Here is a 488471-nt window from a genome sequence, read left to right as displayed (position 1 = left end):
TTTTCATAAGAAATTTAATGCATTTGACATTAAGGCAAATGATAATCTACTTATAATAAAGTATTTCAGACTACATTGGTTTCATTACTAGGAGTATAATTTAGTATAGTCCTAGAAATATACAAATATACAAATATATAAAATAAATGCCTAAATTGTATAAGGAATTGATGCAGGCAAACCCCAAAATGGGGGCTCAGCTTGGGAGGATTTTTGGCTTAATTCAGAAAAGAATTCAAGAGGGAGTCCACAGTGAAAGCAGCCAAGTTTATTGGAGCAACAGCGTCCAGCAAAATGGCTACTCCGTAGGCAGAGTAGCCCTCATGGGTTGCTGGCTGGGTAGATGCATACCAACTCTTAATTATATGCTAACTATGAGGTCTGTTATTCACAGATTTTCTGGAAAAGCAGCAGGGAGTTCTTGGAACTATATAAGTTAATTTCTGGATGTTTCCATGACATTTGTAAAGTGTCATGGTGCTGATGGCAGTGTCTCATAGCATGCAGATGCATTGTAACTTCTAGTCCTAGCTGATTTGGGCCAGTTTCTTAGCTACACCTGTTTTTCATCAGCAGGGTCATGAAAACAAGTCCTGGTGATATTTTACCTCAGAACCATTATAGGTCTTGGAGACACAAAGATGAGTAGAACAGGATTCTTGCTGTAAGTTTGAGTTGATACAATGCCACATATTATTAATTGTTTGAAATGTCAAAATACTTGTTTCTTACTGAATCAACTGGATTTGGAATAGACTAGAAAATCTGGAAAGCTTTATTGGATCATTTGGCCATGAAAATGTTCCTATCACATAAACACTTTATTTATTCCTGGTTAATACTATGTTTTCGGTTTTTAAACATGCCACCATATTCAGATTTACAAATGTAAATACTGTTGAGAAACTTCATATTTACCTGTGAAACAACATGCCATTTTTTATAAATACTTGATTTTGATGGTTGGTGGAGTTTTTCCAATCGAAGTTAATTAATGAATAAAGAGAAAATGTGGCAAGTGGCTATGAATGTCAACGCACATGAGATTTTTCCCTTATGCCCCTATATGTCACTGTATGGAGTCACTGTAACAAACTAAGTGTAGCTCTCTCCACACTGATCATGAATAAATACTTAATATCAAGGATCAAGTTTTTAAAGCTATATTTCAATGGCAGGAAGTTATATTTACCTAAGCAGATGAAGTTTAAACCCATCTTATAAATGATCGAATCCAAACAAGTAGAATATAATATGCAGAGATCTGTGACCAGTTATTTGTGAGTAGTTTGGAATTCATAAAGCTTAAACAACTTAGGTACTCTATGAAAAAGCAAAGTATTTTTATGTTTGAATTATGTCAGCTACCCATAATTATGCTGTGATATAAGAGAAGCAGTATAGTAAGAATATATGCTCTGGAGCTACACCGTCTCAATCTCATTTCATGCTGTACCACTTACTATCTATGTGACCTTGCAGCATACTTTCACTCTCTGCCTTAGTTTTCTGATCTGTAAAATGGATATAACAATAGTACCTGTTTCATAGGGTTGTTATGAAGATCAAATCAGTATAAGAAAAATAAACTTAGAGTAATGTGTGACATAGCAAGCACTATTTCAGTGTTTCATCCAAATTAAGTGGCTTTTTCCTTAATAGATAAATGATTAAGGGTACAAAAGATATTAAACTTTTATCTTTTTTTTTTGAGATGGAGTCTTGCTCTGTCACCCAGGCTGGAGTTCACTGGCATAATCTCGGCTCACTGCAACCTCCACCTCCTGGGCTCAAGCGATTCGCCTGCCTCAGCCTCCCAAGTAGCTGGGACTACAGTTGCACACCACCAGGCCCAGCTAATTTTTGTATTTTTAGTAAAGACAGGGTTTTACCATGTTGGCCAGGATGGTCTCAATCTCCCTACCTTGTGATCTGCCTGCCTCGGTATCCCAAATTGCTGGGATTACAGGCATGAACCACTAGTGCCCGGCCTAAATTTTTATATAAACTATTTAGTAAAAATAATTTTTAACATTTTAGGTCATGGGAAATTCAGTAGCATAGTAATTATCAAAGTAGTAAATTTTTTCAGCAAAGGAGATCAAAGATAGACTGTTACGAGTGAAAAAATAGGGTATTAATCAACAAAATTATGAATCTGAATAGTCACAATTTTTCAGTTGTACTGAAATAGTTTCTGCATGGGATAGATTGGACTAACCAAATTTATCTCATTTTATGGCTCTAGCCTAACTACCTTCCCCATTAAATAATGTTTTTAAATATATGCAAAGAGAAAAAAAGAACTTTTTGAATTATGAGATATACCGAACAAAACAATAATGAAAAACTATTTATAAAATAGTTAAGATTAGATTATAAATCTAAAGTTGTATTTTGTCGGCACTAAAGGACTCCAATATTGTTTATATGTCAAAAATTATTGGCCGGGCACAGTGGCTCACACCTGTAATCCCAGCACATTCGGAGGCCGAGGCGGGCAGATCACCTGAGGTCAGGAGTTCAAGACCAGCGTGGCCAACATGGTGAAACCCCATCTCCACTAAAAATACAAAAATTAGCTGGGAGTGGTGGCGGGCACCTGTAATCCCAGCTACTTGGGAGGCTGAGGCTGGAGAATCACTTGAATGCAGGAGGTGGAGGTTGCAGTGACCAGAGATCACACCATTGCACTCTAGCCTGGGTGATGAGTCAAATAATAATAATAATATGAGAAACACAAAGTAAGATCTTTACTTTGAGAAATACTGTTTTGTGTAGTCCTTGTTTTGACACATGATGAACAGCTTGGAAATCTAAAATAATTCATTTTTTTTTCAAATAAAATTTGACTCATGTGAATGAAATGTTTTAAAAATAAAATAAAATCCAACATTAATCACATTCAATTAAATACAGTGTATGTATTCATTCTTCATTAATAGAAGTTCATTTCTCCTACTTCTTTTACCCTGTGCTAATATCAATTTCTAATTATTAGAGACCAACAATCAATATGAAATCAGTATTGCTGGTTTTTTAGCTGTCACTGATATGAGTACCTATTATGCACAAGGTCTTGCATTAGAGAACTCTACATACATTTTCCCTACCCATACAGCAATCTATACAAGCTAAACCTGAGTCACATTGTACAGAAGTTTAGGTAGAGGTTCACAGCAGTCCACTAAACCTGAAAAATGCCAGGTGCAGTGGCTCATGCCTGTAATCCCAGCACTTAGGGAGGCCTAGGCGGAAGGATCACTTGAGGTCGGGAGTTCGAGACCAGTCTGGCCATCATGGTGAAACTCCATCTCTACTAAAAATACAAAAATTAGCCAGGCATGGTAATCCCAGCTACTTGCGAGACGGAGGCACGAGAATCGAGAATCGCTTGAACCTGGGAAGCAGAAGCTGCAGTGAGCTGAGATCACGCCACTGCACTACAGCCTGGTCAACAGAGCAAAACTCTATCTCCCCCACAAATTTTTTTTAATTAAATAAATAAACCTGAAAAACATTGTTTGCACCGTTTCTTCTTCCAAAGCAAAAGAAGTTTCTGTCACAGACAACTGGGGAGAGGGCAGTCAATGTTCTGGGAAAATCAACTATGAACAGCACTAATTTCTCAACAGCACAGTCTATGCTAAGGAATTCATCAGAGATCAAAAGAAACTCAACTCCTCTCCTACTAAATTTGTGATTAAAAATTGCATTTAGATTTAAGTACTGGAAATATATTCTGAGACAGAACATTTTCTTGCAAGTAATTGACATGGTCTGTGCAGTTGGGGAAACTGTCTCTTTAGTGACAGAAGATAGCACTTTGGATTAAAGAGTTGACTGATAGCTCCTAGATCTTTAGGAATTACTATAATAGTGTTTTTTTTAAAAAAATTCATACACATCTTAAAGAAAATATATCTTAAAATTTTATTCAGTGATATTAGGGAATGCTATATAAATTATAATAAATATAACATTCTTGAAAATCAAAAGTTCCTCTGATTTAACCTTTAACACTGAATCATTTGGAAAGGAATTTATTTTTTTAACATTTCTTTTTTTTTAATTATACTTTAAGTTCTGGGGTATATGTGCAGAACATGCAGTTTTGTTACATTGGTATACATGTCCCATGGTGGTTTGCTGCACCCATCAACCCGTCATTTACATTAGGTATTTTTCCTAATGCTATGCCTCCCCTAGCCCTCTGCTCTGGAATGTGTTTTAATAGTTGGAACTCTGAGGATAAAGTCATATTCTCAGTATTTTCATTATATTAAATAGTTCTGATATAATTGATGACTTAATGTCCTATTTCAAAGCTTCCTTATTTTATCTGAATGTTTTCATCTTTATGTAGCAGAAGGTTGAGATAAGTAACCATATAATCCTTATATAAAGGTAAGACAGATTTAGACACTAAGCATTTCTGTTGAAAACAAACTTGGGCCACATTGTAGACAAAGAACACATGCAGGATATATCACATTTAAATTTTGAAGTTACATGACATATATATATGTATATCATTTAAATTTTAAAGTCCTTAATTTGTTAAAGCCATGTTAGCAGAATTGTACAGAATTAGTTGTTTTGTTAAACTAAGGTTTAAATCACACCAACCTGGATGATATAGAACAGGATAAATATTTTTACTTGTCATATTTATTTTGATTTTTATAAATCTAAACATTTCCTGATGATCACAATGATTACAAGATGCAGTGTTCTTATTGAAACATTACTAAGTAATGAACAATTAATCAAATGAAAGAATAATTTTAAGATGGATCAATGTCAAGAAATAGTTTTTTGAAAAATTTTAAGATTCACAAACCATTATTATGAACCTATTCAAGTTCTTAAATGATGTTATTAAAAAGTATGCATAGTAAGAAATGTATCAACTAACTCCTCACTAAACTTGAGAAAATATAGAATAACTAAGGTAAAAATCCATAAATTATGCAACAAAATTCAAATTGAGGAGGGAACTGCCATGCAATATTTATATTCATTTAACCAAATAATATTTACATTCAGCTTGCACAAATTTTCAAGTTTTGGTACAAGTGTTCTGTTGATTTAAGGATAATTATCACTAAGAATTTCTAAAAAAATAAATAGAAAAACAATAAAAACCTGATTGATAACAGGTTATAGTATACTGGCAAAAATGGAGGTAATCAGTGAACAAAAACATAGATACCTGTGAACCTAAACAGAGATGGCCTATGTGCCAATTTCAGATACTTGTTAACAGCACCCAAATAAATACCTATAGTAAAACAAACAGCAGAACTTCACGCAGTTTTAAAAGATAGGTTTGTCACCATTTTGAAAAGTAATCCCTTGTGATTTTAGTAATCTGTCTTTAATTCTGAGCCTCTGCATCGTCATCTAATAAGCAGAAATAAATATTTTAATAAAGAGCTTTGCATTGAAATGCAATAGTGCCTATGAAATTCCATCACAGACAAGAAAACCTTATACAAATATGATTTTTACCAAGAAATAGGTAAGCACATGGCTAAACACCCTTACTAGATACAACACAACATTCTACAACATAAGTAGATGTAATTAATTAGTTTATAAATGAATAAATCTTGGGTCACCAAATATATGATTTTTCATAACCAAAATATATTAAGCTTACCGACATAGATACTTATCAGTTGAAAAGCCCAACAAACCTATATTCAAAAAAATTAGAATGCTGATCTGGTAAAGAAGTCATGGCATGTGGGAGAAGGCAGTTTGTGTGGGAGTGCATCTGGAGAATGGCATTCCAGGGCCACATGGACCTTCATCCTGTGCAACTGAAGAAGAGGTGGCTGTCAGCGTAGACCCATACCCTGCAATGGGAGATAGACGAGGAGCTGCTGCTTAGAAAACATGTCAAAAAATGATTGTTTGCACATACCCTGAATTTTTACAGTTTCCAACCTTCAAATAGAGAATGATATTCATAACTATTATATAAGAGGTCTTCAGTTTTAAACAAGTTTTGTGAACAGAAAAATATTTTATATTTAAAAGTCATGCAAAATTTAAGAAAATCATCTTTACTGGTAGCTCAGTTAATAGAATGTTTTCCAAACAATAAATAAGCATATGTCACAAGGAAACTGACTTAAGTAGAGGTGATCCAGGGACAGGAAGGGATTATTGTTTGTGCCCAAATTATCTGAATTGGCTATCTAAACTGGGCTGAATTCACTTTTGCTGTGTAACTACAAAATGTGTTTCTTTCAAGAACTCAAAAAAATGCTGAACTTATATTCCAAGGCTATTCACACTTTCCATCATTTTTATATTTTTAAAAACTTTCTTCAGAGAACTAAATTACATATATCATGTGGAGCTAATTTCTTTAACAAGTTCTTACCCTAAGTTATTTCTACTTAAGTAGGACTTACAGTGAAATTATTCAGGGATAATAAATGTCTGTTCTTAACTCTGCGTGTACATATGCATGAGTGAAAGGAATCTAGAGAAAAATAGAGTCAGGTCCCTCTTACAAAAGACAGCAAACATTACCTACCGTGAAGGCTAAAATATAGGGAAAAGAGTTTGGAAGCTTGAAATGAAAAAACTTGTGTTCTAAGCTGTGTTCTGACACTTCCTATTGAGTTGGCATGAGTTACCTATAACCTTTCTGAACTTTATTTTACCTATCTGAAAAAATGGGGGTGTATGACATACGTGTAATCTCAAAATTCAACATTTTTGGAAATTATAGTATTATTTACTTCATTTTCGATTATTTAACTATGCCTTATTCTTATACTGCAATCTGGGCAATAGTTTAACAGATTTGTATTTAATTTTGTTTTATAAATTCTTAGTGGTTATTGTATTTAACTTTATGCAATTTGAACCTGAATGTTTCCATTGAATTACTAGAAAATGCAAGAAACAAATAGTTCCTTTTAATTTTCTACACATATATTAATAATCTGAAGAAATTTATGGTACTTACAAAAATTCCCCCAAATAATTTTTTCTAGTTTTTTCCATTTAATTATGAAATTGGATAGCTATAGTATATAGCACTAGTTTGATTTGTAATACTTTCAAACCTAATACAGTTTTCCCTGAACTAAAACTTTTCATTTTTTCTATATTCTATTATTATTAAATTTTAACTACATTTTAAAAAGCAATTTTTGTTTTATCTGCAAAAGCAATTTTCCTTTTGTCTTTCTATTTCCTCTCTATCCATTCCCTTTAATAAAATCTTGGTTCTGAAAAACAAGGTATGTTTTCCACTATACTTTTCTAAAATTTAATTTGACATTACTGTTCAAAATGTTAATTTGCACTTTCTCAGCTATTTTCAGAAAAGCTCATTGTTTAAATGACTTAAAATAATAAGCAAATAGGCCAGGCACAGTGGCTCTCATCTGCAATCCTAGTACTTTGGGAAGCTGAGGAGGGAGGACCATTTGAGTCCAGAAGTTGGAGACCAGCCTGGGCAACAAAAGGAGATCCCATCTCTATCAAAAACTTTGAAATTATTCAAGTGTGGTGGTGCATGCCTATAGTCCCAGCTCTTCAGGAGGATGATGTAGGAGGATTACTTGATCCCGGGAGGTCGAGGCTGCAGCGAGCCATGGTTGCACCACTGCACTTCAATGCCAGCAACAGAGCAAGGCACTGTCTCATCATTATCATCACAGTAATAACAATAATAAGTAAATAGCTTCACACCATACCCTAAGGCTAAACTAAGTCAAACAGAAGTATTTAAGTTTGTTTTATTGGTTAAAACAGAATAGTAAAATCATTTTAATGATTTTAACATGTCAATTTTAACAAAGTGCATGATAAATGTAAAATTTAGTTGTTTAAAAATCATCTTCAAAATATGTATTTCAAATCAATAAGGCCCTCTATATTAATTTGAAAGTCACTATGTTTTGATCTGTTTTTAAATATTTTTCTGTATGGAATTTTTGAATTACATGTTAAGAACATGTACTGCTAAAGGATGTAATAATATTATTTAAAACATTAATGTTAAAATGCATTGCTAGTTCTGATGTATTTATTTCCACATATCAAATTCATTATTTTTACCCATCCAAATACCACAATCTAGTATCTAAATTGATAACTCTTATACCCAGATATGTGTTACACTTAAAATATCTTATTGCTTATAAATGTTTTTTCCTTTGCCTGGGTTTTTGTTTGTTTGTTTGTTTGTTTGTTTGTTTGTTTTTTGGTCTCTCAGTATACCGTTTAAGCTTAATTAAAACAAAAATATGGTCAAAGAGTCATAGAATGTTGGAGTTGCACAAGCCTCTAAAAATCATCTGGTCCATGAGTTGTTTCTCCATAGGGCAACAACAACTGGTTTTGAAGCAGTTTGAATCCCAACACAGTCTATGCAGAATTTCAGTGTCTGTGTATGTATACATGTTTTCCATTGCTCTCATCAACTTCTCAGAGGGGTCAGCAATGAAACACATGTTATGAAAGAAATCAATTCCATCACTTCATTTTACAAATAGAGAACTTGAGACTCAAGAGAATCTGCGACTCATCCAAGGTCACAGTGAGGTCCAGAAGGGTCCAAGCACAGGAGTCTCTGCCCTGTGGAGTGAGGGTGTGCCACACTCCCAGCTTGTGGTTGTGTTCAACAATCCAGAAGCTCCCTGAGCCCCATACTTTAGGGTGTGAGTGTGAGAGTTGGAGCAAGGTGCTGATTCGTAGATTAAGAGGAAAAATCAGTTTTTATTTCTGAACTTATGCCATTGTCAGTACTTCACTTCTGACACCAGATGCATGGAGTTTTTTCCCACAATTCTCCAATTGTCTGCAGACAACTGGGTATCCTATGATGCAATCAATTCCAGTACCGTCTGGAGTTAGCACAGCCCTCACTGGTTAAGAGCCCAGTCCCATAAGACTGCTCCCACTTCAATTGAAAGGGGGGGGGTTCCCAGGTTTTCCACAATTTCTATCTGACTTGGCTACAAATCAGAGGTTCCCACAACCCCACCCAGGTTCATAGAACACCATACAGCTCATAGAACTCGGAGAAACACTCATGTTTACTAGTTTAAGGTAAAGATATGATAAAGGATACAGATGAAGCGGTACATAGGGTGAGGTCCAGAAGGATAGAAGCTCACGAGCTTCTGCCCTGTGGAGTTGGGGTGCACACCCTCCCAGCTGGGGATATGTCCAACAGTTCAGAAGCTTTCTGAACCCCATATGTTACGGATTTATTTTATGGAGGCTTCATCACATAAACATAATCCAATTATTAACTCCAGCTCTCCTCTCCCCTTTCCAGAGAATGGAATGTGAGGCTCAAAGTTCCAAGTTTCTAATCACAGTTTGGTCATTCTGGTAACCAGCCCACATCTGGGAGCCCACCAAGAGTCATCTCATTAAAACAAAAAATGATCTTATTATCCAGGAAATTCTGAGGGATTTTGGAGCTCTGTGCCAAGAGCCAGGTCAAACACCAAATATTAGAACAAAAGATCCTTCTAGAACCTCTATTAGGAAATCACAAGAGTTTTAGGAACTTTTGTGTTAGCAACTGGAGGCAGAGACCAGTATGTATATTTCTTATCATTTCACAAGATTGACCTCAGAATGTTATTGATCTGTAGCGCTCCCAACATAAGTGGGTTTTCAGCTAACACCAACTTGTGGCTTCCCCATAATTTGGTCTTCAAAAACTTAAAAGTGAATTTAATCTCCCATTGCAGTTAGCATCACAGTATTATTACACTGTAACTATAATGTAATTAGAATTTAGTATTCATATTTTATCCCTTAAAATATATATTTATGGAAAAATTGAAATGAATTTCTCATAATTCTGCAGATAAGTTATTTCAGAGCACAATAAATTTCTGCTCATCCTTTTTTCTCAATTGAAAGAAATTATAGAAGTTGGCATTTCTGCTCCACTGACCATGGTGCTTGACCTATTCACTAGTAAATGTTGTGTAACCTTTCCTTTCTTGTTATATGGAGTTAGAGGTGATATAAAATAAACACAAAAGTCAGAATAAAGTTTAATAAAGATTGATCAATTTCATAACATTATATCTCATCTATGTCTGTCACTCACTTTTGTCATTCACTATTTTGTAAAAAACTTAGTACAAAAAATATAAAATGAACAGACAAATGATTTCTAGAAGATACATTCTGCTTTGAAATGCTCCAAAACATAGTTAGTAGGCTTAGAAACAGAATTAAACAACTCTGTCTTCTAAAAGTGACCATTATTTTTTAAAAATCCAATAATCGTCAAAATAGAAACATATTTTAAAGAATGACGATCTAAATTGACTTTAAATGATTAGAGAGAATGGAACAGAAAATATTTCTTCTGAGCAAACAAGGACCTGAAATAATGACAGAAAGAAATGTCCCCTCACTGTTCCCTAATGCAGTAACCAATATACATTGAGCTTCTATTATGTGCCATTCAGGAACTTGTAGGATTATCTAAGTAAAAAACTGAAAAACAGAGCTCACACTCAATTAAATCATGGACTTGTTAGAGATGAAGAATATTATACACATGAGAAGAATTCAGGGAAATTTAATCCATAATATAAATATATCTTAAATCATAGGCTTCAATTGTGGTGTCAGAGTTCAGAGAAGGGAGAAGGTAGTATAGACCAAAGGAACGCAGTCTGGAGCTAATAGAGGTTTGGGTTGGATAGTTTGACCAAAACTAAAATAGCAAGTCAAAGTTTCAGCATGAAACTCCTCATAGTTGCAAATTTTCTTCAGACAAAGTCTTTGGAGAACAAGGGCAATGAAAAAGCTAACCAAAAATAGAAAAAGTGCCTACATGTGTAGTTGAGAAATTTATATTATAAAAACCACAGCAAATCGGATTCAGCAAAAAAAAGAAGGGACATAGACGTTTATTTTAAGTAGGACAACTACCATGTTTTGGCAGTGTCATTAAAAAGATATGTAAATAATAAAAATGAGAAAGAGTATTGAAGAAGGTAATCTTAAAACTTGAAAAAATAAACATGTAATATCATATTAAAATGCCACAGTAAATAAATCTTGTCTCTGGCATCATCATTTAGAAATTATTTAATTTCTAATTCTTTCTCAAAACACTACTGCTGCTATTATGACTTATTTTGATATTTCTTTTCCAAATAAAACCTCAGCAGCCAAGAAACTCAAAATAAAGCAACACATTTCATGAGGGCAGCCTACCCAAAGAGAAAGAAAGTGGGGGTTGGTGGGGGGTAGAGAGAGAGGTTTCAGTCTCTTAGCAGATTATGGTCCTTTTTAAGGTCATATGTAACTCAGTGCCAGGAACAGCAATTGTAAGAAAACGTTGCAAATAAACTTCTCAATTATATTAGCAAGGATTACAGCTTCTTTTAAAACTTCTCTGTTTTCTAGCTCTGAAGGTCAATGAACATTCCCATGAATCTTTGTATGTTTATACCCAAAGTGCACTGTGAACTTGGGCAAAGGAGGTAACTCTGGCTTAGCTGGGCTTTGTAGGTTGATATTACAAATACAATTGAAACCGAGCCAGTTTCACACTTTTGCAAAGCATTAAAAAAAAAAAAAAAATACATTTGTAAGTGGCATCCAAAGACTCAAGAGTGATTCCAGAGAGAGTCGTGTAAGTGGAGATTTATCTTTTGCAACGCTAACTGCTCTTAGTTCTCTGCCATCCTTCCTTAGGGCATCTTCACATGTTTGCAGAGTCCCCATGAATTCAGTCTGCACCAGGCTACACTAGCCTCCCCCAGTTCAGGCTATCTGCTACACACTTGTGCCTTTCTACACTCCCTGCAAACACATGCTCAGTGAACTGTCTCATTAGAAAGAAGCTGATCAATCAACACTCCAAGGAGTAAATAGAGTATGCCTCCCTGTGACATTTGCCTGTGAAAGGAAAATAAGTCTCATTCAAAGTGAATGTTGCTATTGCTGTTACGAGGCACAGGTCTCTTAGGGAGAAGGTTTGGGGCCGTGTGGTCTTAAAATTTAGAATAACAGAAGCGCTTTTTTTGAAAGGATTGTATTTTTGTAGGCGACGATGACTACAGCTAGAAATTGAGAGCAATGAAAGTCTAATTTTTTAGTCTCTCCAATTACAGTTACGAGGGAAGATGTAAATATTTTCTAATGAAACTCAGTATTCACATATCAATGCATTTAGATTTACAAGTGGGCCCTGATACTACTTCCACGTAAATCTGCATTTATTCCTTAGACGTCTGTTTGAGATCCGGAGAAATAAATGAGGCAGTAAATAAGTTAGCCAGTCCACAATTCATGTTTACTTTTAAAAGTCTCCAAACATCTTACAAATAACAGTCTTTAGGGTGGGAAAGAGCTAGAGATCATTCCTCTGCCCTTTGATTAAAGAACTTAAAACACACCCCCTTAGTACATTTCAAAGGGGACCTAAGGCGAACCTTCTCTTTTACGCTTAAGAGGTTTGTGGGTATAATAAGCTGGGTTTGGAAGAGACCCCATGTAGTTCAGAGTGAATCAGTACACAACTCAGAATTCCATGACGTTGGCCAAAATCCACCATCTGTACTCTCCCTGGAGCTTTTTATGAGCTCTAACTTTTATTTTTCTTCTTAAAGATCAGAAAGAGGTGCCTCAATTAGAAAGATGCTTCTACAAAAGTACCTGAATTCAGGTAACACTTGCATTCTGCTACATAAAAGAAAGTTTTAGCATATGTTAATTGGTCATGTGACCAGGCAATTTACAAATAAGACATACTAAATTGGTTATAATTTCTAAGTTTAAGACAGGTAAAGAGAAATAAGAACAATGTAATCAATGATAAAAATCTCCCATGAGTCTCAGGATACTTAATCTGTCTACACTTTACCTTTGGTACTTAACGTACCCTTTGTTTTACTATTTACTTTTTAAGTCTATTTCGTTCTTCAAGGTATGAATTAAGTTTCTCCTTGCCCATAATACTTTTCCTAATCTTCTTAATAAGAATTAATCTCACTTTCCTAGGAAGACCCTTTTTACCATGGCAACCACAGAAAGTTGACACAAAAGTTGAAAGAGAACTAGTGACACTGCCGAGGGTATTTCTCCTAAACAACACATACTATGTTAAAATAGCTCACGAACTATCTGTAAACTGAAGCTACAGGAAAAGTTTTAGTAATAAGATTCTTAGTTTTGTTACCAGGAAGGGGTCTCAATCTAGACCCCAAGAAAGTGTTCTTGGATCTCACGCAAGAAACAATTCAGGGTGAGTTCATAAAGCGAAAGCAAGTTTATTAAGAAAGCAAAGGAATAAATTTATTTTATTTATAAATTTATTTTTATAATATTATTAAATAAATATATATGTTTTTAAATATTTAAATATTATTAAAATATATATTTTTATTTTCATAATGTAATTTTATATAAATTTATTTTTATAAAATTATAATTTTATATAAATGTATTATATAAATATAATAAATTTATTTATTCCATAATAAATATGGCTACTCCATAGGCAGAGCAGCCCTGTGGGCTGCTTGTTGCCCATTTTTATGATTCTTTCTTGCTTATATGCTAAACAAGGGGTGGATTATTCATGAGTTTTCTGGGAAAAGGGTGGGCAATTCCCAGAACTAAGGATTCCTCCCCTTTTTAGACCATATAAGGTAACTTCCTGACATTGCCATGGCATCTGTAAACTGTCATGGGCCTGGTGGGAGTGTCTTTTAGCATGCTAATATATTATAATTAGCATATAATGAGGACTGAGGACAACCAGAGGTCACCTTCCTGGCCATCTTGGTTTTGGTGATTTTTGGCCTGCTTCTTTACCACAACCTGTTTTATCAGCAAGGTATTTGTGACATGTATCTTGTGCCCACCTCCTGTCTCATCCTGTGGCTTAGAATGCCTAACTTCCTGGGAATGCAGCCCTGCAGGTCTCAGCCTCATTTTACCCAGCCCCTATTCAAGATGGAGTCACTCTGGTTCAAACACCTCTGACAGCTTAAGAATTTACAGAAATCGTAATCCAATATTTTCAGATGTTTCTTCCCATCTCATACGTATCAGTTAATGTTACATTTCCTATAGGATTATTGTTACATGTATAACAAGACTCAGATGCTTTTGAGGCTTTATACACCAGAAATAAAAACAAAATAGGTATTAAATCTTACAATGAAATAGAAAGTGTAATCCAGCTTAGGTCCCTAAATCATATCTATGAACTCTTATACCATTAGAATAAAATTCTAACTTAGAATGCCTTCTTCACTTTTTTCAAACTACAGCTGAGCTATTAATAATTCCTTATAAACAAATTTACAAGAAAAAAACAAACAACCGCATCAAAAAGTGGGTGAAGGATATGAACAGACACTTCTCAAAAGAAGACATTTATGTAGCCAACAAACATATGAAAAAAAAAAAGCTCATCATCACTGGTCATTAGAGAAATGTAAATCAAAACCACAATGAGATAGCATCTCATGCCAGTCGGAATGACGATTATTAAAACATTAGAAAACAACAGATGCTGGTGAGGCTGTGGAGAAATAGGAACGCTTTTACACTGTTGGTTGGAGTGTAAATTAGTTCAACCATTGTGGAGATAGTGTGGCGGTTCCTCAAGGATCTAGAACCAGAAACACCATTTGACCCAGCAATCCCATTACTGGGTATATACCCAAAGGATTATAAATCATTCTACTATAAAGACACATGCACACATATGTTTATTGCAGCACTATTTACAAATAATTACAACCCAAATGCTCATCAATGAGAGACTGGATAAAGAAAATGTGGCACATATATACACCATGGAATACTATGCAGCCATAAAAAAGGATGGGTTCAGGTCTTTTGCAGGGACATGGATGAAACTGGAAGCCATCACTCTTAGCAAACTAACACAGGAACCAAAAACTAAACACCGCATGTTCTCACTCACAAGTGGGAGGTGAACAATGAGAACACATCGACACAGTGAGGCGGACATCACACACCAGGGCTTGCTCAGGGTGGAGGAAAGGGGAGGGAGAGCATTAGGACAAATACTTAATGTGTAAGGGGCTTAAGACCTAGATAACGGGTTGATAGGTACAGCAAACCACCATGGCACATGTATACCAATGTCACAAACCTGCATGTTCTACACATGTATCCCAGAACTTAAAGTAAAACACAAAAAAATAATAATAATTCCATGTATTTGTAATGATCTCCAACATTTGAAAAGATTCTACATAGGCCATTTCATATGCATTATCTCATCTGGAAAAGCACCCCGATAGAAAACAGGCATTTATTACCACTACATTTTTGAGGAGGAGAAAATGAAGCTCAGAGGTATTATGTTCATCAAAGGGTAACTGGCTGAGCTAGGGAAGGAAATGTGGTCTCAGCCACTCCCCTGGCCCATTGTTGGATTAGTCTTGCCTCTTCCTCTTTAGGTCAGTTTGGAAAACAAGAATTCTCTGAACTGTTCCGGAGACACTGGCTGCCAGTTAGGCTGCCTGTTACAAAACCTGAATGGCTATTAAATTGTTTTATATAATTAAAAAAATATATATAAAACCTTTAAAGAAGTATATCTAATAGTGTTATTTTCTTCTCCCATTAAATAAGTTTTGAAATCTGATAGTTGAAACCGTTTATTCATCATTGCTATTCCATCCAGCAGTGCTAGCAACATCTCATTTAGTGGTTTTTAATCCTGCACCTGAGAATGTACAGCTATTGAGCTTATATTTTTTAGCCAGATCACTTTGAACATGAAAATTATCATCAAGTCTTGGTGAAAACTCTATTCCTTACCTAGGGCTAAAAGAAGAAGCAACGAGAACTTATAACTTCCCAATAGAGTTTTACTAGTTCTGAAAAAGAAATAAAGGGCTTTTAAAAATTTGTACTTTTTTGTTATTGCAGTTCCTTACATTGTTTCTACACCTGTAAAATTTGGACAACATCTATTTTTCAGGGGTCAGATAAGGAACAAATAATACTATCAGCTGCTATTGATTCAGGACTATTTCATGTAATACTAATAATCTATGAGATATCTTATTATAGCTCCATGTTACAGATTAGAAAACTGACATTTTTAAAAATCCAGATTTTAAGCCAGAAAGCACAATTCTGAGTATAACCACTACTCTATATGCCCCTATAAAATAATCTAATGACATATGGTAAAACTCTCAATTCACGGTGACTCTTGGAAAATGAAAAATATTCAAGCAGGAGAGTTCCATGGAAAGGTAAAGTCATAAAGTTCTTTATAGAGACAGAAAATATAATAAAAGGTTTTTCTCTGTTATTTCCATTCTTTTTTTTCGTTGCAGCCCTTCTCCTATTGTATGAAGAAAAAGATAAACAGCTCATACACAGACTTTCTTGAGTCAGAAGAGTCCCAGAAATGTACGCACCTGAAATGAAATTACCAAAGGAAAACAACTGGCATAGGGACTAGAACAGTCAGAACCTAATAGGACTGATCCCTCCCCTTTGCGGTAGCTGCTTCCTAGCTCGTAACTGCTCTAATCCTACTCCAAAACAAGCAGTTCCGCACCATGAGGAATGTGGACTTTCAAAGGTTGATGCTAATTGATTGAGTCGATGTTTCAAGAAGCATTTGCCAAGTTCCACCTCAGCATAAGGATGTGGCCTCCCTGCTACAACAAAGCAGCAGCAGAAAAAACTCTCATGGCCTGTGGATGATGCTCCAAAGCTAAAAACAGAGATTACGGTCAAAGGGTTCTGTTAATAAGACTTAAATGAAGTGAATTTCACATTGATACCAGCAGATCCTAAACCTGAGGATCTCAGACTAAACACTCGGTAAAAAATTCCAGGTTTGTAAAGCCCAAATGAGTCTATTTTAGATGAGCTCTTTTAAAAGTTCATGTTCTTGGCCATTTCCCGTTCACATCCATTCTTCCCTACTCCACACATGAAGCCAGTATTTCCTCTGCTGACTCATTGTTCCAACAAAATAATGCAACTTCCTCTCAACACCTTTAAATTCTGCTGAGCGCCTCTGTTTGTTTAGCAGCTGTCTGTGCTCAAGACTCTGCCAGGAAGAAAGTCTGCGGATTTTTATGATTTTTTTTTTTAATGGATTCTGTTTACTTCTACGGTAAATGAGGCAGATATACTGATGATGAGGGCCTCAGATATTTGTAACAGTTTCCTCATTCAAGAGGACCCATTCCTCAGCCAGACGAATCAAAAAGGAAAAAAGGAAAAAGAAAAATTAATCACTACTCCCCATAAAATTCACTGGAACCCAAAGATCATAAACTGGTAGTTCACTGGCTACATCCGGAATCGTGTTGTTTGATCCAACAAGACAACATTCTGAAATATTTGCTGACATTTTTAAAGCAAGGAAGACACATGAACAACCAGATTTCTATCATCTCTTTAAAAATGGGAAAATCTAAGCCTACATTTTGTATGACAACAATCAGTTGGAGTTTAATAGGTCTGTGCCTTTCAGGGCTAGCACTGTACCACTCATCATGGCTTCACTTGGCCCTCTTCACACATTTGTATTACCTGACTAACCTATTAGGCGTTCCAAGTGTGGGAACCCTGCTGACTCATGTTGCCTTGGCTACAAGGCTGTCTGATGCTTCTATCTTTCAACTCATCAATTTCCCTGAAAGTAAAGTTGTGGGAAAATAAATACATTGTTTTATAAAAAGCTTCATAGCAAACTGTGAGATAGATATTTATCTCTATTTTCTGATGGGGAAATGGAGGCTTGCAGGCCTGAGGCCTCGTTAGGTCTAGGGCTAAAAACTGTTACATATTTAATGGGGAGACTGAGGCTTGCAGGCTTGAGACCTAGTTAACTCTATGGCTTAATCAGGATTCCAATCCAAGTCAGGTTTCCTGACTCTTAAGACCAGCCCTGTTTGCACTAAACTCTAATTCCTATTGACCAGTGAAGCAATAAGAACAAAATGTCCACAGGAATAAGCACCTATCCTGGAATATGATTTATATTCAGAACTTTGTAAATTCAGATGTTATATAGAGATAATGAGAAATGTATGCCTTCCCTGATAAGAAATGAATCCAGGCTTTACACAATTGCAGAGAGCAACAGTGGACTGGGAGCTGGGAGGAAGGATTCCAGACCCAACTGTGACATTCTCTGGTGTTGTGACTTGAAAAGGTCTCTTGTTCATTTGGAGCCTCCATATGTGTTTGATATTTTATAATAGTCTCTGGCTTCATGGCTGCATCTCCTATTTAGGGGTCTCCTGCAGAGCCCTTCATCTCTGTCACTGTTTCCCCTAAGTGTTCTCTTTCTTCTTCCTCGTTCTTACTGTCCCCCAAGTCTACTTTTTCTTAATTCATTGTTTTCCTTTGCCTTTCCACCCACAATCCCATCTTGTCCATCTGAAGTAGACTAGCCTCTGCAAAGTATTTGTAGATAGGTAAAGAGAAAGCATTTATTATATAGAATGCACTGTATCTAGATGAACTGTGTTGCTATAGGCCATTTGCTATAATGAATAACTTTTTAAACAGATATATTCTCATGGAATTATGAACAAAAGTATCATAGAATATATTAAGATTAAAAATTTCTTAAATCTGTGATTTCAAACAGTGAACATATAAGTGGGGTACAACACGACCCAGTGGAGGTCTAAAATGTGTACATTTATATATCATATGCTAGTGAGTCACATCTTATATAGACAGTTTTATATCAGAGTTCTGGTTCCTTGACAGGTGAAATTAGCAGTACTCAGCCATCACATATGTTAAATGTGGCATTTCTCTGATGATTAATATTTTTTGGTTCTGCAAATGGTTTGGTTTAATAAACTGATGAGGAGGCAAGGTATTTCATTTGGCTAACTATAAAATAAACACTATTACAGAACTTAACCAAACAAGGGTTCTTCCTCACAAAACAAGCAATCTGTAGTTAACCAGTCCAGATTCCATGATGATATCAATGTTCCAGGATCCTTCTTGCTTTCATTTTGTGGCCACAGAATGGTACCTCTACCCTCAGCTTTTCTTCCCTTTTCCAGGGAGGAATAATAAAAGGGAAGTCACAAAAAAGAAAACAAAACTTTCCCAGTAATTTCCCTTTTAGGACTTTCACTTACATCTCATTAGCAGGAACTATATCAGATTGGCCCCACGTTGCAAAGGAGGCTATCTGAGAAATAAAGGGCAAATAGTTGCCCTAAACAAAATCTAAGTTTTCTTAGATTTTGGAAGGAGTGAGGATGAGATTTTGAGTAGGCAGTTTATATAGAGTTCCTGCCCTGGGCCCGTAGTATATGGATGTGTGGAACTCACAGTCTGATAGAACACAAATAGATCATGAATAGATGCAAACCAGGTACTCTACACTTCAGTGGAATGACAGTGCAGGGGGCTAGGCAGACTCTTGAAGGGGAGAAGATTTGGGGTCCAGTTTCTGAATTTAACACCCACTGAAATCACGTATACTCAGCAAAAGGACACAGTTCCTCCTTACCTGTGAGACTGTGCTTGCTAGCAACTAACTCCCCCAAGCTAAGCTGCCTATCACACCTACTTCCCAGCAATCTCCTTGACAGTTATCTTGGCTTTATGTAAAGTTCTCAGGAAAGCCCCTGGGTTTATGGACCTTGCATCCCTTCTTGTAGACATCCCTGCTTCCAAGAGCATGATCTACCTAAATCAAATGTACTACAGAAAACAGAGATTATAAATATAAGTTTCTTTTTCATATAAAAAGCAGATGGTCTAGAAGTATGGCAGTTCTGCTCCATGAAATCATGCAGGGAATATACATATTTATATATTATATATATTTTTATATATTTTATATTTTTAATATATATTTATTATATATAATATATATGTTGCATATATGTGTATGTATGTTGCATATATGTAAATATGTAAAAATACATATATGTGTTGTACATTTTTGAATTTATATCTTTATACTAGTGCTTATATTTTTGTAATATACGTTCACCAAAATTGGATTGCTAGGGTCCAGTATTCCAATTATGAGCATTTTTAATTTATTAAATTTTGTCAAATATTTTAGATCAAAATGTTGAAGTAATTTACACATAATTCACATTTCCCTGCCACCTGCACAGAACTAGATGTCATCTCTGTAGTTGTGGTAATCATCCAGGTGAAAATGGTATTATATTGTCATTTTAATTTGCATTTTCATTAGTGAACCTAAAACCTGTTTGAATGTTGTGTATATTTCCTCTTCTTTAAATGGATCCTTGGTGTCTCTTGACTGTATTTTCATTATGTCATTTTTCCTGTTAATTTAAAATAGTGCTTTGGATATTAAGGATATCATCTCTAACTGTTAACAAATATTTTTTCCATTCTAAAACATATCTCTCCTTTATGACATAATTTTCTATATTAACTTTACAATTTTTATATCATTAAGATTGTCTTTTTAAATTTTTAGTTTCTTGCTTAAGACTCCTTTATACAAATAAACTCCTAATACTTCTTTTAACTCTGTTATTTTAATTGTAAAGATTTTTTAAATTCTATTTTTGCAAAATGGGGTCTAATTTTGTGTTCCTTTGCATTTATTGCCAATTATTAAATTAACCAATGTTTATTAAATAAAAGTAATTTAATAAACATTGGCTAACCAATGTTTATTAAATAAAATTTAAATTAAATGTAGTTTATTAAATAAAATAAAATTAAATGTATTATTTATTAAATAAAATTTAATAAATTAAATGTGTTATTTGTTAAAGTAATTTAATTAAATAAACTAAATTATTAAATAAAAGCAATTTAATAAACTTTGGTTAATTTAATAATTGGCAACAAATGTAAAAGAACACAAAATTAGACCCCATTCATACTTTATGCAAAAACAATTTAATAACTTTGAATTATTAAATTTCATTTTTATATTTTTATGCATATAGTTGAATATACTTTGCTTTCTTTAATATCTAAATTTTTGCTTAATCTAATGCCAATACTATACTGTTTTAATTTCTGTAACTTTAAATTATATTATTAATCATACAGTACAATTATTGCCATTACCTCAAAAATGGTCTTGATCCATTTCTAACACATTCATCTTTTTTTTTTTCTTTCTTTTTAAGACTGCTCTGTTACCCAGGCTGGAGTGTGGTGGTGCAATCTCCGCTCACTGCAACCTGCGCCTCCTGGATTGAAGTGATTCTCCTGCCTTAGCCTCTGGAGTAGCTGGGAATACAGTCGCCCACCACCACACCCGGCTAATTTTTTTGTATTTTTAGTAGAGACAGGGTTTCACCATGTTGGCCAGGCTAATCGTGAATTCCTGACCTCAAGGGATCTGCCCGTCTCAGTCTCCCAAAGTCCTGGGATTACAGGTGTGAGCCTGGCCTATTGATACATTCTTATTACCTAAAGTCCATACTTTCTTTGGATGTTTTTAGTTTTTAGCAAATGTCCTTTTTCTGCATCCAGATTCCATCTAGAATATCATGTTACATTTAGTTGTCATGTCTCCTTAGGCTCCTCTTGGCTGTTTTTTTTGAGGAATGCTGGTTAAGTACTTTATAGAATGTCCTTCAGTTGGGATTTGTCTGATATTTTTCTCATAATTAGACTGGGGTTTTATCTTGGGAGGAAGTAAAGTATTCTCACCAGAACATATGAAGGGTACATTGTATTAATATGACTTTCTTGATATTGACCTTGATCGCCTGTCTCAGGTGGTGTATGTCAGATTTCTCCATGGTGGTACTCTTTCTGCCTCCAAGTCTAGCTTTTCACATTTCCATATTTTACACAATTCCATTTTTTTAAATGTGTATTTTAGAATCATACTTGATAATTTCCTTATTTGAAGTTTTTGAGGTTTTTTGAGCAAGAGGGGGGGGTCATAATTCTACTTCGCTGTTTCTGTGAAACAGTAGCATGGTGTTATGCAGACAAAAAGGAACATACAAACATTTGTAAAATTTTACCTATACACCCTAGTACATTTTCTTGTCAATTCCAATAGGCTGTTTTGTTTGTTTTCAGTAGACTGTATTGGCTTCCTAGGTACATAATCATACCTTCTTAAAATAAGGATAATTTTATCTATTTTTAGGGAAGACACATACCAATTATTTCCTTTTCTTATCTTACCACATTTGTGAAAACTTTCCACAGTCTTCATTAATAGCAAAGATAGCTAGTAATCTTGTCTGATTTCTAACTTAATAGAAAAAGGCTCCGATATTTTGATGATTTGAAATAAACAGTCTTTGCATGTGTGTCATTTACCAATTTATTGCCTTCAGTTCCAAAGACATCCTTTTTTGTCCACCTTATGACACTGGAGCTGGACCCTGAAAACATTTCTCTGTTGCCAGCTGGTGTGACATTGCACTTTTGGTCAATAGAGGGTAGAGAAGGGACAGTAACCAGATGAGATATACCTGGCCCAGTGGCACTCACCTAAGCAGTCCTAGCAAACCAGCTGTCACCCTCTAATTTTCCCGCCACAAATGGTCAGCCCCAACTCATACCCTCTAGGAAGTTTTTGGCAACCAGTATGCTGTGTATCTTGTGGTAGTTGTGCCCTCTCCAATAAAGTGTGTATGTCAGCCCTCAAGGGGTTCATTAAGTTACTAGTCCCCTGGTACTTTCCCTTTGCCCTAGGATAGCAGCTGCTTTCACCATTGCTATTCCTGTGTTCCTTAGAATTCTCTGTTAAGGGCTGAGCACAGTGACTCACACCTGTAATCCCAACACTTTAGGAGGCAGAGGTGGGCAGATCACCTGAGGTCAGGGATTCGAGGCCAGCCCGGCCAACATGGTGAAGCCCTGTCTCTACTAAAAATACAAAAATTAGCCAGGCATAGTGGCATGTACCTGTAGTCATAGCTACTTGGGAGGCTGAGGCAGGAGAATTGCTTGAACCCAGGAGGCAGAGGTTACAGTGAGCTGACATCGTGCTACTGCACTCTGCCTGGGCAACAGACTGAGACTCTGTCTCAAAAAATATATACATATATATATATGTGTGTGCATATGTGTGTGTGTGTGTGTGTATAATTCTGTTAAGCTCTTTAGTAGCTGATCACCTTTTAGTAGTTAATAAACCTTTATATTAATTTTAACCTGTTCTAATTACTGGTGTGATTTCTGTCTTCCAGCTAGACAGTGATTGCTGTACCATGTTTAAGTATTTAAGGATGACCTTCTTACTCCTATTTTACTTAGAGTTATTTTAGCACTGGTCACCAATCAAACAAAAGCCCGAGAAGCAGGTACAATAGACAGAATAATGGCATACTGAAGATGTTCACCATCTAATCCCTGGAGTTTGTGGCTATATTACCTTACATGGCAAAAGGTATAAAGCAGATAGGATTAAAGATTCTGAGATGGAAAGATTATATTGGATTATCCAAATGAACCCTATATAATCACAAGGGGTCTTTATAAGAGGCAGAAGGGTATATCAGAGTAGGAGCTGTGATGACAAAGCAGAGGCTGGAGTGATTCAAGAAAGGCCATGAGCCAAGGAATGCAGGTGGCCCCTAGAAGCAGGGAAAAGGCAAGGAAACAGATTCACTCCTTAGAGCTTCCAGAAGGAAGGCAACCCCACCCACACTTTGATTTTAAGACTTTGATCTCCAGAACTGTAAGTTCATAAATCTGTATTGTTTTAAGCTATTACATTTATAGTAACTTGTTACACCAGCATCAGAAATTAATACAGATTTTTGGTACCTGGAAGTGAAGTTCTGCTGCGACAAATACCTAAAAGTATGAATGTTGCTTTGGAATTGGGCAGTGGGCAGAGAGCGGAAACATGTTAAGGAACACAAGAAAAAGGCTTCTATAACCTTGACCAGCCTGTTAATAGAAATATGGATGTTAAGGGTTCTGCTGCCAAGGGTTCTGAAAGAGGTGAGGAGCACATTAGAGAAAATGTGTGTTGCCGTAGAGAATACCTAAATCTTAACATAATGTTAGTAGAAATATAAACATTACAGGCGTTGCTGGTGAGGACTCAGGAGGAAATGAGGAACTTGTTCCTGGAAACTAGAGGAAAGGGGATTCTCATTCTATAGTGGCAGACAACTTGGCAGAATTGTGTCCCACGGTTAAGTGGACAGCAGAACTTGTAAGCAATGAGCTTGAATATGTGTCTGAGATTTCCGAGCAAAGTGTTCAATGTGCACCCTCGTTCCTTTTGGCTCCTTATAGTAAAATGTGAAAGGAAAGGAACAGATGGAGGGAAGGAGACAGTGACAGAGGCAGGGGTCATCAGAGAGAGAGAGAGAGATCTGAAGATGCTATGCTGCTGGCTTGACGGTAGAGGAAGCGGCGGTTGTCACGGAACATGGGCAGCCTCTAGAAGCTGGAAAAGGCAAGGAAACAGATTCTCTTCCAGAATCTTGAAAAGAATAGAGCCCTCAGATACCTGTGAGATACTGAAGAAAGATCAGCAATGCAGGCCCTGGGGAAGTATCGAAGCTGAAAGAAGGAGCTAAAAGTAAGTGGTGTAGTGAGCAGCTGGAATCGGTTGGTAAACTTGCTGATGTGGACTGACCCGGTCAGAGCTATTCCTCTTTCTGGTAGCTCTGCAGAGCACTAGCAGCAATGCTTAGAGATCCATTGCTTCATTCCTCCCATACAGGCAAGGGTTTTTACCTGGGTTCTAAGGATGGACTTTAGGGGAGGGGTCCGTAAAATGCAAAAAGAAGTAAGCATCTTGATTTTAGTCCCTTGAAACTAATTTCAGGCCTCCACAACTGTAAGATGCTAAACTTGTGTTGTTTGCAGCTACTGTTTGTGGTGATTTGTTACAGCAGTGATAGAAAACTAATACACCTGGTAAATACCATCTCATGGAATTCCCATAGTAACCTTCTGAGGAAGGTATCATTTTCATATGGAATTTAGGCACAGAGGTTAATTAACTTGCCCAAAGTCACATGGCAAGTAGCAGAGCTGGGATATGAACCCAGAGCCTCTAATTCTAGAGCTTGCATCCTTAATTAAACGAGGTACTTTAGAAACATACCCAGGAGGGGGGTCTGCAGCAGGTAAGACTTACCTTGAGTAGCAGGAAAGGCCGGGCAAAGCTTGGCAGCTTAACTTACTCCACAATCCCATAGCTTTGTGTCGTGCATTACCCAATATTCCTTGGCTAGGGTGAAGGCAGGCCTGCCCCTGAACTCCCGGAAAGGTCCAGGATGGGAGAGACGATGATGGAGCCCTCTTGAGATGCAATAGCCAGAAAAAATCCTTTCTGGCAGATGGAGTTCTTGGGTTCACAAAGCAGAAGAAAATCAATCTGCTCGGCCTCGAGGCCACAACCCCGGGCCGGAGAGCAGTCTGAGAAGTAGTGTATAAATGCTCTGCAACCCCACGGGCTCTCCCAGCTCAAATTTCCCCGTGGTAAGTATTGTGGTCTCGTCGGGTATTCCCTCATCACAAGAATAGGCACCATCTGTAGGCTCGCCTGAACTTTTAAGCTGAGTCTGCTGAGCCTCGTTGCTTTCTCAGCCAGATGTTGGAAGGATTAAGTTGTCTCCAAGCTAAACTCCACTCCCACTTTCCACAGAGTGGATACTTGCTTCTGACGGACATTCCAGCCACAGCCTTTAGCCACTCTGTATGCAGCAGTCACTTGGTGCTTTTTAGTGTGGTGAGCAGGTGGGTCAAATGTGGGGTGCTTTTTGAGAATTGATCAAAACTATGGAGGCTTCGCTGGAAAGGAATATGTATCTAGAGACTCAAAGCACCTAGTATTTAATGGAGGGAATTCCCAGACCTCCCTAAGGTCCATCTTTGGAACCCAAGTTAAAGCCCCTGATTTTATGAAAGGAATTAAGCAATTAATCTCTAAGCATTGCTGCCTGTGCTCTCCAGAGCTCCTAAAAAGAGGAATAGCTCTGGCCAGGTCAGCCCACATCACCAAACTTACTAATTCTAACCACTCACTATGCCCCCTTCCTTTTCTTCAGCTGCTTTCTCAGCTCTGGTACCTTCTTCACTGCCTGCATTGCTGATCCTTCCTTAGCACCCTTACAGACATCTGAGCCACATTTGAATCCCCTAAATTATCCATTCAGAACAGTGGCCATGTCATGTCAACTTGACCTTTGAAATGAGTAATTTTCTTGAACTGGCTTTGTTCATTTCTTGGGTCAATGCAACATTGTCTCCTCAGCCCTCCTACAGTGCCCAAAACACACTCACCCTCACACTTGTCCCCCATCCAGTGTTCTTAACGGCAAATCTGATGGCATCATTATCCTCCCTAAACTCTCCCTGCCTTCTCAGATTGGCCCTCATGCTGCCAATGGGCTCATTTTTACCTCATCCCATCCTGCCACGCTCACAGGCCAACATGCTTCAGCAAGCAGTCAAACCCCTGGTCATTCCAAATTAGATTTAATCCGTCAGAAACTGTTGAAATCAGTGGGTCTTTGCTGCCTTCGTTTTCTATTGGTGTTCTGTCCTTCAGGGTCTAGTTAGGATGGTTCCTTTTGGGTGTGAAACCTTCTCTAATCCTTTCTTTCCTCTCTGAACTTGGGTTACTGTGTGCCCTTTTATACTTTGTGCCTCTATCATACCTCATTTGTACTATTGATACATAGATGTACATATTTTCAGGGTACATGTGATATTTTGACATATTCATATAATGTGTAAGGATCAAATCAGGGCAAACATTATTTTTTATGCTGGGAAGACTCTCTTCTAGCTGGAATGATTCTCTTCTGGCTATTTGAAAAATACGAGGAGGGGGCGGAGCAAGATGGCCGAATAGGAACAGCTCCAGTCTCCAACTCCCAGCGCGAGCGACACAGAAGACCGGTGATTTCTGCATTTTCAACTGAGGTACTGGGTTCATCTCACTGGGGAGTGCCGGACGATCGGTGCTGGTCAGCTGCTGCAGCCCGACCAGCGAGAGCTGAAGCAGGGCGAGGCATCGCCTCACCTGGGAAGCGCAAGGGGGAAGGGAATCTCTTTTCCTAGCCAGGGGAACTGAGACACACAACACCTGGAAAATCGGGTAACTCCCACCCCAATACTGTGCTTTAAGCAAACAGGCACACCAGGAGATCATATCCCACACCTGGCTGGGAGGGTCCCACACCCACGGAGCCTCCCTCATTGCTAGCACAGCAGTCTGTGATCTACCGGCAAGGCAGCAGCGAGGCTGGGGGAGGGGCGCCCGCCATTGCTGAGGCTTAAGTAGGTAAACAAAGCTGCTGGGAAGCTCGAACTGGGTGGAGCTCACAGCAGCTCAAGGAAACCTGCCTGTCTCTGTAGACTCCACCTCTGGGGACAGGGCAATAACAAACACAGCTGAAACCTCTGCAGACGCAAACGACTCTGTCTGACAGCTTTGAAGAGAGCAGTGGATCTCCCAACACGGAGGTTGAGATCTGAGAAGGGACAGACTCCCTGCTCAAGTGGGTCCCTGACCCCTGAGTAGCCTAACTGGGAGACATCCCCCACTAGGGGCAGTCTGACACCCCACACCTCACAGGGTGGAGTACACCCCTGAGAGGAAGCTTCCAAAGCAAGAATCAGACAGGTACACTCGCTGTTCAGAAATATTCTATCTTCTGCAGCCTCTGCTGCTGATACCCAGGCAAACAGGGTCTGGAGTGGACCTCAAGCAATCTCCAACAGACCTACAGCTGAGGGTCCTGACTGTTAGAAGGAAAACTATCAAACAGGAAGGACATCTACACCAAAACCCCATCAGTACATCACCATCATCAAAGACCAGAGGCAGATAAAACCACAAAGATGGGGGAAAAGCAGGGCAGAAAAGCTGGAAATTCCAAAAATAAGAGCGCATCTCCCCCGACAAAGGAGCGCAGCTCATCGCCAGCAACGGATCAAAGCTGGACGGAGAATGACTTTGACGAGATGAGAGAAGAAGGCTTCAGTCCATCAAATTTCTCAGAGCTAAAGGAGGAATTACGTACCCAGCGCAAAGAAACTAAAAATCTTGAAAAAAAAGTGGAAGAATTGATGGCTAGAGTAATTAATGCAGAGAAGGTCATAAACGAAATGAAAGAGATGAAAACCATGACACGAGAAATACGTGACAAATGCACAAGCTTCAGTAACCGACTCGATCAACTGGAAGAAAGAGTATCTGCGATTGAGGATCAAATGAATGAAATGAAGCGAGAAGAGAAACCAAAAGAAAAAAGAAGAAAAAGAAATGAACAAAGCCTGCAAGAAGTATGGGATTATGTAAAAAGACCAAATCTACGTCTGATTGGGGTGCCTGAAAGTGAGGGGGAAAATGGAACCAAGTTGGAAAACACTCTTCAGGATATCATCCAGGAGAACTTCCCCAACCTAGTAGGGCAGGCCAACATTCAAATCCAGGAAATACAGAGAACGCCACAAAGATACTCCTCGAGAAGAGCAACTCCAAGACACATAATTGCCAGATTCACCAAAGTTGAAATGAAGGAAAAAATCTTAAGGGCAGCCAGAGAGAAAGGTCGGGTTACCCACAAAGGGAAGCCCATCAGACTAACAGCAGATCTCTCGGCAGAAACTCTCCAAGCCAGAAGAGAGTGGGGGCCAATATTCAACATTCTTAAAGAAAAGAATTTTCAACCCAGAATTTCATATCCAGCCAAACTAAGTTTCATAAGTGAAGGAGAAATAAAATCCTTTACAGATAAGCAAATGCTTAGAGATTTTGTCACCACTAGGCCTGCCTTACAAGAGACCCTGAAGGAAGCACTAAACATGGAAAGGAACAACCGGTACCAGCCATTGCAAAAACATGCCAAAATGTAAAGACCATCGAGGCTAGGAAGAAACTGCATCAACTAACGAGCAAAATAACCAGTTAATATCATAATGGCAGGATCAAGTTCACACATAACAATCTTAACCTTAAATGTAAATGGACTAAATGCTCCAATTAAAAGACACAGACTGGCAAACTGGATAAAGAGTCAAGACCCATCAGTCTGCTGTATTCAGGAGACCCATCTCACACGCAGAGACATACATAGGCTCAAAATAAAGGGATGGAGGAAGATTTATCAAGCAAATGGAGAACAAAAAAAAGCGGGGGTTGCAATACTAGTCTCTGATAAAACAGACTTGAAACCATCAAAGATCAAAAGAGACAAAGAAGGCCATTACATAATGGTAAAGGGATCAATTCAACAGGAAGAGCTAACTATCCTAAATATATATGCACCCAATACAGGAGCACCCAGATTCATCAAGCAAGTCCTTAGAGACTTACAAAGAGACTTAGACTCCCATACAATCATAATGGGAGACTTCAACACTCCACTGTCAACATTAGACAGATCAACGAGACAGAAAGTTAACAAGGATATCCAGGAATTGAACTCATCTCTGCAGCAAGCAGACCTAATAGACATCTATAGAACTCTCCACCCCAAATCAACAGAATATACATTCTTCTCAGCACCACATCGTACTTACTCCAAAATCGACCACGTAATTGGATGTAAAGCACTCCTCAGCAAATGTACAAGAACAGAAATTATAACAAACTGTCTCTCAGACCACAGTGCAATAAAACTAGAACTCAGGACTAAGAAACTCAATCAAAACCACTCAACTACATGGAAACTGAACAACCTGCTCCTGAATGACTACTGGGTACATAACGAAATGAAGGCAGAAATAATGATGTTCTTTGAAACCAATGAGAACAAAGATACAACATACCAGAATCTCTGGGACACATTTAAAGCAGTGTGTAGAGGGAAATTTATAGCACTAAATGCCCACAAGAGAAAGCAGGAAAGATCTAAAATCGACACTCTAACATCGCAATTAAAAGAACTAGAGAAGGAAGAGCAAACACATTCGAAAGCTAGCAGAAGGCTAGAAATAACTAAGATCAGAGCAGAACTGAAGGAGATAGAGACACAAAAAACTCTCCAAAAAATCAATGAATCCAGGAGTTGGTTTTTTGAAAAGATCAACAAAATTGACAGACCACTAGCCAGACTAATAAAGAAGAAAAGAGAGAAGAATCAAATCGACGCAATTAAAAATGATAAAGGGGATATCACCACCGACCCCACAGATATACAAACTACCATCAGAGAATACTATAAACAACTCTACGCAAATAAACTGGAAAATCTAGAAGAAATGGATAATTTCCTGGACACTTTCACTCTTCCAAGACTAAACCAGGAAGAAGTTGAATCCCTGAATAGACCAATAGCAGGCTCTGAAATTGAGGCAATAATTAATAGCCTACCAACCAAAAAAAGTCCAGGACCAGATGGATTCACAGCTGAATTCTACCAGAGGTACAAGGAGGAGTTGGTACCATTCCTTCTGAAACTATTCCAATCAATAGAAAAAGAGGGAATCCTCCCTAACTCATTTTATGAGGCCAACATCATCCTGATACCAAAGCCTGGCAGAGACACAACAAAAAAAGAGAATTGTAGACCAATATCCCTGATGAACATCGATGCAAAAATCCTCAATAAAATACTGGCAAACCGGATTCAGCAACACATCCAAAAGCTTATCCACCATGATCAAGTGGGCTTCATCCCTGGGATGCAAGGCTGGTTCAACATTCGCAAATCAATAAACATAATCCAGCATATAAACAGAACCAAAGACAAGAACCACATGATTATCTCAATAGATGCAGAAAAGGCTTTTGACAAAATTCAACAGCCCTTCATGCTAAAAACGCTCAATAAATTCGGTATTGATGGAACGTACCTCAAAATAATAAGAGCTATTTATGACAAACCCACAGCCAATATCATACTGAATGGGCAAAAACTGGAAAAATTCCCTTTGAAAACTGGCACAAGACAGGGATGCCCTCTCTCACCACTCCTATTCAACATAGTGTTGGAAGTTCTGGCTAGGGCAATTAGGCAAGAGAAAGAAATCAAGGGTATTCAGTTAGGAAAAGAAGAAGTCAAACTGTCCCTGTTTGCAGATGACATGATTGTATATTTAGAAAACCCCATTGTCTCAGCCCAAAATCTCCTTAAGCTGATAAGCAACTTCAGCAAAGTCTCAGGATACAAAATTAATGTGCAAAAATCACAAGCATTCTTATACACTAGTAACAGACAAACAGAGAGCCAAATCAGGAATGAACTTCCATTCACAATTGCTTCAAAGAGAATAAAATACCTAGGAATCCAACTTACAAGGGATGTAAAGGACCTCTTCACGGAGAACTACAAACCACTGCTCAGTGAAATAAAAGAGGACACAAACAAATGGAAGAACATACCATGCTCATGGATAGGAAGAATCAATATCGTGAAAATGGCCATACTGCCCAAGGTAATTTATAGATTCAATGCCATCCCCATCAAGCTACCAATGAGTTTCTTCACAGAATTGGAAAAAACTGCTTTAAAGTTCATATGGAACCAAAAATGAGCCCGCATCTCCAAGACAATCCTAAGTCAAAAGAACAAAGCTGGAGGCATCACGCTACCTGACTTCAAACTATACTACAAGGCTACAGTAACCAAAACAGCATGGTACTGGTACCAAAACAGAGATATAGACCAATGGAACAGAACAGAGTCCTCAGAAATAATACCACACATCTACAGCCATCTGATCTTTGACAAACCTGAGAGAAACAAGAAATGGGGAAAGGATTCCCTATTTAATAAATGGTGCTGGGAAAATTGGCTAGCCACAAGTAGAAAGCTGAAACTGGATCCTTTCCTTACTCCTTATACGAAAATTAATTCAAGATGGATTAGAGACTTAAATGTTAGACCTAATACCATAAAAATCCTAGAGGAAAACCTAGGTAGTACCATTCAGGACATAGGCATGGGCAAAGACTTCATGTCTAAAACACCAAAAGCAACGGCAACAAAAGCCAAAATTGACAAATGGGATCTCATTAAACTAAAGAGCTTCTGCACAGCAAAAGAAACTACCATCAGAGTGAACAGGCAACCTACAGAATGGGAGAAAATCTTTGCAATCTACTCATCTGACAAAGGGCTAATATCCAGAACCTACAAAGAACTCAAACAAATTTACAAGAAAAAAACAAACAACCCCATCAAAAAGTGGGCAAAGGATATGAACAGACATTTCTCAAAAGAAGACATTCATACAGCCAACAGACACATGAAAAAATGCTCATCATCACTGGCCATCAGAGAAATGCAAATCAAAACCACAATGAGATACCATCTCACACCAGTTAGAATGGCAATCATTAAAAAGTCAGGAAACAACAGGTGCTGGAGAGGATGTGGAGAAATAGGAACACTTTTACACTGTTGGTGGGATTGTAAACTAGTTCAACCATTATGGAAAACAGTATGGCGATTCCTCAAGGATCTAGAACTAGATGTACCATATGACCCAGCCATCCCATTACTGGGTATATACCCAAAGGATTATAAATTATGCTGCTATAAAGACACATGCACTCGTATGTTTACTGCAGCACTATTCACAATAGCAAAGACTTGGAATCAACCCAAATGTCCATCAGTGACAGATTGGATTAAGAAAATGTGGCACATATACACCATGGAATACTATGCAGCCATCAAAAAGGATGAGTTTGTGTCCTTTGTAGGGACATGGATGCAGCTGGAAACCATCATTCTTAGCAATCTATCACAAGAACAGAAAACCAAACACCGCATGTTCTCACTCATAGGTGGGAACTGAACAATGAGATCACTTGGACTCAGGAAGGGGAACATCACACACAGGGGCCTGTCATGGGGAGGGGGGAGGGGGGAGGGATTGCATTGGGAGTTATACCTGATGTAAATGACAAGTTGATGGGTGCAGCACACCAACATGGCACAAGTATACATATGTAACAAACCTGCACGTTATGCACATGTACCCTACAACTTAAAGTATAATAATAATAAATAAATTTTAAAAAAAAGAGCAAAAAAAAAAAAAAAAAAAATACGATAGGTTATTGTTAACTGTAGTCATCCTAAAATATGTTAATAGGTACAAAAATAAATGTACTGTTGTCTTTAACTTACATATCTGTCTCCCTCATTGAGCTATGAACTTTTCAGGCACAAAAACCATGTCTAATTTTTAAGTTATTAACAACCAGAACAGTGTTTGGCACTATGTTGGTTGAAAGAATAAACGCAGCTCATCCCAACTCTCCCTTCACCCACTCTATCCCCTCCTCTCCCCAATCTCTCTATTAGCCTCTTCTCCTGTGTGATGTGGAATCCCCCGTCTTGGGTGGGATTGCTCCTTTTGGCTTTGGGGTCTTATTCCTGTTGGTTTTCCACTTCTGCCAAAATTTGGTTGGCTGATAACATCATCCACCCAGGTAAAATCATCCACTCCTCTTTCTCTGTATCCTACTTATCTTTTCCATCATTTCTGCTATTTCCCAGGTTCAGAATAGTGCCCTGTCTCAGGATCCTAATCACCCAATGCTTAATCTTTTTAGCATTTTATAGTATTATATTTTATTGATCTGTACATGTTACCACAATAAACCATGGATCTCTTCAAAAGAGGAAATATATCTAACTTTCTCAGGATCTCCAATGACTTGAATAGGTCCTACACAATAATTTTCATGTGTTCAGATGCCTACTGAATTTTTCTATTCTGTGCAATTTTGATAAGCGGTCATCTAGACCCACTCAAACACTCCCTGTGATTGAAAGCTGTTTCCTGAGTTCTGTTTGTGGAAGACTTGGCAATATAATTATGTTTTTGAACCTAAATCTCAATTGTTGTGACTTCTCCCAGCGACCTTTGGCTTTTGGTGTAGTTAGACATATCTTGCCCTCAAACATCAAAAAATTGCCCTCAGATAGCCCCAAAGAACTTGTTCATAGTTCTGCTAAACCTGTGCTTCTCAAACCTCATTGTTTATACATATCATCTGGGGAGCTTGTTAAAATGCAGATTCCAATTCAGGTCTGAAATTCTGCAACTAAATAGCTTTTAAGAGGTCGAAAGGTCAGTCAGTAATGACGCTTAGGTCTAACACATTTTCACATGATAAGGTTCTCACCATCTTCGTCTTTCTTCTGGAGAAGGTCGAGTTTGCCAAATACCTCTTTCAAGTGTGGTAGCCAAAGCTTACCATACTCCACTAGGTGTAGTAAAGAGATGGTTCAATGAAAAGAGTACTTACTGGGTTTCAAGCCAGAACACCTGGATTTGAGTCTAACCTCTACCATATACCAATGATGTGACAATGAATAAGTCAGATAAATTCACCTGCCAGAGCCTTAGTTTTCTTTCCTGGAAAAATAAAAAGAGCAGAAGAGACATCCAGTGACAGTGTCTGGTAGTTGGAAGGACCAGAGTTTGCTGTGACACAGTGCATGGGAAACAGTTGATTAATGACTATGTATCATATACACTGGAGGCATTGATTTCTTTCAATGAAGCTTAAAATTTCACTTCTTCTGTTAGCATTTGCATCAGAAAGCTGCACACTCAAACCCCTAAGTCTTTAATAATTGAGTAACACCTACTAGTTGCAAGGCACTGGACTAGACCTTTCATGCCTGTTTTCTGAAATTTTTGTATATCCCCTCCCCGCAAAAAAGTTCTTCATTATAACAGCCAAGGTGAGCTGGGTCTTACTTACCTTTTGCCTTCCTGTTCCATGTGTACCCTCCAGGAAAGTTATCCTTTATCAAAGGATATCCTTTCTAAATAAACTTTTCAAAGATCAAACCCTCTGAGAAGCTGCCGTCTCCACAGATCCACAAACTGGTAGCAGATTACAGAGGAGATAAGAGCTCACCATTCTGCTGAAACTGTGTTAATATGGTCTTCAACTTCCTAATTAGTACAATGAGAGGCTTGGACTAAATTATTTGGTAACCTTGCTCTGAAAAGCTCTAAGCGTTCCATGGAGATGCCAGAGCTGTGGACCTGGCCGGGTGCGGTGGCTCACGCCTGTAATCTCAGCACTTTGGGAGGCTGAGGTGGGCGGATCACTTGAGGTCAGGAGTTCAAGATCAGCCTGGCCAACATGAGGAAACCCCGTGTCTACTAAAAATACAAAAATTAGCTGGGTGTAGTGGTGCACACCTGTAAGGGGGTGCTGAGGCAGAAGAATTGCTTGAAGCCAGGAGGGGGAGGTTGCAGATGTGCCACTGCACTGCAGCCTGGGTGACAGAGCGAGACTCTGTCTCAAAAAAAAAAAAACACAATATCACTGATATCATGTGGTTGACTTGAACCCCATAATATGTGATGTGAAGAGCACTTCCCCTCTGTGGTTTTCTTTCCCCAAACCCATAATTCCAGTGTAACCATTAGAAAAACATCAGATAAGCCCAGATTGAGGACATTCTATAGAATAGATCTAAGCCTAGTACTCTTCAAGACTGTGGAGCTCATGAAAAATAGGTAAATACTGAGCAAATGTCACAGATCAGAGGAGACTTGGGAGACAGGGCAACTAAATGCAATGTGGAACCCTGGACTGGATCCAGGAACAGAAAGGAGACAGTAATAGCTGGGCGTGGTGCCTCACTCCTGTAACCCCAGCACTTTGGGAGGCCGAGGCGGGTGGATCACATGACGTGAGGAGTTCAAGACCAACCTGGCCAACATGGTGAAACCCCGTCTCTACTAAAAATAAAAAATTAGCCGGGCGTGGTGGTACATGCCTGTAATCCCAGCTATTCAGGAGGCTGAGGCAGGAGAATCGCTTGAACCGTGGAGGCAGAGGTTGCAGTGAGCCGAGATTGCACCATTGCCCTCCAGCCTGGGCAAAAAGAGTGAAATTCCATCTTACTACTACTACTACTACTACTACTACTACTACTACTAATAATAATAATAATAATAGATAAGCTGGTGATGTCCAAATAAGGTCTAAACTTTAGTTAATAGTTTAAAAAACAAGGTAACAAAACTATCCAAAAAACAATACATGAGCTGGGGATACTTATATCATTTTGCCAATTTAAGTGACTTATTAAAGAATTAAACATTTTCACTTGTTCCCCATTAAATTTTGATCTGCGTGTGCAAGATACATCTTCTATTCATCACTCAATCTCAGACTAGAACAGAGTTGAGCATACAGAGACACAGTAAAGTAAGCCCCTTTCATTAAATGAACAAATTCATTAGCAAAAGAGCATTCATTGTAAACCCTTTAATAATTGAAAGAATACGGTTGTGGGCATGTGTTTTTATGTCTGTGTCAATTCTCCCAGGAACAGTGGGATCATTCTTCAACATCCATGAATATATGGATCTACTCTGGAGTTATTTATATGTTAATGGAGTAAACAACCCTCTACACACGTGAACACGTCTTAAGGGCAGAGGTGAAACAGATTTTCTTCTGTCATTACCAGACCTAGCAACACTTGATTGAGCTGAATAATTTGGGGGTGATGTTGAAGAACTCAATTTTCTAAACCATTAAAAAAATTCCAAATTTGGAAAATTAAGCTATATTAAACTTACAGTTGAAGTTTTTGAGCCAAATAAGTTGTGTTGTTAACTTTGAAATTGTGTATAGCCCAAAACTGAGAAGACAAAATTCTTTTCAAGTTTCTAACATGACAATTCTTGCTATTAGGGGAAAAAGGAGGGGGCTATAGATAAGAACATGGGTGATATATAAAGACATTTGAATCTTTTTCGAATAAGATACCCTGGGGAATGCAAATCCCCAAAATACTGGTTGACATGCTTGCAAATGCTGTTTCTGGGTATTTGGGGTAAATGAGCCAAGCATAGCATTCAGCTAGAGTCTATTTGTTGACAGAAATAAGTTATCTGGAATATTCCACCTTTCCAAATGCCAGGAGCCAGTCTGCTGAAAAGGATTCTTTGGATCAGCCTGTGCTAGAGGGAGGAAAACAAAAATATGTATTTCTAATCCTCATAGATGTTTATATTCATCATATCACAGATTTACAGACCTTTTTTTTTTTTTTCAAAGAACGTGTCATAAGTTGCGTTTGCAATTACCCAATTCAAATAGCTTTCAAATGTATTTTTGGAGCAACTGGAGCAGAATCATTTTCTTCAAATAAATCTTACTTGGAACCCGATACGTTAAAAATATGAGTCAAGCTGCTAGCCTCAGTGCCTTCACGTGTGCTGATTATGGGGTCAAGCAGGTCCACAGATGCGTTTTTTTGTGTTTGTTTGTTTGTTTTTGAGCCAGTCTCACTCTGTCACCCAGGCTGGAGTGCAGTGGCACCATCTCGGCTCACTGCAAGCTCCGCCTCCCGGGTTCACGCCATTCTCCTACCTCAGCCTCCTGAGTAGCTGGGACTACAGGCGCCCGTCACCACGCCCGGCTAGTTTTTTTTTTTTTTTTTTTAGTAGAGACGGGGTTTCACCGTGTTGGCCAGGATGGTCTCGATCTCCTGACCTTGTGATCCGCCCGCCTCAGCCTCCCAAAGTGCTGGGATTACAGGCGTGAGCCACCACGCCCGGCCCTGATATTAAGTTTTACCACTTGGTTAAGACAGTGGCTACTAGGTTTCTTTTCTGTAAAGTTATGACAGTTTTCCATACTCTAAATTTTGGAAATGAGATACTAAATCTAGCTCACCTTTAAGCAGGAGAGGATTAAATTCTACCTGCTAGAGGGAAAAGTAACTATAACTCCAATTATGATTTGGAATATTTTTCTAAAGATTTGTCTCTTCTCCCTCGTTTTTTTACATAAATAAAATTTATTGTCATTGATATCCATGTGGATTCATGGATATTCATTTTGTACTTTGTTTTATAAGCCAATCATTCAATACTGCATTATTTTGTTGCTCAAATCATTCTAGCTTTGGCCACTGGAAGCTAATTCATTTTTAATTCTAAAATATCAGTTATAGGGGATTCCAGGCCAACATTTTTAACCAACATTCTTAAACAGTAGCTCATCTACAATAATCTATAATATCTAACCTAACAGTCCATTCCTGCTTAACTATACTGGCGTTAACATTAATCCTTATAACTTACCAGGTGTTGTGTCATCACTTTATCTCTTTTCCTCTGATATTGATGAAAACTACAACCTATGTGAGCAAGCCAGGTTGTCCAATGGTCAACCTGTGAGGCTTAGTTTTGGCAAAGTGATTTGCTGCACTCTGATAATCTATGGAGCAATGCAAAAGAAATACACGATTCTCTTTTTTTGATGCAGTGAAACAAAGTTTTACCTAGAAGTCAAGTCATGACCAAGAGGGTCATAAAACTAATAAAAATGGATGGGAAGAATTTGTACGCTGATATTTCATTCATAGTACACTTGGAAACTTTTACAAACATATATTTTCAGGTAAGCTTGTGTGCTTGTTCTATTTAGTATTTTGCATATCACCCATTTCCCTCTCCCCTTGGTGGATATCTGCATTATTAATAGGTTATCAACATTAACATTTTCCAAAGCTTGCAGAATACCAATTTGTGAGGAGAAGGTCACCAAATTCTGCTATGATTTAGCCATATCAAAGTGATCACTCACAGTACCAGAAACCTTGTTTTTTCTCTACATAAAGCCAAGAGGATTGCCCTCCAACACAGTGGGTCTTCAAGTACAAAGACTAAATTAAAATGTGCTTACAAAGTTTATTTTTAAAGTAATTTAAAACACAGTGTAACCATACATTAAAAATATTGTGGCAATTCAGATTAGGAATAAACATGAAGTTATTTACATGTTGGCACATGTACGTGTGTATATATACACAAAGTGCAGATAAATACAGAAATACTACAAAATAAACAAAAAATTCAATGATAATTTATGGACAATCACTTTTATATTTATTACTTAATTTGTCATGTTTATGACTGCAAAGAAGCTCCTAGTACTGAAATATAATATCTAAACATCTGACTTTTATATAAACTACAGTATCTCAAATTTTAACAGTATATAAATAGGATTCTGAATTAAAAACCCAGGTGTCTTCCCTGCCAAATTCCCTATTTGTTAAGGTTTCAGCTCAGAAATCAAGGACTCTGAAAATCCCAACCTTTGTTATGTGGTGGTATCTTGGATTTTAAGTATAAACCATGAGCAGACAGTGTTCTTAGACCAGTTCTTGTGGGGATCATTCTCTGCAAAAAGGAGGCAGTTGAGGGTACACTGACAGATATAAAACCTCAAAAATGCTGCCATATAGAGATTAAAAGTGTGCGTTTTATATATATATGTATATGTAGCCATATATTTTTATATAAAATGCATTTTTATATAAAATGCACATTTTTAATCTATAAAACTGAGTAAATTCAAGGCAAAATTGAGTTGCTGTCAACTCTGGATGCAAAAACACCATGGGAAACACTGGGGAAAGATGGCAGATGGTCCAAAGGGGAGAAAGTGGTTAGCCTACTGAGGAGGTTTTGACACCTTCAGCCCCTGCCTCCTCCAACACTTTAGTTTCCCAAGTAGCCCTGTACACAAGCATCTTGAATGGTGGAGAATCTTTATGATGGCAATAAATGAAAATGATCTCCACCTTTTGGGACTCTTCAGTAAGTGCACAGACTCCATTTCTCTACACAGCACCAAGAAAAATTCACACTGAACTTGGCATCTCTCTCATGAATGCCAAGAGGTAAAGGAATGACGGGCTGGGCTCCCTAAACCATAGAATACCTTTTAAACATTGGTCTAGGACATGCAGATCAATTTTCTGCCAATGGCTTACTGTGAATGCTGTCAACATTCTTATGTAAGACTCTTTATTTAAAACAGTGAGTGCAGCTGCCCTCAAAAAATAAAAAATCCAATTTATTGATTTGATCCTCTAAAAATCCACATCATTCATAAACCTGAGTTTTCCGAAGGTTATTACCAAGTGGAACCAGCACATTTTGAAGCAGGGGGATAATGGTGACAATGAGGGATACAGTGTATGTGTTCAGGAAATTGAGACTAGTTGATGAATACTCGATATTTGTATCTGTGAATCAACAGGAGACAGGCAGGACACAGACTGTTCAGAAAATTATCTTTGTTTCTTAAAAGTGTTTTGATTTTGGAAGGTTAACAAAAAAGGGTAGGAGGCAAAGTTAAGTAGCAATGTCTACCCTATGGGGAAACCTTTAGTCAAGAGGGAAGTAACTTCTGGACAAGAGTCAAGCCTCTGTTCTTTTTCGTGAACTGACCAGGAGATATGATTTCAGGGTCCTACGCAGTGATGCGAGGTCATGCTAGCAGCTGTGAATTACAAATGTATCACAAAACCAAAGAACAAAATCTGTTCCCTAAATTGGTCTGCCTCTGGCTTTAGTGAAAGTATAAGTCTAGCTGGGGTTCTAAATGCTAAATAAAGCATCTTGAATACATAATTTAACGTATTAGTACAATTTGAAATGGCTTGAGGGAAAGCTCTGAGAGACTCTTCTCAACCGAAACCACATGAATAATGCCCTTTTTGACACAGACCAGAAGAATGGTGCTAGGAGTGAGAAGGTGAGCAGGGTACACCAGATTATGGTAAGAAATCTGTTTGCCTCACAACATAGTGAATTTTTAAGAAGGATGCCACATTATATAAAGCTAATTATCATAGAATAATAATAAAAGTCATATGTATCTTTATTTTTCCTACTTGGAAACCTAGATAATTTGGGGTTTTAAGGCACACTTTTTTTCCCCCACTATCTCTGAAAACAGTCAGCAGACAAATCATTGTTGAGAAACCTGGTTGTGTTCATGCAAGTTACAAAGCACAGGCAACCCACGCAACAAGCAAAACCACTCACATCAAACAAGGAGAAATGCGCTTCCTCATACTTCATGAACGTTACAGGAATACAAAGATGATTTTACTCTTCAGATATTTACACATAACACAACAGAAAAATCCTTCAGTTGACTTAGTTTCCATAAACTTGGTAGCGTTATGGCAAAACAAAAGAGTCATCTGTGAAATACATAAATGTTTTGTACTGAGGGATATTTTCACATAACACAGGAGATGATGAACTTAAATTTAGACCCCCTCAATCTCATTGTCATACTGATTATACTGTAAGCAGTGATTGGGATGCACAGGTTGCATGTTTCGAAGGTATGGATGTGGCAATTCTAATGTATCTTCACATTGTTTCTGAAAAGCTAAGGTTTTGTTATTGAACTACTATTAGAAGTTGAATGTGATCCTCTTCCAATGTCTGGCATTGCCTTCTTGTGGAATTAACATTCTGTGTGATTTAGAGTACATGTCCTGACTTTCTCAATGCTCATAAATACCTTATCTGTAGGAAACTTACTTTAAGGGAAAAGCAGCTTCCGCCTATCTCCAGTATATGACCATGACTTGCTCACACATATAATCCATTATGAAAGAAAAAGAGCCATCCTCACAAATCTGGAAGATTAAAACTTCAAGCACAAGCACAACTTGAATCAGTGCTTCTGTAGCTTGTTTCAGCAAAGGGACCATAGCCAGTACTGCGGCTGCAACATATATGTCTTGCCATCAGATACAGGAGTTAGGCTTCATATCCACATCCTATGCAGTAAAAAAGCTTTAAACCTGAATGGAACATCCGTAGAATTAGCTTTCGACAACTCAGAAGCAGGAACACTTTGGTCTGTGTTCGAATAAAATGAAGGCTGAGATTTTCTTTATGCAGCAGCGGGAGGAGTAGGATTCTGAATCTCTCTTTGGAGTCAAGTTGGTCTTTGAAAGAAAACCAATTTGCTTTTAAGAGATTCTAATCTAGCAGGATACCAGATGATGGCAAGCATGCTTAAACCAAGGGTGCCGTATAGACTAAGGGACTGGTACATTGGAAATTACCTTCTGTTCCAGCAGAGGGCAATTAGAGTGTCAGCAATGCTGTTATTACTACTAAGGTCACCAAGGACCTAGACCTAGCAGATCCAGCAACACACGGTATTACAGTGTGCAGAGGTCAACAGTGAGAGGTAAAAGAAAAAGATAGTCTTTCATCAAACTTTTACATTACATTGCTAATTTTTATTACAGAATACTTTTCATTCTTTTATTTTGATTCACTGATATTTATTCCTGATTCTGACTCTGCCAATGGTTATTCTCTCTACTTGTTAATTCTAATCTTATTCTTTTTATTTGTAAAAGCATAACTTTTCTGAGGCATAGTTGTGTGTGTATATGCATATTTAACCTACTAATTCTAGAAACATTAATTTAAAGTAGAAGAGATCGAGATTACAGATTATAATCGCATGTAAAGAGTTTTATACAGTGAATACCTGAGAGTCTGCACAGTGGGGAACTCTGAAGTAATATGATGTAAGTAATATGAAGTAAGATGTCAAGAACAAGCAGGTCAGGACTGTGGCACTCAAAGGTCAGGTAACCAGCTTTTCAGGATCTTGAGAAGAAAGGCTCTTTGCCACATATAGATATTATATTTATAGAAATAATATATTAGAATTATTGAAATAGAAATATAGAATTAATGGTTCGTGCATGACCAGATGCTGATATATATATAAGTGGACAGTAAATATCTATTACTATGCTCTACAAATTGACTGAAATTGCTAATAAAGACTGTAAACTAAAAGGCACAGAAGAAAATCATGGACAGATTTTATTTCTGCTAAAGATGACAAAACAATTTCAACCTCTGTGGTTCAAAATAATTTAAGGATCTTGTACCTTTGTGTTTATTTTCTGTTTCAACTAAGGATAGACTTCAGAAGGCATAGTTTCCATTTTCAAACATCTTTTTCATTTGTAGGAGAACATTTCAAAAGTCCAAATTAAATTATCATTAAAATATTTTGACCCTTTACAATCTTCCAAGTGGAAGTGAAGTTGTACGCCTTGATACTCTAGTTTTACAGTTTTCCCATGATTGGTAAATATTCTTCTGTGATGTCACTACAATGCTACTGGTAGAAAATATGTGCATATAATTTATCAGTATATTTTAATGTAAAATTTTATAAAACTCTCAAAGTTATGAAGATAGTTTTATACACCCTCTAAACTAGGGGTCAGCAAACTATAACCCATGAGCCAAATTTAACCCACCACAAAAATATTTGCTATCAGGCCTTTACAGAAAAAGTTCGCTGATCCCTGTGCTAAACCAATGGAAGGTGTCTGGAATTATGGACAGATTGTTTACAGTGGAGTCAGTGTATGACTTAGTTTTACTTGCTTTATAGATACCATATACATTATTGCTTTTGAATATTATCATCTACTTGGAAAACAAATAAAGTTATATTAAAGACTTACATCCTTGAAATGTTTAGGACCAGCAAAACAATCATATATAAAAGCAGTATATTTCTAAGAAAAAAAAAACAATAAATGAACAATTTAAATTACATTTTTAACTAACAATTTCAGAGATCCTCAGAGAACGCCAGGCAGTAAAGGACAGATCTCAAAATCCATATAGCAGATTCTGGTTTCCAAATTTCTGGGATATAGTATTTAATATAGTATTTGAAACTCTACAATTGCTATGGAAGAGACATTGTGGAGAGTTACATATTATCCAAAAATACATTTTTCAGAAGCAAGATATTTTAAAGTAAGAAACCAACCAAAAAAGAATGGCCAACGATTTAAATCTTTTTTTCCATTAATAAGGAGCTACATAGTCTGCTGGTGAAGAACTTGATAGAAATGGACTGTTTTCACTTAGTGGGCTGATCCCTGTGTATCTGTGTCAGATAAAATCATAGCACTTATTCGTTACCATGGATACCATGAAGATACTGCCATCCACTAAATCGTATTAGAGGAAGACAACATAATTTTCTGGAACTAGTCCCGTTTTGCCTTCATAAGTTGCCTTTAACCATCCTGGTTCCACTGATGGGTACACTGGCAAAATAAACAAATAAATAGCACTCGGTCAACATTTGTGTCAAATAATTATATAAACAGATGGGTTAAAGTCCCACATCAGATTGTACGCACACAGTCAGTCCTCAATATCTGTGGGAGATTAGTTCCAGGACCCCTTGTGGATACCAGACACTGCGGATGCTCATGTCCCTGATATAAAATGATGTAATATTTGCATATACCCTAGGGACATCCTCCTGTATGCTTTAAATCATTTCTAGATTACTTGTAATACCTTTCACAATGTAAAAACTATGTAAATAGTTGCTATACTATATATATTTAAACTTTGTATTACTATTTATCTATTTATTTTCCAACCTTTTTGATCCATAGTTGGTTAAATTGTGCATGCAGAACTCCTGGAATATACAGGGCCAACTATACACTCAACTTAAATGTCCAAACAAAACAATGTCACAGCCCTTCAAAGTTGGAATGTCCTTTGCATTCACATAGTCAAATGAAACAATCTCTCCCTCTCATACACACATGTACAAACAGACACATACACACAAATGCCTGCAGGGGAGGAATGAATCCAGAGGGAATTTAAAAATTTTTTATTTATTTTTATTTTTATTTTTTTGAGACAGAGTCTTGCTCTGTCGCCAGGCTGGAGTGCGGTGGCGCGATCTTGGCTCACTGCAACCTCCACCTCCTGGGTTCAAGCAATTCTGCCTCACCCTCCCGAGTAGCTGGGACTACAGGCGCCCGCCACCTCGCCCGGCTAGTTTTTTGTATTTTTTAGTAGAGACGAGGTTTTACTATGTTGGCCAGGCTGGTCTCAATATCTTGACCTCATGATCCGCCTGCCTTGGCCTTCCAAAGTGCTGGGATTACAGGCGTGAGTCACCGTGCCCAGCCTATTTATTTATTTTTTTGTGGGTTGGGCTGGGCTTACCCTCCTAAGCAGCTGGGACTACAAATGCACATCAAAGAGGGATTTGATGTGTTCATGCATGCCCGTCATGACAGGCAGGACTTGGGATAGAATCTGAGGCTTCTGGCTTCTACTTGAGACTCATACCACCATGCTATTCCTTCATCCTCCCCATGATGATAAACTTAGAGGGAAGTGACATACTTACCATTAGAAAATATCGCTCCTTGTGGGAAGGAAAGCTCATGGCTGTGCTCTGCTTTACAGGAGTACATGGCTTTGGCTTGGCTGAAAGAGCAAGACAACTTGTCAAAACCTTAACACTCAACCTAAGGACATCTGTATTTAAAACTCTTCTTAAAGAATGCTATTCATTTTTACTTGTCATTGGAACATAATGCGCATAAAGTGCATATATAAGTGTACGTCGGTACTTTTTCCACTCAACACAATCATGTTACCAGATCAAGAAATCAAGGATTACTAGCACACTAGAAACCTTTCTTGTGTTTCTAGGCAATGTTCTCCAGGGTAACCCCTGGCTTATAACAATATAGGTTGGTTTTAGAGACTGCTATTATTTAACTGTTTAATAAGTTGCTAAATAGGCTGTTTTTACAGCTATGTAGAAACTAAGGTTCCTAGGAACCCCAAAGCCTTTTTTTCCCCCACTTTCATGTTCAGACTATCTGAGGTGAGATCCAAAAATTAAAAGGCTTAAAGAATGGTAAGTAAGTTGATTGGGCATGATATAGGAAAAAATAATAGGATAAGTTGATGATAAATGGCAACCAACTATAGCCTCACCATCAGGAAGATGATGGGGACAGGTGAAGGCTTTGTAAACCAGAGTACACCCATCCTTAACAAGAGAAGCCAACCAGTCAGCTCCCAACGTCTGTCGCTATGTGCAGATTCGTGCTCAATATACCCAGATACTCTTTTTTTTCTTTTTTTTCCAAGTGAAGTCAGAATTTAGGAATTATATATGAGATATGATCCAAAAATATTTCAGCCAACACTAGAAAAGAATCATCTGAGGCTGCTAATCAAGGCACCAGGCAGGTCTCCTTTAATCTGCAACATTCAATGACCTTGGTAAGACTTGCAGCTGATCCCAACTCCAAGCACTTACCATCTCTTCCACAACCAGAGTCCAAGACAATAGCGTTTCCAACCTGGTCGGCTGAATGGCTTCCTGGCTTCCTAGAACCTCTATTCCCTTACAATCCATTATCTATAGAGCAGCCAGAGGACAGCTGTAAAATGCCCATCAGATCACACTGCTTCCCTGACAACCCTTCAACTGGCTTCCTACTCTGGCCCACAAACTGTACGCAGTCAGGTGCCGGGTGGTCCCCCTGCCTCTTTGTGTCCCTGCCTCTGCTCACCTACTCGACTCCAGTCACAATGGCCCTCTTTCTTTTCAAACACGCCAAACTCACTCCCACCTCAGGCCAGCTATGTCCACGCCCTGAGATGTTTTCCTCTTGATCTTCACATGGCCATGTCCTTCAAGTTCATCTTAAATTTCAAGAGCTTTGCTGAAGGTCAGGCCTTCTCTGATCATACTCTCTGAAATAGTTGCCCAGGGAACTATCATATCTTCCTGCTTCAAGTCTGCATGGTATTGGTATCCGGTATTTTGTTATTATTGCTGATATTTTTATCTTCTCCCCTAGATAGAATGGAATCTCCACGAACAATGTCTGATGCTTAGTAGTAACTCAGTAAATGTTAGCTAAATGAATGAGTAAGAAAAAGGAAAGATGTTCTGGGTTCATTTTCTATATGATGAGTCTTTTTAAAGATTCAGGGCACCTTATCTATCCTCCTTGGGGTCCCAGCACTATACCTGCAAGGCAGCAGTATTTGCCTTCACAGCTCTCCCAAAGCAGCAGCATTACATTATAATTTCATTTCCCTGTTGGAGCTCAACCATGGGTCTTAACCCTACACTTCCAGAATGAGGTCCAGCCATTTAAACTGGGGTTCCCAAAGACTATCTGAAGATTGGAAAGTGTAGAGAGGAAAATTCTGGACCTGCCTCCAGTCTTTTCATCAGAGGTGATGCTCAGGCTGTACTTTCAGACAGCTTGCTAGCAGGGCAGCTTTGGGAATGACCCTGAGCCCACACAGCACAACGTCCCAGTGAAACATGGTCTAAGGAAGAACTGAAGAAGTAGAGGCACTCAGAGAAGGATAGGACTTTAAAGAACTGTGTGTGTGCACGTGAACACATGCATGTGGGTGTGCTAGTTGCATATAGGTGGGAAGTGAGAACATTATCAGGTTCTGAAGACTTCTAAGAATCAGACTATGGTAGGCTCAAGTAGAATATAAATGTTTTCCCTATAAATCTTCTAGCCAACTATAACCATTTGATTTGATCAGGATATTACTGAGGACTGCAGAACCATTTTCCTAAAAAAAAGGAAAGATTTTTGCGAAAAAATCACATTTTCTAATAGCAACAGCTTCCTCCAGTAAACAGTAAGTCCATCTTTCTTTGAATCATTAAGATAAATTATAAAGAGATGTATAAGGAAACAAACTCCAAAGTTGTAGAGGTGATTACAATATTCCTTACAATGGCCTAATTTTCAAAACTGTACTTTAAAATGTACCCCAAATCTTGTAATTAATATTTTAGACATATATGGTCTCCTTTTTTGTATTTATAGTATTCTATGGGACTGGTTGAGGGAGGGGAAAAGCATACAGAATAATTATTATCACTAAATAAAGACATACATATTGTTAAATACATCAAAACCACACAGCACAAAATACTACCTGTCATGACTTTTCAATTATCTGTGCACTGACTAGACGGAATTTTCTTCTGCTGAGAGCTATAACTGCAGGTGTTAACTCTGCAGAGAGCTTTGATGATTTAATGTAGACTCTGTAACAGTGAAGTTTCCTCAGGTGCTAATGCTTCCTCTTTTACTGTCTTGGTGGATTGAAGAGGATGTGAAAATAACACTGTCACCTACTGTCTCTCTCCAGAAGATTCTAATCTCTCTTTGAAAAAGATTTTGAAAATCCTGCCTCTTACTGCTTGGGAGAGTGAGGTAACGGCACAGTCCTGAAAGCCATTTCTTCTTATCACTGGGAAAATCATCTGCCCACAAGCCTCATTCCTCATGCTAAATGCCGCCTAATGCATTTAATGAATAAACTTACAAAAGTTTGACTGGGTCAGTGTGCAAAATTTACCAATGCTTATCTTAAACATAAGAGAAATTTTAAAAATTCACCAAAATTGATACAATGTCTTCCGGAGGCCTGTTTAACAATGAGAAATACACATATTTTGTATGCTATTGACAGTTTCACTTCTGAAGGGAGTAGGAGTGCACAGAGGTAGAAAGATACTAAAGCAATACTATATATAAAACTGGAAATTTAAAAAAATCACAACAATCTTAAGTATTCATCAGCAGAGAACTTAAAAAATAAATTAGAGCACACCAATCTAGTGAAGTATTATGCAGCAACTATAGATAATGCTATTGAAGAACTCATGCTATGAAACGATGCTAATGCGTAAGACAAAAAGTTTACACATTTGTTCTTGGCAAGAATCCTAAATTGCCCATGACAGTTTACCAAGAAACACTGCATTTGTTTCTTGGGCACTAGTTGGGGATTTTTTTCTTTCTTTTTCTTTTTTTTTTTTTTTTTTTGAGATAGGGTCTCACTCCATTGCTCAGGCCAATCAAGGCTCACTGCAGTCTTGACTTCCTGACCTCAGGCGATCTTCCCATCTTAGCCTCCCAGGTAGCGGGGACTATTAGGTGCACACCACTGTGACAATTAATGTTCTGTATTTTTTGTAGAGACAGGGTTTCAAATTCCTGGGCTCAAGTGGTCCACCCGCCTTGGCCTCCCAAAGTGCTGGGATTACAGGAGTGAGCCACTGTGCCCAGCCTAGATGCAGATTTCTTAACATTAATTACATGTTCTTTTCATAGATTTTTTTTCCAACAAATACTGGCATTTCCAGCTTAAATATCTAATAATACTGAACGCCTCAATGCTAAGAACTTCCACCTGAGCCTGTACAGTTAAAGCTGCTTGTGTCAAAGACATGCATATTGCAACTCCATTGAAAATGAAGTGAAAAAGTGAGTAACAAAGTATTTTTTACGTTAAAAATGTATATTTTATTTACTCATTCAACAAGCATCTATTGTGTGTTGGGCACTATGATAGCAACAATACAGTGAACTCCTCTATCCTCCCCACATCCCCACCCATGTGTCCTTTTCTGTGTGTTTATCACGGAGGAGTAGTTTTCAAAAGCGTGGTCAAGAGAATCTGTGGATGGGACATAGAGGGGCAGGCAGGAGCCTAAGATATCATTGCTCTGAAGCTAATGGAATGTATATGACAATTCATTTATTTTGTATTATGTCAGGTATTAAAGATATTTGAAAAAATGTAAAACAGTTCAACTCTTTTGGAAAATATCATTTTTCATCAAAATTATGTTATTTGTGCTAATATGTAATAGGCTTATTCTTATTTTCAATAAATACATATTTTAAAATGTTCTGTTTGAATTTCTAATACAGTAAATATCAATAAATATAATCCATAAAAACAGAAGCCCTTTGGGGATCCTTCATGATCTTTTAAGTTTATAAAGGTGTTGTGAGATCAGGAAGTTTGAGAGCCACTGCCACAGATGAGATTAGAAGGCTGTGCACCAAATTTTAACAGTTTTCTTCAGGTGATGAAATTATAAGTGGTTTTAACATGCTTCTTCATTAGTTTTCACATTTTCTAAAGGAAAATCATTAAATTATTATTTTAAACATCACAATTTTTTTTTTTTTTTGCTTATATGTGTTATGGTGATTTCTGCATCTTGTGTGTGTCTTACATATGTAACTGTGCTCTAAACCAGTGATCTATAGCCTTATAAAAACTCAAACTCACTGGGCAAGAAAACTTTGTTGAGCTTTTTGTCCTTTGTAATTTTAAGCAAAATATTTGTCTTTTAAAATTTGACAACAGAAACATTTGATTATTTATAATGAACCAGACACTCAATTCTCAATCTGTGCTTTTAATTCTCAATTCAACCTTCAAAGCATATTTGTATCGACTGCCTGATTATACTACTGTAAAGTGGATCTCTGCTCTGAGTATAACTGAGACCCAGGTGAAGGTTTTAAGGATACTATTTTCCATATGCCTTTATAATGGTAAGACACAGCCTAGTGACATTTGGCTCTTAAAGGGATTTTATAGGTTAAGGAAAACAATTGTAAATAACCAATGTGTGCTTAGGGCTGTGCCGGGCACTATGACATTTTTCTCTATTCTAAAGGTTCTCAAACTTTCAAGTACATAAGAATCACTTGGGGAGGCTGACAAAAATGCAGCTTCCCAAGGCCTCAGTCTTGGATATTGTGGTTCATAAGGTCTATGGTAAAACCCTGGAATCTTCATTTTAACAAGTCTTGCAGCATGGCCCCTCCCATTCCAGTGAACTTGCTTTCTTACTGATCTCCAGTGATGTCTTAGGAGTTAAAACCAGTGTCCTCTCCTGATCTCCTAAATCATTTTTTTTTGCAGCTTCTACCACTGTTGGCCAAGCTTTCTCATCCTGTCCATTCTTCTTTTTCTGAACCTTAAATAAAACCATTCCCCAAAGACCAATGCTTGGCCATTTGTTCTTTTTCATTTAGTAAGCCCCCCTTGCTAGGTACCCTCACCTTCACCTATACAGTGTAATTGCTGTGTAGAAGTTTCTTAAATGGCATCAAACTCCATGCTCGCTCCTGGTTCCAGCTGCATCTTTCTAACTGCCTCTCATTGGCCCTCACAGCCTCCTCAAACCCTATGGCCAAAATTTTCCCTTCCTCCTACATACGCACAAGCTAAGATCAGAAGCGAAACCACCATTCTTTCCAACACTGTCTCAGAGACTTGGAAACTTCTTTTCCTGTCCCTTACTCCTAGTATCAAAACAGTAGCCCAATCCTGATCCTATCCATAAAAATCTCCTTAGAGCTTTTCATCCCTTTTCTACTCTCCTGATTCAGGCCTTTTAAATCTTTTTTTTTTTTTTTTTTTTTTTTTTTTTTTGAGACAGAGTCTCGCTCTGTGGCCTAGGCTGGAGTGCAGTGGCGCCATCTCGGATATCGGCTCACCGCAAGCTCCACCTCCCGGGCCGACGCCATTCTCCTGCCTCAGCCTCCCGAGTAGCTGGGACTACAGGCGCCCGCCACTGCACCCAGCTAATTTTTTTGTATTTTTAGTAGAGATGGGGTTTCACCATATTAGCCAGGATGGTCTCGATCTCCTGACCTTGTGATCCACCCGCCTCAGCCTCCCAAAGTGCTGGGATTACAGGCGTGAGCCACCGCGCCCGGCTAGGCCTTTTAAATCTTACCAGTTCCATCCTAAATGGTTGACTGTTCTCTCCCCATCACAACCCCCTGGAAAATGATCTGTTCCGGTGCATCACTGATTAGATCACTCATGTGTTCAATGACCTGCAGTGCCTGCGGCAATGCCAGAGGGGTTACTTTTCTGTTGCTTGAGGCCATCCACTAAAATCTCCCAACTGGTCTCTTCCCCAAATATGGCTAGTCTTCCTGCTGCCTCTACTCTTTCTATCTCTTTCAAGGTCTAATTCAAGGGTAACCTTGAGCTCCTTAGGAAAATAACAATGAGACAGGCATTGCAGAGGGTCTGGGAAATTCCCTCAACTTCTGAGTTGTTCAGTTTTATTTAAGTGTACAAAAGAATATCAGGTTAAGAGTTAGTGTTTAAATACTACTAATATATTAATCAGAGGCTTGAGTGTCTTAGGCAAGCCGTTTCAACAATAATTATAATAATAGTTATTAATGTAGAAACCATCTACAGAGCACCTGTCATGTTCAAACACAGTATTGCGTACATTCCCAACAATGTGGCAAGCTGAGAATTATGATCTTCATTGTATGGATAAAGAAAATAGATTCCCCAAAATTGCTAACTCTGAGGTTACATGAACTAGAAAGTGGTGAACTAAAAATTTGAACTAGGGTCTGTCTGACCTAAAGTTCATTCATGTTCCCCTGTGCCTATCTCAGTGAAAAGTTATGACACAAATCGCAAGTATTGTGAACTGACAGACTGTGACTCTGAAGGTAGAGCTGAGTGAGCTCTAAGTTTACGTTGATGCCCATTAAAAGTTGATTCAGAGTATTCAGAATGTAAAAACATATTAAAGAAGTATGAATTGGCTAGGCACAGTGGCTCACGCCTGTAATCCCAGCACTTTGGGAGGCTGAGGCGGGTGGATCACCTGAGGTCAGGAGTTCAAGACCAGCCTTGCCAACCTGGTAAACTCCGTCTCTACTAAAATTACAAAAATTAGCTGGGCATGATGGTGGATGCCTGTAGTCTCAGCTACTCAGGAGGCTGAGGCAGGAGAATCACTTGAACTTGGGAGGCAGAGGTTTCAGTGAGCCAAGATCGCACCACTGCACTCCAGCCTGATGACAGAGTGAGACTCTGTCTCAAAAAAACAAAAGAAGAAGAAAAAGAAGAAGTATGATTTGACTGTTGAACATCTGAGTATATTTTTATTATATGACGGCTTTCTGATTTACTTCATCCATAGATTGTTTTCTTAAAGCTCTATGGGGATTACCTCTTTGATTATGATTACTTGAGTTTTTACTTAACAGGCTGACTTTTTAGAGCTTTCTAATAAAAGGGCTCCATCTAGTGAGCAATTCAACTATGTAGCATAACAGAAGAAGTAGCAAGGTTAAATCCCTTACACCAAGGCCTAAAAATCAAGACAATCTCAGAGCAATGATGTCCGCTGTGACATGCATGGGGCTTAGTTTTCACCATGCCTTGGTCAAAAGGAAGAAGATAAAGTCGCTGCTGACAGAGCTAAAGTGCATGTGCTCTTGGCTCAGCTATTTAAATACTAGGCACTGACCATTATTCTAGGAAGAGACCCAAGTGGCTCTACTCCATGCAGTTAAAAAAACCTAATACCTGAGGGCCCTCCCTGGGCTTCGAACAAAATCAAAAAGAGTTTGAAGGTTATTGTTATCCTTAATAACTATCCCATGCTCAGTACTGTATAGGTACTTCATAAATGTTTGCTGAAAAAGTCCACATACTTTTACAGGTTGATAAAAATTCTTTGGTTAAATAACTTTTAGAGGAACTATACAACTTTTAGAGGAACTACACAACAACTATACAACAATATCTGTGATTCCTTTACTTCACAGCCTCAATTAGCCAGACATGGGAGGCTCAAAAATGTCCTGGTATATCTAAAGGAAAAATCAAGGTTTGTTATTCAAGTTCTCTCATTTATATGCTCTTTCAACAATAGGCATTGTGTGTCTCCTACCCGTACTAGCAGCTGATAGTAAAAAAATAATAATAATGAAAAGCCCCTGCCTTTATGAAATTCCATTATTCATATTAAAAACCAAAGCCCAGATCAGGAGAATAAATTTGAAAGCAAGAAGAGTAAAGCGGGAACTTTAGAAGCAAGCACATTAGTAGAAGCAGGATGTAACAACTCATATCCTTTTAATAATGGAACGCAATGTAAAATCTGAGAACCCCTAATGAAATTATGTACTCTAAAAACAAAGTCTCCCTGGGCAATTAACTCTACAACATCTCAGTGGTCCTTAAGAATAACCATATTTTTCAATGGATGTCCATGATGATTCCTCCCGAAAGATATATAACTTTCAAAAATCAAGAACATGCTTTTGAAAAGTGTTCCTAAAATGATTGCCATCAAAGATGTATACAGGATTATAGCAATTTTTATCTTCTAGGAAATGTGTGTGTTTAGAGCCCTTCTTCTGTGAAGATTTCAGCAAATGAGACATCACTATCACAATCTGAGATGAAAATGCTGTTTACAGACATGACTTCCTGTGAAGGGCCAGTGGACTTAAATTTGACCATCTGCATAACGGGAGAGGCGGAGCTGTCAGAGAGAGTGTCATGTCAATACAAAGCAACAATGTCACCCCTTTTTTTTTAGATGCATTTAAGGGTTTTGAGAACTTACCGCCCAGAAGAAACCGGCTTAGGTGAACCCACATTTTCAAAGAGTTGAGCTTTTGCTGCCACTCTGAAAAATGATTTAAAATGCAAGTTTTATGAAGTCAATCACACTCATTCTGCTCAAAGTGAAATTCAGGATTACCAGTTAAACAAGACAAAAAATGGTTGTCAACCATTGCCAAAATTGGAAGGGAATTTTAATTGTTTTAACCTTTAATGTCAATGAGACTTTTAGATCTAAGCTCCAGCTTACAGAGTACCAGACTGTAATAAACCTACAGCTACTTCCTCTGGGGATCTCACTGTCCTCATCCTTTTTATCTCAGAAAACCATGGGAGCAGTAAAAGGAACATTTTCTGTCTATTCTGCTCCCAGCAGCACCTTATTGACTCCTGTGGAGCCACAAGTGAAGATGCAAAGAATCAAATCAACATGACAAAAGCTCTGTTGTTCATTCTTTTAGTTAAGAAAACACTAATTATAACACTATTGATGTATTTTTTTATATGTGAACATATGTCTGTAAAGTGAAAAGGGCAAACTCTGAAAATATAGCCAATAAACAAATCTGTGATTTCCCTCTTGTTTCAAATCATGAAGGGTAAGGCAGACAGGATACGTTCTAATTGTACAGGTAAGACTATCGGGTATGACTGAAAAGAATTGAAAGAGTTTCTATATTTCCTGGAAGACTCTCTAAAATTCCTTGATATTCTAAGCTAGATTAAAAAAAAAAATCTATCTTATTTCTTTAATTGACAAACTCTTCTCCCAGAGCCAAGTCATTTGATTATCTCAAAGATCATTTTACATCTAATATAGAACACACACTTTTCTCATTTGAATTTCTACTTTATCCTTACAATCACAAACAGAAGCTCTTCTCTTTCCTCCACAAAGAATGGAGTTTATATTCTCTCATCTTCCCTGATATATTGGCTTAACATTTCTTTCCCTTAATGGGTAGAACTACACACAGTGGGGAGCAGACACATTGACAAATATATTCGCCTATACCACTGTAACTGGATTTCCAACCAAACGAGATAGCGTACATTGAACATGCTCTGCGACCAAAAGGTTCTTGTCAGAGAAAAGGATGAACTAATGAATTTATGACATAGTTCCTATAGAAACAGGCTTAGTAAAATGTCTTACTGGACTTTTAATGAATAATTAAAATGTCAGGAAGAATGCCATCATGTTAAAAATGGAGATGGTAAAACAGAAGGAGCACCGAATTGAAGTCAGAGAACCCTAGGTTGGAAACGGTAGAAAGCATCAGTTCTCATCATCTCTAAAGTGTGGTTTATACTACCCATTTCAAAAGGACACTGCAGACCTTAAAAGAGATAACTCATGTAAAGACATCCAGTAATGGCTCAGATGGCATTAGGAAATTCTCAGCAAATGTCAGGAAAACAAAATGAAAGGGAGAGAAACTTTTTATTTCCAGATTTTGCTTACTTGTTTAGCCAGGTTTCCATTGTTCGTCTTCACCCACTTTCTATTCATGTCTATGTACCCTTCTCCTATCAGCCTTACCACTTCTGCATCATTTCCTTTGATGAGAAGTACCCCCTTTTGCCTTTCGTATTCCTCATTCTCTACTAGCTGGTTTAAATCAGTGAGGACTCAGATATGGGGGTGTAGGATGGAAGGGAGAAAGACACTGCTTTAAAACAGGAGAGCAGGGACCTGGTTTATAGTCAATGCGTGGCAGTCTCTTCAGCTGAGAGATAATGTTTAGCTTTTAACGGGAACACTTTTAGTTCCAAAGCTATAACTACTGTATTATACATCAATTTTCATTTCTTCGAATTAAGTCATAGCTCTGCTTCAAAGGAAAGTGCTTGAAGTGCTGCCCTGTGAGATTCCGTACACATCCAAAGACTTCCATATCACTCATAGAAAAGAATAGAGTCTTACAGAAGTAGACTGTACCCACTCTATAGATAAAGCATTCCCAACATATTCAACTTGTGGAATTCCCAAGAGTTCTTCTGAAACACTCAGCTCCTCTCTGTATCCCTGGGAGACACAGCAAATATACAAAAGCTCACTTACACTGAGCCAGGACGCTGATAGCCATTGCTTGAGGCAGTGTCTAGTCTTAATCTCCTGCACATTTTTGGAGGCAGGTCTGGGTTTGGTGAAGCTTTGGGTGTCTCCTTGGAACCTACAGAATTTAAGCTTTGAATAGATCCACTGTAGCTCTTGTTTCCTAAAAAGAAAGCCCAAGAAAACAGGTAAGGTGCTATTAGACAACATAATAGCAGTAACACAGTACATGTGCATAACAAAAGGAAGCATTTTTCTCTGAGCCCAAATGGGAAGGTACAGAATGTTCTTCGAGCACAGCAACCCATCACTCAGGGAGATCAAAATCTACAGTAATTACAAAGACATCACTTCACAGACACGGAAAGATTCAGGAAAAATGTCACAGTGCCTAGGTTGTAAAATCCAAGCACAGGAACAAAGTAGATAAGCATCATTAGTTTCTCCACCATTAACTTTATCCCCGCTTAACCACGCTAAATAATCCAGCAAAAGGGACATTGAGACAATGACATCTTGTACAAGTTCCATTCTGCCTTACCTTCAGCTGCAGAGATGGATCTGAGAGAAGAAGCAGAAGCTCTTTTCAGTCCTGAAAGCCCATAAGGCCCTTTCTTGACTAGGTCTATGGGTGGGGAAACGTCTCCTGGGCTAGTGACCGAAGCAACACTCTGGCAATCTGATTCTGCATCTGTCTTGGTTGCATCTTCTCTAGAACTTGATTCAGGACTAGTTGTCCAGAGACCAAGGCTTTTCTGTCCATTGGAAGATGATGGGGTTGCAATCCAAGGAATCCCTCCAGATTTCTCCCTGGGCTGGCAGGAAGCTGACTTTGTAGTGCTATTTTGTTCAGAGGAATGAGAAGAGAGTGACTCAATGCTCCCCATAGGTGTGCTGTCTGGGCTGCTGCTATAGGAGTCACCTAAGGAGTAGGAGGGAGAGAGAAAAAAGCAACTGTAACTATCTATTGATAACAGCATCACCAAAACCCTTCTGTTCTCCAACTTACCATGTGTTCTGTGGCCACCTGACCACATTTAAGTGGTAGGCCCCTACCTAGTATGGAGAACTGTCCTCGGTACTGGAGAAAGACTTTAAAATATGCATTTGAACTTGTTGAACGTATTTTTCAATACTATTTCAGGAAGATTATATATGTACCTATGAACTACCTGCCTTTAGGTAATAACTTTACTTCTCGAACTATAAGTGGGTTGACTTGAATTCAGGCAAAATTTGTTTATGAAACAGAATTCAGAAGAGAAATAAGATTCCTTCATGATATTACAAGGAATCAATGAAAGGGGATATAGTAAAAACATATTTCTGCTTTCTTTTACTTTTCTGATCATAAGTGATTGATTCCAAGTCACGAAGTACTCAGCCTTCTTTCATTCAAAGGCACCACCTCAATTTTCAAAGGCTTTTTTCCTTTCCTGCTAAGAATATAGAAATGTAAGAAACTGGCTATTTTGCTGGTTTTATTTTCTAATGTTCCTAAAAGCAAGTTATAAGAAAAATCAGATAAAGTATAATAATACATTCATTCACATATGTCTAAATTAAAAATTAGTAAACTATTTTTAAAAAATTTTTCTGGGTATTTTAAAATAATTGGTATGCATATTTATGGAGAACATGGGATATTTTGATACAGGTGTGCAATGTAAAATAAGCACATCACGGTAATGGAGCATCCACCTCCTCAGGCATTTATCCTTTGAGTTACAAATAATCCAATTACATTCTTTTAGTTATTTTAAAATATATACTTATTATTGACTATTTTCTATTAAATATTGACTGTGGGCAAAAAATTGGAGTGGGGAGTATAAAATAAAATCAGAACGGCCACAGTTTAATGCGTGCCATGGTCTCAAGGTGCCACTCACATCACTGAGGGCTTGGCTCAGAATTGTAAGTTAATGATAATGTGTGTTGTTGCTTTTTATCTTTTCTCTTTCAGACACTGATACCCAAGAGATAATGCTTTGAGAACATAATGTGAAAGGAAGGAAGAAAATGACAGCTTCAGTCAGACTTTATCTTCCTTTCTTCTTTACCACTTTGACAATAGGACAAAACCTGCTACAAAGTAGCACCCAATGTACTTAATCACAGTACATTTTTTCCTTTTGTATCAATAATGAATTTGCTTACCCAAGCAACTGTACAACTATTGACAGAGAATATACAAATGATAAAAGAGGTGGTGTTGGGGAAAGAACATCAGTGTGAACATCTTCTATTTCTACCTAATTACCAATACAGTGAAGTACAGCTGAACTAAAGAATGAAGAAAGCATCTCCCTAAGGCCGGGTGCACTTACTATCAGGTTCAGCCAGGCATGGAGTATACCTCCCTCTGGGCTTCCTAGACCCTGTAGAGAGGCAGATTGCTCGTGTCCTTCGGGATCCAGATCGAGACTGAGGCTGAGGAAGAGGAATGCTTGGGTCTGGAGCAGTATGAAAAATCTACATATAAGAAAAACAGACCATGGTCAATAAAAGGGTGATATTGCCACTGTCATCATAAAATAAGCTTTGAACTATACACTACTTAATCAGCTGCAAAAAATAAGTATGCTGGAGCAATTGTAACTTTTCCATTTATCTGGAGTATTCTTTCTTTCACTGGGTTTTCTTTTTCATTCTCTCCCATTTCCCAAAAGTAAAATTTAGAAGATCTTTCAATAACTTTAAGAAACCTTCCAAATATGAACAAGACATATTGATGGTTTTTATTGTAATATTCTCTTTCCACCTTCATACTCTGAAAAAACATAACCTGAGAGGAACTGAGGCTCATTCTGTATCATTTCTTCCACTGAATGGCTCCTTGCTTCTCAGGAGAAGATGCTACCGTGCTGTTGGCTCTGAGCTGTCAAGGAGTGTGGCAAGCTGCAGGTAAAGGTATGAGCAGAGCTACAGGACACAGCCATGTGCTCTTGCGTTGTGAGAGAGCTTGTGCCCTTAGACACTAAGGGCGTGCTTCTGTGGGTGCTGGGAAGGGACCCAGGGGAGGAGAGGGCCTTAGTCATTCCCTCACAAGGACCAGATCAGAGATAAAAGGATTCCAAATTGTTAGACCTTAATTGGCTCAATTTGCTTAATATTCTAACTAATTCAGCTTTCAAAATTTCCCATTTTCATAGTTATTCTAAGATCTCACTTTTTTCAAGAAATCCTTAGGGACTAGATATAGAGAAGACTTCAAGACTGTTCCCTATATTTTTTTCTTTTGTTTAGTTAGAACATTACCTCTACATAATTAAGAGTTTGATTTCAAAGGGATACAAAGAGAAGCTTAAAATAGACCCAACCACAAAGTGATTTCAAAGTGTTCTCTGCATAGGAGTAATAAACTTACCATACAATGTAAAGAAGAAAACCTTCTGAAGTCAATTATGTAGAAGGAAAGAGAACCATCTAACTGAAGGATTTTGGGAAGCACTTAAAAACTCAACAACAAGGAAAGAAAATTGAAGTCCCCATTAAGAAGTAATTTATACAAAACTTATGAGCTTTTTACATTTTATAGGAATAAATGATTGTCCTGTAAAGTTCATAGATGATACAAGTGCAAAATTCCTTTATAAAAGCAAGATATAAAACTTGACACTTCCACTTGAAAACGCAGCCTACCTTTTCATAGTGCTCTATCAGAATTTCCACCACAATATTCTGAAATTTAATATTCATCATAGCAGCCACAGTTTCTTCCTGTGCTCTCATTAGAGTCGGGCCAAATATGACACCAAGATTTGAGACAGTCATGAGATTTTGTTGGCTGTGTAGTGATACTCTGCAAATAACGAGCAACAAAAATATCTTAAGTTACATGTTTCAAAATTATGAAATAGTCTCTTCTATCAAATTTGTGGTGCAAAAAATGTAAACTATGCCATTATAGGCAAATTGTCCTACTTTTAGCCATTTCCAATTGGCATTTGGAGTATGGCCTAAAAAGATGTAAACAGATAACATTAACTCAAATAAAACATAATTACAGACAAAACAAATTAAAGAAAAAAAAAAACCCTAATTTCCTAAATCAAGTACAATTACCCTAGAAAGATGATCAGCTGCTTGTTATTTTCAACACTACTATACTTCTTTTGGAACAAACAGTTAAGAGTAGACTGGTGGCAATTATATTCAGAGTCACCAAACATTATTGAGAACCTATTGCCAGGAATTTTCATACCTATTATTATATTTAATCTTCCCAGTAAGTCAGACATTCCTATTGTACAAATTTTTAAAATCCCAGAAGCTCCTAAAGAAACATGTATTTTGAGGTCACAACAAATTCAGGACAGAGGTGCTGTTTCAATTCAGGTCCCCTGACTGCAAGTCAATGGGTTCCTTGAGCTCCTGGGATAGATCACTGACCAATACATGTTTCTTTTCTTTCTCCTTCATCTGTTTCATCCATCCATCCATCCATCCATCCATCCATCCATCCATCCGTCCGTCCGTCCATCCATCCATCCATCCATCCATCCATCCATCCATCCATCCATCCATCCAAAACTTCCCTGAGTGCCTCCCTAGTGTTGGGTGCTGTGCTAGGCAAACAGTGAGACAAGGAGATGCGGTAGCATCATTGCTTGCTTGACAATAAAATAAAAAACCTCTGATATCACTGACCTGAGCAAAGTAATCCTAGCAACTATCAAGAATGACTTTGACTAGTTCACTAATTTATTCTGGAAATTAGATACATTCTTTAGAGGATACCTCATTCGTTTGACTTATCTTTTAGTTTAACTACTCATTTTTCTATCTTACTCCAAGTCAGGTTATTAGTATAACACAAGATTATGTTTATGTCAGACTGACCATGCGTCACAAACTGCATTCTACAACCAAAAGTAAGATTTTGTGGGAAATCTAGGATTTTAGACTATCCATGCAACTCCTGTCACAGAATAGGAAGAGAAGGCTGCCACGCTGACTGACGTTTTCCTTATGCCATAGAGAGCACGAGCTAAGAAAGCATTTAGTTCAAGTAAGAAGAGTTTCATTCCAAGTTTCCTTTTAATATAATCAAATATTATACATTAATTGCTTAATATGTATTAGAAAATCTACTCAGGAAAGTAGTATGTAAATGCAGTAAGCCTATCTAGATTCAGAGCTTGGATCCATCTCTTGGAAGTTGGGTAAGCTCATTTATGTTATTTAATATCTCCAGGTTTCGGTTTCCTTATCTGTAAATTATATATATAACAACCCATGTTGGGTTGTTGTGAGAATTAAATGAAATAATAAATTAAATCATATATGATCTCAAGATAATATTATCCCCTGAAATTAAATTAGCTTTAGGCACTCTTGCTAAAATGTCATAGTTCCCATAATGTAAATAAAGTGGAATATAGTTAATATTAAGCTCATTAGGAATAAACTTATGAATCTGAAAAACTTGATTTTGCGGTGGGTTCATGACTACATTGCACAGAAGATGGATTATGTTGACGATTGATTTTCTTTTCATTGAATTTTCTTTCTGCTGGGCTACTCAACTGTTACAGACTCCCACTACTCACCATTTCAGCAGGTTCTACAACTTATTCCCTCAACTCATGTAGGGAGCTGATACCCAACTGCTATCTCCTGGAACATATCCCTTTCTTTTATTAAAAGAGGAAATGTATATCAGGATCTGTCAACTTGTATTGTTTCAAATCTAGGAGTTTACACATAAAGAAACCAACATCATATGCTTAAGAGTTCTGCTTATGGAAATGGTAGAACATAAGGAGGCCCCATGGACCCAATACACAGAGAAAAAATCATAATGGATAAAAATTATTATTTAAAACCATACCCAAAAACACTTAAAGTCTCTAGAAAAAAACTTAAAGAATAAAGAAATATTTGTTCAAGCAAATCTAATTTTCAATAAGAAAAGCCAAGAGTCTGTGGCTTTTGAGGTACAACTGGCTCCCTCTTTCTTCCACCCCCAGCTCAATATGACTGAAACTCCACTCTGGGCAAATGTGGCCAAGAAGACAGGGCTCCCTCTTTTCTCAGCCCCAAGTCAAGGGATATAGTATCTCAAGGGTTTGGCAGGCTGTGAGCATGTCTCAGGCCCTCTACCTGTGGGTTGCAGAGGCTGAATTCCCAGTGAATGCAACTGAAAAGGCACTCACTGGGAATTCAGCCTCTGTAACTCAGAGAATTCTTTGCCTCCAACTAGCCACACACATAGGGTGGAGAGCTTTACCTGAGGTGCAGCAGGCCAAGAATATTGGTGCCAAAATCTCCCTCATTTCAGGACTACCTCCCTCAGCCAGTGCTGAGAGCAATGGGTCAAAGATTTTACCAGAGGGAGTGGAGTCCATATGAACAGAAAACTCTGACTCTCTCGCTAGATCATAAGAAATAGCTAGGAAAAGAGACAGAAAGAGCCCTCTTAGCATCATAACAAATCTCAAAGACTTTTTTTTTTAAGTGACCTGGCAAGGAGCTGGAATTTAACTGGATATGCTCTAGGGTATTGTCAAAAACAACAGAGCAATCTACTAGCAGTTAGTGAAAACTAACAAGCTGGATGTGATACCAAATGAAGCAGACAGCTTTACAGACCTGCTAAGGAAACAAACAGAACTCTCCTGAAACTACTGTCATCCCTGGGTGACTGTGGTCATGTCCAAGACTGCATTCTCTGAAGAGATAATAGAAGAAGCTTCACACTGAGGAGGAAATAGACTTCACTAAAATAGTTGACTAAAGATACTAAATTAGCCTGGGCACGGTGACTCAAACCTGTAATCCCAGCACTTTGGGAGGCCAAGGTGGGTGGATCACCTGAGGATCAGGAGTTCGAGACCAGCCTGACCAACATGGTGAAACTTCATCTCTACTAAAAAATACAAAATTAATCGGGTGTGGTGGTGAGTGCCTGTAATCCCAGCTACCTGGGAGGCTGAGGCAGGAGAATCACTTGAACCTGGGAGGCAGAGGTTGCAGTGAGCAAAGATTGTGCCACTGCACTCCAGCCTGGGTGGTAGAGTGAAACTTTGTCTCAAAAAAAAAAAAAAAAAAAAAAAAGAAAAAAGATACTAAATAAATAAGCAAACAACAATAAAAGCAAGAGAGGATCAGTATTAGTATCAGTATTAGCTGCTACAAAACAGTAGCTACAATGCCGTGTCTTCAACCAAAAATTACGACAATGCAAAGAAACAGGAAAGTGTGACTGGTATACCAGGAAAAAAGTAGATAATAAAAACTGCCTGTGAGCAGACCCAAATGTCAGATTTTAAACAGAAAAAGACTTCAAAGAAATCATAAATATATCCAAAGTCCTCAAGAAAACCATGTCTAAAGATGAAGTATGGAGGTGTGGTAGCAATGTTTCATCAAATAGAGAATGTCAATAATGAGAGAGAAGTTATTTTAAAAATAAGAACCAAATGAAAACTGAAGTTGAAAAGTACAACAGCTGAAATGAAAAGTTCATTACTGGGGTTCAACACTAAATTAGAACTGACAGAAGAGTGAATCAGTAAACTTGAAGTATCAATAGAGATTATGCAATCTGAGGAATGGAGAGAAAGAAAAAAAAATGAAGAAAAATAGATCATCAGAAAAAAATCTGTGACATTAAGCACACTCATAAATGCATAATGGAAGTACCAGTAGCAGATGAAAGAGAGAAGTAGAAAAAAATATTCAAAGATATAGTGGCTGAAAATTTTCCAAATTTGATTAAAAACATTAATCTATATATCCAAGAAGCTCAACAAACTCCAAGTAGAATAACTGCAAAGATATCCACAGCAAGACACATCACAGTAAAAGTGCACAAGCCAAAGACAAAAAGAAAATTCTGAAAGCATTAAGAGAAAAAGTCTTACTGGGGTCTACAAAGAACCCCAATAAGCTTATTTCTCAATAGAAGCAATAATGGTTAGAAGGCAGAGGGATGGCATATTCAAAATGCTTAAAGAAAAAAAAGTCTGCCAACTAAGAATCTTCTATCCAGCAAAATTAACCTGCAAAAAGGAGGATGAAATAAAGACATTTTCAGGATACAAAAATTGAGAACTTATTGCTAGCAGATCTACATCACAAAAAATACTAAAGGACATTCTTCAGGCTGAAAGCAAGTGACCTTAGACTGTAATTCAAATGCACATGTAAAAACAAACAAACAAACAAAAAAACAAAAGACAAAAAACCCAATGTAGGTAATTAGGTAATTAAAAGAGTATGAATACATATTTCTTCTCCTTCCTTTTCTTGATTTTAAAATGCAATTTTAATAATATGTATGTATTAATAATTATATTGTTGGGCCTATAGCATTTAAAAATGTAGTATATTTGACAGTAACAGCACAAATGAAAAGCATAAAGCAAAGCTGTAGTGGAGTAAGAAAGTAATACTAGATGGTAATTCAAATTTATAGGAACAAATGAAAAGGTTAAAAAATGGTAAATAAGAAGGTTAATAAATGTATCAAACTCTATAAATGTACTTGCTCCTCTTTCTTCCCTCAACTTCATCTCTAAGAGGCATAAAATTACATAAATAAGGATAACAATGGATTGTTGGGATATAACATATATAGATATAACATGTTTATTAATGATAGCACAAAAAGAAGAAAGAGGAAATATAACTATGTAAAAATAATGTTTCTATAGCTCACATGAATTAAGTACATTCTGATAATCTTATATGATTATCTTATATGATAAGCCCTAGAAAATCTATTAGGATAAGAAAGCAGTAAAATTAAAACTGAATAGCAAAGACAACATGAAACATATAGAAAACAAAAAGAAAAATGGTAGATATAGGTCCAACCACATCAAGAATAACATTAAATGTGAATGGATTAAACAAGACAATCAAAAGTCAGAGATTATCAAACTGAATTAAAAAACAATAAGATCCAACTATATGCTTTCTACAGTAGATATACATTAGACTCAGAAATACAAAAGGTTGAAAGTAAAAGGACGGAAGATGTATCATGCAAACAGTAACCAAATGAAAGCCAGAAGAACCATACCAATATCATACAAAATGGATTTTAAAACAAAAAAATGCTATTAGAGATAAAGATAAAATATAATGATAAAAGGATCAATCTGGCCAGGTGTGGTGGCTCATGCCTGTAATCCCAGCACTTTGGGACACTAAGGCAGGTGGATCACGAGGTCAAGAGATAGAGACCATCCTGGCCAACATGGTGAAACCCCGTCTCTACTAAAAATACAAAAATTAACTAAAATTAGCTGGGCGTGGTGTCACGTGTCTCTAGTCCCAGCTACTCAGGAAGCTGAGGCAGGAGAATCACTTGAACCCAGGAGATGGAGGGTGCAGTAAGCCGAGATCGTGCCACTGCACTCCAGCCTGGTGACAGAGCGAGACTCTGTCTCAAAAAAAAAAAGGGTCAATCTAACAGGAATATATAACAATTATAAACATATATATAGAGTTAATAACAAAGTACTCAAATACATGAAGCAAAGTCATGCGCTCCTGAGTGGGCTTTCCAAACAGTGAATCAAGAATTTTGTTTAGTTTTACATTTGCACTGAGTAAGGATTATTGGTCACCTGAATATTATTGAATTAAAAACATCAACTGGCAAATGTAATACCACTAGCAAATATCCATGTGTAAAATGAAAAGATTTTCATTTAGGAGAAATCAACTTTCACTTCTTACTTTACATTCAAAAGAAATTCCATAATAATTTTCTAAAATGTTATGCTCCTAATGAATACATAAGTCCACCCACAATTTTTTTCTGTAATTTAATAACACTTTTAAATATTTAAAATTAGTTGAGAATCAAAGAAAACACCACAGATAGCAAACAAAAGGACTCTTAGGAAGAAATCAATGATTTATACTGTTTCTCAGACTTAATTAATGGAAATCTGGAATCAGTCCTTTAGTCTTTAGAATTCCAATCTAGGTTGATTGTCCTAATTTTTTTTCAGCCATGAAAGGTTGCCAGGGATCAAGAGTGTTATTAGCTGTTTGCTGTTTTTATAAGTAAATTTGTGGTGATCTGAATGCACATTCCACAGCTGCTTTTTGGTGAGCAAGGTTTGACCTTTTGAAAGTTCAAGAAAGAAGCCAGGAATGGCGGGGAAGGATGAGCAAAGTAATTTAAGCATTCTTTAGTGGCCAGATACTCTCCTGTGCTAGTGCCTGTGCCAAAGCCACACAGAGTCATATTAAGGGTATGGCTTGTGTTAATCTATTATTCTGGATAATTAAGCAAACATATTTTGTGTGACACACATGTGGATTTTCAAAGGACATTTTCAAAGCTTTTGCTAGAAAATTAGTTTGAAGACCAACAAGAAAATGTCTAATAAATTGTATAAATTTCATGAAGAGCTCACACAACTCAAAACTAATACTGACCAACATAGCAAGTCCTGTGTTCATTAGCTAAAAGGAGTGCTGCTATGAGTCAATAGTTAATGATGAACTTTAAGTGATGATGATCCTAGTAGATTTCCTTTTTATTTTAAATAGTGGTGGTGGTAATGGGTATGTGGGGGAAGATTTACATTATCTAAAAGCCTGCAAGTTGAGATGAGATTTATGAATATGTTTATGTAGCACTACAGAATGAGCATCTGTTATCCAAAATGCTTGAGAACAGAAGTGTTTGGATTTCAGATATTTTTCAGATTTTAAAATATCTGCATTATATTTACCAGTTGAGCATCCCAAATCCAAAAACTTCCAATGGGCATTATAATTGAGCAATATCTTGGCACTCAAAAAGTTGCAGAATTTGGAGCATTTTGAATTTTTGATTTTCAGACTTGGGATACTCAAGTTGTATTTCAAATGTATATGGCTCAAATGAGCATAAATTGGGTTACTACTTATTATGAAGAATGAAGGATTAATCATTTTATTGTAAATCATGGTACTCATTAAAATGGGAAATATGATACTCATTAAATATTCCCATTGAAATATTTCCCATTTTAATGTGTACCATGATTTACAATAAAATGATTAATCCTTCATTCTACTAAATAATGCTACAGGAAATTCTTAAGTAAGTTTAAAACTGGATTTAGACATTTGTTTCCAGCAGCATGGCAAATTCACTTTGGGCTTAAATATGTGTTTGTCTCTCTCTCTGTATCTTTCAATTTATAGAGAGATAGATAGTAGATAGATACAATATTTATAATGATTAATTTTGCATGTCAACTTGGCTAGGCTATGATACCAAGATATTTGGTTGAAGATTATCCTAGATATTTCTGTTAAGGTATTTTGTTCAGATGACATCATCATTTAAATGAGTAGTCTTTAAGTAGAGTAGATTACCCTCCATAATATGGGTGGGGCTCATCCAATCAGTTGAAGGTCTTAAAAGGAAAAACAACAACAACAACAACAAAAAACTGAGTTCCCAGAGTAACAAGGAATTCTGTCTCAAGATTGCCTTTGGATTCAAGCTTCAATATCAACTCTTCCCTGCCAGCCTGCACTGCAGATTTCAGACTTATTAGCCTCAATAATCAAGTGAACCAATTCCTTAAAATCAACCAATCAATCTCTATCTCTTTACATATATATTAAATATATGTACACACACACACACACAGACACTATTGCTTTTGTTTCTGCAGATAGCTCTGGCTAATATAGTATTTATATACAAAGAGAGATTTTAAATATATGAATAAACTAGCAGCAAAGTTAGAAAAATCTACAGAGATCAAGTGAAATAATGAATACATGGAGGGAATCTCACAGTTAAGTGTTAGTTTTACCTAGGGGAACCTGTTGACTTTAGTAGTATAGAGCACTGGTCTTCAAACTCATTGCTTATAATGCACCAAAAAGAATTGGGAGGAAGAAAACTATATACTCCTTCATTTTTAAGTTGACACATCTACTTGTTTCATCATTAGTTTAACAATTGCAAAGGATATAATTATTTGCATAATTATATGCAAATAAACATATACAGGTACACACACTCATATAGAAATATCTTAAAAACAAACCACCATACTATTTTTTAAGCAAATTCAATGGACTCTAATTATAATACCAATATTATAACATCATCACATACTTTAAAAAGACATGAACAAACTTAACGGATGAACAATAAGTTAAATGAACAATGTAAGTTAGAGAATTACTTGACCAGATGCTTTATTAAGATGTCCAGCATCTCTCTGTTTTTCTCCGGCAATTTGTGCACCAATGCATGTACAGCCTCCACCCTGTAGTTCTGGTCATCAGATTCTGTTACATAAAAAAGGTTGCAAATGTTCAAGTTTTAATTGCAATTCAATTGCATTTAATTGCATTCAATTGAATTTCATTCAATGTAAATATAAGTAATCTAATCACAATTACCACCTCTATCCCTCATGCCTCACAGGCACTGCTTCATGTAGCATCATCATTATCATTCCCTATGACTAGAATAAGTTGAGTAACTCACTCATGGTCATGAAGTTAGGAAGTAGAGATGCCAAAGAAGCCCAGTTCTACAGATTCCACACAGATGCTCTTAGCCACTGAACTGAATACTTTGATACAGCCAATACTCATCACCTGCTTGGGTTTTACTACCTAAAGACACAATCAAACCTTTAGATATGTGAATGACCACAGCAACTGCTATAGATTTCCTAATGTGCCAGTCACTAGAGTACGTATTAGTCTATTTATATGGTTTGGCTGTGTCCTTACCCAAATCTCATCTTAATTGTAGTTCCCATAATCCCTACGTGTTGTGGGAGGGACCCAGTGGGAGGTGAGGTAATGGAATCATGGAGGTGGTTACCCTATGCTGTTCTCATGATAGTGAGTGAGTTCTCATGAGATCTAACAGTTTTATAAGGGGCTTTTCTCCCTTTCCTCAGCACTTCTCTGTCCTGCCACCATGTGAGGAGGCACCTTCTGCCATGATTGTAAGTTTCCTGAGTTGCTCCCAGCCATGTGGCACTGTGAGTCAATTAAACCTCTTTTTCTTATAAATTACTGAGTCTTGGATGTTTCTTCATAGTAGTGTAGTAATACACCCATAGAAAGCTCCTAGAGATTCAACCCAGTGTGACCAGATGAAGCCCCGCATTCCTCTCATTTTACAAATATAAAGACAATACAGAAGAACTGTTCTGAAATGTTAGCATTATTACATAAACATAAGCCCCATAGATTTTCAGCCCCTAATGACAATGATAAATGTAAAATATAAGAATCATCTATGGCAAGCGTAGTCTGCCAAGTGAAAGCTAAGATGTTGGCATGTCTGCTAGAGAAATGTCTAACATTGCAGAACAAGAAAACCTCATTTAACATTCTCTTACTGTGGCAAATAAATTCTGGGATGATTCCCCACTGTACCAAATTCTTTCTCCAGAAAGTATCTTGACTCACAGGATTCACATTATGGGACTACCATTTCACCTGGGAGCAGCTATTTAGACATGGGGTGAAGAGAGAGCCTGGCTCAGGCTAAACATGAGGTCTAACCTAGCAACTGGAATGGAGACTTCAAAAATCTGATCTTACTGCTGGCTATGTGAAAAGGCAGACAATGTAAAATCAGGGCTGAAGTGACTAAATGTACTCCAAGAAAATCTGTCTGGGAAGGAAAGTGAGAATGACAGAAATACAGTAGAGAAAAAAGATGAGAGATCCTCAGGAAAGAGTGAGTAGAGAAATGTCAAATCCCAAGTTGGCAGTTCCCGGTTGCAGGCTCATGGAAACCCTGACCTCTGTTCTGCCAAGGAATACACTGAAATATCTCTTAGGATCTGAATAACTTCCCCTTTATACTGAGCTGGACTTCTGCTGCTTGAAACCAAATAACCTAATTTTCTTAACTTAGCATCTAGTAAATATGGCTATCTTAGGTCCAGACAAAAGATGAGTTCATATATATAAGGATATATTTTAAATATCATGGTCATGAATATTATTATTACAATATAATCATCATTTGCTACAGAAGCAAATGGAGAAAAAACTTCTGACTAAAAGCTTGTACTGAAACAGTAAGCTCATTGAGCCATTTTAGCCAAGTAGCTCAAATTTCCTTTGTTATAAAGCAAAATTTCTGTAAGAAAGGGTTCTGGGTTAAGAGTAAAAAAAAAAAAAAAAAAAAAAAAAAAAAAAAACTGGCTTGCAGCCCTGATTTTGCCATGAATTTATTAGTGTCATTGTGCATATTATTTGCCCACTTTGGGTCCTGATTTCCTAGTTCATAGAATGAGAGGTCAGATTATATATTTTCTCTGGTCCTGTATGTCCTACAAAGATTTCTATGAAGAGGAGGTAGAGTGGAGAGCTTCAAGAGAAAACTGAATAGTGTAGATTTATAGGAGATCATGTGGTTAGTCATAAAAGCTGGATTGAAAACCGAGGTCATTCAATTTTATCTGACACTTTTATCAGCACACATTTCCTGTGACATTACAATGTGTGCAAATAAACTAACGCAACTAATTTCTTTCTTGGATTGTGAAAAATAATCTGGTTGTAGTCACACCTCATACATCTTAACAATGAAATGCCAGCTCTTAATTGTTACAAGTTGTTGTGATGGGCTCAGATGGTACCCGGTACTTCAGTCTCAATGGTTTACAAATACATGTTATTAACTTCTCAGATAGCATATGTCAACTCTTCCTGCTAATATTTTAAATTGATCTATCTATTCATATCACATGATGGCAATCACAGATCTAAACAAATGACATAAATGTGATCATTGCAAATAAAATATGAGGGAGAGGGGATTGATGGAAGCGCCTGCTGTCTGCCAAAAATATTTGACTCATCTCCAGACTGACGAATATAGGACATGATCATGTGCAGGGACATAATTGTCTGTACATATTCAGAGTCCTGCTTAGTTGATCTTATAAGAAACTGATACTTGTCATTCAAATAAGATGAAATGAGAATAATAATTCCTCATGGTTCTTTCTAATCACCAGACTGTTACCCAGTGAGGTCTTACTAAGTGTCAACATATTTCAGTTAATTCTGCAATTTCTTATTGGCTTCTAAACCACATTATAAATTACTAAATATCAGATTAACAACTTTTTTTGTTTGTTTTTTTAATTTGAGATGGAGTTTCACTCTTGTTGCCTGGGCTGGAGTGCAATGGCGCAATCTCGGCTCACCGCAACCTCCGCCTCCTGGGTTCAAGCGATCCTCCTGCCTCAGCCTCCCGAGTAGCTGGGATTACAGGCATGCACCACCACGCCCAGCTAATTTTGTATTTTCAGTAGAGACAGGGTTTCTCCATGTTCATCAGGTTGGTCTCGAACTCCCAACCTCAGGTGATCCGCCCATCTCGGCCTCCCAAAGTGCTGGAATTACAGGTGTGAGCCACCATGCCCAGCCCAGATTAACAACTTTTTAAGCAGTACTTGAAAAAAATCTTCACTAGCTGATACTAGTAATATATGCCTAAGTATGGCAGCATAAAACTACCTCAATTATAAAGTGTATGTGATTCAAGTATACTTACTAACAGCAATGATAAAATCTTTGTGCAACTTGTAAGTCATCAGTGGTTCTGCAAGGCACCTACAACAGAGAAGTAAAGCACATGTTAGAATAGTAGTATCTTTTATTCTCCCCTAAACTTTAAGTGTTTCTTTAAGAATTAGGTGACTGTCATTCATCAATTAAAAATAAAATAATATATAAATAAGTAAATAAAAGAACCGGGTGATTTGGCAGTTTGATAAAGTTCCAGTAGTGGGGCCACAGAGACACCTAAAATGCAGACCTCGAAGACACCAATGTACTTCTTTTCATGACTGTATTAACAACTTAGTACTTAGTATTTCTTTCCATGACTGTATTAAGAGGGGAGACTGGGAGACAATTTTTTCAGTGTCAGAATTACCTTACCAGAGGAACAAATATGGGAACAATAGTTAAAAAACAAAACAACACAACTTTCCATTCCAATTTGTTATTTTAAAAAGTACATAGAAATCCTATATACAAACTTCATATGAAACAACAAATACTAATTCAGTACTCAATATTATATTGTCTTTTAAATTATTATTGGAAAAATCAAGTACAAGTTCCAGAACACTAAATGTAAATCTTACCATGTCATGCTATTTCACCTTTTGTGAGGGAACTGAGCTACCGAGTGAAGCTTCTGGACACAGGCTCCATGAAGTCACACGGTTACTACCCAAGGGGTGAGTCAGAGACTGCATCCAGAGTACTAGGAGTTAAACCCTCCTCACCTGAGGTAGTTTTTCAGCCCACTCGTTATCGTCTTATTGTCCCACAGTTCAATATCAATATCAATATCAGGAGGGGATTTAGGAGCTGGAAATAATAAAACAAGATGTTTAAATTGTGTAGTTCAAAATATTCCTTATGCAATTATGAAAAATGGGCACAAACATAAGTAGGTCAAAAGAGAGAGGTCTTCATTTCTTAGAATGCAAAGAGTTAACGTTAGGACTGTTGTTTGTGTGAACTAATAAAAAGCTGACACTAAAACTCAAAGATGTATCCTATGAAATAAGTCTCCCAAATGAAATTACTGCTAATTGCTAACAGGACAGAGCAGTTACCATGTGCCCAGCATGCTTCTAAGTGCTTTACAGAGATTAACATACCCAATCCTCACAACTCTTAAGAGGCAGGTACCATTATTATCCCTATTTTTATAAACGAGGAGGCTGAGACACAAAGACATTAAGTAAATTACTCAAGGTCACAAAACCTGTAAGTTGCTGAGCTAGGATTCCAAATGACATCCATGCATCTTACTGTATCTCTAGCTTACCAAAGAACACTTGGGAGAAAAAAATACAGTATTATAAAAATGCCCCCTCAAATTCTCATTGTTCATCTATTATAAATAAACATTAAAAACTGAATATAAATATGAACTTTAAATATTATTTGAAAATATTCAAAGTCGCACTAGTCAACGAAGCCTATACTTTAGATTACCTATAAGAACACAAAACTTATGTAAGTTGCTTCATCCAAAACTTACAAAATATGGTATTCATGAGTTTCTGAACTTTGGAGTTCACTCCTCCTATTCGGTAGAGTCCTAAAATGGTGATACCTAATAGGAAGGAAAATCACAAGAAAATGGCTTGAGATACAGCTTGGCAAGTACAGAATGTGAAAAACTCAGACATGTGCCTAACAAAATTTGAAAGCTACTTATCCAATTTCACAGTATAACTTTAGCAAAGCTATCCTGGAAACACCCATCAGACTTCTATTTCTCAGAGCAGACACTGCACAGTGATTTGAAAGTCTTTGAAGATCTTCAAAGTAGCAAAGTGTAGCTGCCTATTCACCAGTATTTGAATATAAAAAAGCAATGGAGATGAGAAGGGATGATCGGTATTACTCATGTTCTATTTCTTCAGAGTCATGGAGTCCTCCTGCATGTTGAAAAGTCCTATGGCATTTATATCTTCAGTTTAGCGATGAGGAAACAGATTCAGAGAATTCAAGGAAACTACTTCTCAAAACGTTGAAGTGGCAGCACTTAAAATTTAAATATAAGTTTATGGAACTCCAAAGCCCAATATGAATGTTGCTTTAGCCAAATTTTCCTGGAAGTGAGTCCAACATTTAACTGGAGTGGACTTCAAGACAGAGGTCATGATTAGAGTAAAGAAAGGTGCCAAAGCTCTGACAGTGACAAATCAGCAAAAGAAAGTATATAAGGAAGGAAGGGAGCGAAGACAAGCTCCTTAGGAATCTTACCTCCTCAATGATTGGGGAAAAAAAAAAAATCAAAGAGGCCGGGCACGGTGGCTCAAGCCTGTAATCCCAGCACTTTGGGAGGCCGAGACGGGCGGATCACGAGGTCAGGAGATCAAGACCATCCTGGCTAACACAGTGAAACCCCGTCTCTACTAAAAAATACAAAAAACTAGCTGGGCGAGGTGGCGGGCGCCTGTAGTCCCAGCTACTCGGGAGGCTGAGGCAGGAGAACGGTGTAAACCCGGGAGGTGGAGCTTGCAGTGAGCTGAGATCCGGCCACTGCACTCCAGCCTGGGCGACAGAGCGAGACTCCGTCTCAAAAAAAAAAAAAAAAAAAAATCAAAGGGGTGCTTGCAGTAATAAATAAGGCACAGTTTATCAATAAGAAGTACAGTGAGGCTATATTAGAAAAAAATCTAAAAAAGAAGTATGCCTAAAGCATGATTTTTAGTAAACTAAAGCTCAAGGTATAACTATTTGTATACTGATACATACATCTATATCACTCTTAAAATTAATCCATGTTAATGACCAAATACATCTTCATTGACTCATCTACTCTGAGAGTTTTCTATGTAAGAATGAGACATATGACAGGAATGCTATACTGATCAGGCAACACTGACCTCTTGTTTCCACAGCTTGAATGCATTTTCTCACAAAGTTGAACCCTGCTTCATTCAAATACACTGAAAATAAGAGAGAAATGGCATTAGGTGTTTATGCTGAACTCACATCCCCACTTCAGTTGGCTCTGTTCATTGGCCCTTTATGACTCAACAGTAGAGAGGTTTTCACTGAGTTTTTCAAATATTTTGGTTAGAGGCCGACTTTTTATTTTGGGGTAGAAGTAGAGGAGGGAACTTCACCCTCACAGTTATTGTATCCACCTGCCAAGATCCTTCACAGAAAGTGTATTACAATGATCTTATCCACTTTTCCTAAAAATAGCATTACTCCTTTACTATGTGTTATTTTTTTTCAAATGATAGGAGCAAATGCAATAAGAATAAACCCTTATTATGTATTGAAACTTGTAATATAAAGCCTTTTACATATCCTTTCCCATGATTCTCAAACTATTATCAGGTAGAGAAAAGGCTCTGCAGTCTCAAGATGATTCCCTGGGTTGCTGAAAATCTCCACTGTTCTCAGTTTTAAGCTCTAGAGTCAGGCTTCTAACTCGGGTCTGATTCTAAGCTCCATGCTCTATTTTTCATTTTGCCACTGTATTTAAAATAATTCAAAACATGCATTGTCAGTCACTAAACATCCCCAAAAGGTCCTAGGATTCTGAAATTGCAATTTTTGTTTTTTTGGCTAGATTTTCTTTGGATCAATTCTACTTTTTTAAAGGGTTTTGGGGCCAGATCAAATGAGATTCCTTGTATAAAGAGAAAGCATTTATTTTAAAAATACCAACTAACACCCAAAGAGAAAACTGAAAAACTTTTGAACTATGATACAAATTTTCATCACATGTGGTAGAGACACGATTTTTAAAATATTCTCAAATCATAAATGAGAATTCAAACCAATAAAAATTTAAAACTAACTTCCATTTAAAGACAGTAGATTAAACATTCTTGTAACTCAAAATAGACCCCCAGACAAAAAATATATATCAAAAAAATAATGATAAAAATCAAGAAAGGGTAACAGCAACAAACTAAAAACTGAAAAAAATTCTAGGCACAGCAAGCCAATGGAGCTGAACTGATTGACAGAAAGGCCTGAATAACCTGTGCCTAACAATGGAACTAGAGGTACTACCACGAAGGGGTATTTATTGTGTGTTGTTAGGTGAAATCGACAGGACAATAAGGCCTATTTTCTCAAAATCTAAAAATCTGAGGGTATATATGACTGTTTCTATTTTCCTAAGAAAAAACTCCACAAATATATATGCAAACTATTGGTAAGGAGAAAGAGGGCAGCAGTTAGAAACTGTCGTTTTTAATTCACTAGGTATTTTGGGATTATTTGATATTTAAAAAAAATACATATATATGTGTGTGTGTATTTAGCACTCTAAAAAACAACTTCAAAACTCTAGAAATAAAAATGTCAAAACTAAAATATGTATTGCCATCAATGGGAAGTAGCTCATTTATTTCTTTGTCCCCACTGTCCTAGGTCAAGAGAACAGAACTCAGTGAATACTTTCAGTGAACTCAACACACAAAAATGAATGGCCATGGCATCTCATTAGAGTACAGCTGATGACCTACCTACATAAGAGTGAAGCTTTTCTTGGACACCAAAGAGAGACTGCTTGCTTCCAATAACCCCAAAATGCCCAGCATAACACTAAGCATTCAGATATTTTAAAATACTTCTTGAATGTAGGAAACAGGTAAGATGGAAAAGCAAGGAATAATTTAATTTTCAGTTTTAAGGACAACAAAAACTGAGACAAAAAATGTAACCCTAGGTAAAAACAAGACACTAGCACTTTTCTATCAATTAAAACTGCAAGTTCCTGACATTTAAAATGTTTGGTACTAGAGGTCACATTCTTCCGCTGTTCAATAAAAAGATGTATTAAGAGAAAAAGACAATCATTTTTTAAAAATTTCAACAGAACTTCCTTTCAACAAAAATATAATGAAGATAGTTGTGACATATAAAACAGAATTTCTCTCTTAAGCATTTTGAGAAAAATAAGTAATAACCAGGCTGTACCCCAAAGTATACTGGGATATTTGGCAGCAATATTCCAATCTTTTCTAATAAACTGATAACAAAAGCTTATCATGTAGAATAAAATCTTACTGAGAGTCAGTCTAACTGCAGGGTTATTCTACGGATGCTTCTGTTCTGACATATTCCATGGATCCTGTACTTAGCTCCCGTCATGTGAGTAAATACAACACTATCAATCAATTCAGAGATGTGGAACAATATACTGTGTTGGCAAAAGTAACCATGAATTTTTGTTTCCTTTGCCCATCCTTTGCTTTGACTGAAAGAGTAGTTTCATGGTGCAGAGATAGTGTCCAACTTTGTTTAAAGCCAGGAAAACCTAAGGCCAGTTCTCAGCTCTAGTATCACTGCTGTATGTCTGAGGTGGTGGACATGTACCTATTATTTTATAAACTCAAGTTCCTTCATTTATAAAATGAGCGAAGTAACAATACCTAAGTTAAACAGTTGTAGTAAGATGAAGACAAATGGAATGAAACACTGAAGAGTGCCTAACAATGGAACAAGAGGAATTCAATGCTAGGTTTTTTTTTCCTATCTGCTCCTGTCTACACGTCACTGCTATATGAAGGAAAACATAAGAAGAAATTATAAAAGAAGCCAGTCATTAGTTTTAACTAGATGAAAGGGGCAGTAGTTACTCTTTCACTTGTTAGCTCTGTTACTAGGCATGGTTTTGATCTCTCTGTGCCTCAGTTTCCTCTCCTACAAAATAAAGGTAATAGTTTCTTCCTCATAGTACTGTTTAAAGATGAAGTAAGTTAACATTTGCAAAGCTCCTAGAATAGCATATGCTTAGAATATAGTAAGTGCTTTAGAGTATTGGCTCTTATCATTATCATTACTGACTAGAGAAGAATGCAAATCTCTACATATGTAAACTTCGTGAATAAGGCATTCTTCCCACATGGCTAAAATTACTAGGGCTTGAGGGACAGTCAGACACAAAGTTGATTTTCAAAAAGGCATATATCACTTTGTCACTTATTTAATAAGTTGGATATTAAGAAATGTCCCCATGTGATCATTATACTTCAATAAATACAATGAAAAAACATATCCTCTCACTAGAGTTAAACAGACTATAGCAAACTGAAATTACTGTTTACCCATATCTGTTGTCCCTCCCTGCAAGAAGATTATATTTCTCAGCATCCTTGAAGCCAGGCTTGGTCATGCGATACTCACTAACAATGAAATATGAACATAAGTGACACGTGTCTTTACCCAGTAGCCACTAAGAGCCAGTATGTGGCTTGTAATTTTCTTTTTCCCTTGTCACAGGATCAGCAATGATACAAAGGGAGGCTTCTCTACCAACTCAAGTTCCAGAGTGAAAACAACGTTGAGAGCCACCGCTGACCTATATGGACATGTACTATAAAGAAGAAATGAACCTTTATTGTCATCAGCCTCTGAGACTTGAGGATCATCTATTACCAAGTATAACCTGGCCAGTTCTGATTTAATTGTATATAGCTTAATTCACTGTGGCAAAACTCACTGAAATAAAGGCAACCCTACATAATGAACTTTTTTCCTCCCTTATCTAGAATATATCCCTTTTGACTACTGACTTGTCAATTCACATAACAAAGGCAGCAAAGTGCAGCAGTGGCAGGGCCTGTTGATGGGTGCTTTGCAAATAACCATCAACTATAGACAGTGCCTTCACTTCAGTACCCAGCGATTCCTGCTGAGGTCTGAGAAGAGGACAAGATGGCTCAAATAGTGTGTCTTCCAAGGACTGTGGATGAGGTAGTCACAGGGATTGTCATTTCTGAGGGAAGTCAGGGGCAAACACATTCTGTAATGGAAAATGAGCAATTTTCCAAAGCCACGAAGGGGTTACTATACTTAATGCATCAGTGCTCATGAGATTTCAACTAAAACGGGTCCTCTTAACCTCCAAAAAACAACCAAAAAACAAAAAATCACAAACACCTGAGAACTCTTCAGTGTTCAAATGTCAATGGAAAGGGTTATTACTAAATCAAATTGCACCATTGAAAAGGCTGATAATTAATGATAATTCTCCTTCAGTGGAGGACAAGGTACTCCTGTGGCAACAGCACAGAGAGGAGGACAAGTATCCTACACAGGAGAAATATGGATTTGCTGGTTTGGGTTCAATGCTTGGCCCAGAGCAGGCAGCCAATACATGCTTATTGACTGATGGCTTGCTAGTTACTGGTTTGTACCAGGATTGCTTAAGTACCTTCTCCGATGGGTTCTATAAGGGTTGGAGTTTATCAGCTTACATGAGCTATATTTGTGAACACTTTCCCAGTTCCAGGCCCCACCCCAGCCCTGTATCTCCTCCATTTTAGAGAGAATGAGAGGGATACCCAGAATACAACCACTATCAAATTCTATAATATGAGAATTAGAATTCTATAACATTAATGATACTTGGCCTTCATGGGTGAGGGTAGAAGCAGAAGACCGACTAACTTAGTCAACTTAATATATTCAATCAAATGTTCAGTCTAAACCTTATTTTTTTCCCCTATGTAAACTGTTCAGGGATAAAGCTTTTATTGAAACCTACAAAAAGTTTCCATAAGGCAGTTTAGCAGCACAAAAGCTATTAATCTCAACAGAATTCAAACAGCCATGAGGAAAGGAAAAAGAATAGTCTTCCACAGAGCTAACAAAGCAAAAGTCCTTGTACCTTCAATTTACTAGCAATTCAAAACCTAGTATGTCCTTACAGATGTAATCTACTTGACCTTACAGTACATTCTCTGGGTTGACAAAACAAAGCAACACTTGTCTTTACTTTTCAGTTTACTTTGCTGATCTCCTGTTTCAGATTAAAAGGTCCCTTATCACAGATAAATAATATCATGCTATGTGTTAACTGAAATAAATAAAAAATAAATGACTACATTTATCAATGTTCATGACACCTGCTGGACCTTTTCTTTTCTCCTTAAGGATGGGCAGTTAACTCTCCACAGCCCTGGCCCAAATTGTTCTTTCATTCTGCTCTGCCTATGAAGAGCACTTGAGCTACAACAATCTTCCTGGGTCTCTGTGACAAAAAGAAAACTGTCAATGATCAAAGATTGGGGGATTATATGGTAAAGAAGAAGAATGATAACCTAGCCACATCTGAGAACTTCCAGAACTCTCTAAACCACAGAATGAAGCCCAAGAACATTTATAACAGATGGTAATTGCATAGAATGATAAGGAGCAAAAAAAGCTCATTGCTGTGGAGAATAGATACACAGGTACACTTGAGGAAAGTCACTGAAACATACAAGCAGAAGTTTAGAACTGTTGGGAAATTTCAAGATTATCTTCTGTTCCAATCCCTGCAATTTTGTATATAAGGACTGAATGTTAGGTGACTTTGTGATTACACATGTAAATCCTGACTTTTATTAGTGGAAACATCAATGGAAAAGAACTTCCTTTTTCTTATTCACAGTACCTGGAGTAGAGTAGGTGCACAAAGGAATATTGTTGAACTGACTGTATGAGAGAATGAGACCTAAGTGCCTTTTCTTTCACAATGCTCACTTTCTCCAGACCCAGGGTTGAAGGACCAGCTCAGAAGCCATCACACAAAACTCATATTTGAATGGGGACAAGGCTCAGGGCATCAATAGAAAATGTCAGAGAAAGAAAGCCTAGAAGAAATGTTGCCGGGCGCGGTGGCTCACGCCTGTAATCCCAGCACTTTGGGAGGCCGAGGCGGGCGGATCACAAGGTCAGGAGATCGAGACCACGGTGAAACCCCGTCTCTACTAAAAATACAAAAAATTAGCCGGGCGCGGTTGTGGGCGCCTGTAGTCCCAGCTACTCGGGAGGCTGAGGCAGGAGAATGGCGTGAACCCGGGAGGCGGAGCTTGCAGTGAGCCGAGATCGCGCCACTGTACTCCAGCCTGGGCGACAGAGCGAGACTCCGTCTCAAAAAAAAAAAAAAAAAAAAAAAAAGAAAGAAATGTTAACTGCTTTTGCCTCTGTTAATGACTGGTCCCAAGATGGAGGTCTTGGGGCAGGAAAGGTATGTCATAAAATGTAATTTGTTCCTTTGAAAGATGTATTCAAATGGCAGAACTATGGAAAACATAAGGATGAGCTACTTTTCACAAAATGTCCCCCGTGGCATGGCTTGAGGACTAGTTTAGTGCTAATCTTAATTGAAATGCATGTCATTGAGGACTAGTTTAGTGCTAATCTTAATTGAATGGCACTTGTTTAATATCGATGACAGATATTACTACTAAAAAAATAAATTCATTCCCAAAGTCTTACAATTTCACTATATTGCAGTGTATTTTACAACCAGAAAAGTATTTGTAAATTCAATACCCTGTAATTGGTCAGTATTTTGGTTTTTTATTTGATGTTTTTTCATAAAGGTGATTCAAGCTTTCCTTTCTGTTGAATTACACAAGTCTCATTTACGGCATCCATACTTTGAAAATGGTAAATTAAGAGTAACTATTAATACAAGGTAGGAAGACTTTTGCATGTTAGTCTTATAAAGAGTAGCATGAAACTACATTCACAGCATAATTTTATTCTTCATTCCATGGCATTTGTTCTCTGTAAATTCATACTATGGCCCTATTTTAGAACATTAGGTATTTCTTACACTGTTGCTTATAGGATTTTCAGTGAAGGCACAAGATGTTATGATTGCTTCTAAATGGCTGGCATTCAAAACAAACTTTTACCTAAGTTTTATATTTTACCATCCTAAGCTTCATTGTCTTCAGCAGTTCAAAAACACTAAGACATATTATGCAAAACTGAGTTTCCAAAGGAGAACAAGAGTATTGTAGAGTAAGCGGAAGCCATCTGAATTATGGAGGATATAAACGAGCACTCTTCAAAGTGGCCGGTGAATTAGGGCTGGTACTGGTTTCCGATACCAATTACAGGAGAAGTTACATACTAAAATTGAGCAATGCTACTTTTAGAGGAGTCAAATATCAACTAAAAAGAAATACAAGATCTCAAGAACAGGATGATGTACAAAAAAATGTTTAGAGGGGCTGACAAAAAGAAAGATATAAACTGATTTAAACACTTAACACAATGAGCTCACATGACTTATTCAAGACCTAACAGGTATGAGAATTTCACAATCACTGAAACACAAATTTACCCGAAACAGGAGTTCGAGACCAACCTGGCCAACATGGTGAGGCCCCATCTTTACCAAAAACACAAAAAATCGGCTGGGTGCTGGGCGAGGTGGCATGTGCCTGTAATCCCAGCTACTTGGGAGGCTGAGGTAGGAGAATCGCTTGAACCCAGGAGGCAGAGGTTGCAGTGAGCTGAGATCTTGCCACTACACTCAAGCCTGGGCAACAGAGTGAGACTCCATCTCAAAAAAAAAAGGCCTCACTCAGGTGAATTAGCAATACCACAATATCCACCCCAGAGCTGCTGGCAGCTAAGTTCTGGAAAGTGAGTCCAATCCTGTGCCTTTAAGCCAGGGGTTCCTTTATTGGTAGCACCTGCCATAGTCTTGACTTTTCAATAGGGTAGTGATTCCGTTTGGGTGAGGAAATTTGAATCCCCATGTGTGTGACAGCTAAAAATAAGTGTAATTTTCAATAAGTTTAGTTTATGCAAAAGTAGTAAGACCTTTTGAAATCACTATGCATTTTTGTGTGTATTTATTTAGAATGTTTACAACACTTAATTTTAACATAGTACTTAATCCCTGCATTTATAAAGTGATTTATTAGATTAAAAAAGTTGCTAGGAGTTTAAAAGATTATATTTGTCAGGATCACAAATCTGTCTAGTTAGGGTGACTTTGAGAGAATAAAATTTACTATTTTGTCATCAGTTGATATGTCTAAAGAAATTTGACTGATTAAATGTACAAATGGGAGAATTCTGTTAGAATTATGAAAACAAAATAAAGTGAAAATGACTCAGTTTTAAAAGTTAGTGCAATTACAAATAAGATCTGTATATTGATTAAAAACAGGCTTCAAGTAAACATATGGCTTAAAATAAATCAAATATTAAAACTTAAAGCTTCAGATTCATAAATTTAAGCACTAAAATAGAAGTTTGTAATATTTCTTCTATGACCAAAAATCTTCCCATGGGTAATAAAAGCCTACTGGTACTAATGAGAAGAAGAAGAGCAAATCCGTGCTCAGCACATGTCTCAGGAAGGGCCTGTATTGACTACCATGGAGAAGAGACGGGTTCTGTCACAAGGAGCTCAGAGTACTGGGTAGGAAACTAATACGCCATACAAAAAGCCAGAGTGCGAGAAATGATATAAACACATGCACTCTAGGACTGCTACTTTTCTGAAACATGCACCATTTTATAACTATAATTGAAGGCACAGTGATGTTTCCGGTGGCTGATACTGCAGGATACCTATTTCCAGAAGAATGATCCTGTACTGCATGAAGATACAGACTCCCTCTCCATCATAAGTACATTAGTTTTGGTGGTGCATTTAATTAAGCATTAGTATATTCTGATCAACTTGACTACGCCACCATTCAGAAGCCCTACTCAATACTGTATATAGGTGCAATTGTTTTCCATTAAGGATTTGTCCTTGGGTAATTTGAATGGGAAAGGATTAATCTTATAGTGGATATCAACAATCAAACTAATGTTAGAAAACACATTTCACATTCTTCTCAAATGCAATGTATACAACAGATTACCTTTTAGGTAATTATTAAGTATGAACATTTAGTACATACACAACTCTTACCATTTGGTTAATGCATCTGTGGTTAGACAAAAGTTGGCAATAAAGGATTTTATACTAATTACTTTCCTTGATTCCAGTAAGGAAGTAAATGTGAAAATAAAAACTGGAAACAATTTTTTAAAGTATTATTTAAAAATAATTTTAAAATTGTAAGTTATTTAAATTATTATTGAAAGATCTTTTACATCATGCATTTTCTTTTGATAATTTCTGAAGTTAATCACTAGAAAGCATTTAATTCAGATAAAATAATAGGCTTTTTATACATTCAATATTTATAACTTTCAAATGAGTGCTTTCCTAGTTTTTATTTATTTCATTCTAACTTATATTTCCATAGCAATCTAAATGTCCGGGTTGGTCAGGCGCAGTGGCTCATGCCTGTAATCCCAGCACTTTGGGAGAACAAGGTGGGAGGGTTACTTGAGGCCAATAGTTAGAGACCAGCCTGGACAACAAAATGAGACCTCATCTGTATTAAAAAATAAGAATAAAATAAATAAGAAAAGTAAATGTCAGGGTTACTGAGTTTGTTTGAAAAATAAATTTAGAAGTCATAAGACAAAATCCATTGCATTACATGAAACTTGGAATTGCTCTGAAAGTTATACAAAATAACCCTAGCAACAAATACACAAATTAATTTTAAATATCAAATAAAATGACTATGTAAAGTACTTCTGGAAATACCCTAAACTAACTGCAGAAAAAAGGTAGCAAGAGGTTGGCAGGTAATTAAAGAGGATTCAGAACATGATGAAAAACATATAAACTGTGTTTATAAAGAACGGCTACAAACTAATGATTTAGTAATAATATAGTAAAAACATCTTTTCCTACATATACCATGTGTAATGACAAGGTCCTTATATTTTACATTCTTAGTTACTATCCACTAAAACCAGCAAGAATTGTTTATGTCTTCAGTCTTATACCTGTAAGAAAACTGGAGCAGAGAAAATAAGACAAAGGAGCTCTCTGCTGTCTTATATATTTATATTGATATAGATATATAAATATAGTATTTATATATAATTATATAATTCAGCTTGATTATTTATATATAATTATATATTATATATCATATATTTATTAACATAATTATACATAATAAAATATAATTACATCATATATAATATATTATAATATATATAATATAATATATAATATATAATATATAAATAATTGAGCTAAATATCAACTTTCTCAAATCTCTATCAGAGATAAAGCAAGCCATGTAAATAAGTAAATAAACACCAAAGAAATAAAAATTAACTTTTGTTACTATAATACCAGTAGTTTATGGTACATTGAGAAACATTTTAAATAAAAATTACAAATTTGCTGTACCATGAGATCAATGGCGTTATACTATTTTCCCAGAATACTTACAATCATATAATGCTTCTGTGTTAAAAATGACTACATGATAAAATTTTAAATAACTATTAACATGACTTACTTTCTTCTTTCTTGCTTATAATGGCAGGCAGAGTATAAATCTAAAAAACAAAGGATGTCCACCAGTTACTTCCAGTTAATGACCCAGCACGAAAGATTAGCAAGGTGATATCTGTACATTAATACACAAAAAGAGTGTCTTGATTTCAAGGTCCTACAACTGCTGGGTCCATAGCACCATCTGTGTACCATCAACCAACTTCCTTCCTGTGGTTCAGCCACCCTCACTTCCCACTCCTTTCCATCCGTGACTGTGCTGCCCTGGACAAGGTTCTACCTCCATCTGATTTATGCATCTTATTCTCTGCCCCAGTATGATGCATAAAGTACCGTTCTCAGGAAGTATGTCATAATGGACTTCGCCTGATTGCTCCTTCTTCCAATTTCCTGCTTAGCATGTTCTCAAATGTACACAATCCTAACTTGTACATTGTTGCGTTAACAAACTATTCCCCGAATTTGCTCTAAGTCAGGGCTTCTCAACTATTTCTGGTAAAGAGTGAATTTTCTTTTAAATCTATTATTAACATTTGTGTAAAATATAATAAAATTGAAATAGAAAATAATAAAAAAAATCAATGCAGAGTTCAAATTTTTCAATTAAATTTAACAGGCTTAAAATAACTTAAGTGGCTACACGATTTTCTAAAGACTGAATCACCATTTCTGTACTGATCTTACTGTGGACTGGCAACACAGTTTGAGGGAGGGTCTCAAAGTCTGAGGACCACACTTTGTATGGCACTGTTGCTATACAGGTTCTTTGCCATCTAAAGAATGCTTCTCAAGTGACAGGATGGGGACTCTTATTTCCTCTCTGTGCTCACCCTCTACTGATCTAGTAACAGGTGACAGGATGGGGACTCTTATTTCCTCTCTGTGCTCACCCTCTACTGATCTAGTAACAGGTGACAGGATGGGGACTCTTATTTCCTCTCTGTGCTCACCCTCTACTGATCTAGTAACAGTGTTCTTTAAGAAAACAGACGGTGATGAATGATTCAGCCTCCTTTTTATGTAAGCCTTCCTATTTTTTGTAAGTAGACTATCATACTAATTTCAAAATAACCACTAAAAATGGGGATATGCATGCAAGTGAAAATGTCAAGCCACAGGCAGTTTTATTAAGCTATACTCTTTTAAAATGGTTTTGATGAGAGAATCAGTTCTTACCCTGAACCTTGTTCATCACTCTAATCACATGCCTAGTACAGGCCTTGCAAAGACGGGGCATGAGATAATTATTAACGGAATAAGATAACCTAATGGGTGCACCCAAGGTGATGAGTGTAAGTAATTTTTTAAGAAGTAATTTTAGGGTTTTAAATTAGTCCCAAAAGCCCCCTTATAAAGTAAGTCAGAAAGGTAGAGTTATGTGCCATGAGTGAGACTAGGAAAGCAGTAAAAGTCTCTACTCCCCTGATTTCGTTTTTTAACATTTTCAGTTATACTACAGGCAAAACATTGTATATTATGAAAAGCATTTCCATACATTATAATTATTAGGACAATAAAACCTAAATTATAGAATGTATCATAGTCTTACCGGTTCCTTGCCATCCATGGCTTCAAGCCAGAGTTTCCTATTAGCTTCTGAGAAGGCCTGTAACGTGATGATCCCATGCCTATTAAAAACAAATATTTTATATATTTACACATTTATTACTTTTAAAATCCTCAGTAAGCTAAAAAGATGAAATTTGAAGAAAAAAAGAGAAATGAAGAGAGAGGAGAAAAACATAGGAACTTTCTTTAAAAAGAAAAAGATTGAAGTATAATACTTTCAGAAAAATCACTGGGCATGCAAAAAAATGTTTTTAATTCTAATGATCACAGGTGGTAAAACCATTAAGTGTTTTTGGTATAGGAAAGTCTGAAGGAGACTAGTTTGAAACTATTTCCCTTGAAATGATCAAAGAGGATGAGAAAGTCACATTCTTCAAAGCCATCTATGAATTCCACAATATGAGAACTCGACCCTGATGTGGTGCAGTCTAGTCACTAAAAACAATTACAATGAATATGTAACAATGTGGAAAGCCTCATACCATAACTAGGTAATGTTTAAAAAGACACTAAAACCAAAGCATTTCTCTATACCATGATGACAATACTGAAATGAATTCATTTAAAAATAATTCTCTTGCATGCAGTCATTCTGAAATAGTTACTTGAGGATATACTTAAAGAAAGAAACAAAAAGTAGGGGGAGGAAGGGAGTAAACTAGCATATGGAGGAAAAGATATAAAATATAAAAAAGGAATTTACTTAAACAGAAAATTGAGGGATCTGTGAAGAGGAACATTGAGATGAAAATTTTATTATAAATATTTTATAATTAAAAACCTGGAACGACAAATAATAACCTACATCTCTTCTGCAAATGAGAACACAGATCATGAGAATCCTGAATATATATCAAGATAATCTGATGTTGGAGAATTTAAGCCAGTGTAGTAATACCAACAATAAATTACTGAAAATCAGTATTTGTTGGATATTTACTATGTGACAGGCACTGTGTTATGTTTCCTTAATTCTCTCATTTAATCCTGAAAACAATCCTTTGAGGTGGGTACTTATTATCCTTAATTTACAGACGAAAAAACCTAATTACAGAGTTTAATAAAGTGCTCCAAGGTTATATAACTGGAATATGTTAAGAGAAAGCACTAACATGTTGGTATTTGTCTACATAGAAAATCCAGAAGTCTCTACACAAAACTATTAAAACTAAAAAAGAGTTCAGCAAGTAGGTCAGATAAGAGATTGATATATAAATAAACTAACAGCCTCTCTATGCAGTAATCTTAACCGTTTAGGAAAACAAAATTCAACTCATAAAAAAGAATCCTATTCAAAATAACAATAAAAAGAAGGTACCCAAAAGTAAATTTGAAAAAAGATATGTAAAATATTCAAAAAGAGGTTTATTCCGCACCCATTGAAAACTTCACTGCAACTCCAGTCAAAATCCCAAAAGATATTTTGAGAAATAAGGGGAAACTTAATAAGTGGATCTTAAAAATCATAAGAACACAGGGCAAAGGAGTCAACATAGTTTAAAGCAGCCTAGGAATAGGGTCATTGCCATACTAGATACAGGCATACCTTGATGTATTTCTCTTTGCTTGATTGAGCTTTGCAGATACTGCTATTTAACAAATTGATGGTTGGTTTGTGTCAACTCTATGTTGTGCATGTCTATCAGCACCATTTTTCCAAAAGCATTTGCTCACATCATGTCTCTGTACCACATTTTGGTGATTCTCGCAATATTTGGAATTTTTCACTGTTATTATATCTAGCATGTGATATATGAACAGTGATCTTTGGTATTACTATTGTCATTGTTTTGGGGTGCCATTAACCATGGCATAAGATGGCAAACAGTCAATAAAAGTTGTGTGTACCACTGCTCCACTTACTGGCCATTTCCTCATCTCTGTCCCTCTCCTTAGTCTTCCTATTCCCTGAGATACAACAATATTAAAATTAGTCCAATCAATAATCTCATAACATTCTCTTAAGCCATTGCCTTATCCACAGCAAGGCCCTAACTGTCTTCAATTTTATGAAGGCTGAGAGAGATGAATAAGCTGCAGAAAAAAAGTATGAAGCTAGCATACTTCATGATGTTTGAGGAAGGAAGCCATTTGCATAATATAAAAGTATAAGATGAAGCAGCAAGTGCTGACGTAGAAGCTGCAGCAAATTATACAGAAGATCTAGCTAGAATCATGGATGAAGGTGGCTACAGTAAACAACAGATTTTCAATGTAGATGAAATAGCCTTCTGTTGGAAGATGCCCTCATTTAGGACTTTCACAGATAGAAAGAAGTCACTATCTGACTTCAAGGCTTCAAAGAACAGGCTGACTCTTGTTAGAGTTAACGTAACTGGTGACTTAAGTCAGAGCCAATGCTCATATATCATTCCGCAAATCCTAGGGTTCTTAAAAATTATGCTAAATCTACTCTACCTGTGCTCTACAAATGGAACAATAAAGGCTGAATGACAGCACATCTGTTTACAGCAAGGTTTACTGAATATTTTAAGCCACTGTTGAGACCTACTGCTTAAAGAGGCATATTTAAATATTTAAATATTACTGCCCATTGACAATACAACTAGTCACCCAAGAGTTCTGATAGAGATTTACATGGAGAATAATATATTCATGCCTGCTGACACAACATGTGTTCTGTAGCACATGGATCAAGGAATAAGTTAGACTTCTGAGTTATTATTATTTAAGAAATATATTTCATTAGGCTTTCACGGCCATGAGTAGTGATTCCTCTGATGGATCTGGGTAAAGTACACTGAAAACCTTCTTGAAAGGATTCATTATTTTAGATGCCATCAAGAACATTCGTCCCTCATGGGAGGAAGCCAAAATATCCACATTAACAGCAGTTTGAAAAAAATTGATTCCGACTCTCAGGGATGAGGTGGAGGGGTACAAGACTTCAGTGGAAGAAGTTACTGCAGATGTAGTGAAAACAGCAAAAAAGCTAGAATTAGAAGTGGAGCCTTCTAGAATATGTGACTTTATTGCTGCAATCTCATAACAAAACTTGAAAGGACTAGTTGCTTCTTACGGATGGGCAAAGAAAGTGGTTTCTTGAGATGGAATCTTCTCCTGGTGAAGATGCTATAAACATTGTTGAAATGACAACAAAGGATTTAGCATATCACATAAACTTAGCTGACAATGCAGTAAGGCAGGGTTTGAGAGGACTGACTCCAATTTTGAAAGATGCCCTACTGAGTAAAATGTTATCAAATAGCATTGCATGGTGCAGAGAAATCTTTGTTGAAATGAAGAGTCAATTGATGTGGCAAACTTTACTGCTGTCTCATTTTAAGAAAATGGCCATAGCCACCCCATCCCTCAGTAACCACCATGCTGATCAGTTAGCAGCTACCAACATTGAGGCAAGATCCTTTGCCAGCAAAAAGATTACTACTCACTAAAGACTCAGATGACCATTCACATTACTTAAAATACTTTAAAATTAAGGGATGCATATTTTTTATACATAATGCTATTGCACACTTAATGGACTGCACTGTAGCATAAACATAACTTTTATAAGCACTGAGAAACTCAGAAATTTCTGTGACTCAGTTTATTATATTTGTTTTATTACAGTGGTTTGGAATCTAACCTGCAATATCTCTGAGTTATGCCTGTAGCTATAGGCTATGGTTTATGAGCATATATAGTAAGTCATCGTATACAAAGTGTATACATGGATACACACGATAAGCTAGTGTATTCAGAATATTGTGGTAGTAATGCAGGAGAAGAAAGACAGATCATGGATTACAGAGCAGAGAGCAGGAAGCATACCCCTTCTTATTGTAAATTTAAATCATAAACTCAGATTCATGACATTTATATCTCTTCCATTACTTTGGGCTAAGAATACCCAGAACAGTGTTTTGCACACAGTAGGCATCCTGGAGGCATTCAACTTAGTTGGCTGAAAGAAGCTTATGGTATTCCCACCTGCATCTTATTCCTTGGAAGCAAGGCCACCAAGCTGCAAAAGCCCACCAAAAGGCTGATCCTGGAGCCATGAAATATGCCATTGGATTCCTTCATGGTGATGAGGACCACGAGGCCCCTACATACACTTTCTCCTAATACAGTCATTTATATTGATTTTTCTGATTCTGCTTTGAGTGATGCTACTGTTTTCCAGCATCCTGGATTGGATTTGCTTTTTCAAAAGCATTATGCAATAACAACATGAAAGAATGAAATAAACATGTATACTGTTTTTTAAAAGACTAAAAAACACTTGAATGCTGTTTCATGCTTATATTTAAATACAGAAAGACACAGTTTAGCTTATGAAAAAAATAAAGTGAAAAGAAAAGCTCAAACCTTTCAACTACTTCTATGTCAAAGCAGAATCGTTTGTCAATTGAATCTGTCTTTCGTCGGATACAAGATTTTAATTTAAACATTTCCGGTGAGCTAGTAACAAGACCATTCTGAAACAAGAAGAGTATCATACTGTTAACACGCGGACAAGGTGAACTGAAATATATTAAATACATGAGCTCAAGTTGCCACATTAAAATGTTTAACAGTATAGGTTATGTATAAAGGTCACAATCACACCCTGTCTTTTTTTGATTCCTAATGTTAGCTGTCCGATCATAATACATAAAACCATTTGTTAATTAATGGCATATGCATGTTTTATTTAAAAGAATTATGTAACATGCCTGTCCAGTACCCTTCAACATATTTACTTACAATGTTAAATTATACTATAATGTACATTCCCTCAATACTTAGATTTAGAAAAGGTATGAAGTTACACAGTCACTTAACACCACAATTGGATATATAGAGTGCTTGTTAGGATACAACATTTGTTGCTCTTAATCAAAACTCCCTGGATTGCAAAGAGATTAGTATCATGTGTGTGTCTTTGTATCAGAGCCTTAAATGATAACTAGCTCAGGTTTACAAGAGAGCTACCGAAATAATATAGTTCCAGTATATACATGACATAATGCTATTGCTATCATATATATCAGGTTGGTGCAAAAGTAATTACAGTTTTCCCATTAAAAGTAATGGGAAAAAATGCAATTACTTTTGCACCAACCTAATACCATGTGATTGTTTTGCTGGTAACCCACTGCTACTAAAACTGACTCTCTGGACAAGATCCAACATAGGCCACATTCATAGGAATTCTCTTCTGTAACTGAGATGCCAGTCTATTTGAAGGGGAACATTTACCTAATGTGTGGTTAATTCTATGTTTGGTTGTGCACGTCATCAATTTATTAATGGAACTTTGGCTTGGTCTACTTACATTATTAACTCACTGTCACATATGTTGGATTTACAGTAGTAACTATTAGAGTAGAAACTAGGTGTGTTGTGGCACTTAATAACTTACTGGGATGGTAGCAACTAAGGTTTCTTTTTCTCTGGTATGTTCTCCTTTATTTTATGCCTTTCTGTTTGAATTATTAGACTCTGATGAATGCCCAAGTACAATAAGTTTCAACTGATGTATTTGAGTATGTGTCTAAGTTAGATCAACATTTACCTCTGCCATGATCTATACCACTAATTATCTGGGCGAGGCACTTACTTTCTACTAACTTCATTTCCTAATCTGTTAAAATAAGGCTGGACTAATTATCTTCAGTGTAACTCTCAGCTTTAGGGTACTTAGATTGTGACCTAATTAATTCACAAGTTCAATCATTTGCCATATCCATACTTTAAATCACAAGAAGATTATATGCCACAGACAATAAAGCTCTCTGCAGCATTTCCTCAAACAAAGTACACTGTATTCTATATTGTGCACTAGCCATGTGAGACATTCATTCAGTGACCAATTTACTTTTGGGGTAAATGAGCATCTATTGGTTTCTTCTGAGAAACCTTGTTAGCCAGCATTTTGGTAAACAGTATGCAGTGCGGAAAGGGACAAGGCATGCAGGGGCAAATGCAGCCTCCCACAGAGGCTACCCAGGGGAAAGATACAGAATCCCTGAGCCTGCTCCAGCCATTGACAGTCCCTCCCTGGGCTGCTAGCCAACCAACAGCATAGACAAATAACTCTGCTGCCGGAAATGTAAGATGATACCTCTGTAATCTACTGAAGGATCACTACATTTAACTCGACTGCTTATAAATATGTCATGGCCAAGTTAAAAGAAGACCCTGGCTACTCTTTTCAAGTCATTCAGCTCATAAAAATGAGAGAAAACATTTGACTTTCTTTTTTTTTTTGTAAATGGGTACATGTTAACTAGAGAAACAAATGTGATTTTTTTTTTCTTTTAATTCCATTACTTAAATAACAAACAGTTTAAAAAGCAAACAAAAAACAAAACTAACTCACCATTTTCCCACTGGATTTCATTTCTGAAACACTCATTGTAAATGTTTTACTTCCCTTATCATATGTACAATAATGTTTAATCCATGTAAAACCAAGCGGACCTAATGTAAGGAAACAAAACATGTTTTCAGATTTTGTTAATAAATGATTTGTATCAAACTTTGCACATTCTCCAGTGCTATGATACACAACTGAGTATCTCCATATACCATGCTAGTTTGTAACATTTACTGTGCATGAGAAAGAACAGAGAGACAGCAGTATAGGATAGAGAGTCTTAGAATCAGACAATGTGGCTTTACTTGTAGCTCTGACACCGACTTTGTAAGACTTGTAAGTTACTTTGGATCTGAACTTCAGTTATCCCACCTGTAAAAGTCGTATACTTGTACCCCATAGAGGTAGGAAGAATGAGGAATAAGAGTCTGAATTGTTAAAAATGGTCTCCTTACTTCTACCTGTATTCTTTACTCTCGTAACTGTCAGATATATATTGTTAAAAATGTAGCCAGGTCACTTCGCTCCTGTGTTCGGAACCCTCTAGTGCCTTCCCATCTTACTCCCGATAAAAATCAAAGAGCCTATTATCCACAAGGTTCCAAGTGAGTGGCCTCTCATTCTTTTCCCCATCTCACATCCCACTGCTTTCTGCCTTGTGCACTCAGTTCCAGCTACACTGCCCCGCTTGCTGGTCTTTGAACACAATGGAGGCATTCCTACCCAAGGGCATTTGCAGTTGCTGTTTCCCAGGCCTGGACTACTTTTCCTTTAGATACCTGCATGACTTGCACTGTTACCTCCCTTCAGGCCTTTTCCTAAATGTAGCTTTCATAATACGGCCTTTCCTGGGGAGATATCTAAGATCTAAACACCCTCACCTTGATATTTATCTCTTTCTTGCTTTCATTTCTTAGCCATTATCACTGTCTGAAATATGATTTGTTTCACTAATTTAGACCATTTATTGTGTGTCTCTGCCACAAGATTTTAAGAATCTATGTGAGCAGGAACATGTGATGTTCTGCTGACTAGGATATGAATTGTTAATCCTTACAACAGAGCCAGACATACAGTTGTCAGTCAATATTGACAAATGAATAATGAATAAAGGAATGAATCACGCATCTAAGACTTTACTAAGTTCTAAGACTTTACTGACCTTAGAGTTATTTCCTCTTACTCCTAATCTGGAAAAAACAAATTCAAATTACTCTTTAAAATGAAAATAATTTCCACTATCTATATGAGAAGGAACTTGTATGTGTAATGTTCACTTTCTTTTCCCCCCCAAAATACCATGTAACCCTTTCCCATAGCACCCATGTTATTGTCCAGTATTCCCCTCCTTAGGTAATTTACCAGAGAGTAGAATGCATTGTTAGTTCAATGTTAGTTCAAAGACCATGGTGGAAGACCTTCATAGGGAAGCCAAGTATCCTGTACCCAAGCACCATAGTGGGCTGAGTGCATTGAAAATGGTGCTTGTTTTCTATGTATTAATAGCATCTCCAACTAGGGACCCATCTTGCTTAACACCTGAATTCTTCTAGCAGCTACTATGCACATGTTTTTGCTGGCTTCATTTCAGAACCATGTTTAAAAGAAAGAAATTGAAATATTAAAACGTACCTCTTGAGAAAAGTGTTTCATGAGCCATTTAATTTTTTTATTTAATAATAATGCCCTTGGTATCAAGTTTAATACTTAAGCCACTCCAGATTTTAAAATTGCAGGGTGCACTCATACACTTTATCATCACAAAAGACTATTACAATTAACTTCAATTCCGTTTGGGGACCATTTCACACTATAATACTTAATAATACTTGTTGATAATTCTGTTACATGTGATGTAAAATACCTAAAGACTTAAGAGCTAATTAGTGGAAAGTGACTGGATAGATATTCTCATATGTAGTGACTTCATTATGTAGGTAGTAATATATGAAGCAATATTAGCTATAATTTTAAAATAGAAATGCTGCAATGCTCTGATGACATTTTAAACCAAAGACCCTTTTTCCTGCCTCCATCTTAAGTTCAGAACCTCCTGCATTTAATCCTCGAGTTTGCTGCAAACACATGCTGCTTTCTTTAAAGCTGATTGGCACTAGGCCAGGGCAGATGCTCTTAGACAGGCAATTCTAAAGTCCCCAAAAGTGTCTGGGAAAATAAAAATTGATTACAGCTCTAAAGTTGCAAAATAAAAGCTGTTTAATTATCTCACCCAGTAATCATTTAAGTTGCTAAGATGAATATTTGCAGTGTGGAAGGGGAATGAACATTCATCGAATACCTTCTTAGTGCCCATATTTTATCTAAGAACCTTTATACCAGACATTATAAAGAACATTTTAAGAAAACAGCCTGCGACTGAGAGATGGCAGTACTTTCATCAATAGGGCATGTGACTGAAGTTGTTCTTTTTAGAGAAATGATATTTTCAAGCTGTTTTAAGAATTAAATGAGACAGGCCAGGCATGGTGGCTTATGCCTATAATCCCAGCACTTTGGAAGGCCGAGGCGGGTGGATCACAAGGTCAGGAGATCGAGACCATGGTGAAACCCTGTCTCTACTAAAAATACAAAAAATTAGCCAGGCACGGTGGTGGGTGCCTGTAGTCCCAGCTACTCAGGAGGCTGAGGCAGGAGAATCGTGTGAACCCAGGAGGCGGAGCTTGCAGTGAGCCGAGATTACACCACTGCACTCTAGTCTGGGCGACAGAGCGAGACTCCGTCTCAAAAAAAAAAGAATTAAATGAGACAAATATAAATTGCAAAGAATAGTAAGAGCCCACAGTAAGCACAGTATTATTATTATTGACACTACCAAGAATAGAGACATTTTACATATGATATCTCTAATTCTTGCAATATTATGACAGGGGTTTAAATTCCTCTTTTATAAATGAAGAGAGACTGAGCTCAGAAAACTATTGGCACAAGTCACAGGTCAGCACAGGCACAGAATTTCAATATGGCTCTTACTCTGGAACCCCTGGCTCTTTCGGTTACACTGAAGTCTAGCAGAATGTGATTTAATGCATGCCTTGAGGTGGATAACATAAACACCCCATATTCGGGTAGAGTGGAACTCTGTCTAAACAGTGAGTTAAGCCTACCCCATCACATCCATCTCCATTTATCACTCAATTTATGGCTTTGATATTTATTTGACATTGATCACTGGCTGCTAATTGTGTAAGTGTGTCTTATGCTTTCAACTACAGAATAAAAACTTGAAGTCAAGTATTTATCTCATTTTTGTCCCCCACAAGAACTTATCTACCCAGTGATAGCAAGTGCACAATCGATACATCTTAGTAAACTGGTTAGATTGTTTTTAATGTAAACACTTTCAAAGATCCCAAGTGAGAAGGGGCTTTGGGTATTTGCTCCTCATATAAAAGTAATTCCAAAAGCATATAAATATATTCCTTTTTCTTTAGATCCCTTGGCAAAGGGAATAGGGGAAGATGATAGGTGGGAAAAGACAGGAGGAAGAGATTATAATGAGGCAAGAGAGAATTTCTGAAGGTGATGAATGTGTTCATTATGTTGTAGTGTAGTGATGGCTTCACAGGTGCATGCATATGGCAAAATTTATCAAAAAATGTCTTAAACAGGCGCAATTAATTTATGCCAATTAGACTCAATAAAGCTATAAAATAATACAGGCAGATACAGATCAAATCAAGATGGAAATTGTCTTGGGGGAGGAAAAATATCAACAAAGAGAGTGTTAATAAGGAGAATTGAACTGTGAGACCCTCCAATTCAGACACTGCTAAGGGTCCATCACAACAGGGGCATAACCGAAGAAGCCTTTTAGAAGGATCTTCTGGAAGCACTGTAGAAGATGCATTAGATGATGTGCAAGCCTGGAGGCAAAGGGGGAACAGTTAGGAGGTCACTGCAAGGGTCTTGCCTGGGCGAAGGCAGTGGAGATAGAGAGAAGGTATGGAATCAAAGGATATCGAGAAGACAGAATAGACAGATTTGTCCCAAGGCTACAGAGAGACACTGGTGCTAAGGATGGATTGCCTTGACTTCTGCAGCCTACGAGAGTGGGTGGTGCCATTACGAGAAATTAAAAAAAAAAACTCAGAGGAGAGGTCAGTACCACAAAGGGCTTTATCATCGGTCTAGAATGACCCAGAGAAGTTAAGCATCTTAGAACAAAAGATACCAACATCAGGTAAGTGCATAAAACACTGTGCTTAGTCCATCCATGTAACCCCCAAATTATTGAAGGGCCTATGCTTATAGACTGACCCAAATGTCCAAGAGCTTGACAATAGGTAGGCAAACCATGGTTCCACCCAGTGGGTGCACTCACTACCAAGTAGGACCGAATATGATATATTTGAAGATTATGTACAAAATAATATTGTAAGCTAATCTAAAGGTTTTTTGTTTAGGATAAAATATTGTGTGCCCACAAAGATTTCAGCAAGTGTGTAACACCTAGAAAAATATTCAAGAAACAAAATATAATCAGATCACAACGAATACAAAATCCAAGGATGGCACCTCCTCTATCACTTGCATGTTTACTTCCCTCACTGGCAACAAATTCTTCCAGTGGCCAAATATTTTATTGGTAGAAATGTGAGCTCCTTTCAATGTACTGTCACATGAAGGCTCTCGAACCTGGACAAAATCATTTAAAATAAATATTCAAAAATTTCCTTAGAGTCCTTTCGAGGCTTGAGTAAAAAACATAACAATTAAAAAAAAAAGAATAAAAATTTCCTTAGAGTCCTAAATGAAATCTATATACCCTACTGACAAGCCAAGGGACTGGTAATTTTTCATGAACTGGGGGAGGGTAAAAGCTACTTATTATGCACTAATTATAGAGTACCTAGGCAGATCACCAGTTTTATCATGTTTAGATATGAAAACAGTAGACTGGCCAAGGTAGATAGTTATGAGAGAGAAAAATCCTAAAACCCAGATCTCTTGAACCGGTGTTCCTCTATCATCAAGTCCATGCAGTAATGTTTGCAGAGTCTGCTGGATCAAATCAAATTTGTGTGTGTCCTGCCCTCCAACACATGAGCATCACTTAATCATGTTGCACAAACAGTGTATCAAAAGCCTTTCACATTGGTCCACGATGGGCTGGAAACACACACAACTGTTTCTTCACCAAAAACAGCACAAGAATGATGCCTTAGGGCATATCCGGTTTGAAAGTGTTAATGTAGTCAAAATAGTCCAACTAGTTCGACTTAATGACAAGTAACAGGCACAAAAAAACTCCAGTTATACAAGTCTGAATGGCTTTTTAATATTTTTGAGAGAAAAATGTCCTCAGTGAGAGGCAATTATAATCATGCTCTATTCATGATTACCAATTTTACACCTGAAAACTGACAGGGCACAAAATTAAATAAAATAATGCCAACAGAGGGTAAAACTATTATCACAGTCACCAGGATGATTCATCCCAATAAAGGCTTCGGTTTGCAATTTTCCATGAAACTTTAAGTTGAGATTAAGTATCACAATTAAATGCTAAAACGGAACTCATGTTATGGTATGAGTGAAGACTGTAAGTTCCAAGTTCAACAATATGCCAACTTAGACATCCTGACGGCAAAATGTGGAAAAGCTTCCTCACTTTGGTCGTGGTTGGGGGGAAAGTAGATATAAAGCTGTAAGAAATTTCAGTCCTCCTACTTGAAGGAAATACTACTAACCAAGTCACATCTCATGGAAATATTCATAGATGGCTAAGTCATAACAGGCGTGAAGTTATGTCTTTGTGACTCACGTTTCTCCTGGACATACAGATAGCCTTCCATCGTCCACTGGCTGGGTGGTCTGTAGTCCTGGTTGGCAGATTTCATCCTTTGCATCAACCGCTCTACCTCTTGTCGAGTACTTTCAAAATTATTCCTCGTCTTAAGTAAATAGAAACAATAATTTCAGTCATTGTTTTCTACCAAGTTTCAGAAACACCCAGACTAATATTTTTAGTTTTTATTTATTTATTTTTGAGACAGAGTATCACTCTGTCACCCAGGTGCGATCATGGCTCACTGCAACCTTGACCTCCTGGGCTCAAGTGATCCTCCTGCCTCAGTCCCCACAAGCAGCTGGGACTACAGGCACACACCATCACACCTGGCTAATGTTTTGTAGAGATGGGGTGTCACTATGTTTCCCAGGCTGGTCTCAAATTCCTGGGCTCAGCGATGTGTTTGCCTCCCAAAGTGCTGGGATTACAGGTGTGAACCACCTGACTGGCCCAGAAAAATGTTTCAAAACTGCAAATCGTACAAAGATGACCTTGATTCTTTTGGCAGTATTCACCACATCTATATCTTTGTGACGTTGGGTCCCAAGGTCTGATTTTGAACCGATTTAGTGAAAACTTCTCTGAATGACCTTCCGCATGTTTCTGTTTGAATCTCTCTGTGTGTGTGTGTGTGTGTGTGTGAGAGACTTTCTTCCTATTTTCACACTCCAACATTATTACTTAGAGGGTAAACTATGGCAATTTAAAAAATATAGGATGCACTACGTAAAATTTGAATTCCCTAAATACCTAAGGTAAAAAACAGATATATAGGGACTTAGTTTCTTTTAAGTGAAAAAACAAAATAAGTTCATACACTTTTGATACATGTGGCATTGAACAAGTCAAGAAAAAAAGTTTGTCACCACAGTTCCAAAGGCTATTTTCAAAGAAACATCATGTAGCTTTATTTACTAGCACAGGTATTATTAAGAGGTGAGTGTATAAATTAACTCATAAAAATCAACAGGTTTCCAAGTTCTAACTTCTTCTGTGGCAAGAAATAGATTACTCACTTTATATCAAGTTTACTTAAGCTATAGGAAGAATCAGGCTTTTCTCTATGAATACCCCTTTTGCATTACCTCAAAAATATGCTTCTGAAGATATAATAATCACCATCACCTAGGAAGAATCAGGCTTTTCTTTCTTCTTTTTGTCTTTCATGAATACCCCTCTTTTGCATTACCTCAAAAATATTTTCCCTTTTAATAGCTTCTGAAAAAACAATAGATATAATAATTGATTCACCAAAACTCAAAACTAAATCTTACACATTTCTTAAGTAGATTTACTGGATGTTTCCACAACGGCAAGAACCAGATAAGCCTCATTGAAAAAAAAAAAGGTTTTCCAAATGATTTGGGCTATATAGTACTTGGCAGTCAGGGTTTCAGTTATAGTAAAACCTCAACAATTAGCTTAAAGCAGTTATTTTGAATGCCTCAAAACCACATTCAAACCTGTTATTTGAAAATAATAAACAGCACATATTTTATATTCAATTTCAGAGAAAGATGAGATCTTTGTTGTTAAAGTACAATCCTTCATTTCACAAATAAAGAAATTTTGCTCTCTTAAAAATGAGACTTCTCAGGCTAGGCATGGTGGGTCACACCTGTAATCTCAGCACTTGGGAGGCCGCGGCGGGTGGGCCACCTGAGGTCGGGAGTTCGAGACCAACCTGACCAACATGGTGAAACCCTGTCTCTACTAAAAATACAAAATTAGCCAGGTGTAGTGGTGCATGCCTGTAATCCCAGCTATTTGGGACGCTGAGGCAGGAGAATCGCTTGAACCCAGGAGGCGGAGGTTGCAGTGAGCCAAGATCGTGCCATTGCACTCTAGCCTGGGTGACGATCAAAACTCCATCTTAAAAAAAAAAGACTTCTCTAAGGTCTTGTTTTCTTATTTCCAGTATTTTCTTTTCTAGTTTTCTTGAGGTATAATTGACAAATAAAAATTGTATAGTTAACATGTACAATGTGATGTTTTAACACATTTATACATTATGAAATTACCACAATCGAGTTAATTAATATATCAATCACCACATAGTTACCATCTGTGTATGTTGAGAACATTTAAGACCTAAACTCTTAATAAATTTCAAGTATTCAACACAGTATTATTAACTATAGCCACCATACTGCAAATTAGCTCTCCAAAGTTATCCATCCTGCATCACCCAGTAAATTAGTAGGAATGCTGGATGAAGGCAAAAGTTAATAAACTTTCAGGTGTCTCCAACTGGGTAATATTTTTATAAAATTTGCTAGTATAAATTTTTCTAACTAAGATTAGGGTTTTGTGGGGTGTATTTTCCACTAGCAGCTAGAAAAAAATTGTAATACATTTATAAAGTGGTTTTTCTTAATTCTTGAATTTTACTGTACTTAGGCAAGTATTTGAAAGATTCCAAGGTTTAACTTGGTTATAACTTAGTTGCCCTGTGAAATCAGATTTGCAGATTTGCTGAGAGACAGTAAGAACAGGTATACTCTTACATTCTGCAAGTTGAACTGCAGCTGTTGCTTATACGGTGCAAATTCCTGGGCAAGTTCATATCCCTCGTGGTAAAAAGTAAATAAGCCCTGAAGAAATGACAAAAGCTGCAAAGATAAAGAGATAAAGAACCATGAAAATGTGTTTTAATGATCATTTAATGATATAAAATAGGGAGAAAATTATATTTCATTATAATTCCTCAAACTAATACATTTTCAATGGCTTTGGCAAGGCAGGCAATAGATTTACAATTATAAAACAGAAACCACAAAAGGATTTTTATTTCCCTTTTGGTAGACAGTAATTTAACTTTTGAGGCTGATCAAGGACATTTGTCATGTTAACTATTCTGCTATTCAAATGCATTGAAGAAATATCCAGAAGAGACCACTAAGATAATGACTAAAGTATAATAGCATAGATCCCACCCTGCAAGAACTTCTAATCGAAACAAGGGGATAAAAGATGTGCGATGTAAGGAAGAGCAAACCAGTAAATCACAGATAAGAAGTAACCAAGGGAAGGAATGGGAATTTGGCCAGATGAAATTAAGAAAAAGCATCACAAGGTGGCAGTACTGAGTTGAGTATTGAATAGACAACATTTTAGCAAAGGAATGGGAAGAACTCAGGGAATTGGTGAGCAAAATCACTGAAATAGATAACACAGGTCTTTCATTTCTGAGAAAGTAAAATCTTTACAAAGTCATAATTTCTATGATCCTAACCTTCTAATCTCAAATTCATACGTGTATTTCTGTTTTTATCCATAAATTAAGACAGGCTCTCCATGGAATTATAGGACACAGGTTATATGGAACATTATATTGGAAAAAAATTATTTAAGCATTTTCATTTCATTCACAGGGATTTTATTTCACAGACTTGTATACTAACCTAATCTTTCCCACAACCTCTTCCTGCGGTAAAGTTAGAAAACATTTTTGAAAAGTCACTCATAACTTATCTGTAACTTATTATTTTAAATTAAGGAAGAAACACAATTTGAAACCATTTTCTCATGTAAATAATATGCAGCCACCTCTTCTGTCTGCGTAGGCAGGGAGGATTCAGCTAAGCATCAGGCACATGTGCTATGATTTCCAACAGATAAACACTGGTTCTATCTGAAAACAATGACCTCATGCTTTTCTTCCTACAAACAAAGTCATGTTCATTTCAGAAAACATTTTCAAGCCATTTTTGTTGTTATATGTTAAGGACTTTTTTTCTCTTGTTCAAACAGTTCTGATAGTGCACCAAAATGTAGCATTTGCCCTTTTATAAATATTTTACACTGTCAGTTTTATGTCATCTAATACTATCAAACCTAAATATTCAATAGATTACAATGATGCTATATCAAGTTATCCAATAAAATACATAGTCTACCTGAATGCATATAATATAGCATAAACAAAACTGCAGCTTAAATTGGATTAAAAAATACCTTTAATAAAAGTTTGCATATATAGATTTAGAGCTTTTCAGAGAGAAAAGAAAATACTTTTGAAATATATATATACACATATATATATATATATAACAGTAGTCTTCTAAACATCCAACTAACAGTTTATGAAGTTGCTAAGGAAGTATTGTTTCATGTTTTACCATTTATAATTAATCCACAATTAAACTGTCTTGTTACAAACTGGATGCGATACAAAGCAGGTGCTGCTTTAAAAGCATCATCAGTACAAAAGTTAATTAAACTTGTAAAGAAGATTTTAAGAATATCTGTGATAAATCTTCTATAAAACAATGAATCCCCTGAGATCCATCTTTTCTAATATTCTTGGTTTCTAGAACACGGAAAAAAGACAAAGCACACTGATGTTTTCAGAAGCATGAAGTAAACCATTCCAAACCACACCCAGAACACTGCTAAAAATTCTAACAAATGGTCAATTATGATTCTTTGGCCACAGAAGTTTCCAATACATTTAAATTTCTATGCCATGGCTTGATGCTCCAGCCCTAAAGTACTAATACTAATCTGAAAACATGAAATTCAAAACACTCCAAAATCCAAAATTTTTAGAGCACTGTCATGATACCACAAGTGAAAACTTCCACACCTGATACTTTTGCTTTCTGGTGGTTCAATATATACAAATTGTGCTTCATGCACAAAATTATTAAGAATATTGTTTAAAATAAAATTATCCTCAGGCTATGTGTATGAGGTGTATAGGAAACATAATGACTTTCATGTTCAGACTTGGGTCCAATTCCCAAGATAGCTCATTATGTATATGCAAATATCCGAAAATATGAAAAAAATAGGAAACACTTCTAGTCCTAAACATTTTGGATAAGGAATGTCAATGTGTATTCTATTTCAAAAGACTAGACATCTGGAGAAGATGCTGGGTGCGCTCCAGGGAACTACCTGTGAGACGCTCCCTCATGCGAAGGGCTGCTTGCATGATTGCAGATTCACTGAACCACATGTGGGTCGCCCTAACCAAAACTCTTATGGACGGATTTTCACACTGATTTTGGTAAACCAATATTTCCCACTAAACTCTGCTTTTAAATTCTTAGTCATGTTCTAAAAAGTAAGATCCTGGTACCCTCATCTTATTCAGATTATTCCATATCCTTAGCATTTTATACGCAGCCAACTTCAGTCAAGAGGAAAATAAACCCATTGGCAGCTTCTAGCAGAATTCAGATTCACTTAGTAGCAGACAAATTTCTTTTAATCTCATAAAGCACGCTGAGCACCTGCTAGGAAATGTACAATCCAATAGAAGGCACATAAGAATTATATACAAAAAACAATCCACCTTTTCCTTTTTATTCCACGGCTTTGGAAGCAGCATTTGGGTTCATTGAAGATCGCATTATGAAAAACCTGCCTCTAGATGGCAGCAAAGTTAAACGTTTTATAGGTTTGAATCCTATACTTGTTCCTTTCATCCTCTACAAAATTCCAAGATGTGAAATGAAAGGAACTGAACAGGACAGCCTGAAAAGCTTTAAGAATTGCACTTCCCACAGATCATTTTCTTTGGTGAATCTGCCCGAATGGCTGGGATGTGAGGGAAAAACTATGGTTTCAGTTTACCCTAAAGTAAATTTGACATTTAAAATAATAACAGTAACCATAATAACAACTACAAACTCCTAGATAGACAGAATAGTTTGAATACTAAGAAAGTTCCTTTTATCATTGGGAAAATCTCATATAGCACATTATTATTCCCAAGGGTATAGAACCAAATTACTTGTCACTCCAATAACCCAACCAATTGGAAAAACTGATACCATACTTACAGATAAATGATCTTTAAAATAACCCCATTACAAGCCAGAAAAGGAACAAATATTCATAATTTCCCAGCCCATTAGTAACCAATTAACTAAATGCAGTATGGATGTGGCACTTCCAAAAGTGTCAAGCCTTAAGTTACCACTGATGATGTAAATGGCAAATAATAGTAAGAGTTAAGAAAAGGGGTTGGTGAGATGAAGAGCCTCTAAGTGGTAGATATAGTAATTTCAGATAACTGAATTGCTCAAACTGAGAACCATTGAAGTGTGAATGCTTTTACAAGGATGTGATTCACTCCTACATGCTTACCCTCTTTTCTGACTGACAACAATCAATTATTACAATGACCTCTTTTCTTTAGCTTATTAAAATTCTCAAAGTGGTAGAGACATCCCATCTTCCTACAGCAGCACTGCCAATCATGCTCTAAATTTGTTCTTGAGTTTAATGGAACCCTCACAATCAATTTCTACAGAGCCCGTCCACCAGCTTTACCAACAAAGTAAAGTCAGTTGTCAAATATAATTCAGTAACCATCTTTGACCACTAAGAACTGTAAGCATAAACCCTTCTCTCCTAAGAAATTAATCACTGCTTAAAATACTGAACACTCCACTCTCACAGTTAATGTCATATTTAATGATAAAAGAGTGAATGTGTTCCTCCTCCACCCAAGATCAGGAACAAGATAATGATGCCCATTCTTGACACTTCTAATATTGTGCTACAGCTTCTAGTCAAAAAAAACTAAGCAAGAAAAAGAAATAAAAGGCATCCAGATGAGAAAGAAAAAAGAAAAAGCATCTCTGTTTGCAAATGCCATGATCTCATATATATAAAATCCTACAAAATCCAGGGCAAAGCTATATAACTAATAAACAAGTTTAATAAGGTTGCAGGATACAAAGACCAATATACAAAAATCAGTTGTATTTCTATACACTTGCAATGAACAATCTGAAAATAAAGTTAAGAAAACAATGCCATTTACAATAGCTTCAAAAAAATAAACTACTTGGGAAAACTGATTTAACAAACGACGTATAAAAGTTATGCTCTGAAAACTGTAAAATACCGTATAAAGAAATTAAGGAAGGTCAAAATAAATGGAGAGTATCTCATGTTCATAGACTGGATAACTTAATATTGTTAAGATGGTAATATTCCCCAAATTGACATACATATTCTACACAATCCCTGTCAGAATTTCAGCTGACTTTTTTGTAGTAATTGACAAGCTGATTCTAAAATTTACAGGGCACTGCAAGAAACCCCAAACAGTCAAAAAAAAAAAAAAAAAAATCTTAACAACAAAACAACAACAACAAAAAACACTTCAAAACTTAACACAAAACAACAGTAATCAGCACAGTGTGATATTGGCATAAGGGTAAATTGAAACCATAGTCTTTCCTCACATCCCAGCCACTAAAGCAGACATGTAAATCAGTGTAATGGAATTGAGAGTCTGTTATACACATACATTCTGTCATCATCTGATTTTTGACAAGAGTGGTACAACTACACAAGGGAGAATGAATAGACTTTTCAACAAATTATTCTAGGATAATTGCATAGCCAAATGCAAAGGAATGAAGTTGAAGCCCCTACCTTATGGCATAGACAAAAAATTACCTGAAAATGGATCAAGGACCTAAATTTAAGACATAAACTATGAAACACTTAGAAAAAAGATAGGAATACATCTCTATGATGTGTTTGGCAATGGATTCTTAGATATGACACCAAAAGCACAAACAACAACAAAAAAATACACAAACTTCATCAAAATTAAAAACTCATGCTTCGATGTACACTGTCATGAAAATTGAAAGAAAACTAATAGAATGGAAGAATATATTTACAAAAATCATTTATCTGATAAGGGGCTTATATGCAGAATACATAAACAACTCTTACAATTAAATAATAAAAAGACAAATAACCTAGTTTAAAAATAGGCAAAGAAACTGAATAGACATTTCTCGAAAGAAATATATGAATGGTCAAAAAGCATTTGAAAGATTCTTGACTTATTAGTCATCAGAGAAATCGAAATCAAAACCACAGTGAAATCTAAGTTCACCTCTCTGGGATGGCTAGACACAAAAAGTGAGATAATAGCAAGTGTGTGTGAGGGACATGGAGAAACGGTATCCCTCATACACCACTGGTGGGAATGTCAAAGGGTGCAGTTATTTTGGTAGTTCCTCAGATGGTGAAACACACCATATGACTCAGTAATTCTACTTCAAGAGAGGGAAAAACTTGTATCTACACGAAAATTTGTACATGAATGTTTATAACAGGTGTCCCCAATCCCTGGGCTGCAGACCAGTAAAGGTCATTTGCAGCCGGTTAGGAACCCAACTGCATGGCAGGAGGTGAGCTGTGGGTGAGCTCTGCCTCCTATCAGGTCAGTGCTGGCATTAGACTCTCATAGGAGCGGGAGGCCTATTGTGAACTGTGCATGTGAGGGATCTATGTTGCGTGCTTCTTATGAGAATCTAATGCCTGATGATCTGAGGTGGAACAGTTTTATCCTCAAACCCTTCCCTCCCGACCAATTTTTTCTTGGAGAAATTGTCTTCCACAAAACTGGTCCCTGGTGCCACAAAAGGTTGGGAACAGCTGGTTTATAACATTATTCATAATAGTGAAAAGGTATCCATTAACTAATAGTTGGACAAGCAAAATGTGGTCTATCCATACAATAAAATATTATTTGGCCCTAAAGGGAAATGAAGTACTGATGCATGCTTTCAGATGGATGAACCTTGAAAACTGCATCTGAGTAAAAGAAGCCAATCACAAAAGGTCATTTATTATACAATTTCATTTGTATGAAATGCCCAGAGTAGGCAAATTAATAGAGACAGAAAATAATTAGTGGTTTTCAGGATTGGGGGTTATGGGGTATACTGGGAAAGATAGCTAAAGGATGTGATGTTTATTTTTAAGGTGATGAAAATACTTTAAATTTTTTTGTAGTGATTGTTGCACATATCTGTGAATATACTAAAGTCCCTTTGGATATTACAGTTTAAATTAGTTGTCTGTGTGGCATGTGAATTATATCTTTATGAAGTTTTTTTTTTTTTCTTTTTTGAGACAAGGTCTCACGCTTTCACACAGGCTGGAGTGTAGTGGCACGATTAGAGTTCACTGCAGTTTTGACTTCCCAGGCTCAAGTGATCCTCCCACCTCAGTCCCCAAGTAGCTAAGACTACAGGCGCATGCCACCATGCCTAATTAATTTTTGTAGAGGTGGAGTTTTGCCATGTTGCCAAGACTGGTTTTGAACTCCTGGGCTCAAACAATCCTCCTGCCTCAGCCTCCCAACTTGCTGGGATCACAGGTGTGAGCTACCATGCCTGGCCTGAAGTTGTTTTTAAAAAATAAAAATAAATACTTCCCATACACAAAGCACCATAATGCACTATAAGAAATCAAAATGTTATATAGTTCCATTCTTCACATTTGGCCATCTAAGCTTCTAAGAAGATTAGAAAAGTAAGGCAAAGTCAAGGCATCAATTTTCACACTGTAAAAGTGTCAGGCCTGTGAGTTAAATCTGTAGTCTTTGCAATTCCCTGCCTGGAGGAGACTTCGAGATAAACATCTTAAAGGATACCTTCAAAATGACTCAGATTGCTTTAAGTCTAATGCATAGATGTGCAAGGGAGTTCACGGCAAGAAAACAAAAGCATATACAAATCTAATCAAATAAATAATGAGAAATTTGAAGATAAAAAGAGAGCCAAGAATGGAAAGTGGCCAGTCAATGCTGGTCTGGAAAAGACTGCTTTTAAAATCAGAGGACAGAAGCACAAATGAATGAACGGACAGACATGCACACTGATTAATAAAACAAAGCCGTGGCCATCCATCTCCTCAGCACTCAAAAACATCATTGGAATTCCTGAAAAGATGGATTTCTGAGCATTCAAGAGGAGGGAATTCAGATGAAGGGGCCTGAGGCACACTTTGGTGGTAAAGGAACAGAGGCATTGATGAATAGCCAGCTTATCTTTAGAGCTCAGTTATAATAGAGAAGGTACTGTCACCAGCAAGGTGATAAAGTCCAGCAGAAGCTACATGATTGATTTCTACCAAACACATAGGATGCATTTTTCTTATTTTTATAAAATTCTGTTCATTAAATTATATCACAAATTTCCAATTTTCAATAACAGTACCCTGAACTTTAGATTTATCCATGAACTGTTGCAGATTTTATTTTTATTTAAAAGCTTTGCTGTTTCATTTTCAAAGAATGATTGCCCACAGATTTTAAACAGGATAGAAATTTAACTTTTAGTCCTACAGAGTTTCAAAAAACAATGATGCTACCTTATTTTTTTCACTTTGATTTACTAAATTAAAGCTAATTGATTATATTGAAAAAGAAAAAAACATCAAAAGGTTAATCTTTCAAAATCCGCTCATCTATATACTAGCGGATGGATTTTTTAAAAAGACTTAGCAGTAGCATTTCAATCTCAAAATTATTTAAGCTTTTTAAATTCAGAGACTCTAAAAAGTATTTTATAGTATACTTCTTGATAATAACAAGCAAAAACATGTTAGCAAATTATGCAAAATTTTCTTCAGCAAAAAATTTAAATTGGATTTAGCAGTCCAAGGGAAGAGCACCAAAAGCACTCTATTTTAGTTTACATATGATGATTTATTTTCCTTTTCTGCATTAACTTTAAACATTAATACAAAAAAACTACAATGGAGTCTAAAAGGAATACTGTAATATGAAAAGGTATTACAAAACTTACTCTACGCGTATATTTAGAAGGCTAAAATTAAAATGTGTTTTTAAAAAAGCTACCTGGGGCTTTAAAGCCACAACTAACAAAGGGATTCATAAGTGTTGTTTTCCTATCTAGCAATCACAGTATAAGTGAGGTACACACTGGCTGGTGCTTTATTGATGCTAACGATGTACCAGGTACAATACAAGAGCTCTACGCATTACCTGTGCTGGTTGATCCTCACTACGATCCTGGGAACTACACATTATTTTTGTCCTCAATATACAGATAAAAACCTGAGGCAGAGAATTTGTAAAATGTGCCATATTTGCACAGCTGTAACATGTGGAGCCAAATTACATCTTATTCCAACTCATTTAGCTATTATACTTTGTCTCTGCTTACCAAAGGTAAATCTCTTATTTTCTTCTAATTTTAAGGAGCTAACATAACTACACAGTATAATTTTCTAATCATCCATTTTATTTGGCCAGAGCAAATATTATCAGGAAGGATTAATTTCTGTAGTGAAGTGGCCACTAAGGAAGTGGTACTACACCATGACTTCAGATTTGGGTTCTGGGTTCCTACCTGCCACTTCAGATTTGTGGCCTTAGGCAACCAACAATCTTTCTGTAACTTAGCTTCTTCATCTAACAACTACTTCATAATAATGCTGTTATGGATTTATGTGAGCTAACAGAGAAAACACATAGCACATAGTAGTTGCTCACAAAACATACGTCCAACTAAGTAGGCTTAAAGGACATAATCAACACATACACAAGTTTATAGCTGAATGAATCATAAGGCAGATGAGTCATAACAAGATTCCGTTTTCTAAGCCACAAACCTTTATGTACCGTGAAATACTTCTGAGACCTCTGGGCTCCTCCACAACTCTTACTCAAGCTGTTTGTGTTCAGAGTACTTCTAGAACTGCTTCTTCTAATCCATAAAAGTTCTCATAAACCTCAGGCAGCTCTGAGCAGTAGGTGAATATTATAACCAAGAGTCAGGAGATGTTTCTCCCTCCCTGATCTCTTTCCCCCATCATAAACCTAAACTTACGTATCTTGTTGACATATCTGGAAGGATGAGCCTGCTGTTCAACAGAAACATAATATGAACCACAAATGAAGCCAATGTGTAATTAACTAGTCTCACTCTGTCACCCAGGCTGGTGTGCAGTGGCGTGATTTTGGCTCACTGCAATCTCCACTTCCAGGGTTCAAGTGAATCTCGTGCCTCAGCCTCCTGAGTAGCTGGGATTACAGGCACCCATCACCATGCCTGGCTAGTTTTTGTGTTTAGTAGAGACGAGGTTTCACCATGTTGGCCAAGCTGGTCTTGAACTACTGGTTTCAAGCGATCTGCCCGCCTCAGCCTCCTAATGTGCTGGGACTACAGGCGTGAGCCACCATGCCTGGCTAGTAAACATATTTTAGATACTTAAAAAAAAAAAAAAAAAAAAAAGTGAAATAAATTTGAATAATTTATTTTAATACAATATATCCAAAATAGCATTTCAACCTGTAATCAGTATAAAAGAGGTATTAATGAGTTATTATCCATTTTTTCATACTAAGATTCTGCAGGCTGATGTTGATTTTATATTTATAGCACATCCTAACTCAGACTAGCTATGGGTAATTACTACCACACAGAATGGTGGGTCTAGAAATCACCAGTGAGCTATAATCCCTTTCTATATAAAATATAATAAACTAGAAAAAAGATGGCTATTAAACTTGTATAGCTTATAGAGAACTGAGTTTAAAAAGCTGATTTCAGGCCAGGCATGGTGGCTCACCCTGTAATCCCAGCACTCTGGGAGGCCGAAACAGGTGGATCACCTGAGGTCAGGAGCTCGAGACCAGCCCGGCCAACGTCATGAAACTCTGTCTCTACTAAAACTAAAAAAATTATCTGGGTGTTGTGGTGTATGCCTGTAATTTCAGCTACTCGCTCAGGAGCCTGAGGCAGGAGAATCGCTTAAACCTGTCAGGTGGAGGTTGTAGTGAGCTGAGATTATGTCACTGCACTCCTACCTGGGCAATAGGGCAAACTCCATCTCAAAAACACCAAACACTAACAAAAAAATTGATTCCAGGTATGCTTTTAAAACAATAACACGTAGCTTATTTATAAATAACATTTGAATGTCCTCTTTTAATCCATGTGTCAGACCTAGTTTTTCTTTAGAATAATGACAATGTAGGAATATTTATTTATTTATTTATTTACTTATTATTTATTGAGACAGAGTGTTACTCTGTTGCCCAGGCTGGAGTGCAGTGGTGTGATCTTGGATCACTGCAACCTCCACCTCCCAGGTTCAAGCAATTCTCGTGCCTCAGCCTCTTGAGTAGCTTAGACTACAGGCACATGCCACCACGCCCAGCTAATTTTTGCATTTTTAGTAGAGACAAGGTTTCACCATATTGGTCAGGCTGGTCTTGAACTCCTGACCTCAAGCAATCCACCCGCCTTGGCCTCCCAAAGTGCTGGGATTACAGGCCTGAGCCACCATGCCAGCCAGAATATTTATTCTTAATAGCACATGAATATGGCATAGAAGTTTTATGACAAGCAGTATGATCTTGATATTAATTAAAACAATGTAAACTAATCTCAAATATATCATCGTAAGGTAAGAATATTATTTCGTGAATCACTATCCCCTGTTCATATTTTCTATCGGATTTCTTACAATCTATAGGAGATAGACCCATCCCCAGGGCATTTGCTTTACTCTAATGCTTATTTGTTAAACTAATCTGGGCTAAAGCTAGAATAGACTACTAGATTTCTGCAACATGCAATAGCAATACAAACAAGAATTGGATTTTTAAAGAACAAAAACAGCAAAGACATTAAAGTGTTTTCATGTCTTTTTATGTTTATAGTTCCCGGGAACTTTGGTTTACAACTTTTCTCCTCCAAATTAATTAGTCAATGCATAAACCTAAAGATTGACATACACACTCATGCTTCACTGATCCCATTTCTATTCTCATTGTTCAAATGGATATTAAGTACAACTCCATGGATGAGACTCTGAGGCTAGAAATGAGGACGAGACCAAACTGACAGTACTATTTGGTTTGGCCAGACGCTCTAATAGGAAAAACAGAGCAGCCAGGAAAATATTTTGGAAGAAGGACAATTTTAACATCAATTTTGACTGTGGTGTCATAAGAAAGGTATGCGTGACAGAAGACTTATCAGGACATCATAGCTTCGGATAAGGTAGAGGGAAGAAAACACATTTCAGTTGAAGGATGGCTTCTACTTCTCTACCATATTTTTACAGGAATTCATAAATTCTTGTCATTCCTTCTGCCACCTGTGAGCAAACATTTTTTTACAATCTCCTCTTTATACATCTGATGTCATCTTACAGAATGTTCTAGTTCACTGTTCCCAGACAGGATGGGCTATAAAAGAGACCTAGGGAAACAAGCGACCCCCATATCATCTTCCAAGAGGAATAAAGGCATACAGATGTGAAAGGATTATTCCAGGTGTGAGAAGAAACAACAGCACAGCAGATCAGCACAGTGTCTGAAGGAAATGGGAAGACACAAGGAAGGAATATACAGAAAAACTGTCAGAATTAATGGGGTCTCTGACGGTTTGGTGTCAAGAAGAGCTGCAATTCAAAAATCCCAAGGGGTAGGCTCTAGGGAAGTAGTTTGCTAGCAAGAAGCGAAGCTTCAGAAACCATGGTGGGATTCTGGGGTGGGACTTAGTCGATGAGAAGGGGAACAGGATCCATAAGTAGTGGTCATCTTCCTAGAACAGGAAACGTTAGGCTGGCTAGTTGTCCATGAGCCCCAGATGAGCTTCAGAACATTCTCTAGGTCATAGAAAGTTTAATCAGATCTTAAAGTGTCTGCTATATAAGAGGATAATCCTAGGGGATTTAAGGATTAAGTGTTTGGTAAACAGAACTTGAACTTCAGTTTGTTATTCTAAATAAAAGGTAAAAGTTAAATCCCTGAGCCTGAGTGGTGGTCTTCAGTTCCCTCATCTCTCTAGCTGAAAGCTGGTCTTGCAAATGTGCCTACTGCCTAGTTTCCAGGAGAGAGTCAATAGGTTCCAACTAAAGGAAGAGGTCCTGGAAGCCAGGTTGGGCCTGATAACTGTCCCCAACCTCTGCTCTGTCTCAGTTTTCCATTATCTTTAGGGGACAGCTGGTGGATTTCCATTAGAAAATGATTCATGTGAAATACATTTTACAATGTTGTCTTCCTTTGCCTTCTCCTTATCATATCCACTAACATAGAGTATTTTATTTTTATTATGAATGGATTTTTTAAAGGACTGACATAGGAAGAAAAGAATGGCTTAAATTAGGTATCTGATTACTTATACATTTGTTAACCCTATCCTCTGATCTCATGGGAATTGAAGAATGCAGACAACAGACCACCTGACTCTAGAGCAAACCTTTATTCATCATACATGCCACTTTGTCAAGATGCCTTTTTAGGCAATATTGGAACACATTAGGGTATCACTTGAAAAAAATGCTAAAAAATGAAATAAGCTTATAAAGACCAGCCACCTGTTCTTTTCTGTAATGCAGTTTACATTAGGAAATCCATTACATTTTACACTGACTTAGGAAAATAAATGACTTCATAGGAAAGTCCAGCAGATCCGAGCCCTGTGAGGAAGGGGAAAACAGAGCCTTCAGTTTTCCCTCTCTGTCTAAAGTTTTGCTAAATGGGTCATTTTACTGGTGAAGTGTACTCATTCATGTATAGATAATGTACAGCCCCTTTTTTTAAAATTTATTTAATTAATACATTTCATTTTTAGAGCAGTTTTAGGTTTGCCAAAAAATGAGTGGAAAGAATGAAGTTCCCTTATGCCCCCTTAGCTCACCTGTCCCCCACCACCTCTGTACTTCTCTCCCGCTAACAGCTTCCTCTCTTATTAGCATCTTGCATTTCTGTGGTACTTTTGTTATAGCCGATGCGGCAATGCTAATACATTAATATTAAATGAATCCATAGTACACATTAGAGCTCAGTTTTTGTGCTACCCATTCTATGGGTTTTGACAAATGTACAACGGTATTCTCATCCATCACTACACTATTGTACAGAAGAGTTTCACTGTCCTAAAAGTCGCCTGTACTCCACCTGTTCATCCCTTCTCTACTCCCCTTTTATTTTTATCAATCATAATTTTCAAGAAAAATTATATATTATAAAAAAAAAAGTGTACTTTTTTTCCATAGACTGTTTTCAGCCTACCATTTTTACAAAAAATCTGAAACTTACCGGTTCAACAAATTCAAACTTCTTTTTTTCTTGGACCTCTTGAATTTTAAAGACATATTCTAATGACGCTTCATAGAAGTTCTGATGTTCTCGGTCAATTTGTGTATCTGCCTAAAGAGAAAAACCAGAGGGTGATTACTGATGGTTCTACATAGAGAGAGACTCAATTCCTGCTCTGCTGTCTTTATTATAAAGTAACTCCAACCAAAAGTTTAACTCAGCACTTATTATAGTCTTTGCCTACAAGAGCATATAGTGTGTGGGGCAGGAGATACACACACAGACACATAACACACACAGAATAAGTACACAATACCCATTGCAGTTAAAAAAAAAATACAAGAAATGCAAATGAAAAATTATGGGATCATAGAAGGACGGATAAAATTCAAAATTATGGGACAAAATGGTGGTATTTGGAGTTGAATCTTAAGATGAACAATTGACTGAATTGTCGACAATATAAAAAAAAAGCAGGGGCCATTTTCCTGAAAAAGTAAAGAGGCATGAAGAGATGGATTTGACTGCAGTGTGAACACATGGAGAAGAAGAGGGAGAAGTGAGGATAGCATCATACTGTAAAATATCTTGGATGCTGCATAACAAATTAGGATTTTAATGGAGGGAGAAGCATCTAAGAATATTAAGCAGGAGAGCCACTTCATTAGGTAAGATCTTAGATAATGCTGGTGGCAGAGTCAAACAAATAAACAGACAAATAAAAATTCAATGGCTCTAACCTGATGAATCATGCTATGTCAATGTCATGCACACTCATTATATCTGATTGCAATAAGGTTCTATTGACAAAGTAAAAGAGAGTATTACTGAGGTGATTTCATTTTCTTTTAGACAATGCCTCTCTCTTCCCTCTTCTCTGCCTACTATCACCCTCAGATGCACTCTTTAAAAGTGACTTTGGCTTAGCAGAGAGACATGACTTACTTTTCTTGCCCACCTCTACCTTCCTTGTTGCCAGCTGGATGCTACAAAAGCCGATGGAAAGAAGGGGCTCTCTGGAGTACTAAGTATCCATTGACACCAATTTGGGGATAGAAAACTTGAAGCCATTTATAATGGTAGTTTGATAAACAAAATTTAAAAAAAAAAGATTTTATTGGTAAGACTTCCAGTTAACAGAACCTATTAGTAATTAAGATTTGGAGGAGTAAAAAATTATACATGTACTTTTAACTGTGCAGGGAGTAGATGCCCCTAACCCCCACGTTGTTCAAGAATCAGCTGTAATTATATATACTTATTATGCATTTAATTAGGTGATTACAAAGAATCCAATATTACCAGCAACTCACTAGAGATGTTTAAAGTTGAGTATTCTAAATTTTTAAGCTAATAAATGTGAAGAATGTATAAATCAGGTAGGAGATTTGAACTCAAAACTTTTCAGCTCCCAGACATCATTTATGAAAGATAGAGGTGCAAACAAAAAGAACATCAGCATTCCACACAAATTATATTTCTTTTCTTCTTACCTTCGCTTATTGAAACACACTATATACATAAGAATTAATTAATTTAGTAATGAGGGATAGGTGTCAATAAATGTTTAACAACTGGCTCTCTGGGGAGAAAAGCCTGATTTGCAATATTTGTGGTTTCTGTGGTACAAATAACGCCAAAATGGCCAGTTTCAAAACACAAACTCAACATCACAGAATGTGGGAGCTGGAAAGAGATGCAGGAAAAGGACTCTCTGGAGCGTGTCTTAGCACACTACTGGGTGACAGGGATGCAAGAATAGGGGCACTATTCTACTCCACAAGTTATTTTGGAAATTTTATTTACTTTAAAAGATAATGTCAGGCTGGATATGGTGGCTCACATCTGTAGTCCCAAAACTTTGAGAGGCCAAGGTGGGAGGACTGTTCGAGCCCAGGAGTTCAAGACCAGCCTGGGCAATATTGTAAGATGCTGTCTCTATTTTTTTTTTTTTTAAAGAAAAAATACCCAAAGGATTATAAATCATGCTGCTATAAAGACACATGCACACGTATGTTTATTGCGGCACTATTCACAATAGCAAAGACTTGGAATCAACCCAAATGTCCATCAGTGACAGATTGGATTAAGAAAATGTGGCACATACACACAATGAAATACTATGCAGCCATAAAAAAGGATGAGTTCGTGTCCTTTGTAGGGACATGGATGCAGCTGGAAACCATCATTCTCAGCAAACTATTGCAAAAATGGAAAACCAAACACTGCATGTTCTCACTCATTGGTGGGAACTGAACAATGAGATCACTTGGACTCTGGAAGGGGAACATCACACACCGGGGCCTATTATGGGGAGGGGGGAGGGGGGAGGGAGGAGGGAAGGTATTGGGAATTATACCTGATGTAAATGATGAGTTGATGGGTGCTGATGAGTCGATGGGTGCAGCACACCAATATGGCACAAGTATATATATGTAACAAACCTGCACGTTGTGCACATGTACCCTAGAACTTAAAATATAATAAAAAATAAAAAATAAAAAAATCTAAAAATATATATATATACACACATATATATATGTAACATCGTTGATTGTGTTGTGAGCACATGGGAACAAACTAGAATGTTGAGACCTTCAGAGTCTAAAATTTTTTTTTTCTAGTCAACAGAACTATGCAGAAAAGATTTAGCACAGCAGGTCTAACTGCTGTTTCTTGAAAGGTTTGCTTACAAAGCTGGACCTTGGCTGGTGTCTGGGAATGTTAGTTTAGGGAGGGTTCACATCACTCTAACAGCTAAGAGATAGCTTACTGCACCTAAACTGTTTGTACAAACAATATGGTTTATGCAAACACCTCCTTTCCCTCTGGGAGTTTGGAATTTGGGTACATGCCCGGGAGCGGGTGCTATGTGACCAGCTCCCAGTAAACCTCTAGGCAACAAGTCTCTAATGAACTTCCTCAGTGGACAACATTTCACAGGCCACAGCTCCTTGCAGGGGGAATTGAGCATGCTCTCTGTGTCTCCATTGGGAGAGTACTCTTAGAAGGTTGCACCTGGTTTCCCCCAGAATTTGTCCCCTGTACCCTTTCTTTATTTCCTTTCACTGTAATAGATCTTAGCCATGAGTATGACTATATGTGAGTCCTGTGAGTTCTCCAAGCAAATTACCAAAGCTGGGGGTGGTCTTGGGGACCCCAACACAAAAGTATTAAGTCATTTCTTCAGAAACTTACTTGCCATGCACAGTCTCATCCCACTCACCCCCCTCCAAAAAGGGGAATGGGAAGCAAAGAAAGGTTAAAAGAGAAATGACTCTTGTTGTTTGCTACTTATAGGGTGTTTTCATAGCCTCCAATGTGGACTACTGAAATTTGATAGACTAAAGCTGCTAAGAAACGTCATCCAGAGCATACAGTACTTAAGGAATATGACAGTTCAATTTCTTTACAGTATAAGATATAGAAAGACATTCTTTTACTTAGAATAGATCTCTTTAGTATGTAAGCTCATCATATGGTTCACTAGCAAACACTTGCTTATAAATCCACTAGCAACCGGTGCTATATATTTTGTACTGGATAAGTAGAGTAAGCCTAGGATTCATCAATTGAACTGAGATAATTTTAAAACTGAAAGGGAGCACTAGTAATAATTAGGCCAGAACAACAGGTGTAAACTGTTGTTTACCTGGCAAAAAAAGGGACCTAAAGAAACCAGATTAATTGCATAAGAAAACCATATGGCTCTGCAGATAGCTTATTGTGAAGCTATCTCAATTCAAAAGAGAGGGAAAGGCGGCAGGTGATATTTGTTGAATCATTTCTTGATGGGAGCAAGCCCCCCAAAATCTGGCCATAAACTGGCCCCAAAACTGGCCATAAACAAAATCTCAGCAGCACTGTGACATGTCCATAATGGCCCTAATGCCCAAGCTGGAAGGTTGTGGGTTTACGGGAATGAGGGCAAGGAACACCTGGCCCGCCCAGGGCAGAAAACCGCTTAAAGGCGTTCTTAAATCACAAACTACAGCATGAGCGATTTACGCCTTAAGGGCATAAATGTTCCCGCTACAGTTAACTAGCCCAACCTATTCCTTTAATTTGGCCCATCCCTTCGTTTCCCATAAGGGATACTTTTAGTTAATCTAATATCTACAGAAACAATGCTAATGACTGGCTTGCTGTTAATAAATATGTGGGTAAATCTCCGTTTGGGGTTCTCCGCTCTGAAGGCTGTGAGACCCCTGATTTCCCACTTCACACCTCTATATTTCTGTGTGTGTGTCTATAATTCCTCTAGTGCCGCTGGGTTAGGGTCTCCCCAGCAGAGTTGGTCTCGGCAATTGCCCAAGGAGAAAAGATTTAAGTTTGACTTTGAAGAATGAGGAAGAGATAAAATGAGAAGAGTTTGAGTGACGTGATACGGTCAGGAAAAGAGACGTTATGCTTAGGTAGGACAAAAGGTTTGTGACTAAAGGTTTTGTTTGGAGGAGACAGAAATGAGAGTTAAGGCAGAAAAATATAGAATGAGTGTAGATTTCATCGTATAGGCAATACAAAAACTTGAGAAGGAGGCTGACGAGAAACAAGCAATATTCAAGATTAAGATGAGGACAGCGCAGAATACATTAAGAGGTGGCCTGGGTACATGTGAATATAAAAAGATCTCTTATCTGATAATGGTGAAGGAGTCTGGTGCACCCCAGCAAGAAAGAGAAGCTGAATGATGTGAGTGTGAGAAGCAAGGAAAAAGCCACAGATAAATTTGATACAAAAAAATACTACTACTAGGCTGGGCATGGTGGTTCATGCCTATAATCCCAGCAATTTGGGAGGCTGAGGCGGGAGGATCACTTGAGGTCAGGAGTTTGAGACTAGACTGGCCAACACAGTGAAACCCTGCACTAAAACTACAAAACTTAGCTGGGCATGGTGACACACCTGTAGTCCCAGCTACTTCAGAGGCTGAGGCATGAGAATTGCTTGGACCCGAGAGGTAGAGGTTGCAATGAGCCAAGATCACACCTCTGCACTCCAACCTGGGCAACAGAGTGAAACTTGTTCTCAAAAATAAATAAATAAATAAATAAATAATGCTAGCATTAACAGATAATTGAGAAAATGACAGGTGGGAGCAAATTTGGTAAAAGATGGTGAGGTGCAAGATTTCGCACTTCACTAGGAATTGGTCAATCTAAAGTATTGGTAACCAGCCAGAGGACAGAGCAAAGACAGTCAGGCATGATGAAATCATGCCATGAGAGATGTTCATCTAGATGTTATAAACAATGTGAAAGTAGAAGAGGTTTCAGAGACAGAAATTGAAGGATGAGAATAGAGATATAAGAACTATGCCTAAGGACTTTGCTTCATTTAGGAGGTGACTGAAGAGGAACCTACTGAAAGAGTAGTTAGTGATAGGTGGAAAAACCAAAATCTGGATGTCTAAAGGGAATCTATTTCCTCTTTACTTTTTTCCTAAGTATAAATATAAAAATATTTGTTATTGTAAGCTGATTCATTATTTGTTACTATGACAGAGAAATGTGAAGATAGTAAGAATTGCAATCCTACTGTTAATATTTTGATGTGACACACACACTCACACACACAAACACACACACACACAAACTTCCTTTCAAACAAGCCTGGTGTAATACTGCATATTCTGGTTTACAGTCCGCTTTTTTCCTATTTGTATGACTATTTCTCAATGTCTTTAAATGATTCTCCAAATAAGTTTTAATATATCACACTCCATTTTTGGTCAAACTACATTTGTATATTTACCCCAATCATTCTTTGTGCCATTTCAGATATTTATAAATTTCTGAACTTACAAATAATTCTTGTATCAATATTTAAACAATATCTACACAATTTTTATGCTTATCTCTGATAATTTCTTTGGGGTAAATTCTTACCAAGAGAAATCGTCTCAACTACCTAGCATGTTTCAGGTTTGTTGAAATACACTGTCAAATTTACCTTAAGAATGATTAAATCTTTTTATGCTCGCACTGGGAGAACAAAAGTGTGCCCAGTTTCCTATACCTTCACTAACAATAGATATTATCTTTATCAAGTTGAAAATGACATGTTGTTATTTGTATTTTCAAATACATGTGGCACTCAAACTAACCATATTTATTATAACTCATATTTCCTCCTTAGTCAATGCCTGTTTGCGTCCTTAGCCCATTTTTTCCATTGAAGTGTTTACCTTTCTGACACTGATTGGCAAACTCTTCTTGTATATAAGAGATGATAACCCCATATCATATGTTGTTTACATTCCCTAATGGTTTGATATTTAATTTGGCTTAATGTCTTTTGAAACAGATTACTTATTTTTATGCATTCAGGTCTTTCTACATTTCCTTTATGATGCCTTCCTTTTATGCTTAGAAAAGAATTATTTATTTACATAACAAATATTACTTCTTTTCATCCACTATAAAGCCTATAATCTTGAAAAGTTTGCTTCTGATTCTCCAATTGTTTACTCCAATGGCCTAATTGATGGTCTTGGGATTTTGTTAATAAAAGACGATCCTTCAATTCAGTCCTGGAAATGGGCAGCCACTTATTTTTCAACAACAAAATGATTAAGGAGTCAGCTGTGCAGGTAGGAAGGCACAGAGGGCCTTTATGAGAATGAGTTAATAAGCTTGGGGCTGACAGAAGGACCAGAGCTGTTCTAGAAAGAAGCAGATGACTTTTAATACCATGTCACAGAATTAAATATGTTTATGGCAGCATCTCCCTCCAACAGGTGTGATTCCTAGAGGGGTGGGGGCGGGGGGGGACCCAAGCTACATTTTGCCTTGTCTACATTATATACCCCTGAGAAGCTACCTTAACACAATGTGTTAGTTGTGTTGTGTTCTAGGATGTATCTCCTGGAAAAGAAGTGTCTGTGCACTTGTGGAGTGAGGTGGGAGGAGGATGTTACTATGCTATTATCTTTTTCAGCCTCCACTTAAATATGAAACCAGAATGTATTTTCTGTTTTACCATAGCCTAAGTTGTTAAAGCAAGGCAAGTAATAAATATTGAGCTAAGCTGTCAGGAAAAATTGGGATGTATTCTCTAGAGCACTTCAAAATCAGGATAATGTTATCATTTCCTTAAGATGGTTTAAGCAGTATCTTCAAAGAATGATTTCTCATATTTATCAGGAACCTAAAGTTCTTTAGGGTCTCTAAAGACCACGCTTAATTTTCCTTTAGTCAATTTGTAAAAAGGTGCCTGGCCATAGCCCTGGGCATGGTAGATGATGATGTACTGATGATAATTAGATGAGTGTCTCTCTACATGACTACATCCACATTCATACCATAACCCCCTTCTATCTTAGGTTTATTCTAGTGCAAGGTATTAAGACATTTGGTCTTAACATGATCATTTAAGACATTTGGTACATGTAAACACAGTATTAAATTACAACAAGCAGTACCAAATACAGTAAGGTTAAATATGTCCAAGAAATTTAAAATAGAAATCTAGTTTTTCTTAATGGCAGATTGTCTTCCATCAGTTTAGTATCAAAATCTTTCCACAAGCACACAATTATATATTAAATTATACTATTTTTAATAGCATGTGTTAATAACAGAAAGCATACTGATGAAGTCATATATTAATATTAAGCAAAACAAAACTTCCCAATGTTGAACATCTTTAAATAAAGAAATTTGATACTGTCGATAAGAACATATGCCTGTTGGAAAAAAAGGGAATCAGATGCCAAAATCACACTCCTATTTCTTTTTGAGGCTGTAGGAACTTTGTAATACTCTGAGTTGTCAAGCATGCCTTCTGGTCGAACTCAGAGGTAGGAGAAATAAGAAAAGGAATAAAGAGAGCTGAAGACCAGGTTGATCTTGAAAAGCAGTTCAGGAAGGCAGGAGGTTTTCCTAGCAGAAGGATCAAGAAAGAGGCTCTGGACTACAACGTCTATAAGTGAAGAGAGAGGAGGAAGAGACTAAAGAACACTGCATATGGTTCCCGATCACTTTTTAGACAACAGTGGTGAGCTGCGGGTCAGCTACCCAGCAACGCCCTACTAATGGTGTTCACTTCAGTGTATACCAGGAGATGAAGGAGAGATAGGGCTGCTTCACGTTTTTTTGTTTTTGTTCTCAAGGTGACAATGGCAAGGGAGTCTGGTTATTATTTATTTATTGGACATACTTTGACACTGAAATTGGAACTACATTATTCCTTAGTAAAAGAACTAGCCTTGATTTCATGAATTACAGTTAAAATACTACCAATGGGAAGAATAAAATATATTTCGGACAGAGGGAAGAAACAAACTGCTTAGATGTGTAGATGTGAGCAAAATATTTATTCATTTGTTCTTAAGGAAAATTGATATAAAATAATTGAGATTTAAAAACATGTAGCAGCTAGGCATGGTGGTTCATGCCTGTGATCCCAGCACTTTGGGAGGCCGAGGCAGGCAGATCACTTGAGGTCAAGAGTTCAAGACCAGCCTGACCAACATGGTGAAACCTTGTCTCTATTAAAAATACAAAAATTAGCTGGGCATTGTGGCATGTGCCTGTAATCTCAGCTACTCAGGAGGCTGCAGCACAAGAACTGCTTGAACCCGGGCGGCAGAGGTTGCAGTGAGCTAACAGCGCGCCACTGCACTCCAGCCTGGGCGACACACCCAAACTCCATCTCAAAAATAAAATAAAATAAAATAAAATAAAATAAAATAAAATAAAATAAAACAAAACATGTAGCTGTGTGTCTATCTTTCTCCCCATGCTGAAGCAAAGCTTTAAAATCAATGTTACAGATATTTTAAATTTAATATGAAGGCCATAATATGAATTTAATAGGTCCTGTCCCTTTAAAAATGCTCAAAAAGAAGAAAAGGAAAAGATCTTGTTTCAACCTTTCTCATTGTTGAAAGAAATATTAATCCTTCCCTTGGAACAGTTATAATGTGTTTAAAGTATCGTCCATAGTAAGTTCTCAATTAATTTAGCTATTGCTATCATAATTATTTTATTAAATAGTAGCAGATTTTGAGATAGTTTTACCTTCGGAAATTTTGACTTTATATGACTTAATGCCTTTTCCATTATTTCAGTTGGAAAAGCTTACCTCTTGTAAATGAGACTCCTTTTTCTTTGCAGACAAATTTAAATGCTTTTCAAGGATAGAATAATATTTTTCACTTTCTTTGTCAAACTTCTTCTTTCCATCCTAAAAGAGAGCAATAACAACAAAAAATATTTAATTCAGAGCATCCAGAAAACACTGATTTTCACCATTCCCATCAAAGTCCCATGTAATTATTTAATAAAGATAGTCCCAACTATGTGTAAAACCTTAATTTAGTAAAAATAGGAAGATGGAAGTGAAACAAGCCATTTCAGTATGTACTCTGCTCTCAAAAAAGCTTTCCATCTTGTAGTGAGAAATACATGTATAAACAAAAAAGGCAAGTCACATCTCCTTTGGAGCAAACGGAACTGTAGTATGGGTAGGGGCCAGGCTGGCTACAGCGAGTCCCACCAAGAGCGCTATAATTGACTCTTAACAATATATTCTGATCCAGTAGGTCTGAGATGTGACCAAGAGAAAATGTCTTTCTTAGGCTTTTTGTTGATTCAGATGAGTCAATATATAATGTCTGGAGAACCACTCACATGGAATCTTTTCACAGAATCATATTATTTCTCAGCCACAGAAGACACCTGAAATGTCAAATGACTCATTCTTGACATGGAGGAAAAGATTTTTAAATGCTGGTAGTTTCAAATAATTAAATAAGAAAATTCGAAGTCAAATAAATCGAAAGGATTAACAACCTCTGTACCATAAACTCTGAACATAACTCTAATAGCTGGCCTTTGTTCCTGATATGTTGAAGTTTTGGGGAGCAACTGGGATGGGGAATAGCGAGAAGGGAGTAACTTTACCTTTTATCCCATGGCATGCTTCCATAGAAATGCAAATTGAATGAAACATTGAAGGGAAGAGGACATACCTGGGCATATAATCTTCTACAACTATAAATATTGTATCCACCAGATATGTCTTTTCCATGTATAAGTCCATATAAAACAAATACTAAGTAACTACAATCATAAATTTCATTGGCCAAAGAAGTACTATTCTTTCCTTTTATTTCAGTGTCTCTGAAACTGCGACCTCTGGATCACCTAAATTGGTGTTTATAAGCACGTTCAGAATGCAGATTTTTCTCCTTCCAGAGATTCTGGAACTGATTTTTTTTTTAAACAAGTTCATTATGTGTTTGTAACACATAATGCTTTGCTTCATTACTTGCATAAATACCTAGAAGAGATTATTTAAAAATAATCAATGAATAGATGCACAGATGGGTGGATGGAGGAAGGGAAAAAAGGAGAGAGGGAAGTATTAGATTGGTGCAGAAGTAATTGCAGTTTTTGTCAAGTGTAGAAGTAATTATGGTTTTTGAACCTAACTGAACCTAATTAAAGAGAAGGAAAATCTTCCAGCTTAAGGGATTTTCCTGCTATTCTGAGGTTGTCAGATTCAGGTTTATCTATCTAGAAAATGCTATTTTGATCCATTGGCACTCTTAACTTTCTTCTTGGTTACACTTCCAAGCACCCATCACAATCTATTTCCATGTGTGGAATTTTAGAAAGTGAGCTGGTAAAATTGAGCTGAAAAGGAAGAGTAAGTAAGTTTCTGCTTTAAGAGTTCACATCACTTTTAGACCATGTAAGAAGTACTGAGATGTTTGTACATTAAAGTATTACCACCCATAAATGAGGGAAGGGAATAAATCAAACTATTCAAATAATTCTTATTACCTAAGGAGAAAATGTGGTCCTACTAAGATAAACACAACTGGACAATGAGTAGGATTCCACCACAAAAGGTGTGTTAAGAAACTCACATTACAAAACATGAAATAGCTGAACCAAAGGAAACCAGAGGCCCAAGGTTCAGGATAGAGAGGCTAGTCCTCTCCACTCACTGTTGGAGCAGATACCCCGGTGAATTTCCCATCTTGTGCTTGGTGGATGTTACTCTTTAATCTGGCACTTTATGCCCACAACTACCCTGCAACATACCTTTCTAAAGTTCTCTCTCACTAGCTCCTTTTCAGCTCCCTATCCATGATCCTTTTTTCTTTTCTCTCTCTAGGTCATTCCCTCTGACATAAATGCTTATTTCTTCCAATTTCCACACATTCAAATTATATCTACTTTTAGCATTCAGCTCAAACAAATGCCATTCATAATTCCCTTCTTTCAACTCTCTCCCTTTTGAATGTTCATGTAGTTATATATATATATGGGTCTCTAATAGGGTTCATGTTCTACTTACAGCAGAGATTTTATGTATACACCCCCATCTACCTTAAAATGGAACACCTAATGAATACTCGATAAATATTTAATAAGTGAAATTCTTCTTCTTATAATAGTGGCCACCACAGACCCTCACAGACATTCTATTTGTTCAACAAACTGTTATCCATGGTACAAGGGACATATCTGTACAAACAGTCCTAACTCAAATCCACTAAGTGAGCAACCAGCTGGGTTACAGTATAGTACAGAAAACTGACTCCCTTTCATCTTAAAATAGATGCTTAAAATTTCTCACTTTTCACAGAAGAGGAGGAAACTGGTTTCAGGAGGAGAGTGCACAGCTGTGGTGACGACACTTGTATCTTTGTTTTCAGTTTGTGTAGGGTGACATTTTTGGAAATGTTAATTTGGGGCCAATACATCAGCATTTCTGGCAATACAAAAATCATTCTGAGAACCACTTCCTGGACTCTTATTCAAACCCTGCCCCTTCACACCACCAGGCCAGAAAAAAAGATCTCTAAGGTTCCAATGATGTAGATAACAAAAGCACATTCAGTTTAAGCATAAAATTAAAGAGCTGAGATAAAAGACTAGGCCACATGAAGGACAGCTATAATCTAGGGAAGCATCCTCTAGAAAACAAAAAGCACTTTACCTTGCAACTCACATCTCCTCCAAAAGCCATGATTTACTGCACATGTAAGCCAAGTCTTATTTGGACTTAGTATCGTAACCCCATATAGCTACCTCTTGTCTCTTGTGTTACTTGTTGTGGACATCAAACTAAGAATTTTCTCTGAGATCAGAGCTGCTAAAGGAAGGGGAAAAAAACTCATGAACTGTTCCTAAATGCTGTTCATGATCACTGTTTTCTTATTGATATGGCATTATTAAAAAAATAGAGACTTCATACTGTAATGGGACGTTTTCTGTCAATCCACAGTAAGTACATTTAAATTAAGTAATCATTTAAAATAAAGCCACAATAAAATAATAATCTTGATGGAAAAAAAGATGAAGAGTGAGGTAGAAGGCGGTGTTCTAGAAGATAAATGATAAATGATAAAAGATAAAAGATAAAAGATGAAGCGTAGTACTGTTTTTAGTATCATGGTTGCTGCCATTACTTACTATTTGTCTATGCAGATAAAGATGGAGAGACAGAGAAAGGAGACACAGAGACAGAAGGCAACTACTGACTAAATAAATAAAATATATTCTCAAAAATGGTGACTTAGTTCTCAGACCCAATTCTAGTTGGTGAAAAGTAAGCTGCATTTGGGGCTGCAATCAGCTGGCTTTCTAATCTACACTGCATTTATTTCGGGCACAGTGCTCACATTATTACTTACTAACCATGGTCAGGCCACACGTCCATTTTATACACTCAAATGAGGAATGGAAGGAAACTACTGTAGCACAAACTCCAAGTGTCAACTTTACTCTTAAAATTGTGGTTTGTATTAATTTTTAAAATGTCAAATATTTATAAGACTTTAGGCATATCACAAAGATAAAAATATATTAATACACCCTCTTATAACCAACTGATCTTTGGAAAAGCTGACAAAAATACATAATGGGGAAAGGACACCCTATTCAATAAATGATGCTGGAAAATTGGACAGCCATATGCAGAAGGGTGAAACTAGACCCCAATCTCTTCTCTTACCATATACAAAAATTAACTCAAGATGGGTTAAAGACTTCAAGGTAAGATCTGAAACTATAAAAATCCTAGAAGACCGGGTGCCTGTGGCTTACGCCTGTAATCCCAGCACTTTGGGAGGCCAAGGCTGGTGGATCACCTGAGGTCAGGACTTCAAGACCAGCCTGGCTGACATGGCGAAACCCCGTCTCTACTAAAAATACAAAAATTAACTGGGCATGGTGGTGGGCACTTGTAATCCCACCTATTTGGGAGGCTGAGGCAGGAGAATGGCTTGAACCCTGGAGGGGGAAGTTGCAGTGAGCCAAGATCACACCACTGCACTCCAGCCTGGGCAATAAAAGTGAAACTCTGAAATTCCGTTAAAAAAAAAAAAATCCTAGAAAAAAAACTAGGAAAAACTCTAGCTTATGGAAAGAATTTATGACTAAAATCTCAAAAGCAAATGCAACAAAAACAAAACAAGACAAATAGAACTTAATCAAACTAAAAAGTTCTGAACAGCAAAAGAAATAATCAACAAGTAAAGAGACTACCTACAGAACGGGAGAAAGAATTTGCAAACAATCCACCCAACAAAGGGCTAATATCCATAACCTACAAGAAATTCAATCAACCCCACAAGAAAAAGACAAATAACCCTATTAAAAACTAGGCAGAGGACATGAATAGACATTTCTCAAAAGAAGACACACAAGCAGCTAACATATGAAAAAATGCTCAATGTCACTAATCATCAGAGAAATGCAAATTAAAACCACAATGAGATACCATCTCACATCAGTCAGAATGGTTGGTCAGAAAACCACAGATGCTGGGGAGGCTGCAGAAAAAAGGGAATGATTATACACTGTTGGTGGAAATATAAATTATTTCTATGGAAAACAGTATGGAGGTTTTGCAAAGAACTAAGAATAGAGCTACCATTTTACATAGCAATCTCAGTATTGGGTGGGGTTGCCCAAAGGGAAAGAAATCATTAGATCAAACGGTTACCTACACTTATATTACAGCAGCATTCACAATAGCAGACTCATGGAATCAACCTAAATGCCCATCGACGGATAATTGGATTTTTAAAATGTGATATATATACACCATGGAATACTTAAACTACTCAGACATAAAGAAGAATGAAACATGTCTCTTGCAGCAACACGGATGGAACTGGTGGCCATTATCCTAAGAAAAATGACTCAGCAACAGCCAAAAACTGTATGCTCTAACTTATAAGTGAAATTTAAAAACCGGGTACACATGAATATACAGAGTGGGATAATAGACACTGGAGACTCCAAACAGTGGGAGGTGGGTGAAGGATGAAATATTACCTATTGGGTACAGTGAACACTATTCAGGTGATGGGTACACTAAAAGCCCAGAATACACACTATTGTTTCAAAAGATGCCAATCCAATGTCTTCCACTGACCACAAGCAAGTACCAAAGATGAAGAACAGACTTTACCATACTTAATCATAAGTAGAAATAAATTATGAAAATGTTATCTAACCACATTTTTCTATAAAAGACTACTAGAAAGCTTTGTTTAAATACTTTAATTAGCAATCTTCATTTTAATGTTACTATAAGTTTTAAAAAATAAGTGAATATTTCTACATTTCTTTGTAGTAAAAGAAAATATCATTAATATTGATTCATGATATTTTCAAGTCTCAATATTATTAATTGCCACATAGGGTATTGTGAAATTTCCCAAGCAACTATTTATGTTATCATGTTAGTATAGCCATTATCTAAATAAGCACTATTTTGAGAAATCCTTCAACTTAAGTAATAATAAAAACCAATAGCTGTTTGTATTCCAAAAACATGAGGAATTCTTATAAATTATCATGGTGTTAGGCTCTGAAAATACATAAGAGGATTAGAGGTAGCTCCAACTACCACCCCTAATTAGACTTCTTCTTCCTCTGATGGTGGGATGTACTCCTTGCCTAGAGTGGCAGCCCACAGCAGCATCACCACCTCTGACTCCCAAAAGGGCCAGTTGCTAGCACAGTCCACCCCATGTTATCTAGGTATTACCTGGGGCCCAAGGGATCTTGGCATCCAGAAGCTCAATTTGGTGAGAATATTGGTGTGGCTTGCACAGCAATGTCTCTCCTCTGGGTGATTCCACCCAACAACTCTTAATCTCTCAACCCATTCTCCACCAACTCCCCCATCCACAATCTGCTAAAATCCAGACATCCCAATATGGCTTCTTTCCAGAGGGTTGTACCATTGTAATTCGCCATATCTCTTGCTTTCCCAGTTACGTCATTGCCACCACCACCAGGTGATCAAACTCTTAGGAACCAAAGGATTCACAATTGCATTTACAAGGAACTCCTACAAACCGGACAGAAAGAAGCAAGCAGATAATGCATGTCAAGGATATGAAGGGATAATGCACAAAAGAGGAAACCCAAAGTGTAACACACATGAAGAGTTGTTCAAACTCATTCATTATTGGAGACAAGCAAATTAAATCCACCAGCTATTACATTATATCAATTGGATGCTATATGACTTAGAAAGTTGAATGATGCCATGTGCTGAGAGCATGTGGAGACACAGGAACCCTTATGTACTATTGATGGGATTGTAGAGGGGTGAAGCCGTTTTAGAGGGAAACATTGCACTACTAAGGGACATATATGTGTGTCCTAAGAACCAACTTCTGGGTGTATCTCTCAATGAGACGCTAACAGAAGTGTCCATAGCAAACGTGAATGAGGATGTTCATTAAGGTGTTATCTGTGGGAACAGAAAAGGAGCTGGGGTATTTGTTAGAGGGTACATAAAATGTTTTAGATGTGTGCCATGGAGTGCTACATGGAAGTTAGAGAGAAATACTAAATGTTAATGGATCTCAAAACACAGTTCTGGGTAGAAAAATTTAAAACAAATAGATACATCAAACAACATAATTTCTAGAAATTAAATGTAAATAAGGAAGAGGGCTATTAAAATCAGAAAATAGAGTTTTAAAACATGAAGAATATCAGAAACCCATCTGACTAATAGAACTGCTGAATGAGAGATGAGAATTGCCAAAAAAAAAAAAAAAAAAAAAAAAAATTCAGGAAAATTTCCAGAATGAATTTTTTTTAAAGTTTCCGTATTAAAATGGCCCAATATGTACACTGTGCAATGAAATGAGAAAATAAACAAAAGGCATATCATCATAAAAGGTTTAAAAATATCGATAAAATGAAAACCTAAAAGCAATCCATACAAAAATGGAGCTTACATAAAAATCATCTGAAATCAGAACAATAATGGATCTTCAACAGCATAAAAGAAGCATTAAATCAAAATCCATAGCCCTCAAATTTCTGAGGACTAATTCATTCAAACCTAGCTTTCTATTTCTAGTTAAATTATCATTCCAGGTGGAGGGTGGAATAAAAATATTTACAAATGTGTAAGGCCTCAAAAATTCTACTGCTTCTGTACCATTTCTCAGGAGAATACTGAGGGGTGTGCTTTGCTCACATGAGGGAATAAATTAAGGAAGTTAGGCACAAGATCTGAAAAAACAAGTTTTTTCAGTTTAGAGTCACAGAGAACTCCCAAAATAATGGTAATATGATCTTCCAGAAAATTAGATGGACAAGTAAGGCTTTGAACTTTAAAGCAACCAGCTAAGATGAGAGTTACAGGAGAGATGTCTCTAAACAAATGGAATGGAGAAGGTATTATGTGATATGTCTAAACATATTAAGACTATCGCCCTGGTCAGAGTGCAGTGGCAACATCTTGGCTAACTGCAGCTTCCGCTTCGGAAGTCAAACAATTCCTGTGCCTCGGCCTCCTGAGTAGCTGGGACCACAGGCATGCACCACCATGCCCAGCTAATTTTGGTATCTTTAGTAGAGACAGGGTTTTGCTACATTGGCCAGGCTGGTCTCAAATTCGTGGCCTCAAGTGAATCACCTGCCTCGAACTCCCTAAGTGGTAGGATTACAGGTGTGAGCCACTGCATCCGGCCCAAGGTTTGTTGTGTAATTACATCCTTGTACTTGGAAACAGAAAATTAAGCAAAATTTGAAAGTAAGGCAATTATTGACACCAAGAAAAAAAACTTATGCAAAAAAAGTAATCATAGAATCTGATACGGTTCACCTATGAACCATAATTTATTGTTATGTGAACAATGAGCATTGATCTTTTTAAAAATGTAATCAAATGATATATATTTGGAAGGTAACAGGAAGGGAAATATGTTTGAAGTAGTAGTGGTTGTGCTACTGTAAGGATGCTAAATATTCATCTTCCATAGGTGGAAGTTAATTATTAAAGACATACACAGTTTTCAACAACCTAATCATATGTGAAGGCATATAAATTATAAATTAAGCCAGCTCTCTGCTCTATCTCTATTCCAAAGTTCTGATACCTGAAGGCAAATACTTGTGAATTTTTAAGCTACTGATTCACATTTATCTTCACTTTTCTAAATAATATATTCACTTTCCTTTTTCAATTTTAGGCATTGTTAAATTCTTCAATAATTGAATTCTGTTTTAAAAATGAGAAGAAAAGGATAAAAAATGGAGATGGGATAGCAAGAGAGGAGGAGAAACACGAAAGTTGAAAAATTGGTAAGAATGAACAAAAATCAGAATGGAGAGAAGAGAAAGTTTCCTAAGGGTATGCTGACACCTGGCTCACAAGTAGATTTTTATTAATTCATTCATTAACTTGAGCTTTTAGTAAATACCCATTTTGTGACTGGTACTATGCTCAGTGCTGACCAAGACCAGGAGAACAATTAACAGTGGTTGTAAAGTAGTTTGCATACCAGAACTCCACATACAAATTCTACAAGGTAAGAATAATAAATCCTCATTTTATGAGCATGAAAACATTATCAAAGAAGAGAGAAGTAATCTGACCAAGGTCATAGAGCTTATGACAGGCACGGCAGATAATCAAAATTAAATCTGTCTGGTTCCCAGTTCCATGTTCCTTGCAAAGTAAAATGCAATCTAAGGAAGCAACAGATTAAAACTACAGCACTTCATTTCCTCCAAAAAAAAAAAAAAAAAAAAGGTGGAGAGGTGAGGTGGGAGATGAAGGAGAAAAAGGACAAAGGAAAGAAGAGAGGGAAGAAAGAAAGAAAAGTGAACAAAGAAAGAGATTAAGGAAAGAGGGGATGAGAGGCCGGGCACGGTGGCTCATGCCTATAACCCCAGCATTTTGGGAGGCTGAGGCGAGTGGATCATCTGAGGTCAGGAGTTTGAGACCAGCCTGGTCAACATGGCGAAACCCCATCTCTACTAAAAATACAAAAATTAGCTGGGTGTGGTGGCAGGCACCTAAGGCTGAGACAGGAGAATCGCTTGAATCTGGGAGGCAGAGATTGCAGTGAGCAGAGATCACATCACCGTACTTCAGACTGGGTGAGAAAGCAAGACTCCATTTCAAAAAAAAAAAAAAACAAACATGAACCCAGGAGGCGGAGCTTGCAGTGAGCTGAGATCTGGCCACTGCACTCCATCCTGGGCGACACAGCAAGACTCCGTCTCAAAAAAACAAAACAAAAAAAGGAGATGAGAGAGGAAAAGTAGGAAGTAGAAGGGGTGTTGGGTATTTGTAATGCTGCTTTAAACCTTGTGAGAGAAAGAGAATGATGTTGAGAGCATATGACAGCATCTGCGATGATTAATACTGAGTGTCAACTTGATTAGATTGAAGGATACAAAGTATTAATCCTGGGTCTGTCTGCGTAAGTGTTGCCAAAAGAGACGAACATTTGAGTCAGTGGGCTGGGGAAGGCAGATCCACCCTTAAACTGGTGGGCACAGTCTAATCAGCTTCCAGTGAATATAAAGCAGGCAGAAAAATGTGAAAAGGAGAGACAACATCTTTCTCAGCCTACATCTTTCTCCCATGCTGGATGCCTCCTGCCCTCAAACATCGGACTCCAAGTTCTTCAGTTTTGAGACTCAGGCTGACTATCCTTGCTCCTTGGATTGCAGAGAGCCTATTGTGGGACTTTGTGATCATGTAAGTTAATACTTAATAAACTTCCCTTTACATATACATATATTCTGCCCCTCTAAGAGAACGCTGACTAATACAGCATCCAATTGTCAATCTCCTCTTGTAGCTATGGGAAGACAAGGAAGACTGGAATTAGTAGGCAGACAGTGTGTGGAGTGGCTACAAGCTGATGGCTCTGACATCAAGTTAGGAATAAAACTAGGGTTACATAACTCTGCATACCAGACGAGATATGTGGAAAATCACCCTGGGTGAATTTGAAGATTTCCTAATTAAAGTTACTGAAGCTTTTTTCCATGCCAAGCATTTGGATTTCTCTGCTCTTCTAGGATGACAAAGAACTTGGATGAACAAATATGAATTGATAAATTACTAGGCAAAACAAAGACTACTTAGACCACTTATAACAAGTACTGGATCTGACTAAAACTAACAGATGTATTTTTTTTTCTTATTCCTAAGGTAAAAACAATAGCAGTAGAAATTAAACTTTTATATTATATTACATATAATACTGCTTTAGTTCAAATTTCCAAGAAAACATTGCCTGAGGCAAAGCTTGCCTGCTAAAGCTTGGGGGGTGTGTGTGTGTGTGTGCGTGCGCACGCACGCATCTTGGACAGCAAGACTGAGGAATAGAGATGTGAGACAAGGAAGGAAGGTAAATACAAGTGGTCTCAGCTGAGCTGGCCACAGCAGCATGAGGAGCCAGCCAGCTACTCTACCTCTGTGGCACATCTCCATTCATGCTGCCCAAAACCAACACACCTTGGGGCTGTTCACTGGGCAAGCAAGCAAGAAGCAAGTTTATCTGCCAGTTCCTTCTCATAATTGATCAAAATTTACCGCATGGAACAAGAACTCTCCTGCCTTTCAGTGTCACCTGACCCCACTAGCAGTCATGGGAGACGCCAGAGCCCAGAGGTGACGGTACAGTACTCCATCCGCGGTCTAGACGTGATGGGAGGAGCCAATGTGCCCTGAAGCCTCTGCACCATACATGCTGCGGTTCCCACTGCAGCAGGAGTCTGCACTGGAGCCAGGCCTTGAGCATGTGAAAGGGATAAGATGTGATACTCCTAGTTCAGGGTGTTCTACTGAGCAAGACCAAAGAGCCCTGAAAGACATAAACTGGGCTCAATACCAATATAAATAGTCCTAAGATGTATATGAAAGTTAACATCTTTATTGAGTGTGTTATCTCTATGATTTTATGATAAGAAAAACAAAACATTTTCAAGAGCTTTGCAGGCTCATTCACAATCTTATTCTCTTGATCCAATTTTATATATTTTCCTATCAATAAGGATTTCTGGAAGATTATGCTTAAACTGACTCCCATCTTAAAGAGTGGAAAAATGAGGTTCATGGAAATTAATTATAGGCCACTCAGTCACAAGAGGATAGAATCTAGACTAAAACACAACACCTTTCTCAAAATCAGCATTAAACAGCACAACTGCTTAGTTTTAACATTTAAAGGAAAAATGACTGCCCCATTCTTCAAAGGGTTAAAGTGTTTTGGTCAACGTTACAGAATTAGCCACATGAGCCAATTCCAGGAACTGCCTTTGACTGAATATCTGCTTATGGAATCCCCTTTTCTGCTAGTTTTATTAAAAAAGAAAAAAGAGGGTCTGTTCCAAGATGGCCAAATAGGAAGAGCTCTGGTCTGCAGCTCCCAGAGGGATCGATGCAGAAGACAGGTGATTTCTGCATTTCCAACAGAGGTACCTGGTTCATCTCATTGGGACTGGTCGGACAGTGGGTGCAGCCCACAGAGAGTGAGCCGAAGCAGGGTGAGGCATTGCCTCACCCGGGAACTGCAAGGGGTCAGGGGATTTCCCTTTCCTAGCAAAGGGAAGTCATGACAGACTGTATCTGGAAAAATGGGACACTTCCGCCCAAATACTGTGCTTTTCCCAAGGTTTTAGCAACCAGCAGAAAAAGAGATTCTCTACCGTGCCTGGATTGGCAGGTCCCACGCCCGTGGAGCCTTGCACACTGCTAGCACAGCCCTCTGAGATCAAACTGTGGAGCGGCAGCCTGGTTGGGGAAGGGGCATCCACCATTGCTGAGACTTGTGTAGGTAAACAAAGTGGCCACGAAGCTCAAACCGCAGATCAGCAAGACCTACTGCCTCTATGGATTCCACATCTGTGGGCAGGGCATAGCTGAACAAAAGGCAGGAGACAACTTCTGCAGACTTCAATGTCCCTGTCTGACAATGGTGAAGAAAGCCGTGGTTCTCCCAGCGTGGCGTTTGAGCTCTGAGAACAGACAGGCTGCTTCCCTCAAGTGGGTTTCTGACTCCCATGTAGCCTAATTGGGAGACAACTCCCAGTAGGGGCCGACAGACACCTCATATAGGCAGGTGCCCCTCTGGTACAAAGCTTCCAGAGGAAGGATCAGGCAGCAATATTTACTGTTCTGGAATATTTGCTATTCTGCTGCCTCCGCTGGTGATACCCAGACAAACAGGGTCTGGAGTGGACCTCCAGCAAACTCCAACAGACTTGCAGCTGAGGGACCTGGCTGTTAGAAGGAAAACTAACGAACAGAAAGGAATAGCATCAACATCAACAAAAGTACATCTACACCAAAACCCCATGTGTAGGTCACTAACATCAAAGACCAGAGGTAGATAAAACCACAAAGATGGGAAAAACCGGAGTGGAAAAGCTGAAAATTCTAAACACCAGACTGCCTCTTCTCCTCCAAAGGATCGCAATTCCTCACCAGTAATGGAACAAAGCTGGACGGAGAATGACTTTGACGAGTAGACAGAGTAGACTTCAGAAGATCGGTAATAACAAACTTCTCCGAGCTAAAGGAGCATGTTCTAACCCATCACAAGGAAGCTAAAAACTTTGAAAAAGGGTTAGACAAAAGGCTAACTAGAATAAACAGTGTAGAGAAGACCTTAAATGACCTGATGGAGCTGAAAACCATGGCACAAGAACTTCGTGACGCATACACAAGCTTCAATAGCCAATTCCATCAAGTGGAAGAAAGCGTATCAGTGATTGAAGATCAAATTAATGAAACAAAGAGAGAAGACAAGTTTAGGGAAAAAAAGAGTAAAAAGAAACGAACAAAGTCTCCAAGAAATATGGTACTATGTGAAAAGACCAAACCTACGTTTGATTGGCATACTGAAAGTGATGGGAAGAATGGAACCAAGTTGGAAAACACTCTTCAGGATATTATCCAGCAAAATTTCCCCAACCTAGAGAGGCAGGCCAACATTCAAATTCAGGAAATACAGAGAATACCACAAAGATATTCCTCAAGAAGAGCAACCCCAAGACACATAATTGTCAGATTCAACAAGATTGAAATGAAGGAAAAAATGTTAAGGGCAGCCAGAGAGAAAGGTCGGGTTACCAGCAAAGGAAAGCCCATCAGACTAACAGTGGATTTCTCGGCAGAAACTGTACAAGCCAGAAGAGAGTGGGGGCCAATACTCAACATTCTTAAAGAAAAGAATTTTCAACCCAGTATTTCATATCCAGCCAAACTAAGCTTCATAAGTGGAGGAGAAGTAAAAATCCTTTACAGCCAAGCAAATGCTGAGAGATTTTGTCACCACCAGGCCTGCCTTACAAGAGCTCCTGAAGGAAGCACTAAACATGGAAAGAAACAACCGGTACCAGTCACTCTAAAAACATGCCAAATTGTAAAGACCATTGATGCTATGGAGAAACTGTATCAATTAATGGGCAAAATAACCAGCTAACATCATAATGACAGGATCAAATTAACACATAACAATATTAACCTTAAATGGAAATGGGCTAAATGCCCCAATTAAAATACACAGACTGGCAAATTGGATACAGAGTCAAGACCTATCAGTGTGCTGTATTCAGGAGCTCCATCTCACGTGTAAAGACATACATAGGCTCAAAATAAAGGGATGGAGGAAGATCTACCAAGCAAATAGAAGCACAAAAAAAAAAAAAAAAAAAAAAAAAGCAGGGGCTGCAATCCTAGTCTCTGATAAAACAGACTTTAAACCATCAAAGATCAAAACAGACAAAGAAGGCCATTACATAATGGTAAACGGATCAATTCAACAAGAAAAGCTAACTATCCTAAGTATATATGTACCCAATACAGGAGCACCCAGATTCATAAAGCAAGTCCTTAGAGACCTACAAAGAGACTTAGACTCTCACACAATAATAATAGGAGAGTTTAACACCCCACTGTCAATATTAGACAGATGAAGGAGACAGAAGGGTAAAAAGGATATCCAGGACTTGAACTCAGCTCTTCACCAAGCAGACCTAATAGACATCTACAGAACTTTCCACCCCAAATCAACAGAATATACAATCTTCTCAGCACCAGATTGCACTTATTCTAAAATTGACCACAAAATTGGAAGTAACGCACTCCTCAGCAAATGTAAAAGAACAGAAATCACAACAAACTGTTTCTCAGACCACAGTGCAATCAAATTAGAACTCTGGATTAAGAAGCTCACTCAAAACAACATGGAAACTGGACAACCTGCTCCTGAATGACTACTGGGTAAATAACGAAATGAAGGCAGAAATAAAGATGTTCTTCGAAACCAATGAGAACAAAGACACAATGTACCAGAATCTCTGGGACACATTTAAAGCAGTGTGTAGAGGGAAATTTATAGCACTAAATGCCCACAAGAGAAAGCAGGAAAGATCTAAAATCGACACCCTAATATCACAATTAAAAGAACTAGAGAAGCGAGAGCAAACAAATTCAAAAGCTAGCAAAAGGCAAGAAATAACTAAGATCAGAGCAGAAATCAAGGAGATGGAGACACTAAAAACCCTTCAAAAAGATCAGTGAATCCAGGAGCTGGTTTTTTGAAAACATCAACAAAACTGATAGACCGCTAGCAAGACTAATACAGAAGAAAAGAGAGAAGAATCAAATAGACACAATAAAAAATGATAAAGGGGATATCACCACTGATCCCACAGAAATACAAACTACCATCAGAGAATACTATAAATGCCTCTACGCAAATAAACTAGAAAATCTAGAAGAAATGGAAAAATTCCTGGACATATACACCTTCCCAAGACTAAACTAGGAAGAAGTTGAATCTCTGAATAGACCAATAACAGGCTCTGAAATTGAGGCAGTAATTAATAGCCTACCAACCAAAAACCGTCTAGGACCAGATGGATTCACAGCCGAATTCTACCAGAGGTACAAAGAGGAGGGGGTACCATTCCTTCTGAAACTATTCCAATCAATAGAAAAAAAGGGAATCCTCCCTAACTCATTTTATGAGGCCAGCATCATCCTGATACCAAAGCCTGGCAGAGACACAACAAAAAAAGAGAATTTTAGACCAATATCCCTGAAGAACATTGATGTGAAAATCTTCAATAAAATACTGGCAAACCGAATCCAGCAGCACATCAAAAAGCTTACCCACCATGATCAAGTGGGCTTAATCCCTGGGATGCAAGGCTGGTTCAACATATGCAAATCAATAAACATAATCCATCACATAAACAAAACCAACGACAAAATCCACACGATTATCTCAATAGATGCAGAAAAGGCCTTCAACAAAATTCAGCAGCCCTTTATACTAAAAACTCTCAATAAACTAGTATCTCAAAATAATAAGCACTGTTTATGACAAACCCACAGCCAATATCATACCAAATGGGCAAAACCTGGAAGCATTCCCTTTGAAAACCGGCACAGGACCAGGATGCCCTCTCTCACCACTCCTATTCAACATAGTATTGGAAGTTCTGGCCAGGGCAATCAGGCAAGAGAAAGAAATAAACGGTATTCGATTAGGAAAAGAGGAAGTCAAATTGTCCCTGTTTGCAGATGACATGATTGTATCTTTAGAAAACATTCTGGAACTAAGTAGAGTATAGGTAAGAATTTGATTACTTAAAGCACAAACAGTTATTTCTCTGGTGGTCCTGTATATAAGCTGTTCATAGGCACATTTCCCATGAGGAACACTTCACAGGGATGGCCATGGGTGCTGCGGCCCTGTGTGCTGGCAAATGATCCCAGATGCAATAAGGTCATCGACTGGTAGCAATATCAACAGTTAGAAAGGTGGGAATTGTAGAAAATATCTACTACTACCTTTTCAACAGCTATCTTAGCACTGCTTTGTCCTTTTTAGTTTGGGGTTGTAGATTTCAATGATAAACTTTCATTATCAAAATTTCACATTAAGTGATGAGGGCAATGAAAGGCTTAAAGGAAGGAAAGAAGAAGCAAAAGGTGCTGGCATTGAAAATGGTCAGCTTGTGAGGCAAACACGATAACCAGTGCATTATGGAAATCATCATAAAAATTGTCAGCTTGGTAGTTGAAAGAGAAGGCTGGGTGGTAGAGATGCCACTTAGCTACTTTCAAGTCACATGGCTTAGTCCACGAACTTAATGAATCTCAATTTTCAGTCACAAAAATATACCTTTTCTTTTCATTTTACTTTACTGTGCAGTTTCAGCACTCAGTGAATGCTGATGTTTTGTTGTCCTTCACTATTGCTTTATAATCAATAAGTCCCTCTGTCACATCACATAAACATGACCAGAACACTTGCAAAAATGCAGTCTGTAAGTCAAGTCACTATCTTGTCTCTTGTGATATTACCCATGTCATCATTTGTACAGCTCACGGAAGTCAAGACTATGTTTATAACTATGCCAAGTCCGTGAGTGAGGACTGGTCATACCTTACATCATTAAACTCAAATATCCTGAAGAACTATTTGGCAGAATACATTCTGATATTTCTTTAAACTGTAGAAGTATAGCTGAATGAAAATTTTCCATTACTTTATTTTCGCTGGAATACAACCTGTCTAAAGTTCAAAATCCTCACTCTTAAACAATGCTTAATCTTTTCTTACTTTGGAAAGGATTGCAAAGAAAAAATAGCCATTGGTGGGTAAAATGTGAGATTAATTCTCAGGCATGGGGTGATTCATTATTTCCCAAGAATTACTTAACTAAAGTTTTTAATAATGAATTTATTGCAGTTTTGAGACTTAAAAACTAAGTCATGAAAATAACTTGTGAACTAGAGAAAACCTAAAATAAATATTTCTATCAATTCTGTTTACTGCTTGACTTGAGAAATAGGGTTCTTCTTTATGAAGGAATTTATCAATTAGAATTAGGAAAATTCCTAAAAGCTTAGTTCTGTGGTCACCAAAAACTCAAAACTAATTATTACTAATAATTTATCATTCTTTCTTCCAACTCTTAATACACCAATTAATACAAATTAAGTTTTAGGTATTATAATTTCTATAGATTTAAATAAATCTTCAAATGCAATTCAGTTTTATGTTGAAAAAATTGAACTTGAAATTTTCCTTTCAGTTAATTAAACTGAATAAGGCGACAATCTGTCCCGTTTGTCAATTATTTGTGATTTTAAGTTTCTCCTCACCTTCAGTCTTATTTATGGCTTTTCAGCCATTTGTTGTTGCCAAAATAAATACAAAGAAAAATTTTACCCTAACTTAATCAATTTTATTACTAACAATACTTGAAAAATAATTAGAAAGTTCATTTTAATGCAAAGGGTAAGAAGAAGCATTATCTATTCGTTCTTTCCTATACTTCAAATATTTTCTCTCCATATCATGAGGTCCGGCATCAACCTACAACAAACTGGAAACATTTAATGAAATTAACTTACAATAACATAAAGTTGAAATTTAAAACACTGAGACTCAAAAGCCCTAATTCTTTCTCTTTCTCAAAAGAAACAGACACACACACATAAACACACACACACATCCCTAAATGTTTCTCTGAATAAGAATGCTGTCATTTCTCATAAAATGGGCCCTCAACTCTCCATGGAAATGACACTATTCAAATACTTCTGACATTCTTCATACTTCTGATGAATATATGATGAGCACCGAAAGGGAAATCCAAGGTGAAGGAAACAACTTACAAGTTCTTTTAGTCGCTTATAAAATCGAAGTGTGTCACATGGTGACCACCTGTTCTCCATCTCCAGTGAGGAAGCAACAGAAGGAAATGGACTGAATCCAAGATATTTAGGTTAGTCAGAGAGAAGAATTTTTCAATTACTTAGTATATCGAATTCTACTTGTAGACATGAGGTAATAACAATTAATGAATGTGCCCAGGCGAGCCAAGGGTCTTCTTCCTGAGAGCTCAGTCATGCTGTACATGGAAAACCAGAATGAAAATGTGCTTTTATTTTAAGGGCAGGCAGCACTCAACAGCTAATGTATTTAGAAATTATGGTTACTGACCAGAAACCTGATATTTTCTTTAAGACTTTTCTAGAAGCATCTATAATGTCATCTTCACGGATGCCACTATCTTCTTTATTTGGTTCTAGACAGACATCATATGTAATCAGTTCTATTTGTATTTACAAGAATGGTTTCTTTATATCAAACTCTCTAAACAGAGGCCTAACCCACCAGATTTTACAGCGTGAATTAAAGGTAAGACCAGAGTGTCACTTTTTAGAAATTGACTTAGTATAACACCGTGGATTTTTTAGTAAATACAATATTCAAGAAGCAGACTGCTATTGATTATAATTTGATCCCATCAAGAGCTACCAAAGCATCTGGTCTTCAGAACAACAGATTTCTCTATATTTCAAAATGATTGCAATCATTTAGGGCTTTAAAATAGCTAAACTATTTTAATTAACACCCACATGATCTTCCTTAAGGTCTTGTTCCTTCTCCCTATTCATTATCCTATTTTAGTTAGAATAATTAATTTAAAATACAGTTTTTACTATTACATTTCTTTGTATAAACAGTTTCCAAAGCCACAGAATGAAACTCAAACCTCTTGGCAAGGCAAGCAAGGCTTTCCGTACATGTAGCACTTCCATGTCTTTTTCATCTCATCTCCAACACTTGGAACTTCGTATTTTATGCTCTACTAACACCAATGTGCTTGAAGTTCTTCTCACATACCATTACAATCTTTTGCCTACTATGCCTACGCTCTTTGTTTAGACAGCCCTCCTTTCCCCTGCTACCTCTCACTCATCCAGCAAGATCTGCCTCAAGTATCATATTTCCGGAGACTTGACTTCCACATTAGATCAAGTGCACTTTATGTCCACGAGGCACTTCATACCTACGTGTACCTCTAACTCAGCATTTACTATGGTATAGATATAAACTATCTGTCTCTATTGCACCCTTCAATAGTTGATGCTTTTGGCTGGGCATGGTGGCTCACAGTTATAATCCCAGCACTTTGGGAGGCCAAGGTGGGTGGATCACCTGAGGTCAGGAGTTTGCGAACAGTTTGACTAACATGGTGAAACTCTGTCTCTACTAAAAATGCAAAAATTAGCTGGGTGTGGTGGTGGGCGCCTGTAATCCCAGCTACTTGGGAGGCTGAAGCAGGAGAATAGCTTGAACCTGGGAGGCATAGGTTGAAGTGAGCCAAGATTGTGCCACTGCACTCCAGCCTGGATGGCAAGAGCAAGACTCCATCTCAAAAAAACAAAAAAAAAAGTTTATGCTTTTAAGTTATTTCCTATGACTTACTCATCTCTGAACCTGTAAGGATATATATATATACACATAAAGGTCTACCTGACATGTGGATGGTTAAAATAATGTTTTTAGACTGAACACTTTGAAGACTATAAAAAACAGAAGCAACTGAAGGGGGAGGAAGGACAAGGACAGAAAGACATAAGGAGCTTGTTATGGGCCACACAAACTTTTATTCCTGTGAACAAAACAAGTCTTCTGACTCTTCTGTGAATAAAAATCCTATGAAACATGTGCTTGAAACCCAGACAAAGCCATGTTTTTGGCAATGCTTCCCTTTTTCAAGGTTGCGTCTATCTCACATGCCTCAGAAAAATCATCTACTCAGTTGGTCCAGAAATAACCAAAATGCCAGGAATTACATGTGGACAAGGAAAGGTATCCCTGACTCATCTGCCTCAAGATGCTGAGTGTAACTCATTATCAAAACAACAGCCCCCTTGGAGAGAACCTCAGTAATGGCATGAAATGCCTGTGAAACAGGTGCAGCTCCCCAAGACTTGGAGTTCTCTCTCAAAACACATAGAACCCTCCCCCATGGCACTCTAAACACGACACTGTTTTAGCTACTATCCTTGATAATAACAGAATAGCCCATTCTTCAGTCATAAGGACTATGTGAGAATAAAACCTACCTAAAATTAATTAACTATTAGTCTCTGCCACAGGCATAGACTATAGGTTACTTGAAGCAGCACTTTAACCAAATTTTTATTTTAAAAACATTAATCTGCCTTATAATTTAAGAAAATAAATATTGTTGGGAATAGTAAGTTATATCTATTTGATATAATATAACGGATTATGAGTACAGCCTTTAATGACAGTCAAGCACTCTCATTCCAAATCCTGATTTCACCACTTAATATCTACGGGGTCCTTAAGAGGTTATTTCTCAGATTTCCTCATCTGTACAATGCGAATATCAAAAGTACTTAATGAAGCCCTTAAAAGGATGGAATGAGATAACTGCTTGTAAATTACTTAGTACATTTCTCAGCACATAAATACTCAATCCTCATGGAACTTGTAGGATAATATAGAAAGCCATTAAAAAACAACAACAACAACAACAACAACAACAATGAAACCATGAAAGGAAACAAATGCAACAGAACTTCTGAAAGATCACTGCAGCCTAGAACAGTTTGAGGAAGTCAAACTTCAAGCATCAGGAGCCAGCTGAGAGAGCTGAATATGTTGTAGACCATGAAGGGACATCTTGAGAGGCAGAAATGTGGACCTTCAAAAGATGTGGCTGCCTGAGGAAAACCTGCCCACAGATTCTTCAAAATGGCTGTCATCCAGATGCCTGCCCTGTTCATTAGTTCCTCTAAGCCTCGGCTAGTGACCTTCCGTGAGATTTTGTGCCTTATTTTTGGGTATTTGTTCTTTAACATTCCATTGCTTTCCTGACTTCACTTCTGACAGAGAACACCAACCCTGCCTATCGCCTACGGTGGCAAAGTCCAAAAGACGTGCCCTGGGTTACCTGATACCATGACCCAGATCCAAGAAGCTGGTCTCTAAAGAATGGTTAGGACTTGGGAAGGTAAACAAGGTGGGTCAAGAGTTAAGGATATATGAAAACTAGCACAAGCCCGTGAGTGAACAAGGAGCACTGCCAAAAGCAGAAAGAGACAGAAGAGAACACAGAAACTCTGTCAGTTACTAGTCTGCCTCTCATCTTCCAGAGAAAAAGAGTTTCCGATCTTTAAATACCTATAGGTTAATAGAAAGAAAGGACTAGGTTAAATTAGAAAACCAGGGTGTCGAACAGATCACTTATTAAATGTGCTAAGATGGGAAAACTCATTTAACCTCGTTGTCTTAGTCTGTTTGTATGGCTATACCAGAATACCACAGACTAGGTAATTTAGAAAGAACAGAAGTTTATTTCTTACAGTTCTGGAAGGTGAGAAGTCCAAGATGAAGGCAGTAGGAGGTTTGGTATCCTGGGAGGACTGCTTCAAGGTGGCACCTTGATGCTGCCTCCTCCATGCGGAGGAACTCTGTGTCCTCATATGATGAAAGGTACAAAAGGGCAAAAGGAAAGGACTCTCTCAATCAAGCCCTTGTATTATGGCATCAATCCATTCATGAAGATGGTACCCTCATAACCCAAACGCCTCTCAAAAGGCCCCACCTGTCAACATTATTGCATTGGAGATTGAGAATTGGGGGAGACACATTCAGACCATAGCACTCTTTAATCTTCATTTATTTCTACTGTAAAAACAAGATTATAATCATCTTGTCTAGCACAATCACTTTAGTGATTCACTAAATATTCACTGAACACTTATTTTGTCCTCTGAGTGTGCTACGTAAACATGACTTATGTTCCAAAGAAGCTAAGCTTAAGTAGAGGAGAGGATATAACACATAAATATCTACAATGTGAAGTACAGAGTACAATAGTTAATGCCACAAGAATTTCAACAAGATGCTTTGGAACTCAGAGGACAGATTAGCTTCTGCTGTAGTGATACTGAAACTACACTAGGAAACAAATGAGAAAATACACAAAAAAGCATCACACCCAATAGATTCTAACACACAATGACAACAAGGTGACAATGGAACCATGTCAGTGCCACTGTGACCATCACCACCATTACTTTACCAGTGCCTTTCCACCTATCCTGGAGAAGGTGCTCTTGTTCCTTCTACAGCATTACATGTTCTTCAAGAACCATATTAAATCCCTCTTCCTCTAAAAAGAGTATTAGAATCAATTATTTTATTATCTTAAAAGGCAAATTATCTGGAACAAGTTGTTATTTTAAGCCTTTTTTAACAATAAAAATGGGAAACTGGTTTCCTTTGAACAACAACATCTTTTGACATGTCATAAAGTGAATGGCAATTTACTTTTTTCCATATGCACTTAGAAAATTTTAGCTAACTGGCCAAAGAATTTTAGGAATATACACATAAGTACATATAACCCCCAGCCCACATACACATCCCCATATCCCCCACTTTGTTTTAGGTTAACTAGTCCATTCTTTCCCAGGCAACACTTTACAAATCCCACTTTTCTCCAAAATGAAAGTCTGAATTCTCAATTTTGGCACTTTACAAGAAGCGAAACTGTCAGTCATTGACAAGTAGCGGAAGTTTTTTTCAGGGCCTGAAGATACATGTCAAGCTAAATTCTGGAAAAGCATTGTTTTTTAAAGGAAAGGCTGTTTTTCATGACAGTCAAAGATACTACGCTGTAATTGATGTTTGGGGTGTTCTGCTTCACAGTCAACTGTACCTTCTGATGTGAAATACTTACCTATCTGTCTGTATTTAGCCTTCCACCGTGAAGAAGGTTCTGCTACTCTGAAAACAGCCTTTTAAATAAATGAAACAATTTTTAAAGAAAATACAGGGCTTGAGCGGGTAACAAAGAGCATTCTTAGAAACCTCCTTGCTGCCAGATGGGTTCTCCAGAAGCGGGAATGGATAGAGGTAGAGATGAACTGTGACGCAGGGAGGAAAAGCCCAGGCTCACTCAGTGGGGATCTCTGGAGCTAGCACTGCCTGTGACAGTTGTCTCCTAGTGAGCTTAAATGGCTGGGCCTTTCTGCTCCTGCCCCTATCAACCACTAGATTTGGGCTGTCTGAATTATGGCCTGTGTCAGGAAAGATGTGCCCTTGGGGAGGCAGCTTTCTGCAACTGAAGAGCCCAGGAGGAGCTGATAGCTGCAGACTGTCCGCAGTCATCCTTGTGAGTGGCAGGAGTTAAAAGGCCATCCTGAAGGGAAACTCGGGTTGGACATCTCTGTGTCCATCACTTAATGTCACACAGTTATACTGCACGATAGCTCACATCTTGGTCAGCTGAATGCTTCAAATGAAATAGTTATGATTACCATGTAGGTACTTCAAGGATTTTTAAGCTAGAAAGACCTAGAGAAATCACTTAACTTCACTTCAAAAAGTAGAAAATAAAGATGAAAGTATTTGATTCAAGTAGTTTAGATAAAGGTTATGAGAGGGATCTGCAAATCTCAGAGGAGATATCATGGAGAATGGCATTAGACCTCATTGGTTAGTTGTACATGAACCAGCCACAGGAGGGACAGCTATGGAGAACCAGGGCTGAACTTCCACTGACCCTGGACCGAACAGTTCAAGAGCAAGGATGATCCCACTCATCAATGCCATCTCCAGTACTCAGCATGGTACTGGGTCCACAGCAGAGATGACAGAATGTTCAGTAAATAACTTAATGCATAGTATTTTCTGTATACTGGAAATGCATTGAACATAAAGTTTAAACCTAATTCAATGTTCCTCCTATTACATTTGATTTCTTCTCAAAGAAGTTAAAGGACTATTGGAATCTTACCAATATTTACAGTACCATCCTGAGTACTGACATGCATTGATAAGTGAGATCATTTCATGTCAGTACTCAGCACAGTATCAGGTCCATGGTAGGGATGACAAAATCCTCACAAACACAGCTTCGTGTTAGTTCTTCGTAATTTCTAGTGTTCTTCTTTTAAACTATCCAATTTAACGAAGCACAGAAAGAGACCGCCTTCATTTTAAATCAAGAAGGGTCAACATAAAGTCTAAACCTAATTCAGTGTTCCTCCCACTATATTTGATTTCTTCTCAAAGAAGTTAAATGACTACTGGAATCTTGCAAACATTTACAGTCTTATTGTTAATTTAGTCTTAATTTGGTCAGTTAGTAAAGAGATGCACTGATGAAGAGTCATTTCTTACAATTAACTTGCACATGCAATACATCAATTATTGTAATAGTAAGTAACCTCCAAACAGGAACAGGGGCATCACTGTTCTAAGTAAAATTAGTCCAGATACAAAAGCTAATTCTTTGTGATGATTATAAAAATTAGAAGGAATAAAGAGCTATTTCTAAATCTCGTGATAATTTCTAAACAAAAAGATAGCAAAGAAAAGATCTTTCTAAATAACTAATAATGTACAAAACTAAGCAATCGGAGAACCCTGGAGTTTGAAGAAAACTAAGAGAAGGTCATTTAGTCCAACTCTATAAAGACGTGTATTGTTTCCCACAGATGGTTAATTAGCCTTTTCAGGAATTTTTTTTCATACACTTATTCAAGGAAGTCTGTTCCCTGTATGACAGTTACACTTTTAGATTGAAACAAATCGATGAAATTCTTGTTTTTAAAAATGCAAGCTGTGAGATAATAACTAACAATTGGATAATACTTCAGATTTCACAAAACATTTTGCAGTAGAAATTTCATTTGAATCCTTCAAAATCTAAAGAGACAGCTATGAACTCTGCTGTTGACTTGCCCAAGGTTATCCAATCATAAAGTCATAAAGACTTCAAATAAAAAATGTAGACCTTGGCTTCTAAAGGTCTGAGCACATCCAAGAGATAGCACCCACTGAAAGAGGTAAATAAAGCTCAACTTGTCCTCTCGGCTGCAAACGTAGCTCATCAAGTATTGCTTAGGACACAATGCAATTACAGGGAAATGCTACACTTCTTTTCCCACAGCACTTAGTTCTTTCTGTGAAAATCTGAAGAGGATTTACATTAGGTAATTCAATCTCTGTCTACCTTAACTTATAATTTCATTTTGGTACCAGTCATCTTATTTTGAAATATTTTATTATTCATTCTTGCAGTTGCATTCATGTATGTGCAATAAAATTATAAAAATTTGATCTGAAGTTAACTTGGGAATTATAGCTTCTAGACAAAGATCTGTTTCTTTTGTTTCTTAAAATTAGCCAACATATATATAGTATTTGATAAATCAATGACAAAACATGTTAAATAAATGTTCAAAAATATACTTTTGCAAAATCTCTTTATTAGACTTTAGAATCCATTTCAAATTTATACAGACACATAGTCAACAGCAAATAATTGGTTTTAAAACTGAAAGAAATTATAAAAAGCATCTGCTATTCCAGCGAAAAAAAATGGGATTTAAACTGATTCCATGATAAATGGAATTTGACTCTTTGCTTTGCACATTTTTTAAGGCAGCAAGGGAAGCGCTATATAAATAACCTAAAGAAATTGTTGACAAGGAAGATTCTTTAAGATTCAACAGAAAATCAACTCAGTGTAATAAACCAATACACTTAGTTCCCTAAACTTTCTGGCTCTAACTGAGATATCCAATAGAGGCAGCCCAGTATTTTAACTGTTTAACTTAATTTGTCCCACACGCTGTCAGGCATAAAGGGAAAGTAAGTGGCTGCTAAACTGTTTCCTTCCCTCAAACTAGTGCCACAGGGAGTAAGGCTTTGGGGTGAGATCAGCATATACATGCCAACTCCACTAAATACTATCTCCCCAACCTGTGACCAAATCAGGCCATTTCTGGATGTTGCCAGTTCTAACCTGGCAACTGGGTACATGCCACATACTCAGTGGGGAAGAAAAGGTATTCTGAGGTTAGTCTCTCCCTACAGCCACATCTCAGGCATATGGTCAGGAAGGAGCAGGCAGGGAGAATGGACTGGATTCAGATCTGCAAGGACCCTCCCCAAAATGATACTCAATTCAAATATTTCCTATTTTTACTGCCATGTGACCACCCAGGCTCTCTATCTACTTTTGCAGATACTCTGGAGGAGAGTACCCAAGAATAATTTGAAAGTATTCTGAAATATGAATGATAAACTTCATTATAGTAAAATCATATAGGAATAAAAGACTGACAGGGGAGTAGACGGCGGGGCAGTGGGGGATGGGGTTGTGGGGGCACGGAGGCAGGAGAAAGTACCTGAACTAAATATCAGGAAATGTGCTACAAAGCTCTGCTTTGCTTCACCAATGATATTTTCATGCTTGTGACATCATCATTACATGATTTAATTTTGACTCTTATTTATCATTTTCTACCATTTTGCTAGCTAGTCATTGAGTCCTTTTGATGTCTTTTGAATTTATTAGATTTACAGTATTGCTTATTAAAATAAATTCCTAGCTACTAAGTGTTCACCCCCAGATAGTAAATAAAACAGAGTAAAAGAAAGAATGCTACACTGAGACCTTAGATTGAATTTTGGAACAGTTAAGAATTGAAGGACTGATGTGGCTTGTTCTAAACCAATAGCAAGAAGAACAACACAAAAATACTTCACTGCTTTTAAAATAGTTTTATTTTTAAATTACTGTAGTTGCTACTGATTTTGCTGAAACAGTAACTTGAGCAACTCAGTGACTAGAAAAAAAATCAGCTGACAGCAATCCCAGACTGATAGCTTTTTTGTTATGAAACTACACAGAGAAATAATGAGAATCCAATGGGAAGACCACATACGTTGCCACAATCACACAGTACAAATTAAAAGAATGAGTGGGGGAAAATCCAGTGTGTAAGGTCTTATTCTAATTATGCCTAAGGTAGCATGATTCATAAAATGAATTTTGAGGATGAACACCATGCACAAACTGTTGTCCTAATTGTTAAATTCTAGCATCGAATTTTTCAGTATTGTCCAGACATGATAAACTGTCCTGGATACCATCTTCTAAAAATACACTGCAATATGAGAACCACATTCACCTCTGGAGCTATTCTAGCACCCAATAAAGACCCAGGGAATCCCCCTACTTTCCTTCTTGAAGACCCAAAGCACTAAATCTGTCCCTATTTCTAGTATATTTCATTTGCAGTCTTCTCTATAAAGTTCTCCAAAAAAGGCTTCTAAACCCTTTAGTTTTCAGAATTTTACAATTAATAACACAACAGATATTATATATAACAATATTAAGATTTATACTGTGTTAAGGTCAGGCATGGTGGCTCACATCTGTAATCCTAGCAATTTGGGAGGCCAAGGTGTGTGGATCACTGGAGGTCAAGAGATCACAATCAGCCTGGCCAACATGGTGAAGCCCCATCTCTACTAAAAATACAAAAATTAGCCAGGCATGGTGGTGGGCACCTGTAATCCCAGCTACTTAGGAGGCTGAGGCGGGAGAACTGCTTGAACTCAGGAGGCAGAGAATATAGTGAGCCAAGATCACACCACTGCACTCCAGCCTGGGCAACAAGAGCAATACTCTGTCTCAAAAAATAAAAATAAAAAACAAAAACAAAACAAATAAACAAACAAAAAACCACATTTATACTGTGTTGTTCTGTGCCAGGCACAAGGAATATAAAAAATGAATAATCTGTCCTTTAATAGCTCAGTTGAAAGGTGAACACTGGCATTTAAAAGATAAATTACAACCCAGCTTGAGGCTGTGTGTTGAAAGAGATGGGGTTCAATGACTGTAAAAGTCCACAGAAAATCCAGGATAAGCAGCAGTCTGGTGATTCCAACTCAAAAGATCATTTTGAAATTGAAACAAAGAACAATACAAAAGATAAATGCAATCAAAAGCTGATTCTTTGAAAAGATAAATAAAATTGATAGAACATTAGCAAGATTAAGAAAAGAAGAGAGAAAATCCAAATAAGGTCAATTAGAAATGAAATGGGAGGCATTTTAACTGACACGACAGAAATATAAAAGATCATTCAAGGCTACTATGAACACCTTTATATGCATAAACTAGAAAACCTAGAGGAGATGGATAAATTCCTGGAAAGATACAGCCCTCCTAGCTTAAATCAGGAAGAATTAGATACCCTGAACAGACAGATACCCTGAACAGAACAAGCAGCAAGATTGAAATGGTAATTACTACCAACAAAAAAAGTCCAGGACCAGACACATTCACAGCTGAATTCGACCAGGCATTCAAAGAAGGATTGGTACCAATCCTATAGACACTTTCACAAGAGAGAGAAAGAAGGAATCCTTAAATCATTGTATGAGGCCAGTACCACCCTAATACCAAAACCAGGAAAGGACAAAACCAAAAAAGAAAACTACAGACCAATATCCCTGAAGAACACAGATACGAAAATTGTTAAAAAAATAAATAAATACTGGCTAATCGAATCCAACAACATATCAAAAAGCTAACCCACCATGATGACATAGGTTTCATACCAGTGATACAGGGATGGTTTAACATTCACAAGTCAATAAATGTGATACACCACATACAAATAATTAAAAACAAAAATTACATGATTATCTAAATAGACACAGAAAAAGCATTCAACAAAATCGAGCACCCCTTTATGATTAAAACTCTCAGCAAAATTGGCATACAAGGGACCGAGCTAAGTGAAATAAAAGCCATCTATGACAAACCCACAACCACCATAATAGTGAATAGGAGAAAAGTTGAAAGCATTCCCTCCGAGAACTGGAGCAAGACAAGGATGCTCACTGTCACCACTCCTCTTCAACATAGTGCTGGAAGTCCTAGCCAGAGCAATCTGACAGGAGAAAGAAGTAAACGGCATCCAAATTATAAAGAGGTAGTCAAACAGTCACTGCTTGCTGATGATATGACTGTATACCTAGAAAACCATAAAGACTCCTCCAAAAAGCTCCTGGAGCTGATAAAAGAATTCAGCAAAGTTTCTGGATACAAAATTAATGTACACAAATCAGTTGCTCTCCTACACACCAACAGCAACCAAGCTGAAAATCAAATCAAGAACTCAACTCCTTTTACAATAGCTGGAAGGAAAAACAAACAAACAAAAACCAACAAAACAACTTAGGAATACACCTAACCAAGACGGTAAAACACCTTTACAAGGAAAACTACAACAGTGGTGAAAGAAATCATAGACAACACAAACAAATAGAAACACATTCCATGCTCATGGATGGGTAGAATTAATATTGTGAAAGTGACCATACTGCCAAAAGCAATCTACAAATTCAATGCAATTCCCATCAAAATACCACCATCATTCTTCACAGAACTAGAAAAAACAATCCGAAAATTCACATGGAACCAAAAAAGAGCCCACACAGCCAAACCAAGACTAAGCAAAAAGAACAAATCTGGAGGCATCAATTATCTGATTTCAAACTATACTGTAAGGCCATAGTCACCAAAACAGCATGGTACTGGTATAAAAATAGGCACACAGACCAACTGAACAGAATAGGGAACCCAGAAATAAACCCAAATACTTGCAGCCAACTCATCTTTGACAAAGCAAACAAAAACATAAAGTGGGGAAAGGATGCCCTATTCAACAAATGGTGTTGGGGTAATTGGCAAGCCACATGTAGGAGAATGAAACTGGATCTCACCTTATGCAAAAATCAACTCAAGATGGAAGAAGGACTTAAATCTAAGACCTGAATCTGTAAAAATTCTAGAAGATAACATTGGAAAAACTCTTCTAGAGATTGGCTTAGGCAAGGATTTCATGACCAAGAACACAAAAGCAAATACAGTAGAAACAAAGATAGATAGCTGGGACTTAATTAAACTAAAGAGCTTTTGCATGGCAAAAAGAACAGTTAGCAGAGTAAACAAGACAACCCACAGGGTGGGAGAAAATCTTCACAATCTGAACATCTGACAAAGGACTAATATCCAGAATCTACAATGAACTCAAACAAATTAGCAAGAAAAAAAAAAATCCCAGCAAAAAGTGGGCTAAGGACATGAATAAAAAATTCTCAAAAGAAGGTATACAAATGGCCAACAAACATATGAAAAAATAGTCAACATCACTAACAATGAACTCAAACAAATTAGCAAGAAAAAAACAATCCCATCAAAAAGTGTGCTAAGGACATGAATAAAAAATTCTCAAAAGAAGGTATACAAATGGCCAACAAACATACAAAAAAATAGTCAACAACGCTAACAATGAACTCAAACAAATTAGCAAGAAAAAAACAATCCCATCAAAAAGTGGGCTAAGGACATGAATAAAAAATTCTCAAAAGAAGGTATACAAATGACCAACAAACATATGAAAAAATAGTCAACTTCACTAATGATTCGGGAAATGCAAATCAAAACCACAATGTGATATCACTTTGCTCCTGCAAGAATGGACACAATCAAAAAATCAAAAAATAATAGATGCTGGCAAGGATGCGGTGAAAAGGGATCACTTCTATACTGCTGGTGGGGATGTAAACTAGTGCAACCACTATGGAAAACACTGTGGAGATTCCTTAAACAACTAAAAAGAAGAACTACCATTTGATCCAGCGATCCCAATGCTGGGTATCTAGCCAGAGGAAAATAAGTCCCTACGTGAAAAAGATACTTACACACACGTTTGTAGTAGCACAAATTACAATTGCAAAATGGTGGAAGCAACTCAAATGCCCATCAATCAGCGAGTAGATAAAGAAACTGTGGTATATATATTCAATGGAATACTACTCAGCCATAAAAACGAATGATTTAATAGCATTCGCAGCAACCTGAATGAGATTGGAGACTATTATTCTAAGTGAAGTAACTCAGGAATGGAAAATCAAACATCATATATTCTCACTCATAATTGGGAGCTAAGCTATGAGGATGCAAAGGCATAAGAATGACCCAGTGGACTTTGGAAACTTAGGTGGAAAGGGTGGGAAGGGAGTGAGGGATAAAAGACTACAAATTGAGTGCAGTGTATACTGCCTGGGTGATAGATGCACCAAAATCTCACCAATCACCACTAAAGAACTTACTCATGTAACCAACCACCACCTGATCACCAATAACTGATGGAGATAAAAAAAATTAAAAGGAAAACATTTATATTGTGTTGCACTGTGCCAGGCACTAGAGATATCAAAAATGAATAATCTGTCCTTCAGTAGCTCAGCTGAAAGATGAACACTGGCATATGAATAGAAAAATTATAACCCAGCTTGAGGTTGTGTGTGGAAAGGGATGAGGGTTCAATGACTGTAAAAACCCACGAAGAATCCAGGAGAAGCAGCAGTCTGGTGATCTGAACCCAAAAGATTTTCGTTTTTAACTTTATTCCTTTTGCCAAACAACACTCTCACCTGAAAACCATAATGAGGACAGAGAAGAAATGATAAAAGAGGAAAACTACAAGAGATGCAAGGGAAACATACGGTGGAGAAACTGGAAGAGGGGAGGAAATGGTGATTATGGACAGTGAAGAAAGGTAAGAACAGAGTAGATGAGGCAGGGATGTGGCAGCTCATAGGGTATAGGCATGGCAGGCAAAGTAGATGTTATAAATAACAGATGTGGGTGTGGGAAGAGGAATCAGAAAAAAAAGAAATGACAACATCCAATTTTGCCACCTTCTGTCCCAAGAGAAACCCACAGTGACACTGATGAGTACTATCTTTTGCCAACAGACAAACAAACAAAACCCACCAAATAAAGAATGAATGTCCTTCCCTGAAGGGTTTTACAATTAGAATCTAGCCAGAGAAGATGGGTGGTACAGGTGGAGAAGTCCACATGTGCAGGGAACTGATTGACAGTTAAGCACAGACAGCGAGACAGATTATTTAACCATTCTGTTATCTCTCTAGTCACTCAGTACTTCAAAACCCAGGGATAACCCCCAAATAGAAAGGACCGCATTACTCTCATCAGAGATGTGGACACCAAAAAAGTGATACAGAGCAGTGCTTCTAAAACTTGTATTATGCATCTGAATCAACTAGGGGTCTTGTTAAAACGCAGATACTGATTTGACAAGCTTGGAGTGGGACCAAAGATTCTGCATTTCTAATCAGATCCTAGTTGATGCTGCTGGCCCCAGACCATATTCTTTTGAGGCATTATTAATTTTTTATTAAAATATTATCTACCTCAAACTAAACCACACTAAATATTTGTTCATGTCTTCTTTCCTTGAAAAAAACACGCATATATTTGTTCACGTCTCCTTTCCTTGACTAAGCTAATCTCTAGAAGGGTTTTTCCGATGTTATCTTCTAGAATTTTTATATACTTTATATATATATGTAACCCCCCAAAGAATAAGCTTGTCTCCTTGTGCTTTAAGCAAGTCCGTGGAGGCATCTTTCATTTGATGTCAGGAAGCAGTGTTATAATGGGTGCAGACAGGATTTTAAGTAGAACATGTGCAAGATAAAATGAAAACATAACATAATTCGGCAGGGAAAGGATGCTCTTGCCACTGACTTACTCATTTCTCCTCCTCTTCCCTTTGCTCATTTTCTAATCTCTGCATATCCCCTGGGATCAGAGCTACTTTTATGATCTCAAATGAGACAATGTGGGTATTTCAGTTTAAGTTAGAAAGAAAGCACTTACTTTAGGAAACCACTTTCCTTTCCCTCACCCACAAACAAATGAAATTACATTTTTAAAGCAGGTCCCTGGGAGAAAAAAAATTGCTGGGGAATCTTTCTAAGCATTAGTAATTGGACCACAGTTTGAATGGTAAGGGTATAGAGTACCTTTTCCCTCCTACTACTGCATGGAGAATGGGTGACTGGGCAGAGACGACCACCCAAATCATATCAATATAACCCAAAAGGAAACAGTTGAAAGTGAGGCCTAAGAAAAGCTGGAAATAGCAATAGAAGGAATGGGCCAGGCGTGGTGGCTCACGCCTATAATCCCAGCTACTTGGGAGGCTGAGGCAGGAGAATTGCTTGAACCAGGGATGCGGAGGCGGTGAGCTGAGATTGCGCCATTGCACTCCATCCTGGGCAACAAGAGCAAAACTCCGTCTCAAAAAAAGAAAAAAAAGAAATAGAAGGAATAGGAAATTGGCATTTATTACCATTTTTGTGCCAGACATTCCCATATTCATATGTTAAATCTCACAACACTTGAGAAGGACAGGTAACACCTCTTTTTTTTTTTTCTTTTTTTTGAGACAGAGTCTCGCTGTGTCACCCAGGCTAGAGTGCTGTGGTACGATCTCGGCTCACTGCAATCTCCACCTCCCAGGTTCAAGTGATTCTCCTGCTTCAGCCTCTCGAGTTGTTGGGATTACAAGCATGTGCCACCACACCAGGCTAATTTTTGTATTTTTAGTAGAGACGGGGTTTCACTATGTTGGCCAGATTGGTCTCGAACTCCTGACCTCATGATCTGCCTGCCTCAGCCTCCCAAAGTGCTGGGATTACAGGCGCAAGCCACCACGCCCACCCTGGTAACACCTCTTAACTGTCACAACAGTTAAGGAGTTGTCCTGAAGTCATCAAGTTCACACACAGCACAGCCAGGATTCATACCAAGGTCTCCTTGACTTAAACCCTGTGTTTTTTCCTCTGAAACAACTGAATCTCTGGAAAGCCAGACTCAAGACACAGACAAATCTGAGGTAGGAATTTTACAGAAGACATGAGAAACCATAGTCTTTCGTTTACAAGTATGAAATGCTACTGATCATTAAAGAAAATGTAATTAACAGATTCTATCCTAGAAGTGTAATACACAGAGTAAACTTACATGAGCAAAGAAGTATAGTAAAGCGCACATGGCCACATAAATTTGATTCCCGTAGGAGTCTTGTATTTCAAGGCATAAATTAAACCCCAAATTCCCCAGAGGCTAAGTAAGGTAAGCAACATAAGAGACAAGAAAAGATATACAGGGAATATTTTAAGTGTCACTGCATCTGAGCTTTAGTTTTCAAAATGGAACTCTATTGTTTCTGATTTGATTTACTTCCTAGAACATCAAGAAAAACAACAAATACTATTTAATACTCCAATTCTAACAGATTTTTAAAAATATAAGAATTTGGCTTTAAGAAACAATACATCTCACAATGAGCTCACCAGTCTTACCAGCTGGGACCAGTTAACCACATTTACCAAATAAGGCAAGTTTTTTCAATGCCTGAAATCTTTCTACAGTGAGCTCACTTCACTTCTCACTGGGTTTCTACAGTAATTGTAGAGGTCATCTCTCCAACTCAGAGTCCGTAAATCACCAGGCTCTTGATGCAAACGTGGGTTGCATGGTCTCTGGAGAGCATTAAATTTGGCTTCAGATTATTACTGGCTGTATATAGAAGAGAAAGACGTAAAATCAACTCTAAATACAGAACAGTAAGAAGCTGTATTAAGCAAAATCTATTAATAAAGTCAGTGAGCTGTTTACTATGATGAATATAAATGGCAGAGCTTACCAGATTTCTCTCAATTATTTGTCCAGTTGCAAATATATCGCTTGCTCCAGGGCTGAGTCTACACAAACATACCCACAAATTTCAATAATGTTGGCTAACAAATGAGTTCACTTATCTGCACAATCCCAAGGAAACAAAAGATTTTTTTCTCTTTTTAATTGGCTGATTTTGTATAGTGTAAAAACAATGCATACAGACAAATCTATGATGAGATTCACCACATTCTTACTTAAAATAACAAACGTTGTTGGGAGGAGGGTCGTCCACCATGTTTAGCAATTCTGAAAACTAAATAAAAGCATGTGATTGTAAAGTGTTTTTACCTGACTTTCTCTTAAATATTTAAATATGTTCAACTACAGAAGCAAAAAGGATTCATTTTTCTCTTCTATATTGCTTGTGTGTATTGCTATAGCCCTAAACTAAGAATGTGCAAATTTTCTTCAAAGGTAAAAGGTTTCCATGAAAATAAAAATACTTGAAATAAAAATTTGTGGTGTCTGTGTTAAGAATATTATTTTCAGCCATGCATTTGTTCAAGGTCAAATTCAAGTTACATCTTGCCATAAATTCTCTGGTTTTCCAACATAGGAAGCCAAATTATCAAACACATGTTATTAAGTTTATGCTATCAGAAAGGTATTTTGCAAAGGTAAGGACTGAAATTTGTTTCAGGTCTTAGTCCAGCGGTGAGCCAATTTTTCCTATAAGGAATCAAAGAGTTAAGTATTTTATCTTTTGTGGGCCACATGCTCTCCTACACAACCACCCAACTGTGCTCTTTTAACAAGAGAACAACCATAGAGAACACATGAACAAGTAAGAGACACTATGTTCCAATAAAGCTTTATCTATGGACACTGAAATCTGAATTCTACAGTTTCCGCTTGTCAAAAAATGTTACTCTTCATTTACCCTCTTTATGTTACTCTTTAATTACCCTCAGTTGGCCCTGTCCAGCCACCCCGCCACCCTGGACATGGCCATATCCCTCTGCCACACCCCAGGCCCTGTGAAGGGCCACTGAGAGGAGCCCACTGTGGGATGGGGTTGACTTCTGCTGCCTGCCTGGGTATCTGGGCCTGGCCACCAGCCGTGTTCTTCATGTGTTTATTTCATTTGACCACTGAAGCGGTGGGTCTTATCCTTCCTGTCTCGGCCGATAGTGACTGAGGGCTGCCTCACTGCAAACTCTCCCCCCATTGTCAGTGATGGTCATCCTTGTCTCAGAATGACCAGGGGCCAGCCAGTGTCTGACCAAGGTCAAGGGGCAGGTGCAGGGGTGGCAGGGATGGCTCTGAAGCCAGAATTGTCTTAAACTGCAATGTCCTTTTCCATCCCCAGCCCTAGCCCCAGCCCTAGCCCAGTCCTCCTAGGAGCAAGACCTGATAAAGCAGATGGTGGGGAGGCTGGGCACCGGGTTACTAACTCCAGTATGTTCCTGTGTCAATGGCCGTGAAATAAAGTCTGAAAACTTTAAAAGCAAAAAAATAAAAATAAAAATAAAATAAAAAATCAAAGTGAAACAAAAAATAAAAAATAAAAATAGAACAACCATTCACAGTTCATGAGCCACACACACACACACACACACACACACACACACACAGAGAGAGAGACAGACAGACAGACAGAGAGAGAGAGAGAGAGAGAGAGAGAGGAATAGCTTTAGTCAGCAGTTTGCCAACCCCTGTCTTAAAACATAGAAATGAACATTTGCAAATCAGGATGGAAACAAAAGTCACCCTTAACTGCAGGGTGGAAAACTCATCCTGAGGTAAAAGAGAACAGAGTGATCTGAGTCCTGAGATCCGTGCTTTGAGCTGGCAAGTAAGAACTGTTAAAGATAGCCCTGGATTCACTCTATCCTGTGCCACACTTCTTTTGGGGACTGGAGAACAGCGGAATTTACGGATGGGGCAATAAGCCTATCCTACCCAAAGGGAAGGGAAGGAATACATTTTAAAAAGGAAAGATATGGCAGACTGGAGAACTAATCTGGCGCAAAAATAAACACATTACAATTCCAGAAGTTGCAGAATCAAGGTAGAGAATGAAAAAGGCAAAAGGTGGTGCCCCAAGGAAGCGGGAGGGCCAACAAAGAGGCTCATCTATGAACTCCATGGAGAAGATGGGGGCTCCAGAGGTCTGCCCTTTGCTTGATGGTATTCAGTGGGAGCTTACAGTCAAAGACCTTTGTGATCTGACACAGGCCCGAGGTGTCCACACCTGCTCTCCTGCTGATATTGTGTTTGGTTTCCAAGCCTTGAATGTCTGGCAGGTAACAGACATTGACGGTAAACAAAATTTATCATTGCTATGGTCTGGATGTAGTTTGTTACCACCAAAACTCATGCTGAGGTTTAATTACCAGGGTAGCAGTCCTGGGAATCGGGGCCTAGTGGGAGGTGTTTGGGTGCCTCAAGAATAGATTAATGCTGTCTATTGGGACTAGGTGAGCTCTCACTCTCATGGGAATAGATTACTTCCCACAAGAGAGGGTTGTTATAAGGTAAGACTCCTTCTCCTGTTCGGTCCCTTTTTTGCACAGACGTCCAGCTCTGAACATCCGTATGTATGGTACAGCAGAAACGCCCTTGGCAGAAGCCAGTGCCTTGCCCCTGAACGTCCAAACCTGCAGGACCATGAACCTCTTTTCTTTATAAATTACTCCAACTCAGGTATTCTGCAACACAAAACAAAGACAACTATGAACATTCTAATGTAAATAATTATTAATTATTGGCTGGTGGGTGGTTTCTCAACACCAGCCTTTCACATTGCTCATAAGTCGTCTTCTTGAAATGCAGAGTCAAGACTGGACGGCCCTCATGAATACAGTATGTGGGTGAGGGGCATGTGCCTTAGAGTTAAAATGCCTGGGTTCAATCCCTGCTCTGGTACTTAGTATCTGCCTAATCTCAGGCAAATTACATTGTCCTTTCTGTGGCTCCGTTTAGTCATTAGTAAAAGGCTGAAAAGAATACGCCCTACCTCACAAGTTTATTGTAAAGATTAAATAAATAAATATATGTGAGCCACCTAGAAGACTGCCTGACATATGTTATTAATACCAATTATATCCTGATCATCATTATTATTAAACAAAAAACTGGGTGTGACACAAAACTCTCCATTATTCTACCCTAGCTGGCTATTTCATGCCTCATTTCTCACTAATTCTGCCTTCATCCTCCATTTGCATATACACGCTAAACTCTGACCTGGTATTTACTCATGCCATGGGTTATATAACACACCAGTAGGTTATACAATGAGTTTCATGGGTTAGAATCAGCATTTTTTTTTTTAATGAACTAAATTAGAGTAGAATGCAATAGAATATACCACAATACATCCCTTGTAGAAACAGAAGTATGTTAGCACATATACTTGCTAAATTGTGATGTAAAATATATTTCTTAATGTGGTTCATGTTCCTAAAAGAGAGAAAAAAAGGCTAAATGTAGCAGCTGCAATCACACCAGTATATATCAAGCTTCTAAGCCACATAACAAATTTCAAATTTTTATACCACTATGTCACTTCCTTTCCCTGTCTTCTCTTTTGCCAGGGATGCCATTTTCCCCTGTACTGACTGGAGAATTTCCACCAGTCTTTATATTGCACCTGCTGGATAGTATAACTTTACAGGGATCTTTGCCAGCCTCCCCTGGTTAGCCAGAGTGAGTTGTTCCTCCCGCTGTGCTTGAAAGATATGATGGGCATACTTCAGGTATATCAGTGATGCCTTTAAACCATAATTATTTATTTCTCTGGAGTTTCTTCTGCTACAGTGTGGTCCGTGAGGGCAAGCGTCATATAGTATTTTTGCATCCCCCAATGCCGAGGAATGTGCTTGTTACAAAGCAGATCAACACCATCCAGTTGAATGTTTTTGTATCAGTGACAACATGAGAGAGATGATGGCATGGTAATCAAATTTCTCCTGACTCAAGACTGGGAAAGGAGAATGAGGTAGAAGAGCAGATCCTGTCAGTATATTAAATGATCAAATTTACATTCTAAAAAAATCTAATTCATCCCAGCACTTTGGGAGGCTGAGGTAGACAAATCACCTGAGGTCAGGAGTTCCAGACCAGCCTGGCCAACATGGTGAAACCCCATCTCTACCAAAAATACAAAAATTAGCCAGGCGTGGTGCACACCTATAATACTAGCTACTTGGGAGACTGAGGCAGGAGGATTGCTTGAACCTGGGAGGCGGAGGTTCCAGTGAACTGAGATCATACCACTGCACTCCAGCTAGGCGATAGAGTGAGATTCCATCTCAAAAAAAAAAAAAAAAAAAATCTCATTAATTTGGAAGACAAAAACTAAAACATGGTAAAAGTCTCACCAAAACGTCTACTAGGCAAGGAAAGGATCAAAAAGCTGCACCTTAAGGGCTGCTGTGATTTTATTTTCGTCTGAATAAATAATATGACATGAACAATAAGATAAATAATTTTACTGATCAATATAAATATACTATTTTTAAAAATGCTATAGTATCCAGATACTCTTTGGGGGCTTCATATTCCATTTTCATTGCTAAATTTCAACAACAACACTGAAAAATAGGAGCCGTTTATACAGAACAAGAGTTAGGTAAATAGGAACAATGTCATATTAAGAATAAAAGAACCAGGCTGGGCACGGTGGCTCACGCCTGTTATCCCAACACTTTGGGAAGCCAAGGTGGGTGGATCACCTGAGGTCGGGAGTTTGAGACCAGCCTGCCCAACATGGAGAAATCCTGTCTCTACTAAAAATACAAAATTAGCTGCGCGTGATGGCGCATGCCTGTAATCCCAGCTACTCAGGAGACTAAGGCAGGAGAATCTCTTGAACCCAGTAGGCAGTGGTTGCAGTGAGCCAAGATCGCACCTTTGCACTCCAGCCTGGTCAATGAGAGTGAAACTCCATCTAAAAAACAGAACAAATTAATCTAACAGGGATGTTCAGCAAATGCTGACACTTCCTTGTAGATTCTAATCCTGGCAGCTTTGACAAACAGGTGGTCAATACATTTTGTTGGTAGAAGGGACATGAAAATTTTATGTATTTCTGATGTAAAAAAAAGGTTTGAGATAATTTTTATACTGGAAATAGGCTGAGGTTCGTTGTTGTTGTTGTTGTTGTTTGTTTGTTTGTTTGTTTTAAGAAAGAGTCTCCCTCTGTTACCCAGGTTAGGGTACAGTGGTGCAATCTCGGCTCACTGCAACCTCCACCTCCTAGGTTCCAGTGATTCTCCTGCTTCAATCTCCTGCTGGGATTACAGGCATGTACCACGATGCCTGGCTAATTTTTGTATTTTTAGTAGAGACGGGGTTTCACCAGTTGGCCAGGCTGGTCTCGAACTCCTGACCTCAAGTGATCCACCCACCTCTGCCTCCTAAAGTGTTAGTATTGCAGGCATGAGCCACCGTGCCCAGCCGATTTTCGTTAATTTTTATACTGGAAACAGGCTGAGGTTCATAATTTAATTTTTAAATCTATAGACAGATTCTAAATGTTTGCCTCACTGATTCATAGTCTTTAGAGGGTTTCCAATTACTTCCATGTATATTATAAAGTTTTAATACTAATTTAATACACATAGAATGTTGGTGACGGCAGTAGGAACAACCCAATAAAACACTTAAAATTCAAATGCTGGTACAATTTATTTACAGCAGTACCGAAGAATAGATTATAAGGTATACAAAAGTATTTTATTACAATTATTTGGAAAATCCTTTTTTTTAAACCTTTTTTCTTAGATCACTCTGATAATAAACTCTGATAGCTGTGTTTTCTCAACAACCAATCAACAATTACAGAATAAAATTAAACACAGAATGGCTTAACTCACTGACGGTTGTCACTTTATCAAAGCTCTGTGGTTAACATCAAATGATGAGCCCTACAAATCTATTGATTCCAAACACTTGAAACATACTCCTGTTTGTATCTGTAACTTTGAACTCTAAAACATAAGTGTGAAATACAGTGTTTCCAATTTTATTGAGTACTTGTTTATGTTTTCCAAGGAAGTCAATATGAGGTTTCCTAAGTACTTTAGAATATTTCTCACCATTTAAGTTTGAAAAGCAGAAAGCACATATAGCTTCCAGACCACTTCAAAGACTACTGGAACCGCAATGACCCTGAACAAAGAAGCTATAAGTAAAAATAGTAATGCGTATAGCAATGTCAAGGCCAAACTAGGTATCATGAAATACGTTTAGAATAAATTCTCTATAGCAAATTCTTCTGCAGCAGGGCAGCCAGGGAAATGTGGTAGAGGAAAGAATGTACCTACAGATAAAAGCACCAGCTCTTAAACCAAGAACACCACCTTGTTATGTAGAGAAGATACAAAGTTCACAGGGAAATTGTGTGCTATGGGGATGTTTCAGGCAGAGCTTAACTCCCCACTATTGGCCCTACTAAAAGCAAGAAACCTAGAAAATTTTCTTCAGTCAACTGAGATTTCTCCCTCCTCCAGATTTACTGTAAGTAACTGGATCTACTACAGAGAAGACTTCATTGCAAGAAAACAGGCTGGACTCTCACTCAAGAGGGCTGATCACTGAAAAATGAAAATAATCTTATTGTATAGCAAGATTTCAATCTCAAGATCTCTCACACAGATGTCAACAATGACATAAATGAGGCTCCACTGTATTGCACAGCCAATAACTATTTATATATGGCACTTGCAAATAGCATTAATTTTTTAAAAATGCATACTTAACCTAAAAACATAGCATAAAGACCTTCTGGAAAAATAAAATTTCGAGGGAAGCTTAAAACATTTCATAAGTATTGGTCTTTAGGCATCAAAATAAGGCATCATTAGGAGGGTAAAATAGTGAAATCTTACCTACAATGTAAGTACAATCAAATTATAAGAGCTTATTTTCCTATCTAAGCATAGAGGAACCACTTAAAGCTATAATAATCTATATAAGGATGTATGTATGCATATATTTAATATATAGTGATATACATATATTGATTTGAATTCTAAAACTTTCCAATAGAATGGCTTCTTGGTTGTGTTCCTATCTAAAATTCTAACTCTATGTGATTCTCCTGCCTCAGTGTCCTGAGTAGCGCTCAGCATCTGCAATGACTGGCATAGAAACATTAAATGCAGAAATAACTACTGACTAACAGTTTCCAGGAGATGTCATTTGGTTTGTTCTTCCATTGGTGTTAATGGGGTCAGGGCTGATACCTCACTAGGATGTTGTGAAGTTGGAGAAAACACACTATGAACTACAAAGGAAAAAAAAAGAGGAAAGATTTACATTCCTTTAAAGGATGCAGGTATGGTATAGTGCCAAGGTTATTGAATTAAATATAAAAGAACTTGGATTCAAATTTCGCCTACAGTATATATTCACCTCTTGGTGGCTGGCAATGCTCCTTCATCATTCTATCTGAAAAATGATGATACCTTCTACTTTATAAGAGTGCTATATATGGAACACTATATCTAAGTGTTCAATAAGTTGTATAGTGTCATTAGTTATAAGTAATGTCCATCCAGATGCCTTCTTGCTAGGTACCCCTGTAAACCACACTTTATCAATATTCAAAAATCAACCCAGATTTGTTGTCGTCTCCATGTTGATTTTTGAATATTGATAAAGTGTGACCATGAAACAAAATAAGGCAAACTAATCTACATGCACGATGACTTCATTTTTACAATGACACTTTGGTTACACTGACAGAAAGTATATAATAGCAATAATTATGAATAATTATAAAATAAAAACAATAAACATTTTAGTGCTTACTATGTGGAAGAAACTATGCTAAACAAATTATATGAAATGTCTAAGCTATTTCAATCCTATGAGAGTAGTTGTATTATTTTCTCCATGTTTCATATGGGGAAATTAAATCTTAGAAAAGGCAACTAGAATGTCCAAGTTTATACTTCTAGTAAGTGCCAGAGTTTGATTTCAAGTTAAGATAACAATGTAGAACTTGCTGCTGATATTATAAGACAGTATCTCACTACCCAAATGAGCTCATCAGTATTCCTTATTTAAGGAGAAGAGGCATGTCTTCTGTGCACCAAATGTGCTATTAAAGAACTATATATTTTATCTCATTTCTGTTTAAAATCTGACTCTACTCCTTACTAGTTAGATTACCTTGGTCCATTTGCTTAACTTCTTTTCACTTCAGTTTCTTTACCTATAAAATGAGTTTAACAGGTGTCTTATTTAATAGGCTGGTTACGAGGATTAAGTAAGTTTACAAGTAAAGTGCTCAGGGCAACATTTAGTTAACTAAAATAAAGGGTCAAGTACTATTATCGTTAAAAAAGATGATCAAATAAAGTGAATAACCTTATATACATAAGTGCCACTGACAGAAGTTATAATAAAGGGAACTATAAGGACAGTCATGACTCATTTATTACTGTTTTATTGTATATTAGATATTGCATTTTTTACAAATTGAAGATTTGAGGCAACCATGTGTCTGGAAAGGTTATTAGTGCCATTTTTTAAACGATGCTCACTTTACGTCTCTGTGTCACAACTTTCTAACTCTCATAATATTTCAAACTTTCTCATGATTATTATATTTGTCACGGTGATCTGTGATCAGGGATCTTTGATACTACTATTGTGATGGTTTTGGGACTCCATGGTCTCACACCTATATAAAACAGTGAATTTAACTGATAAATACTGCATGTGTTCTGCCTGCTTTGCCAATTGGACATTCTCTGTCTCTCTCTCTTCCAGCTTCCTTCTTCCCTGACACACAATTAGGTACAATGGCTTCCAAGTGTTCAACTGAAAAGAAAAGTCATATGTCTACCATTTCAAATCAAAAGCTAGAAATGATTAAGCTTAGTGAAGAAGGTATGTTGAAAGCTGACAGAGGCTAGGAGCTAATCCTCTTGTGCCAGTCAGCCAAGCTGTGAATACAAAAGTTCTTATGGGAAATCAAAAGTGCTACCCCAGTGAACACACAAATGGGTAAGAAATCAAAACAGACTTATTGCAAACATGAAGAAAAAGTTTTAGGGGTCTAGACAGAAGATCAACCACAACATTCCCTTAAGCCAAAGCCTCATCCAGAGCACGGTCCTAACTCGCTTCAATTCCATGAAGGCTGAGAGAAATAAGGAAATTGCAGAAGAAAAGTTTGAAGCTAGCAGAGGTTGGTTCATGGGGAAGAAAAGCAGCCATATCCTAACATAAACATCTCAGGTGAAGCAGCAAATGCTGATGTAGAAGCTGCAGAAAGTTATCCAGAAGATCTAGCTAAAATCATAGATGAAGGTGGCTACACCAAACAACAGATTTTCAATGTGGACAAAACAGCCTTCTCTCGGAAGAAGATGCCATCCAGGACTTCCATAGCTAGAGAAGAGAAGTCAATGTTTGGCTTCAAAGCATCAAAGGACCAGCTGACTCTCTTGTTAGGGGCTAATGAAGCTGGTGACTTTAAGTTGAAGCCAATGCTCATTTACCATTCAGAAATCTTAGGGCCCTTAAGATGCATGCTAAAGCTACTCTGCCTGAACTCTAGAAAGGTTAAACAAAGCCTGAATGATAGCACATCTTTTTACGGCATAGTTTACTTAATATTTTCTTTTCTTTTTTTTTTTTTTTTTGAGACGGAGTCTTGCTCTGTCGCCCAGGCTGGAGTGCAGTGGCCAGATCTCAGGATCTCAGCTCACTGCAAGCTCCGCCTCCCGAGTTCACGCCAATCTCCTGCCTCAGCCTCCCGAGTAGCTGGGACTACAGGCGCCCGCACCCTCGCCCGGCTAGTTTTTTTTTTTTTTTATTTTTTAGTAGAGACGGGGAGTTTACTTAATATTTTAAGTGCACTCTTGAGACCTTTTGCTAAGAAAAAAAGATTCCTTTAAATATAGAACTACTCATTGCCAATTTACCTGATCACCCTGATGGATATACAAGTAGACTAATGTTCTTTCATGACTGCTAACATAAAATCTGTTCTGCAGCCCACGGATCAAGAAGTAATTTTGACTTTCAAATCTTATGATTAAAGAAATGCATTTCCTAACTGATACGGTTTGGCTCTGTGTTCCCACCCAAATCTCACATCAAACTGTAATTCCCAGTGTTGGAGGAGGGGCCTGCTGGGAGGTGACTGGATCATGGGGTCAGATTTCCCCCTTGCTAGTCTCATGAGAGTGCGCTCTCATGGGATCTGGTTGCCTGAAAGTTTGTAGCACTTCCTCTTTTGTTCTCTCTCCTCCTCCTGCTCTGCAATGTGAAGAAGGTGCTAGCTTCCCCTTTGCCCTTCCCGCATGACTGTAAGTTTCCTGAGGCCTCCACAACCATGTTTTCTGTACCTGGTTGTGAGTCAATTAAACCTCTTTTCTTCATAAATTATCCAGTCTCAGGTAGTTACTCATAGCAGACTAATACAATAAGGCAAGAACAGACTAATACAATAAGGCTATCATTGTCAAAGACAGTGATTTCTCTGACAGATCTAGGCAAGGTAAATTGAAAACCTTCTGGAAAGGATTCACCACTCTAGAAGCCATTGACAACATTTATGATTCACGGAAGAAGTTGATTCTAATCCTTACGGATGACTTGGAGGGGTCTGAAGACTTCAGTGGAGGAACTTCCTGCAAATGTGGTGGAAACAGCAAGAGAACTAGAATTAGAAGAGGAGCCTGCAGACAAGACTGAATTGCTGCAATCTCATGATCAAACTTAAAGGATGAGGAATTGCTTCTTATGGATGAGCAAAGAAACTAGTTCCTTGAGATGGAATCTATTCCTTGTGAATATTGTTGAAATGCCAACAAAGGATTTGGAATATTCCATGTACTTAATTGATAAGGCAGAGGCAGTGTTTGAAGGAATTGACTACAATTTTAAAAGATTTAAAATTTTACTACGGGTAAAACGCTATCAAAAAGCAATATCACACACTCCAGAAAATACTTTCATGAAAGAGTCAACCTGTGAAGCAAACTTCACTGTAGTCTTCTTTGAAGAAACTGCCAAAGCCACCCCAGCCTTCAGCAACCACCACCCTTACAGTCAGCTGCTACCAACATCCAGGCAAGACCATCCACCAGAAAAATGAACACAACTCATTAAAGGCTCAGATAATTGTTAGCATATTTTAGCAATAAAGTATTTTTTAAATAAGGTATGTATGTTGATTTTTAGACATAACACTATGATTGCACACTTAAGAGACTACTGTATAGTGTGAATATAACTTTTATATGCTGTAAGAAATAAAACATATGTGTGACTCATTGGGATATTTGTTTTAGGCCAGTGGTCTGGAACTGAACCTACAAAATCTATTTCCAAGGAACCTGCCTATATACAGATCTTTTACCTCCTTTGTTAACTTTGCACCTAATTTTATTATTGCTATTATAAAGGGGATTGTTTTCTCAATTTTCCTTTTGGATAGTTAATTAATAGTATTACATTGGAAAGCTGCTTGTTTTCATTGATTTTGTATCCTGCAACTCTGTTCGAGTTGAGTGAGGCATTTGTAATACTTCTTAGATTCTCTAAGCTATTTTTATTTTGAGACAAGTTAGACTGCAGTCACTTTTCACATGACAGAAATCTAAGACTGAAACAGGAATTGTGACAACTATGTATAGATTTTTTGGATACTACATGCTAAAATAACTGCATGTATAAGGCATGTTTAAAAATAATAAACAAATGTTCAGAGACAGAAACAAACTCTACAATGGACAGAACAAAGGGACCAGAATTATCGGTTTCCATTACAGTCTTCAACATGAAAACAATATAAAGAAATCAAGTTCTATTATAAAATGACTAGCAATATATTGTTGATTTCCATATAAAAACCATAGAAGAATGTTCATATGATTTTTATTAAAGTCTTAGTAAAAATAAAAACCAATGTCTCACAAAACATTTCTCATAGAAATAAAAATGTATCCTTTAACTTTCACGGGCAGTATTTCCCAAGTTTCTTATCTTTAATGAAACAAGTCAGCATTAATTGCCTACTGTATACTGGGGACCCTGGGCATCAAGGGGAATTTCTTTTTTTTTTTGAGACGGAGTCTCCCTCTGTCACCCAGGCTGGAGTGCAGTGGCCGGATCTCAGCTCACTGCAAGCTCCACCTCCCGGGTTCATGCCATTCTCCTGCCTCAGCCTCCCAAGTGTCTGGGACTACAGGCACCCGCCACCTCCCCCAGCTAGTTTTTTGTATTTTTTAGTAGAGACGGGGTTTCACCAGGTTAGCCAGGATGGTCTCGATCTCCTGACCTCGTGATCCGCCTGTCTCGGCCTCCCAAAGTGCTGGGATTACAGGCTTGAGCCACTGTGCCCGGCCAAGGGGAATTTCAAAAGTAAGGGAAATATATTAACTATGCTTGGTTAAAGGGGTAGGTTTGGGCATATTTGAAAACATTTTGATAACTAAGATATTTCACACTAAACCATTTATTTGTTAAAGGTAAAGAAAATGAAGTATTTCACAACAGAGTTGCTCTAGGGAGTAGAAGGGCTTCTGGTCTGAGGAACTGAGTTCTGATCTTCACTGGGCCACCACGTCTCTTCCCAGTTTGTTTCTGTATAATATACATCCGTATGTGGAAGGTGAGCCTTTGTCCTCCTTAGTGCAAGTTCCATCACTAAACATATGTAATACTCTGGTATGTATGTATGTTTATAAACATACATTTGTTTTTCCACAGTGTATTATCTTTGATTAGAAACTCACACAAAGGCCGGGGACAGTGGCTCATGACTATAATCCCAGCACTTTGGGAGGCCAAGGTGGGTGGATCACTTGAGATCAGGAGTTCAAGAGCAGCCTTGCCAACATGGTGAAATCTTGTCTCTACTAAAAACACAAAAATTAGCCTGGCATGGTGGTGGGCACCTGTTAGTCCCAGCTATTCAGGAGGCTGAAGCAGGAGAATCACGTGAAGCCGGGAGGCAGAGGTTGTAGTGAGCCAAGATTGCACTACTGCACTCCAGCCTGGGTGACAGAGTGAGACTCCATCTCAAAAAAAATAAAAATAAAAATAAAAATAAAATAAAAATAAAAAATAAAAACAAACAAAAAACCTCAGACATACAGCTCTATCTATACTTCGGAGTCAGCTGGTCTACGTAGCAACAGGCATATAAAGTGCAGAGAGGACCTTACAATCAATTAACTCTGAGAACAGCGAAGTTTCCAATACAGTCATGGAAATGGAAATAGAATTGTCAATTTATTCAAAAAGCATCCAAAACCAGTTATGATTCATCTCACTCTATACTATTTGGTTGATGCAAAAGTAATTGTTGTTTTTGCCATTACTTTTGCATCAACCTAATATGACTACTATGGATATATTCCTATGGTGGAAATTCATAGAGTTGACATTAAGTGTTCTGAATACCTACTTTCCACTAGTATTCTAGAACTTAAAGCAGCAGTGTGTCAGGAGAAACTAAACATTCAATCTAAGCCTCTGACACATGTAATATGTCTGGCCTGCAACACAATTTCATTCTGAATATACCAACTTACTAAGAAACTTTAAATAAATACATCCTTGACAACTGTTTATAGATAATTCTCCTAATCTCCAAGTATCTGAAACAGCAGAACCCATATCCTTCTGTCCTTCAGTTCAACAACCCCATTACTAATCTTTTCTAATGCCTCTCACGGATGCACGATGCTTCTTTCCCACAACTGTGACTTACCAAGAGCCTTACTTTCACAGTGAAGTATCAGGTGTCTCAAAGTGCCATAGAACACACTACAAAGGAAATGTTTGTGGTCCTTGGATCTTATCCACTGCAGTTAAACAGTATCATCTGGTTGCAAGGCAAGGGCCACTTTGACTCAGCATTTTCCACTCTGTTTTGCCTGTGTGGACCAAGCTGAAGAGGTCGCTGACTGCAGTGGAAGATTCTACGCTTAATCAACGGCCCTGCCTTCCAGCTGGCTAATCAGCCCAAACATGCTTGTGGGAAATCTTCAAGGCAAAGGCTGAAAAGCTGCAGAGTGTCACTTTTAGAATTAACTTTATGCACCAAATAAGAAAATACCTAAGGAAACAGGGACTGAAGTAATAGAAAAAAATAAGTACTTTCATGTATGTTTATTCCACAATGCCAAAAGAAAATTGATCTATACATATATTTTGGAAGAACATGCCTGGTTTTTTTTTGTTTTTTTGTTTGTTTGTTTTTTGTTTTGTTTTTTGAGATAGAGTTTTGCTCTTGTTGCCCAGGCTGTAGTGAAATGGCATGATCTCTGCTCACCACAACCTCCACCTCCTGGGTTCAAGCAATTCTCCTGCCTCAGCCTCCCAAGTAGCTGTTGGTCAGGAGGCTGGTCTCAAACTCCCGAACTCAGATGATCCACCCGCCTCAGCCTCCCAAAGTGTTAGGATTACAGGTATGAGCAACCATACCCGGCCAAACATGCCTGTTTTTAATTCACTATTCACTTTACTAAGCAAGAACTACTTGGCAGCTTAGAAATAATTTAGTACTAAATGCATCAGGCAGATAAAATACACAGAATCACCACCACCAAAACACTAAATGAATAATGTTAATGCTCAAGACCGGCTTCATTTAATCACAAATTTAACCTTCCAGTGAATAGGTAAAGGCATAATATATACTGATGGGTGTTTTCAGTTGATCTGTCCTGCAGTTAAGATGTTTACAAAACAAAATAAAATGTTATTAAGACTCCTGCCACTGCAACTGTAAGATAACTTAAACCTCCACGTAAGAAAAAGATAATTCCCAAACAGATGAAACTTACGCTTTTTGGGGCTAGAAAACTTGGAATATGTGTACTAGGGAAAAAATTTTTCACAAAGCTCTAATTCAATTTTATAAAAACAACATTGATGAAGTAAAATATTGTAAGTCAAGGCTCTGAAATAAAATGGCTTCATTTGGGGACCACACTGACTGTTTCAGATCAGCTCTGTGATTTCAGATCAGCTCTGTGATTTGGTGCAGGTCACCTCATCATTTTCCTCATTTGTAAGCAGGTATAACACCAGTACCCACCTCATAGTTTGCTTGTGACTATTTAATTAGGTCACAGATTTTCACTGAAAGTCCCTGCCAATAAAAATTAGCTACTACTAATTTTGAAAAGCCTCTCCTTGTGCTAGGACACCATATTCTTGTCATTTCCTCTTTCTTTTGTTCCTTCCTTCTCAGCCTCCTTTCCTGTCTTTCTTTCCCCAAACATCAAGTGTTGAGACAGTTCTTAGGTTATAAGCGTCCTGGGTCCTCTTCACTTCTCGCTCTATTCTTTCTCAACGGGATCTAACCTACTCCCGTGACTTTAATAAACACCTAGAAGACAGAATTCCCAAGTGTTTGTTTCTAGTTCAGATCTGAACACACACCTGCTAATTCAACATCACATGGATGTCTCAGAGGAGCCTAAATTTCACTCATCATGACTAAAAACTCAACTTACCATCATTGCCATCCAACATAAATGTTGCCTATATCAGTAAGTGGTTCAACAACCACCCAATTATGCAACCTGAAATCCAGAGAGACATTTTCCTGAAACGTTCTCCTCCTAAATTTCCAGTGGGTAACCCACTTCCTACTATTGTCATTTCACCTCTAACATAGCTTTCTTACATCTCCTTGTCCCCACAGTTACTTTCACCCTCCTTATCTAAAGCCACTAACCACCAGCCCCAAAATTGGTTTGCCCAGGTAGTCTGTCCTACTCCTATCCATGCATGATATGCAGCTAGAATGACATTTAAAATACAAATATGATATCACTCTCCCGCTAACATTTCTATTGCTTATCACTGCCCTTATGCTACGGAGTAAAATACTGTGAGTCATTTACAAAGCTGTACACGTGGCCTCTGCCTCCAGGGTCCACTGTGCTCCAAACACACTGGACTTTCTTCCACTAAAATGCGAAGCTCTTCCCTCCTCCACCAAGAAAACCTTTCTTCATTCCCATATTCCATTCCCTTTTTTGGAATATTTGTAAGTTTTTTTCCCTCCCCACCATTGTGTCCCCTTTTTCTTCCTCATGACTTAGGTCTCTACCTAATACTTCTTGCAAAAGACATTTCTTGATTTCCTGGACAAGTTCAGATCCATTAATTATGCCCTTGTAAAGCACTCTGTACTTTTGCATCACAATCCCCAATACATTTGTAATTACTGCTATGTCTGTTTTTCATGAAAGGTAATAGGGACATACGTGCAGGAATCATCTCTGACATGTTTACAGCTACATCCGTTCATCTTATCAAACACCATGCATGCCACCTGTGAGCCAACCATGAGACTGATAAATATTTGCTGAATTAATTAACATAAAAATGGTTCTGATTTTAGTCCTTCACTTGAAAATTGCTCACAATTGGTGGAGAAATGCACATAAAATTCTTATCAAGGCAAACTGCGTTACCTTCTTAAGAGAAATATGTGTAAAGGCTATTCAATCCTATGAAAAGGAAACCAAATAGGTTCTGGAAGGGGAACATCTGCATGAGAAAGACCTATATAAGGAAGGCTTGTTTCTGGTGCTGGGATATGAAACCTGGCGAGACTTCAAAAAGTGAAGTGTAAGAAGTATTCCAGAGAGAGGGAAATGTTTGGGCAAAGACATGATTAGTGTCAGGTATATACAGAGACCGGTGAACAGAAAATTATGCCTGCTGGTGGGGTATACTGAAAGGTAGCAAAGTTCAAAATTCCAAGTTGTGCAAAGCTTTCATAATCAAAATTAAACTGTCAAGCAGAACCACAGAAGGTTTCATCATTGGAAGAATGACATAATTGAAGATGGTGAAAATTTGTTAATATATTAGAAGGAGGGTGTGGAGATCAATTAGTAGGCTATTTCAAATATTTCAGACAGAGGTAAGGAGGAAAGGAGTAGAAATAATTCTGCATTAGAATGGACAGCACTGCCTGAATGGGGAAGGGATATGACATTGACTAAAAGGAAAACTCAAACACGGTAAGAATGAGGGAAGGATGGGAGAGGAGATGATTAGTTCTATTTTAGAAACCTTAAGTTTTATATGCTCCCATGATGTTGTGCAAGTGGTTAAAATATGGCTCTAAGAATGAGGACGCAGGCAAATTTCAGATTATTAGAATCAGAAAAAATTTAATTGGTCCATAGTCAATTAAACATTAACAAAAAGGCTTTGTGACAAACATTTCTAAATTTTTCACAAACACATATTTTTATTAATAAGAAATACAAAGAATATTAAAAGTTCTCATATAATCATTGCTTGAATTGTCAATGTGCCCAGTCCCTAATTTTTAATTTATTTAGGAAGAGAGTTCCTCATAATTTCACCCTGTCTTCAAAATAGTTAATTCCTACAATTGTTGGGATAGGAAGAACTCATTTATAACATGCTTTTTATCTACTCAGTAGAATAATATATTTTATGTCTAAAAGAAGTCCAGTCTTTTGTAATAGGCTCTATGCAAAAAGTTTAAAATGATGTGCAAAATTTTTTAAAAGGTCATTCTAATTTCAAAAATGTTAACATCTGAAATTATGTCATCTTTAATTATCAGGAGAATATCTAAAGAATAATAAAATGTAACACTTACTTTTGCTGCACCTATCTGTTCTTTTCGAAATTTCTCAAGTGGTGCAATTAATACATCATTAGCATTTTGGATCTGAAATAAAAAATGCACATATATTAAATCTTGCAGAATTTCATGCCAACAACATTGAAAAAATGGCTGCTTTATCCAACGTATCAAATAGACTGTTTTTGTTTTTGTTTGCATCTATAAAAACAACTTACATGTTATATACAGTTTTTCTACTTTATAATTAAGCTGTTTTCACATATTATTTCCCTTGATCCTAATAACAATGTGAAAAATATGAAAATAAGTACTTGTTGTGGTGAAATCTTGGTTTGAATACTTAAATTTCTTCTTCTAAAACTTAACTAAGAAACAGCACATTGGGTATTAAATTTACAAATACCTATAATTACACTGGTTTAATGTAGCCAGTTCAAGCATCATTTTAAAATTAAACCATATAAAAGCTCTTCCATTTTGCCATTAGAATGGTAGAATTCTACAGCTGCAAAAAAAGGCTTATTTTTTCCCCTATTTAATTAGATTCCTCATAATGAGGAATTGAGGTTTGCCTGAACATTCTCATAATGTTTCCAACCTGACTAAAATAGTATTTGATTTCATTTCAATGAAAACATATTTTAGCCCCAAATTCCACATTGAGATTTACTTAAACTTTAAAACAAATAAAGCTTTCCATATTGATCTGTAAGACTACTGCAATGGGAGTGCAAGATATGAAGACCAGCAACTGAATGCAAGCAGACAGAAATTCCTAAGGATACCATTATTCTGGAAGGGGATGTTCTTTTAAAAAACAGCCTTTAGAAAGCATTAAAATAAAGAGGAGGCCCAGTTACAAAATTTATAATTTGTTCTACGATTATGACAACTGAACAAAATCTATTACATAATTAGCAAATACCAGGATAAAGAGAGAAAATTTCTTATTTTTAAAATGTATTATTCTACTTTAAAATAGGTTAAAGGGTATACAGGTGCTCCATGTACTATTTTTCTAAATGTTTTGTAAGTTTGAAATTATATCAAAATATATGCATTTCAATGAAAGTGTCACTTTCCTTATTTTCATTAAACTGGTTTATCTCTAGTCAAGTTTAATTTCTTAAAGTCCATCATCTAGAAATGCACACAGATAATATACAAAAATAAAAAAATTAAAACTAGCATGTTAACACCACTATCCATGATCCTGTTAATCTTTGATTTGCAGAAAAATGAGAATGACAGATCTTGAAAAGAAGACCAAAATCCTATGCTGTGAAAGCATACAAATTAGATTAATAGGCAAAAAATCTTGTCCCAGACAATGAGGGCCAACTGGAGATACCACTGACATCCATCACCTAATCCCCATTTCTGAGCTCAGACAGACATACCTCCAGATAGACTGTGCAGGCGTCCTACTGGGAAGAGATTATTAGAAATAGCAGTAAAATAGCTCACTTTTAATTATCTCTCTAAAACCTCTTTGCCCTCATTAAAACCCCCAATTACATACATACACACACACAAACACACACACAGACACACACACACACACACGTATCCAGATTGTACAGATGCAATACATAGCTGACTCCACCTTTAAAGTTAAGTTTGCATAAGGGGAAAGACAGTATCATCAGTACTTTTGTGTAATTTGGAATAATAGCAATAATAAAGGCTACTATTCATTGAATGTTTACTTTATGCTGAAAATTGCAATCAATCCTTTACAAGCATGAGCTTATGTATTTAAAGTCAGCTAAATGGCTGGGAGAGAAATTCAAATCTGGAAGTGATAAGGAACGAGGCTGGGTTCCTGTAGTATTGACAGATGCATAGCAGGAATTCCAGAGACAGTTCTATGGAAGACACAAAAGGACTCAATGACAAATTGCATAGAGGGAGAAAGAGAGAGGAATCAATGAAGAAACTAAGGTTTTGGCCTCAGCCACTGGAACTTTGGTAACACATCAGAATTTGGGGCAAATGAGGTAGGGAGTATGCTTGATAAAGAAAGAATAAAGACAACGATTAATTTCACTTTGTTCCAATTACATCTGATGTCATGGAAAGATTCAAAGAAATATTATGTCAGAAAATTCCATCTCACATTGGCAGAACTAATAAAAATGAATGGATGTTTTTTATTGGGAAGGAAAGGATTGTGAAAGGGAGCAGATGGGCTGATGTCATATACTAAGACCTTGGCACTCACATTCATATCCAATGGTTTACATCTCTGCTAAACCCCTTCTCTTGTTGTTACATACATAGGACCTCAAAATAAAGCAAAAGCCAGATGATATAACAAAACAGAATAATTAACAGCACCCTGTGGGCTAAGTATAATTTCCTATCTCTATTTCTTTCACATTTCTTGGGTTATTTGGATTTGCTTTTTTTCCCCTTCTTTTCCCATTCTCTTACCATGAAACTAAAGGAAGAAATAAATAAGTGGCAAAGGTATTAAACAGAAAAAAAAAAAAAAAATGAAGGGGGTGAAAACGTCCAACAGGGTGATAAAGAACAACAGAAATGATTTCTTGAGTGTTTCTAATGTGTCAAATACTACACTAAGTTCTTCACAATATAGAGATTAAAGTCAATATTTTATGGGTAATGAAATCAAACATCTAAAAAATGATCTGGAACATATTAAAAACATGAATGTTAAAGTTCGACTCAGCTTCATTTGAATCTCAGTGCCAAAACTGATAACACACAGTGTTTCATCCCTGTACTTCTTAAAAGTTTTTATAAAAATTAAAAGCAAAATAAATTATTTTGAAAAAAACACTAGCATAGATTTGTACATGGAAGGCTCTCAATAAATGTTAACTTCTTCAAATAATTGAATGTCTACTCTGTATTCATAACTGTCCTAAGCAGTCTTTACAGTTTCCCCTAAATGATTTAAAATGTAGTTACTCAAAGCTAGAAATTGAAATCCAGATTAATAACAGAACTTATCCAGAGGCCTAGCAGTAGTAGATAACCCCATGTTTTTCCATAAACCATTATAACAAATGCCTGGCTCTACCTCTGAAATATGATGCCACTTTTGTATGCAGTCAGTGGCTGCTGTTCACAATATGTAAATTTAAATTCAAGAGATCAAAATGGAAAATGCCAGCACTCAAAGGGCACTAAGTGGATTTACAAACCAATTTGGCTCCTTGTGAGCCTCATCTTTATACATTCCCCCTGGGAATACATGACTTTTATCCCTACACAGTGGTCACTCATATGGATTAAACCCTCCAATTCTGAAGTAATCCTGAAGTCAAGAAGGTGTTAAAATTTTGGTAGGATTAAAAGAGTTACTGTTGCTACTGCATAAGAAAGGAAAATGTCATATAGAGGGTACAAAACCCTTATTTAAAATGTGAATTAGAGTACAACTATGGTGACAACCCTTGCAAAGTTAAAAAATAAATCTAGAGAAATGCAATTTTCACTCACATGGAACTCTTTCATCCGGATTCACAAAACAAGCTTGATGAAATTCCTTCCAGAAGGGTAATACTTGGGGGAAAAATCAAGTCAAAGTTCAGGAGATTCAGGATCCCATAATATCTGTGGAATGTGCAACTTTGCATGACCTTACTAAGATGCTTTAGAAAAAATACAAAATAAATTTTAATACTCTCCCTAGATATTGATAAGATAAATTATTGAAGATGCCTTATTATGGTAATTAAGAAACAATTAACTTACAATTACTAGCCATTACCTAAACCTTGGCCTTAAGCAACTTATTTTTATAGATATTGGTTCACATTTAAAGTAAAAAACAATTACTGGTAATTTCACTTATTTTCAGTAGAAGAAAAGCAATTCTGACATTGGGTAATACTTCGCAATATAGCATCTACCATGCATTTTAACTGTGGGTAGGTTATTTAAGCCAGGCAATTAAGTTTCCTGTCACTTTCTTTTGCTATTTCAAGTGGTTCTAATAAACAGCCACAAGGGGGTGCACACAAATCATTCAAAAGTAATGGCTAGAAACGTTTTCATGTGGTTTGAAGAATGATTCTCCAAATATGTTTGGATTTCCTTTTTTACCCCCCACATAATCACAAATTATAATTTTCTATGGATCATGCATTTTCAAATGCTATCTTATAGGAATTTCCAGGGCGTGCTTTTCATTGCTGATAATCTTGCCACACTTATTCACTAAAAAAAAGTAGCAATGGAATAAAATAAATCTGAAAGGTATGTCTCTTAACAATTTTATTCTTACACTTCTTCCCTTTCCAGGTTTTGATTAAAATCCAGTGATGTTGGTGCCAGTCACAGCTCATCACTAATTAATGACTATATGTCCCATTATCTTGCAACTCATTAGCTAACACATCAGAATGTCTGAAAAATTACAGTTCCTTACCTCTCATTTTCAAAGCAATAAAACACTCAGTTTTGATGTAAAGATTTAATTATATTCTCAAGTACTATTTAAAGCAATACTTCTGATATTCTAAAGTACTATTTAAAGCAATTGCTTAAGGCTATAATACGCTACACTATTTACAACAAAAAAATAAATGGTAGAGTTCATTGCAAAAATAATTTCCTGTTGAGATGTCAATATAAACAATCAATACAAAGTGGAAAGACCATAAAGGTATGTAATAATAAGTGAAATGATCATAATTAATGCAGAAGATATCTACACAGTCTTTGATGTAAAATAATGGATTATTTTCCCATTCATATTTACAACTGAATCACATCACAGCTGAAAATCACATCACAGTTCTAATTTCTGATTGATTACAAGCAAGCATCTCTTCTCTGCCTTGTCCCAAACTGTATCTAGTTCCTCCTTCCTCAACAGCTTCTTAGGAAGAAGCTCTGGCAAGGGGTGGGGAACTGGGGTGCTAGCCTGGCATTCACTCCCAAGTACTGGCCAATTTAACTCTCCATAGCTACATAATATAGACATTCTTCTCTAGGTCAGTAAATCCACAGCACTACTAAACTAGATCTCAATGGCCAAAACTCACATGAGGTATAGAGGCTGGACACATGAGCACATCTTGCATTAATAAATAATCAGAAGTCAAAGACTAAATACATATTACTTCATACCCTTTAATGTGAGCAAATGACTGAAAAAAACCATACTGCCATCTAAAAACAAGTGCTATGTAAGGCTATCTGGATACTTGCCATTCATTTAATTCTGACTTGAATGCCACTTGCTACTTCAGCATTTTAATTTTTTTGGATCTACTTAGTGACAGAGTTCCACTATGAATCCCACTCCATTGGACCTCATCAGTTAGATCTAACTCTTACTTGAATTTAATATTACTTTCATCTTTCTCAATTTTTATCAGCAATAATACTTTTCTTATGGAAATATATTGGGAAAATTAACTTAAGTTTCTGGAGAATTGTTTCTGGAGAATGCCCTCTTCTTTTTCAGAAGATAAGTAGAAGCAATACACTCTCAGGAGAATACTCCCAGTTATTTTTAATTAATTGGCCTAACCATGACAACTATGCAATCTTGATCAAGTTACTCAAACTAAGTTTCCTTTTCTATATAATAAAGATGATAATATGTCCTTATCTCATGGCCTGCTTACAAAGGTGAAATATTTTACTTTATGTCTAATGATCATAAGAATTTATTAATAAAGCATTAATTGCCTATTAAATTCTTTCTTTTGAGTAGGCCAACTGCAGTGCTCTAGATTTTTTTTTTCAATGAATTAGGAAGCTGCTATTGGAGTTTTAGTATAAGAGTGATATCTCACTAGCACATAGTTGATGTCAAAGCTTATTAACTGCAGAAGAGTAGTTAATGGGGTAAAATGGCAAGCAATCTCTCTACTTCTAGAGTTTATAACTAGTGACGAATACATAAATCAAATTAAAGTTTGCTATTTTTTAATAAAACCATCTATACTCATAAGGTGGAGGAATGGAAAACCATGCAACCAAGAAGGAATTGACCATTTTCACAGAATCTAGCAGAGAAAGTGGGAGAGGAGAGTAGATTGTAAAATTTCATATAATCCACTGTGATGCAATTAACATCATAACTCTAGGTGGTAACAAATTAAACTATTTGTGTACTAGTTATTTGAACCACAAAGGTAGGTTATTTATTGTATCTTTCTTGTTCTTAAACTACTTTTGCTTTATTCCTTTCTACTCAGCAATCTCTAATGGGGGATTAAAATAAGAATACTTTTTAAACATTTAAGTATTGTAGAAACATTTTCAAATACCAGACATAACCATAACATATTGCCTCCCCACTTATCTATTTATTACCAGCCTAATTACTGCTTTTTCATTTATAACCCTTTAATATTGGAGGCTAAAAACAGAAAACAAAGTCAAACTTCTTTTCAACTATAAATATCAAGATATGTGAAAGGTCAAATTAGAATTGGCATCTTAAAAGCTGCTTAAAATAATACTCCAAATGACCTGCATATACATTCACTTTTAAAAACATACTTTTTTTTAATTTTGACCAAAAGGTATGCATTTAAGAAAGCAATTTTATAGAATTTTTTAAAAGACCATATTAACTCAAAGGTCACACAAGGAAGATATTTAAGTTATGTCATTCAGAACCTGTATTCTCAAAGGGAGATTTAAGAAACGTAGTACCCTGAAGTGTTTCATTCCAACAGGTTAAATACTCACTCCTGCATCTGACTAGGTAAAAATGTTCTTCAGGGATACTGGTGAGGTTACTTCAGCCGGTTCTCTACCTTTGCACATTCTAAGGAAACATCAGGGTCTGCTGAACTTTGTACCTCTGGTGGCGCAACTAGACCACTCCAGTGATGTTCCTATGTTTGTTAATATGGCCAAAAATATTCCTATAACACAGTTGCCTTATTTATGTCAATATCCTCATGTTCATGAAAATATACCTCCTCCCATTCTCCCACCTCAAATATCAGAGACACCGTACATCCCAAGCTGAGCTAGTTAGGGCCTCAAGAGTATTTCTATTTATATGTTCTAACCCCTAACTTAGAGTGGGGGAAAGTGGCTTTGTGTATGGGAGCAAGGGGAGGGAGCTTCAGCAAAGTGATAATTTATATCACTCCCTCCCTCCCACTTAATGCTATTTCTTCTTGCTAATTGTGCTCTACCCTTCTTGGTATTCCCTACTAAGAGTATCTTTGGATTGAAAAAAATAAAATCATTCATCTTTTATAAATTCTTCATTTGTGAATTTAAGCAAATTTCTGATAGCCTTTGCCAGTTTAAAAGCAAATAAAATTCATTAAATTCCCAGTCATATTTTATAGCAATTGCATTTTAGTAGCTGAATGTTAATATAATCATAATTGTCCAGTATTTCAATAATAGCAGATTGCCAAATGTTTAAGAAAAATGGAAGATACCCAGTGTATATGCAATTTCTTAAATTTCTTATTGTAGCTGTACATTAGTGGGGGAGAATGGGAATAAAGGGGAGGACAGGAGAGAAGAGGGAAAGAAGGAAGGAATTATGCAGGATACAGACGTACATAAACAAAGGAGAGAATGATCTAACTAATACAGGGAGAAATTAGGAAAAATTAGGTCTGGGGCCAGTGGTGTGTTAAAGCAAGCTCATAGTGGCTCACAGAACCTTTGTGCTCATCTCTTCCCAGCCCGCACTGGGTAAGTGACCTTTGTTGAAATCAGCCAAGGTGGGAGGATTTACTCCGTGAAAATCAGCAAGCTCTACAAATCAGATTTCTCACACATACATAGCCACATGTATGCATGCATGTGTATACAACTGGCACCTGAGTGCCAGTTTTTCCCAATCTACCACTGCCTGGAGCCAAATATGTAACTACGCATTGCTTAACAATGGGCATGTGTTCTGAGAAATGGATCGTTAGGCGATTTTTTCATCGTGCAAACATTGTAGAATGCATTGCACAAAGCTAGATGGTACAGCCTACTATACACCTAGGCTATATGGTACAGCCTATTGCTCCTAGGCTTCAAACCTGGACAGCACCTTACTGTACTGAATACTGTAGGCAACTTTAACAGTGGTAAGGTAAGTATTTGTGTATCTAAATATATCTAAACCTAGAAAAATACAGTAAAAATACGGTGTAAAAGATTTTTTTGTAACGGAACACTGTACAGGGCACTTACCATGAATGGAGCTTGCATGCCTGGAAATTGCTCTAGGTGAGTCAGTGACTGGGTGGTGAGTGAATGTGAAAACCTAGGACATTACTGCACACGATTATAGATTTTACAAACACTGTATGCTTTGACTACATTAAATTTATAAAAAATACTTTTCTTCAATAATAAATTAACCTCAGCTTATGGCAAATTTTGTACTTTTAAACTTTTTAATTTTTTAACTTTTTGACTCTCTTGTCAAAGCTTAAAACACATTATACAGCTATAAGAATCTTTTATTTCTTTATATCCTTATTCTATACACTTTCTTCTATTTAAAATTTATGTTTTACTTGATGATACAAAGACACACATTAGCTTAGGCCTGCACAAGGTTAAATCATCAATATCACCATCTTCTACTTCCACATCTTGCCCTAATAGAATGTTTTCGGGGCAGTAACACACATGGAGCTGTCATCTCTTACAATGACAATGCCCTCTTCTGGAATACCTTCTGAAGAACGTGCCTGAGACTGTTTTATGGTTAACTTCATTACAAGTAGAAGTATACACTCTAAAATAATGATCAAAAGTATAGTAATACATAAACCAATAACAAAGGTATTCATTATCATGATCAAGTGCTATGTGTTATACAGAATTCTATGTGCTATACTTCTACAGATGAGCAGCACAGATTTGTCTGCACTGGCATCACCAGAAACATATAATGTATTGCACTATGATATTAAGACACCTATGATGTCATTAGGCGATAGGAATTGTTCAGCTCCATTATAATCTTATGGGATCAATATAATGTATGTGATTCATTGCTGACTGAAATGTTACAAACACATAACTAAATATAAATGGCATGTACCATGAATGCTGTTGCTCTTGTTAGCAAATAATGTTTATAGTTAACGTTTTGTGATCATTCATTCGGTGTTCAGGTTCATCCTTAGAATCTTTCACAGCCTAGCACCACAGAAAGCTACTATCTCCTGGCCGGGTGCAGTGGCTCACCCTCTAATCCCAGCACTTTTGGAGACCGAGGTGGGAGGATCACCTGAGGTCAGGAGTTCGAGACCAGCCTGGCCAACATGGTAAAATCCTGTCTCTACTAACAATACAAAAATCAGCCAGGCATGGTGGCACACATCTGTGATCTAAGCTACTTGGGAGACTGAGGCACAAGAATCATTTGAACCTGGGTGGCGGAGGTTGCAGTGAGCTGAGATCCTGCCACTGTACTCAAGCCTGGGTGACAGAGCAAGACACCATCTCAAAAAAAAAAAAAAAAAAAAAGAAAGAAAGAAAGAAAGCTACTATCTACCAGATAGGCTTGTGAAGCTAAAACTGTCACCAGTGCTAGAGTAGAAGAAGTTTGCACCAGCATTGCTAGGGAAGCTCAGAAACCAGAAAGTCTTACATGTATAAAATTAAGTTTAAGTGTAAAGAAGCGCAAACGAATTTAATCTTTTCAATATTGGAAAAGACATATTTAATTGGAAATGTTATAGGTTAATAGGTACATGTTTAAAAGAGATGCTTTAATAACTAGATAAAAGAGATCTTGTGTAGTTAGCACTCTTTACCACTATTTGTTGTTTAATATAGGTGTTTTTTGAATAAATACATAAAACATAACAGCCACATTATGACCACAACACAACATATATGGTCAAGAAGACTGCATATACTAGAGGACCCATAAGATTATAATGGAGCTGAAGAATTCCTATCACCTAGTGATGTCACAGCTGTTGTGACATTGTAGTACAACACATTACCTTTTCTGTGTTTAGTATGTTTAGATATACAAATGCTTATCATTGTGTTACAATTGCCTGCAGTATTCAGTATAGTAATATCCTGTATAGATCTGTAGCCTAGGAGCCTTAAGTGACAGTGGAACCATGTAGCCTACGTATTATTTTCGTATTTTGTAATTTCTAAACCTTCAAAAGTGGATATTTTCCCTATTAAAATCTTTTTTGAACAGTGATACACACTCTGTATTGCATCCCCAAACACAGTTTTAGAATTGTGCTGATGCTGTTTACGCGTGTGATAAAAAGTCAACTTGAGTAGAATAATGATGATTGTTCTTGGCTTACGAAATGCTTACTTGAAATAATATAATGGTGAGGTAAGGATCAGCACGGCTACAGGAAGGTTAAGAAGAGATTATTAAAGGAGGAGTATTTCTCACACATAATTCTACCCAATTAAAGTTTGAGAAATGAGAAAAAAGGGATATTCCTTCAGAAACATAAGCATCATAACATTACCTTTTCCTAGTTCACTTTCCCTGGAACAACACTTACTTGGGATGTTTATGTCACATGCTATCTCGATATAAATAAACACAGGAAACATTGTAATTAGAACTTGTACAGCTAAGAAAAAACAGCACCAGAAGCTAATACACACACATAGTATATCTTTACTATAAACTACCCCCTTAGTGTCTGTTTGGATGTGAACATTTTAAGGACCTCTGAGAGTTAGGGGGAAGAAAAAATAATCTTTTTAAATAAATAATTCCTTGATTGAATAAGCCAGCAAATTTAATCACAGTGTTGTTAAAAATAAAACCAAAAAAATTTAATTAAAAGAGAAAACTTAGGGCTTTAACACGGAATACAAAGTCCATGAATACCCAAAACTTATCTACGTCCTACAATTTAGCAAACAAGAGATATGATTTATTTTGCAAAGATTTTCTTTTAAACTTTCCCAGGCATTTGAGCACAGGCTCTTAGTCATAGCTAAGAATTACTTCCCAAATAAGTTCCATATGTTATAACTCTCGGCCCTGGTCTTTTCCAAATCCAGATCTGGTCATAAACTACGGGCCAGTTTTCCACACTGTACAGCTGTCAAAAGCCTTTCTTACCCAAGGAAGTAAAGAGCCTCTTTCAGCCCTTAATGTGAGGTCTTACATCATGTGAAGAATGAGTGATATGTCAATACTAGAGAAATTCTCTTTAAAACATATGACAAACAACATTTAAAAAATTACACTTTTCCTTATCTGTGAAAAGTATGTTCCAACAGAAAATACAATCATTTAATAGATCATTAACATCTGACCTCTTTTGGTCTTACCCTGAGGCCATGGCTTGAATTACTTTCAGTTCATAGAACTGCCTATGAGGTTAAGATTCTTCTCCAGAAAATGAAGCTTGAAAACTACTTTTCTTCCAGACAGCTTGAGACATTTGAGACATTCAGACTCTCCTGCACTTATCATGATGCGTACAATCAGATAATAAGGCAAAGCAGCAACGCTATGCCACGTGCCACCTGAATCATCCTATATAATCATGAAAAACTGCTTGCTCCTCTTTCTTTTTCCTCCTAAAAAATTAAGAGATATCTACTATATCTAGTGGGAAAGAAAAGTTACATTTTGAGGCCAGGAGTTCAAGATCAACCTGGCCATCATGGTAAAACCCTGTCTCTACTAAAAATAAAAATAAAATAGCCAGGTGTGGTGGTGCACACCTGTAATCCCAGCTACTCAGGAGCCTGAGGCAGGAGGATTGCTTGAACCTGGGAGATGGAGGTTGCAGTGAGCCGAGATTGCGCCACTGCACTCCAGCCTGGGTGACAGAACAAGACTCCACCTCAGGAAAAAAAAAAAAAAAAAAAAGAAAGAAAGAAAGAAAAAGAAAAGTTAGCTCCTTAGATGCCCAGTTTACATGAGCAGGACGACGGTTGCTGGTTGTAAAACTCTCCTTCTTATCTCCATGTTAACCAGATCCCCAAACACAGAATCCTAACAACAAAACATATTGTCAATAATCACATCCTGTTTGTAACTTTCTGCTTTTACTAGTGTCCTAACACATTCCAGTATATTACTAGTTAAGGAATATTTTAATTAATCTAAATTACTAACCTGAAACTGCTGGAGGGAAAAATGCATGTTCTCAGATAATTCAGGAATACAGTAAAATTGAAACGTATGTTACCACCATCAAAATGAAAATAGCTTTGCATAGTAACAAAGATACAAAGCTAATGATATTAGTGTACCTTACCCCAAAGCTTCCCAATCCCTGCTTCATATGTCATCATGAGAGCACCTAGGTGTATCTTAACAGCCTTTGACTCAGGTGACCTTTCAAGAATTCTTTTGCAGAGTAAAAGGAGCAAAGACAGACTCAACCAACTTAATCTTACACTTCAAGATAAGAAAACACTCTACACTCCATCCATGGATCGACTAATGCATTTTCATGCTTCAGATATCAGGTGAAGTGAAAGTTTAATAATGCTTTCTCCAACCCAGATATTTCTGCCAAGCTCCTGATCTGTAAACGGTTTGTCCCACTCCCACGGACACCTCAAAAACATACCCTCAAAGCAGGTCCCAGCCTTCTCCACTCCACTGATTTATCTCCTCTCAGTGAATGGCACTATATTCAGCCAACTCTCCAGTCATCCTAGACCAAGGCCTCTCCTTCATCTTCTGCGCCCAATCCAGGATCTCCCCACCACCTTAGCTTGCCTCCAATCACATCTCTTCAGGTTAAATTAGCAATTACACAACTCTCAGCACTCCGTTTCACGACCCACCTATATTTAACTTTCCACACAGATGCCAGAATGTTCTCTTTAAATGGACAGTATTTCACTCCCCAGCATTTATCGTCTCTCCACAACCTTCAATAGAAAAGGACTTGCTTTAGCCCAGTATCCAAGGGCCTTGAAAGAAAAGCCATCTCCTTACCTCCTAAAAATCTTTTTTGCTGCCATTCCCACGTGAGAAAGCCTTGATTTCTACCATGCGCATGGCAGAAGCACTTGACAGCCCTAACTTAAGCATACCTTGAGAATGAGACTATATGGCAGATGCCCTGAATGTGTGTTCAGAGTTCCAAACTAAGGAATTGAGAGTGGACAACTGGAGATTCATTACTTATCTATGTGGAATATCTGAACCCTCAGCCTGTCCAGTGGAACATGAGCCATTCAGGGGATCGAGGCCTTTGCCTTGGGTTAAATAAAAATTGTCAGGTGGAGGTTGTTAGTGGGAGGGTGTTAACTGAAAATGCTATGTAACCTGCATGCTTTTTACAAGCGGGTTGGTGGTTCTTCTGGTCCATCCCACTGTCATTGGACCACTCTCTATGTAAGTTTCCCAGTAATAAAGCCCTATGTTTTGTGTGCTGGCTCTGGGTCTCTTCTTTAGCTGCTTGAACCTGGTGTCATCCTATTGAAGTTAACAGGGGTCTGGCATGCCACCATGTAACATGACTTATAAATCCTAGCTCCCTCTGGACCTCTTCAATCCTTCTCTCTGTTCCACTTGTTCCCTATCTGAACACTCTTACTCATTCTTTAAACCTCAGCTCAAGCTTTACCTCCTTGCTGAGCTTTCTTTAATATTCCTAGGTTAAGTCTCAAGGCCCTTCTTCAAACTCCCACAGGACACCGATCATATGACTATCACAGCAGATGCCAGTACTCTGCAGACCACAGTGTGCACAGTGTGTCTTCCCATCCAGATTATGAGTATTTTTGAGAAAATGTTTATGTCTCCAGCTTTTATTTTTGTATCCCCCAAAGATGAGAGCAGTATCTGAGGCATACAGTTATTAGCCAACAGTTATTTATTGATATAAGCTTATTGGTTGGAAGTGGGGGTAGGGTAGGAGGTGGAGAAAGAATTTGGAAGACAGGAAGTTAGAGAGTGGAAAATGCCAAAATCAAACTTAAATGATAAAGATGGACAACGTCAGACTTTACCTTCCTACAAACCAAACATCATTTTCTTATTCATATATCAGTTTCAGTCTCAAACAATGCATATCCTAGTTGAGTGTGAGGTGTTCTGATGAACCATTGAGAAAGAAAAATCAGAAATGCATGGATTCAGTATGAAGATACCCTTTGTCTTTTTTGGAGAAAGAGAAGATTTTAATAGATAACAAATGAAGACCACCTTCTACTTAAGCATGCCAGGTTACAGGTTTTTATTACATACAAAAACAAAAGGTTAATTACCTCATTAAATTTTTACTTCTACTTCTAAAAGGTGAATAGATGAGATTAACTTCTGGAACTTTGTTTCTTTGTAAATTCTAGTTCTAGTTACCATTTTGGAAATGAATCTTGAAGAAGCACTGGGGATAGAGTAGGGAGAATAGGCATGCTAAATGCTATTTGGCAAAATAACCTATCGTTAGCCATTTATTAGAAATAATTAAGCAATGGCCTGCTGTCTTATGAGGCCTTGCTAGGCTCTGCCAAAAATTCAATTAGGCTGATAAACAATCTCGGAAGAATGAAGGGTCAAAAACACAGCTTCTTGTCATCTTTGAGTTTACTAATCAGGGAACATATTATCTACATTACTAAGGTACATTACTGAATTACAATTAGGACAACTGGGCAAAAAGGTGAAAACAAGGGCAAGCCTATGTAATGCTGTGAAGTGGATAAAATCTGTTTTCAAAAGCTTCTATCTCTTTAGCCACCCCTAGGTAGGTTTTGTTTAGCCTTTATTCGAGTGTGTTTATTTTATCTCTGAGTAGGCTTTGTCTGGCCTTTATTCTAGTGTGTTTACCATTACCACCTCCTCTCACTAAAAACTGTGCAGCCAGGAAACCTAAGTTTTATTTTTTAATTTTTTTATTTTCACAGGTTATTGGAAAACAGGTGGCATTTGGTTACATTAGTAAGTTCTTTAGTGGTGATTGGTGAGATTTTGGTGCATCCATCACCCAAGCAGTTTACACTGTAGCCAATTTGTAGTCTTTTACCCCTCACTGCCTTCCCACCTTTTCCCTCTGAGTCCTCAAAGTCCACTGTGTCATTCTTATGGCTTTGCATTCACATAGCTTAGCTCCCAATTATGAGTGAGAATATACAATGCTTGATTTTCCATTCCTGAGTTACTTCACTTAGAATAATAGTCTTCAGTCTCATCCAGATTGCTGCCAATGCCATTCACTTCTTTTTACGGCTGACTAGTACTCCACTGTGTGTGTGTGTGTGTGTGTGTGTGTGTATACCACAGTTTCTTTATTCACTCGTTGATTGACGGGCATTTGGGTTGGATCCACGTTTTTGCAATTGCTAATTTTGCTGCTATAAACATGCGTGTGCACGTATCTTTTTCATATAATGACTTCATTTCCTCTGGGTAGATACCCAGTAATGAGATTGCTGGATCAAATGGTAGTTCTACTTTAGTTCTTTAAGGAATCTCCACTCTGTTTTCCATAGTGGCTATACTAGTTTACATCCCCACCAGCAGTGTAGAAGTGTTGCCTTTCACTGCATCCACATCAACGTCTACTATTTTCTGATTTTTTGATTATGGCCATTCTTGCAGAAGGTGGTATCATACTGTGGTTTTGATTTCCTTTTCCCTGATCATTAGTGATGTTCAGATTTTTTCATATGTTTCTTGGCCATTTGTATATCTCCTTTTAGAATTGTCTATTCATGTCCTTATTCCACTTTTTGATGGGATTTTTTTTTCTTGTTGATTTGAGTTCATTGTACATTCTGTCCTTTGTCAGATGTATAGATTGTAAAGATTTTCTTCCATCCTGTGGGTTGTCTATTCACTCTGTTGACTGTTCCTTTTGCCATGCAAAAGCTCTTTAGTTTAATTAAGTCCCAGCTATTTATCTTTGTTTCTATTGTATTTGCTTTTGGGTTCTTGGTCATGAAATCCTTGCCTACGCCAATCTCTAGAAGGGTTTTTACAATATTATCTTCTAGAATTTTTATTATAGATTCAGGTCTTAGATTTAAGTCCTAGATCCATCTTGAGTTGATTTTTGCATAAGATGAGAGATGAGGATCCATTTACATTCTCCTACATGTGGTTTGTCAATTATCCCAGCACCATTTGTTCAATGGGGTATCCTTTCCCCACTTTTTGTTTTTGTTTGCTTTGTCAAAGATCAGTTGGCTATTTGGCTTTATTTCCGGGTTCTCTTTTCTGTTCCATTGGTCTATGTGCCAATTTTTATACCAGTACCATACTATTTTGGTGAGTATGGTCTTATTGTATAGTTTGAAATCAGGCAATGAGAGGCCTCCAGATTTGTTCTTTTTGCTTAGTCTTGCTTTGGCTATGCAGGCTATTTTTTTGGTTCCATATGAATTTTAGGTTTCTTTTTTTTTTTTTTTTTTTTTTTTTTTTTTAGTGTTCAGAGAATCTTTTATTTTCCTTTCCTATTTTTTTTTATATACTTTAAGTTCTAGAGTACGTGTGCACAATGTGTAGGTTTGTTACATATGTATACATGTGCCTTGTTGGTGTGCTGCACCCATTACCTCATCATTTACATTAGGTATATCTCCTAATGCTATCCCTTCCCCCTACCCTCTCCCCACAATAGGACCCGGTTTCCTGACTTTTTAATGATTGTCATTCTAACTGGTGTGAGATGGTATCTCATTGTGGTTTTGATTTGCATTTCTCTGATGGCCAGTGATGATGAGCATTTTTTCATGTGTCTGTTGGCTGTATGAATGTCTTCTTTCGAGAAATGTCTGTTCATATCCTTTGTCCACTTTTTGATGGAATTGTTTGTTTTTTTCTTGTAAATTTGATTGAGTTCTTTGTAGGTTCTGGATATTAGCCCCTTGTCAGATGAGTAGATTGCAAACATTTTCTCCCATTCTGTAGGTTGCCTGTTCACTCTGATGGTAGTTTCTTTTGCTGTGCAGAAGGTCTTTACTTTAATTAAATCCCATTTGTCAATTTTGGCTTTTGTTGCCATTGCTTTTGGTGTTTTACACATGAAGTCCTAGGCCGTGCCTATGTCCTGAATGGTATTACCTAGGTTTTCTTCTAGGGTTTTTATGGTTTTAGGTCTAACATTTAAGTCTCTAATCCATCTTGAATTAATTTTTGCATAAGGAGTAAGGAAAGGATCCAGTTTCAGCTTTCTACTTATGGCTAGCCAATTTTCCCAGCACCATTTATTAAATAGGGAATCCTTTCCCCATTTCTTGTTTTTGTCAAAGATCAGGTGGCTGTAGATGTGTGGTATTATTTCTGAGGGCTCTATTCTGTTCCATTGGTCTATATCTCTGTTTGGTACCAGTACTGTGCTGTTTTGGTTACAGTAGCCCTGTAATATACTTTGAAGTCAGGTAGCATGATGCCTCCAGCTTTGTCCTTTTGGCTTAGGATTCTCTTGACAATGCGGGGTCTTTTTTGGTTCCATATGAACTTTAAAGTACTTTTTACCAATTCTTTGAAGAAAGTCATTGGTAGCTTAATGGGGATGGCATTGAATCTATAAATTACCTTGGGCAGTATGGCCATTTTCACAATATTGATTCTTCCTATCCATGAGCATGGTATGTTCTTCCATTTGCGTCCTCTTTTATTTCACTGAGCAGTGGTTTGTAGTTCTCCTTGAAGAGGTCCTTTACATCCCTTGTAAGTTGGATTCCTAGGTATTTTATTCTCTTTGAAGCTATTGTGAATAGGAGTTCACTCATGATTTGGCTCTCTGTCTGTTACTGGTATATAAGAATGCTTATGATTTTTGCACATTGATTTTGTATCCTGAGACTCTGCTGAAGTTGCTTATCAGCTTAAGGAGATTTTGGGCTGAGACAATGGGGTTTTCTAAATATACAATCATGTCCTCTGAGGATTTTTTTTATAGTTCTGTGAAGAATGATGGTGGTATTGTGATGGGAATTGTACTGAATGTGCAGATTGCTTTTGGCAGTATGGTTCTTTTCACAGCATTGATTCTATCCACCCATGATCGTGGGACGTGTTTCCATTTGTTTGTGCTGTCTATGACTTCTTTCAGCAGTTTTTGTAGTTTTCCTTGTAAAGGTATTTCACCTCCTTGGTTAAATACATTTCTAAGCATTTTCTTTTTCCACTATTGTAAAAGGGATTGAGTTCTTGATTTGATTCTCAGCTTGGTCACTGTTGGTATACAGGAGATTTATGTACATTAATCTTGTATCTGGAAACATTGCTGAATTCTTTTATCAGTTCTAGGAGTTTTTTGGAGGAGTCTTTAGGTTTTCTAGGTACACAATTATATCATCAGCAAAGAGTGGCAGTTTGACTTCCTCTTTGCCTATTTGGATGCCCTTCATTTCTCTCTCTTGAATGATGGCTCTGGCTAGGACTTCCAGTACCATACTGAAGAGAAGTGGTGAGAGTGAGCATTCTTGTCTTATTCCAGTTCTCAGAGGGAACGCTTTCAACTTCTCCCCATTCAGTATTATGGTGGCTGTGGGTTTGTCACAGATGGCTTTTATTACATTGAGGTGTGTCCCTTGTAAACCAATTTTGCTGAGAGGGTTAATTATAAACGGATGCTGGATTTTGTTGAATGCTTTTTCTGCATCTATTGAGATGATCATGTGATTTATTTTGTTTTTAATTCTGTTTATGTGGTGTATCACATTTATTGACTTGCATATTTTAAACTGTCCCTGATCCCAGGTATAAAACCACTTGATCATGGTGGATTATCTTTTTGATATGTTGTTGGATTTGGTTCACTAGCATTTTGTTAAGGATTTTAGCATTTATGTTCATCAGGGATATTGGTCTGTAGTTTTCTTTTTTGGTTATGTCCTTTCCTGGTTTTGGTATAGGGTGATACTGGCTTCATAGTATGATTTAGGGAGGATTCCCTATTTCTCTATCTGGTGAAATACAGTGTCAACAGGATTGGTACCAATTCTTCTTTGAATGACTGGTAGAAATAAGTAAGAATTCACCTGTTCCTGGACTTTTTTTTGTTGGTAACTTTTTTATTACCATTTCAACCTCACTGCTTGTTATTGGTCTGTTCAGGGTATCTAACTTTTCCTGATTTAAGCTAGAAGTTTTGTATCTTTCCAGGTATTTATCCATCTCCTCTAGGTTTTCTACTTTATGCATGTAAAGGTGTTCATAGTAGTCCTGAATGATCCTTTTGTATTTCTGTGGTGTCAGTTGTAATATCTCCCATTTCATTTCTAATTGAGCTTATTTGGATGTTCTCTCTCTTTTCTTGGTTAATCTTGCTAATGGTCTATCCATTTTATTTAACCTTTCAAAGAACCAGCTTTTTGTTTCATTTATCTTTTGTAATTTTTTGTTTGTTTGTTTCAATTTCATTTAGTGCTGCCCTGATCTTGGTTATTTTCTTCTGCTGAGTTTGGGTTTGGTTTGTTCTTGTTTCTCTAGTTCCTTGAGGTGTGACCTTAGATTGTCTGTTTATGCTCTTTCAGACATTTTGATGTAGGCATTTAGGGCTATAAACTTTCCTCTTAGCACCGCCTTTGCTATATCCAAGAGGTTTTAATAGGTTGCGTCACTATTATTGTTCAGTTCAAAGAATTATTTAATTTCTATTTTGATTTCATTGTTGACCCAATGGTTATTCAGGAGCAGGTTATTTAATTTCCATTTATTTGCATGGTTTTAAAGAGCTCTCAAGGAACCTAAGTTTTAAATATTTCCAATCGTTACCACACTCTTTGGCCTACCAATAAAACCTTATGATTTTCTATGGCTTCTTTCATGAAGACCTTGCTCCATGCTTCCTAACAACTAGTAATTCTGATAAATCACACTGATTTACTGACAGGTGCTAATATGCTTCTTGAGTCCTGAAAGCTAATTGTATGAGAAAATGTAAGACAGAATAATAATCCAATGTTGGGACTTTCAGTATCATGGATGGTTTAATGAGAGAAGTAATTGGGCTGGTGAAAAAAATAGTTGCTGCTATATCTATCTGCATGACAAAACTTGGATAGGTACTCATTTGAACTAATGATGACTTTATGGTAGATCAAGTTCATATCTAGGTAACATGGTAATAATGCTTCCTTTCTCAGTTTATGCATTAGACGATGGTGAATGTAGGAGCTATATATAGGTGTATGCTCAATGAAGGTTGCTGTCCAACCAGAAGCAACACACACACTATTATTTGTCATAACCTTTCAGGTGAGAACTTAAAATTGTTCACAAATGAAGTTCTGGTAAACTGAAGCTAGATGTTTTTGGCTTAGTTTGCAATACTTCGATCTTTAGCCACTAGGCCATAATTCATTAATTAATGCCTGCGACTCAGTCATTTTCAAGCAAATACTTATGGTGTAATACAAATCTCTCCTGGAGCTTGTTTACATAGTTCAGGAAGACAGACAAATAAGCCAAAAATAAACAAGATAATATCAGATAATGATAGGAGTCACAAAGAAAACAAAACAAGTTGATGTGGCAAAAAATGACGGCAGTAGTGGGCACTGAATTAAACTGGATATGCAAAGCCTCAGTGAGGAGAAACCTTGGAACTCTGGCATGACTTACAAGAACTCCTTACCCCACTCCAACCTCTACTCATAGATCTGGGAGAAGACTTTCGGGCAGAGAGAAGAGCAAGTGCCAATGCCCTAAGACAAGCTGATGAAATGAAAAGAAGGCTAGCATGACGAAAGCCTAGTGAAGGCAATGGAAAATGGTCAGAGATAAAGACTGGATACACAGCACCAAAGGTCTTGAGAACCATGGTATGAAATTTAGATTTAATTCTCTGTTGACTACCACAGAAATGCAGAATGTGATTATAATAATAAAGGATGAAAATTATATTCTATCTCAACTGGCTCCAGATTTTGTACTACATGCCATTGTTATTCATAAATGTGTTATACTTCCAAGGTTTTTAAAGCCACTGTCACTGCAAAGAACAGTGAAATCCACTGAGAGATGAGGGGAAGTTCTGCCCCTAAATTGAACTCAACTCCTGAACAAACCAAAAACTAACAGCAAAAAAAAAAAAAAAAAAAAAAAAAAAAGGAAAAACTCTTTGGTATTAACTGTCAATAACTCAACAAGTAAATCCAAATATGTGCAGCTTTTATCTATGATTCTACACTGACCAGAGCTAACAAGGTTAAAGCAACTTCTTTCCAGGGTGAAAGAAAGGATTTTTGTACTTCAATTAACCTGAGTTGTGCCCCACATTTACCACAATTGATGTCATCTAATTATAAAGGAAATGCTTCATTACACAAAACTGTACATATCAAGAGACTGTATTTCATGGCATACCTATAAAGTGAATCTATTCTTCACATGTCAAAGTTATACTATATTGAAAATAATCTAGAACTAAGGAGGAGCATTGAGAACAATCATAGCTAATATTATCCTTTCTAGGAGTAAGGAGACTGAAGTCCAAAGAAGATAAAATTTACAATTGTTTAATAGCAGACCCAGCACTAACATAGTGCCTTTTACCTAGCTGAACTGAAGTGAAATGATGTTCTTCTTCACTCGGTGATAACTTATCAACAATGTAATACAAATTTGGGTATAACTTTAAACACTCCTGTATATTATTAAGAAACGATTAGGTGCGTCATCAGAAATGGATAGTATTACATGAATTATACTATAAAAATATTGGAATGCTAAAAGCAGAAGGCTTCAATTACCTTGCTTTAAAATAAATCCCTCTCCTTTTTCCTTTTAACCCTTCCAAGTGGCAGCATCTGTGATTTTGGGGTGGTGAGGGATCTTGGTCATACGTACCCTTTTTGATATGCTCCAAGATCAAATTACATGGTCAAAAAACTTAAAGGAAATTAACACTAAATACTAAGTGTTCATATTATTCACATTCTAAATTTAGATAATTCAGATTTATATATTTTACTCATTGAATATCAAGCCCCTTATATCCTTAATACTCAAAAGTGATAGGTCTTGAACAATCTCTTGAGTCACGTCTGGGAAGCAATGCTGAAGGGACAGAGGAACATTTTCAAACTTAACCCCCTCTTTGAAAATTCCAGTAATAGAAAATCACTGTTACTGACAAAAGTGTTGCAGGGACCTCGGGTGTCCCAAGGCAAAGAACTAAGGAAGAGCTGCTTTGTGACATTACTGTGTAGGGGACGCACCATTTGTAGGAAATGTAGAAACATTTAGCTGTTTTAAAAGAATATGGAGGACATGTTTGATACAGATATTCAATACATTCTTTCAGGAGTTCTTTCCTTTTCCAAGCATTACACTACTGTCTTTATAAGCCCTAGGTATCATTTAATTTGAAGACTAGTTCATATTTTTACTTTTGGTTCAAAGTCTAGTCTCACAAAATAAAAATTCAGGCCTCTTTCTGGGTCACACCACGCATCTAAAAGTTGACAGTATGGTCTGGAACTATAGTCTCCTTTTAGGAGAAGTTTGGGAAATCATTCTATCCCTAGTTAGCTCCTTGTATCTTAAGAATCACCAGTTATTTGAAAGCTTGGAGGTTCTAGGAGGGGAGTGCAGCTACTCGTATACCCTTGACAGAAGACTGGTCCTCCTTTATTGGGGATGGTCATCCTCTTCGACTGAGAACGCAGCTTTGGAAGGGACGCGCATGGAGTGGTGAGAGTGGAAGGGGACACCAGCCTAGCCAGTCAGATCAGCCAAATCAACCCTGGCAATCAATGGGGTGACAGATGTCACAGCCAGATCATCCTCACATCTAACAACCACCAATTATTTGACATAAAACTGAACACACTGCCTAATCAGTCACTCTTTACTGTAGTGGTATCCAATTCTGACCTTGGGCAATGGTGCTTTTACTCTAATCCATCTCAGGACTTATTCCACATATCCTCATGTTACTCCTTTCCATTTTCTTCACAGCAGATCCTGTCAAGAGCATTTCCATTTAGCTGGTGTGTGGAAGTTATAGTGTGTTTTAACTAGAGAATGATAACTCCAACACTGCCATGGTGATAGTCATTCACACTCACCTTTATTGGCTACAGAAAAAGTTCAGGCCATTATTTTTTATTTAAAAAAAGGATACTGTCTTCCATTAATCACTGATCTAAAAGATCATAAAATCTTGATAAGACAGATTTAGGATTTGCAGATACTGCTATATCTTAGGAACACAAATATCACTAAGAATGGCTGGCCAAGAGTTGTCAAGTCACTCTCCATTTAATTCATAAGAACTGAATTAGCCTTCACTACCTTTCTAGATATTAAGGGATGTGAGGCTGCCATATTATAGCTGTGTTCTGTAGATGATATGCAGTATATATACTAGAGCATATAATACATAGAAGTAGTATATAATACATGGATGGCACTTGTCCTATTAAAAAAAAAAGTTATAATTTCATTGGGGCACTAAGAAAACTAAGAGAAATAATTTCAACAATGGAAGTTAGTGCAAGGCTAAATAACTGAAAAAGGTTGGGAATTGAAATGCCTTCCTAAGAATTAAGCTGGGCTGTCAACTACCACAACTATATTTTTTGCCCCTGTCAGTGACTGATGACTCAACAATTGATCCTCAATGAAGCATTATATGCCCTATAAACGGGTTAAATGTAGATTTTTTTTTAACACTATCATGGTTCTTTTTGTTTGTTTTCCTTGGTGTTTTTGTTTTGTTTTGTTTTTGAGGCATGGTCTTAGCACAATCATGGCTCACTGCAGCCTTGACCTCCTGTGCTCAAGTGATCTTCCCATGTGGCTGGGACCACAGGCACACACCACCACGCCTGGCTAATTGTTTTGTTTTGTAGAGGCAAGGTCTCACCATTACCCAAGCTAGTTTCGAATTCCTGAGCTCCTCCAATTCTCCTGCCTCAGCCTCCCAAAGTGCTTGTATTACAAGCATGAGCCACCAAGCCCAGCCTACACTATCATGTTATAATTACGGTATCTTTAGCTTGATGAGCAGAAGTTTGAAAAAAATAATGTCTATACACATTGTCTTTCCTCACAAAGGACTTACTAATTTCAAAAACAGAAAAGGTAAAGCCACAGTGGAAAAATCTGGCAGATACCACTTTAATCAAGTGATCAAAGTTTACATCAACAGTAATGAGAAAACAATGCCAGGTGCCTTAATTCCTGCCCAAAATGCAGGAATTTATTCAGAAGGAAGCATCATACAAACTCAAACTGAGGAAATTTCTACAAAATAACTAGCCCAAACTTTTCAAAGATGTCAATGCAATGAGAAACACACAAATAAACAAAGACAGACAGACAGACAGACCCAGGACTGAGACAGGCAGTTAGCAAGGGAATGGGACATAATTTTTTTTAGGCGGCTAAAAACAACACAAACAGAGCCAAACAGATTAGCACAGGACCTGTCTCCTAGTTTAAAAAACAAAAAACAAAAAAAAGCTGTTAAAACAGACTGCACCAGTGAAAAATTGCAGACATCCTGCTAGGCGAAAATAAAAATATAACAACAACAACAAAAACAGCCACAACTAATTAAATCCAAGATGGCCAAAAACTTAACTGACTGCTGACCCTTGGCTGCATTATGCCCCTATTATCATAAAAATTCCATGGAAAATACCTCCCATTCTCCTCATGCACCTGATACGACGACAGTTCCAAATTAAGCATATTTAGTTAAAAAAAAAAAAAAAAAAGGATGACACCCAGATTCTGGGAACTGCCTGTGCATTTCCTGGAAAACCTCTCCCCTTGTTATAAAATATCCCATGCCTTCATTATGCTTATCCACACAGTATGTAAGCCCTGACCACCTTGCAGGCAGCCCATTCTTTTGAGCATGCCTGCACTCATTTCTTGTGTACTTGCTTTCACTCCACAATAAAACTTCTATACTTTCACTGTGATCTCATTTCCAAATTCTTTTTTGTGACAAAGACAAAACCTAAACTAGCCTTATGGACAACAGAACCATTCCAGATTTTCATGTCCAAAGCTGAGGAAAAAAATATGTATATATAAAGGACAAAATTGTGACAATTAGCAAAACTTGAAAAAAAAAATTCAGTGGTAACAGTAGTCTACCTGTGCTAAACTTCCTAATTTGGATAACTGCACTGCAGGAACGTAAGTGAATATCTGTGTCTTACAAAATACACACTTAAATATTTAGGGTAGAAAAAAAGCATGGTGGTTGAAACAGTCTCAAGACAAAGAGTGGTAAAGCAAATTTGGCAAAATGGTGAAGGATATAGGAAAGTTCTTTCTATTCTTGAAATTTTTCTATAAATTAAAATTATTTCAAAAGAAAATATAAATATTTTAGTAACTGCCAATGAAAATATGAGAAATTTACAATCTTGAACACTCCTGTCTTCATGACATAAGAATTATTTCTGTTTCCAAAACCAAAAATATTTTGCTAGAACTAGTCATTGATTCATGATATGATTTACCTCCAGAGACTAGAAAGCAGAAAGTAATCAATAACTTTCAAAACTGGTTGTAAAAAAAAAAAAGGACAGGCTGAAAATAATAGTGAGGTGTTTAAGTTCCAGACATTATATATGCTTAGTGTTTTCTTTAATGCATGTATATTTTGACATCTTTCATTTAGTTAACCTAAAAAAAAATAAAAACCGTACACATCTCAAATTAGGTTTTATATTTAAAAAAGAAACGTAACCACTCTTCAGCAAACAGCAAAAGCTTGGATACATGAAAAATTTTACAGCATCATCATTTTATAACAGAATTTATCTAATTTTAAATTATTAGAAGAAGCAGAAGTAACAATGAAACATAGATTCCTACTGATTCAAACTTGATATTTTCCAACTACACTTCATATTTCTCCTATAATTCAGAGTTCTTCCTATGTCATAAATATTGCCTGGTCAATTCCAGACATAGAAATTGACATTTCATCTAGTAAAAGGGTTGATGGTTCATGATGGAAAATTTTGTGTTCCACCTTTAAAAAGCTCTGCATAATGTAAAATTCTAATCTTCCTTCAGGTAGCAGTAACAGTTTAAACCACCACTTTATATTACTTTAGTTAACAGAAAATTCCATTCACATAGAAGACTAAGAATTGATCTGTGAACAATTAGGGAAAAGGATTTGGATTATGAAATCAGAAGATTAAATTCTACTAATAACTGCGTAATCTTGGGCAAGTCAATAAACCCATCTGAGTTTCTTCATCTGTAAGAGGATGAGATTTGACTGACTTCTCATGAGTCATTTTCAAAGCTCTAATGACTTGTAACTCTTAATATTAAGTATGCTCTTATCTGCTATTTTTGTCTTGATTTTGATAAATTACCCAAAAATCTCAAAAGAGATTTCCTTGTTTGGCTGGCTTCATTATCACATTAACTAGATAATCGTAGGAGTAGAGTGAGTTGGAATTCCATGGTTAATCATGTGATAAGAAATATTCAAACACACTGGTGAAATTCAAAGTCAGATTTATTCCTGGCAAAGACTGGCTTAAATCAGGGAAGAAGATAATTGTCAGAAAGAACAATTACCAATTGTATAAACTGGGGATCCAATGGAATATATATAAATATATACCATATTACTTATAACCGAATGAAGACTAAATAATTAGGATGAAAAAAAGTATATGGCAATTGGAACATAATTGAGATGAAAATGATCTAAAGTGTATCTCTTCTGGAATATTGCCCCTAAGATACAAATAATATAGTTATGCTTGTGATAAGCACTGCTACCCTAAGTTTCCCAACAAACACCTTCTGTGTGTCTGAGAATCTATGTTAATTAGTTCAAATCTTCTATGAAATGAGCTTGCCCACAAAGAAAAAGTTGTGTTTAGAAAAGTTACAATGCAAAGTAGTATTTAAGAATGAGTACCAGCAAACAATACAACGAAACTCATATACAAATAAGATACAAAGTCAAGGACACCTTAGGACTTAAAGTGTTATAGTCAGAAACCTTTATAGTCAGAAACCTTTAGGGTTAAATTAAATTAATTAAAACTTTAGGGCTAAATTAGAAGATCACGAAGTGCATGTATAACTGTAAAGATAATGTATATACATTGAGTTCCTTTGGACGTAATACTGGAGGTCTCTTGAGAGACAGCAACCTTGAGTAATATGCCACGGAAGAGGAGGAACCTCATAAGTTAAATTCCATCCCTTTTATATCCATAGGCCTGGGGATGGGACTTTCCAGTAAAACAGTATAAAATACGTAGATAGAAAGATGAACCTCGACACTATTTGACACATTTCAGAGTTTATATGAAAATGTGCAATCTAATGTAAAATATTGTTTCACTCAGATAAAGTGTTTTACTTATGAAACTGGGTGAATAAAATCATGAACATACATTTATAAATCTCTGGAAAGTTAAAAAATCAATGTTTTTAGATAGGAAGACCCACTCCAGAATCAAAAATAAGCACTTCTGTATACTGGATCCAACATTAAAAAAACAAAGACAAGAAAAAAAGGACTCAGAACTCCCTGTCCAAAGCAGAAGGGGGCCCCACAATGGGTTATGGCCTCCTTCCTCAAGTCATCCTCCTCCATCACTTTGTTCATACCTTGGTCATAGCATTTATAGCCTCTATTCTTTGTCTGGCTACAGTTTGTCTGTATTCCTGCCCATTTCCTTAAGCTACTACTAGTGTCCTCAGTACTAATGGGTGTCTATTCATGCTATGAGTTTAAACTTCTGATGCCCACTATTACCTTTGCCTTTAGGATTTAAGTCCTACTATGTCTCTCTAATTCTGCTGTCTGCATTATTTGGCTTGACTTGAGTACCCAGTGACAACTTGTGTTCTCCCAGATATGATGTCTGTAGCTGTCTCACTGTACAAACTAAAGCTGCGCCCTAGCCCAAACACCAGGAACATGCCCTGCACTTGACCTCTGAAAGTCTAATTTACACTGTATGGATCAAAAGGACATAGGTAGACTAAGTTTTGATCCATATAAAGGAAAATATTCTACTAACCAGAGATGACCCATAAAAAACATGCTTTGAGTGTAGAAGTATAATACAGTAGCTATATGAACTGATTCTGGAATAGATAGCCCTGGGTTCAAACACAAATCCACTATCATATATCCGACTGAGCTTGTAATTTAATCCCTCTAATTGTAAATCTTGTCAACCACAGAATGGGGATACTAATCATCTTAAGAATGTGTTTCATGTAACTGTAATGACTGGAGAGATGTAAATAGGATTACATATGTCAAGTGCTAACAACAGTGCCTACCACATAGAAATCAATATGGTCACTAACCTGGTCAACTATTGGAAATTGGATGACATTTTATTTTCCAAACCTAAGATTTTTGTATGAGCCCTTGAAACAGTCATATGCAAGGAACTGTCACAACCTCCTAATGATATTTAAAATGTTGTATTTTTTTTAAAGTATCTACCTACCTAGTTTTAAAACATGTCTGCAAACTCATTAACACTTCTCCCATCAAGAGGTACAGCCCAATTTCCCTCCTGTCAAATATGGACCAGCCAGAGTGAGTCACTTCTAACATATATGAAACAATGGTAGTGTACTATGTGGGTTCAGGGGCTAGATCAAAAAAGGCAATATGAGGCGATAAGTCAGGCTCTTCCTAACTCTCTTTCACTTGGGACAGAAGTTTTGGAAGTCATACTACATATAAGAAATCTGGCTACCCTGAAGGACCATGCTGGAGAGATCACATGCAGTAAGAAATGCTCAAAGAACCATATAACATCCTCCTATTTTTTGAGTCTTTCCAGCATCAATCGGGAGACGTGTGGATGAGCCTTGAGATGACTGCAACCCCAGCCTTCAAGCCACTCCGGCTGACACCAAGTGAAACAATGACAAGCTGTCCCATCTGAGCCCTGCCCAAACTGCGGATTCATGAGTAAATACAAGGTGTCATTTCAAGCCACTAATATTTGAATTGGTTTGTTATACAGTATTGGAAAACCAGAATACTATCTTATGTATTTCTTCTTAAAATACTGGATAGAACGTTTAAAAGATACTTAGTAGAATGAACAAAGTAGCATTCTCTAATAAAGTGTCAAAACTCCTTAAAGCTGAGAAACTTTTAGGCAACAAATTAGTCCTATTTGTTTCAACCAAAATGTACAAACCTCAATTTCCATTCTGGAGAATAACTTTATTTTCAATGCTGAATTTCAGAGAAGAGCCAAAACATCAGGAGTCAAAATGACCTTTGGTAAAAATGGTAGATATTCAGATAACTTGGGATAGGGCAATACGCAAAAATGCAGAGTTAGACTTTTGTCAGCAGCCTGTATTTACAGGATACAAAACCCACATTCTAGTCGGCTGTGATGCCAAGCAGCACACTTCCCTTCTGGTCTCTTTGCCACCGAAAAAGGAATCCAGCTTGCTGTTCAGCACCCATTCAAAATCCTTCCATGTCACATTTCAGAGCCAGTTACTTGGATTCAGGTTCAGCCTTTTTGTAGTAAAGGAATTTATTTTCCAATAAATTGGCTTTCTTCCAATTCATATCCTGTACTATGCAGTGCCCAAGAGGGTGCCACATCTGGTCAAGCAAACTGTTTCAAGGTAGTAGTAACTTAGGAGGGAGAGGGAACTTAACTAGTAAGTGAATATAATCAATACCTTGTGAAAAATAATAAACTGAAGAGTTTAGCTGCAATGTTCTGTTAAGTTTGTCTGACATTTTGGTAAACACACTCTTAACTGAGCTTTCTAGTCAAGAAAGAATTCCTGATCTTCATATATGACAAAATCCTGAAATATTTTGTTCATACGTCATGTTAGGAAGACTTTTAGATTTGTGTATGAGTTAGGAAGCTTTTAATCACAAGGAGCAGAAAATCCAATTTGAAGTGTTTTAAATAAAACAAATACATCAGTTTATATAACTGGAGAAACAGGGGTAAGTGCAGCTTCAGGTTTGGCTAATCCAGAAACTCAAAAACATCATCAGAGATCCAGATTCTTTGCATGTCTCTGCTCTGCTGCCTAGAATATCAGCTACATCCCGTGGCTTGCTGCAGGAGAGCAGTCAGGAAACTATGTCCATCCTTGTTCAGGCCTGCAGAGTAAAGAAAAAGCCTATCCCCACACAATAAGCCTGAATCCTTGTCATCTGCCCAGTATGCCAGCTAAACTCATGTGCCTAACAGGGATGCCGTTGCTGAACAGCCTGGGCGTGGGCTCACAAAGCCATCTGTGGCAAGAGGGGCCAGATTACCTGATGGCCATAGAGCCACTGAGCCACTGAGCCAATCATCCAGGACACACTCGTGCTGCACAAGGGGAAAAAGGACCCAATGAATTCAAGAGACCAACCTGCCAGTCCACAAAAATGCATTATGTACTAAAGTCCTATTTGACCAATTAGAAAAATGAATTCCTCCATTTCCAAGTGGCTTTTGTTCTGAAGTTCCTGTCCCTCACTTTGCCCCATTAGCTTTCATCTTGAAGTATGATTACGGTATAGGAGACATAGAATGTACTTTCCCACTGAAGTAATATATTTGCCATGTGCCCAAATTAACTCTTGGTATATTTAAACCATTTATAGTGGAAGTATTTAAGCTGGGAATGCATTTTTCCCTCCTTTCCCAGTAAACCAGAAAAAGTAGAAACCTATCTACAGACCATCGTGCCCTGGCAGAGGCAAGGAATTCCCCACAACCAATCCCCAGCAAGAGCAGCAAAAACACTAAGAATAAAATCCTCCACAGTAGCAGTAGCTTGGATGGCAGGAATGTGGACTTCCCTACACAAAGGCCATCTGTGCTTACAGAACGCTGGTGAGTCACTAACATACACGTGTTTCATCAGATATTTTCTTGACTCCCCTCAAAAAAACCACCCTATTAACTAATTTTTTTAGTACACTGTTATAACATCCTAATGATGTGGATGATTCCTTTTAAGTGAGTTCTGTGTTTTTCTTAATAAAATTTCACTTTTATGCATTCTTCTTGAACAGTTTTGTTCCATTCAGGAACTCAGAAATACCCAGTATAATGAAAACCTTGTTTAATAAGCTAATGATGATGTTTATGAGGATACTGACGACAGTAAACTGAGCTACCCTTTACAGGGTCCACTCCGCTGTATAATCATCACAACAGCTGGCTGAAGTAGGTGTTACTGGCCTCAGTTCACACACATGGAAATTCAGGCTTCAGACGCTTTGGTAACGTGCCCAAGCTCACATGATTAGAACACAGTGGAAAAAGGATTCCACCACAGCAGATATGAATCCAAAAATCCAAGCACAGAAAATTTCAATATAACTTGCAAATACTTTATTAAATTGAGTCAAATTATCTTACTTTTTTTTCAGCTTTGATCCCTTCCTATCTTTCCCTCACCCCATACATTACTCATGGTATTTTGAGAAGGGAAGAAAAATTATATCCCAATAAAAATGTTGCCCTCTGCCTTCTTCCCTTTGGTTCTGAAACAGTAATCTGTGGTGACCACCAAGGCTTCTCAAAGCAGGCTATTGACCTCGTCCGAGCTGACAAATTGTTCGCCTGTACTCCATCTCCCAACAATGCCGGGTGACAGCTCACTCTATGATATTATTATTACAGTTGGCATTAAACCAAAGAGATAATTGATTCATTCTCTGTTCATTCATCAAAAGCTGAAATCCTACCCCAGCAACAATCTGACAAGAATGCTGGCATCACAGATGAGTTGAGATGTTATTTTCTAGATCAGGGCTTCTCAGACTTTAAGGCACACAAGAAACACCTGAGGATCTTGTGACCCTGCAGCTTCTTGTTCAGTCAGTCTGCAGCAAGCCTGACATTATGCATATCTAACAAGCACTCAGGTGAGGCTGCTGCTGCTGCTCCACAGTTTATACTCAGAAGCAATCATTCTGTTCTCAACAGAACTCAGTAAGAACAAGAAGGAAAGCGCGTGCTGTCCATATTACAGCAGCCAACAAAACACTCAAATTACAGTCACAGGTTGCCAATATGAATCTTAAGTGGCATGGTATCCTTTTCCAAACTGCTACTGTCAAATTGGTATTTTTACTTACTGAGGCAATTTGTTGCTGCCTCACGGATAATGTCTTCCAAAGAGCATTCAGTATAAGGTTCGTCAAGCTTGGGAAATACATTCCTCCTGCTGAGACACACGCATGTGCAATATTGAAAATTGAGATATATTCTAGTACAAAAATAAAAGTTACTAAACCAAGAGGTTTTCAAAGTAATCTGACCATGGAAGAACATTTTAACTTTTGAGCCCTTATTAACATCCTATTAATATTGCTTTTATTGGTATTCTACTGTCCTACAGAACACATGTTTGGGAGATACAAACACACCTTTGGAGAATCCAAAGTATGTAGCTTCGATCAGAATTTTCTCCTTGCTAATGCTGCCAAAGCAGGAACTCTAGGACTTATTCTTATGATCACAAAGTACTTGTAAACATCTTCAATGAATGGATGAATTTTGTGAAAAATAAACTTCAGAGTAAGGAACAAGCCGATTTTGTTCATGTGATTTATAATCAGGGAATATCTGGGTGATTAGAACATTTTAGAAACAACTTATAATAATCACCAATCAGACAACAAGGGGGAAAATAACATACAACTGCAAACAGATAAAGGAATCATTAACCATTGGAAAATGCCAAAACTGAAGTTTATTATATGCATGCACAATATGAAAAACGGTAATTTCTATCACTGAACAATCTGGCAGTCACTGGCCACAGTAGGGGCAGAGGAGGCACCACTGAGGAGGAACTGTCTGTATCATAGTAAAGTGGATAGTGCCTTTGAAGTTAAGAAGATTCTTCGCATACCCTGGTCAGCACCACTACAGCTGCCAGTGTGTCCAGTTAAAATACATCTCCAACCCAGTTTGTAACTTTGGCTGGTCCAGTGATAGCAGAATTAACCTGGTGAGGTTTCTTGGAAGTCTTTTTTAAGAGAAATAAACTGACTTTTTTTCCCCCAAGCCGCTGTTCTTCCTGCCTGAAACATGAACCTGATGTCAGAAAGTGCCAACTGCCACAAAGCTATGCCTGTGGTGTGACAAGCGTGAGGTTAAGGGCCACAGACTAAGGATGGCAGGAAAGGAGAGCTGCATTCCTGGAGGCATCACCCTTGGCTGCCTATTTCCAGATTCCTCCTTGCAGAAGGCCCATAAACTCATTAACGAATCAAGCCACTACTGTGTTTTGTATTACTTGCAGCCAAACATGTGCAAAATTACTTCGCTTGTTGGAATATTCACTAGTTGTGCATCCTGGGCATGTCGCAACTGTTAAGCCTCAGTTTACACATTTACGAAATGGTAAGGAAGGCCGAGCATGGTGGCTTCTGCCTGTAATCACGGCATTTTGGGAGGCCAAGGTGGGAGGATCGCTTGAGCACAGGTGTTTGAGGCTGCAGTGAGCTAGGATCATGCCACTGCACTCCAGCCTGGGTGAGAGAGCAAGACCCTGTCTCCAAAAAAGAGAGACAAACAGAAAAGCCATATCTTTGAACAATTAACAGTAGGGAGGCCCTTTCCCCCTTAAAGTCATGTATGTTGAATCTGAGAGTTCTGTAGGTCTATCTAGGCAGCTTTGACACCCTAATGCATGCCTATTTATAACGGTTCCTGGTACCTTGCTCAGGTTGAAACCACCACCAGGGTTCCACACATATTTGAGCATATCTAGTGAACTGCATTACTATTTCACAGAAGCGTAGTCAGAGACAATGAGGTAGTCTCCTTGAACAAACAAGCCTCAGTCATCAGAGAACAAGGGGGAGCACAGCATGTATAGCAGCAATTTGTCAAATATGTCCCTGGATCAGCTCTGAGGGCTTGAAATAAAGAAAGCTCTAAGTAAAACCACAAGAGTTCTTCCCCTGAACTTTGCAAAACACTAAGGAATTTTAAAAAAAAAAAAAAACTGGGGAAAATCCTTCTAAAGGGTGTTAACACAAAAGGAGAAAGGTATTACCCTCATGCTTTGCCACTGACTACAAATCAGCACTTACCAAGTGAGACCACTTAGGGGACTGATAGTGTCAAACAAAGCAAGGCATTCTCAACAGCAGGACCCCTGCAATGTGAAGAGCCGTGACTTTTACTTCCCATTGTTCATCTGCTCAGTGACAGGAAGCAATCCTTCACCTGCTCTCAGAGATGAGACTGTGGGCAGTCCCCGTGGTTTTTCTGAACACTTAGGAAATAAAAAGTCTCTAAATCTCTTATCCACCCACCCCCATGTGGTGAAGGAGAGAACCTATGTTTTGTAAAGGGTAGATTCTAGTTGACTTTTTCTTTTCCACACATCTCCTTTTCTGTTACTAAACATTTCCAGGATCACTGTGGGGCATAGTGAGGGAAAGTTCTTGCTTGATAAAGATTCGTTTTCTCTGGCCAAGGAGATGGGCTAGGGCCAGCTCTCTGTTGTGAATATTATTTTCACAGGTTATTTGAGACTTACTTCCTTAGTGCGCCCCCCGAACTATGACTTTGCCAATGTGGGCAGTGCCTCTCCTGTGGCCAGTCACACCTTACCCCGCAGCTTCTATACCCCATGGTATTCCCCACGGCCTCATACTGATGAGGTTCCCTATCCTACTAGCATTAGCCCTGTAGAAAATGACCCCAGGTAAACATTTCCACTATGGGTTCCCCAACAGGCCCTTGGGATTCATGCACCTTTGCATTAGGAATGTAGCCATGTGCTACAGGTTCTGCTGTCTTTTCCACATGCCACAGGCCACATCGGCTTCACAAAGTATGAGTTGCATACCAGACCACTATGCCCCCGTAACTATGGGAAAATCATATGGTGTTTTCCAAGTCATTCCACTGAAGGTCCCATCACTCTATGTAAAGGTATAAGGCTGGGCCGGGCGTGGTGGCTCATGCCTGTAATCCCAGCACTTTGGGAGGCTAAAGTAGGTGAATCATTTGAGTTCAGGAGCTTGAGACCAGCCTGGCCAACATGGTGAAACCCTATCTCTACTAAAAATACAAAAATTTAGTCAGCCGTGGTGGCAGGCACGTGTAATCCCAGCTACTTGGGAGGCTGAGACAGGAGTATCACTTGATTCCGGGAGGCGGAAGTTGCAGTGAGCTGAGATCATGCCACTGTACTCTAGCCTGGGCAATACAGTGAGACTCAGTCTCAAAAAAAAAAAAAAAAAAAAATGTAAGGCTCACAACAAAACTCACCCAAAAAAATCCTTCTCACAAAATTCTTTCCCCATTGCCTTCCTCCTCTTTTTTTAAATCCATGTTAAAGAATTGTGTAATTAACTTTTGCAAACGTCCTTTGAAAATCTCTAGCTTAATCTGGTAACTCCCTTCCGTACAGAACACCAATGGCAAAATATTTTTCCCAGTTGAGCAGCAGAAAGAATTACATACCCCAGAGAGACAGGGGTGACATGAGCAGGAAGGATTTCTTAGGGAGGGTGAGACAGTCCCTGAGGAGTCTCCAAATTTACAAGGTGGGAACAGGAAATTTGGCGGTTTAGAGATCTTGCAATCTTGAAATTAGTGTAGTAGGCAAGTAAAACATGAACTATTACTGTTAATATAATTACATTGATACTCAGGAGCTGATATGGTCTAGATAAATTCACTTTACCTAAATGTAATGATAATAAATTCTAAATTATGGTACATGAGAGAAGAACACAAATTACCCAAAGTTACATCTATTTAGTCTTGAAATGTATTAAGTGATTCAGTGTAATTATCACGTAACTTTATAATGATATTGTCCCTAGGATAATATTAAGGCTACTTTGGATATCCATAGTATGAACATCTGAAAAAATTTAGAAGCATCCTGAGTTGCAGGAATAGTCAGTCTAGGATTTAAAAATCAAACTACAGAAAGTCCACAAAATGGATAACATATACGTTCAACAGCCATCTCATTCATGTGTTTCCCCAACAGGAACGTATAGGATGTATTCCACACCAAGCCACAGAAATATGTTCTTCAAATTCTTTGCCCGGAAATTATTAAAACCCTGGAATAAGGGTTAGGTGGAATCCTTCAATATCACACTTTCAAGGAGAAGTGAGGGGAGGTGTGGGGAAGGGAAAGAAAGCAAAAAGGAAAGAGATAGGAAAAAAAAAAAAAAAAAAAAACCCAGCATTTTACCAGCTAGAATAAATAATAACTTGTCTGCCCACTTGGACTTGTGAACCCTGGATGTAAGCTTCTGAGGAACCGATCAAAAACTCTACTGAAGTACATCTCACAGCCACAGGAACTCAGCCACTGCATGGTTTTCCTCATCCCATTATGTCCAGAGCTTTCCAGCAATGCTGAGCATTTCCAAACAAATAAATAAACACAAAAGACTACATTTCAAAAATAGCTGCCTAAATTGGAGTCATAAAACACATGCACACTGAATGTGGGTACATGCCCATACAAGCTGGACTTGTAAAGACTGGAGTGAAAGAATGAAAAACAGAAGAAATCTGGGAGTGGCACTTTGAAGCAGATTTAAGGAGCGTGTAAAACACACACTAGAGAGTCATCTCATCCATGGAGAAAACTGCATATACAGCCAACACAGTACTGGAGTAGGAAAGGCTCCCATTCATGTTTTCTCTACTCCAAGATAACACAAGCCAGATGCTAATATCCAAATATTCTTCACGTACAAATTAAGCATTAAATGAATGGTAAAAGTGCTTATTCTGGTAATAATAAAAATTCGTGTTTTTATTTGAATGGCTGATATAAACAAACACTTTATTTAATGCCATTAAAAGTCTCAGAGTTAACATTTTCCTAATACTAAATGCAGTATTTTCAATTGCCCTATGAAGTTATGTTTAACTGTTTATATTATTAAATCGGTATGCCCTCTTCTCATAAAAAATGTTACAGAAGTAACACTCAACTGAATCAGAAACAAAGCATAGTATGAGAAATAAACATAGAACATAATATAAGGACAATATAATAATTTGAAGCCTGAAAGCATTTACATTACTTAATTATTAAACAAGAATGGGTAGTCTATGCCAGTTGATTAAGTAAAGGTATTTCAAATTTCTAGGAGCTGCTCGTTCTTAATTTTATCAATAAAAATGATGCTGTAAAATTTTTCTAACAAACACTTCCATTGCCATTACTATTTCAGAGTTACAGTGTTATTCCTTGTGATGAATGTACCATACTCCCAATGTTGTTAACCATCCTCCTTTGCCTATTAATTTGTTTATGCAAACATTCACTCATAACAATCATTCAGCCCAGCTGTGCTATGTACTAAGGCTTCTGAGACAAGTAACACAGCTTCAAGGAGTCTACAGCTTAGAATGGGAAAGAAACCGGTAAGCAATGATTACAAAATCAGGCAAAATGTGTAGTAGTAGAGGTAAAGTTATTCAAAACTTGGATGTCAAACTACTTTCACAGACATAAGTTTATAGAGTAACCATGGAGTAGGGAGGGAAATAATTATAACCCCAATATTCAGAGCATGGACCCCAAGATTAAATCTGTCATCTATGATGATATATAGTTGATGAGGAGAAGAGTCTCTGCTAGAGTAATGTAAGCTCTACATTTTTCACTACACTATGCTGAATTTCCCAGTTCATGAAGATTTTGACAAAAACTCATCATCATATATCATATATACAACTAGTTATTGAATTCATGTGCTTCCTAGATCTATATTCAGGACTCCAGTGTAGAAGCTAGTGTAATAATCTCTATGTACTGATCTTGTGAAATTTTAATGACTTTGTTTTTTCTTTCTCATTTCTCAACTCTCTCTCTTGACCTTTCCTGTCATCCCTTTCTAGTGGAAAGGACTTCAGTCATTAGTAGTCTATGACTGAAAACCAGTGACGGCAATCTTAAAGCAAGCATCATTAAACTTTAACTTAAAAACAAGGCCAAGAGCAGACCACACAATCTATGTAAGCATGTGCAGAAAAGATGTGACCACCAGGCTATTGAATACTAACTCTATGCTACCCTGAGAAACTTCTCACAAACATTCCTACAGTTTCACTTCCAAAGGCTATTCCCCACATGCTGCTGGTGGGTGGGGGACATGCATGTACATTCCGATATACTTAATTTGTAAAAGCACAAACACTGTCTTAATTATAACCTAATAATTCTAATAAACTCATGGTTAAATTCATGGCCAAATAATGCCCTTATTTTTTTTCAGCAACGCTCTACTTGATTGAAATTCTTTGTTTTAGAATTCTACTTTTGAAATCTGTCAGATTAGCACATTCTTTTCAAATATCCTCAATAGTGACATAACCTTTAAATATAGGTGTGGTTTTGGGGGTAAAAATGATTTTTATTAGAGGCAATGCCTTGTTTTCACTGCTGATATCATCATAAGAGCTTCTCAGAGGAGGTCATTATTTATAAGGACAAATAAATAATTGTTTATATTTGATAACCTAATAATCTTTATTTTTTTATATTGATAGTCTTAATAATTCCATGAGTTAAGAGCTAATGAAACAAAGGCTTTTTCCAGTTAGAAAACTATCTCAGATTTTGCTGGTTGTTGCTTAGTTCAAGGGCCTGCAGGGAACTCCAAAGAAAATATTCCCTCTAGTAATACTTGGATTAAATTGGTGATTTGGATGTTTTGGCCAATTAAGACACTAGGGAATTACCGGCCTCAACCAGACACAGCCTCTGTAATATAAAACTGAACCATATGTGGTCTTAGTTTCTCAATCACATAAATTTGATGGAGGGAAGCCAACCAAAGAAGAAAATCTGTGTCACATGATTTCTACACTAACTCTAGCTACTAAAAATGCTCTGAAATACCCCTTTCCAGAGGCAGTGCTGGAGCAAGAGGTGAACTACCATCCTGAGGAAAAGAAAGTGGATTAAAACAGGCAGTTCTGCAAGTTGTCTTCCAGGGCATGATCTTTTGCAAAGCAGACCAAATTAAATGAAGCAAACGGCGCTCCTAGACCTAAAATGAATATGTTGATTTCCAGTTCTTTCTTCATCAAAAAGATGTCAGTGTGAACCTACCAATTCTCTGGGCTTCTCAAGTTTCATTTCTAAATTTAATTTGACCTAGTAATGTTTGCTGGGAAGAAAAATAGACCTTTGAGACAGTAGAATACAGGGTGGAGATCAGCCAGACTGAAAGAGTGGGAAATTTGGAGATTCTAATCATGGCTGTTACTCCCACCAGGTGCGTGCCTGTCACCTGTCTGGGTGGCAGGCTCCTCTGTCACGTGAGAGTACCAGCAAGCACTCCACTTCTGAAATCATCCTTAACCTTCTCACTTTTGGCTAACAAAGCAAATTCCCAGTATTTGCATTATGGGCTGTTATATATGGATAAATGTGTTCATTCTTGGGGGTTAGTTTCTGTTGCCACTAAATTATCTAAAGATGTCTCCCACCGTTTGGTCATCAGTAATTACCTTTGTGAACTGCAAAACTTTCCACTCTGTGGGAAAAAAGGGTAACAATCAAACTGCATACACTGTAGAACAGGACCACACAGTCCACACGGGCATGGAGCAAAGCATTCTATAACGATAGAACAGTTTTGCTCTCAAAGCATCTGGAAGTCTTTCAGATTAAATCACTGCAGTCCACAAACAGTGTAGAAATAATTCAATCATCCCCACTGTGGCTGAGGAAATTGAAGGATGAACGGTTTTCAGAAGGAAATTTGAAAGCAAGATCCAATTTACCAGTGTTTTCTACAAGAAAAGCAACAGAGTTATAGAAAATAACAGTGAAACAAACAGTAATCCATTTTATGTATTATTGTTATTATAGAAAGAGACCAGAACTTGATATACCCACCTACCACCCACTACCCACCCCTATAATCCACCACTGATTCAACACAAACTCATTTGGGCACTAATGATAGAAAAATGTATTTTTTTAATGTTGAAAAATAGTCAACCATGAGAAATTATTAAGTTAGTCTAAAGATACACTCTAAAATTTATAAATGAATTTACAACAAATTAAGGTTATGCATTGAGAAAATTCCAAATTTTTTTCTGGAATGATAGTATTAAAAATATTTGTGTTTTAGACAAGTACTGAAATGTGTACCCTTAATTCAAAGGTGTCAAACGCTACCCTATAGAGATCTTGACCCTACCTAGGTCCTATGGAAGGATTCCCTTATAGTCACACAGTGAAACGTCACATTATTTTACCCATACATTTATCTGGACCACAGGACAGTCATCAGATATTCACCATGAGCGGCAGTATTCTATCTAGATGAAGAAATCAAAAGAAACATACAATTCTTGCTCTGGAAATTATTTAAATCTCAAGTCATTAGCAACAAGCCCATCATTTACCACTGAAGAAATGTGGTTCAGATTAATGTAAAATAAGAATGAATACACAAACACATTGCTTAAGGTGTTTCAGTTGTCATAATAAAGTACAGCTTCAATCAGCATTGGAAGGGAAAGAAATATAAACACAGTACAGGACAAAGAAAAAAAGTAAGATAGTGAAGAGAATAACTAAATCAAGTTAAAAAGTGACAATAAGAGGAAGGAAAGGTGTCTGCTGCTTTATTGGTTTTCTTTTTCTTTTACTTTCTCCTTTTACTTTTTTTTTGTTTGTTTGTTTGTTTTTTTGTTTTTGTAGTGGGAGTGGGGTAAGCTAAGGGGAGGAAAGAGGAAGACAGCTTGCCCAGGCATACAAGGGATGTTTCACAGCCACATTTTACTCCTTCTGATAGAACAATGGGATGATTCTTTCGTCATTTTGAATCGGCTGCCAACATCAGGCTGCTCAGGCTGCCCCCAACAGCATACTTAAAACTTGATGATCTGGAAACTCAACTTGCTTTGTTTTAAAGAAGGCAGAGGGCATTTCCAAGCTATGTAACAAAGAAGCCTCGCTCTAGCAACACTTTCCTATTTCCTCAGCTCTGGCTCACCTCAGGTTCTTTGGCTCAGAGTGCTCCTCCCACCTAAAAGAGCTCTAGAATTGACTTGCCTTTTTCAAACCAGGATTCTATCCATTCCTGGTAACAAAGGCTTGTTACTTCAGTCCATACTCATCTCTCTCCATTTCCTTTTATACTTACAGGGAGCTCATCACAATTCAACAAGTCCATGTGTTTGAAATGCTTCAAGTTTATAATAGGCTTTTCTATCTAACTAGATTGTAAGCCTTACTCCAAGGCTAAGTCAGATACCTTTTCTCACATCTCCCTAGACAGTCAGACAGCTGGAAAGGGAAGCACTAAAAAAAGAAAACAAAGACAAACAAACAAACAAATGAACAAACAAAAAAGATGACCCACAGTTAATTAAAAAAAAAAAAAAAGTTTTATCTTAAAACATTTCTGGTCCTTGCATTTGTTTCAATGTTATTACTGGAAATCATAAAAGGAACCTTATTTTCCCATTGTTTTGAACAGTTGCATTCATATTTAAAGACTGAAAGACTGAAAATGTAACTAACAATACATTAGACAAAACAAACGAACTACTCTAAGCCTGTATAGTTATTAAAAAAAGTCAAACTGTGGTCCAAATCCCAAGTATCTGTTTATATAGAGCGGTATAAATACACAGACAAACAGGGTCCCAGTGTACTATTATAGAGCATGGAGGGATTAAAATAATACGAAATTACTACTCTGCAATATCATAAATTTGACTTAGCATAAACTGATCTATTAGCTATAATAAACCTCACTTAACCATATTCTCCATCTTTTTAAAGAATGACGACTAAAAGTTTCTTTACTCTTTTTAAAGCCTCTTTAAGACTGTCCAGGGAAATCTCAAGAGATGCTTTCTTTTTCTCTCAGTAACTTTCCAAATGGCAGCAAAGAACATTCAGGAGTCCCTCTACTGATGAGAACAATGTTCTCCAACTGACAACATTTAGCAAATAGGCAAATATGGCCATGGTAGCCTCCAAAAACCCTAAGAACATTATATGGTGACTTCAGTCTTCATTGGTTTTTGACTTACTGGTAACTACCCCGACTTCAGAAGTACCCAATAATCTCAGTGGTAGTCTTAAAGTAGAAGTATAAGTGGTGTCATTAAACAAAGAAAAAGAGATAGCTGTGAAACTAGAGAAAGGGAGATACAATCACACTCCATTAGTAATTAGCAGGAGTTGCCTGGGAACCACCAATACAATATGAAACCCAAGCCTTCATTGTGCTTTATCTTTTCATATTGACTGCCTCCGAGCACTATGGCATACTAACAGGCTGAGACCTGCACCAAAAATTATCAAATGAAAATGTGAGAAATCATACAGACATTTCCAAAAATTGATATCCAAAATGAAATGGGAAATGCCAATGATGAAAAAGAAATACTGTGCCACTAAACTCAAAATGAGTATTCTTAAATCAAGAATTCCTAAATATCAGGAAGGAAAAACAAGTGCCTCACAAGCCATTCATGGCTCAATCTTGAGCCCTTTCATTATTCTATATTTGGATACAGATTTGGAAAGCTCCCTAATAATCTGATTTCATTTAACATATAATTATGTGGCTCTTATCTGGCAGGCACTATTCTAAGAGCTTTACAAATATTAGCTTAGTTAAGCATCATAATAACCTTACACTGGTGCTATTATTACTCTCCTATCACTAATGGGGAAAACAAACGAAATGTTAAGTGATCAAACAGCTAATGAGAGGCAGATTCCAGATGCACAAATTTCATATTCTGTGCTCTTAATCACTATGTTACCTCTCCTAAAACATTGCAAGCTAAACTCAGCAAATTCCCTACCATCTGCAATCCATCATTCCCTTCACATGCACTGACATTCACTTGGTAACCTACAAACCTCATCCTCCTCTTCCATCTCCTCAGCCCTGTACCCCATACCATCAGTATTGTCCCTGCCATTTCTATTTTCACTCACCACTCTCACCACTTGTTTACATCTCCTTCTCTCCATCTCCACTAGTGGAGTCATCATTTAGGATGCATGATGTCTTCTCAGTATTAATACAGTAGCCTTCTAACTAATCTCACTTGCCTGTGGACTCCTCCTATGAGCTGTTCTAAATACTAACAATAAAACTGATTCACTCAGTATACCTTTATTCATCCAGGTCCACTGCTACGTTTTGTGAATGCAAAAATGAATCAAAGTCCTGCTGTTTAGCGAGTGACAATCCAGTCTCCCCAGCTCTAATCATGTAACCCCAAAAATACTCATTAAAGTTCTGATACTTGCTGAATTCTGTCCAACTCCTTAGCCTGGTTTCTAAGGTTTTTATTATATGAATTTTTTTCTTCTGCTGCTCTACATAACCGATTTTTTCCCTACTAAAGCCATCCATGTTCTTGCATCTCCCCACATTTGCTCATATCTTCTTTCCTATGAGAATGCCATCTCTGCCTCTACATAATCTGGCTGAAATCTTACCCAACTGTCAAGGCTAAGCTTTCTTAGATATCACCAGACAACAGCTTCCCATAGACCAAAAAAATACCACAGCACTTCGAATCAGATAGAAGGTATCAGTATGCCTCACATTGCCCTGTTTACAAACAAGCTCTGATTGAAATAAAAACATGTAAGTTGTCCTTTTGGATGAATACATTCTCCAATACTCACTCCAGGAATAGCCAGCTCAGCCCAACAGTCCTTTCTCCCTGGCATTTCCTTCCCTCTTCTCCCTTTCCGCTCTATCTGCTGCTGTTGGCATACATCATGTCAGAGCTGACAGCAGAGGCTATATCCTCCACTAAGTCTTTCCAAATTCCTTCAGCTAGAAGTAACTCCTCCCTTCTCTGAACTTGGGTAACACTCTGCCTCTGTGCCTCTTCTAGCACCCATCACATCCTACATCACTGATGCTATTTACGTTCATCTCCATCATTAACTCAGCACCTGAAGAATGGACCCTTGTCTTACACATTTGTCAATGATATTTATCATGGCACAGAGGCTACCAGATGGTAAGGATAATGGGTGAATAATGGGTCAGTGGGTGATTGCATTTACACCTGCTGGTCCAGGCAAAGAAGCTAACAAAATTAAAGAAGGTGAACAAGATAACTTTGGAGGAAGCAGGATGGAAGGACCAGGGAGACACATATCAATGGGTAGATCAGCAGGCATTGCTAGCTTCTTTCAGGCAACATAATTCCCTTCCCTTGCTTTACCATGCTAGATCTGGCCTCGGACTACTGGAGTCAGTATGAATGGCTTGCAATTTACCAAATTACTGTTTCACAAAAGCAATCAGTAGAAATAAAAGTCCTTGACTTGCCAAGCTAAAACTCTGATAACATTCTGACAGACTGTTACCATGTTGGTTTGATGAACTATCAGTATCATCACCAACACTTCACGCAATGCCCTGTGGATTGTTGGGTATGGAGACAGCTGAGTAAGTAATCTTCTGTGAGGTTACAAGCTGTACTTCTGAATGCCTGTTAGACTTTCAGTTCTGCTACCTATAGGCATTAATGGGTAGGCCTCAATTCTTTCATCTATAAAATCAGAATAATAAAAGTCATCTCGTGCAGTGGCTCTGAGGATTAAATGAGAGCATTCATGTAAGAAGCTTAGCGTAATGTCTGGCATATATGGAGGGGTCAAGCAACATTAATTATTATACAAATGTGTAAAATCTATTTGAGTTTATGAAACTTATACTCACATTGGAGAAGATTATACATACTTGCACAAATACTTCATCTAAATTCAATTCAACAACCATTTCCTGAGCTTCAACTTACACATGAAGAGACAAGGCAGGGCACGAAAAAGAATAAAAATAAGAAGCTCCCCCATCTTTAGAGATCTTCAGTCTAGTAGAAAAGACTAATAAGTACCCCCAACTAATTGTAAGTCAGATAATATTAAGGGATACCTATTAGATACACTAGAAATGGCACCCCAGTAAATAAACCATTCCAGTGGTTCTCAAATGGAGATATCTGGCAATGTCTAGAGACATGTTGGGTTGTCACAACTAGGGAGAAGGAAAGATTATTGGTCTGCTACTGGCATTTAGTGGGCAGAGTACAGGGATGCTGCTAAATATCCTACAACACATGAAGTAGTCCTCTGGAATAGGAAAGCACCCTACTCAAAATGTCAACAGTGCTGAGTGGAGAATCTCCTGTTCTCTGACTGGAAAGGAACTGTATTCCAGAGTGTCAGTCTTCACGTCCCCACCCACAGCCTGATTGACTTCTGATGAGACAGGCTTCCTGAGACTTTAGCTGCCTGGAACTCTGCCAGTGGCTTCTAATGGTTATTTCTCTTATAGGCTTATCCTCCTTTTGATCCAGGTCTATCTTTCCACTTGTCACCACATGGCTAATCAGGCCAAGAGCAGACCTCACAAAGTTGCCTAGATTCCTAGCTTTACCATTCTCCTATGTGGCTTGTCTCATCCTCATCCAAGATCCAGTGACAACAACACTGAGAAGCTTGCCGTGGAAATATCAAGCTATTCTCATTTTTATCGCCTGCTTTTTGGGGGCTGCCAGCAAAACCTCTTAAAACATAGCCTGGAAAGAATAAAAGGCAAAGGAAATTATTGTTAACTAACTGTTGCCAATTAAAATAATGAAACTTTGAATGACTAAATTATCCAATGTATAAACATACTTTATATTAGTCTGTTTACACAATGATTATCCTTCTTCATCATTTAGTATCTTAAAATGCGCAGTAAAAAATGTTTGATGTTTTGACAATATCTGCCCTACTACAAAGCTTGCTCTTGCATCAGTGTCTTGAAATAGTTGATGCTTCCTGTTACTTTAAAATATTCACGATCTGTTAACCCTGTGAATTCATGGATACACAGCACATATCTCCACCTACCCCAACCATGTCTAAGAGCAAAATTAAACCCCAAAGTTGTCATATCCATTAGGATGGCTACTATCAAAAAAAAAAAAAAAAAACTGTCAGTGAGGATGCAGAGAAACTGGAACACTTGTGCTCTGTTAGTGAGATTGTAAAACCGTGCAGCCATCATAGAAAAGAGGATGGTAGCCCTCAAAAAATTAAAAATAGTTTACCATATGAGTCAACAATACTACTTCTGGATTGTATCCAAAAGAACTGAAATCAGGGTCTCAAAGACATATTTGTATGCCCATATTCAAAGCAGCATTATTCATAACAGTTAAAAGGTGGAAACAATTCAAGTGTCCCTCCATGGATAGATAGATAAACAAAATATAATGTATACATACAATGGCATATTATTCAGCCTTGAAAAGGAAGGAAATTCTCATGCATGCTACAACATGAATGAATCTTGAGGACATTATGTGAAGTGAAAAAACTAGTCACAATAAAACAAATACTTTGCAATTCCACTTGCACATAGTATCTGGAATAGTCAAACTCCTAGGAACAGAAAGTAGAAGGGTGATTGCCAGGGGCTGTGGGGAGGGGGAGATAGGGAACTGTTGTTCAATGGTATAGAGTTTCAATTTTGCAAAATGACAAGTTCTAGAGATTGATAGCATAATAATGTGAATATACTTAACACTACTGCACTGTTCACTTAAAAATGGTTAAGATGATACATTATATGGTATGCGTATTTTACTATAACTACAGAAAAACAAAGTTGTTAATATTTAATGTCACTTCTAGGTATTCTCTAATTGTACTCATTAACTGAAAATTCTTTGCACATCTAAGAAGAAACATATCTACACATCTATCTGGGAACTAGGCTCAGAGCAACAAACATAGCTTAGATTTAGTTCATTTTTCAAGGGAAAATAAATGTTGTAAGTTATACAGAATAGAGCATTAGTGATTAACATGGCCAAAATTCCATGCATGTAGACTCTATTTCTCTTTCACACAATTTGCCTTAAAAAGGGTGATTTTGGAAGTCAATCCAGCCTACATATATGACTATCAACAAGGAAATGATTGGGTAAATTATGATACACCCATACAATGAAAGAGTAGATGTATAACGGTGCAAGGAGAAATAAAGCGTATTCAATTAGAAAAAGAGGAAGTCAAATCGTCCCTGTTTGCAGATGACATGACTGTGTATTTAGAAAACCCCATCATCTCAGCACAAAATCTCCTTAAGCTGATAAGCAACTTCAGCGGAGTCTCAGGATACAAAATCAATGTGCAAAAATCACAAGCATTCTTATACACCAATAACAGACAAACAGAGAGCCAAATCATGAGTGAACTCCCATTCACAATTACTTCAAAGAGAATAAAATACCTAGGAATCCAGCTTACAAGGGATGTGAAGGACTTCTTCAAGGAGAACTACAAATCACTGCTCAGTGAAATAAAAGAGGACACAAACAAATGGAAGAACATTCCATGCTCATGGATAGGAAGAATCAATATCGTGAAAATGGCCATACTGCCCAAGGTAATTTATAGATTCAATGTCATCCCCATTAAGCTACCAATGACTTACTTCACAGAATTGGAAAAAACTACTTGGTTCATATGGAACCAAAAAAGAGCCCACATTGCCAAGACAATGCTAAGCCAAAAGAACAAAGTTGGAGGCATCACGCTACCTGACTTCAAACTCTACTACAAGGCTACTATAACCAAAACAGCATGGTACTGGTACCAAAACAGAGATATAGACCAACAGAAGAGAACAGAGCCCTCAGAAATAATACCACACATCTACAACTATCTGATCTTTGACAAACCTGACAAAAACAAGAAATGGGGAAAGGATTCCCTATTTAATAAATGGTGCTGGGAAAACTGGCTAGCCATAGGTAGAAAGCTGAAACTGGATCCTTTCCTTACTCCTTATACAAAAATTAATTCAAGATGGATTAAAGACTTAAAATTTAGACCTAAAACTATAAAAACCCTAGAAGAAAACCTAGGCAATACCATTCAGGACATAGGCATGGGCAAGGACTTCATGTCTAAAACACCAAAAGCAATGGCAACAAAAGCCAAAATTGACAAATGGGATCTAATTAAACTAAAGACCTTCTGCACAGCAAAAGAAACTACCATCAGAGTGAACAGGCAACCTACAGAATGGGAGAAAATTTTTGCAATCTACTTATCTGACAAAGGGCTAATATCCAGAACCTACAAAGAACTCAAACAAATTTACAAGAAAAAAACAAACAACCCCATCAAAAAGTGGGCAAAGGATATGAACAGACACTTCTCAAAAGAAGACATTTATGCGGCCAACAGACACATGAAAAAATGCTCATCATCACTGGCCATCAGAGAAATGCAAATCAAAACCACAATGAGATACTATCTCGCACCAGTTAGAATGGCGATCATTTAAAAGTCAGGAAACAACAGGTGCTGGAGAGGATGTGGAGAAACGAACCCTTTTTACACTGTTAGTGGGACTGTAAACTAGTTCAACCATTGTGGAAGACAGTGTGGCGATTCTTCAAGGATCTAGAACTAGAAATACCATTTGACCCACCCATCCCGTTACTGGGTATATACCCAAAGGATTATAAATCATGCTGCTATAAAGACACATGCACACGTATGTTTACTGTGGCACTATTCACAATAGCAAAGACTTGGAACCAACCCAAATGTCCATCAATGATAGACTAGATTAAGAAAATGTGACACATATATACCCTGGAGTACTATGCAGCCATAAAAAAGGATGAGTTAATGTCCTTTGTAGGGACATGGATACAGCTGGAAACCATCATTCTCAGCAAACTATTGCAAGAACAGAAACCAAACACCGCATGTTCTCACTCATAGGTGGGAATTGAACAATGAGAACACTTGGACACAGGAAGGGGCATATTACACACCAGGGCCTGTTGTGAGGTGGGAGGAGAGGGGAGGGATAGCATTAGGAGATATATCTAATATAAAGGACGAGTTAATGGGTGCCGCACACCAACATGACACATGTATACATATGTAACAAACCTGCACGTTGTCCACATGTATCCTAGAACTTAAATTATAATAATAAAATAAATAAATAAATAAATAAATAAGACTGACTCCTTTCTTTGTTAGGTCTCTGCTTAAATGACATTTACTCACTTAGGCCTTCCTTGATTTCCTGACATGAAAAACTCACCTACAGCCCCCTCTGCTACCTATCCTAGTTTATCTCCCTTTTTCCAGAGCATATATCACCATCTGATAATACATTTTGACTTTCTTCTTTGTTATGTCTGTTTCTGCTAACTAGAAGGCAGAAGCTCTTTTTGACCAGAGTTGTATTCTCAGCTCCTTGAGCAATACCCAGCCCAGAGAAAGAGATTAATAAATATTTGTTGAAAATAAATTACTGCTATCCTTTCCAACTACTTCAGTGTAGAAAATCCCATAAATTTCATCCGTTTTGTAAATAAAAATGAAACTATGCTATGGTCCACCATCCGCTTTGCTATAAAGTTTCCCAAATCCTACAGTTTACAGCTTGTATCTTTAAGCAAAAGATATAAGCAGAACCTGGCTGAACCTATTATTAATGTGTTCACTATATGAAGGCTCATTCATTCATAAGAAACTGAAGAGAGGGCCGGGCACAGTGGCTCATATCTGTAATCCTAGCACTTTGGGAGGCCTAGGTGGGTGGATCATATTAGCCCAGGAGTTTAACACCAGCCTGGGCAACACAGGGAGAGACCCCATCTCTATGGAAAGCAATATAAATATAACATTAAAAATTTAAAAAAAAAGAAATTGAAAAGAAATCAGTTTTTGGTAGCAGTTTTTAAGTGTAAGCTCCATAAATGAGGTAGCGAACTTAGGGCTAATCAATGACACTGTCCAGCAGAGTACACAGTCACAGAAGACAATCAAATCAAGACATCTGGACTGGGCGCAGTGGCTCATGCCTATAGTCCCGGCACTTTGAGAGGCCGAGGCAGGCAGATCACTTGAGGTCAGGTCAGGAGTTTGAAATAAGCCTGGCTAACATGGTAAAACCCCATCTCTATTAAAAATATGAAACTTAACCAGGCGTGGTGGTGCATGCCTATAATCCTAGCTACTCAGGAGGCTAAGGCAGGAGAATCACTTGAGCCCGGGGGGCTTTTAGTGAGCCAAGGTAACACCACTGCACTCCAGTCTGGGTAACAGAGCAAGACTCCGTCTCCAAAGAAAAAAAGACATTCGAGGCAGAAGCAGCATGGATCATCTACTCCATGAATTCCCAAATTCTAGTCATTCACATTCTACTTCCACGATTTCGGCCATGGCCATGTCCTACATTTTTCCTTATAAACGGATTTACTTCTTTTACTAAGCATCCTACAAAGCAATAATTTTCATTAAATTCAGAGTTGTTTTGTATCCAACACACATTGAAATAAATATGGAACTACGAACATTCAAAATGTTCATTCTGGCCGGGCACGGTGGCTCACGCCTATAATCCTAGCACTTTGGGAGGCTGAGGGGGCGGATCACCTGAGGTCAGGACTTCAAGACCAGCCTGGCCGACATGGTGAAACCCCATCTCAACTTAAAATACAAAAATTAGCTGGACATGGTGGCGCATGCCTGTAATCCTAGCTACTGAGGAGGCTGAGGCAGGAGAGTAACTTGAACCGAGGAGGTGGAGGGTGCAGTGAGCCAAGGTTGCACCACTGCACTTCAGCTGGGGTGACACAGCGAGACTCTGTCCCCCGCCGCCAAAATAAATAAAATAAATAAATAAATAAAATGTTTATTTTATTGCTGGTGGTTTCCATTTTACACTTTGGGAAATGCTGAACACTCCTCATTTACAAAAAAGAAAACAAAGTCCCAAGGAGCTTAAAGCTTTACTAGATGTCAATAATTAATTGAGACCTAGACTTTCCCAGTTTGTGTCCTGGTTTCCTGCTGATCCTGAAAACACGTGTTATTTTACTTGCATCACTTACATAGTATTCTGTTACCTGAAGTAACAGAAATAATTCTGTGGGTAAAACGTAAAGTGAATATAATTAAAAGTCTCAGATGGGAGGGGATATTTTATTTTCCCTCTATAGAAATAAAGCAAGTATTATGGAGCGCAGTTTTTTTTCCACCAAGGCAGTTAGACATGATTATGCAAATAAAGAGTACATCACTTTTTCAAACAACAGCATATCTGCTGTTGAAAATATGTGAAAGATACAAAGGTTTGGTAGAAGTCTGGAATGTAAAAAAGGTAAGGTTTTCATAGGGTGGCCACATTTTCCAAAGGAAAAAAGGAAATACACTAGCTTCAGGACCAGCCTGTGGTAAACCACCACACTAGAAAAAAAAAGTTAACCAAATCGCTATCAGTTGAATTATCACAGTAAATTATCTTGTCTAGTACAGTCAGGGGAAAAAAAGAATGTTGGTTAAAACCATTCTTTTGAATGGACTCATTGATTGGTTTTCTATTTATTTAGTTCCCCCTTTACTATCTTAATTTTTTTTTTAATTTTATACATGAAAGTCCTGCACAACCTTTGTTTAGTTATCCTTGAGTCTCGTATTTTTTTTGCCACTTTTTAAAGGTTCTGTTCAGAAATATAATTAATTTACATATATTAACCTGGCTAACCTCTCTTATTTATCTCTAATAATTCATAGATACTCTGCAATTTCCTACATGGACAATCATATCATAATATGACAATTTTGTTTCTTTCATTTTAAGTCTTAGATTTTTATGCCTTTGGCTTTTTTTTTTTTTTTTTTTTTTTTTTTTTTTTTTTTTTTTTTTTTTTTTCTCTTGGAGACAGTCTCACTCTGTCACCCAGGCTCAAGTACAGTGGCACAATTTTGGCTCACTGCAACCTCCACCTCCTGGGCTCAAGTGATCTTCCCACCTCAGCCCCACAAGTAGCTGGGACACCATGTCCAGCTAATTTTTGTATTTTTTGTAGAAACAGGGTTTCGCTGTGTTGCTCAGGCTGGTCTCAAACTCCTGGGCTCATGCAGTCCACCCACCTGGGCCTCCCAAAATGCTGGGATTACAGGAGTGACACAGGCACGCCCAGCCTGCCTCTGGTTTCATATTACTGAACAGACTAGGGGCCCTCCAAAACAATTTTGAATTTAAGCAGTAATAGTATACATCTTTGTGTGACTCCAAATTTTTAAGTGAATGTTTCTAATGTTTGAGTGAATTAACATGTTTCTAAGTCTTGTAAAATTTCATACACAACTATCATAGTATTCTGTTCAAATGACAACGTTAACCGGAAATTTCTTAAGGTCATTGCCATACTATAATAGACAAGAGTTGGAGTGATTGCCCAACTCACAATAATTCCTTTGTTTCTGAAAATAGCTCTATATTCAAATGAAAGTCTATGCAACATATTCTGTCCCTTTAACCTTGGGTAATTGGTCAAGTGTCTTTAAGTGACCTTGGCTGGGCCAATCAGAGCCTCTCCTACATTTCTTTTTTGCTTTTTCTTTCTTCTTCATCTTGTCTTAAAATGAGAAACTAGACAATCCTCTCTAGAAACAATTTCTGTAAGGTTTAGTACAATGTTTATGACTCACCATGTGGAAGAAGCCAGCTAACAGAATGAGGCCGATAAGCAAATGAGAGGAAGAGATAAAAAACCTCTTAGAGGCCTTACAGTTGGTGATTCTGGCTGTTTCTTAATCCCACAAGCTGCCCCAATGTCTTCCCAATCAATTTCCTGTTTGACTTGCAAATGAGTATCCTGGGTGACACAGCGATAAATCACAGGATGAAGTAACATAGCATCTTGATAAGAACCCCTAAGAGTTAGGCTTTTCAAATTATGAATCCTGATTCCAGGAAAAAGGGAATATTTATGAATAATTTGTTATTTTTAATTACTATTATAACAAGTAAAATGTTATGAACTATTTACTATAACTTCATGAGATATTACCATTGGGAGAAATACACCTGATTTCTAGTTACTTTTCATAGTTAAGAGTGAATGTATAATTATCTCAAAAAAGTTTAATTTTAAAAAGCTTTTGTTGCCCTTTCTTTGGAAATTAAATGTATCAAATTATCAACTTAAGTTTGCATTTTCTTCCGTAGTGCATAAATACGCTCTATGGTTTAATCAGAAGCAAAGACAAAAAGGATTGTGTTAACCAGAAACTGCTCCCTTATTTCTGAATATCTGGTTGGCCTGTCACCTGATATTTCCCATTCATCCATAGTTTTGTTACCATTATTTAAAATTTCCCTTCAGGATATCTTTTATAGGTATTTTGCTCCTCTACCTCATGCCTATTTTGGTTTACTTTTTCTGTCCTTTAAAATTAAGTGCATCACCCAGATGTTAAACTTTTAAGGGACAGTGACACAATAACTTTATATACATTTACCTTTTACAATATCAAAGTATCTTTGTGCTTCCCAAGTATCAAAGAAGAACATCAAAGCATGGTTTATGAATGGAATAAAGACTAGCACTTCCCCAACTGTACCGATGGAAAGCAATGGCCAACACTAGAGAGTAAATGTATTTTCAAAAGTGCAAAGATAAAAATGCAAAGATTTCAATATGATGTGCAATTGCAAGACTTCAAAATAAAACTTACTAAACTAGGATAAATGCCAAAGGCAGGAAAACGAAAGAACTATAGATGCGATGAAAGAGACCAGAAGTGCAGGTGTTGTGTGGCAGCTCATATTCATAGCCAAAAGCAACAAAAAACCTTGACATCCAAAGATTCATAGGAAAACAGCAAAACTTAAAAAAAAAATTCACTACAGTTTATATCTTGACAGAAAAAGAGTCAGAAGAATATGAAAGTACTTTATTCAGAGTATCCTATTTTAAACTAATTGCTTTTTCAATAGCACTATCTGGTTTAAAAAAAAAGTTCCCTTTAAATTCTTCCCTGCAGTCAATGTCAAATATAAAAAAAAGGGAGGGGAGGGTCTTGGGAAACAGGAAAGTAGAAAGACTGGATGACTATTTGCACGTATGCATCTACAAATCTTTAAATTTAGCAATTGAATATATAACCATGAAATACAAGCTATCAGACTAGCATTCATCATAAGAAAAAATATTCATGCCCAGATGATTATAAAGCTGGATAGCAAAATACAAACATATTTTAAAATTAGTGTCCCCTCAGTTCTCTATGTTGACTACATGCTATGACAGCAGAACTCCTAATAGCATACAACCTGAATTTTACTAAGGAAAAATACCATCTTCTTTTGTTTCCAAGTATTATTTTGCAAGAGCTAGTAAAAAGCACCACAAAAAGTCTCAGTTCTACATTTTTCTTTCTTTTCTTTTTTTTTTTTTATTTTTTGAGACAGTATCGCTCTGTTACCAGGCTGGAGTGAAGTGGTGCAATCTCAGCTCACTACAACCTTCACCTCCCAGGTTCGAGCAATTCTCCTGCCTCAGCCTCCCAAGTAGCTGGGACTACAGGTGCACGCCACCACGCCTGGCTAATTTGTGTGTGTGTGTGTGTGTATATATATACACACACATATATATTTATACATATGTGTGTGTGTCTATATAGATATATATATATATATATTTTTTTTTTTTTTTTTTTTTTTTAAAGTAGAGACAAGGTTTCACCATGTTGGCCAGGATGGTCTCGATCTCCTGACCTTGTGATCCACCCACCTTGGCCCCTCAAAGTGCTGGGATGACAGGCGTGAGCCACCACGCCTGGCCACAGTTCTACATCTTTAATTCCTCTTTAATATACTCTGTTAACGAGCAGTGAAATGGCTAAAAGGACACATGCCAGGGTAGGCTTCATTGTCTAAACACTGCATTATTTCTATTCTGAGGCATGTTTTGAATTTTGACAGACATTTGTAGTTATCATTAAGAGTCTTAAGTCATTTTCAGTTACAGACTCAAAAGATATAATCTATAAATATGAACACTTTCAGTTTTCTGAAATCCTAGCAATTATCCTATTCAATTACTTCTCACTAATGATTTTTTTTCCAAAGAGAGTTTATTTATCCCTCAGACTTAACCATAATGAATTAATTTAAACAATCTGAGAAATGGTAAAAAGAAAACTGATAATTCTCAACAATTACCTTTTCTTTTTCTTATCAAGGAGTTTGTACTACTAAACACTATGCTAAATTTTGAACAACCAAGATGGTTTTCGGAACACCTAACATATACAAGGAATACAAGAATATTAAAAAGAAAAGATCAGATCTCTGACCACAAGGTGATTAAAATCAAAACTAAAAGAGAGAAGACATGGGATGGAACAGAGCAATGAGCTGCAAGCCCCAACTGCTGGAATTGGGTCCTGTACATAAAGTGTGGTCACTTACTGGTGTTCTACATCACACTGAGTAACTCATTTAGAGGCTATGTTGTTTCAGATTGTTGTAAGGATCAAATAACATGTATATGAAAACGCCGGGCCCAGTGGCTCACGCCAGTAATCCTAGCACTTTGGGAGGCCGAGGCGGGGGGGATTGCCTGAAGTCAGGAGTTCGAGACCAGTCTGGTCAATGTAGCGAAACCCTATCTCTGCTAAAAATACAAAAATTAGCTAGACATGTTGGTGCGCGCCTATAATCCCAGCTACTCAGGAGACCAAGGTAGGAGAATCTCCTGAACCTGGGGGGCGGAAGTTGCAGTGAGCCGAGATCGTGCCATTGCACTCCAGCCTGGGCAACAAGAGCAAAAGTGTGTCTCAAAAGAAAAAAAAAATGTATATAAAAGCTCTTTGCACAATTAAAAAACACAAATGAGGGACCAATAATCCCCAGACTTTGAGAGGCCAAGGCAGGTGAATCACCTGAGGTCAGGAGTTGGAGACCAGCCTGGCTAACATGGTGAAATCCCGTCTCTACTAAAAATACAAAAATTAGCCAGGCATGGTGGTGGGCAGCTATAATGGCAGCTACTTGGGAGGTCAAGGCACGAGAATCACTTGAGCTCGGAAGGCAGAGGTTGCAGTGAGTCAAGACCGTGCCAATGCACTCCAGCCTGGGCAACAAAGTGAGACTTGCCCCCAAAATAAATAAATAAATAAACAAATAAGAAATTTAAAAATGAATTTTATTATTGTTAGCACTAAAATATAAAAGCCATTATTATTGCAGTTGCAATAAATTGTATATGATCTACCACCTCTCAATACTATCTTAATATTTCACCGGAAAACTGGAAATCAGGAGATGGAAAGCATCCACAATTCAGTAAACGTGAAAATCAGAACTTTATACATGCAGGACATTGAGATGATGTATTATTCTTTTTTTTTGTTTTAATTTCAGGCAAAATCACTGTAGAAAAATGTTGCTATGGTGGCCGACATATCTAAAATTTGTTTCTAATAAAAGTTAACCTAAGACATACCAGAAACATAATCTGTTTTCATACATGTGGAATTTTGGCATACTGTGCCTCATTTACATGAGACAATAAAAGAAACTGGATTACTTCACAGATAATTGCACTTAAGCATATAACAGCACCAAAGCCAGAAACTTAAGATTAATTAGTATCACCTACCCAGGGCATAGCTGCAAAACAAAGATGTATGGCAAAAATAATAAATACAGGGAAAACTTTCATCAAGAGAAACGGGGATACACAATTTTTTCAACATTTAAAATATTCTACTACTTCATAAATTCTGGGTTCAAGAATGGGGGAAAGACTTAAATAGATTTATCAGATTCACTGCACATTTTTAGATCTTACATGTCAAAAATTTAATGTGGGAACTGTCAAAGGATTGATGGATAAAGTTTTCACAGAAATATATGCCTAAGTATTATCAGAGGCATTTGAACCAGAGCAATTCTATCGTGAACAGGGGTGGAGTAAAATAAGGCTGAGACTTAACTGGGCTACATTCCCAGGAGGCTGGGGATTCTTAGTCACAGGATGAGATTGAAGGTTGGCACAAGATACTGATCATAAAGACCTTGCTGATAAAACAGGATGCAGTAAAGAAACCAGCCAAAACCCACCAATGCCAAGATGGCATCAAAAGCGACCTCTGGTCATCATTGTTCATTAGACATTAATTATAATGCATTAGCATGCTAAAAGACACTTCCACCAGCACCATGACGGTTTATAAATATCATGGCAACGTCAGGAAGTTACCCTACATGGTCTAAAAAGGGAAGGGATCCTCAGTTCTAGGAACTGTCCACCCCTTTCCCAGAAAACTCCTGAATACTCCACCCCTTGTTTAGCATATAATCAAGAAATAACTATAAGTATACTCAGTTGAACAGCCCACGCCACTGCTCTGCCTATGAAGTAGCCATTCTTTTGTTTCTTGACATCTATAATAACTTTCACTTTAGAGACTCGCCCCAAATTCTGTCTTGCATGAGGTATAAGAACCCTCTCTTGGGATTTGGATTGGGATCGCTTTTCAGTAACAATATGATGAACTTGTTGAAAATTAAGATAATTTCAAAACTTATGACTCTGTTCTTCCCTTCTTCCCTAATTTTTGTAAGATATTGAAGTAATACATCCAAAGTACTTATTAGCACATCTTACATACGATATCAACAATACATGTTAGTTATTGTTATTAATGGACTCTGTAATTGAAATAGAGTCTTAGTTTGTGACACTGTGATTTATATGAAGGCTCCAGATCCCCACAGCATGGGTTCAAACCCTTGCGATACCATGTATTAGTTATGTGTATTAGTTATCTCGTTTGAAATGGGTACATTAATAGCATATACTTCTGAAGCCTGCTGTGCATATTAAATCAGTTGAAACATATGAAGCAACTGCAGCAGTGCCTTGCACCTTGGAATGTTCAGTGTCAGTTGCTATCATCATCTAAAGCAGTGCTGCCTTATAGAAATATAATGCAAGGCACATAACAACAAACACATTTTGGGTGTTCGACAGACACATATTCCTGATGTCTAATGTACTGAGCACCACTAATAGATTCTTCACATCTCTTGAGGCTCACACGAAAGCTCAAAATCAACTGATGTTACCGACCCACTTTTTTCTTTCTTAAATATCTAGGCCAGGCGTGGTGGCTCATGCCTGTAACGCCAGCACTTTAGGAGGCTGAGGCGGGTGGATCACGAGGTAAGGAGTTTGAGACCAGCCTGGCCAACATAGTGAAACTGTGTCTCTAATAAAAATACAAAAAATTAGCCAGGCGTGGTGGCAGGCACCTGTAATCCCAGCTACTCAGGAGGCTGAGGCAGGAGAATCGCCTGAACCTGGGAGGCAGAGGTTGCAGTGAGCCGAGATCGCGCCGTTGCACTCCAGCCCAGGTGACAGTGAGATACTCTGACTCAAAAAAAAAATTAAGAAGTTAGAAAATAAACATCTAAATCTATTCTGATTTTACTCCCATTAACTTTATTAACTTTATGTTTTAAAATAAAAGTGAAAGAAAAATAGAGGCCTTAATAGTCTTACAAAGAGAATATTATTGAAATTTTAATGAAGGTTATAAATTTTTCTTCTAAGTCCCCCTATAAGTTTTTTTTGTCCCAAAATAATACCCAGACAACTAGTTCATTTCAGGGAAGTACTTTTATTACTCAAGGATAAAAAGACAGGCTGGACACAGTGGCTCATGCCTGCAATCCTAACACTTTGGGAGGCCGAGGTGAAATGATTACTTGGGGCCAGGTGTTCGAGACCAGCCTATGCAATATGGTGAGGCCCGCAATCTCTGAAAAATAAAAATAAAAAGATAAAAACTGAAGAATTGGTTGGTCATGGTGGCACATGCCTATAATCCTAGCTACTCAGGAGGCTGAGGCAGGAGGATCACTTGAGCCTAAGAATCCAAGGCTGCAGTGACCAGCCCGGGAGACAAAGTAAGACTCTGTCTCTAAAAGAATATACAAATACTGGGAAATCTAAAGCAAAATTTGTAACTTACACAGGTCAAAGGCAAACGTGAAATGTTGTGGGCAATGGTAGTTCTCATGTTTATCAAAATGAAAAATAAAAGAAATAAGTTCACTGGTATAAATTCTCTAAGATAAACCCTAGGTAAAATATTTTGAAGTTGAAGTTTCCCCCATTGGTGACAAAGATATAGCCAAGAAAAAAAATCTACATTGCTAAACACACAAGAAATCATTTGTCAAGGTCAGGGACTGTACTAGAAAGTGAGGGGCCCCGGGGTCAGACAATGATTGGAGGGTAAAGGAAGAGCATAAAGTGGACCAGATAATTTGGACCTTCTGTCCTAAGGAACGCTGCAGCCACTGGGTCCACAACCTATGTCTGTTATGGTCAAACATCTCTACTATATGCAAGTGAAGAAACAGGTTTTGATCAAGTCATCCAAAAAGCTTTCTCTCAGTTCTCCTACTGATCTAATGTCCCCTAGGAGGACATTAGACTCTACCTTGATTCTACCACATCTGATCAAACTGTGGACTCGATGAACCTCAGAGCTCTATCCTCCCACCCTTTCTCTTCTGTCTCACACTCTTAGCCCGGGTGATCTCACCCATTCTTATAGCTTTAAATGCCTCAACATATGTTGACAACTCCTAAATGTATATCTCCAGCCCCAGCTCCTCCCCTGAATTCCAGAACCATACATCTAGCTGCTCCCCAAACAAGGCTACTTAGATATACAATAGGCATCTAAATCTACCTAATTTTTTTTTAGTAGAGATGGGGGTCTCTCTATGTTGCCCATGCTGGTCTCTAACTCCTGGCCTCAAAGCCATCCTCCTGCCTTGGCCTCTCAAAGTGCTGAGATTACAGGCATCTTCATAAACAGCAACATCCCCCACCAGCTCCATTATTTTTCTTTTTAGCATTTATCACCACCAGATATAATTTGTTTAATGTTTGTTTCTTCCCCTTAGAATGCAAGTTTCATCCGCGCATGGTGGCTCACGCTTGTAACCCCAGCACTTTGGAAGGCAGAGGTGGGCAGATCACGAGGTCAGGAGATCGAGACCATCCTAGCTAACATGGTGAAACCCTGTCTTTACTAAAAATACAAAAAAAAAAAAATTACTCAGGCGAGGTGGCGGGCACCTGTAGTCTCAGCTACTCGGGAGGCTGAGGCAGGAGAAGGGTGTGAACCCAGGAGGCGGAGCTTGCACTGCGCTGATATCGCACCGCTGCACTCCAGCCTGGGCGACAGAGCGAGACTCTGTCTCAAAAGAAAGAATGCAAGCTTCATGAGAGCAGGTATTTCTGTTATAATATTAGAACTCAAGGGGACTAAACTAAGGCTATATGGAAAGGGCAGGGGGCCAGGGGAGATATGTGGGATGAAGCCTCAGTGACAAGAGGGAGCCAATCATGACAGGATATGGATGAGGATGTTCAAGGCAGAGGAAAGGGCAAAGGTATAAAGTTCAAAAGAAGCCTGTAGTGACACATGAAGAGGAATAGAAAGAAACCCATAGGGTTGGAGAACAGGCAAGAGGGAGTGTATTAAGAAGGGAGAGGCCAGCCTCAATGGCTCATGCCTGTAATCCCAGCACTTTGGGAGGCCGAGGCAGATGGATCACTTGCGGCCAAGAGTTTGAGACCAGCCTGGCCAACATGGTGAAACCCCATCTCTACTAAAAAAAACAAAAATTAGCCAGGTAAAGTGGTGTGTGACTGTAGTCCCCGCTACTCAGGAGGCTGAAGCACGAAAATCACTTTAACCTGGGGGGTGGAGGTTGCAGTTAGTCAAGATCACGCCACTGCACTCCAGCCTGGGAGACAGAGCGAGACTCTGCCTCAAAAAAAACAAAGAAGGGAGAAATGGGGGTGGGTGAGGTTCCAGGGATTTAGGGGGTGGCACTATCACCTCTAGTGGCATGGAGGCAAAAGGGTCAACTTCACTATTTCAATACAAATAACAAAGAAGAGGTTCCCTAGAACTCTTCCAGAAGGCCACAACCTAGCGTTTCATCCTTTTCCAGGGAGTTCTCTTGTTATGTTAACATTGGTTCAAATTAATTTTGAACAGCCTAAGACGAAATGGTGGCATTTGCATAGCCAAGTCAGCTGTGATCTAAAGAAAAAGACTGGTTTCCGTAGTGGTACAGAAACTGAGAAGACGTTACCACAAAGTGTACATGGTTTAGAAGCCCCTCTCTGTATTAGGGGTAATCTGAGTCTGACCACAAAGACACCTTTTCAATGACACCTTCTAACCAAAATCATTGAAGTGTTTGCTGCATTTTATGTGGAAAAATTCTAGCATTTCCAATAAAGATGCACTTTTTAAAAAGCATATATCAATAATTGATACCAGATCCTCACCTTTTAAGTAATAAGCATTTTATTAAGGTCAGTACAAAGAGCTTTTAGATTATTTCTTACATTTGTGCCATTAAATTGCTGTTCTCTTCCTAGCCACATGATGGCAGGTGTCAATCAGCACTATGGAAAATCCTGCATTATGGAAGGTGTGTGAGACGTATGAGACAGAATAAACTATACCCTCCTCAAAAGTTTCTGAAACATACTTTCCATTATTTTCTCAGGTGCTTTTCTGTTGCATTAAAACTGCATTTTAGTTGGCTTTAGCAGAAACGTAAAAAAAAAGAAAAAAAAAAAAAACTCAATACTTAAAGTTAGAAGGAGACAAGAGGAAGTTCCATTTCAAAAATCCATGTTTCTTTGGGCTCTTTTCTGCAAATAGTCATTAATCTCCCAAGATGACATATTCATCTTCCTAAATATGGTAAATCTTCCTCATGCTGAGATTACAGGTATGAGCAACTGTGTCCAGCCAATATTTTTGTTTACTCATTGTTTCAACATACTGAAGACTTTGGTCAAACCTAACAAACATATATATATATAATACTCATGATTTATCAATAAAAAAACATAATCTGAATTAGTGGTTTTATAATTAATTATATAGTCCCTTTACAATTTCCTGGTACATTAAATAAATTTAAAAAGTCACATGAATTTTTGATGCCAGTGCAAATAAATTATATTTATGTAAAATTGTAGTCTACTAAGTGTGCAATAGTGTTTTGTCTAAAAAAAATGGTGTACATACCTTAATTTAAAAGTATTTCATGCCTGAAAAATGCTAACAATCATCTGAGCCTTCAGCAAATCATAATCTTTTTGATGGTGGAGGCTCCTGTCTTGATGTTGATGATTGTGAACTGATCAGGGTGGTGTTTGCTGAAGGCTGGAGTGGCTGTGGTAATTTCTTAAGACAACCATGAAGTCTGTAGCATTGATTGAATCTTCCTTTCACAGAAAATTTCTCTGTAGCATGAATTACAGTTTGATAGCATTTTACCCATGGTAGAACCTCTTTCAAAGTTGAAGTCTATCTTGTCAACCCTGCTACTGCACTCTCAACTAAGTTTATGTAGTATTCTAAAACCTTTGTTGTTATTTCAACAATATTCACAAGGAGTATCTTCACAAAGAGTAGATTTGATCTCAAGAAACCATGTATTTTGCTTATCCATAGGAAGCAATTCCTTATCCATTTAAGTCTCATCATGAGATTGCAGCAATTCAGTCACCTCTTCAGGCTCCACTTTAAATTCTAGTTCTCTTAAATCTTCCATCACATCTATAGTTACTTACTCCACTGAGTTTTGAATCTCTCCAAGTCATCCATGAGGGCTGCAATCAACTTCTTCCAAACTTCAGTTGATATTTTGACCTCTTTGTGAGCATGCATTACTAGAATCAACTTCTAGTGATGAATCTTTTCCAGAAAGTTTTCAATTTACTTTGATGAGCTCCATCAGAAAAATCAAAATCTATGGCAGCTATAGCCTTGCAAAAACGTATTTCTTAAATCATAAGACTTGAAAGTCAAAATTACTCCTTGATTCATGGGCTGCAGAATGAATGTTGTGTTAACAGACATGAAAACAACACTAATCTCCTTGCACATCTCCATCATAGCTCTTGGGTGACCAGGTACATTGTCAATGAGCAGTAATATTTTTAATGTTATCTTTGTTTTTTTTTGTTTTTGTTTTTTTGTTTGTTTTTTCCTGAACAACAGGTCTCAACAGTGGGCTTAAAATATTCAGTAAACCATGCTGTAAACTGATGTGCTCCCATCCAGGCTCCATGTTCTATACCTAGAGCCCAGATAGGGTAGATTTAGCATAATTCTTAAGGGCCCTAGGATTTCTGGAATGGTAAATGAGCACTGGCTTCAACTTAAAGTCACCAGCCACATTAACCCCTAACATGAGAATCAGCCCATCCTTTGAAGCCAGACACTGACTACTTTTCTTTTACTGCTATGAAAGTCCTAGATGGCATCTTCTTCCAAGGGAAGGCTGTTTTGTCTACATTGAAATTCCATTGTTTAGTATAGCCACCTTCATCCATGATCTCAGCCAGATCTTCTGGATAACTTGCTGCAGCTTCTATATCAGCACTTGGCTGCTTCACCTTGCATTTTTATGTTATGGTGATGGCTTCTTTCCTTAAACCTCATGAACCAACCACTACTAGCTTCAAACTCTTCTTCTGTAGCTTCCTTACCTCTTTCAGCATTCATAGAATTGAAGAGTTGGGCCAGATGCAGTGGCTCACGCCTGTAATCCCAGCACTTTGGGAGGCAAAGGCAGGCTGATCACAAGGTTAGGAGTTCGAGACCAGCCTGACCAACATGGTGAAACCCCATCTCTACTAAAAATACAAAAATTAGCCAGGTGTGGTGGGGTGCACCTATAATCCCAGCTACTCAGAAGGCTGAGGTAGGAGAATCACTTGAACCCGGGAGGCGGAGGTTGCAGTGAGCAGAGATCACGCCACTGCACTTCAGCCTGGATGACAGAGTGAGACTCCGTCTCAAAAAAAAAAAAAAGAATTAAAAAGAGTTAGGGACTTGTTCTCAATGGGTTTGGCTTAAGGAAATGTGGCTAGTTTGATCTTCTATCCAGACCACTAAAACTTTCTCCATATCAGTAATAATGCTGTTTCATTTTCTTATCATTTGTGGGTTTAACAGATTAGTACTTTTAATTTCCTCCAAGAACTTTCCTTTGCACTCACAACTTTCCTAACTATTTGGTTCAAGAGGCCTAGCTTTAAGCCTGTGTCAGCTTTTGACATGTCTTCTTCACTAAACTTAAATCATTTCTACCTTTTGGCTTAAAAAAGTGAGAGACACATGACACTTCCTTTCACTTGAATACTTAGAGGCCATTGTAAAGATTTTAATTGGCCTAATTTCAATATATTTATGTTTCAGGCAATAGGGAGATCTGAGGACAGGAAGAGAGATGGGTGAATGGCTGGCTGGTAGAGCAGTCAGAATACACTTACCATTTATTGATTATGTTCACAGTCTTATTTGGGTAGGGTTTGTGGAGTCCCAAAAAAGTCCTAACAGTAACCCCAACATTCACTCATCACAGGTCACCACAACAGATATAATACTAAAGAAAAAATTTGAAACATTGAGAGAATTACCAAAATGTGACACAGAGACAGAAAGTACACACATGTTGTTAGAAAAATGGTGCCAACACATTTGCTCAATGCGGGTTACCAAAACCCTTAATTTGAAAACAAAAACAAAACAAATGAAAAACAAAAACCACACATTATCTGCAAAATGCAGTACAGTAAAGCACAAAGAAATGAAGTATGGCTGTATGTGTGTATATAATCCCCCAAGTGGACAGTGAGGTCAGTTAAATCAGAGATAATGTCTTAGAGAAGTCCGTAACCCTCACTGTAACTATCAGCATCGTTATCAACATCAACATGTATTCACTACGTGCCAGGTGCTGCTACAGATGCTTTTCAACAATCCTGTGGGATATATACTACTATTTTTCCCATATTACAGATGAGAACATTGCATCATAGACAGAGAACATCACAGATATTTGAAAACACTGGGCAGAAAATTCTATTTTTGAATGGGTGTTTCACCAGTAACTATGCTCTAATACCTTTGCATATATTCATCCATCAATATAGAATGCTTTCCCTGCCCTTCCCAGCCTAGCAAAATTCTCCCAAACTTCAGGGTTCAACTCAAATGTTACCTTTTAACATTAACCTGGCAAGTAAGTTCCTCTTTCCATGAATTGTCTGAAACCTTTGAAACATGTCTGTATTACAACACTGAGGTTGTTATAACCTCTAAATGTTTGCTGAATTAGAATAGGTTTCTTAATAGCAGTCTGTTCAATATTTTTAATCTCTAGAACAGTAAATTGAAAGCAAAATAAAGGTAGTTTACATATGCCAAGCAAATAAAATAATTAGAAAAAAGGTATATCTTATTAGCAATATATGATCATTATAGTCACAAATCGTTCCAAAAATACATATAACAATTAGTAGATGTGTCAAATCATAAGGCCTTGTATAAAGTTCGCTAGTTCAGGAGGTCTATTCTTTAATATGTTGAAACAAAGCAATATTCTTAAGAAATACAGAACAGACTTACCAGTCTTCGCCTTTCTTCTTCTACTGCAATGAGTAGTCTTGCAAATTCTTTTAGTGACTGAGCTGTTTGGAAAAAAAAAAAAAAAAATGAAAAGCATTAATATTTTCATTGCTAATATCTAATTACACAGGAAGAAACATTAAAAGGAAGCTAGTTATTAATTTGTATATAGTATATCTGTGATTTTATGTTTGTATAACCATAAAAGAATATACAATAGGATCCTAATGACTAACAGCTATGGATCAGAGATATATGTTTGTCTGCATGCTACAAATTAAAGCTTAGGAAGTACCAACAATATTTTTTCTTCAAAGACATTGGAAGAGATATAGCTTATATATTTAATATGTAAAATGTACATACACATTGATAAATATAGCATTGAAATCATTTTTAAGCAGTGACCTACAAATAATCAAACATTTTTAAGTCTATAAGGAGCAATAAATCTACTATTTCATGTATTTGGTAGCAGCCAGTAATGCAAAATTTTCCACTGACTTCTAGAAGCTGAAGTGTCACAGATAATTGGAAACAGATTCCATATACTGAAGGGATCAACTTTACTTCTACATGCAAGGTATGTTAGATCTTTGCTGTTCAATTCAGTGTGGTCAGAAGAACCAGTAGCATCAGCATCTTGGGAGTTTGTTAGAAATGCAGACTGTCAGGCCCCACCCCAGAATCTGCATTTTAACAAGATCCCCTAGTGATCTGTTTCTGTATTAAAGTTGAGAGGCCTGCTGAACTATCGGTACCTATATTGCTTTACTTTTGGTAGGAACTGAACAAGGACAGCAATTTAAATTGAAATGGGAAAGATCAAGTATTCAGAAACATTGTGGGAACAAATAAAAACTAAGAAAATAAATTAAAGGGAGGTCATAGTAGCATATTCTCTTAAAATGCATAGGTCCAAATGGCAATTATGGAAGAGTAATTCACCTATATCAATTTTTCATACCTAATGCTTAAAATGAATAATTAACCAATTCAGAATGTTTGGGTCACAAAAATGATAACACAAATAAACCTTCTCTTCTATGTCCTTTTTTTTTTTTTTTTGAGACAGGGTCTAGCTCTGTTGCTCAGGTTGGAGGGCAGTGGTGAGATCTTGGCTCACTACAGCCTCGACCTCCCAGGCTCAAGCAATCTTCCCATCTCAGCCTCCCAAGTATGTAAGACTACAGGCATGTACCACACCTGGCTAATTTTGTTTATTTATTTACGTATTTATTTTGTAGAGACAGGGTCTCACTATGTTGCCCAGCTGGTCTCAAACTCTTGGACTCAAGTGATCCTCCTGCCTCAGCCTCCTAAAATGCTGGGATTACAGGTATGAGCCACTGCATCGGCCATACAACCTTATTTATTAGATTCCTAGTCACTTCCTTTTCCCATTTTAGCACTGGAAACAACCTGTGAGACCAGAAGTTTAGTAATTCTGGCATAAAGCCAACAACAAAGACAAGTAAGTGAGAAAAACAAATCAAGAGTCTCATCAAAAGAACTCATTAAGGAAGATAAAAAATATTTCCCATTTAACAATTAAATATTCCAACTTAAAATGTTGTTTTCTCTTTTTAGAATTACTAGGCTTACACTAGCCAAACTGGTGTGAAATGTTAAACCCTATGATTATTTCATATTGGATTTTATTCACAGCTACCCGAACAGAAATCAATGGATTACCTGGGAGACTCAGGATAATCTGATAAATACATTAATGGTCTTTTCTTTGAAGTTTGGATAAAAGAAATCTCTTCAGAAATACTGATATTAATGTTATAATACATTTCCAGTTTTGAAAACAGTAAGTTGAACAAAAATTATTATATAAAGAATATGTTAACTGGAGTGTATAACAGTATATTATATTTTTGCGCTTTCTTTTGGTAAAGAAAGTATTCCATCATTCTGGTAGGTATCTACTGCCACTGAAGTTCTTGGTTGGTGAGCTTGAAGAAGTCAACAAAACTCTGGGTGCTAGAAGGCAATTGATAACAGGTCTATAAAGAAAGAAGTCAAGAGGTAGGTCAGTTTGGGCTGCCTGAGTGTAATAATAAGTATGTTTCTTTAAAAAAAGAAAATTCCAAGTCAATTGTTAATTCCTGGGAAAACAACGTTATACAAATAACACAATCACAATAAACTGAGTAACTGACTTGTAACTAATATGTACAAAATCACAACAATATGATATGAAAAACTGATTTTGCTGAAGTTGTTTTAATTATCGAGAGAATAGGAGAAAGGCGTGTATAAAATAGTGTGAAGTAAAGACATGTATGAAAACAGTATGAAGCAAATGATAAATATCTAAAACTGAAAAACAAATTTTAAAAATAGCAGGACAATCATGGTCTTGAAAAAATTACAAGAAATGACTAAAAGTTCAACATAGTCTTTCTGAGAAATTAAAGTTAAGTAGTGGGGACTGGCAAGATAGGAGACTGCTAGTTTCCATTCATCCTAACGAAATCTATAACTTTTTCAACACATAATGAAAAATAAAACATGCTACAAATGCTTTATTTTCATACAAATGCTAGGAAGACATAGATCCTTTGTTATTAAATTTCCCAAAGGGCTAAATAAATACCTAGTACATAGAAGCCTGTCAACAGCTATTTTGGAATAAATGAAAATATAACAATATTAGATTGGCAGAAGCACACTAGAACTTCCCATTTGGTCAACCCAGGAAATGATCACTGGCTCATACAGCCCCATGCTGTATCTTACTGCCTCCTGGGTATTGCCTCTGAGAACAGCTGAAGTCCACAGGCTTCCCCTAAGGTACCTCCTACCTCAAGAGCAAATGATGAAGTTGCCTTAAATCAGATTTTGGTTACAAGTAAGAAAACAAGCTCTCATTTTGCTATTATACCTTTTTGTTTAAAAATTTACGATGCTGTTTTCTATTTTACTTTAATTGTTTTCTGGTCTGTTTCCCACATGAACACTATTTATAGATTTAGTAAGATAATAGTTGATTATAATGGCAATGTCTGAGAAGAAACATTTTAACATGCAAAAGCAATTGCTTGTCTGGTTCCCCACAACAAAAACTCGTCTTCCTCCAGGAGTTTTCTGAGACTGGCCCCAATTTGACAATAAATTTTCTTTCCTCTTTTTTTTTTGTTGATTTTTCAGGGAAAGGACTTCAAAAAACGAACTGGTCTCTAAATTTTGTAGTCTCAGTTCCAGAAAAGTACATATTTCTTGGTACAATGAAGACACTCATGTTTGTCATTTGTTCTGTTAAAAAAAAATGTTGAGGACATTAAACATTCATTTTATGAATTAGTAACAGTGGCCTAACTTTTTAAGCCCATATCTGAAATTTTCCTCTAAATCCTTTTGTTTATAATAATATCAAAGCATTGTGTTAATAGTTTTCTAGGCTTAGCACAACGCAGATCTTTCTGTGCTTTCTTAAACAGGAATTTACAATACCATAAATAAGGTAGAAGAATGTAAGGTATTATCATGTAAATTGCATTTTAAGAGAACAGGCTGATGGGAATCTCCAGTCACTTCCCTGCCTGACCCACCCACAAAGTCTAACAGAAACCTCTGACACAAGCCAGGCAGATCCAAACTTCCTAGTGCGCCCCAGCAGCTCCCTAGACATGAAAGGCCAGGGTTAGAATTTCTGGTGCACAAGACCCAAAAATGCCCTAAGAGACCATGAAAACTGTGGAGTCTATTCTACACCACACATTGGGCAAAAAGCATATACAAAATAACTCCCCCCACCACCCATCACTGTGCTTTATACAGAATAGTTATTGAGTTTCTGTGAATGCTTGAGCCATTTATACTGACTTTCCTTAAGCAAAATCTGAAAGTTGCATGCATATTTCTAATACTCAAGTATCAGCAATAATTTGTAATATCTCATATTTTAATTGTCAATGTTATTTACATAACAATTACTTTATTATCTGATTTGGGGATCCAGACTAACATGTAATACAACAGCTGGTCCTAAAATTACAGATTTTAACCATAACAACATTTTTTATGACAAGAGCTTGATTTAGTCAGAGATACATTCCAAAACCAATACTTAATACAGAGTAGACTGAAAATAGATGATCATTAAATGAATTTGGGAGTTTAAAAATACATTTCCACAATCTATTTTCTCTACAAGGAGAAACATAGCAACTCTTATTCTAGGATTCATGAAATACAATAAAAAGATACGGAAGATACTTTGGGGAATTATGTTAGCTATCTAAATTCCTGCCACCTGCATGAAACTTTGCTGACTATATTCAATAATAATCTCTCTCCCTTCCTGTCCATCTGGAGCATGAGATTACTAAAGAACAATCAAAATATAGTTTCATATATAAATTTTAACTTTCTAACAAATTATTGAGTTTAAGAATATTATCATAGGTTTCCTTTTTATCTGTACAACATAATATTGGAAAAACACTTTCAGAACAAAAAATATATATATTACTCAAGTCTATTTATGACACGTGCTGAGAGTATAAATGTTCACAAATACAATAGTTGAATCATACCTAGACAGTGAGGAAGTATGATGACAGCTTCTATATTTGTCAATATCATAAATCCTGAAACATTCCTAAACTGTCTAAAATACCTATTTTGCAGATTAATATTTTTAGCAGGCTTAAATTCACCCTACTATTTTTGCCTGGAAGATCTGTTTAATGTCTAAAAGTAGAATGAGAGAAAATTTTTAAAATTGCTCGTTCATTGTTGACATAACGCCACTACCTTAAACCCTAGATAATATACCATCAAATGTTTCAACAATTGATCAGTTTGGGCTTTATATATTTTAAAACTACAATGAAAATTGGGAAAGTATGTCTCTCTTGCATCCAATTAACATTTATATCATAATCAGACAATGCTGTGTTAAAAATTTCTTCCAGAAGTCTTTCCTTAAACTTAAATAGCATAAAACACATACCCAAAAAACAGTACAGATTATAAATTCAGTGACATATACAGTTATGTCAACAGCACACTATATCACTTTATTGGACTGCACAAATCACTTATGACCTTCTGTAAGGAAGATGGCTGCACTTTAGTCAGGAATAGGCCAAGGTGGCCTTCCAGCCCAGCATGACTCAGCAGGTTTGGAGTGCAGGCGCAAAGCTCTGCGTGTTATATAACCATGCAAGACGCATTAGGTGATCACTCACATGAGCGCATGCTTGGCTTGGAGCCACTACTGTCTGTAAAAGGTATAACTACCCTGCTAACGCTCACACCCAGGCCCGCGTCCATGGCTTGACTGAGCCCATGGCTTGCTTGCGCCCACAGCTCACTCATGCCCAGAGAGAGAGTAAAGCCATATCAAAACTGTCTACGATCCCTCGAGCATTTTTTCCAGCTACCTGCCACTCATCCACCCACTCCCCTCGGTCCTCAGCTTGGGTTGGAACCTGACACTTGGTATAACATCCTCAGATATTCTATAATGGAGAACTGGGTCAGCAGTAATAGTTTAGACATTGTTATATCTTCAAGAAAACAAAAAAATCTATAAAAGTCTATAAAAGCCAGATTGAACCAATGCAATTACATTTTATAAGTCCAGATGATGCCCCAACAATAACCTTACTTTTCCATTTGGATGACAGATGTAGGCTCTGTAAAGCCCTTTCTTAGTAACCTTCTGAACTGACATTTCATACAGAGTAGGAAACAAGTAGTAAAACATTACCACTTAACTTGGATATGAGCCCCAGCAGATGACTTGGTCATATGCTTCTAGATCTGGCCACACCAAGAAAAATAAGAGTAGGATAAACATACATAGCCAAGTGATAGCCAGCATTATACTACAAAAGCATGCAATAATCTAAGGACCATCACATCAGTTGTTTATGCTTGGAACTTACACTGACAGAATCTTAATTTTTCGAACACTAAAAAAATCAAAGGTAGCACACTGACTGCTGTATCCAATGGTAAATTTTAAGAACACTTTAATACATAACCAAAATAAGAAGCACAATCAGCTTGTGGTATGCCTAAACAATAAATACCATGTCAGCAAAACAGGCTGAGTTTTATTAAAAGTGACACCAACTCTCCCACCAGATACTTGGTGTCTTTGGTGGCAATTAATACCCTAACTGATAGGCCACCCACTCTGTCTGCAATACTGGTTTTATTTGCAACCACAAATTCTAGTTATTATTTTCTAGGAGCCACAACATCAAATAAGATTTTTCCACTCCATTTCTGGCTTCAGGCTCCATGGATGCTCACTTGCAAAGTCAATAAATGGCTTCCTATTAAATAAATCAACAGAAAAAAAGTCACAGCCCTACTGACGAATACTGGCATGTCACTGTAAATACAACCTAGTACTTGGAGGCCTACACCCTTCTTCTGATACTTCACAGTCCCTTGTAATCTAAAGCCTCACATAAAAAATACATGGAAATTTAGTTATCATTGAGGTATCTAAGTCGGGTTCTCCACAATGTCCTCCTTGTGGTCAGATTTTGTTTTTTAATTGCCAAACACAAATCAAAAACAGAGTCATCTTGAAAACACACTCTGAAATCTTGCATTTACATTATTTAATTATATCTTATCATCAAGGCATCCCAATGAAGCCACGCAATCAGATGACTTAAGTTTAGTCAAATATGAGACATACCAAGTTGGAAGAGCTTACTAGACATTATTTGAGTAATTACAAAGTTGTTTAATATCATAGCATAGTTCCTAATTAAGTATTAGGTATTAAGACATGCACAGTCCACAAAAGAAAATGACAATAAAATTAAACTTTTATCAAGTTGAGAAGATACTCTGCATAGGGTTAGGGGCATCTCTGCCTCGCACTTATCTATCTTGTCTATATTACAAGCACCTGTGCTGAATTTGGTCCCTCCAGCAATCAAACACTAATCCAGACTCTTCACAAGGCACATGCAAAGAATTCCTACTTTGGAATCCATTGGCTTACCATTGAGGGATTTCTTTATGCTTTCTCTTGTTCCTGTTTATCCTTTAACCATACTACCCAGACTCCTGGTAGGGGTTATGACCCATAATCTAGTCTCCTTTTAAATTCTCACTCAGCCCCTGTTCCCAGTGCCTCCCTCCATGCCTGGGTTCTGACATTGCACAGGTACCCAGGCACCAATCTGTGCTATACTTTAATCTTGTCTATCAATGTGTATCCTAACATTGCCTGCCAAACCACATTTGGGCTGAGATTCAGAACTTGTGACCAAGTCTTTAATCTTTCCTTCTCTTCTGGTCTAAGTGAATACTCTCATTTCTCTTAGCCTCACCAGTATAACAACTTATATTAGTCTGTTTTCACACTGCTACAAAGAACTATGTGAGACTGGGTAATTTATAAACAAAAGAGTTTTAATTGATTCACACTCCTACATGGCTGGGGAGGACTCAGGAAACTTACAATCATGGCAGAATATAAATGGAAAGCAGGCACGTCTTACATGGTGGCAGGAGAGAGAGCGCACATAGGGGAAACTGCCACTTTTAAACCAACAGACTTCATGAGAACTTCCTCACTATCACAAGAACAACATGAGGAAAACTGCTCCCATGATCCAATCACCCTTCTTGACACAGAGGGATTATAATTCGAGATGAGATTTGGGTGAAGACACAGAACCAAACCGTATCACAGCTAGACTCAAAAGAAAGAAACCTTCTGTAAGCCAGGGACTTGCCCCATAAGAGAAAGTGGCTGCTACTACTGCTCCAGATTGTTAGGATTACCTATGAAAATTAATAATAATTATGATGACTCCAGGGTGAAAGTCACAGTAGATTATGGGAATAATTCTAAGCTATATATCTAATAGTTTTTCCTTAGGATACTCTCCCAGAACTAGCTTAAAACAACTTAGTATAACCTACTCCGCAACCGCCAAACTATAAGGTAATTTGAGAGTTCAGGTATATATACTCGTATATATACCAGGTTTATATATATGGTAGGTGTGTATATTTCACAAAAGGTCAAATTTTGGCAAACAGATACATGCAAACACAAAAAGGACAACTTTCATTTTCACACAATTTCAAAACTTAATTTCTGCTGGCTTTTCCCTAGACTTCTTCCCACTATCTTATTACTTCAAATGAATTATATTTGAATTCTTCAGAAAACTTTACTGAGATTTTTGTCAATGCAATAAGTGTTGCTGTGCCTAACGAAGTCCTCAAGTCACAAATTTTGTTTTCTTTGCAAGCACACTTAGTATGCTCATGAAAATGAGGACCTGTGCAATTCTGATGTTGCCTTGTTTTGTTTTGTTTTAATGATGTTGATTCTGTTTCCCAGAGTCAAAACCACCCCCAATTCAGAAACCATTTTCTGAATTTCCTCTACCAAGAGGCAGTGACATTACATATACTATCTCATTTAATGTCCACATCATAATATGAGGTGAAGTAGGTAATATCTTGATTTCACAGAGGGAAAAAAGGACAATCCATCAGCTTCAGAACTTGCCCTACAATCCCAGAGCTAGTAGGTGGAGAAGCAGGTATTTGATTTTGATTGTTTGATTCCAAAGTCTATTCTCTTCCAACAAACCATTATTGTCAAAGGGAAAAAATTAGAAAGTAGTGCCAGCCTGTATCCTACTACATTACAGGAGGAAAAGAACAGGCTTATCATCTTTAAAGGCAAACAATTCCAGAGCTGTTTGTGCTCAAAAGTAAACGGGCGCCAAGTATCCTGATTGAAGGGGGATAATCAGTAATTTGCTGCTGACAAGCAACCACTTACACCTCGAACTGCCCCCATGTTTCCTGCCGTCAGGAACTACCTCCCAGCACTCCTTCACATTCCGCAGGCTGAAGCACCCCATTCATGCTCTTCTGCACCCAAGCTCCTGCCACCACCCACCCCAGAGAAGCCTCAACATCCGCTTCCTTGCCCAGTGCTCTTTTCCACAACCTCTTAACCTCCAGTGACCTCTTCTCTGTAATTCACACACCCACAAGGACACTAAAAGTTCAAGCTATCTAACCCCTTTGCTTTTGCTTTTTGGCAATCCTTTTATTCAACTCTAGTTCACTCCTAATCTTATTTCCCACAGTGGTTATCTAAAAAGAATTACCGTCTTTCTCTCAAGAACCCAGCCCCAAGTTTCCCCTCACTCTTACCAGATGGCCTGGCCTCCTGACTCTGTGAGAGAAATTCAAGACTCTCTGATCAGTACTGTCTTTATTCATTCTCTTCAACTTGTCTCCTGTCTCAGAAAAGGGGCCCTCGTCCTCTCAAAAGCTGACAACTCCACAGTAAGCCTCTAATCTCATTTCTCTCTTCTCCCTCTCTCTCTTGCCCTCTCTGTTATTTTTATCATCACTCCTCCCTCCTCACAATGCTGTTTCTCCTTCCTTTTGGTCTGCAAACTAGCTCCAAGCAAGGGCCCTACAATCCTAATGAGGTTCAAGGAAGAGAAAAACATGGGGCTATGGAAAGGAGGAGGAGATTTGCCTGATCCGCTGCTAGCACTATGCAAAGCTCTTTAATGCTCACAACATCCCATGGGAAAGTCACATGTAAAATCCTCAAATCTATTGCCATTCGCCGCATTTTCCAGATAGGAAAACTGAAGTATACAGATTAAATAGCATGCATGGTCATAGAACTAATGACTTGCAGCACTAAATTTTGAATCCAAATTAGCTTATCGGAAATTTATACACTTTTCCACTACTGTAGGTATAGCCCCACAGCACCATCCCCTCATCCTAAATTTAACACATTAAATTACCTCCAGGATATTTAATACTAAGGATTTGTTTTTTTTTTTTTTTTTTGAATCTCAAATTTAACACATGTCAAAACTAAATTCACAATTCTGTTCCACCCCTAGATGCCCTGGCACATAAGAATACATAAATGTGCTGGTAACACCACTCTCCTAGTAACATGAGCGAAGAATAATCTTCAGTCCTCCCTTCCATATACCCAATCACCAAATGCTGCTGATTTCTCTCCTCTACACTTCTTACATACCCATATAAGGATCTGACTTCATCTCTGCTGTCATATTACATTAGTTGCCCAGCTTATGTGGCTCTAACTCATTGTATGTAGGGACGCCAGAATAAAATTCCTAGAGGGCACCTCTGATCATGTCATTATCCAGCTCAAAATCCTTAAATGGATTTTTTAAAAGGGTCCAAACTCCATACTGCAAATAATTTGAGGCCTCCATGATGTGGTCAGAAGGTACGTGCCTAAGTAACTTAGCCCAAGATGCTACTATTTCTAATCTCAAGCTTTGCACCTCGAAACTACTGCACATTCCTGTAATTTTCCCATTTCCATGTATTTCTTTTACCTATATTTTCTGTCTGCATCATACCTAACCATTAGGACTCAGTTCAAATAACCTCCTCTATTTAGGCATCTTCTGATGTCCCCAGTTGGAAGTCTCTTCTCTGGCTCTGATACTGTCACAGCATTTTGTCCTTACTGTACCTAAAGCACTGGGCACCTTCTCCTTAGCATTATACTGATTAGATCATAAGTTATTTTTTTGACCCCTCTTCTATTTTGTAAGTGTGAGAAGAATACAAGATGATTTGATTCATGTTTGCATGAACCAGGAGGTTCTTTGCACTCAGAAGACACTCATGATTGGTAGAGAAGTTTAGGGAATCCAAAGTCCACATCAGTATGAACTAAGTAAGTCATATCTTGTATATCATTATAATTTGAAAAGCTGTTTTCTTTTTCATCCCTGGGAAATTTGCACAGCATCAGCACTGGCTCATGAAAATCATCTCTTATTCTAAAGATGTACCCTTAAAACAAAACCTATTCTCAGCCTGTGAAGGACAAGGTGGCAAGAAATGACTAGGTTTCCCTACAAACAAGTGGCACTTACAGCTTTGGTGGCTGCGCTGGCATAACACTGGGAATCAGGGATCTGGGCATTCAAAAGGCACACTGCAGGAATAGACTAAAACGGTACAACCCTCCAACTGTGCCTTCTTCTGCACAGATCACAAGTCTACTGTTGATTTTTTGTTTTGTTTTGTTTTGAGACAGAGTCTCACTCTGTTGACCAGGCTGGAGTGCAGTGGCATGATCTCAGGTCACTGCAGCCTCCACCTCCTGGGCTAAGGTGATCCTCCCACCTCAGCCTCTCAAGTAGCTGGGACTACAGGTGCACATCAACATGCCAGAATAATTTTTGTATTTTTAGTAGAGATAGGGTTTCTCCATATTCCCCAGGCTGGTCTCGAACTCCTGGGCTCAAGAAATACACCTGCCTCGGCCTCCCAAAGGGCTGGGATTACAGGCGTGAGCCACCACGACCAGCCAAGACTAGTGTTTAAAGCAGTGATTTTCCACAGGCTGCATGAGACACCAAGGATCTCCATAAAATTAAAGGATCCTAGGACCACCACCCAGGGGAGTTTGCCTTAGTTCAGGCCTGGGGTGGAGCCCAGAAATCAAATTTCTAAGGCTCCCCACAGCTGATTCTGATGCTAGGCAGTCTGGCAACTCCTGACTTTGGGAAATAAAATGCATGCTTTGTGTGAGGAATTAAAGATTTAAACTATATTTAAGTAGGAAGGTGTATATTTCAATAAGATTTGTAAGTATCATCTTTCCTTCCTTACTTGAAGTTTATGTGTATTTCAATGGCAGAAATAGTACTCTCAGCACTGAGATGTTATCTCTGAGTCCCAAAAATCAAGCATGACCCCAAAGCTCTTCTCTCCACTGCCACCTGAATCACAACTCACCAACTATCCTGAATTCTATCCTTGACAAAGAAATTACTCCAAATTCACCCCCTTTTTTTAAGCCTCCTATTCCTAGATAACTATCCAAGGCAAACGTTTCTTTTACTTCTTAGGCCTGTGATTCAACTCTATTCTTGTTTTCAAATTTCTCCCTCTCTACTCTGCTTCCTTTTCATCCCCAAATGTCTTCCTCCTTGCTCATATGTTTGTCCTTACTTTTTTGTCAATGAGTTCCATTAATTTCTGAGTGTCTATATCCTGCCTCCTAACTCACTTCTAACAGATAAAATCTCCAGGGCTATTGCCTTTCTGGTCCAAACATTTTATGTCAAAATTGAAACTATATTTTTATTATTTCATTCACATTTTAAAAAGTGTTCTCTTGATGCATAAGGATTTTGTGATGCACGTAATCTCTGACTCACTGTGAACTAGCAAAGACTTCCATGTTACAATTCATCACATATATGGATGCTAGGAGAAACCTCCTAAAGCACAACTGCAATCAAAAGCCTTGAGTGTTTTTTGAGAACCTGCAAATTAAACTCTAGACTACATAGCAAAGTGTTCAATAATATTCTCTGGTTCTCAATCCTTACACTCCAGCTAAGAGGATATCACATCCTGGTTTTCTTCAATATCACATATGTCAAGGTAATGAAAACTCAAGTGTACAATCAGACTAAGTATGCCCAAGCAGGAAAAGAAGTCTAATGATCCAGAGCAGGAGGACAAATAGAGAATCTGGAAAATTCTCCAATGCTCTAAATGCATTTAAAAACAAAAAACAAAAAACAAACAAAAAACTAGTGCTGGTGCAGCCAGTGTGCATCAGAGATCACTTACTCCTTTTGCACCAAATGGTTTCAAATCCAGAATTAGGTCAGTATCTGTGGGATCATATAAATTTGATTAATGGAGAATAAACCAAGCTTCACTTCACATGCAGTTTGTTGTAACACCAACATCTTTAAATTACAGATATCTGTATATTAAAAATATTACAGAAAAATATCTGAATAATCGTGACTCCTTGTATCTCCGTAGCACTTGCTGTAGTTTAGTATATAGTGAACTTACGTATTTTATCATCTAACTTCTCCGACAAGAATACAAAACCCTGGCCGGGCGCGGTGGCTCAAGCCTATAATCCCAGCACTTTGGAAGGCCGAGACGGGCGGATCACGAGGTCAGGAGATCGAGACCATCCTGGCTAACATGGTGAAACCTCATCTCTACTAAAAAGTACAAAAAAGAAAAAAAAAACTAGCCGGGCGAGGTGGCGGGCGCCTGTAGTCCCAGCTACTCGGGAAGCTGAGGCAGAAGAATGGCGTAAACCTGGGAGGCGGAGCTTGCAGTGAGCTGAGATCCAGCTCCTGCACTCCAGCCTGGGCGACAGAGCGAGACTCTGTCTCAAAAAAAAGAATACAAACCCCCTTGGGGTGAGGATTTATTTCTGTTTTGCACAATGATGTATCTTCAGCACCCAATATGGCACCTGACAAATTCTCGGTGCTTGGTAAATACTTACTGAGTGAATGAACAAGTAACCTCAAAGTCAAAGTTGACAACCTAAGAGCCAGTTATCAAGGTTCTGGTACCCATGTGACTTCAGAAAATCATTTCACCCCTGGGTCTAAAGGAAAACATCAGCATTATCTCCCATGCTCACCAAAGTCTCTTTCTACTCCAGTATACTAAATTTGTGATTTGCGAAACCAAGCCAACATTTCTAAGTCAGAAGTAGCATTTTCTGATCATTCAGAAAAAAAAAAAAAACAGCTCATGTTGTTCCTCCCCACCCTCACATGTACATAAAGAAAGTAAGAGAAAGATCCTAGAACTATAGAAATGCAACTCCCAGAGAGAAAGAAGTAAACTACTCCACACCAAGAAAACACCTATGGTACAATACCATCCTCAAAGGCTATTTTAAAGCTGATGAAGAATTTATATTACAGTATATTCAACATAAGGTAGAGAAACTCCACAAAGAAAACTAGGAAAATACCAAAAAAACAGGGCCAGTGGGCTGAACTTTGAGAAATGATCTATTACTAGTGACCTCTTTCCAATTAATGAAAGTGGAAGCTGTGCACATAACACCCACAAGGGCCATCACTTATTTTTCTAGAGTCTGATGTTAACCAATAGGCACCCAACAATGCCTAGTCTATCTTGACTATATTCTCTTAGCATAATAAGCTTTGTTTTTACACCATTCAAAACAATTGTGACTTCACTGTCATTGGTTGTTTAATGTTGGTGTCCTCCAAAAAAAATTTAAACTACCTGTGCCACTCATTGTGGCTTAGATCTGGTTGATACTTGAGTATTTACTGAATAAATGAGTTGTACAACCAGGAAATGCAGGCACAGACAAGTTTAACAGGGAGGCAAGAGAAAGCTACAAAGCCGGTTTCTGACTCTAATCCCCATCGGCCTTTGGCTTTAACAATGTCACTCTTACAGAAAAGCAAAAAACCTATCGTATTATTCGTCTTCAATAACACTCCACCATGCTTCATAGAGTGGATCCTGGGTGGGTCAGGTGGACCAGCTTCATCACTGTTCTGCCCATATCCACAAATGCACCAGCAATATTGCTTTTGGGGTTACCAATACGTTTTAGAATATGTTAATTCAAAACTATAAAACTTGCAAATAATTAGGATCAAATATACATTTCTGCATCCCAAATTAGCATGCGTCATAGCATTTATTCCACTAATTATTTTGTTGAGATTATTTTTTACTAACCATAGATAAAAGTCCTCCTTGACTCTCTATCCACCTCCCTGAAATAAGACTTTTTTAAAGTCATGTTATTTTAAACGAGGGGTATTGTTACCACCTTATCCTTTAGTTTGTATACTCCATGAGGGCAAAATTTGGACCACCTTTTTCACAAGCACAGTTCTTGTCACATAACACATAGTCAATAAATATTGAACAAATATAAAAAGAAAATAAATTTTTAGCTCTGGTTTAAAATTTATTTTAATATTTATAAATATTTTTTAAACTTTTTTTTTTTTTAATTTTTGAGATGGAGTCTCACTCTGTCCCCCAGGCTAGAGTGCAGTGGTGCAATCTCGACTCACTGCAACCTCTGACTCCCAAGTTCAAGTAATTTTCCTGCCTCAAACTCCCAAGTAGCTGAGACTACAGGCACACACCACCATGCCTGGCTAAATTTTCTATTTTTAGTAGAGACAGGGTTTTACCATGTTGGCCAGGCAGGTCTCAAACTCCTGACTTCAGGTAATACACCTGCCTCGGCCTCCCAAAGTGCTGGGATTACAGGTGTGAGCCATCACGCCCAGCCAAAAACTTGTTCTAAATGATTCTAAAGTACATGTAAAAATTACATATGTATGTGCATGTGTGTAAATATATGACCTATTACCCTCTGAAAATTTAGATTAGCATACTGAAAAGACCATAGTAGATATATTCAAGTAAGTACATATATATAGTTATATATATATATATGGGGTTTTTTGTTTGTTTGTTTGTTTGAGATGCAGTTTCACTCTTGTTGCCCAGGCTACGGCGCGACGGTGCAATCTCGGCTCACAGCAACCTCTGCCTCCCAGGTTCAAGCAATTCTCCTGCCTCAGCCTCCCGAGTAGCTGGGATTACAGGCATGTGCCACAAGCCCAGCTAATTTTGTATTTTTAGTAGAGACAGCTTTGTATTTTTAGTTTCTCCATGTTGGTCAGGCTGCTCTCGAACTCCTGACCTCAGGTGATCCACCCACCTCTGCTTCCCAAAGTGCTGGGATCACAGGCGTGAGCCACCACACCCAGCCAATGCATATATTATTTTTCATGTAAGGCTCTAAAATTCTATTTACCCTAAAGTGATTCATTTCTGTAAAAGTTTAATAGGTTTTGCAGGGGGCATTATTCACTCAACAAATATTTATTAAATCTTTGCTACAAATAAAGCCCTAAAGTACTAGGAAGGAATAGGAATACGAGTAAAACTGTCAGACCTCAAAGAGCATATAATTTGCTACAGGTGATAAGCAAGTGAGCCTTCTGTACAAAAGACTGGGCTGTTTTTTGTTGGGCAGAACAAAGTCACAAAAAAAGAAATGAGGTTTTAGGGGATTAATATCTATCAATAAGTTAAAAGTTAAATGTCTTTCCAGGCTTGTGACATGACAAGATTTCAGGTTATTTTTTACTCAAAGCCTAAAACATGAAACACCTAAGCTTTCGAATTTCAAATTAAGTCAAATAAAGTGCTTCAAAATACACACCTAATATGATAAAAGTATCTCTCTTGAGTAAGCATGTTTTCTTTAAGAGAGGAACACCACCTGAAATGTGCAACTTTCCCAGCTGCTTCAATCATTAATTGTGGGTGGTTTCTGTGTGGGTACAAAAATAAGGGTGGTTTAAAAAAAAAAAGGAAAACAATAATACAATTGTCCAACTGAGAGCTATTAAAAAGTAAAATATGCTTCCTCTGCAGAGTTAAAAAGAAAATGTTATTTGTGTAAACAATTTAGGCATTTAGAAATGTTCCATTTTAATACACAACTTCCTGATTTATATAACCACATTTAAGTGGTTGTAATGAGGATCTGTAAAAACTGATGGATATTGTTTTTGATTCAGGAAATGAGAAGGTAGTTTACTTCCTTGAATTTAAGAAAGTATCACAGGTCTCTTTTAGAAGAGTTCAGTTGTGGTTGATAATGGCATTGCCTTTGGTTTAGAAATTTTTCGTAAAAACGCCCAAGAAGAATCTCTTGGCTACAAACAACTTCATCTTTTCTTTTTTTTTTTTTTTTCCCTTAAGAGACAGGGTCTCAACATGTTACCCGGGCTGCAGTACAGTGGTGTGATCATAGCTTCATGTAACCTCAACTTCTGGGCTCAAGGGATCCTCCAGCCTCAGCCTCCTGAGTAGCTAGGTCTTTAGGTGCATGCCACCATGCCTGGCTAAATTTTTACTTTTTATAGAACTGGGACCTCATCCAGGCTGGTCTGGAACTCCTGGTCTCAAGCATTCCTCCCACCATGACCTCTGCAAGCACTAGGATTATAGGTGTGAGCTATCACACCTGCCCAGTTCTACCTTTTGTATCACAGTATCACTAGACAAAGGATTTCAGGTATGAGCTATCACACCCGCCCAGTTCTACCTTTTGTATCACAATATCACTAGACAAATATTAAGAGTAAACTGTAAAAATGCATATTTGTAGCTCACGATCAAATTCTGAAGAAAATTTTCACTGAGGCATTTTCAATAATTTAATCATTGAATTAGCTTAAGTCAAAAAAGAAAACAGGCCCTTTTGTAACAAAAATTTTTAATGATCTTTTGAATGTATTTTCTGCATTTATTATGGCAGTTATGATTTTTAACCTGAAACAAAGGCTATTATCTCTCAAAGGGTTTCTACACTATAGAGGAATTCTTTCAAAATACATAAATTGTTTCCCATACTTCCCACCCTAGACTATATTCTTATTTCTCATTTGGGAAACAGAATCAAATATTACCTTTCCATTTGACCTAACAGATGCATCTTCAAAGTAAGTGAAAGTTTTATGCCTTTTCTACACAGTCACTCTTCTGACAAAGAAACTGAAGGAGATTTTCCAGCCACTCCCTTGAAAAAATTCTTCTTGACACCCTCAAATCAGGTATCCGAGATCACTCTCAGGTTTCTATCTACAAATCAAGGTGAGTCACCTCACCACAGTAACCCACTGATGCACACCCAGCCTCAGAGAGGTAACAAACAATAAATATCTGCACCTCGGCAAAGCACTGCCAGCACAGGAAGACATAGTAAAGCTCCTGTGACTTGAATTGTCACTGTTTTAACCTTCTATACCTTCACCTTTCAACACATTCTCCTAAAGACAGAACAAGAAAATGTCAGGTGCACCTCAGCCAATGCTGTACACAAAACTTGGTTCGGGTTTGAGCTCTCATCCATCAATCAGTACACATACAATTTGTACAAATATTTTCATACAAAAGTTTCTTTTTAAAAATGCAACATGCTCTTCGTGCTTTTTTTTTTTTTTTTTTTTTTTTTTGAGACAGAGTTTCGCTTTGTTGACCACGTTGGAGTGCAGTGGTGAATTCTTAGCTCACTGCAACTTCCACCTCCCGGGTTCAAGCGGTTCTCCTGCCTCAGCTTCCCGAGTAGCTGGGATTACAGGCATTGCCATCATGCCCAGCTCATCTTTGTATTTTTAGAAGAGATGGGTTTTCGCCATGTTGACCAGGCTGGTCTTGAACTCCTGACCTCAGGTGATCGCCTGTCTAGGCCTCCGAAAGTGCTAGCACTGGGATTACAGGTGTGAGCCACCATGCCTGGCTGATGCTAACTATTAAGCACTATCCTTGTTGCTATGTCTGCATATCTACATTCAAAACGGAGTAAACAAGGAACCAGCAATATACTAGTTATGTCAGAAATAGCTGGGGGACTGTTAAAAAATACAGTTTGATTCAAACTACTTAATTTACTGACTCATTTCTCCCCTCAGAATTTGGAGCTATTACCTTAGTTGACAAATGGTAGTGTATTGCCTGTCACTACCACAGGAATTTTCTGTTTAGGTGTGTCTACAGGAATGAAGTCTCCACCAAAAATATTTACTAGCAAAGTGACTCTCCTTCTTGGTAAATGTTTAATCTCTTGAGTCCAAAGCTCATACTGTTCAAGACTTTCCTCAGAGTCTAGGTCATCATACAACATCACTAACCAAGCTGTTTATGCACAATTGCAACTGGACTTTTCAATGGTTTCCAAGATTACATAGAATGAATAAACTTTGCCTCATATTAATGACTAACATTTTTATTGGCACTAGTTCAGTTTGACTAACAATATCTAACTTTTTTTTTTTTTTAAACGGAGTTTTGCTCTTGTTGCCCAGGCTGGAGTGCAATGGCGCGATCTCAGCTCACCGCAACCACCCCCTCCCGGATTCAAGCTATTCTCCCGCTTCAGCCTCCCAAGTAGCTGGGTGATTACAGGCATTTGCCACCACGCCCAGCTAATTTTGTATTTTTCGTAGAGATGGGGTTTCACCATATTGGTCAGGCTGGTCTCGAACTCCCAACCTCAGGTGATCCACCTGCCTCGGCCTCCCAAAGTGCTGGGATTACAAGAGTGAGCCATCGAACCCGGCCACAATATCTAAATTTTTAAAAAACCTAGAGGTCTTCTCATTTTTAATCTTTGATTTAAAATGATTTCAAATTATAAGTACTAAATACAAAAACCAAATAGAGTAACTTGCATACTCCAGCTTTGGTGTGGATAAAAATTCTCAAGTGATGTGCTAAGACTTACAGTCTTTTATTATCCTATATACTAATGTGCTAAATCAATGTAGCTAAACAACCCATCTCATAGACAGGTTCATAGTAGTATCTTTGCACATCCAGCCGTTTAACCCACCATAAACAGTGTTTTCAAAAGAATATGATTTTAGTTTCTGCACAAATAACCTTTTATTTCCTATCAGTAAAGTTTTAAGGCTGGACAAATAACTCATATTGGAACATTATCAGTTCCCATGCAAGAGTGTGCTCCAAGACTGATGCAATGAGTATTGTTTTTGTATTTACACACATATTACTTTGTGTAATTATAGTTACATAATGGTACCTTTTTGTATTTGATCTACCCCTATAAATGTATGATATGAGAGGTGGCTTGAATCTATCTTATACCAGTTTATAGTCACTTTCCTCCCCTCCATCACCGATTTCTGAGCCCCACGTGTCTAGCACTGTACTCCTAACTCAATGTCTTCCTTAGTTCAAAAAACCAAAGCCAAATACAAAGTGGGCAGTTAGTGCAGCTGTGGGAAGTTAAGCGGATGGGCTCAATAGGCCACTTCCCACTCACCGAGCACTGCAGTGAGCAGATGAAAGGGAAAAGGCCAAAGCTCACCTGCAGCTCATTTATCCTTAGAGAAGGGAGGGCAATGGCCTCTTGATGCTCTTCAATGAAAAGGGAGGTGCTAAAAAAAAAAAAAAAGTACAGGACACTACCCTGCTTGGGACTTCAGTCCTGACCTACTCTCTGAGCCACAGGAATTCCCCACTGGGTCTTGAACAACAAATTCCATTTTGCCTCCTTCCAAGCCAGCAGTGTGTCACTGGCACAAAACAAAACAAAACAAAAAACCCAGCAAGCACAGGCCAAAAGGGTAGGGGCAGAGGGAACTGGTAAAGGGCTGGGGCAGATGTACAGGCCAGACATGGGCCTACACATCAAACACACTCCCAGAACAACTTTCATAATTAGGCAATTACACTGATATAGTAACACCACCTTCTCTTCCTTACTTTGCCCCAAACCTTTTTTTTATCCTCTTCCACTGTGAGCACAAGGAAAGCAGACACCTTTATTCATCTTCCTATTGCCTTCCTACCCATTCCCACCACACCTTACACACAGAAAGCCTGCCAATGTCTTACTTTTCAAGTCGTTTTGCGCTGACATGACCCACATACAGAAGATGAGCTTCTTTGTAAGTCACAGGATTTTGTGGCTATGTCATCGGTAGGTCTCAAGCCTACTCCAGCTGAGAGTGTGGTGGGGCTATTGCTCGCTGCTCAGAGTCACAGCTGTCCCTGCCTCATTCCCCTTTCATTAAATCAGAGCAACAACGAAGTCGTTGGAACTCAGGCTTCAACAAGGCAAAGACAGCGGAAACGCTGTACCTTCCCACATAGAACTGAAGCCAGTGAAGGAGGATAAGCGTCATCCTTGTTCTCCACCCACTCCAGAAACACACGTTAGTCCCAGGGATACATTTTCCAGTTCCTTGTCCTTGGTAGAACAGCTTGGGATAATCTCATAATCTTCCATGTCAGCAATGATTCTTCAGAGCCTCTTACTACTACTTCTTTATTATCTACACAATTTATTTTTAACCATTTAGAGTGTATATAGGAGATCAGGTAAAGGGTAAAAAGTGTTGAATAGGATATTGAAACATATTTATATTTTTATATGTTTAATATATGTTCCAGAAATATTTTATACTTATAAGTCATTTTGCTCTAAGTTTTCCTAATAGCATTGCTATTTAAATCAGATTCCCAGTGCAAAGGTGTTAAATAAATCTCCTGATTTAAAATTAGCAAGCAACATTATATCTACTTGTGTAGATCCTTCATCTCCTGATCTCCAACCTGAGATTTAACTTCTCAAAGCCCATATAGCATTAGAATGTAATGTAATATTCATTGCTTGTAAGCCTTCACCTGCTGATCAGTTCACACCTCTCGAATCTAATCTGCAACAGCTGCACAACAATGTTCAATTAGCCAAAGTGGAAAGAGTCAAACAAGCCACTGTTGAGCTATCAAGTTCACTACAACTTGGGGAAATTATCTAACATCTGCCTAGAAGGTTGCATAGCACAGTGATTAAAAACCCTACATCTGCAGTTACTACACGCATGTGTGACTTCAAGATGACTTTTAAGTAAGAAGCTTAATGGAAACGGAAACATACAGAAAGATGTTTACTGTACTCTTAACAATAACAGGTAAAGGGTCAACCAGAAGTAACCTGAACATACTATAGGGATTATTTCATAAATTCATGTATATGAACCTGATGAAATAAATTCATGAAGTCATTAAAATTATATCATCTGTGGAAACCCAGGAGTATTTGCTATAATCCTCTTTCCAAAGAAAAAAATACCAAATTATATATATCATTGTATTAGAAAAATATGTATATAAGTGAAAAAAATTAAAGTTTATAAGGAAAATTATGTCATTTATTCAACAATTTATCTGAAGGTCTACTGTGAGGATCTGGGTCAAGTGCTAAGGCCAAAAGGGTTAAAAAAGAAAAAAATCTGGCTTCTGCCTCCATGGAATTTATAGCTTAATATAACTAAGTGAAGGCTGGGCACAGTGGTTCACACCTGTAATCCCAGCACTTTGGGAGGCCAAGGCAGGTGGATCACCTGAGGTCAGGAGATCGAGACCAGCCTGGCCAACATGGGGAAACCTCATCTCTAATAAAAATACAAAAATTAGCTAGGCCTGGTGGCATACGCCTATAATCCCAGTTACTCAGGAGGCTGAGGCACGAGAATCACTCGAACACAGGAGGTGGAGGTTGCGGTGAGCCGAGATCATGCCACTGCACTCCAGCCTAGGTGACAGAGCAAGACTCTGTCTCAAAATAAATAAACAACTAAGTGAAAATAACTGTTATGTAAATATGTGGGTGTAGCTTTTCTAAATAATAATGCTAATATATTTGTATTTTAGTGATATAATCTATATGTGGGTGTAGCTTTTCTAAATAATAATGCTAATATATTTGTATTTTAGTGATATAATCTAGGCTTTTACCTGGCTAAGTGTATACTACAAAGCCTATGTTGAGGACCAGACATTTATAACACAAATGTCAAGAAATGACAAGCAAAATGACCACTATTGTTCCAAATGTTGGCAGTGCATGATCCCTAATGCTGCCCTTCCCCAGCTCTCCTGTGAGGAGGAAGATGTCATGCATGTGGGAGGGCTCTCCCTTATTCCTGGAGGCACTTTAACTATACCTCAGGCAAGTGACAGGCATGGCTGGGACCATCTTTCATCACAAAACTGAGGGCTGAAGGAGACCAGCCCCTCCACCCTCCCCTCAAATTAACTAACACTCCTAAAAAAACAAGCAAAGAGAGTGACCACTTGGCATGTATCTGCTCAGAAAGACTGCCAATATGATCACAATGATGTATGTATCGTGTAAATTTCATACGCAGAGAGCTTGTCTAAGGACTCTGTACCCTGCCCAGCGATTTCTCCAAAAGGAGCTCTTGTGAATACAGGCAAGCTAAAGCCACACATTGAAGCCGAAACTCATTCAGCTTAACTTCTCCTGAGAGCCTTTTTTTGTGGGGGTAACATTGCCCTTTTGTTTCACAGCGAAGTCTGTGCTAGGATTTGCTACTCAGATAGTCAAAGCTAATGAAATATACTGTCTAGAAATACAGACATAACTGGTAGAACTACAGAAGAAAAAGAAAGGGCAGAGGAAGAAGAGGTATGTGATTGTGGAGAGGTATGAAGGGGATTATAAATCCCAGCTTCTCAGAGCGTGGTCCATGGACTAGGAGCATGGACATCACCTTCAAATCTATTAGAAATGAGAATCTTACATGCAAGCCAAGACCTGCAATTAATAAGATTTCCAGCTGGGCACGGTGGCTCACACCTGTAATCCCAGCACTTCGGGAGGCTGAGGTGGGTGGATCACGAGGTCAGGAGTTCAAGACCACCCTGACCAACGTAGTGAAACCCCGTCTCTACTAAAAATACAAAAACAAAATTAGCTGGGCGTGGTGGTGGTCACCTGTAATCCCAGCTACTTGGGAGGCTGAGGCAGGAAAATTGCTTGAATGTGGGAGGCAGAGGTTGCAGTGAGCTGAGATCGTACCACTGCCCTCCAGCCTGGGTGACAGAGCAAGACTGTCTCCCAAAAAAAAAAAAAAAATTCTTCCATAGAAACCCAAAATCACCCTTATAGTATCGTCAAAGTCAGAAAATATTTTAGATGTTTATTATTTAGGTGTGTGTCTATTTGATTTCAGTAAAATAAATATTAGAAGTAGAACTTTCTAAAACAGTAGTACTTACCAATACTAATTTCATCATCTGTTTCAGCATCACCAATACATTCAAACTGGAAATCTTGTAATGACTGGGAAAATTTCTGCACTGCCATAGACAGATCTGCAATTAAAAGTTAAGCAAAAAATCCATAAGGTGAGGTTCCATTGAACCCTGATGAGTTTCCAAATATAACATTATATAACTTTGATTTTGTATTATATTAACCAGAATCCTTTGAAATACCAGTTTGACTAATTTAACCAAAATTTAAAGACACTATAAATACTGAAAATGAATCTGGTCAGTTCTATACAGTAGAGATTTACTGCTTTAAGAGAGTTTTGGTGGCAGATGTGTATTATCTGAAAGCCAGTTTACCAAAGCCTTTATCAAGGAACTACCACTTGCTGACCATAAATGGAGCATTTTTATTTTATTTTATTTCAAGTTCTAGATACATGGCCAGGATGTGCAGGTTTGTTACATAGGTAAACGTGTGTTATAGTGGTTTGCTGCACCTATCACCCATCACCTAGGTATTAAGCCCAGCATGCATTAGCTATTTATCCTGATGTCTCCATCCCCCTACGCCTCCCCCCTGGCCAAACAGGCCCCAGTGTATGTTGTTCCCCCGCTGTGGCCATGTGTTCTCATTGTTCAGCTAATGGAGCATTTTTTCGTTAAAAAAAAAAAAAAAGAAAGAAAGAAAGAAAAAAAAAAAAGGAATGCTTCTGAGCTTGCTGGTGAAGGGCAAAAAGCCAACGGTTGATTAGAAAGAGTCACCAATAATATTCTGCACAAACTGTGGAAAAGTAGAAAATATGTTTCTATCAATAAACTAACGATTTTGGTCAAGAAGGTAAAAGATGACCTGAAAGGCTGTTTACAAATAACTTCGAGACTCAAGTTAAACACACCTTCCAATCCTGACTTCAGTCTGAACAAGGCCCAGAGTCTGACTAAACCTAGAAAAAGAATTCTTTATTTATGGGCAGAAAAAGAAAAGCCCAGAATAATAAGAAGTAAATCCCCGGGAGTCAACAGCCCAGGATGCAACCTAACCAAGTGATTAAGAATGCAGACTCTGGAGCCAGGCTGCCTGGGTGGAAATCCAAGCCCCACCACTTACTTGCTATGTGACCTTGGACAAATTATTTAACTCCTCTGGGCCTCTGTTTCCTCACACAGTCAAGCACTGCATAACAACATACACCACAGTAGTTCCACTAGACTATACTGTAGCTGCCCTACATGGGTGCATCTCTTTTTAAATCTTTTATACCATATTTTTACTGTACCTCTTCTATGTGTGGATATGTTTAGATATACATACTTACCATTATGTTACAACTGCCTACAGTATTCAGTACAGTAACATGCTGTAAAGGTTTGTAGCCTAGGTGGGATAGCCTACTTCACCGTATGGAAAGGTAAGTAGTAGACTATACCATCTGGGCTTGTGTAAGTATACTCTATGATGTTTGTACAATGACAAAACAGCCTAAGGATGTTTTTCTCAAAATGTGCTCTTGTTGTTAAGCAATACATAATTATACATAAAACGGGAAGACGGCATAACCATCTTATAGAATTGTTTTGAGGATTATATGAGTTAATATTTGCAAAGCGTTTAGAACCATGCCTGGCACTTAATAAACCCTACTTAAGTCTAATGAATAAAAATAAATCCACTTCACAGTGCAGCATCAGGAAAATCTTAAAGATCCCATCTCTCAGAGCTACTCTGATCATTTATGTCAACCCAGTCACAGATGTCTACACCAATAAGAAAATAGACTTTCCTGGAATTCACCCTATACTTCACTTAACAGTGTCTCTTGCGTGAGATCAAGTCTAATACTTGAGTCCTTACATTTAATCAAGCAATAGGAACTGATAAATTCTCCCTCCTTGGCCAAATTTGAGTCAGGCTCCTTCAAGCCCTCTTCTTGACTAGGCGTCCACCTTGTCCCTGACCCTTGCTGGGCCTGCAGAGTCTAGTTTTAGCAAGGATTCTACTAAGTCAGTCTAGAAAGAATCCCCTACCCTCAATATTTGTTCAAATTCCTCATCCCCCACCTTTCTTCAGCAAGAATCCTACTCCCATCAATGTCTCTTCTTAGTCATTTTCCATCCACCCAATGCCCCACATCCTGCTCCTTGGCCATAAATTCCCACTTGTTCTTGTTGTATTTAGAGTTGACCCAGATCTCTCTCGTCTACTGACATAGTCTTACACCTGTTGTGATAGTCCTGAATAAAGTCTTCCTTATCATTTTTACAAATGTCAAAATAATTTTTATTTAACAGAATAATTGCGGTCCTATGCCTAGACATAACCACAGAACTTACTGTGGCAGCCCCTACAGTCATGAAACCCCAAGTCCAAGTACCTATCAATGTGGGCACTCAAAAGTGAAAAGGTCTCCAAACACGAAGGTCACATTTTGTACCATTGTCAGCCAAGGAGCTACCAACACACTCACCAAGGACAATTCCGTAGACCACCGACTTCAAATTTCAGACAGGCTTTTCTTTTTAAACACACATTAGACAGTTTCATTTTTAATTCTGGGTACTCTCCCTGAGACTTAGGAAAACCATTCCATTTAACAACCCTTTATTTTTATGTGTAGTATACAAATATAAAAGTACACAAATATACAAATAAATATGTAGTATACAAATAAAGGCCTTATGTTCTGCTGGATTTGAAGCCCCAAATGTAATTCCTACAGCAGAGTTGAGACTGGGGATACATGAGCAGATCAAGATGCTTGGGAACCCTGCAATGGATATGCTTCTTTCTCTCCCCTCGCCACCACCAAGAGTTCCTCTGAACTTCCCTCAAACGCAGATGAGCCTATTTGGAAGCTCTGTCCTAGGAAACTCATGACACAATCTCCATTTCTTCCCAGACTGTTCTTGACTTCCCATGGCCTTGCACCTTGACCGAAAAAGGCAATCTGTTTTGTCCCTTCACAGAGATCACTGTGAATGCACGACAGTAACTCCCATCTCCAAACAAGAATACAGTGGCCCACTCATAGGCTACTCTGCCAAGTTACTGAGTATGAGCACTGAAGGCAGATTAACTGGGTTAGAATCCTGCTTCTACCAATAATTAAGTGTCATGACTGTGGGTAAGTTTCATAGCCTCTCTGTACCTCAGTATCCCATCTGTTAAGTAGAACCACTCCTCAGGGTTATGGTGAGGAGAAAATGAGTTAATATAGATAAAGAACTTAGAACAGCATCAAACACAGAGAAAGCACTCAGAACATGTTGACTATGTCCATGTTCAATATCTAAGAAAGGAAAAATAAAAATTTCAGTTATGAAGATGGCAACTCTTGGACCTTAGATAACCTTGGAAAGTGCTCAAGACAATCTGTTGATAGCAGTTTCAGATTTTCTCGCTACACTGCAAAGCCATCAAGCCATGACAGTTATTATTGTTCAGCATTTCTGTGTAAGAGATGGGCGTCTATTTCAACTCCTGATGGAATCAAGAATGCATGAACGATCCTTTCACAGCCCTTCCCGAAGCATAATGAGAGACAGGATTATACAAGAAAATATGGCTATTAACTAGTTCAAATGATAATTCTAAGAATAAAGGGGAAGTCTCAAATATGACACATTTTCAACTTCAAATGTGTTCGGGTTCTTGATCTTCTTCCTATTTATTCTCATTTTCCTAATGCCGAAGTAATGATGAGGTCAAAAAAACCATCAAGGTAAAGAACTTATGATATGTTCTGGCAGTAATAATGATCAATCTCTAAAATGAGGAATCCAGCTCATGCTTTTAATCTTGGCTCCATCTCCTACTGACTGTGCAATTCTGAATTAGAAAGCCCAACATCTTCCCATTAATTTAAAATCACACGAGACACAATATTTTCCTAATTGTCTAACTAAAGTTTCTAAACCATGACCAGGCACAAAAAACAGAAGAGCTGTTTCTAAAACCTTTTAAATAAAGTTCATCCACATCATAATAGAAAGACCTCTATTTTAAAACCTAATAATTTTTTTAATTTGTTGTTGAATTTTAAAGTATCATATTAAAGAGTCAAATTTTCCTCTTAAGTATAAGACAAAAGATCCCATGCCATCAAAGAATCTAGTTTAGACAGGGGTGTCTCTCCCTATTATTACCCAACATTCATTTATTGGTAAGCAAGCCGTGTACAGTAAAGATGCTTCACATGCCCCCACCCCCACCCCTCCACACACACACCACATCCTTCCCATTTGCCTGACTGAAAGTTAAGCATCAAGCGTCTGCACATGCATTCACGTTATCACCTGAAAGAAGTTATACTGGGCTTTAATTAGTCAACAATGTTTTCATATCAAAGAGTTAACCACCAGCTTCCATGATTAGATGATGTTAATGAAACATTAAAACTTCATTTCATTAGAGGAATACAAAACACCTATGATTAAATAAATATTTAGTTACAACTTTTCTTGCACACAGACTTAAGAACCGAGGTCTCCTTGTTATTTTGGAGGTGTTAATGGAATTGCTTTTACAGTGTTAGTTACGGAAGTGGGCTATATATATTTATGTCAGAACAAGTACAACCAGTGGTATAAGGTAGTTCTTCCTAAAATCCAGCTTCTCTGGGATTGGATTTAAGGAAGACTCACAGGAGCAATTTGTCTAGATATATGTGTTGTAGAATTCTCGACTTTTGACAACCATGCAGAAGGCAGATATTATAAAGCAATGAGAATACAAAGGTTAAAATAGAATGTATCCTTCCCTCCTAACAGGCGCAGTCCCATAGCGGGGTGAGGCATGTAATTAATCATAATAGAGGGTGATCGATAAATTGTTTGACAGAGATTAATAACAACAGTACCTAGTACCTGATACTTTTGTAAGCATTTAATATAAATTAACCCATTAGTCCTCACAATAGCCACAAGAACTAGATGCCATCACTCCCATTTTACAGATTAAGAAACTGAGGCACAGATAAGTGACTTCCCCAAGGTCACACAAGCTAGGAAACAGCAGAACCAAAATTTCAACCCAGGGTGCCAGCTCCAGAATACCCACTTCACCACATTGCCACACAGTTTTGCACATAGACCTTAAATAAAGGTGGCAAATAAAAAGGCACAATCAGTTTGGATTGAGTGTGCAGGGGTAGAGTTGTTAGAAGACTCACTAAGAACAGGGACTTGAAAGATGCAACAATGTACCAGGAAGACTAAAACAATATGTCTAGAATCTTCCAAAGGGTAGCTTCCACGTACATACTCAACCATATCTCTAAAGACTCACACCAAGCTAAGGTACTGGTTATTGTCTGAAACAAGCCTGCTATTCTTTTGTATGTATGTTTTTATTGTCACTTCACCTACTTAGAACATACTTTTCTCCCATTCTTCATTGTCAAAAAAAGGCCTTTTTTCAAGATTTCTCTCAAGTCCTCCTCAAGTCCTCATTTTTTCCAAAAAGCTCTTTCTGACCCCTTTCAATGTGACACTATCTCTGCCTTTAACTCTCCATTATGTTGGGACTCTCTGGTGATGCTTTCACCTTTATCTCAGTGATTTGTAAACCTAACCTACCCACCTTATTTTAAGTAGTATATTAATGGTAGGAAACTTTACCATCTATGAATACTACCCAAGCATCCAAGACCCTACCTTGTAAACAACAGCTCTTTTGTTGAAACCATCAATTTCTGCAAATTGGATAAATACTCCAAGCCCCTGGATGTCTTTTACCCTCCCTTCTTTCCTTTCACACTCTTACAAGCCCCTAATGTGGCTTTTACAGTCACTTGTAAAACATGAGTTATTCACTTTCAGAAATAATGATGATGACCACAATGTTTTAGTACTTACAAGCAGCTTTAATGTATGCTTTCAATAACAACAGCAATAGTGTTGGCAAGATGTCTTACTTTTTCAAAGTTCTTACATACTTAAATCTTACACAAAGCTATGAGGGCCAGTGCTCTGAAAAGTTAAGTAATAACTTGCCTGGAGTCTAAGAGCTGGACTCCAACCTGAATAGCTTTTCTGCTTCCCAAACTGAATGCTCTTTCATGGCATATCATAGTTAATCGCCAAAGAATGATGGGCATTAAAACTGGGAGGGGCTAGGCACCGTGGCTCATGCCTGTAATCTCCATGCTTTGGGAGGCTGAGACAGGAGGACCACTGTAGGCCAGGAGTTGAAATTGAACCTGTGCAACGTAGCAAAACCTTAACTCTACTAAAAATGATTAAAAATCAGCTGGGTGCAGTGGCTTGTGCCAGTGGTCTTAGCTACTTAGGAGGCTAAGGTGGGAGGATCACTGAGTAAAGGAGTTCAAGGTTGCAGTGAGCTGTGATAATACCATTATACTGCAGCCTGGGTAACACAGTGAGACTTGTCTCAAAAAAAAAAAAAAAAAAGAAAACAAAAAAAAAAAGAAGAATAAGAAGAAGAGGAGGAGGAGGAAGAGGAAGAGGAACTGGGAAGGCTATGAGCCTTATAATATTTAATGAATCTTTTACCTGCTATATAAATTTTAAAACAGCAAGACTCATGTGTTGGACTCTATGAGAGACAGCTAGCTATGCTGAGCATGGAATAATCCAGCAGCAAATGTACATAAAATGGTCATTATAAAACACCATATTAAAAGACAAAGGAGCTGGGCACGGTGGCTCACGCCTGTAATCCCAGCACTTTGGGAGGCTGAGGCAGGTGGATCACTTGAAATCAGAAGTTCGAGACCAGCCTGGCAAACATGGGGAAACCCCATCTCTACTAAAAAACACAAAAATTAGCTGGGCACAGTAGTACACACACCTGTAATCCCAGCTACTTGGGAGGTTGAGGCAGGAGAATTAACTTGAACCCGGGGGGCGGAGGTTGCAGCGAGTCAAGATCATGCCATTGCACTCCACCCTGGGTGACAAAGCAAGACTCTGTCTCAAATAAATAAATAAATAAAATTTTAAAAAAACAAAGGAAATGTATGCTCATTCCTCTATTTTCTAATGCCACACTGAATAACATCTTAGGTTTTAGGCTTCTTGAAGGTAGGTATATATTCTTCATCTCTTTCTGCCCTTAGTGCCTAATAGAAAGCAGCTACCTGAAAAAGAGTGAAAGAAATGTAAACTAACTGGCAAAACATTCTTAACATTAAGAATTCACTATAAACAGCCGGGCACAGTGGCTCACGCTGTAATCCCAGCACTTTGGGAGGCCGAGGTGTGTGGATCACCTGAGTTCGGAGTTCCAGACCAGCCTGACCAACATGGTGAAACTCCATCTCTACTAAAAATACAAAAAAATTAGCTGGGCGCAGTAGCGCATGCCTGTAATCCCAGCTACTCGTGAGGCTGAAGCATGAGAATTGCTTGAACCTGGGAGGCGGAGGTTGCAGTGAGCCGAGATGGTGCCATTGCACTCTCGTCTGGGCAACAAGAGCAAAACTCTGTCTTAAAAAAAAAAAAAAAATCACTATAAACTACTGAAAAGCCTGTGGTACTAAAAATACACACGAATATAACAGAAAGCCTTAATAAAAAGCACAGTACATTACACAGCAGAGTAATGTACTGAGTAAAGTACATAACAGAATATGTCAAGGAAACACCAAGTAAGCCTTGCTTTTTTAATAACTGCAGTTATGTTTTTAGTGTGCTCTCAGGAACTATAAGGGTCAGATTGTTAAATTGAGAAAAGTCGGAAGAGAAGAATACTGGGTGTGGCAAAGTATAAGAAAAACACAATGGAAATTTGCCAGTAAAAAACATTCCTATCACTTACTTGAACAAAGTTTTAAAACACAATCTTTGCTATTTTCTGTCTTATATACATGCCTAGAAAATAGTGGTTATCTGATGTTAAAAATCAGTCTTCAGTAAGAGGGCCCAGAACAAAGTTTGGTATGTAGCAGTCACTCAATAAACGAGAGTTGAGCTGAAGGAAATTTGAGTAACGAACAGAAATGGAAATCAAGGAATTCTCTTTCCTTGAAGGCCTTGAGAAACACTGCCATGAAGCAAGGGGCACGTCTACAGGAGGTCACTGGAGACAGAATTACCAGAGAACCATGGAGCCCTGATGCTGTTCTTCATTCCCCTGAAAATGCAGAAAAAGCACAGGCTACGCCCTAGGTCACTACATTAATGTGCTGTATTCCAGGCTAAAACAACATGGTTGTTTGGGCACCTTCAAGTTGGTAAATCAAATTAGCCTAGTTTTAGGCAGTCTCATTCATTTTTACAGCAGAAGTATATTCAGAGTCTGCATACCGTTTTGCAGTGGATACATCCACTCTCCTGGCAGGCATATTAAGTTAAGCATCTGTTTTCGATGTCTTATGTGATGAAGGTGCTCAGATCTGGAAAGAAGTCCTTTGATTAGAAACAATCATTCTTTTATGTCACAGACTACGCGTGCACAAGGGTCAAAGAGACATGGATGCCAATCCAGGGATCACCACTTACTGCAATGTGTTTCAGAGCAAGTACTTAGCCCCTCTGAATCGTAGGCTCCTCAAGTGCAAAAGGAAGATGTTAATCCTTTGCAAGACTGTCATGAATATTACATAAAACTGGCTCAGCACAGTGTCTGGTATAGAACAGAAACTTGAAATACTGATTCTCAACAAATGTTAACTATTAAACCATTATTTATTATGATGGCAAATACAGAATATGAAATATTTTCATTGTAAGCATAACATATTTAATCTGGGTATTAAATTACTATCTTCAAGAGAGCTTCAGTGAAAATAAATAGTGGCGCTGGCCTCTAATGAAGACCAAACAGTTTGTAATCCCATAAATGATATGTGTCTGGCAAGCAGTTCCAGAAGATTTCAGCCTAAAAATAACAAATAGGAACCAACACTTGGCCAGATTTTATACAGGTTCTATAAACCTACAAATTCCATAAAAATTAAAAATGAGAAACCACAAAGACTTCACTTTGCTACAACCCAAGTTAAAAATAGAAAGTTCAAAGGATAAAATGAACCACTCATCTTCCTACCCTGGGGAAAAAACTTGAAATGGGTGGGTAAAGAACAGTGGCACAATGTCATTCTCCAGAGTCTCTTTCTGCCTCAATAACAGTTCCTCTGCCCCCTCTCTTGAGATTTCTCTTCCTCAGACTCTTGACTTCAGACAACTTTGTCTTTAGCCACCGTGTTTTACCTCAATACTGTGTATCTTTGTAAAGTACTATCTATGTTATCTCTTTGCAAACCACTCCTAAGTGGTCATTTAAGTTTAGATGCTGGCACCCCAAGCAACATTTTCTGAAATATCTCCCTTATCCTTTTTTTTTTTTTCCTTTAACTACAAATACTAAGTTACCCAATATAGAGGAGTTTTGTTTTCCTAAGCTTCCCTGTAACTCAGGGGTGGCCTGGCCTGCTTTGCCTGGACTTCCTGGTCTGCCTACCCACCCCCGACTACTGCCCCAGTACAAGCACTCACTTCCCACTGTTGGCTGAGCATTTACAACTTACTCTCTTATCAACAGATTCAGTAAGGGAAAGCCTCAGTATGTTAGCCTCAGTTGCAGCCCATTTTTCTTTTTATTACCTAACATATCCATCCACCCAAGATAATGACTTTGGAAGGACATTTGGTGTTACCTTACCTTTCATGTCATATGTCACCCTATTGCCAGGTCTTTCAACTTCCTTTCTCCACCCTGCCCTTCTTGGTGTCATGTACATTTGTGAGTAGTTTAATTTCTTTTTTTTTTTTTTTTTTTTTTTTTTTTTTTGGAGACAGAGTCTTGCTCTGTCACCTGGGCTGGAGTGCAGTGGTGCAATCTCGGCTCACTGCAACCTCTGCCTCCTGGGTTCACACGATTCTCTTGTGAGTACCTGGGATTACAGGTGCCTGCCACCACACCTGGCTAATCTTTTTGTATTTTTAGTAGAGATGGGGTTTCACCATGTTGGCTACGCTAGTCTCGAACTCCTGACCTCAAGTGATCCTCCCACCTTGGCCTCCCAAAGTCCTGGGATTATAGGGGTAAGCCACTGCACCTAGCCTTTAATTTCATTTTAAAGGACATACTAGGCTAGTGAAGGATGTCATCTTTATGTTTTTTGACTCATCGTTTCTCTCAAACTATTCTTTGCAAACTCAAAATCCCAGCCAAACAAACCAATCTAAACTTAACTCTCTCAAGATCCACAAAGTCATTCTCCACATCAGAAACAGCCCTTTGTCTCCGCTGTGACCTTCAAATAGAGAGGTATGCACAGCTGCAGGACTGCAAATCTGCATCATACCATCCAGGGGCTACAATAACATTAAGATACCAAGATCTGGTCTGCAAGAGCCTCCTGGCTATACTTAAGGATGGTGCATGTGGTTAATTTCAGTCCTATTAAAGTACCTTTAAAACTTGCCACATTCTAGATTAAGTAATCCTAAAGTTACCCTAGGTAATCCAATCAGCGCAATGTATCTGCTGATTTACAGACACCAAATGCTGGGGGCCTTATGGTATGCAGTCAGAGGTTCAGAAAGCTATGGACACTCTTAATTGCATCTTCCTGGGGCTACAACTTTTATTTGAAAATTGGGGAGAAGGAAGCCAAGTAATTTTACACACTTTTGCATTTTTAAAATGCATATATTGCAGGTAAAGCCTATTTCATATGAATTAGCTTGTACCTGATATTTCCTCTGAGGCAGCCAGTTTGGGCTATGTCCCCAGACTACCGAGAGGGTATTTTTCCCTCCTCTCATATTAGATGTACTTCAGGAGAAATCTTTGAGAAATATTGCATTATTGTACTCTACCTCCTCTTTTGTATGTCTACTGAAATACTTGAGACAATGTTTCCTTTTTATTATTATACTTCTTTGTGTCCAAATCTTATAACTCTCCCTGAACAGCAAGGTGTGGAGGACAGAGAACCCCTCCAGCCTTTACTTCACCCAACACAGGACTTTGAAAATAGGAAGCTGTCAATAAACAGAACTGAATGTGGGAAATCAGGGTATTTAGGAGAGGTAAATTAAGGCCTTCTTAAGATTGGCAGAGAGCAATTAGAGATAAGAAGCCAGGTGCCTAGACACAGGCTTACCCCTAGCTATAAAAGGTGCTATGAAGAAGAGAGGAAAACCAGAGCCCCAGCAAACACAGACTTAAGATATGGACATCAAATCAAGCAGATGAGATGTGAGGAACCAGAGAGAATGGCCAGAAGGTTCTTTCATTTAAGATCTGTTGGCAAGCTGCAGGGTGGTGGGGGTGAGTGGGGGACACCTGGCTGCTGACAAAAGCAGCCCAGACATTTTACCTGCTAACCTACAATCTCAACATTGCCTTGTAAAACATCCACTATAAAAATGATTCTGGTGGTCTATCCAAGCTTGATGGAGTAAGCAATCAGTGAAAAAGACAAACAAACAAACAAAAAACACTAAAATTTTTCCCAAATGTAAATCATTAAAGAAAAGGCTGGCATGGTCCTCTATGTCTTTGCAAAGCCTTCTAATACAAATAGATCTAATTAAAAAATATATTAAGAGTGAGGATATTGGTGTCAGACTCACTACTAGTTAAATTCTGTTTTGCTAGGTGGCCAAGTTAGGTTACTTAAGCACTGCAAGTTTCAATTTACCTATCTATAAAATGAGAATAATATTAATATACTTATTTCATAGGATCATTGTGATGAGCAAACAAAATCATGCATTTAGAGTTCATCATAGCATATAGTAAGAGCTTGATAAACTATCATAATTATAATTACTATTAATTTTTAAAGAGGTGACCAATGACTGGAAAGACATGTTAATTATTTCCTCTCAGTTACTAAACCTACATATCAGCCTATTTCTCTGGACCTAAACTGATAACTCATCATTTTATGATGCAGCCACAGTGCCTGCCAATCAAAGAAAAAAACTATAGTGACAACAAAAATCATTACAGTCAAATTGTCCCTATTCCAAGAGGTAAACTGATCATTTACTTAAGTGTGTTTTCATTTCAGCTGTTTAGCGTCATGCATCATTAATAAAAGTTATACAATACATATATTGCCTCCAAAGACTGGGTTTATTACTACAACTTCAAAAAAGTATCATCTCAGTAGTTAATAGATATCTGCATTCCAGCACACCTTAACAAAAACTTTCCCAGACCCAATAATAAAATCTGTTTACCCAAGCAAAGAAACAAGTTAACACATTCACACAAACCTCCAAAAACTTTCCCAAGTACAATTTAAATGGAGCAACAAGCTTAGAATGTGATTATAGCTTCAGTGGCTACGTTTAAGTTGCTACATTTATTGTTACAGCATATTTAGGTTTTCACTATTACATTTTTATTGATTTTTCTTTGATCAAATGGAAGTGTATAATATCAGATAATGTCATGGCTATATATGAACAGTATGGTTATGGCAAAAACAATCTTTTCACATAGCAATATGACTAATGTTCTCTTAAAGACTGGAAATATTTTATACTGAATGGTAACTGAAAGAATACATAAACCACTCTCTTGGACAAGATGTGGATGAATGCTGGCACCATGCCTCATCCTTCCAAAAAGAAACAAGAAAGCACACTGTCAAACAGGGTTGAGCCTGGGCTGCCAGGGAAGTAAAGGCACAAAGATCATTATTCTCCATTTACACAGTATTTTTCTGTGAGTCGATTTCAAGAAACTCATTATCCTACATGTTTACAGGCTTCATTTTTCTGCTATCCTACCCCATTTTGACACACTAAAGCAATTTTTGAAACTATTTTGGAAAAACGGCATTTTTAAATTGCAGATTTCATTATGTACCCTTAGAGCCACGCCATTTTTAAGGTATCACAATAGAGATGATGATTTTTGGTGAACTATACTCTTTTATGACTTTTTCTGTTCTAATTTAACTTCCAAGTGTTCCACTTTTAAGAGACTGACTTACTACAGCCATCTCACCACCTTAAATGCACATGATGGGATTTTTCAAATCATATTAATATTTATAGTCCTTATCTCATTGGAACCCTACTGAGGAAATAAGCTGTGTAGGTAATTATCTCCATTTTACAGATGAAGAAACTAAGGCTTAAGGTTAAGTGACTTACCCAAACAACAGAATCAGGACAGGAATCTCAATCTGCCATGTCCAAATCAACCGTCTTTCTATACCACCTTAAATAACTATGGACGTTCCTTATGGACGTTCCTTTTAAGCCTACAATTCTACCATACTGGGTTTAGCTCAGTAGCAAATAAAAATCTCATTTTCACAATATCATTTATAATGTTCATGTCTTATTTACCATTTTCTCACTTTAAAAACTGTCATTCTTATTGATCTTCCTATATTCTCACCATGTAACTATTTTAACTGCCAATGTATTATATATTTACATGGAATGATTATCATAAAAATCCATAAATGTCTTTGAAGATATGCATCTTATATTTAAAGTATTATTTTTATTTTATGGGGTGATTCATGATACTGATCAGAAAGCATAAAAATAAATCTCCCGGGAGGTGGAGCTTGCAGTGAGCCGAGATCGCACCACTGCACTCCAGCCTGGGCAACCGAGCAAGACTCCGTCTCAAAAAATAAATAAATAAATAAATAAATCTCAATCTTTTATTCTAAAAACTAAGCACAAAGTAAAACTCATTCACCTAAAATGCTGTGCTTTTCGAGCCACTAACATCTGGACATAGACAGCAACTGCCTGCTGTGATTCTGAACAGTGAAGATTTTTATCTAGCATCCAGAACTGAGGAATTCCAACTGTGTCAATTTGTGCAACTATGTCTGGCTGTAGAACGTTCCAAACTTTGGAAGACACGCTATCTCTAATTATCATCTTACTGCAAATAATAAAGACTTTCATACAAATGATACACATAATTTATACCAGGCTTTAATTAATCAGCTTGTAATCAGCCTATGATTAAGTCACCATTCAATTTAAAAAGTTAACAAATATATATGCCATTTTCACTTCTGTAAGCATTTTTGGCTTACTCCAAAACTTCTTATCATCAGTTCTACAAACACTACAAATTTTAGGTGCTGTCATTTTTATTTACCACAGTTCATACATTTTAAGATGATAAATTGTATCAAAAATATATTTTTTTTGAGACAGGGTCTTGCTCTGTTGCCCAGGCTAGAGTGCAGTGGTATGATCATTGCTCACTGCAGCTTCAACTGCCTGGGCTCAAGCTATCCACCGGCCTCAGCCTACTGAGTAGCTAGGAGTACAGACATGTGACACTATGCCCAGCTAATTATTTTTTTAAATTTTTTGTAGAGGCAAGGTCTCACTGTGCTGACCAAGCTAGTCTGGACCTCCTGGCCTCAAGCCGTCCTCCTGTCTTAGCCTCCTAAACTGCTGAGATTACAGGCATGACCTACCACGCCTGGCCAAAGATGATACATTGTAAGACCTCTATCCAATTTTAGAAATGTTAAAATATTAAAATTGTGAAACTTAGATTCAGTGAGTCATAGTGTATCTTTATATTTTATATTTCCAACAGTCATATTAAATAATGATATTATATAGAACATGACATTGTCAATTAAGGAAAAGCATTACCCCAACCTCAAAAAGTTAATAACCTAACGAGACAAACAGCATATACTGCACTGCCTCAACTTCCTTTTCCCAACTTTGACCACCATAAAACCTTAACACCATGAAAAACCTACTTTGTAAATAGATTTCTGTTGCCCCTGTTATGACAGTGAGAAATAAGAAATAAGTTCTTTCTTAGTTTTTCATTCATGCATATCTGGGGCCTGAAGCCTTCAAACCTACTACCAGTCCCTTGGGTTTGCTTTTGGCAGAGGCTCTAAGCCTAAAACAAGACGAGGAGCCTCAAAGAAGACAATGAGCTGACAATGGCTACCAGCAGCTGCTTATTTATATAAGTCATCCAAGAACCCTAGAAATGCTCCAACAGTGGAATTGTGTGCAATATTTTGGCAAGGGCTCTCCAGATAATGAACAAGATAGTACTAATCTCTCTGTCTTTTCGGGACGAAATCTCATGAGAAGAGATGTACAACTGAGAAATGAAATTGTGTATACTGTTACTGTGTTTTCCATATGCTCATAACTTTTTAAACATGGAAAATTCTCTATAAGATTCACATTCACGGCCGGGCGCGGTGGCTCAAGCCTGTAATCCCAGCACTTTGGGAGGCCGAGACGGGCGGATCACGAGGTCAGGAGATCGAGACCATCCTGGCTAACACAATGAAACCCCGTCTCCACTAAAAATACAAAAAAATTAGCCGGGCGTGGTGGCGGCGCCTGTAGTCCCAGCTACTCGGGAGGCTGAGGCAGGAGAATGGCGGGAACCCGGGAGGCGGAGCTTGCAGTGAGCCGAGATCGCGCCACTGCACTCCAGCCTGGGCGACAGAGCAAGACTCCGCCTCAAAAAAAAAAAAAAAAAAAAAAAAAAAAAAAGATTCACATTCACATTCACACGCTGTGCAGTGTAGGGACCCAGCCCATTGTGATTCAAACTCAATGACTTTTATGATAAATGAAGTAAAGTTTGTGCACTAGTTGCTACCAGGTCTGTGGTGGGGATGAGGCAGGAGCAAGCATTGTCTTCAGCCTCCACATACGTGCATGCACGCGATGTGTGCACACTCTCTTACACCCTACCATATATCACTATTTAACCCGCAGCATATTTGACTCACTAATCTGCCACCAGCACCCCCGTCCGTTAGAACCTAAATTCTATGAAAGCATAAATGTCAGCCTATTTTGTTCACTGTTCGACAAACAGATTCGGGCCTAGTATACAAAAGGCACTTAGCTAGTTTTCCATAAACAGATGAATGAGACCAAAAGTATCCAGAGTAAAATCCTCCAATAGTGGTCTTATTAAGATATGTATATCCTATAGTGGAATAAAAGTAGATAAGCACAGACCTTTTTTTTTTATTACTTTCATGTGAAAACCAATACAAATTAGAATGAAGTAAAAAATACACTTTAATGAAATTTTGGCTCATCATTAACAGAATAAAGCTACGTAGTTATTACTCTTATTGGGAAAGAGGGGTAGGTGTTTAGAATGGGGTATGGGTTCCCTCTGTTCTCCCTTGAGGAGTGATTTTAAAGGAATGTGTAGAAAGCATTATACCAGAACTAAAGCATCTCGAACAGAAATAGCATTCTTTTTAAAAATACAACTAGGCGGGCGTGGTGGCTCACGCCTGTAATCCCAGCACTTTGGGAGGCCGAGGTGGGCGGATCACGAGGTCAGCAGATCGAGACCATCCTGGCTAACACAGTGAAACCCCGTCTCTACTAAAAATACAAAAAAATTAGCCAGGCGTGGTGGCGGGCGCCTGTAGTCCCAGCTACTCGGGAGGCTGAGGCAGGAGAATGGCATGAACCCGGGAGGTGGAGCTTGCAGTGAGCCGAGATTGCGCCACTGTACTCCAGCCTGGGCGACAGAGCAAGACTCCGTCCCAAAAAAAAAAAAAAAAATACATCTATACAGAAATTAATGTTTTCTACTTACGCATTTCAATATTAAACAATTTTCCTTAAAGCTAACCTGAATCATGTAATCAAAGACTAAAATTAAGTTTTCCCAGAAGTTTATTTTCTACAAGTATGGAATAGAATTCAGCAAGGAAAAAGAAGATAATTAGGAGTGGTCTGAATCCAAGGTTCCTTAAAGTACCAGTTAGTTTCCGAGAATCATAAAGTAAGCACCTGACATGCAAGATCTTCATTTCCCTACTAAACATTTCAAGCATGTCTGATTTCTAGGTCACAGGTCAGGGCCTTGATTCCAAATTGAGAAACATTTCTTTAATGTTTCTCCACAATCTAGTAGTGTTCATGTTTACAATGAAAGGTAAAAATCTGTATTCATACATACAGATAAAACCACTATAGTTAAGTGGAATCTTACCAATTTGGTGATGAATATTTTTTTTAACATCTCCCATACTAACCAGTCTAAATTTAATTTAAACCCATTTTATCATGTGGTTATAAGTAGCACTATTGGGAATTAAAGTTAAAGATTCACAATTTAAATATTCATCTGGCGCAATGTGGCCAAAATGGCAGATTAGAGGCAGCCTCTGCCACTTGGAAAGACAAAATAGTGAGTTGAAATTCACACTGTTCGCTTTTTTCCATGGAGCAATGCAGGAATTTAACAGGAAAATGGGAAGAAACCAAAGACTCTTTGAAAGAAACTGCAGGCTGCAGCCTACACTGAGAGCCAGGAGGAAAAGCTGTAAGTCTCCAGAGTGTGAGAGAGGAAGAGACCGCCTCCAGGGTACACATTCCCACTGGGAAACCTGGCAATGCAGCCTGCAGAGGAAGGCCTTAATCCCACCCAGTGTGGGAACTGATATAGTAAGCGGTGTGGCATGTAAAAGTAGGACCAGCATGTAAAAGTAGGAAGAGCCTTCCAGTCTCCAGCACAGACGGAGGGAAACCATTCCTGATTCTACCTGACAGGAACTGACTCGGACAGTGGCAGCAGGTTGAAAGAAGCTCTCAAATGAAATTCATAATATAATCTCAAGTGAGGATAAACTCCCTTGGCCAGAACCAGGGGGTGAGTGGGAAGCACCTTCCTTGGAATTGCTCTAGCCACAGGCACAGGAGCTGGGCACCCCAGCTTTGTGGGCAGATGAGGAGTGGCATGGCCTAAAAGCCAGTTCCTGTCTCCAAGGAAAAGAATTATGGCCCGGGGCAGTACTGAGCATAGACTGCCTGGAATTTAGCTAGCTGCTGCTACTGAACACTGCAGGTGAGAGACCGGCCTCATCAAGTGCATGGAAGCTGGGTGAGGCTTCCTGCTGCCGGTTACTCCCCACTCCCTGAGCGAACTCTTCTGTGCAGCAGAAGCTACACTCTTCCTGGAGTATCACCGCAGTGGCCAGAGAACCAGTCCCCTCACCCCCACAGGGGCCTCTGCTTGCCCTGTACACAGAGAACCAGAGCAAGGGCCTGCCTGACCCAGCCCCCACCTGGCTTTGCCCCTTAACCTGCCCTGGTAACTTAACACAAAGGACAGAACTTCTGGGAGCCCTACGGCCCCAACCATCATCTGGAAACCAGAGTACATCCCCTGGGTAACATAAAGCAAGCACAAATCCCACCACCATTATGGTAGCTGGCACTGTCTCGCGAGCATCACCTTCTGGCTGGAAGCCAACCAACACAGACCATTACAGCATCCACAGGTATCATAACACTGTGCCCAGGAAGGAGAAAACCTGTGCATGAGCTATCACTATAGCCTGCACCACCCTGGCTAACCAGAAGGTTCTAAGTCTGTCCACAGGACCAGTTCATTACTATTACAACCAGAATTTGAGAAAGCCAATAAACTAAGGCTATTTATAACCAAGAAATCTCAGAGTGTATGTCATTCCCCTGCCGCCCCCATTAGAATGGGTGCTGGTACCCACTGCTGAGAGGGTTGAGGACAAGTCACATCACTGGATTCCTTGCAGACACTCCCCAGAACCAGCCTGAATTACGGCAGCCTCACTGGGTGTCTAGACTAAGAGGAACACGAGTAGTCACAGTAGTCTGGCTCTCAGGGACTCCTACCCCCAGGGAAGAGGGAGTGTCCCAAATTAAGGGAACACCCAGTAGGGCAAAAAAAAAAATCCAGATGGCAGGCCTTGAGTCCCAGATCTTGCCACTGGTGAGAAGTTTCTTTCAGCAGTGGCACAGTTGCAGTGCTGGGCTCAGCTGGGATAGTCTGCAACTCTACCACAACAGACAGGCAGCCCTGGTGCTCATGAAGGGTCTTGGAAAAGGGAACTTCTTTTACCCCTCATCCACTACTGTAAAATAACTGGGACTTCTCCTACTGGAGCTTGGTGTGGGTGGGCCTATAGATAGCCCTTCTGGATCACTGCAGGGTGACTGCATCCCCACAGATGGAGCACCTTCCAGGTTCAGGCTTGCACGAGAGGCAGAGTCACACTTCCTCTCTGCTTCGAACATCAACATTTCCGCAGATGAACAAAAAGTACCTGTCGGGCTGGGCGCAGTTCTTACGCCTGTAATGCTAGCACTTTGGGAGGCCAGGGTGGGTGGATCACCTGAGGTCAGGAGTTCGAGACCAGCCTGGCCAACCTGGTGAAATCCCATCTCTACTAAAAATACCAAAATTAGCTGGGCATGGTGGCAGGCACCTGTAATCCCAGCTACTCGGGAGGCTGAGGCAGGAGAATCACTTGAACCTGGGAGGCGGAGGTTGCAGTGAGCCAAGATCTCACCATTGCACTTCAGCCTGGGTGACAGAAGGAGATTCCGTCCAAAAAAAAAAAAAAAAAAAGTGCCTGTCTGAGATGATTTAACATTAACCACTGAAAATTCCCTTACCCAGCAGGTTTCCTACCAGGGGATCTAAATCTTCATTACCATACAAAGGTCCAACCAGACCTAGGAGGAACCCCCTTCAGAACAGTCAGATAGATGGTTCCTCCCAGGTGACTGAGGGAAAAAGACACAATGGGTATTCAGAAAGTGATAAGGAAACTCCTGTAGAGGCTCTGTTAGGAAAATTGCCTAACAATTGGCCTGCTCAAACGTGCTAGCTCTTTGCACTCAGCTAAGCCTTAAAGTACTTACAGAATCAGGAAGGAGCCATCTGTACCAATTCTAAGTTAATATGGACTGAACGAGGTCTTATTAATAGTGAAGAATCATTGAAATCCCAAACTTACATGATTTTCAACAAAAGTAAAGTTTGCTGAAAGTTAACAGTGTAACATGTATTATCCTAACTTCTAATCTTGTGGCCTTAGACATGATGGAAGGAAAAGAATGGTTATCATCTTTGAGAAAAAAAAAGGGGGGAGGGGGTGGAATTTATGTAAAAAGGAATGTTACACGGTAAATTCTTGTCCTAAAATAAATTAACTGGTTGTTTAAACAAAGGGATGTTTGCAACAAGTCAGAAAGCTGAAGGATGTTGAAGAATTGTCTGTGAAAGTCATGAAAAAAAAATGTTATAAAAGAGAATTTATGCAAGAAATGTTGTATAATTTAAAAGTAATTAGGCCTCCTGAATGTAAAACTATTGAAGAAACAGTTTATGTGCAAGGTGTGTAAGGAAAGTAAAATGTACTTTTGGTAAATGGATTATAAGGAGGAATAAGAATGTGGATTTTTACCTACATTAAAAGGTTAAAAAAAATTGCTTTAAAGGTTTAAGCAAGTTTTGAAATGTTAATTGTAAAGGAAACTCTATGTGTAAACGCATTGGGTAAAGTTAAAGGGGTATCATCCAGTTTTTCTGTGAACTGGACATTAAAATGAAAGCACAACAGGTTTTTCTTAAAGCACTAACCTGCTCTTTAACAAAAATTATAAAAGGTTAAAAAGAGTCTATAAAAATCTTACTTTATGGTCAGACATTAAAAATTGGATAAATATGTCTACAAGGTTTTACTAAAATTAACACACTAATATAAAGGTGAAATTTAGCTTATCTGGTATAAAAATCATACAGGAAGCATTGTTAAATATGAAATGGTGTTTGACTTTCTTTGGTCTAAAAACTAATAAAAATAGATGCTAAAGAAAATTTCTCAACAAGAAGGCACCAAGGACTATAAAGTCCACTGTTGATGGCCCCACATTTAAAACAAAAGATCAATTGCTTAGAAATTATATACTTGGTTTATCTTCTACCTTCTGTTCCCTTAAAACAAGAGGTCTTTAGCACAGGCACCGCCTTTGGAGTTTCCAGTGCATCAGCACTGGCCTGGGGATCACAGTCTCATCAAAGGGTGGAAAGAAGGGAAACTCAAGCCAGCCTGGGAAGGACCCTACCTCGCGCTGCCAAACCACCGAGACTGCTGTTCATAGGGCAGAAAGGGATGGACACATCACACCCAAGTCAAGCAAGCACCATTATCCTCAGAATCATGGTCCATTTTTTCCTGGATCAAGCCCTACCAAATTAAAGTTAAGGAAAGCTTAGTCTATCTTTTCCTTTCCTTTCCTTACCCAGTGCTTATATCCAGTACTATTCCTACCCCTAGCATCTCTAACCCCACTTTAGAGTGCTTCTGTGTTTTAGGAGCAGAGGTCACTGGAAAGGATCCTAGAGGGTTCTTTAACGTGTGCTTTGTTCTCTCTCCTCCACCTCCTATGGCTGCCCCTTTCCCAAACGTGCAAAATCAAACTATGACTCGCCTCATGCCAAATGACAAAAGCAAGGTCTCAGTAGTAGAAATAGGAGACCTAAGGCAAACCACAGCCATTGAAACAGTGTATAAAGATGCAAATGCCTGGTTAAAATGGATTAAATATTCTGTCCACATGTTAAAGGCAATTGTTATGCTTGCGCGCATGGCAGGCCAGAGGCCCAGATTGTCCCCTTTCCACTAGGGTGGTCCTCCAGTCAACAGGGCATGGGCTGCATGGTAGCTCTTTTCCAGGATTCTACAACCTGGAGTAATAAGTTGTGCCAAGCTCTCTCTCTCTCTGCTATATACCAAAGTTCGACACCCTGCAGGTCAGCCCCCGAGGGCCATCCAGCTTCCATCTCCCAATACTAAGTTCACTTCGTGTCTCCCACGACAGGGAGGAAACTTAGCGCATTCCTTGGAGACCTGAAGGGATGCAGTGAGCTTAAGAATTTTCAGGAGTTTATCAATCAATCAGCCTTTATTCATCCCTGAGTGGATGTGTAGTGGTATTATGGTGGACCTTTACTGGACACTCTGCCAAGTAACTGAAGTGGCACTTATGCTTTAGTCTAATTGGCTATCCCTTTCACCCTGGCATTTCATCAACCAGAGAGGGGAAAAATAAGACTTCATAAAGCAAAAGAAGCCCCTTATGGGTCTTTCGACTCTCACATCTATTTAGACACAATTAGAGTCCCATGGGCAATACCAGATCAATTTAAAGCCTGAAATCAAATACCTGAAGGATTTGAGTCAGTATTTTGGTAGGTGAAAATTAATAAAATGTAAATTGGATAAACTATATCTATCATAATCAACAGCAATCTATTAACTATACTACAGATGCTGTTAAAGGAATAGCTGAGCAATTAGGGGCTACTAGCCAGATGGCTTGGGAAAAATAGGAGAGCTTTAGATATGATATTAGCAGGAAAAGGAGGAGTTCATGTCATAATTAAAACTCAATGTTGTACCTTCATCCCAAACAACATTGGCCCTGATGGAAGTATAACAAAGGCATTGCAAGGTGTGACTACTCTGTCCGATGAGTTAGCCAACAACTCGGCTAAATGACCCCTTTACAGGATGGCTAGAAAAGTGGTTCGGTAAATGGAAAAGAATAACAGCCTCAGTTCTTTCTTCCCTCACAGCTGTAATGGGTGTACTTATTCTTGTTGGGTGCTGTGTCACACCATACATCTGCGGGTTGGTGCAGAGACTCATAAAAACAGCACTTACTAAAACCTCCTTTAACTATCCTCCACCTTATCCAGAGAAGCTTCTTCTTTTGGGAAGTCAGGCAGAACAACTAAGCCAAGACATGTTAAAGAAGTTTGAAGAGAAAGAGCTGTAAGGAAATGCAAGAGGAGGGATTGTTAGATATGAGTTCTAACTTTCTCTTCAAAGAATCAATATGTCAGTATGTTCAATTCTTTGCCTTCTACTTTTAAACGTAACTTCCTCGTAAAGCAACCTTTTCCAATTACCTGCTCCACCCTGACTCATTCTGCACTGATTCATTCCGATTTCCTGCTCTGCCATAACCATTTATTCCACACCAAACTCCTCATCACTCTCTTTAAATTAGCCAATCATAATTAGTTTAGCCTGTGTGGTCTAACCTTAGCCAATAGGGGAATGACACAGCAGCAGGGGCCATATGCATCAGGAATAAGAACTCCCCCGTCCCTTGTCCAGATGTGCGCTCACCATTGCTCCATCTCTAAGGGCGCACACCAAGTACACTGCCTTGCTGAGAATTAAAAAGAAAATTTTATATTAAAGTGCTATTTCTGTTGCAGCACTGAAACTTTATTTGTAACAATGGTGAACTTGCTCTCACACAGAGCATACTGCTACTACAACCAGTATCTAAGAAAGCCATCATACAAAGACTCTATAACCAAGAAACTCATACAGAGTCTTCACTGCTGAAAGCACCAAAAGCAAGAGCCAAATTAGGCTACAATAAACTATAAACATTAAAGTAACATCCTTAAGGAGCAAAAAAGAAACTAAACACACACACACACGCACACACACAGAGTAAAATATAAAATAAATTCAAGAATAATTAGGAGAAATACTCCACCCAAATGAGAAGGAACCAGAAAAATAACTGGTAATATGATAAAACAGGGTTCTATAATAACCCCAAAGATCATACTAGATTTCCAGCAATGGATCTAAAACAAGACAAAACCTTTAAAATACCAGATAAAGAATTCAAAAGGTTGGTTACTAAGCTACTCAAGGAGATACCAGAGAAAGGTAAGAACTAACATGAAGAAATCAGAAATTCAGGATATAAATAAAAAATTTTCACTGGGCACGGTGGTTCACGCCTATAATCCCAGACCTTTGGGAGGCCAAGGCAGGTGGATCACGAGGTCACGAGTTCGAGACCAGACTGGCCAACATGGTGAAACCCCGTGAAAGAAATCAGGCACATTCCTCAGCCCCGGGCTCAACACAAAGCACATTCCTCAGCCCCGGGCTCAACACAAACAGGCCCAGTACAAACACCACCTGGAAAAGTCTCCGATAAGGACACAGCCCTTTGTGGTTTTACTGAAAGCACGGGAACCAATAGAAAACTGCTAAATGTATAACTTAAAATGTAAACCAATTGTAATGCTGTAACCAAAAGAATTCCCTTGTTCCTCTGTAACTTTACGTATCTTATTTACATCGGGCTATAAAAAGCAAGCACTCGCATTGTTCGGGGCCCTCTTGTATGCTGCGGAAGGGAGGGACCAAGTTCAAACTTGCAGTAAAAGATCCTTGCCGCTTGGCTTTGACTCTGGACTCTGGTGGTCTTCTTTGGGGAACAAACGGTCTGGGCATAACACCCGTCTCTACTAAAAATACAAAAATTACCCGGGTGTGGTGGCGGTCACCTATAGTCTCAGCTACTCAGGAGACTGAGGCAGGAGAATCGCTTGAATGTGGGAAGCAGAGGTTGCAGTGAGCTGAGATCATGCCACTGCACTCCAACCTGGGCAACAGAGCGAGACTCCAACTCAGTAAATAATTTTCTCAAGAGGTAGGTATTTCAGACATTTTAAAGAAAAACCAATCGGAACTTCTGGAAATGAAAGGCACATTTAGGAAATTACAAAATGCAATGAGAAGTTTTAACAACAGACTAGAACAAGCAGATGAAAGAATTTCATCTTCTCTTGAAAGAGCTCGAAGACAAGACTTTCAAATTAACCCAATCAAACAAAAATTAAAAAGAATCAAAAGAAATGAACAAAGCATTCAAGAAATATGAGATCGGCCGGGCGTGGTGGCTCAAGCCTGTAATCCCAGCACTTTGGGAGGCCGAGGCGGGTGGATCACGAGGTCAGGAGATCGAGACTATCCTGGCTAACATGGTGTAACCCCGTCTCTACTAAAAATACAAAAAACTAGCCGGGCGTGGTGGCGGGCGCCTGTAGTCTCAGCTACTTGGGAGGCTGAGGCGGGAGAATGGCGTGAACCCGGGAGGCGGAGCTTGCAGTGAGCCGAGATCACGCCACTGCACTCCAGCCTGGGAGACACAGCGAGACTCCGTCTCAAAAAAAAAAAAAAAAAAAAAAAGAAATATGAGATCACGAAAAATGGCCAAACCTAAGAAAATCTGGTGTTCCTGAGGGAGAAGAGAAAGCAAAATGTTTGGAAAACTTATTTGAGGGAATAATTGAGGAAAACTTCCCTAGCCTTGTCTGACATCTAGCCAATCAAATCCAAGAAACTCATAGAACTCATGGGTGATTTATCACAAAAAGGACTTCACCAAAGCATATAGTCATTGGGCTATATATAAAGTCAATATGAAGGAAAGCATTCTGAGAGCGGTGAGATAAAAGCATCCAGTAACCTATAAAGGAAAATCTATCAGACTAAAAGTAGGCTTCTCACTAGAAATCTTAAAAAGCAGAAGATTGGGGTCCTATCTTTAGCCTCCTTAAACAGAATAACTGTCAGCAAGAATTTTGTATCCAGAAAAACTAATTTTCATAAATGAAGGAGAAATAAAGTAATTTTCAGACAAACAAATGTGGTGAGAATTTGTCACTACCAGACCAGTCCTACAAGAAATGCTAAAAGGAGTTCTAAATCCTGAAACAAAAGGTCAATATGCACCAGAATAGAACCTCTTGAAAGCAAAAAACTCACAGGGCCTATAAAACAATAACACAATGAAGAAAACAAAGTAAGCAACACTTAACATGATAATTGGAAAGCACCTCAAGTCCCAATATTTACATTGAATATAAATGGTCTAAATGTTCCACTTAAAAGATACAGATTAGCAGAATGAATATAAATCACGAACCAAAAATATCTGCTGTCTTCAAGAGACTAACCTAACATGTAAGGATTCATATAAATTCAAGGTAAAGGGATGGAAAAAGACATTCCACACAAATGGAAACAGAAAGTGAGCAGGAGTAGCTATTCTTATATCAAATAAAATAGACTTTAAAGCAACAACAGTAGAAAAAGACAAAGGTAGTCATAATGATAAAAGGATCAATACAACACAGAGATATTACAATCCAATTTATATGCACCTAACACTGGACCTCCCAGATTCATAAAATATTTACTACTAGTCCCAGTTCTGCTGGCATTAATGTACTATGTGACCTTATACGACAACTTACCAGATGATGACTTCCTGGACCTAAGGAGATCAGAACACACATTAAATCTATGAAACTTTCAAAAGGGCTGCTATCAGCAGAATGCCTGGCACATAGCAAGAGTTCAGTAATTTAACTGAGAACGCTTTATAATTAATAGGATCTGTTACTTCAAATTATAAAACACTTTAATTCCACAGGAACCTCAAAGCACTTCAAATGTATGACCACCACTACCCAGAGGTCACATATCTGAACCTTGAAAAGTAGAAACCTCAGAACTTCACACTCACTACTCCTGCACTGTGTTCCTCAAGGAAAATCAATTGCAGTCACTGAATGAGACAGATGTTAAGACCATTTCAACCCCAGGATCATCTCCCTATTTCAAAGTTTCCAAGGAAATCAAGGTGAGAGGAGAGACAGACCCTCTCATACTGTTGTGTATTGTGTTACACTCAGAAAAGGGAACAGAAGCAAAACTAAAGGCAGGTAGCCCAGTGCCTAGGAACCAGACCCGAAACCAAGGAACCAGACCCGAAACCAGGCCTAGGCCTGCCTGACCTAAGCCTGGTAGTTAAAATTCGACCCCTGACCTAGCAACTGATGTTATCTATAGATTATAGAAAGACATTGTAAAACTTCCCGGTCTGTTCTGTTTCACTCTAACCACCAGTGCATGCAGCCCCTGTCACTTACTCCCTGCTTGCTCAATCGATCACGACCCTCTCACGCAGACCCCCCTTAGAGTTGTGAGCCCCTAAAAGGGACAGGAATTGCTCATTCGAGGAGTTCGCTCTTGAGACAGGAGTCCTGTCGATGCTCCCGGCCTAATAAACCTCTTCCTTCTTTAACTCAGTGTCTGAGGAGATTTGTCTGCAGCTTGTCCTGCTACAAAGGAAGACACTGATGCCAGTTTGACAATCAGTTAACATTACAGCACAAGGGTATGCATTAATTACACACAAAAATAAGACTTCCTCTCTCATCCAGGAGTTAGCCTGGTGAGGAATTTAACAGATCACTTTCATCAATAGGATCAGAGCGATGACAGTATTTGATCCACAGTGAGCAAAAAGCAGAAGGAGATGTTTTGAAACGTGAGTAGAAACTAGTTTGGGGAAAGGTAAGGGGAGAAAACTATTCGGATGAGCTGCCCTTGGCTTTTTATTTCCCAAAGAGATCACTAAGGTTTCCTGTAGAGTTTTTTAATTGAAAAACCCACAAAACTAAATTTGGAGTCTCATGTTAAAGCAGACAACCTTATGGATTTCCCTCTAACCTGGGCATGCCAGAACTGCACACTGCAGTCCCTAGTACAGCGCAAAGTACTGCTTGCTCTAAACATTAGTTAAGGACAAAATAACAATTTTCAGATTAAAATAAATACTTCTCAAACTAGGTTACTTGATTTCACCAAAATTCATTTCTGCTTTCACAATGGGACACTATGGGGCAGAAGTCTCCCACACAGAGAAATCTGCTTTATAGGCAGTATCTAAGTAACACATGTCCTCTACCTAGCACTTTGCTTTAGGTTGAAAGCAGTCAGCTGGTATGCCAATAATTTAGATCCTTAGTAACTATAGTAACTACACAGGGTGAGGAAGCTAGGTCTTCAGGGTTCTTGAATCTGGACTAGAGGCTGCAGAGGGAAGGCAGGGAATGTGCAAGGGTCAGTAACACAGCAGACATGCACTAACAGGAAACAGCCCACAGATGAATTTCCTTTATCTCACCCTCTCTCTATTCACACACACTTAACGTTCATGCCTTTACAGACTGAGATGTGCCTTGTGGCTTCAGGAGGCACCACGTTTCACTAACTATAAGAGTAAGATTTCTTTGGCGAGGTGCGGTGGCTCACGCCTGTAATCCCAGCACTTTGGGAAGCCGAGGTGGGTGGATCACTTGAGGTCAGGAGTTTGAGACCAGCCTCGCTGATATGGTGAAACCCCATCTCCACTAAAAATACAAAAATTAGCCAGGTGCGGTGTGGTGGCAGACATCTGTAACCCCCACTACTCGGGAGGCTGAGGCAGGAGAATCACTTGAACCCAGGAGATGGAGGCTGCAGTGAGCCGAGATCGTGCCACTGCACTCCAGCCTTGGAGACAGAGTGAGACTGCATCTCAAAAATAATAATAATAATAATAATAAAATTAAATTTCTTCTTTTCTCTCTTTATGTACTCTGCAAAGGAATCTTACAGTCAGTCAAATAAATCTGTCTGCTTTCCCCCTCAAGCCCATGGGACTAGAATAAGGCCACATGTCCCCGCTCCAGGAATAACTAAATAAAGTATAACCCACAAATACCCTCTTTCTTCTTCTCTTGATAGACACAATTTTAACAAAAATAATCCAGTAAGTAAAGTTCCAAAACTTCATCAACCCTGTGCCAAATTTTAACAGTGGTTGAATCTTCCCTGGAGCAGCAAAATCTGACACTCAGCAACAGGAGAGGCAGGAGGAGCAGCTGCCAGGAGCAATGTACCTACCCCATCCCTTTATCTTGCAACTGCTGGCACCATCCCCTTCACTTTCAGGAACGATTCTACATCAAACTCTGCTTTCCAAGAACTTTTCCTTTACACATTCCATTCTGCTCCCCCTACACCATAAAGCTTTTGGCTAATGTTCACGGCATGAATGATACTGCCTTCAAATGGCAAAGAATAACACTTTGGTATCAGACAGACAGGTTTCAAATCTTAGTTCCACGACTGACTAGCTTTTGTTACCTGGAGCGAATTAACCTCTTTTGCACTCTCAATTTTCTACATATAAAAGAACGCTACTGCTCACTTCACAGTTTTTAGAAGATTAGAGAAAGAAATTCAGTGCCAAGTGTTTACTCAGCAAATATGTTTTTCTCTCTTTGTGCACCAAAGGAAAAAACTGAGTGCATCATATAAGATTTGAGAGAAGGAAGAGGCCATAGCATGACCAGTTCTTTTTAAAAACTTTTATATTCATAATAAAAGTCATGGAACAACAGGATCTAAAGGTCTTAGCATTTTAGACTTCACTGTCAACAGGAAAACTTCCAGAAATCATACAAAAAGGATGAACATACACAGGCAAGCTTTAGTGAGTTGAAAATTTAAAAAAAAAAAAAATCATACTAATAACATTTTAGCTTGCAGGCTGACACCAAGTAATTATTTCTTTAAAAAATAATATTTCAACACACATACAACAAATCACACACAAAAATTTTTAACAGTCACCGTTCTAGGTAAAAGCCTTTGCCACTAGCATTTTTAAAAGCTGCAGCTGGACTGTGGGTCAGATGGCACTCAGCAGTTGTATGTGTTGGGGGTGGGGTATGTCAGGAATGAATGCGGTTATCAAGGCATTTCTAAGTAGGGAACCCTTGGAACAACATTAGAGTGAGGGTCATGGGAAAAGAAGTTTTGCTCACCCTACTTCCTGGCAGCATTTTCAGTACACAAGCCATAAGCAACTCATGTTTACAAAAGGAACAAGAAAAGAGGGGCTTGTGAGATGTAGCGCGGAGGGAAAAACTAAGTATAGATACACAGAAATTATACCTTCGTACATTACATTTTAAAATTCTTTAAAAACTCGAGAGATCGTTTTAAAGATTTAGCACACTTCACTACGCAAAATATTTCATCCTGACTGTTTCAGTAAATCGAATTAGAGTATTTTTATCTAAGTTAATCACAAAAATGAAACTCAATTAAGGAAAAGAAAACAAGCATGGTATATCTACTTTATCCTCTTTAGAACAAATTGCAATCTGAAGTTCTTTTTGAGAGTCATAGAAAAAATGTTTCTTAGGATCTCAAAGTTTCAAATCAAGAGTTCTTCGGGTTAAAACAAGATTGTTTAAGAACTAGATGAATGGTCCTGAACTTGAACTAAAAAAAAAAAATCCAAGAGTATTTTAATTACCAAAAGTCAATAGTTCTTTATTTTTTAATCACTTTGGTGAAACTCAGACAAAAGAAAACCAGTTAACAAATCTCAAAGCTGCTTCATTAAAAAAAAAAAAAAGACTCTGAGATAACTCGAACAAAAGAAAAAAGCCACTGTCAAATCTACATATTTCTATTGTGCATTTCCTTGAGTTAATCCTAGAATTCTGGAAAATTATAAGCACTTTTCAAAAAGATCTCAAACTGGGTCTGGGCTTAACAAACAGCTTTTTCCCTAAATTCTGAAATACATGCTTTCTTTATAAGTATGGATTTACCAATAGGAGTGGCCTCCTGATTGCTTCTGTGCTTGAATGCTATTAAATTAAACAGACAAAATATGGAGCATTGACCTTGGCAAGGAATGCAACGGGCACAGTTTGTTTTGCCCTGCTTCTTCTTAAAAAGAAAACAAAATATTCAAACTTGAAATGTAATAATAAACAGATTTCCACATGTTCACTTTATTTGTATTGTAATAAAACACTTCTACTTTTTAACTACCTTTAGTAGTTAGTAGCAATAGTACTTCTCTAGCAACATACTTTTTTACTTTATTTAGAGGAATAAATTGTTTGCAAGTTTTACACATATTACCCTCGCTGATAAAAATCATGATACCTCTCCTTATACAAAAATAGGTAAAAGGCCAAGAGCAATACTGCTTTGATGGAATTGCAAAATGAGAAAAAATATATATCTGATGGAATTACTGAGTTACCTCTCTTTTGTCTTTAAGCTAATGTCAGATCCTTAAGATGATACTCTTTTAAATCTAAAACAAAGCTGGCACTTCCTTGTTAGACTGCAGTACTGTGAGGTTCCAAACTGACTGCAGCTCTGAAATATCAGCATCCAATTTCTTCTGGTTATTTCAATGAATTGCAGCCCTTCCCACATTTGAACGCCCAATCCACATTTTAAAAAATGACTTTCTCCCAGCTCCCCCCTTCCACGTTACTAGTATTAAAGATGAAGAGAGAGAGCATATGTAAATAATTGCCTCTGAAGCATTGTAATAATTTTAACCAAGTCAGTATTTGACAGCTATAAATTAAAGGCTATCACAGTATTTCTACAATATTTTCTTGACTCACAGAAAAAAATCATTTCTTACACTGAATATTCTCCCAGCTCCCCCAGTTCCCATCAAAATACCTGAAAATATTTTGGATACAGAAATAAAGTCTTCTTTTGACATTTAGCAACTGCCTACTATGTGCAAAACTAATACAATTTCTCACTGTATAAAGACTTTGCAATCTGATGAAAAAAGAAACGACCACGTGCCTACTTTCTGAGGAAGAGCAATGGGAGGGGATTGATCATGAGCAACAGGCAAGCAACTAAAACACTAATGTGAGGTGTAGGCCCCTTTTAAGTCCTCTCCCAGCAGCTTATCAATATAAATCTGTTAGCATTTACTGCCAATAAGAAGTTCCAATAAAGTTCCTTTTTTCTGCTTTAAGTTTAACAGGGAGAGTTCATTCATTCAACAAATAAGTAAGCATCTATTCAAGGGCAATTGCTGGGCCTGACACAGGACCTCGTGGTAAGAGAAAATGGTGAGCAAGGCCAAGATGAACCAAGACACCTCCATCTCATGGAGCAGGCCATCTGGAATACCTATGAACGCTGAATGGCGGGACACCAGTATGATCACCAATAAGAAAAGAAATGGAAACAAATGAAAGTTTTAAAGGACAGCTAGAGTTAGAATTAATATGATGCATGAACCTCATATAGTGATAATGATAGCCAAAAACAACCACCACAAAACATAAAAATCACAGGATTCTATGCTAGCATTGTCTCCTTGTACCTCCACATCAACCCTATACAACCTTCCAAAATAAGCATCTTCTTTGTAGCTGCAAATAGTAATCCTAAGTGAGATTAAGGGACTTGCTTCATTTGTATTCATGGGGGAATGGAAGCAGAGATGCTTATATAACCATAAGGCTATTGTCATTTATAACAAAATTAATACTAATTCCTTAATACTATCAAAAGCTAGTTCACATTCACATTTCCCCAATTATTTTTAAATCTGTTTTCCACTTGTTTACAAATAAGAATCCTAACAATGTCTACTCATTGTATTTCCTTATGTCTCTGAGATCCCTTAATCTCTTTTAACATAGAATAGTTAACTATTCCTTTTTTCCTTCTTTTCACAAGCCACTGACTCATTAACTAAACTGGTTCCATTGTCCTATAGGATGCCCCAAATTCTAGATTTAGCTTATTGCTTGCTCAAAGTGTTGCTGACCTTGTTCTTCTATCCCTGGTGTTCCCTGGAGTCAGGAAGTTATATGTAAAGCCTTGATCGGAGGTAGGGAAAAATTCAGAATAATGTGCTTCTCCTGTCGTTTGTTTTCTTTCTTAACAGAAGACACTATCATTTATATAAGCCAAACAACAAACATATTTTTAATTTAAAAAAAAAAGACAAAATGCTTAGCTTATTATAACAGTCAAATGTCAAGATCCTTTTGGAGAAATTACTCTTTACCCTCCAGGTCTAAGTCTTGTAGCACAAAAGGAGCTACCAGAGTATTGTTTAGAAATCCATTAAAAGAAAGAGAGAAAAGACAGTGTTTGGGAAGGAAAAAAACACAGAGACACCCTGCAGGGATGTGACACTGTCTCCATTACATTCCAGTTCCCATTAATCATGTTTGATAAGATGGTGGCAGTCCCATGATTTGTCCACCAGGCATTTTCTGTGTGCCCAGAGCCCCAAGATTTCTCAACCCAGGTTTATTCCAGGAAGGCAGCTCAGGGGGATTTCCACCAAGTTCTCTGTCTCACCAGAGCCATCCTCAAGCGATCTTCGGGAAGCCCCGGCATGCATCCATATAAAGAAAATTCTGAGGCTACTGTGGAAAACGGAGATGTAAAAGTACGAAAAAGCTCACAAAGCTCCACAAAATGATGAGAATTCTCTATCTCTATTCCTTCTTGCTCAAGCCCACTGAGGCTTCAGGTTTCAAAACAAACAAACTAAAACCACCTAAACAACCTTGGGCTAACCACATTATCATCTCCCATTGTCCTACTCTAGGTGTCCCCAGTAGAAACAGCTGGGCCATGATTTTTTTGCAAAATATATCTCAGCTCTGAAAACTATCCTTTCCTTTCTATTGCTTCCCTTTACTCTCTTGATTTCTGAACACAGTACCTACGACCACATTACCTAGGTAAACAAAGACAGTCACTCAAATAGGATATCAAACACTGAAAAAGTACAAGTCTGTCGGCACGGTGGCTCACACCTGTAATCGCAACACTTTGGGAGGCTGAGGTGGGTGGATCGCCTGAGATCTGGAGTTCGAGACCAGCCTGGCCATAGTTTCAATAGTGAAATCCCATCTCTACTAAAAATGCAAAAAATTAGCTGGGCGTGGTGGCGGGCACCTGTAATCCCAGGTACTAGGGAGGCTGAGGCAGGAGAATCGCTTGAACCCGGGAGGTGGAGGTTGCAGTGAGCCAAGATCATGCCATTGTACTCCAGCCTGGGCAACAAGAGCAAACCTCCATCTCAAAAAAAAAAAAAAGTGCAAGTAAAATATTGTCAAATCACCAACCTTTCCCCAGTTTTTTCATATTTCCTATTCCTTTTTAAAAAGCCCTGTAAAACTAGAAATCATGCAAAGAAAGAAAATGACTTAAAGTGATTTCCTATTCCTATTTCCTATTCTTTTTTAAAGCTCCTGTAAAACTAGAAATCATGTAAAGAAACAGAAAATGACTTAAAGTGACATTATTGGAGTCACTTTTGGCATTTCCTTTGTCATCATAAAGCAAGCCTCTTAAGAAATAGTTCAGAAACATAAGGGGGATTCCACTTACAAAGAGAAACTAAACTAGGAAAGGGGGAAGAATTTATTTGATGGCATTGGCTCACTATTAAACTCTACATGCTTAAAATAAAAGCAGTCATAAAAGAGTATGTACCAGAGAAAACTGGAGAAAATCAGCGCAAGATGGGAAATGAGAAATGGTTTTGTCAGTTCCAACTCTTCACCACACAGTGAGGATATGATCCTGAAAGGGTCTGATGGGAACTTTCACATCCAGTTGGTAACTAAGCTAAGTAGACCCAGGCTCCTGCAAACCCTAGACACAGGGTTTTTGTTGTTGTTGTTTTCAGATTGTCCTTACTGTGCATTTCAATTTCACTTCTGTATCTGTTACCAGTGTAAACCAGCTACATCTGTATACTGGCATACTTAATACATTAAATGAAAGGTGTTCCATCTTTGGAATCATAGCACACACGTGTGACCCACTCCTAGAAACCTGGAAAGATTAGAAAACTGGCAGCTTCACCTTGTTCTGACACCAAGTCTGTTTCTGTGAGTTAAGTAGAGCATGAAAAGAAAGTCACATTGGTTCAAGTGTCATCGCTCTTCCAACAGGTTGACATTTTGAAGCCACTAGGGACAAACCTTTTTACAATTAAAAAATTGTCTTAGCTATATATGAAAACTTTAAGAAAAATGCCAAAAATCCTACAGAAGAGCTCTCCTTTAGCATAAGAAGTGGATTCTCGTTGGGCGCGGTGGCTCACGCTTGTAATCCCAGCACTTTGGGAGGCCGAGTAGAGCGGATCACCTGAGGTCTGGAGTTCAAGACCAGCCTGACCAACATGGAGAAACCCCGTCTCTACTAAAAATACAAAAAATTAGCTGGGAATGGTGGCGCACATCTGCAATCCCAGCTACTCAGGAGGCTGAGATAGGAGAATCGCTTGAACTCGGGAGGCAGAGGTTGTGGTGAGCTAAGATTGTGACATTGCACTCGAGCCTGGGAAACAAGAGCAAAACTCCTATCTAAAAAAATAAAAATTTTTTTAAAAAGGGGTGGATTTCATGGATAACAATCACAAAAGCTTTGCTTTGGGCCGGGAGTGTTGGCTCATGCTTGTAATCCCAGCACTTTGGGAGGCCGAGGTGGGCAGATCATGAGGTCAGGAAATCGAGACCAGCCTGGCCAACACAGTGAAACCCCATCTCTACTAAAAATACAAAAATTAGCGTGGTGGTGGGCACCTGTAATCCCAGCTACTCGGGAGGCTGAGGCAAGAGAATAGCTTGAACCTGGGTGGTGGAGGGTTGCAGTGAGCCAAGATTGTGCCACTGCACTCTAGCCTGAGCGACAGAGCTCAACTCCATCTCAAAAAAAAAAAAAAAAGCTTTGTGTAAATGGAGTGCTGTTTTTTGTTTGTTTGTTTGTTTGTTTGTTTTTTGAGACAGAGTCTTGCTCTGCTGCCCAGGCTGGAGTGTAGTGGCACAATCTCCACTCACTGCAACCTCTGCTTCCCGAGTTTAGGCAATTCTCATGCCTCAGCCTCCCAAGAGACTGGGATTACAGGCATGTGCCACCACACTCAGCTAATTTTTCTATTTTTAGTAGAGATGGGGGTTTCACTATGTTGGCCAGACTGGTCTCAAACTCCAGACCTCAGGTGATCTGCCCGCCTCGGCCTCCCAGAGTGTGGGATTACAGGCGTGAGCCACAGCATGCAGCCAGGCCTCTGGAGTGCCTTTTAAATACACAAAGAGAGCTACATCTCTTAAGGAACTTTGTTCTACATCTAATTTATGGGATCTCACTAGCAATCCATTTATAATTCAAGTGTATGCTTAGAATTAGTGTTTGCAAACCTTTCTCATTTCTTAGCCCTACTATAGATGCTCAAAAAATCTTTGCCATGTGAATAATTCTTTTAAGCTAACATTTATTAAGCATTTACTATGTGCTAAGCATTTTGCCAAGGGTCTTCAAGTAATCTTACATAATCCTCATGACAATTCCATGAGTTAGGCCTTTTTATCCCTATTTCATAGATAAGGAAACTAAGGCTTGCCTATATTGAATAACTTGTCATGAGTCAACCAACTAGTGGGAATCTGCACCTGGATTTGAATCTAGCAGCTGAACTACAGAATCAAAGTTCTTAACCACTGTTTTTATATTTGCTTTGCATAAAGTGAAAGAGTATGCTAAATCCCAGGCTTTACATGCCCAAGTGTTACACTGGATTTGTGGTGATTTACTTTGAAATATTCATTATGAGTAATACGAAGTGTGTTAACAAGTTAATCTGACTCAATGTTTTGGAGCTGGCTAATTAACATGTGTTCTCACTAAATCAATATATTGATGTTAAATAATTAGTATAAAAAGTCTCAAGATTTTAAGGCAGGCTGAGTAGCATAGAAAGAATTAGAGATAATTTTTCTGTTGGTAAAATTGCTGCTTAGGTAAGTGTTTGATGGAAGAGGAATAACAGCTACTAGCCCTTAAATGAATAAGACATAAGCCAGTCACTCACTATGACACAGCTCTCTACATCTACAGCCTCTTGGCCTCTACATCTATAGCCTCTTGGCCTGTGTCCACCTCAGAGGGTCTAGCTGCCTGGGCTGAGCCCGGGACCTACCAATCTTGTCCAGGACTTTCCTGGGTTGTGTTTTAGAATAAGGCTCCACCCGAGAAGTCAGCTGATACGCCTGAAGATCTAAAGAAGATAATCTTCCAAGCCAGACATGCATGGCTGTTTCTACCTACTTGCAATCAAAGGCCCACATAAATATATGGCTAATTTTGGTCTGAGACGATGTACATTCTTGTTTTAAGTTTGCAGGGGTAGAGACATATAGACTGTTTCCACAGCTTCTAACTATCAAAAACTGTGCAATCATCATCCATTGAAAACTTACTGAGCACAGTCCTAGTTACTGAGGATTCAGCACCAAGCAAAAGAGATAAAATCCCTGCCTTCATGGAGCTTAGATTCTGGTTGAAAGAGACAGTTAAGGCCAGGCACAGTGACTCACGTCTGTAATCCCAGCACTTTGGGAGGCTGATGTGGGAGGATCACCTGAGGTAGGGAGTTCGAGAGTTGGAGACTAGCCTGACCAGCATGGAGAAACCCAATCTCTACCAAAAATACAAAATTAACTGGGCATGGTGGTGCAAGCCTGTAATCCCAGCTACTTGGGAGGCTGAGGCAGGAGAATTGCTTGAACCTAGGGAGGCAGAGGTTGCAGTGAGCTGAGATCACGCCATTGCACTCCAGCCTAGGCAACAAGAGCAAAACTCCATCTCAAAAAAAAAGAAAAAGTTAAATACAGAAGGTATTAGAGAGTGATAAGTACTATGTAAAAAAACAGAAAAGACAACAAGGAAACTTCACCTTTCTTTGAGATGGTGAGGGAAAGGTTCTCTGTGAAAGCTACTTTTGAGCAAAGATCGGATGGAAATACAATAGTCATTAACTGGAAGCAGGGATCTGCATAGCTGCTAATTGGGTTGAGCAGATGGTCACACTAAGATTCTCTTCTTATCAGTCATATATTTAGGGACTAAACAATAGCTTACTCAGGGCACTCAGCAGCTCAGATAACACTCAACCTTGCGTGCTCCCACGGCCCCAGAGTGCCCCACTAAAGCTAGTCTCATTTACTTAAAGAACCCAATTCTCAGATACAGCCCTTTCCATTGACAATATCTGGGTAAGCAGTAAAATGAAAAGATCTGCCCACAGTTCTTTAGAACACTGGGATGAAGTTATTTACTGTGTTGACTTCAAACCTTTAAAAGAATATAATGATGGCCAGGCACAGTGACTCACGCCTGTAATCCCTGCGCTTTGGGAAGCCGAGGCTGGTAGATCAAGAGATCGAGATCATCTTGGCCAACATGGTGAAATCCTGTCTCTACTAAAAATAAAAAAATTAGGCGGGCGTGGGGCGCCTGTGGTCCCAGATACTCGGGAGGCTGAGGCAGGAGAATTACTTGAACCCGAGAGGCGGAAGTTGCAGTGAGCTGAGATCGCATCACTGCACTCCAGCCTGGAAACAGAGCGTCTCAAAAAAAAAAAAAGAATATAATGATATAAATCTAAGTTATACTGTGAGGCACCAAAGCATCATTCCTTATTTTAAGGATTAGTTTTCTAAAGTCATTTCATTGAAAGGAAAAAACAAAACAAGACCAAAAAAAACTTGAATGACTGCCATCATATAGCAAAAGCTGCATATAGGATAGTGGTCCTATTAAGATTATAATACTGTATTTTTACTATACTGTTTCTATATTTAGATACACAAATTTTTACCATTGTGTTACAGCCATCTACCATATTCAGTACAATCACATGCTGTACAGGTTTGTAGCCTAGAACAACAGGCTTTACCATATAGCCTAGGTGTGCAGTAAATTATACCAACTACATTTGTGTAAATACACTCTACAATGTTCACACAAGGACAAAATCGCCTAAGAACACATTTCTCAGAATATAATCTTGTCATTAAGCAACATATGACTTACTATTTAAGCAACCCACTTTAAGGAAAAAATGTAATTAAAGTTTTGCAATTTCTTAGACACGGCTTATATCAGCATTTGCATGAGGCTTAATCAAAGACGTATGCCAATTCTGATAGTCCTTGAGAGAGAAGGAATTTAAGCTCTGACGTGCATATTCAGTGTTTCTTAAAATCTGATTGTGAGAAAGCAACATTGGCTTTTCAGCTGTAATTGAATTCCACCCTAAAGAGGTCATTTTGACAGAGGATTTCCCCATATTCACCCACACACCCAGAGCATTAATACATAAGGTTTAATAGCCATGCATACCTCTGCAGTCAAATACAAAACTGCTGATTTTCTCCTAAAAAGAATTCAGATGCTGATGCTTAGCAGAGAGTAGAAAGATAAAAAACCATGATGCAGTTTGAACTTTTCTTCCTGCTTTGTACTTGATTAAAAAAATAAATAAAAAATCATGATGTCCTTGTGGAAAATGAGGCTACACAATCCACAGTACATCAAACTTTCCTTAAACAGAAAACTATCACCTTGTGTATTTCGTCAAATTAGTCTTATTTGAAATTTAGGCCAGGAATGGTGGCTCATGCCTGTAAATCCCAGCACTTTGGGAGGCCGAGGCAGGTGGATCACGAAGTCAGGAGTTCGAGACCAGCCTAGCCAACATGGTGAAACCTCATCTCTACTAAAAATACAAAAATTAGCCAGGTGTGGTGGTGGGCGCCTGTAATCCCAGCTACTCGGGAGGCTGAGGCAGGAGAATCGCTTGAACCCGGGAGGCAGAGTTTGCAGTGAGCCAAGATCACGCCATTGCACTCCAGCCTGGGCAACAAGAACAAAACTCTTCAAAAAAAAAAAAAAAGAAAGAAAGAAAGAAAGAAATTTAGATTACAAATTTACAAAGCAGGGGAAACAGTGTCACATGATATTCATACTAGTCATCCGGAAAAGAGATTCTATTATATTCAGTACACTCTGCTGTAGTATAACATTGATGCAAATAATACATTTTAGAAATGTTTTAAAAATTGCTATTTGTTAAAAGTTAGCTTTAATTTATCTATGCAAATTAGGTACATGGACACTTTCCTTCCTATTAGTGATTAATAAACTGACTAGGAAGTCTAGATGGTTATGACAAAGCATTGCAGAATATCTTCTTAGTCTAGAAATATAAATTTTCAATCTAATCCCAAGTCTAACTACATAAGCAATTGACGTATGCTCTAAAACTGGGCCAAATTCACAACAGAAACACAATCTCCTCAGCTGGTAGCATTCACAGTTTTCTTATGCTTGAATTTTCAGCTTTGTGATCCACGGGTTTCCTTTTGCCATACAAAATTTAGATATATCAATTAATATACATTAATAATTACTAAATACTTTCTTAACATCAGGATTCAGGGTTTATATCTACTCAGTACATTTATCACACCACTTTAAAAAAAAAAACAGCAACATCCTTTGGCCATCATGCTAATTAAATAAACAAATACCTATTTGTATATTTTGTTAAGGGTAGCCTAAAATTCAGTGGTTTGGCTAATCAAGAGAAAGCCCATCACTTTATTTTCTGACTTTGTTACTGAAAGTTAAAGAGACAGAGAGAGAGAGAGGCTAGGTGCAGTGACGCACACCTGTAATCCCAGCACTTTGGGAGGCCGAGGTGGGCAGATAACCTGAGGCCAGGATTTCGAGACCAGCCTGGCCAACATGGCGAAACCCCATCTCTACTGAAAATACAAAAATGAGCCAGGCATGGTGGCCCATGCCTGTGACCCCAGCTACTCGGGAGGCTGAGACAGGAGAATCGCTTGAACCTGGGAGGTGGAGGTTGCAGTGAGCCAAGATCACGCCACTGTACTCCAGCATGGGAGACACAGTGAGACTCCATCTCAAAAAAAAAAAAAAAAAAATATATATATATACACACACACGCACACACACACGCACACACACACACGCAAAGCAAAGTCATTCATACAATTTCACTTACTCAACACTTATTTAGCTCCATCACGAACCAAACACACTGCTTCATGTTAAAGATAGTTTTCTACTCCTAAGGAGCTTATAATGAGGAAAAGAGGAAAGTAAACAATTGCAATTGCATGGTGTAAGTGCTGCAATAATTCCTCAAATGGAGGAAAGAAAGGGCCAGCAACCATATCTGAGAGGATGAACCAGAAGGCTCCAGAAGTTTCCAACTTGAAATAGCAACTCTATATTCTTCTGTGTTACCATCTCTTGCCTAAGGCATCTTTATCTCTCTCAGTGGAAGACTTTCTAGTCAGTAAGCCCCTGGCTAAACTGGAAAGAACTGGAATTTTTATTCCTGAGACTCAGCTTATCGGTGCCCAATCATCACACAATGTGGGCTGCTTCAATCCCACCCCTTTTGCAGGTGGGAGCACAGGTGTGGCCTTTTCAGCAGCCAACTGCTTGGTTAAGGAGATTCCATCCTAGCAGGCTTGCTGTTGAGAGGTTTCAGTAAACTCTATGTTTTTCTTCTTAGGAGGGAACAAAATTCACCCACCAAACTGACTATAGGAAAAACCAATTGTGTTTCTCTTCTATACTCCCACACTCAGCACTTCAGTGAGCAGAGGTGTCAGGTTTTCTCCTCTCACCAACCAATTCTCCAACACCAGCTGGGTGTCCTACAATTCAATTTAATTCCGACACCAACCAGGTTTAGCACAGACCCCACTGTTTAAGGGCTCAGTCCCACAAGGCTGCCCTGCACTTCAGATGCCAATCACAAGTCGTAGGGCCCTAGGTTCTCCACACTTCTGTCCGACTTGGTTACAAATCAGAGGCTCCCAGGAACCCTCCTCAGGTTCAATAATTTGCCGAAGTGTATCACAGAACTCAGGAAAACAATGTATGTACTACTGTCGATTTATTACGAAAGATATTTTAAAGGATACAAATAACCAGATGGAGAGGTACATAGGGTGAGCTCCAGCAGAGTCCCAAGCTTCTGTCCCTGTGGAGTGGCAGTGCTCCACCCTCCCAGCACGTGGATGTGTTCAGCAACCCGGAAGCTCCCAGAACCTCAGAGTTCATGGAATTTTATAGAGGCTTCATCACGTAGCCATGTTCTATTATTAACTCCATCTCCAGCCCTCTCCCCTTCCCAGAGGGTGGGGGTGGAGCTGAAAGTTCAAGCCTTCTAATTGTGGCGGACTCTTTCTGGTGACCAGCCCTTATCCAGGGGGAACCAAGAGTTATCACAGAAGAACAAAAGACGCTCCTATCACCCAGAAAATTGCAAGGAATTAACCACCATGTCAGAAACAAGAGTCAAAACCAAGAAATTACAAGGGTTTTAGGAGATCTGCCAGGAACTGGAGGCAGAGGTCATATATATTTTTAAATTATATCACATATGCAAATTTTATATTTTAGCATTTATTTGCATATATAAAAATGCAAGTGCATTAAATCATGATTTCCCAAGTTTGCTGCACAAAACCACTTCAAATCAAACTATAAGAAAAAGAGAAACTTAAGAATAAACAATAATAATTTCTTCATAGCCTTCATTTCTTTCATCTACGGCTCTTCAAACACATGACAGCAGGTGATTTTCACCGATCCCTAGAAGCAACAGAGGAACTATAACCAACAAGCACTTAAATCATTCCCCTCAATCAAAAAAACAATTCTGCAGCATTCCTCAACTTTCAGGACTTCCCCTAGGATCACCTCACTTCCCTGTTGGAATCATGATTTCAAACTGAGCAAGGTTAGATGAATGCCAAATGAAGCCCCACTGCTACAGATGTAATTGCAAAAAGAAAGCACCACAGAGAAGTTCACCCAACTGAGTGCAGCCACTTAAGGGAAAGTAATTCCAATCATCTCCACGACAACTCAGATGGCAGCAGCTCAGTCATCCACTCAAGGAGCTGAAATTATACGAGGCTTCCCTAGTGGGGTTCTATAATGACTTTTTGCTAGCGCTCCATGTAAATTACAGATATGAAAATATAGCTCCCCAAATAACATGACTTCCTTTTGCAAACAGACTAGACTTTTCTTAAGAGTAAAATAAGTTTTGGTGCTTTAAAATTTGCATTACATAGTTCTAAACAAAATACTAACTGTCATTGCATTTATTGGCTTACACATAAAAATGTACCCAGAAATATACTTTTAATTCAAAGCAATTATATGCCACATAGCTGAATTAGGGTTTTATTACCACTATTGAACAATAGCAACCATTTAATGGGTACTTACTATGCGACAAACGCTGAGTTAATTACTTTACTTCCATTATCTCAATCGTCCTAACCCATCAGCACCACCAGTATCTCCACATTTAATAAAAAATAGAGCCAGGATTCAAATTTAGATCGGCAGTATTCCAATTCCCTTGCTTTACAATTGGGGGTTACTTTCTCAAAAGGGCAGAATCCGAAAGCTTGCTCATTATATCTCTTCTTCTGTCCAGAGAACATCACTTTAATATAATAACATTACAACCTTTTATTTTCATTTCTTAACTCGGCCTGCAGTTAATTCTCTGTTCTAGTAACTTTCTTTTTTTGAGACAAGGTCTTGCTCCCAGGTGCGATCACAGTTCACTGCAGCCTCAAACTTCTGGGCTCAAGTGCTCCTCCCAGCTCAGCGTTCCAAGTAGCTGGGACTACAGGTGCACACCACCATGCCTGGCTATTTTGTTTGTTTGTTTGCTTGTTTGTTTTTGTTTTGGTAGAGACAGTTGCCCACTCAAACTCTTAGCCTCAAATGGTCCTCCCGCCTCAGTCCCGAAAAATGCTGGAATTACAGGCGTGGTTCTCCATGCCTAGCCGAAATTCTGAAGTCATGAATAATTCATCAAGATTTTGGTCAACAACTTTAATGAATTGTTTAGAAAACTTGGTAAAGAAACTCAGTCAGTTGTTAGCACTCTAGGTTCTGATTGTAGCACTTTGCCACTGTAGTAAGTTTCCTAGACTTCGGGCCTCTCAATCATCTTTAACGACTAGCTCTGCTGCCTTCCTTCTCTGTCCACTCCATCCCAAAGTGATCTTTCCACCTCCCGAATTCATAACACCTGCTACTTCTCTAATCTGGCAATTAATCCTGTATACAGACAGCTCTTAGTTTTCTGTTTATGGGTACTCAACTTGTCTACTGTGTCTAACTTTTCATTTTTACTCCAGTTAGCTTCACATGGCAAGTAGCAGCTGGCATTCCTACTCATTTATATATTATGATTCTCCTACACTTTCGAAAGGAGGACTTAATGGTATACTTTTACTTTGTTTTGAAAACAAAATATGCATATGATAGTTTTTTTAATAATTTAAATCTGCATAAATCCATCGGAATATACACCAAAAAAAGTACATATGCACTTACAGCACACTCAGAAGTAAAAACTGGCAAAAAGAAAAAAAAAATTAAGTAGCAAAAACTTGGGCATTCTGGAAAGCTGCAGCTCATCTTTTGGTTTCTCTCAGTAACACTCGAGGTAAGAGAAATAATGGAGTAAAGGACAGGAAGAAGTCCCACCTTTACTACATTTGTACTATTTATATTTGGATACTATATTGTCATATAGAAAAATGGCAGTGTAAATAAATACAGACAAGATTTCACCTACAAAATTTAAAAAAGGAAACAGCAAATCAGGCACTCATGCATTTCATGCTAATAAAAACATAGCATTTTCTACCCAGTTAACTATTATTTATTTAAAACTTCATGAATTCTTACATTGCCTGTATACTTTTGATGTTGGTTATCTACCAAACAAACTGAATTAAAAAGGGTGTTTATTATTCCTTAAGGCCTAAAAATGTTCATACTATGAATCCCAAAGACAACAGGGGAGACAAAAATAAGGAAAGGAAAGGAATCTGTAGTTCCTGGCTCCTGCAGCTACAGCACACATTAACCACAGGCTAGCTCCTAGCCCAACTGGCATCAAACCTCATTTGAAATGCCTAACTACCTCAGTTCCTATTACTCTACACATCATGTCCAGCTTTTAACAAAAAATTACAAGCCATGCTAAGAAGCAAAAAAACCACAGTCGTAAGTGACAATGCAAGAATCACACTCAGACTCAGATCTGACACAGATGTTTAAATTATCACCTAAGGAACTTAAAGTAACTACAATTAATATGTTAAGTACTCTAATGGAGAAGGCAGACAACATGCAACAACAAATTGGTAGTGAAAGCTGAAAGATGAAAACTCAAAGAGCCAAAAGGAAATACTAGAAGTGAAAAACACTAAAACAGAATGAAGGAAGAACCCCTTTCATGGGCTCATCAGCAGACTCTAGACAAACTCAGTGAGCTTGACAAATGTCAACAGAAGTTTCTCAAACTGAAGAGTGAAAACAGGGAATAATATCCAAGAAGTGTGAGACAACAACAAATAATATAACATACACATAATAGGAATACCAGAAGAAGAAGAAAGAGAAAAGGGAGCAAAGAAACCTATGAAGTAATAACGGCTAAGCATTTTCCAAATTTAACGGCAGATACCAAACGCTAAGCGGGATAAATTACAAAAAATCTATACCTAGGCATTCCATATTCAAACTCAAGAAAAGCAAAGAGAAAACAAGGAAGAAAGCCAGAGGAAAATAACTTTACCTATAGAGGAACAAGGGTAAGAATTTTATCAGATTTCTCTTCAGAAGGCAAGAAGAAAATTGAATGAAATTTTTAAACTGCCGAAAGAATCCTGTATCCAGGGAAATTATCCGACAAAATGGAAAGATAAATGATTTCCTTGAACAAACAAAAACTGAGGGAATGTGTCGCCAGGAGACCTGCCTTGCAAGAAATGTTAACACTTCTTCAGGCCTACATGAAGAAAGGAAGAGAAGCAGAAAGAAACAAAATAATGTAAAATAAAATTTTTATCCTTTTTATTCTGAATTCATCTAATAAGTAATCATTTGTTCAGAGTAATAATAAGAACAATGTATTGGGTGATTATAGCATATAGATACATGAAATTACAGCATTATGAGAGATGGAAGGAGAAACTGAAAATACTGTTAATAAAGTAACTGCACTACTGATGAAGAAGTATACTGTTATTTGAAAGTGGATTTTAAACATGTATATTGCAAGCTCTACAGTAAGCACTTAAAAATATTTATAAGTGGCCGGGCACGGTGACTCATGCCTGTAATCCCAGAACTTTGAGAGGCCAAGGTGAGCAGATTACAAGGTCAGGAGATTGAGACCATCCTGGCCAACATGGTGAAATCCCGTCTCCACTAAAAATACAAAAATTAGCTGGGCCTGGTGGCGTGCGCGCCTGTAATCCCAGCTACTCGGGAGGCTGAGGCAGGAGAATTGCTTGAACCTGGGAGGCGGAGGTTGCAGTGAGCTGAGATTGCACCACTGCACTCCAGCCTGGTGACAGAGCAAGACTCTGTCTCCAAGAAAAAAAAAAGGAAGAAGAAAAATATGTAAAAGCAATAAAATGGGCACATAAGGGAGCAAATAGAATTATATAAAATCCAAAAATACCAGCAGATTAAATAACTTACTTCAAAATGACATATGGGTCGTAGAAATCTCCAAAGAAATTTTAAAATATTTTGAGTCAAATAAAAATAAAACTTATAAAAATTTTGGGTGTAACAAAAGCATTTTGGGGTGTAACAAAATAGTGTAGAGGGAACTATTTCGCAATAAATGCATATAGTAGAAAAGCAGAAAGATCTAAAAGCAATAATTAAGCTTCTGCTTTAAGAAACTAAAGAAGAGCAATATAATGCTAAAGCAAGCAGCAAAAAAGAAAAAAAGAAAGAAAGAAAGAATGAAAAGTAGACCACAAATCAATAAAATTGAAAATGGAAAATTAACAGGGGAAAAAAAAAAATCAATGAAACCAAAAGCTGGTTCCTTGAAAAGATTGGCAAAATTAGTAAACCTCTAGCTAGGCTAACCAAGAAAAAAAAAATAGCGAAGACCCAAATATCAGAAATCAGGGTTATCACTACTAATCCCCCTGGGCATTGAAATGATAATAAACAAATACTATAAGTAACTCTATGCCTACAATATGAAAACTTAGATGAAACTGAATACCTTGAAAGATACAAACTTTCAAAATTCACACAAGTAGATAATCTAAATACATCTTTATCTTTAAAAATAATAGTAATAACTAAAAACCTCCCAAGAAAGAAAGCACTAGGTCCATACAGTCTCACTGGGAATTCTACCAAACATTTAAAGAAAAAATTAAACCAATTCTCCACGAGTTCTTACAGAAATAAAAGCAAAAAGAATGCTTGCTAACTCATTCTATGAGGACAGTATTACCCTAACAACAAAACCAGACAAAGACATGACAAGAAGGGAAAACTACAGACCAATATCTCCCATGAACATAGATATAAAACTCCTCAACAAAATATAGCAAATAGAATCTAAGAACTGTTAAAAAAAATTACCCCCACAAAGTGAGATTTCTTCCAGTTATGCGAGGCTGACAGAACATTCTAAAATCAATCAATGTAGCCCATCATATCAACAAGCTAAAAAAGAAAAATCTTAAGATCATATCAATAAATGCAGAAAGAGTATTTGAGATAAATATATACAAGTTCATTTGTCAATGAAAATTAATTAAAAAGTTAAAAGAGTTTGAAAAACATTTAACAAAATCCAACATCAATTCATGATAAAAACTCTCAGCAAATTAGGAAGATTGAGGGGAAGTTCCTCAATTTGATATAGATGATCTACAAAAACCTACAGCTCATGTCATATTGAATAGTGAGAAACTAGATGCTTTCTCCGTAAGATTGGGAACAAGACAGGATATCCCTCTCCCCATTCAAATCCTAGCTAATATAAACAAGAAAAGGATATAAAGAAATACAAATTGTGAAGAAAGAAAAGGAACTGTTTTTGTTTACAGAAGACAAGTCTGTCCATGTTGAAGATCCTAAAGAATCAACAAAAATATTCCTGGAACGAATAGCAAGGTTTCAGGATACAAGGTTAATATATAAAAGTCAATGTCTTTCCTATATCGGAAATGAAAAGGTGGAATTTGAAATTTAAAACTCAACATCATTTACATTTCACCAAAAAAATACTTAGGTTTAAATCTAACAAAATATATCTAAGATCTATATGAGGAAAACTACAAACCTCTCATGAAAGAAAATTTTGAAAGATTTAAATAAATGGAGAGATATTCTATGTTTCTAGGCAGGAAGACTTAAAGTTGTCAAGATGTCAGTTCTTCCTAACTTGATCTATAGATTGAATGCAATCCCAATCAAAATCCCAGCAAGCAATTTTATAGGTATCAACAAAGCTGATTCTAGAGTTTACCGAAAGGCAAAGGACTCAGAGTAAGCAACAATATTGAAGAAGAAGAATAAAGTCAGAGGACTGGCATTACCTGACTTCAAGACTCACCATAAATCTAAAGTAATCAGGATTGTTTGGTATTGGTGAAAGAATAGAAAAATAGACCAACAGAATAAAATAGCTCAGAAACAGACCCATAACTGATCTTTGACAAAGGAGCAAATGAAATATAATAATGCAAAGACAGTCTTTTAAACAAATGATGCTGGAACAACAGGACATCCACAAGCAAAATAATAAATCTAGATACAGACTTCATACCCTTCCCAAAAATGTACTTGCAATGGATCACAGGTCTAAATGTCAGCACAAAACCATAATACTACGAGAAGATAACTTAGTATTATGATAAAATCTAGAAAACTCTGTTTGGCAAACCCAAAGTTAGATGTAACATCAAAAGTTTGATCCAAAGATAAAAACTGGTAAGTTGGACTTCATTAACATTGAAAATTCCTGTTCTGTGAAAGAAACTGTTGGGAGAATAAAAAGTTCTAGACTGGAAGTAAATCTTTGCAAAACATATGATGTAAACGTCAAATATACACAATAAAATTTGCACAGTGGCTCGCGCATGTAATCCCAGCATTTTAGGAGGCCAAGGGGAGTGGATCACCTGAGTTCAGGAGTTCGAGACCAGCCTGGTCAACATGGTGAAACCCATCTCTATTAAAAATACAAAATTAGCCAGGCATGGTGGTGCATGCCTGTAATCCCAGCTACTTGGGAGGCTGAGGCAGGAGAATCACTTGAACAGGGAGGTGGAGGTTGTAGTGAGCCAATCATGCTACTGTACTCCAGACTGGGTGACAGAGCGAGACTGTCTCAAAAAAAAAAAAAAAAAAAGAAGTAATAATTTTTTTAAAAAACTTTGCAAAACACGTACCTGATGAAGGACTTATATCTAAAATATACAAAGGATATATTCAAGAATATTCAAGAATAAGAAAAACAACAACCCAGATATAAAAAAGTCAGAAGATCTGAACAGATAACTCACCAAAGAATATATACAGATGGCAAAAGAGCATATGAAAAGATGCTCAATGTTTTACATCATTAGGAAGGAGCAAATAAAACAACTATGAAATACTACTACTTATCTATTAGAAGCACTAAAATCCAAAACACTGACAGCACCATATGCTGTCAAGGATATACAGCAACAGGAGCTCTCACTCATTGCTTATGGGAATGCAAAATGGTACAGCCACTTTGGAGAAGTTTGGCAGTTTCTTGCAAAGCTACACATACTCTTACAATATGATCCAGCAACCATAGTCCTCAGTACTAACCAAAATGAGTTGAAAACATTATGTCCAAACTAAATCTGCTCGCAAATTTTTATAACAGCTTTATTCAATACTGCCAAAACTTGGAAGCAACTAAAATGACCTCCAGTAAGTGAATGGATAAGCAAACTGGTGTACATCCACATAACATCGTATCATTCAGCAATAGAAAGGAATAAGTTGGCCAGGCATGGTGGCTCATGCCTGTAATCCCAGCGCTTTGGGAGGCCAATGCTGGCAGATCACCTGAGGTCAGGAGCTTGAGACCAGCCTGACCAACATGGCGAAACCTTGTCTCTACTAAAAATACAAAAAATTAGCTGGGCATGGTGGCAGGTGCCTGTAATCTCAGCTACTTGAGAGGCTGAGGCAGGAGAACTGCTTGAACCCGGGAGGCAGAGGTTCCAGTAAGCCAAGGTAACGCCACTGCACTCCAGCCTGGGTGACAGAACAAGACTCCATCTCAAAAAAAAAAAAAAAAGAATAAGCTATCAAGTCATGGAATATGCATTTAAGATGGAAGAATCTTAAATGTATACTGCTAAGTGAAAGAAGCCAGTCTGAAAGGGCTATATATTGCATGGCTCCAACTGTATGACATTCTGGGAAACGCAGAACTATAGAAGCAGTTTAAAACAAAACAAAATATCAGTGGTTGCCCTGGTTAGGTGAGAAAAGTGTGGGAGAGTTGTTAGGTGAAGAACAAGAGAATTGAAGGGTTATAAAACTATTCTACATGGTACTGCAAAGGTGGATACATGACATTGTGCGTTTGCTAAAACCCATCCAACTGTACAAGACACAGTGAATGAACCTCAATGTAATCTCTTGACTTTAGTTAAGAATAAAGTCTCAATATTGGTTCATTTATTTTAACAAATGTACCACGCTAATGCGAGATGTTAATACGGGAAACTTGACTTCATACGTGTATGGGGGCAGGGAAGAGGTGGGTAATACTGTAACTATTATTTGCTCAGTTAAAAAAAAAAAAACTTAAAAAAATTCTGTATAACTATAGAACCTAAATAAGTATATGGAAGTTCACCATATTATTCTTTTTTAAAACCTGAATGAGAAGCATATGGTAGTTCTTTTTAATATTCATTTTTGAGTACATTTGAAAATGTTTACAGTAAAAATAGTAAAATTTTTTAAGAAAATAAAAGCCTAATAAGGACCATGTATATATGTATATCTTAAACTTTTAAAAGCAATATGTGTTCAATCAACATTACATGTCAATATTAGACTCTCAAAACAAAAAGGTGATCTCAACCAATATAGTCAAATACAAATATCATCATTTTAAGTTCTTGGGGTTTTTTTGTTGTGGTATTTTTCTTTTCAAAATACTCTTAAAGACACTGAATCTAGCCATGTTTTCACTTTAATATGACTGGAATTTTTATCTTGGGCCTTTTTTCCCCATGAGAACAAAACCAGTTGTTATTATTAAATATTATTATTGTATAAACAGTACTGAAACATTAGAGAAAGCTTGGAAAAGAGGACAGAAATAATTATATTCTCACCATCAGGATAGTCATTTGTATGAATTCTTTTCCCATTTTTTTCCAACATTATCAACAATCATTCATAGGAACAATTTACATATGGAATCCCTTGAGGCCCACCTAAAACTTTTTGCTTTAGGTTTTAAACAAAATAATCCATTTAATTCTGCCAGATGATCCAGTTTCTGGGCAATCAGTAAAAGGCTGCTGAATTGAGTTAAGGAGTGACTTACTGGTTTTCCCATCTCACATACACCAGACCACCTATGTGAATAACCACCACGGTGTGCCTTCTGGGGCAAGATCTCAGCACCAGCAGATTCTCTATTTAGGAAAACCTAATTATCTAGCCTACAATCTAACCTAGTGATCTAGCGCCAAAGCAACAATGGTAAAGGCTACAAATGTTGACTACAGTGCCAGAACAACTGGGACATGAGGACTCAGTCAATGGCAGGAATTTGGCACCAGCCACATTCAGCAGGGGAGGCAAGGTTGGGGGTGAAACTACAGCCTGGAAAACTGCCTGGGATACAGAAGTAATAAATAGCCTTGCTGCTAAGCACTCTCTGCTTCTTCTTTTCTCTTTTCAAGCACCTTCTCTATGAATGTGTGAAGTGGCTTCATTTTTCTTCTATGTAAAACAACAGGCTCAGGATGTGCAATATCTGAAAGACAGGAAGAGCGGGAATAGCCAAGAGTATCCTTTTGCTGCTCATTTTACCACCTGTCATTTTGAACCTACACACACAACACACACACACAGAGTAAAAGAAAACAAGGAAAGAAGAGAGAGGCAGAGATACGGGTGAGGTCACCTGTGAGTGAGTGAGTAAGATACCAGAACCTGGATGCAAATGCGTTTGTGTCATGTATCTGACCTCCAGCTTGCTGCCGAGTGCAGGCAGACAACAAGCTAAGGAAAATGCTAATAAGCAGCCCACAGAAGGCCAGCTGCTGGCTCCTACTGGACTTGATCTCTTAAGGTCCTCTGAATCCATCTGTTTGTTTGCCTAGAGCTTTTCTCCTTGCTGCCATGGAGACTGATGTTAAATAATTATCATGGCCAAAACTTCCAACAGAGCTCAGAGTAGATACATCCTCCTGTCACAGCCTTCATCTGCTGTAAAATCCTCACCTAACTTGAAAATTATCAATTAATATTCAATTGTTTTCTCCTAATATTCGACTGGCCAGTATTTCAGCAAAAAGAAAAAGACAGTATCTAGTGGTGAATGAAGAAGTAGGAAGCAAGAAATCTGAATTCATTTAGCTGTGCCTGACTTTTTTTTTTTTTTTTTTTTTTTTGAGACAGTCTCGCTCAGTCGCCCAGGCTGGAGTGCAGTGGCGCAATCTCGGCTCACTGCAAGCTCCGCCTCCCGGGTTCACGCCATTCTCCTGCCTCAGCCTCCCGAGTAGCTGGAACTACAGGCACCCGCCACTACACCCGGCTAATTTTTTTTTTGTATTTTTAGTTGAGACGGGGTTTCACCGTGTTGGCCTGGATGGTCTCGATCTCCTGACCTCGTGATCCACCCGTCTTGGCCTCAAAAGTGCTGAGATTACAGGCCTGAGCCACCGCGCCTGGCTGACATTTTTAAATTTATCTAGCACTAAATGCTCTTATTCTAAGTTTTTCAATTAGTCCAATGTTCTTTCCAATGTTTTCCCAGTAATCTATTTTCTTTGAAGGATGATTGGTTCTTCCAATCTATTAAGGAATTCCAATCTATTAAGGAATTGTATTCAATAAGGTACATAAATCATGAGGTACATAAATCACAACCTTCTCTTCCTTTCTCCATCACAAACACCATTCATTAGAGAATACTTTAAAGCTTGAATAAAATAATATCAAATCTATCAAATGTAATACACATTTAAATAAGTCACGTTAAATAAAGTACTGAACCATTACATAAACAAGAAACTAATTTACATGATAATTTACTCAATACAGGATTCACTTTTTTAGTAATCTGTGCATTTAATATACATGAAGTGGAAAATTACTATGTGAGAAATTATTCTAGGTGAGAATTTACTATGTTAGAATTAGTAAAAAATTACTATGTACCACATGGTAGATGATTCCAGTTTAATTAAAGTCTTGTTTAGAAATACATTTTTATTTTAGCATTTGAAATCCATTTCCCTACCTATATGTAACCTTAATTTTTCTATTCCTAGTGTGTCTGAGACCTTGTCCAATTTATTTATCTTCAAACTTTGCAGGCTGGCATTTTGCTGTTTCAAACTTGCTAATCTGAGTAAATCTTCCTTTTTTCTAACAACCAAGCTATACTCCTCCAAAAGTCTGAAATATTCTTAATAGAACAAAATAAAAAGACATGGTTTATGTCAAAGGCATGCATTTGCACAGAAAATATCTGCTTTCATGAACTAAATAAATTCTCTTTCTTGACCTTAGTATCAGATGCTAGATCCAGTGGCTATGACCACCTTCAGGAGCTATTCACAGTGGGGCTGGCCAAGTTCTACCTTGAAGGGCCTCACAAGACCTATAAAATGTGTCTCATGCCACGAACACCATGACCTCCAAACCATCTCTCTTCTCCAAGTGATCTGTCCCACATACCTTTGCAATAAAAAGTGAATCAGCCTTCACTATATACATGCTAGAGACACACATCTAAACTTATAAGATGGTGTACTTCAATTTTTTTTTATTTTGACCATGACTCACAGTAATAACTACATTTTAAAATCTGATGTTGTATCCTCATGCGTGTGTACTTATAAAACAAAAACAAGTTTCATTAAACAACATTTGCCTTTAATATACTGAATACACTACGGTGTCTTTTTTTTCAAGGCAGAGTCTCACTCTGTTGCCCAGGCTGGAGGCAATGGCATGATCTCAGTTCACTGCAACCTCCGCCTCCTGAGTTCAAGCGATTCTCTCTGCCTCAGTCTCCCAAGTAGCTGGGATTATAGGTGTGCGCCACCGCATCCTGCTAATTTTTGTATTTTCAGTCGAGACAGGGTTTCACCATGTTGGCCAGGCTGGTCTCTAACTCCTGACCTCTAGTGATCTGCCCACCTCAGCCTCCCAAAGTGCTTATATATGGTGTCTTTTTTACTCCATATTTTTTCTAATACTAGTTCAACTTACTACATTGATTTCACCAACCCTCTATGGTCACAAACCACAGTTTGAAAACCATTGGAACATTTGAATAATATCCTATGTGACAGAACTTGAGTGCCAGCACAGAATACTCAGGCCAGTTCATGCAGAGTAAACACTAAATCCACATCAAGTTTGAATTATCGCTCCTTCCCTACTTGCATGAAATAAAACCAAGACTGCTTCTCCGTGGTTTCCTTTTTTGAATTTATCCTCTACATAACCCAGAGCCATCCTCAGATGATAAATGTTTAGTGATATGTGTTATTCAACAGATGTCTAAGCTGTTGAAATCCCCTATGAATACTTAATTCTGTAGCTTTAAGTATCTCAAGAGCTCATCCTGGAATTTTCCTTTCTGGCCCTCCTTCAGTCAAGGGGCTCTGAATTGATACCCAAGGTCTTTGCTTATTTATTATTTATTTTTGCTCCACCCAATGCATTCATTCTCCAAATAACCTAAAGATAGTTGTGGGTTTTTGTTTTGTTTTGTTTTTTGTTTTTTTTTTTTGAGACGGAGTCTCGCTCTGTCGCCCAGGCTGGAGTGGAGTGGCGCGATCTCAGCTCACTGCAAGCTCCGCCTCCCAGGCCCACGCCATTCTCCGGCCTCAGCCTCCCGAGTAGCTGGGACCACAGCAGTGGCTCACGCCTGTAATCCCAGCACTTTGGGAGGCCAAGGCGGGCGGATCACAAAGTCAGCAGATCGAGACCATCCTGGCTAACACGGTGAAACCCCGTCTCTACTAAAGACAGTTTTTTTTTTTAAGGGGGTCAGGAGTTCCTATCTTTCCTAAAATATCTCACAAGACTTATCCTACCAGAAAAAAACATTTTAATTAATTCCTTTATTTTTTGCAGACTTGACTACCAACAAAATAAAACTACTGAAATTTATATATTTTAGTACATTTTTATGGCGAAATTCAAGTCATTTTCTAATAATACTGTCCTCCTCCTAAGAAACATGCTTTTACCCCGTAGGATATAAAACCACGAAAATACAATTGTATTTCACATAATAAACATATAAGTGAGTCCAGAAAAAGAACTGATGCTTCAGAAATTGACAATCAGTAAATTTACTAACTAGAAAACTATCGGTTCGTTTTCTGAAGTACTCGATTTCATTATCTTCATTAACTGCCAACAGCATTTGTTTGACACGGAATCCACTGGTTGGTTTGTTTTGTTTTGTTGGGTTTTTTGGGGTTTTTTTTACTTATAATTAAATTCTGGTGTTTCAATTATCTAAGCTTAAAAACGTCCTTCACAATGAACCACAAGCAGGTCTTAAAATGTGCAGTGGTATGTGCTGCATTGCTGTCATGGCCTGTACTCAACACATGATGATTCTGCACCCCCAAGGACCCAGCACAACTGAACGGGCAGAAACCACAGTGAATCAAATATAGGACAGGCAAAAGTCCCCATGAAGCTTACGGGACAGTTTAGGCTAACTTTCAAAACTAACAGTATATGTTTCCCAGGTCTCCCCTCATTTCTCATTTGTTAACTGCTTTCGTTTTAAAATATACCAATTTGTCAGTCCTATTATGAAGATTATTCATTTCTGCTTCAGTGCTCTGTCGCTGCTGCCCTGTACTGCCAGACTGTCTTCCCACACCAATCGCATCAGTAGGTATCTCCCTGGAAAATATGCTGACTGCAATTCCTCCAATGACTTCTCAACCACCTAAAACCATCCACGTTAGTTCTTTTACATATCTGTATTATGTTTAGTTTGTAAGCTTCCTACGAATATAAATCATTGCTTCCTCACTCTTTTATAAGGCCCCTAATGTGAAGTGGAATACAGTGCACCAGTATCAATCCCTAAGAGGGGATTACCACACACCAATATCAATCTCAGAGGAGGATTCTAAATACCTCGCCAATACTATGCACCAGTATCACTCTCAGAGGAGGACCCTAAAGCCCTCATGAATTTCTACTAAAGTCTATCACTGACAAGAGGTTTTTACACAAACTCACTTTTGCACATACGCTGAGGATGAGTCTTGTGAGACAGAACACTCTCACATCAAGTTAAGCAAAGCAACTTTATTACTCACAGACAGGCAACAAGAAGCAAGAGAAGCCTAGGATCCATGGCAAGCCAGTCCCCAAGTATCAGGAAAGCTGCCTGGGAGAAATGAAGTCTTTTTTGTGCATGTCCCACATCAAACTGCAGCTGAAAGCACTGCAGTCTAGGTTTTACACCCCACTAGGTTCACTGGGTTAAACCATTGCAGGACATCCTGTTCTACAAAGGACAAGGACAAAGTCTGGGCTGTTCTGGATAGTTCTTAACAAGTTAACTAGAACAGGAAATGAATGCGGAGGGAGATCTCCCTCAAAGGCAGAATTACTTCTTCCACCAAGTTTTAAGTTTTCTCCCAGCCCTACTTATTTAAGGACAGAAAGAGGAAAGTTACCCTTATTCCCCAACTGCCGACAAAAGCTAAAAAAGGGTATAATTAATTTGAGATCCAAAGTCAACCTAGTTTAAATAAGAATTCCATTTTGGTTTTTTTTGTTGTTTTTTTTTGTTTTTTTTGAGATAAGGTTTCACCGCATCACCCAGACTGCAGTGGAATGGTGCAATCACAGCCCACTGCAGCCTTGACTTTCCCAGGCTCAGGTGATCCTCCCACCTCAGCCTCCTGAGTAGCTGTGTCTACAGGTGTGCACCACTATGCCCAGCTAATTTTTGTATTGTTTTTGTAGAGACAGGGTTTCGCCATGTTGCCCAGCCTGGTCTCGAAAACCTGGGCTCTCGAACTCCTGGGCTCAAATGATCCACTCATTTCAGCCTCCAAAAGTGCTGAGATTATAGGCGTTACCACTGTGCCTGGCTAAATAAGAATTCTTTAGGTCTATCTGTTGTCGTTTAACCTGCTGGAAGAGGATCTGAAAAGCCTGACCAAAAAGAATCTGAAAAGCCTAGCCAGATATCTCTTCGCTAAGTGATGTCTATTACCTCTTCATCAGGTCCAAGAACTAAAAACTATCCCCAGATGTTAGAGGGCTGGCTGTCACATGGGCTCAACAAAATTTCTTTCACACTGGAATTTCATAAGTCCTTTCCCATTGGTTGTAGAAGAAAGATGAGGCATCCTATCAGCTCCGGAAGTTGGGTTAGCGGGAATGGCTGCTTCCAACAGCACTGAAGTATCTTAAATACACACACATACACACGCACACACACACACGAATTTTTATGTTTTACATGTAAGTGAACCTAAAAATTCAATTCCCTTTTAGCCCTTTGAAATGTTTTTATAAAGTTTAGTAGAATTAGGAATATGAAATGTCATTAACAATAACCTTTTCACATTGCAACATTTAAGAATTGACTTTACAGGTAAATCCATTTTAGTCCTCTTTAAACAAATCATTTCATAGTCTCTAGATCATATAAAAGTTCTGCTAAAAAGATTTTCCCAAAAACAGGATTTCAGAAATTTTTGCATCATTCTGCCCATTACAGTTACTCATGATTTAAATAACAGAAACTGTAGGATACTGATACCGTATTACAAAACCATACCTGTTCAGAGTGGCCAGGGCCCAGTGGCCAAAATTCTTGCCTTAAATTATTTTTTTCTTTTTACTTCAGCAAAAGAACAGAAGAGATGATTGTGGCATAACAATTTTGTAGGAAAGGATGACTGATAGGTACAGTAAAATTCAATCCACATTAGAAATACAAACATGGATCACCAAAGTAAACAAAATGCAACAAATCTGCTCAAATATAAACTGGATCCAGGAAGGCAATGAATACAGCAGGCCACATAAGATTAATACTTCCAAAAAACAAATTTCTGCAGATCCCCTAAAGAAATCCCTAAAGGATAGCCAATAATAATGTTTTATTACACCAAATTCCTTTTTACTAAATACCTTAAAATTTCCATGTATTTTTTAGCAGAAATTAAAGAGAAACCAATTTTTTTTTTTACTGGGTCATTTATTTTAGATTAAATATGTCCCTCCCTAGCATAATGCTTAATCCACATTAGGTGACTAATAATTAGCTGAAAAATGAATTAATTTAATTATCACAATAAACCTGTGTGGCAAAGATAGTTATTCCATATTTAAAGTAGAGGAAACCACCTCAGAGAGAGCTAAGAACTTGCCCAAGGTTGTATAGAGGAGCAGAGGATCCATTCCCAGGCTGGTCTAATCAGTGGCAGATCTTACAAGACTATAGCAGTTTTGCTTCATGATTTCCAAGTCTCAAATTTTCTCCTTTCAACTTTGACTCATCTGCCTCAATATCTGTGACTTCAAAGACAATAAGGACATATTTTCCTATGAGGGACTGTCACAGGAATGAGATTTGTTTCTAATAGTAAATAAAACATTACAAAAGATATTAAACTCACTATAGGTCCTCTACTTAAACCTGTGCCAGAAATGTCTTCTCAATAATCTTAAAACCTAAATCTGTTTTCCAGGAGAACCCTTATGGTTATTAATACTAGTTATGTTTTAATGGGAACACCTGGTATAATTAATTTGTCCACAAAAACTGTGTGCCTACCACAACCAGGTAAGACAATCCAGACTTGGATATGTATATTTTATGATAGTTTCGATATGTCATTTCTAAAGGGATGAAAAGAGGCGCTGCTCAAAGATAATTGGATAAAAGGAGAGAAAGCAAATTAAATAGCCAGAAATTGGAGGTAGGAAGGCAGGTAGAGAAAGGTTGTAAACACTAAAAACTAAGAAAGTTGCTAGCAAATTATTTACAGAGAATTGTTCATGGATTGAAAAAATATATAGTTAAAGAGTAAAGACTTTAAAAAGATTGTATCTATTCCAGCTTCTACCTGATCAACTCTCAGTAACTGGCCTGAGCTTCAGAACTCATGAACTCCTTCCCTCACCCCCACACAAACACACACATATGCACACTGAAAGGCCGTGTGCACTCTAGAGAATTACACCTGCAAAGCTCAGAAAGAAGGACAACCAGGAGGTCTCCCTCCCAACATTTCCACTCAGTTCTCATTAACTTCCCTTACCCCACTTCTGGGTGGAGAAGGGGAGAGGAAGAAAAATCTCTTTAATATCACTACCCCGATACATTTTGCACACGACATTTCTTTCTGTTATATTTTACTAATTTCTTTCACAGGCAATTTTTTTCATATAATTACAATAGCATGTAACAATTCGGTACTTTGCTTTTCTCTTAGATTTATATCAGAAGAGCAATATTTAATTGTCTAGATAACTAATTTGGTAAACTTTATTAGCAATTACTTAAGTCATTTCTAATTATTTTCTATTATAAGTAAATTCTAATTATTTGCACAGGCTAAAACCACAGTTCCCAAACTGCATGCAATACTGCAGCAAACTCAAAGGGGTGCTGTGTGACTCAACTAATTAGTTCTTACCCCCAACCTGGGTAGAGGTATATTCCCAAAAAAACTCAGGGTTCCTTGAGAAAGGATGAAAGGGCAAGGGAGCTGGGTAGGCAATCAATATTACCTGCTGTAGAAAGAGTATCATAATTGAGATCACTAAACCAGTGGGTACAAACCCTTTAATGTTCTTGAAACATGTTACTAATTTACAATGCCATAGGGGGAGCCTGATGAAAGAGAGTCTCAGTACACCTTTAATTAGCCGAAGATATTATTTTAACATCTTTTAGCTAATTAATTCGATAAAAAATAGATACCTTACTCTCATATTCATTTGCATTTCTTTGACTCCTGGTAAAGGTGTTTATCTTCTCATAGGTTAACAGCTGTTTTCATCCTTTAGCTAATCAACTGTCCTGTGTGTAGTGCCCAGTTACCTATTGGCTTCCTGACCTTTCTTTCCCCCTGTTTATTTTATAGATAATAACCACTTTGTTGTGGATAAATATTCATCACCAATTTAAGTTTACTGAGAAAAGGGGCTAGACACAGTGGCTCACGCCTATAATCCCAACAATTTGGGAGGCTGAGGCAGGAGGATCGCTTGACCTCAGGAGTTCAAGACCTGCCTGGGCAACATAGTGAGACATCATGTCTATAGAAAGTAGACAAAAAATTATCTGGGCATGGTAGTGTGCACCTGTAGTCTCAGCTACTTGGGAAGGTGAGGCAAGAGGACCACTTCAGCCTGGGAGGGCAAGGCTGCACTGAGCCAAGATCTTCTCACTGCACTCCAGCATGGGTGACAGAGACCTTGTCTCAAAAAACAAACAAACAGAGAAGATTCTCATTGGACAATATAAACAAATTCAAGTAGAAGTAAGAGGTAAAGGACCTATAAGAGACTAAGAAGAAGTTGGAAATGCTGATGAAAAGATTGGTAAGAGAATATGGCTCCCAAGAAGCCAAGGGAAAAGAAGCTTCAGTTAACAAGGAGTAGCCAACAGAGTCAAATACACAACAGTCCCATAATAATGACCAGAGTGTTGTTTCAATTTGGCAACTGATCACCAGTCCTAAGCTCTGCAATATCTCAGTGTTAAATCTTTACAAACTCAACATAACCATTTATTCAATAGTTACCTGAAACAAATGTGTACATGGCAAATTACTAAATATAAAGGGACAGAGACTATAGTTTTGAAAACTCTAGGATGTTAATGCACACATGTGTGTGCACACAGGTATGATCTGAGGCGGTGTGACACCACAGGGTTGAACAGAACAAGTGGCCATAAAGAGCCTGAAGCCAAAAGGCACCCTAAGAGATTATTTTCTTCTAATAAGAAACTCCTGGTCGCACACGGTGGCTCACGCCTGTAATCCCAGAACTTTGGGAGGCCAAGACAGGCAGATCACAAGATCAGGAGATCAAGACCATCCTGGCCAACATGGTGAAACCCTGTCTCTACTAAAAATACAAAAATTAGCTGGGCGTGGTGGCATGCGCCTGTAGTCCCAGCTACTTCGGGAGGCTGAGGCAGGAGAATCACTTGAACGCGGGAGGCAGATGTTGCAGTGAGCTGAGATCGTGCCACTGCACTCCAGCCTGGGGACAGAGCGAGACTCCATCTCAAAAAAAAAAGAAAAGAAAAAAAAGAAACTCCTGGCCAGGCACAGTGGCTCACACCTGTAATCCCAGCACTTTGGGAGGCCAAGGTGGGCATATCACGAGGTCAGGAGTTCGAGACTAGCCTGACCAACATGGTGAAACCCCGTCTCTACTAGAAATACAAAAAAAAAAAAAAAAATTAGCCAGGTGTGGTGGCACGCACCTCTGATCCCAGCTACTCAGCAGGCTGAGGCAGGAGAATCGTTTGAACCTCAGAGGCGGAGGTTACAGTGAACCAAGATCATACCACTGCACTCCAGTCTGGGAGACAGAGTGAGATTCCGTCTAAAAAAAATAAAAAAGAAATTCCTTGAAAAAATACAATGTTATGATATACAAAAGATAATATGATTTGTAACTCAGAAGTAAACGAATAGTTTAGAACCCCAAAAGAAATATGCAAGAGCTGACTTAAGCTGTCCACATTAAGAAAAAGAAGGGTGCGGTGGCTCAAGCCTGTAATCCCAGCACTTTGGGAGGCCGAGACGGGTGGATCAGGAGGTCAGGAGATCGAGACCATCCTGGCTAACACGGTGAAACTCCGTCTCTACTAAAAAAAAAAAAAAAGAAAAAAAAAGAAAAAGAAGTAATTTCAAAGTGTGAGACTGAATGTGCTTTGAAAATAGTTGTTCCTGATTTCCAGTTAAGTTCAGCAGATGCCCCTCCGACCCCATTGCATTCCCAAGTGCAACAGAAGAATATTCTGGGGCTTCCCAAACTCCATGTCACAGTGTGTATATCACAAGCTTCATTTCAGGATAACAGATGGATGCAGATTTTCGGCAGGAAAAATTCTTTAAAAGATGAAAGTCTTATTCAATTGCATAGCTGATACATGATCCAATTTCCTTCTGGTGGACTGTAGCAAACTGCAGATGTTTCTTTACTCAAAATGTAACCCATTCTGGTTTCACTTACATTTTGTATGTCAACTGCTTTAAATTACTTACACATAAGTATCACCTTCAATCTGAGGACTTTCAGCCATAAATATGCTAGTAATAAAAAATATGCAGAAGCGACAAAAATATTTCATATAATGGTATAAATGGTATATACAGTAGGCCTGCCTCATCCAGTTTTGCTTTCCACCATTTCAGTTACTCAGTCAACTGAGGTCTGAAATATTGAATACAAAATTCCAGAAATAAACAACCAGTTTTAAATTACATGCCATTCTGAGTATCGTGATGAAATACTGTCTCATGCAGTCGTGAGTCATGAATCACCCACTGTCCAGCTTCTCCATGCTGTATATCCTACCTACCCATTTGTCACTTAAGAGCTGTCTCAGATATCAGATTGGCAGATCACAAGAAGAAAGGTGAGTATAGTACAAGGTATTTGAAAGAGACACAGACAAACCACATTCACTGGGAGGCCGAGGCGGGCAGATTATTTGAGGTCAGGAGTTCAAGACCAACCTGGCCAACATGGTGAAACCCCATCTCTACTAAAAATACAAAAAATTAGCCGGTCACAGTGACACATGCCTGTAGTCCCAGCTACTCAGGAGGCTGAGGCAGGATAATCACTTGAAACCAGGAGGCAGAGGTTGCAGTGACCCAAGATTGCGCCACTGCACTCCATCCTGGGTGATAGGGTGAGACTCCGTCTCAAAAAAAAAAAAAAAAAAAAAAAAACTGTCTCAGATATCAGATTGACAGATCACAAAAAGGTGAGTATAGTACAAGGTATTTGAGAGAGAGACAGACAAACCATATTCATGTAACTTTAATTACAGTACATTGTTATAACTGTTCTATTTTATGATTATTGTTGTTAATCTCTCACTATGCCTAATTTATAAATTAAACTTTATCATAGGAATATATGGACATGAAAAACAGTACACATAGGATTTGTTACTATCCTCAGTTTCTGACTGAGGGTCTTCAAACTTATCTCTGTGGACAAGGAAGGACTGCTGTGATACAATTACAATATTTCTATTTTTTAAGTGTGTTCATGTGAACATGGAAGGTTAAATTAAAAATATAATGAAGTTTATCATCATAAAAAGCCAGAGAAAACGTTTCTTTTCTGGAATATTTTTAATAGTGATGTTACTTTACCTTTTCTATTTAAAAACTAGTGTTAGTATAATATCTACTATTTGCTGATTTCTTGGGGATTTTGTTTGCTTTCTGTTGTTTTCTTTTTGAGACAGGTCTCACTCTGTCACTCAAGCTAGAGTGTGCAGGGCTTCATCATGGCTCACTGCAGCCTTGACCTCCTGGGCAAGCAGCTGGGACTAAAGGCGTGTGCCACCATGCACAACTATTTTTTTTTATTTTTTTGTAGAGATGGGGGTCTCGCTATGTTGCCTAGGCTGGTCTCCAACCCCTGGGCTCAAGCAATCCTCCTACCTAGACCTCTCAAAGTACTGGTGTTGCAAGTGTGAGCCACCATGCCCACACTAATTATTGATTACTATGTACCAGGTGCTATGCTAGGTACATCTCACAAAAGGGACTTAACCTTCATTTTAAAAAGGAGGCATTACCATTATTATTATCGGCAATGCAAAAACGAGGAAGGCAGGGTTCAAGGAGGAGAGTGACTTACTAGGGCTACTCAGTGTACATACACACACACACAATCTCCATATCTACAACAGTGCCTGAAGTGCAGTAGGTGGTCAGTAAGTATCTCCTGAATAGCTCTGATTGGATGAAGATCAGATATCATATTCTCATATAAGACTCCTACTCTGTATGCCTACTATCAAGAAAGTATGTACAAATCACTCTATGGAACAGAGAAAAGAAGGCAGCTATCTGGAGGAAATAAAGGCTATACATGGCACCTATTAACTCTCAATACCAAGCAATAACAACATGCATACCATATTTGCAGCAGGCCCACAGTCATGTAAACCCAGGAAAGCAGGACCTCTGTCTGGCCTATATTCCCAAGGCCTAGAGCAGTACCTGACACATAGCAAGTGCTAAACACAGCTGTTGAATGAATATGTGAGTAAATGTCTCGTTTTCTTTCTCCTTCACTTCTTTCCTCCTTGCTCAACACTGTTCTTTGCATCTTCTTGTCTTCTCTCACTCCTCTTATCACCTTTCACACTTACGTAAACATTGCTTTTGTCTTGCATTTACTGATATGAGAGTTTAAAATAGTTATCCATCTATAATTAAAATTAACAGAATGCAGAAATGATACTTCTTTAAATACCTTCCAAGTCATTCCATTGTCACCAGCATATAAAGGCCCTATCTGAATTTGTTACAGAAAATGATTAATTTAAATATATACTTGGCTCTCGAAGTGCTTTCTATCATAAAGAATGCAATTTAAATGCTTATAAACTTAAGTTTCTCTTTATAAAAATGAGTTGTAAAGTTACTATATGACCCAGCAATTGCACTCCTAGGTATATACCCAAAAGAATGAAAATATATTTCCACACAAAAAAAGGGACATCAATGTTCACAGCAGCATTATTTTTAACAGCCAAAGAATTAGAAGAAACAACTAAAATGTTCAACTGACAAATAGATAACAAAATTTGGTGCATTCATATATCTGAAAAACATTTGTCAATAAAAAGGAGTGACGTACTGATCTACGTTTAAAGATGGATGAACCTTGAAACACGCTAAGTAAGCACAGCACTTCACAAGAAGCTACATATTATATGATTCAATTTATATGAAAAATCCAGAACAGGCAATTATGTAGAAACAGAAAGTATATTGGTAATAGTTTCCAGGGGCTAGAGAAGATGGGGAATAAGGAGTGACAGCTAATGGGGATAGAGTTTCTTTGGGGGTGATAGAAATATTCTAAGATTAGATAGTGGTAATGGTGGCACAACTCTGCATATATTAAAAACCAGTGGCTTCTTAAAAGGGTAAATTTTATAGCAGTGAATTATATCTTAAGAAAGCTGTTAAAAATATATAAATGGCATCTTGAAAGAAGGCATTCCCATAAAATTAAAATCAACCCTTTGAAACGGCATCTTGAAAATGCAAAGCTTTGTTACAAATAGGAAATATAAATCACCTGTACATTTTAGCAATATCCCTTGAATCTGAGTTACTATATGTAATTGTTATTGCTGAAGAGAAAATTAATTCTTTAATACAAATATCAATTCCCTGAATAAGCCGACTGTAATCAACCTCATTCTAGGAAGTCTACACAACATGCTAAAAGAGTTGTCACAATGACATTTGTCTTCACATATGAAGTTTCAGAAGTGGTTCCAGTATGAAGTGGTTAATGACCACCTGTAGACTTCAGCCTCTCCAAACACTAGTTTGACACAACTTCCTGTAAGTTCTGTCATGTAATGAGCACTTACTAAAAATACATCATGTGTCCATCTTCTGAGTCCCAAAGATTTAGTGCCTACTCTTATGCAGCTAACTTTCTAGAGAGAGAAACAGAGAAGTAATCAAATCATCCAGGCAAGATACAATGAAAACCATTTTACATACAAAATCATAAAATCTCAGATGAGGAAAGGTCCTTAAAAAGTGAGCTAACTCTGGGCATGGTGGCATGCGCCTGTAGTCCCAGCTACTCAGGAGGCTGAGGCAGGAGAATCGCTTGAAACTGGGAGGCAGAGGTTGCAGTGAGCCAAGATGGCTCCATTGCACTCCAGCCTGGTGACAGAGCGAGACTCCGTCTCAAAAAAAGAAAAAAGTTAACTATTCCACAGTACAGGTGCACTCCCACCGCAAGGCACATTCAGTAGACTAAGCAATGATACATGGTCTACAGCTCTTACATCAACGTTAAACATAATGCCAGGCATGGTGACGCCTATAATCCCAGCACTCTGGCAGGCCAAAGTGGGAGGACCACTTGAGACCAGCTGTTTGAGACCAGGCTGGGCAACACACGGAGACCCTGACTCTAAAAAATAAAATAAAAAATAATTAAATAGGCCGGGCGCGGTGGCTCACGCCTGTAATCCCAACACTTTGGGAGGCTGAGACAGGCAGATGACGAGGTCAGATCGAGACCATCCTGGCTAACATGGTGAAACCCCGTCTCTACTAAAAAAATTAAAAAAATTAGTCGGGCGAGGTGGCGGGTGCCTGTAGTCCCAGCTACTTGGGAGGCTGAGGTAGGAAAATGGCGTGAACCTGGGAGGCGGAGTTTGCAGTGAGATGAGGTTGCGCCACTGCACTACAGCCTGGGCAACAGAGTGAAACTCCATCTCAAAATAATAATAATAATAATATATAATGCATGTGTCCAGGTAAGGTAAAGATATTGCTCAGAAAAATCACCTCACATCCTCTTTTGAATGAAATATGGTGGTGGTAATTTATAACTCTCGTCTAATTTCTATCTAGTCTTAACATTAGCTGCAGATGAACAAGGTGAGAAAACTAACATTTAATACCAAGTACCATAAATTGTACTAGATACTTTACATGTCTTATCTCAATGAATCCCAAAAATATGCAGATAAAGTAAGTATCACTCTCATATTATGGACAAAGAAAAAACTCACAAAAGAAGCCAGGTGATGTGCTCACAATCAAGCCGCTAACAAGCAGCAGACCTAGAACTGAAAATCATTTGTCTGACTCCAAAGCTCAGTCTCTTGCTACTATTCTAGGCTGACGACTGTTAAGGCTAAATCTTCAATGATCCTACTTAACATTAAAATGTTCTAATGATTAAAGATGAAATGTTATTAGCACTGCACATGTGTGAGTGATAACACTAAGCTTAGCTAAAGCGCCACCCCTGTTTCTTTTAGTCAGATTTCATATTCAGATTATTTGGTTAAATTTGGATTAGTCTGAGTCAATACATATCCTGACAGAAGTACAAAGCACAATCTCAAAGATACAAATCCAAGCCATAACCTAAGGACTTAAAGCGGGGACAATGTCTTTCTTTTTCTTTCCTTCTTTTTTTTTTTTTTTGGTGGTGGTGGTGGTGGTGTGGTGGTGGTGGTGGTTGTTGTTGTTGTTGTTGTTGTTGTTGTTGTTGTTTCGCTCACCCAGGCTCACCCAGGCTGCAGCGCAGTGGCTTGATCATAGCTCAGTCCAACCTCAACCTTCTGGGCTCAAGCGATCCTCCTGCCTCAGCCTCCTGCCACCACACCTGGTGTGCATGCCACCACACCTGGCTTAATTTTTTATTTTTGTACAGACAAGGAGTGGGCGGGTAGGGGGAGGAACGGGACTTGCTTTGCCCAGACTGGTCTCCATCTCCTAGCTTCAAGAGATCCTCCCTCCTTGGCCTCCCAAAGTGCTGGGATTACAGGCATGAGCCACCATACCTGATCTGAGAGTATCTTTCAATTGACATCTTGCTTCTGCACCCTTGTTTCATCCTCTCATCCCCTCTTACCGGTGGGTATCACAAAACATCATACTCAGCCAGCCATGAATACTCACAAATTTCTAATTTCTTTTTTTTTTTTTTTCGAGACAGGGTTTCACTCTTGTTGCCCAGGCTGGAGTGCAATGGCACGATCTCGGCTCACTGCAACCTCCGCCTCCCAGGTTCAAGCGATCTCCTGCCTCAGTCTCTCTAGTATCTGGGATTATAGGCATGTGCCACTACGCCCGGCCAATTTTGTATTTTTAGTAAAGACAGGGTTTCTCCATGTTGGTGAGGCTGGTCTCGAACTCCTGACCTCAGGCGATCCGCCTGCCTCAGCCTCCCAAAGTGCTGGGATTACAGGCGTGAGACATCGCGCCCGGCCCAAATTTCTAATTTCCATTAGAGCAGTATGAGGAATGAAGGCAATCCTGGGAAGAAAAGGTTGTGCACCCAAGAGAGTTTAAACTTGACAAACCTGGACACCATCACTGTCACGCACTGACTTTCCCTGTTCAGGATTATTCGGGATCTGTATTCTCTTTCTTTAACCTCCGAGGCTGGCCTTTTCCAGCCTGTTCTTCACTTTCTAAGCTGTCCCAAAAGCTAAGATTTCCTGTCCCTTGTTCCCTAATTCCCTCAACCCCAGGCCTGAGCTCCTTTCTAACTCACAGATCCAATAAGAAATATCTTTCCTTCTTTGTTCTTTTAAATACTGTTTTGTTGTTAGGGCACCATCCACATATCCTCTCCTGGTGATTCTGACACAAAGTTAACTGCACCACCTTTCCTGGATCAACTAGCTAAAAGGCTCAATTCAATGTTCTCACTGAGCCAACTGAATCTTCCTCTTCAATTCTTAACTGAATGTCCCTTTTGTCTCCAATTAACACACTCAGCCCCTCCAGCAATGCCCTATCAATTTCATCATGTTTGTTTCTCACCAGTAACTGCCTGGATGAGCTCACCTTCAGCATAATTACATTTACAAAACATCTGTGTATCACAAGAGACACCTAGGAAAGCACTTTTCTAAGCCATTGTCTGTCTTCAGTGCAGAAACTGACATGGGAAAGAGTTCTCTCATCCACAGTTTGGCCGGCTAATTTTGTAAAATTGCCCAATTATTGATTTCACTTCTGAGAAGTGCAAATTGTGATCATCATTTTAAATAATTTGTGTACACCACTGACTTGAGCCAGAAGAACTAAAGCATCAGCAGATATGTCTTTGTCTCAAAACCTATATTGCCTGTTCATTAAGCCCTAAATGCCAACCTAATTCTTTCTTAGTTCTCAAATCAAGATAGATAATTATTTTTTAAAAGGTAAATCAAAACGATATCATATCTTATAATCATTTCCTATTAAGCAGATCTAATTTGAGTGGGCCAAGGCCATGCTTTAACATCTAAGAGAAGCATCATCATTTCAATAATTTCTCATTTTTAGGGACTATGATAATAACATTGACAAGAATCTGTTAAAGTTAAATCTTGTAAAAAGCTGAAATAATTCGAGTTACAATGATCCTGCCAAAAGCAAGTGAAAAAAAAATGCTACATCTTCATATTATGTTATTATGCATTCTTTCCATTGGCGCACACAAAAATCCTACAAGGAATATAAGGTAAATGTTATTGTCATTTTTGATGAAAATAGAGTATGGGGCCAATGGCTTGGACCCATAATACTGGTTAGTGGCAATGCCAACACTGGAACAAAGCTCTAACTCCTGATGATGTTCCCCCAGATTATCTAGTCTGAAAAGTTAGCACAGAGAAGCCTGCACAGTTGCATGTAAAACCTGCTGAAAATACTACGAAACAGTATATTCATAGTCCCCATTCTCTGGCTCATTTACTACACAGATATTCAAAATCCTCCTCCATCTCATGCCCTTAGTAAAATGCAAACTGGTTGATGTTCAGTAGTTACTGAGCATCCACAATATGGTAAGAGCTAATTAGAACACAAATATCCAAGGCTGGGCGCAGTGGCTTATGCCTGTAATCCCAGCATTTTGGGAGGCCGAGGTGGGCAGATCACCTGAGGTCAGGAGTTCGAGACTAGTCTGGCCAACATGGCGAAACCCCATCTCTACTAAAAACACAAAAATTATCCATGCGTGGTGACACGTGCCTGTAATCCCAGCTACTCAGGAGGCTGAGGCAGTAGAATCGCTTGAACTCGGGAGGTGGAGGTTGCAGTGAGCCGAGATTGTGCCATTGTACTCCAGCCTGGGCAACAAGAGCAAAACTTCCATGTCAAAAAAAAAAAAAACCCACAAAATATTCTAGGCACCTAGATGTTTCTATTCAAATTGAAAGACTAACTAAAATACAGGCAAACCTCATTTTATTGCACTTAGCAGATATTTTCTACAAACTGAAGGTTTTTTACAACACCGAATCAAGCAAGCCTATTGATACCACTTTGCCAAAAGCATGTGCTCGTTTCCTGTCTCCATCACATTTTGGCGATTCTCACAATATTACAATTTCTTCATTATTGCTACATCTTTATCATGACCTGTGACCAGTGCTCTTTGATGTTACCATTGTAACTATTTTGGGATGCCATGAACAGTGTCTGTATAAGCCAGTGAACCTAGTCAATAAATGTTGTCTGTGTTTTAACTGTTCCACCAATCAGGCAGTCCCCCATCTCTGTTTTTCTTTTTGTGCCTCCCTATTCTCTGAGACACAACAATATTAAAATTAGGCCAACTAATAACCCTACAATGGCCTCCAAGTATTCAAATGAAAGGAAGAGTTGCATGTCCCTTACTTTATTATTTTTTATTTTTTAATTTTTATATACTATATTATTATTATTATTATTATTATTTTGAGACAGGGTCTTGCCATGTTGACCAGGCAGGTCTCAATCTCCTAAGCTCAAGCAATCTGCCCACCTTCACCTCCCAAAGTGCTCGGATTACAGGTGCGAGCCACCGTGCCCAATCATCCCTCACTTTAAAGATAAAATGATCAAACTTCATGAGGCAGGCACAACAAAAGCCAAGACAGTCTGAAAGCTAGGCCTCTGTTGTCAGTCAAGTTATGAATGCAAAGGAAAAGTTCTTGAAGGAAATTAAAAGTGCTACTCCATTTCTCCTAGTTCCATGAGGTAGGAGAAAAAAAAAAAAAAGATGCCACTTCAGTGAACACACAAATGACAAGAAAGCAAAATAGCCTTATTGCTGATATGGAGAAAGTCTGAGTGATCTGTAGATAAGATCAAACCAGCCACAATATTGCATTAAGCTAAAGCCTCATCCAGACCAAGGTCCTAACTCTCTTCAATACTATGATTTCTATAAGACAGGTGAGGAAGCTGCAGAAGAAAAGTTTGAAGCAAGCAGAGGTTGGTTCAAGAGGTACAAGAAAAGAAGCCATCCCCATATGATAAACGAGCAAGGTGAAACAGCAAGTGCTGATGTAGAAGCTGCAGCAAGCTCTCCAGAAGATCTAGCTAAGAGCATGGATGAAGGTGGCTACAATAAACAAGAGACTTCCGATGTGGTCATGAAGCCACCTTCTATTGGAAGAAGACGTCTATAGGTCTTTCCTAGCTACAGAGGAGAAGTCAACACTTGGCTTCAAAGCTTCAGGCTGACTCTCCTGTCAGGTGCCCAAGCAGCTGGTGACACTGAGTTGAAGCCAATGCTCATTTACCATTCTGAAAATCCTAGAGTCCTTAAGAAGCATGCTAAATCCACTCTTCCCATGCACTAGAAATGGAACAAAGCCTGAATGACAGTACCTCTGTTTACTGAATATTTTAATCCACTGTGTGGTTAGAGGCCTATTGCTCAGGGAAAAAAAAAAAAAAAGGTTCATTTTAAAATATTACTGCTCACTGACAATGTACTTGGTCACCCAAGAGCTATGATGGGGATGTACAAAAAGATTAATATTGCTTTCATGCCAACGAACACAATATCCATTCTGTAGCCCATGGATCAAGAAGTAATTTCAACTTTCTAATCTTATGATTTAAGAGATACATTTTGTAAGGCCATAGCCGCCATAGATAGCAATTCCTCTGACGGATCTCAGCAAAGTACATTGAAAACATTCTGGAAAGGATTCACCATTCTAAATATCATTGAAAACATTTGTAATTCATGAGAGGAGGTTAAAATATCGTTAATAGAAGTCTGGAAAAAGTTGATTTTAACACTTATGTATGACTTGAAGGGGTTTAAGACTTCAGTGGAGGAAGCAAATGCAGATGTAATGGCAATAGCAAGAGAAGCGGCATTAGCAGTAGAGCCTAAAGATGTGACTGAATTGCTGCAATCTCAAACTTAAACAAATGAAGAGGTGCTTCTTACAGATGAGCAAAGAAATTGGTTTCTCCATGTGGAATCAACTGCTGGTGAAGATGCTGTGAACATTGTTAAAATGACAGCAAAGGATTTAGAATATTATATAAACTTTAAAAAAGCAGCATCAGAGTTTGAGAGGATAGATTCCAATTTTGAAAGAAGTTCTACTATGGGTGAAATGTTATCAAACAGCATTTCATGGTATAGAGAAATCTTTTGCACAAGGAAGAGTCAATCTGTGGACAAACCCCACTGTTGTCTTATTTTAAGAAATTGCTACAGGAACTCCAGCCTTCACCAACCACCACCCTGATCAGTCAGCAGCTGTGAACATCCAGGAAAGACCCTTCACCAACAAAAAAGATTATGACTTGCTGAAGGCTCTGATGATTGTTAGCATTTTTCAACAATAAAGTATCTTGTAATTAAGGTTTGCACATTTTTTAGACACAATGCTATTGCACATTTAATAGACTATGTATAGTGTAAACATAAGCTTTACATACACTGGGAAACAAAAAAATGTACGTAACTCACTGCATTGTGATATTCACTTTATTGCAGCCGTCTGCAACGAAACCTGCAATATCTCTGACATCTGCCTGTATAATAAACAGAGACACATAGGGAGAATAACATGTGACAGTAGAGGCAGAGACTGGAGTGATGCATCTACAAGCCAAGAATACCCTGGATGGCTGGCAACCACCAGAAGCTAGAAAGGGCAAGGAAGGGTCCTCCCACAGAGACCTCACACAGAGCATGGCATTGCCGGCACTTTTATTTCAAATTTCTTTTTTTTTTTTTTTTTTTAAATTTATTTATTATTATTATACTTTAAGTTGTAGGGTATATGTGCATAACGTGCAGGTTTGTTACATATGTATACTTGTGCCATGTTGCTGTGCTGCACCCATCAACTCGTCATTTACATCAGGTATAACTCCCAATGCAATCCCTCCCCCCTCCCCCCTCCCCCCCTCCCCATGATAGGCCCCGGTGTGTGATGTTCCCCCTCCTGAGTCCAAGTGATCTCATTGTTCAGTTCCCACCTATGAGTGAGAACATGCGGTGTTTGGTTTTTATTTCAAATTTCTAACCTCAAGAATTATAAGAGAATCACCAAGCACGGTGGCTCACACCTGTAATCCCAGCACTTTGTGAGTCCAAGGCAGGTGGATCACCTGAGGTCAGGAGTTAGAGACCAGCCTGGCCAACATGGTGAAACCCCATATGTACTAAAAATACAAAAATTAGCTGGGCATGGTGGCGCACCCCTGTAATCCCAGCTGCTCGGGAGGCTGAGGCAGGAGAATCCCTTGAACCCAGGAGGCAAAGGTTGCAGTGAGCCGGGATCACGCTATATATATATATGAATAAACTTCTGTTTTAAGCTAAGAAAAAAATCATTAATCTCTCTATATATAAACTAAATATATTAATGCAGACAGAGAAAATCAAATTTGAAATATTTTCGATATAGAATTATAGGGCTAACAAAATGGATGGGGTGAAAAATGGGAAGAGTTAGAAGGACTCAGTGTTTCCTGAGAAGATTACCAGATGCATGATGTTATAACTGAACAAAAAGGAATATAAAGAGAGCAAGCTGGAGGAAAAGAAAAACTTATTTTTTGACAGATTGAGTCTGATTTGCCTAAAGCACATCGGCATCAGGGTAGTTATATCTCCTAGGCTGGTAAAAATCAGGCCCAAAGTTTAGGAAAATTAGGTCAGGGCTGGAACCCTGGGAGCAGATGTTATCACACAAGGAAAGCAAACAGTCAAAGAGCTGAGAAGGCACCACCAATATTTAAGAGAAAGGAAGAAGAAATAAAATGAAAATGGAAGAGGAGCTCTGAAACATCACAGACTGAGAAACAGGTTCAGTGATGGAGCTGGAACTACAAGAAGTAATAACCTTAGCAAAAGTCACCCCTAAGGAAAACCAGAATTGCTTTTAAAAACTCCCTCCTTAGCTCATATGTCAACATCATTATTTCATGGTACACAGCCTTCCCAAATCTCCCACAAACAGTGTGCCTCTAAAAAAGTCACCTCGATTATCTCTAAAGTCGACGATTTTTAAAGAGAATGTTGTTCCTTAAGTTTTCCACAACCAACTTAAAAAAAAAAAAAAAAAGGACCTTTTTTTTTTTTTCAGACAGAATTTCACTCTTGTTGCCCAGGCTAGAGTACAATGGTGCAATTTCGGCTCACTGCAACTTCCTCCTCCCGGGTTCAAGCGAGTCTCCTGCCTCAGCCTTCCCTTCCCGAGTAGCTAGAATTACAGGCATTTGCCACCACGCCGGGCTAATTTTGTATTTTTAGTAGAAACGGGGAACGGGGTTTCTCCATTTTGGAAAATGACCTTTTTTTTAAGACAGGGTCTTGCTCTGTGGCCCAGGCTGGAGTACAGTGACGTGATCATGGCTCACGGCAGCACTGACCTCCTGGGCTCAAGTGATCCTCTTGCCTCAGCCTCCCAAGTAGCTGGGACTACAGGTGCACACCACCACACCCAGATAATTTTCTTTTTTTCCTATAGGGACAGGTCTCACTGTGTTGCCCAGACCAGTCTTGAACCACTGGCCTCAAATGATCCTCCCACCTCAGCTGCCCAAAGTAATGGGATTACAACCAACTTTTAAACAGTTGGAAGCCTGGGTGTGGTGGCTTGTGCCTGTAATCCCAACACTTTGGGAGGCTGAGGTGGGAGGATGGCTTGAGGCTAGGAGTTGGAGACAAGCCAAGGCAGCATAGCAAGACTCTATCTCTACAAATAATTAATTTTTAATTAAAATATGTTTTAAAACAAATTAACAAAACAGTTGGAAGGCTAGTCTTAGAGTCTTTTGATTCTCTAGTATTATAGAGTAACTTTTTCATAGAAGGAAAAGAAAGTCTAATACAAGTTCCAAAACCATAATGCGTAAATTGTTTTCACAACTGACTTTAATTTGCTTCCCCTTGCTATCCACTCCCACCCTCACCCCTTTTGGGCCCTATCTTTCATTCAGACATTTTAAGGAATAAGGAAATTAAATAAATGAAGAAGACAAAATTCTCACAACAGTGAACTAAACCAATTTACATAGCTCTCATTTGAAAGGGATAATACATTACACAGAATACTTATTTCTATTAGTGCCTTATCACTCCCGTCCACACACAGACACAGACCAGTCTTCCAAATTAAATCATCACTTTTCCTGTATATAAAAGAGAAAACTGAACCCGAGTCTTTCATTTGGATAAGCTCCAGTATATATTTACACACGAGGGAACACTATTTGGCATGTCTTTCATAGAGCAGTAGGCAATATGGCTTTTTAGATTTGCATGAGGAAATATCATAGAAATTCCACTACTGATGAATGCGCCTAACTTCCAAATAAAGGGATGTCATTCCATGTCTACCTACTTTTTTCCAGAGTAAAGCCAAGATTCAGGGATAGCACTATTATTAATCTAACAAGTTTATATACAGGCAGCAGTTTTCCCATTTTTTTTTTTTTTTACATATTACCTGACATTGACAACCTCCTAGGATGGTTCCCCATTCTTAACAAAATAGAAGATCCTCTCCAGTATACCCAGAGATGATCACCAAGTCAGATAAACCAACATTTTAGAATGTCATGTTCGGCATTTTAAAAACACCTTTAAAAATTAAGACCTTTTGAGACGAGTGCAGTGGCATGTTCCTATAGTTCCAGCTCCACAGGAGGCTGAGGTGGGAGAACTGATTGAGGCCAGGAGTTTGAGGCGGTAGTGCACTACGATCTTGCCTCTGAATAGCCACTGCACTCCAGCCTGGGAAACACAGCAAGACCCTGTCTCTAAAAATTAAAATAAAATTAAAAATTAGGGGACCGCGCACAGTGACTCACACCCGTAATCTCAGCACTTTGGGAGGCTGAGGCAGGTGAATCATACGAGGTCAGGAGTTCCAGACCAGCTTGACCAACATGGTGAAACCCCATCTCTACTAAAAAGACAAAAAATTAGCTGGGTGTGGTGGTGCACGCCTGTAATCCCAGCTATTCAGGAGGCTAAGACAAGAGGATCGCTTGAACCTGGGAGGTGGAGGTTGCAGTCAGACAAGATCACGCCATTGCACTCCAGCCTGGGTGGCAAGAGAGAAACTCTGCTTCAAAAAAAATAAATAAATAAAATAAAAAATTTTAAAAAAATAGACTTTTACCATAGAATCTAAAAATTGGAACTGAAAATCTGTCATAATTGATTTTACATAAAATAATCTACAAAGTGTTATTAGTTTTTTTTTTTTTTGGTTTTTGTTTTTTTTTGTTTTTTGTTTTTTTTTGAGACGGAGTCTCACTCTGTCGCCCAGGCGAGAGTGCAGTGGCCGAATCTCAGCTCACTGCAAGCTCTGCCTCCTGGGTTCACGCCATTCTCCTGCCTCAGCCTCCCTAGTAGCTGGGACTACAGGAGCCCGCCACCTTGCCCAGGTAGTTTTTTTGTACTCTTTTAGTAGAGACAGGGTTTCACCGTGTTCGCCAGGATGGTCTCGATCTCCTGACCTCGTGATCTGCCCATCTCGGCCTCTCAAAGTGCTGGGATTACAGGCTTGAGCCACCGCGCCCGGCCTTTTGGTTTTTTTGACACAGGGTCTTGCTCTGTTGCCCAGGCTAAAGTGGAGTGGCACGATCATGGTTCACTGCATCCTCAACCTCCCGATTTTCAATCTTTCCACCTCAGCCTCCCAAAGAGCTGGGACTACAGGCACACATCACCACACCAGTTAATTTTTTGTATACTTTGTCGAGATGGGTTTTCATCATGTTGCCCAGGCTGGTCTCCAACTCGAACTCAAACAATTCGTCTGCCTCGGCCTCCCAAAGCACTGGGATTACAGCTGTGAGCCATCACGCCCAGCCACTATCAGTTTTATCCTAGCTTTTCCCCACTATATTCCACGTAAAAATTAAATTAGAAGAATTATTCTCAAAATCCTAGAAAATTCAGGCTTACTTTTCCTCTTTTATGTGTTCCCATGTCTGCAAAAAGGAAAAAGGTTGGGACAACTGACAGATTATTAGCTACTATAAGGTACCTTACTAGTCCACAGTTCACATTCCTTACACACAGTGTTCTATCTGTGTTCCACCAAAACATTTTCTTTAGTATTATAACTGGATTCTTGATAACAGAATCAGAATACTGCAGATATAAAGAATAGAGTATTCTGATTAACCAAATATTCTGGTTAAATGAATCCTAGAGGCCAGGTGCGGTGGCTCACCCCTGTAATCCCAGCACTTTGGGAGGCCGAGGAGGGTGGACTGCCTGAGGTCAGGAGTTTGAGAACAGCCTGGCCAACATGGTGAAACCCCATCTCTACTAAAAATACAAAAAATTAGCTGTGCGTGATAACGGCCACCTATCATCCCAGCTCCTTGGGAGGCTGAGGCAGGAGAATCACTTGAAACCAGGAGGTGGAGGTTGTGGTGAGTCAAGATCGCGCTATTGCATTCCAGCCTGAGCATCAAGAGCAAATGAATCATAGAGAGAAGAATCTACCTTACCAGAAATATCCAGACTGATGTTTAAATTCACCTAGCCAAAGACAAAATAATTAAAACAATTACATTTCCATTGACTGTCCTGGTATCATCCTGCCTCTTTTCCTTTGCTTCAAGGGCCATTAAGGTAAACAAATGTTATGTAAGTTGCTATGCTTATACAAAAACCAGCCATTATAACTCAGAATATGGCAGCTGTAAAACATGGAGCACAGACCCTGTGCCTTACAGATCCAGGTACTCAGCAAGTGTTTTTATTATTTACTACTTCTTTTCCAGACAGAGTCTCACTCTGTCACCCAGGCTGGAGCGCAGTGGTGCGATCTCTGCTCACTGCAACCTCTGCCTCCTGGGTTCAAGTTATTCTACTGCCTCAGCCTCCTGAGTAGCTGTGATTACAAGTGTGCACCACCACGCCTGGCTGATTTTTTTGTATTTTTAGAAGGGACAGAGTTTCACCATGTTGTCCAGGCGGGTCTCGAATTCCTGACCTCAAGTGATCCACCCACCTCAGCCTCCCAAAGTGCTGGTATTACAGCCGTGAGCCACCGCGCCTGACCTCACGTGATTTTAATTTTCAGGATGAAAGTCAGCAAGAAGCAGCCCATGGTTGATGAGGCCTGAACCACTGGAGATATACTATAAGGATTATCAGATGCTGGGCAGAGATTCAGCAGGCTAGAGGAAAAGGAAGACTGGAAGAGCTGCAAGGTGAAATTGGTGAGTGGCAGGTAGAGCTGCAGGGAGGCTGGCACCTGCCTAGAAGGCTGAAATGAGCAGAAATTACCATTTATACCGCAGAGATGGCTGGGCAGAAAAGGTGGCAATCATGGCTCTGGCAAGAAATCAATATTCATGAAAGTGACTTAAGATTAAATAACCCCCCTTTCCTTCAACCTTTCTTATCTATCTAAAATAAACATTTCAGTGTTGCATATCATTTACTTAATGCAGCTTATCTCCTCATTTTAAAATATTAGGATGTTATTTCTGTTTATGAATCTAGAGAAAAGATTTGCCACTCTCCATATACACATTAATAAAAACTGCACTTGACACCAAAGCAATCCCGGCCAGGTGCTATGGATCACGCCTGCAATCCCAGCATTCTGGGAGGCCAAGGTGGGTGGATCACTTGAGGTCAGGAGTTTGAGACCCGCCTGGCCAACATGGTGAAACCGCATCTCTACTAAAAATACAAAAAATTAGCCAGGAGTGGTGGCACACGCCTGTAATCCCAGTTACTTGGGAGGCTGAGACAAGACCTGCTTGAACCAGGGAGGCAGAGGTTGCAGCAAGCCAAGATCATGCAACTGCCTGGTGACAGAGCGAGACTCCATCAAAAAAAAAAAAAAGAAAGAAAAGGAACCAATCCTAATGTAAGCTTTATCGTTTTCATCTTATATAATCTGAATAATTCTTAAACACCATCATTAACACAATCAGCACTGTACTCTAAGAAATGTTAATAAATGAATGGAGACTTGCTACATCAGCTCTTCAATGACTTAAAATGTAGTGGTTACCTGAGTTTCCTGCACTATGAAAGTACCTTGATCATAACTGTAATAGGCAGTGCAAAAGGCAGTTATTGCTAAGCCAGTCTCCACTAGATAGGAACTGTTTTTTGTTCCAACAGCAACCCATTCTCTGACCTAACCCAGAAGAGGCCTTTAATTACAACCGGCTGAAAAAAGAAATGTAGGAGAAATAAAGATACTGTTAAAGGGCACCTATTAAGCTCATGGAGATCATGAGAAGAGAGGTAAGATGGAAGTAAATAGGCAGCCCAATTTAATTTCACTCTAATGAGCGCCAAGGCTCACATTTAAATTAACACAAGTATAACTGCTTTTACTTGCAACAGGTCTCTGGAAACAGAACCTTAAAGCACCACATTCCTAATCTACTAGTTCCTAAAATTAATTACAGCTCATCTGAAAGATGCAATTACTTCTGCTCATTTAACTTAAATTCTAATGATTATAAGAAGTAAATGAATGGTTGAAGTAATTACACCTCCACACCTCTGATTAGGCTGCCCAACTACACAAGCAAACAACCTTAGTGGAATAAGGAACTCTTTGCCGAATAAACAGGAGTCTAGGATGAGTTCCACTTTAAAAAAAAAAAAGAAAGAAACCTACGTGCAAATTTAAATAACCAAAAAGAGCCTAAAACAATGGCAGTTCTTACAAAAAGCTAAAGAATGACCAAGTAAACAGGGCAGTAACTATGGGAAGTCTCAAATTTTGTAAACTTGCCTTTTCCCCCCTTTTAATCTTTCCTTGTGCCACCAAAAATTCTAGTAGCAAAGTGGGCCCAGAACACACACACAAAATCAAAGCTGGCTTAAAAAGTAAAACACTGAGTGAAAAAAGGCTAAGCTGAGTTAGTGAAACACAGAAAATGAAAGGCAGAGGTACCTCATCTTGCCTAAGACATTTCCACCTGCTGTTTGCACTTAGGGTTTTCCTTTACTAAAAACACCTACTTAATTCCCAAATCAAAAATATATCATAGCAGTGTATCTCAAACTGAGGTCTGTGGACACTAAGGGTAGACACCTTTAAGAAACTGTGCTCTCCTCTGGCTAATGCCTTAATTGACTGCACTGTCCACATCATCAACATAATCGGTGCCATGTTCATTTGGGTCATGGATCACTAGTGCCAGGAACAACTGCTACCAGAACAAAGGCAATATGACCAAGTAATAAACAAATAAAGCTTCTGATGGAAGGAAGGCCATCATCAGGGCAAGAAGATTCTCAAGAACTGCAGGTTGCAACTGGGAAAAGTAGTGAGAAAATGAATCACCAACAACACACCAGATATTATCAGCAAACTCTGAGAAGAAAATTAGCTTCAGCACAATAATATCGTCCATTAGATTAACTAAATGTTGCTGACAAGTTTTGTATTGGTTTCACAATATTGTTTTTATTTACTTTGTAAACTGATGTTAAGATTGCATGAATGTTATAAGCATAGAATTATAGTTCCATGCTTGTGTATATTTAATTATCACAAGAAATAATTAAATGTATACAAGAGTCCTTTATCTTTTTTTTCCTTTGATCAATACTAAACGTATAAGTTTAGAAACATTTTCCAAAAAGTAGACCAAACAGCAGGCCAGTTCCAGCTTAAGGGAACTAGAAGACTGAAATAAGGGAAAAGGACAGTCAAGATGCTGCAGGCTGGGGTGGAGAAGGAAAGATGATAATGCTCTCCTCACCCAATCAATTCAACTCAATGAGTATAACTCTAGCTATTTATTTCTTTTTTAATTTTTTATTGACAAACAAAAGTGGTATGTATTTATGGTGTACAATATAATGTTTTGATAGACATAACATGATGTTATATATATTTCACACATTGTAGAATGGCTAAATCATGCTGATATGATCATTACCCCATAAACTTATCACTTTTGTGTCTGTGGTTAGAACACTTAAAATCTTGTGGCACTGGGTGCGATGGCTCATGCCTGTAATTTCAGCACTTTGGGAGGTGGAGGCAGGCAGATCGCTTGAACCCAGGGGTTTGATGAGACCAGCTCGGACAACATGGTATAAACCTTGACTCTACAAAAAATATCAAAAATGAGCCTGGCCTGGTGGTGCATTTCTATGGTCCCAGCTACTGGGGAGGCTGAGGTGGGAGGATCACCTAAGCCTGGGAGGGAGAGGCTGCAGTGAGCCATGTGTGCACCACTGCACTCTGGCCTGGATGACAGAGTGACCCTGTCTCAAAAACATAAATAAATAAAAATCTCCTTGCTACTCAAGTTTCCATTCTGTCTATTCTCTTTTTGTCTCTTTTTGGGGGTCTGTGTATTCTTACAAGGAGAAAGCTCATTTTACTTAAAGATGACTCTTTGAATTCAAAAGTATAAAGACAAGAAAAAGTAAAGGGTAAATTATATAAAAAAATCAATTTTGAAATGTTTCTTTGAATGTAATTCCTAAAAGGAAAAAAAGTTAATAAGCAAAAGTAACCAACTCTTTCACAGCTCAAATTTTGAGACTGACACCTGTTAAAAGGATACAGTTCAAAGAATTATATTTGATGAAAAGGGTAGAGATGTTCAATCATACACCATTAACTAAAACTATTCACCAGTAAGAATATTTTCAAACATCACTCACAAAATATCTATGTGGCATATAACAAAATGACCAAACAATCCTGATGGTAAGATTGTTATAGATTTTCCTCACTTCACAGGAAAGTTAGGACTAAGAGAGGTTAACTTACTTGCCAACTATCACACTGTACTTGATGACACCAAAATTCAAATCCAACTCTAGGTCAATACACTTAATTAACTATTATCCTTTTTCTCCAAGTGCACATGAATCTTAAACGTAATAATAGATGTTTAAACACACGTTAAGTATCTTATATGTATTACTTAAAATTGAAATCATCTAGTTCAATTGAAATCTTCTAGTTCAATTTAAAGGAGCCTTCCAAATAGTCTACTGAAGAAATTACAACTTGAACCACAGAGCAAGGAGCATGTGTGACTTATCAGAACGGTCAGGTGTGTATTAACTAAGAGAGTGCAAGCCAAAACTCTCACGGGAAAAGTTAACAACAGGGATAAAAATAATATAATATGCTTAGAAATACATGGATGATTGTCTGCTAAACATTTTACATTAAGAATGCATTAATTGGCCGGGCGCGGTGGCTCAAGCCTGTAATCCCAGCACTTTGGGAGGCCGAGACGGGCGGATCACGAGGTCAGGAGATCGAGACCATCCTGGCTAACACAGTGAAACCCCGTCTCTACTAAAAAATACAAAAAAATAGCCGGGCGAGGTGGCGGGCGCCTGTAGTCCCAGCGACTTGGGAGGCTGAGGCAGGAGAATGGCGCAAACCCGGGAGGCGGAGCTTGCAGTGAGCTGAGATCCGGCCACTGCACTCCAGCCTGGGCGACAGCGCGAGACTTCCTCTCCAAAAAAAAAAAAAAAAAAAAAAAAAAAAAAAAAAAAAAAAAGAATGCATTAATTATTAACAAAAATAACAGTGCAGTGCTTAAAAAAAAAAAAAAAAAAAACTGAAATGGATAATGGATACATCTATTGAATAGTCTGTATAAAGTTAGGGAAGGTGAAGTCCTCACCAGGCAGGAAAGAAAAACAGAAAGGACAGACTGGGGGAAGAAGAGCTCCCTCAGTGGAGTGGGCAGACTCATGGTACAGGGAGGCTCCCACAGTGGAATGGGCAGCCCCATGGTACTCTGCCAGGGGACATGTCTGGGCTAGTGGTCAGGGCAGGGGCAGCCAGTGATATAGAACCAAGCAGGCCTCGAATCCTTTTGACATACTCCTCCTATTATCCAAGCAGCTGCAGCCCAGCCTCAGAGCATCCTCCCCAACGGACAAAAGGTGGCTTGGTAGGAAAAAAATCAGTGCAATAGTGTGACTTCAAGGGTTCCTTTGCTCCAAAATCCCTCCTATTTGGCAGCTGCTGTTAGGAATTATTTTACCAAGGAATAAAATATTTTCCTTTTCACAATGAAAGAAGTAATAATCAAATGTTAGTTACAGCAATACACTCTCACCACAAACTTAAGAATCCTAGAAACACAGCAGGTTGTATATTTGAGTACATAAGCCAAATTAATGATGCAGGGCCTATATCTTCAAAGAGCCTACACTCCCAAGATTTCTTCACTTATGAATGGAAGAACAAACTATAATGATGGGAATCACCTGACTTTTTACAAAGCTAGATTCAACCATCATAATAAAGTATGTAATGTCACTTGTAATATAATGTACCTGTCAGAGCATTTATCACAGGTATGTAAGTATTTTCAACTTCTAAAACACTAAAGTTTATCTCAAGCAGAGCGGGGAGAAAAATGTAGAACATCTGGCACCTCCAACAAGAATTGGCTTGGCATTTGGCACTCTGAGATGCAGCTCTTTTTGAAGAGGCATCATGCTGTCTTAGATGCAAAGAGGTTAGTCCCGTGAGACTTTAACCAGGATTTGCAAGCCAGAGGAAGGACAGTTCACATTAGTGTTTACGCAGGGTGACAAGAATTGCAGACAAACTATATTTTTCACAAATCACAGTAAATGCCATTATCAGTAGTAGCCTCGAATTCAGAAATTAAGTGAATATGGGCATAAAATACATTATCTTTACCTTGGTTAAGTAACACAAGTGGTTAAGTAAATGTTTTAACATTTGGGATGGTTAAAATAAAAGATATTTTGGAGCACACTAATTTCAAGACATCTTGCTAAGCTCCCTTCTTACTGCTAATACGTGTTTCAAAATATAGATCCGATGCTAGCATGGTCTCAGTTTTAGGCACACACATCCCTACCATGTTATACAAAGATGATGCCCCCATATATGTCCTGGGGATTACTAGATCACCCAAAGGTCTCTCTACCTTTTTAAAGTATCTCATTCACCCAGCTTTAAGTGACCAGAGATTCCAGGGCTTCATTTCAGTAGTTAAAACGTCCAGAAACCTCTATTAAGATGCAAATACTTTTCACAGGCTCCTTTGAAGATGGAAAAAAAAGAAAAAGAAATAAATAATTTTTTTTTTTTTTAAGATGCAGATACCTCCTGGGAAAGATAACAAGCCATATCATGTAGCTGTGCTCAATTCTCTGTAAGAGAAACTCCTGAGTTTCAGATACTCTTAGGTTCTTAGTAATTGAAAGCAAAGATCCAGAGGATACAAGAAGGAGGCAGGAAAATTTGGTCAGGAGGTGTATGGGAAAGGAGGTGGAAGAAGCCCTATATTATACACTATAACGGTCTTTATATTCTATAGCTCTTCAAAAGTTCTGATTGGCCTTTAATTCCTGAACTTCCATCCCAATGACACACCCAACACCCACACAATGCAAACCAAAACTAAGACGCACAGAAAACTTGCAGAGTTAAAATGCACTGGTGTCATGCTGTCTTTGATTATCTTACAAAATGGCAAAACTGCAAATGTCTGCTTTTTAAAAAGCCAACTCAATGACTGTGTCCAATGAAGAGCTACTGATGTACGGGAGAAATTAATAACTTTCTTTGAATATCACTAAACTAGCCTAATTTTATCCTTAAGACAAACTCTTGATTACCCCCTTAAGGGCTTTTTTAGTTCAAACTATTAATAGACACAACAATGTTTTTTAAAAAATTTAAAGTCCCCAACATCTTTCTAGGAGCATTACACAACAAGATGACTTTGAACGACTTTCCTCAGGCTGTGTTCCAGTGCCCTGTAGAGAACTTTCCCTTCCCTGTAGATATGTAAGTAAATAAGTAAAGAACACCTAAGAACAAACTTTGTTGGCCACCAGCAGGGGAGCTCTTCAGCTTTTGTCCCCAAATCCATTCAAACAAAAGAAGCTCCGACTCTTCCAACCCACCCTTCGGACCCGCACCCCGCGGGGACGCTCTGGATCCGGGTGCCCACTCCCCCGCCAGTCCTACTTACTCCTCAACGCCCCAATGAGCAGAGAGCCGTCCTTAATGAGCTCCTTGATGAACTTGTTGGTTCGCTCCAGCTCAATCTCGTGACACTGCAAGCGCTCCCTGAAATCCGGGCTGTCCAAGTAGGAATCGCTGAACTCCAGAGTGGGCAGCCCCATGGCACAGGCGCTGCCAGCGGCGGCCGCGGGAACGTCCGGTCCGGCGGTCAGGGCGGGGGCAGCCGGCGGCCGCGGCGGGCGCTGGGGACGCGCGATCGCTGGGAAGGCGCCGGGACGTGAGGGGACTGATTGCACGAAGGAAACGGGCCCCGAGCCCCGAACCGCCTGCGCGGGGCTCAGTCTTCCTCTCCCGAGGCAAGGCGAGCGCAGGCGCGGGCGGCGGGCCGAGGCGCGGGTCCGCTCAGGTTGTTGTCAACGGGACGCATCGTCGTTCGGAGTGCTGGGGCGGCGAGCCTCCGGGCCGCGGCCGGAGCAGGAAAGTTTCTCTCACTGCGCGCAGACACTTCCGGCAGTTCCACTCCCCAACTCTCTTGACAGTCGTCGGCGTTGTGAGCCAGAAGCAGCGCACAGCCGCAACTCCGGCCCTGCTGGGGAAACCCTCCCCCTCGGCGGACGCAGGCTCAGAGCGCTTGCAAATCGGACTCGGGCTCCCAGACCCTCCTCCCCGCCGCCGCGCTCCCACCCCGCGCCACCCCGCCCCTTCGCCCCTTTACCCTCCTGCCCCACCCGCCCTCCCGCACTTGGCTCCAGGGCTCCCTGCGCTACAGCCGCGCGCTTGCGCTCCGGCCTTGGCTGGGGTGTTAACCCTGTCCCCTCTTGGGCCCCTGGTTTCGGCTAGCCCTTGGTGACGCTTCGGGGTCCCCCGCTCCACAAAAGGATCTGACTCCCAATATACCTCCCCTAACAGTCGTCCCCTCCACCCACTCCCTAGAATTCTCTGGGAGAAAAACCAACGTTAAGTTTCCCTAAAGTTTGAGTGTTTTGAAGCGTAGATGGAACATACTACTGTCTAGAGTTCGTTTAGATTTTACTTCACACTTTCACACTGAATGCATTTGAATTCCACGTTGAGAAGTTGTCCCGTCGCTCTCCCACCCCTCAGTTTCCTTGATTCAGCCTGGTGGTGTTTCTTCCCCCCGCCCCCACTCCATAGCTGGGAAGGTGGGATGATTCTTCAAGTCATCCTCACTCTACTTACGTGCTCGTACTTCTAGAAGAATACCTATTTGCATCACAAGAGCAGTATCTCCTATTGGCACCTGGATGGACTTGTCCTAGGAGCGGGGAGATTTTCAAATTGTTGAAGTGGACTGGAGTTTGAAATAAATAGTTAACTCCTACCCACAGGCATTATCCTTCCTCCATTGGAGGTTCACCTAATAAATTTCTGTTCCCTTAAAACCTTGACAGCAAAAGAAACGACTGCTTTACATCTCCTCCTGACATCATCTATAGGATTTCTGAGAACTCAGATATTGTTTTTAAGGATCTGCTTTTAATTTCTACATTTTCATTGCTTTGTCCATATGAACCATCTGTTTAAAAACTATTCTACAGATCATGGGAAAAATTCCACTAAAGTGCTTTACATTTTTCCCAATTAAGTGTCAGAGCCAGTCAAGATTTTTGGTTTCAATTTTTTTAATGTACATGAACATTAAAAATAACAGGTAAACCTAAAACAGGATAAGATCATGTAAACAGTATGGGCCAGGCGCAGTGACTTATGCCTGTAATACCAACATTCTGGGAGGCTGAGGCAGGGGAATCACTTGAGGTCAGGAGTTGGACACCATCCTGGCCAACACGATTAAACCCAGTTTCTACTAAAAATACAAAAATTAACTGGGGCTGGTGGAGCGCACACCTGTAGTCCCAGCTACTCGGGAGGCTGAGGTGGGAGAGTCACTTGGAGGCAGGAGAGTGACTTGAATCTGGGAGGCGGAGATTGCTGTGAGCCCAGATTGCTCCCCTTCACTCCAGCCTGGGAGACAGAACGACTCCATCTCAAAACACCTTCCATCCATATGTACATCTTTGGCCCTCAACATATTGGCAAAATGGCCAGTCACCATTAGAGCCATTTCAACTCCAAGTGTTGAATTTTTGTCAACTAAATACTCTTCAATTTTTTTTTTTCTTTTGCAGGGTTGGGGAAGGGAGAGGCAGTAATTCTGTTTGTCAGTTAATGAAATGACATGACATAAACAGCAGTGGACTGTGTTTCACCTGAGGTGATTTTATATTTACTTATTACTCTGCCTGAAAGACAAAAAACCACCCATGCCAAACAGTTTCCTTTCAACTTTTGCCATGTTGCTGTTCCTAACAACTGAATCCAGTGCCAAACTGCTGAGATATGAAACGATAAAATATAACATTCTCTTCCTGTTTTTCATTAAATCATCGTACTGTGATTAAGTCTTTAAAAATGCATCAATGGTGTTTCATAAGTTGCATTTAATATGTTGGATGTCAATATTTAGTTTTCTTTAAACGTCTTACATGCCAGGGCAGATGTGTTGTAGATTCTATGATATGGGTTATCATTTGCCCATTCATGTATGTAATTATATGTTTTATGTCTACTGTCTACATGACTAAGGTCTGGGTGGGGAAGTGATTTCCATAAAAAGATAGAAGAAGCATTATCCATGACCTCAAGCAGTTCTCAGAAAAAGGAAACGCAGAGAATAAGTACCCATATAACATAAGGCAGAAGATGCTATGTTCCACAGCCTCACACAGATGCTGTGCTAATAATACACTGATGCTACTGTTTATCAATATGTTTCCACTCAGGCCCATCATTGCATTTACATGGAATTAGGATTTTTTCCCCTACCCTTCACTCATGAGTCCCTAAAGTTTATCATGTTATAATGGGCTTATTTCTTGTAGGTGTTTTCATAGTTACTCATGCCCTATTCCTGTGATTCATACTTTAATTATACCTGCTAGTCAGGCTTTCTCTTATGCCACATTAACACAACTACTTGAGAAAAACCAGAAATGCTTTTGCTTTGAGGTGGATTTACTGTCAGTTTTAAACTGTTGTTTCCATGCATTATTCTCTCCATCATAATTAACTGAACCAGATTCTTTCCAAGAGAATAGACTTTCTGTATAAAAGATCAGCAATACCTGAAAGCTTGTTTTCATAAACAAATGTAATGGATTGAAATATAGCCTGTCCAGAAATCTCCGCTTCATAACACATGACACTGTAAGCTGCATGGTAAGCTTCGCATATATTATTGGCTGACAAGCTCTTTGGCACAGAGAAATGTTTCTGTTTGTTTTCCTGATTCTGGAATAGGATGTGTGGGCTTTGTTTACTGGTTTTTGAGAGCAAATATATAGTACAGGATAGTAAACTAATATGGCATTTGTAAATCTGCCTAAAACTTTTTCTTGACGTAACTCATGTCTGACATTTAAGCCTGGCACTTCCTATGTACTCAGTAAGTGTTACTGTCAAGCTATTATTACTTTTCAATTAATTATGTAGATTTAGACCACCCAGACTCGGATAATCTGAGGTTAAGCTCAAGCCTGGTAAGAGATGACTAAACAGAAACCAAGTGTTTCTTCTTGGTTTCCCCTCCTCCCAGCTCCTGGTAACCATTCTACTTTCTGTCTCTATGAATTTGACAATGTAGGTATCTCATATAAATGAAATTATACAATATTTGCACTATGTGTCTGTCTTATTTCACTTAGATGATTCAGTCATCAAAAAGAGAAGCAAAGAAGAAATAAGAATTAGATATACATTTAAAACACATATGAGGGGCCATGCCAGGTGGCTCAGCCTGTAATCTCAGCACTTTGGGAGGCCCAGGTGGGCGTATCACCTGGAGTTCGAGACCAGCCTGGCCAACATGGTAAAACCCCATCTCTACTAAAAATAGAAAAATTAGCTGGGTGTGGTGGCGTGCACCTGTAATCCCAGCAGCTACTAGGGAGGCTGAGGCCTGAGAATCGTTTGAAGCCAGGAGGCGGAGGTTGCAGTGACCCAAGGTTGTGCCACTGCACTCCAGCCTGGGCAACGGAACAAGACTCTGTCATCTCAAACAAATAAAAGTTTTAAAAAACCCAAAACAAATAAACAAAAAGAAACAAGCATTTGAACCTACTTAATTTTTGACTTAACAATTTCTAAAATACTCTTCTGCCAGCCAAAAAAGGAAGTTCAGATTAAGCCCTTAGATAGCAAGATCTTTTTATTCTGCCTTATTAAAAGTATTATTGTTGTCACACACAATGCTCTTAACATCACTATTTCTCATAAAATTAGTTGGTGTATGACATTGTATTTCTGATGGGCAAATGTACACATCATTAGTGACAGTAGCCTATGTGACTTAGTAACATTGTCTTTTCCAGTTAAAAAAAATGCTCTCCCAAATTGTAGAGCCCCTCTCAAATCCATACAGCTCTCCCTGCTTCCTCTCCATGGTTGTCATAAAGCACAGACAAGTGCTAAATGTAGTCCGGGTTGAAAAAGAAACTTTGCTTTGTCCAGGGGTAGGAAATGGGAGTCTCACAGGAAGAGTACAGAACATAGCCCACATTGTATGAGTCTATGGATTTCAAGAGTTCATTATCCAATAGATGGACTCAAGAGCAATGATTGGAAGACCAAAAAGTCAAATGATTGAGAGATGAGAAAAGAGAATTTAGATGGGATAAGTACACATGAGATTGGGCAACAGATGGGCAGTAAGCAGATTAAATAAAGGAAGGAAATAGAGTGTGATTTTTGTGGATGAGGTAAGAATCCAACATGACTCTGAGATTTAAGCCTATACAACTCAGAAGTGTTTTTTTTTTTTTTTTTTTTTAGAAGAGATATACATAGGTTTAGGTTTCGTCTCCTATGCTGAGTTTGAGGTAAAGTTAGAATAATTAAGAGGCACTTTCTTAGAAAGAAAAGTGCAGCACAAACACTCAGGGCTGTTGGGTTAGCTTAACAGAAGAGAAACAGAAGCAGAAGTCGAGGTCAACTAGAGGGGAAGAATAGCTGCAGAGAGTGGAATTTGTTCTATGTGACAATATGACTTTTTTTTTAAGAGATGGTGTCTGGATATGTTGCCCAGGCTGGTCTTGAAGTCCTAAGCTCCAGCAATCCTCCTGCCTCAGCCTCCCGGAGTGCTAGGATTACAGGTGTGAGCCACTGCACAGTATAACTTCTAAAGTCCCAGCCAAATCTAGATTTTATTACGATGACAGATTTCAGATGAACAGGATGAAGGAAAAGAACAGAAATCTAAGCAAGAAACACTCAACAACTAACTACATTTATGAGGGGTGGGGAGAAAGAAAAAGGAGAGGGGGAGATGGGGAGAGAGGTAATGACTTAATTTAGGAATAGACTTTTTTTTAGCACAGATTTTGATTTCAATTTAGTATTGCCCTCTTGTGGCAAACCATGATGTTTGCTAACTCTGACAGAAAACCTCATAAAGAGCACAGGAAAAGGAGACAAAATGAAAAGGAGCACCCTCCACCAGTACTGGGCATGACAGTTTTTGCATGTATTGCCCCATTTAAGCTTATCCACAAGCATGTGAAATAGGTATTAAGTTTGATTAGCCCCACTTTAAATTTTTTATTTATTTTGAGATGGAGTTTCGCTCTTGTTCCCTAGGCTGGAGTGCAATGGCGCCATCTCGGCTCACTGCAACCTCCGCCTCCCAGGTTCCAGTGATTCTTCTGCCTCAGCCTCCCCAATAGCTGGGATTACAGGCGCGTGCCACCACGCCCGGCTAATTTTTGTATTTTTAGTAGAGATGGGGTTTTGCAATGTTGGCCAGGCTGGTCTCGAACTCCTGATCTCAGGTGATTTGCCTGCCTCGACCTCCCAAAGTGCTGGGATTACAGGCGTGAGCCACCGCACCCAGCCTGATTAGCCCCATTTTTAACAGGTGGGAAAGTTATAACTGAAAGTGATTAACTTGCCTAAATTTATGTATAATAGTTAGAAGGTACTTGAGTCGAGATTTCCATCCAGGTCTACCTTGGTAAAAAGGCCATGCTAAACACACACACACACACACACACACACACACACACACACACACGCTCAACAAATATTCATAAGTATCTGTTATATTTCTGTGCTGCTGTAGATGCTGGAAATACAAGAAGAGTAATTTTGAGTAAATTTACCTTAATCCTGACCTAATCAAATTTTCAATCTAATAAATTATAGCAGCAATATTAATCAAATGGTCACCCAAAGGCCATTTATGAACTGTGTGACTTGGGATAATTTACGTTTAGGTTTTACACCTTTCCTGAGTATAAAACTAAGGATGATAGTGATAACGATAATGACTATCATTTATTAAATCCTTACCATGTGCCAGACACTGTCCTATGCTAATAATGAAATAACATCCATTGTTTCACTTGGGTTATTTTTAGCTCTAGACGTGAGACATTTCTATACCTCTATGACTCAAAATTAGAACAAGAAATCTCCTCCAACCGATAATGACAATCAGTTATAGCTAGAGTGTTGTTGACACTCCACCCCTGTGTGCTTGGAGGCTTGTAGCTGCATTAGAAGAGGAAGTGCTGTTCCTCTCCTACCTCTCACTGAAACCCTGATGGGTGTGGCCTCCTCTGGATTTCAAAGCAGCCACTGACCACACAGAAAGGAAGCAAATGTTTACTGAGCAACCACACTGTCCGTGGTCCCACGAGGCCTACAAATCCTCACACTAACCCTGGAGGTAGGAATTTTATAATGAGGATGAGATTGTTGAAGACCCAAAATGCAAAAACAAAAACCAAGAACCACAAGCCAACAAAAATACCCAGATAACTTGCCCCAGGATAAACAGTGAAGTATCTGACTCCAAGACCATACCACAATGAATATGTTGGGACATATGATATGCAATATGTATGTATGTGTGTGTGTGTGTGTGTGTATATATATATGTTGTTGTTGTTGTTGTTGCCATGGCTGGAGTGCAATGGCGCAATCTCTGCTCACTACAGCCTCCGCCTCCCAGGTTCAAGCGATTCTCCTACCTCAGCCTCCTGAGTAGCTGAGATTACAGGCGTCTACCAATACACCTGGCTAATTTTCTGTATTTTTAGTAGAGATGGGGTTTCACTATGTTGGCCAGGCTGGTCTCCAACTCCTGACCTTGTGATCCACTCACCTTGGCGTCCCAAAGTGCTGGGATTACAGGTGTGAGCCACTGTATCCGGCCTATTTTTATATAGCTTTTTCCACATTTACATTTTTTGCGTCTAGACTCTAAGCTTTTAGATTAAATCTTATTTCTTTGTATCTCATGCACTTTGCAGGCTATCAGCCCATAGATGATACCTAACAAATGTTGTTTTGAATACTTGAGTGCCTTACAATCTTCTTTTTTTTTTTTTTTTTTTTTGAGACGGAGTCTCGCTCTGTCGCCCAGGCTGGAGTGCAGTGGCCAGATCTCAGCTCACTGCAAGCTCCGCCTCCCGGGTTCCCGCCATTCTCCTGCCTCAGCCTCCCGAGTAGCTGGGACTACAGGCGCCGCCACCGCGCCCGGCTATTTTTTTGTATTTCTTAGTAGAGACGGGGTTTCACCGTGTTAGCCAGGATGGTCTCGATCTCCTGACCTCGTGATCCACCCATCTCCGCCTCCCAAAGTGCTGGGATTACAGGCTTGAGCCACCGCGCCCGGCCGCCTTACAATCTTCTAGCAATCATTCTTCAGCTTCTGTGGTAGAGGTGTCTGCACAGATTTGTAGAGAAAGCCTTCTCCCATTTGGCACGGAGGTCTCCACGTGTTGCTTGAGCTCTACTGAGCATGAAAGGAGCGGAGCTCATTATCCGTGCTTCCAGGCGATGAGTACATCTGCGCTAGAACTGCTGCCATCCAGCACACTGTAACAGGCCCTGGCAAAGGCAGTGAAAGACGTGATGAGGGAAATAACTAGCGCAGAAGGAGCTTAAGGAAACTAACTCAATAAATGGCTCCACACCCGGCAAAGAGAAGTCATAACTCGATCACAGTGAAGCACACTAATGAATGTGATAAGAAGGATCGTTGAAAAAGAACAGACCCACAGTCTCTACTGTTTGAACATTTCAGATGGAAAAAAAGAAAAAAGAAAAAAGAACAAATCTGAAAGAATCTGTAACCCATAGTCACAGCGGCAACTTCCTTTACAAGGAATAAAGATACATAGTATCATCCTTTAAAAGGTATATTATCTTACATTCTGTCAGTGTGAATTTTATCTGCTAATGGAATTAGAAAATTTTACAAAATTTGTCAGGTTTTACAAAACTAGGTATAAGAACAATTTTTTTTTTCAGAAAAGTTCTTATTTTTACACTTGTTAGTCATTTTTTTCCCCAGCTGCCAGTTTGTTGAAATTTTATTGTGAGACAAAAGTGGATTACTGAGATTACACTTTAGTTTACTAGATAAATAAAAGTAGAAGTAGTCCCAGTTCCATTTAATGTTGCAGTGTATTTCACCCTTATGATTTTTTTGTGATCTTTCAAAGATTGCTTCAAAGATTGTGGAGTCTCTGAACTCTATTACATTATGTGGTCAAGTAGAACAACATTTTACCATATGGTGAAAATCTTGTTGGTACTGAAAATGAATATTTAATGAATCATTATAAATCTTCTAAACCTGCTTTTCCCTCGATTTTGTATCATGAAAATTTTCAAACAGACAGAAAAGCTGGAAAAAATAAGGCAATGGATAGCTACATGCTTTCTACTTGGATTCAACAAATGTCAACATTTTGTCACTCCTCATTTTATTTATATATATATATACACACATGCATATGTATATATAAAAGTTTTTTTGTTTTGTTTTGGTTTGTTGTTGTTGTTGTTTCTAAGACAAAGCCTCACTCTGTTGCCCAGGCTGAAGTGGTGCAGTGGCGCAATCTCAGCTCACTGCAATGCTCCGCCTTCTGGGTTGAAGTGATTCTCCAGCCTCAGCCTCCCAAGTAGCTGGAACTATAGGCGCGGGCCACCATGCTCGGCTAATTTTTGGTATTTGTAATAGAGACAGGATTTTGCCACGTTGCCCAGGCTCGTCTCGAACTTCTGAGCTCAGGCAATCCTCCCGCCTTGGCCTCCCGAAGTGCTGGGATTACAGGCATAAGCCACCACGCCTGGCCTCCATGAAACATTTAAAGTAAATTTTAGTCGGGCTCGGTAATCCCAGCATGTCAGGAGGCCGAGCGGGCGGATCGCAAAGTCAGGAGTTTGAGACCTGCCTGGCCAACATGGTGAAACCCGGTCTCTACCAAAAATACAAAAATTAGCTGGGCGTGGTGACGGGTGCCTGTAATCCCAGCTCCTCGGGAGGCTGAGGCAAGAGAATCACTTGAAACCGGAAGGTGGAGGTTGCAGTGAGCTGAGATGGTACCACTGCACTCCAGCCTGGGTGGAAGAGCGAAATTCTGTCTCAAAAATAAACAAATAAATATAGTAAATTTTAGATATTTTTGACACATAATCTCTAAATATTTTAACATGTATCACCAAAGAATAAGGAAATTCTCCAACATAACTAAAACTTAAAGAAAATTAATATATGATAAAAATATCATCAAATAGCAAATTGTTACAAAAATGACTTTTATAGCTAAACAAAAACAAACAAACAAAAACAAGATCTAACCAAGATCTTTACTGAGTCTAATCAATAGCCTATATCACTCCAAATTTCTATTTTGGAGGGCAAGAAAAAAAAAAAAGGCCATTAATCATCATTCCATTCACTAATTAAGATTTTTGGAATAATTGAGCCTAGATTAGTATGAGGCTTCCTTTACTACTGTCCTGAATAAACATTTGCTAATCAAACTAATGGAAGAAGAACTGTTTTAAGTAGAAGTATTCCCAAATCCTTAAGCACTTGAATTTGTCATTGGTAGCTTCTAGGAAAAGACTGCTCTAGAGAAAGAGAATGCTGTGCAAAATGGACGTCTGGCATATAGTGTGTGGTCAGTAAATATTTTTTGACAAAATTAATGAATAAAATACTGAGGACCTAAAGATAAACAACATCAGCATCATCTGGAAAGTGGTTAAAATTGCAAAATCTTGGGCTCCACCTTCCACCTAGAGAATTAAAAATTCACAGGAGGGGCCCAGCATCTGTGTTTTAATAAATCATCTAGGTAATCCTCATGCTGGATAAAGTTTGAGAACAGCTGACCTAGAACATTTCTTAGTAGACACCAAGATTGAAGAGCAGTCTTAGAAAAGGAAATTGAGAATACAGCTTTGAGATTAGGCAAGAGGAAAAATGATAGGTAGAATGGCCGACAGAAGCTTAGCTAGATGCCAATGTCAGGGGGAGCCAGCCTGCAGGCAGAGCCTCTGCTAGGGAAATGACAATAGGAACACCACCCTTCAATTACATCATTACATATCTAATGTTCTTACTCTCACTGTTTAGGTGCACTTGATAGCCTTTATCTTCAGAAAAGACTATCAGAATGTCTTACTTGGACAGGCGCGGTGGCTCATGCCTGTAATCCCAGCACTTTGGGAGGCCGAGGTGGGTGGATCACAAGGTCAGGAGTTCGAGACCAGACTGGCCAACATGGTGAAACCCCATCTCTACTAAAAAAAAAAATACAAAAATTAGCCAGGCATGGGTGGCGGGTGCCTGTAATCCCAGCTACTTGGGAGGCTGAGGCAGAAGAATTGCTTGCACTCGGGAGGTGGAGGTTGCAGTGAGCTAATATTGCACCACTGCACTCCAGCCTGGGCGACAGAGAAATACTGTCTTAAAAAAAAAAAAAGGTCTTATTTAAATTTAATAACTGACACTACTGAGCAATAATTTTTCTTTTTAGTTTTATCCTAGGCCTCTGGGTTCAACTCACACAGAGAAGACGGGACTGGGACTGGGACTGGGCAGGAGTGACAGGTATAGGTGGGTTGTCACCTGACACAGTCTCTTCCCTTGGAAAGGAACTTTTGTTACCACAATGACTCCCTGGTGTTAGCTTCCAAAGTCAGTTTCACAATGAAATAGGTATGCTGGGATCTTGTCTAATAGGTTTCCTCAGTCAGAAGGCTTAAGGATGACTCAGGACCGGAAATGATTTGACTTTTCCTTTCATGCTGGAGATAGAGACAGTTGAAGAGGGAAGGAAACAATAATAAAAATATTGAATGAGGTTGTTTGACAGGGAGGAGCAGAAAGAGTAGGGATTTCCAGGTTATCCTTCCATCTCTAGTGAACTCCATGTGACAGATGACTCAACAGGAAACATGAAAAACTGTCTTTTTCCAGTTTTGTAAACCATTCACATGCCTAATGATCTATTAGTGAGATTTTCTTTCTGATAATGATTGATTGCTGCCATTCCAGACAATAAGAAATAACTATGGAGTTATGTGTAAAAAGGAGACTGCTACTGTCTAGCCTTCTCTAGACAGAAAAAAAGGGTTACCTAACCATAAAATATTTTCTTCTCAAATAAGAAAAAAAAAACCCCACAGTTCTCTTCTAAGCTTTTTCAGGGCATCTTCAAAAATTAGAAAAATAATTGCTAGCTAAATTATTTCTACAACAATGTGATTAGGTCGGGTGCAGTGACTCACACTTGTAATCCCAGCACTTTGGGAGGCCGAGGCGGGCGGATCACGAGGTCAGGAGTTCAAGACCAGCCTGGCCAACATGGTTAAACCCCGTCTCTACTAAAACTACAAAAATTACCCAGGCGCAGTGGCAGGCGCCTGTAGTCCCAGCTACTGGGAGGCAGGAGACTCGCTTGAACCTGGGCAGTGGATGTTGCAGTGAGCCGAGATTACGCCACTGCACTCCAACCTGGGCAATAGAGTGAGACTCTGTCTCAAAATAAATAAATAAATAAATAAATAAATAAAACAATGTGATTACTCCTGTTAACATAGTAGGATTCTTAACTATGACAATATATAAATATAAAATTTTGGTCAAAAGTAGACATTTCATAAACACCAGGAACCCCATTTAACTGTGTAGATTATTTATCAAGGTAAGGTGATTAATTCCACATTTTCTCCATGGGTTATTCTCTGATGATTTTTTTTTTTTTTTTGAGACGAAATCTCTCTTGTACCCCAGGAGTGCAATGGTGCGATCTCAGCTCACTGCAACCTCTGCCTCCCAGGTTCAAGCGATTCTCCTGCCTCAGCCTCCCAAGTAGCTGGGATTACAGGCGCCTGCCACCATGCCCGGCTAATTTTTGTATTTTTAGTAGAGACAGGGTTTCACCATGTTGGCCAGGCTGGTCTCGAACTCCTGACCTCAGGTGATCCGCTCACCTCAGCCTCCCAAAGTGCTGGGATTACAGGCATGAGCCATTGCACCCGGCCTCTCTGATGACTCTTATTGCAATCTCTTTCACTGTTCCAAAATCTGTATCTCCAGGCAGACCCTTGCAGCAGCTGCCCACTGGACATCTCCACAATGGATATGTCAAAGGTACCACAAGCTCAGCATGTACACTTTGGTACACTTATCCTTTTTCCTAAACCTGCCCTTCAAATTGCATTTTCTACCTAAGTTGGATATCTAGGAAACTTGACATGCAATCAGTCACCAAACTACCTTTTTGCTGTCTCCTCTCTAACCTCAGCTTCAGCACTAGGTCAGTCCTCACTGCCCAGGCAATTAAAATAAGTCCTTAGCTTGTCTCCCTGGCTCCAGTCAGCAGTTCTCTAATCCATGATTACAGCCAGAATAATCTTTCTAAAAAAAGCAAATCTCATTATTCTCTCTAGGGCTTAAAATCCTTCAGTGGCTCCTCATTGATTAGGGGATAGAGTCCATACTCTTTCGTGTGCCAAACCAGTCTCTGTTATCTCTCCAACATTATTGATTGCCTTATCTTCTACGTCTGAAATTATGCTTCAGTCCAGTTGAATTTCTTTAAATTCCCCTAATGAGTTAGCGAGAGGGATCATCAGAAGTTCCAGAGGCATCTATGAGAAATTTTATGTTTTAATTTTGATTGAAAAATTTAAAAATAATATAAGCCTACTTTGAATCATCTACATCAGTGCTTTTCAAACTTCCGTGTGCATAGGAATCACCTGGATATTTTGTTAAGGCACTGAGTACGAACCAGTAAGTCCTGTATGGCCCAATATATTTCTAACAAGCTCCAGGTGATGCCAGTGCTGCTACTCCCTGGAGCACTTTTTGAGTATTAAGGGTCTAGGATGATGACCACTTCCTATTTTATTTTTGAGGTGGGGTATTCCTCTGTTGCCCAGGCTGGAATGCAGTGGTGTGATCTTGGCTCACTGCAACCTCTGCCTCCCAGGCTCAAGAAATCCTACCACCTCAGCCTCCTAAGTAGCTAGGACTATAGGCACATGCCACCATGCCCAGCTAATTTATAGATCGATAGATAGATTAGATAGATAGATAGATAGATAACATATATTTTAATATTTTATATACATGCGTATGCGTGTGTGTGTGTGTATATATATATATAATTTTCTTTTTTTTGTAGAGACAGGATTTTGCCCTTTGCCCAGGCTGGTCTGGAACTCCTGAGCTCAAGCGATCCACCTGCCTCAGCCTCTCGAAGTGTCGGGATTACAGGCACAAGCCACGGCCCCCTGCAGCAATGACCACTTTCTCACTAATACCACAAACTTGCCTTACCGCCATGGACTAATGAAGATGGAGAAGACAGTATTTCAATATTTCAAATGATAGACTATTTTACAAATGAAGACCAAGTGATGTCACGGCTTGCTGCACAAAGATTTGGCAATGGTTCTAGTTTTAAAAAAAGATGAAATAATTGAATCATCACTTAGGACAACGTAGTACAGGCGTGTCAATTTCAAAAGATTCATAGCAACCAAGACAATATTGTTTTAGCAAAAATTATCAGTCATACCATTAAACTGATATTATTTAAATGATACTAGTTTTATGTTTTTCTTTATGATTAATTTGTTCATCTGTTTGGTTTTATAATTATGTAACAGCTATAAGCATTAGGGTTTATACTTAGTGTTGTGTTTCTTTTTTTTTTTTTTTTTTTTTTTTTTTTTTTGAGACGGAGTCTCGCTCTGCCGCCCAGGCTGGAGTGCAGTGGCCCGATCTCAGCTCACTGCAAGCTCTGCCTCCCGGGTTCACGCCATTCTCCTGCCTCAGCCTCCCGAGTAGCTGGGACTACAGGCGCCGCCACCTCGCCCGGCTAGTTTTTTGTATTTTTAAAGTAGAGACGGGGTTTCACCGTGTCAGCCAGGATGGTCTCGATCTCCTGACCTCGTGATCCGCCCGTCTCGGCCTCCCAAAGTGCTGGGATTACAGGCTTGAGCCACCGCGCCCGGCCTTAGTGTTGTGTTTCTTTGCATATAATCTAAATTGACTCCAGGATACATGAGAAATATATTCCTTTATAAGAGATCTAAATACTACACAAGTCTGAGAAATACTGGACTAAGCCTACTCATGTATCTTTGCCTTTGCTCCTGTTGTGACTGCTGGAGTACCCGTCCCTAATCCCTTGTCAACCTCACCATTCTGCCATGTCTCAACAGTACTTGGCAAACATGTACTGTTCCCTATGATGATGGCTCCTTTTCTGAGACCCATAGTCAACTTCATACGACAACTGTGTCCTGTCCTAATTTCTTTCATAATGTCTGTAATGCTTTGCTGCACACTTAAATGCACATGTTTGCTTACTTTATTCACTACCTCTTCTGTCCAAGGACAAAGGCCTTGTCCTGCTTATTTGTAATTATTTGACACACCACAGCTGCTCAATAAATATTTTCTGGAAAGCTAAATGAAGGCAAAACATGGTTTGCTCCTTTCCAGCACAGACAAAAAAGAGTGTGCTGACCTAGCATGTGTTCACATTTATGAGTGAAAAAAATTAAAACTATAAAATAATTGTAACGTTCTTCTATATGTAATCTGATTCTAATAAGGTAATTCAAAATCCTATTTTGTCCTAGAGAATCTGCTGAAAAGTTCATATTTTCCCTAATTTTCTGGAGCTCTGATTGCTTAGGTTAAGCGTAGAGCGTTTTCAAATAATGCAACAGGAACATTATGATTATATTTTGGTTGATACATCATGAGAACTAAAAATAGAGTGGAAAGACTGAAAACCTTTACTTGAATCTTCAGCCAAAGTATGGTTAAACATTATGGATGAGCAGGAATTGTGGCTTTTAACTTTCAATTACACAGGATAAATTCCACAGCCTGTAGATTGTCCTGGTTCAACTTCCCAGCATTTTGGCTTTGCCATTCAATTATGGTTACACCTTCACTGGTGCTGGAAGAGAGAGTGAAACTTAGTTTACCTTGAAGGACAAGACAAACCTGAAATAGAATATTTGGCTTTATTTGTGGAGACTGATTTTTTGGCCTCAGAAAGTAGTCTACTTTCTAATGAGGAAGACTCTCTCTTAATTAACCAGGACGATGGACAGTGTGAGGTTGGGATTGGGATAAAGAACTGGAAACCAGAAATGGGTTCCATCTAATTCTGACCTTGATGTGTAAATATGACTGTAGTGCTGTGCAAATACTGTTTGAGAGAATGGCTTTGATGGAACAAAGTGAAGTTGGCAAAGTACAGACCTAGATTTTTATTTTATGTTAATAGTTGCTTCCACTTCATTATGAGAACAAGATCCCCTTAGCCCTAGAAGCCATAGAAACTTGCACAGTTTAGCGGTTTTTGAAGATTAATTAATTCATTTATGGCTTCAACCAAGCGTTTCCCTGCTTAAATTAGAATAAATAATTTAGGAAGGGGATATTTTTCAATATCTTACACAGATTACTTCCATCAGGAAGCTTCCCAGCCATGCTCAGTGACAGTTACCCACTATTTCCTTTGAGCTAGGTTTATTTCTCCTACAGGATTCATGGAGTACGTAATACACATTCTATTTGTTGACCTGATGTAAACAGGGTGGGAACAGATAAACATAGACATGTGGAATCTTGAACCTGTGATACAGTGGATAGAACACCTGATCAGGAGTCAAAATGCGTGGTTTCAAACCCTCTTTATCCATATGACCAAGTAGAGAAATTTCTCTCTTGTACATTTTGTAGACTGGGCTTTTACATTTTACTTTTCTACTTGAGATTGAGTATTAATCAGTTCATATGCCCGCTCTTTTGCTCAGTCTCGGTCGCACAATGTGTGCTCAAATAGTCATTATATTGAGCTAAATTAAATGTGGCATTCTTGGTTTTCACTAACATGGCCTTCTGTGTTTCACAAACAGGATCTTGGTGCAAAATTGCAGGCTTTTTTTTTCCATTTGCTACAGAGGAAAACACACAGACTAAAAACATATTTGCCCTATTTATTTTCTGATGCGTCAGAAAATTGTCTGCCCACATGTCACAGAGTTAAATTAACATTATTGTGTATTTTACTGTCTAACATTGTGCTTATAAAGGAATTGAGCTAGTCCTCCAGATTTTATTTCTCCTTGATGTCTTTGCTCTACCTGTACACTGTGTTAATTTCTAAATGGACTCTTATCCTGGGAATCCCATTTTTGAGACAGATAACTAAACCACAATCTGCTTTCTGAATGTCTTAAATGCCTACGCACTAACCGCAGCTGTTTGTTTATTCCCTGTTTCAACAGGGACAAATATAGTCACTAATTTTTGCCTTTTAAGGTAACAATCCAATTTAGTACTGAAGGTGGGGGGAGGTAGAAGACAGAGGAGAAATCATCATAGTCATAGAAGACACAAAAATACAAAATATCACAAGTCTCTGTTCTTTGAACATTCACATAGAAGACATAAACAGAGTGTGTACAATGTAATTTAACAGAATAGGTTCAATTCTGTGGTATTTTGACAGTATCTCTAAATGATTTGTGCTTTTAGGCAATTTTTGAAACTTCATCATGTAGTATGGCCCATAAGAACTCAGTTTGTACTGTCTTATACACATCTTGTTCTGTAGAAATTCAGGTTATGCTGGGCGTAGTGTCTCACTCTTGTAATCCTAGCACTTTGGGAGGCTGAGGTGGGCAGATCACCTGAGGTCAGGAGTTCAAGACCAGCCTGACCAACATGGTGAAACCCCATCTCTACTAAAAATATAAAAATTATTTTTATATTTTTATATGTACTGCCAGGTGTGGTGGTACATGCCTGTAATCCCAGCTACTCGAGAGGTTGAGGCAGGAGAATCATCTGAACCCAGGAGACAGAGGTTGCAATAAGTCGAGGTCACGTCACTGTACTCCAGCCTGGGCGACAGGTGAGATTCCATCTCAAAAAAAAAAAGGCCGGGCGCGGTGGCTCAAGCCTGTAATCCCAGCACTTTGGGAGGCCAAGACGGGCGGATCACGAGGTCAGGAGATCGAGACCATCCTGGCTGACACGGTGAAACCCCGTCTCTACTAAAAAAAATACAAAAACTTAGCCGGGCGCGGTGGCGGGCGCCTGTAGTCCCAGCTACTCGGGAGGCTGAGGCAGGAGAATGGCGTAAACCCGGGAGGCGGAGCTTGCAGTGAGCTGAGATCCGGCCACTGCACTCCAGCCTGGGCGATAGAGCGAGACTCCGTCTCAATAAAAAAAAAAAAAAAAAAAAAAAAAAAAAAAAAAAAAAAAAAAAGAGAGAGAGAGAGAGAAATTCAGGGTATACTTCAGGAGGAAAGTGTCCCCTAAATTTTGGATATGGATTGTATGGGACATAATTGGAGGTCATGTCATTAGTACACCACAGTCATATTTATCAAGTGATCCCACATCATACAGTCCTGACTCTATTTCTCTGATACTAATTTTTATTCATAATAAATGTAGGGGTGTGGCATGGCATTCCCTGGGAGTGATAGTTGCACCTCATCTTTGCACATGTCTTTATACTTCACATACTTTGTCTCATTTAACCCTCTCTATTACTCAGAGCCCTTTAAGTTGCAAGTGGCACAAACCAACTTGAACTAGTGTAAGCACTGAAGGGGAGGGAATCCTTCGGGGGGTGGGGCGGTGGTAAAGGCTTAATTTAAAATTTCAGGAGCATCTCGAACTCTGTCCCAAACTCTCACGTCAGATTTTCTCTCCACCTGGCTTTGGCTTCACATATTTCTCAGTGTTTGCTGTCCTAGAGGAGAGATTCTGTGCGTTCATATAGCAAAACTCAAAGAGAGACTTCAATTGGCCCTTTTGGGTCATGTGCCCGTATCTGGGAGCAATTATAGTACAAAGAGAGGGTTGCAGTATTCTGCTTGGCTAGGTCTGTGTCACTTGCTAAACCTTGTGGTCAGGAGACTGATGGGGCTCTCAGAATTAACCAACCATTGTATCAGAACTACACGAGGTAGGAAGGCGCTGTTCCCAGAGGGAAAAAGAATGCTGGGAATTTGACAGCAATAGATGGTCACTGTGTTTCAAAACACTAGGAGGGGTATTGCTTTTCCTATTTTAGAGACTTAGAGAGATTGATTTGCCAAAATTCACATTGCTAGCAAATAGCTAAACTAAATCTGCTAAAGTAGTTAATTCCTTTTGCTGATCTTCAGATAGAACACATTAACCACTTACAAAAATCCTTCTTTCTTGGTTAAGTGCGGAGGCTCACGCCTGTAATCCCAACACTTTGGGAGGCTGAGGTGGGTGGGTCACCTGAGATCAGGAGTTTGATACCAGCCTAGACAACATAATGAAACCCCGTCTCTACTAAAAATACAAAAATTAGCCAGGCATGGGTGGCACATGCCTGTAATCCCAGCTACTAGGGAGGTTGAGGCAGGAAAGCTTGAACCCAGGAGAAGGAAGCTGCGGTGAGCCCAGATTGTACCACTGCACTCCAGCCCGGGTGACAGAGCAAGACTCCAACTACAAACATAAAAATAAAATTAAATAATGAATTCTTCCTTCTCTATGGAAAGGGCATGCAGATAGGACCATAAAGTTACCATTTCAAAGTGATAGTAATGTGGTGCACTTGACGACCTGGGAAGAAATCAGGGATGTTTTGCAAGTGGTTACAAACAACAAGAAGTTATTTTAAATATAGTACAGCACTGCAAGAAAGAAACACCAATATTGCTATCGAACTTGGCACAGTGGCTCATGCCCATATTTCCAGGTACTTGGGAGGCTGAGGCAGGAGGATCAACTGAGCCCAATAGTTGAAGAGCAACCTGGAAAAATAGTGAGACTCTGACTTAGGAAAATAAAATACCAAACTGTATAGATCTAATTTTCCCTTAAGTATTCTTCTGAGATGCTGCAGTGGGGTGGCAGAGAAAATTTGGTTAAAATGACACAGGGGTAGAATTAGGTAAACTAAGAAGCTTTTTTTGTTTAAAAGTGGTTTTATGCAGGTTGCTGTCAGAGGCAGCTGGTCTAAGAGAACTGGGGCAGGAATAGAGGTCAGAGAGTGTCTGGTCAAAAGGCTACATGTACATACCTAATTTGTATTGTCTGCTCCTAGAGACAAGAAGGAATCCAATGGATAGTTCTTCCCCAACTCCTGGAATCCCCAAAGCCTCTTTATCAACAAATATTTAGCTATTCAAATTTAACTCACTATTGCATAATTTTTTTTTTTTTTTTTTGAGACGGAGTCTCGCTCTGTCGCCCAGGCTGGAGTCCAGTGGCCGGATCTCAGCTCACTGCAAGCTCCGCCTCCCGGGTTCCCGCCATTCTCCTGCCTCAGCCTACTGAGTAGCTGGGAGTACAGGCCCCTGCCACCTCGCCTGGCTAGTTTTTTGGATTTTTTAGTAGAGACGGGGTTTCACCGGGACTATTGCATAATTTTAACATTAACTTTCCTTCCTATACTTCCTAATAAACTTCAGATGCATCAAGATATCATCTCAAGAAATTTAGTAGAAAGTTAAAATTAAAAACAGAAGTCATTGACAGAAGTTTTGTGAAGAAAATAACAGACAAGAACACCAGTTTTAGATTGGACTGAAAAAAATGCAATCCCTAAAGAAAAATGAGTTAGATTTTATGGAAAACTTCATTAAATAAACAAACCAAGAGAAAATGTAAGCATATAGTTTTAGGGAAACAAATTTATGTATCATGTATCTTGAGGTCTGATTGGGCGGGTAGTGGGGAAAGACCATAACTTAGAACTACTCTGTAAGCAATAAAAGCATTTTAACCACATAATTTAGAGGTTTTTAAGGAAGATAGCCTAGTACTTAAAATAGTCTTGTGACTTTTTAGTGTGAAGATGGGACAATATTTTTGGTGTTAAGGAAAATGGGGATGTGACAATTGAAAATGCCATAGATGTTTAAAGCAAATAAACACTATTTTCAAAATTTATTGGAAAATATACACTGACCCTATGTTGTCTATAGAGATTTGACTATGTCTATAACTTCATATTTGACAATAAATAATACATGTGTTGATTTAAATGCTTTCAAATGCTTTTCAAATTTCCATGAATATAACCTAACTTTATTATTATTATTATTATTAATTTATTTATTTATTTTGAGATGGAGTCTCGCTCTGTCGCCCAGGCTGGAATGCAATGCTGTGATCTTGGCTCACTGCAAACTCTGCCTCCCGGGTTCAAACAATTCTCCTGCCTCAGTCTCCTGAGTAGCTGGGATTACAGGCATGCACCATCACGCCTGGCTAATTTTTGTATTTTTAGTAGAGACAGAGTTTCCCCATGTTGGCCAGGCTGGTTTCAAGCTCCTGACCTCAAGTGATCCACCCGCCTTGGCCTCCCAAAGTGCAGGGATTATAGGCGCGAGCCACTGTGCCTGGCCAAATACAACTTTACTTTAAATAAGGAATGGACATTTTATACTAATCTTGATTAATTTAGCCTTTGTTCATCAGTCTTTCTAAACTATATCTGAAATATCTTACTGTTTAGTAGCTTATGGTACTCTAAACCAAATCTTCTTGTAGAAGTCAGATCAATTTTTGTTTTCAAGGTCAGAAGGGAGAAAAACGAACAGTGACAGAGTTGAAAGAAAAAAAAAGTTTATCAACTCACGTTTGAATTCTGCTATGGCTAGAGAGTTATTTGCTGTCTAAAACCATGCTATTTACTCAGATACCAAGGTCCTGGGTGACAAATACAAAAGAGCCGTGCTCCTGGAAAAGGCCAAAGGGAAAAGCATTGGCAGAAAGATCCTAACAAATACTCTTACCTGTTGCTCAGTGCCTCCCCTCTATTTATAAACTTTCAACACACTGATTTTCATAGTTATGCAAGGAAGAACTCTGACCCCTACTCGTTTATACTCACTTGTCCAAATGACTAGCAAAAACACTCTCACAGCTTCTTGGTATTTCACCCGTTCTGAAAATAAAGGAGCTTCTCTATTTTCCCAGGAATACAGGGAGAACTTACTGAAGAAGAAATTTGAAGAACTAGGAAGTTGTGTGGCAGCCATACCATCCCTATTCACTCTATAAACTAACTTAAAGCTACATTAAGAAGATTACATTTAATTTTATAAAATTGAAACATCTTTCAAACTTGTAGCTTGTAATTGAACATATTGATGTTGGCACTGATTTCCAGCACAGATGGAAACTTAGGTGAAAACTCGCGGTGACTCTGACTCCTTGATCAGTAGAAGCAGTTATTTTATTTTATTTTTAAAATTTTTTTTTTTTAGTTTTTACTTCATAATAATAAACTTAACACTGCAATCCAGCTAGGCATGGAAGGGAACAAGGAAAACATGGAACTCAAAGGGAACTGCAGCGAGAGCACAAAAATGATAGGATACTGCGAGCAAATGGGGTGGAAAGGTGCTCTCCCCAGCTACAGAATGAATGGTCTGGGGGTTAAGATAAAACACAAGTCAAACATATTAGAGTTGTCCACAGTCAGCAATGTTGATCTTCTTGCTGGTCTTGCCATTCCTGGACCCAAAGCACTCCATGGCCTCCACAATATTCATGCCTTCTTTCACCTTGCCAAAGACCACAGGTTTGCCATCCAACCACTTGGCATTGGCAGTGCAGATGAAAAACTGGGAACCGTTTGTGTTGGGTCCAGCATTTGCCATGGACAAGATGCCAGGACCTGTATGCTTTAGGATGAAGTTCTCATCTTCAAATTTCTTCCCGTAGATGGACTTGCCACCATTGCCATTATGGCATGTGAAGTCACCACGCTGACACATAAAGCCTGGAATATTTCTGTGGAAGCGAGAACCCTTATAACCAAATTCTTTCTCTCCAGTGCTCAGAGCATGAAAGTTTTCTTCTGTCTTTGGAAGCTTGTCTGCAAACAGCTCCAAGGAGATGCAGCCCAAGGGCTCACCGTCAAAGGCGATGTCGGAGAACGCGGTGGGGTAGACCACGGCTGATAGTACAGGGCTCCCGGTGGCGGCGTCTGCAAGGCCGAAGCCGTTATTTTAAGAACAAACACCTGCTAGTTTTTGCAAAGCAAGTTTATGCTGATTGCTATCAACTAGAGCTTACAGCTTGTTTCTTTATTGTTTTGTTTGGTAAGTGGGTCTTGCCTCAATTATGATTCTCTATCTTTGTGCCAGGTTGGGATCAAGGAAAACCATGCTTTGTTTCTAGCTGTGTGTGCTCTCTATCTCTTTGTACTTCCATTTCCCCATCCATAAAAACATTTCAACTTTTCATGGCAGTTAACCTATTTCAAATATCTCTCAGGGCTCAGACTAAAGGAATGATATACACTTTAATTTATTTGTATGGGCTTTGCCATTCGGCGCTCTTTAATTTTAGCAATTTTCATGAGCACTTAAATGTAATAATGCATTTCATGTAATAATAACACTTAATTATTATTATCTATTATTTATCCAATGATCTCATGGTAGCTTATAAACACTAATTAATTGAGATTTACAAAACCCTGTGAAGTTCAAGTAAAATGGCCATGTTGCATTTACCCACTTATTCCTCTAAATACTGCTTTGAAGTCTTTAAATATTTAATTAGTGATTATAACTCAAGCTGCTATCTGGGAAACCTAAAGTAGACCCATTTTTAATCTTTGTGTGTGTGTGTGGTTTTCAAATAAAGTTAGTAATGATTTCTGGATACAAAAAACCCCAGAAATTTTACTAAGTAATTTTGACTTAGGGTTGAAACTACATTCTTAGAAGTATTTAGGTAAGAGAAAAAGCTATGCTGACTGTCTACTGAAGACGGTAATAGTGAAATAGCTCGTTATTCCACTACAGCATTCTCCACAGTGGTTGGGGACGCACTGACTTCATAAAGATTTTATTATGAGCCTAATACCTATTTTTCACACTTTCTCTGATTATCTCTTTTGACTTTTACCTCAAATTTTAAGAATAGACTGTTTTATAATGGGAGAGAGCTATGGGCTGGTAATCCTGAGGTCTGAGCTCTTCTACATCTGTGTTTTAAACTATTTATTTCACTTTGTTAAATTTTTTTCTATAAAGTTGAGACAAAATAATACATACTCTACTATCTAAACATTGTAGCCATCATAAAGTGAGATAATATATATAGTTCTTTCTCTGGGTCCCTACTAGGCTCATATTCAATCAACAAATATTTATTTAATGCCTATTGTGTGCCAGTCTCTGTTCAAAGGCCTTGGAATACAGCAGTACATAAATAAATAAATGAAAGAAGGAATGAATGAAGAACTTGTTCTCATGAAGCTTGTAATCCAGTGGGTAGAGGGAGATAAATAAGTAAAAAATATATAATGTATTAGACAGTGCTGTGGTTTGAATGTCTGTCCCTTCCAAAACTCATGTTGAAATTTAATTTCCATTATAACAGTATTAAGAGATGACCCCTTTAAGAGGTTGATTAGGCCATGAGGACTCTGCCCTCATGGGTGGGATTTATAACTTTATAAAAGGGTAAATTGGGGCCCCCTTTTGTCTCTTTGTTCTGCCTTCTGCCATGTGAGGACAAAGTGTTCCTCCCCTCCAGAGGATGCATCATTCAAGGCACCATCTTGGAATCAGAATTGCCAAACCTGCTGGCACCTTGTTATTAAGAGTTCCCAGCCTCCAGAACTGTGAGCCAATAAATTTATGTTCATTATAAATTACTCACTCTGTGGCATTTTGTTATAGTAGCACAAATGAACTAATAAATAAGATGATAAATATTATGGAAAATTCTGATTCAGTAGAAGTTCTACCACTTATGAGCTATGTAGCCTTGAGAAAATTACCTATACCTCAGTTTTCTAAGCTGAGATATGGGAAAAATTATACTACTAACATGTCAGAGTTGTTTTGAGAATTTGTATCTATCTAATCACAAATAGTCCAGTTTGCTATTGTAGTAAGATTTAGTGAATTGCAATCTATTTATATAGTCACTATGATAACGAGAAAGTAAAGGGACTTTCTATGACATGCTGGTCTTCTCAGAAATAAGATTTCAACCCAGGCAGCCTGATTTATGGTTTCTGCACTTAACTACTGGCCTACATTACTTCCCACCAATAATTACAGTTAGAGCTTCACATGCATAATCTCATTTAATCTACATAAGAACCTTATAAAATAGGAAACATTAATGTCCCCACTTCATAGACTCCTCCTTTGACCTTCCGAAGCACCATCACCATCCTTCTTCAGAGATCATCCCAGCTCTGGAGGGCCTCTCCAAGTTTCAGGTGTTAATTTCTCTAACCTTTTCTCTTTGTGCTTCTCATCGTTGAGGTGATAGGGCTTCATGCAGTTGCAAGCTATGTGTCGTTTTAGTATCCTCTTCCCATTTTTCAAGATACTTTGTTCTAACGGTTTCGACAAAGCTATGTGTTACTTCAGTGTCCTCATTTTTCAATTTGCCAATACTATTCGATCAGTTCCTTTTAATAAAATTTGTCTGTTGAAATGCCTACTGGGATTTTTGCTTTCCTACTTCGACCCAAAATGATTCTGTACTTAGTACTAAAAGTGATCCCTCGCTAAAAATACACCACAGTGATGAACTATTGGGATTGGCTTAGTCATGTTCTTGGCCTTGAATGAAGCACTAAATGTATGCTGATCAGAAGGGGAGTACTAGTAATCCATAGCATGCAGTGTCAAGACACATCACAATTGAGTTAAGCCCTGTATTTGATTGTGATCAGTTGCTAACTCAAGCAAACACCTCACACTTTCTAATGTAATAGTCCTTTGCATAGATGGCTAATGGTTTATTTAATCAGTCCTCTGTAGATGGAGTAGTTCTCAATTTTTCACTAGGATAATGCCATTGTAAACATATATAATATATATAAGTATAACTATTGCTTTAGGATAGTATTTAAAAAGTCACGTTTAATAATGTTGTGAGAGGTTATTTCCGGCAATGGAATTGTAGGTGATCTTTAGTTTCTTCTTTAGAATATTCTGCATTTCTAATTTCTTTTCCAATGAGAATTTTTTACATTTATGATAAGAAAAAAATGAAGTTATCTCCTCCCCTCCAATTAATGACTATTAATTTTACCACTATGTCAATATAAGTGTACTTTTCTGTGATTTAATGAGATTTCCAGCAACTGTGAACTCTGCAATAATAAGGGTAAGTACTAAGTCAGTTTAACTGATTGCTATGGCTCATGTTGATCAATTCTTTTCCTCAGGGTGAAAATACTTTTCAGTTAACCTGAAAATAATTCATGAAATCATAGAATCTCTAGGTTGAAAGGCACTACAAATGTCCTAAAGAAGACCAAGAAAAATTGTCTAACTAAATAAACGTTTAAGAGATAGACATAGAGATTTAGAGATGGCTGGAAGAAACTTCAGGAGCCAGGTGGCTTATGACCTCTTCATCTGAGAACCAGAGAGGCTGACTGATCTTTGGTAACCAGGATAGTGGCTGAGACAAGACTAGAACTGAGGTACCAAATCCTGACTCCTGGCTTAACATTCTTTCCATTTAACTATAAGCTCCACACCCTTGTCCATATTGTCTGGTTTCGTACCATACTTTGAAAGTTACACATGGCACTGTTATTATAGTAGACCCTCTTATCCATGGTTTCACTTTCCACAGTTTCAGTTACCCATGGTCAACTATAGTCTAAAAACATTAAGATATTTTGAGAGAGAGAAAGACAGAGAGACCACATTCACCACTTTAATTACAGTTTATTGCTCTATTTTATTACTAGTTATTTTTGTTAATCTCATACTGTGCCTAACTTAGAAATTAAACTTTATCAGAGGAATGTAAGTATAGGTAAAAGCTTAGTGTAGATAAAATTTGGTTCTATTTGTGGTTTCAGGCATCCACTGGAGATCTTGGAACATAACTCCCGTGGATAAGGAGGGACTATGGTATCTTTGTTTTTAATTTTTCATTGCAATTATAATATAAAAATATATATGATGCCTATACTTTAATAAGTGAATATTTTACCTGTTAAATACTGGGAGATCCTCATGGCTCCCTAGTCTTCTCACTAAAATTTTTCCTAGACAAATTCATCCAAAACAAAAGCTTGAATTATCGACTATAAAGCCGGCATTACTCAAAATTTTATCTGCAGCCCATCATTCTCTGATCCCCAGAGAGGTGTTTGAAAAATCAAGAGTAAAGGTATGAATTAGAGAGAGCAGGGCACAGGTTTTATGTAATAGAACTGGACAAAGATTAGAGACCAAAAATACCACTTGAAGTTCAAGCCCATGCAGGAGTAGAAGAGGATGCCTAGGTTGAGAGTAGAGCAGAGGTAGGGAACAGAATGTGATTTCAGACGTGGTGAGGGCAATAGATCTAATTTAATGTACATAATGATTGGGTGTGTGGTGGAGCATCAGGTGGAGCGCTCTAGATAAGCACATTGCCTAACACATTGGTGAACAGCAACAGTAAGCCACTGGGAAGCCAAATCGAAGCACAGAAGCCAGTCAATGCCTGTGGACCAGCATCTACATTTAAGTAAGTCCTGTGTATTTGTCAGGAGGAATCACATTGGCTGTTTCTTCTTCCCACTTTATAAAAAATCCAGAGTCCTCAAACACGTCAAACCAGCAGTGAATATTGAAATGGAAAGCCCCAGCACCAGAACTTGAGGAGCAGGAATAGAGTGGGAAACCCTTCTCAGAATATTCCTCACTTCAGTACTGAACATCTGGTTGGACAAGCCAAAAAATTAATAATCACCTTTAAAATTTTTAACTTTTGAAATAATTTCAGGCTAACAGAAAACTTGTAAGAATACTACAGGCTGGGTGCAGTGGCTCGTGTCTGTAATCCCAGCACTTTGGGAGGCCGAGGTGTGCAGATCACCTTAGGTCAGGAGTTTGAGACCAGCCTGACCATCATGGTGAAATCCTGTCTCTACTAAAAATACAAAACAGTCAGGTGTGGTGGTGCATGCCTGTAATCCCAACTACTTGGGAGGCTGATGCAGGAGAATTGCTTAAAGACAGGAGGTGGAGGTTGCAGTGAACCCAGATGGCGCCATTGCACTCCAGCCTGGGCAACAAGAGTGAAACTCTGACTCAAAAAAAAAAAAAAAAAAAAAAAAAAAAAAAAGCCAGGCACGGTGACACACGCCTGCAATCCCAGCACTTTGGGAGGCAGGGGCAGGTGGATCACAAGGTCAGGAGTTCGAGACCATCCTGGCCAATATGGTGAAACCCTGTCTCTACTAAAAATACAAAAATCAGCCAGCTGTGGTGGCTGGTGCCTGTAGCGCCAGTTACTCAGGAGGCTGAGGCGGGAGAATTGCTTGAACCTGGGAGGTGGAGGTTGCCGTGAGCCGATATCACACCACTGCACTCCAGCCTGGGCTACAGAGTGAGACTCCATCTCAAAAAAAAAAAAAAAAAAAAAAAAAAAAAGGCTGGGCATGGTGGCCCACGTCTGTAATCCCAGCACTTTGGGAGGCCAGGGTGGGTGGATCACCTGAGGTTGGGAGTTCGAGACCAGCCTGACCAACACGGAGAAAACCCACCACTACTAAAAAAAAAAAAATACAAAATTAGCTGGGCATGGTGGCACATGCCTGTAATCCCAGCTTCTCAGGAGGCTGAGGCAGGAGAATCACTTGAACCCGGGAGCTGGAGGTTGTGGTGAGCAGAGATAGTGCCATTGCACTCCAGCCTGGGCAACAAGAGTGACACTCGATCTCAAAGAAAAAAAAAAAAGAAAGAAAATAAAAGAATACTACAAAAAACTTTCTGGATATCCATTACTCATATTCCCCAAATGTTAACAATTTATTTGCTCTATCTCTTTCTCTGTACACACACACACATGCACACACACGAGTTTTGTGTGTGCATGTGTATTCTTTAAGGGTAAGTTTTAAATTGGATGCCTGTTTACTCCTAAATACTTCACTCATTTTTTCCTAAAATTACAGAAATTCTTTCACATAAAAGTAGTATATTATCAAAATCAGGAAATTACCATTGATACAATATCCTTATCTAATCCACAGGCCTTATTCAGATTTCCTCTAAGGCCTTAACAAAGTCCTTTGTAAAAAGAAAATCCAGTATCATGCATTGTATTCAGTTGTCATTTCTCTTTAGTGTCCTTTATTCTGGAATAATTCCTGAGTCTTAGGATTTCATGACATTGAATTATTTATTTATGTATTTATTTATTTCTCATCACACTGAATTTTTATTTATTTACATTTTTAATGTTTTGAATTTCAGTAGGTTCTTGGGGAACAAGTGCTGCTTTGTTACATAGATAAGTACTTTAGGTGCGATTTCTGATATTTTGGTGCACCCGTCACCTGAGCAGTGTACACTGTACCCAGTGTGTAGTCTTTTATCTTTCACACCCTTCCCAACCTTCCCCACAAGGCCCCAAAGTGCATTGTATCATTCTTATGCCTTTGCATCCTCATAGTTTAGGTCCCACTTATAAGTGAGAACATATGATGTTTGGTTTTCCATTCCTGAATTACTTCACTTAGAATAATGATCTCCAACTCCAACCAGGTTCCTGTGAATGCCATTATTTTGTTCCTTTTTATGGCTGAGTAGTATTCCATGGTATATATATATACCATATTTTTTTAATCTATTTGTTGATTGATGGGCATTTGGGCTGGTTCCATATTTTTGCAATTGAGAATTGTGCTGCTATAAACATGCATGTGCAAGTGTCCTTTTCATACAATAATTTCTTGTCCTCTGGGTAGATATTCTGTTGTGGGATTGCTGGATCGAATGATAGTTCAACTTTTCGTTCTTTAAGGAATCTCTACACTGTTTTCCATAGTGGTTGTACTAGTTTACATTCTCACCAGCAGTGTAATAGTGTTCTCTTTTCACCATGTCCATACCAACATCTACTGGTTTTTGATTTTTAAATTATGGTCATTCTTACAGGAGTAAGGTGTTATTGCATTGTGGTTTTGATTTGCATTTCCCTGATCATTAGTGATGCTGAGCATTTTTTCATATGTGTGTTGGCCATTTGTGTATCTTCTTTTGAGAATTTGCTATTCATTTCCTTTGCCCACTTTTTGATGGGCTTATTTGTTTTTTTTCTTGCTGGTTTGTTTGAGTTCCTTGTAGATTCTGGTTATTAGTCCTTTGTTGGATGTATAGTTTGCAAAGATTTTCTCCCCCTCTGTGGGTTGTCTGTTTACTCTGCTGATTATTTCTTTTGCTCTGCAGAAGCTTTTTAGTTTAATTAAGTCTCATCTATTCATCTTTATTCTTGTTGCATTTTCTTTTGGGCTCTTGGTCATGAACTCTTTGCCTAAGCCAATTTCTAGAAGGGTTTTTCTGATGTTACCTTCTAGAATTTTTATAGTTTCAGGTCTTAGATTAAGTCTTTGATCCATCTTGAGTTGATTTTTGTATAAGGTGAGAGATGAGGATCTAGTTTCATTCTTCTACATGTGGCTTGCCATTTATCCCACCACCATTTGTTGAATAGGGTGTCCTTTCTTCATTATACGTTTTTTTTTTTTTTTTTTTTTTTTTTTGAGACGGAGTCTTGCTCTGTGCCCCAGGCTGGAGTGCAGTGGTGCACTGCAAGCTCCGCCCCCCTGGGTTGACGCCATTCTCCTGCCTCAGCCTCCTGAGTAGCTGGGACTACAGGCGCCCGCCACCTTGCCCGGCTAATTTTCTTGTATTTTTAGTAGAGACAAGGTTTCACCGTGTTTGCCAGGATGGTCTCGATCTCCTGACCTCGTGATCCACCCGTCTCGGCCTCCCAAAGTGCTGGGATTACAGGCTTGAGCCACCGCACCCAGCCTTCACTATATGTTTTTGTGTACTTTGTTGAAGACCAGTTGACTGTCAGCATTTGGCTTCATTTCTGGGTTCTCTATTCTGTTCCAGTAGTCTGTTTGTCTATTGTTATACCAGTACCATGCTGTTTTGGTGACTAGTGACTATAGACTTAAATTAATAGTCTAGTTTGAAGTTGGGTAATGTGATGACTCCAGGTTTGTACTTTTTGCTTAATCTTGCTATGGCTTTTTGGGTTCCATGTGATTTAGGATTTTTTTTTTTCTAGTTCTGTGAAGAATGATGGTGGTATTTTGATGGGAATTGCATCAAATTTGTAGATTGCTCTTGGCAGTATGATCATTTTCACAATATTGATTCTACCCATCCATGAGCATAGGATATGCTTTCATTTGTTTGTGTCTTCTGTGATTTATTTCAGCAGTGTTTTGTAGTTTTCCTTGCAAAAGTCTTTAACCTCCTTGGTTAGGTATATTTCTAAGTTTTTGTTGTTTGTTTGTTTGTTTTTTGGAAGCTATTGTAAAATGAGATTCATTCTTAATTTGGTTCTCAGCTTGGTTGCTGTTGGTGTATGGCGGTGCTACTGATTTGTGTACATTGATTTTTGTATCCTGAAAGTTTATGGAATTTATTTATCAAATCCAGGAGCCTTTGAGATGCATCTTTTGTGTTTTCCAGGTATATGATCATCTCATCAGTGAATAGCGACAATTTGACTTCCTCTTTACCTATTTGGATGCACTTGATTTCTTTTTCTCGTCTGATCATTCTGGCTAGGACTTCAGGACTAGGTTTAATAGAAGTGGTGAAAGTGGGCATCCTTGTTTTGTTCCAGTTCTCAGGGGAAATGCCTTCAACTTTTTCCTGTCCTGCATAATGTTGGCGGTGGGTATGTCCTAGATGACTTTTATGACCACAAGATATGTCCCTTCAATGCCAATTTTGCTGAGCGTTTTAATCATACAGACAAGCTAGATTTTGTCAAATGATTTTTCTGCATCTATTGATAGGATTATGTGAACTGTGTTTTTAATTCTGTTTAGGTAGCATATCACATGTATTGACTTGCATATGTTAAACCATCCCTGCATCTGTGATATGAAACCCACTTGATTATAGTGGATTATCTTTTTGATATGCTGTTCGATTCTGTTAGCTAGTATTTTGTTAAGAATTTTTGCATCTACGTTCATCAGGGATATCAGTCTACAGTTTTATTTTTTGGTTATGTCCTTTCCTTGTTCTGGTATTAGGGTGATACTGGCTTCACAGAATAATTTAGGGAGGATTCTCTCTTTCTCTCTCTTTTGGAATAGTGTCAAGAATATTGGTACAAATTCTTACTCAAATGTCTGATAGAATTCAGCTGTGAATCTAGCTGGTCCTGGACTTTTTTTGTTGTTGTTAGCAATCTTCTTATTGCCATTTCAATCTCGCTGATTGTTATTGATCTATTCAGAGTTTCTGTTTCTTCCTGTTTTAATCTATGAGAGTTGTATATTTCCAGGAATTTATCCATCTCCTCTAGGTTTTCTAGTTTGCATGTGTAAAGGTGTTCATAGTAGCCTTGAGTGTTCTTTTGTATTTCTGTAGACTTGGTTGTAATACCTCCCATTTCATTTCTAATTGAGCTTATTTGGATCTTCTCTCTTCTTTTCTTGATTAATCTTGCTAATGGTCTATTGATTTTGCTTAGCTTTTCAAAGAAACAACTGTTTGTTTCATTTGTCTTTTGTATTTTTTTCCTATTGTTGCTGTTTCAATTTTATTAAGTTCTGCTCTGATTTTTGTTATTTCTTTTCTTCTGCTGAATTTGGGTTTGGTTCTTTCCTGTTTCTCTAATTCCTTGAGATGTGACCTCAGATTGTCTGTTTGTGATCTTTCAGACTTTTTGATGCAGGCATTTAATGCTATGAACTTTCCTCTTAGCACTGCTTTTGCTGTATTCCAGAAGTTTTGATAGGTTGTGTCACTATTATTGTTCAGTTCAAATAATTTTTTAATTTCCATCTTGATTTCACTGTTGACTCTACAATCATTCAGGAGCAGATTGTTTAATTTCCATGTATTTGCATCCTTTTGAGCTGATTTCCAATTTTCTTCCACTGTGGTCTGAGAGAGTATTTGATATAATAATTTTGATTTTCTTAAATTTATTGAGACTTGTTTTGTTGTCTGTCATATGGTCTATCTTGGAGAATGTTCCATGTGCTGATGAATAAAATATATACTCTGCAGTTGCTGGGTAGAATGTTCCATAAATAGCTTTCAAGTTAATTTATTCTAGGTTATAGTTTAAGTCTATTGTTTCTTTGTTGACTATCTGTCTTGATGACCTGTCTAGTGTTGTCAGTGGGGTATTGATTCCCCTGTTACTATTGTGTTGCCATTTATCTCATTTCTTAGGCCTAGTAGTTGCTTTATAAATTTGGGAGCTCCAGTGTTAGGTGCATATATATGTAGGACTGTGATAATTTCCTGTTGAACTAGTCCTTTTTCATTATATAATGTCACTCTTTGTCTTTTTTAACTGTTGCTGCTTTAAAGTCTGTTTTGTGTCTTATAAGGGTAGTTACTCCTGCTTTTATTTATTTATTTAGAGATGGAGTCTCACTCTGTCACCCAGGCTAGAGTGCAATGGCATGATTTCAGTTCATTGCAACCTCTGCCTCCACAGTTCAAGCAATTCTTGTGTCTCAGCCTCCCAAGTAGCTGGGATTATAGACACATGCCACCATGCCCAGCTAATTTTTGTATTATTAGTAGAGATGGGGTTTCACCATATTGGCCAGGCTTGTCTTGAACTCCTGACCTCAGGTGATCTGCTCTCCTCGGCCTCCCAAAGTGCTGTGATTACAGGATGAACCACTGTGCTTAGCCATTCTGCTTGCTTTTCGTGTCCATTTGCATGGAATATCTTTTCCCACTCCTCTACCTTAAGTTTATGTGAGTCCTTATATGTTGGGTGAGTCTCTTGAAGACAGCAGATACTCGATTGGTGAATTCTTATCCGTCCTGCCATTCTATATCTTTTAAGTGGAGCATTCAGGCTATTTACATTCAATGTTAGTGTTGAAATGTGAGGTACTATTCTATTCATTGTGCTAGTTATTGCCTGAATACCTTGTTTTTTTCATTGTGTTATTGTTTCATAAGCCTTGTGAGATTTATGATTTAAGAAGGTTCTATTTTGGTGTATTTTGAGGTTTTCTTTCAAAGTTTAGGATTCCTTTTAGCATTTACTATATTGATGGCTTGGCAGTGGTGAATTCTCTCAGCCTTCGTTTGTCTGTAAAAGACTCTTTCCTTCATTTATGAGGCTTAGCTTCACTGGATACAAAGTTCTTGACTGAATATTGTTTTGTTTAAGGAGTCTAACGGTAGAACCCCAGTCTCTTCTAGCTTGTAGGATTTCTGCTGAGAAATCTGCTGTTAATCTGATAGATTTTTCTTTTTAGGTTACATGATGCTTTTGCCTCACAGCTCTTAAGATTCTTTCCTTCATCTTGACTTTAGGTAACCTAATGACTGTGTGCCTAGATGATTATCTTTTGTGATGAATTTCCAGGGTGTATTAGTCGTTCTCATGCTGCTAATAAACACATACCCGAGACTGGGTAATTTATAAATTTATAAAAAGAGGTTTAATGGACTCCGTTTCACATGGCTGGGAGGTCTAACAATCATGGCAGAAGACAAAGGAGGAGCAAAGGCACCTCTTACATGGCAGAAGGCAAGGGAGCGTGTGTAGGGGAACTTTATAAAACCACCAGATCTCTTGAGACTTATTCTCTATCATGAGAACAACATGGGAAAAACCCACCCCCATGATTCAATTGCCCCTCACTGGGTCCCTCCCATGACACGTGGGGATTATGGAAGCTACAGTTCAAGATGAGATTTTGGTAGGGACACAGCCAAAGCATATCACCAGGTGATCTTTGAGCTTCTTGTATTTGGATGTCTAGATCTCTAGCAAAACCGGGAAAGTTTTCATCAATTATTCCCTCAAATATGTTTTCCAAACTTTTTTAGATTTCTCTTCTTCCTCTGGAACACCAATTATTCTTAGGTTTGGTTGATTAACATAATCCCAAGCTTCTTAGAGGATTTATTCATTTTTAAAAATCCGTTTTTCTTTGCTTTGTCTAATTGAGTTAAGCTAGAAGCCTTGTCTTCAAGCTCTGAAATTCTTTCTTCTACTTGCTCAATTCTATTGTGGAAACTTTCCAGTATATTTTGCATGTCTCTAAGCATGTCTTTCATTTCCAGAAGCTGTGATTATTTTTTATTTGTGATATTTATTTCTCTGAAAATCTTTCCATCCATATCCTGTATTATTTTTTAAGTTTCTTTACGTTGGTTTTCACCTTTCTCTGGTGCTTAATAATCCTTGAGTAGTTTAATAATCAACCTTCTGAATTCTTTTTCTGGCAATTCAGAGATTTCTTCTTGGTTTGGATTTGTTGCTAATGAGCTAGTGTGATCTTTTGCGGGTGATGGAGAACCTTTCTTTGTCATATTATCAGAATTGTTTTTCTGGTAATTTCTCATTTGGGTAGACTGTGTCCGAGGAAAGATCTGGGGCTTGCTGTTCAGATTCTTTTGTCCCATGGGGTGCTCCCTTGATGTGGTGGGCTCCCCCTTCCCCTAAAGATAGAGCTTCTTGAGAGCTGGACTGCAGTGATTGTTATTGTTCTTCTGGGTCTAGCCATCCAGCAGATATACTGGGCTCCAGGGTGGTACTAGAGAGTACCTGCAAGGAGTCCTGTGATGTGATCCATCTTCAGGTCTCTCAACCGTGGATACCAGCACCTGCTCCAGTGGAGTTAGTAGGGGAGTAAACTCTGTGATCGTCCTTGGTTGTAGTTTTGTTTAGTGTGCTGGCTTTCTCAAATACTGGTTGTGCTAGCAGTGAAGTTGTCACGTGGACTGACTCAGGACCTATGGTTATCCAGGATATTGCAGGTGGTGAAATTAGCTGTTGTTTTCTCCTTTTTTGGAGCAGGGTTTTTATTTTATGAGTTGCTGTAATGACTTGAGTTGTTTGGCCACCAGTAAAGGTCGCACTTTCAAGAAAGCATCAGTTGCAGTAGTATACAGGGAGCTACAAGCTTGCCCTAAGGTCATTTGGATAAGTATTTGGGTTTCTGAGGCAATGAGTGGGGCCATAGAGCTCCCAGGGAATTATATCTTCTGGGCAGTTAGAGAAAGACCATGCGGTGGGGGCAGGGTTGGGTGTTTCTGAGCTCAGACTCTCCTTGGCGGTGGCTTGCTGCAGCCTCTGTGGGGGATGGGGGTGTGGTTCTCAGGCCAATGGACTTATGTTCTCAGGAGCATTATGGCTGCCTCTGCTGTGTTATACAGGTCTCCAGGGAAGTGGGGGAAAGCCAGCAGTGACAGGCCTCACTCAGCTCCCACACAGTTAGCAAAGGCAGTCTCACTCCCACCATGCCCCACCAACACCACCAAATTTATATCAAGGCAGCCAGTGAACCGGGCGGAGATCTTGCCCCAGGCAACAAGGCTTGTGATTGTGAAAGTAAACAGGGCTTTCAGGCTTTGTCCCTCCCCACCTGTTGCAGCTTCTGTGCTGGTATCTGCAATTCCTATTTGCCCCTACCCCCAGATTCTGCCCTGGATAATTTGCGCTTGGTCAAAATTATTACAAAGTTTGGCTGGAAGTTTCCTTCTCCCTGTAGTCTTTCCCCAATTTTACTGGCAGCCCTCCCAAGGACCCCTGTAAAATAAAGTTAGAAATAGCTTCCCTGGGGTCTGGGAGTGCCTACAGGGCTCTTCCTGTTGCTTCTTCTACCTTTGTATTTTACTTGGTTCTCTAAAGTCACTTCAGCTCTTGGTAAGGTTAAATCCTTATCCCATGATTTGGATTTTCAGGTTCTGTAGTGGGGATGTGTGTTCAGGGTGGACTTTACCCCTCTCACACTTTGAGCACTCACAGTTTTTCAACTGTCTCATTGAGTTTGCAGCGACAAGCCACTTCTTTCAAAGGGTCTATGAATTCTTTTGATTTCCCTGTTATGTTCCTGTGGTAGTGCTTGGAGCAAAAGTTCATGATGCCAGTCTCGGCACGCTGTTCTGTCCATCCAAGTGGGAGAGCTACAAGTTAGTTCAAGTCGACATTAATAGTTTGGAAGACTGTTGATCAGCTATTTTTTTTTTTTTTTTGAGACGGAGTCTCACTGTGTCGCCCAGGGTGGAGTGCAGTGGCACGATCTTGGCTCACTGCAAGCTCCGCCTCCCGGGTTGGCACCATTCTCCTGCCTCAGCCTCCCGAGTAGCTGGGACTACAGGTGCCCGCCGGCTAATTTTTGTATTTTTAGTAGAGAAGGGGTTTCACCATGTTAGCCACGATGGTCTCAATCTCCTGACCTCATCATCTGCCTGCCTCGGCCTCCCAAAGTGCTGGGATTATAGGCGAGAGCCTCAGCACCCGGCCAGATCAGCTATTTTTAAAATTTCTGTAAATATCTCATAATATAAAATTTGCCATTTAAAAATGTACAGTTCAGTAGTGTTAAGAATATTCACATTATAATCCAACTCATCTCTAGAAATTTTTCATCTTGCAAAACAGAATCTTTATACCCATCAACCACTAATTTCCCTTCTCTCTAGTTCCTGGAAACCACTGTTTTACTTTCTGTTTCTATGATTTTGATTACAGTAGGTACTTTATATGCATAGAATCATATAGTGTTTTTCTTTTCGTGACTGGCTTATCTCACTTTGCATAATGTCCTCAAGTTTTATTCATGTTGTATAGCATGTGATAGGATTTCTTTCTTTTTCAAGGAGGCATAATATTCCATTACAGGTATACCCCACATTTTCTTTTCCTTTCTTCCTTCCTTCCTTCCTTATTTCCTTCCTTCCTTCCTTCCTTCCTTCCTTCGTTCCTTCCTTCCTTCCTTCTCTTTCTTTTTGTTTCTTTGTGATAGGGATACCGGCTGAAGTGCAGTGGCATGAACACAGCTCACGGTAGCCTCGACCTCCTGGCCTCAAGTGAACCTCCCACTTCAGTGTCCTGAGTAGCTGGGACCACAGGCATGTGCCACTAAGCCCAGCTAATTTGTATTATTTTTTTGTAGAGACAAGGTCTCACTATGTTGCCCAGGCTGGTCTCAGACCCTTGGACTCAAGTGACTTTCTTGCCTCAGCCTACTAAAGCGTGGAATTACAGATGTAGCCACCATGCCCAGCCATACCACATTTTCTTTATCCATATATATCCATACATTTATTATCAATGGACATTTGAATGCTTCCATCTCTTGACTATTGTGAACAATGCTGCAATGAACATGGGGTGTGCAAATATTTCTTTGAGATCCTGCTTTTAATTCTTTTGGCTATATATCTAGAAATGGGGTTACTAGATTGTATAGTAGTTCTATTCTTAATTGTTTCAAGAACCTCCATACTGTTTTCCAGAATGGCCACACTAATCAACATTCCCACTAACAGTGCACAAGAGTTCCCTTTTCTCCATATCCTCCTTAACACTTGTTATTTTTTGTTCTTTTGATAGTGGGCATCCTATTGAAGGTGAGGGGATATCTTATTGTGGCATTGACTTGCATTTCTCTTATGATTTATATGATATTGAGCATATTTTCATATACTTGTTGGCAATTTGTATATCTTTGCAGAATTGCCTATTCAAAATAAAGCCGTATGCCCATTTTTTAAATTGGGTTGTTTTCTGTTGTCAAATTGTAGAAACTCCATATATATTGTGGATATTAACCTCTTATGAGCAATATAATTTGCAGATCTCTTCTGCCATTCTGCCCGTTGATTTTTCACTCTTTTGATTGTTTATTTTGATGTACAAAAGTTTTCAAGTTTGATGTAGTCTCATATTTCTATTTTTGACTTTTTGCTTGTGCTTTTTTTTTTTTTTTTTTTTTTGAGATGGAGTCTCGCTCTGCTGCCCAGGCTGGAGTGCAGTGGCCAGATCTCAGCTCACTGCAAGCTCTGCCTCCCGGGTTCACGCCATTCTCCTGCCTCAGCCTCCCGAGTAGTTGGGACTACAGGCGCCCGCCACCACGCCCAGCTAGTTTTCTGTATTTTTTAGTAGAGACGGGGTTTCACCGTGTTAGCCAGGATGGTCTCGATCTCCTGACCTCGTGATCCGCCCGTCTCTGCCTCCCAAAGTGCTGGGATTACAGGCTTGAGCCACCGCGCCCGGCCTTGCTTGTGCTTTTGATATCATATCCAAGAAATCATTGCCAAATCCAATGTCCTGAAGTTTTTCTCTCTGTTTTCTTTTAGAAGTTTTATAGTTTGTCTTTAATCCATTTGGAGTTGATTTTTTGCATATGGTCTAAGATAATGGTCCAAATCCATTATTTTGCATATGAATATCAAGTTTCCTCAACGTAATTTGTTGAAAAGACTGCTCTTTCCTCACTGTGTAGTTTTGGCATCTTTGTCAAAGATTATTTTACCAAAAACATAGGATTTGCTTCTGGCCTGTCTATTCTGTTCCATTGTTCTATACATGGATCATTTTGGTAGAACCACACCATTTTAATTACTGTTGCTTTGCAGTATGCTTTGAAATCAGTAAGTGTGTGGTTTCCCATTTTACTCCTTTTCAAGATCGTTTTGACTCTTCAGTAGATATGGATTTCGTAGACTGTCCTTCTGTTAAGGATTGTTTGATATCTTCTCATGATTAGATTCTAGTTATGCACTGTCCAGAGAAATGACAGAGAAGTGATGTTGGCTTCTTCTCAGGGCATCACATGCTGTCAATTGGTTCATTTCTGATGGTGTTAAGTTTGATCATTTGAGTAAGGTAGTGTCTGCCAGGTTTTAGGAGTCATCATTTCCCAATTCATGTTTTTTTCCTATCCTTATCCAGTCATGACTTCTTGTGGATTTTACTAGCTAAATATTTCTCAAATCCGTCTGCTTTTCTTCTGTGTCTTTGATCTAGTCTTGATGACCTTTCACTGCCCCAAACATGCTGTTCTCTTGTTGGGAACACTTCCTCACCCTCTTGGTTTTCTGTCTCTTACTCTTTTTTCCAATCTCAGCTCAAACATCACCTCCTCCAGGAGGCCTCCCCTGACCTTTTAGAAAAACCCAAGTCCCTTGTTTCACATTCTCACAGCACTGCGTGTCTTTCATTCCTGGGACTTATGACTGATAAATTTGGATTTGTTTGTGTGATTTTTGGATCTACATCTACCACCTCAGTAAGCTCTATGGCAGCAAAAATTACTGCTTCCATTTGTGCTAACCCAAAGTTTTCAGCTCAAAGCATTAATAAATAATTGTCTAAAAACAGTAATAACAATAACAGCATCAATTCTGAGTGCTTACTATTTGCAGGTAACTCTCCTAAGTTCTTATTATCTTTGTATTACCTCAGAAAAGCAAGTATGAATGAAATATAGTTTATGAAAACAATTTTTTGTGTGTCATTGAATTTTCCAGTTTTGCAATCTTTTGTAAATTATTTAATTGCATATTTGCTTTTGGTAACTTATTGCCTAAAATGTGTTATTAACTGCAATAAGGAATCTACAGTAAAAAATAGATATATCTTTACAAACAAGACCTTATAAATAGTAGCCAATGACTCTTTTAAATAATCTTTGTGTCAAGACACATTCTTTCTGCATTTGTAAGCTTACTAAACTCAATTGCTTGAATAACTCTTTTTACAGAGTGATCTGGCACTGTTAGAAACAAAGTCCACAAACAGAAATTTATAAATTCACAATTAAAGCACACCAGGCTCCATAGCTTTAAATGAATGAAGTTAGAGAAAGAAAAAGACCATTTCCATTTGACACCATGGTTCAAATGTCATTTTTTTCTTTCAAAAATGACCTACTAGTAGTTATTGGCCAAACCCTGTTTTGAAGTCTTTGACTCCCATCACCAGTAGCAGACACACTCTGGTTTTAACTCTTTTGACTATGGTTTTGTCTTCTAAAGGTCAATAGGAGAATTTTTGCTTTGGATAAGCTTTAAAAAGATCAACAGACTAGATTTGCTTCATCTGCCTTTTAATTACAAATTGTATACATATAAGTTTGAGATCTTCAAGAACATCCACAGGGGCTCCCAGAAGAAGGGCACGTCATTTTCCTACTTTAGAATTTGTTTGCAGTAGTTGTCATTAAATTGCAATTTAATTAATGGTGTGTGTTGCCTGGGTTGAGGGAGTAAGGAGTTAATTTTTTAGTATAAGTTGTGATATGAGGATGAAGAGTTAAAATTTGCTCAAATACCTATAACTTATATATCGTAACATATATCAATGAATCAGTCAATCAATCAAGAGGTATTGTAAAGTTCAAATGTCTAAACATCAGGGTATTTGTAAGATCCCATTGATAGAATTTCTTCATTACCAGAAAAAAAGAAGACAATCCACGTTTTAGAGACACAGAGGATAGTTTGGCCATCTACATAAACTAAGAACTGCCTGAATTTGGATAGTGTCAAAATAAGACATTATTTTGGAATTTGGTTTAACCTCCTCATGCTTCTTGAAAGGACAGATGAGAAGACCTTGGAAATATCAGGCACAGCCCTGAGCTCTGGGAACCAAACTTTCGTGTAGGATGTGTGTATAAACTAGCTTATGACATGAAGGGGAAAATATTCTTTTATTTATAAACCCCACTGAATAAAATTTTATAATTAGCCAGACCATGAAGGAGAGTGCCGAAGTGCAGTTATTTGGTTGAAAATAGAAGTAGTGCTGTAGCTCAGTTCCTGAAAGTAGAAAACTATCTAAGAAGATTCTCTATAGTATACAAAAGATAACTTGAAAAAAAGAAGCATAGTGTGCTACATGTTTCAATTACGGAGTGAAGAAAAAGTTGAAACCTTGTTTTTTTTCTCATCATAAAAGTAGAGTCATAAATATGTTACAGAAAAGACAGAGAAGAAAAAACCCACCTACATGTATGTCATATGTTTTTCCAGTTCTTTTACATACCACACACTCATACGTGTTCTTTTAATAAACAAAGTGAGATCCAACGACATGCTTGAAATTGCTTTAGTCATTAAACATTATGTCACTAATCAGTTTCCGCAATTTAAGTATTCAGCTAAGAGATTTGTCTTAAACTAATTTTTAAAAGCAGCATAAATATCTTACCCATTATGTAGTCAGGTTTTGCATCATATTTTGAAAAATGCATAAGTGTTCTGATTCTATTATGGCAGCACTATAGCTCCAGGGCACTCATGCAAGTTCCTACAGCACATTCCCCACATCATTTCAAATGGCTGCAGAGTATCCCACAATATTCCTACATTATAATTTATCTAGCAGCTGGTGTGGTAGTGCCCACCTGTAATCCCAGGTACTCAGGAGGCTGAAGCAGGAGGATCACCTGAGTCCAGAAGTTCTAGGCTGTGGTGCACTATGCCAATCAGGTGTCTACACTAAAATTGGCATCCACATGGCGATCTTCCAGGAGCAGGGGACCACAGGGTTGCCTAAAGAGGGGTGAATCAGCCCAGGTCAACAATGGAACATGTTGAAACTCTTGTGCTGGTCGGTATTGGGAATGTGCCTGTGAATAGCCACTGCACTCTATCCTGAGCAACATAGTGAGACCACCGTCTCTGGAAAAAAAAAAAATTACCTAACACATCCACTATCGTTGAGAATCACGTTGTGGAAATATTTTCTTATCACATACAGCACTGCAAATAATACCTTTGCAGGCCAATTTATGAGCATATCTATGATTGCTTCTTTGGGGTAATTTCCTGAAAGTGAATTCTTGGGTGAAACGTTATATATTTTTTAAAAGTTTTAAATACGAATTGCCAAATTGTCCCCTAGAAAGGACTTACTAAAAAATCAATATACTGTCGCAAGCATAATGTTGGAGAGCTCAGTTTTGCCAGAACATTGTCAAAACTTCACTAGAGCTACGAAAAGGAATGAGGTGCTGATACATGGTACAACACGGACAAACATCGAAAACACCAGGCTTGGTGAAAGAAGTTAGTCACAAAAGACCATCTCTTGTACGATTTCATTTATAGGAAATGTCCAAAATAGTTAAATTTATAGAGACAGTAGATTAGTGGTTACCAGGGGCAGTCAGGGGATGGGGGAATGGAAAGTGACTGCTAATGGAAATGGGGTTTCTTTTAGGGGAAACAAAAATATTCTAAAATTAGATAGTGGTGAGGGTTGCACAATAACAGATATTTAATATATCTTTAATATATTAAACCGCTTTTATATCAACAAAGCCGTTACAAAAGCACTTTATTGGAAAACTTGACCACTGAAAGGAAAATTAGTAGCTATAGTAATTTGCCTTTAATTAATAGTGATACTGCACTTTTCTTGTTCCATATGTATTGGTCATTTCTATTTCCTTAGTGAGGTATATTTGTCATTTCTCTCACTCCTTTGAAGAGTATTCATGCTTTTCTTAATGATTTGTATATTTCCTTATCAAATAGGATAATACATACCTCTTAATATGTGTCTTTCTATATACAAAGGCAAAAAAATCTTTATAAAGTACTTATAATATTTTAATTCAACATTCTAGGCAATATAATACCTTTTTATATCAATAAGAAGCTAGAATGGAGTCTTAATACCTTAATTTAATTCTAGAATACCAATAATTTTGATAATTCTCTGGAGAATGAGAAGCAGAGGATATTGACTCTAACTAAATTAGTTTCAATGTTATAGGCAGTCGTAGCCTGCAGCTGCTGGCATTTGTTCAACCCCTAAATTAAACAACATGTTAAATGCAGCTCTGAAAGGAATCCAACCTGGCAAGTGCCCTAACAAGATATGTTAGTTCATAACACACTTTGGAAAATTAGAAAATGCAGAAGACAATTGGTGACACTGAACAAATGATGTGTCATTGGTTATTTTACGATGCATTGACATTTAATTCAAGAGTTTAGGGTAAATTAATCAAGGACTAAGATTCATGATTTTTTCTATTGTTGAGTAAAATATTCACTGGGTAGAGTGAAAAACAAAAAGAAAATGTAGCATTCTTTCAAAATACTATTTTGACATGCAGAAATCCAAATTTTATATCAATTTGTTGATGCTACAACTCCATTGATTGCAGGAAACACCACTAATGCTTGAGGAAAAAAATCAGCACTTCCCCATTAAATGTATGCATCAATTGTGAAATTTATCACAATTTTACAATGCTAAACAGTGAAGAGTATGCCTTAGTATTGTGGTTATGTGGTAATTCAATACCGTTTAATTTCAAGGAAACTGTGAGCATCCAACTACTGGGAGACTTTGGTTCCCTAAACCAACTTTAGATGCTTTCATCTCGTAGTGTATAAAAGTTTACTTTTAGTAGTGGAACCCAGAAAATGGTTCATCACATGAAAATATTGATTATAACTAAGGAAAGAGTGGAACCATAAGGACCAGATTATAATCTGTATTGTGACATTTATTGGGAACTTCATTATCTGGCCAAACCAATGCCTCCAAATTCAATCCAAGAGCTGATTAAACATAAGCTACCACTTGCAAATCACTGGGGAAAGAATTTTTGAGATGTAAAGCTGAACAAGATCTTATTCATTGTGTCTGCCCTAGAGGAGCTTGATGAAATTGTTTTTTAATTTTAGTTTGGGAGGCTGGGGCGGGCTGGGGAGATTAGAGAAGAATGGGAGAGCCTAGGGTTACTTAATTTCCACTCATTTTGACAGGTGAGAAGAGAGGCAATGTCTTGATAGCATAATTAAAATTAGAGATTTAACGTACAACATGACAATGCTAATTGTAACATTATATTGTACACTGGAAACCTTCTAAGGCAGTAGATTTTGGGTGCTCTTTCCACACTCACAAAAAGAGTGACTATGCGAGATGATGGTCAAATGAATTTGCTTCACTGTCGTAACCATTTCACTAGGTATATAAAAAAAATCACACTGTATACCTTAAATACATACAGTAAAAAATAAAGGTGAATCAAGCAGAGAGACAAACAGTAGGGAGGTTTGGGACTAAAGAAACAAACAGTACAGGGGAGGAAGGAGGCAAGACAGGAAGTCAAAGAAAACAGAAGAGCAAATGTTGCAGTTAGGAGAAGCTGGGGAGGCAGCCATTTGTGGACCTCTGGGTCAGAGCAGTCCAGTGATCTCTGATTCACATGAGAGCAGAGCCGCCTTGGCAGTGGGAAAATGGATGATGCACCACAGCATAAACAAACAAGCTTCTCAAAGAATGGGTCACATGTCAAGAGAGCTGAAAAACAAGAGCGGGCAGGCTCTGAAGAAAGTCCTGTGAAGAATTTTCTGATGAAGAGAGAGGCTGCTTCCTGGAAAGCAGGCAGGATTGTACAGAAAGTTTGTAAGGAAACAAATTTTTCAGGCTCAGCTGAAAACGTGTTTATGTAACACCTCTCATCTAAGGTCCGAGGAATGCTTTACAGACGTTTACATTTCTAGCTTGCTTGTTTTCCATGAGACAGGAATAAAATTGAAATGTGTTTGTGATCTGTTCCTTGTCCTGTAATTCCTATGAATTTATTTCCCTGAAGACAGAGGTAATCTGGACTCGAGGGTTATGTTAACAATAGAGAGAATGGAATTTTAGATTCTTTGTAATCCCTAATTGCAAAAGATATTAGGCCATGACCAGGTTGGATGACTTTTAGATAGTGGCACATCTAACACAGGGAGAACAACCATGTGTATGGGGACTCCGTGAGGTTATGCCGAAGGTTAGTGACACTGTAACCTACACTGCACTTTGCATTTCTCAAATGTGGTTTAGAGTATTCTTGTATAATTACTGCATAGTTTTAGTTTTTTACAGAACTAAAATAAATATGAAATAAAATGAGGCATGCGTTTCTAAGATCAAAATTTGGTCCATTCTTTCTGGACACAATTTATCCTAGATTTCTCACATTTCCTCTACCTGTTGGTTTGCTTTTTATTTTTCTCTCTTCTTGTTACTTCTCAGAAACAAATCTTACAATTAATATAGGAGTTTTAGCAAATGTCTTAGCAATTGGGATGTGAAAATAAACAATAAATAGTTAATAATATGTACGAGTCTGGGAAAATATTCACAAAGTTTTTTCTTTTCCTGCTTATGTACAACTCTTAACTGGGACTGTTTACTTCTAATATCATAAACACCATAAAGAGGAAGTACTGAGATTGTCAGAATACAATCCTGATGGAAGAATACATTTGTAACTTTTTTTTTTTCTTTTTTTAGATGGAGTCTCTCTCTGTCACCAGGCTGGAGTACAGTGTTGTGATCTCGGCTCACTGCAACCTCCACCTCCTGGGTTCAAGCGCTTCTCCTGCCTCAGCCTCCCGAGGAACTGGGACTACAGGCGCCCACCACCATGCCCAGCTAATTTTTGTATTTTTAGTAGGGACGGGGTTTCATCATGTTGGCCATGATGGTCTCGATCTCCTGACCTCATAATCTGCTTGTCTCAGCCTCCCAAAGGGCTGGGATTATAGGCGTGAGCCACTGTGCCTGGCCATTTGTAACTTTTTTTATTAACAAAACATCCTTCCTATGAAGAGCTTCATCTCATATAGGAGAAACTTCCCATGTTAAAACGCATTCTTGCGCTATCAGGACATCTGAAAACAACAGATGGTGCCAGAACAGTGGGAGCGAACAGATGGGATAAAGCAGAGGGAGAGGAGGAGTAGGAAAGCACAAACATGAGAAACTCAGCTGGCAGCCAGTGAGCAGAGAGGTCCAAGTGCATGCCCGCAGGAGGCAATGAGGACATGGAACCTGATGGAATTTCAAAGACAATGCCATTCAAACCCTGACTTTTTTTTTTTGTGAGGAAACTGCAGGCCAGAGAGTTAAGAGATCTGACCAAATCACAGAGCTTGTTTTGTGTTTCAGCGTTGAGTCTTCTAATTCCCAGTCTAGCAATTGTTCTCATGCATCATGTGGACCTCTGCTGATCTAAACTTCTAACAGGACCCCTTCCCTATTCTAGCATTAAATAACAATCCTGAACTGTACTCTCTTCTTTCTCTGAAACAATTGAGAAGAAACACCATTTAGAAAACCTATAAATGACGAAATCCCGAATATGGAAGATGGGTATCCTATAGAGCTTCACTCCCTTATCTATTTCTCTTGTGCCTGATGCTTCAGCCCCTTAGCTCATTGTTTATCTCATTTCGTTTCTTCATTAAAAGGAAATATTGCATTGTGATTCAGTGTGTGGACTTTGATTACCTGGGTTGGAATCCTGGACCCTAGAAATTACATATGTGACCTTGAGTATGTTACTTAATACCTTTGTGTCTCAATTGCTCCATCTGCAAAACTAAAATAGTACTGACCTCCTGTTGTAGTCAATCAGTTTCTGTAAGAGTACCACAGACAGGGTGGTTTATAAGCATCAGAAGTTTATTCCTCACAATTCGGAAGGCTGGAAGTCTGAGATCAGGGTGCCAGTGTGGAGGCCCTTTTCTGGTTTGCAGACTGCCATCTACATAAAGAACAAAAGAGCACTCTGGGGTCTCTTTTATAAGGGCACTAATCCCATTCATGAGAGCACCACCCTTATGATTTAATTACTTCCCAAAGGCCCCATCTCCTAATACAATTATACTGGGGGGTAGTATTTCAATGTACAAATTTCAGAGGGACATAAACATTCAGTACATTGCATTTCTCATGGTGGCTGAGAGGATTAAAAGGTTTTAACTCAAGCAAAATGCTTAGAGCAGGGCTGATATTTGGAATGCTCAAAATGTAGCCATGGTTATTATTCTTATTTCAACCAAACCCTTGAAATACTCTTGCCTCTGCCACAAAAGGCCAATTCACCATTCATATCCTAGCTCCTCTGGAAGTTTCTCCAGACCTCCACAGGATGACTTGAATAACTTCTTTATGCTCCCTTGAACATACACTTTTGTCCATAAGCTGTTATACATAGTAGCATAATAGAGAAAATACAATAAACTTATTATTTAAAACCTAAAATGTTCTCGAGCCACTTCTGCTTAATGACTTTTTTTTTTTTGGACAGAGTTTTGCTCTTGTTGCCAGGCTACAGGACAATGATGTGATCTCGGCTCACCACAACCTCTGCCTCCTGGGTTCAAGTGATTCTCCTGCCTCAGCCTCCCGAGTAGCTGGGATTACAGGCATGTGCCACCATGCCTGGCTAATTTTGTATTAGAGACAGGGTTTCTCCATGTTGGTCAGGCTGGTCTTGAACTCCCAACCTCAGGTGATCTGCCCACATCAGCCTCCCAAAGTGCTGGGATTACAAGCATTAGCTACTGTTCCCAGCCTGAGTTTAGTAGATCAAATGAGTAAGTAAACATCCATGCTATTTTTCTCTTGTAAAGAAGCTCAGGACAAAAATGTCAAGACCTTCAACAGATTTTCTGGACTGTTAAAGGGCGGAGGTCCATAGTTGGGCAGGGTTTTTAATTACAGGGTCCCTGGATTTGCAAAGGTAGAACCTGAGACAGGAGATAGTGGTTGTGGTGGCAGGGAGGGGTTAGAGAGTCACATTGCTTTGCTTTTGGTGGCCAAACTGGGTATGAGGGGAGGAGCCTGTCTACAAGAGTCCAGGATAAGGGAGAAATCAACAACTTTTAAGATGAGTGGGATCTGAGCAGTATTAGGACATAAAACACAAACCTAGCGATGTCAGCTATAGATATAAACACCATGTATTCATGATGTGTGCTTGTGAATGAAGGAAGAAGACTTCTCAGTTCTATGGCTGGATTGGTGCTGTTGAATACTGGGCCCCCAAATATCACTAACACAACCTCTTAATAAGACATGGTGTATCACTTACCATGGTGAGGGAGCCCACCATCTCAATAGAACTTTGGTGCCATCTTGGAGTAGGGAAAGCAAGGTCAGAATTAATTGAGAGTTGAAAGTTTGGTTCAGTGTGAGGTATGCACAAGACAATGAAAATATCTATAAATTGAGCTAATTCATCCTAAGTGAGACCTCAGGGCTAGAAGTTACTAGGAAACACGTAAGCCACCCTCAGAACTCTGGAAGGATTGGAAGAAACATGGGATTGAGCATATGGTATGGGATTTAAGTCATTTAATCTTCAGCCTTCAGCAATAAGTCTTTCATTTTGCCACTGGCAAAGGTCAACAATGACTCAGCAATTTTCACACCCAATGGGCTCTCCAATGGGCTTTTTTCAGGGGTCCTCTGATTGCTACCCTTATTGTTGTTGCTCTGGCAGTCTTAGGAGACCCTCCGCTCTCACCTGAATTTCTGCTGTAGTTGTTGCTTGGTGACCCTTGGCCCTTACTTGTCTCTCCAGCCTCCTCAATTGCTGAGCTCTGTTCCTTGACACTGTGTTCCAGCTGCAAAGAACACCTGCAGACCCTCTGCTTGGAAAGTGCTGTTCTAGACCTTCCTGCTGCCTGGCTGATGACACTGAGCAGTCAGCACTCTGCTTGGGTGTTCCTTCTCTGACACCTTTCCTGACAGCATGCAAGTGAAATCAGGGTGATACTCAAAATAGTAAATACAACAACTAGTACAACATAGGCATTAGCCAATCAGAACACACACCAGGATGAAACAACCTGATGTTCAATGTAACACATGTTAGTTCTGAGTAGATTTGACCATCCTTGAGTGATGTAGCCACTGGTGCCAGCACACATACTCTTGCACTTGCCTGTACACCAAGGCCATCTTTCTCTGAGAGTGTAAGCCTTATGAGAGCATGGACCACATTTATTCATCTCTTTATCTCTAGAACGTAGACATAATATAGGCACACAGTTTCTTAACACTTACTAATATTAAATGTAAGAAATCTCAGATTTTCTTACATTTAAGAAATGTAAACAGGCTTGGCAGAAATACAAATAGAGGAGGATATTTAAACTTCTTACCAGCTAAGGAAACTGAGTATGACAGAGGTTAAGTAATTTGCCTATATTCCCACAGGTAGTATGTAGATTCAGAACCCAGACTGCTTATCTCACTCTTGGAGTCTTGGAGTCTCCATCCACTCTTGCATTGGGTGGAGTTAAGGGAATGTGACTGGGAGGAGTATGGGTTACCACCGTCTCCTGTACCCGACACACTGTGGCGTTCTGACTAAATAATCTGGATCCTTCACTTACAAGTTCAGCCCACTCATTTCATCCTTTGTCCATTGTTCTTTCATTCCTTCATCTCTCCTGTCTTTTATTTTTTCATTTCTTAACTATCGTTTGAAACAAATTTACACAAAATAGTGCTTGCAGATATGTTAAAGAAAAAGGTGAATGTAGGAATTCAAACAAATACTTAGGCACCAGTGTTCATAGCATTATTCACAGTAGCCAAAAACTGGAAATAACCCAAATGTCCATCAACGGATGAAGAAGCAAAATGTGTACATTCAATGGAATGTTATTTAACCATAAAAGACATGAAATTCTGATGTATACTACAATATGGATGAACCCTGGAAACATTATGCTAAGAGAAATAAGCCAAACACAAAGGGACAAATACTGTATGATTCCACTTACATGAGGTGCCTAGGATAGGCAAATTGACAGAGACAGAAGTAAATAGAGGCTACCAAGAACTGGGGAAAGGCAGGTGCGGAGAGTTATTTAATGGGTGGAGTATAGAGCTTCTGTTTAGTTTGATGAAAAAGTTCCGGAAACGGATAGTGGTGATGCTTGCATAGGAATATGAATGTACTTCACACCAATGAATTGTACACTTAAAATGGTAAATTCTATGTTGTGTGTATTTTGCCACAATTAAAATATAGTACTATGTGGAATATAATAAAACTAGCAGCCTCCCTGCAAACACGTTTCCCTCTTCTAATTTCACTCTCTAGAGGTAACTAATTTTTGTTGTGTTTCCTTCTCGCATTCATCTATGTATCTATGAATATTTTTATTTCAAATTCTTGGTCTATCACTCTTTGACAATGTCTAGTTATTTTCTGTTACTAAAAACAAGCCCTTGGCTCCTCCTCCCCCCATCTCTGAGCCCCATCCTCTCAGTATTGTTTCTCTGTGTTTCTTTTTTCCGGTGTCATTTGGCCATTCTTCTCATGTTGGAACTTAAATTCTGCTGTTCAAGAACCAGTGTCACGTGTTCTTGAGGGGCCAGTTAGCCCTAGGTGCCCACTAAGTGAATGTGGCGCAGGCGACTTTGTTTTCTACTGAGTACATTTGTCCCTGGTTGGAATGCAACACTGTCCCAAATATCAACACACTTATCTGGGGCCCTGGCAGAGTGCCAAGCTCAGAGAAATTCCCGGTCTTTCATAGCTAGACTTGAATGTGTGTATTTCCAACTGCTGGTTCTGGCTGGAGTCCTGCTTCCAACAGACTCATCTCTGAAACTCTCATGCTGCAGCCATGTGACTTCATTTGGTCTCACTACCTTGCCTGCTGCTGCGGTCTCCTCCCCGGAGTGAGCCCTCACGGATATGGACAGTAGATAGAATCAAGGACAAGTTCACCATGTCTCTTTGTACTCTGTAATTAGGTTTATTGCTTTTCCAGCCTTCACTTCCCTAGTGCTTTCTGCCTTCCCTTTGGACTAATGACACTGAAGTTCCAAAATAGCTCATAGCCAAGCCTTCCAATGTTTATGACAGAGAAACCTTTGGAACCAAGCCAAAATAAAGCAAAACAAAACAAAATCTTTTTCTAGAGATCTGAAGGGCAAAACTGAGAACTTGGATGAGGCTTGGGAGAGAAAATCATACATTTTCAAGAAAACACCGTGCCCTGAAGGTTAGGCACTTGGAGGAAGTAGTTGACCACAACACGACAAAAGCAGGTGCTAGCTAGAAGAAAAAAATGGACAAAAATTCTGGATTTGAATCCTTGTCCTAAACTCTTTGGACTTCAGCTTTTTTTCCTCTGTAAAATAGTGATAATAATAACGTCTGCTATACTTTTCTCACAGGGTTACTGTAAAGAGCAAGTTAAATAATATATGTGAAAGTATAGTAGCGGGTTTGAATCTCAGTCCCAAATGTCAGGGAGCAGAGAAATACAACTTCATTTATTCACTGCAAGCTCCATTCTCTTCCTTCTTTCCTTTGGTTGCACCTGCGTTCTTTGGAATTTATGTAATGAAATGCATTCGGTATCTGGCTTGTTTGGTTCACTTAACAAATATCTGAAGACCTATTATGTGTAAGGCACTTAAAAGATTTGCTCTTTTTCACAAGGAAGGATAGAATCCAGGGCTTTGCTCTTCTTTTTGACTATACCTTAAATCCTTTAAACCTCATCAAAACATCCAATTTCCTTTTGTAGAAAATTTCCCATGTTTTATCCTGCAGGCTGTGCACTTCATAAGTATGCACTTCATAAGTATGCACTTCATACATACAGTGGGATGTGAATGGGAATTCAGACTTGTTAACTTTCTACTTTTGTCATTCATATGAGGTCAATCTGTTTGAGACCCATTTTATTTTTTAATGATCATTATGCTCCTTATGCATCTCAACAGAGGTGCGATCTTTTGATATATGAATGTACTTCACATGTATATATGGGAGAATTTCACAAATATATTTGTGATTTGTTAAGGCTGCCGTTATAAAGAAAGGAATATACATTAACAAATAAAGTCATACAGAAGCACGATTTCCAGGCAGTTCTTGAATTTTAGCAGTTTCCTATGGCTAGCAAGGGGCTTGTGTACTGGGGTGACATTAAATATTCAATAAATGTACATTGAATGCATGAATGAATAAAAGAAAAAAAAGAAGCTGAGGTGAAATTCATATCAGTTAACTTGGCTATTTGCTACTTTGATGGCAAGCGCCAGTTTTAAATGATTCATCTTATGCCTGCCATCTTCCTCCCCACCCCCATGAAAAGTTGGCTCTCTTCAGAGTATATATTTGTGATTTGTAAAGGCTGCCATTATAAAGAAAGGAATATACATGAACAAATAAAGTCATACAGAAGCACGATTTCCAGGCAGTTCTCAAATTTTAGCAGTTTCCTATGGCTAGTGAGGGGTTTGTGTTCTGGGATGACATTAAATATTCAATAAATGTACATTGAATGCATGAATGAATAAAAGAAAAAGATAAAAAGGAGGTGAGGTGAAATTCGTTATCAGTTAACTTGGCTATTTGCTAGTTTGATGGCAAGTGCCAGTTTTAAATGATTCATCTTATGCCTGCCATCTTCCTCCCCACCCCTCATGAAAAGTTGGCTCTCTTCAGAGTATCTGCTGAGTTCATTGTCTGAGACATAGCACTATTTTCTCCCTCTTCTGATCTGTATTCCAGCCTGGACCACCTGCCTGGAAAACCTTCCCGTCTTCTGCTCCACAGACAGCCTGCCCTATTCCTCAGCGAGTTCTTGGAATTGCACTGCACTAGAGGGGTGAAAATGCCTACAGTGGCATTCCAGAAAGGGGAGGGTCCTAGGGTCCTAGGAGACAGCGAGGAGACCTTAATTTCACACCTAAGGTGAGTAGAGAGAGCAGCGCTGGGGATTTGAGGGGAATGGAGAGTGTGATGGGCAAGTTACTGAAGCTCCTTATGCAGAACAAGAGGCTTTATCATTTAATCCACAGGTGACTGGAAATTTCCTGTAAGTTCATGGAAACAGTCCCGTTGTGTGGGTTACTGTCTGCTTTATCTCTCACATGAGAAACAGGAGCCTGGCTACAGCTGCTCTCTCTTTTTCTCTTGTTTGTTATCCCACTGACCTTCTCATTTGTACATGTTACTGTCTGGATCAAAACATCAGTAATAGTCCTCCGTTCCCTAAATGCTATGGGTGTTGTGCATTCACAGCGCTGCTGAACCTGGTCATTCCTAATCAGTGTGTCTTTATCTACCTACAGAACATGTGGGTGTTGCCAGTTAACACAGGGATCCTTTGGCCTGCCAGGCAGAACCTTGCCTCTGTGGCCGTGGTTCCTGCTGTTTAATCGACTGAACACTTCCTCTTCTCAGTTTTCCACTTGTGAAATTTTCCCTTCCCTTAAAACTTTCTCTCAAATTTGCCTACTCCCCAAATCTTGGTGATTTGTTTTCCGGGCTGGGCCATCTGCTTGGAACACCTTCAAACCAAATATCCTTGCACCTACCCTATTTAATTACCTAAGTCCTGGTACCTATGGTAATGGCTTTCAAATTTTTTGAGTAAAACATTTTTTCCTTATTATAATAGTATCATATGCTTATTTTAGAAAAATTAGAAAATGAAGTCAAGTGAAAAGAAGAAAATTATAACACCTTTAATTCCATTCTTTTATAACCTTTCTTCTCACGTAAGAACATTTCATGGATTCCCCAGAAAACAGTTGCACTTTTAGCATTTTGATTTAAAAATTGCATAATAAACACAAAGCTACTGTGGTATCAGTAATGCTTTTAAATGAATTTATACTTTATTGTCGTGATAATATCACCCTACTTTTGAAAAATAGTATGGGAATTCATATATGACAAGGTAGCTTTTCTGGATTGCATTTGAGTTTGGTAACACCCATTCCCGGGGCGCTCTTTGTGTTCCGAGTAGACAAGCTTCCTTCTTTTTTAATGGAACACTGTCATTGAACTAGAAATCTGTAAATTCAAAAAAAGACTAGATATTTAAATATACACATCTGTATAACATTTGCATAGCCATGCTTATATTTATAAAATTTTAATGGCATATAATGTATATTATATATGCCATATTTATGTAATCTGTGTACAAACCATGAGACAATCTGTTAACATTTTTGCATGCCCAGCAATAGAGTAGGAGAAGATGGTTAAAAAAAAATTTAATATTTTTTTGCAAGGAATGTCTTGCATACTAAAAAGTGTTTATTCTGTTTTCCCTTGTCTCTGGCAGGCTGTGAAGCACTGTTCAAAATGCTCTTTTTTGGTGAAGTTTGGCCTATAGTCAGCTTAATCTCTCCATGGCAACCCACTGGGGACAGGCTGGGTCAGAGGCAGGCACCCAGGCGTCATGTCCATCTGAGTCATCCAAGGGAGCTGAAAGGCAAGGAAGATAGGCCTATGGCTCTGATGCTTTTCTTGGAGTGAATGGGAGACCCAGTGGAAGAGCAAAGAATGAAAATTTTTTTCATTGAAAATGAAAATTCAGCCCAAACTTTGACTTTGGGGACATCATGACCACACTACCAAAGGTCAATCTGTGCTGCTGCCTCAGGTTCTTCATGTTTGGCTACTTTTTGGAGTTGTGTAGATCAATTTGAATGTCAGTAGGATAATAGAATAGTTACAGATATTAAAATAAAAGTCTGTTATAATAGCAACCTAATGTCTCTCCACGTATTGCCTATTGGGTTGTGGATAACAGTAAGAAAAAGCAAGTGAGAAAGTAAGAGAAGATGAATGTTAAGCAGTGCTCTTAGCTCTGGGAAGGTAATCCGTAAAGCATATAATAGAGTTTAGTCTAATCCCTTACAGAGCTGCCTTCTTTCAGGTTTTCCCATTGCACGAAGCGCTCAACAGGATTAAACTAATCACTTTTACAGTTCTATTAACATATTCAATCTGTGAAGTTGCTATTGAAGCCCTAAGGAAGAGCCTACTCAATTGTTAAGTTCTAACTGCAGAAAAATCAATAATGAAGTTACCAAAGGCCCTTAACATTGGCATAAATAACACATGATTATGTTTAGAGGATCTGTTTAATTAATGCCAGTTTACCTTCTCTAACAGACAGAATTTTGGGTTTTTGAGACACATGGAGACCACCAAGAACAAAACTCTTCTTTTCATTGGAAAAATTCTTCTCTCTTCTCTCTCTGGGCACAGTATTATTTTGGTTCTCTTGAGTAACTCAATGTCTTCAAAAGAAGTTTATTCCATAGAAAATTAATTCCATAAGGTGATCCTTGAAAAATATTTTCTTTATCAAATGAATTTAGTAAATGCTGCATACTATATCCCTGTCTTAGAAATTTACAGTGTATATAAATCTTTAATTTTTTCTAAGTTAAAGAAATCTGTTCAACTTTGTTTACTAGTTCATTTCCAAAACTTACATAATGAGATCATACCAAAAATATTTTAAAGAATTTCCTACACCTGTAAATATGGTTGCCCCAGGGTTCCTACCTTTTTCTTTCTTTCTTTTCTTTTCTTCTTTTTTTTGAGACAGAGTCTCTCTGTCATCCAGGCTGGAGTGCAGTGGCACAATCTTGGCTCACTGCAACCTCTGCCTCCCAGGTTCAAGCAATTCTCCTGCCTCAGCCTCCCAAGTAGCTGGGATTACAGTCACCTACCACCATGCCCAGCTAATTTTTGTATTTTTAGTAGAGACGGGGTTTCACCATGTTGGCCAGGCTGGTCTCGAACTCGTGACCTCATGATCTGCCTGCCTCAACCTCCCAAAGTGCTGGGATTACAAGCATGAGCTACCATACCAGGTTTCGAAACTCTTTTGAAGCAATGAGTTTTGGTGCATTAAGGGAAGGGTGGTGCAAACTAGAATGATAAAGACATTACTCAGTTTTGACTGCTAAATAATATTTTCTTTTGGCCCCTCGGAAGGCAATAGACTTGAGCAGCAGGCTTTGTTGAAAGTTGAGATTATTATATGCCATAGTAGAGACATCTAAAGAGATGGTGGAAGGTAGTCTTGGCCTTAGGAAGGAAAGTCTGACCCTTCTGGATCGAGGAGTGGGAAGAAGATAGTTAAAGGGAAGAGGACAGATGGTCAGACATATGTGGAATGGTTTCACTTTTAGCCTCAGAGCTTGTGGCAAAGGATTACTAGATGGATAGGAGATGAGGAAAAGTCAAAGGAGCGGGTCTTTTGCCCCATTTTCTGGTCAGAACTCTGGGAGACCATCAATATGCTACTGTACCGACTAGAGAAGGGGTGGCATCAGAATAAATATGGAAGCATGGAGTGTTTGGGCAGACAGAGACTAAGTTAGCAATTGTGAACCTCTTTTAGTTTCCAAATGGCATAGACAAGTCCTAGGAATTTTTATAAGACCTATGGGAGAGGGGGGAAATAGAAGAGTAGAGAGCCAGCAGGCCTCCTGCTGAAGATGAATGAAGCAGGTAACTGCAAAAGGCCGAGGCAGGAGACTCTCCATCAAGAGGTCCTAATGAGGTGGGTGAGGGTGATCTCAGAGTGGTCTTTACCACTGATGAGAGTAAGACGAGGTTGAGTCAGCAAGAAAGGACCTTGAGCTCTGCCTAAGCCAAGAGACTGGGTCTTGCACTGACCGGCTGCAGACATCCTCAGTGGCCATTAGCAAGCTAACCAGTGCCCAGGCAGATGAGGCACAGCTCTGAGATCAGAGAACCTGAAGGACAGTAAGAGCATCTCATGTTTCTCACTGCCATTAGGCATATAAAGAGTGGTATACTGCTAAATGTGTAACCAGCTCTCTTTCTCTCATTCTTTCTCTCCTCCTCTCACAAAACAAAGTTCTGACTTAGAGCATATGATAATTGCTGTGGAGTCAGTACTGACACCATGCTTGTTTTCTGGTTATCAGCACGTTAGTGAACACAGAGTTGGGAAGAGACGTGCGTAAATGTCTCAGACTTCACGTAAACCCCAGTTTTTCACGAAACTTATACCTGGGTGTCAAATTAAGAAGGGATGAGGGAGGGAAAAAAAAGTCCAAAAGACTCAGATACATGCTAGTTAATGTTACTCTTTCCGTCCCTACTTCTCCCAATGTTCTTAGTTGAATGGAAGTTTATAAAAAAGTTATATTGGAAAAACAAGTCTACATTGACTTTGCATTATCTGTGTGTAAATTTTTTTAACCTACTCCATTATTTAAGCACAGAACTGTTTTCCCCTTTGGGTTACCAATTTATGAATTACGACTTTAATAACTCTTTATCCTTCATTGATTTCTCTTCCACTTACAAATTTGGGAACTCCTCAGGGCTCAGATTTTCTTTCTTTTTTCTGTTTTCCTTAGGTCTCTATTATTGGTCTTCAACTATATGTTTTATTTTTTATAAATTTGTGAGCCTATATCTCCAGTCTGACATCACCTTTAATGCTCAAATTCTCTCTTTTATATTTCTGTACAATTCTCTGTCTTATACATTTCTTATACAATTCTTTGTCATCCAATTAAACCAATATGTTCAGAATCAAATCTAGTTACCACTCTCAAATCAGTCCCCACTTTCCTAACTTAACCTTTTCACTATTCTTGGAATCATCCTTGTTCCCTCTTTTCACACTCACTTCTAAGCAATGTGTCTCTCACATTTTACCCTTATTTTCCATTCTCATTGCCTCAGCCGCAGTTTAAACATTCATGACCCCATGTCTAAATAATCATATTAGACTCTGTGTATAATAATTTTTATTTTATTTAAAAGGATGTCTGCCAGGCGCAGTGGCTCACGCCTGTAATCCCAGCACTTTGGGAGGCCAAGGCAGGCGGGTTACCTGAGGTCGGGAGTTTGAGACCAGCCTGACCAACGTGGAGAGACCCCCATCTCTACTAAAAATACAAAATTAGCTGGGCATGGTGGCACATGCCTGTAGTCCCAGCTACTCGGGAGGCTGAGGCAGGAGAGTTGCTTGAACTGGGGAGGCGGAGGTTGCAGTGAGCTGAGATCACACCACTGCACTCCAGCCTGGGTGACAGAGCAAGACTCTGTCTCAAAAATAAATAAATAAAAATAAAAGAATATCTATCTTTTGTAAATAATAAAAATAGTTTATTACAAAAAATAGAAAATAGAGTTAGGACAAAACCAAAACCACCCAAACAAAAAAGCCAAAAATAAACAGAAATCCCACTGACCACACATAACACTGCTGTTAATCTCTTAGTCAGTCTTAGTCCAGGTATTTTGAGTGTGTGTGTGTGTGTGTGTGTGTGTGTGAGAGAGAGAGAGAGAGAGACAGAGAGAGAGAAGGAAGGAGAGAGAGAAGGAGAAAGTATGTATGAGCACATATTAATCACTTATAAAATACAATCCACATAGCACAACCATGGGATTATATTGCACATACTATAGTTAACCAACTTCTAAATTTAACAGGATAATGTGTCTATTTTTCATGTTAAATATACATTTAACAAACTTTGGAACATATTATGTATATTATATTTAACCTTTTAAATTTAATAATATAATGGTGAATATTTTTTCATATCAAATTTATATTTAAGATTTTAACATCATATTCCACTAAATGGCCATACCATGTAACATATTACATTTACTAATTCTTCATTAATGAATATTTAGCTGTTTTCAGTTTTGCACTGTGAAACACACGCATATATATATATATATACACACACACACACAGACACACACACACACCTTTTTGGATGATGGAATTTTACACATACCTATATATACACACACACATCTTTTTTGGTGATGCAATTTTTTATGCTTAGGTAAAATTTTCAATATTGAACCCACATATACAAAGTCCCACATAGTGTGAGATGGAGTCAAGGGTGAAAAGACAGTGAGGGCAAGCCCTGAGCTGCAGATCTGAGTGTGGGAGCTTGGTGTCAGGTTTCATGCGGCTGTGTTCCAGCACAGACCACAGAGGGGAATGAGAATTTGAAATTACAACTTGGCCTTTTATGTCCCCACAAGGTTATATTTTAAAAGGTTAAAAAGAAGAATAAGAAGGAGGAGGAGGAGAAAGAAAAAACAATACTAGCCTAGAGGTTGCCTAATCTGTGCTTGAACACTTGCAATAGCAAGGAGTTCACAATTTTTCCAAAATTTTCCATTCTGTTTGTGTCTCTCCTTAACATTTGCAGGGCCCAGGGCAAGAGGCCCACGTATTCACATACTATGTGCCTAAATATTTACAATACATTCTTCAAGCTAAAAAAAAAGTTATGTTTTCTTTCAACTCTTGGCTCCATCCCATACTACAAAGTACCTTGCACATATGTATGTGGCTGTCTCGGCCCATAAGTCTGGGCTCTGTATATTCCTCTGTTGGGGACCCCCAGGCCTGGATGCCCATGTGTATTAGAAATGATACTGGGAGACATGGTTTGGGGGTTCATACCAGGAAAAAACTATTTCCAACTAGTGGGATAGTTTCATGAAAGAAGGGCATTTAAAGTAATGACTCCCACAGGTGAAAATGGGGAAGAAGGGAGAAAGTTTGTGTGAGGTGTGGGCAGAAGCAAAGAAACAAATGAGTTCTGGTACGAATGAGAGAATTGTGAGTGGGATGAGAAAGCTGGTAGGAATTTTGTGAGACAAGGATCATGTATGAGTCCATTTTCACACTGTTCTAAAGAACTGAGACTGAGTAATTTATAAAGAAAAGAGGTTTGACTCACAGTTCTGTATGGCTGAGGAGGCCTCAGGAAACTTACAATCATGGCAGAGGGGGAAGTAAGCACCTTCTTCACAGGGCGCAGGAGAGAGAGAAAGAGAGAAACCATTAGATCTTGTGAAAACTCATCACTATCAAGAGAACAGCATGGAGTGGGGAATTGCCCCCATGATCCAATCGCCCCCCACCAGGTCCCTCCCTCGAGACCTGGGGATTACAATTCTAGATGAGATTTGGGTAGAGATATAGACCCAAACCATATCAGACCATAAGGACCATGGTAGGCCTGGGGGATCTAAAATGATGTGTAAGGAGATGGAACATTACCCTTCAAATAATGGGGAATAATTGAAAGTTTTTGAGCATAAAAAATGATTGATTACATCTACGTTTTAGGCAGCTAAATTTGGTAGCAAAATTAAAGGTGAATTGTAGGTGGTCGTGGACTGGTGAAGAAACAGAATAGTCCTTCAAATTTCCTGTCTCTAACCTTTTCCTTACAATGTTCTCTCACAGTGCTGAGATGGAAGCTATTAGTTCCTAGCCACTCTATAATGCACTGTGGGAAGACAGTGCATTATAGACAAGTTTAATGTTGGCTCCTAGATTTACCATCTTATAGCACATGTAGCAGAGAATTAGCAGTGAAATCACCAAAGACACTTGAAAGATGTCCAGGGTTTGTTAGCATAGAACTCAAACAATGTCTTAAACAATTTTCAGTTTTAAGTAATCTTGGCAATAGATTTGTTAGCAAATGTTTATGTATGTGTGTATGTGTGTGTGACGTTGAGTACACAGATTTTGAAAATCTGAACTCTGTTTGCTATTTACCATATTTACAGGGGGCAAGGAACACTTTTTTATTTTTCTGGGTCCTGTAGGAGCTGATTGAAGGCAGAAAGAGAGATTGCCTTTGGGATCTGATATAGTTTGGGTATGTGTCTTCCCTAAATCTCATGTTGAAATGAAATCCCCAATGTTGGAGGTGGGGCCTGGTAGGATCATGAGGGTGGATCCCTCATGGCTGGGTGCTGTCTTTGTGTAGTGACTGTGTCCTTGTGAGATCTGGTTGTTTAGAGTGTGTGGCATCTCCCCCTACACTCTCTCTCTCCTGCTCCCACTCCCATCATGTGAGACACCTGCTCTCCCTTTGCCTTGCACTGTGATTGTAGGCTTCCTGATGCCTCCCTAGAAGCTGAGAAGATACTGGTGCTATGTTTCCTATATAACCTGCAGAACTATGAGCCAATTAAACCTCTTTTTTTTTTTTTTAAATAAATTACCCAGTTTCAGGTATTCGTTTATAGCAATGAGAGAATGACCTAATACAGAAAATTGGTACCAGGAGTGGGGCATTGCTATAAAGATACCTGAAAATGTGAAAGCAACTTTGGAACTGGGTAACAGGTAGAAGTTGGAAGAGTTTGGAGGGCTCAGAAGAAGACAGGAGGATGAGAGAAAGTTTGGAACTTCTTAGAGACTGGTTAAATTGTTGTGACCAAAACGCTAATAGTAATATGGACAGTGAAGTTCAGGGTGATGAGGTGTTAGATGCAAATGTGGAAATTATTGGGAATTGGAGCAAAGGTCACACATGTTATCATGCATGTTATGCCTTAGCAAAGAGCTTGGCTGCATTCTGTTCATGCCTTAGGGATGTGTGGAGGTTTGAACTTCAGATGATTTATGGTGTCTAGTGGAAAAAATGTCTAAGCAGCAAAGCATTCAATAAGTGGTGTGGCTGCTTCTGGCAATCTTCCCTCACTTGTAGGAGCAAAGCAATGACTTAAAGTTGGAAGTTATGTTTAAAGGAGAATCAGATTTTCAAGTCTGGAAAATTTGCAGCATGGCCATGTGGCAGAAAAGAAAAACCCCTGTTTTCAGGGAAAGAATCCAAGTAGGCTTTGGTGCAACTACTTGCTAGAGAAATTTGCATAACTAAAAGACCCAAGTGCTGATAGCCATACCTATGAGAAAAAATCCTCAAAGGCATTTCAGAGTGTTTCCAGGAAGTTCCTCTTATCAAAGACTCAGAGGCCCAGGAGGATTGAATGGTTTCCAGAGCAAAGCCCAGGGTGCCACTGCCCTGCACCACCCCAAGAGGCTGCTCCTCACATGCAGGTTGTTCTGGCTCCACCCTTAGCTCAAAAAAGCCCAGGTACAGCTTAGGCAGCCACTTCAAAAGGTGCACACCATAAGCCACCATGTAGTGGCTTCCACATTGTATTAAGCCTGCACTGCAGGCACACAGAAAGCAAGAATGAGGGAAGTTTGGCAGCCTCCACCTTGATTTCAGAGGATGTAGAGAAAAGCCTGGGTACCCAGGCAGAAGCTTGCTGCAGGGAAAGAGCTCCTACGGAGAACCTCAACTAGGAGGTGCAGAAGTGAGGCCTTACACAAAATTTCCAACTGGGGCACAGTCTAGTGGAGCTGTAGGAAACCAGACACTGCCCCCCAAACCCAGAACAGTAGATTCTCTGGAGGCTTGCAACCTGTGCCTGGAAATGCTGCAAACACTCAACTCCAACTACTAGAGAGCAACCACAGGGGCTGCATCCTTCAGAGACACAGGAATAGAGCTGCCCAAGGCCTTGGGAACCCACCTCTTGCAGCAGTGTATCCTGGATATGGGACATGGAGTCAAAGGAGATTATACTGGAGCTTTAAGATTTAATGACTGCCCTGCTGGGTTTTGAATTCGCATGAGGTCTGTAGCTCCTTTCTTTTGGCCAATTTCTCCCTTTTGGAATGAGAATGTTTACCCAATGCTTGTACCCCCATCGTATCTTGGAAGAAATAACTTGTTCTGATTTTACAGGCTCATGGGGGAAGGAGCTCATTTCCAGAAGATACTTGGAACTTTGGACTTTTGAGTGATGCTGAAACAAGTTGAGACTTTTGGGGGACTATTGAGAAGGGATGATTGTATTTTGAAATTTGAGAAGAGCAGGAGATTTGAGGAGCAAGGGAGGAATGATGTAGTTTAAATAGTTGTCCCCTCTAAATCTCATATTGAAATGTAATCCCCAATGTTAAAGGTAGAGCCTTGTGGGAGGTGATTGGATCATAAGGGCAGATCCCTCACGATTTGGTGCTGTCCTTATGATAGTGAGTGAGTTCTTGTGAGATATGGTTGTTTAAAGTGTGTGGCACCTCCCTTCTACTATCTCTCCTTCACTCCCACTCCTGCCACGTGTGATGCCTACTCCCTTTCACCTTCCGCCATGATCGTAAGCTTCCTGAGGCCTCCCCACAAACTGATGCCAGAGATACACTTTCTGTACAGCCTGCAGAATGGAGCCAATGAAACCTCTTTAAAAAAATAATAAATTATCCAGTCTTAGGTATCCCTTTATAGCAATGCAAGAATAGCCCAATACTGGATCTAATTTGGGAATCAGATGAACTTTGCAAAACAAAGTCTGTATACACATGGGGAAAGTGAAACAAAATATCTAGTGATTATATTGTGTTACTGTAGGCATAACTGTAAACTTTAAAAAGTATATATCATTTATAAGGAACACTATAATTATAATATATCTATGAAATACATTATTTCCTGGGCTACCTCTAATAGTCCCTTCGAGGTCATCTGCGGAAGGTCAAATTATTGACCTAATTTTGGCCTATTGATCACAGCGCAAAGCTGAGTATCAGTAGCATTTATCACTGGCTGTCAAATATGCACAGTCACATGACATGAGGAAATGTCTAGGCATTTTTTAGGATGAAGTTTACATACTGCATATAAAGCTTTTCAAATTTAAAAAGGCATTTTATTTGGATTCACTTTTTTTTTGCCTATTTATTTTGTGAAATTGTGTGCAGAGCTGTTGGACATTTGGAAATTGCCCTGCTTGAAATTCTATTCTTATACTTAACCTAAGTGACACCATCTCCTTTCTTCTTGTTCTGACTCTCTGGCCTCTCACTCTGTCTCGGCATTTCCTGCTGAGCTGTCCTGCATACCTCTCTGTTCTCCATCGTTTGTCATGCTTCCTGCCTACTCTCAGAGGAAGAACAAGAAAGCAGAAGGTTGAGAGTCAAGAGATACGGGTTTTCACAACTCCTGCTTTGTCACTCACTAGCTGCATAATTTTGAGAAAGCCTTTTTCACCTTCCTTGGCCTTAGTTTTCTTCATCAGTGGAGTAGGTAATAGATGACCTCCAAGGTACTCTTCCACACTAACATTTATGACTCTAACAAACGAGCAACATAATTGTTATAATAACAGTAGTGAGATACATAATTAAAGGAAAGCTGCCTCAAAATATGAAGTGTTTTGTGGTAATGCTCTAGTGATGTCATGAATGCTGAATACACTCCACGTGAATGATTTCTTACATTTTTTAGGAGGCTCTTTTCTCTCCATCTCTCCTAAAGCTGTTTGTCAATGGAGTGATTTAATTTTTTTCTTCTTTAAACACCGTGCACTGCTGTATTTAGAGTTGAGCCCACTCTGACCACAAGCAATGTGTTAACACTTCTTGTGAAGGGATATTCTGAGATCTAGTTGGTATTGCAGTCACTAAATCTCCATGAATGGGATCCACGACATATTTGCTTTATAGCAGACTCTGTTCTGTGTCAAATAATAGAAGAATCAGGAGGAGTTATCTTCAAATCAAATATTTAGAAGGACATAGCTTACTGCAAAGATACTGGGATTTTGAACCAGAGACCTATATTTAAGTCCTGGATTCAACAATTAATAGTTCATACCCAGTTCCAATGAACTTGTGACCCAGGATCTTAGCATTGTATTTATTACCTTCCCCCGAAAAATTCTTAAAGAAAAGCGTGATGTAATGTCTGGCTGAGAAATAGAGTAATCGTAGTATTCATGAAAAGCAAAAGGTATTTTAGAAAAATGTTGAAGCAAAAATATAAAGGACAAATTGGATTTGTAGTCAGGGAGTTATATTTGACAGAGACAACTCCTGGTTAATAAGGCTTGGGCCTGAACAATTGGGAACAGAAATAAAAATAGTCAGAAGTCATTGGCAGGTGGTAAAAGGAATAATGGGCATTGTACTGGAATACATACTGACTTCGAGGTAGTAGCCAAAAAATTGGTGGACATGCCTAATAGTCGATTAAAAATAGGGCCTGGAGGTACAGGCTTAGGGATCATTTGTGAAGAAACTGTAACTGAAGCCTCATTAGTTTATCTCCGAGAGAGGGCATAGAGTACAGATTTTCAGACTTTAGTGTGAAAGAGAGTATCTTGTAGTGGCTGGCCCTGACCTCAGAGACTCTAATTCAACGAGTTTAGGATGGGGCCCAAGAATTTGTATATTCCACCAGCACGCCAGTGATTTTATGCAGGTGGTCTGTGTTTCATACGTTAGAACAGTAATTCTCAGTACTTAACATGCATTACAATCACCTGGAGGGCTTGTTAAAACACAGATGGCTGGACCCCACACCCATGGTTTTTGGTGCTGTCGGTCTGATGTTGGGCCAGATAATTTTTTTTTTTTTTTTTCTAATAAGGCAAGTACTAATGCTGCTTGTCTGGGGACCACACTTTGAAAAGCCCTGCTTTGGGACACACTGACTTCACAGACACAAAGACGCTAGGAAAGATTCAAGGACAGATGCCTGGAGGAAAATCACATTCAGGAGAGCAGAAAAAAGAACCAGTGACAGGCACAAAGAAGCAATTACAAAGGTAAAAGAAGAATCAGTATGAAGATATGATTGAAGGGGATTAAATATGTTTAAAGAGAAATTTTTCTTTTTATAAAAGGCAGAATGAAAAAGTCACCTCTTATCTCACCACTGCTAGGATGAAATAAAAATAATAATACTATTCTTATAGAATTGTCAAAGAATTAACTGAGATACAGTGTCTAAACTGCTTATTGAAGTCTGTAGTAAGTGCCCAAAATGTATTACTAATATTATTTTAGTGACAAAAATCACAAAAGCAGTAAGTAGCAGAGATGAGGCTCTTCCACATTAAGCTCCTAAGGGAGAGAGGATTTAGAGGAGAAAGTGATAGTAACAATACTGAAGGTCGGTCCATCTCCCAATTCAAAGTAAGGCAAAAATAGAAAAGAAGCCCTTGGGTTTGATGATCACGTAGGATAATTAGGGCAGAACCAGATTGTAAAAGGGTTTGGCGCTCAGGTGAAGACAACAGGTGTTGCAGATTCATTTGAGAAACCTGACAATAAAGGAAAGGTGTGGAATAAGATGGTGGATAGAGAAGGCAACAAGGTAAAGGCTTTTTGTTTCCACTGGGATGGGGAAAAGCTGCACACATTTATAAACCCAGAGAAAAGCACCGTAAGAGTTGGCTGGCTGAAATATGCAAAAGAGTGAGAGGGTAACAAAGGGTGGTCTGTGCAGTGGTATGGAGCAGGCTCAATGGATGAGGCGAAGTTGCAGGACGGGTGAGCCTTTGAAACGAAACCATATCTACTTAGCAGAATGTCAAAAAAAAGGGTAAGTCTGGATAAGAGGTTTGTTAAAAAGAGAGGGGAGAAAACTTCAGCTACTCATTTAATTGCTAACTCCTTGCTTTCTTAACTTTTTGTGTTGCGTTAGCCCTGCTAAATCCTATTACGTGTTTGCTCAGCTTCTATACATGGCTGTTTAGTGCAGCAAATTAACTTAAATATTATCATAATAAAGATATTAAACACCATATGTTGTCCTTCTACTTTTCCATGCTGAGCTCTCTCACATTGCTCATATTCTCCAAAACCCATTTTCAACTTGTCCAGTTTCCTTGGGCCTTCTCTTCCACTACATCTCTTGCATACTCTCAGCAGATAACTTGACTCCCTCTTTTGATGTCTTAAATCTCAATTCTTTCCAGTGTACAGAATAATTATTTTCCTGGGATTCTCCAAAAGTGAGCACTGAAATTGTATTTAGTATGATTATGGACTCATGGATTTAAAAATGTTTGATTGTTTTAATCCATTAAAGTTATTATTTTTGATGTTCAAATTGTCCCATTCTCAGCCAGTAGAAAATGCTTCAAGTTGAACCCTTATACTGCTGCTATAACCCCAGTTATTACTAATAGCATATTTTTTGTGTGTTTTTTTTTTCTTTTGACATGGAGTCTCACTCTGTCGCTCAGGCTGGAGTGCAGTGGTGCAGTTTTGGCTTAATGCAACCTCCACTTCCAGGGTTCAAGCGATTCTCCTGCCTCAGCCTCCTGGCTAGCTGAGACTGTAGGCCTGCACCACCGCATCTGGGTAATTTTTGTATTTTTAGTAGAGACAGGGTTTCACCATGTTGGCCAGGCTGGTCTTGAACTCCTGACCTCAGGTGATCCGCCCACCTAGACCTCCCAAAGTGCTAGAAACTGATAGCTTTCTTGGTTTCCAATGAAACAAAACATTCCAGGTCCATACTGTGCATTCGTTGTCTGCATTTAGGTATTTGTCCAAGAAGACTTTACAAATTTTTATTTTTACATATATATTTTTAGAGGTTACAGTCCTGGGATTACAGGATGTGCAGAATTAGAGGACGCTTTTCTATTCTGTTATTGAAGTATTCTCCTTTGGTTTCTAATACATGAACCTCTTGTGAATTTTTTTTTTTTTCTAATTTATCTGGATGTTTCTTCTCCGTCTTTATAAATGCTGATTTTCCCCACAATCTCAATTTTTACACTTTCTCTGGGTGAACATACCCATTTCCCTGGGATAAACTACATCCATATGCCAGTATCTCCCAATCTAAGTTACCAGCAGAGGTTGTTCCTAATAAGCTCTATAATCCTGATCATGCCTCTTATTTCTTTTATATTTATTTATTTAAATAGTTTTTGGGGAACAGGTGGTTTTTGGTTACCTGGATAAGTTCTTTAATGGTAATTACTGAGATTTTGGTTCACCCATCACCCGAGAGTGCACGCTACTGAAATTATAGTCTTTTATCCCTCACACTCCTTTCTTCTGACTTGCCAAAGTCAATTATAACATTCTTATGCTTTTTCGTCCCCACAGCTTAGCTCTCGCTTGTAAGTGAGAACATAGGATATTTGGTTTTCCATTTCTGAGTTACTTCCCTTAGAATAATGGTCTTCAACTCCATCCAGGTTGCTGTGAAGGGCATTATTTCATTTCTTTTCATGGCTGAGTGGTATTCCATGGTATATATATACCACATTTTCTTTATTCACTCATTGGTCAATGGGCGTTTAGGCTGCTTCCATATTTTTGTAATTGCTAATTGTGCTACTATCTATATGCATGTGCAAATATTTCTAATAGCTCTCTTAGCAGTTTTCCCATGCATATGGAATTGATTGCAAATGTTTTCTAAATGAGAGAATGAATACTAGATAAAGCTGAGTAAATTAATTTGCTTATTCCTCAACTTGTTGATACAGGGATGAAGTTAATAACCAGGAGTAAATGGAGGGGAAAGACAAAGGGAGGACTTGAAGGTAGAGAATGCTTAGCATAATTGCCACAGTTTGAGTGCTAGGAAATGCAGGGAACATCATCTAGAAAAGACCTGGCATGCTCTCTGTCAATCTTACACAAATATCAAACTTCATTTGTTTATTTATATTTATGTTTTATGTATTATTATTTTTTCTTTAGGAATAGGGTCTCCCTCTGTCCCCCAGGTAGGAGTGCAGTGGTGCAATCACAGCTCACTGTAACCCTAAACTCCTGGACTCCACCAATCCTTCTGCCTCAGCCTCTGAATTAGTTGGGACTACAGGGATGCCTCACCATGGCCAGCTAATTTTGTAAAACATTTTTTGTAGAGATGGGGGAGTGGGTCTCACTATGTTGCCCAGGCTGGTCTTGAACTCCTGGCCTCAAGGGATCCTCCTGCCTCAGCCTTCCAAAGTACTGGGATTACAAGTGTGAGCCACCACATCTGGTGATATTAAACTTTAAATTGTTGGCAATAATAGGAACATACGATATTTAGAAAATGTAGCTCAGGCAGTTTTGAATGATGTGGAGAAATGCTACAAAAATGCCTATGCTCCTAATAGTGTGTCAGATTTTCACTTGTATATTTCTGGATGTGAGAGCTGAACATTTATGAAAAGAAATATTAAAAATACCATCTTTTATATGGATGATACTGTGTGGATAACATAAATAATTGATTTTTCTTGGCTAACATCACAACAGTGTTTTCAGTTATTTTTCTAGCACTGAAAGATTTTGTTCTATTGTCGTTGGGTCTCCATTGTCTCTGATAAGAAATTAGTAGATATTCAAATTCTTGTCCCTAGAATGTAATTTCTAGATGTGTTCATGATATTCTCTTTATTATTTATTTTAATTTTTTAAATCAGTTTGTCCATGATGTGCCTGAGCATTTAGTTTTCTTTGCATTTATTCTACTTGGGGTCATTGAGCTTCCTGAATCTATAAATGTATATCATTATCATTTACCAAATTTAAATTTTTTTTTTTTTTTTGAGACATAATCTCACTCTATCTCCAGACTGGAGACATAGTCTCACTCTCACTCCAGACTGGAGTACACTGGTGTGATCTTGGCTCACTGCAACCTCTGCCTCCTGGGTTCAAGAAATTATTGTGCCTCAGGCTCCTGAAGAGCTGGGAATACAGGTGTGTGCCACCATGCCCAGCTAATTTTTGTATGTTTAGTACAGACATTGTTTTGCCATGTTGGCCAGGCTGGTCTCTAACTCCTGGCCTCAAGTGATCTGCCTGCCTCAGCCTTCCAAAGTACTGGGATTACAGGCAGTACTGGGATTACAGGCTGAAAATTTTTTAGTCATTTGTTCCTCTCCTCTTCTTTTGGGGCTTCAGTTACTTGTATGTTAGACCCTTTGCTATTTTCCCACATATTCCTGTTCATTTAGTTTCAATCTCATTTCTGTCTCTTATTCAGATTGGATAATTTCCATTTATCTATCTTCAAATTCATTGACTCTTTCCATTTCCATTTTGTTTTTATCCCACCTAGTATTTTTTTTCAGATAGTGCATTTTTCATTTGAGAATTTCCATTTATTTTATGGTTCTTGTTTCTCTGCTGAGATTTTTTTTGTTTTGTTTTTGTATTCATCACAAGCATATTTTCTTTTATGTCATTGAGCAGAGTTATAACAGTGGCTATAAAATCTTTGTCTACTAATTCCAACACCTAGATTATCTTGGGGTTGGTCTCTGTTGATTGTCTTTTCTATTAAGGAGTCCTATGTTTCCTTGTATATGAAGTATTTTTGTATTATGTTCTGGACATTTTGAACATTATGTTGTGGAAATTCTGGATTCTGTTTTATTCTTCTACACTTGATCTTAGCCAATAGGTTATGAAGTGATTAGATTCTGTTACATTCTTCTGAAGAGTATTAATTATTTTGTTTAAGCCAACAATTAACTTGTTTGAACTAACACTAAAAATTTTTCTCAGGTGGAAGCTCAAATCTCAATTCTGTTCTCTGATCCCTTGCTGCAGTTTTTTTGGTTGCACCGTTCTGGAGTCAGCCAGAGATTTCAGCATAGTTTATATACAAAAGCTGAAGTTCTTCTCTAAGTACTTCTCTTTTCTGGGACTCCCCCTCACTTTGCAGTTACTGTAGTTTCTCAAACTTCCTCTTCTTCAGTTTAGAAGGACCATGTATAGGCTTTCTATAAGAAGTTTTAGCAGTTCCACTAGGCATTGCCTGCCTGCAGCCTCAGGCTAAAAGCCATAAAAACAGAAAACATATTCCTGAAGTTTCCTTTTCCTTTATCCAAATGTTGACTTCCCTCTTTCTTTTCATTACTCTCTAGTAACTTCAGGGAGCTTTTTGTCTTTTTTGTTTTTTTTTTGTTTTGTTTTGTATTTTGTGCAGAGTTTACAGTTGGTGTCTGCAGGAGACTCAATGTAATAGAGACTTATCTAGCTATACTGGAAGGTGTCAGGGAATATTCTTTTGGGAATAAAGTTTAAATGAAATTGAAGTTTTCATGATCTCTAAGTACTAAAAATATTTTGATAACAGAAAATAAATAATGTTTATTGTTATCCAGAATCAAAGTTTTTTAATCCTTTAACACTTTTCTTGGATGTTTTAAAAATTAAAGATGATAGGATAGTTTCATAGTTTATTCTTTTCTCCAACTTATTAAATACGCTGTTCATTAAACTGATTTATTAAAGTATTATTCAGTGACTCCTATACATAGGTATTACTTTTGCTTCTGGAGATACACTGTTGGGTAAACTGGAGTATGCGCCCTTAAAAAGTTCTGTCTTATGGAGGAGACAAACACATAAATAAGTATTGTATCACAGATATGGTCCGTTTTGGTGCATGTTCCAATGGGTGCTTGAAAAGAATGTGTTTGCTGTTGTTGGGTGCAGCAACAACACATTAGATCCTGTTAGCTGATGGCATTGTTGAGTACTTTTATATCCTTGTTGATTCTGTCTAGTTTTTCTATCAGTTGTTGAGAGAGGGGTGTTGAAGTCCCTAACTATAATTGTGATTTTTCTATTTCTCCTTTCAGTTATATCAGTGTTTGCTTTACATATTTTACCACTCTGACTTTTGGTGCATACACATTCAGGATTGCTATGTCTTCTTGGTGTATTGACTCTTTTATCATTAGGCAATATCTCTGTTTTTGGTAATGTCCTTTGCTTTGAAATATACTTTATCTGATATTAATATAGCCACTTCTGATTTTTTTTTATTAATGTTGGCATAGTATATTGTTTTCCATTCTTAACTTTCAACCCATATATATATATATATATATATATAATTATATGAAGTAAATTTTGTAGACAGCATGTAATTGTGTTATGTTATTCTTATCCACTCTCCCAATTTCTTTTAATTGGCCTATTTAGACTATTTATGTTTAATGTAGTTATTGATGCGTTCAATGTAAATCTCTCATTTTATTTTTATTTTCCATTTGTTCTTTCCAGTTTTTGTTCCTCTGTTTACTTTTGTTTCCATCTTCCTGTGGGCTACTTGAACATTGTTTTTAGAATTCCATTTTGATTGACCTATGGTGTATAGAGTATATCTTATTGTATATCATTTTAGTTCTTTCTCTGGGTATTATGTTATATAAACATAACTTAGCCAAGTCTACCAGGGTTGGCATTTTACTAATTTTAGTAAAGTATAGAAATTGTACTTTTATTCTCATTCCCTCAATCTTTTAATACAATAGTCTTCAATATTTTGGTAGTAACTGTTATATTTATTGTTTCAAATATCACAAATAATGTCAAAAACTCCAAAAGATAATGAGAATATATTGAATTTACCCGTATTTTTGCTTTTTGTGTGTTCTTTTTCCTTTCTTGATATTCTAAGATACTTACTTTGATTTTTTTTTTTTTTTTTTCTGTTTAGAGAACTTCCTTACAATGTTCATTTAGGATAGTTCTACTGGTGACAAAGAGTTTTCTTTCATCTGAGAATGCTCTGATTTTTCTTTGATTTTTAAGAGATAGTTGAATTAGATATAGAATTCTGGGTTGCCAGTCCTTTTCTTTCAGCACTTCAAAAACTACTGTGACATAGCTTTCAGGGCCCCATGGTTACTAGTGAAAACATTCACTGGAATGTTTTCCCCTTATCCCCTTATGATATGATGCATTGTTTCTCTTTTTCTGCTTTCAAGGTTTTTAGTTTTCAGAAGGTTGACTTTGATGTATTTGGTATGGGTTTATTTAGGTTTTATTCTGTATGAGATTTGTTCAGCCTCTTGAATCTGTAGGTTTATGTCTCTTGCCAAATTTGGAAAAATTTTTATCATTATTTCTTTGAATACTTTTTTAGCACTACTTTCTTTCTCTTCTTTTTCTTGAACTTGATGACATAAATGTTAAATCTTTTCTTATAGCCCCACAGGCTTCTGAAGTTCTAATTATTCATTTTTCAGCTTATTTTCTTTCTGCTTTTTTTATATTGGACAATTTCTGTTGTTCTATCTTTAATTTCACTGATTTTCATTTCCTCTCCATTATGCTATTGAGCTCATCTATTGTGTGTGTGATTTTTTTAACTGTATTACTGTCTTTGTTACCTTTAAAATTTCCATTTTGTTCTTTTAAAATGTATTTTATTTCTTTTCTAACACTTTCTATGTTTAGACTCATTTTTTTCCTTTGTTTCAAGCATGCTCGTGATTGCTCATGAAGCATGTTTATGATGTCTGCTTTAAAATGCTTACCAGATAATTCTAACATTACCATCATCATGGTGTTGGTGCCTTTTGGTCATTTTTTCCAGTTCGCTTTGTGATCTTCCTGGTTGTTGGTGTGATGAGTAATTTTCTAATTGAAATATGTATATTTGAGGTGTTATGTTTTACATCTCGGGATCTTATTTTATTATTTTATTTTTTATTTCCTATTTCTATTTTAAGTTCAGAGGTACATGTGCAGAATGTGCAGGGTTGTTACATAGGTAAATGTGTGCCATGGTGATTTGCTACACAGATCATTCCATCACCTAGGTATTAAGCCCAGCATCCACTAGCTATTCTTCTTGATCCCCTCTCTCCTTCTACCGCCTCCCTCCAACAGGCCCCAGTGTGTGTTGTTCCCCCCATGTGCCCATGTGTTCTTATCATTTAGCACCCACTTATAAGTGAGAACATTAAATATTTGATTTTCTATTTCTGCATTAGTTTGCTAAGGACAATGGCCTCCAACTCCCTCCATGTTCCTGCAAAGGACATGATCTTGTTGCTTTTTATGGCTGTATAGTTTTCCATGGTTTAGATGTACCACATTTTCTTTATCTAGTCTATCATTGATGGGCATTTAGGTTGAGTCCATTTCTTTACTATTGTGTGTGAATAGTGCTGCAAATGAACATATGCATGCATGTGTCTTTATAATAGAACAATTTATATTCCTTTCAGTACATACCTAGTAATGGAACTGCTGGGTTGAATGGTATTTCTGCCTCTAGGTCTTTGAGAAATTGCCACACTGTCTTCCACATGTTTGAACTAATCTGTACTCCCACCACTAGTGTAAAAGTGTTTTTTTGTTCTCTACAACCTCACCAGCATCTGTTGTTTTTTTAACTTTTTAATAGTAGCCATTCTGACTGGTGTGAGATGGTATCTCATTGTGATTTTGATTTGCATTTCTCTCATGATCAGTGATGTTTGTTGGCCACATGTATATCTCCTTTTGAAAAGTGTCTGTTCATGTTCTTTGCCCACTTGTTAATGAGGTTGTTTGTCTATTTTCTTGTAAATTTGTTTAAGTTCCTTATAAATGCTGGACATTAGACCTTTGTCAGATGCATAGACTGCAAAATTTTCTCTCATTCTGGAGCTTGTCTGTTTACTCTGTTGATAGTTTCTTTTGCCATGCCGAAGCTTTTGAGTTTAATTAGATCCCATTTGTCAATTTTTGCTTTCGTTGCAATTGCTTCTGGTGTCTTCATCATGAAATTTTTGCCGTGCCTATGTCCTGAATAGTATTGCCTAAGTTTTCTTCTAGGGTTTTTATAGTTTGGGGTTTCACATTTAAGTCTTAAAGCATCCTGAGTTGATTTTTGGGTATGGGGTAAGGAAGGGATCCAGTTTCAATTTTCTGCATGTGGCTAGCCAGTTCTCCCACTGCCATTTATTAAATAGGGATTTTTTTCCCCATTGCTTGTTTTTGTCAGGTTTGTTAAAGATTAGACAGTTGTAGGTGTGTGGTCTTATTTCTGGGTTCTCTATTCTGTTCCACTGGTCTATGTGTCTGTTTTTGTACCAGTACCATGCTCTTTAGTTACTGTAGCCCTGCATTATAGTTTGAAGTCAGGTAGCATGATGCCTCCAGCTTGGTTCCTTTTCCTTAGGATAGCCTTAGCTATTCAGGCTTGTTTTTGGTGCTATATAAATTTTGAAATAGTTTTTTCTAATTCTGTTGAACAATGTCAATGGTAGTTTAATGGGAATAGAATTGAATTTATAAACTACTTTGGGTAGTATGGCCATTTTCACGATACTGATTCTTTTTATCCATGAGCATGGAATGTTTTTCCATTTGTATGTGTCACCTTTGATTTCTTTGAGTAGTGGTTTGTAGTTCTCTTTGAAAAGGTCCTTCACTTCCTTTGTTGTATTCCTAAGTATTTTATTCTTTTTCTGGTAATCGTGAATGGGAGTTCATTTGAGATTTGACTCGGCTTACTTGTTGTTGATTTATGGGAATGTTAGCAATTTTTGCACATTGATTTTGTGTCATGAGACTTTGCTGAAGTTGCTTATCAGCTTAAGAAGCTTGTGGGCTTAGACTAGGGGGTTTTCTAGACACAGGATCATGTCATCTGCAAACAAAGACAGTTTGACTTCCTCTCTTCCTACATGGATGCCCTTTATTTCTTTCTCTTACCTGATTTCCCTGACCAGAACTTCCAATACTATGTTGAATAGGAGTGGTGATAGAGGGCATCCTTGTCTTGTGCTGGTTTTCAAGGGGAATGCTTCCAGCTATTGTCCATTCAGTATAATACTGACTGTGGGTTTGCTATATATGGCTCTTATTATTTTGAGGTATATTACTTCAATAGCTAGTTTATTGAGAGTTTTTAGCTTGAAGGGATGTTGAATTTTATCAAAGGCCTTTTCTGCATCTATTGAGATAATCATGTGGGTTTTGTCTTCAGTTCTGTTTATGTGATGAATCTCAATTATTGATTTGCTGATGATGAACCAACCTTGCATCCCAGGAATGAAGCCAACTTGATCGTGGTGGATAAGCTTTTTGATGTGCTGCTGGATTCAATTTGCCAGTATTTTGTTGAGAATTTTTACATCAATGGTCATCAAGGGTATTGGCCTGAAGTTTTCTTTTTTGGTTGTATCTCTGCCAGTTTTGGCAGGATAATGCTGGCCTTATAGAATGAGAGAGGAGTCCCCCTTTTTACATTTTTTGGAATAGTTTCAGTATTAATGGTAACAGCTCTTCTTTGTATGTCTGGCAGAATTCAGCTGTGAATCCATCTGGTCCTGGGCTTTTTTTGGTTGGCAGGCTATTACTGCCTCAATTTCAGAACTCATTATTGGTCTATTCAGGAATTCTATTTCTTCCTGGTTATAAAAAAGAGTGTATGTGTCCAGTAATTTATCTATTTCTTCTAGATTTTCTAGTTTATGTGTATAGAGGTGTTGATAATATTCTCTGATGCTTGTTAGCATTTCTGTGGGGTCAATGGTAATATTCCCTTTAACATTTCTGCTTGTGGTTTGTTGTTGTTGCTGCTGTTTTTTGAGACAGAGTCTTGCTCTGTCACCCAGGCTGGCGGTCAGAGTCCCCATCTCTGCTCATTTCAACCCTGCCTCCTGAGTTTAAACAATTCTTCCACCTCAGCCTCCTAAGTAGCTGGGATTACAGGTGCGTACCATCATACCAAGCTAATTTTTGTATTTTTAGTAGAGATGGGGTTTCACCATGTTGGCCAGGCTGGTCTCAAACTCCTGACGTCAGGTGACCCGCCCACCTCAGCTTCCCAAAGTACTGGGATTACAGGCGTGAGCCACCACGCCCAGCCTTAATTTCATTATTTACCCCAAAGTCACTCAGGAGCAGGTCATTGAATCCAAGTAATTGCATGGTTTTCAGTGAATTTTTTAATCTTGAGTTCTAATTTGATTGCACTGTGGTCTGAGAGACTTATAATTTCAGTTCTTTTGCATTTGTTGAAGAGTGTTTTACTTCTGATTATGCAATCAATTTTAGAGTAAGTGCCATGTGGTGATGAGAAGAATGTATATTACATTGTTTTGGAGTGGAGACTTCGATAGATATCTATCAGGTTCATTTGATCCAGAGCTGAGTTCAGGTCCTGAATATCTTTGTTAATTATCTGTCTTGATGATCTAATATTGTCGATGGGGTGTTAAAGTCTCTCACTATTGTTGTTTGGAAGTCTAAGTCCCTTTGATGGTCTCTAAGAGCTTGCTGTATGAATCTGGGTGGTCCTGTATTGGCTGCATATATATTTAGGATAGTTAGCTATTCTTATTGAATTGAACCCTTTACCATTATGTAATGCCCTTCTTTATCTATTTTGATCTTTGTTGGTTTAAAGTCTTTTTTTGTCAGAAACTAGGATCAAAACACCTGCTGTTTTCTGTTTTTCATTTTCTTGGTACATTTTCCTCCATCCCTTTATTTAGAGTGTGCGTGTCCTTGCATGTGAGAGGGGTCTCTTGAAGACAGTATACCAATGGGTTTTGGATTTTTATCCAAGTTGCCATTCTGTGTTTTTTAAATTGGGGCATTAAGCCCATTTACATTTAGGGTTAGCACTGTTATGTGTGGATATGATCCTGTCATCATGACGCTAGCTGGTTATTTTGCAGACTTGTTCATGTGGTAGCTTCATAGTTTCACTGGTCTGTGTTCTTCAGTGTATTTTTGTGGTGGATGGTAATGGTTTTTCCTTTCTGTATTTAGTGCTTCTTTCAGGAGCTCTTGTAAGGTAGGTCTGGTGGTAACGACTTCCCTCAGCATTTGCTTGTCTGAAAAGGATCTTATTTCTCCTTTGCTTATGAAGCTTAGTTTGGCTGGATACAAAATTCTGACTTGGAATTTGTTTTTCTTAAGAACGTTAAATATTGGCCCTCAATTTCTTCTGGCTTTTGGGGTTTCCACTGAGAAGTCCACTGTTAGCCTGACGGGCTTCGCTTTGTAGGTGAACTGGCCTTTCTCTCTGATTGCCCTTATTTTTTCTTTCATTTTGACCTTGAAGAATCTGATGATTATGTGTCTTGGATATGACCTTCTTGTGGAGTATCTTACTGGGTTCTCTGGATTTCCTGAATTTGAATGTTGGCCTGTCTAGCTAGGTTGGGGAAGTTTTCCTGGATAATATTTTTCTAAATTAGTTCCATTCTCTCTGTCTCTTTCTGGTACCCTAATCTGTTGTTACTTCAGTGTCTTTACATAATCCCATATTTCTTGTAGGTTTTCTTTTTCATCTTTTTTTCTGTATTCTTGTCTGCCTGTCTTATTTCAGAAAGACAGTCTTTAAGCTCTGAGATTCTTTCCTCTGCTTGATCTATTCTGCTATTAATAGTAGTGATTGCGTTGTGAAGTTCTTGTAGTGTGTTTTTTAGCTCTATCAGGTTGGTTATGTTCCTCTGTATACTGGCTATTTTGGCTGTCAGCTCCTGTATTGTTTTATCATGATTCTTAGCTTCCTTGCTTGGGGATACAGTGTGCTCTTTTAACTCAGCAAAGTTCATTTTTATCCACGTTCTGAAGACTACTTATGTCATTTCAGCCATCTCAGCTTCAGCCCAGTTCTGTGTCCTTGCTGGAGAGGTGTTGCAGTCATTTGGAGGAAAGGGGGCAAGCTGGCTTTTTGAGCTTTCAGTGTTTTTGTGCTGATTATTTCTCATATTTCTGGGTGAATCTACCTTCAATCTTTGAGACTGCTTACCTTTGGATGGAGTTTTTGTGTTTTTGTTTGTTTTTTCTTTTAATACTCAGGCCACTCTTTGGTGTGGCTGCTGCAGTTTGCTGGGTGTCCGTTCCAGACCCTAGTCACTTCAGTTTTTCTAATACCTGTAGGAATCACCAGTGTAGCCTGCAAAACAGCAAAGATGTCAGCCTGCCTCTTCCTCTGAAAGTTCTGTCACAGGAGGTGCTGACCTGTTGTTGGCCCTAACGCCCCTGTAGGAGGAGGCTGGAGACCCCAGTTGGGAGATCTCACCCATGCAGAAAGCACTGGATCAGAGATCTCTTTAAAGAGGCATTCTGGCTGCATTTGGGTAGAGCAGCTGTCCGATGTTGGGGATCCCTTCAGCCCCTGATCCGTTTGGGCTCTCTAAGGCCCACAGGCTAGACTGGCTGAGATGTCCAAACAGCAAAGGTGGTGGCACTCTGTCCCAGGGAGAAATTAGAACTCTGATGGCCCTCAAACACAGGCAGGGGTGGCCAGGTGCCCCAGCTGGGAGGACCCGCCCAGGGAGAAGAAGTGGATCAGGGTCCCGTTTAAAGAAGCAGTCCGGTCACAACTTGACAAAAGAGCTGTGCCATGCTGGGGAACCACCTCTGCCTGGGTTGGCTTGGACTCCCCAGATCCTGCAGGCTGGAACAGCTGAGTGAGTCGTCTAAACAACAAAGGGGGCAGCTTGCCCCTCCCACCAGGCACTTCATCCCAGGGAGAAATCAGAACTCTGTTCTTAGAATACAGTTAGGGGTGGCCGGAGGCCCCAGCCGGGAGGACCTGCTCTAAGAGGAGGACTGGATCAGGGTCCCATTTAAAGAGGCAGTCTGGCCACACCTCGATCAAAAAATTCATGCTGTGCTGGGAAACTGCCTCCGTCCCTGTTGGCTTGGACTCTCCAAAGCCCACAGGCTGGAACAGCTGAGTTGTCCAAGCAACAAAGCTGGTGACCGGACCCTGGCCCCCAGCACTCTGTCCCAGGGCGAGATCAGAGCTCTGGTGGGTGGTGGTGCCTGGAGGCCCCAGCTGGGAGGTCCTGCCCAGTGAGGAGGAATGGATAGGGGTCGTGCTTAAAGAAGCAGTCTGGCCACTTTCTGGCAAAGTAGCTGTGGAGACCCATCTTTGTCTGGACCATTTGGACTCTCCAAAGCCTGCAGGCTGGAACGCCTGATTTGACCAAACAGCAAAGATGGCGGCCCGCCCTTTCCCGAAGGGGCTTTATCTCTTCTCAGGCAGGCTCCACCCTGTTACTGGTGGCTGGCTGGAATTCCAAGCCAGTAGGTCTGGTCTTGTGAGCTGCTGTGGACGTGGGGCCTGCAGACAGATGCTGCTTGGCCCACTGGATTCAATCACCTTCCTAGGGGTATGTGTAGACTTCTGCCTTGCCTGAGTTACAGTTACTTTTGTTAGGAATCCTGGGACTGGAGTATGTCAAGCTCCTAAGTCTCTGTGTGTGCCTCAGTAGCTGCTCTTTGGGAGAGCTGTGAGACTCCACACAGCTCTGTGTGTCAGACCCAAGGCCCAGGTGGAGTGGGCTCATGAGGGGATCTCCTGACCCAAGGGTTGCAAAGATCCGTGGGAGAAGCGTGGTTTCCCAGGGTTGCACATTCACTCACTGCTTCTCTTGGCTGGGGGTGAGGGTTCCCTTGGCTCTGTGTGGCTTCTGGGGAGTCATTGCCCACCCTGCTTTTCTTGGTTCTCTAGGAGTCAAATTGTTTCCCTGATCAATTCCAATGCAAGTACCTGGATATTTCAGTGAAAGATACTGTGTTCACTCCTCCTTTTTATTACTTTCCAAGAGTGTCACACACTGCAGCTACTTCTCATCAGCCATCCTGACCCCATCTATGGATCTTACTTTAAATCTTGTGTTTTAGCAAGTTTTCCTGACACCCCTCTGGTAGGAGGATACTATCTTGTTATTGCCAGGTGGGGGTAGAAGTCTAGGTCTTTATTGACACAGGGGAGGAGGAACTTTTTGTTATTGCTGAATGGGTATGGTAGTTCAAGCTTCTCATTAGGTCATTGCTGATTTCACCCTGGCTTGGAGGAAGAGAGGCATCTCATCACTACTCACTACAAATCATCCATTGCACACAAACGGAGGTGAGGAGGGATGCAGTTTTGTTACCACGAATTGCTGATGAACGTCCTAACTCTTCACTCTGCCTCCTCTGACACCACCCCAGCAAGGAGGGGTGGGGGTGCCCTGTTTCCATTGTGTGGGTGTAGAAGTCAAGGCTTTCCAATGGCCTCCACCTTAAGTGATGTGCCTTCTTCTCTCCATTTTCCATGGTGGTTTTAGAATGTCCAGAGTTTTCACTTGTACTTAATAGGAGGAATTGGGAAAAGCACATTTACTCTATTTTTGTAGAAGCTGAATTCTGAGAATTTTCAAATTCATTTTTGAATAGATAGTACATTTACATGATATAAAACCCAGCAAAATATATAAGCTATATAGTAAAATGTCACTCATTTTTTCTTGTTCATCTTCTGCCCTATTTCTACCATGCCCCTCACCACTAGTTTCTTTTTCTTTTTCTTTTTTCTTTCTTTTTTTTTTTTTTGAGACAGAGTCTCACTCTGTCACCCAGGCTGGAGTGCAATGGTGCCATCTTGGCTTACTGCAACCTCCACCTCCCGGGTTCACACCGTTCTCCTGCCTCAGCCTCTGAGTAGCTGGGACTACAGGCACCTGCCACCATGCCCGGCTAATTTTTTTTTTTTTTTTTTTTTTTTTTTGTATTTTTAGTAGAGACGGGGTTTCACTGTGTTAGCCAGGGTGGTCTCAATCTCATGACCTTGTGATCCGCCTGCCTTGGCCTCCCAAAGTGCTGGGATTACAGGCGTGAGCCACTGTGCCTGGCCTCTTTTTTTTAAAATCCCGTCTGAGTTATTTTATACATACATAAGAAAATGATGAAAACAGATAATGTTTTACAAATGGTGTCATAATATACACACTGTACTGATCTCCCTTCCTCTCTCCATTTGCTATATATTTAGAGACCTTACCATATCAAGGACATTAAAAGCTTTCTTGGTTTTTGTTTTTGCAAAATAGCTCTATAAGTTTTCACTGTATGAATAGAAGACATTATTTTAATGGAATTTTATAAGTTGTGTTGCTGAATTGTAAATTTCCTCAGAAGTACTAGTATCTTTTTACAATATATAGTCTATCAGTAGTTACTCTCACTTAAATTGTAAGATGTTTGGGGAAACTGGGATCCAGCTTGTGTGTTTTTCCTTCTCAAATGGTTTACATGTAATATGTTTATTTCGAAGATAAAGAACATTTGTCATATTCTGTTTGTGTATTGTTTTCCAGATGATCTCAGGAATTCCACGATTCTGACATTTTATGAGAAAAAGAAACATGCCAAGTCTAATTATAGGAGTTAGAGAAGTGTTTTGTGTTTTTAATTGTAAGACATAGCTATGCAATACACTTTTGGATGTTCTCTTTCCACTTGCAAACTAATGCTTGTAAGCATAGGCTTTTCCTAGACTCCTGCCATAATAATTCTGTTCTCTCTTCCCTGTTCCAAGGGCATGTCTCATGAAACCTGCAGTCAAATGTCTCATGAAACCTAAGGTTTCTGGCAAAAAAAAATTTTATAAGATTTGCCAGCCTGCATAAATTAATCCAACGTAACCAACTGATGATAACAGATTGGAAACTTTTGGTTGAAACACAGAAAAAGTAGTTCACTTGCCACAGATGGAAAGCCTGCAAAGAAGGAAAGTCAAAGATGTTTCGAGTTTTTTTAGAAGACAAGAAAAAGCTGTTTGTATCTTCCTTGACATCATTATTGAGGAGAGACTTTCTTGAGATTTCTGCATGTGAAACTAGCTACCTGGTGCAAGAAAGGAAGGAATCAGGATTGTAATCTTTCCTTCTATTTTTGTATGTGATCATAAGGAATTTATGATAGAATTGGAAGTAGCCGAATTAGAAAATAAGGACTTGGTTTATTTTAATGCTATGATATTGTTAGGTAAAGTGGTTAGTAGAGAGTATGACACAAAGTAGTCTTTTAGTAAACACTAGTAAATAACTAATATCAAGGAAATCAACCAAGCTGCTTTGAGAGTCTCAACTTCCTAAATCTTGATGGGCTCAATTGATCTGTCAAGACACTTGACATCCAAAGAGACCATCCAAAAGTGTATTGCATAGCTGTGTCTTGCAATTAAAAACACAAAACACTTCTCTAACTCCTATAACTGACACACATACTTTTCACACTTTTGTTGTTGTTAATGAAATCAATAGTTTGCTCAGAGAAGGTGATCATATCCCCAACTCAGGAATAAATCCTAATTAGCCTAAGCCAGTTTGCTACTCTCATTCCCCTTGCCAGTGTTTGTTTTACGAATTGGTGGTGATACAATTTTGGCTAGTGAGATATATTAAAAAAAGGAGTATTGTTGGCTTTTTATTTTCAAAAGATGTTTTCACATAAGAAGAAACCCTGAGGAAGAAACAGGCTTTTCCTCTCCTGAAAATGTGGTAGCTAGCTTGACTGGGTTAGACTGCAGACAGGGCCAATTTTCTGAGGATGGCAAAATGGAAAATGGGAAGAACTTAAGCAATCAATGATAATATCAAGCCCAGAAATTGCTAATTCTAGAGCCTTGGTATATATCGTTTATGTGACATAATAAGTTCTCTGTATTGTTTAAGTTGTTGTGATTTGGGTTTTCTTTCATTTGCAGCCAAAAGTTTCTGATACAAGATGTTAACATGCTAGATTTGAAAAAAATTGAAAGCACTAATAATTTATTGACAAACATCCATATATTCAAACAAAATTTGGATAGGTATATTTGGAAAAAATGGCAGTTAGAGACTATATTTAATTTTCATTTGATAAGTCCCCCAGGCTGAGTAGAAATATACATTTGTAACTAGTGTAGAATAATTCAATGAATATAATGTTTTAATTTTAGAAATCATTCACAAATTTTAGGCTGGGTGCGATGGCTTATGCCTGTAATCCCAGTACTTTGGGAGGCTGAGGCAGGTGGATCACTTGAGGTCAGGAGTTTGAGACCAGCCTGAGCAACATAGTGAAACCCCGTCTCTACCAAAAAATACAAAAATTAGCCAGGCATGGTGGCACGTACCTGTAATACTCCCAGCTACTTGGGAGGCTGAGACATGAGAATCACTTGAACCTGGGAGGTGGTGGTTGCAGTGAGCTAAGATTATGCCACTGCACCCCAGCCTGGAAAGAAAGAGTGAGACACTGTCTTAAAAAAAAAAAAAAAAAAAAGAAAGAAAGAAAAAAAGAAAGAAAGAAATTATTCACAGATTTTGAAGAATGCAAGGTACACCAACTAGATTATTTTTGCATCCTCAAGATATTTATGAATTACCAGGCATCTTTACAAACAAGAAAAGCTTTCAAGGAAAGCTGGAAGAGTTGAAGGAAAGAACTCTGTTCATTAAGCAGAAGCAGCTTCCATAAAATTTTAGGGCCGAGTTCATGAATTCATGGACAAAGCTGGAATTTATGACTGTGATAAAATTCTGAGATATGTTTGGGCTACTTTACTATGGAAAAGTATATAGGTACTCTTTGACATGATAGGGTTATAAACCCATCATAAGTTGAAAATATCATTAAATTGAAAATACACTTAATGTGTCTAACCTATCAAACATCATAGCTTAGCTTGTCCTACTTTAAATGTACTTAGAAGACTTTCAATACAGTATTCAATACATGACATGAGGTAGTCAACATTTTGTTACAAAATGGGCTTCATGTTAGGTGATTTCGTGCAGCCTAATGAAATCATATTGTGTATCACTAGCCCAGGAAAAGATAAAAAATTCAAAATTTGAAGTTTGATTTTTACTACTGAATGATTATGGCTGTCACACCATCGTAATGTTGAAAAAAGGTAGGGCAAACTCATTGTAAGTTGAAGGCCGTCTTTATTCTCTGAATTTACGGAACGCAAGCTGAGAGTTTATTTCTAGTGATATAAATCTATAGTCAGAATTGAGTTCTGACCCGTGAACACTTGCATAATTCTTCAGAGGAATTTAGTTCAGTCTGTTAAATATCACCATTCTTACTGATTAATCACAAGTGACCAGTAATTAGCACTAGGCCTATAACTGTGGCAACAATTCTTTCCTGATTGGGCAAGTTGTCCTGGTTGGAATTTTAGCGTATTACTTCTATGTTAATATGCTTTTTCATCAGTCTTGAAAAATTCACTTCCATTGTAATTGAATTATGATTTTCTCCTAAAGATGATTATTTTGAAAAGCTAAAATTAAGGAAGCATCAGTCAAATCCAAGATAAAGAATTGGGCAGGCAATAGACATTTGCATGGAGGGCCGGAGACAGGAAATAATGCCTCTGAGTCATGATATTATTTGTTTTAAAATGCCATGAACTTACAAGCATGTTATTGATATTGGAAGGAGAACTTCGTAAAATTTCTTGATAACAACAGGATGATAAACATTCGTTTTATTATTTTTATTGCTAGTAATTATGTCTAAAACATCATCAATATTTTACTCAATATATTGTCTGAATTTATTTGAATAAATAATATCATATTTGCATGTTTATAAGTCACTAATAAAATGAGTTTTGATTTCAGTTTCTTTAACTCTGTTTTTTCCAGTTTTCGTCTTCTTCAAAATTGAGGTTTTCAGAAATCTGAGTTTTCTAATTTGGAAGTTTCTGTTCTATCTGAAAAGTTTTGGGGGTAAGTTTTTGTAATACTGCCAAAAATTTGTTTTTGAATAGTTTTAAATATGAAAAATGTCCATAGAGTACGTACATATACATGCGTTCCACACTTAAAAGCCTGGATTCTTCCTCGTCTTTTTGCCGTCAGAGATCTCACCACATCCAGGACTTTGCATATTATCTCTTAGCAAATGTCATTTAAATACCTATCTCTGACATTTTTACCTGAATGTTTTGTTGGCATCGCCAATATTTCTATAGCCAAAGCCACCCCTGGTATATCCAAAACCATCCTTTCTATAACTGAAAACAACCCCTCTCTCTCTCATATTTCTGCTTGATGTCAGTATCCTTCTCATGGTGATTCAGGTTTGAAACTTCAAAACCATTTGTGAATTTATTTTCTCCTTTCCCTCCAGTGTATATAATCTGCTGCCAAAATGCGTTTTCTGCTTCAGGGGCTACTAGAAGAGAATCAGACGCTAAGCATTTGTTAGCCCTCTCCATATGCTCATTACCATGCTAGCTACAGTGGGGGACACACAAGAAACTTTACATTTGATGCAAGAAAAGCACAGAAGATCACGCCTAGGTGGTCTCTCCAATTTCCTTGTCTGTCAAAATAAAAAGTACCAACACTAGCTTGTTCAGCAAGTAGTTAGCATATACAAACATATGACATTATTTCTATTCAGTAGGGCCTATGAAGTAGATGCCTAATTTTGTAGAAGAAAACTAGTACCAGAATCTCAACAGTTTGAAATGGGCATAAAGGATAATAACAAGACATCACAGATCCAAGTAACTCATACAGGATGATCCATTACTACTTGAAATATGTACTAATTTTCTGGTAAAGTCTAAATCTTAGATCAGGTCTTCTTTGCTCTCCTGAAAAGATAATCATAGATATGGATATGGATACTCTCTCTCTCCTTCCCTGCTTGAAAGAGCTTGGGTCGGTTAGATGGAACAGCTTAATTTTTACACCTCATAACAATGACAGGCCATGATTTCAAAATGATCGCTCACCAAATCTCTTTTCCAATTTGTTTTTAGAAACAGGGTCTGACTCTGCTACTCAGGCTAGTGTGCAGTGGTCTGATCATAGCTCACTGCAGTCAAACTCCTGGGCTTAAGTAATCCTCCTGCCTTAGCCTCTTGAGTAGTTAGGACTACAGGCAGAAGCCACCATGCCCAGTAAATAATTTAAATTTTTTTGTGTGTGAGAAGATGGAATCTCACTGTGTTGCCCAGGCTAGTTTTGAACTCCTAGTCTCAAATGATCTTCCCGCCAATGCTTTGCAAAGTGCTAGGATTACAAAATCTCTTTTAAAATTAATTTTTGGGGCCAGGCACAGTGGCTCACATTTGTAATCCCAACACTTTGGGAGGCCGAGATGAATTCAGGAGTTCGAGACCAGCTTGGCCAAAATTATGAAACCCCATCTCTACCAAACATACAAAAGAAAAATAAAAAAGCTGGGTGTGGTGATACATGCCTGTAATCCCAGCTACTTGGGAGCTTGAGGCAGGAGAATTGCTTGAACCCGGGAGGTGGAGGTTGCAGTGAGCCCAGATCACACCACTGCATTCTAGCCTGGGCAACAGAGTGAGACTCCATCTCCAAAAAAAATATTAAATTTTCTCATTCTTACAAATTACTGATGCCATTTACTGCCAGAAATTGGGGGGTGTGGGAGGTGATGATTCCTAGATTTATGATATCCTGTGAGATCCATGAGAGTACACAGGACTGCCACCTCCCCTTTGAGGCGCTGGGATCGTGGGGTGGTGATTTGACAAAACAAGTTGAACTGACTCTTGCAAGTAGGAATCACCCAGTGGAAATAAATTGTGGAGAGAAATTCAGGCAGAGAAAATAGGATGTGTAAAGGCTTGGAGATACAATAGAGTGTGGTCCTTTCAGATAACTATAAATTCAGACATGGAACATAGTATATGAAGTGTGGGAGAGGGAATATAAATTAGACTGAACTGAACTAAGTATCATGGACCAGAACATGAAGTTCCTGTTTTGCCATCCTTTAGAGTTCCTGAGGTCTATAAGAAATATAGATTTTTTAAAGGATTTAATGGAGGGATATGACATGATCCTAATTGTCCAAAGAATATTGCAGGAGTCTTTAAGATAATGGATTATCAGAGGTGAAGACAAGAAGCTGAAGTGTAATTAGGAGGCTGTTACAATAATGTAAGCAAAAAAACGAGTATTAAATAACTGTAGTGTCATTGAGAATGGAGGTTTTCAAGAAACAGAAAGCCCATTCATAGGATCAACAGATTTTGGTGGTTCAAGGACTATAAGGAGTGAGAGATAGCAGGTTTCTGGCCTTGGCAACTGAGAAAATAGTGTCACAGCTCAGACTACAAATAAGTGACCATGAGCCCTGCTCAATTCAGCCTGGTCAGATTTTCAGTGGGGTGGCCAAGGAAAATGATGAGATAAAGCCCCTGGATTTGGTGGCCACTAGAGAATTTTAAGAGTGATCTCAGTGAGAAATGTAGGCCAAATTAGAAGGACTTTAAGAAGTAAGAGTGAGGAATTGAAAAAATTGGGTTTAGACCTGTTGCAGGAAGTCAGGGACCCCGAATGGAGGGACCGGCTGAAGCCGTGGCAGAAGAACATAAATTGTGAAGATTTCATGGATAATTATTAGTTCCCCAAATTAATACTTTTATAATTTCTGTCTTTACTGCAATCTCTGAACATAAATTGTGAAGATTTCATGGACACTTATTCCTTCCCCAATCAATACCCTTGTGATTTCCTATGCCTGTCTTTCTTTACTTTAATCTCTTAATCCCGTCATCTTCGTAAACTGAGGAAGATGAATGTCACCTCAGGACCCTGTAATGATTGTGTTAACTGCACAAATTGTTTGTAGAGCATCTGTGTTTGAACAATAAGAAATCTGGGCACCTTGAAAAAAGAACAGGATAACAGCAATATTCAGGGAACAAGGGAGGTAACCTTAAACTGACTGCGCCAGTGAGCCGGATGGAACAGAGCCATATTTCTCTCCTTTCAAAGGCAAATAGGAGAAATATTGCTGAATTCTTTTTCTCAGCAAGGAACATCCTTGGGAAAGAGAATGTGCCCCTGAGGGTAGACCTATGAACAGCCCCCATGGGGGTAGACACCTTTTACAGTCGAAGTCGAAGGGATGAAATAAGCCCTGGTCTCCTGTAGCGTTCCCAGGCTTATTAGGATGAGGAAATTCCCTCCTAATAAATTTTGGTCAGACAGGTTGTCTGCTCTCAAACCCTGTCTCCTGATAAGATGTTATCAATGACAATGTGTGCCTGAAACCTCGTTAGCAATTTTAATTTCACCCCATCCTGTGGTCCTGTGATCTCACCCTGCCTCCACTTGCTTTGCGATATTTTATCACCTTGTGAAGCATGTGATCTCTGTGACCCACACCATATTCGTGCACTCCCTCCCCTTTTGAAAATCACTAATAAAAATGGCTGGTTTTACGGCTTGGGGAGTATCACAGAACCTGCCGACGTGTGATGTCTCCCCCGGACACCCAGTTTTAAAATTTCTGTCTCTTGTACTCTTTCCCTTTATTTCTCAAACCAGCCGAGACACTTAGGGAATAGAAAAGAACCCACAATAATAAATATTTGGGGTGGGGTTTTCCCCCAATATAGACTAGTTTTATTTTAAGACTTCTGACAGAGGAAAGTGGAACATGATGGCTGACAGAAGAAATAACAAGGTAAAGGGAATTTGTAAATGTACTTTATATAATAAAATTAATAAATACATTTTTATTTTAATAACATTAACACGATGATAAATTTTAAAAATTATATGTGAGACTTAGGATGTTTGTAGACTAAGAGGAAGTAGAAAGGGAGAGATTGGGGACCAAAGAGGAATTAGAATAATTAAAGAAACAGGCCAAGCAGAGCTAGGAAGGGATAGAGATAATCATTGAAGTGACAGGTTTAGACTTGGGAAAAATGACTATGAATGAACCCATTGCTCTAAGACAAGAGGGAAGGAAAAGATCATGTGAGAGGAATGAGAAGGATTTTATATGGAAAGGAGGGTATGACTACAGAAGGGTTCTGAGGTAGAGAGACAAGATGTCAAAGCAGTTCATGTGAACAGTGTCCATCTCCCAGAAATAATGATTTTATGCTCATAGAAGTGGTTTGGATTAGAGTTGAGGGTATATGATAAGGAATCAGTAACTGATGACTGACAGTATTGTTGCCCATGACTGGGTGGATTGCTTGAGGTCAGGAGTTCGAGACCAGCCTGGCCAATGTGGTGAAACCCTATCTCTACTAAAATTACAAAAAAGTAGCTGAGTGTGGTGATGGGCACCTGTAATCCTAGCTACTTGGGATGCTGAGGTGAGAGAATCGCCTGAACCTGGGAGGTAGAGGTTGCAGTGAGCTGAGATCGTGTTATTACACTCCAGCCCGGGTGACAGAGCAAGACTCTATCTTGAGAGGAGTAGGGGAAGGGAAAAAAAGATTCATAGGGGACCAGTTATTATGAATTCCTGGATGACCTCTTAGCATAATTAAGAAAACCTTTTTCAGGTTTCACCTACCTGTTAGAAACTCTCGAGAAAGACAAAGGGAAGACCAAGAAAGTGGTGTGACTATAGTCTCCTTACCTCCCATTTCTTAAGGTTTGCATCCACCCTACATAATGTCTGTGTCTCAACTCATTTATGTTTTCCAAGTGTATCAGCAGCTATGTCTCAGTGCTTACCAGTTGAGTGCATTTGTGAAAGAAATATACACACACATAGCAGCAGAGGGGTAGTAGGTGAGTCCAGATAGTGCCAGATAAGAAATCTTCTTCCATATTCCAGCCACACCAATGCCTTGATGCTTCCTGGATGGAAAACATTTGCTTTTTCCTGCCTTTGCACTTTTGCCTATGCCTGTACAATAATTCCCTTCTTTTCAATATCTGAACATATAAGGCTCAGCTCCAATGCTACCTGTTGGGAGGCTTCTGTTGTCACTTCCCCTAGAATAGATCTTTCTCACTTCTGAATGTCTCTAGTACTATCTATGCACAGCTTTTATGGGAGTCATCATATTTTAAATTATTTTATTGTTTGTTTGTATGTCTACCATCCTTGTTTAATTTGTGAGATCCTTGGTGATAGGAACCATGTTTTAAATTTCTGTGTATCTTAAACTAGAGACCATCACATAGTAAATGGTCAGTAATACTTGACAAATAATATACAAAATAAACAATGGAGAACTTTGTTTATTTTGATAAACAATGATAAATTTGGTTTGTTTTGATAAACCAAATGATAAGTATCTTTAAGAGGCAATGATAGGGTGAAAAAACCCATGGGCTTTGAAATTAGCAGCCCTGAATTCAAATCCTAGCTTGTAATCAGATTACTAGATGTTCGATCTTCGACTAGCTACTTAACTTCTCTGAGCTCCCATTTCCTTAACTATAAAATGGGAATAATTATAATTACTTTGCAGACTGGTTAGGAAGATTAGAAATAATATGAATTATTTAGAAAAAGGCTTGGCATGTAGTAAATAATAAATAATAGCAATTATTATTATTATTTGCTTTATTTTATTTTATACTTAAAATGTAGCAGAGTTACAAAAACCCAAATATGCACCTTATAGCTTAAATAGTAACGAGAAGAGGCCAAATCCAAACTATTGACATGCTTTAAACTGTACTGGAAGAAACCCAAGACATTCTGTTTATAATTTGGCCTTGGATCCAGTGAGCAACTGACCACAGCTGCTGGATGAATGTACCGTGAGGATGTCAGGTGCTACTAACGTCACTGCTCAATGCAAATGCTTATCCAGGGGTCTATGCAGTACTAACCACTTAGAAATGGCTCCATGCACAGATGGTCTGGGTTTCACTTCATTCAGTTTGTATAGCTTAGCATGGCCAATCTGTCACAGGGAATAATCCTACCCTAACCAGATGGAGGGATCAGGTCACCAAGTATTGTCTCATTCCCATTTCTAATGACTATAATTACATGAAGCTTTTTTTTTTTTTTTTTTTTTTTTTTTTTTTTTTATCAAGCAAACATTTTACACTAAAAATAAAGCTCATAGTTAATTTGAAGGAATTCTTTGCCCAGGAGTTCTGGAATTAGTGAATGTCTTGTTGAGTGAGCAGCAGGGAACTGAGGACCTGCCACCCAAAGTGAAAACAGGCCACAGTACAATAGCAACCACTTGGGTAATTGGATGTGTGTGTATTCAGGGAAACCACAAGGTTGCCAAGGAGAAGTGCACTGTGATGGGCTGTTTAGAATAGAGCAAGTATTTTAGGGAGAGTAAAAAATATCCAATTCTATGTTGCCAGACATCATTTGTAAATATCTTTCTATCCCGGGAAGAAAGATTATATGCAAGCAAGTATGCCAATAACTCTTTTCAAAAAACACTTCTCAAGACTTGGCTAAGAGACCTAACATTGTCAGGGAAGCTGCTCCAAATGATGTGCTTCACTTTGTTAATATCAAACAGTTCTAGGGTTGCTAAATGGTGCTCTCCTCAGAACCACTTTCTTGGAAGGTGTGTGAGTATTGATGTGGGTGCAACAAGTCCTCTGACTAGATTACCAGAGCTGGCAGTAATAACCTGGAAGACATAGGTGTAGCAGGTGCTGAAGGTGCGTTAGGCATGGGCAGCAGGTCATCCCCTAGGCTCCCTCCTTCCTATGTTCATTTCTTCACCCTTCCCTTTGCACACTCTCTGCTTCAGTTATTCTCTGCTGCTTGCAGTATCTACAATAAGTCATGTTCCCTGTTTTTTGTTTCCAGCTCCCTTCTGCATGTTCTTTCCTCTGCCTGAACACACCTGCTGAACTTTCCTCCTAGATAATTCCTTGTTTCCCTTCAGATCTTGTTTTTCCTGAACACATCCTAAGATGCCTCCCCTCTGTTCTTCCATACCACCTGGTATTCCTGCAGATAATCACTTGTCACATTGTCTATTACCTGCTTATTTTTCTGTCTCCTTATTAGCCTGAAACTCTTTGAAGGCAGGTGCTGGATTTTTTTTTTTTCAGTTAGATCCTTAATGCAGCAAGTTACTTAAGACCTAATGAGTAATCAATAAGTGTTTGTTTAATAGATGAATGAATAGATCAATAAGGGTGCTCCCTTGTAGCCTAAGAATACAAAAAAAACATTGACATGTCATATCAGCATGATACTAAAGAAATCAGACATGCTGGAAGTCAGACAAAAAGACTGAGTGAAAAAGGTTCGCTGTAGGAAATCATTTGTTTTAAAATAATCTTAACATATAAAGTGTTTCAAGAGTAATATAAAGAACTTTTAGTTCTTGAGACATGTAGGACTAAGGTTCTGACAGGATGTCTCATCACCTCCAAATACTTTATTCTGTATTTCCAAAAAACAAGGGTCTTTTCTAGTATGACACAATCCAGAGAATCAGAAAGTTAATTGGATCACTATCTCATCCACAGGCCCAATTCCAGTTTTGCCAGTTTTACCAGTAAGGGTCATTTATAGGAAATAGTCCAACCCAGAATTAGGAGTTGCATTTAGTTAGTGTCTTTCCTTAGTTGCCTTCAATCTGGAACAGCTCTGCAATACTTGACTTACATGACCTTGACACTTTTGACAGGCTTTTGTTTTTGTAGAATATTCCTTATTCTAGAATTTGTCAGATTTTTTCTTGATTAGGTTAGGATTAGACTAAATTGGAACATCACAGGAATGATGTTGAATTTTATCTTTGCATTATATTAGATGGCACATGGTTTTGATTTGCTTTATTATTGTTTCTGTTAGCATTCATTACTTGAGCAAGGTGATACCTGCCAACCTTCTCTGCTGCAAAGTTATTCTTTTGTTCCTCTGTCTTAGAATGTTCTTGCTACTATAAAAAAATACCTTTAACTTGGCAATTTATAAACAACAGAAATTCATTGCTTACAATTCAAGATTAAGGCACCAGTATGTCACATGCAAAGATACACATAGGCTCAAAGACAAGGGATGGAGGAAAATGTACCAAGAAAATGGAAAACAAAAGAAGCAGGGTTTGCAATCCTAGTTTTTGACAAAACAGACTTTAGACCAACAAAGATCGAAAAACACAAAGAAGGGCATTATATAATGGTAAATGGTTCAATTCAACAAGAAGATCTAACTATCATAAATATATATATGCAGCCAGTACAGGAACACCCAGATTCATAAAGCAAGTTCTTAGAGACCTTGAAAGAGACTTAGAACCCCACACAATAATGGTGGGAGACTTTAATACCCCACTGACAATATTAGACAGATCACTGAGACAACAAATTAACAAAGATATTCAGGACCTGAACTCAGCTCTGGATCAGGCAGACCTAATAGATATCTACTGAACTCTCCACCCCCAAGCAACAGAATATACATTCTTCTGATTGCCACATGGAACTTACTCTAAAATTGATCTCACAATTGGAAGTTAGACACTCCTCAACAAATGCAAAACACTGAAATTATAGCAGTCTCTCAGATCACTGTGTAATCAAATTAGAATTCAAGATTAAAAAGTTCACTCAAAACCATACAACTACATGAAATTGAACAACCTGCTCCTGAGTGTCTTTTGGGTAAATGATGAAATTAAGGCAGATATCAAGTTCTTTGAAACTAATGAGAACAAAGATATAATGTACCAGAATCTCTGGGAAGCAGCTAAAACAGTGTTAAGAGGGGGAATTTATAGCACTAAATGCCCACATTAAAGAGCTAGAAAGATCCCAAGTTAACAAGCTAACATCATAACTAAAAGAACTAGAGAACCAAGAAGACACCAATCCCAAAGGTAGCAGAAGAGAAGACATAACCAAGATCAGAGATGAGCTAAAGGAAATGGAGATGTGAGAAACCCTTCAAAAGATCAACAAATCCAGGAACTGGTTTTTTTTTTTGTTTGTTTGTTTGTTTTGTTTTTGCAAAAGCTAATAAAATAGATGGATTGCCAGCTAACTAATAAAGAAGAAAAGAGAGAAGATTCAAATAAACACAATTAGAAATATTAAGGGGGATATTACCACTGATCCCACAGTAATACAAACAAGCATCAGAGAATACTTTCAACACATATATGCACATAAACTAGAAAATCTAGAGGAAATGAATAAATTCCTTGACACATACACCCTTCCAAGACTGAATAAGAAAGATTGAATCCTTGAATAGACCAATAATGTGTTCTGAAATTGAAGCAGTAATAAATAGCCTACCAACCAAAAAAAGCCCAGGACCAGATGGATTTACAGCTGAATTCTGCCAGATGTACAAAGAAGAGCTGGTACCATTAATACTGAAACTATACCAAAAAACTAAAAAGGAGGAAATCTTCATGCTAAAAACTCTCAATAAGCTAGGTATTGATGGAACATATCTCAAAATAATAAGAGCTATTTATGACAAACCCACAGCCAATATCATACTGAATGGGCAAAAACTGGAAGCATTCCCTTTGAAAACTGGCACAAGACAGGGATGCCCTCTCTCACCACTCCTATTCAACATAGTGTTGGAAGTTCTGGCCAGGGCAATCAGGCAAGAGAAAGAAATAAAGGTATTCAGTTAGGAAAAGAGGAAGTCAAATAGTCCCTATTTGCAGATGACATGATTGTATATTTAGAAAACCCCATTGTCTCAGCCCAAAATCTCCTTAAGCTGATAAGCAACTTCAGCAAAGTCTCAGGATACAAAATCCATGTGCAAAAATCACAAGCATTCCTATACACCAATAACAGACAAACAGAGAGCCAAATCATGAGTGAACTCCCATTCACAATTGCTACTAAGAGAATAAAATACTTAGGGATACAACTTACAAGGGATGTAAAGGACCTCTTCAAGGAGAACTACAAACCAATGCTCATCGAATTAAAAGAGGACACAAACAAATGGAAGAACATTCCATGCTCATGGATAGGAAGAATACACACAAAAATAACCAGGTACGGTGGCACGCACCTGTGGTCCAAGATACTCGGGAGGCTGAGGCAGGAAAATTGCTTGAACCTGGGAAGTGGAGGTTGCAGGGAGCCAAGGTCGTGCCACTGCACTCCAGCCTGGGCAACAGAGTGAGACGCTGTCTCAAAAAAAAAAAAAAAAAAAAAAAAAAAAAAAAAAAGGTGTCAATGAATTCTCCAACACTATTCAAAAGGTGGAGACTATTTACTCTCACCTTGGGTGTGGACTGAACATAGAGACTTGCTTCTCGTGAATAGAATATGGTGGAAGTGGTGATGTGTGATTTCTGAGACTACAAAATAATAGGCATTGTGGCCTTCTCCTAGCCCTGTGTTTAGGTCACTAGTTCATGAGTCATGAGGACACTCAAGCAGCCTTATGGAGAGGTCCATATGGCAAGGAACAGAGCCCACAGGCCAACAGCCAGCAAGCATCTGAGGCCTCCTGTCAACATGTGACTGAACCATCTTGGAAGCAGATCTTGCAGTTGCAGTCAAGTCTTCAGATAACTGCAGCTCTGACCAACATCTTGGCTGCACCCTCGTGAGAGGTTCTCATGCAGAAACCCAGAGTTAAGTTGCTCTCAAATTCCTGACCCTGAGAAACTGTGAAATAATATATATATATATATATATATATTTTAGTCACTAAATTTTGGGGTAATTTGTTCTGCAGCAATAGATAACAAGTGTGCCTGCCAACCCAGAGATGGACTCTCAGTCTTGCTTTAAAAAACTTGGTGAAATAAAGGAATATGACTGTACATACTTCTGAATACTGTGTTGCATATCACATGGATCTAGAATGACAGGGACATTCTACGTGATCGGAGGTAATAACACGTATCCCAGCTGATGGGCTCCGTAGGCTAGGACATTCCCAAGCATTTCCTCTTCTTTCCTACTCAACGCACATTGGTAGTCTGGTCTCTGAGGACTTAAATTCTGAGGAAATACATTTTTCAACCACAAATGATCCCAAAACAATGTAAGATATTTCTGATGAATGAAAACATCCCTGGAGTTTCTCATCTAAATTTCAACAAATGGTAAATATTTGAGATGTGATAATATTAATATGAATTGCTTCAAAACATTTCAGGTACCTAATCTGCAATTAAAAGTAAAATGCAGGAAGACAAAAAAAGAATTAGCTGCTTTAGACTGAGAATAAAAATCCTACGTATAGTTTCTCTGGGAATGGATAGCTCTGTATGCCTTTGAGGTGTGCCTCATTGGTTCCTGACCTTTAGGTGGGGAGGATGTTACTTTGCAAATGCAAAGTGGCTTAGACAGACATTCACTGGTAATCTTCCAGATAAAAGCACCCCTTATGTGGAAATTCAACATAACTGAAGTTACTGTTCAAAAATCGTTATTTGCGGGGTGAAAAATCTTGCCTGTACCACCCTCATTCCAATGCATGCTGTGATTTCTGAAAGGTTTTGTTTACTGATTCAATCTTGACCTTATTCAGGCCCCTGGGAATTCCCCATTGGCAGCTTTATTTGCAAATTCAATTTTAGTTCAGAAATGATTTGAATAAAAACTGATCAGGTAGTGAGCACTATGAAAACATAGAGGAGAAACACACACACATACACACTCAGTGGTCAAGACTTTAGTAGGAAAACATTGCTGCATTTTGGGTAAGTTTATTTAAAAGTATTTTTTCTGCCCCAAATGCCCAAGACTGAGAGGAATTTCACAGAATACCCACTGGACAATATATTTTTTAAAAATTCCAAGATGTAGATTTTATAGATCAGAGCAGAGATGGGAAGCCAAAGACCATCCATCAATTGATCTCTTTCTCAAAATGTTAAGGAATCTCTTTGGAAGTTCTCAATGACGTGGTTTGATTTCCCCCCAGGACGCTTGGGGTCATTTGGAATGCTGAGTAGATGTGTGAGTTTTGCACTTTTGGAGATCTGGGTGGGATGGAAGAACACAGTGGCACGTGGGGCTTGGCAAAACCTCTTAAATTATTTTTCAAACACTTTAGGTTTGGCAAAGGCAGATTGAATTTTGCCAAACACCATTTTCCTTACTTTAGAACCCTAGCATCCTTCAAGAAAAAATTAATACATATGCTTTTGATTTACTTATTCTTAAGTCCTCAAATTATTGTCTTGAAACCATTGATTAATGCCAAAGGAAGTCTTTTGAACCATTTAATGAAATCGTTGTAAAGTCCTCCCTGCATCTCATTCTACTTCCTTTGCCCCTAATGTCAAAGTCATATGATGCCAATATCAAATCGAGTCAAGATTTTTGAAGTGTTGTATTTTGTTTTCTATTTAGAACTTTGTGAGAAGGAAGTGGTTCAAAGATTAGCTAAAAATACAACTTATTGTTACTGGATAATATAATTGTAAGATCATAAAATTTTTGAGTTCTATCTTTTCTTCAGCATAAGATTCCTCTTTTTATCCTTCTGGGCGTCACCTACTCTCACCTATGAAATGGTTTCCTTCATTACTGAATAATAGGTTTACCCCTAAGTTGTGACTAAGTTCACAGTAGGCAATGTGGTTATTATCCAGGGTTATTATGCAATGGTGACATGGAAAAGGTCAGCTTCCTTGGAGTCAACCATTTCCTGCTATCTGCTGATAGGTGAGAGTAGGTGACGCCCAGAAGTCAAGGCTAATTGCTAGGCTTTTTGCTTGGTTTGGGCATCCCAAGGTCATTGCAAATCCCAAATGCCATAAACTGATTTTATCATTTCCACATCCAAACCTTCTTTTTATTCCTATCCTTTCTAACTTGGAGAATGGTACCAGACTCCCTCACCCCCTCATCTGAAACTTCTTCCTGAAAAACCTACCCTTTACATTGTATATCCAGGGGACTACTTATTCAACAAACATTTACTGAGTGCCTAATCTCATTAGCAAATGAAAAGTGCTGAAGCCCCACCCCCCACGCAAAAGAAGGCAGAAGTCAAATGGGTATTGAATGGTTATACCAAGTTACGATGTTATTCTGGGCTTAAATGGTAAAGTGAGATTGGATAGAGCTGTGTGGTAGGGTTACTTCTTGGTGCTTGCCTTTGGCCAAGCAGAGGCAGAGAGAGGATGGCCACAGATAGAAGCCCTTGGATAAGAACAGTGTCAGCATGATAATGATTTCATGCCCTCCACTGACCCAGAGGCTCCCAGGGGGCAGAAACTTCTCGGAATATATGAAAAGGACTCCACTTTCAGGAAAGTGCCATTTGTAAATTGGCTACACGTGTAGGGGCATAGCAAAGAGTTGTAGGGGGACTGGCTTGGGATGGAGCTGCTGGCCTAATCTGGGGACTAGCACAAAGTAGGGGTGAATGGGCAACCTGGGTGAAGAGCACCAGGACATGAGGCTGGTTCATCTGCTGGCTGTTCAGAAGAGACACCTCTAGTCATGAAATCAAGACCCTTGCATGAGCATACAACACACAGTTTAAAAATAAACCTGTCCTCATGCTGGCATTTAAGAGCTTTGTATTATTTCCTACAATGTCCCGATGTCTGGGTCAATCACCATGTTATGGGACCTTGGTAGTAAGAACTATGTGACAGATATGTCTATCTTTATAATTTTCCCTTAAACATTCAAGAAAGCAGATGATACAATAATCCTTGCAGTATAAGCATGGACAGAATACAATGGATCCTCCCAGTAGAGGTGATGGAGATTAGAATAACTGGGCAAGTCTTCCCAGAGAAAGTGACAGCTGATTTGAGTTTGAAAAGACAGCTGGCAGTGATCCCAGTGAGGAAATGGAGTGGGGTAGAAAGGAAGGGCATTTCTGGCAGAAGTATCACCATGGGTCATGGAGACAAGAAAGCAGGGCTCATTCAAAAAACTATTGAGTTCATTGTAGAATATGAGGAAGGAATGGTGAGAGATGATTTAAGCGGGTTTTGTATTTCATGTTAAGGAATTTGGACTTTATCATGTAGATAATGGGGTATTATTAAAGAGTCCAAGCTGGGGAGTTACATGATTAGATTTACTCTTCAGAAAATTTACGAGGCTGGCTGCTTGGCTGTTTAGAGGGGGCAGTCTGGAGATAATGAGATCAGCTTGGAGGCAGTTTTAGTGATTCAGTAAAGGCATTTTGTGAGGCTTAAGAGAAGGAACTAAATATTTGAGAGCAAATTAGACACAACTTGATGACTAATGATATCTAGATGGTGAAGGACAGAGAAGGGCCGAGAGTGACTCTTAAGTTTCTGTAACTGAAACATGATGTTGACATTTACTGACAGGGAGAATTCAGTGTAAGGAAAGAGAGTATGTTAAGGTTTGGACATTCTAGACCATGGAACATCCAAATGGAAACATCCTGATATAGGTCTCCAGTTCAGAACACAGACATTTAGGTCAAGGAATCATCAACACATAAGAGGCTGTTGCCGTCGTAAAAACAGATGTCTTCTTTCTAGAAGACTTTATATAATGGGAAGAGGGTTGAGGACACAGTTCAATGGCAGAGCTTCCTGCCTGGCATAACATGGTCCCAATTTTCTGTGAGATAGTGATCCCTTCAAATTTAGGAAAGTTGGATAGGACGAACGGTATCCAGGGTCCCTGGGCAGATTGTCTGCAGGTGTGGCAGCTGTTTCCAGGGATACTCAGTGGGATGTTGGAATATAGTGCTTCTAACAGCTTATGTGGCTGTCTTTGAAATTGGCTAGCATGATGAAGGTCTTCTAGCCCTTGCTTTGCTGCAAAACTCAGAAATAATCGAGGAAACAATCTACCATTTCAACATCTATTGCAGACATTTTCCTCAGAGTGGAAGTTGCCAACTGTAGTGTTGCTGGGGGATTGATGGTCTAGGTACCTAAGTAGCCCTGGGTATGGTCAGTTGAGAGAGATGGAAGGTGAGAGGGTGGTAGGGAGGCCAGACAGGGAGGTAGGTGTCACTCCTGGTGGCTGCCCCAAGTCTCTGACTTCACACACACTGGATAATTCAGTCAGTGTGTGGCCAGTGTGAAATCCAAATTGTCTGGAGTACTGCAAGTACTTCAGATGAGAATGCCACCATTTTGGAATCCTTGATAAGAAACAGATCAGTCAGATTAGAAATTCACTTTTGCATAAGAAATTTTAATATTACATTTGTCAATGAAAGAAAAGGAAGAGCTATTCAATTCTTGAAATATAATAACTGTTGCAAAGATCTGAATGGTTGTCAAAGGTTAAAAATATATTTAATCACCTACTGTGACAAAGTTTCTTGTTGATGTTTACTATTCAGTGAAAAAATTATGATGATAAAGTGTTGACAAGGAATTGTTAATAGCCATTTCAAGAATAAAAAGATTTAAAAGTATTTGGGAATTTCAAACAAATTTAACATTTAAAAACTTTTCTAGTTCTATTTTATTTTTTCCTACCATAAATAATACAATATAAAAAGAAGGTAATTCCTTTTTTTTTTCACCCTGCACCCTTTAGATACCACCAAAGAGTGTCCAGTTTATCCCTGAATGTTATATAAATACTTTCATTATCTATGTACACTACAAAGTAAAAAAGATTGGGAGCCACTGACCTGGGGAACACCAACATTTAAGGGGTGAATCGAAAGAGAGTAGTCCTTGAAGGAAATTGGAAAAGATCAGTCAGAGGGAAGGTATCAAGTAAGGATAGAGCAACAGCAAGGAATCCAAGAGAGGTGGAGGAAGGGAATGGTTAACAGAGTCATAAGGCATGGAGAGGCTGAGGAAGATGACTGAGAAAAGCCTTCGGTGCCTAGCACCTAGAAGATGATCGATGATCTCGCTGAGGGCAGTGTCAGTGGGGTGCTGGGGGTAGGATATTGTTTGCTGTAGGCTAAGGAGTGAAGAGGTGTTAGGATGTGGAAGCAATGAAGTATAAATCTACTCTTTCAAGAAACTCTATTTCAAGGGATAAAATGGATGACATCTAGAGGGAAAATCATATACAATTAATAAGAATTGTGTGGTTCCTCCACAGAATTGGAGAATAGAATATATTCATGGGTTGGCATAAAAGAGCCAGTTGAGAGAGAATTGTTATAGCTATAGGAGAAAGGGAAGAATATACATCATGAAGCAACCTCTTAGGAGATAGAAGGGAAGATCAGAGTAAAGGGAAACAGGTTAGTCTAGAGCAAAAGGGACACCCTTTTGGAGATGAATGTGAGGTTCTGATACCAACATACTGCAGTGCAGCTACAGGTAACTGAGGGCATATAAATCTTATAGTCTGGATTTTTCTTAGTGTACTAGAAGGTCAAATTAACCTAAAAGGAAGCTTGAAAGAGGGAGAAGGGAAAAGGGGAGCTTAAGAAAATGGTCAAGGTTGACGTTTGGAGAGATTTGATATTGTAATCGTGCTCACCTGAACAGGTCGGTGACTTTTCTGCAACCATATTCAGTAAGTGTAAGAGTAGAGAAGACAAATAGGTGGAGAAGCTAGGTGGCCGGAACGATGAGAGCACTGGAAGAATGACTGACGAAACACCATAGGGTTTGGGCAACATGGGGAGGGAAGTGAAGCTGCTTAATGTCTCCCAGGATACAGTGGGTCTAGGAGTAAATCAGATGTCAGAGTTATCAAAGAATGAAGGGGGAGAAGACCATATTTTGTGCAGTGTTTGAGAGGGTGTTGGGAATTTTGTTTATAATGAAAGATGGTTTTGCAGGCTCACAGGGGGAAAACTTAGGAAAGATAAAGGGCAATGAAGAGAAAATTCAGGAGAGAGGGAGCACAGAGCAGTAAGGAAAGAGAAGAGAGAATCACAAAGGCTGGCATTTTGATTAGAGTTTTAACCATGTTAAGATTGCAGGAATGGGAGGCATTAGTGGGGTCAATAGGCCTTGATGTCCTGGGGGAAATGCAGGCTCAATGCCACACGGTAAAAGGACCCTCATGAGGCTGGTGGGGGCCTTCCTCAAGGTCATAAACAGGATGTGGTGAGAAAACATTCACTGTCCTCCGAAAGCTGGAAGTGCTTCAAGCCTCAATTCCAACTGCGACTCCTCCAGGATGCTCTGTCTCACATGTCCCGGCAGTAAGCAAACATTTGGTCCATAAGGAGGCTGCGCAAAGCAATGTGATGTGGTAACATGGTTGATTGGGAAGTAGTTCCACTTTTGTGTCTCAGTTTCACATTTAAGGAAGTGTTCTGGGCTGGAGGCCCCTGAATCAGTCAGCAGGTCAGGCTGGAGTTCCACACAATACCAGGAATGGTGCCCTGTGGAAACCTAGTGACTCTTACAGATTCCAACCCTTTGCCTCCGGGTCAGTCCAACTAAAACAACAATTTTGGCTCAAAACAAAAGAGCATGTTACCACCTACCTTTGCTAGTTGAAATGAAACTAGAAAAACAGCCTCAAAACACAGAGAATTCTTGATTCATCTTTTTTTTTTTTTTTTTCCCCCTGAAGGAATTAGGGTTTTAATAACTATATTATTTCTGTCCTTCTAAATGGGATATAATAAAGCTATATGATTTTTTGATTATTTAAGGTTCTGATGCTGTATGTATCCTTCATTTTGCTACAGTTGTCTGAGGTGCTTTGGTGAGGTACTATCTGTTGGGGAGTGCTATTTGAAGCATCTTTTTTTCAGGAACAGGTAAAACTGTAATGACATTATAAAACTTCTTTTTTAAAAGCCACCTGCCATAAGCATAAGAAAATGTTAATGCTTTTAAGTATATGCTCTTAAAAATATTTGGTATGTAAAAATAAAATTTTATGTTAGATGTTTTTCTTAAATTTTTTTTTAACAGCTGACAACACTAAAAACCAGAGGGAGAAAAGAAGGGGTACATTTAGTATTAGTTGTGATACTATGTATCTAAATGATAGCTCCACCATAAACTTCCTTCCATCTCTTTGACTCTGCACCATCTGTTCATCACTACATAAGGCTCTCTTCCTTATACTCCACAGGACAAGGAACATATCTGGTGTTTTGTGGTATGCGTTTCCTATACACCACGAAAGACATTGCCCACCCCCCAAAAATGTTCATCTCACACACACACACACGCATTGAGGAGATTCATGCCTTGTGACATCATTCTGTCCGCTCAAATCCCATCCTTAAGCTCCCACGTTAAGTGCCCCTATTCTATAAGCAGGCATTCACCGTAGAACACCAGCCAATGTGAGGGACTGCTTTCATATCTTTGCATCCCTGCAATGCTTAATGCCCAGCCTGGGATGGAGAAGGCATTCAATCATATTTGATGAGCTATACTGCCTGAAAGATGTATAACTTTAAGGGTGTGTAGGGAAGAAGGTAGGAGTCTTAGGCAGTGGGTTGGTGGGGGAATGGTGGATGAGGTGAGAACTGTTTAAGTAAAGGCAGAATGATTATATATAGAAGTTTAGAAGTTGTTTTCTCTAAGATCTCAGTCAACTGGAAAGACTAAGAAAGAAGCTTTTTTTTTTTCTTTTTTTTCTTTTTTTGGTTGAAGAAAGAAATTCTGAATTTCTGAAGCTCAACCCTGCTTGTGATAGCTAATTTTATGTGAAAATTTGATTGGGCTAAGGGATGTCCAGATAGCTGGTAAAATATTATTTCTTGGTGTGTCTGTGAGGGTGTTTCTGGAAGAGATTAGCATTTGAGTCAGTAGACTGAGTAAAGAAGATCCACTCTCACCAATGTGGTTGTGTACCTTCCACTCCCTTGAGGGTCAACATTGAGCAAAAAGGTGGAGGAATTGTGAATTTTCACTTTCTCCTCTGGAGCTGAGACATTAATCCCCCTGCCCTCAAACATCAGACTCCAGGACTTAAGCCAGTGACCCCTCCACTCCTGGTTCTCAGGCCTTTGGACTTGGACTGAATTATACCACTGGCTTTCCTGGTTCTGCAGCTTGCAGATGGCATATCATAGGACTTCTTGGGTCCCAAATTGTATGAGACAATTTTCATAATAAATTTCCTCATCTCTCTCATGTGCGCTCTCTCTCTCTCTCTGTCATATATATACACACACACACACATATATGCATCTCTCTCTCTCTCTCTCTCTCTCTCTCTCTCTCTCTCTCTCCCCCGCTATGGTTTTGTTTCTTTGGAGAGCCTTAACTAATATACTGCTGATCATAGGAAAAGATTGTATCAGCTCAGAAACCAAAGGCATGTCTATAGAGTGATGTGAGTGAAAGAAATATTTCAAAGAGTATTGAGACATAGAGTAAACCACAGAAGTGTCAGGACAATGACTACTGCCTCAAGCAGTTACCATGTGAAAGTGGGTCCCCTCATCGTTTTATAGAGCAAGGCAAGGCTTCGAGGTAGTGGGTCCAGGATGCAGGTAATGCAGGTATCATTTCTTCCTAGGCAATGGTACCAGGTGCACTCACTCCATGGCCCTCTCTGGTATTCCCTGGAGGAACAAAAACATGCTGCATCTGTGTCGAATTTCCATCCAGAGTATTTCAGTTGAATCACTATCAAGGTTAGGGGGAGCACTGACCTTCTTTCTCTGCAGCCCATCTCAACAGGAGCTAGTATGCTCAACGCGTGCCAAAAAATGAATTCGTGATGTAGATGACTAAAATAAAACTGCTTGTGAAAAGCTAGTTTATATACTGAGACAGAAACATAGTCTTAGCTGCAATTGTATTTACAGGGAAAAAATAAACAACAGAATAAATCATCAAATAACACTTGCTCCTTCTTTTTTCTCTACCCAGCTTTCCTTCTCTTTCATGCTCAACCCATGAACTCTTTGTGAGTAGTTTATTTTACCAAAGAAGTTGTTTGATCAACTTGGAGTAGATTAGCTGAAAATAAATTGATTTGATCAGGAGATGAGTGTCAAGAACCCTTTAATTTAAAAAAAGGAGGTTGGGTTGGTGTTGACCATGGGGAGGGAGGAAAGACGTCATAATTTTGAGATATTCACTTGGCTTCCATTGAAAATAAAGTTAGTCTGTCATTCTCACACCAGTTGAAGGGTAAAAATCACTCCAGATTTTTTGCTGCTTCCCAAATATAGCCTAGATATGTCAGCTGAAAGGCAAAATAGGGTCAGATCTTCTTATGGGTTCTTCTCCTCTAGGAGATTATGAAGGAGAAATCTATTTTGTAACTCTCTATGTAAGGCAGGGGATACATGATACCGATCTAGTAAAGCAGGCAATTTTAAATCTGCAAGGAAAATGGATATAACTTCTCCACCCTAATTTGTGGGATTATTTCATCCTTTGTCATGATACAAATATCTATGATGTTAGAGAGGGAAGCTTGGTCTGAGTTGTTATTCTCTTATCAAAATATGACTCATCATCATTGAATCATAAGTTGATAAAATGTGATCTAAATAGTTGTTAAAATCAGAATTTAGTTTTCCTTTGGCTTAGTTTTTCCCATCTGGTTTTGGTTTTATGGTCACCTTTCCAGCTCTGAGCAAATGCTTAAAAAAAAAAAAAAAAATTAAGAAAATAAAAACACTTTTACTTGTGAAATATTGTTCAATCTTCTAAATATACAGATTGTTCAGGAAATTGAGACTGAAGTTTGATATTATGCTAGAGACATATGCATTAAATACCAAAGCAGCACACAGACATAAAATGAACACATTTCATTCCTGAATGCCTGTTAAAGAAAACAAAATGATGATTCCCTCCCACACTGATACTCTGCAACAGTAAGAGTGAGAGAGAAAGATAGGGAGAGAGAGAGACAGAAACAGAGAGAGAGAGAAAGAGGAAGAATACTCAAATTTACCGGTTAGAATGGCCAAGAGATTGGAGCCAAGTTCTTGTGGGTAACCATCAATTCCTTTATTTCCAAAGGATCATCCTGTTCTCCTTCATCAGATCTCATCTACCATAAAACAATAAAAGTAACTGATTTCTGTGTCCACCTTGGTTGCCTCCAACTTGGGACCATGGAGTGTATTCCAGTTCTATTGGTCAATACATGAAATTGATAATAGTAATACATGATAGTGAACATCTACTAAGTGCCAGCAGCTGTTGCATTAAGTACATTGTAGACATTATCTTTGGTATGCACAGCAGTCTTCTGTGGTAGTTTGCATTATCATTGCTGCTTCATTTAGAGGAAATCAAAGTTGGGGAGCTAAAAGACTTGCTTTAGGTCGCAGAGTTAGCAAAAGGGTGGAACAGGATTTGAAACCACATTTGTATGTCAGCATTTATTCTTTAGCCTCTATCTTTATAGTCTGAGGCAGGCAACTACCAGGAAAAGAAAACTACCTGGAAGGGCTGCAGCATTTCCTCTATGTTCTGACTCCCCCCTCGTTCTGTGCACACCCCATCATCACTGTGCTGTTTATTATGGCCCATTTCCTTATCTGTCTACCTGTCTCTCCCTTCTCCTAGGCTGAGCTTCTTGATGGTGAATCCAGAACATTGATGTATCCTGACACACAGTAGGCACTTAATACATCATAATTGGGTGACCTATGCTAAAAAAATGACAGGCTGGGTATTTATAATAATTAAGACCATAGCCTTGCCCAGCTAATTCTGTATTCATTCTCAGATGTTCAATAGTTTGCAACTGCACATCGACTTTTTAAATGTAGACAGGTGCAGCTGAAAATACAATATGATGCATAATTGCCATTACTATACTTGGCATTTGTAAATTTAATTATAATTACAGAATTAGCTATTGCATTGTATCAAAAAGGAGTGTTTTAATTTAACGTTTTAATAGGAAGCGTATGCATATTTACTAATTTCATTATAAAACTATCACCAAGTAATTTTTGAATATCTATGCCACAAAACATAATTAGCTCTGTTGATGGAAGATGTTGTAGTTTTATTTTAACAGAGACTTGTTTTACTCACAGTAATACATTGTACTTAGCCCAGTCCTCAGATGCCCTCTAGTGTTGATGCATAGTAAGTGAGTAATAGAGTAAGGGAAAATAAAATAAATATATCCAGCAGTGGCCCTTTTGTAATCGATGATCACATCTCTTCTGACTTACCAGACACATCAAATATAAGGAAAATAGTTTGAATGTTTGCTTTGTCATCTTGAGTTAATATAACTTTTTAGAATGTTTCATGGTATTAAAAATAACAGTAAAATAACACAAGTGAATGCGTATAGATATTCACATATTCATTATAGATAACAGTGCAACAAACATCTATGTACCAAAGTTCTGGCTTAAGAAATATAAAAGACAATGAAACAATAGAAGTAGAAAAGAAAAACATTCAGTTTTTGTTTCACTTAAAAGGTCATTAAAAAATGATGTCATATTACCTACAGAAAAATAGAATAAGAAAACTCATCCCCACATGAATAAAATTAATCCTCAGCCTTGTTAACAAACATGTTCTAGTCAGTTTATCAAACCAGTAAATCTTACTAAGAAAAAAGATTAAAGATTTCCATAATTCTTTGTACATAGTGAGCCCTCAATAGATAATTATTTATTTTGTACTCAGTAAATAATCTTATGCTAATAAGTCTTGATTGATTGAGACTTTTTTTTTTTCTTTTTTTTTTTTTTGAGACGGAGTCTCGGTCTGTCGCCCAGGCTGGAGTGCAGTGGCCAGATCTCAGCTCACTGCAAGCTCTGCCTCCCGGGTTCACTCCATTCTCCTGCCTCAGCCTCCTGAGTAGCTGGGACTACAGGCACCCGCCACCTCGCCCGGCTAGTTTTTTTGTATTTTTAAGTAGAGACGGGGTTTCACCGGGTTAGCCAGGATGGTCTCGATCTCCTGACCTCGTGATCCGCCCATCTCAGCCTCCCAAAGTGCTGGGATTACAGGCTTGAGCCACCGCGCCCGGCCTGTTTGAGACTTTTAAAAGATATCATGGGGGGAATAAGAGTTTCTATAATGTTGAAAAATTCATATCATCTATCTGTTTGGAAATTAAATTATTTCAAGGTCATTTGCAAAGGAAATTATTTCATTCACTTTCTAAAAACAGAAACAATAACTATTTTAAAAATTTACTGATTTAAAACTCTTTCTATCATGATTGTTTCTCATAACTTCAATTTAGACTACTTATGTTTCAGAAATATTTTATTACTTTATTGAAAATTGGTATTACAAACCCATTGTCTTAAATTTGTGTAAGACTCTATGTTAATGGCCAACATCTCAAATTCACAGTCAGATGAGAGTTTCCACTTTGTCAATTAAAAAAAAAAGTTTTGTAATACTCAAAAACACACAGAAACAACTCAACGTGCTTTTCCCACAAGATGTCACTATGGTACTTATGAAATACAGTCATAGATGTATTTATCTGTCTGTGACCTTATTTTTTAAGAAATGATCAATTAAAAAGATTCATATATGGATAGACGATCCTGAAATTAAATACACATGAAATAAGTGAATTTATAGACGTTCAATATCTACTACTTATGCATGACAGCAAACATATTTATTTGGATATATATTGAAATCTTAATTATATGCATCCAAAGGGAATATAAAACTGGCAATCTAAGAATACATGCAAGGTTGTAGTCAAAATTATTCATTCTTAGACAAATACCCTAAAATATGACATGTCACTCACAGTGAGACTCACCTCACTAAGTATGTGATACACTTATGGGTGGTTACAGATTGTCTAGATATTTAATATGCATGATTTTTGATTGACTAACAACTGGCAAATTTGCCTGTCCTTGCTTTCTGTTTTAAGTGAGCTGGAAGTTAAAAGCCAAGAAGTCAGAGAGACCAGAGTTCAAAATACAGCTTAGCCACCTGTATAACCTCTGGCAAGTTAATTAAACTCCCTGAGTCTGATTTCTAATTTATAAAATGGGGATGGTAATATCTATCTCATTGCAGTTGCTGGGAGAGTAAATCGAGACAATGCGTGTAAGGCACCCAGCACAGAAGAGATACTCAATAAATAATTGTTGTCATTATTAATTCCAAGAGGGAAATGTTAATTAGAATCACATTTTAATGTTTGATCACAGGCCTTAGCATATGAAATGCCTGAGTTTGGTTTACAGATATGGAATTCCTGTGTAATATAATTCAAGCATATACAAAAATGTAAACACAATAATTGATATTATATAATGACCTCTAATCAAGGTTTTTTTCTTTTCTTTTTTCCTTTTCTTTCTTTTTTTTTTTGAGACAGAGTCTCCCTCTGTTGCCCAGGCTGGAGTGCAATGGCACAATCTCAGCTCACTGCAACCTCCGTCTCCTAGGCTCAAGCAATTCTCCTGCCTCAGCTTCCCGAGTAGCTGGGATTACAGACGTGTGCCACCATACCTGGCTAATTTTTGTATTTTTAGTAGAGACGGGTTTTCACCATGTTGGCCAGGCTGGTCTCGTACTCCTAACCTCAGGTGATTTGCCTGCCTTGGCCTTCCAAAGTGTTGGGATTACAGGCATGAGCTACCACTCCTGGCTTTCTTTTCTTTTCTTTTCTTTTTTTTTTTTTGTAAAATCAAGTATTTGTTTGAAGAGTAAACACAAGTCTGACCTTGCTTTTTGGAATGATTCTCTTCTGCTGGTTACTGTAAGTGAAATTTGACTTAAGTTTGGCAGCTGCACATAGTTAAATATCATTTAGCCAATTGTTGGGCAAACTGGGGGATTTCCTCTCATCCTCTTGTGTTAATCCCTTTAGGTTGTACTGCATTGTTCTCCTATTTTTAAGCCTTCAATAGCTCCCCAAGGCTTTGAGGATGAAGTACAAATATGGCAGACATCTGCAGCTTGCCTAGTCAGTGTAATCAGCCTCAGATGTCACAGCCGGAATGTTCTTGCCACCAGCGCATGAGCTACTCTTAAAAAATGAGGAATCTGAATGCCAGGAGCCTATACTAACTTGCCCAAAGTCATGCTGCTCCTAAATGACAGTGCTAAGACTAGAGTCCAAGTGTTCTCACTCACTGGCTCTAGCCCTAAATGAGGAGGACACCTTAATCCCCGAATAAAGGGTTATTTTCTTCAACTCAACTTCTGTTAAAGACCAAAACCAGATTGGGGCAATGAAGAACTGCAGAGTAGTACTTGCTCATCTACCAAGCAGCAAGATGTTTCAAAAGTCATAAGAAATCCTTTTTGTTTGATATGTCCCATCTATTAAAATTAAAATTTTATTTTTTTCTCGCAAGTTTTGAATGGGACAACTAAGTAAAATAAAATAGTATAACATTGCTCATCATTTCTACAGCGTGAGTTGGTTTGTGGGCCACTCTGAGGTCTAAAGTCCTTTCATGCTAATGGGGACTCTGTGCTACACTAGAAGCAGCAGGGATGTGTCGCACTAGACCTTTGCTTCTCAAAATTGTGATCTGCAGGCCAACAGCATTCGTTTCACCTGACAGCTCATTTGAAATGCAGAATCCCAGGCTTCACCCAGACTTCTTTTTTTTTTTTTTTTTTTTTTTGAGATAGAGTCTCTCTCTGTCACCCAGGCTAGGGTACAGTGGCGCGATCTCAGCTCACTGCAATCTCCGCCTCCTGGGTTCCAGCGATTCTCCTGCCTCAGCCTCCCCAGTAGCTGAGATTACAGCCATGTGCCACCACGCCTGGCTGATTTTTGTATTTTTAGTAGAGACGGGGTTTTACCACGTTGGCCAGGCTGGTCCTAACTACTGACCTCAGGTGATCAATCTGCATCGGACTCCCAAAATGCTGGGGTTACAGGCATGAGCCACCGCGCCTGGCCCTCACCCAGACTTCTTAAATTAGAAGCTGTAGTTTAACAAGATTCCCAAGGGATTTGTGTGAACACTGAAGTTTAAGGAGCACCATCTTAAGCACTACATGAAAGAGCCCCATGAAAGGAGAATGCTGTTTGGATCCCGTCTTGATGCTCTGGCTGATTTTGCCCCAGGAAACATGCAAACTCCTTGGCACAGCTATTTACATTAATTTGGAACTCTAGAAATGATAGATTTCTGTTCCTTTCTTGGAAAATTATTGATGACACCTTGTTTAACAAGGAAATAGTTAAAAAGTAACTGGACAAAAATGTTTCATTGCATTTTTAAAAATGATAAACTTACATCCATTGAGGAAAATTTAGCTGGTACCTGTAGAAAGAAGAAAAACCATTTGTCAATACAGATTGACGGCCACTATTCTTACATCTTTGTGCATTACCTTTCTGTTACACATGCACACACACATGTATTTACTTAATATTTTTTTTTTTTTTTAAGACACAGTCTCACTCTGTCGCCCATGCTGGAGTGCAGTGGCGCAATCACGGCTCACTGCAGCAGCTTCGACCTCCTGGGCTCAGGGGATCCTCCCACCTTAGCTTCCCTAGTAGCTGGGACTACAGGTGTGCACCACCACACCTAGCTAATTATTTTGTGTTTTCTGAGGAGACAAGGTTTCGCCATGTTGCTCAGATTGGTCTTGAACACCTGGGCTCATGTCCTCTGCTTGCTTGAGCCTCTCAAAGTGCGGGGATTATAGGTGTCAGCCACTGGGCCTGGCCTTATTTAATATTAATATCAGTAAGTAATACATTCACATGGTTCAAAAAAAAACAAGGTATGAAGTTTTTTGTCCATTTTTGTACCCCACTGCTCAGTTTTACCTTCAACTCCAATAGACGACTTTTTTTTGTATATCATTTTGAAGATAATTTTATGCATAATGAAGTAAGTATGAATATTTATACTTTCCCCATTTTAACACAAGTGCTAGCTTTATTCAACACAGTTTCTCACCACACATATATCTTTTTACGACTATTAAAAGGTCTACAACTATATGTTATGTAAATTGCTTTTTCACTTTTTATTTTACATAAGCATTTCTCATGCTTTTACAGAGTTTTCATAAATGTCATTTGAAATGACCAGATAATATTATATTGTGCATATTTACAATAATGTACTTAAACAGTAGAGGTTACTTTTGTACACTGTAACTCTGTCACTCTTCTCCTTACACTGCTGGACTGGAGGTATGACCTTTTAATACTTGTAAAAAGATATACGTGTGGTGAGACACTGTGTAGACACCGCAGTGTAAGGAGATGAGAAAAGATTAGGTTCAGTCAGAGTTGCAGAAATACGTAGAGAAGAACATTGTCTTGAAAGAGTTGGAGAGTGTCCATTTTTGAGAGGGAGTGGGTGAGGATAGCAAGAACCAATGATCTTCCTCTCACTGTCTTCCAATCCAGTCCAACACTAAATTCAGTGTTGGAAAGCCAGTTAACCGGGCGTTAAAGGGAAATTGAAGCTCAGATTATAATGTGATAGATACTAACTGGAAGAGTGCCTCAGAAAGGACCTCAGAAAGGGGATGGGATATATATGTATACCTATCAAATATCGAGCTAAAATAAAAAAACTTGGAGGATGCAGTTATAAAGAAATATAATTGTGCTCTCTCACTCTCTCGCATGGTCCATAGCAAATCTGCAACTCTGACCCATTGTAAGTGGGAGTTGACTTACTCTCAAAGTATTTCCAGAGACTCTACTGCTGTAGATAATCCAGTCAGTATCTCATTCTTTAGATTTCTCCGTTATTAGTAAGACACCAGCATGCAATGTCCACCAAACTCAAGAAGACAATGTAGTTAGCCCAGAAGCCATTCTTTACAGGGCTTCAGGGAAAAAAGGAGCATCTTATCCCCACCATGGGTAGATGAAAGTTTTCTCAAAATCTTTTCTCACCCCTTACTCCAACTCTTGGCCACTCCCAACTCATTTATAGACTGGAGGTATATGGTTAGTTACAGGGTATAAAACTAATTCTTGGCCACTTGTTTTACAATTCATAGTTTGATGGTCTTGCACAAATACTTTCATATGCAGATGTGATCAAAATAAAGTTAAATTCGTCATTTTTGATAATTGCCAGGTACATGCATGTATAACTAGTACACATTCAAATTTGTATCAGTTTTAATATAGTTGCTTTTTAGTACCTAAAATACTGAGAAACTTGTATGATGTGTTATTCTAGGAGCAGTACTAGCCCGGAAGGGTCTTGAATTTCCTTGAATTTTATTTTTATGTCAAAGGATTTGCAGTTTCTTGGGGATTTAAAATTTCAGTTTGGAGGTGTATTTTTTTTTTCCCCTCAGAGAAAACCATACGTATTGTTTTCTAGAGAAATAAGGAAATGAAATGCCACAAGTGAGAAACCAATTTAGGTTGGAGATTTTGTATGTATGTGTACATTGTCGTCTGTCTATGAGATAAATCTATGTGGAAAATGTCATTTTGGAATTACCTTTTTATGTTATGAAAGAGTGAGAAGGAGAAAGACAAATAATTGACCATTGCCATTTTCAGTTTCTGTTGCTTTCTCTTGCAAGCAGATACAATGCATAAATACTAAATGTTTATACTAAAGCTGCTTCTTGGCAGATGTGGATTATATTCTAATGGGGCACATTCAAAGAACATCCCCCACATCACTCATTTATTCTGCATCTCCTAAGCATGTCTCAGTGCAGCTCCACTGCACTGTCATGTGCAGGTTCACTCAGCTCTCTGTAATTGCTCGTTTGCTGTTTTAGCCCGGGCTGAACCACACATTGAGCAAATCTCCTATACAATGCAGCTTGAACAAATTTATAACTTAAGCTTGGAGTATTCGTTGTCTAACATAAAGTAACCCTTTGGTTTACCAACAGTTATCATGAATGTCCTTTAATATTAAATCTTCCTTTGTGTAGTTTTAAAAATTAAATACATACGAAATTGATCCAAACACACGTTTTCAGTGGTGGGTTTTCCTCAGAGCATGCCAGTGGTGGATACAGAGTTAAGTTACCTCAAGTAACTTACGGGGAGTGGGGGAGTCCAGAAGCGGGGAACATTAGCAGTCCTCTTCCTGAACAAATGTGAGTCTAGCCTTGTCTTTGAGGATTTGCAGAAGTAGCCAGGAGGAGCTTTCGGGGTCCCACAGGAGCAGGTAGGAGACATGAATAGACAATGTTTGAATTAGTTCAGCTCTTGTGAAAAGCAATTTGGAGGTTTCTCAAAGAACTAAAAGTAGAACTAGCATTTGACCCAGTAATCCTATCACTGGGTATATATCCAATGGAAAATAAATTGTTCTACCAAAAAGACACTTGAACTCAAATGTTTATTGCAGCTGTAGTCACAATAGCGAAGACATGGAATCAACTCAGGTGTCCATCAATCCCAGGTGGATTGGATAAAGAAAATATGATATGTATACACCATAGAATACTACATAGCCATAAAACAGAATGAAATCATGTCCTTTGCAGCAACAGGCATGCAGCTGAAGGCCATTATCTTAAATGAATTAATGCAGAAACCGGACACTGCATATTCTTCCTAATAAGTGGGAGCTGAACATTGGGTCACACAGATACAAAAATGGGAACAATAAACTCCGGGGATTCCAAAAAGGGGAGGGAGGCAAGGGGGCAAGGGTTGAAAAACTACCTATTGGGTACTGTGTTTAATATTGGGTAACAGGGTTATTACATGCTTAAACTTCAGCATCAGGTAATATACCCATGTTACAAACCTGCACATGTACTTCCTGAATCTAAAATAAAATGAAAATCAAGTCAAAAATTAAAAAAAGTCTGAATCGGTAAAAAAATAAAAACAAAAATATTTGCTACTTAATGTTATGATTCTCTCATCTTTCTACATATGTGAGTGAGGAGGAGGAACTGGGCTATTTAGGACACGTGTCTTAAAGATTTTCTTTCCCTTTCATTCTTATTTCTCTACCAGAATAAGTTGCTTTTAAAAACATGTCCAGATCTTGCAGCTTCGTTGGGCTCTATAGAAAAGAGTTATAGAGAAAAAATGCCATCACATAAAGCACACGGAGTCCCAGAAGAACAAGCCATGTCTTGATCTAGTATGAAAAGTGAGGGAAAGAGTTAATGCTCCTTTAGGCTTCTTAAAGGCAGTGACAATATCCTATTTGAATTTTTATCCTCACAAGTGGCCCTTCAGTAAATGCTGCTTAATAAAGAATGACTAGAATAAAAGGGCACACAGCAGACAGTCTGATACGATTCTAGGTCTCTGATGTATAACATTGGTTTCTCAGACTATGATCTCCTGTAGGGCCGAGAGCACCGTCATTTCTTTCTAGCCCATATTTCTCCTCCCTGCCTATGGTGCCTCCCTCCTACCCTCAAGTACCTAGGAAGGATTGTATGCCCACTCAGAGGTTGCTAAATGATTGTCTAGGATGATCAGTTTAGAGTCACTTATTTATAACTATTATAAATGTTGGTACCATTTTTTGAATTTTAAAAATTTCATAAGACGTATATGTTCAATTTAGCAGAGTAGAAAATAGATAAAAAGACAATGATTCACTGTGGCACTAATTAGAGATAGCAAGGTAGAGATCTCTACAAAAATGGGATCACACTGTACATACATATTGTTTGTGTCCTGTTTTCTCTCTTTGTGACAGACTACAAACATCTTTCTTTGTGATGTGATTTTAGTAATGATCTATTAATGTAATGTCTTTCTCATGTGCTCTACTCTAACCAAGATTAATCAGCTACAAATTTAATTTATAAAAAATAATATGGATGCTTCTAATGAATCACTACCGTTTATTATGCCTCCAGGATTCATCAAACAGTGTCAGTTCTGCACGTGATATAGAAAAGGAATGGGTTCACCTCAAGAGGGAAATTAAGTTTTAAAATCCAGCTAAAAGTACATGAAAAAGTAGCAAAACCTCAAGGGAAAGCTGAGCATTAGCAGTGAGAAAGTGACACATGGAGAAAGAGGGCAGGTACAGCCATCATTCTCCCTTGCCCCTGAGCACCTGGGGAAGGTGTAGAGAGGCCCTCGTTGTGCTCCTCTCCTGTGTAGAGAAAGATCAGGAGCAGGAAAGAAGCAGCTCCTCCCAAAATTCACTAAGGGAGATTATTTGAGTTTCAAGAAATTTGTGGCTATTGCCCTCATAGCACTCAAAATTAGGACCAGTCTGATATAAGTTTATTAACCCACAGAAGGTGGTGCTCTACAGAGAGCTGGGCCTTGCAGGGCTTCGTAGAGCTGAAGCAGAGATGCTCCTCAGGGACAGCCAGCTATGGACTTGGTTTTTTCCCTCCAACCCCCACGAGGGGATGTGGCTTCACTGGTGGGATTTTGGTTTAGTAAACAGGCATTTTTAAGTGCATATTTTGGTGTATTTGCAACCACCACCACTATCTAATTTCAGAACATTTTCATCACCCTCAAAAGAAGCCCTGCACCTAGTAGCATTCACTGCTTATTCCTCTCTGTCTGCAACACTGGCAACAACTAATCTATAGATTTGTCTATTCTGGGTATTTCATATAAGTGGCATCATATAACGCGGCCTTCTGTGACAGACATCTTTCACGTGGCATAACGTTTTTAAGGGTCTTCCATGTTATAGCATGTAGCAGCGCTTCATTCTTTCTTATGGCTGAACAATATGTGGATATATCCCATTTTGTTTATCCATTCATCAGTTGATGGGCATTTGAGTTGATTCTACCTGCTGGCTCTTATGGATGATGCTACTATGCACATTCGTGTACGCATTTCCATGTGAATATATATTTTCAATTCTCTTGGAGAATCTGATGTGTTTGAATATTTCTTTAAGCAAAAATCCATGAATTTGGGAGCTTCACATTTTCTGCTCAATTTTTCTGTGAACCTAAGGCTACTGTAAAAGTCAAACCTATTTATTAGTTATTTTAAGTGCACAGATTATTAGCTTTTAGTGTGAATGGTGATTTAAGCATGCTTGTGAAGGACAATGGCATGCCAGGAATTTGGCTTTCCCAATGCCAATCAGAGTGACCACCCGCCCCATGGTGAAAGCAGGCATGAAAAAAAAAAAAAAAAAAAAAAAAAAAAAAAGCCAGGCCAGGAAACAGTGCATTTCCTTCTGGTCTATGTGGCACCTGGCCTCCATTAAGTTCTTATCCTTGGCTAAATAAAATGGAGCATTCAGTGAGTATAGGAAGGGGTATGATCTCTTGCCCCATATGGTAACCTGGAATGCTGCAGGTAACATTCTTTCCTTTAAAATAATATAAATGATAAAATAATACAGGTTGATTTGATGAAATTAGGAAACATAGATGAGCATAAAGGAGAAATTAAAGTATTTTCATATAAATTACAGATAACATTGTTAACTTTTTTCAAAACATAAAATCAGACAGTATAGTTTGTGTTCTTTTTTTTCTCTAATCAATGAACTGTGAATATATTTTAGAGACATCTATTTAGAAATATCTATTAATGTGATATTTTTCATTTTTTATGTTCTGCTGTAACCAAGTTTAATCATATTAAGGTTTTTTTTTTTTTCTTAAAAAAATAAGAATGATTTGCTTTCTGGTCCAAAGTAGGCATTTCCATTTATTTTATCCTAGGCTCAAACAGTGCCAACCATACGTGAAGCATAGAGAATTGGACCTAACCGAAAGGGACACGCTGACACTTAAAAATAATGGTAGGTCTGCCTGGAAACGGTAGGGAAAACTCATGAAGAAATGGAAAACCTGGAAGGGAGAGTTTGGTTTTATTACAGAATGAAAAGAGGTAGAAAAAGGGTGTCTAGGGTTTTACTGTGGTGAGAGAAGCCTGGACATTTTGAAAGCTGAAAAAAGGAAAGTCCAGAGGAGGGGCTTATGGCAAGGGATTTCCAGGTCCCACTGCTGAGAACACCCGGGCACCCAGACTGTGCCAGTGACCAGAGGTTTATGGATGCCCGCTGGCATCAACAGAGAATTTATTTGTGATCACAATTATTACCAGATTTGAGGTGCTGTTTCAGAGGTAATATTTTACCATCAAAATTTGAAAATTATCCATAACGTATGTTCATTTGAGAGTAATTAATAAAAATAATCAAAATGATAATAAATATCATTTATTTTGTATCTTAAGGAAGTGTGAAGAGATCTCTTTTTATAAAAATGAGATGATAAATTCTTACATTGGTGTACTGGCTTTTCTCCTATAAATAATCTATAAACATCTTTTTGGTAGCATGAATTTTGGGATGCGGACTATCAATTTGGTAATATCTCTGTTTACTTTCAGTTCCAACCATAGGTGATCAAATCAGGATGTTGTCTGAATAGGCTAAGGAGACACAATTCCTCTCCATGCCTTTGGTAACTCACTACCACTCAATGTGCCCTCAGGATCCAGTAAAGCATTGGTTCTTCATAGAGAAAGAACAGAACCACCTAAAGGAGCATACAGAAACTAGGAAAAAACAGAGCTGTAAAGGCAGGGAATTGTAGAAGAATATTCTAGAATTGGAATGCTGAATGGGAGGTGGGAATTAGAACTTGCTGTGCTAGGAAGGAGAAATAACAAGGAAAGAGGGGCTTTCTGTTTAATAGTAACAGTTACTGAAGCTCAGAAATTTAAAAAAAAAATAAGGAAAAGCATAATATTTCAGATGAGTACATGGGAAAAGATCATTGTATCATTTTTTTCTTTCTGTCCCTGCAGCACCCAGTGTAGGAAGCACTGCTCATTTCCTGAGGTAGGGGTGCCTTCCAAGCACCATGAAGATAGCCTTATATTGAATGAGTTTATTTATAAATAACGACTCTCAGTTAATAGCAGAGTTTATATCAAATTCACTTTGAAAGGTATGATTTTATCTCAGGTTACTCTTACCCTTCCCTTACCCTTCTTCCCCCACAGGTCACAATACCTGGGATGACCAGCCTCTGATCTCCCTTCTTGCTGTGGTTTGGGTATGGTTGGTTTGTCCCCACTAAATCTCATGTTGAAATTTGATCTCCAGTGAAGTGGGGTTTGTGCTCTCTTCACGTGTGCTGCTTCCCCTTTGACCTTCTCCGCTGTTAGATACAGCACAAATGCCCTCACCAGAAGCTGCGCAGATGCAGGCACCATGCTTCTTGTATAGCCTGAAGAACTTTGAGCCAAATAAAGCTCTTTTCTTTAGAAATTACCCAGCCTCACGTATTCCTGTACAGCAACACAAAACAGACTAAAATGTTGCCTTCCTCCTCCCCTGAAGACCTCCATGTGATAGGTGTCCTACCTTATACCCTGAAGGAAGGAATGCCTCAGGGATGCCAAGAAGAATCTAAATAAACAGGCCTTGCTAAATTTATTTTATCCCAGTTTATTGCCATTAGATATAAAACTTACCCCACTTTATTGCCATTAGATTATACCCTTGTGTCCTTTAATCACACTCCTGCATGAGTGTCCATAAAAACACACAGATTTCCCCATTTCTTTGAGCCTTCATTTCTGACATCTCCTGTGTCACACAAAAATTAGATTAAACAAATTTGCATGATTGTCTCTTGTTACTCTATCTTTCGTTACAGGGCTCTTAGCCATGAACCTGTTAATGAATAAGAAAAAGACATTACTTTTTCCCCTCTACAATCATAAAAGCATAGGTATTTGTTTTTACATATAAGGAGAAGCTGTAAGCACGCTGTTGGTGACCTCACTCTGGAGGACCACTGTGCCTGTGGTAGTGTTTCTTTAACCACTAGTAATTAGCTCAAGACATTTTTCATGAATTGAGCAGGCAGCCATACTTTTGCTTCTCAGCTGCAGACAATCAGTACCATTCCCCCCATCCTCAGGTGAATGCAGAGTACTGTCAGCTGTGTATGTGGTGAGGCAAGGACTGTTCTGTCTTCAAGGGGCATGCTGAATTTCAAAACCCAGCTGGAGTGTCCTAAAAAAGTGGAAGAACACTAAAGCGAATGGAACACTAGAAAGAAGAGTCAGGTCAGGAAGCACGGTAGATAAAGAAAATCCTGGGCTTCCACTGCGGGTACTGAAGGTTACCCCAAATTATAAAGTCCTCCAAAAGCTAAGGCAAGAGCTGGTTCACAGAGGTCATTTATTTATGATGTGTTCACAGAGGTCATTTATTTATAACTCCACAACAGAGAGATGTTTTACTTTCAAACTTCTAAAATCATACGAGTAATACATGTTAATGCCACAGTCATTAGGCCCCATCCTTGTCTAGTAAAGTATTACTTGTCTAGTAGAGTAGTGCTTTCTCTGAGATTAATGAAACACATAGATTGAGTAGGATAATGGTAAGTTTAAAAATATTATCTGTATTTATAAATGACCACAATGAACTCTAGTGGGAGGCTGGATCTCAGTTTCAGTGCTACTGTGGGAAAAGGATTTCTGAACGATATCCTACAACTACCATAACGATCAGAGTCAAACCAAGTATGGCAGTGGTGCAGCAGTCATTTACCTTTGAAATTTTTTTTTCCCAGCTCTGTGAGGATTCTCTCTGTCCAGTGAGCTGCATACCCTGTAGGGGAGTCAGGGGTGAGGAAAAGCCAGGCCGAGGTGGGCTGCATTTGCTCCAGCTCTGTGCAGCTACCTCACTTCCACTGTTTCTGAAATCTTGGCCGGCAAATTGGGAAGATACAGCAGGGCGTTCGTGTGTGTGTAGTCTCTTCCTGCCAATATGTAACCCACCCGCAGTTATCATTTTACCTATTTAATGTTTAAAATAAGTCACACAGGTTTATTTAAGGGGAAAAAACAATCAGGAAATAATGATTAGCAAAAAGAAAAATTTATTTGTGGTGACCCGAATTAAAGATAGTAATATAGGCATATTTTTACAAATTGAATCATCTGTATATATGTTTATATTCTGCTTTTTCTGGTAGTGTGGATTGAGAATCTCTTATGTCTGACATTATATTTGAATTATACTCAAAACATGGTGTTGTTTCTTCTTTATGCTGTTCTGTAACCAATATTACCCACTGCAAAATTTTATTTTCCTGTTGAGGCAGTCGTAATTCCCTTTCCTGTTCCATGAAAGGTAATAACACCCACAGGCTTCAAGATCCAAAAAAATGATGTTAGACAAAGAATGAGATCTTCTAGAACTGAGTTCCAGAGGGAACTGCATGAAAAGGGTAGCAGGATAACAGAAGGAAATAGAGAGCTGGAAGAGCCAGTTCTTCCTGCAACAGTCTAGAGAGGCGGAGAGAAAAGACCAGACCTTCTCTGGGATATTGAAGTTTATTCAAATCCCACACAATGCAAAAACTGCAGAGAGGCAACACATTGCAGAGGAATGTGTTGGGCCACCAGCCAGAAGTTAGTAAACACTAATGGATGGTTCTGATGAATGATGTGTTCACAGAGGTCATTTATTTATAACTCCACAGCAGACAGATATTTTACTTTCAAACTTCTAAAATCACACGAGTAATACATGTTAATTTGAGAATAGATAAACGCAATGAAGAAAATCACTATTCTAACGTGATCCATTATGATAATACTATACCTTATTTCTTTTTCAAAACTGGGATTATATTGTATATTGTATCTATAGCCTGTTTTCTCTATGTATCTATTTATTTTTCAGTTGCATTATAACTCATTTTTCTATTTGATCTGAAAAGATGATAATTGGAAGTCCATAAACTCCAGGTGCTTCAATATCCCCAGCCGCCCTCTTTCCTTAACTTACGGAGTCTTGACTGCTTCATCATTCCCTCAATTCTATGAGATACCCCAAACTTTTCAATATAATCTTCCTCCTATTTGAAGTCTGCAGAGTCACTTTGTGGTGTTTGATACCAAATTTTAAGCAACATATACAAGAATTATGGGAAAGATAAAGAAAAACAGAGGAAGGCACTCAGGCCTAGTGAAAACTGTTGCTCTGCATGGGGGCAAGATAAAGTTAAAAAGCAAACAGACCTTCATCTGAAGCTGCGTAAAAAGGAAAGATAAACTTACAGAAAAACAGAACACTGTTAAAAGGAGAAGCAGATCTGCCTGCAGTTGGAAAAGAAATTAGAAAATGGGGAGCCTGCAATTTCATTAACTTAGTGAATTAACTTAGAGTTTAAAAACTTCAGAGCTTAAAAGTTTTTGTTTGTTTGTTTGTTTTTTTTTTTTTTTTTAAAGGCAAGATTTTGAGAGGAGTATAAAGTCTGGGACTCACTGAGGATGTTAGTGTGGGAAGAACCAAACAACAGTAACCTTAGATCAGAAAATCTCTGAATATTTTCCAGCTGGAAAAACTTCCCTTGTAAGAGAACATTTACTGGATAAAATACTAGGGAAGAAGCAGAGCGTTGGTCAATGAAGCAACAGAGATAAGTTAAGAATAAGAATCATTTCCCAAAGAATATTTAAAAAAAAACTGTATTTTGCAGATATTCTAAATTAAGCATAAACAGAGCAGGAGGCTCTATTTCCTTTAAAATAAAGTACAAGTTTTTATTAAAGTATAAAAGCTCACTAAAAATTAATTTAAAATGGCCACTTCAGAAGGAAGAGCTTGTAAACATATTAGCCCTTTTTATGAGACTTGTCATATTTCTCATTTAATTTTGTTAAAGGAACAGGGAGACCACTTTGAATTAAACTAATATTTATATGCAGATAAAATTGAATGTAGTCTCTAGGGTGAGTCCATCTTCTCCTAAGAAAAAAAAAATTTCTGGGGGAAAAGACCCTATTTGGATCTTTTACATTGTGTATGCCAGGCTGGGAACCTAAATTTGTCCCTTGTCTCTTATACTGCCCTCAAATTAGGTTTTGTATGACTGCCTGTGGTTGGCCTGTGTCCCATTCTATCAAGTTTCATGCTTGCTACTGTATTTACTGCCAATCAATGTTCAGAGTGTACTAGGGCGCTAATGGATCTTGATCAGTGATCTCGATTTCTCAACCTTCTCAGCCATTATATGCTATACTTTTAGAAACAGGTATTTATATTTCCAAGCTGGCATACAGGAAGGCACATTCATTGATAATAAGGAGTCAAGGAGAAGTTAAAATAGACTTTTGACTGTCTTTTGCTTATCAGAAGCAATTACTATCATTGGACTCAATTCTGCCAGTAGACAGAGTTAAGTTAGTTTTAGAATAGCAGTTGAGTAGGCAGTTAAATGTCTGGACTGTGCCTTTACTTTTTGTTCCCCCTCTAAGATACAGCAGGTACAAAAATGAGAGTAATTAATCTACTGGCTTCCTTTGAACACATTAACTTTCAAATGGGAGGAAGAGAGGTGAACGGTCACTGGAGCCTCTTTGAAGCTTCATGCTAGAGCAAAGATAGGAGGTGGAAAAAGAAGTGGGAAAGGGGGAAGGATAAGGTTGAAGAAAAGGTGATTGATTTTATTTTTTCCAGGCATGGTTCCCCAGTTATACATGAGGAAAAGAAAAAAAAAAAAAAAACCTTTAATTCCCATGAGCAGAATCCCCCAATAATATGGAAGGATTCTTAATTAGCTTAAGTTAATTAAAGCCACACCAGAAATTGACTATACTTTCTAAATATTCTTCGATATGATGTTGTGGATTTTCTTTTACTTTACAGTATATGTTCCACTGAAAAGCTCCTACTTTGTTTCAGCCAAGGTAAAAGGAAAAGATGACTTTCTATTCATTCAAGCGTCATGATTTTAAGCTGTTCATGAAAAACCTGCCAACAGATCCAAGGTGCTCAGTTAGGAATTCCAGGTTAGATAAAAATCTTGGAGACAGTTAAATACAAAAACAGATTCTGAGGCAAGAAGCAAGATAGAAATGGAATGAAAAGCCCAATTTTTCCTGAGAATAGGATTGGGATGCCCAGAACTCCTTTGTATCAGGTGCTACTGCCCAGCTGTCTGCGTTCCATTGTACACAAAGTTACTTTTGGAGTAAATTTATAGCCTCGCCTGAGGTTACTTCTGTGGGTCATCTGTGGGATGAGGTGGCATGATATTCTGTTTATGCTCCCATTTTTTCTTTGCTTCTTAGCTTTCATAAAAGAAGGCCAACTCTACCCCCAACATGGTCAATTATTAGTATACTTTGCTCCATACCTAATTGACACCAAAAACTAAGGACTTCAAGAACTGGTCAAGGAATATAACTTTAAATACAGAGTTGCCAGATAGCTACTAAGCAACTACCCCAAGAGAATATTTCTCTAGAAAAATGAACCTTTGATATACTATTTACTATTGATTAGGGCTTGAATTCTGCATAGTAAGAAGACTGATAAATTATACATGATTTTTATCAATAGAGATGTAAATTTATTCTCTCAGTAGAAAAACATAGAGCCCAAGATTGTGGTTTCATTGCCCTATAGGTCATTAACCAGTTTTTATAATAAAAGTCAAATTTATCAAACCTGTTTCATCACTACCTTCCTTTTATTTATTTATCTTTTTTGAGACGGAGTCTCGTTCCATTGCCCAGGCTGGAGTGTAGTGGAGCGATCTCGGCTCATGGCAGCCTCTGCCTCTTAGGCTCAACCAATTATCCTCCCTCAGCCTCCCAAGTAGCTGAGACTACAGGTATGCATCATGTCTAGCTATTGTTTTTTTTAAAAATATTTTTAGTAGAGGTGGGGTTTGCCATATTGGCCAGGCTGCTCTTGAGCTCCTGACCTCAAGTGATCTGCCCGCCTCGGCCTACCAAAGTGCTGGGATTACAGGTGTGAGCCACCACACCCAGCCCATCATTGCCTTCCTAAATGCCTATATAAACCTCTGTTCTGCAAATGCTCCTTGAACCAGCTTTACCATCCTGCTGGTCCCGTCTCTGATGCATTAAACAAATCTTTGATACGTTCACCAAATGTTTGAATGAGAGTTAACATTTTGAAAGGTGTACTTTGACAATGCCTTTCCCTACCTGCTCTGTGAAGGCTCATCTTACACTGTTTCAGGGTTTTCTTTGTCTCTCTTCTAGAGCTCTCTGTTCTTGGATCTCTATAAACCATATTCTTGCTTCTGAGGAATTTTATGAAAGGCAGGATGGTGTCATGGGAGAGAATCAAATTTTAGAGTCAGACAGATTCGAACTGATGTCATGGTTTCCTGACACATTTGCTTTTCAATCCTGAACAGATCACTTCTCTGGTCATATTTTTCTCTATGATAGAATTAATCACATCTACTTGGCAAAGGAATTGCTCAGTTGATTCATTTGTGAAGTGAGGAAGTCAAATTGGTTAACCTCCAAGGTCCTCTTCAGTTCTAAGATTCTGATTCCAACATTTAAGAACTTCTTATTCCCAATTAACTTTTAAGAGTCAAACATTTAAATATGCAACGTTCATTTCTCTCGGTTCGATACTTGGTTATAGAGCAGCCACAGCAGATAGGGCACGGAAGACTCAAATACCCTCCACAAATCAGGCTTGTAAATTTCCAGGATGCCTGGTCACCATAGGAGCTCCAGATCACTTTCAGTTCCACTCATAAAAGCACCAGTTGCTTTGTTGTAGTTTAAATCTAAGTATCTAACAAGTCAGCAGTTTGTCACCCAACATTAATATAAACATAACTTATAAGTAAAATTAATTTTTACAACTAGTGCCAAAGTCCACTGTGGCAGGGGCGGTGGCAGGGGCGGTGGTTGGGAACAAACAAACCAATCCAGATGAGGCTAGTTTATTCCTGGGGCCATGATATCATCTTCAAGTATACCTTGGCAGATGGTCATGTTTTAGGAATTTACACAAAAATGAGACTCTGATAAGAAATTTTCTCTATTCCTTTAGATTCATAAAAATACTTTTAAGATTATCATATACAAAGTCCTAAAAATAAAAAATATTTCATCATGTTTGTGGGCTTAAAGCCTGTCCCTATTTTAATTTTTACATTAACACCAAAATATATTTTAATAATGCTATTTGATATTGGCATGGTGTTATTCCAATAATATTTCTCACTTTGGTTAACCTAGTTCCATTTTTTTAAGTAATTTTAAACATGTATAGTAAAGTAGAATAAAAATTGTAATAACCTAAATATTTTCAAGGACTTAGTTATATTTTTACAATAACTGGCTGGGCGCAGTGGCTCATGGATGTAATCCCAGCACTTTGGGAGGCTGAGGCGGGTGGATCTCTCCAGGCCAGGAGATGAAGATCAGCCTGGCCAACATGTTGAAACTCTGTTTCTACTAAAAATACAAAAATTAGCTGGGCATGTTGGTGTACGCTTATAATCCCAGCTACTCGGGAGGCTGAGACATGAGAATCGCTCGAACCCGAGAGGTGAGGTTACCTGGGAGCTGAGATTGTGCCACTGCACTCCAGCCTGGGCGACAGAGCAAGGTTCTGTCTCAAAAAAAACCCAACAGCTAATAATTTCCTGCATGTAAGTCATATGTGAATGATACATCTATTTTCATGTTTTAATAGTTTGCTTGAACTAAACAGTTGTGCGATTCATCTTACGTAATGAAGTTATGAAATGATATTCCATTATTTTTGCCACATCCTATTGGTTAGAAAGAAGTCATAGGTCCCACTTACATTCAAGAGGAGGAGATTGTCCAGGGACATGAGGCAGGATCACCGGGGGCCATTTTAGAGTCTCTTCATCACAATTCATAAACAAAAAGTGTCGCAAAGCTAAGGCTGTGATTAAATTGCAGAGGTACAGATAACATGCATAATAGTCGATCAGAGGCCGGAGAAAGCACTGTGCCCAAGCAGATGAAAAACTCTTTGCATGACAGCCCAAATTGCTTTACCTCCCTGTACTTGTTTCTGTGTATGTAGAAACAGATAACCGGACTAGAGGACATCTAAGGTCCTAAATGTCTATGGTTGCAAAACTATGTAACTACTGAGCCCCAGTCTTCATAGCTATAAAGTTTTATTTAGTATTATTATCTTTCAGGGTGAATTCAAAGTCAGAGAACCTGCAAATTCTATTTTCCTTCCAGGAGCTCATCAGCTTTAAGATAGTCTCATTCCCAACAGGCATTAAAAATATTCACATTGTGACTAACAAATAATGTTTTGTTTGTGACATGTAGGATATTGACCTAAAGTTGTCTTTTACGAAGTGTCTCCTACTCTTTCTAGAATACAAACGCAGATCTCTGAGCAATGGAAAGCCACTTTAATACAGGCTATTGACCTGAGTTTATGAATACTGAATTCCGTGCCAGAGAATGGAGGAAAAATATGAGGTAAAATTTTTTTCTATCTGTTTCACCCAGAAAACAAAACAAAACAAAGAAAACCCTGCTCCTTGGGTATAGGTACCTGAATATTTGCAAACTGAGGATATAGAAAATGGGTCCCAGTGAGATTTAAAGGGCCATACATAGGCAGAATCATAATCAGGAGATTCATTAGCAACCAGTGTAAAGCAACAACATTTGAATTAGAAAGGCAGCAAAGACAAAAAGCATGCTTTGCCTTGGCACATCCTGAAGAGAGAGGAACATTGGAATCCATCAAAACAACAGAAGAGATTGCTCACACAATGCCTGAATAAGCAAGTGGAACGAAATCTGCCTAAAAAGGGAGCAAAAACAAGTTGAAATCATCCTAGCAGGGTATTTTAACACATACTTTTTGGATGAATTCTTAAACTTGGGGCTGTTGGGAAAGAATGCATAAAAATAATTCTAAGAAACAAATTCCACTTTCAAATCATCACCCTTTTACAAATTGCCTGTTTCCCTGCATGTCATTTTCTGGGAAGTCATGTTGACCTTCCCATTATGTCAATCAAAGTAATTATATTCTGAATTTTAGTTTTGCTTGCATTCTCTCTGTTAATGTTTCCTTATTTGAACTCTAGAGGGAGAAAGACTTTTCTTATGTCCTCATAGTTCAACAGCTGGGTCTATAAAATAAATGAACAACAGGCAGATTAACAGGGCATAAGGTATGCAATTTTATTCCTGTTTAATATTACATACATGGGGCATCATAGAAGAAAAAGCGAGTATCAAAAAATATGGGGAGACATGAGAGCTGCAGGACAGAAAAAGTGTAATACCTTCTCTCACTCATTGCAAGGTTCACGGCAGAGACACCTATAACAAAAGAAAGGTCAATAAGAGAAAAGCATACACATCTATTTAATGTAAGTTTTACAGAACAAGGGAGCCTTCAGAAATGAAGATCCAAAGAGACAGGGAAGCCTGTGTATTTTTATGCTGAATTTGATGAAGATGTGGATGGTTGTGGAGAAGTACTGTTGGACGAAGGGGACACAACCTAATGGTAATAAATGAGAGGGAGCTTAGTAAGACCTGTTTGTTCAGATTCTTCTGTATGTCCCCGTGTCTTCAGAGATGAGGCTATTTCTTTCCTCTGGGTGTACGGAGGGCATCTCTGGAATGAGGGTCTTATGATCTGCTTCAGTAGGAAGGGGTGAGGGGAAGGTAAAAGTGCCCTTCCTTCTGCTGTTTGCTCAAATGCCAAGGTATCGTAAGTTGTGACTAGTATGTTCTGAACCCCATCGGCTTATATTTTGTCTTAACAGAAGAAGGGGAAGGAGTGTAGGCCACTTGGGGGAGAGTAAATTTTTTTTTTTTTTTTTTTTTTTTTGAGACGGAGTCTCGCTGTTTCCCAGGTTGGAGTGCAATGGCTCCATCTCAGCTCACTGCAAACTCAGCCTCCAGGGTTCACGCCATTCTCCTGCCTCAGCCTCCCGAATAGCTGGGACTACAGGCACCCGCCACCTCGCCCGACTAATTTTTTGTATTTTTAGTAGAGACGGGGTTTCACCGTGTTAGCCAGGATGGTCTTGATCTTCTGACCTCCTGATCTGCCAGCCTCGGTCTCCCAAAGTGCTGGGATTACAGGTGTGAGCCACTGCTCCTGGCCAGTAAATGATTTTTAGGAAAGATGAATGAGCCCTGAGAAGAATACATGGGAGAAACGATAGTTTATGACAAGGTTTGTCTGGTTGTGGTGCCAAATTTAGTCTCCTCTACTATGATAAGGGTCAATTTTACCAGGTTGATGAAACTCCTGGGGAGGAGATTGACTACAATTGTGTTCCTTTTGAAGCATCTGACCTTAGGCAGATAAGGGGAATTCAGAGAAAGCCTCTCTCTCCATTTGCTGTTTTGCAAATGCTTTCAGTTCACAATAATATACCTGTCATTCAAGAGACCACCTGGATGGTGAAATAGTAGGAAGCTGAACTGTTATTGGTAATTTCAATTTGCAAGCTGACTAGAGAGTCTCAGGCACGTGCTAAAGGTGGTCTGTCTCCAAAGAGGGGAAGGGCAGGTTGGATTTTATGCCTCACAGGGTCCGCATTACACAGCAGAGTCTTACATATTCAGCAGGTTTGGGGGAAAAGCTATACTTGTTTATGAGGGGAGCTGAGTGCGTGCACAAGGGTAAGCATACATGTAATGTACATCCCGTGTTCATTTTTTTTTTGCAGGGTTTTAGCATTAAAATGGGGTGAAATATAGCTCTTTTTGTTAAAAGGTGAACTACAGGAAACAGAGAGTTTGTGCACAGCCTCTACAAGCTGGCTGGAACTGGCTAAAGGTCTGCAGTAAGAGAATGTTTAGGCTGGATGCGGTGACTCATGCTTGTAATCCCAGCACTTTGGGAGGCTGAGGCAGGTGGATCACAAGGTCAGGTGTTCAAGACCAGCCTGGCCAACATGGTGAAACCCCATCTCTACTAAAAATACAAAAATTAGTCGGGTGTGGTGGCAGGCACCTATAATCCCAGCTACTTGGGAGAGTGAGGCAGAGAATTGCTTGAACCCGGGAAGTGGAGGTTGCAGTGAGCCGAGATGGCCCCACTGCACTCTAGTCTGGGCAACATCGTGAGACTCAGTCTCAAAAAAACAAAACAAAAAAACTTTTAGAAGGCCAGTCCTCTGTCCAATCAGAGCTGTAGTGGTCTGGGTTGTAAATCAGAGTTAGGAGGAGTCTGATAATTTTCCTGATAGTGCCTGTTGTTTGGGAACTTAAGGGTGTAGTTTTTCTTGTAGCCCTAGGAATTTAAAAATTTGCCAGGCCAGCTGGGCCCTATGCCTTTGATCTGTTAAGCAACTTTGTTTGTTTAACCTTAGGGACCATCTTAGTTGATAAAGGCACATCTATTTTGGTCTTTCAGATCACCTATGTGCCAAAACAATACATTCTGGGGTGGCATGTCCTGAAGTCCTTCAATACCTCTGGGTAATAAATCTGCCATCTCCTCCTATGTGTGAGGTTTTAAACTCCCTTTCTCCTCTTTCCCCTGAGTTTTGCCATCTTAATTTATTGAAAGGTATTTGACATGACATCTTGAACTTTTGTACTCTACAAATGATTCTGTGTGAACTTCTCTGCATGTCAGGGGAAGCCCATTCTCCCCGGGGGGCTGAAGAGGTAACAAGAGAGTAGAAGGGAACTTCCTGTGCTCGGTGCCCAGGGCTCTGCCTGGACTGACCCTGCAAAGGGGAATCGTTGTCTTCAAGTCAGGGACTGTGCAGACAACAATTTTGATGCCATCTTCATGTCTCCAAATTGAAGGCAGCACGATTGGATGGAGAAACTGTTACGAAACAGTATTTCCTTGAGAAGTTTCCTGAATCTGAACAGCCCCAGACAAGCCACTCGCACGTAGGAGGTGGCTTTCAATCTAAGTCCACACAGGCTCATTAGAGTCAGATTTTGTCATTTCTCGGATCATCTGTAGATCTTGTTACCACACAAAGTCTGATACAGTGGGTCAGGTTGAGGTAGCATTTCTGCATTTCTAACAGGATCCAGGCTGACCACACTTGAAGCAGCAGGGTCCTAGCTTAACCCCTTACTTTACAGGTAGGTGAGAGCTGTACAATTACCTGGCATAGCAAATTACCTGGAGTCAGGCAGGTAGTTAGCAGCAGGGCCGGGACTAGAAGCCAGATTTCCTGATTCTCAGTGAAACACTCTTAGCCAAATATTTTATAACACTGCCTCTTCTCTCATAACATCCCCAATATTTAGCATCGTTGGGTCTTAATGTATGCATATTTTAATGATATCCAATTTACTACTTACTGTTGGGGTATAAATTTTACTTTTTGGATAATTTTACTTCAATATTGTGTGTACACACACACACACACACACACACATATATATATATACACATTTTCTTAAAAGGTTGAATTGAGTTTAAATTTTTTTTTCTTAACCAAAAGGTGCTTGATTGTTCTGGAATCAATTAATTAGTGGATTACTATGAAGCATGGGAAAAATTTTGAGAAAAGATACATCATATCTGCATAACTGAGATCTTTAGCAAAACCATAAAGCTGGGAAAAAACCCATGTTTTATTTACATCAAGGTCTGCCTCTTCTACGCTAACCTTGATACAGAAGCAAAAGAAACAATAGTCAGAAAGAGGACTGGAACGAAACAGGCAAGGCTGTGAGCTAGAACTTCTCTATCTCAACAAATGAACACACAGAGGTGAAAGGCTTTGTAAAACATACATTCAAATGCCAGATATAAAGCAGAAAAAAAGATAAAACAGTGGTCATATCTGGGTGTGGAATCACATATCCATTCTTAAAAACAACAGAGTTGATCTGAATTATTTGGCTTAAAGTGCACTGGCTATTGAAAAATTCAGCAATTTAACTATTTGCATATCGAGCATTGCCCAGAAGCAAGACTGAAAGTTCTTTTCAGAAAAGGATGGTTTGCTTTCTCCCACATGGTGACCAGTACAATTCCTCTAAAGGAGCTCACATTGATGAAGTATTGCAAGTAATTTTCTGGGTCAAGCTCTGCATTACAACAAATAGGGAAGCACCAGAAAAGTAAGCCTTGCTTACTCTTTCTTGAAACTGCAGTTCCTTTTGCTGCCGCCTAGATTGTTACACAAGCAAATAAATCCTTTTAATTGGCCCACCCCTGGGGGCAAACAGCCCACCCTAGTAAGTAATCATATGGAAGAGTGGAGGCTGGTAAGGTGGGGTGTATCCTGCTGAACAATTTTTGCTTTTATTTTACCAACCGATTTTAAAAGGCAGCATTGTAACTTGGCATTAAATATTTAAGAATGATATTAAGGTAAGATTGATTCATTTAACAGGCATAATGGAGTGGGGAAGCCGCATGGAGTGACTAAAGGGCTTCACAGTGGGAAATCTATGCTAGCAGGCATCAGTCCGCACCTGGTAATGACCATGAATAAACTCGCCTTCTTGCTATTTAAATAAATTGATGTGCAATTCATCTGCTGTTTAGAGCCATTGGAAATGCACTGCACTAACTCTATTCCTTGGCAAGCATCCCAATTAAGTGCCTGGGCCATTTATCAGAGTGCCAAGTGTAGTTCAAGTTGTTACCAAGCATCTACCATTTACCAAAATGGCAATTTGTTCTAAAAGGGGGTATAGGGTATGGGAAAAGCAGCAGGGTGTGGTGGAAAAGATACTGGACTCAGACAACTGCAGTTCAAGGTCTGACTTCCCACTAGAGCACGCATCATTGAAACTCCCCAAAATTGTTTCTTTACCTCTATAATGGAAAGAATAATGTACCTGCTTTTCTTACTTGTGAGGCAAAAACAGAGTAATAAAAGTGAAAGCACATTTCACTTTAAAAAGTACTATTCAAATTATGAGTTATCACTAAGAGCATAATTCATGCAGAGGCACCATAATGCCCACCATTTATTTCCGCTAGTGTTTTACACTGTTCCCTCTCTTCCCTTTTTTTGTCTTGATCAGACAATCTCAGAGCAGGGTAGAGAATAAAAGTGTCAACCTTTTAAAAGGCGCATACCTTATGAGATACATAGGTTTGTATTTCTTGGTGCTAAAATGTTCAGACTAGTCTTTTAGTTTTATTAGGCACTTCTTGGAGATATATAAATCAATAAGAGAGCACTTTAAAAGCACTTAAAATAGGTATGATCATAAAGAGCGGCTAGCTAATTTGAGAATTTTATTTATTTTATGATAAGAATTTTAATAGATTCCTGTTGATTCCAGTCATTCTAAAACATGCCATTTACCCTTCAGTCTTTCCTAGTTGGATGTGTTTGGCAGATTGGTTGTGAAATGTAGAAATATGATTTATGCCTTTTAATTTTAGAGAAATATAACTCAGAACAAATTACGTCCATGCTCTGCATTGAAATGGGAGTTCAGGAAAACAAAGTGCTTACCTTTCAATAATGAATTATCTCCTCCTGAAAAGTTAGAAACAAGCAATAGGATGGGTTATAATAATCTGTGGACCATGTGTCTCTACTGATTCAATTAAGTGAAGTACACAGTAGCCCACTAAAAATGCATTGATAGAGTGTGTGTATCAGGAATTGTGTTGACTTAAGTTATTTACCATTCTGATCCCTTTGTTGTTTGCTTTTCTCATTATCTTCTACACATTATTAAATATAATCATTAATGATGGCTGACTGTAGTTTGCTGATATTATTTAATCATTAATATCTAATATACTTCAGTATCCTGTATGATTAAACCTGATGGTTGACTTAGTCAAATGAAGATATTTCCATTAAGGGCAAACAGTGCAACCATAACTCAACTACATCCCATAAGATCCTAGGCAGGATCTCTTTTTATGTAGCAAGGTGATATTTTCCAACCCCTCTGACTATACTCTGGCAATTGCCATTATATAGGCTATAACTCATTTGTCTACTCAGCTTTCTTCTATTGATTTTTATCTTTCCTGCCTAACTGTGATGAGAATAATGGTTCCAACAAGAATCTAGTTGGTATCAAGCTGTTTTTCACAGGAAGCAGCATTTGCAAAGAAGAACTTTACTATAACCAGTGTGTGCAAAAAAGAACCCTACTATGTCGGTAAAGTTTAGAGAATAAACTTCTGGCCGCTCTCTTCCCAGATTTGCTTGAAACATAATTTCCAGTAGTTTTTCTTTCTTTCTTTTTCTTTTTTTTTTGAGACAAGATCTCACTCTGTCGCCCAGACTGGAGTGCAGTGGCATGATCTCAGCTCACTGCAACCTCCGCTTCCTGGGCTCAAGTGATTCTCCCATCTCAGTGTCCCAGGTGGCTGGAGTCACTGGAGTGCCACCACTACACCTGGCTACTTCTTGTATTTTTTCTGTAGAGAAGGGGTTTGCTATGTTGCCCAGTCTTGTCTTGAACTCCTGAGCTCAAGCGATCTGCCTGCCTTAGCCTCCCAAAGAGCTGGGATTACAGGCATGAGCCACCACTTCTGTCCTAGTTTTTTTTAATGGAACATTCTTCACAAGATATTAAGAAAGGAATAGTGGTAGTAGATTGTTACGAACTGCCTGTTTGTGCCCCCCAACCCCCAGATTCTTATGTAAAAGCCTAACTTCCAATGGGATGATATTAGGAGGTGAGAGCCCTTTGGGAGTTAATTAGTGTTCTTCTAAAAAGAGGAAACTAGAACTTTTCCCCTTTTCCCACCGTGTGAGGATACAGCCAGAAGGTGGCTGTCTGTAAACAAGGAAGGTGGCCTTCATCAGATACTGATTTTGCTGGCACCTTGATCTTGAACTTCACAGCTTCCAGAATTGTAAGAAATAAATTTCTGTTTTTTAAGCACCCAGTCTGTGGTATTTTTGTTATAGCAGTCCAAACTGACTAAGGCATATTTAGAATACATTTTCCCAAACCACAAAGACATACAATGGATAATAACTTTAAAATCATGAGGGAAAATAAATCCTTCTTTTTTTTTTTTTTGAGGCGGAGTCTTCACTCTGTCACCCAGGCTGGAGTGCAGTGGCACCATCTCGGCTCACTGCAAGCTCCGCCTCCCGGGTTCGCGCCATTCTCCTGCCTCAGCCTCCCGAGTAGCTGGGACTACAGGCGCCCGCCACCGCGCCCGGCTAATTTTTTTTTTTTGTATTTTAGTAGAGACGGGGTTTCACCGTGTTAGCCAGGATGGTCTCGATCTCCTGACCTCGTGATCCGCCCATCTTGGCCTCCCAAAGTGCAGGGATTACAGGCGTGAGCCACCGCGCCCGGCCAATAAATCCTTCTAACCAGGTAAACATGGTGCCTGCAGGAATCAACACTGCAATCTTAGAAAATAACTGGTACTGGTACAGTGACTTCAAGGGTGCACTCCTCTGTTCAGGGCAGAAATACTTCAAGAATTGCCTTGCTTTGTCATTTAAGGTTGAAAAATAGGAGAAAAAGGTTAAGTTTTAAAACTAGTTGAAAATTTACCAAAATCTTTCTTAGTTCACTAAAAAAGTAAAATTTAACTCTGTGCTGAGTAGTCTACATTAGAGGAATTATCCAATTTTTACTGTAGGGCTATTATAAAAAATTTAGGTTGTGGCAATTTGTGACTTATGACACTAAATATTGAGATTTTAAAAAAATTCCATTTTCAAAATTTTTGAGTGAATTCATAAGATGTATAAAGAAAATAATTTTTGGTGAAAAGTGATTGTTTTGAAATGCCGTCTAAAATTATGATAACAGAAAATTGATCTGTAGTTTGCTTATATAAGCTTGTTAAAATAGATGTTTTCAGCTCAGAGAGCTTCTTAATATGATGAATGTTGGTAAAAGTATAATAAGAAAAAATTATAAATGAGTTCTATTATTTCCATTACCTGTTTTCTACAAATAATAGAGTAGATGTGGTAAATAGTTCTTTCGTTATTTCTAATTGTATGTACACATTATAAAACATTTGGAGCCAGTGATGCTTTCTATATAGTCCTCCTTATTTGAGCTCTCTGTGTGCCTCAGTTTCCTCATTCCTAAATTAAAAAAAATATTTGATACTTTTCTCATTGGGCTGCTATGAGGATCAAATAAATGAATACATACAAAGTTTAGGTCCTGGAACACAGTAAGTGCTCAATAAATAAATCTGTTATTATCACTATTAATATTATTGGCTGCTCTATTGAAATCCATTTGTGTACCAGCCTCACCTAGATCATGCTTATTCCTCCCAATTTTCCTTCTTTCCCTCTGTCTATGCAGAAGTTAGCCTCACACTGCTATGAAGTAATACCGGAGACTGGGTAATTTATAAAGAAAGGAGGCTTAATCGGCTCATGGTTCTGCAGGCTATATAGGAAGCATGGCAGCATCTGCTTGTGGCGAGGCCTCAGGGAGCTTTTTACTCATGGTGGAAGGCAAGGCAGGAGCAGGCATCTTCACATGGCCAGAGCCATCTTCACAGGAGGTGAGAGAGCAGAGAGGTGCTACACACTTTTAAACAACCAGATCTTATGAAAACTTACTCTCACGAGAACAGTACCCAGGGGATAATGCGAACCCATTTAGAAGAACTCTGCCCACATGATCCAGTCACCTCTCACCAGTCCCCATCTATAACACTGGATACATATAATTCAACAGGAGACTTAGTGGGAACATAGATCCAAACCATGTTAGCCTCCTTTCAAGATTCTTTCCTCAGAGTTGTGAAACCTTTTCTGAGCCAAGTCTTTCCTTTTATGGTGCTGCAGGTTGTATTTGGCGAAACGCCAGGGAGCACGCTTTACATTGCAGTCATCATATTTGAAGGGTTGTTAGGATTGTATTCTTGTAGATATCCTCAAAGTGTCTCTGTCAATGGTGTTAATACCAATTTGTACCAGGTCAACTTTGGGGCTAGGGAGGGGCAATTATTATTCACCATTGAGCTTTCAGTAATTTCCAAGCATAGTGTAGCAGACAGAAAGATAGACTTGGTATATGTGCTCCTTGAGAAAAAGAAAAGTAGGTAGCCAAGAATTATTTGTTAAATAATTAAAATCAAGTGGCCTTTAATCCAAGAAACAAATTATATCAAACTTTGGTATGAATTTTAGGGTAGAAGATCTTAGATCCCATTGGTTGTGCTTGCTGAAAGCGATGCCTGAGATCTTGGTCTGCAACCACAGGAATTAAATGGTCTCCACGAAACAATGAGACCTTATTATACCTCTTAGTTATCAGCTTTCTCATTTTAAAATTAGACCAAGAGGACTTGCCTAATTCTGAAAATTAAAAAAAAAAAAAAAAGATCATCTCTGGGAAAGTGATCTATAACTGTAAGATTAATATATTTTGTTCCACATATCTTGGCAGGCATTTCTTTTTCTTAAGATAATCATTTTTTCATCTGCCTTTCTTCTACTTTCTTCTGGAAGGTTGATATGTGCCATGAGTTGAGCAGGTGATGGTTCTTGTTTGCAGTCCAAGGTACCAAAGCAGCTGTAAACAGAAGCTGTATCTCAGGAAAGGGCTTGATCAGATTTCATTTCATTTGAGCCCACTGAAAGGGGATTTGGGCTCAATGAGACATGCAAACAAATGAAACACAGAAGGCTGATTAGTGGCATTGCAGAATACTGAAAGTGGGTTTGCAGAGGACAGTGGGAAGTGGCCCCTGGAGTAATCTGTGAGCCAAAGAGTCACTCTTTAGAGGGAGTCACTTTTCTTGTTATGTGGTTATTCTTATGACTGTAGACTCAAATGGCCAAGAGCTCTTAGAGGCACACTCTAAGTAGACACAATCCATGAGATTTAAGATCATGCACGCTAAAATTAAAACTGACACTTGAGGAATCTTTACATTTGGCTCTTGGATTAAAAGAAACAGCTTGCTCCTTTTCATGAACACATGGTATCTCAGATGAAAGACTGAGCAACCCTGAATTTAGTAAGCAAGACCTAAAGTGGAACATAAGCTGAGGCTTTAATAGAATGAGAACGGATGCTCCTGGTTCCCATAAACCTTCATTTTTTTCCAGCTCATGCGTACCTTTTCTCAGGGATGAAATCAATCTTTTTGAAATGAGGAAATGAACTGTGTCACTAGCCCTCAGAGTTATGAGTGAAAAATATGGTGGATGTTCAGCCTCACATAGATGCAGCAAATAATCAGCATATTGAAAGTGTCATGTTGATTCCTCAGATGATTTAGCCAACATTTCCTAAAAATCTTACTAAATTTGAATTCTTTAAATTTTCAACTTATCCCATCCATGTTTAAAATTGTCTTTTTAAAAAATGTATGAATAATTAATGCTATGCATGCCTTTAAAAAAAAATACAGAGCTTTATAGCCAGAAGGGACTTCAAACACCATGCAGTCAAATCCTTTCAATTTAAAGGTAAGATGCCGAGGCTTAAAGAGGAGAAATGCTTGCCCAAGAGTGTAAAGTTATAGAGATGGGGCTCACATCAAGGTCTCCTCCTTCTCTTCCTTCTACACTAAGCTATACTTCAAGAAAAGAATAAATAAGGCAGTTTCTATTCATCAAGGCAATATAAACATTTGGTTACAAGCTTTCTGTGACTCTCAGCTACATACAGCATAATACTTAAGAGCATAGGATTGATATCTGACTTAGTCTCCTTTCCAGTTTTTTCATGTCTGTGGCTTTGGGCAAATGACTTAAACTTTCTGTTTCATTTTCCTGATTCATAAAAAATTTGAAAATGTATATAAAATTTATTCTGTATTTGGCTTGGTGCTATATACTTGACATGAATTATTTTATAAGTGAAATATTACATAAAATAATTCATGTCAAGTATATAGCACCAAGCCAAATATAGAATAAATGCTTAATAAACATTAGATACTATTTTTTATGTCTATATCTGAAAAACACTTTTTTAAGGAAATTTTTTGTAGCTAAACCCTTCTGCAGTTAAACAATGTTACAAACAATGATCTTTGGGCTCTAAGTAATTCTGAAATCTTGATGAGCAAATTGAGGTGTTTAAAAGTCAAACGTTATTGACATATCTTTCAATTTCTTTTAGAAAGATCTGCCTTCTCAGGAGTTTCCACATCAATCAATTTCAGTTATTTTCCATTTGGATAGCGAGTATAAGAGCTTTACCAACAAGAAGAAAATTGTCAAACCAGCTTCTCTGCCTTGCCTAGGGTGCCCCTCAGCTTGGAATGTCATTCTCTTTTTATGTACGTCCAGATTCTAGTCATCCTTTTGTCATGTTGGCTCAAATGCAGCAGGGATCCCGCATGAGCCCCCTATACCTACCTTTCAAAAAATATTTTTCTCTGTGTCATTAACAAGTGTCAACGTGGATGTCATTCTTTCAGGTAAAAGGATAATCATGATACTGTGAGATAATAATAATAGCTAACCAATATTTATGTGTTTAAATTAATTTGGCATCCCTTCCACTTCTAGATCAGTTCTCATGTCTGAGCACCACAGCCCCTGTCACAGAACTTGCATTAGTGATATCCTTTTGGCTAGAGCACAGGTCCTGGCACCAGATTTCCAATTTTAGCTTTGCATTTTCTTGGATATTTAATTTTGGATCAGGTATACACTCTTTCTGCAACTGTTTTCCTGTTTCTAAACTGGAGCTTTAAATAGTTCCTTTCTCAGCTGGTCATTATGAGAATTAAATGGGTTAATTTACTTAAACCCCTTCTGATTGGTCATTATATTCTCTAAGACCAAGCAAAATATTCACTGAGAGAATGCAAGTAAAGACTGTGAGATCTTGAAGGACAAGAGCTGTATTTTATAAATCTCTGTATACAGTCAGTGTCTAATATAGGCCTGGCTCATTATTTATGCTCAATAAATGTTTAATGAATGAGCAAATGAATGTACATTCTTTCAAAAGCCTTTTTTCTGCCAGCCTTGGAAATTTAATTGCTAATTCCTTTGTGCTCCTGGATTCCCACAGCACTTAGCTGGTTCCTTCCCTATAGCACTCATGCATGACTTCTTTGCATTATACTTGCTTGCACTTCTACTTCCCTGACCAGTTTTTGAACTTCTTGAAGGTGAGATCTGGTGTTCATTCTGTACCCCTTCAGCACTTAGCACAGTATAAGTGCCCAACTCATGTTTGCTGGAAAATAAAACCAAAAAAACAATGACTTTAGTCAAGTGTGATACGGAGCATGTTGAAAATCTTATTGATCACTGAGTCCCTGGTTCCATTATGAGTTTACTTCAAAACTTTAAAAAAAAATGAGCTTCCTGAGAAGAAATAGGAAACTTATTTTTAAAAAGTGTCAAGTAGCCAGTCTCATAAAAAATTCCGGAAGATGTGTTCTATTTACTCCGAACTCCATATTCTATTATTTAAAACTAAATGTTTTGTTTTTCTTTTTTTTTTCCCTTCATGCTATGTTAAGCTTTAGATCTTATTTAAAAGAAAACAAGTACTTTATCTTAATTTAAGGCACTGAACTTTCACAGTACACTCTGGAGGCACCAGACCAGCTTGTTACAATATGGACGTTGAGATCAAGTTGAATCAGCAACATCTAGGAAATGCACGTTGTAGCTGAATGCAGAGTCCAGTGTTGTCTGTGTTTTATTTCCATAACACTAATGTCAGGGGTAGAGCACACATTCTTTTCCTGGTCTGTTAATTCTGCCAAAATGTCGTTCTTGTCAAAATGTCTTCAGAGGCTCCACAGTAGATGTTAAAAATGTAGCCTTGTAGAAAATTGCTGTTAATATGATTTAGCTTTTGCAGTCAAGATCCCTTCCTTATAAGCATTTTGGTTTTTATCATACCTCAGCATGAACACTTCTAAGTGTGTTTGCATTTCGTACAGAAACTAATTTGTTGAAATATCATCACACAACCAGTAATTAGGCATTAAAATTATCCCCAAATTCTGCCAGAGCACTAAGGGTCACATAGGTTTATATACACCTAGCTAATGAGTCAGGCTCATTTAAAAAATTCATTTGTCATGCTTATTAGAATGAACCTGTATTCCTTTATTACCCAGTACAAATCCTTTGCACATCAAGCCTAGAGCATAAAATTAAAATTGCATGAAACTTTGATCTCCTTCTTCATTAATCATGCTAGATAATTATACACAGGTGTCATCGTCTGTCTAATGGTAGATGCTTTCTGATCCCCAGTGCTGAATATTTGCTGTGTACACTTAAAAGGGGACTGAGATGTGTACAATACAAACCATATCCTTTTTATTATACCATGAGTTGAAAAATTCTACCTGTACTATACTTAGAGATTACTTTAATTAGGAATATCTGACAGCTAATCCAATGATAATGAATTTAGGGGCCTAAATGAACAAAAGAATAAGAAAGTATAAAAATAGGTCAAATTAATTTTTACAAAATTAAACAATGTATTCATTTAGATAATGTCAAGATCTTAATTTAAATTTCTTTGTTTAAGCTTACTTAATATGTTATCTGAAATAAGTAGCCAAATAGTGGTTATTCTGTAATTGCATAAACA

The 488471-nt window shown here is 38.3% G+C and overlaps 2 protein-coding genes across 2 annotated transcripts; both read right to left on the bottom strand.

Moving 5' to 3' along the window:
• Window positions 1-38589: 38589 nt before the first annotated feature.
• Window positions 38590-348215, bottom strand: ARHGAP42 (Rho GTPase activating protein 42). The gene is made up of 24 exons (XM_050758883.1): window positions 347990-348215; window positions 263803-263898; window positions 240358-240419; window positions 175185-175256; window positions 123159-123260; window positions 114072-114182; window positions 100726-100830; window positions 98192-98321; window positions 92410-92510; window positions 90414-90523; window positions 86059-86137; window positions 84514-84553; window positions 74251-74313; window positions 72894-72968; window positions 72127-72211; window positions 71385-71443; window positions 68029-68134; window positions 59510-59669; window positions 58195-58339; window positions 56406-56786; window positions 55871-56027; window positions 53807-53869; window positions 44945-45024; window positions 38590-43829 (listed from the first exon to the last, which is right to left on the bottom strand). The coding sequence occupies exons 1-24, from the start codon at window positions 348141-348143 to the stop codon at window positions 43741-43743; spliced, it is 2625 nt and encodes an 874-aa protein (XP_050614840.1). The 5' UTR covers window positions 348144-348215; the 3' UTR covers window positions 38590-43740.
• A 21595-nt stretch (window positions 348216-369810) lies between these two features.
• LOC126936276 (peptidyl-prolyl cis-trans isomerase A-like) lies at window positions 369811-370131 on the bottom strand. The gene has a single exon (XM_050758884.1). The coding sequence runs from the start codon at window positions 370123-370125 to the stop codon at window positions 369811-369813; it is 315 nt and encodes a 104-aa protein (XP_050614841.1). The 5' UTR covers window positions 370126-370131.
• Between the last annotated feature and the right edge of the window lie 118340 nt (window positions 370132-488471).

This window comes from Macaca thibetana, chromosome 14 (genome assembly GCF_024542745.1).
Source record: "Macaca thibetana thibetana isolate TM-01 chromosome 14, ASM2454274v1, whole genome shotgun sequence".
NCBI lineage: Eukaryota > Metazoa > Chordata > Mammalia > Primates > Cercopithecidae > Macaca > Macaca thibetana.
The sequence above is the reverse complement of the archived record's forward strand: the minus strand, read 5'-3'. Positions and strand labels throughout refer to the sequence as shown.

Coding starts and splice junctions, on each gene's coding strand:
- ARHGAP42 (XM_050758883.1), bottom strand. CDS start 348,143: ATGGGGCTGCCCACTCTGGAGTTCAGCGATTCCTACTTGGACAGCCCG. Junction 263,899..347,989: donor GCTCATTGGGGCGTTGAGGA/GTAAGTAGGACT, acceptor TTTTAATTGCAG/ATCTGTCTATGGCAGTGCAG. Junction 45,025..53,806: donor AAGCCGGTTTCTTCTGGGCG/GTAAGTTCTCAA, acceptor TTGCTCTTTCAG/CCAAGCCAAAGCCATGTACT.
- LOC126936276 (XM_050758884.1), bottom strand. CDS start 370,125: ATGTGTCAGCGTGGTGACTTCACATGCCATAATGGCAATGGTGGCAAG.